The 503,151-nt window shown below is 56.8% G+C and overlaps 169 protein-coding genes and 2 non-coding genes across 171 annotated transcripts in view; 90 read left to right on the plus strand and 81 right to left on the minus strand.

The window, feature by feature from the left end:
- The first annotated feature begins 1,651 nt into the window (after nt 1-1,651).
- B0H64DRAFT_72830 (ras family-domain-containing protein) lies at nt 1,652-3,467 on the plus strand. The gene is made up of 8 exons (XM_062808672.1): nt 1,652-2,043; nt 2,226-2,257; nt 2,364-2,390; nt 2,477-2,556; nt 2,621-2,643; nt 2,705-2,733; nt 2,788-3,045; nt 3,104-3,467. Exons 1-8 carry the CDS (start codon nt 2,015-2,017, stop codon nt 3,262-3,264), a joined length of 639 nt encoding a protein of 212 aa, XP_062661850.1. The 5' UTR covers nt 1,652-2,014; the 3' UTR covers nt 3,265-3,467.
- A 3,368-nt stretch (nt 3,468-6,835) lies between these two features.
- Nucleotides 6,836-9,460, plus strand: B0H64DRAFT_316677 (uncharacterized protein; the record flags this gene model as incomplete). The annotated part of the gene is made up of 1 exon (XM_062800297.1): nt 6,836-9,460. One exon carries the CDS (start codon nt 6,836-6,838, stop codon nt 9,458-9,460), a length of 2,625 nt encoding a protein of 874 aa, XP_062661851.1.
- A 984-nt stretch (nt 9,461-10,444) lies between these two features.
- B0H64DRAFT_384793 (uncharacterized protein) lies at nt 10,445-12,349 on the plus strand. The gene is made up of 2 exons (XM_062803029.1): nt 10,445-11,607; nt 11,676-12,349. The coding sequence occupies exons 1-2, from the start codon at nt 10,670-10,672 to the stop codon at nt 11,893-11,895; spliced, it is 1,158 nt and encodes a 385-aa protein (XP_062661852.1). The 5' UTR covers nt 10,445-10,669; the 3' UTR covers nt 11,896-12,349.
- A 346-nt stretch (nt 12,350-12,695) lies between these two features.
- On the plus strand, nt 12,696-14,152 carry B0H64DRAFT_471650 (uncharacterized protein). Its single transcript, XM_062807891.1, has 2 exons — nt 12,696-13,760; nt 13,845-14,152. The coding sequence occupies exons 1-2, from the start codon at nt 12,922-12,924 to the stop codon at nt 14,050-14,052; spliced, it is 1,047 nt and encodes a 348-aa protein (XP_062661853.1). The 5' UTR covers nt 12,696-12,921; the 3' UTR covers nt 14,053-14,152.
- Nucleotides 14,153-14,915: 763 nt separating this feature from the next.
- B0H64DRAFT_316937 (ras-related protein) lies at nt 14,916-15,597 on the minus strand (the record flags this gene model as incomplete). The annotated part of the gene is made up of 4 exons (XM_062800313.1): nt 14,916-15,152; nt 15,210-15,390; nt 15,445-15,503; nt 15,565-15,597. Coding segments are annotated over 4 exons (510 nt in total), but the record flags the coding sequence as incomplete, so codon positions are not given.
- Nucleotides 15,598-18,217: 2,620 nt separating this feature from the next.
- Nucleotides 18,218-20,391, plus strand: B0H64DRAFT_384801 (centromere kinetochore component CENP-T-domain-containing protein). The gene is made up of 3 exons (XM_062803030.1): nt 18,218-19,132; nt 19,187-19,765; nt 19,830-20,391. The coding sequence occupies exons 1-3, from the start codon at nt 18,363-18,365 to the stop codon at nt 19,978-19,980; spliced, it is 1,500 nt and encodes a 499-aa protein (XP_062661855.1). The 5' UTR covers nt 18,218-18,362; the 3' UTR covers nt 19,981-20,391.
- Nucleotides 19,744-21,296, minus strand: B0H64DRAFT_384802 (SURF1 family-domain-containing protein). Its single transcript, XM_062803031.1, has 4 exons — nt 20,969-21,296; nt 20,369-20,884; nt 20,196-20,301; nt 19,744-20,106 (listed from the first exon to the last, which is right to left on the minus strand). The coding sequence occupies exons 1-4, from the start codon at nt 21,219-21,221 to the stop codon at nt 20,007-20,009; spliced, it is 975 nt and encodes a 324-aa protein (XP_062661856.1). The 5' UTR covers nt 21,222-21,296; the 3' UTR covers nt 19,744-20,006.
- Nucleotides 21,297-21,596: 300 nt separating this feature from the next.
- Nucleotides 21,597-23,449, plus strand: B0H64DRAFT_73039 (uncharacterized protein). The gene is made up of 5 exons (XM_062808673.1): nt 21,597-21,780; nt 21,838-21,890; nt 21,956-22,074; nt 22,128-23,310; nt 23,365-23,449. The coding sequence occupies exons 1-5, from the start codon at nt 21,699-21,701 to the stop codon at nt 23,398-23,400; spliced, it is 1,473 nt and encodes a 490-aa protein (XP_062661857.1). The 5' UTR covers nt 21,597-21,698; the 3' UTR covers nt 23,401-23,449.
- Nucleotides 23,450-23,645: 196 nt separating this feature from the next.
- On the minus strand, nt 23,646-24,302 carry B0H64DRAFT_370847 (uncharacterized protein; the record flags this gene model as incomplete). Its single annotated transcript, XM_062802112.1, has 3 exons — nt 23,646-23,678; nt 23,747-23,978; nt 24,085-24,302. 3 exons carry the CDS (start codon nt 24,300-24,302, stop codon nt 23,646-23,648), a joined length of 483 nt encoding a protein of 160 aa, XP_062661858.1.
- Nucleotides 24,303-24,905: 603 nt separating this feature from the next.
- B0H64DRAFT_384805 (Sas10/Utp3/C1D family-domain-containing protein) lies at nt 24,906-26,035 on the minus strand. The gene is made up of 3 exons (XM_062803032.1): nt 25,715-26,035; nt 25,493-25,659; nt 24,906-25,438 (listed from the first exon to the last, which is right to left on the minus strand). The coding sequence occupies exons 1-3, from the start codon at nt 25,890-25,892 to the stop codon at nt 25,256-25,258; spliced, it is 528 nt and encodes a 175-aa protein (XP_062661859.1). The 5' UTR covers nt 25,893-26,035; the 3' UTR covers nt 24,906-25,255.
- Nucleotides 26,036-26,515: 480 nt separating this feature from the next.
- Nucleotides 26,516-28,538, plus strand: B0H64DRAFT_73067 (uncharacterized protein). The gene has a single exon (XM_062808675.1). The coding sequence runs from the start codon at nt 26,667-26,669 to the stop codon at nt 28,107-28,109; it is 1,443 nt and encodes a 480-aa protein (XP_062661860.1). The 5' UTR covers nt 26,516-26,666; the 3' UTR covers nt 28,110-28,538.
- Nucleotides 28,539-28,618: 80 nt separating this feature from the next.
- B0H64DRAFT_384811 (PDCD5-related protein) lies at nt 28,619-29,346 on the plus strand. The gene is made up of 4 exons (XM_062803033.1): nt 28,619-28,702; nt 28,761-28,861; nt 28,945-28,955; nt 29,050-29,346. Exons 1-4 carry the CDS (start codon nt 28,679-28,681, stop codon nt 29,325-29,327), a joined length of 414 nt encoding a protein of 137 aa, XP_062661861.1. The 5' UTR covers nt 28,619-28,678; the 3' UTR covers nt 29,328-29,346.
- A 2-nt stretch (nt 29,347-29,348) lies between these two features.
- B0H64DRAFT_335730 (coenzyme Q biosynthesis protein Coq4-domain-containing protein) lies at nt 29,349-30,612 on the minus strand. Its single transcript, XM_062801130.1, has 2 exons — nt 30,309-30,612; nt 29,349-30,220 (listed from the first exon to the last, which is right to left on the minus strand). Exons 1-2 carry the CDS (start codon nt 30,535-30,537, stop codon nt 29,565-29,567), a joined length of 885 nt encoding a protein of 294 aa, XP_062661862.1. The 5' UTR covers nt 30,538-30,612; the 3' UTR covers nt 29,349-29,564.
- On the plus strand, nt 30,613-32,811 carry B0H64DRAFT_384813 (uncharacterized protein). Its single transcript, XM_062803034.1, has 3 exons — nt 30,613-31,096; nt 31,150-32,126; nt 32,326-32,811. Exons 1-3 carry the CDS (start codon nt 30,979-30,981, stop codon nt 32,332-32,334), a joined length of 1,104 nt encoding a protein of 367 aa, XP_062661863.1. The 5' UTR covers nt 30,613-30,978; the 3' UTR covers nt 32,335-32,811.
- On the minus strand, nt 32,353-33,170 carry B0H64DRAFT_73073 (uncharacterized protein). Its single transcript, XM_062808676.1, has one exon. The coding sequence runs from the start codon at nt 32,896-32,898 to the stop codon at nt 32,479-32,481; it is 420 nt and encodes a 139-aa protein (XP_062661864.1). The 5' UTR covers nt 32,899-33,170; the 3' UTR covers nt 32,353-32,478.
- B0H64DRAFT_73098 (uncharacterized protein) lies at nt 32,821-34,763 on the minus strand. The gene is made up of 3 exons (XM_062808677.1): nt 33,913-34,763; nt 33,245-33,858; nt 32,821-33,165 (listed from the first exon to the last, which is right to left on the minus strand). Exons 1-3 carry the CDS (start codon nt 34,365-34,367, stop codon nt 33,050-33,052), a joined length of 1,185 nt encoding a protein of 394 aa, XP_062661865.1. The 5' UTR covers nt 34,368-34,763; the 3' UTR covers nt 32,821-33,049.
- Nucleotides 34,764-35,480: 717 nt separating this feature from the next.
- On the minus strand, nt 35,481-38,281 carry B0H64DRAFT_471660 (WD40-repeat-containing domain protein). Its single transcript, XM_062807892.1, has 6 exons — nt 37,810-38,281; nt 37,596-37,736; nt 37,223-37,539; nt 37,063-37,167; nt 35,963-36,995; nt 35,481-35,903 (listed from the first exon to the last, which is right to left on the minus strand). Exons 1-6 carry the CDS (start codon nt 37,937-37,939, stop codon nt 35,752-35,754), a joined length of 1,878 nt encoding a protein of 625 aa, XP_062661866.1. The 5' UTR covers nt 37,940-38,281; the 3' UTR covers nt 35,481-35,751.
- Nucleotides 38,282-39,271: 990 nt separating this feature from the next.
- On the plus strand, nt 39,272-41,305 carry B0H64DRAFT_384826 (MmgE/PrpD family-domain-containing protein). Its single transcript, XM_062803035.1, has 3 exons — nt 39,272-39,690; nt 39,777-40,557; nt 40,617-41,305. The coding sequence occupies exons 1-3, from the start codon at nt 39,412-39,414 to the stop codon at nt 41,237-41,239; spliced, it is 1,683 nt and encodes a 560-aa protein (XP_062661867.1). The 5' UTR covers nt 39,272-39,411; the 3' UTR covers nt 41,240-41,305.
- Nucleotides 41,306-43,045: 1,740 nt separating this feature from the next.
- B0H64DRAFT_384829 (uncharacterized protein) lies at nt 43,046-43,716 on the plus strand. Its single transcript, XM_062803036.1, has 2 exons — nt 43,046-43,187; nt 43,251-43,716. The coding sequence occupies exons 1-2, from the start codon at nt 43,107-43,109 to the stop codon at nt 43,479-43,481; spliced, it is 312 nt and encodes a 103-aa protein (XP_062661868.1). The 5' UTR covers nt 43,046-43,106; the 3' UTR covers nt 43,482-43,716.
- A 140-nt stretch (nt 43,717-43,856) lies between these two features.
- B0H64DRAFT_429591 (uncharacterized protein) lies at nt 43,857-44,746 on the minus strand (the record flags this gene model as incomplete). The annotated part of the gene is made up of 2 exons (XM_062805903.1): nt 44,571-44,746; nt 43,857-44,398 (listed from the first exon to the last, which is right to left on the minus strand). Exons 1-2 carry the CDS (start codon nt 44,617-44,619, stop codon nt 43,857-43,859), a joined length of 591 nt encoding a protein of 196 aa, XP_062661869.1. The 5' UTR covers nt 44,620-44,746.
- Nucleotides 44,747-44,896: 150 nt separating this feature from the next.
- B0H64DRAFT_384830 (PRP38 family-domain-containing protein) lies at nt 44,897-46,365 on the plus strand. The gene has a single exon (XM_062803037.1). The coding sequence runs from the start codon at nt 44,998-45,000 to the stop codon at nt 45,874-45,876; it is 879 nt and encodes a 292-aa protein (XP_062661870.1). The 5' UTR covers nt 44,897-44,997; the 3' UTR covers nt 45,877-46,365.
- Nucleotide 46,366: 1 nt separating this feature from the next.
- B0H64DRAFT_335741 (amidase signature domain-containing protein) lies at nt 46,367-48,325 on the minus strand. The gene is made up of 3 exons (XM_062801131.1): nt 48,124-48,325; nt 47,507-48,037; nt 46,367-47,467 (listed from the first exon to the last, which is right to left on the minus strand). Exons 1-3 carry the CDS (start codon nt 48,218-48,220, stop codon nt 46,515-46,517), a joined length of 1,581 nt encoding a protein of 526 aa, XP_062661871.1. The 5' UTR covers nt 48,221-48,325; the 3' UTR covers nt 46,367-46,514.
- Nucleotides 48,326-48,903: 578 nt separating this feature from the next.
- B0H64DRAFT_73337 (uncharacterized protein) lies at nt 48,904-50,362 on the plus strand. Its single transcript, XM_062808678.1, has 2 exons — nt 48,904-49,209; nt 49,309-50,362. The coding sequence occupies exons 1-2, from the start codon at nt 49,077-49,079 to the stop codon at nt 50,022-50,024; spliced, it is 849 nt and encodes a 282-aa protein (XP_062661872.1). The 5' UTR covers nt 48,904-49,076; the 3' UTR covers nt 50,025-50,362.
- A 968-nt stretch (nt 50,363-51,330) lies between these two features.
- On the plus strand, nt 51,331-53,980 carry B0H64DRAFT_73345 (uncharacterized protein). The gene is made up of 2 exons (XM_062808679.1): nt 51,331-52,040; nt 52,147-53,980. The coding sequence occupies exons 1-2, from the start codon at nt 51,513-51,515 to the stop codon at nt 53,914-53,916; spliced, it is 2,298 nt and encodes a 765-aa protein (XP_062661873.1). The 5' UTR covers nt 51,331-51,512; the 3' UTR covers nt 53,917-53,980.
- Nucleotides 53,981-54,790: 810 nt separating this feature from the next.
- On the plus strand, nt 54,791-56,873 carry B0H64DRAFT_353901 (monocarboxylate permease-like protein). Its single transcript, XM_062801517.1, has 2 exons — nt 54,791-55,607; nt 55,676-56,873. The coding sequence occupies exons 1-2, from the start codon at nt 55,125-55,127 to the stop codon at nt 56,633-56,635; spliced, it is 1,443 nt and encodes a 480-aa protein (XP_062661874.1). The 5' UTR covers nt 54,791-55,124; the 3' UTR covers nt 56,636-56,873.
- A 215-nt stretch (nt 56,874-57,088) lies between these two features.
- On the plus strand, nt 57,089-59,079 carry B0H64DRAFT_384843 (cytochrome P450 monooxygenase). The gene is made up of 3 exons (XM_062803038.1): nt 57,089-57,827; nt 57,897-58,413; nt 58,543-59,079. Exons 1-3 carry the CDS (start codon nt 57,258-57,260, stop codon nt 58,959-58,961), a joined length of 1,506 nt encoding a protein of 501 aa, XP_062661875.1. The 5' UTR covers nt 57,089-57,257; the 3' UTR covers nt 58,962-59,079.
- A 214-nt stretch (nt 59,080-59,293) lies between these two features.
- On the minus strand, nt 59,294-61,461 carry B0H64DRAFT_384844 (putative cytochrome P450). The gene is made up of 4 exons (XM_062803039.1): nt 61,132-61,461; nt 60,450-61,070; nt 59,688-60,367; nt 59,294-59,609 (listed from the first exon to the last, which is right to left on the minus strand). Exons 1-4 carry the CDS (start codon nt 61,189-61,191, stop codon nt 59,435-59,437), a joined length of 1,536 nt encoding a protein of 511 aa, XP_062661876.1. The 5' UTR covers nt 61,192-61,461; the 3' UTR covers nt 59,294-59,434.
- Nucleotides 61,462-61,496: 35 nt separating this feature from the next.
- Nucleotides 61,497-62,866, plus strand: B0H64DRAFT_73367 (uncharacterized protein). Its single transcript, XM_062808680.1, has 2 exons — nt 61,497-62,084; nt 62,169-62,866. Exons 1-2 carry the CDS (start codon nt 61,730-61,732, stop codon nt 62,846-62,848), a joined length of 1,035 nt encoding a protein of 344 aa, XP_062661877.1. The 5' UTR covers nt 61,497-61,729; the 3' UTR covers nt 62,849-62,866.
- A 200-nt stretch (nt 62,867-63,066) lies between these two features.
- Nucleotides 63,067-75,490, minus strand: B0H64DRAFT_353906 (putative hybrid PKS/NRPS enzyme; the record flags this gene model as incomplete). The annotated part of the gene is made up of 3 exons (XM_062801518.1): nt 63,067-65,227; nt 65,304-67,732; nt 67,805-75,490. The coding sequence occupies 3 exons, from the start codon at nt 75,485-75,487 to the stop codon at nt 63,067-63,069; spliced, it is 12,273 nt and encodes a 4,090-aa protein (XP_062661878.1).
- Nucleotides 75,491-76,187: 697 nt separating this feature from the next.
- B0H64DRAFT_453620 (putative alcohol dehydrogenase) lies at nt 76,188-77,766 on the plus strand (the record flags this gene model as incomplete). Its single annotated transcript, XM_062807243.1, has 3 exons — nt 76,188-76,884; nt 76,963-77,492; nt 77,747-77,766. The coding sequence occupies exons 1-3, from the start codon at nt 76,325-76,327 to the stop codon at nt 77,764-77,766; spliced, it is 1,110 nt and encodes a 369-aa protein (XP_062661879.1). The 5' UTR covers nt 76,188-76,324.
- Nucleotides 77,767-78,039: 273 nt separating this feature from the next.
- Nucleotides 78,040-80,310, plus strand: B0H64DRAFT_73380 (putative cytochrome P450). The gene is made up of 6 exons (XM_062808682.1): nt 78,040-78,648; nt 78,737-79,044; nt 79,122-79,304; nt 79,379-79,447; nt 79,505-79,736; nt 79,860-80,310. The coding sequence occupies exons 1-6, from the start codon at nt 78,291-78,293 to the stop codon at nt 80,228-80,230; spliced, it is 1,521 nt and encodes a 506-aa protein (XP_062661880.1). The 5' UTR covers nt 78,040-78,290; the 3' UTR covers nt 80,231-80,310.
- A 56-nt stretch (nt 80,311-80,366) lies between these two features.
- B0H64DRAFT_471673 (kinase-like domain-containing protein) lies at nt 80,367-81,784 on the minus strand. The gene is made up of 2 exons (XM_062807893.1): nt 81,141-81,784; nt 80,367-81,073 (listed from the first exon to the last, which is right to left on the minus strand). Exons 1-2 carry the CDS (start codon nt 81,649-81,651, stop codon nt 80,391-80,393), a joined length of 1,194 nt encoding a protein of 397 aa, XP_062661881.1. The 5' UTR covers nt 81,652-81,784; the 3' UTR covers nt 80,367-80,390.
- A 311-nt stretch (nt 81,785-82,095) lies between these two features.
- Nucleotides 82,096-82,749, plus strand: B0H64DRAFT_438843 (uncharacterized protein; the record flags this gene model as incomplete). The annotated part of the gene is made up of 1 exon (XM_062806381.1): nt 82,096-82,749. One exon carries the CDS (start codon nt 82,096-82,098, stop codon nt 82,747-82,749), a length of 654 nt encoding a protein of 217 aa, XP_062661882.1.
- A 634-nt stretch (nt 82,750-83,383) lies between these two features.
- Nucleotides 83,384-85,658, plus strand: B0H64DRAFT_335750 (heterokaryon incompatibility protein-domain-containing protein). Its single transcript, XM_062801132.1, has 2 exons — nt 83,384-83,789; nt 83,844-85,658. Exons 1-2 carry the CDS (start codon nt 83,456-83,458, stop codon nt 85,547-85,549), a joined length of 2,040 nt encoding a protein of 679 aa, XP_062661883.1. The 5' UTR covers nt 83,384-83,455; the 3' UTR covers nt 85,550-85,658.
- Nucleotides 85,659-86,026: 368 nt separating this feature from the next.
- B0H64DRAFT_453629 (uncharacterized protein) lies at nt 86,027-90,270 on the minus strand (the record flags this gene model as incomplete). Its single annotated transcript, XM_062807244.1, has 2 exons — nt 86,596-90,270; nt 86,027-86,328 (listed from the first exon to the last, which is right to left on the minus strand). Exons 1-2 carry the CDS (start codon nt 90,143-90,145, stop codon nt 86,027-86,029), a joined length of 3,852 nt encoding a protein of 1,283 aa, XP_062661884.1. The 5' UTR covers nt 90,146-90,270.
- Nucleotides 90,271-90,669: 399 nt separating this feature from the next.
- On the minus strand, nt 90,670-92,012 carry B0H64DRAFT_370868 (Nse4 C-terminal-domain-containing protein; the record flags this gene model as incomplete). The annotated part of the gene is made up of 2 exons (XM_062802113.1): nt 90,670-90,860; nt 90,911-92,012. The coding sequence occupies 2 exons, from the start codon at nt 92,010-92,012 to the stop codon at nt 90,670-90,672; spliced, it is 1,293 nt and encodes a 430-aa protein (XP_062661885.1).
- Nucleotides 92,013-92,552: 540 nt separating this feature from the next.
- On the plus strand, nt 92,553-95,387 carry B0H64DRAFT_318071 (kinase-like domain-containing protein; the record flags this gene model as incomplete). Its single annotated transcript, XM_062800370.1, has 3 exons — nt 92,553-92,611; nt 92,675-92,761; nt 92,828-95,387. The coding sequence occupies 3 exons, from the start codon at nt 92,553-92,555 to the stop codon at nt 95,385-95,387; spliced, it is 2,706 nt and encodes a 901-aa protein (XP_062661886.1).
- Nucleotides 95,388-95,607: 220 nt separating this feature from the next.
- B0H64DRAFT_415115 (alcohol dehydrogenase-like protein) lies at nt 95,608-96,915 on the minus strand (the record flags this gene model as incomplete). The annotated part of the gene is made up of 1 exon (XM_062805078.1): nt 95,608-96,915. One exon carries the CDS (start codon nt 96,913-96,915, stop codon nt 95,608-95,610), a length of 1,308 nt encoding a protein of 435 aa, XP_062661887.1.
- Nucleotides 96,916-98,207: 1,292 nt separating this feature from the next.
- B0H64DRAFT_438848 (uncharacterized protein) lies at nt 98,208-98,867 on the minus strand (the record flags this gene model as incomplete). Its single annotated transcript, XM_062806382.1, has 1 exon — nt 98,208-98,867. The coding sequence occupies one exon, from the start codon at nt 98,865-98,867 to the stop codon at nt 98,208-98,210; it is 660 nt and encodes a 219-aa protein (XP_062661888.1).
- Nucleotides 98,868-100,412: 1,545 nt separating this feature from the next.
- Nucleotides 100,413-101,033, minus strand: B0H64DRAFT_438849 (ubiquitin-conjugating enzyme/RWD-like protein; the record flags this gene model as incomplete). Its single annotated transcript, XM_062806383.1, has 4 exons — nt 100,413-100,591; nt 100,646-100,777; nt 100,834-100,922; nt 100,981-101,033. 4 exons carry the CDS (start codon nt 101,031-101,033, stop codon nt 100,413-100,415), a joined length of 453 nt encoding a protein of 150 aa, XP_062661889.1.
- Nucleotides 101,034-133,750: 32,717 nt separating this feature from the next.
- Nucleotides 133,751-139,085, plus strand: B0H64DRAFT_73624 (uncharacterized protein). The gene is made up of 2 exons (XM_062808683.1): nt 133,751-134,214; nt 134,278-139,085. Exons 1-2 carry the CDS (start codon nt 134,051-134,053, stop codon nt 139,076-139,078), a joined length of 4,965 nt encoding a protein of 1,654 aa, XP_062661890.1. The 5' UTR covers nt 133,751-134,050; the 3' UTR covers nt 139,079-139,085.
- Nucleotides 139,086-139,231: 146 nt separating this feature from the next.
- Nucleotides 139,232-140,796, minus strand: B0H64DRAFT_384949 (Alpha/Beta hydrolase protein). Its single transcript, XM_062803041.1, has 5 exons — nt 140,695-140,796; nt 140,356-140,579; nt 140,109-140,277; nt 139,899-140,046; nt 139,232-139,799 (listed from the first exon to the last, which is right to left on the minus strand). The coding sequence occupies exons 2-5, from the start codon at nt 140,471-140,473 to the stop codon at nt 139,464-139,466; spliced, it is 771 nt and encodes a 256-aa protein (XP_062661891.1). The 5' UTR covers nt 140,474-140,579; nt 140,695-140,796; the 3' UTR covers nt 139,232-139,463.
- Nucleotides 140,797-140,999: 203 nt separating this feature from the next.
- Nucleotides 141,000-142,059, minus strand: B0H64DRAFT_73639 (NUDIX hydrolase domain-like protein). The gene has a single exon (XM_062808684.1). It carries the CDS (start codon nt 141,934-141,936, stop codon nt 141,307-141,309), a length of 630 nt encoding a protein of 209 aa, XP_062661892.1. The 5' UTR covers nt 141,937-142,059; the 3' UTR covers nt 141,000-141,306.
- A 581-nt stretch (nt 142,060-142,640) lies between these two features.
- On the minus strand, nt 142,641-144,332 carry B0H64DRAFT_73741 (uncharacterized protein). The gene is made up of 3 exons (XM_062808688.1): nt 143,742-144,332; nt 143,263-143,383; nt 142,641-143,183 (listed from the first exon to the last, which is right to left on the minus strand). The coding sequence occupies exons 1-3, from the start codon at nt 144,227-144,229 to the stop codon at nt 142,818-142,820; spliced, it is 975 nt and encodes a 324-aa protein (XP_062661893.1). The 5' UTR covers nt 144,230-144,332; the 3' UTR covers nt 142,641-142,817.
- Nucleotides 144,333-145,026: 694 nt separating this feature from the next.
- Nucleotides 145,027-147,082, minus strand: B0H64DRAFT_73644 (acyl-CoA dehydrogenase/oxidase). Its single transcript, XM_062808685.1, has one exon. The coding sequence runs from the start codon at nt 146,844-146,846 to the stop codon at nt 145,503-145,505; it is 1,344 nt and encodes a 447-aa protein (XP_062661894.1). The 5' UTR covers nt 146,847-147,082; the 3' UTR covers nt 145,027-145,502.
- A 1-nt stretch (nt 147,083) lies between these two features.
- On the plus strand, nt 147,084-149,319 carry B0H64DRAFT_73645 (carboxyl transferase domain-containing protein). The gene is made up of 3 exons (XM_062808686.1): nt 147,084-147,812; nt 147,871-148,906; nt 148,992-149,319. The coding sequence occupies exons 1-3, from the start codon at nt 147,223-147,225 to the stop codon at nt 149,112-149,114; spliced, it is 1,749 nt and encodes a 582-aa protein (XP_062661895.1). The 5' UTR covers nt 147,084-147,222; the 3' UTR covers nt 149,115-149,319.
- An 823-nt stretch (nt 149,320-150,142) lies between these two features.
- Nucleotides 150,143-152,070, plus strand: B0H64DRAFT_73757 (uncharacterized protein). The gene is made up of 7 exons (XM_062808689.1): nt 150,143-150,630; nt 150,689-150,736; nt 150,790-150,856; nt 150,925-151,153; nt 151,231-151,310; nt 151,408-151,524; nt 151,672-152,070. The coding sequence occupies exons 1-7, from the start codon at nt 150,228-150,230 to the stop codon at nt 151,850-151,852; spliced, it is 1,125 nt and encodes a 374-aa protein (XP_062661896.1). The 5' UTR covers nt 150,143-150,227; the 3' UTR covers nt 151,853-152,070.
- A 4,350-nt stretch (nt 152,071-156,420) lies between these two features.
- Nucleotides 156,421-158,432, plus strand: B0H64DRAFT_73807 (uncharacterized protein). Its single transcript, XM_062808690.1, has 3 exons — nt 156,421-156,615; nt 156,669-156,862; nt 156,916-158,432. The coding sequence occupies exons 1-3, from the start codon at nt 156,507-156,509 to the stop codon at nt 158,254-158,256; spliced, it is 1,644 nt and encodes a 547-aa protein (XP_062661897.1). The 5' UTR covers nt 156,421-156,506; the 3' UTR covers nt 158,257-158,432.
- A 443-nt stretch (nt 158,433-158,875) lies between these two features.
- On the minus strand, nt 158,876-164,818 carry B0H64DRAFT_353924 (uncharacterized protein). Its single transcript, XM_062801519.1, has 3 exons — nt 164,603-164,818; nt 159,611-164,391; nt 158,876-159,555 (listed from the first exon to the last, which is right to left on the minus strand). Exons 1-3 carry the CDS (start codon nt 164,636-164,638, stop codon nt 159,222-159,224), a joined length of 5,151 nt encoding a protein of 1,716 aa, XP_062661898.1. The 5' UTR covers nt 164,639-164,818; the 3' UTR covers nt 158,876-159,221.
- A 1,296-nt stretch (nt 164,819-166,114) lies between these two features.
- B0H64DRAFT_415122 (uncharacterized protein) lies at nt 166,115-168,140 on the minus strand (the record flags this gene model as incomplete). Its single annotated transcript, XM_062805079.1, has 3 exons — nt 166,115-167,103; nt 167,249-167,830; nt 168,137-168,140. 3 exons carry the CDS (start codon nt 168,138-168,140, stop codon nt 166,115-166,117), a joined length of 1,575 nt encoding a protein of 524 aa, XP_062661899.1.
- Nucleotides 168,141-170,030: 1,890 nt separating this feature from the next.
- Nucleotides 170,031-172,623, plus strand: B0H64DRAFT_73968 (uncharacterized protein). Its single transcript, XM_062808692.1, has 4 exons — nt 170,031-170,778; nt 170,840-171,136; nt 171,188-171,435; nt 171,488-172,623. The coding sequence occupies exons 1-4, from the start codon at nt 170,186-170,188 to the stop codon at nt 172,198-172,200; spliced, it is 1,851 nt and encodes a 616-aa protein (XP_062661900.1). The 5' UTR covers nt 170,031-170,185; the 3' UTR covers nt 172,201-172,623.
- A 1-nt stretch (nt 172,624) lies between these two features.
- B0H64DRAFT_453641 (uncharacterized protein) lies at nt 172,625-174,317 on the minus strand. Its single transcript, XM_062807245.1, has one exon. It carries the CDS (start codon nt 174,098-174,100, stop codon nt 172,784-172,786), a length of 1,317 nt encoding a protein of 438 aa, XP_062661901.1. The 5' UTR covers nt 174,101-174,317; the 3' UTR covers nt 172,625-172,783.
- Nucleotides 174,318-175,548: 1,231 nt separating this feature from the next.
- Nucleotides 175,549-177,389, minus strand: B0H64DRAFT_297697 (Alpha/Beta hydrolase protein; the record flags this gene model as incomplete). The annotated part of the gene is made up of 5 exons (XM_062800084.1): nt 175,549-176,601; nt 176,659-176,954; nt 177,017-177,112; nt 177,195-177,274; nt 177,358-177,389. Coding segments are annotated over 5 exons (1,557 nt in total), but the record flags the coding sequence as incomplete, so codon positions are not given.
- A 500-nt stretch (nt 177,390-177,889) lies between these two features.
- On the plus strand, nt 177,890-178,958 carry B0H64DRAFT_73994 (cytochrome c oxidase assembly protein PET191-domain-containing protein). Its single transcript, XM_062808693.1, has 2 exons — nt 177,890-178,093; nt 178,152-178,958. Exons 1-2 carry the CDS (start codon nt 178,069-178,071, stop codon nt 178,535-178,537), a joined length of 411 nt encoding a protein of 136 aa, XP_062661903.1. The 5' UTR covers nt 177,890-178,068; the 3' UTR covers nt 178,538-178,958.
- A 147-nt stretch (nt 178,959-179,105) lies between these two features.
- Nucleotides 179,106-180,840, minus strand: B0H64DRAFT_317276 (uncharacterized protein; the record flags this gene model as incomplete). Its single annotated transcript, XM_062800324.1, has 2 exons — nt 179,106-179,857; nt 179,910-180,840. The coding sequence occupies 2 exons, from the start codon at nt 180,838-180,840 to the stop codon at nt 179,106-179,108; spliced, it is 1,683 nt and encodes a 560-aa protein (XP_062661904.1).
- A 1,747-nt stretch (nt 180,841-182,587) lies between these two features.
- B0H64DRAFT_415127 (uncharacterized protein) lies at nt 182,588-183,228 on the plus strand (the record flags this gene model as incomplete). The annotated part of the gene is made up of 2 exons (XM_062805080.1): nt 182,588-182,698; nt 182,848-183,228. The coding sequence occupies 2 exons, from the start codon at nt 182,588-182,590 to the stop codon at nt 183,226-183,228; spliced, it is 492 nt and encodes a 163-aa protein (XP_062661905.1).
- A 477-nt stretch (nt 183,229-183,705) lies between these two features.
- On the plus strand, nt 183,706-186,233 carry B0H64DRAFT_385005 (Metallo-dependent phosphatase-like protein). Its single transcript, XM_062803042.1, has 2 exons — nt 183,706-185,241; nt 185,320-186,233. The coding sequence occupies exons 1-2, from the start codon at nt 184,088-184,090 to the stop codon at nt 185,738-185,740; spliced, it is 1,575 nt and encodes a 524-aa protein (XP_062661906.1). The 5' UTR covers nt 183,706-184,087; the 3' UTR covers nt 185,741-186,233.
- A 233-nt stretch (nt 186,234-186,466) lies between these two features.
- On the minus strand, nt 186,467-187,859 carry B0H64DRAFT_438867 (uncharacterized protein; the record flags this gene model as incomplete). Its single annotated transcript, XM_062806384.1, has 6 exons — nt 186,467-186,700; nt 186,762-187,145; nt 187,201-187,484; nt 187,565-187,576; nt 187,637-187,655; nt 187,821-187,859. 6 exons carry the CDS (start codon nt 187,857-187,859, stop codon nt 186,467-186,469), a joined length of 972 nt encoding a protein of 323 aa, XP_062661907.1.
- A 700-nt stretch (nt 187,860-188,559) lies between these two features.
- On the minus strand, nt 188,560-191,893 carry B0H64DRAFT_353941 (uncharacterized protein). Its single transcript, XM_062801520.1, has 2 exons — nt 191,362-191,893; nt 188,560-191,248 (listed from the first exon to the last, which is right to left on the minus strand). Exons 1-2 carry the CDS (start codon nt 191,570-191,572, stop codon nt 188,814-188,816), a joined length of 2,646 nt encoding a protein of 881 aa, XP_062661908.1. The 5' UTR covers nt 191,573-191,893; the 3' UTR covers nt 188,560-188,813.
- Nucleotides 191,894-192,486: 593 nt separating this feature from the next.
- On the minus strand, nt 192,487-193,924 carry B0H64DRAFT_385012 (Cu/Zn superoxide dismutase). The gene is made up of 5 exons (XM_062803043.1): nt 193,786-193,924; nt 193,358-193,537; nt 193,126-193,277; nt 192,974-193,070; nt 192,487-192,915 (listed from the first exon to the last, which is right to left on the minus strand). Exons 1-5 carry the CDS (start codon nt 193,796-193,798, stop codon nt 192,893-192,895), a joined length of 465 nt encoding a protein of 154 aa, XP_062661909.1. The 5' UTR covers nt 193,799-193,924; the 3' UTR covers nt 192,487-192,892.
- Nucleotides 193,925-195,413: 1,489 nt separating this feature from the next.
- On the plus strand, nt 195,414-201,066 carry B0H64DRAFT_353946 (CNH domain-containing protein). The gene is made up of 2 exons (XM_062801521.1): nt 195,414-199,333; nt 199,387-201,066. Exons 1-2 carry the CDS (start codon nt 195,614-195,616, stop codon nt 201,004-201,006), a joined length of 5,340 nt encoding a protein of 1,779 aa, XP_062661910.1. The 5' UTR covers nt 195,414-195,613; the 3' UTR covers nt 201,007-201,066.
- A 585-nt stretch (nt 201,067-201,651) lies between these two features.
- On the minus strand, nt 201,652-201,722 carry B0H64DRAFT_t42. The gene has a single exon. It is a non-coding gene; the product is annotated as a tRNA-Gly (tRNA).
- A 2,016-nt stretch (nt 201,723-203,738) lies between these two features.
- On the minus strand, nt 203,739-205,484 carry B0H64DRAFT_316501 (phosphatidylinositol N-acetylglucosaminyltransferase-domain-containing protein; the record flags this gene model as incomplete). Its single annotated transcript, XM_062800290.1, has 2 exons — nt 203,739-205,108; nt 205,178-205,484. 2 exons carry the CDS (start codon nt 205,482-205,484, stop codon nt 203,739-203,741), a joined length of 1,677 nt encoding a protein of 558 aa, XP_062661911.1.
- Nucleotides 205,485-206,723: 1,239 nt separating this feature from the next.
- On the plus strand, nt 206,724-207,384 carry B0H64DRAFT_370894 (uncharacterized protein; the record flags this gene model as incomplete). The annotated part of the gene is made up of 2 exons (XM_062802114.1): nt 206,724-207,202; nt 207,279-207,384. The coding sequence occupies 2 exons, from the start codon at nt 206,724-206,726 to the stop codon at nt 207,382-207,384; spliced, it is 585 nt and encodes a 194-aa protein (XP_062661912.1).
- A 232-nt stretch (nt 207,385-207,616) lies between these two features.
- B0H64DRAFT_74360 (uncharacterized protein) lies at nt 207,617-208,645 on the plus strand. Its single transcript, XM_062808696.1, has one exon. It carries the CDS (start codon nt 207,803-207,805, stop codon nt 208,451-208,453), a length of 651 nt encoding a protein of 216 aa, XP_062661913.1. The 5' UTR covers nt 207,617-207,802; the 3' UTR covers nt 208,454-208,645.
- Nucleotides 208,646-208,666: 21 nt separating this feature from the next.
- Nucleotides 208,667-211,277, plus strand: B0H64DRAFT_335798 (uncharacterized protein). The gene is made up of 2 exons (XM_062801133.1): nt 208,667-210,819; nt 210,918-211,277. Exons 1-2 carry the CDS (start codon nt 209,005-209,007, stop codon nt 211,236-211,238), a joined length of 2,136 nt encoding a protein of 711 aa, XP_062661914.1. The 5' UTR covers nt 208,667-209,004; the 3' UTR covers nt 211,239-211,277.
- Nucleotides 211,278-212,734: 1,457 nt separating this feature from the next.
- On the plus strand, nt 212,735-212,993 carry B0H64DRAFT_385024 (uncharacterized protein). Its single transcript, XM_062803044.1, has one exon. It carries the CDS (start codon nt 212,741-212,743, stop codon nt 212,963-212,965), a length of 225 nt encoding a protein of 74 aa, XP_062661915.1. The 5' UTR covers nt 212,735-212,740; the 3' UTR covers nt 212,966-212,993.
- Nucleotides 212,994-216,092: 3,099 nt separating this feature from the next.
- On the minus strand, nt 216,093-217,780 carry B0H64DRAFT_74420 (uncharacterized protein). Its single transcript, XM_062808697.1, has 2 exons — nt 217,335-217,780; nt 216,093-217,270 (listed from the first exon to the last, which is right to left on the minus strand). The coding sequence occupies exons 1-2, from the start codon at nt 217,560-217,562 to the stop codon at nt 216,356-216,358; spliced, it is 1,143 nt and encodes a 380-aa protein (XP_062661916.1). The 5' UTR covers nt 217,563-217,780; the 3' UTR covers nt 216,093-216,355.
- A 1-nt stretch (nt 217,781) lies between these two features.
- Nucleotides 217,782-218,770, plus strand: B0H64DRAFT_74460 (uncharacterized protein). Its single transcript, XM_062808699.1, has one exon. The coding sequence runs from the start codon at nt 218,000-218,002 to the stop codon at nt 218,675-218,677; it is 678 nt and encodes a 225-aa protein (XP_062661917.1). The 5' UTR covers nt 217,782-217,999; the 3' UTR covers nt 218,678-218,770.
- Nucleotides 218,771-220,986: 2,216 nt separating this feature from the next.
- On the plus strand, nt 220,987-222,911 carry B0H64DRAFT_74427 (T5orf172 domain-containing protein). The gene has a single exon (XM_062808698.1). The coding sequence runs from the start codon at nt 221,457-221,459 to the stop codon at nt 222,867-222,869; it is 1,413 nt and encodes a 470-aa protein (XP_062661918.1). The 5' UTR covers nt 220,987-221,456; the 3' UTR covers nt 222,870-222,911.
- An 810-nt stretch (nt 222,912-223,721) lies between these two features.
- B0H64DRAFT_370898 (uncharacterized protein) lies at nt 223,722-225,840 on the minus strand (the record flags this gene model as incomplete). Its single annotated transcript, XM_062802115.1, has 2 exons — nt 223,722-225,725; nt 225,790-225,840. 2 exons carry the CDS (start codon nt 225,838-225,840, stop codon nt 223,722-223,724), a joined length of 2,055 nt encoding a protein of 684 aa, XP_062661919.1.
- Nucleotides 225,841-227,563: 1,723 nt separating this feature from the next.
- B0H64DRAFT_370899 (uncharacterized protein) lies at nt 227,564-228,415 on the plus strand (the record flags this gene model as incomplete). Its single annotated transcript, XM_062802116.1, has 3 exons — nt 227,564-227,678; nt 227,950-227,976; nt 228,204-228,415. 3 exons carry the CDS (start codon nt 227,564-227,566, stop codon nt 228,413-228,415), a joined length of 354 nt encoding a protein of 117 aa, XP_062661920.1.
- Nucleotides 228,416-230,294: 1,879 nt separating this feature from the next.
- On the minus strand, nt 230,295-232,292 carry B0H64DRAFT_318663 (uncharacterized protein; the record flags this gene model as incomplete). Its single annotated transcript, XM_062800398.1, has 1 exon — nt 230,295-232,292. The coding sequence occupies one exon, from the start codon at nt 232,290-232,292 to the stop codon at nt 230,295-230,297; it is 1,998 nt and encodes a 665-aa protein (XP_062661921.1).
- Nucleotides 232,293-232,661: 369 nt separating this feature from the next.
- B0H64DRAFT_370901 (uncharacterized protein) lies at nt 232,662-234,380 on the minus strand (the record flags this gene model as incomplete). The annotated part of the gene is made up of 1 exon (XM_062802117.1): nt 232,662-234,380. The coding sequence occupies one exon, from the start codon at nt 234,378-234,380 to the stop codon at nt 232,662-232,664; it is 1,719 nt and encodes a 572-aa protein (XP_062661922.1).
- A 654-nt stretch (nt 234,381-235,034) lies between these two features.
- B0H64DRAFT_385048 (RmlC-like cupin domain-containing protein) lies at nt 235,035-236,476 on the plus strand. Its single transcript, XM_062803045.1, has one exon. The coding sequence runs from the start codon at nt 235,267-235,269 to the stop codon at nt 236,170-236,172; it is 906 nt and encodes a 301-aa protein (XP_062661923.1). The 5' UTR covers nt 235,035-235,266; the 3' UTR covers nt 236,173-236,476.
- Nucleotides 236,477-236,517: 41 nt separating this feature from the next.
- On the plus strand, nt 236,518-237,312 carry B0H64DRAFT_74559 (uncharacterized protein). The gene is made up of 3 exons (XM_062808700.1): nt 236,518-236,805; nt 236,888-237,229; nt 237,291-237,312. Exons 1-2 carry the CDS (start codon nt 236,561-236,563, stop codon nt 237,090-237,092), a joined length of 450 nt encoding a protein of 149 aa, XP_062661924.1. The 5' UTR covers nt 236,518-236,560; the 3' UTR covers nt 237,093-237,229; nt 237,291-237,312.
- Nucleotides 237,216-239,296, plus strand: B0H64DRAFT_453665 (glutamate decarboxylase; the record flags this gene model as incomplete). The annotated part of the gene is made up of 4 exons (XM_062807246.1): nt 237,216-237,233; nt 237,291-238,126; nt 238,183-238,223; nt 238,273-239,296. 4 exons carry the CDS (start codon nt 237,216-237,218, stop codon nt 239,019-239,021), a joined length of 1,644 nt encoding a protein of 547 aa, XP_062661925.1. The 3' UTR covers nt 239,022-239,296.
- Nucleotides 239,297-239,366: 70 nt separating this feature from the next.
- On the minus strand, nt 239,367-241,740 carry B0H64DRAFT_471706 (uncharacterized protein; the record flags this gene model as incomplete). The annotated part of the gene is made up of 7 exons (XM_062807894.1): nt 241,411-241,740; nt 241,117-241,352; nt 240,687-241,052; nt 240,373-240,630; nt 240,159-240,321; nt 239,774-240,108; nt 239,367-239,699 (listed from the first exon to the last, which is right to left on the minus strand). The coding sequence occupies exons 1-7, from the start codon at nt 241,451-241,453 to the stop codon at nt 239,367-239,369; spliced, it is 1,734 nt and encodes a 577-aa protein (XP_062661926.1). The 5' UTR covers nt 241,454-241,740.
- Nucleotides 241,741-243,200: 1,460 nt separating this feature from the next.
- Nucleotides 243,201-243,893, plus strand: B0H64DRAFT_370905 (uncharacterized protein; the record flags this gene model as incomplete). The annotated part of the gene is made up of 4 exons (XM_062802118.1): nt 243,201-243,264; nt 243,474-243,559; nt 243,625-243,711; nt 243,768-243,893. The coding sequence occupies 4 exons, from the start codon at nt 243,201-243,203 to the stop codon at nt 243,891-243,893; spliced, it is 363 nt and encodes a 120-aa protein (XP_062661927.1).
- A 772-nt stretch (nt 243,894-244,665) lies between these two features.
- On the plus strand, nt 244,666-247,321 carry B0H64DRAFT_353969 (uncharacterized protein; the record flags this gene model as incomplete). The annotated part of the gene is made up of 7 exons (XM_062801522.1): nt 244,666-245,249; nt 245,334-245,454; nt 245,524-246,463; nt 246,520-246,560; nt 246,613-246,849; nt 246,901-247,119; nt 247,169-247,321. The coding sequence occupies 7 exons, from the start codon at nt 244,666-244,668 to the stop codon at nt 247,319-247,321; spliced, it is 2,295 nt and encodes a 764-aa protein (XP_062661928.1).
- A 527-nt stretch (nt 247,322-247,848) lies between these two features.
- On the minus strand, nt 247,849-249,468 carry B0H64DRAFT_429637 (uncharacterized protein). The gene is made up of 2 exons (XM_062805904.1): nt 248,933-249,468; nt 247,849-248,810 (listed from the first exon to the last, which is right to left on the minus strand). Exons 1-2 carry the CDS (start codon nt 249,405-249,407, stop codon nt 247,978-247,980), a joined length of 1,308 nt encoding a protein of 435 aa, XP_062661929.1. The 5' UTR covers nt 249,408-249,468; the 3' UTR covers nt 247,849-247,977.
- A 565-nt stretch (nt 249,469-250,033) lies between these two features.
- Nucleotides 250,034-254,072, minus strand: B0H64DRAFT_74598 (uncharacterized protein). The gene is made up of 2 exons (XM_062808701.1): nt 253,546-254,072; nt 250,034-253,477 (listed from the first exon to the last, which is right to left on the minus strand). The coding sequence occupies exons 1-2, from the start codon at nt 253,758-253,760 to the stop codon at nt 250,177-250,179; spliced, it is 3,516 nt and encodes a 1,171-aa protein (XP_062661930.1). The 5' UTR covers nt 253,761-254,072; the 3' UTR covers nt 250,034-250,176.
- Nucleotides 254,073-255,293: 1,221 nt separating this feature from the next.
- B0H64DRAFT_74616 (uncharacterized protein) lies at nt 255,294-257,661 on the plus strand. The gene is made up of 5 exons (XM_062808702.1): nt 255,294-256,015; nt 256,080-256,501; nt 256,565-257,323; nt 257,392-257,450; nt 257,510-257,661. Exons 1-5 carry the CDS (start codon nt 255,565-255,567, stop codon nt 257,628-257,630), a joined length of 1,812 nt encoding a protein of 603 aa, XP_062661931.1. The 5' UTR covers nt 255,294-255,564; the 3' UTR covers nt 257,631-257,661.
- A 684-nt stretch (nt 257,662-258,345) lies between these two features.
- B0H64DRAFT_385060 (uncharacterized protein) lies at nt 258,346-260,506 on the minus strand. The gene has a single exon (XM_062803046.1). The coding sequence runs from the start codon at nt 260,430-260,432 to the stop codon at nt 258,483-258,485; it is 1,950 nt and encodes a 649-aa protein (XP_062661932.1). The 5' UTR covers nt 260,433-260,506; the 3' UTR covers nt 258,346-258,482.
- Nucleotides 260,494-261,480, plus strand: B0H64DRAFT_385061 (uncharacterized protein). The gene has a single exon (XM_062803047.1). It carries the CDS (start codon nt 260,781-260,783, stop codon nt 261,141-261,143), a length of 363 nt encoding a protein of 120 aa, XP_062661933.1. The 5' UTR covers nt 260,494-260,780; the 3' UTR covers nt 261,144-261,480.
- Nucleotides 261,481-261,854: 374 nt separating this feature from the next.
- B0H64DRAFT_385063 (subtilisin serine protease) lies at nt 261,855-263,989 on the minus strand. The gene is made up of 2 exons (XM_062803048.1): nt 263,381-263,989; nt 261,855-263,308 (listed from the first exon to the last, which is right to left on the minus strand). Exons 1-2 carry the CDS (start codon nt 263,750-263,752, stop codon nt 262,076-262,078), a joined length of 1,605 nt encoding a protein of 534 aa, XP_062661934.1. The 5' UTR covers nt 263,753-263,989; the 3' UTR covers nt 261,855-262,075.
- A 944-nt stretch (nt 263,990-264,933) lies between these two features.
- On the plus strand, nt 264,934-266,015 carry B0H64DRAFT_385065 (uncharacterized protein). The gene has a single exon (XM_062803049.1). It carries the CDS (start codon nt 265,660-265,662, stop codon nt 265,954-265,956), a length of 297 nt encoding a protein of 98 aa, XP_062661935.1. The 5' UTR covers nt 264,934-265,659; the 3' UTR covers nt 265,957-266,015.
- Nucleotides 266,016-266,204: 189 nt separating this feature from the next.
- Nucleotides 266,205-274,966, plus strand: B0H64DRAFT_335823 (uncharacterized protein). The gene is made up of 7 exons (XM_062801134.1): nt 266,205-269,212; nt 269,274-269,674; nt 269,735-270,215; nt 270,265-273,696; nt 273,761-273,921; nt 273,974-274,696; nt 274,755-274,966. Exons 1-7 carry the CDS (start codon nt 266,596-266,598, stop codon nt 274,785-274,787), a joined length of 7,848 nt encoding a protein of 2,615 aa, XP_062661936.1. The 5' UTR covers nt 266,205-266,595; the 3' UTR covers nt 274,788-274,966.
- Nucleotides 274,967-275,224: 258 nt separating this feature from the next.
- On the minus strand, nt 275,225-275,635 carry B0H64DRAFT_438888 (uncharacterized protein; the record flags this gene model as incomplete). The annotated part of the gene is made up of 2 exons (XM_062806385.1): nt 275,225-275,277; nt 275,446-275,635. The coding sequence occupies 2 exons, from the start codon at nt 275,633-275,635 to the stop codon at nt 275,225-275,227; spliced, it is 243 nt and encodes an 80-aa protein (XP_062661937.1).
- Nucleotides 275,636-276,009: 374 nt separating this feature from the next.
- On the plus strand, nt 276,010-277,989 carry B0H64DRAFT_74695 (oligosaccharyl transferase-like protein). Its single transcript, XM_062808703.1, has 4 exons — nt 276,010-276,362; nt 276,425-276,535; nt 276,592-277,304; nt 277,373-277,989. The coding sequence occupies exons 1-4, from the start codon at nt 276,221-276,223 to the stop codon at nt 277,802-277,804; spliced, it is 1,398 nt and encodes a 465-aa protein (XP_062661938.1). The 5' UTR covers nt 276,010-276,220; the 3' UTR covers nt 277,805-277,989.
- A 1,374-nt stretch (nt 277,990-279,363) lies between these two features.
- On the plus strand, nt 279,364-280,344 carry B0H64DRAFT_353984 (Isy1-like splicing factor; the record flags this gene model as incomplete). The annotated part of the gene is made up of 2 exons (XM_062801523.1): nt 279,364-279,527; nt 279,610-280,344. Exons 1-2 carry the CDS (start codon nt 279,525-279,527, stop codon nt 280,342-280,344), a joined length of 738 nt encoding a protein of 245 aa, XP_062661939.1. The 5' UTR covers nt 279,364-279,524.
- A 149-nt stretch (nt 280,345-280,493) lies between these two features.
- B0H64DRAFT_74749 (Metallo-dependent phosphatase-like protein) lies at nt 280,494-282,661 on the minus strand. Its single transcript, XM_062808704.1, has one exon. It carries the CDS (start codon nt 282,467-282,469, stop codon nt 280,643-280,645), a length of 1,827 nt encoding a protein of 608 aa, XP_062661940.1. The 5' UTR covers nt 282,470-282,661; the 3' UTR covers nt 280,494-280,642.
- Nucleotide 282,662: 1 nt separating this feature from the next.
- On the minus strand, nt 282,663-283,571 carry B0H64DRAFT_74750 (uncharacterized protein). The gene has a single exon (XM_062808705.1). The coding sequence runs from the start codon at nt 283,435-283,437 to the stop codon at nt 282,880-282,882; it is 558 nt and encodes a 185-aa protein (XP_062661941.1). The 5' UTR covers nt 283,438-283,571; the 3' UTR covers nt 282,663-282,879.
- Nucleotide 283,572: 1 nt separating this feature from the next.
- On the plus strand, nt 283,573-284,842 carry B0H64DRAFT_74751 (uncharacterized protein). Its single transcript, XM_062808706.1, has one exon. It carries the CDS (start codon nt 283,670-283,672, stop codon nt 284,573-284,575), a length of 906 nt encoding a protein of 301 aa, XP_062661942.1. The 5' UTR covers nt 283,573-283,669; the 3' UTR covers nt 284,576-284,842.
- A 901-nt stretch (nt 284,843-285,743) lies between these two features.
- Nucleotides 285,744-287,860, plus strand: B0H64DRAFT_471719 (uncharacterized protein). The gene is made up of 3 exons (XM_062807895.1): nt 285,744-286,296; nt 286,423-287,148; nt 287,267-287,860. Exons 1-3 carry the CDS (start codon nt 286,176-286,178, stop codon nt 287,374-287,376), a joined length of 957 nt encoding a protein of 318 aa, XP_062661943.1. The 5' UTR covers nt 285,744-286,175; the 3' UTR covers nt 287,377-287,860.
- Nucleotides 287,575-287,860, plus strand: B0H64DRAFT_385079 (uncharacterized protein). Its single transcript, XM_062803050.1, has one exon. It carries the CDS (start codon nt 287,625-287,627, stop codon nt 287,850-287,852), a length of 228 nt encoding a protein of 75 aa, XP_062661944.1. The 5' UTR covers nt 287,575-287,624; the 3' UTR covers nt 287,853-287,860.
- Nucleotides 287,861-287,871: 11 nt separating this feature from the next.
- Nucleotides 287,872-289,044, minus strand: B0H64DRAFT_385084 (uncharacterized protein). Its single transcript, XM_062803052.1, has 6 exons — nt 288,871-289,044; nt 288,730-288,760; nt 288,569-288,651; nt 288,394-288,509; nt 288,164-288,334; nt 287,872-288,107 (listed from the first exon to the last, which is right to left on the minus strand). The coding sequence occupies exons 1-6, from the start codon at nt 288,916-288,918 to the stop codon at nt 288,065-288,067; spliced, it is 492 nt and encodes a 163-aa protein (XP_062661945.1). The 5' UTR covers nt 288,919-289,044; the 3' UTR covers nt 287,872-288,064.
- A 1,145-nt stretch (nt 289,045-290,189) lies between these two features.
- Nucleotides 290,190-294,637, plus strand: B0H64DRAFT_74822 (CNH domain-containing protein). The gene is made up of 5 exons (XM_062808707.1): nt 290,190-290,290; nt 290,456-293,013; nt 293,066-293,402; nt 293,453-294,303; nt 294,357-294,637. The coding sequence occupies exons 2-5, from the start codon at nt 290,461-290,463 to the stop codon at nt 294,513-294,515; spliced, it is 3,900 nt and encodes a 1,299-aa protein (XP_062661946.1). The 5' UTR covers nt 290,190-290,290; nt 290,456-290,460; the 3' UTR covers nt 294,516-294,637.
- Nucleotides 294,638-295,135: 498 nt separating this feature from the next.
- B0H64DRAFT_74843 (uncharacterized protein) lies at nt 295,136-296,468 on the plus strand. The gene is made up of 2 exons (XM_062808708.1): nt 295,136-295,481; nt 295,552-296,468. The coding sequence occupies exons 1-2, from the start codon at nt 295,422-295,424 to the stop codon at nt 296,395-296,397; spliced, it is 906 nt and encodes a 301-aa protein (XP_062661947.1). The 5' UTR covers nt 295,136-295,421; the 3' UTR covers nt 296,398-296,468.
- Nucleotides 296,469-297,350: 882 nt separating this feature from the next.
- Nucleotides 297,351-300,177, minus strand: B0H64DRAFT_471723 (uncharacterized protein). Its single transcript, XM_062807896.1, has 2 exons — nt 299,225-300,177; nt 297,351-299,170 (listed from the first exon to the last, which is right to left on the minus strand). The coding sequence occupies exons 1-2, from the start codon at nt 299,950-299,952 to the stop codon at nt 297,469-297,471; spliced, it is 2,430 nt and encodes an 809-aa protein (XP_062661948.1). The 5' UTR covers nt 299,953-300,177; the 3' UTR covers nt 297,351-297,468.
- A 1,577-nt stretch (nt 300,178-301,754) lies between these two features.
- On the minus strand, nt 301,755-304,889 carry B0H64DRAFT_415153 (ribonucleases P/MRP protein subunit POP1-domain-containing protein; the record flags this gene model as incomplete). Its single annotated transcript, XM_062805081.1, has 2 exons — nt 301,755-304,591; nt 304,856-304,889. The coding sequence occupies 2 exons, from the start codon at nt 304,887-304,889 to the stop codon at nt 301,755-301,757; spliced, it is 2,871 nt and encodes a 956-aa protein (XP_062661949.1).
- A 528-nt stretch (nt 304,890-305,417) lies between these two features.
- Nucleotides 305,418-307,641, plus strand: B0H64DRAFT_74874 (N-terminal C2 in EEIG1 and EHBP1 proteins-domain-containing protein). Its single transcript, XM_062808709.1, has 3 exons — nt 305,418-305,858; nt 305,941-305,964; nt 306,021-307,641. The coding sequence occupies exons 1-3, from the start codon at nt 305,823-305,825 to the stop codon at nt 307,332-307,334; spliced, it is 1,374 nt and encodes a 457-aa protein (XP_062661950.1). The 5' UTR covers nt 305,418-305,822; the 3' UTR covers nt 307,335-307,641.
- Nucleotides 307,642-308,571: 930 nt separating this feature from the next.
- B0H64DRAFT_385138 (uncharacterized protein) lies at nt 308,572-309,546 on the plus strand. The gene has a single exon (XM_062803053.1). The coding sequence runs from the start codon at nt 308,798-308,800 to the stop codon at nt 309,518-309,520; it is 723 nt and encodes a 240-aa protein (XP_062661951.1). The 5' UTR covers nt 308,572-308,797; the 3' UTR covers nt 309,521-309,546.
- Nucleotides 309,547-310,194: 648 nt separating this feature from the next.
- On the plus strand, nt 310,195-311,185 carry B0H64DRAFT_429652 (uncharacterized protein; the record flags this gene model as incomplete). The annotated part of the gene is made up of 1 exon (XM_062805905.1): nt 310,195-311,185. Exon 1 carries the CDS (start codon nt 310,304-310,306, stop codon nt 311,183-311,185), a length of 882 nt encoding a protein of 293 aa, XP_062661952.1. The 5' UTR covers nt 310,195-310,303.
- Nucleotides 311,186-311,462: 277 nt separating this feature from the next.
- Nucleotides 311,463-313,516, minus strand: B0H64DRAFT_74956 (Hsp70 protein-domain-containing protein). Its single transcript, XM_062808710.1, has 2 exons — nt 313,267-313,516; nt 311,463-313,186 (listed from the first exon to the last, which is right to left on the minus strand). Exons 1-2 carry the CDS (start codon nt 313,400-313,402, stop codon nt 311,586-311,588), a joined length of 1,737 nt encoding a protein of 578 aa, XP_062661953.1. The 5' UTR covers nt 313,403-313,516; the 3' UTR covers nt 311,463-311,585.
- Nucleotides 313,517-313,613: 97 nt separating this feature from the next.
- Nucleotides 313,614-314,751, plus strand: B0H64DRAFT_471726 (uncharacterized protein; the record flags this gene model as incomplete). Its single annotated transcript, XM_062807897.1, has 2 exons — nt 313,614-314,070; nt 314,176-314,751. The coding sequence occupies exons 1-2, from the start codon at nt 313,873-313,875 to the stop codon at nt 314,749-314,751; spliced, it is 774 nt and encodes a 257-aa protein (XP_062661954.1). The 5' UTR covers nt 313,614-313,872.
- Nucleotides 314,752-315,424: 673 nt separating this feature from the next.
- B0H64DRAFT_74984 (uncharacterized protein) lies at nt 315,425-317,894 on the minus strand. Its single transcript, XM_062808711.1, has 2 exons — nt 315,786-317,894; nt 315,425-315,734 (listed from the first exon to the last, which is right to left on the minus strand). Exons 1-2 carry the CDS (start codon nt 317,660-317,662, stop codon nt 315,458-315,460), a joined length of 2,154 nt encoding a protein of 717 aa, XP_062661955.1. The 5' UTR covers nt 317,663-317,894; the 3' UTR covers nt 315,425-315,457.
- A 1,543-nt stretch (nt 317,895-319,437) lies between these two features.
- B0H64DRAFT_74994 (uncharacterized protein) lies at nt 319,438-320,675 on the plus strand. Its single transcript, XM_062808712.1, has one exon. The coding sequence runs from the start codon at nt 319,682-319,684 to the stop codon at nt 320,474-320,476; it is 795 nt and encodes a 264-aa protein (XP_062661956.1). The 5' UTR covers nt 319,438-319,681; the 3' UTR covers nt 320,477-320,675.
- A 198-nt stretch (nt 320,676-320,873) lies between these two features.
- On the plus strand, nt 320,874-322,134 carry B0H64DRAFT_471728 (uncharacterized protein; the record flags this gene model as incomplete). The annotated part of the gene is made up of 3 exons (XM_062807898.1): nt 320,874-321,575; nt 321,682-321,885; nt 322,075-322,134. The coding sequence occupies 3 exons, from the start codon at nt 320,874-320,876 to the stop codon at nt 322,132-322,134; spliced, it is 966 nt and encodes a 321-aa protein (XP_062661957.1).
- A 316-nt stretch (nt 322,135-322,450) lies between these two features.
- On the plus strand, nt 322,451-323,839 carry B0H64DRAFT_471729 (uncharacterized protein). Its single transcript, XM_062807899.1, has one exon. The coding sequence runs from the start codon at nt 322,621-322,623 to the stop codon at nt 323,716-323,718; it is 1,098 nt and encodes a 365-aa protein (XP_062661958.1). The 5' UTR covers nt 322,451-322,620; the 3' UTR covers nt 323,719-323,839.
- A 180-nt stretch (nt 323,840-324,019) lies between these two features.
- Nucleotides 324,020-325,190, plus strand: B0H64DRAFT_370929 (ankyrin repeat-containing domain protein; the record flags this gene model as incomplete). Its single annotated transcript, XM_062802119.1, has 3 exons — nt 324,020-324,354; nt 324,591-325,133; nt 325,181-325,190. 3 exons carry the CDS (start codon nt 324,020-324,022, stop codon nt 325,188-325,190), a joined length of 888 nt encoding a protein of 295 aa, XP_062661959.1.
- A 661-nt stretch (nt 325,191-325,851) lies between these two features.
- On the minus strand, nt 325,852-328,330 carry B0H64DRAFT_316985 (uncharacterized protein; the record flags this gene model as incomplete). The annotated part of the gene is made up of 3 exons (XM_062800315.1): nt 325,852-326,547; nt 326,615-327,505; nt 327,596-328,330. The coding sequence occupies 3 exons, from the start codon at nt 328,328-328,330 to the stop codon at nt 325,852-325,854; spliced, it is 2,322 nt and encodes a 773-aa protein (XP_062661960.1).
- Nucleotides 328,331-328,561: 231 nt separating this feature from the next.
- B0H64DRAFT_316362 (uncharacterized protein) lies at nt 328,562-330,155 on the plus strand (the record flags this gene model as incomplete). Its single annotated transcript, XM_062800284.1, has 3 exons — nt 328,562-329,122; nt 329,174-329,368; nt 329,430-330,155. 3 exons carry the CDS (start codon nt 328,562-328,564, stop codon nt 330,153-330,155), a joined length of 1,482 nt encoding a protein of 493 aa, XP_062661961.1.
- A 728-nt stretch (nt 330,156-330,883) lies between these two features.
- Nucleotides 330,884-333,617, minus strand: B0H64DRAFT_385156 (uncharacterized protein). Its single transcript, XM_062803054.1, has 6 exons — nt 333,097-333,617; nt 332,772-333,024; nt 332,125-332,701; nt 331,805-332,066; nt 331,430-331,737; nt 330,884-331,375 (listed from the first exon to the last, which is right to left on the minus strand). Exons 1-6 carry the CDS (start codon nt 333,184-333,186, stop codon nt 331,150-331,152), a joined length of 1,716 nt encoding a protein of 571 aa, XP_062661962.1. The 5' UTR covers nt 333,187-333,617; the 3' UTR covers nt 330,884-331,149.
- A 236-nt stretch (nt 333,618-333,853) lies between these two features.
- Nucleotides 333,854-335,031, plus strand: B0H64DRAFT_75046 (uncharacterized protein). Its single transcript, XM_062808713.1, has 3 exons — nt 333,854-334,415; nt 334,479-334,574; nt 334,640-335,031. The coding sequence occupies exons 1-3, from the start codon at nt 334,031-334,033 to the stop codon at nt 334,828-334,830; spliced, it is 672 nt and encodes a 223-aa protein (XP_062661963.1). The 5' UTR covers nt 333,854-334,030; the 3' UTR covers nt 334,831-335,031.
- B0H64DRAFT_75199 (fasciclin domain protein) lies at nt 334,904-336,830 on the plus strand. The gene has a single exon (XM_062808715.1). It carries the CDS (start codon nt 335,232-335,234, stop codon nt 336,735-336,737), a length of 1,506 nt encoding a protein of 501 aa, XP_062661964.1. The 5' UTR covers nt 334,904-335,231; the 3' UTR covers nt 336,738-336,830.
- A 92-nt stretch (nt 336,831-336,922) lies between these two features.
- B0H64DRAFT_471735 (uncharacterized protein) lies at nt 336,923-338,345 on the minus strand (the record flags this gene model as incomplete). The annotated part of the gene is made up of 2 exons (XM_062807900.1): nt 336,923-338,008; nt 338,091-338,345. The coding sequence occupies 2 exons, from the start codon at nt 338,343-338,345 to the stop codon at nt 336,923-336,925; spliced, it is 1,341 nt and encodes a 446-aa protein (XP_062661965.1).
- A 1,349-nt stretch (nt 338,346-339,694) lies between these two features.
- Nucleotides 339,695-341,165, minus strand: B0H64DRAFT_438914 (Pal1 cell morphology protein-domain-containing protein; the record flags this gene model as incomplete). The annotated part of the gene is made up of 3 exons (XM_062806386.1): nt 339,695-340,512; nt 340,566-341,031; nt 341,121-341,165. 3 exons carry the CDS (start codon nt 341,163-341,165, stop codon nt 339,695-339,697), a joined length of 1,329 nt encoding a protein of 442 aa, XP_062661966.1.
- A 1,968-nt stretch (nt 341,166-343,133) lies between these two features.
- B0H64DRAFT_385171 (uncharacterized protein) lies at nt 343,134-343,801 on the plus strand (the record flags this gene model as incomplete). The annotated part of the gene is made up of 1 exon (XM_062803055.1): nt 343,134-343,801. The coding sequence occupies exon 1, from the start codon at nt 343,525-343,527 to the stop codon at nt 343,798-343,800; it is 276 nt and encodes a 91-aa protein (XP_062661967.1). The 5' UTR covers nt 343,134-343,524.
- Nucleotides 343,802-346,598: 2,797 nt separating this feature from the next.
- On the plus strand, nt 346,599-348,237 carry B0H64DRAFT_75652 (kinase-like domain-containing protein). Its single transcript, XM_062808717.1, has 2 exons — nt 346,599-346,757; nt 346,937-348,237. The coding sequence occupies exons 1-2, from the start codon at nt 346,746-346,748 to the stop codon at nt 348,005-348,007; spliced, it is 1,083 nt and encodes a 360-aa protein (XP_062661968.1). The 5' UTR covers nt 346,599-346,745; the 3' UTR covers nt 348,008-348,237.
- Nucleotides 348,238-349,591: 1,354 nt separating this feature from the next.
- B0H64DRAFT_75645 (Endonuclease/exonuclease/phosphatase) lies at nt 349,592-351,947 on the plus strand. Its single transcript, XM_062808716.1, has 2 exons — nt 349,592-349,991; nt 350,168-351,947. The coding sequence occupies exons 1-2, from the start codon at nt 349,816-349,818 to the stop codon at nt 351,702-351,704; spliced, it is 1,713 nt and encodes a 570-aa protein (XP_062661969.1). The 5' UTR covers nt 349,592-349,815; the 3' UTR covers nt 351,705-351,947.
- A 768-nt stretch (nt 351,948-352,715) lies between these two features.
- Nucleotides 352,716-354,076, minus strand: B0H64DRAFT_317199 (kinase-like domain-containing protein; the record flags this gene model as incomplete). The annotated part of the gene is made up of 4 exons (XM_062800319.1): nt 352,716-353,043; nt 353,122-353,662; nt 353,718-353,813; nt 353,866-354,076. 4 exons carry the CDS (start codon nt 354,074-354,076, stop codon nt 352,716-352,718), a joined length of 1,176 nt encoding a protein of 391 aa, XP_062661970.1.
- A 1,960-nt stretch (nt 354,077-356,036) lies between these two features.
- Nucleotides 356,037-359,618, plus strand: B0H64DRAFT_438918 (rab-GTPase-TBC domain-containing protein; the record flags this gene model as incomplete). The annotated part of the gene is made up of 2 exons (XM_062806387.1): nt 356,037-356,459; nt 356,517-359,618. The coding sequence occupies 2 exons, from the start codon at nt 356,037-356,039 to the stop codon at nt 359,616-359,618; spliced, it is 3,525 nt and encodes a 1,174-aa protein (XP_062661971.1).
- An 889-nt stretch (nt 359,619-360,507) lies between these two features.
- B0H64DRAFT_471740 (uncharacterized protein) lies at nt 360,508-363,191 on the plus strand (the record flags this gene model as incomplete). The annotated part of the gene is made up of 8 exons (XM_062807901.1): nt 360,508-360,646; nt 360,743-360,877; nt 360,967-361,078; nt 361,131-361,244; nt 361,300-361,740; nt 361,796-361,899; nt 362,013-362,578; nt 362,649-363,191. 8 exons carry the CDS (start codon nt 360,508-360,510, stop codon nt 363,189-363,191), a joined length of 2,154 nt encoding a protein of 717 aa, XP_062661972.1.
- B0H64DRAFT_471741 (BTB/POZ protein) lies at nt 362,975-364,517 on the minus strand. The gene is made up of 3 exons (XM_062807902.1): nt 364,141-364,517; nt 363,925-364,051; nt 362,975-363,865 (listed from the first exon to the last, which is right to left on the minus strand). Exons 1-3 carry the CDS (start codon nt 364,446-364,448, stop codon nt 363,401-363,403), a joined length of 900 nt encoding a protein of 299 aa, XP_062661973.1. The 5' UTR covers nt 364,449-364,517; the 3' UTR covers nt 362,975-363,400.
- Nucleotides 364,518-365,919, minus strand: B0H64DRAFT_385193 (chaperonin 10-like protein). Its single transcript, XM_062803056.1, has one exon. The coding sequence runs from the start codon at nt 365,748-365,750 to the stop codon at nt 364,662-364,664; it is 1,089 nt and encodes a 362-aa protein (XP_062661974.1). The 5' UTR covers nt 365,751-365,919; the 3' UTR covers nt 364,518-364,661.
- Nucleotides 365,920-366,510: 591 nt separating this feature from the next.
- B0H64DRAFT_318714 (uncharacterized protein) lies at nt 366,511-367,431 on the plus strand (the record flags this gene model as incomplete). The annotated part of the gene is made up of 1 exon (XM_062800400.1): nt 366,511-367,431. One exon carries the CDS (start codon nt 366,511-366,513, stop codon nt 367,429-367,431), a length of 921 nt encoding a protein of 306 aa, XP_062661975.1.
- A 165-nt stretch (nt 367,432-367,596) lies between these two features.
- On the minus strand, nt 367,597-369,273 carry B0H64DRAFT_385194 (uncharacterized protein). The gene is made up of 2 exons (XM_062803057.1): nt 368,983-369,273; nt 367,597-368,896 (listed from the first exon to the last, which is right to left on the minus strand). Exons 1-2 carry the CDS (start codon nt 369,162-369,164, stop codon nt 367,774-367,776), a joined length of 1,305 nt encoding a protein of 434 aa, XP_062661976.1. The 5' UTR covers nt 369,165-369,273; the 3' UTR covers nt 367,597-367,773.
- A 295-nt stretch (nt 369,274-369,568) lies between these two features.
- B0H64DRAFT_354020 (uncharacterized protein) lies at nt 369,569-373,315 on the plus strand (the record flags this gene model as incomplete). The annotated part of the gene is made up of 3 exons (XM_062801524.1): nt 369,569-371,018; nt 371,097-372,899; nt 373,119-373,315. Coding segments are annotated over exons 1-3 (3,294 nt in total), but the record flags the coding sequence as incomplete, so codon positions are not given.
- Nucleotides 373,316-374,603: 1,288 nt separating this feature from the next.
- On the minus strand, nt 374,604-375,960 carry B0H64DRAFT_453742 (uncharacterized protein; the record flags this gene model as incomplete). The annotated part of the gene is made up of 3 exons (XM_062807247.1): nt 374,604-375,195; nt 375,279-375,425; nt 375,831-375,960. 3 exons carry the CDS (start codon nt 375,958-375,960, stop codon nt 374,681-374,683), a joined length of 792 nt encoding a protein of 263 aa, XP_062661978.1. The 3' UTR covers nt 374,604-374,680.
- Nucleotides 375,961-376,463: 503 nt separating this feature from the next.
- On the plus strand, nt 376,464-378,331 carry B0H64DRAFT_422345 (uncharacterized protein; the record flags this gene model as incomplete). Its single annotated transcript, XM_062805560.1, has 1 exon — nt 376,464-378,331. One exon carries the CDS (start codon nt 376,464-376,466, stop codon nt 378,039-378,041), a length of 1,578 nt encoding a protein of 525 aa, XP_062661979.1. The 3' UTR covers nt 378,042-378,331.
- A 765-nt stretch (nt 378,332-379,096) lies between these two features.
- B0H64DRAFT_75799 (uncharacterized protein) lies at nt 379,097-380,459 on the minus strand. Its single transcript, XM_062808718.1, has 2 exons — nt 379,789-380,459; nt 379,097-379,724 (listed from the first exon to the last, which is right to left on the minus strand). The coding sequence occupies exons 1-2, from the start codon at nt 380,241-380,243 to the stop codon at nt 379,109-379,111; spliced, it is 1,071 nt and encodes a 356-aa protein (XP_062661980.1). The 5' UTR covers nt 380,244-380,459; the 3' UTR covers nt 379,097-379,108.
- Nucleotides 380,460-380,629: 170 nt separating this feature from the next.
- B0H64DRAFT_75806 (uncharacterized protein) lies at nt 380,630-382,685 on the minus strand. Its single transcript, XM_062808719.1, has 5 exons — nt 381,920-382,685; nt 381,779-381,851; nt 381,260-381,722; nt 381,055-381,198; nt 380,630-380,998 (listed from the first exon to the last, which is right to left on the minus strand). The coding sequence occupies exons 1-5, from the start codon at nt 382,603-382,605 to the stop codon at nt 380,745-380,747; spliced, it is 1,620 nt and encodes a 539-aa protein (XP_062661981.1). The 5' UTR covers nt 382,606-382,685; the 3' UTR covers nt 380,630-380,744.
- On the plus strand, nt 382,645-383,146 carry B0H64DRAFT_385206 (uncharacterized protein). Its single transcript, XM_062803058.1, has one exon. It carries the CDS (start codon nt 382,729-382,731, stop codon nt 383,014-383,016), a length of 288 nt encoding a protein of 95 aa, XP_062661982.1. The 5' UTR covers nt 382,645-382,728; the 3' UTR covers nt 383,017-383,146.
- A 255-nt stretch (nt 383,147-383,401) lies between these two features.
- Nucleotides 383,402-385,879, minus strand: B0H64DRAFT_453752 (heterokaryon incompatibility protein-domain-containing protein; the record flags this gene model as incomplete). The annotated part of the gene is made up of 1 exon (XM_062807248.1): nt 383,402-385,879. The coding sequence occupies one exon, from the start codon at nt 385,877-385,879 to the stop codon at nt 383,450-383,452; it is 2,430 nt and encodes an 809-aa protein (XP_062661983.1). The 3' UTR covers nt 383,402-383,449.
- Nucleotides 385,880-386,259: 380 nt separating this feature from the next.
- Nucleotides 386,260-386,781, minus strand: B0H64DRAFT_385211 (uncharacterized protein). Its single transcript, XM_062803059.1, has one exon. The coding sequence runs from the start codon at nt 386,625-386,627 to the stop codon at nt 386,310-386,312; it is 318 nt and encodes a 105-aa protein (XP_062661984.1). The 5' UTR covers nt 386,628-386,781; the 3' UTR covers nt 386,260-386,309.
- A 97-nt stretch (nt 386,782-386,878) lies between these two features.
- B0H64DRAFT_471750 (uncharacterized protein) lies at nt 386,879-392,371 on the minus strand. The gene is made up of 3 exons (XM_062807903.1): nt 390,668-392,371; nt 390,408-390,612; nt 386,879-390,350 (listed from the first exon to the last, which is right to left on the minus strand). Exons 1-3 carry the CDS (start codon nt 391,894-391,896, stop codon nt 386,889-386,891), a joined length of 4,896 nt encoding a protein of 1,631 aa, XP_062661985.1. The 5' UTR covers nt 391,897-392,371; the 3' UTR covers nt 386,879-386,888.
- Nucleotides 392,372-393,402: 1,031 nt separating this feature from the next.
- Nucleotides 393,403-394,456, plus strand: B0H64DRAFT_75821 (uncharacterized protein). The gene is made up of 4 exons (XM_062808720.1): nt 393,403-393,636; nt 393,714-393,825; nt 393,969-394,066; nt 394,125-394,456. Exons 1-4 carry the CDS (start codon nt 393,594-393,596, stop codon nt 394,220-394,222), a joined length of 351 nt encoding a protein of 116 aa, XP_062661986.1. The 5' UTR covers nt 393,403-393,593; the 3' UTR covers nt 394,223-394,456.
- On the minus strand, nt 394,448-395,158 carry B0H64DRAFT_335875 (uncharacterized protein). Its single transcript, XM_062801135.1, has 2 exons — nt 395,013-395,158; nt 394,448-394,948 (listed from the first exon to the last, which is right to left on the minus strand). Exon 2 carries the CDS (start codon nt 394,875-394,877, stop codon nt 394,602-394,604), a length of 276 nt encoding a protein of 91 aa, XP_062661987.1. The 5' UTR covers nt 394,878-394,948; nt 395,013-395,158; the 3' UTR covers nt 394,448-394,601.
- Nucleotides 394,930-395,164, minus strand: B0H64DRAFT_438932 (uncharacterized protein; the record flags this gene model as incomplete). Its single annotated transcript, XM_062806388.1, has 2 exons — nt 394,930-394,948; nt 395,013-395,164. The coding sequence occupies 2 exons, from the start codon at nt 395,162-395,164 to the stop codon at nt 394,930-394,932; spliced, it is 171 nt and encodes a 56-aa protein (XP_062661988.1).
- A 1,126-nt stretch (nt 395,165-396,290) lies between these two features.
- On the minus strand, nt 396,291-398,297 carry B0H64DRAFT_415168 (uncharacterized protein; the record flags this gene model as incomplete). Its single annotated transcript, XM_062805082.1, has 3 exons — nt 396,291-396,584; nt 396,630-396,973; nt 397,019-398,297. 3 exons carry the CDS (start codon nt 398,295-398,297, stop codon nt 396,291-396,293), a joined length of 1,917 nt encoding a protein of 638 aa, XP_062661989.1.
- A 104-nt stretch (nt 398,298-398,401) lies between these two features.
- B0H64DRAFT_471754 (PQ loop repeat-domain-containing protein) lies at nt 398,402-400,278 on the minus strand. The gene is made up of 4 exons (XM_062807904.1): nt 399,967-400,278; nt 399,813-399,912; nt 399,108-399,732; nt 398,402-399,000 (listed from the first exon to the last, which is right to left on the minus strand). The coding sequence occupies exons 1-4, from the start codon at nt 400,075-400,077 to the stop codon at nt 398,739-398,741; spliced, it is 1,098 nt and encodes a 365-aa protein (XP_062661990.1). The 5' UTR covers nt 400,078-400,278; the 3' UTR covers nt 398,402-398,738.
- A 721-nt stretch (nt 400,279-400,999) lies between these two features.
- Nucleotides 401,000-402,184, plus strand: B0H64DRAFT_75890 (uncharacterized protein). Its single transcript, XM_062808721.1, has 2 exons — nt 401,000-401,530; nt 401,620-402,184. Exons 1-2 carry the CDS (start codon nt 401,117-401,119, stop codon nt 401,860-401,862), a joined length of 657 nt encoding a protein of 218 aa, XP_062661991.1. The 5' UTR covers nt 401,000-401,116; the 3' UTR covers nt 401,863-402,184.
- Nucleotides 402,185-402,577: 393 nt separating this feature from the next.
- Nucleotides 402,578-403,315, plus strand: B0H64DRAFT_471756 (uncharacterized protein; the record flags this gene model as incomplete). The annotated part of the gene is made up of 2 exons (XM_062807905.1): nt 402,578-402,997; nt 403,082-403,315. The coding sequence occupies exons 1-2, from the start codon at nt 402,728-402,730 to the stop codon at nt 403,313-403,315; spliced, it is 504 nt and encodes a 167-aa protein (XP_062661992.1). The 5' UTR covers nt 402,578-402,727.
- On the minus strand, nt 403,269-405,068 carry B0H64DRAFT_75939 (uncharacterized protein). Its single transcript, XM_062808723.1, has 3 exons — nt 404,080-405,068; nt 403,515-403,965; nt 403,269-403,450 (listed from the first exon to the last, which is right to left on the minus strand). The coding sequence occupies exons 1-2, from the start codon at nt 404,775-404,777 to the stop codon at nt 403,536-403,538; spliced, it is 1,128 nt and encodes a 375-aa protein (XP_062661993.1). The 5' UTR covers nt 404,778-405,068; the 3' UTR covers nt 403,269-403,450; nt 403,515-403,535.
- On the plus strand, nt 405,046-408,556 carry B0H64DRAFT_385230 (uncharacterized protein). Its single transcript, XM_062803060.1, has 3 exons — nt 405,046-407,705; nt 407,769-408,345; nt 408,412-408,556. The coding sequence occupies exons 1-2, from the start codon at nt 405,263-405,265 to the stop codon at nt 408,185-408,187; spliced, it is 2,862 nt and encodes a 953-aa protein (XP_062661994.1). The 5' UTR covers nt 405,046-405,262; the 3' UTR covers nt 408,188-408,345; nt 408,412-408,556.
- Nucleotides 408,557-408,621: 65 nt separating this feature from the next.
- Nucleotides 408,622-410,091, plus strand: B0H64DRAFT_75900 (phospholipase C/P1 nuclease domain-containing protein). The gene is made up of 3 exons (XM_062808722.1): nt 408,622-408,949; nt 409,025-409,696; nt 409,777-410,091. Exons 1-3 carry the CDS (start codon nt 408,889-408,891, stop codon nt 409,947-409,949), a joined length of 906 nt encoding a protein of 301 aa, XP_062661995.1. The 5' UTR covers nt 408,622-408,888; the 3' UTR covers nt 409,950-410,091.
- Nucleotides 410,092-412,162: 2,071 nt separating this feature from the next.
- On the plus strand, nt 412,163-413,213 carry B0H64DRAFT_75991 (uncharacterized protein). Its single transcript, XM_062808724.1, has one exon. The coding sequence runs from the start codon at nt 412,344-412,346 to the stop codon at nt 412,965-412,967; it is 624 nt and encodes a 207-aa protein (XP_062661996.1). The 5' UTR covers nt 412,163-412,343; the 3' UTR covers nt 412,968-413,213.
- B0H64DRAFT_75996 (uncharacterized protein) lies at nt 413,214-415,366 on the plus strand. Its single transcript, XM_062808725.1, has 4 exons — nt 413,214-413,955; nt 414,011-414,096; nt 414,150-414,782; nt 414,942-415,366. Exons 1-4 carry the CDS (start codon nt 413,459-413,461, stop codon nt 415,247-415,249), a joined length of 1,524 nt encoding a protein of 507 aa, XP_062661997.1. The 5' UTR covers nt 413,214-413,458; the 3' UTR covers nt 415,250-415,366.
- A 1,939-nt stretch (nt 415,367-417,305) lies between these two features.
- B0H64DRAFT_385242 (uncharacterized protein) lies at nt 417,306-419,045 on the plus strand. The gene is given in 3 exon segments (XM_062803061.1): nt 417,306-418,553; nt 418,572-418,928; nt 419,023-419,045. The coding sequence occupies 2 exon segments, from the start codon at nt 417,741-417,743 to the stop codon at nt 418,830-418,832; spliced, it is 1,074 nt and encodes a 357-aa protein (XP_062661998.1). The 5' UTR covers nt 417,306-417,740; the 3' UTR covers nt 418,833-418,928; nt 419,023-419,045.
- A 365-nt stretch (nt 419,046-419,410) lies between these two features.
- B0H64DRAFT_317954 (uncharacterized protein) lies at nt 419,411-422,514 on the minus strand (the record flags this gene model as incomplete). The annotated part of the gene is made up of 4 exons (XM_062800360.1): nt 419,411-419,544; nt 419,620-420,366; nt 421,050-422,165; nt 422,229-422,514. 4 exons carry the CDS (start codon nt 422,512-422,514, stop codon nt 419,411-419,413), a joined length of 2,283 nt encoding a protein of 760 aa, XP_062661999.1.
- A 12,728-nt stretch (nt 422,515-435,242) lies between these two features.
- Nucleotides 435,243-438,094, minus strand: B0H64DRAFT_76371 (uncharacterized protein). The gene is made up of 2 exons (XM_062808727.1): nt 435,682-438,094; nt 435,243-435,620 (listed from the first exon to the last, which is right to left on the minus strand). The coding sequence occupies exons 1-2, from the start codon at nt 437,978-437,980 to the stop codon at nt 435,367-435,369; spliced, it is 2,553 nt and encodes an 850-aa protein (XP_062662000.1). The 5' UTR covers nt 437,981-438,094; the 3' UTR covers nt 435,243-435,366.
- Nucleotides 438,095-441,139: 3,045 nt separating this feature from the next.
- Nucleotides 441,140-443,938, minus strand: B0H64DRAFT_438944 (uncharacterized protein; the record flags this gene model as incomplete). Its single annotated transcript, XM_062806389.1, has 4 exons — nt 441,140-441,717; nt 441,803-442,182; nt 442,446-442,743; nt 443,896-443,938. 4 exons carry the CDS (start codon nt 443,936-443,938, stop codon nt 441,140-441,142), a joined length of 1,299 nt encoding a protein of 432 aa, XP_062662001.1.
- A 1,185-nt stretch (nt 443,939-445,123) lies between these two features.
- Nucleotides 445,124-448,516, plus strand: B0H64DRAFT_335887 (uncharacterized protein; the record flags this gene model as incomplete). The annotated part of the gene is made up of 2 exons (XM_062801136.1): nt 445,124-445,227; nt 445,316-448,516. Coding segments are annotated over exons 1-2 (3,234 nt in total), but the record flags the coding sequence as incomplete, so codon positions are not given.
- Nucleotides 448,517-449,260: 744 nt separating this feature from the next.
- B0H64DRAFT_385281 (PCI domain-containing protein) lies at nt 449,261-451,154 on the minus strand. The gene is made up of 4 exons (XM_062803062.1): nt 450,916-451,154; nt 450,808-450,864; nt 450,038-450,751; nt 449,261-449,986 (listed from the first exon to the last, which is right to left on the minus strand). The coding sequence occupies exons 1-4, from the start codon at nt 450,997-450,999 to the stop codon at nt 449,369-449,371; spliced, it is 1,473 nt and encodes a 490-aa protein (XP_062662003.1). The 5' UTR covers nt 451,000-451,154; the 3' UTR covers nt 449,261-449,368.
- Nucleotides 451,155-452,482: 1,328 nt separating this feature from the next.
- B0H64DRAFT_76437 (S-adenosyl-L-methionine-dependent methyltransferase) lies at nt 452,483-454,533 on the plus strand. Its single transcript, XM_062808728.1, has 6 exons — nt 452,483-453,330; nt 453,394-453,524; nt 453,576-453,678; nt 453,731-453,736; nt 453,811-453,906; nt 453,999-454,533. Exons 1-6 carry the CDS (start codon nt 452,624-452,626, stop codon nt 454,465-454,467), a joined length of 1,512 nt encoding a protein of 503 aa, XP_062662004.1. The 5' UTR covers nt 452,483-452,623; the 3' UTR covers nt 454,468-454,533.
- A 1,697-nt stretch (nt 454,534-456,230) lies between these two features.
- On the plus strand, nt 456,231-457,957 carry B0H64DRAFT_316315 (O-methyltransferase-domain-containing protein; the record flags this gene model as incomplete). Its single annotated transcript, XM_062800281.1, has 4 exons — nt 456,231-456,653; nt 456,707-456,752; nt 456,815-457,498; nt 457,608-457,957. 4 exons carry the CDS (start codon nt 456,231-456,233, stop codon nt 457,955-457,957), a joined length of 1,503 nt encoding a protein of 500 aa, XP_062662005.1.
- A 2,781-nt stretch (nt 457,958-460,738) lies between these two features.
- Nucleotides 460,739-463,250, plus strand: B0H64DRAFT_422357 (major facilitator superfamily domain-containing protein). Its single transcript, XM_062805561.1, has 7 exons — nt 460,739-461,076; nt 461,165-461,288; nt 461,361-461,555; nt 461,615-461,962; nt 462,222-462,441; nt 462,500-462,817; nt 462,851-463,250. The coding sequence occupies exons 1-7, from the start codon at nt 460,959-460,961 to the stop codon at nt 463,028-463,030; spliced, it is 1,503 nt and encodes a 500-aa protein (XP_062662006.1). The 5' UTR covers nt 460,739-460,958; the 3' UTR covers nt 463,031-463,250.
- Nucleotides 463,251-463,714: 464 nt separating this feature from the next.
- B0H64DRAFT_370967 (uncharacterized protein) lies at nt 463,715-464,391 on the minus strand (the record flags this gene model as incomplete). The annotated part of the gene is made up of 2 exons (XM_062802120.1): nt 463,715-463,893; nt 463,965-464,391. The coding sequence occupies 2 exons, from the start codon at nt 464,389-464,391 to the stop codon at nt 463,715-463,717; spliced, it is 606 nt and encodes a 201-aa protein (XP_062662007.1).
- Nucleotides 464,392-465,147: 756 nt separating this feature from the next.
- On the plus strand, nt 465,148-466,169 carry B0H64DRAFT_76521 (uncharacterized protein). Its single transcript, XM_062808729.1, has 2 exons — nt 465,148-465,408; nt 465,501-466,169. Exons 1-2 carry the CDS (start codon nt 465,249-465,251, stop codon nt 466,082-466,084), a joined length of 744 nt encoding a protein of 247 aa, XP_062662008.1. The 5' UTR covers nt 465,148-465,248; the 3' UTR covers nt 466,085-466,169.
- A 1,189-nt stretch (nt 466,170-467,358) lies between these two features.
- Nucleotides 467,359-467,846, minus strand: B0H64DRAFT_76527 (uncharacterized protein). The gene has a single exon (XM_062808730.1). The coding sequence runs from the start codon at nt 467,741-467,743 to the stop codon at nt 467,456-467,458; it is 288 nt and encodes a 95-aa protein (XP_062662009.1). The 5' UTR covers nt 467,744-467,846; the 3' UTR covers nt 467,359-467,455.
- A 58-nt stretch (nt 467,847-467,904) lies between these two features.
- On the minus strand, nt 467,905-472,516 carry B0H64DRAFT_438953 (uncharacterized protein; the record flags this gene model as incomplete). The annotated part of the gene is made up of 3 exons (XM_062806390.1): nt 467,905-468,740; nt 468,859-471,828; nt 471,892-472,516. The coding sequence occupies 3 exons, from the start codon at nt 472,514-472,516 to the stop codon at nt 467,905-467,907; spliced, it is 4,431 nt and encodes a 1,476-aa protein (XP_062662010.1).
- A 2,922-nt stretch (nt 472,517-475,438) lies between these two features.
- On the plus strand, nt 475,439-477,405 carry B0H64DRAFT_76564 (aspartic peptidase domain-containing protein). Its single transcript, XM_062808731.1, has one exon. The coding sequence runs from the start codon at nt 475,533-475,535 to the stop codon at nt 477,126-477,128; it is 1,596 nt and encodes a 531-aa protein (XP_062662011.1). The 5' UTR covers nt 475,439-475,532; the 3' UTR covers nt 477,129-477,405.
- Nucleotides 477,406-477,530: 125 nt separating this feature from the next.
- B0H64DRAFT_429696 (uncharacterized protein) lies at nt 477,531-480,747 on the minus strand (the record flags this gene model as incomplete). The annotated part of the gene is made up of 3 exons (XM_062805907.1): nt 477,531-480,320; nt 480,379-480,531; nt 480,661-480,747. The coding sequence occupies 3 exons, from the start codon at nt 480,745-480,747 to the stop codon at nt 477,531-477,533; spliced, it is 3,030 nt and encodes a 1,009-aa protein (XP_062662012.1).
- Nucleotides 480,748-481,524: 777 nt separating this feature from the next.
- On the minus strand, nt 481,525-485,048 carry B0H64DRAFT_385304 (uncharacterized protein). The gene is made up of 5 exons (XM_062803063.1): nt 484,742-485,048; nt 484,021-484,632; nt 483,742-483,953; nt 483,633-483,693; nt 481,525-483,579 (listed from the first exon to the last, which is right to left on the minus strand). Exons 1-5 carry the CDS (start codon nt 484,881-484,883, stop codon nt 481,775-481,777), a joined length of 2,832 nt encoding a protein of 943 aa, XP_062662013.1. The 5' UTR covers nt 484,884-485,048; the 3' UTR covers nt 481,525-481,774.
- A 153-nt stretch (nt 485,049-485,201) lies between these two features.
- B0H64DRAFT_76598 (Molybdopterin biosynthesis MoaE) lies at nt 485,202-486,352 on the plus strand. The gene is made up of 2 exons (XM_062808732.1): nt 485,202-485,783; nt 485,897-486,352. Exons 1-2 carry the CDS (start codon nt 485,636-485,638, stop codon nt 486,241-486,243), a joined length of 495 nt encoding a protein of 164 aa, XP_062662014.1. The 5' UTR covers nt 485,202-485,635; the 3' UTR covers nt 486,244-486,352.
- A 660-nt stretch (nt 486,353-487,012) lies between these two features.
- B0H64DRAFT_76634 (OPT oligopeptide transporter protein-domain-containing protein) lies at nt 487,013-489,622 on the minus strand. Its single transcript, XM_062808733.1, has 3 exons — nt 489,079-489,622; nt 488,585-489,031; nt 487,013-488,533 (listed from the first exon to the last, which is right to left on the minus strand). Exons 1-3 carry the CDS (start codon nt 489,337-489,339, stop codon nt 487,130-487,132), a joined length of 2,112 nt encoding a protein of 703 aa, XP_062662015.1. The 5' UTR covers nt 489,340-489,622; the 3' UTR covers nt 487,013-487,129.
- Nucleotides 489,623-492,632: 3,010 nt separating this feature from the next.
- B0H64DRAFT_t41 lies at nt 492,633-492,723 on the minus strand. The gene has a single exon. It is a non-coding gene; the product is annotated as a tRNA-Pro (tRNA).
- On the minus strand, nt 492,634-495,163 carry B0H64DRAFT_385313 (HAD-like domain-containing protein). Its single transcript, XM_062803064.1, has 4 exons — nt 494,667-495,163; nt 494,343-494,579; nt 493,978-494,271; nt 492,634-493,909 (listed from the first exon to the last, which is right to left on the minus strand). The coding sequence occupies exons 1-4, from the start codon at nt 494,693-494,695 to the stop codon at nt 493,036-493,038; spliced, it is 1,434 nt and encodes a 477-aa protein (XP_062662016.1). The 5' UTR covers nt 494,696-495,163; the 3' UTR covers nt 492,634-493,035.
- A 1,326-nt stretch (nt 495,164-496,489) lies between these two features.
- B0H64DRAFT_317735 (uncharacterized protein) lies at nt 496,490-500,941 on the minus strand (the record flags this gene model as incomplete). Its single annotated transcript, XM_062800350.1, is given in 5 exon segments — nt 496,490-498,819; nt 499,128-499,180; nt 500,255-500,303; nt 500,317-500,436; nt 500,836-500,941. Coding segments are annotated over 5 exon segments (2,658 nt in total), but the record flags the coding sequence as incomplete, so codon positions are not given.
- A 1,436-nt stretch (nt 500,942-502,377) lies between these two features.
- B0H64DRAFT_438960 (uncharacterized protein) overlaps nt 502,378-503,151 on the plus strand; it is a gene marked incomplete at both ends in the record, with an annotated part of 1,605 nt that continues 831 nt past the window's right edge. Inside the window, 4 exons of the mRNA XM_062806391.1 lie at nt 502,378-502,552; nt 502,608-502,633; nt 502,692-502,728; nt 502,783-503,151. The exon at nt 502,783-503,151 is cut by the window's right edge and continues 82 nt beyond it. Coding sequence (XP_062662018.1) covers nt 502,378-502,552; nt 502,608-502,633; nt 502,692-502,728; nt 502,783-503,151 — 607 coding nt within the window. The remainder of the gene's footprint in view (nt 502,553-502,607; nt 502,634-502,691; nt 502,729-502,782) is intronic.

A 503,151-nucleotide genomic window follows, 5' to 3' on the forward strand; every position in this document is an offset into this window, starting at 1 on the left:
TTGTGTAACTGCCGGAAGTGTCGCGGGGGATGGTTCTGGTTGGTCGACGAGCTGATGAGGCCATGCACCAAGCCCAAGATACCACCCGAGCCATCCAAGATGCCGCGCTTTCAGCGCCTAAGGAGTGGGATGTGAGGCGACTGGACAGCTCATAGCTCTCGAGGGAGATGGGGGTGTCCGGACGGAAGTTGTGCTAGGTTGTGCTGTCCCTTCGGCAGAAAGTTGAGGAACATATAACTACAGGAAGCTGAGGCAAACCTGGCCATGTCGTGTTGCACCAGTGCCATTCTCGCCAGTGTCTGTTGGCGATCTAAAGAACGACAATGATGTCAGACGCAGGCTTAGAATGCACAGAAAGCAACTCATGTAGATCAGGGCGATTTCAAAGCTGGTGGCGGGGACCGGGGAAGGGACGGCGAGAAACTGGCGGGGCAGCCCTGAGGCGAGGTGTGCAACCCGAAAGCCTGGAAAGAGCGATTGGCTTCTTCCGTGTGTTGCGCGGGGGAGCGGCTTCCTGTTTGCAGCTGCCGCCGGTCCAACTGCAGGTTCGAGGCCCTGGCGTGTTCCTGCATTTAATGTATGTACCTACTTTGTACCGTCTCCTGTCCATAAAACGATGCGGTGTGGCTACCAGAGTTGGCCTGCATCCACAGCCGATGTCGTTGGTTGAGAACAGGGGGGACATGGCAGAAACTGCCCGGCTAGGTGGACCTGCCTTTCTGAACATGCGTTGTCGACCGCCCTGCGTCACGTCCTGGTCCGGAAGCAAAAGCTCGCTCTTGTAACAATGACAGGTCCCATTTTGGTCCGTCCATCAGCCTCGCTTGTGTCCCAATCCATCCAGTCACTCGGGTTACCGTGCTGCAAGCCTCTGCAAGTGTTGCGCGTCAGCCAGTCCCGGAAGGTGCGCGCGCACGGGGCAAGGAAGACGAAAAAGCACAAAAGAGAGCCCTCCCGGCTTGTCCTCCGAGACACTAACTGGACTGAAGCGGTATGCGTCAGTATATCACTACTGCATCGCTCGAGCGCCATCTACAGTCTCGAGACAGTGTAGAGTTGCTCGTTATTTTGTTGGCTAGAACCTTGTGCGATCTCGCCTCGGCGCCGATATTGATCCCAAACACGAGAAGGTCTGGAACCTCGCTGCCTTTCTATTCGCAGCTTCCAGACCCAAATCGGACCAATCCGGCGACAGACCGACCGGTTTCTCCATCCGCCCCGCGTCAGCCAGCGCCGTGGCTCCGGATTCGCTCGGGCCAGGCCAGGGAGATCTCGTTTCCACCTTGACCGCGCGAGCGAAGTTGAGTCGTCGGTTCGCTTTGCGGCTCCATTCGTTCCAGGTTGTCGGTGGTGTCAGGTTTTAACTAGTGTCGCCTTGCAATCGCCTATACTTTCGATCTCGCTTGAATCCGTCTCCAAACAGAACAGGTTCATCCCAAGTTCGTCCCAAGCCTGCAGGTGGTCCGAACTTGAACTCGGACATTCCCAACGAACGTACGCTCGGTCCCTGCGCACGCACGGTGCAGCCGGCAATCGGCGACGCTCAACCGCTCGCTTGTCGATTCTCACGGCCCGCTAAAACTGCCGCTCCGGCTGGCCTGCGAATCCCGTTCCTCCGCGCTTGTGCACCCCTGCCCCCCCGGCGTCGCTCGCAGCCCCCAATTTTTGTCGGTCGGCCCCAGCGCCGCCGCCGCCCTCTGCGGTCTTGGGGGTCCAGGGTCCCAAAAAATCTAGGCAAGGGGGAGAGAATCACATCTCGTCCTCCCCCTTCCTTCCAGTCCACCCGATTTCCCTCCCCACCCGATTCCCGAATGTCCTGTGTCGTCGCCGGTTGGTTTCTCTGCATGTAGAAGCCTCTGGCCTGGTGACCGCCGAATCCGCCCTTTCGGCCTCCCGTCAGGAGTTTGGCGCGAAGACCCGGTGAAGAAGGACGGGGAAAGAGGATCCAGGTGCGAAGCGTCACAAGCGCGTCGCCGGCCTGCCATCTTCCCAGGGTGGATCGATTTCGGGGACAATGCCGTCGAAATTCAGTTACCAACCTTGGTGAGCAGAACCCCCTTTTTCAATTCCAACTTTTCTGGCATTCCGTCTGATCTCGACGAACCAAACTTGGGGCCACCCCGATCCCATCCCCTCCCTTGTCTCCATTCTTTCCATTCATGACCTCGCGAATCTACTTTTGCATTTTGGGGCAAACAGCATCATGCTAACATATTGTGACTCAGTCGGGAATTCAATGTGGTCGTTCTGGGTGCAGGTGTGTGTCCACTCCGGCTCCCCCTGAACAGCAGGAGAAACCCTTCTTCTGCCAAGACCTTCCATCACATGCAACATCTGCTGACATTGGTTCCTGCTTGCGAAAGGTGGCGTGGGGAAGAGCTGCTTGACTGGTACGTGCTGCTGCAGTCCCCCCACACTTGGCGAACACCCTGAACACCCTGAACCCCTTTCGGTACTGACGGCGTTTTGTCAACAGCCCAGTTCGTGCACAACGAATGGATCGAGAGCTATGACCCGACCATTGAGGACTCGTACAGGACGCAGAGGGCCGTTGATGTAAGTTGCAGACGAATGCCTCATCATTCTCGGTGCCATGTAACTGACATGTTTTGCGACTTAGGGCCGTCAAGTAATGTTGGAGATGTCAGTTTTGAGCAAGCAACCCCGTCTATCGTGTGGAGCGTTGTAATTGACGTGAAATCAGTCTCGATACAGCGGGCACGGAGCAATTCGGTAAGTGCCATTCAGCGTGCAAGTTTCCATGTGCTTCACTGACACCGCCTTCAGTTGCTATGCGAGATCTCTACATGAAAACCGGTCAAGGCTTCCTCTTGGTATTCAGCATAGCCTCGAGGACCTCATTCGAGGAACTGGAGACGCTCCGGGACGACATAATCCGCATCAAGGATGACGAGGACATCCCGATAGTGATTGTCGGAAACAAAGCAGATCTGGAAGATCAACGAGCAGTGGATCGTGCCAAGGCCTTTTCCCTCTCCCAGCGGTGGAGCGCGCCCTACTACGAAGCCAGCGCCAGGACACGGAGTAGGTGCCCACCCAACAAACAGTGGAGCCGCAGACTGACTGACATGGCCACTTTTAGCCAACGTTGACGAGGCCTTCATTGACCTTTGTCGACAGATGCTGCGACGGGATGACAACCCAGACGACATGCGTGACGATTCCTATACTCTACGGGGAGACGACCCAGCAGCCAAGAGACGCCGCAGGAAGAGGCGGAAGGAGAAGTGTACCATCTTATGAGCTCGCATTTTGCGCTCCTCAGCGTCTCGCAGGTTCCTCCAGCTTGGTCGGCCGGGTAAACCGGACATGAGGCGAGCTATGAACGAGGATTGGTCTATGGACGCCCGTCATGATGGATATGAACTCGGACCTTGAGGAGTTTGTTGTATAGATTCTAGCGCTTTGCGCTTTCTTCACATGGATTCATTTTCCAACCTGGGCCGTGGCACTTCCTTGGCTGTTTTGAACGAGCTGACATGGCGATGCTGACCAACAGTCCGCAGTCGTAACTCTTTTCTACCCCCCACCAAGAGTGCGGCCCCCTTTACAAATATGGATTGATATGGATTGTATACTCAAATAAAGATCCTTCGACCGCCACCCGCGCCGCACCACTACCGGTACTAACTTAGGTGCATACTACTTATGTATTGGCCTTGCATTCTCCTTCGGAGCCAGCAATGGTGGTTACACAACACAACGCTAAGTGCGCGCTTACACAACGCGGGTCTTAAGCTCGAAATAGAGATTTCAAATGACTGTCATCGGACACTCGACTCGGCTAAGAGGCGCACACATATGCACATACCACATCCATGTAGTCTCCATCCTGCTCAGTGTCAAAAATGGATATTTAATAATAGCTTGAACGACGTGAATAATCCTGTTTCCCCCTTGAGAACTCGTCGTCAAGTTCAACGGGAACGGGCAGGAGATGAGTCGGCCGCCAACTGCCCGCAACTCCCAGGCGCGCCTTGAATTATCTTCAATATCAACACTCAGATCGCGATTGGTGATTCAGGGTTGTGAATGTTCTCTCGGGTTGAGACTCTCGGGTTGAGACTCCAGGGTTGAGAGACTCATTCGATGCAACCCAAGAGCCCCACCTACCCTAACGGGCGTTGCGGGTTCCTGCGAGTGACTGCGCTAGCGTTTTCGATTGAGCGCAGGCCCCCGCCTCTTATCGCCCCGCCATTGGCTTGCACCAAGACCCGGGATCGATGGGCAACTGCTTCCTGCTGTCTGACTTGGTGGTGACGTGACGCCGCGCACCCAAATTTGATGAAGTCATTTTTAGACTGCAGCGCCCTCTCTCTCTGTCGAGGACCGTTTCTTTTTTGTGTCATTGGTGCGCGGCTTGAGATGGGAATCTCGAACCAAAACATCGAGGGCGAATCACCCGAAAGGCGCACGGATGTTACTCCTCTTTCAATTTGGAGTCGGTTTCGGTTGACAGCATCCGTCCCCACAGAGCGCGCAAAAGACTTCAAACGTCACGGCTCAAGGCCGACCGAAACGGCCAAGCAATTCGCGCTGGAATCACTTTTCTCATCCTCTTTGCGGTTTCCCCTTCTGCGCCGCAGGAATGTCGCGCCATCGCAGTCAGCCTAGCCTTCCACGGCGCTTTTATTCTAGGCAAGTTCTGGTGTCACAATGAATTAATTCATCCACCAAAATCCACAACGTCGTTTCGTCACCAGTTTTCTAAAACCAACTTTGTGGCCGGATCCCAGCAAGTTCCGTTGCAACGCTGCCTAACCGCCTTTGGAACTGTACCTGATTGTGAGTCCACTCCCTCGCGAGCCTCCCGAATGCTGCGTCCATCCTTGTTGACCATCCTTCATTTCCATCTTGGCCCGGGGGGCTCGGGGCGGGATGTGGGTGGTCTTCCTCCGACGGCTGCAAGGGCCTGTATCACACATCAATGGTGCGGTCGGGGCTCTGCACCTTTTGTGTCTCCAGCACTGCCCTCTGTTGTATTCGTATTCTCGATCTTTTTCTGCGTCTGTCTGCGATCCTGTGATCCAGTTTTGGCGGTTTGTACGGGGAGACTTTGCCACCATCTCAACTTTCCGTTTCTCTCTCTCTTCGGGTTTATGCTCTCTTCTCAAACTTCATTTCCAAATGCGTGGCCTTGACGATACCACCGCATCACCTTCGCTTCTTTCCCCATCTTCCTGACTCCATTCCTCCCGCCAAGACCTCGCCGTTTACCTCTTTTTGGTGTGGCAGGCTTCCGGAACTTTTCATTTTGGCGCTATTGCGTTGCCCGCACGACGCCTCAAAAGCCATCGACTCGCAAACCGTTCATTAGAAGCCCACGACGCTTCCCGAGCCACCAACTCTCTGGACGCCGAGAGCCAAACACCTCGGACTCCTGCGGGCGCTGCTTGATTTTCTCTTGATCACCAAACTTCAGACGGTGTTGCGGTTGGTTTTGCTGGGAGGCTCTCCCCAAAATCCTTCTTGTCCCGCTATCCTGAAACGGGGACTTGTCCGGGCACACCCCGTTTTCTCGTACGTGCACAATCTCATCTTGGGACCCCCCTCCCCCTCCCCCTCCCCCTCCCCCTCCCCCCGGCAGCTCCCCTTTCCCGTTCCCAACTCTGGCCAGTCCCGGACTCCCGGTGTGCCGCCCCTGGATTGCATCCTGCGACCCGTCCTGCCGCCTCCTCTGCCTTTCGATTCACAGGGTCACTGTTGGTCGAACAAGAGCGTAATAGGGCAAGCTGAGCCAGCATCGTCTACTGTTTATGTAGAGAGATACATAGATGCTCGTGTTATCTCATGTGAGATTCAACGGCCGCTGGAGGCTAGTGTCCGCTGTCAGGGAATGGATGGCCAGTGGCAGTGTGCGGCGACAGGGATGTCCAACAGAGTCGTCGAAACGCCGAACGTAGGTGATGGTACCCTCCAAGCCGGACCCCTTCTGCGATCCGGCTGTTTAGGGGGGTTTCCACGCTTGCTGCGGCCACGGGTGAAGCCACCCTCCCGCTCGAGCCCGCATTGGTCGGGTCATCTTGATCGGGCAAATCTGGCAAAAGGCTTTTCTGGAACAATGTTGCACGGGCGACCCTGGCTGGCTGCGGCATCCGTCTCTCTTTTCTCCCGTTGTCACTGTTTCTTGCTGCTTGCTTGCTTGCAAGGCCCGTCCGTTGGCTGACCATCTCTCCTTCCGAGGACAGACAGACTGTCTCGCCATCCTGCCTTCGCGCGGTCGAAGGTCATTGGCCTGCTAACAAAGTCATTCTTTTCTCGTGTTTGCTCTGGTCCGACCCAGCTGGCGCTGTGTTACATGCCTGCTGGCTTCTTTCATTCTCCTTCTTCATTGGCATAGATTGCGTTCGTTCGTTCGTTGTTTGCCTACGGCTACGTACACCACCAACCGGGTTCCACGACCTCGGGTTTGAAGTTGGGCCCCGCCGTTTGCGCGACCCAGTTGGCGCCGTTTGAACGCTTGGAAAGAAGGTTGATATTACACCGCCGACTCTCCGAGCGGACCAGAACTCGTTACGAACTGCGGCCCACGCCCCGCGATTACGCTCTGGAGACGATTCGCACTGTCGCCACCCCCTCCCATGCCACTCGGACTACGGACAAGAGTTGGGAGGATTTCCGAGCATCTGACAAGAGAGAGGGACTAGAGGGACTAGAGGGGCTCCGCATGTGGCGCGGTGTAAGCAGTCCTAGCTAAATGAATCCTCAAGATGGGAGCGATATGGATCGACCAGGGTTGGGATCCATCAGGAGGGCAAGAGAACGCGCCGCCGCAGGCTTACCGAGGGAGGCCATTCTACCAGAAGAACCTCAAATGGCCCGGCCATCCGCTTCTCGTCAGCCGGCCGTAGGATCGGCGACCGGACGACCGCGAGACGTCCGTCCACAGGCACCCTTCCCGCTGCAGACGAGGGACGGCCAGATCGGCGTCCCCATCTCGAGACCGTCGCCAGCTCCGCAATGGCCGTTACCGGAATCCATCATACCACCTACCCAGGTCGACGGCGAGCCGTTTCGACCGCCACAGGGGAACTCACAGCCGCCTCAACGACCCCCGCGCCCGAGCAGGGTGCCTTCGATATTGGACGCCTCCAAGGTGCAGGACCACACCCCAGTTTTTCAGTATAGACCCCAATCCGGGAGGGAATCTACAGGCCAGGAGTTGCTGGCAGTCCCAGAGACCCCGTCGAGCGCCTCACGGCCCTCCACCCTATCGTCCGTTGGATCGATCCCCGACTTTCCGCTGCCCGCGCAAATACCACCGGGGCCACCGCGGAGGAGTGTTAATCTCGGACCGCCACCGTCCGCGAGGCGGGGCGCTTCCTCGTTTTACTCCAACGCCTCGTTCGTCTCCCCGATCCCCGAGGAGAGCCCGCGGACTCGGTCCCACGCCTCGTTCGCCTCGAGTGCTGCGATGCCGGATAATTGGGGCTCGCCTTCGCCAGGACCGAGCCCCGATTTTCCGGACCCGGTGTATGGGGAAGGGATTGCGGAGGAGGGATACGGAGACGATGATGCGGAGGAGAGCCGGCTGGTAAGGAGCGCCAGTATAGGGAAAAGAGCGAAACCCACGTTGGTGACCGCGGCCACTCCCCGGGGAGCGGATACGGCGGGCCGTGATCAGCGGCCTGGGCCGCAACCAGTTCAAGGGCCTTTCAGGGATGGGACAGGTTACTTGGAAAACTCGAGCTCGTCCGGCACGATCCCGGTAGTGGCGAGGCTCCCCATTGGCATGGCCGTGACGCCCGACACCATGCTGAACGCTTATTCCTCTGCGAGTGCCGACGACCCGTCAACGACTTCTCAGCGAACCACACCATCCCCCGACGAGGCCTCTACGGGGGCCCAGACCTACAGCCGGTTTTCGGCGATACGGCGGCCACCGCGTCTGGATATGGATGCGGTGCGCAAGGCCGAGGCGAGGGGGAGTTTGACAAGTCTCCCGGACCTCATCCGTCGTGCAACGAGATTGGCCGCAAGCCTAGAAAAGGGGAGGAGACCGGCCAGTCGGTCCGATGAACTGGACGACTTCCCTGACTACCCATACGACGGGGAGAAACACCGGTCTGGCCTCTCCGATATGCTGGCGGCGTTCCCCCCACCAGCACATTTAGCAGCAACCAATACCCGGCGCAGCTTCCGGGACAGCATCCGAGAACAGGTCCAATCATGGCCTCTCCCTCTTAATTTTAATCGTACCCTCAACACGTCACAACAGGCTGTCCCAACGAGCGACGCGCAATCGTCAACTGGGAAACGGAAACGTAGATGCTGCGGCCTCCCCTGCTGGGGGTTCATCTTGCTCGTGATTGGCCTCCTGCTCGTGGTCGCCGCTGCGGTGGTGATCCCCGTCGAGTTCTTGGTCATCCAAAAGCAGAACGGAAACAGCCAGGCACAGGAAGAACTCCGGCAATGTCAACAACAACTAGCATGTGCCAATGGAGGTACTAACGTGGTAAATGAAGGAGTCTGCTCCTGTAACTGCGCCGACGGCTTCTCCGGTTCCGACTGCACTATTGCCAACGACGTCAGCTGCGCGACCATCACCCTGACCGGCTCTGACGACAACATCTCGATCGGCGACGCCATCCCCCGGCTCATCAACGAAGCCCAAACCAACTTCTCCATCCCCCTTTCCGCCCCGGAAATCATCTCAAAACTCAACACCCAAACCCTCAGCTGCTCCGCCCAAAACGCCCTCGTCACCTTCAACGGCCGCGCGACCCGCGCCGAGCTCAGCGCCCTCAACGCCCAAGCCGCCAGCGACGCCAGCGACAATTCCGGCCCCGACGTCGTCAACGCCAACGCCGCAGCCGTCATCATCGACGGCGTGCTCTACACCACCATCACCATCGTGCTCGCCCCCCTCACCACCTTCACCCTCTCCGACCCACCATCCCCAACCGGCGGCGGCACCACCTTCACCACCAGCCTGAACTCCGACGGCGACTTCGCCACCACCTTCTCCCTCACCCGCCAACCACCACCGCCACCACCACCGTCACCCACCTCCTCCCCGTCCCGCACCAGCATGGTCACCACCACAATGACCATGTCCTCCGGCACGGCCCGCCCCTCCCCCACGGCACCCGCCTTCGCCGCCGACGAGGAGGCGCTCGACTTTGCGCGCGTCGCTGTGCTGCTTGTCCTGCAGGAGGACGGCCTCGGCGGGGCCGAGGCGGCGCAGGTCGCGCTGCAGCGCTTCCTGGGCGGCGGCGGCGGCGGCGGGGGGCGCGGCGGGGTGGAGGCTGCGCGGAATGTTACGGTGGGGGGCGGGAGGAGTGTGGATTTGGTGCGGTTTGTGGTGGATTTGGGTGAGGCGGGCGGGGGGAGGAGGGTTGGGAGGGGGGTTGGTGGTGGTGGTGAGGTGAAGAGGGACCTGGAGGTGCGTGGGTTGTTGGCGGCGAGGAGGAGGTGGGGGTGGGGGTTGGGGGGGTGATGGGGTGGTGGGTTAATGTTGAGTGAAGTGAGGTGAAGTGAGGGTTTGGTTATGGGATGGTTATGGGATGGCGTGCGTGGGACTACCTACCTATCTCCGAGCTTGAGTTGCCCATCGCGGCCGCGGAGCGCGTCTGTTGGGGTGGTTTATTTGCTCGCTCGCTCGCACAGGAGATGCGACTCTTTTCGTGTCATATACCTTTTTCTTTTGGACATGTTGTACATTAGGTTACCAGCCACCTACTACACAAGCGCAAGGCGCCGGGCGTTTAGTTTTTATTTTTTATTTTACGACAGGGAGCCTATCTCCCGCTGGCGCCGGAGGAATTCAATGAAGCTAGATTCGATGCTCAAATGGTTCGACCGTTCTATGTGTGTGAATAACTGCCTGCCGACCTACCAACCACCTCCCAAAAACAGGACCGCAGTTCTGATCCCAGCGGCTAGAGTTGGCGATCCTAGGGCTGCCTGGCTCCTTCACGCATGAATGGAATACGCGGAAGGTCGGTCCTCTTGCTGGCCGTCTGTTTGCCTCGGACCCAGGCTCCGTTTACAGTCCGAGACAAGGGCAGGCTGGGCCCCCGGCCAGAGTGACCCCTCTTTGTGGATGCGATGACGGCTCACAATGGGGATTGTTGACGCATGTGCCCATCAGGAATGATCATTCTTTTGAGGAAGTAAACAATCGGCATGGCGATCGCGCCAAGGAATGGTTGGACACGGCATTAAGTTGGGCTGTTGAATTGAAACATGTTGCGCGGTTCAGGTTTGGGAATGTGATGCTGTGAAAGCCAATCCTTGTCATTTTTGGCGCTGGCTCAGGGCTGCTTAACAGTGGCCAGGGCGCGAAGGGAGCCGGTGGGAATGGGCTGCCTGCCTCAGGCTACAATTACGTCGTGCTCGGCGCTTGCCAACTCCCCCTGTCCAGCTTGGCAACCCCTGTTGCTGACGCCACCCTCCGGCTCCGGGAGCTCCGGAACCTAACAAAGAGATACTACCACGCAAGCCCATCACGTTGCCGGCCACATTCCAAACCTCTCTCCGCGTTTCCAACTACCTACTTTACCAAGGCGAAGGCCGATTTATCACTTATTACTTTTTCGTTTGTTTTTCCCTATTATCACATCGACACGGCAGAAACACCAACTGTTTAGCGATTAACAAGGCACCCCATCCTTCGAGTCGAGATACCCCTCATATTAACGGCGCCATGTTGCTGAAGCCCCTCACACTGGTGGCGGGCCTTCTGGCCGTCCCAGCCGCGCGCGCATTCCTTATCCCTCCCGAAGTTAGCGATACCGACATCCAGGTCGCCAATACCATCGCGGGCATCAACTCCCACGTCACCGATGTTCAGATCGTCGATGTCAACTGCCCCGGCTGCCCGGTCCTGTTGACGAACAGACGGGGCAAGAGTGTCCAGTTCAAGACCAAGTTCCCAAGCCATCTCGAGCTGGCCTTCTCCGTCGACCACCTGGCCGACCACGACCGCCTGCTGCTGAACGGTGTCGAGCTCTATCCCTCAGGCGAGACGATGACCACGACCGTCAAAGCGCCACAAATCGTCGACCGAAAGCCCAAGGGGAAGCGGCATCACCCCGATGGCGAGAAGCACAAGGGCAAGGGCCGTTATAGGGTCTACCCTCAACCGCAGCAGTTGAGCTTTGCCGTGCAGGTTGCGACCACGCCGAAGGACGCCGAAGGGAAGGTTGTGGTGGATATCGAGTTCCAGGTCATGGCGGTTGGCCCCACCTTCATCGACGGAATTCCCAGCGTCAAGGTCAACATCATCCAGGACGGCGAAGGCCGCTTGATCATCTCTCAAATCCAAAAGGGCGAGCCCAGCAACGTATTCCTCAAGAAGCTTCCCGGCGGTGACACAAAAGAGTGCACTACCTCGGTATGCAGGTGGCTAGCCGCTGCCCTGGAAAAGATCAAGAGCTTCAAGGGCATTGGTCACTGCGCCAACAAGGGCGGCGAGAAGTCGCCCATCTCCGACGAGGCTTCTCACTCTCACCCCCACGCCCATCGCCCCGTGACCGGCCACGGCCACCAGGAGCACCGCTGGGGCAAGCTGTTTAAGCACATGGCCTCGCACATCCTGCTGCCCGTGCTCATCGGCATCGTCGCCGGCGTGACCGTCAGCCTGTAAGCCACCCCCTCACCTCTACCTCTGTTTGCTCTCCTGAATCCCATCGACTAACACACAACCCCAGCATCGGCATGGCCGTCGGCACCGTCCTTGTCTCCCTCTGGCGCCTCTTCTTCCGCCGCCGCAGCAGCAGCAGCACCAGCGGCCACCGCCGTCGCCACTCGCACCACAAGGCGCCGCGCAAGGAGGTCGTGGTTGTGGAGGAGGAGAAGGCCGGCCTGATGGAGAACCAGGACGCGCCCCCGTCGTATGAGGAGCAGGAGACCCCGAAGACGCAGGTCTAGAGAGGATAGGACAGGAGGCGGGAAAAGGGGCGTTGAGTATAGCGGTGTCGTTGCTGTATGAGTATAGGGGGAACAAGCAGTGCAGCGGTTGGTTTGGATGCGGAGTTTTCAGCAGGCGTTTTAGGGGTTTCAGCGGTTGGTTGGGAGGTTGGGAGATTGGGAGATTGGGTTGGGGATTTTGACGGGATTGGGGATACAGAACCTGGGTTGAGATCCCCGACACTCCTTTTCTGGGCATCTTGGGTTGGGGGTTGGATGTGGTCTGGTCTGGTCCGGGTCTGGTTTGGTCTGACGTTGGATTTCCTATTTTTCCTTTTTTATACCCACGATACAACCACATTCCTTGAGCATCGACACCCACAAAATATGGGCTTTTTCCTAGGCTGGGCTTGGTTTGATGATTGACATCCCCCCTTGAGGGCAAATAACAATACATGTTTCATTGTTACAATACCGTGCGTTGCCATGTGTGTTACCGACACATGCCGATAACTACAAGGGATAGAACCCGAGGTTTGCTGCTCAGATTGCAATGCCCAAAACAAGGAACGATTCAAGTTGCAAGGCGAGCTATTGACGTTGGGAAACCTCGGGAACGAACTGAGTGGATTCCGCGGCTGATCGTCCGCTTCCGTGGATCGGCCCTGCAGCGTGCCGCTGCGAACGAATGCGGGCAAACTTGATCTGACTGCAGGAGAGGATATGAGAATGGACCGAACAAACGGACTGTGTGGGGAAAGACGGAGCACCGGGTCTCCGCTGCTGGAGTCGTTTGTTCGGCTCGCTCCGCTGACGAGAACGAAGGCCGCCGGACGGGCCGCATGCTGCAGGCCCCACTAGAATTTCTCGCTCGCTTCCCCGCCAAGCGCTCCCCGCCTTCAAAACCGGCAGAAAAAAGTTGGGATTTTGTGAACCTCGAGAGTTGTCGCCCGGCTACCGCGAATCGCTCCTTCCAAACAGCCGATTTTCGATCCGTTATCTTTTCCAGTCATCCTTACCATCGAATTCCCCACTCAGATATCGACCATGGGCAAATCATCAAAAAAGAGGGAGCGCACCGACGAGGATGTCGCCGACAACCACGACGCCAAGCCCGCCGTCAAGAAGAGCAAGCTCGACAGCACCGGCAAAGCTGAGGTCACCAAGAAGAGCTCCAAGGTGAAGGAAGTCAAGCTTGAGCCTGTCGCGACCGAGGAGGCACCCAAGGTTAAGAAGGAGAAGAAGGATAAGAAGGACAAGAGAGACAAGAAGGACAAAAAGGAAAAGAAGGAGAAGAAAGAGAAGAAGTCCAAGAGCAAGGACGTAGCAGCCACTCCCGAGTCGGACGAGCCCGCGCCAGCAGCGGCGCCTTCAGACCCGGAACCGGCTGAGGCCGACGAGGCTGCTACCAACGGCACTAACGGGACCAACGGGACCAACGGGACCAACGGGACCGCCAGCGCCGACAAGAAGAGCAAAAAGAAGAGCAAAAAGGACAAGAAGAAGAAGAGCAGCAAAGACAACGACACTCCCACCACCGAAGCCACCGCCGAAGAGCCCGCCGAGGAAGCCAACGGCGACACCAACGACACCACCACCACGGGCGGCAAACCCAACCGCTTCATCTGCTTCGTCGGCAACCTGCCCTATTCGGCCACCGCCGAGGACGTGCGGGCGCACTTCGCGACGCTGCAGCCGACGTCGGTGCGGCTGCTGACGCAGCGCGACGACCCGTCCAAGTCGCGCGGCATCGCCTTTGTCGAGTTCGCCGGGTACGACCACATGAAGACGTGCCTCAAGAAGTTCCACCACACCGAGTTCGAGGAGCGCAGCGCGGCGGGGGCGAAGGCGAAGGGTCCGCCGAGGCGGATTAATGTCGAGTTGACGTACGTTACCCTCTCAGATTGATTCCCTTTTCCAAGCAGGTGTTGAGAATGTGGCGCTAATCGATGCTTTTTTTTTGTGGACAGCGCTGGCGGCGGTGGCAAGACGGCGGCGCGGCAGGACAAGATCAAGCAAAAGAATGCCAAGCTCAACGAGGAGCGGGCGAACCGGATGCAGAGGGAAGAGGAGGCCAAGCTGGAGAAGGCGGCGACGGGAGGCAAGACGCAGGAGCAGCGGGACGAGGACTCGATACACCCGAGCCGGCGGGCGCGGGTTCCGTACGGGAAAGGCTGAGACTGAGCAGGGAGGGCGGAACGGTGGAAGCGTACCTTACTTACCTCTATACGTAAAGATACCCACTTTCTACGGATGAATAGAGTTTTCTTGTTTCACCATCACATATCACCAAAAACGTTGGTGTACCATATGGTCCAGGAAAAGGAGACCGTCTGTCACATTCAACCGTGTGGTTGTGATCACGCCGCTGATACGACTCTTGCGTGTTCCTGCTACCAAAAAGTTCGCTCGCAGTTACAAACAAGGAAGAAAGCAGAAAATGAGAAAGCAGATGAAGGAGGGTCTCTCTGCCTAGGGACAACGCAAACCTGCAACCCTGCAGTGGTGGGATAGAGCGCTTTTGCGTGGGGACAATGATGGCAGGCCACGAACCGCGAGGAGATCGGCACCGTGGAACCCCGCCCGGAGTCCGCAAGGTGAACAAATGTGCAAAGACGGTGGAATTGCGAGTGATTAGGGCATTAAGATCCCGAACGCGTATTTCTCTCGCCAAAACAAAACGCCGCCCTCGGTTTCGCAACCTTCAGCACAAAATCCTCCACTAGATCGTCAACCATCGAAGGGACGCATAGTGTCAAGTGCCAATCCAAAATCGGGCGGGGCGCAGTCGGTAGAGAACCAGAGATCCCTCCATTGGGTATAGATGGTGTGGTGTATTATGGGGGTCGTCTCTCGTCGTAGGGGTGGGGGAGGTCCCCGGGCCACTGGAGCCGAGGCATTACAGGACCAGGCACTTGGAGGACTTCTTGGTGGGCTTGGCATCTGTTGACCGGTTGGGGTCAAGCACGGCCCTAGGGAGGAGACGTCAGTACGGATTACTCGCACAACTGGCACACCAGGCTACGGGGCCAAGCGGCAACTCACCGGATGGCGCTGTCAAAGACAGTCTTGAGGTTCATCTGCGTCAGGGCGGAGCATTCCACGTATTTGTAGGCCTTGATGTCAGTGGCGCGCTTTGCCCCCATCTGGAAGGTGATGGGAGCCATTCGGTTGGCCGCTAGCCTATCGATCGTCTCCCTGTCTTCGCGCTTGTCGAGCTTGGTGCCCACCAGGATGATCGGAACGTTAGGCGCGTGATGGCTGATCTCGGGATACCACTGTGTGTAGGCGGTCAGATCAAGTCACTCGCTCCGGTGCAACATATCTTCACGAACCTTGGCCTCGACGTTATCAAACGATGGCGGGCTGATCAGAGAGAAGCAGATCAGGAAGACATCGGTCTGGGGGTATGAGAGCGGCCGCAGTCTATCATAATCTTCTTGGCCAGCGGTATCCCACAGCCCCAAGCTGATCGGCTTGCCATCGACCTGTACGCTCGCCGAGTAGTTGTCGAACCTGGACCATGTGTGTTAGCGCTGCGTCGGATAATGGCTGGGAAGCTGCACATACACTGTCGGGATGTACTCTCCAGGGAAGGCGTTCGTTGTGTAGGAGATAAGCAGGCACGTCTGAAACGCAAAGTCAGCATGCGAGCGGCGTGTCAAAGGTTGGGAATGCACAAGATCGTACCTTTCCGACAGCACCGTCACCTGTGACGACACACTATGAAGACAAAAGTGCAATTAGTATCCGGTTTGGGTTGTCGCCTGACAGCGGGGATGGAAACCCGGTCGGGAAGTCATGTTTGCTGTGGCTAACGAACCTTGATCGATTGGGTTGTAGACATGGTGTATGAGGTTGTGCGTGAGTAAGAATAGGAACTATTTCGCAGTTCTCCAACGAGCAACCAAGCAATCGAATGGCGATGGGCTTGGTATTATCGGTCAACCACGGGAGGTTGGGAAGGGGGCAGGAGCTGGGTTGCAGGGTTGCGGGAAGCAAGAGGAGAAAGCGCGGAAGAATTGCGCTGCGAAGGTCGGCCCACCGCCTTGCTACTTCGGTCGACTGGAGATCGGGATGGGCTATGATTCGATGGTTGGGACGGAGGAGGAGGAAGCAGGATGCGAGCTGCAAGCAAAAGGTCAGAAAAAGTCTTTTTCTTGCCACGGACTGCAAAGTTTTGAGTGCTAAGAGCAGAGCAAGCGGGAGAAAGCAAATTCGGGTGCGGTGCAAGTGAAAGGTGGGAAACAGCGGTCCGGCGCAGGCTTGAGGACCAGGGCGGGCATCAGGCGAACGGACAGTCTCCAGATGGGGACGGTGAGTCGTCGGGGATAAAAAGAGCCAGCACTGTGTGGAAGGGGGGCCTGCTAGGCGGCTGCCCAGTCGCGGGCTGCTCCAGGGCACCCAGTGGCGTGCCGCCTGCAGACGATGGCGGCTCATCCAGGCGTGGGGCGGGGGTTGCAGTGGAGTGCTGTCCTTCTCGCACGGCGCACCATCGTCTTGGCAGCGCCATGTCCTGTTTTGTCGGGTGGTGGTTTTGCCATTGGGGTCACTGGAAGCAACCACGGGCGGGCGCATCGCAAGGGGTTGTAACACGTTCGGCGTCAACCACCGAAATCCAGTTGAAACGACTGGGAAACAGGTGGGCCACGGATACCGGCAAGAAGGCGAAGAACCGAAGCTCACGGGGTTGGAACCGGCACAAATGTGACAACCATCCAGCGATAGTGGCCAAGCAGAGCTCGCGATGCGATCTGCGTTGGGGAAGTACCAAAAAGTACCGAGCCCCACTGGCTTCATGTTCAAAAGCAGACACTTGATGGGAGATCGATGTCCTGGGTTTTGGAGAACTCACACTCACAAAATACTGGCACTGCCGCCGGGCTTTGTCCTCGCGCAGCGTTGGAGTATCGTATGACCCAGACAAAGTTCAAGATTAGTGAAGGCGGGCGAGTGACAAGGAACAGGGGATCCGTGCTTCGAAACGTCAGTGCTAACGGCGGGCTCAGCACGCTTCCGATGTCTTGCTTGAGAATCCAGGATAGAAGTGGTTAAAAGTCGAGGCTAAACGACCAGGGATATGTGAAGAACCTCAAGGGGACTGGGAAGAAAAAATGGGTAGGGATTAGGATGAAAACAACAGAAGTCGGCCGGTTGAGGGAACTGGCGATTCCCAAGTATCATCAGCCCAGATTTCAGGATGTGCTGTCTCGTGGTCTGCTTCAGCTAAGCCAGGCCCGCTGGTCGCGACCAAAGGAAATGCATCTTCGTATAAAATACATACCCGATCCTCTCACAACAGCTGCACTCGCTTCGCCGCCGGAATCGAGGGAGTGCGGCCCATGGCAGCCGTTCCGTGAGAGGGTCTCCATAGAACAACTGCGACCTCGAGGTACATCAGTCTGCATGGAGGTACATACCCATGTACTGCGCAGCATGTACGTACCGTAGGTTTTCGTCAAATTGGGCTCCTCAAAGTTGGCATGTCAGAATTGATCTGAACCACACATCGAGTTGGTCTGAACCACACATCCCTTGCTTCTACGAGTGTCTTGGACGATGGGGGATTCCAACAACCCGATGATTGGTATTGAGCTCAGAAAGACTCGGGATCCAAGCGCTGTTACATTTGCGGCACGTCTGTAACGAAGATGATCTGGCAATGCAGCCTATAAGGGGGCCGGTGAAGCTGTGGCGGGTATGACGGCCCAGGAGCTGGCCAAGGCGGAAACACCACTCTTCTGATTTGTCTCGTTAAGCAAGCCTGTGACTGACTGTGCTTGAGGGGTGTGATCCCACCATTGAATAGATGGGCGAATCAGCCCTTTCCCCAAGCCATGACCGGCGAGACGGGCTGTGGGGTAAAACGAGGTTATCCAGGGATATGACAAGACACACAAAAACACGCCCTTACACAGGAGGCTCCGCATGTTTCGATGTGAGGTATTGCTGAGAGCGGGGCGTGACCGGAGCGAACGGCGGCAGTGGGAACCATGCCTTGCAGCATGCAGCTAAATCCTCCAAGATAGGGAGATTTGAGACAAGAAGCACGTCGGGTGGGTATGGTAAATATCGAGATGCTTCTGGCGGTGGACGGGATGTACGAACGGAACGCAGTTCGAGCTAAAAATAAAATAAGCTTGAGCCGACATCTGAGGTCAGATGCCGAGGAGCAAGAAGGAGCTTGCAGCTGGAAGTCGGCGAGGCGCGAGAGCGCTGCAGCGGGCGGGTGCGGTGAGTGGACTGGTGGGGCACTCGCAGCTTATCGGTGTTATCGCGAAGCCCCACCCGATCCCAATCTGGAAGTACACAATGACATTCGACGGCAAGCAATGGCGGGCGCGTCATGGTTGACATGGAAGTGAAATCCATTGCCCCATCATCCATGGACAAATGAGGGAAGCGAACTCGGCCGCAAAATCATAGCAGCCTGCCGACACGAACATTGAAACGCCATACCCAAGATTAACGACAAGCAATTACCCACAATGGCCCGTGAAAGCCGGCCGCCCGACGCGACACCGACACGGCGGGCATCGAGCGCGGAGCCATTGCCCTCGATCGGCCGGCGCTCGATGCTCCGAACACCGGGGAGCCAGGCTCGCGGCCCGCCACGGCCCCAGGGCCTCTCAGCATCTGGGCGGAAGGTAGCGCCCCCGACACCGCACGCGCGCGCCGCCTTCCGGACCATCGACTCGCGGCGGGCCGCCATCTTCACGCCGCACCGCGCCCGGCGCAAGAGCGTGCGCGAGGTGCGCGACTCGCCCCGGGACTTCTTGCTGTCGCTCGGGCGGGTGCTGGCGCGGAGCACAGAGGTCATCACGACGTCCTCGTCGCCGTCCGACGAGGACAAGGGGCCCGGCTCGGACGGCGCGGGCAATGACACGACGCTGGGGTCGATCAGTGTAGACTACGACGACGATGACGAGGAGCTTCCGAAGCGGCCGCGGCTCTCGCTCCCTATTGGCGACGAGGACGACGACGACAGCGACGATATCCAGCCCCATCGGTCGGTGGTGTTTGATGATGATAACAACTTCACGCTCCAATCGATTGAGATGCCGCGGCGGGCCATTAGCGAGCAGCCTGGGGGACGGTTCTCGATGGGCAGTACACGGATGAGTGATTACTTCAACAACATGAATGATATGCTGCATAGCGAGGATATTGGAGTCGACTCGGGGTTCTTTCCGCCAACGGCCGTGTTGGATGAGGGTGGTATCACGATGGGGTTGGACGAGCTCCCATCCCCCGAACGGTACTTCTGGCCTGTTTCGTCGACAGCACGGTGCAAATGCTAACTTATCTGCAGACTGGATTCAGACGACCGGCGTGACTTTGGCCGCGAAAGTGATTTCGGCATTGAGATACCGGTTGGAGAGATCAACGAGAGCACCTTCATGATTGCGCCCCAGGTCGAAGAGTCACCTGACCGACCAGTAGCTGACGATGATCAACCGATGTACGACGACTATGCGCCTCTCGTTGACCAACGAAGTGACGATTTTGACGACGAAGACCTGTTGGGAGAAGTCCCGGCCTTGGAAGACGAGCCTACGGAAGGCCGGACCGCGGCGCTACAGGATGAGACAGGATTTGAAACTGCAACTATCACGAGGGCGGAGGCGCGTGGATCGATGAAGAGGACTATCAAAGTATCGAAATATGGCATCGAGTATCCTTCTCTGCCACCAACAGTTGTAAAACGGCTCGCCCAAAACTTCGCAAAGGCCGGCGGAATCAAGGGGAAGATCACGCCAGATGCCATGAAGTCCATCATGCAAGCTTCGGATTGGTTTTTCGAACAGATGGGCGAGGACCTACAAGCATACGCAAAACACGCCGGCCGCAAGACTATTGATGAGAGCGATGTCCTCACCCTGATGAAGAGGTATGGTACAATCTATCACTGGGTATCTCGAATAAGGTTATACATGATGGCTGACACCTTCCAGGCAGCGTCAGATCAATCCAAATACTACACCATTCGCACTTGCACAGCGTCACCTCCCTAGGGAGCTGCTGCAAGAGTTGCGTATGCCACCGCCCGTCATCCCTAAGAAGCGGCGTAAGGCTCAGGGCGGAACAGATGACGACGTCACCTGAAGCTCGGACGAGCTGTGGAATAGTCATTACCATTTCGTCTGATGGCGGACACGCCGCGTTATGTCGGTTGCCGGCTTCTTGACCACCATGTAAAACATGATTGAAGTGGCCACCGCGAGACCATACCTACATCAGTTAGTCGGTTGTCGTGAGGCAGAGGAGCGCGGAGCCGCGGCACCATGGGAATAGAGGTCCCGCGGGTGCGCAAGACTTACCACGTGAAGATATACTGTGCGTGGTTGTTGCGGAGGTTCACCTCGGCCGGCCTGCCGATGGGAACGCCCTGGGCATGGTAATCTAGGAACTGAAAGTAATCCGGTTCTAACCGCAACGTCAGTATCCGTATCAAACAGTAGCCATAGCAAATGAACAAGACCGGACAACCCACCCATTGTCTGCTCAACCCAAACAGCCTGACTCCCCGTCAACTCGGCCATCTGCTTCACATCCGGGAAATAAAACTCCCGCTTATCCGGCCGATTCGCCGGCGTAAACATATTCTTCTTCCACGGCTGCCTCAGCATCCCCTCCACCCTAACCTCCCCGCGCGGCAAGCCCGCCGGCCGTTTACTCTGTTCGGCATTGGCCTTGGAGATCCAGCCGCGGTTAACCAACACCTTCGCACCGTCATCGCCGTCGCGCTCCAGCGGCGTCACCACGATGTACCCCTGCTCGCCGTCGCGCATCCGCGGGCCCACCAGCATCTCCTGGTCGTGCCGGAACCGGCCCGTCACGTACACGCGCCGGAAGTCGAACTCGGCGATCGCGTCCGGGTCCACGCGCGGCGGCAGCGGGAGCGGCTCCCGCACGATCCGGTCCTCGCACTTGGCGATCAGGTCCGTCTTCCACCCGAGCCGTTTTACCTGCCACGTGCCGAGGAAGAAGGCTGTTATCGGGATGATGGCTGCGCGCGCGGGGGTGTCAGTGGTGGTGTGTTTGAGTGTGTGTTGTGCGTTTGGCGGGAGGGAAGAGGGGGGAAGGTGTTTACCGAGGATGATTAGGCCGGGGCCATGCTTGCGGCCGGATCGAACGATTTCGGGCGGGTTATCGAGGATCGAGGTGAAGCCTGGGTCGTCCGCTGCTTGCTTCGGGCGTCGCGGGGTACTGGAGATGGGTCGACGGGGATAAAGGCGGACTGCTGGGGAGCTTGGCTGTGGCCATCTGGGGATTGCTTTGCCAATTGGCCTCGGCTGCGTCTGCAGTGAATGCAGTATTCGGGTAGACGCCCTACCAGCCGCCATATTGTCAGGTATTCGAGGGCTGCAGTTGAAAGGTTTCGACTGATTTCGGCATACTTACCTAGGTCGGGAGACGGGGTTTGTGCCGCTTTGCCATGGAATTAGGAGCTTGGGCCGCCCGGAGGTCGGGTTAGAGCCTGTCCGTCTGCACCCCGCCCAGGCAGCTCAAAGGTCAGCAAGCCCACTAACATGGGTCCTGGCGCCCGCTAAGGTGTCTCTTCCAGCCTCCCCAGGCTGTCATCCAAAGCTCCCATTCATCAAGCCAACTCGCGTGAGCAACTTCAACAACATATCTTACCATTAACATCATTGTGACGCCTGGGCTTTCTCCACAAACCTAACCTCATAATACAAACCAATTCCCGGCCGTCTGTCATGGTTCAACCTCATTTTTGACTTCATTGATATTGAACAGAAACCAAACGGAAGCGACGGAGCGGATTAGCCGGATCTCGCCAGCCTCGTCTCCAATAGTTGATCATGGCGTTCTTTCAGGGCACTCTTCAAGAGGGCATCGCCGCTGCTCTTCAACAGTCAAAGTCCGTCATGTGCTTTGTGACTGGTGAGATAGAACACATTGCAACTTCAACAGAACACAAACTGACCAGCTACCAACCAGATGGCAAGGATGAGAGCCAGACATGGGAGCTTCAATACTTGCTCGATGAAGCAGTGAGTTCTCTTCAACAGCTTGTGTTTCAGCGGAATAGCTCCGATATTCTGACACCGGTTATTAGCTCCGTCCGATGCTTGAAAGCAACGCGGTCTCTCTTCGGCTGGAGGCAGGCTCACAAGAAGAGGGGTTTCTTAAGCAGCTCTACCCTGTGCCACAAAAGCCCACCGTCGTGATTATTAGGTACCAAGACCCCAGCCCGCGTAAGAAAGTGAGTAAAATCTAATCGAGCTCAGGGATGGCCAACTCAAAGAGTATATCGCTGCTGGTGCTTCTAGGGAAGACTTCCTTCGGAGGATGAAGGCGGCGCTTACGACAACGGAACTTACCCCTGACCAACCACTTCCTTCTCAAGCCGCACCTCCCCAACCGGCCGCAACCCCGGCCGCAACCCCGGCCGCAATTCCGGCACCGGCTTCTCTCCCGAACCAGCCCAGCCATGCCGACGAATCTTCGTCCAGTAGCTCAGGCCAGGCCACCCCGCCATCCACCACCAATTCTCGGGTGCAATCCATGTTGACTGCAAGGGCCGCAAGGGTTCTCGAGCAGAAGAAGAAGGACGAAGCAGAGGCGAAGCGGCAAGGCGCCGAGAAGGGCAAGGCAAAAGCCGAGGCTGGAGCAAGTGTGCCGAAGAAAACCGATGAACAGAGCAAGCACGCCGCAGCCCTCAAAAAGAAGCAGCGTGAGGCGCGCGAAGAGCGTGAGCGGATCCTCAAGGCCATCGAGGACGACAAGGTCGCGCGGAAAGTCCAAAAAGAAGAGGTAGCGGCCGCCCGGAGGTTGTCCATGGCTTCCGAGAAACCCGACCTGGCCTCGTTCGCGCCGATAACCCAGGTGCTCTCGTCCGCCGGTCGGCTAAGCGAGCACTGCGCTATCCAAGCTCGCCTGTTCGACGGCTCAACAATCCGCAACCGCTTCTCAAGCAGCGACACGTTGAGCCACGTGAGGAAGTGGGTTGACGAGAATCGCGGGGACAACAAGGAGGCCTACTGCTTCAAGGTGCTCCTGACCCCGTTACCGAGCAAGACCATCGACGTCACCGAGGAGGACAAGTCTCTTCAGGAGCTGGAGCTCACCCCTTCGTCCACGCTGATTCTCCTCCGCGTGCCCAAGTTCAGGGTGGCCTATTCGACTTCGCCGAGGCCGGCGGCCGGGGTACCTCAGGGGAACATCTTTCAGAGGCTTATTGCTTTCTTCTTGGCTATCATCACCGGCTTCTTCAGCACTGTTACCGCGTTCTTCTCGACCCTCCTGAGCACTGCTGGGCCGTCGGCAACCCCGGAGGCTAGTACTTCACGGGCTACTGGCTCTCAGAGCCAGGCCGCCGCCGATGCGGCCAGACGTCGTGCAGGGCGGATAGCGGGGGTGGACCATACAGACGGGCGGCGGAATGACCAGCAATTCTACAACGGAAATTCTGTGAGTGTCCCTCTCCCTACACCGACCTGTCCGCCAAGTGCTAACAACGCCTAGACCAATTTCGAGCCTAGGTCAGATGATGGGGAGTAAACTTTCAATTGGTTCTGGTCGTGGTGGGAGATATGTGTCGAGTCGTAGCGTAGACTACTAGCAGCGGATGAAGAGCGGAATACGTCTTTGCACGGCTCTACTGTACAATGATATCACGGGGTGGTTGATACCAAATCCGCCTTCTCCTTCCTCTCCAGCCTGCCGAACGCTGTCCACCCGGGCATAAATTACACACCCTCCGTCCATTATCCCCCTTCCCAGCACCTCCCCCAAACCAAACCAACTTAGTACTGGCTAGCCGCAGCCTGGCAAGCTTTCTACACCACCAACCACCGTCAGCACCATCCAAACACTCAAGACAGACACAAAAGGAGAGGGAACGTACCAGCTGCTCCAGATACCACCCGCAGATCTGCATGTTGCCGCTCTGCTCGTCCATGCACTTGGTGAACTGCTCCGTCGCCCCCGCGCAGTTGTTGCCCCACGAGCTGTTGTTGCTGGTCTGCGCGGCCTGCGCCTGGGTCGCCTGCGAGGGCTCCGCCGACGAGCCGCCGCCGAACAGCCCGCCCAGGCTGTTGCCGACCATGTTGCCGATTGTTGAGCCGATTGCGACGCCGCTGTGTGAGGTGTTAGTTTATGCTGTTTCTCTATCTCTGTGTGTGTGGCTGGCTGGCTAGCTAGCCACCTTGGGGGGAGGGGGAATTGGTGGGGGAGACGACGTACGCAGCGGTGCTGGCCATCTGGCCCATGAGGCCGGGGCCCTGGGAGCCGGCGGCGGCGGTCGGGGCCTGGGGGGCAGCGGAACCGGCGGCGCCGTGGGGCGCGGCGTAGGTGGTGGCCGGCCGGGTCTGCTGCTGCTGGGTCGGGGCGGGCGCCGAGCGGGCGGGCACCATGGGCCGGGAGGGGGCCGAGCGGCCGGAGGACCTGGATTGGCGGGGCATTGTGATTGTGATTGATTGTGTGGGTGTGGTGTGTGGTGAGGAGTGTTTGCGTGGAGCGGGAGATTGATCGGTCGAACAAATTGGCGGGAGGCGGGTTGCGGGAGTTGGAGTTGGAGATATTTTGCCGGAAGTCGGAAAGGCCGACGCGATTTGGCGATTGGCCACTTGCGTTGCTGGCCTCCGGCACGTCCGCCTGGAAACCAATCGAAGCCCGCTGTCGGACCCATATTTGTCCCGGTCGGGACTGTGGATTACCGAGTGAATGATTCCACAGGGTTGGGGTTGAGTGTAGCCCGGGACTTTGATGCGAGGACCGAGACTATCTCGTTGTTGTATTATCGTATTCATGAGAGCAAATGTGTGAGGAAATGATAATTTACCTAACTATATGCAAAGTCCAATGAGTCCAGAGTTGGGACCTTTCCGTTCCAGAATCTAGGATATGGTTACTCTGGAAATACAATGCTCTCGACCCTCGCTTCAGGTTGGCAATAACTTGTACATACGTTGATCAACGCTCATGTTGGTGAACTAAGTCGCAGTCAATGTCTAGCGACGAGAGGTTTCGCAGCTGGTTACATCCCTTGGACTAGAAGGGGGCTAGCCGGTGAGCTTTTGGTTTAACTAGAAATACCAGGCTGTATTAATCCTACAATACATTTCTATGATCCCCTCTCCTCTCTACTCTCCATTTGTACACGGTCCTTGCACGGGCCTTTAAATCCGTCATGTATTGATGTGGGCATAGAGTCTTGTATGTGGACTGCCTCCGCGATCCCCCCGTGAGGCCTTCCAGGTCACGCTAAAGACTGTTGTCGGGTTACGCTCGTTCAACATATCCGGCGATGGATGGGGACATATCCGGCGATGGATGGGGTATGGCGCCGCAGCGCCTTGTGGGCCGTCATGGCCACTAGGTTGTTGTTTAATGCGGTGGTGGCTTGATCGTGCGTTCATTTCTTCTTCTTGCCACCGTTGCGTTTCGGCCGCTTTGCGAGTTTCTCTCCGGATGCAGCGCTGTTCTCCGGGGCCTGCTCTTCCGCCGGCCGCTTTTTCTCCGAGGCTTTAGCTGCTGCCTTCTCCCGCTCCTTAGCGATCAGCTCGGTTAGCTTTGCCTTGATGTCTTTGTTGTCTCCCTGTTGTTGTGTGAGTGGATGTTCGGTTGATCAGCAGGGCAGCTGGTGACTTACAAGATCCGACCTGAGGAACCGCGCCGCCACCTCAGTGTTGACAGCATTTTCGCGTTCCGCGGGCGGATTTTCAAGCTTCTCAATCTTTTCCACGTATTGCCTCACACGGGCCAACTCCGTGAATACGGGATGGGCCTTGGTATCCACTCCGTTAAGGCGTAATGCAGCTGGAGCGGTTGTTAGTGATGGGGTATGAGAATGGAAGGAGAGAGTGAGTCTCACAGAAGAGGAGCGCCTCAATTGTGTACGACACCAGCACGTAAAGTTTGGCCTTGTCCAGAAGGGGGAGTTTGGAAGAGATGTCGCCAATGTCGCCTATCAGCGGCGCAAGAGTTTCCTGGGCCTTGCTGAGCTCCTCCTCGAGTTGGTCGAGTTGAGGTGTGATGTCGCTGACATCCATCGTGGGCGACCGATGAATGATTGGAAATATGTGTGGGATTGTTTTGCAAGGAAAAACAAGTGTTTGGGTTATCCCTTAGATATACTGGTACCGTGTGAGATTGGTGTTTGGTGTCTGTACTTGGTTGTGGTGATTGATAAATTGATGCAGCATTCCATTCTGCCATGTAAAACCCTTGTTCTCAGATCCAACCCTCCGGAACTGGCTAGCAGCGGTGGCACCGGTGGGTCCCGCTGCAGCGGCTTCTGGGTCTGACTCTCAACCCCGAGGGAAGCAGACCAATCAATCAGCGGCGATATTTTTTCCTCGCAGACACCGCGACGGGAGGAAAATTGATCTGGTGTTGTCACAGCTCTCGACAGCGACCCCTCGGCGGAAGAGACGGTGGAAACGACTCAACTACACCCGTCCAGCGAATCGAACCGAACCTGATGATCCGCAACAAAAGCCTGGGACCTACGCAGTACAATAACCGAATCACGACCGAGTGCCCGATCCGTTACCCTCGGGCAACTCTCCCCAATGCCGAATCGCATGTCCTAGACATCGAGAGCCACCTGCGACGGGCCTCTCACCAGCCTGCGACGCCCATCCTACCCGCCTTGCCATGTGCTCTCGGTTTCTTTTTTGAACACCGGCAATCTGTATCTTCTTCTGGGCAGCCGCCCGCCACCGCGGGCGTTCGCGCAAATACCTTACAGGCACATATCATGGTCACTCAATAACCACAGGGCGGGCCGGGGGGCCAGCCGCCGGTTGTCGGGCCGGGATTACATGACGTCGAGCAGCACCGTAGCGCAGGAAACCACGCACTACTCCCCGCCGATCAGAACTGTCCGCCTGCCTTTACATCTCGCTTGCCGCCGGGGTCCGTTGGGCATTCCAAACGTTAGCAAGCAAAGAAAGCCGAGCGCGCCACCGGTGGGCATGCCAGGGGACGACGAAAATGTCGCACCCGAGGCCAGCCGTTCCGCGCCGCCAGAGGAGGAGCAGGAGCAGCAAGGAGAGCTGGACCGGATCCAGTCAAAGGTTGCACTGTGGGACTCGGAGGAGCGACAAGCTCAGCCCGTCGAGACTGTAGCGAAGTTGCCATTTGAATATTCAGACCACATCCACGTCATGGGGTTAGATCTAGCTGGACGATACATCGCTCACACCTTGGCCGGCTGCCAGACCATCCCGCCTGTCCGCTACATGCTACACAGGGAGAAGCTTTACAAGAAATGGTACGACGCGAACAGGCAGCTGACATTGTACCGGGGCGACCTCCGCATCACCCAGCACCGGGTCATAGGAGAGTACGTATCGGACGAGCAAGCCGAGACTCAAAGTGGAATCTTTATCCACAACCTGATCGTGACTCTGCCGGCGGCCCAGGTCGTGCAAGCTTTCAGGCGCATCAAGCATCGGCTCGATCATCGATCAACAATCTGCCTGGTTAACGATGGGTTGGGCGTCGCAGAGGAACTCATCGAAGCCTATTATCCCAATGAATCCACGCGGCCCATTTTCCTGCTAGGACATTTCACGACGGCGCTCGACCATACGTCCAGCAGATTCTCCGTGGCCGAAGTCCGAGCCGGGAGGCTCTATTTGTCGCTCTTGTCGCCCCAGAAAGTGGAGGGCACTCAGCGGTTCCGGATCAAGCGCCATCCGCCCTTGGAGCGGACAGCGAGAGCAACACACCTGATCCGGCTCCTGACGGCCATGCCAGGGCTCAACGCCACGGGTCACCCGATGGCCGACTTTCTCCGGTACAAACTACCGACGGTCGCGTTCCGGAGCATCGTGGACCCGCTGGCTGCTCTGTTCAACTGCCGATACGACGCTCTCTCGCTTAACCCCTACGCCCGGTACCTGATGGACCGGCTGATCGGGGACCTGTCGCGCGTGCTGGTCCAGCTGCCCGAGTGTCGCCAGTCGCGGAGGTTCCGGCAGTTCGCCGCCACCAGCTCGCTGAGGGACGAGGTGTACCACAAGCTGAGGCTGCAGAGGGAGGCCGACAGCAGGATGCGGGCGCAGACCGCGGCGGGGTGGGACACGGACGTCGACTTCCTGTCTGGCTACTTCGTGAGGCGAGGCCGGGAGACGAAGGCTGACGTCGCGGCGCTCGAGTCGGTCCTGGCGGCGGCCAAGGCAAAGCAAGTCATGGTCTTGAAGGAACTGGCGGGCGACATACCGTTTGAGACGTCGGGGTCGGTAGAAAGGGCCGTGTGATATTGCATGGCCCACGGTTAGGCAGGACAGGCGGCGACTCTGCTCGTTCGGAAGAGAGAATTTGTGTACACCACATTTGTAAATACCTGGGATAGACACGGTGGTTGGCATGTAGGGACTGTACAACACTCAATCATGTATGATATGTACTTAGACCTTGGAATCATGAATCGTATGGCCTACTGCAGTAATGTCCAGGCAAGGTTCGGCGGAAGTGTAGCTACAACCCCTGACGGGCACTTTTCCCTGCCGTGCCATGTCTTTCTAGCTCAGCAACCACTCCTCCACCAAACCCTGTTTGTGTTGGCCACAGGTAAAGCTAGCGGCATAAATTGGGTTGAGCCATGTTCGTTTATAAGACTTGGAAAGAAATATCATACTAGTAAATCACAAAGTCCGTCTGAAATGACGTGCAAGTCAGGGAGGGAAGTGATCCAGTGACATGGAAGCTACCTGAAGGGAGCAACCGCTGTTGCCCCGCCTTAATCACCCCACCACCCCACGATGAACTGCAGGCTTCCCAAATCCCCACACCCCCAACACCTTGACAGCCCAGAAAGTTTACAAAAATGGAGGACGCGGATTTGGACCAGGCGCGTCACCTCCTACTTAGTACTCTTGGGTTTATCGCCGACTAATCCCCATCTACAGATCAGAAAGGCTCGTCTAGAGCAGCTCAAAGCTCAGGGCGGCGGCGGGGGAGCGAGGGCCTCTGGTGGCGGCAATAGCCAGGAGCAGCAAGCACAAAAGCAGTAAGCACTCTTCCATCCTACAGCTCCCCAACCATCCGGGCGTGATACAAGTCGGATGATATACTAACAGCCACTCCCCACAGACAACAAGAAGGTACGAGTCCCACCCCGTTGACACCATCATTCCCAACCAACCCACCAACGAACCCTCCAAACCGCCCACACTAACACCCACCCCACCCTCACAGCCGAGGCGCGCAAGTCGGCGCTGAACCAGATCCTCGAGCCCGAGGCGGCGGACCGGCTGGGGCGGATCCGGCTGGTCAAGGAGCAGCGGGCGACCGACGTGGAGAACCGGCTGATCATGCTGGCGCAGTCGGGCCAGCTGCGGCAGAAGGTGACCGAGACGCAGCTCAAGGAGCTGCTCAACGCCATGGTGGACAGCCAGGAGCAGGAGAAGATTGTGGTCAACCGCCGAAAGGGGTGGGATGATGATGAGGATGATGATGAGTTGTTTGGTTTGTAAGGGGTGGGGTGCGTTTTGGTTGGGGGGGGGGGGGGGGGGAGGGAGCTGGCTTGGTTTGTGGTCACGTATGGTTCTCGGGATTTAGCTCCCTTATTGTACTGGGTGGATGGACGGATTAATTTCTGAGCTTATGAGTGTTACTCCTACAACATAGTATCGTACAGCTCTTATAATCCTACAAATGATCAACACCAAAAATGTTTCGTACACCCCGTCCCCTCTATCCACTCGGTACCTCTACACCCCCCCATCCCTCGCGGCCTGCTCCTCCTTCCTCCTCCGCCTCTCCTCTCTCTCCCTCTTCCGTATATCCCTCAAATCCGGCGGCGGCTCCACCCCCAACTCCCTCCTCAACTCCCCGACATCCCTCTCCAGCTGCTCCTCCCAGTACACATTAATCACCTCCGCCGCCCGCAGCCCATTCCGCAGCGCCCACGGCAAATAAATATCCCCAAACCTTTTCCGCTCACTCCTTTTAAGCGTCGCGGCCGCGAACACGCTCAGCCCCGTCATCGGCAGCAGGGTATTCGCAAACTCGAACGCCTTCAGCGCGACCTCGCCCTCGCGCACGACGGGCAGGCCCGTCAGCGCGTGGTAGAAGTCGTGGCACTCGCGGTAGCGCTGCATCACGTAGGCGCACTCGGCGTCGTCGATGTACCGCACCGCCGACCGCGTGTCGGGCGACACGCCCTCGCGGTCCAGCCACGCTACGTATGTGCGTCCTACGCTGCCTGGTGGGAGGGAGCGGAGGTGGGGGAGGTTGAGGGAGGTGGATGTGATGCGCGGTCGGTCGCGCAGGATTCGCCGGCCCGTGGGTGAGGCGAGCATCGCGTCGCGCAGGCGGTAGATGAAGTAGGGGGTTGCGGTGGCTTCGGCGAAGGCGGCGATTAGGTCTGGAGGGTGGGGGTGGTGGTGGTGTTAGTGGGGGCGGTGGATTGAGGGCGGGTATTAGAGGGAAGTGTGGAAGAAGAGGGAGCTTGCCTCCTCGTCGCGGGTCGCGAAGGGACATGAGCCCGGAACCAATGGCCAACGCGGCCTTCTCGATCCTGGTGAGCGGAACATGGCCGGGGTAGTTGGGCGGCGGGCGGGTGAGGCTCGAGAGGGAGAAGTGACGGGAGCTGGGAGCTGCAGTGAGTGCTGCTGCGGCGGGTCGGAGGCCGTTGTTGTTGCGGGCTATGGCTGCCGCTGTGCGTCTGAGGGTCACCTCCATGTCGAATTGGGTCCGAGGCACCAGAATCGCATCCTGGTGTCTGGCTGGGAAAGAGAAGGTCGACGTGGACTGGATGGTTCGATGTGAGCTCGGAATCTCGGTGGAAGTCGGGAAAGATAAGATAAGAGTTTCCTGTGGTGACCCTAACCCTATTCTTCAAAGGTATGAGAAGGTGAATGACTCTTTCACACACCCATGTGAGAGTATGAAGGAGAAGGGCTCTGAAATAGAGAGAGTACAATCACGCAATTCTTGTACAAATCAAGGGCGTGATTCATTCGAGTGACCGACCCGAATTTCTACCACAAAAAAGGAAAATATTTAAGAATGAGAGTGGTTTGCAAATCGTTCATTTTCAACCTCGGTTCCCTCAGCCTACAAGAAGTACAACACGACACCAGCTTAACCCCTGTTTTTTCGGTGGTTTAAGTGAAAAGGAAGATGGAGGCATTTGAGGAGCTTATCCGCTGGGCGGAAGATCGAGGGGTCGAGCTTCATGGGGTCACCCCTCACACCTTGCCGGGACGAGGTGTAGGCATCGTAGCAACAAAACCACTGAAGGTGAGACAACAACCTCTACAACTGACACCATCACTCAACTAACTTCCTCCCAGGCCGGCGACCTGATCCTCCAAATACCAACATCTACCCTGCGAACCCTCGACACCGTCCGGCCCGAGATCAAGGAGAGCCTCCCCAAGGACACCAAGGTGCACGCCCTCCTAGCCGCCGAGCTGGCCCTCGACAAGCCCAACTCCGAGTACAGCCCCTGGAACGCCGTGATGCCCTCGCGCGACTCCATCATCTCCAGCCTGCCCCTAGCCTGGGACCCACGCCTGCACGCCTACCTGCCCAAACCCGCCCTAGCCCTTCTCCGCAAGCAACAAGCCAAATTCACCCGCGACTGGGCCGCCATCCAGCAAACCCCCTTCGCCTCACCAACAGCAGCCGACACCACCACCCCACCCATCACCCGCCAGGACTACCTCTACGCCTGGCTCCTCGTCAACACACGTACCTTCTACCACGAAGCATCCCCCGCCGCCCGCCGCGCCCCGCGCGAGGACCGCATGGTGCTGCAGCCCGTGGCCGACCTCTTCAACCACAGCGGCACAGGCTGCGCCGTAACCTCGACCGCGGCCCGCTTCACCATCACGGCCGACCGCGCCTACGGCATCGGCGACGAAGTCTCCATCTGCTACGGCCAGCACCACAACGACTTCCTACTAACCGAGTACGGCTTCGTGTTACCCGAGCACGGGCACGGGGCCGACGGAGCCGCCGACCAGAACCGGTGGGACGAGGCGTGCCTGGACGACGCGCTGCTGCCGGCGCTGGGGGCGGCGCACCGCGCGCTGCTGGAGGAGCGCGGGTTTCTGGGGAACTACGTGGTGGATGCGGGCACGGTGTGCTATCGCACGCAGGTGGCGCTGAGGGTGCTGTGCGTGTCGCCGGGGCAGTGGGAGAGGTTGGTGAGCGAGGGGGAGGACGGCGGGGAGGCGCTGCAGGAGGAGGTGGATCGGTTGTTGCTGGGGTTGTTGAGGAGGTATCGCGGGACGGTGGCGGGGAAGATTGAGGAGGTGGAGGGTCTGGATTTTGGTCAGCCTTGTCAGAGGGAGATATTGTGTACGCGGTGGCGGCAGATTGCGAGGTTGGTAGACCAGACAATTGAACGCCTTGAGGTATGAAGTTGTTGGGTTCGCCGGCAGCATAAGATATTATTGAAACGTGGACGCCCGGTCCTTGGAGTTGATCGTGTGATGGCAGGTAACTAGTTGGCGAACATACCAATACTGATCCAAACCCCATCACCATTCAAGAATCCCAAGCTCAAATCTTAAACCCAATCACCATCATAAGTCGCAGTATTTGGTATACGCGGGCTTGACAAATCTCCCAAACCCAAACTCCATCGCCTACCAGACATTCCACCATCAAACATCACAAAACCCAACATGGGGAGAAGCATAACCAGATCAAGCGGTCACCCAAGGCTTCGAACCACACTCGCATGCACCGTAACACCGACACCCCAACACAAAAGAGACCCATAACACTGGATGCCACACAGAGCGCATCACAACACCCCCGAACATGATGAGGCCACAGACGGTGGACTCCCAAACAGCAGAGCCAAAGCAGAACATTGCAAAAAGTAGTAATAAAAGTCAACGTGATGATTGATGATTGATCGAATGAACCTGGCCCCATATTGCATACCCCCCAACGCCCGAGAAACACCTTGAAAAATAGAAACGAAAAAAAAAAAAAAAAGACGGAAAGCCGGTTTTCCGTCCCCACCCAAATCATACAAACCGGCAGATGAGGCGTCATCCAAACCCAATCTCTAGACTGCCTCATGGTCTCAACCGGACCTTGCAAGACGGCGTGCCGTATATCGCATGGCCCGGGAGGTAAAGTAAGTCAGATAAAAACTAGGTAGGTCGGGCAGTTCTACGTAAGTCGAGTGGCAAGTGCCCCGGACTTAGCGCCGAGCGATCCAGGCGTTGCTCTACTCGCCTCGAGCTCGCTTGGCGCCGTGCGGGTTCTGCCACTCGGTAGACTGCTGGTTGGCGCCGCCAGCGCCGAAGAAGGCCGGGTTAAAGCCCTGCGGCATGCCTTGGAAGCCTGTTGTGGTGGTTCGGTCAGCTTGGGATATTTAGAATAATAAAGAGTCGGTGACCGGAGTCGGTCGGTCTAGACTTACCGGGCATGCCGGCGCCCATGCCGGCGCCCATCATCCCCATGCCACCCATCGGGCCACCCATGCCGCCCATGGGCATACCGCCGGGCATGGGCATGCCACCCATCATGTTCATGCCACCGCCGCGGCCGCCGCGCATACCACCGCCACGCATACCACCGCCGCCCATCATGCCACCGCGGTTGAAGCCGCCACCGAAACCGCCGCCGCCGCCCATGGGGTTGCTGAAGCCCATGTTATTGGCGTTGAAGGAATTCATGTTTCCGCCCGAAAAGTTGCGGTTGAAGCCGCCCGGGTTCATGCCGCCGCCGCCGCCGCCGCGAGGGCCGTTGAAACCACCGCGACCGCCGCGGAAACCGCCACTAAAGTTGCTGTTGCCGCCGTAATTACCGCCACGGTCGTTGTAACCAGACCCGGAGGCCGCGCGACCTTGGCCGTCCTTGGCGGCCCGGTTCGGAGCGTCCTTGGGCAGGGTGCGGAACGGGTTATGAGTGGGGGCCGAGTAGATTACTGTGTGCCTCTTTTGGCCGGGCTGGCTGTACTCGTTGGTCAGGGAGTCGACATGGTGCTTGGTAGCGGTGGCGGCCTGCTGAGAGGTGAACTCGACATAGGCTTGGCTGTCGCGATTTGTTAGTACGTCGGTCTGGGTCCCTACCGATGAAACAACTTACCCCTTGCTCTTGCCGTTAATCTTGTGTTCGCTGAAGGTGATGTCCTTGAGTTCGTTCTCACAGCCAACTTGGCGCACCCAGCCGCGAATGTCATCGTCAGTGTTCCACCAGTTGAGCTCCGAAACCATGAGCGCCGTAGTAGCGCCGGGGTCAACGGGTCGCTCATCAGAACCTTCCTTGCGCTTCACGCCCTGCTGGCGCTGGGGGGCGGGGCTGTGAGACTCGGTCCGTTCGGCGCCGGCGTCATCCATGTTATTGTCTCCGTGGTCTTCGTGGTAGTCATCATGATCGTGGTTGTCACCATTTGTGTTCTGGGCATTGCCCTCGTCCCCATAGCCGTGGTCATCGCCATGGTTCTGGCCATCGTTGTTGTGATTCTGGTTGCCATGGTCCTGGTCGCCATGATCATGGGCAGAATCGCCATAAACGTCGATCTCGAATTCCTCTTCAGCCATGACGATGGTTTTCGTTATTCGAAACGCCGTCGATCGAGAGCTTGTGGTTGTGACGGTTTGGAACCTGCTGTTGCGTGATAATTCAAGTCTGAATTGAGCGCCTGGCTATGGATTAGAGATACAGGAACGTCTGTGATGCATCATCCCATCAGCAGCTGAAGATATCTTCCCAAGCTTCATCGTTCGACCGAATCGGGACGATGTAAAATTCCGCTGACCAGGTGACCAGCCGAATAGATCAGATCGCGAGAAAACCCAAGGCAATGAAACGAAGTGAATTCTCAGATCAAACGAAAAGAAACAACAAACGGAGGTAGAGAGCTCGTCATACGTACATTCCAATCCACCGACACGACAATCACCAACGAGAGGGCTCCGTTGAAGAGAAGAAAGATTCCAAGACGCAGCTCTGTGCTGGCAGTCTCGTGACAGGAGTCGGGCGTTCTCGTCTCGTTTCTTATGGTCTGTCCCCCGTTCACTCTCTGAGGGGCTGTCCCTTGGACAAGTACAAGTATGTAGGCGCTAAGGCCTGTCTGCTCTGAACCAAACACGAATGCCCAGTTCTTCTTGACTTGCACCACACGCAAATCTCGCGGTTTGTAACGAGCTCCTTGAGCTACGTGTATCCTTCCTCCACTTTAAAGCGTAGTTGGTAGGCGAGGAAAGCTTTGAGGTTAGTGTACGGTGACGCTGGAATGGAAACGGCGGGTGCCACCAAGCGCAGATGGTTTAGTCGAGAGTCGCGATTGTTTCGTCGGGTCGCTCGAATTTGTGGCTACAAGAGTCACAGTGATGCTTTTGGGATTCGCGGGTGCCAATAAAGTTGTGTCAACAGTAGAGGAAAGGACTCGTAAAGCGACCCACCGATGGGTTTTGACGGTTTCGATGGTCGGGAAGGTTGGGAAAAGAACGGTTGCACAAGGCCAGTCAGTGGTCGAAGCTCTGAGGTTGCGTTTGCCTTTCAATGCCCGCGGCAAGGCTGAAGCAGTGGATCGAAGTGGAGCCGCGACTTGAGTTTATCTTATCTTTGTTTCGTGACCCGGCTGGAGTCCGACCAGCTGACACATCAGGGTTGGGGTTACAGTAATCATTCAACAAGCACACAGCAAGAGGGAGATTCCATGCCTTCCCTAGTTGTAATCAGCCTTTTTCAGGCATTATGAAAGAGAGCCCATCAGAGTTAATGTTGTGTGTATTTAGCAGCCAATAAACCAACCGTCCCGTTCCGTCCCAGTCCAATTCAAACTCCAAGCCAGAATACTCCTTCGAAAAGATTGACGCCATCGCAACATTGCTCCTTGCAACCCACAGCAATTCCCAATTCCCAATTCCCACTTCTCGCCATCCCAACCAACCAGATAGGAACAGGTCCACATCGGTTCAATCAACCCCCTCGAAGAACACCCTCGGGGTAGTCCTGCAGCTTCTCATTCACCGAACGGCCCATGACCGGATCTCCCTCATCAGTCTCGCCCTCGTTGAACGAGTGCAGCGACGCCGTGCCGACTTCGTAGTCCTGACCACACCACGACGATGCTGCTAAGGATTAGCATCTCTCTCCCTTTAAACATAAAGTAAAGTTAAGGACCACTTACCAACCAGCATGGGCGCGTTGGGGTGCCAGCTGACATCGCGGACCATGGTCCCCCAGCCCTGCCCATGGCGGTGATGCAGACGGTGGCGGCGGTTCGCTCTCGGCTGGGTCGGGGCGGCTCTCGTGGCGGCGTTGACGTCGATCTTGGCGGCGAGGGTGGCGTCGAGGTTCCAGACGTAGACGAAGCCGTCGTGGCTGCCCGAGTAGACGTAGTGCGAGTCGGTGCTGTTGGGCGGCGAGAAGTGGCAGCGGATCAGCGTGCGCTGCACCTGGTGCCCGCGGAAGGTGACGAGCGAGTTGTCGTGCGGGTGCTGGAACCACTGGTAGTCTTCGTACTTCTGCCAGCGGTAGTCGTAGTCGTACTCGCGGTCGTTGGTGATGGCGGTGGGGTCGAGCTCCTCGAACCGCGACGTCGACATGGCCATCCTCAGGTCCCACAGCTTCATGCTCTGGTCCTTGCCGTTGCTGAGGATGTACCGCCCGTCTCCCTTGCTGTCGATGTACGTCAGCCCCTCGGTGTGGCCGACGAATGCACCGGCCTCTCTGCCGTCGCCCATGCTGCGCGTGTCCCACACCTTGATGGTGCAGTCGTCCGAGCCGGAGTAGAGGATATGTGGCGATAGTTTGTCGGCGAAACACACGGCGTTGACATCGTCTTGGTGGCCCATGACGTGGTTGAGTGCCTTGCGCCGTTCGATGTCGTACACCACGATGGAGTTGGCCCCTGTCCCCGCAACGATACGGCGGCCGTCTCCCGAGAAGCGAACCGAGAAGATAGCAAAACCGCCGAAGATGTAATCGTCCCGTCCTGGGTGGCCGCCATCTGCCAGGTCGAGCGAGTAGGGATCACCTGTGTCGTTTGGATCCGTGGCTGCGATGCCGACGTGGGGTTGGAGAGACGAGAAGGCTAACCACTTGTTGTCCGGGCTCAGGTCCGCATCTGTCATGGTCCACTGTCCAAAGGGGTAGGTGACCGTCTTGTAGTGCTTCCAGTTATAGGGACTCGACGTGTCGTACAAGCGAATTTTGAAGTCCTAGCCAAGTGCGTTAGAGGGGCCGATGATTCCATCCATGCCGGTCCCAACCACCGCGTGTACTTACCTTGACACAAGAGTAAAAGAAGTTGCCATCGTCCGAGAACTGCCCACAACATACCGGGTCATCGTAGTGGACGACCATCTCAGGTTTTGTTGACGGTATCATCGACTGGACACATTTAGTTTCAATCCGCGGCATGGTCATCAGCATTGTGTGCCCTTACCTGAGCCATGAGGCCCTGGTTGACCTTCTGACCTGGCCAGCCACGTACACCCAGCTCCCGATCCAGCAGCCTGCGAGCCAGGGCCTTGCGGTTGGGCACCCTCCGATCGAAAGCCCCGAAGACGCCCGAGTCCATCAACTTCCTACCCTCCTCGCTGGGGACCTTAGGAAATTGCTTGTTTCTGGGGGTTCTCCGGGTACCCCAGGAGAGGCGCTGGCCTTCGCCATCATCAGCGCCGAGAATCGTCGGGTTGAGGTACTGGCCGCGGAGCAGAGCCAAGAATTCGCGCTGGGTGAGGGCAGGACGGAATTCCCGGCCTAAAGGTCGTTAGTACGCGGTTCTACCTGCGGATTTGGCTGCCGGGTATGCGTACCGCCACCTAACACGACGACTCGTCTTTGGGGTCCCGTAGCACCTTGTCCCTCCTCACCTTCGTTATCATGAGAACCCTCGCCTTGCTCGGCGGAATCGGCTAGGATTTCCTCGATAAGAACTTCGAATTCCAAGCCGGGGCCTTACATACCCATCGGATGTCAGCAACATGATATGGTGTATGGGATGAGTATTTGTTTTAGTTCCGAACCCACCTTCTCCGTCCTCATCTTCATCATCTTGTTGTTGTAGTGCGTCCAGCCACTCATCCGACGAATGTGTGTGAGAGGCTTCATCTTCGTACTCCTCCTCGTGCTCCGACGCACTATGGGTGCTGCTGCTCATGGTGAACTTGCCCCGCTACCTTACTGATGAAGTGGGTGATGAAGGATAAAGAGTCGTGGGAGGTCGTGAGGGACCTGGATGTTGACCGGGGATCTCGGTACACGGTATTCGTATTCCGTACTGTGTATGTGTAATGACGTTTCAATCGCGGGGGGTGTATACTGGTAAGTGAGTAGGATTTAAGGAGTAGAGATCTGGAAGAACTCGCACATTGACATTCAGCAGGTGGGAGATAAACCAAGACACTCCGCATCAGCACTTCATCTGTCGCCCAGCATATCCCCGCGGATGCTAATAGGACGGACGACATGAGCTAATCGGAAGCTCTGGGACCTTACACACGGTGCCGGTGCCGGCGGGGTCCAGCTGTTCGCATTTGGCGGAGTTTAGCCCGGATTTAATATGGTGACAAACAGCACTCAACCCTAACCCCAGCTACACTTTGCATGCCATGCCGGCCGGCCACCCTCCGGCCAAAAAAAGCCGTTGAACTCCAAGGAAAACAATAAACTAAGCAAAAAGAGTCAAGTGAAAGAAATCGGGGAAATCAAACCAAATAAAAGGCATCGAGTAAAATAGAAAGTAAATTGAGCCAATGCAGCTCTTTTAGGCTTTTGCATAGCTTTCGTTCCGTTCTTACAGTCGACGTTTGGTCGACGCCCATCAGCACTTACTGTGTACCTAGGTAGGTAGTAAGAGTCCGTCTTTTTGTCGCTCATGGGGTGTCGGTCTCGGTCTCGTCCCCTGGGTGCAGTCTATATTCGTACACTCAATGTAAACAACACTGACGTCGATTCGCAGCACAAGTGTTTTATTCCGTCGCCCCAAAGAAGTAATGGATTTGAGTTAACTCGTGCCGGCTGGAGAGACTTTTAGCCCTCAAAAGCTGCTCTCCGTTCTTTCTAACCTACCTAACATGGGCCAGTTGACAACCCGTTAAAAATCATAACTATTTACAGCGTCCATTTATTTACGAGATATTAACTAATGGCCAACCAGGAGGTTCTCGATAGGTGGCCTCGACAAATCATTCTGTTAGACACTCCCGACTTTAACACAGGCGCCTCAGGGAAACGGCAGTCTCCCAGGCGTTCCGCTGTGTCTCTAGGGCCTTCCATAATAGGTCCCCCGAGGAGGCAATGATGAAGCATCTCAAGTCTCGCAAGAGCTCTGCTCCTGAGCCCTGGAGCTCCCCTCATTGCTTGGCATATTCAAATGCTGTTTCTGGGGAATCGGCTGGGGTCAGGCGGCAAGAGTGGGGAGCTTCGGCATGCCGCGGCAAAGGCCCTCCGCCCGAGCGGCATAACCAACCTGAGGACAAAGTCGCCGACATCTGAAGAGAAACACTTTCTTTTCATCCCAATAATAAATACCCAAAGTCTCAACGACTGCCGTCTTTGGATCTCCAATTGGCACCGCACCAATTGATATTCAAAAAACGACGAAAGAGGAGCCACAGACATCGAGGCATCATGTCTGCTGTCAACCGCGGATTGCGCCAGGCGTCGAGATCACTGCACCTCCACCGCTCCTGCCCGCCCTCGGCTCTGCGGCCGTTGCGCGCCTTCAAGAACGCCGCTGCCCCCCTCTCAGTTGCTGCCACCCACACACGCAGCAGCTTCTCCACCATGACCTCTCTGCAATCTGCCAGCGCTACGGCGCCCTCACCCTCGGCTCACAAGGGCTACGACCAAGAGATCTTGGATATCGCGGGCTATGTGCACAACCAGAAAATCGACTCGGAGCTGGCCGTAAGTGGGGAATGCCTCATATTTTTCTCTGACAGCCTCTTGCTCTTTTCCCCGCAGCCCGCACGCTGACACGGCCTCCTCAACAGTTTGACACAGCGAGATGGGTGTTCCTCGACACGCTGGGCTGTGGTCTCGAGGCTCTGCGGTTCAAGGAATGCACTAAGCTTCTGGGACCCATCGTCCCGGGCACCACTGTCCCGTCGGGCACCAAGGTGCCTGGCACCGACTTCCAGCTCGACCCCGTAAACGGTGCCTTCAACATCGGCGCCATGATCCGGTGGCTCGACTACAACGACTGCTGGCTCGCCGCTGAGTGGGGCCACCCTAGTGACAACCTGGGCGCCATCCTCGCCGTTGCTGACTGGGCAACCCGGACAAACAAGGCCGGCCAGCATAAGGTTGCCGGCGGCAAGATCTTCACCGTTCGCGATGTGCTCGAGGCCATGATCAAGGCCCACGAGATCCAGGGTTGCCTCGCTCTGCTGAACTCGTACAACAAGGTCGGCCTCGACCACGTCGTCCTGGTCAAGGTTGCCAGCGCCGCCGTGGTCAGCAAGATGTTGGGCCTCAGCGAGAAGCAGACGGCCGACGCTATCACCCACGCCTGGGTTGACGGCCAGAGCTTGCGCACCTACCGTCACACCCCCAACACCATGTCCCGCAAGTCGTGGGCTGCCGGAGATGCCTGCCAACGTGCCGTCAACTTGGCCCTCAAGGTCCTCAAGGGCGAGTCTGGCATCCCCACTGTTCTTTCCGCTCCGACGTGGGGTTTCTACGACGTCCTGTTCAAGGGCAAGAAGTTCGAGTTCCAGCGTGGATATGGTAGCTACGTCATGGAGAACGTGCTCTTCAAGGTGTCATACCCTGGTTTGCCCCCCCTGACTTCCCTGAACCACTTCTATCAGTGCGCTGACCATTTTTTGCAGCTGAGTTCCACTCACAGACCGCCGTCGAGGCGTCCGAGAAGCTCTATGCCCAGCTGAAGGCCATGGGCAAGTCTGCCGCCGACATCAAGGCAGTGACCTGCCGGACTCACGAGGCCTGCGTTCGCATCATCGACAAGCAGTTCAAGCCCATGGACAACTTTGCCGACCGCGACCACTGCATCCAGTACATGTGCTCTGTCATGCTCGTCTTTGGCCGCCTCACCGCCGGTGACTACCCCGACGGCTCCGAGGCCGCCACCTCGGAGCTGGTCGAGTCCCTCCGTAAGAAGATCAAGTGCGTTGAGGACCCGCAATTCACGGCCGATTACCACGACCCCGCCCTCCGCACCATCAGCAACGGCCTGACCGTCGAGCTGAACGACGGCACTGTGCTGCCCGAGGTGGTGATCGAGGCCCCGCTCGGCCACCGCCTGCGTCGCGAGGAGGCCAAGCCCCATATCCTGGCCAAGTTCAAGCGCCATCTGGAGCCCCATCTTAGCGCTGAGAAGGTCAAGGAGATTGTCGAGCTCGGCCAGGACCCCAAGAAGCTTGAAGCCATGAGCGTGGATGAGTACGTTGATTTGTATGTCTGCAAGGACAGCAAGTTCCTCAAGGACCAATAGATGATGGTGGTGGTAGGTGGTGTCTGTATAATGCGTAAATGAAATAGAAAAAGCATTTAAAACACGTCTCGTGCTTGCGTCGGGGTACTGGAAGTACCCGCTCCGATCCGAGGTTCGTTCCGCTCCTTGGTTATTTTTACGAATCGCTCAGATCTGACTGCCGCATCTGGAAGCTTGGCTCGTGGGAGGACTGCTGACGTCTTTGCGTCCTCCCTTGCAGGATCTCTAACGCCACTACAGCCACGTTGGTGATATCTACCAATCGCCGCCGCCTCAACCGGTCGTCCTCAGCTCGCCTCTCCCATTGCTGAGCGGGGAATCACAAAACATTCACCTCCCCCGCTAGTTTGCGTGAGTCCTGGTGTCTCACAAGGCAGTTCAAGGCCCGGGCGAGACAACCGCCTCCATCATATACTGCAACAAGTGCACGTGAACACCTATGAGTGATACTGCCGTTTTCCCTGCGTTATCGAGAATGTGTTGGCTCATCGAGGCCTGCGGCGCCTTGCCCTGAAGCGGCAGGCAGTTAACAGACGCATACGGGGGAGGGTTGCTCGCATGACAGGAACCACCCGGTTCCAAGTCGGAAAAAAACACTGGACGACAACACTTCTCCATTAATTGCCTCCAATGCCACAACCATCGGCCACTCCATCGTCAGACCGGCGTCAATCCCGCCCCTACCTGAGAGGCAAAAGAATTGGCCGCTAGAAAACCAAGGTTGCCCCAGCCAGCTTGGGACTTATTGTCCTATTGCGTCCCCGCCTACAGCTTTGGACGGACGTTGAACCAAGCTGAACATCCAACGCCCCCCGCCCCCCTGGTAATCCCCATCCCACGGTCGCTCCGATCGATCGCCAAGCCCCCCTGTCAAACCTTCTTCCCCGGACGAGATCCTTGTCACGATGTTGTCACCACATCCTGTCCCCCGCAGACGCCGCTGGGAAGCGATTGGCCCCCGGCATTCCCGGGCGATGCATCGCTGGACGCATGCAGCTAGCTGGGCGGGGAAATACTGGCCCTTCCAACGTCTTGATCCTTGGCTTGCTTGTATGAAAAGTTGTGGGACGCCTTACGGACGTTGACACTGGGGAGGGGGACATGGCGTTCTGGGCCGGGGTCCTTGAAAGGATGTTCAACTTCCATGTTTGCTTGACCATGGAAACAATTTAGGGAACGTGGTCTTCTGACGCCATCGAGGGGAGATATAGATAAAGGGGAACCGTCACAAAGAGGATACTATCCTTGAATCAAGATTTCGTCCCTGTCTGGACTGCGTCCCGGAGATGCAAGGGTTCGTCGGAGGATGTCTGATGCTTTTTGTCCCTCTTCCGCTTCTGTCTGGTCTAGACTTGGTGGACCGAGACAACCAAGAAGCTCTTTGTACTTCCGCAGTACATTAGCTCGACAGGCATGGCGTGCATGTACCAGGTTCTTCCCTGCAGTCTTCCAGCCCATGCGTTCAGACGGAGGGGCGAAGTCATTCCCAGCTTTGAAGCCAGGTTCGAACTTGGAGTATGCAGGGCGGAGGTCTCCGTGGGAGGATGAGGTCAGTTCGACCCAATGGTTACCAGCCGCTTCACGTACCTTTACAGGGAAGTCCATTGTCTCTGACAACACCTGGGATATATGTAGCAGGCTCTTATACCCCCATCTTGCGTTGATGTTGCAACCATTCCGCCCTGTTTTCGATACGCTACACATTTGCTTATAGCTTCTCCTCTCCTTCCATACCTCCACGTCTGAGTGTACAAGGCCCGTCATCCGGATATCCCTGATCCTCGACACCAATTTGCAATATGAACGTCTGCTATTGCTCCAACTACTATGTATGTGAACTGACAACTGTGAATTGGCTCCGCTGACGATGTTTCTTTTGTGTTACCAGTCCTCCATCCGATGTACCAACACGGTGGGAAAGTTCGGCCAACGCTGCAAGCTCTGCACCGTGAGTACCTTACATGTCTCATCTTGTCAATGTCAATGAGTCGTCTAACAAGCCAACTCCTAGATCTTGAAAAGCGGAACCTCTCTCACTCCGGGCCGTCTTCCTGAAGATTGCCTCTGGCTGCTTTCGCAGCCCCGAAGCCAAGATGAGCCAGATTACCGCTCCGAGAGCAGCTCTGACACGTCTCGGCGGCCATCGTGGACATTCGCGGGGTTATCACTCTCATCCTCGTCGAAGAAGTCAACAGTGGAAACGGGGATATCGAGGAATGGGAGGAACACCATGAGAATGTGATTCTGTTCAAGGCTGGAAGCACACCTGAACGGAGAGGTGCATCTGCGGTATCCATCGGGAGGCCGCAGGAGGGCCGGCCGGCCGGGCATGACAACGGGAACAGGTACGGGCCCAGTATAAGGGCGTAACAGGGCGGACAAGCGTTAAATTTATTCTCATGCTATACCATACGTTTCATTCATATCATTGACCAGTGACAAACTCATACCCATGTTCCCAATCCTCATATAATCCCGCCAAACCCAAAAACGCCAAATATGGAACCTATAACCCAAAGCTGCCTCCCGGCCGTGTAAACCCGCCCAACCCAACCCGTATCCAACGTGCCGCACACATCCCACGCACAGACTGACGCTTGCCCCCCAACCCCCCCCTTCACCACAACCGCCGGCGGTAGTAGCCACGCTCCCCCTGCGCCGACTTCTGAATCTCCTCCTTAATCCTCCGCCGCCGCTCCGCCCTACTCATCGGCTTCTGCGGCTCTTCCGCACCCTCCTTCCCACCACCACCCTTCCCCTTCTTCTTCCCCCCCTTCACAGTCGTCTTCGTCGGCTTGCCCCCCTCACCCCCACCACCACCACCACCCTTGCCCACCGCATCCCCCGGCAGCGTCGGCCTCACCTCAACAATCACCGGCTTCTGCCCCACCACATCTCGGTCTCGGTTTTGGTCTCGATCTCGGTCTTGGTCTCGGTCTTGGCCTTGGTCTTGGTCTTGGCCTTGCACACGATTGCCGTCGTCGTCAAGCGCTACGACGGTGCCGTCGGCGAGCTCGGTGGTGGACTGTTTGAAGCGGTCGGGCAGGAAGATCTTGGGGGAGGGCCGCGGGGGCTGCTTGATGGCCTCGCGGAGGTCGCGCAGGGTGCGCTGCTGCAGGACATAGCCGCTTAGAAACAGAGCTGCGGTGCAGAGGAACACTGTGTGTCGTGGGGGTTGGTTGGTTAGTTGGTTGGTTTATGGAGTTTGGTGGTGGTGACGGTGAGGGGGGGTAGGGGGGTGGTTGGGTTGGGTTGCTGGTGGGTGGGAGGGGTTGAGGGTGCGTGTCCATGTGCTGGGGGGGAAATGGGGAGCGGCGGACTGCATGCGTACCGATACCAGAAGAGACTGCAACGGACACCTGCCCTGAGGTGACGAGCATTCTTGTAGGTGATTTTTTTGTGGAGGACGCTGTCGTTAGAATTGAATTGAATCGAAGAGATGGTCGTAAAGATATATAATGGCAAAAAGAGGAATTGATAGGCAAACGTGAGAGTTGCAAATGTAGCTGACAGTGACATCAGCGTCGTTGGAGGAGCCCCCCTTCGTGATCCAAACAAAAGCCTGCGTTGGACGGGCAACTATCGCTTATCGGCACCGCCCCACCATGCCAAGGAATCCGGGGAAGCAGCTCAACACCCAAAAACTGCGTGGGGCGATGATCCCAAAATCACCAATTCCCAAGACTCTCAATTGAGCTCGCCGACTAGCAAGACCGCTTTCGACACCCAGGTCGCCCCCCCACAACTTTTCCCCAGCCATGAGCAAACCCACCTTCCACCGAGCCGATGAGCGGCGCTTCCTCGACGAACGCGGCAGCTCAGGCTCGCTCGCACCCAACGGACTCAACCCGGCGACCATTATGGAGAAGGCGGTGCGCGAGCGGATCGTGGACAGCTATTTCTACAAGGAGCAGTGCTTTGGTGTCAACGAGGCGGACGTGGTGGACCGGGTAGTCGAGCACGTGGACCACATCGGCGGCGTGGCGGGCACGGTGCAGAAGCCGACGCCCTTCCTGTGTCTGGCCTTTAAGCTGCTGCAGCTGGCCCCCGGCGACGACGTGCTCGACGAGTACCTCGCCTTTGGCGGCGAAAAGTTCAAGTACCTGCGCGCCCTCGCCGCCTTCTACATCCGCCTCACCCGAACCGATAAAGACGTCTACGCCCGCCTCGAGCCGTTTCTCGAGGACCGCCGCAAGCTACGCCGCAAGGGCCGCGACGGCACTACCCTGACCTACATGGATGTTTTTGTCGACGACTTGCTCACGAAGGACCGTGTATGCGCCACGAGTTTGTGGAAGATGCGGAAGCGGGATATCCTGGAGGACTTGGAGCTGCTCGAGCCGCGCGTCAGCCCCCTGGGTGCGCTCGAGGATTTGCTGGAGGAGGACGACGAAGCGATGGAGAATGGGGATGATGCGAACGGCGATGGGCATGAGCATGATTCTGGCTCCGTCAGGTCGAGGTCGCGCTCACGGTCAGGGTCACGGCCACGGTCACGGTCACAAACGAGATCCAGATCGGACTCACGGCGGAGGTCAAGATCAAGGTCCGGCTCAGCTAGGAGGCGCTCAAACCATGACAGGATGGATATTGACATCCCGGACGGTCAACGATCTGAAGGCGAAGCGAGCCCTTGAAACCTCGGCCGGCACGGTTCGATATCAATCAACGGATCTATCCCGATGACGAGCAAATCGCCGCCCCAAGGTTGGAGTACGGCATCCGCCCTTAGCGGACACGGTACAGGCGAATGGAGACCGCGTTCTGCAACACGCCTGGGGCGAAGGATCCGCCTCTGGTCGAATTGCCCGGTCGGCCCACGGCCTTTATAGTGCAGGGCTGAATTGGGTGCGAGAGACTCGCAAGGGACCGATTCAGCCGCGTTTCCTTGCATGGAGAAGGCGCCTAACCAACACCGGCGCTGCAAACAGGCCAAGAAAATTGCCTGGGCAACAAGACGAGGGTTGAGACACCAAAGGATGGATCTCACCATCACTCCGACCGGGTTGTGACGTAAAGACCAATTAGTATGCTTTGTGCAGGTGGTTGGGGGGCACATCAAACGCAGTTGGCAGAAAGAAGTATTTGACTGCAGAGGTGTAATATAATACATTATATACAATCAATCCCAAGGGAAGACCTTGCATGGCCTTTCTCTCATCATCGCCGCCAATGATCCCCGTATGTGATGGTCATACACATATCATGCTACGATCCATCTTAGCAAGCATGGCTGGGCACACTGGGTTACCCGATGTTGACGGTGCTGCCGTGATCACCTTGGGGTCACACTCTGCAGGGTGTTCATTACGGCATCCGCGACCGCAAGCAGCCGGGCGTCATCCCAGTACTGCCCGATGAGCTGCAGGCCCGCCGCGCCGGACTTTCCTGCAACATCCCCTGCTGCCTCCGACGCAACCGGCATCGGTATGCTGATAGCCGGCAGCCCTGCCAAGCTCGCGGGCACTGTAAACACGTCGTTCATGTAAGCATCCAGCGGCGTCTGCTTCATGACATCCGCTAGTTTCGGGGCGAGCGTCGGGGCTGTCGGGCAGAGCAGGAAGTCCACCTCTTCAGGGCCCCATTTGTCCTCCATCTCGATGCTCTCGTCTAGGTCGGTAAGGTCGAACGTCTCTCTCTCATGGAGCGGGTTGTCGAGGGCAAAAACGCGGTTGAAGTCCTTGCGCACCAGCCGGCGCACCCGCTGCGCCTTGATGAAGTAGTTGTCCATGGCCTCGGAGCTCAGTGTGTACGAGCCGAGCAGGATGCGCCGCTTCACCTCGTCGCCGAACCCCTTACCGCGGCTCGCAGCATAGAGCACCCCGCCAGCGGCATCGCTCGCGGCGTCGGAGTCCCTCGTTCCGTACCGCACGCCGTCGTACTTGGCCAAGTTGGACGACGCCTCGGCGGGGGCGATGACGTAGTACGCCGCCAGCGCGTGTCTGGTCGAGGGCAGCGACACGGGCACCACGCGCGCACCGAACTCGTGCTGGAGTGTGTTTGCCGCCTTGGCCCACGCATTCCGTATCCCGGGGTCCAGCTCCTCGATGTTGTACTCCAACGGAATCCCGAACCGGACTCCCCTCAACACCTCCCTCCCCTCCCTCTCCCCCCCATCAATAACTCCACCATACCCCTCCCTCCCAGCCACACACCTCCCCCTCGCCCCCTCTGACAAACTGGTCGGATCCCTCGGGTCCCCCTCCCCCCACAACCCCTTTTTTGTTGCTGTCTCACCAGCACCACCACCCGCTATCCCATCACCACCCCCACCAACGACCAACCCCCTAATCATCCCCACCCCCCTGGCCAACAACCCCACGGTATCCAGCGAGTTCGCATACGGCACGACCCCAAAGCGCGAGAGCATGCCATACGACGGCTTGAACCCAACCACGCCACAGTACGCCGCCGGCAGCCGCACCGACCCGCCCGTGTCGGTCCCCAGCGCGAGGTCCGCCTCGCCCGCGGCGACGGCGACGGCGCTGCCGCCGGAGGAGCCGCCGGAGGATATTGGTTCATTCTGAGATTGGGAGACGGCGCCCGCGGCGGAGTGGACGCTGTGGCTGCCCATGCCGAACTCGTCGAGGTTGGTCTTGCCGACGAGGCGGGCGCCGCGCGCGCGGAGTTGGGTCACGATGGTGGCTTCGAAGGGGGAGCGGTGGGTTGTGAGGAAGGCGGAGGCGCATGTTGTCGGGTGGGAGGTGGTTGCGATGTTGTCTTTTACGGCGAGGGTGAAGCGGGTGGGGGTTGGGGATGGGGGTGGTGGTGGTGGTTGGGTGGGTTCTGGTTCGGGTGCTGGAGGGAGGAGGGTTAGTTGGTTGTGAGTGAGGTGGGATGGTGAGGTGGGATGGGTGGGCTTGGAGGGGTTGAGGGAGTGGTACCTTTGGAGATGAAATGATTTAGCAGACGTCGCTGCTGGCCTGTGGAGGAGCACCCATAGCGCAGGCGGAGGCCGCGAGGCCTACCCTGAGCCAACATGCGTTCTCTCTGGCCCTATTACCGAGAAGGGTCAACCAGGGTTATATCGTGGTGCGTCCAGCATACTTTTGAGCCCGGATGTATTCAACGCGATCGTGAACAGAGACCGACATAGAAGCCAAGAAGTGAAAGATGGGGTCCGTGCTTTTGCATGTGTGTACACAACGTATTCTATCTGTATCCGTCACGGTACGTACGGTGTATTCGCGGGGATGCCGTTTCACAGGTGACATGCCGGAGCCGTTGCCAAGCCAGGCGGCTGAGCGAGCAACCGTTTGCGAAAAGATGATGTCATGCCCTGCGGGACTTTGTGCATGAGTCTCGGCCCCTGGCAAAGTTCCAGATCCCGAAATTCCAAATCCTAGCGGTTCGTTTTTACACTGGCTCGGTGGCTTTGCTGAATACGCATCGGACAGCCAAAGTTCCGTGTACGCAGTACGCAGGGCGTTTTGCCGAGGCGTTACGCCATGGTTCCCCTCCGCGCGATTGTGCCGAGGCCAACAGGCAGCCGAGCAGTCTTCAATTGCAATCACAGTTTTGTAAGCCAATGTTGATTTGTCGTGTGTCGCAGGCATCGTGAGGATCCTCCACAACTATAAAGATAGCCCAGGTCCATCGAACCAAGTGACAGGCACACAGTAGCTAATTGTTATTTACGACATCTTCACCCCACCAGCCTTCAGTTCGCTTAACCCAAAGTTCAATCCTTATCGCATCACATAAAACCAGAACTCTCGCCACATCATCATCATCATCAACACCACCGCGCAAGAGTCGCTTCACCAAGAGAAACATCATCGCGGGCATCCTCCTTTTCACCGGTTCAGCCGCTGCATTCGGCTCATCCACACAAACCATGTCGTCCAAACTCATTCCACCCAACCCCGACGAGGTGATGGTGATCCGCGACCTCAGCCCCAACGTCGTGACCTTCTCGGTACCCTTCCTCCGCTTCGGGCGCATCCCCATCGGCGGGCGCGGCACCCTCAGTAAGTCATAGCAACACACACACACACACACACACACACCCCTCCATCACGGCCCACATATCACATAACCACGTTTATTAACACCCCCACCCCCGATAGTCCGCCTCACCTCCGGCTCTCTCGCCGTCTTCTCCCCCGTAGCGCACACCGCCGCCACCGCCGCCAAGGTGGCCTCCCTCGGCGGCGACGTGCGCTACATCGTGGCCACCGACATCGAGCACCACATCTTCCTGTCCGAGTGGGCGGCCGCCTACCCGCACGCCAAGCTGATCGGCCCGGAGGGCCTGCCCGAGAAGCGGCTCGCCGCCGCGGCGCAGGGCGATGATCCGCGGATTGGGACGGAGGGGTTTGGGGTGGTGGTGAATAAGGGGAATGGGCGGGATGCGGGGGCGGTGGGGGAGGATTTCGGGCGGGATTTCGAGATGGAGTATTTTGCGGGGCATCCGAATCGGGAGGTGGTGTTCTTGTGGAAGCCGGAGGGGGTGGTGGTGCAGGCGGATTTGGTGTTCAACCTGCCGGCGACGGAGCAGTACTCGCGCGTGCCCGAGGCGGAGAGGCCGCGGTTGGGCGTGTTGGGGAAGGTGTTTAGCAGCTTTCAGACGACGGCGGGGGATGCGCTGGGGATGAAGAGGTTCCTGTGGTACGTGGCGAGCAGGAATGATCGGGCCGGGTTTGATGAGAGCGTGGCGAGGATGGCGCGGTGGGAGTTTGATACCATTGTGCCCTGTCATGGGGAGACGATTGTGGGGGACGGGAAGGCGGTGTTTGAGAAGGTGTTTGCGTGGCATTTGGAGGGCAAGGGGAAGGGGAAGTGAGAGGCGTGGATTGATGTGTAATTCTAGGTTGTATTATGGGTTTGTAAACATGTGTGTGTGGATAGCGTTGGGGGTAGATCGGTCGACAAGGAGTTATGTGATATCCCTACCCTTTTCCAGACTGCTACAAACCATCTCTGTCGGATAGTTTCCATTGCTAACTCTCGCGAGATGGGTGTGACAAGGTTGTCCCCCTCGTCATGCTGGCTTCGATTCCGCCTCGAAGTTCGCTATGGAAGGGTAGGTGTCTGACAACATAAAAACCGCCGACCCGGGCCCGGAGCCTGTGCGGCAGAAGAAGCATCATTGAAATATTTTGTACGCAACTTGAATGGTTAGGAGTCGGTTCCGAGGTGTGAGAGGGATGCTTGGATGTTATATACTCTACGTCTACCTCATTATGGGTTATTTGTTTAATATCACACGCATATTATCGCCTTCCTACCTAGTTAAATGTTAATACTTATTGTTTGACTACCTATGGGCAGGTTGCCGGGCGTTAGTAGTAGTTGCATTTTCCTTTTACCCTCGACCACCGCACCCTGCTAGCTTTTGTGCCCCGATTCCCATGTTTTGATAGCGGTGAATCACTAACTTCCAAAGATGATGATCCGATCTGTCTCCGATTGATCGATCCATTTGTTGGAGAATTGAGCGGATTTCGTCGGCGCCGACCAAAGATTTGAACTGGATGAAGTGGTGAGGGATTCCTTCAATGTATTCGTACAGAAGTAAGTTTTACCTCACGCTGATATTAGCAAGGTTCTTTCTTACGTGCTAGTCGCGCCGAGTATCATCATTCTCATCCTAGTCGTCTGTCTACCTTCAGGCTCGTTAATCCCGAACCTTGGAATGCAGATCCCGCGCTGGCATCAGGCGTGGGATCGGGGCACAGGGGGCACAGAGGAGGGCCAGGATTATATAACTGAATGTAGAAAAAGAAAAAGAACAGGAACATATTATCGCGTTGTGAGCGATTTAGTCAAATAAGTAAAGAAATCGGCGAGAATGACTCGAATAAAAGATATCGAGTAAAATAAAAGATGGATTGGGGTAGTACAGCTTCTTTGGGGAACAGCTTTCGTTTCGTTCCTGTAGTCGACGTTTGGTCGCCGCCTACAGATTACTTCTTATACTTGGCATTTATGTAGGTGAGATGGATGGGTGGGGTCACGTGGTACCCCGGTCCCAAAAGGCTGTCTCCCTTCATTCAGCCCGTTCAATACTCTCATTTAGACCAATTAACTGTGAGATCCATTAAATGGCTGTCTGTTGTGTAACTGTTGGTTCCAAAAAATCCATTCTGATGTGATTTGGGTTCTGGAATTCTAGAACGGCCGGGGATTTGGCCGATGCTCTGTAATCCCCCACCCAGCGCCTCCTCGTACAAGTTCGGCTAGTCATATACTTCGTACTTCGTATCAGACCTGACTTTAACGGCTCAACCCGTTGAAGGCGCAACTATTCCACTTTCGACATTCCGCCAGAATGGAGTTCGGCATGACAAGCGACGCGTCAAGACAGGCCGCCGCCGACGGGGTTGGGGTGGCAAAGAAACGGCGGCGACCGGCGTTGGCCTGCGAACAATGCAGACGACGCAAGATTAAATGCGACAGGACGACACCTTGCGGGCCGTGCCGGCGGTCCAGTCTCGAGTCGTGCACTTATCGACCCGAATGTTTCAAGGGGCCTGGGGTCGTGACTGCCACGAGCTCCACCGCGACCCAGGATTCTGCAGCGTTGCTGTTAGCGCTTGCCTCCCCAGTGTCGGATTGGCAGCGGCAACTCCCCGCTGAGGTGCCACCACCGGCGATCGAGAGACCGCGCTCGTCAGCAGCGTCCGACGTGAGCGAGTCGGTCGACCTCCAACCGCATACGCATTCAAATCGACGGATGACGCTGGATGAGGCGACGGGCACGGTTGAGCCACAGCGTCGGACTCTGGCCCCAATCCGCGGGTGTTTTGTCAAGTCCCGCTTCTACGGACCGAGTCATTTCATCAACTCGTCGGGAGAGGTATTGTACCCCCCGGGCCATCCATACCCCGTTTATAGGTACAACACGACGTTACAGCTCGGTGCTTTGGCTAACCAATCTGCCATCCCGCCTCGTCCCCTTCTAGTTCCAATACATCCTCGATGTACAGAGAGCAGCCGAGACGGACAAAAACTCGGAGATTCAGTCGCTGCTGAAAGAGTGCAAACGCCTCTGCAGGGTTTGCAAGTCCCTCCCTTATTTGCGCGGACCTGCCAATCCGTCAACGGCAACCTCCTTGGCCGATGATCTGCCTCCGCAACGAACGTGTGATGAGTTGGTCCGGCTGCACCTCAGAACCTTTGAGTCCGTCCACCGAATCCTCCACGTGCCCACCTTCCGCGTTCAGTATGCGTCGTTCTGGGCCAATCCGCGGGCGGCCAGTCCGGGCTTCACTGCCCAGCTTCTCCTCATCGCGGCGCTGGGGAGCTGCTTTTATCACGAGCTCGAGACCTCGCGATGGTCCTTGCGCGCCTCTGCATTGCGATGGATATCAAACGCTCAGGCCTGGCTAAGCTCCCCCAGCGAGAAATCGCGCCTGAACATCATGGGACTACAAACCCATTGCCTCCTCCTGTTGGCCAAGCAGGCGTATCCAGGGGGGCCCGAATTGGTGTGGATTTCGGCAGGGTCGCTGTTGCGTGCTGCCATGCAGCTCGGTCTTCATCACGATCCGGCCAAGCTGCCAGATTTGAGTGGCTTCGAGGCCGAGATGCGGAGACGGCTCTGGGCGACCATCCTGGACCTGCAAATCCAGGCGAGCATCGAGTCCGGCGGATCGCCTTTGATTTCGCAACGGGATTACGACTGCGAGCCGCCATCCAACATTGACGACTCCCAACTCGTGGACGGTCCCGATGGCGGGCGATTACCGCCACCATCCAAGCCGATTACCATCTTCACCGACACCTCAATGCAATGTGCGCTGATGCGGACACTTCCGATCCGCCTCGAGGTGGCCAAGTACCTCAACGACTTTTCCTCGGAGCAGTCATACGATGAGACGCTGCGTCAGGGACAGCGGATGAGGACCGTCCTAGAAGAGAACATGCGTCTCTTCAAGTCGTTTGGTGGCCAGCACCAACAGCCGACGCCCTTCCAGATCAAGTTATTCGAGCTGCTGACCTACCGCTTTCTCCTCGCCCTGCATTTTCCGTATGCCATCCGAGCCAGGAAGAATCCAAAGTACTACTTCTCGCACAAGGTCTGCTTGGATCTTTCCCTATCCCTTCTGCACTACAACACTACCGGCGCCACAGTAGACCCGCTAGCGGCCAACTCGTTGGCCGTCGAGGACGACTACACCCGGCTCCGCGTTCTCGGGGGCGGCCTCTTCCGAGACTGCCCGCTGCGCGCCATCATCTTCGTCTGCATCGAGCTTCTGATGCAGCTGGAGGACGACCAGGGCCACCACTTTGCGCCCTCGACGTACACCTCACTGGGCCGCCAGGAACTGTACAAGGTTGTGACCGAGTACGTCAAGCTGCTCGCGAAACGCATAGAGGCGGGCGAGACGACGGTGCGCGGCCACGTGTTTTTCAGTTCTGTGCTCGCGCACTTCGACGCATTGCAGGCGGGCCGACCATCGAAGCACGACATCCTCGCGGCCATGCGGAAGAGTCTCGAGTTTTGCCAGAGCATGCTCAAGGCCATGTCGCAGGAGTATTATCCCTCGGCGGCCGGCAGCGGCGGCAACAATCTGTTGTTGGACAGCGTGATGCAACAAGCGTCGGAGAGCTCTACTACGGCCAGCACCGAGTCCGGGCTGCTCGATAACACGGCCTGGTTTGACTTTGTAAGCTTCATATCCACCCACCCTTGCCATTTCGGATGTGGTCTTACCGGTTGGCTGTGTTAGGAATCCGGACTCCAGTTCGACTTCGATGAGAGCACGCTTCCATTATAGTGTGGCCTATATAGGTAGAGGCAGGTGTGATCTTCCACGAAGATTATGCGCGGCGCCCGGAGTGGTCATACGCACGGATTTCACGGAAAGACGAAGAGTCCGGGAAGGGCTAGGATTAGTGTCGTGGTTGCGGTCCAAGTCCGCTGAGCGACACCGCCGATCTGCGCTACCGGTGACCTTTGAATATGACAAGAGGAAAGGAGACCGAAGGTGTGTACGTCATGAGATAAATTGACTACGTATGGGGCCCATGGAATCATACAATGTCCCCTGTGCTATTAGGTAGCACATGACGACACACTCGCAGGCATTCGTCGTAGTGTAGAGTGTGAATATCCGGGACGCGTTCCATCCTCACTGCGGCCGGTGACGCGGCAAGCCAACGGCATACATCATTGCAACGTCCACGGTCCAAGTTGAGCGCGACTCGATAGCTCTATCACAGATGAATGTGAAAAGGAGCCCACGAAGCTGAACGTTGGCCAACCTAGTGGCACCCCCACGCACATTCGTCCCGTACGAGCAACCATAGCCCTCACAAGCCACAAAAGAAACAGCCTATTTCGGCATCGAGATCGATCTAACACAATACATGAACCGCATTCACAATTCTGCCAAGTCGCATGCGTAACGCCTCCCGGGAGCCGGCGCCGGGGCCCGGAATGGGTGTTGACTTGGGGGAGAGATTTGATAGGATGTTGTTGGTGGCGTCCGGTCTTTTCGTGAATAGACCGAGATACACCGAGATCGCCCGTTGTTAAGTTACTGGTGGCGGACTCGGCCGCGTCACAGGCCGATGAAAAAAGAGATTTGTCCCTCCTCCAGGGGAATTTCCTATTGGGCGACGAGGGTTTCACCCATCCCGGGCCGTTACGATGCTTGAATATTCTCGAAGCGACATGTGAAGAGGCCCGGCCATGGCTGTTGAAAAGACCGGAAATCACCGAGCTTAAGCCCGTTCGCCACAAAGTATCATGGCTGGACATGCTAATAAAACCAAAAAACATTCCACCTGCCGGACTATGATAAAATGTCCGTTACTCCTGATCTGATAACAAAAACCGCACATTCTGCTTCCCAGAACCGAACCCAACCGGCCACCGCATCGTTGCCGAGTCCTACCTGCAGCTACCTACGCTTACCCCTTTTCTGTTCCCACCATGGCAACAACCACAGATACCAGCCACCACCAAGAGCTGGCCGGCCCAGACGCCGCAGCTCCGGGATACTACCAAGCCCAGCCAAGCACCGAAAAGGCCGCGACCGGTCCGGGCCGGGGTGGCTCGCAGCCACGGCCATCATCAGGTGAGGCCGCGGGTGGCCCGGCCAGCACCACCGACCACGACGCCGAGCACGACGCCGAGAAGGCCGGTAACGATATTACGGACCCGGACAAGCCGCCCGAGCAGGAATTCCCCGAGGGCGGCGCCCGCGCCTGGGCCACCGCCTCGGGCACCGCCCTGATCATGTTCTGCACCCTCGGTTATGTCAACTCGTGGGGCGTGTACCAGGCGTACTACGAGACGCATCAGCTGAGCCATCGCACGGCGGACGAGATCGCGTGGATCGGCTCGCTGCAGGGGTTTTTTATCTTTGGCGTTGGGCTGGTGGGAGGGCCGATGTTTGATCGGTGGGGTGAGAAGGTTCGTGGCTCTGATCCCCTTTGGTTGTGGTTTACTTGGACAGTGTAGCAGCTAACGATGGTCTTTAGGTCATCTGGCCGGCGGCGGCCCTTTACGTCTTGTCCCTGATGATGACGAGCCTCTGCACCGAGTACTGGCACTTCATGCTGGCACAGGGTGTACTCGGCGGCGTGTCGCTCGGCCTGACCATGTGTCCGTCCATGGCCGCTACGCCCCAGTACTTCAACAAGAAGCGCGGCGGTGCCATGGGGATGGTCATCGCGGGATCCTCCATCGGCGGCGTCGTCTGGCCCATCGCCCTCTCCAAAATGCTCAACAACGAGAGCCTCGGGTTCGGATGGTCCATCCGCATCGTCGGCTTCATCATCCTCGGCCTGCTGGCTTACTCGGTCGTGGGCATCAAGGCCCGGCTCCCACCGCGCAAGTCGGGGTTCCTCCTGCCCGGCGCCTTCAAGGAGCCCGTCTACTGCCTCTGCATCGCCTCCATCTTCTTCCTCTTCATGGGCATGTTCACGCCCTTCTTCTTCCTCCCCTCCTACGCCATCACCAAGGGCATGGACGAGGTGTTGGCGGGGTACCTCCTGGCCATCCTAAACGGCGCCTCCTTCCCGGGCCGCGTCCTCCCCGGCGTCTTGTCCGACAGGTTCGGCCGCTTCAACATGCTGCTCGGCTCCGCCATCGCCTCGGCCATCATCACGCTCTGCTGGACAAGATGCGAGACCAACGCCGGCATCATCGTGTTTGCCGCCTTCTTCGGCTTCTGCTCGGGCGCCATCGTCTCCGGCGCCAGCGTCTCGCTCGCCTCGTGCCCCAAGGACCCCAAGAACATCGGCACGTACATGGGCATGGGCTTGTTTGTGTCGTCGTTTGCGGCGCTGATCAGCCCGCCGATCAATGGCTCCCTTTTGACGCACAACGGCGGGTTTCTTGGGGTGTCCATTCTCAGCGGCGTCCTGCTCTTTGTGGGAGGGGTTCTGGTGGTGGTTGCAAAGGCTCTGAGTCCCGGTGGAGTGTTTGGGAAGATTTAATGGACTACCTACCTTAGGTAGGTAGTTACTGTGGCGCAGACAGGTATCAAAGTAAAAGTCACCATGGTGAGGGTATTCCAGACGGCATGGCGAGGCGCTTCGGATTGTATGTACAATAAAAAAAGGCAACCAATCTCCGCTTTGGGACTGAGCAGGCTTTGTAAAACAGGTTGTAGCATGGGGAATACGAGCTCTAATCTAATACCTTCTTAGTATCTCAAGACAACTCATATCATTCTAGATTCGGCTAGCACTTAAGCTCAATGGACTGCGCAAGCAGAGGGTAACCACCCGATCTGGGAGGTTGTATTTGGCTGGAAGCGGAAAAGCTACCGGGTAACCTTGACGTATTGAATCGGAGGGTTGCTTTCCCGGCCGTAGCCCGGTGCTCTGGGTCCGGCATAAGCCCGCCCAGCCCGGTCTTAACATTTTACCCATGTCAGTCAGTTATGACAGCGTTCTTCTTATACTGGAAGTAGTTACTTCTGACCTTGGCCCCCCGTCCCATCCCCTGGCTTCTGATTACAAGGCTTTTCGATTCGTAGGGCTTCTTTACCCTACTTTACCCACCTCAGGCATAGAACCCGCCACGCTCCAGTCCATACCCGGGCCCTTGACAACCATGCTCTCCAGAATCCTCATTGGGGTGGTCGTCGCCGTGGTTGTCTACCACTCCGTGAAGCGAATCTACAACACGATCCGGTACTCTCTCGCCCGCAAGAGACATGGCTGCCCCAAGATCCCCCACTACAAGCACCTCGAGCCCATCTTCGGTCTCGACTTTGTCCGTTCCATGATCAAGGCGCTCAAGGAGGACCGGTTCCTGCAGTTCCAGAAAGACCTGTTCGCCTCGCAGGGGTGCAAGGCCTTCACGGCCACCTTCATGGGCCAGCGCATGGTCTACACGAGCGAGAGCGAGAACATGAAGGCCATGTCGGTCGCGCCGCGGTGGCAACAATTCGGGGTCCAGCCCATCCGCCTCGGCAACAAGGCGGCCACCCCCTTTACTCAGCACGGCGTCACTACGACGGATGGCCAGTTGTGGCAATACAGCAGGAACTTGATCAAGCCATACTTTGACCGTTCCGGGTATTCGGATCTCGCACGGTTGGAGGCGCATGTTGATGGTTTGATCGATCTCTTTCCCAAGGACGGATCCTCGTTCGACATCCAGCCCATGGTTAAACGATGGGTATGTTTATTTACCTTCGATACCTAGCTACCTGTAGGCAACTACGCCTTCCTGTCTGATACTTCACAGTTCCTGGACACATCCACCGAGTTCCTCTTTGGCAAGTCCGTCCGCTCCCTCGGCGAACCCGACGAGGCAGAGATGGCGTGGGCCATGATGATAGTGCAGCAGGGCATACGTCTACGTCTGCAGCTGGGAAAGCTCGTCGCGTTCCACCACGATCGGAAATGGTTGGACCAGATCGCCGTCGTCCACCGCTTCATCGACGCGCATATCGACCGGACCTTGGCCGAGATCAAGAAGTGCGAGGAATCCGGCATCCCCTCCGACCGGACCGACCTGCTCTGGACCATGGCCAACCAGCTGCGGGACAAGCTGGCCCTACGCTCCCAGATCATCGGCGTCTGGGTCCCGTCCAATGATACGACCTCTATTCTCATCAGCAATGCATTCTATGTGTTGGCTCGCCACCCTCATGTTGTCACGAAGCTGCGCGAGGAGATGCTGGAACATGCACCGCCGGGAAAACCCATTACCTGGGAGTTGTTGAGGTCACTCTGTTATTTGCGTTATGTGATAAACGAGAGTGAGTACCTACCTACCCACCTACGTTGCCTTCATGTTACCAACCTCTCCATTCATCTCACGACTTCGAAAACCACCTACCCATCCTGTACCTCCCTAACTACCTTACCTAACCACCCCTCTCCTGCAGCCCACCGTCTCTACCCAAACGGCATCCAGATGGTGCGCGTCGCCCTCGAGGACACCACGCTGCCCGTGGGCGGCGGCCCGGCCGGCGACCGGCCCATCTTCGTCCAGAAGGGCGACATCGTCCACGCCAACCGCTACCTGATGCACCGCGACCCGGACATCTGGGGCGCCGACGCCGAGGTCTTCCGGCCCGAGCGCTGGGCGGTGGAGCGGCCGCTGTGGCGGTTCGTGCCCTTCGGCGGCGGCCCGCGCATCTGCCCGGCCCACGTGCTCGTCGACACGGAGGCGAGCTACGTGCTGCTGCGCGTCTTGCAGCAGTTCCGGGAGGTTATCCCGCGCGATGACAGGCCGTATACGCCGGTTATGCGGATCGGGCCGTCGAGCAAGTATGGTGTTAATATCAGTCTCGTGCCGGCGTAGGTGGTCAAAGCTGGTGTGGTGGAGGAGACATGAGTCGATGTGTTAAGTTTTAAGGGGGTTACGATCGACTATTAGGTACCTTATACTAGGACGAGTTTGAGCATTCCGCAATCCAACGAGCAGTTCAACCTGTGACGGACCGCATTTGATCTTTTTACTCAAACCACTCAGCTGGGGAGCAGGTTACTATGGTCGGTTAATATCTAAGCGGTCCTTGCAGACCGTGACATCTAGACATGCTTGACACTTGCCAGACAGAGACACGGGTCATGTCCACACAACGTAAAGAAGTATATGCGTATCTTCTACGCGGACTGCACTAATACCGAAGTGTGGATTCTTTTATGCTACAAATGCTCTGAAGTAGTTCCGTTTCTACCTCTAAACAGCGGACGTGATAGTGCAGCACGGTGGCATCAACGGTAAAACTCCTAAACGGAGGCTCGTTTCAAGAGTAGCAGTAATGCACCGGCCTAACCCTTTACACCAGCCAACTCGAGCTCTACATTTAGCGGCGGCTTCATCCAAACATTGTAGACAGCCAGTTGCCCTCCCCAAGTGTTCTTTGCGTCACTCTCCTGGCACAGCTTCATTTTAAAGCTCAGCAGCAGCCTGACCATAACCAAACGGAGAGTGTAGTGGGCGACCCTGTGATAAGCTTCGTCAGCGTTGCGTTCACGCACTTTCTAGAACTACAGAGTAGGACCTGGGCAGTCGGAGACTCACTCTTGCCCAAAGCAATTCTGCGGTCCAACCGAGAAAGGCTTAAAGACGGCCTTCCGATCGTTGGCGAACTCGGGACCGGCTTCCGGCAGCCACCTCTCCGGGACGAAGTGGTCGGGACGGAAGAAGTTGCGCTTCTGGCGGTAGGCCGAGAGCTGCGACACAACCACGATCGTCCCCCCCGGAAGATGGTCTCCGCACACGGCGGCGCCGCCCTCCGGAACGACGCGCTCGTTGCCCTGCGCCACGGGCGGGTACATGCGCAGGGCCTCGTCGATGCAGGCGCCGAGGTAGGGGAGCCGGAGGACCCTGTCCATGGTGATGTCGTCTTGGCCGCCGCCGCCGCCGTCAAACGCCTCGCGGACTTCCCGAGTGACTCGCTGCATGGCCCTGGGGTGCTTGAGTAATAGGTACGTTAGGCAGGGCAGCAGGCTGCCCATGGTCTCGCCGCCGCCGACCATCAGGAAGGGGGAGAAGTCCCGGAGCTCCTTGGCCGAGACCTGCTGTTTGCTGCTCTCGAGGGCGAGGTGGACGAGATCGTGGCGGCCGCTACCGCCGCCGTCCTTCCTTTGTAGCCGGCGGTCGAAGCGGTCCAGGCACGGGTTCATGAAGGCGTCGCGGGACCCGTTGCCCATGGTCTTGAGTAGTAAACCGATCAGGAGGCGCAAGACCCAATAGTGAGACTGGTAGGTGAGCGATGGGAATACCATCCATTAGCAACGGCCTGGGATCCCGGGGCATAAACGCATGACAAAGAATTCTTACGAGAGCTGCAAGGGTGGTGGTCGCTTTGGCAAAGCCAACCATGGAATCTACCCACGGACGAGTAGCCGGGTCGCCCAGCAGATTCATGGACTCGCCCAGAAAGATGTCGGAAAAGGAGTCGTACATGGTAAAGGCGTAGATTCGGCACATGTCGACCGTCTGCCCCTGTTTTGCGCTCTCGCTGAGCACGGCCACCATCTCGTCCACGTGGCTGTTGATCAGCGGACTCTGTTGCCTCACCGAAGACCTCGAGAAGGCTGGGGCCAGAGATCTCCTGATGCGTGTGTGTATCATGTCGGCCTTCTCCTTGGAGAGATCGGGATTCGTCGCATCGCCACCGACGAGGTCGTTGAGACGTTCGTCCTTCTTCATGCCATACGGCGCTGCTTTGGTGGCGCCGCAGATATCATTCCAGGCCCGCTCGTCGGTGAAGCTGAGCTCGTTGGGGGCAATGCGGACCACATGGCCGTATTGGCGATGAAGGTCCTTGATCTGATGCACATAGCGACCCCGGATGGTGCTGACGGTGAGGAACGCTCGACTTGCGCCCCAGTGCCAGGGTCCGGGGTACTTTCGGAGGGGGTGGAAAAGAAGGTTGTAGATGATTCCTATCGCTTGGTACTGTGCTCATTCTCGGTCAGCATTTTGATTCAGTGTTCAGTCCATTTGTGTCCTCACGCACAACGACTAAGACGAGAGCCACGAGGCAACAAAGGCCAGCGAGTTTGGTAGAGTCAGTCATGGTGGTTGTTTTGCAGTTCCCGTCCAGCTTGTGTCTTGACTGGTGACGTTGTGTTCACTATAGAAAGGGACATGGTCATAAGGTAGTACCACCCCGGTGAGCATGTAATGCTGTGGGAATAGCCAGGGCAGGACGGGAAGGGTCTCGGTGTCTTCCAGCCTCTGTTCCCGCAATAATGATGGACGCTGGTGAGCTCGTCGATGTAACCCACCTACTTCGGCCGCTGGTAACACGGGCCTCGATATTCCCGTCTTGGTGGACAGCTGCCGCTGACATGCAGTGACGGACGACAATGGCCGCTTCTCCGATAGCCCGGGTTGTCCGGTTCGGTCCATGATTACCCGGACCCAGACAGACCGGCCACCGCACCTTCTTTTCCGCCCCCATCTTGCTCCGGCCGGTCTTTTCCGCCCGTAGTCGGCCATAAGAACCGGCCTACGGCACTCATTCCAAAGCTTAGGCCAAGCCCCGGTTACTACCCGTCCTACCTACTCGGATCACCATGCGGTACTTCGTACCACCATTGAGTGAATGAACAATGGTAGCCATCCATCAAGTCCGTGAACACAATGCCGCTCTCGGAGCCGAAACCCCAGGCCTTGTAGCTTTGTTTACCGGTGCGACCAGGGGCATTGGTGCAGCTACACTGCATCAACTGGTCCGCGGTCTCAACACACCAACCATCTACGCAGTAGGCAGAAGTGCAACACAGTTCGCCGACCAGCGAGCTGAGCTCCAGTCGCTGAATCCAAGGGCGCAGATCAAGTTCATCGCGGCCAACATTGCTTTGTTGCGGGAGGTTGATCGAGTCTGCCAGCTCGTCGCAGAAGCCGAGGAGAGATTGGACCTCCTATTCATGAGCCCGGGATTCATACCGGTGAACGGGCCTGATTGTGCGTTGCGTTACTCCCCCCCCTGACTGCACATGTGCCTTAGCAAGTTACCACTGATGGGACGTCGCTAACAATCGCCCCAAGACACTGATGAGGGCATCGACAAGTGCATGTCCCTGTCTTATTACGGCCGAATCCGCTTCGTCTCCAAGCTCGTTCCTCTTCTCACCAGGTCCAGGAACCCTCGGGTCCTGAGTGTACTCGCCGGAGGGGCCGAACGGCACCTGGAGGTCAACGACATGGAACTCGGCAAAAGCTACAGTATGCTAAATGCAATCGACCATATGACATCGTTGCAAACCCTGGCTTTTATTCATATGGCTCCGCGGTACCCAAGGATCTGTTTTGTACATGCTCACCCAGGGTTTGTTGCAACCGATATCCTGTCAGACGCATTCGCCACACGTTGGAGCGGAGTGTTCGGTCTCATCGCCCGCTTTTTTGGATGGCTGTTCATCGTTCCGTTTGTCAAGACTTTCCTGGCCATGAGTGTGGAAGAGTCTGGCGAGCGACAGGCGTTCCATGCCACCAGTCGACGATATGTCTCGGCAGTAGCGCGCAACACGGGGGGGTTGGAACAGCGGCATCCAGAGTTGGAGTCGGCTAACGGGGTGTACTTGCTCGGTCCGAAGGGGGAGCTAAAGGCAAACTGGAGATTGTTACAGCGGTGGATCGGACAAGGGTATGCGGACAAGGTGTGGGATCACACCATGGCTGTTTTTGAAAATGTTGAGCTGAGAAATAGAGAGCCCAAGTCATTCTAATATACATCATATGGGAAAGCATTGAGAGTGCCCACCTGACTCCCTAAATCTTGTAATTGATAACTAATGCCTAGTGAATGGGTCATGATACGAAACTAAGTGAACCCCTTTCCCCAGTCCCCAACTACCAGATGGTATCCCCAGGCAAGCTGAAGACACCCAGACAGGACAAAAGTACCTACAGTGAAAAGGGGAAAGAAAACGAAGGAGAAACATCATCACTCATCAGCACTCGCACCCATATACGGAAACACCATCGTCTCCCCCTTGGACACCAACGCCTCCAAATAACTCACAATCAACTCCTCAATCCCCAACCCCCTCGCCCGCTCAATCCAGACCCCCATCTCCACCTCCTCAAACCCCATCCCGTACAACTCCTCCATATGCTCCCTAAACCTCCCCACCGGCACCCTCCTCCCACTCGAATGGTGCCTAAACCTCACCCCCCCTCCAACTCCAACCCCAACCGGGCCAACCCCCCCATCACCCCTCGAAGAAGAAAAAGAAAGGGCCTCCCGCACCACATCCCCCGCCACCTCCCCCACCCCCTTAAAATCCAAAAACCCCTCCACACCGTCCCCCAACCTCGGCACCGCGCCCATCAACCTCGAAAACCTTAACAACGAATTCAGCGCGTCATACGCCGGCGCCTGCGCGCCCACCAGCGCGCATGGTCTATGGATGCACACTTCCTGCCCGGCCTGGCACGCCACGCCCCGCTCCAGCACCACCTCGCTCGCCCACTTGGTCGTGGTGAAGCCCTCGGAGCCGTCGCGCATTGCTACCGGGGGGTGGGATGCGGCGGAGATGGGGGGTGGTGCTGCTTCTGCTGCTGCTGCTGCTGCAGCAGTGATGGTGGTGCTGCTGGTGGTGGTAGTGGTGGTGGTGGTGGTGGTGCTGCTGCTGCTGCTGGAGAGGAGGAGGGCGACGCGGTTGGAGGAGATGAAGTGGAAGGGGATGCGGCGCGGCAGGGCGAGGTTGGCGAGGCGGACGGTGGCGTGCACGTTGGGGGTGAGGAGGGAAAAGTAGGTGTTGAGGCAGTGGCCGGTGGAGCCGGCGTGGATGATGAGGTCGGTTTGGTTTTGGAGGTGGGCGGTTTCGGGCTGGGTTAGGCCGAGGTGGGGGCTGGTGAGGGAGCCTGTGTAGATGGTGATTTTGGAGGATGAGGGGAGGAGGTGGCGGGCGTCGGGGGCGACGGCGATGCAGTGGATTTGGGAGACGGTTGGGTCTTGGAGGAGGTGGTCGAGGATGGCGAGGCCGAGGAAGCTGGTGGAGCCGGTGAGGAGGATGTGTCTGTCCTGAGTTTTGGGTATGCGTTGTTCTACGGGGGTGACGGCGGGCTTGTCGATCAGTTGGAGTAGAGACTGTATCTCGCTGTCCCAGTCGATCTCCGTTCGGCTCGTATGTGAGCCCAGGTTCGACGCCAATGTCTCCGCCATGGTGCCGAGAGTGCTGGCGCCGTACAGATCCCTAAGCGGGACGGAGACCCCCTGGGCTTCTTCGATAGCCGACCTGAGTCTGACCAGTAGGTGAGAGTTTCCACCCGCCATGAAGAAGTCGGATTCGGGAGTCAAGGACGAGGTCAGATTATGTCCCAGAACCTCCTCCCATATAAGCCTCAGTTGGCCCTCGAGAAGAGAGAGAGGTTGTGTTGGTCGAGAAGACGTGCCGGACCCGGAGTCAAGGTCCAAGAGGCTTGCACGTATTGGCGAGGATGCTAGAGCCTTGCGGTCGACTTTCCCGTTTGAACTCGTGGGTAGACGGTCCAGGACGGCTATGCGAGTGGGGACCATATATCTGGGCATATCCATGTTTCTGAGGACGCCCTCGAGTTGCACCGAAGTCGTCTCGGTGGAATCGTGCGCAGTCACGATGTAGGCAACAAGGAATCCCGGATCTCCTTGCACAGTGACACAGGCGTCAGCTACCAACCCTCTAGAAGCCCGGACGAGCGTGCTAGCCACGTCATCCAAGTCGATGCGGAGACCGCGGAGCTTGATGGTGCTGTCCCCGTCGAGACGACCCATGAAGATGAGGGATCCGTCCTGGAGCAGGCGGCCTTGGTCACCGGTCTTGTACACCCTGGTTGGGCCATAGTGCTGTTCGTGTCCGAGGAATGAGTTTTGCAGGAACTTTGCCGTGTTCAGTTCTTCGGAGTTGTGGTAGCCAAGTGCGACACCCACTCCCCCGACCCAAATCTCACCGGGAAAGCCTATGGGGACTGGCTCTCCATGGGGATCGACGATGAAGATGGACGTGTTGGGGATGGGCTTGCCGACGGAAAAGAAGTCGTCAGGGGGCGCCTCGTTGGGAGAAGAACCCAACGCAATCGTCTCAAACGTTGTTGCGCAAGATAGTTCAGTCGGGCCATAACAGCTAGTTTTGTGCCACAAAGAATCAGCAGCCATTGCCAGGAGAGGATAGGTAAGTTTGGAACAACAAAACGACTCACTCGGTCACGACCAGTCCCCCCCGCCCAAGCAGCCGAAACTCCCTCTTCAACTGCTCCGACACCACCTCCCCGCCCAGACACGCATGCACCCAGGCGGCAGAGTCCCTCAAATACTCATTCCCATACCTCAACCACAACAAACACTCCGACGGCGTGGCAATCGTAAACGACACCCCCTCCTCCCTTATCAGCCTGGCGATCGCCACCGGATCGCCCCTCGACGCCTGCGGGACCATGACCACGGTCCCCCCCGTCGCCAGCCCGTTGAAGATCTGCGCGACCGACATGTCGAACCCCGCCGAGCTCTGCTGGAGGGCCACCTCCTTCCGCAGCGCCAGCCGCCGGCTCTTGGAGGCGAGGTAGTTGAGGATGCCGGCCTGGTGCAGCACGATCCCTTTTGGTGTGCCGGTCGAGCCGCTCGAGTAGAGCAGGAAGGCGGGCGACTCCGCGGTGGATGCGTTGGCGATGGTGGTGGTGATGTGGCTCCCGCCTTGTGGTGGTGGCGGCGGGTGCGTGCTGCTGGTGTTGAGCAGGGTGTATTGCTCCGCGGTGCGGCCTTGCAGCTGGCGAGCAAGGTCTGCTGTTTCGTTATGACATATTATGAGGGGCGCCTTCGCGTCCTGGAGCATGGCTGCATGTCTGGACGCCGGGAGACTCAGATCCAGGGGCGTGTAAACACAGCCGATGCGGAGTATGGCCAGCATAGAGGCGATCGTGTTGGCTGAAGGCTCCGACAGCACGGCGATGGCTGTTCCTGGCGCGGGACCGAGATCTAGCAATGCCGCCGCTATCTGATTGCTTCGGAGACTGAGTTCGGCATACATCACCCGCTCTTTGGAGTCTACTACTGCAACCGCACTGGGATCGTCGGCAGCAGTGTCGTCGAACTTCTCGACCAAGGTAGACGGCCAGCCAAAGTCGACAATGGGGCCACGACCGATGTCTATAGACTGCTGACTATTACCGCTGCCGGAGGGAAAGAGGTTGATCTCGCTGACGGGGAGGGTCGGGTTGGCAGAGACCTGTTCCAGCAGGCCGATGTACATATCCAGAACCAGACCACAGGCCTGGGAGTCGTACAGGCTCTCTCGGGCAGTCAACTCGATCAAGCAGGTCCCTGACCCGGTCTGCGCCATGTTGAACGCCAAGTCATATGGGTTGCGAGCGTCGTGGTGCGTCTTGGACGACAGTCTGCAGTCGCCGACGGGCAACTCGACGAGACCGACACTCCTGTAGTTGACGGCAACCTGGAAAAGAGGGCTGTGGGTCGGCGACCTCGGGGCGCCCACGGCGTCCAGGACGACATCGAATGGAACGCTCGCGTTTTCGTTGGCAGCGAGGACCTTGGCGGAGACTGCCTTGGCCAGATCCGCAAAGATCTCAGGCTGTCCGCCAGCTTGGTTGAGGCGGAGGCGCAGGGGGAGAAGGTTCAGGAAGAACCCGACCGTGTTGGCCAGGCCCTCGTCGGCTCTGTTGGCGTCGGCAACGCCGATGCAGACGTCGTCGATCTCGAGAAGTCTGCAGAGCAGCGCGTGGGCGGCGGCGAGATAAAAGTGGAATGGGGTGATGCGCAGAGACTGGCATGCTCTTTTGATGTTGGCCACCAGTTCCGGCGAGGTCTCATGGCTGGAAGTGTTTCCGTTCCAGTCATCAAATGCCTTCCGTGACTTGACGCGGGCGAAGGGGAGCAAGGGAAGTAGGGCTGGGAGCTCAGAATGCTCCTTTTTCCAGAAGTTGACCTGCTCCTCGAGCCTGCCGGCGGAGATGCCCTCGGCTTCCTTGCAGGCGAACTCGGACGGCTGAAGTCCGACGGGACTGAGAGGTGCCATTCTGTATGCGAGGTCAAGGTCTCGAAGGAACAGGTAGTAGCCGGTGCCATCCATGAGAATGTGATGATAACCGAAGACGAGCGTGTGGCTATCTGGGGAGTGCGAGACCAGAGTCGCCCCAATCGCCTCGCCATTCTCGAGATCCCACTGCCGAGTCCTGTAGTCTTCAAATGCGCGCTCGGCGGCAGTGGCGTCATCAGAATTTGAAACTATTTCCATCGAACCCCTGGCTTGTGCCAGAACACCCTGCCGCGGCTCACCGGTGTCCGGGTCGAAGAAGAAACAGGTTCGGAGAGACTCATGGCGGGCCAATACCTGCTGGAAGGCGTCTCTGAGTCTGAGCGGACGCAGACGGCCCTGCACGTTGAAGGAGTGGACAATGTTAAACGTGGTGGGATCCTTAAGGTACGTCCGCAAGAACCAGAGTCTTGCTTGAGCCCGCGACATCTTTTCACACTTGGTGAAATCAGCTGGGCTTGGTACTTCCTGGTCTCCGCCGAAACGAGATGAATGACCAACGGTTGTCATCACTTTCGAGTCACCGGCGCCGGATGAAGTTGAAGAAACTCCATTGCCCGGGGACGTGGGTGTCCATGCTGTCTCGGATGATGACAACGACATATCGGGCTCCGATGAGATCGAAGTGCTGCTGTTAACCAAATCCCCGCTGACGGAGCTTGAACTTGTTGCCGAATCAGTGGACTTCTCCTGCGAAGTGTCGGTGGCCGCCTTGGTCTCGGAAGAAGCGTCCGGCTTATTCGTATCGGCCGAGCGGGCGGCGATGAAGTTGGACGCGACCATGGTGCACAGCTGAGCAATAGTGTCGCCGCCCAGGAGCTTGAGTACGGGAACTTCGACCGCAATCTCCTCGAGAAACCAGGCCCTGATCTTGACCGCCAGCAGAGAATCGCAGCCCAGGTCGACGAGGGCCATGTCCCCCTTTGCTGTGCCAGGGGCCAACTGCAGGATGCTCTCGAGCCTGGCCATAAACGTGGCCTTGAGCAGCTCCTGGATTTCCTCAAACGACTCGCTAGCTTCCATCAGCTTCCGGACGTTCACGTCCTGGGATCCCTTATTGTCTTGCGTCTCGGCCTTGCTCTCCTGGAGTACCATGTGGGAGAAGCGAGGGTTAGCAATCCAGGGGGCTGTCCTCTTCGCGCCGGCCCCGTTTCCCGAGGGCTCCATGCCGCAAATGATCTCGGCCCGCTCCGAAGCAGGGTTGCTCGCGAGCATGGCTTCGGCAAACATGTTGTGGACGTCGGGCTCCGACAGTGGCAGATAGAACCTCTTGCGCAGGTAGTCCTCGGTCTGCCGACCAGCTCGAGCAACGTATCCGACGTCCACGACCAGGCCGACGTGGATCACGCTAGCGGGGAGTCCCCTCGTTCTGCGCTGCCCCGCGAGGCCGGTCATGAACATATTTGCCGCGTGGTAGTTGGACTGGCCCGCATTCCCTGAGATGCTGCCGAGAGAGGAGAACAGGACGAAGAAGTCAAGTTTATCCTTTCCGCCCGCATCCGAGAAAACCTTGTCCAAGTTCTTGGTGCCCGTGACCTTTGCCCCGAACGGAACCTTCATCTCTTCGGCGCTCATATCCACAAAGAGCTTGTCGGAGAGCAGCAATGCGGCATTGCAAACTCCGCCGATAGGGGGCATCGTCTGGCGAACCTCGTCAACAACAGCACGCAGGGCTGGGAGGTCTGAGACGTCCAGGCGGATGACACGAATTGTAGCACCATACTGCGCCATCTCCTGGAGCCAGTCCTCGCTGATGCTGGGGTTTCGGCTCGCGAGCACCATGTAACGGGCTCCGTTGACGACCAGGTACCGGCAGATGGATAGGCCAAGCTCGCTGGTCATGCCGACCATGAAGTATGTTTTGTTTGGGTGTACGAGCTGCGTCACATCCAACGGCTTCATCTCCACAGGCAACTCGTGGGCCTGGGTCCAGTCCACCACGCCGGGGTAGGTAGTGAGAGATGCCGACGAAGGCGCCGAGAGCTGTTCAACGGACGTAACGAAGTGGTCCTGAACTGATACGTTAGGGTCGGTATGATGTGCTGCGAGACCTTCAAAGGCTTTTCGTAGCTGCTCTCTCGGGCTGACCCCTCGATACACAGCGTATCTGTGTACCTTCCAAGTGCTAGGCAGTCGCGAAAGCATGTTATTTGCATCGCCCGAGAGATCGATAAGCCGCCCGGAAATGGCCGGAAGAGTACGCTTGATCGAGTCCTCGGTCATGCTTGGGCGAAGACGAATCCAGCTGTCCGGTACGTCGTTCCGACTCGAGGAAGATGCGAAACTAAGGTTGTAGGAGGAGGCGCCCAGCTTTGATCTCGACTGACGAGTGAGAACCTGTGCTAGCCCTGGGTCGGCACCGTAAACGACGACGGAAGGAGAAGAAGAAATGCCTTCCTCTTTAAGGCCTGCCAGGACTGCATGGGCAATGACTTGTCTCGCAACTGCTACCACAAGAGCGTCGTCCGAAGGGTTCAGATGGTCAGCGTCGGTGGGCGGTGGCAAGTAAAAGATGTTGTCCGACGGGACATGGTGCAGGGACGAGACGTGACTGTCCGAAATTGCCATGACTTTTTGATCGGTGCCGGACAAGACACCGAAGCAAAGAACCTCTTTGTGCGACGCATCTTGGTGCAGCGCTGCTGAGTACTGGACCCTGATGCTGACTCGGAGTCCCGCACCGATATCATCATCATGCACCCGCGCCTGCTTCTGCTTCTCATATAGCCGCAGAGATGTATCGCGGACCTGTATCTCCACGGAAGACGTGTCGGTATTCAGGCTGTGTGTGATCCTGCGCCGCGAAGCGTTGATCCTGTCGTTCGCCGGTGCATCCAGAACAACGCGAGGAACCTGAATCGTCTCCCCGTCAAAGTAGAGCTCTGGCTCGACCGTCCACAGCATTCTCTCCCGCTTCGAGGCCATCTCAGAGTTCGTCGACAGCAAGAGTCTCAGGAAGGTCTCTGCCAGCACTCCAGCCTTCAGCTGGCGCTGATCCTCGACATCCAGGAACTGGAGGTTCAAGTGAGGGAGCTCTTCCGACAGAGCCCGTCCGAGGCCGACGGTCATGCTCGACAGGGGTTCGCCGCCGAATCGGCCGCCTTGGGTGACCCAGAGAATGTTGGCGGCAGTGCCAAAGACGGTTTGCAAAGCGTGCATCCGGCTGGGGGACACATCGTCGGCGAAGATGGGCCTGTCCAGCTCGGCAAGGCATATGACAGACGTTCCCGGTGGGACATGGCGACCCTCAATGCGGTCGATGCTGTCCAGAATAACCACACTCTTGCGAGGAAAGGGCAAGAGCCGCTGTGTCTGCGCAATCAGCTTCGAGGTTACGAGTGTCTTGCCGCCTAGTATCAGCAGCTTCCCTGCACTGACTGCACCGAGTGCACTCTCTACCGCATCGTCCCATGTAAGCGGATCCCGAAGCAGTCGGAAGTCGTCGTCGAGAGCCTGCGTCACAATGACGGAGAAGGAATGGATGGTGGCATCGCCGTTGTCAAGGGCACTGATATCAACGCCGGAGAAGCCGGTGTCGTGGAATAGCTGGTCCCACTGCACCAGAGTAGCCCCCGGCCCGGTGTCACGGCCCTCGTCCACCCCGAGCCACCAGCCCGGCAGACCGCCCATGAAGAGCAGGATGCGGAGCAGCTGCTGGCCGGTGACCTCGCCCAGCACCAGGTAGCCGCCCGGCTTGAGCATAGACCGTGCATGCTCGAGTGTCTTCTTGAGACTCCTGGTTGCGTGCAGCACGTTGGAGGCCACCATCAGATCGTAGGCCTGCTCCGTGTACCCCTGTTCGGCCGGGCTCTTCTCCACATCCAAGATCTTGAAGGTGATTTTGTCACGGTGGTCCGAGAACTTGTCGGCCGCCGTTTCAAAGAAGCCCGCCGAGATGTCAGTGTAGGTGTACGACGAATAGGTCTGCCCGATAACGTCGAGCAGCTTCCGCGTGGTGCCGCCCGTCCCGGCTCCGATCTCGAGGATGCTCATCCGCGGATGCTTGTGGGCGATGCGCGAGACTACGGCCGAGATGTACTCGTTCAAAAAGGGGAAGCCGCAGCCCTCCATGTACAGCCGGTTGAGCATGTCGTCTTCGATCATGACCTGCAGCATCTCGGTCTTGCCGCGCATCACGTCGACCAGGTTCTCCCCGACGGCTCGGCCCAGACAGATATCTATCTGATCAGACGGAAAGCCTCGGACCAGTGAGGCAATGTCTTCTTTGGTATCCGTAAGCCATTCCGGCCTGGTGCTGGGATGTGTCCCGTCGCGGGTGTTGGCGATGTGCATCTCCATGACCTTGTGCAGCTGTCGGTGGTGCCACTTCATGTCACTCACCTCTGCGGGCTTGATCTCAGCGAGGACACGTTGGAAGTAGTGAAGTGCCATCCGCTCCATGGCTTCGATCAGCGGCGCGTCGCCACCACCGGCGTCTTGCGATAGACGTAGCAGTTCCTCGTCCGTGGACCCGCCCAATATGTCGGATTTCCAGACCGTCTTGGTGAATAGGAGCCGGTCGTTGGACGGTCTCGTCTCGGCGAACGAGTTCAAGACGATCCCTTCCACCTGGATCCCGCAACGACCCCCGAGCTCGAGAGGGGTGAAGAAATGGATATCCCCCTGAAGAGTCTTAGCCGTGCCTTGGGTGACAAAGGCCTCCAGATCCGTCTTTGCTCCCTCCGAACACCGATAGTCCACATTGGGATCAAAGCAGACACGCTTGATCCCCACGGGGAGGTATGGCGCCCAGAGCTGATTACTCGTTGGCGACCCATAGGCAATGAACAGCGACTGGAAACCGGTATCCAGGAATCCCGGATGCGGCGCGTTCCCAAAGTCGAGATCGACTTCCTTCGGCCAGAGCGCACGAACCCTTGAGTGGCCCAGGGTCCTCTCTGCACTGTGTAGGCCGCGGAAGTGGTCTTGGTAGTTCAGACCAAGAGCCGTGACCGAGTCGTAATAAGCGTCAATATCAACCGGCCGCAGCTTCTTTCGACGACTCTGCTCCGCCATAGGCGGCAACTCATCGCCAGATGACGGGCCGAGGTGAATCAGAACCTCACCCCAGCAGGTGCGCACCAGGTCCCCGGCAACCTCGTCGGTGCAGATCTGGCAGCTGATGTCGGTATGGATCACATCCACCTCCTTCTCCGGCGCCTGGCGGGGCCCGGGGGTCTTGGACATGGAAAACACCACCTCGACGCCGGACTGGTTATCCTCGACGACGAGCGCGCGGTCCAGCGCCAAGTTGCGGATCTCGATCAGGCGGACACTCTTGCCGGCAACAAAGGCCATGGTGGCCTCCAAGGCCATAGACAGGTACCCAGCAGCCGGGAAGACGGCCTGGCCTTGGAACTGGTGGCCCTTAAGCCAGGGGTGCTCGCCGAGGCGAAACACGTTCCGCCAGCGCATCTCGACGTCCGAGTCGTCGGGCATCCGACGGCCCAACAACCTGTAGGGCTTTGCAGGGCCCAACCTGTACCGCCGAGAGATGCGAGACTCGCGCCAGTGGGGTTTCTCGTGGTCCCAAGGGTACGACGGAAGACCCTTGATCGGCGCCGGAGCCCGGGTTGAGGTCCCCGCCTCCTGGAACGCCGCTCTGTACCGCTCAAAGTCGACGTGTGCTGGACCAAGGGTCTGCCAGACGAAACCGATGCCTTCCGAGAAGGCCTCTCGGTCGTCTTGGTTGCGGTTCATCAAGCCGGTGTACGGCAGCACAGTTCCGAGGGACGTGTGGAAGGTCTGGCTGGCGGGTCCCTGGAGCGCCGGGTGGCATCCGACCTCCAGCACCGCGTCGAAGGGTCCGCCACACCAGAGCGAGGTCTGCAGGGCTTGCGAGAACAGCACGGGTTGGACCATGTTCTGCACCCAGTACTCTCCCCGGAGCGACTGCAGGTCGCCGTCGAGGAGGTCGATGTCTCCGCGGACGCTCGAGATCCAGATGCAGCCCTCACGGGGAGGTCTGACGGTGATGTCGCATCTCTTCAGGGCCTCCAGGTAAGGGGCGGCACAGGGAACCATGTGGTGCGAGTGGTACGCGGTATCGACGCGCAGTGGCCGAGCAAAAATCTTGTGTTTCTCGAAATGCTGCCTAGCTTCCTCGATGGCGTCCGCGTCTCCCGACATGGTGACGCTAGAGGGCGAGTTGCTGGCCGCGGCGGCGATGCGGCCGGCACGAGGCTCTTCGGCGCAGAACTCGATGGCGGCATCGTACGGAATGGCAACAGCTATCATAGCCCCTTTTTGCCCATCAGTGCCGTGAGCGAGCCGAGCATACAGGCCGCGGTAGTATGCGATGCGGATTGCGTCGGAGGCCGAGATGATGCCAGCGGCGTACGTGGCGGCAATCTCGCCCGATGAGTGTCCCACGACGGCGTCCAGCCTGACGCCAGAGGCATACAAGAGGTCGACGAGACCGATCTGGACGGCGGTACACAGGGGCTGGGAGAGAGCTGCCTCGGAGAGACGGGACTCGCCGGCGGCAGCGATAAGCTCAGCCTTGAGGGACCAAGACGGGGGGTCGGGGACGGAGGCGAGTGCTCGTTCGCAGTTCTCGATGGCCTCCCGGAAGACGCGGCAGGACTGCACAAGAGCGGCACCCATCGAGGGCCACTGGGCGCCCTGGCCGGTGAAGATGCCGAGGCTGCCGGGGATCTCGGGAGGCTGCGAGACCAGACGTGGGTTGAGACCGGCGGGCTTGCGTCCGTCGGCGACCTCGTCAAGGTGGCGCTGCATTGACTCGACGAGGCCCTCTCGGCTTGTGCCGGAAAAGAATGTCTTGACTGGAAACACGGTCCGCCGAGTCTGCAGGAGCCAGCTCAGCTCGGATAGGTTCAACGTAGGGTTGTCTTTGATGCTTTGCAAGAGTTCCTTGATGGCCGAGGCGAGAGACTTTTCTGTCTGGGCTGAGAGAGGAAAAGGTCCGACGAAACAACTGTCGTCTAAAGCCATGGAGAGACTCGTCGGCTCAGGCTTAGGCTCAGGCTCGGGCTCGTAGCTCTCCAGAATCGCATGGGCATTTGTGCCTCCAAAGCCAAAGCTATTGACGCTTGCTCGTAGCGGACCACCTCCGACTGTCGCAGGCCAGGGAACAGCCGTCGTGGGTATTTCAAGGTGGCCGTAGAAGGGAGCTATGGCCGGATTCAGGTCGTTGAAGTGCATATTAGGTGAGATGGTCCGGTTCTGGATCGACAGCGAGGCCTTTAGAATGCCCGCGATACCGGCACAACCCTCGAGATGGCCAATGATGGTCTTGATGGAGCCGACGAAAAGTTTACCACCGCCGTCCTTACTTCCTCTGATTTCACCGGGAAGGGGGAAGAAGGCATCATGCACCGCCTGGGCCTCGACGGGATCACCAGCGAGCGTGCCGGTGCCGTGACATTCAAAGAACTGCGGCCGATCGGCGACAGGGTCGAGCCCCGAGTCAAGATATGCCTTGCGGATCATGGCTGTCTGGGCCGTCGGGCTCGGCATGGTGATACCCTTGGTACGGCCGTCTGAGTTGACAACCGTGTTTTTGATGAGGCACTCGATGTGATCACCGTCACGGAGAGCCTTTGACAGCGGCTTGATGACGAGCGACGCGACACCCTCGCCGCGGGCGTAACCGTTTGCCGCGCTATCCCACATGCGGGAGCGAGAGTCCTGGGACAGCATGTGCAGGCTGCTTTCGGCCAGGAACATGACGGGATCGAGGATGAGGTTGCATCCCGCCACAACGGCCGCCTCGCACTCTCCGTTCCGCAGGCTCTGCACGGCCAGGTGAAGACAGACAAGTGAAGATGAGCACGCCGTGTCGACTGTGATAGATGGCCCCTTGAGGTCGAAGAAGTATGAGATTCGGTTCGCTAGGATGCTTTTGGTCGTGCCGGTGGCGTTGTACCGCGGCATCGTCTCGGTGTCCCGGACCTGCATGTCGTAGTAGTCGGCCGTCATGGAACCGACAAAAACAGCGGTTGGGGAGCCATTTACGCGGTGTAATGGGTGGCCGGCTGCCTCGAAGGACTCATAGACGGTTTCTAGGAGGATTCTTTGCTGCGGGTCCATCCCGGCCGCCTCTAGAGGGCTGATGTTGAAGAAGGCGGCGTCGAATACGTTGGCGTCCTCCTGAAGAATGTATGCTTTGCTTACAACATCGGTCCTACCAGCCTGTTCACCATTCTCGCTATGAAACGCCGACAGGTTAGGTCTGAGGGAAGTCGACTGGAAGTCCCCGAGCACGTCCTTGGGTTCCCTGAGCAGCTTCCAGAGCTTGCTTGGCGAGGAGGCGCCGCCGGGAAAGCGGCAGGCGGAGCCAACAATGGCAATGGGTTCAAGCGGCGTCTGAGCCATGTTGAGAGATGTTAGGAGATGTTGAATCAAAATGTTGCTGACAGTGAGTTTTCAAAGATGGCTTGCCACCTGAGAGGACTCAGAGGAGCTTGGATGGGGGTTCGATAAAACCCAGGCCTTGAACAGTCAGGCCGTATAAAAGGACATGGATCAGATGAAGAAGACCTTCACGCGGGAAAACTGAAATAAACCTATTTCTTGTAGCGCCATTGGAGGTTAGGTAACTTAAGTACTATCAATGAGGGTACAAAGAAGCCTAGGTGAGCATATTACATGGACATGGTTGCGTGCTTGGAAAGACGGCACCCTTTTTTGGCAGCCATTCCATATCCATCATCGCCCGGTACCAGACAGGACTAACTGCCCGTGTAGACTTGGCCATGCCGGACTCGATTTGCCATCGGCCGTGGATTTCAGGGCCGAGCAGTGCAAAGCCCGAGACCGATATCTGCCGATAATTAAAAACACCGTTCGGGGACGACAGGTACATGTAGACGGGCGGCGTAGTGGATGGGTAAGCACAGCGCCTAAACAGACCGAGGGCGGCACTACACACAGCACACAGTCGCCAACGGCAGGCTGAGCCTCACTCACGCCTCGATGCTACCCCCTCGGTCTTTTCCCACGACAGCTGAATATGCATGCCAAGTGGCATACCAAGAAGACTACTTACCTTACCTACCTAACTTGACCGATGTTTCATTCTTATACCACGTCGTTCTGAAGTAAGAGCGCAACGAGGCTGGTCCCTTTGATGCCCCTGGCCGCCGTGTTTCTCACATATTTCTAACCACCTGCCCACAGCTGCTTTACGCTCAGCACAGCTTACTTGCCAAGATGGCCTGCATCCCAGAACGACAAAGAGCTCTCAAGATCGTTGAGGCGGGGAAAGTCGAGGTGGTTGAAGGCGCCCAGGTTCCGCATGCTGAGGGCGATGAAGTCCTCATCAGAGTAGTGTCAGTTGCGGTCAACCCTGCCGACGCGAAATCCCTGGATTTGTCGCCGACGCGGGGTGCCACCGTGGGTGTCGACTTTGCCGGCGAGGTTGTCAAGGTTGGTCCAGCGGTGAGGAAGCAGATCTCGGTCGGAGATCGTGTCTGCGGTCCTGTCTTTGGCAACAATCCTCTTCGGCCCGAGAATGGTGCCTTCGCAGAATACGTCGCCGCGCCGGGGGACCTGCTGTTCAAAATCCCCGAGGCCATGGACTTCGACCAGGCTTGCACGCTGGGAGTCAGTCTCGCAACAGTCGGTCTGGCGTTGTACCAATCCCTAGGAATTCCCATGCCGACATCATTTTCGACTGTGCAACGCCAGCAGCAGCAGCAGCAGCAGCGGTATGTCTTGATCTACGGAGGTGGGACAGCTACCGGCACGATGGCAATTCAAATGGCAGCTCGGTTCGTTCAAACTCACTCCTACCTTGTCACTATTCCCTGCCCCTGAGACATAACCGCTAACTCTCGCCTCATGGTTAGCTCCGGCCTGGTACCAATCACAACGTGTTCTCCCGAGCGCTTCGACTGGGTCAAGTCACTGGGTGCTGCCGCTGCATTCGACTACCGCTCCCCGAGTGTAGGAAGCGACATTCGGGCCTTCACGCGCAACACGCTCAACATGGCCCTCGATTGCATCACCACCACGACAACCATGTCGACATGTTACGAAGCCATCAGCAGCAACGGGGGCAAGTACCTCAGTCTAGATCCGTTCCCAATCCGCACTCATACCCGCCGGAGCGTGAGGCCGTCGTGGGTTTTTGGCCTGACTATATTTGGAAAACCCGTCATGTGGAAACGCCCCATGAACGTCGAGGCCAAGCCGAGTGACAAAACGTTCACCGAGAAGTGGTTCTTGGTGGCACAGAGCATGCTTGACAAGGGTGATATTAGGACGCACAAGTATGAGACCCGTGTAGGCGGGTTGGCTGGACTCGTGGGTGGACTGGATGACGTGCGAAAGGGGCAGGTAGCCGGGAAGAAGCTGGTGTACCGGGTTCAGGAATGTCGTACGGATGCTTGAATAATAGTCGATAGTGAAACACCAGGCCAAGATAGGCGTCCTGCTAAATTTGACGCAGGAGAAGTGGCTCTACGGGCCAATATGGAAAATGTTGGCCATCTCAATCTCGGAACTCTCGTGTTTTGGAGAACTTAGCGCTCTAGCTGTCTAGCATGCCACGTTGCCACTACCTACCTATGCGGCTTTACCCCCAGCTGAACGCTGTCTAGAATAGTGGGAACACAAAAGGAGGTGCCTCAGTACCGCTCGCAGATGTATGAGTACCTCTGGGCTTACACACTATAGCCGGACTCTAGACCGGTCCATGGATAAAGACCGATGACTGCTCCGGGTTCTGAGTCTGGTCCATATCTATGGACATCCTCGCCTCTTCAGAGAGGGATGACCAATCGAGGTGTACCAAATAAGCTGGGAACGGCTCAGTGCGGATTCGCCGATGCATTCACCGTCCCTCGGCTGCAGCATAAGCACAGGGTAGTAGTGAGTAGTCCTTGTTGCATCCCGAGCCGTGTCCTTTCGTGCGACTCGTGCCGCTAAGTCCGCCGCCCCGGGTCCGTCTCGGTTGGCTCAAGCAATTGTCCGCCGCCACGGGCTCGGGTCAAGCAATGGCATGCCGAATATGCGAGCCCGGTTTACACCCCGGCCGATGCCCGCATCAACCAACGTCCATCTATAGTCATGTGCACTTACTCTGTCTGAGCGCGAGCTTGGGTTGTCCATCACATTCGTGCCCCCGAGCTGTTACCATTTTCACACCTGCCTTACCATTCTGTAAGAGTAGAAAATGACGAGCAAGCTAGAAAACGCCTTTTCATCCATGGTGGTGGAGCTGCCGTCAACCGGCATTCCATCCCAGTATACCAGTGTGGCTTTGGGTGCCCTCGTTCTCTCCGCCATAACCTGGTTTATAAAGGCTTCGTGGAGTGAAGACAGCTACCATTTCCGTAACGGTGCGGGACAGCACATCAAGGTGTTCCCCAAGGACACGCGCACCCTCCGCTACAGTAATGGCAAAGAGGTATCGGAACAGGGAAAACAGCTGGCGAAGGACGAGCCGTACTTGATGCCCAACAGGCGGTATCGAGACCTTGTCCTTGTCACACCGGAGCAGTTGAAGGAGTTCATGGCCGGGGATGGCAAAGGTATGCTCGAACCCACCACTCCCCCTCCCCCCTCCCCGGTGCCCCCAAATAAGCTCTGCATCCGAGTCTGACGGATTATCAAATATAGACCATACAAAGCCTCGTGGCGGAGGCATGGGAGATTATGCCTGGCGCCTTCTAGGGCAGTGCGTCGGCCAGCAAAGCGGCACTGAAAAGTGGAAGACGATGCGCTCGCACTTCGATCCCGAGTTCTCTCACCAGGCCACTCTCCGAGTTGAGCCCGTCTTTAAAGAGTCAATCGACAATTGGCTCGGGCATCTTTCTGCGTCAACTTCATCAGCCTCCTTCTTTGTTCAGGACGCCGTAACCACATGCCGTTCTCTCGCACTTCGGCTCTTGGCGGTAATGTCATACGGCGAGGTTATGGACGAGGAGGTGAGCGTTGATCTGAGCGGAAGTGCCAACGGTTGAGCATGTGAAACGGTCGCTAACAGGTTCATGCATCACCACAGACATTCGCTAAACTCGACGACATGACCAGTCTGCACAGACAGATCATGGGTGCCCTTGTGTTCAACACGAAGCTCATGTCAAAAGCCTACAACCTGCTCCCCACCGTGCAGAGACGACAGTTACAAACCTTCAACCGCGGATGGAAGCAGTTCAACTTGGAAGCAGTGCAGCGGGCCAGGAAGGTACACGATGAGGATCAACTGCGTCACCTTTTCTTGGACATACGCTCCTGGTACTAACTCGCATCGTGACACAGCTCTGTCTAGACTGCCCAGTCGAACGAATATACGCAGGCGTCGAGCAAGGTGACATGACCCTCGTCGAGGTAAGTATCCGATATCCGCGCACCCAAGGTGTCAAATAACAACTAACCGCCGCGCAGTATCTCCAATCCCTCGACGAGATGCTCTACACCAACATCGACATCACCGGCCTAGTTCTCGCCTGTCTCCTGACCAACATCGCTTCCCACCCAGAATTCCAAGCCCGACTACGGTCCGAGATCCTAGAAGAGAAGCAAAAGCCGGGCTACACGCCGTCCGCCTACAGCGCCAAGCAGGAGACGCTGTTGAACTATGTCACCTTGGAGTCCATCAGACTCAATCCCGCCTTGCGTAAGTCCGATCCACGTCCTACTCTCACCCCAAACACCAACAACCCAAGCACACAAAGCAAGCCCCGGGGACACTACCTACCTAACCTAAACCAAACGCTGAGCACCCCCCCCCCACCTCCAGACTTCTCTCCCGTCGCATGCACAGCCGAAGACAAGACCATCGGCGGCTACCGCATCCCCGCGCTGACGACCTGTACCACCGACGTGTGGCGGATCAACACGGACCGGGGCGCGTGGGGCGCGGACGCCGAGACGTTCCGGCCCGAGCGCTTCGCCGGCGTGAACCCGTCCAGCTACCGGTATTCCTTCATCAAGTGGGGCGTCGGGTCCTCCAAGTGCATGGGCAAGAACATGGCCGACCTGCTGCTCAAGATGACGGTCGTCGCCGTGCTGGAGCGGTTCGAGCTGCGCCCCGCCGAGACGGAGGTGGAGAGTGATCGGGATACGATTACGAATAAGCTGCGGTCGGGGATTGAGTTTCGGAGGGTTTGAGTTGGGGCTTGTGTTGACTAATTTACAAGTGGGCGGATTCTTGGGTGAGGTCATGGCAGCATGATTAGCATCGGGTAAATCGGGCTGCTTGGTAGTCAGATGATGAGAGGCTCCAAGATCAATCCAGGGACTGTCTCGGTCTTGCAACTATTGGCATGGTTTAGTTCTCAGCCTCCCTTGTCAGCTGTTCTACAACTCTATCGTAGAAGCCCAACTTCCCGGTGCTAGTGTATGCCCCGTACGCATAAGCCAGAGTCTGGCTCCTGTCGCTACCGAGACATGTCGAGAGCATCTTGTCTTCGCGTTCCACTAACTTCACCATCTCAATGTATTCTCGCCGCTCACGCCATGTCTGCCTCACTTCTTCGTCGAAGGGTTGCCCTTGTCGGTCATATTTCTGAGGGAGATCGAACGAGGCAGGCACGGTCTGGAGGAACTCAGGGAACGCAATCAGCTCCCATGGTACCGTGCACGCCCCTTCCCAGTCGATAATGCCCGTGACGTTGAAATTGTCCTCGTCAACCATGATGTTGCTGTGGAGGAAGTCGTCATGGCATAGGGGGAACGGCCCGTTGTTGGTTGCGGAAATCCGGCTCGCCATCTCTTTGACTTGTGATGGGAACTGATCAATGATGGCAATCATCCGCTCCGCCGGGATCGGCCCTCTTTGCATCATGCTCCTGATCGTCTCCTTGTCCCACTTGAACTTAACGTTGTCGGCCCAGGCTTCGAAGAACTCGGCGGCTGTGTTAAACGGACCGCCGATCCCCGGTAAAGAGCCGCATTCGTATTCCCCATCTCGATTCCGAACGATGGTTCCAATCTTTGGGAGCCGCAACGAGGCTATCTGAACCTAGTGAATGTGAGCCCTAAGAGATAAAATCAAACGAGAGTGGGCCTGAGGACGAACATGACATGTCGCCACCGCCTGGTAGAAAGCTCGACGGTACTGCGCCGGTACTAATCACGCCGCGGTGTACATGATAACCACCAAGGGCGTCCATAGCGACGACACCAGGGAGGACCTCAATCAGCATATACGCAACTCCCGCCGGGTTATCCTCGTTGGTGGCATATGCAAAGACTCTCGGAATCGGCACGTTAGAGTGCTCCTTGACAAACTGCATTGTCGCAACCTCGGCCCCAAGTTCGTTGTTGCCTGCTTGGAGAGGTGCTACGCTCTTGATGCGAATCCTGGCTGCCCAACGACTGCCATCAGAGAACTCGAGCAGGCGAACAAGGTTATTGAGCCCGCCCGTGACCTTGTCCAGGGCAAAACATTCCAGATGACGGTTCGTATTCGAGGCGATGAGGCAGAGCTGATCCCATTGAGTTCGTCGGAAATAGCTGGTGGCCCGGCTATGACCATTTTGAAGGAAATCATGTATAGTAACCCAAGAGGAGGTCGAGTCGGGAGGCATCGCCCTTCAAATTGGACGACGGCCAAATTAACACGGCTTCGCTACGTTGCTAGGTAGGTACCTAAGTAGGGTAGTCGAGGCTTTGCTGTATAAATGGTTACGTCCGGACAGCACAAGCACAACCGAACCAGCCAACAATGGCTCATCGACGTTGATGAACGACTGTTTCTTTCTCATATCCCACCTGCAAGCACCGTGTGAGCTGCTTCCTGCGCACATGGATATCTGCGAGATGTCACCTCAGCTCCCCCGCTCCCCCGCTCGCACAAGCACCGCCCCCCTGCGATTCAGCCTCAAGGTCGCGCTGTCTGCCTTGCCCCGACACACACATACATATAAACCCACGAGTTATCCCAGGGAAACTCGGGTGGGGAGGCGCCAGAGCCACGAGCCGAGCCCACCATCCACAACCGAACCCAGACGCAAGCGCGCCCGTATATCAGGATGGCCTACTCCGATCGACACCGAGCACTGGACCCGTATGATGTCTTCGAGTACGCGCGCCAGCCCCAATTCTGGCTCCTCGGCGCCGCTCTCATCGCCAACTTCATCGCCACTACAATCTTTATATCCCACACTGCCAAGGCCAAGGCCGACGAGGAATCGCAAGGCACTCTCCCCAGCCACAACCCGAAGACCACCACCACCCCACAACCTGCGCAACCCGCCCACCAACCCGACAACGACGACGACGACGACACCACCAAAGAAGAAGCCCCCCACCCCAACCCCGACCCACCACAGCCAGCGGCCGAACAAACCCCCACCCGCCCCGCCCTCCCACGCCGCTGCACGCGCTGGCTCGCGCCGCACCTAACAACGAAATGGCACACGGCGCTCGCCGTCGCCGTCTACCTGGCCATCCTGGGCGCGCAGCTGCAGGAGGGGGTCTGGGTGGGAGTGACGTTTGGGAGGGTCTTGGGCGTGATGTCTCAGCAGTGGTCGATGTGGTTCCGCGCGGGCAGTTGGCTGGGGACGGGCGTGTATGGGTTGTTGATTCTGGTGTTGGCGCTGCTGGGGGCGGGGGGCGCGTATCTTGGGGCGCTGGCGGTTGCGCTGCAGTTTAATTGTGTTGTGGAGCTGTGTTTTTGTGCTTAGTTGTTAATGGGGTGGGTTGGGGGGGGGGGTTGGTGATTCGGTTATTATTAGAGTGATGAACTTGGTTTGTTTTCTGATTGATATGTGGAAGGTGCGACTGGAAGGTGAAATCCAGCACTGGTAGATAAAATTTCAGTAAGGCGAGCGACTCGAAATGAGTTGCACCCGATCTTCCAGTTTTGCGCATCCTACATTCTCATTATCTGATTTTCTAACAATCGTTCGGCCCTCTTTTAAGTTTCTCATCTGAGTTAAATTCTATTCTAATTTCGAAACAACATGCGAGAAAAAAAGGACCGCTTGCTTCACAATGGCATCGGCGGCGATGACGATGATGACGAGGAATCATGGACTGAATCGACTAGCGCGGAAGCGAACTACGACATTCGGTACCACGGTCTCGCATCGTGCAGACATGCCTCTCCTTCCTGCACTGAATGTGCAACCTCCCACACTAACTAGTGTTCACAACCTATCACCCGCCGAACGGGAGTGGGCACGACGGAGGATGGAGTACGGCGAGGAAAGCCCCGCTTTAGACCAGCTCATGTTTATGGTGGCACGTCTTGGCAAATTGCAAGGCGCAGGAGGTACATTAAGTACCTACCGACATGTACCTTACTTACCCTCAGCACAATCCAACAGCTAAGAGGCACACAACTCTCGCAGCCCAAATCGGACCAAGGCTCAACACTCAGGCCACAAAATGCCATGTCAGATTTGCAATGACTTCAAAGGAAGCCGAGAAAAGCTGGAGCCGGGGAAAGGCATCGACCTCGGAACCAGAAATCACGTAAAGATTGGGCTTCATTGGGACGAGATCACAGCCTCAGCCGAGTCATGCTTCATCTGCGAGGTCCTGACCCGCGGTATCCGGGGCACTTTGCAGCAGCACGGCATCAAGGAATCCGACATTACGAGCTTCAGCATTTACTTCTACTACGAGGATGCCGTGGGATACACGTCCGAGACGAACAAGGAATTCCACTTCCAGCTCGCCAACGGGAGCGAATTCGACATTGAGCTCTTTGCAGTAGATGGTTAGGATAACAATGCCAGTCCCACTACCTAACACGGCGCTAACCCGTCCGTAGAGCCCGACGCTCCGATTCCTTTAGACTGGGAGACCTTTCCAGTATCTGACCGGACATCACCTAGAACCGATTCTGATGCCGCTATGGCCAAGATCCAGGGCTGGATCGAAGAATGCCTCGGCCCAACTGACGAGTTTTGCACTGCACCCACCGAAGCGGAGCTCCCAACCCGAGTGATAGACGTTGGCATTGGCGATTCGCTCATAAGGCTTGTTGAACCGTGCGGGAGGGTCGCCCGCTACATCTGTCTCAGCCACTGCTGGGGAAAGCAACAAATCATCACGACCACGAAGTCGACCATGAGGGATAGAATGGCGGGGATAAAGATGGAACATCTATCCAAGACGTTCCAAGATGCTGTCATCCTCACACGACGCCTCGGAGTCCAATACATCTGGATCGACTCGCTGTGTATCGTCCAGGACGACTTGAGAGACTGGGAAGCGGAGTCTACGAAAATGTGCGACATCTACAGCAAGGCGTATCTCACTATTTCTGCTACGCACTCGAGAGATGGCCGGGGCGGGCTATTTCGCGAGACCCCTGATTTTGAGGTCTCCGGAGTTGCCCCCGGCGCCGGCGGCGGCGAGTACCGTTTTTTCTTTCGTGAGAGGATCGACCACCATCTCGAGCAGAGCCCGGACAATGGACTTTTGGGAGAAATCGGCCATGCAACCATGGTTCATTACCCTATCTTCACTAGAGCTTGGGTGTATCAAGAGCGCATGTTGTCGACGCGGGTGCTTCACTTTGGCCAATACGAGGTCTTCTTTGAGTGTCGGTCCGCCGCCGCTTGTGAATGCGATGGCATTGGATATGTCGGCTCTTCCGCGGCTACTGGCACGCTCCTCCCCAAGGTAATCCATTCTGATGCCCTCGACAGCCAGATGGAAGGCGTAGAGTGGGTTGAATATGCCCAATACTACATCGCCAGGTTGTGGCGGACTATGGTGAGCTCGTTCACGAGCCTAGCTATCACCAAGCACGGGGACCGATTACCCGCCATGGGAGGCCTGGCCAAGCACATGGCCATGAGGACAAAGTCCGTCTATCTTGCAGGGCTCTGGGAAGATACGCTGATGGACGATTTGCTCTGGTGCTGCGACGGGGGTGGCATCTCCAAGCCACCGAGGCCAGCCCCTCGGGCGGCTCCGACCTGGTCCTGGGCGAGTATCGATTGTGACATCTCGTACACGGACGGGATCCTCTTCTGGGAGGCAGCACTTCAAGACGAGGAGAGAGAACCTCATCAGCACTTTGCCAGGATTGAGGACTGTACGGTCATCCCGAGTGGAGTGGACGAGTTTGGTACCCTATTGCAGGGGAGACTCCAGATTTCTGGGCTCATCGCTACAGGCGTCCTTGAGCGGGCGACCGAGATACGGGAGGGGAAAGGAAGTGCTGTTTATCACGTCTTGTTTCCGGGTGGTATAAAAACGCCGGTGAGCGCAGATTACGCACTAGAGGAGCCGGGTAATGACCAGGTGCTCCCAGGGGCCGAGGTGAAATGCCTAAAAATGAGCTGGATGCAGTGCGGCGCGATCAAGGTCTTTATGTCGCTGGTCTTGAGGCCGGTTGCTGGTGCTCCTGGCATGTATGAGCGGATCGGGTGCATCCAAATCAAGGCACGGGTTAGTGCCTCTCTGATAGATCCTGTCGAGCCGGTGTATCGCTCGGCCATCAAACAGACAGTCGTTATTATTTAAGAATTTTAGGCTGCTGTCAACAGACTCCGTCCTCGCTGCGGCTCCTGGCTAATACAGCGCCGGTGTAACGGTTTTGGAGACGCTGGCTGGGGTCGGTCATTACGGGGAGCGTCTATGGGTCTGCGACGATGGAGGATCTGGGTGGGGAGTGCGATGAAGGTCTGTTTAGGATGTCGACGGGTGAGTTGAACGACTTTCTGGAGGACATACTTAAAAAGCGGATGCGAGCGGGGGATGTAGAGTAAGAAGAATATGTTTCCAACGGTTACCATACTGAGAACAATCTAATAAACCAAGCATGATGTCCAGTTCCCAAACCCACAAAAGAAGCCTTCCCATAGCTAAGCACGATTCCCCATTTCAGCACCCTCCCTCAGCCAACCACCCCCTATCCCTTCCCCATCACACCGTGACGCCTCCCTTCAACTAACCACCCACCCCCTCCCCCCTCCCACTCAACAACCCCCTAACCACCCCTCACACCCCCTCCCCCGCAACACCACCACCACCACCCCCATCCAACTCCAAACCCATCCCCCTCCTCCACCCAAACAACCCGTGCACCCCCTCGGCGAACCACACCCACACGGGGTCCGTCGCCAGCCGGTAGTCGACGCTGACGGGCGACCAGGCCGGGTAGGGCGGCGGCCGCCCGCTCGTCAGGTCCCGCACGTAGGCGAACCGCCAGTCGTTGGACCCCACCCAGATCCGCCGCTCCACGGTTACGGCCACGTAGGTCAGCCAGAGGTAGGCGGTGGCGAGCAGGATGGTGGTGCTGACTATGGTGGAGGGGGGTGGGAAAGGGGGCAGGTGGAGGTGGGGGATGGGTTGGGGTTTGGCTTGGGCTTTGGTGGGGGGTGTGGGTGTGGGTGTGGGTGTGGCTTTGGGGAGGGGAGGGGTGGATGATTGGGGTTGGGGAGGTTGGAATTCGGTTGGGATGTCGACTTGGGGTTCGGTTAAGGGGTCACTGTCGGTTGGGGATGGGGGTTGTGGTTCGGGTTTGGGCTCAGGTTTGGTCTGCGTCTGAGCTACAGTCGGAGATGAACCCCGGTGGCGGATGCGAGTGTAGATGTGTTCAGCGAGGCGGAAGACGTAGATGGGCGGCGCAAGGAGGGACCGTAGCAAAAAGGAGGCCATTCTGCCGAGTTCGGACGGCTGGTAGAAGACCAGAAAGAGAACCCAGATGATGGAGGTTAGGAAGCGGCAGAGTGAAGTCCAGAGGGGACCCGAGGAGATGAGGACGCCGTGGCCGTGGTGGCCGTGACAGGAGGGAGCGGATGGCGAGGATGCGTTCGTCTTCCCGCCCGCACAGCAGCCCCCGGTGACGACCGAGTAGTACCCTCGCGGGAAGAAGTAGCGGAAAAGGGCGCAGAAGCAGGTGGCTTCGCCATGTCGGCCTGTGCCTCTTGATGCTTGGAGTTGAAGGAGGGCTCTAATCACGGATTCCCGGGCGCTTTGACGTTCAGCCGCGGCCGCTCCGTCAAGGTATCCTTGTGATTGCGCTTGGTCGGCGTGCAGCTTGTCAAGACGTGCTTTGCTAAAGTCGTAATCCCGCCGCAGTCTTGTTTCATGCCTCTTGAGTGCGGCTCTGAGGGTCAGGTCCATCGGTTTAACATTCGGGGCGCTTGCTCTGAACCCCCTGAGCTGTACCCTGTCAAACGCGGCAACCCGTTTCATCAAGTCGTTGGCTCGCCTCTTGACCTTGGGAATCTCGGTACCCAACGCCACCAGCCGGCTATCTTGCTCCATCATAGCGTTCTGTATCTCACGCCTGCGCTTGGCCAGGTCCGAGTCGGCCATCATCTCCTGAACTTGGGATACCAACCTCTCCAGGGCCGCTGCACCCTCCTCCCGGGTGGAGGTGGGCAAGCTCCATATGTCGCCGTTCGCTTGGAGGAAATTACTGGTAAGAAGCAAGAGCTCCTCCCATTGGCGAGAGCTGGGAGGTCGAAGAGATTGTTTTGTCCGATATGCCTCATGCTCCGTCGTGAGTCGCGCAAGTGTATCCTGGCCGCCCTCGAGATGCTCAATTTTCGACTGGATCCCCCATAACAGGTCTCGCTCCGCTCTACGCGGTTGCGTGGTGTATTGTTTTAGTTTCAGCAGGCCCTCGAAGAGCGTGTCGAAATGACCGAGCATCCCATAGAAAGCCGTCAAGTCCTTCTCAATGCCGTAGGCTTGGAACGACCTGAGGGTCGTCTCCAACTCAATGATGAGATCTTCGGCCGGAGTGTTGGGGTCCACTTCACCGAGCCTCTGCCACAGCTGATGAAGCATCTCGGTTCGCGAGCCCACGAGCGCGTCGAGCCCCATGCCTGCCTCTTTCGTCTCTGGGGGTGACCTTAGTTGTCGGATGATCTCCCTGCCAGCCCTCAGACACTGTATCTCCTCGATGCTGGCACCAAAGGACAAGTCTTTGGACGGAATTGTGCCATCAAGAGAGGCTGTTGGGGCCATTTCCCAGTCTTTGCCCTCTTGGGAGGTCATCTTGGCTGTTTTAACTTGGGCATAGTGCCGCTGGAGTTGTTGTTCAATCTCCTGAAACGTATGTTGATTTGACTGGAGCATTTGTCGAAGTGAATCGAGTTCGCCATGCATCAATGCTTGGTTTTGCTCGAAGGTTTGATGCTGTGAAATCCAAGAATCGGCCGAGACGGTGAGTTTCTGAAGTTCGTTCATGATCTGTTGTTGGGCGTCATTGAAGTCGATTCCCACGGACTTTGCCATGCCTGCAGATACTCGGTCCACGACGCCCCTGATCGCTTCCCTAATCTCTTCCATGATCGCCTGGCTAGACTGGATGGTCTGGATCTGAGTTGCCTTGATCTCATGGATAGCTTCCTTGGGTAGGAGATGTGCCCGGGGGCTGCTGGGTGGTGAACCCGCGTTAGGGCCACCTTGGAGCCCGCCAATACCACCGGTGACCGTGGTCTGTAGGCCTTCTATGGAATCCTTGATCTCTTCCACCCTGCGCTCGTATTCCTTCTTTTCCCGAACAGCCTCCACAGCCTGATCGGCGATCTTCTGCTTGAGTTCGTCAACTGTCCGCTGCAACGTTTCACATTTGTTCCGGTACAGAGCGGCCTCCTGCTTCATCCTGGTGTCTCCGAGATCCTTCTCCCGCTTCTGAGATTCGTTCTGGCTGATTAGGCGTGCTATGATTTCGGCGTCATCTTTCTCCGTCTGGACCACGCGAGCTCGTTCGGCCTCTAGCACGCTTTTAAGTTCTTGGTTCCGCAAACCGCTTTGACTCAAGCGCGCCGCAACTTCGGCGTGATGTTTCTCCCGCTTGGCCGCCCGAGCTCGTTCGGATTCCAGCTGCTTCTTGAGCTCCTGGTTCTGCAGATCGAGTTGCGATACCCTGAGATCGGTTACGTCCGAAACCATTTTATGCAGCTCGTCGCATTCGTCCTCGGCCACTTTGAGGCGGTCGTCGGTCGTCTCCGTGATCCTGCGAGCTTCCTCAAGCGCGTTGAGGATGGCCTCAAACCTAGGCTCATCATCGCCCCTGTCACTCGCCGATAAACGGATGATCGGTAAGCTGACGCGCTCTCCCCAATCGACCATCTTCTTTTCCAAGCGTTGAAGACGTTCCTTTTGCATGGCCATAATTTTGTCTTGATCTGCCTCGAGTGCCGACCGATCTCTAAGCAGTATCCGGTTTGTAGTTTCCAAGCTCGCGATCTCCTCTAGCCGTTGCCTTTTTTCTGCCTCGAGGAATTCCACAACTTTGCCGAGCGTCTCCTTCTCCTCCTCAGCCTTCCGCACCGCCGTTTCAAGGTTTCCACGTCCCTCTTCTTCAAGGAACTTTTTCGACATGTCTGCGAGAACGAGAAAAGCAGCACTCCTCCCTCTCATGGCGACGTCGTAGCACGCTAATAGCTGTTCCCATGGCGCGTGGGTTTTCGCATCCGAGTTCGCCATGTGAGTTCGAAGCACATCCTCGGCATCTATTCTTTGGAACATCCCGTTCCGGGGCGGTTCCGTAACACCAGTCAGGAGGATCTTGACCAATGTCGCAGTCTCCGACGTCCATAAGCCATACTCCGGGCCATTCTCGCCATCACGCGATCTCAGGATCTTGGGGTTGGTCATATATATGTCCTTCAACACGTCGGGTCTTCGACGGGGGCGAGAAAAGTTAGTTCGGTTCGAACGAAAAGTACCGGCGCTGGTGGTGCTGGCAACGGTCCCGATCGAGGAGCGGCGACCAGAGAAGAAATTCGAGGGTGGCAGTCCAACTGATGATATTGGCGACCCGGATCTCTGCAAAGCAGCAACGTCGTCGTGTCCCCCAGGGGACGATGCTGGTGAGGATCCGGCTGCGATCCATGGCGCGCCGGGTTTTCGGGAAGGAGAGGCGGCGCCCCAACCCTGAAGCCCGGGGGATATGGACCCTGGTGACACCGTATCGACAGAGTCTCGACGTTCTTCACCAGTAGCTTCTAGATGTTCTCCATCAGAAGCCGTTGGATTTTGTTCAAGAGAAGTTTCGGGATTGAAGGCCGGGAACGGCTCCGAGAAAGGCTCGGTCTCTACTGGATCGCCTTTCCAGCGGCGAACCCAGTCCCGTCGATCGACGTCTTCTTCCGCCATTGATTCTGATCCCAGAAGCGCACAAAAGTTCGTTATTCGCGTGCTACAAAACTAGGGAGAGTGGGAACCAGGACCGGAGTGTGGGTAATTCGGAGAGTCGACTTGGAAGCTGAAAACGCCGGATCAACGGAGGCAGTTTCTAGCCGTGATACAAGTATTAAAGGAGGCGAGGCTGAAAGCACGCGGAATGACTATTTGCCCAGAAACATCGAGAATATCATGTCTGTCAATTCTGTCAATAGCTAGACAAAGAAAAGCGTCCGCCTTCAGCTACCGTTTCCGGCTTGGGTGTGGCGCAGATTTCGGGGACAAAGGACTTTTAATCCGTGGTATCAACACAACATTGCGCCCCAATAACTTTTGGGGGAGTAAAACAGATTGCTGGAGATAGGAGGAAACTTATCCTTCTGTGTAAAAGATAAGAAGGCCGTTGCTCTGCAGCTGGTTGGCGTACAGGACAAATACTCTGGCTTGATTGACCGCGGGTAGTCCGCGGGCGGTGCGGCGAAACGGACGAGGAGTGGTCAGCTATACCAACCCCTTGCACCGGGCCCTTGTTGGGCTTCCTCTTGTCGGGTCGGAATCATGGGTTCTTTTATGTCGAACGCTTCAATGATGTCTCTCCAGGTGTCCATGTCAATGGACATGATGGCTTGGTGTCTCATGGCGGCTTTGGCACGAGACGGTTCTGCTGATGAATTCTTTCGAACGGGTTCTATGACTTGCATTAGCCTTGCGCAGTTAAAGTCCAACAGCACCACGTACCTATAGCTGGGAGGCCATCGTCGTCAAAATCGAGCTTAACACTCCCTTCTCGGATCAAGAAGCTGACGTAAAACATGTTCTCAACCGTCTGCCCGAACGAATGCGGGTTGACAACAAATCGTAAAAGGTCGATGCCTCCGGTAGATCGTAGCGCGTAGCGGTCCATCAACGCTCTCTGCACACTGGGCGTGGGTTCCTCGTGGAGATTGTCAAACGCATCCTCCACCGCGTCCTGCGATTCCTGCTGCGCCGTCTCCAGCTGCACATGGATTTTCTTGCAGATGGAGGGAAGGTCGTTCTTGTCCGACTTTTTCAAGTCCTCCGCCCTGAGTTCCTCCGGTCTGACCTCCAGGAGGCTATTAACCTTGAACGGTGCCGACCTCTTGGTGATCTTGCGCGCCTTCTTCTCAATCGACAGCGGGCCCAGGAGAAAACCGGGGAGGGCTGGCCGGCGGACGGCAGGTAGGCACGCAAACCGACCAAGGTGAGCCCAGTTCATCATATCGCCGTCATCGCCCACCTCGCCTTCGTCGTCGCTGCCTATGGCGCCGCGATTTGGTTGCCTCCTCCTCCTTTGGGTGCTCGAGAGCTCCACCGCTTCGTCATCCTCGATCCCACGGCCTTGCAGCATATAAGTGATGCATTTAGAAACGAACTCGTCAATATCGATCCCGTTTCCGACGTTCCCGGATGTCAGCCGCTGCACCCGACGAGCTGAGAGATCGGCTGCAATCACAAGCCCCCGTGAATCGATGGCAGCCTCGGCGGTTTGCTTGACATTCTTGATGATCCGATCCGACTGGTTGAGGTAGTCGAGGAGGGCCTTGGGGTCTGATTGCATGAACTCGTCTGGATTCTCGCGCATTTGCTTTTGCAGTTCCCGCATGCTCCGCTGAATCTCCCGGCGCTGCTGCATCGACTGCGCGGGATCGTACTCGTCGATGTCGCTCTCATCATCTACCTCAGAGGACGGATCTTGCGTCCTACGCCGGCTATTCGACGGCTCAGTTCCGAAATCTGAGGTCCTTTTCCTCGCCGAAGAGCCGCTGAGGCCGGGAGTATCACCGGACACCCGAACCGCGAGGCTTCGACGGTTCTCCATTTCTGCTGTGAGGGGCGACAGCGGATTCCGCGCCGCGTTGACTGAACGGTGCGTAGGTGCGTTTTTGGTCATGGGTTGCGTTCGTTGCTGGTGGCGGACAGGCGGGGAATAAAGGGAATTCAACGCCCCCTCTCACTTGTATTTTTTTTTTTTTAGGTTTGTGCTGCCTTCTTTGAACGATATGGTTCACCTGGTGTCGCGTCACAGAATTTGGAGACGCGTTCTTGCAATTAAGCACCCGACCCCATGCCCCGCAGTCCCGTGGGTCCCGGGTCCAGGCAGCCAAGAGGGCCTCGGTGCTTGAGCGACAGGGGTGCGAAGACAACCAGGCGCTGTAAAAAGAATACAAATTACGGTGGTATATTACACAGTACAGCTGACAGTCCTTGGTACCGTACCAAATACGTCCCTCACCTTCCCCAAGCTCTCAACCCCAGTCAACCCCAGAACTCACTCATCAACTTAAACCTTCTTTTTTCCCACTCCGTATCGTCTGAGCGCGATACGCGCCACAGGAACCGCCAGAGAATGCTCTCCGGCATGGAGCCATTTTCTTTCGCTAGCTCCGACTCGTTGGATTATCCCGTGAGCATCCGCATGTGGGTTCCTTGCCTGGTCCCTTCCTGACGGTAACCCGGAACAGAGCGCTAAACAATCCCCAGCATCAATCTCGAGGGAGCCGAGACGCCGCTCCAATTCTCTAGTCTCCTTGAACACCCAGAACTCCGACATATCGGATCAAACCAAAGGTATCTCCTTATTCTTCTTCCCATCTAATGATCCCCAAACTTACCTCCATGCGACGCACCCGTTAGCCCCCACTCAGACCTCTACGTTACGGTCCAGGTGTGGGCCGGTTCCAAACCCCTGACTGTCCCCGTTCAGACATCGTACAAGTCTTTCCGGACTGAGAGGCGATGGAACGAGTGGCTCACACTCCCCGTTTCGTACTCGACCCTGCCCCAGAACTCACGCCTCGCCGTAACCATCTGGGATTTATCTCCCACAGGAGGTCAGGGTGCGCAGGGACACGCCATCCCGTTTGGCGGGACGACCCTCCCGCTGTTCGATAAGGACAACCAGCTTCACAAGGGTCGCCAAAAGTGTCTCGTCTACAGGCACAGACAAGCCGACGGCAACGATGACTCCAAAACACCTGCCGTTCTTCCTAAGAAGAAGGCCAGGAAAGGCGTGTCTGATGACAAAGAGGTCGACGAGTTGAATCGAATGGAAAAGTTGTTTAAGAAGCATGAGATGGGAGAGATTCCCCGCGTCGACTGGCTGGACCAACTCGTCTTCAGAGGCTTTGAGAAGCGCGGCCTGCAAGCGGCGAGATCATCCGCAGGGGCAAATCAACAACCAAAGACGGCACAAATAGAGGCCTTGGAGGGAGACGCCGATTCCCAACCTGAACCGTCCAGCTTTGTTCTGAGTGTCGAACTTCCAAGGTTCGATTTCCCCGTCGTCTTTGCCGACCACGAGTACCCGGCCCCACCTGTCTCGTCCTATCTGCATCCTTCATCCTCCCAGTCGAACATCGTCCTCAAACCGCCACCCGAGGTACAACTAGGCCCGGGCATCGACGCCGTCGACGATGACGAGGGCTATGGCGGCCGCTTGATCCGGGTGTATGATCCGGAGGTCGCAGCCAAAGATAACCCGGCAGAAAGCAAGCACAGGAGGCTTGTTCGAGGCCAGCACCGCAACGGCATTCTGGACAAGGATCTAAAGCCAAACGCCAAGGTCCGGGACGAGCTGAACTTGATAATGGCATATTCACCGACTCACACGCTGTCGCCCGAGGAGAAGGATCTCATCTGGAAGTTCCGCCACCACCTGACCCGCAATAAGAAAGCGATCACCAAGTTCGCCAAGTCGGTCAACTGGCACGACCAGTCGGAGTCGAGACAGGCCGCTCAGATTCTAGGAAAGTGGACGGATATTGATGTCGATGACGCCCTCGAGCTACTTGGACCCACCTTTGACAATTCGGCCGTGAGAGCCTTTGCCGTTGACCGCCTGCGCAAGGCCGATGACCAAGAGCTTCAGTTGTATCTATTACAGCTAGTACAAGCACTAAAGTATGAGCACATCTCTCCACAGCCCGGTCACGAAGTAGCCCAGGACTCGTCGTTGGCCCTCTTCCTCATCTCGAGGGCCACCAACAGCTTTACCCTTGGCAACTACTTTTGGTGGTATGTCATGGTCGAGTGCGACGACAAATCGCAGGACCAAGGGGCGGACAACCAAGCCATCTACGGCAAGGTTGCCTACGACTTCATGGCCGAGCTTGTCAAACAACCAGACGGGGAGGAAACGCGGGCGACACTGAAGAGGCAAGCGGAGTGGATTGCCATCCTCTCCAAGATATCCGGTGAAATAAAGGAGTCTAATGAATCCATCGCCAAGAGGACGGAGCGGGTGAAGCACTTCCTAGCCGACCCCAAGAACGAGCTTGTCCATATCGCCCCGCCGCTCCCGCTGCCTCTCGACCCATCGGTGGAAATCATCGGCGTCGTCCCGGAGGACACTGTGGTCTTCAAGTCTTCTCTGCACCCGATCAAAGTTTCTTTCAAGACCACCTCTGGTCGCAAGTACCCCATTCTCTTCAAAACGGGTGACGACCTCCGCCAGGATCAGCTGGTAATTCAGATCATTACCCTGATGGATGATCTCCTCCAAAAGGAAAACCTCGACCTCAAGCTGTCGCCGTACAAGATTCTTGCCACCAGCACAAGCGCAGGCTTGTCACAGTTTGTCCACTCAATGTCATTCCAGGGAATCACCTCCAAGTACCGCAACAATCCCGCGCTCGCCTTTCTCAAGCAAAACAACCCCGACAGCCACGGCCCCATGGGCCTGCGGAAGGAAACCCTGGACACGTTTGTCAAATCCTGCGCGGGATACTGCGTCATCACCTACATCCTCGGCGTCGGTGACAGACATCTTGACAACCTTCTCCTGGCTCCTGACGGCCATTTCTTCCACGCCGACTTTGGCTACATCCTGGGCCGCGACCCGAAACCGTTCGCACCGGCCATGAAGCTGTCCAAGGAGATGGTGGACTGCATGGGCGGCTCCAACTCGGAGCATTACCGCCAGTTCAGACAGTACTGCTTCCTGGCGTACAGCGCCCTGCGCAAGAACTGCAACCTGTTGCTTAATTTGTTCACTCTGATGGCGAATGCCAACATCCCGGACATCAAGTTCGAGCCGGACAAGGCGGCCCTCAAGGTTAAGGAGCGCTTCCACTTGGAGATGGATGAGGAGGATGCCATTCGGCACCTAGAGAGGATTATGGATGACAACCTCAACGCGCTGGTGCCGGTCGTTATTGACAAGCTGCACGAGCTGGTACAGGCATTCCGGGCTTGACCTGTTTGCGGCCGTTCTATGTTGGGTCGACTAAAGGGGCTTTTTAGGATAAGGAGTTTAGTTAGGGCGCTTTGCATCCTTTGCTTTCATGGTGGGATTTGGCCAGCTTATTTCATGGGTTCGGAGGTAGAATATCTATGCATTTGCGACTGTGCTCAAATTTGACATGCGCAAGTCTATCTACTCTGTTACACGCAACGAAGCCGGAGCACGGCGACGTTTAGGTCTCCCCGAATACAAAGAGGCCCTTCCCACCCCGGAAACCCTCCAATGTGCCTTGAATGGCGTCTTTGAGTACCTTCTCTTCAGTATCCCAGTTCCACTCCACCTCCTTGAACGGTGCCTCTTTGAATTTGCCGTCCCGCATCAGGTCCAGAATCTCGTTCACGGTATTCCGCTTCTCGGCCGGGTTCTCCTTGGCCCACTCGCTCAGCCAGAAACCTTCAAACCGCAGCCGCTTGAAGATCTGCGGCCCCGTCGGGAATGGGAAGCTCTGCCTCGACATGCCGCCGTATGTGACCATGCAGCCCTTGGGGCTCAGCGCCTTGACCATGGCCGACGCCGACTTGCCGCCGACGCAGTTCAGCCCCAGCATCAACGGCTCTTTGTCGCCCCGCGTCCACTCCTCCTTCAGTCGCGCCGTGAACGACCGATCGAGGAACTCGCTCTCCGTGACCACCACCGTCGCGCCCAGCTCCTTCAGCTCGCTCTTCAACGCCTCCGTCTCCTCGGGGGTCGCCCGCTCCCGGACCACGTTGATGCTCCTCAGCCCCCACAACTTCCCCAGCTGAATCACCGACCGCCCAACCCCGCTATTCGCGCCATTCTGCAAGAACCACGCACCCCCCGTCGCCCCCTCCCCCCTCGCAAAGCTCTTCACACTCAAATCCACCAAATCCACATAATCCTTCAGCATCCTGTACCCACTACACGGATTCACACTCACCGTCGCCACCTGCTTCGCCGTCAGCCCTTCCACGCCCCTCTCCCCCCCAACCCGAAACAGCACCCTCTCCGCCTCCTCCACCACCACATGCGTGCGGAACGTCCCAAACCCCCCCACCGCGGGGATGACCCAATCCCCCCTCCCCAACCCAGTCACCCCACCCCCAACCGCAACAACCTCAAAACACCCCTCATTCCCGGGCACCGCCGCCGGCTCCGCCGTGCCCAGCAGGGACGAAAAAGCCGGGCGGGAGCCGTAGGTGCCCTGGATGGTGTTGACGTCGGCCGGGTTGACGGGCGCGGCCAGGGCGCGCAGCAGCGCGGCGCCGTCGCGCAGCTGCGGGGAGATGGAGGAGGTGTGCAGGTGGAGCACGTCGGCGGGCTCGCCGAAGGACGAGAAGACGAGGGTTTTGGCTTGCGTGTAGCCGTAGGGCCCGGATTTGTGCCGGCGTGTGGAGGGGGTGGCGGGGGTTGTGAGGGGGGGTTTTGTGGTGCGCAGGGAGAGGAGGCCGGTGCGGGCGGTGGGGGTGAGGAGGGTGCTTCGGCCGAGGCGGAGGGCGTGTGGTTTGAGGGCGGATGCCATCTTGGGCTTTTTTTTGTTTTGCTTTGTTTTTGAAGGTCGAAGGTTGGATATGGCGTGGTCGGCTTGTTATGAAACTGGTGGATGGATGGCGTTGAGTTCGAAGCTGGAGCTGCGGGTAAGGAAAAGAGTGGTCCTTTTGCTGTTGAACTCTAATTAAGGGCGTTCAAAGGTGTTGTTGACTTTTAATTGCCCGTTGATTGTACCAAAACAACTCGGCTCAAGGCAAAGAATGATAATTCAACGCCAGTTCCTTATCCGCGGTCGATTTGACAGCTCGCTCCGGTCGGCCGATAGCGAAGCGATGAATGACGTCGGACCTCATGGATGCCCCACCCAAGCTTCGACCAATTGGAGATAGGCATTGGGAGCTCCCTTCCCGCGCGAGAAGATGCTTCAACTGAATCATATTCGTGTCTGTATCCTTTGCAGTCCTGAGTCAAGGCTAATGTTTCCATCGTATTGATAGCCAACTTCGGTGCCCATTCGGTTTGTCATCAGCAGCCAGGTTGGATCATTGTTGCTGCATTATAGGTTACACCGGGAGGCCAAAGCGTGGTGCGCTCTCCAAAAACCCTCCGACACTCGTCATTCACCGGAATCCAATGTCTTGCAAACTCTGCACTGGTAGGTGAGCGAAAAGGTTATTAATTTGAAGTATTCTCCTCCCCTTTTTTTCTAGCCACAAATGTGGCTGGACGACAAGTGCCAAAGAAAAAAAGCCGTGAGCTCAAGGTATGTAGTTGGTCGTAAATGCTGCGTAACAAGACGTCAACAACAGCCTCCCCTTTTTAGTTCCCTTCATCCCATCAGAACTAGCCTCCCCTCTTGACGCAAGATTAGTGTATGTAAGAAAGCCAAAGTAACCACCGTCGATCCATTTCTGGGGAAGTGCACCGTATCGCATGAAGGGGGGTGACGATCGCTGTGGCCATAAAGTACCACAGGCGTCGTCGAACAACACAAAAAGACAAATAAGCGTAGATCAGGCGTCTGGACACGCGGTAAACGGCCAAAGGACATGAAACATCTCGAGTACCACAACAGCTGCAGAACATATGGGGTAATAAGCAGCGATGGAAAATATCGTCATAGAACAAACGTCCCTCGTGAAAGTAGGTGAAAACGGAAAGAAAACGAGGTGGGTATCTTGCGTCAGCAACTCAATAACACTCCTTGAACTGCCACCTGTATTGGAGGCAGCCTCTCTTTGCACCACCCTGATGCGGTCTGGCTCAGCATCGCGCATTCGTCTGCCGAGCCACACGATCAGGTGATGCTGTGCCCCGCCTTCTTTATTTTATATTCTTGAAGAAGTCGCCCCCGAAGGTATTGTCGGCTTGGATGCCCAGCTTCGTGTTCAGCTCGTTCAGCTCGGGGATCATGGGCGGCGGTGGGCCCGTCGGTTTCTTTTCGTCCGTGACGGGCGGCGAAAGAGGCGTTACGGCGCTGCTGGGAGCGGGTTCAGTGTTCCGTAACCGGCCGAACCAGCCGCTAGATCGCTTTGCTTTCCGCGAGTCCGCCACGCTGGAGCCGCTGCGGCTCTGGGGCCGTCCGTCCTGGCCATTTTCGTTCACGTTGCTGTAGGCCGTATTCAAGAGATTCCGGCTGAAAAGACGGCGGATACTCCCGGGACGGTTCGACAAGGTGGGGGAAGCAGGGCCATCTTCGGCGCGTCGTTTGATGCCCGCGGTTATGATGCTCGATGGCTGGGAATTGGGTGATACGGTGTTCGACTTCCCATTGGCGGCGTCCTTCGCTCCCTGCGTCGCCTGCGCACCGTTTGGCGTGTCTGGTGGTGTCGGAGCGGCTTCCTCCTGTATCGGCGATGGGAGTGGCGGGGGGATGTTGGTACCGTCCGTCAGAGAGCCGAACTTGAGATCCAGAGCGGGAAGCTCAAATCGCTTCGCTGAAGTAGTGCCCGTGGGCGCGGCGGTGTCGGTTTGCGACGGCATCGTTGTGCTGAGAGAAGACTCGAGCTTGAACTCTTGAACGAAGGGAGGGTGACGAGATAGGCGTATGTAATTGGCGTCGAGAATAGGCCGAGAACGAGTGACGGTAGGAAGACGGAAAGAGGGAACCGGTGACTGGCTGACTACCGAGCGAGTTGAAATCGAGGATCGTCCGAGCGTTTGGGGAACCAAGCAGCCAAGCTGACACCAGTGAACCAGGATAGGGACTCTCTGATGGCTTGACGGCCACACGATGGAAGCGGGATGGAAGAGAGAGAGAAGACCAGGGCAAAAGGGCTGGTCCGGAGCTGCGCGAAATCACCGACGTCGTTCAGCGCCGAGTGGCTGGTGCCGAGGGCGTTTGTGTGGAAACGAAACGGCGATCACCTGAGTGAACCTTGTCAAGAACGTTGCAGTCGGAAGAGCTGACGACGTCGTTTGGTTCCTTCCCTGGTGAAGTAGGCAAAGAGACCTGCCAATGCGTTCCGGTAGGCACGTTGATTAACTACCTAGGTAGGTATAGCGACCGTCTCACAATGGCATTGCGATGGCGTTGGAAAAGAGAGACTGACCCAAATCTCCGGCGCTGGAATCCTTGGAGTCCAGTCGGTCCAAGAAGGCGCAGGGCGGCGGGTCCTTTTGAGCAGGAAAGGGAAGGCGGGTCGGCTGCAATCCGAAAAGGGTAAGACCCTTGCTTTTCTATTCCTGTATCCCCCACCAACAGTGGAACTTGGTGTGGGATGGGCCTCCCAACTGCATCGAACCCAAACCGTTTTCTTCTTCGCGACGACTGCTTTGCTTTTCCCTTCTCGTCCTCATTGCCACTGCTACCTTTCGCTTATCACCCGAGCCCGAAACCGGTTTAGCTGTCGACATTCCAGGTCTGACTCTCGCTCCTTCGTTCAATGTGGGACGACTGTGCATGCCTGCCCCAGCCAGCCGTGCCAGCATCCCCCAAGGCACCAGGTATGTATCTTGATGCATGCAACTACCGGATTTCTGCAGGCAAGCTGTTAGCCTGCAACACACAAGGCTCAAAAAGCTTGGCTCGAGACCGGGATCTGACATCGGAAACAGATTGGTGCTGGAGAACCTCGATATTGTACCCGAAGCGATAAAACGTGGGCTTCAAGCTTCACTCGATGAATGTATCGATTCTGTCCCAGGTTTGTTCCTTTGGCTCCTAGCTGGATGCAACGACTTGCTTCGTCGACAATGGGTTTTCCAGAGCTGACTATCTGGAGACAATACGGAGAGTGGAGCTGCCAGCCGGTGAGCATCACTGGGTATTCTGTACTTGCTCTGCTCCTTGCGCTCGTGCCGGGCTCTCGGGCCCAAGCTCACTACGACATGCAGTATCGTAGATCCTTCATCCTGCTACGGAAGTAGCGTGTTCCAAAGTTGCCCCCATCTCTAAACCCCATCCATCAACTCCACCCAAATATGTTGAACCCCGTCCTCCCCTCAACTCCTCAAACGACGAATGGTATGCCGAGCACCCTTCCTGAGGCGTTGGCTCTTCTATCTCACAGTTATCTAGCGAGGAACCTATTTCGGGACCGCGTATTGCTGTGTCCAGGCCTTCGCGGTGGCGATGGCGGCTGCTTCATCCTCCTTCCAACTCTTGGCGACATCGGCAGCCAGTGGGTCATCAGGGTTCGGAGCGCCGAGCAGGGCTTGAATGGACAGCAGAATGGTCCGGATCTGTAACGCAGGGGACCAGTTGTCTGACATCCCGTAAGCTTTTTGCCATTACGCGCATGCTGAATCCCATCACCCACTCTTCAGGACGTCCAGGCAGATTCGGCCGAGTTTATCAACGTTGGGATGGAAGATCTTGGTCAAGAAGCGGATCTTGGGAGGCGCCATCGGGTAGTCATCGGGGAGGAATAACTCGAGTTTGAAGACACCGCCTAGAACTCCATGTAAGTCAACCAATCGCCAAATGAGCTAGGGGCAGGACGCGCACCTTCGTACGGAGATGACGAGGGGCCGTGGATCTCAACGTCAAAGTACCGGAGATTGTCTTCGTGGGGAATGGCGCTGATGCCGGGGACACTGTTGTTGATCGGGTCAGATGGTTGGTCCCTGGAGGAGGTGTTTGGGGTTCCCGTACGGTTCAGCCATGAGCCTCTCGGTCTCCTTGATGATTCTCTTCGGTAGAGCCATGGTCAAGGATGCAGTTTGCCGAAGAACAACGAGGTGAAGTTGTGGGTAGTCCTGATATCGTCGGCCAGGCAGCAGGCCACGAGCAAGCAGTAAGGCCTAAGGAGGGAGGGGTTAACTTTGCAATGCCGTAATCCCAAGTTGCATGCGCTGCAAGATTTAGCGGGAGATCGTGCGCAAAAGCAACTTGATAGCGGGTTCGAGGCCTCGGTGTAGGGCGCAGAGCCAACTCAGCATGTGGCGGGTTGTTGATCGCAGATGGTTGGAGTGAAGAGAGTGTTGAGCAAACGCTAAGAACCGCAAACCGAAGCCAGGCACGCCAGGAGGTGGGAGAGGTGGGATGAGACGCCGCCTGACGAAGGCAATCGATAAGCGCACGGGCCATGTACAACTCTTGGTGCCCTTGTACCGCTGTGTCCGGCAAACGCCAGTTCGTCTTGGCGTGCGCGCGCGCGTGGCACACCGCCGCTAATTTTTGCGGGCGCGCACCCAGGCGGTAAGAATCTGTAGACGGCGCTATCAAACGCCTACAACGGCCGCAATTGAAGCAATTTACATTGCTGTAGCGATTGATCTTAATCGTTTTGTTGTTATATCTGTTTTTTTGGATGGAAATTAGCGGGCCTACGCGCGCGCCTCTAAAATCTATCCTTAAACGGTCCGGCTAGCCCCCTAGAGCTATCCTATAACTTTATCGCCTACTTTATTGTACTATTCGGTTCGAGATACCCGCTATAAGGTATTTAAAATGTATCTGGATTGATATAGTTGGCGATACTGTAGATCTAATATCTTTTGGCGTTGAGGTAGGTAGCGAGTTAACCGCTGTCCCGGTATATAAGATAACTCGAATTATATTGAAGAAGACTGCCAATACCCCCCCTTTAATTATATCCGAATCTATCGATTTAACCGATTTACAACCTACAAACGTATAGCCGAAACGGATACGGGTATTGATAGAGAAAGTATTACCTATAAAGCTAGCTGTAAAGAGGCCCTCCGCTGTAAGGAAGGCTATACCTATAAAGAAGGCTATAAAGAGACCCCCCCCTATAAAGAAGGCTATACCTATGAAGAAAGCCCTTTAAATTATTGTTTGAAAGTTGACTGAGATACTATCCGAAATACCAGAGTTGGAATATAATATTAAAGAGCTGTATTTACCAGTATAGGTATAATAAAGTTAACCCTAGATTATTATCTAGGGTTTAACTATAATCCTAGAGTTATAGTCTAGGCTTAGAAATATATTTAATAATCCTTTTAATAATAATAATAATAATAATAAAGTTATCTTTACTAGTATATAGTTAAAACCGGTTAACCTACTTTAGCTAACAGTTAGAGCGATATCTAAATAGCCGTTAAACTAAACGAATAAACCCCCTCCCTCTCCGCCTCTCCTAATATCGATTTTCGTTAAGATTTAACATAATATTAAATAGTTCTATAACTAATATCTTTTAACCTTTAAAACCCTTCTACTAATACCTTTACAATATTTATATCGATAAGTAATTAAGGTTGAAGTAATAGACTTCGAGTTTACCAAGCTATTTAACGGATTTAATCTCGAATATACTATTTAGTCTAGTTATATTAATTTAATAGAAGATATATAGCTCCTAGTATAAAAGGCTGGATTGGAAGGCTTAGTTACCTATACTATTTACAAAGTTCGCTTTAGTAAAATAGCTAGTCTGTATAAGTATAGGGATATCGCGATATTTAATATAGCGCTTTGGTTACCTTTATCTATTAGCTGTATTGATTTTAACTTGCTTATAAGCTAGATAATAGAGGCTAGAGATATTAAGTTTAAGCTAACTTTAGAGTTTGAATTCGAGTTTAAGGTACTATCCAACGATAACGATCTAGTTGTTACCTCTATACCTATACCGATCCGGGGCTTCTCAACGTTAGTTCAACCTATCTTTTAAACCCCTAGGTTCCGATCCGGATATACGGGTATACAGCTATCTAGAACTGTATCTATAGCGCTAACACCTAATCGAAATACCCTAAAGGTACCTTCGGTACGTAAATCTACCAGTAATATAATATTAGCTAAGTTATTTATATATTACTAAAGCGATATTACCTAGAGCTATATTAATAGGGTTCTATACCTACCTATTATATTTGATATACTTTATTACCGATAGAAATATAATCTCGGTCCGAAGTGTAAGAACTTTCGAAACGGTATAGTAGCTACTTGGTACTGGTGTAATTAAAGTAATAATAAGTATATCCTATTTACGAATTAAGACCTCGTTATATAGGTAGCAGCGATCTAGAATAGGAAGACTATAAAGGATAACCTGCCTATCTTCCTCTATAAGAAATAGTATAATAAGGCGGATAAACAACAATAATAATAAGCCGTTAAACAAAGTAGTAGCTAGCCGTTACCTATCTCTAGGAGGATCCTATATAGTATATACTATTAGTTAATACTAATATTCTACGTTAATATTAATAATAATAGTAATAATTCTAGTCTAGGTACCCTCTTTACTAGGCTGGTTTGGGGTACCTATAACCTAACTTACCTACTTCTGCTAACAGCTATTATTACCGAACTATTGCTACTATAGTAGTAATCTAATACCTTAATTTCTTCTTACCTAGGCTGCCGGGGTATAACGTTTAATATCCCTATTCGATCTTTATTGCTACTAGCCTCCCCTATAAGCAAAACAACGGCCAAACTAATTAACGAATTTACTTACTAATTTATATATTAACATTTAATAGGCGCCTATAACGAATAAATATATATAGTATTGAATACTGTTAAATATTATTTGATTAACAAAGGCTATAGTTTGGTAGCGTTAAAGGCGCTACTAGAGGTGTTCTTTAATAACTATAGTCTACCGGGCTTCTTAGTAGTACTATTAAGAGGGTTAGTTAAAACCTTTTTAAAGGAAGAAGTTAAACTAGCTTCTCTTAACGAGGATGAGTATTAATAAGATTAACTAGTTTAGCCCTCCTTAACTTTATTATCTCTAAGTTATCTATTTAATATAGATATACTGCTTAATATATATTACTTCCTCTATTAAATCCTATATAGCTAACCGTTCGGCTATCTAAATACCCCTCTACCCGATCTAACTAATATACTCCTAAACGATTTCTTCTTTCCTAATAACGATAATAGTATTAACGAAGATAGTGTTAACGATGAATGCTTCGAAGATAATATCTTAATGGTATCCGAAGCTTCTAAGTTATAGATTAGCGGTTTAGAAGGAGGGTAATAAGTTTAATAAGAGGGTCTGTAATTTAATATATAGTTAGAAGGGTAATAAGTTTAATAAGAGGGTCTATAATTTAATATATAGTTAAAAGGACGGATTTCTTAATTTAAAATACTTAAACTACTATATCTATTTCGAGGAACTCCTGTAGCTGTTCAGTATATAGTTTAGTGTAATTAACAAGACTATTTCTACTCTAATTACTCTCTCTAAATACTAGTAAAGCCATTCGGTAGTAACCGTATAGCCTACTCTCCCTACTTCCAACGGTATTAACTATTTAATAGAGGAACTCTTTAAACTATACCTCTATTGAACTGTTGTTACTGTAGGACTGATATTTACGTTGGATATATACCTTAATATTGTAGAAAAACGCCTTAATAGGATTAAAGTTGGGCAAATATAGCGGTAGATACCAGATTAATATACTATACTCCTTCGCCAATTTATAGATATATACGTTGTAATACTACGATATATTATTTATTACTAGAATACTATTTATACTGGAGAAGGTATTCATCTTCGGTAATATACCCTAACGAAGCTATTCGATAAAGCTATCCTAATCAGTATACCCCTTAAATATTAAGATATCGAGTATCCTATCTATAAAGATCGCCGGGAGGATATAGAAATACTTACTACAATCTATTAATATATTTATATATAGTATAACCCCCTTTTACACCTATCCGGTATAATATATCCTATTATACCTATCCGTTCCAGATTTATTGCAAAATATAAATATCTTAGTAGTAAACTATACAACCCTATATATCTAGTTGAAGCGGAGAGGTTCACTATATTAAGATAGGTAGTATATAAGCTTCTTATTAGTTTAGTCTATTTGTTTTAATCTCTTTCAGATCGTTATATCGCTAATAAATATATAGTATTCTTTAATTAAGAAGATTTACATTTCGTCGATATATAAATCGGACTTTACTTTAAGGTATTCTATTAACTTCTATAAACGTAGATATATTAGTTTTAAGGGGGCACTTACTAGGGCGGGTTTAGAGGTATACCTCCAATACCTATAGTACTAGTATAACTATATTAAAGCGACTATTCGTTAGGGGAAACGGATCTCTAGATATATTATATTATTATTTTAACCGCTAATAATAATATAGTATTGAACTGGGGCAACGAGCTCCCTCTGACCAGAGGGACATGGGGTCTGGAATTTTCGTTTTTCCGTTTCTTCGTCGCGTTCGTCCGCCTAGGGCATCCTTGTATTTAGTCAGAGGCTCAAGCCCTCTCAGAGTTTACGGGATATACAATTCTATTTCTTTTTCCGCACTTATTGAAGTAACCTCTTTTTACGGTAGTTGTAACCGCGGCCTTCTAACCAGAAGGCCATATACGCAGGTACATTAATTCTATAGTTGTAGGATCCGTAGTATTAAAGATTGTTCTCTAAGCTAATTCCTCCCTTATACAACATTGATATTACAACGCGCGTGTAGCACGTGACCCACTGTCACGAATATGCCAACAGGCGGAACCGCGGGGCGCGGGACGCCCCGGGCCAGTCATGGAATAAGCCAATCGGAAGGCAGGAACAGGATCGATGGTGATCAGTGAGCTCAGTTGCCAAGCCAGGACTGAGCACACTGAGCACCAGGCAAGGTCACCAATCAGGACGATTGTAACTCAGAAGTGATCAGTGAGCTCAGTTGTCGAACCCGGACTGAGCACACTGAGCACCCAGAATTAGATAGGTATATAGTCACTCGTTCTGGAGAGCTCTGGGAGTTCTCCAGTTAGCAATCACAACTACAGTTCGCTACAAGCTCGAGAGCCTACTGTTGAGACAAATCTTTGTTGTGCACCCTTTGGCTGCACCGAACCTAAGCACCCTTGAGAGAATACCTTCGACCGATACTGAACCCTAACAGGACGGGTCCAGAGACAGGTTCGTCACACGTTGCTAACTCCCTTTGATCTGTTACAGTTCAGGCTCGAAGGTAAAACGACATGGCAACTCAACCGACGCCGGGCCAGATCACGGCCGCGCTTCAGAGAGTCACCGAACGACTCGATGAAACTGAAGAAGAGCTTGCGAAGACCAAGGCCAGCAACGCGGCATTGGCAGCCCGACTTGCGGCGACCGAGGTCCACACCAAGGACCCGGCCAAGACGAAGGTCAAATTGGAGCAACCCGAGAAATACGGGGGCGACCAGGAAGCCTTGCCAGGTTGGATCACGGAGATGCGGAACTATCTCGACCACAACTCGCACCAGTTCGCCACTGAGGAATCCAAGACCAGATACGCCGCCACCCGACTCAAGGACAAGGCCCTCAAGTGGTTCACGGGAACACTGAGTGATTTCCTCGGCGGAGCAATCCACAAACCCTTCACCAAAAAGGTCTTCGAGAACTACTCCGAGTTCGAGAGTGAGATTCAGAAGGTGTTCGGCGACAAGGACGAGAAGTTGCACGCCCAGGAACGGCTAGGACGGCTGAAGCAGACTAGGTCAGCCACCGCCTACGCCACGATTTTCCGACAAGACTCCATGAAGGCAGAGATAGACGACGAGGGGCTGATGCACCTGTTCTACGGAGGGCTGAAGGAGGAAGTCAAGGACGAGCTCTACAAGGAGAGCCGACCCGACACACTCGACGAGTACATCGCCATGGCTGTCAAGATTGACGACCGACAGTTCGCCCGCAAACAACAGAAGAAGGGCAGCGAGACTCAGCGATCCGCAGGCTACCACAAGCCCAACGACAAAAAGAAACGCCAGCACCAGAGCACGTCATACGGTACGCACTCGGGACCCATGGACGTCAGCGCTGCCCAAGCACAATGGGCAGGAAAGAGAGATGGTGCCAAGGACAAATCAGGCATCACTTGCTACAATTGCGGCAAGAAGGGTCACTTCAAACGTGACTGCCGCAGCAAGAAAGAGTGGAGACCGGTTCCAGGGAAGGAAGCCGCCACCATCGACCAAGACACGGTCGGAAGAAGAACCCGATTTCTGGAGGTCGCAGCCGCCAGCTACACGCAGGACGACCTCGAAATCGACATTGACCGAGTCATCGAGCAGGACGATGAACTCACCGACTCGGATCAAGGAGACCTGATGAGCAGCGTCCATCAGGAGGGAAACAACACCGCCCACCATGCTTTCATCGAAACGGATGACGAGGGAGAACTGGCTCCCCCGCGGCACATCCGACAAGTCGCTGAGGACTGGGGCATCACCCTGGTTCAGCAAGAGGACGGGCAATGGCGAACCCACGAGGGTGAAGGAGGAGTCAGCCCGAACCTCATTTTCCTGCAACAGAGGGTCCTAAGCCAACGGCAAAGGATCGAGGAGTTGTCGAGAGAGAAAGAAGAACTCGAGCAGCTTCTCCAAGAAAGAAACGACCAGTACGGACAACTTTGCGCGGAACTCGACTTCGCCAGAGGACGAGTCCAAGAGATCACCGAGGCCAACAACAGGGCCGGGGATCACGTCGAAAAGACACTAAGGGAAGCACAGGCCTTGCAGGACGACATCCGCCAGGCACTTCCGCATCACACACCGTGGGATGGACCCACCGAGGAGGCGGAAGAATGCGAGAACGGAGTGCGATACCCCGAGCAACTTTTCGACTACGCACAGAAACAGAATGCGGCGAAAGGAAAAAAACAGCAGAGCTGGGAAGAATACTGGACTCGACATCAGCACATCGTGCGCGCCGGACGACAAACCTCCGACCTTGAATGGTGGGGTTTTCGGGGCGAGAACAACACGGAGGGATTCCAGTTGTTATCAGAAGACCACGAGCGGGTGGACCCACGAAAAGAGAACCACATCTACCTGCCCTGGTTTCAGTGTATCGCGCACGAATGTCGGTACCATTTCCAGGACAAATTTCGCAACAGTTTCTGGCCCACGAGGGAAGAAAAAGGAATGCAACCCCTACCCATCAGATGGGTATACGACAGCGGCGACGCTCCCGCAGGCATGTTGTGGGACACCCAACGCACTCACGAGGGCAGGCTGAGGGTTAAACCCAAGGCAGCCTGGCCCCAACGCTGTATGGCGGGCGTAGGAGTCAACGAATGCCGAAGCGCAGACTGCCTACCACACGCCGACGAGAAAATCTGGGGATACATGGAACAGCAATCCCAGAGGAAGCCACACCAGAGGACGAGAGCGTCCCGAAGGAACGAGAGGCGCCCAGTTGAGGCATGGGCGGCCCAATGGCTCCAAGAACACCAGACGATTGACGCCGCAAGCCAAGGTGCGGACAGGGACGCCTTGAAACACCACGAGAGCTTGGGAAACGGCTCAGGGCCCTCCGAGGGGCCCGGAAATCTTTAACTCCACAACAACGAAGACAGGCTGCGCAGTACAGGAAGAACTGGCGCAAGCAGAAGCCTTACAACGACCTCCCAGCAGACGAACACGAAGTAGCTGCTGTACGAAGCACCAAGCCAGACAACAGGCTCTGGATCACAGCGCGATGGGGGAAGATCGAAGCCCTCGCGTTAGTGGATGGAGGAGCGCAGATGGATCTCATCTCGCCCACATTTGTGAATCAACTCAGAATCCCATGGAGGATCAAGAAGCGACCACACGTCGTCAAAGGACCATTCGACACACAATGGGTACGACGAGAAACAGAACCACTCGACATTGAGGTGGAAGGAAAAACCACCCAAGTGGTGTTCGACATCGTGAACATGGGGCCGAAGAAAGACATGATTCTCGGACGCCCATGGCATAAGGATTACGACCCAGACATCAGTTGGAAGGGAGATGGCCATCTGCGACCGCGGGAACAGCGGGAGCATCCGACCAACTTGATGGGAGAACGCGCAGAACAGGAGCCACGGGAGAGCAGCGGGTCAGAACGAACCCCCTCTACGGGCCCACCGCAGGAAGCAGCCAGTGCAGAACCACGCACTCTGGAATCCGGAAGAAGCGGCACACGACGAAAGAAGCAGACACGGGAGGAACGAACCATCGCCGTCGTCTCAGTCGGCGAGCACGGAATGCTCAAACACGAACAATGGGTCAATCAGCTCGAAGCGGCAAACATCGAGCTAGCAGCAGAAGAAGTCAGGGAACTCGAAGCAGCAAGCATCGAGCCTGGAAACAGCAAGTTCGCGTACTACGAAGGTACGGCGAAGAACGCGAAAACGGGACAGATTCCAGACGATTACAAGGGACACCCGGCGTTCACGGCAAAACATCTTGCAGGGCTACCAGACCACGGACCTTGGGATCACGAGATCAAACTCAAGGAGGGAGCCCAGTTGAAGTTTTTCAAGGTGTACCACACCAACGAGAAGCAAGATGCAGAGTTGAGGAGCTATCTCGAAAAGAACCTTGAGATAGGACACATCAGACCATCGACATCTCCAGCGGGTTACCCAGTCCTCTTCGTTCCAAAGAAGGATGGGAAGCTCAGGATGTGTGTGGACTACCGACAGTTGAACAACGAGACGTTGAAGAACCGCTACCCACTGCCACTGATCTCGAGGCTCCGAGATCAACTGTCAGGGGCACAATACTTCACGCGCCTCGATCTTCCGACAGCGTACGCCCACATCCGCATCAAGGAGGGAGACGAATGGAAGACGGCTTTTCGGACACCCTACGGACACTACGAGTACCTCGTCATGCCGTTTGGGTTGACCAACGCACCAGCGACGTTTCAAGCCGCTATCGATCACGCAATTCGACATTGCCTCGATAAATTTGCAGTCTGTTACTTGGATGACATTCTCATCTACTCCAAGACACTCGAAGAACACAAGAAGCATGTGCAGCAGGTGCTGGACGCACTGCATGAGCACAAGTTGTCAGTCAACAAAGACAAGAGCGAGTTTCATGTCAAGAAGACAGTGTTTCTGGGTTACGAAATCTCACCGGGATGGGTCAAGATCGAACCCGAGAAACTGGAAGCTGTCAAGACGTGGCCGACACCAACGAACGCCACAGAGGTCAGAGGGTTCATCGGATTCGCCAACTTTGTCAGGATGTTCATCAAGAACTTTGGCGACATCGCGAGACCCCTACACGAACTTACCAAGAAGGATGCCACATTCCAGTGGAAGCAGGAGCACGAGCAAGCTTTCCAACGGATCCGCAACGCGATTATCGCCGATCCAGTGCTCATGCTGCCTGACCCAAACACACCTTTCGAAGTCGAAGCTGACGCCTCGGACTTCGCGATCGGAGGACAACTTGGTCAGAGGGACAAGGACGGCAAGCTTCACCCAGTTGCGTTCTTCTCCAAGAAACTCGAGGGACCAAGGCTCAACTACCCGATCCACGACAAGGAGCTTCTCGCAATCATCGAAGCCTTCCAGGAATGGAGACCATACCTCAGCGGCACGACACACGAAGTTCAGGTGTACACGGACCACAAGAACTTACGCTACTTCACCACCACGAAGGTGCTGAACGGACGACAAACTCGATGGGCAGAATTCCTGTCCGAATTCAACTTCACGATCCACTACAAGAAAGGGTCAGAGAACGCACGAGCGGACGCCTTGAGTAGGAGAGCGGATCATCATGACAACACATCTGAAGCCTCACCACCATTGCTACATCAACAGACAGACGGATCGCTACGGCACGCTTCCCAACCGACTGAAGACTACGAGATCGCAGCACTTCAGCAACAGTCGGAAGATCCCGAAGCTAGGCCTCTGCAACCGTTTGTAGAATGCTGTGCGGCCTTCAGGGAACAACGACTGGAACGAGACTTCCAAGGAATCATCGCGGACGACGAACGCGATGCATGGCAAGAAGAGCCGGAATCCAAGATCGCAGGGTTGCGACTTGAAGGAACGAGGCTCTGGTACCACGACAAGGCCTATGTCAGGCTGGGTGACCAAAAGGAGCTCATTCGAAAGATCCACGAGTCAAGACTCGGAGGACACATGGGAATCGGCAAGACAATTGCGAAAGTCAAGCAGAACTACGACTTCCCAGGAATCAAGCAGACGGCAGAAGGGGTCCTAGCAGAATGCGACCTCTGTAAACGAAGCAAACCAGGACGACACAAGCCGTACGGGCTATTGCAGCCACTGCCAGTCGCAGAACGACCATGGAGTTCGGTGACGATGGACTTCATCACCAAACTGCCAGTCTCCAAGGACTCAGTAACGGGAGTGGAATACGACAGCATCCTCACAATGGTGGACAGACTCACCAAGTGGAGTTACTTCCTCCCTTACAAGGAGACATGGTCAGCAGAACAACTCGCAGACGTGATCTACCGCAACATCACCTCGGTCCACGGATGGCCAGAAGAATGGATCACGGACAGAGACACGAAGTTCGCATCAAAGTTTTGGCAAGCTCTGATGACGAAGCTGGGTACGAAGAGTAAACTTTCGACTGCTTATCACCCACAAACGGACGGACAGACGGAACGACTCAACCAGATCGTCGAGCAATACCTACGGTTGTACGTCAACTTCCAGCAGGATGATTGGGTCGAGCTGTTGCCAACGGCACAACTCGCCTACAACACCACCGTCACGGAGACCACCAAGGTCACGCCATTCTTCGCGAATTACGGCTACGAAGCAGATTTGCGACAAGGGCCCGAGGTTTCGGTGCCCAGAGCGGCAGTCAAAGCCGACAAAATGAGCTCGCTGCACGCGATGCTCAAGGAGGAACTCGAGTTCGTACGAACCAGGATGAAGAAGTTCTACGACAGGAACAGGCTCGAGGGACCTCGCCTAGAAGAGGGGGGCAAAGTTTACCTCATTTCTCGAAATCTTCGCACGAAACGACCAAGTAGGAAGCTCGACTTCCGCAAAGTCGGACCGTTCAAAATCGACAAGAAGATTTCGGAGAACAACTACGCACTGGCGTTACCCTCGACAATGCGACTACGGACCAACGTTTTCCACATCTCGCTTCTGGAGCCAGCACCCAAGGACGCACGACTCGACAAGGACGCCGAGGCAGAAGACGAAGAGGAGGAGTGGGACGTTGAGGAAGTCCTAGATTCACGCATCACGAAAGGACAGTTGGAGTATTTGGTCAAGTGGCTGGACTTTGGCCCAGAAGACAATTCATGGCAACCAGCTACCAACCTCAACTGCCCCGAGAAACTTCAGGAGTTCCACCAGAGGAATCCGGACCGACCAAAGGAAGCCCCACAGACAAGTCGACCCCGGCGAGGAAGGGGTCGTCCGAAGAAAAACTAAGCACTGTCAGCAAGGAAGCAAGGAGGGGAGTAAAGAAGACGAACTTTTGAACCCAAGGAAAGTCAAAAGAAGGAACGCCGGCGACACCCGAGGAAGACGGTTGCCCGGTAGCAACCTCCCGGCGCTCCTGCTCCACAAGCACTTCCCCCTCCTGGTCAAACATCGCCAGGGCCCTGCGTTTCAAGGCCAGACGCTGGGTCCGCAGGCGATCCGCTTTCGCCAGGGCCGTCGCAAGGTCGCGATTCGCATTCAGGAGCTCGCGCTGTGCCTCCCGAATGGCATCAGTCGCAGCACGCTCCTGCTCGTCCAGATCGCGCTCCTCGTCAACAATGCGACGAACGGCAGAATCACTATACCCAAAAGCGTCGCATGAATGGTTACCCGCGTCGAGACAGTTGCCGCAAACGTCGGAATTGTCGGAAACCTTGCAATCTGAAAGTTTCTTTTCCCTGCAGCGAGTACACCTCACCATTTCGGTGCCAACAAGATTGGATAAAGTTGCACGAGTACGACGGCGCTCGGTGCTGGATTTTTGCTTTCGCTTGCGTTTCCTCACACCGTTAGCCATGATGAAGGATGAATGGGAAAGGATGGTGGGGACCACTCACCAAACAGATTGGGGACTGTTGGCGCTATTTCAAGAAGTTGGCTAAAGGAAGTGGCCGACGGGACGTCGACCCTGGAGGGGGGGCATCGTGTCACGAATATGCCAACAGGCGGAACCGCGGGGCGCGGGACGCCCCGGGCCAGTCATGGAATAAGCCAATCGGAAGGCAGGAACAGGATCGATGGTGATCAGTGAGCTCAGTTGCCAAGCCAGGACTGAGCACACTGAGCACCAGGCAAGGTCACCAATCAGGACGATTGTAACTCAGAAGTGATCAGTGAGCTCAGTTGTCGAACCCGGACTGAGCACACTGAGCACCCAGAATTAGATAGGTATATAGTCACTCGTTCTGGAGAGCTCTGGGAGTTCTCCAGTTAGCAATCACAACTACAGTTCGCTACAAGCTCGAGAGCCTACTGTTGAGACAAATCTTTGTTGTGCACCCTTTGGCTGCACCGAACCTAAGCACCCTTGAGAGAATACCTTCGACCGATACTGAACCCTAACAGGACGGGTCCAGAGACAGGTTCGTCACACCCACTGCAAGTGTTTGGTGGTGTATATGGTTTTGAGGTGTATCGCCACTTCAAATAGGGGCTTAATCGGGGAGGAGCTTTTCTCTAGGTCCAAACTGGGCTATAGAACCTTCTGACCAGAAGGATAATTCGTCGAGAGGACGGATTTAGTTACGAGAGAATTTACGAGGTAGAGGCCGTAAGACTCGAAAAATGACGATGAAACCCCTGACGAAGGATCAAGGGTTACCAATCCGGCCGAACCAAGCTTGAAAGAGAAAGGCTCCGCCAACTTATTAATAAAAACGATAATTGGATCCCCAAGAGACTCTTCTAACCAGTAGGCGATCGATATATAAAAAGCGATTGGCCTGCTATAGAGAAGTAGGATAATAGGATCTGGAACAATAATCTTTAGATAACTGATATAATACTTAACTTCTCGTTTACCTCCTCAAGGTAGGCTTAACCTTAGTCTAGCCGACTTTTCTCTACCTAGTATAGCTTATTTTAAACGGATTAGTAACAATAACAATTATACTACTCGGCTTAGCTAAACAAACTTACTAGGGTATCTGTAACCTCCTTTAGAATATGTATTAGGAAGGATGCTATTAGCTTAAGAAGATAGATAATTACTGGAGCAATATAGTTAGAGGGCAAAGATCTAAAAAGGATAGAGGGTTGTAGGCTCGGTATATAGGAAGGAATTAAAATCTATATTAGAATTTGATAGTATATATCTCGATCGAAATTGGATAAACGGATATTTACTACCTTCGTACAACGTAAATACCTCTACTAAACAGCCCTCCCTCTGAATAGGCAGCGATCTCAATAGACAGTACTCCAATTTTAATACCGACCTCTGTATAAACTGCCGTGTTAGTCGACCTAGATACTCTAGCCTCTAAGCCTTCGGTGACTAATACTCCTTAAGCCCGTTTAATCGATAAGATGGCGGACCGACTCGCTAAAACGCTCTGGAACCTGTTCCCTAGCTGGTCAGACAACGGCCTACCCGGACCTTTCAAGGGGTATGAACCTATACTCTACTTAGAATGATTCGGAAAAGCCTTCTATAAGTATAGCAGGGTAGAAGAATACGATAAGATCCTATACTTCCTGCGATAGTATAACGACAACCTCCGAGAGATTATTAACGATTAGGACGAAGATAAGAAAGATACCTGGGCTTACTTCGAGGTAACGGTTAAAGAAAGATAGTAGTGGAATAACTTCTACAAGAATAATTCAACTAAGGAGTTTAACCGAGCTATTGAGGGTACCTACAGCCCAGATGTTTAGAGTGTCTATAACCACTTAGAAAAGATCGAGGTCCTCCTAACCAAAGTGCTAAAGAAGAAGAAGGCTTATATAAAGATTAACGCCGTTAATAAGATCTGGGACAAACTGCCGGGTGTATTCCAAGCTGGGTATAGACTATATTAGAACTTCGAGGATAATGTTAACTCCCTCGAATGGTCCGAGTTCCGCAACTTCCTTCAGAAATACTTATATAATAGTGTAAATACAGGCACCGTATTCTACAAACTTGAGCCTAAGTCAGCCAAAGTAAAGCAGGGCAGCATCGTTAACCAATCCACTATAGTTGTAAAAAGTTCACCTACTACAATACTTATACCTACTCCCGATATCTAGATAGGCTCGGATTCTAAATAGGATATTAATGACTTAACGGCTAGTCTAGAGGAATTGAGGATTAACAAGTCCCGTCTCGAGAAAGGTTATATTAGAGCGATCGAGAAGCTTAGAACCATTGGAACCAGGATCTCTAACACTAAAGTGGAAGAACTTAGAACCTATATATAAGGTGCCTATAGAGGTCGAGGCGGCTACAATAGTGGCTACTCTAGAGGTTTAGGGAGAAACGAGGGGGGACTTAAACCCAACTCTAGATCTCAGAACCCTTCAGGCTATTACTATTACGGCCTCACCACCCACTTTATCATTGGATATCCAACCCTTTCTAAGAATATCTATAAAGGATTAGTGGAAAAAGAGGGTTTCAATTGGTTTCTCGGGAGCGGTGGTTACACTAATATATAATAATATTGGGTAGGAGTGGACCGAAACGATATAGATAAAGCAGCTAACTGTGGAGATCAGATATATATTGTTCGAGCTTATACTTCCAGACACTCTGATCTAACCAGCTAGGGACTATTGTCACGGATATGGTCACATGCAGCCGGCCAGCGGGGCGCGCTGGCAGCGTCCCGGGCCAATCAAGACGGGACGCCTAGCTACCAATGAGAAGGAGATCTGTGGTGGTTACAATGATCTATGGACAGACCACGGCAGTGGTAACAGATCAAGGGGCTCGGCCTCCTGGATCTGTTGACGACCCACCACGGATCACGCAGATCCAGGTACAGAGGTACCTAGGAATTAGATAGTATATAGTCACTCGTTCTGGAGAGCTCTGGGAGTTCTCCAGTTAGCAATCACAACTACAGTTCGCTACAAGCTCGAGAGCCTACTGTTGAGACAAGTCTTTGTTGTGCACCCTTTGGCTGCACCGAACCTAAGCACCCTTGAGAGAATACCTTCGACCGATACTGAACCCTAACAGGACGGGTCCAGAGACAGGTTCGTCACAACTATACTAAGACTAGTATACGGCCTATAGATCGAAGTAGGGGCGGGAGTATAAACCTGATATTAGTCTGATTACCAACATTAAGTTTATCCGAGAGGCTAACAAAGTAGCTTAACCTTAAGAATCCGTCTATACTTCCGTTAACCGTATCGCCGAAAGCAGCAACCCTATAGCCGGATCTCTTTTCGCCTATACTATAGCCAGATCGTTAAACTTCTTTATAGACCGAGAATAAGGAGGCTATACTATAGTATAGCAGTATATCCAGAAGAACCTAGAAGAGCTATACAACAATACCCAATAATAAGCCTAGGCGGAAGAGGCTAGAGTAGTAGAAGAAGCGGAAGTAGAAGAAGCAATTACAATAGCGTAAGGAGTACCTCCGCCGAAACACTTTTTTTAAGAAGTTGAGAGCGAGGGACCCCTTTACAGTACCCAAGACAGCGATAAGGTCCGGGAAGCCCAGAAGATAATTCTTAAGCGTCCATTTAGGCCTTCTTTAGCTAACTAAAGGGTACAACCATCTTCGGCTACAGGAAAGAAGCCAGTTAAGAAAGAAGTGATATCCGATGAAGCCCGAGAGCCAGATACGGTAGGGTATCTCAAGGAGCTGGTCTACAAATCTTTATAAGTTAAATCCTTATTAACTATAGATAACCTCCTAAAGATCTCCCCGGTATACTATAAAGCTTTGCTAGCCTACGTTTATATAGCCGGCTCGTCCTATAAGGTTATTGACTATAAGAGTTCCAGCATCCCGGGGCAAGATACAGCCCGTATAGTATCTAAGGAAAGCAAGGGACTCCTATAGTCTGTAAGGACGAATGTTAATAATTTAGAAAACCATTGGGGTACTAACTAGAAGGGGGAAACTGTCCTAGCGATCTTTGGTATTATAACCGATAGCCTATAGTCGGTAGCTCGGGGAGGGTTCTAGGAAAAGCTCCTTTAAGGTAGCTATAACAAGCCTTTAACTACGCAAGCAGAGGAATTGTTGAAGATACCCTATAGTCAGCTCACATTCAGTTAAAAGATAGAGCTTGGAGTAATTACCCAGATATATACCTTACCGAACCTCTACTACCAGTTTAAGGATATCCGTGGTAATAAGGAGCTTATACTTCTCGATTTAGGGTTGGAATATAATATAATTACCCTAGACCTTGTAAAGAAGTACGGCCTTCCTATCCAGACTACAGAAGTTGTTTCGAAAGGATTATACTAGTCTAAACTATTTATAGGAGAAGCCTTTATAAAAATCATCCTAGCTAGAAACGCTATTATAGAACACTTCTTTATATTAGACAGCGATATAGGGGGCTACGATATCCTACTAGGGATGCTATTCCTTTATAATATATCCCTAACTGTGACGAACCTGTCTCTGGACCCGTCCTGTTAGGGTTCAGTATCGGTCGAAGGTATTCTCTCAAGGGTGCTTAGGTTCGGTGCAGCCAAAGGGTGCACAACAAAGATTTGTCTCAACAGTAGGCTCTCGAGCTTGTAGCGAACTGTAGTTGTGATTGCTAACTGGAGAACTCCCAGAGCTCTCCAGAACGAGTGACTATATACTATCTAAGTCTTGAGGTATCTCCGTACCTTGCTCTGTATGCTCCGTGCCAGAGCACCCAGAGCGTCGTGCTCTCCCTGCTCTGTGCCAGAGCACCCAGAGCGTAGCGTGCTCTGTCGTGCCAAGAGCAGAGCACCCAGCTGGCCGCCGGTGATTGGCTCGGGGCGGCCCGCGCCCCGTGGTGGCATGTCTCCAGCACGCCCCTCGTTGGCTGTTCGTGACACGATGCCCCTCCCTGTTGGTCTTCGTCCCGAAGACCACGCGCTTCTTTCCGTCCCCGAAATAGATCCAACAATTTCCTACTCTGTCCGTGGTGAGTCTTCTCCTTCACCTTCTTTTCGTCATGTCGCGCGTTCGCAAGCGCAACAGTACTGACCGCCGTCATGATCAGGTCGCCTGTGCCGACGCATTTGGCTCCGTCATGTCTACTTGCTCGTACTGCCGTAAAAAGAAATTAACCTGCACCGCGGCGGACAACGCTTCCAAGTGTCGCCCGTGTCTTGCTGCGAACCGCACTCGTTGTGACGTTCACGGGGCAGATCGTGAGTCCCCCCTTGCCTCGTCAAGTGTCTTCTAACATGGTAGTGCGTGTCTTCATCGAACGGAAACGTCAACTGGACAGTGAGCGCCAAGCGACCCTGAGCAAGCTCCTCCGCTTGGAGCGACAGTCCCGCGCCCTTGAGGAAGAGGCCTTGGAGGCGTTCCGTCGCGAGTCGGAGCTTCTGGACGAGGAGGAGGAGAAAGAGCGACGGGACGCTGAGTCATCCCGGGCGGTGGCCTCCTCGGTTCCCGTCCTGTCCCCTGACGGCACTTCCCTGGTGCCCTCCTGGCCGCAAGGGTCCGCCCTTCCTGTCGACTCTTTTCCTAGCGCCTCATCCGACGATTTCCTCGCCGGGTTTGACTTGTCCGTGGGGTTTCCTTTGGTCGATCCGGGTTCCTCTGGTGGAACTCCTGAAGTTTCTCGGGGCAGTTGAGATTCGTAGCTGGTTGCCATGAATTGTCTTCTGGGCCAAAATCCAGCCATTTAACCAAATACTCCAACTGTCCTTTCGTGATGCGTGAGTCTAGGACTTCCTCAACGTCCCATTCTTTTTCTTCGTCCTCCGCCTCGGCGTCCTTGTCGAGTCGCGCGTTCTCCGGCGCTGGTTCTAGAAGTGAGATGTGGAAAACGTTGGTCCGTAGTCGCATTGTCGAGGGCAACGCGAGAGCGTAATTGTTCTCCGAAATCTTTTTGTCGATCTTGAACGGTCCGACTTTGCGAAAGTCGAGCTTCCTGCTTGGTCGCTTCGTGCGAAGATTTCGAGAAATGAGGTAGACTTTGCCCCCCTCTTCTAGGCGAGGTCCCTCGAGCCTGTTTCTGTCGTAGAACTTCTTCATCCGTGTTCGTACGAATTCGAGTTCTTCCTTGAGCATCGCGTGCAGCGAGCTCATTTTGTCGGCTTTGACTGCCGCTCTGGGCACCGAAACCTCGGGCCCTTGTCGCAAATCTGCTTCGTAGCCGAAATTCGCGAAGAATGGCGTAACCTTGGTGGTCTCCGTGACGGTGGTGTTGTAGGCGAGTTGCGCTGTCGGCAGCAGCTCGACCCAGTCATCCTGCTGGAAATTGACGTACAACCGTAGGTATTGTTCGACGACCTGGTTGAGTCGTTCCGTCTGTCCATCCGTCTGTGGGTGGTAAGCGGTTGAAAGCTTACTCTTCGTACCCAATCTTGTCATCAGAGCTTGCCAAAACTTTGATGCGAACTTGGTGTCTCTGTCCGTGATCCATTCCTCTGGCCATCCGTGGACCGAGGTTATGTTGCGATAGATCACGTCTGCGAGTTGTTCTGCTGACCATGTTTCCTTGTAAGGGAGGAAGTAACTCCACTTGGTGAGTCTGTCCACCATCGTGAGGATGCTGTCGTATTCCACTCCCGTTACTGAGTCCTTGGATATCGGCAGCTTGGTGATGAAGTCCATCGTCACCGAGCTCCATGGTCGTTCTGCAACTGGCAATGGCTGTAGTAGCCCGTACGGCTTGTGTCGTCCTGGTTTGCTTCGCTTGCAGAGGTCGCATTCCGCCCGGACCCCTTCTGCCGTCTGCTTGATTCCTGGGAAGTCGTAGTTCTGCTTGACTTTCGCAATTGTCTTGCCAATTCCCATGTGTCCTCCGAGTCTTGACTCGTGGATCTTTCGAATGAGCTCCTTTTGGTCACCAGGCCTGACGTAGGCCTTGTCGTGGTACCAGAGTCTCGTCCCTTCAAGTCGCAATCCTGCAATCTTGGATTCTGGCTCTTCTTGCCATGCATCGCGCTGATCGTCCGCGATGATCCCTTGGAAGTCTCGTTCCAATCTTTGTTCTCTGAAGGCCGCACAGCATTCTACAAACGGTTGCAGAGGCCTGGCTTCGGGATCTTCCGACTGTTGCTGAAGTGCTGCGATCTCGTAGTCTTCAGTCGGTTGGGAAGCGTGCCGTAGCGATCCGTCTGTCTGTTGATGTAGCAATGGTGGTGAGGCTTCAGACGTGTTGTCGTGATGATCCGCTCTCCTACTCAAGGCATCTGCTCGTGCGTTCTCTGAGCCTTTCTTGTAGTGGATCGTGAAGTTGAATTCGGACAGAAATTCTGCCCACCGAGTCTGTCGTCCGTTCAGCACCTTGGTGGTGGTGAAGTATCGTAAGTTCTTGTGGTCCGTGTACACCTGGACTTCGTGTGTCGTGCCGCTGAGGTATGGTCTCCATTCCTGAAATGCTTCAATGATTGCGAGAAGCTCCTTGTCGTGGATCGGGTAGTTGAGCCTTGGTCCTTCGAGTTTCTTGGAGAAGAACGCAACTGGATGAAGCTTGCCGTCCTTGTCCCTCTGACCAAGTTGTCCTCCGATCGCGAAGTCCGAAGCATCAGCCTCGACTTCGAAAGGTGTGCTTGGATCAGGCAGCATGAGCACCGGGTCGGCGATGATCGCATCGCGGATCCGGTGGAAAGCCTGCTCGTGCTCCCGCTTCCACTGGAATGTGGCATCCTTTTTGGTAAGTTCGTGCAGAGGTCTCGCGAAGTCGCCGAAATTCTTGATGAACATTCTGACGAAGTTGGCGAATCCGATAAATCCTCTGACCTCCGTGGCGTTCGTCGGTGTCGGCCACGTCTTAACAGCTTCCAGTTTCTCGGGTTCGATCTTGACCCATCCCGGGGAGATTTCGTAACCCAGAAACACTGTCTTCTTGACATGAAACTCGCTCTTGTCCTTGTTGATTGACAATTTGTGCTTGTGCAGTGCGTCCAGCACCTGCCGCACGTGTTTCTTGTGTTCTTCGAGTGTCTTGGAGTAGATGAGAATGTCATCCAAGTAACAGACTGCAAATCTATCGAGGCAATGTCGGATTGCGTGATCGATAGCGGCTTGAAACGTTGCTGGTGCGTTGGTCAACCCAAATGGCATAACGAGGTACTCGTAGTGTCCGTAGGGTGTCCGAAAAGCCGTCTTCCATTCGTCTCCTTCCTTGATGCGGATGTGGGCGTACGCTGTTGGAAGGTCGAGACGCGTGAAGTATTGTGCCCCTGACAGCTGGTCTCGAAGCCTTGAGATCAGTGGCAGTGGGTAGCGGTTCTTCACCGTTTCGCCGTTCAACTGTCGGTAGTCCACACACATCCTGAGTTTCCCATCCTTCTTTGGAACGAAGAGGACTGGGTAGCCCGCTGGAGATGTCGATGGTCTGATGTGTCCTATCTCGAGGTTCTTTTCGAGATAGCTCCTCAACTCTGCATCTTGCTTCTCGTTGGTGTGGTACACCTTGAAAATTTTCAACTGGGCTCCTTCCTTGAGTCTGATCTCGTGATCCCAAGGTCCGTGGTCTGGTAGCCCTGCAAGATGTTTTGCCGTGAACGCCGGGTGCCCCTTGTAGTCGTCTGGGATCTGTCCCGTTTTCGCGTTCTTCGCCGTACCTTCGTAGTATGCGAACTTGCTGTTCCCGGGCTCGATGCTTGCTGCTTCGAGTCCCCTGACTTCTTCAGCTGCCAGCTCGATGCTTGCCGCTTCGAGCTGATTGACCCATTGTTCGTGTTTGAGCATTCCGTGCTCGTCGACTGAGACGACGGCAATGGTTCGTTCCTCCCGTGTCTGCTTCTTTCGTCGTGTGCCGCTTCTTCCGGATTTCAGAGTGCGTTCTTCTGCACTGGCTGCTTCCTGCGGTGGGCCCGTAGAGGGGGTTCGTTCTGACCCGCTGCTCTCCCGTGGCTCCTGTTCTGCGCGTTCTCCCATCGAGTTGGTCGGATGCTCTCGCTGTTCCCGCGGTCGCAGATGGCCATCTCCCTTCCAACTGATGTCTGGGTCGTAATCCTCATGCCATGGGCGTCCGAGAATCATATCTTTCTCTGGTCCCATGTTCACGATGTCGAATACCACTTGGGTGGTTTTTCCTTCCACCTCGATGTCGAGTGGTTCTGTTTCTCGTCGTACCCATTGCGTGTCGAATGGTCCTTTGACGACGTGTGGTTGCTTCTTGATCCTCCATGGGATTCTGAGTTGATTCACAAATGTGGGCGCAATGAGATCCATCTGCGCTCCTCCATCCACTAACGCGAGGGCTTCGATCTTCCCCCATCGCGCTGTGATCCAGAGCCTGTTGTCTGGCTTGGTGCTTCGTACAGCAGCTACTTCGTGTTCGTCTGCTGGGAGGTCGTTGTAAGGCTTCTGCTTGCGCCAGTTCTTCCTGTACTGCGCAGCCTGTCTCCGTTGTTGTGGAGTTAGAGATTTCCGGGCCCCTCGGAGGGCCCTGAGCCGTTTCCCAAGCTCGCGTGGTGTTTCAAGGCGTCCCTGTCCGCACCTTGGCTTGCGGCGTCAATCGTCTGGTGTTCTTGGAGCCATTGGGCCGCCCATGCCTCAACTGGGCGCCTCTCGTTCCTTCGGGACGCTCTCGTCCTCTGGTGTGGCTTCCTCTGGGATTGCTGTTCCATGTATCCCCAGATTTTCTCGTCGGCGTGTGGTAGGCAGTCTGCGCTTCGGCATTCGTTGACTCCTACGCCCGCCATACAGCGTCGGGGCCAGGCTGCCTTGGGTTTAACCCTCAGCCTGCCCTCGTGAGTGCGTTGGGTGTCCCACAACATGCCTGCGGGAGCGTCGCCGCTGTCGTATACCCATCTGATGGGCAGGGGTTGCATTCCCTTTTCTTCTCTTGTGGGCCAGAAACTGTTGCGAAATTTGTCCTGGAAGTGGTACCGACATTCGTGCGTGATGCACTGGAACCAGGGCAGGTAGATGTGACTTTCTTTTCGTGGGTCCACCCGCTCGTGGTCTTCTGATAACAACTGGAATCCCTCCGTGTTGTTCTCGCCCCGAAAACCCCACCATTCAAGGTCGGAGGTTTGTCGTCCGGCGCGCACGATGTGCTGATGTCGCGTCCAGTATTCTTCCCAGCTCTGCTGTTTTCTTCCTTTCGCCGCATTCTGTTCCTGTGCGTAGTCGAAAAGTTGCTCGGGGTATCGTACTCCGTTTTCGTATCCTTCCGCCTCTTCGGTGGGTCCATCCCACGGTGTGTGGTGCGGAAGTGCCTGGCGGATGTCGTCCTGCAAGGCCTGTGCCTCTCTTAATGTCTTTTCGACGTGATCCCCGGCCCTGTTGTTGGCCTCGGTGATCTCTTGGACTCGTTCCCTGGCGAAATCGAGTTCCGCGCAAAGTCGTCCGTACTGGTCGTTCCTTCTCTGGAGAAGTTGCTCGAGTTCTTCTTTCTCTCTCGACAACTCCTCGATCCTTTGCCGTTGGCTTAGGACCCTCTGCTGTAGGAAGGTGAGGTTCGGGCTGACTCCTCCTTCACCCTCGTGGGTTCGCCATTGCCCGTCCTCTTGCTGAACCAGGGTGATGCCCCAGTCCTCAGCGACTTGTCGGATGTACCGCGGGGGAGCCAGTTCTCCCTCGTCATCCGTTTCGATGAAAGCGTGATGGGCGGTGTCATTTCCCTCCTGGTGGTTGCTGCTCATCAAGTCTTCTTGATCCGAGTCGGTGAGTTCATCGTCCTGCTCGATGACTCGGTCAATGTCGATTTCGAGGTCGTCCTGCGTGTAGCTGGCGGCTGCGACCTCCAGAAATCGGGTTCTTCTTCCGACCGTGTCTTGGTCGATGGTGGCGGCTTCCTTCCCTGGAACCGGTCTCCACTCTTTCTTGCTGCGGCAGTCACGTTTGAAGTGACCCTTCTTCCCGCAGTTGTAACAGGTGATGCCTGATTTGTCCTTGGCACCATCTCTCTTTCCTGCCCATTGTGCCTGGGCAGCGCTGACGTCCATGGGTCCCGAGTGAGTGCCGTACGCCGTGCTCTGGTGCTGGCGTTTCTTTTTGTCGTTGGGTTTGTGGTAGCCTGCGGATCGCTGAGTCTCGCTGCCCTTCTTCTGTTGTTTGCGGGCGAACTGTCGGTCGTCAATCTTGACAGCCATGGCGATGTACTCGTCGAGCGTGTCAGGTCGGCTCTCCTTGTAGAGCTCGTCCTTGACCTCCTCCTTCAGTCCTCCGTAGAACAGGTGCATCAGCCCCTCGTCGTCTATCTCTGCCTTCATGGAGTCTTGTCGGAAAATCGTGGCGTAGGCGGTGGCTGACCTAGTCTGCTTCAGCCGTCCTAGCCGTTCCTGGGCGTGCAACTTCTCGTCCTTGTCGCCGAACACCTTCTGAATCTCACTCTCGAACTCGGAGTAGTTCTCGAAGACCTTTTTGGTGAAGGGTTTGTGGATTGCTCCGCCGAGGAAATCACTCAGTGTTCCCGTGAACCACTTGAGTGCCTTGTCCTTGAGTCGGGTGGCGGCGTATCTGGTCTTGGATTCCTCGGTGGCGAATTGGTGCGAGTTGTGGTCGAGGTAGTTCCGCATCGCCGTGATCCAACCTGGCAAGGCTTCCTGATCGCCCCCGTACTTCTCGGGTTGCTCCAATTTGACCTTCGTCTTGGCCGGGTCCTTGGTGTGGACCTCGGTCGCCGCAAGTCGGGCTGCCAATGCCGCGTTGCTGGCCTTGGTCTTCGCAAGCTCTTCTTCAGTTTCATCGAGTCGTTCGGTGACTCTCTGAAGCGCGGCCGTGATCTGGCCCGGCGTCGGTTGAGTTGCCATGTCGTTTTACCTTCGAGCCTGAACTGTAACAGATCAAAGGGAGTTAGCAACGTGTGACGAACCTGTCTCTGGACCCGTCCTGTTAGGGTTCAGTATCGGTCGAAGGTATTCTCTCAAGGGTGCTTAGGTTCGGTGCAGCCAAAGGGTGCACAACAAAGATTTGTCTCAACAGTAGGCTCTCGAGCTTGTAGCGAACTGTAGTTGTGATTGCTAACTGGAGAACTCCCAGAGCTCTCCAGAACGAGTGACTATATACTATCTAAGTCTTGAGGTATCTCCGTACCTTGCTCTGTATGCTCCGTGCCAGAGCACCCAGAGCGTCGTGCTCTCCCTGCTCTGTGCCAGAGCACCCAGAGCGTAGCGTGCTCTGTCGTGCCAAGAGCAGAGCACCCAGCTGGCCGCCGGTGATTGGCTCGGGGCGGCCCGCGCCCCGTGGTGGCATGTCTCCAGCACGCCCCTCGTTGGCTGTTCGTGACACTAACCTTTAACTATAGTAATAGCTATCTGGTTACTGCAAACTGCGTTATTGGGAACAAACTTATTAAAGCCTATATAGTTTCGGATAAGATCTCGGGCCTACACCGCTCGAAGTAACTCCTAAACGAACTTTTTTAGGGGTTGGTTCAAACTACCGAAAGGACCCCTAATTGGGTGGAGCTTTAAGAGGGTAAAGAACCCTTAGGCTTTATAGGAGATATAGAAGGCAAGGCAGTTTTCGACCTGGTCTTGAAAAATTATTGTTTACTCCTTCTTCATATACTAGCATATATTTCTTCTTCTTTATATTCCCCTTCTAGATAGGAGACTCTAAAGGACCCGGTACTATCAGAGATAGTTCAGAAGGTTAAGACTTTTCTTAACCGCGTTAGGTACTATACACTTGCTAAGGTAATTCGGAAAGGACCTACCAGCCTCCGGATATTTACTATATATAAGATAGTAGCTATAAAAGTCAAACTAGTAGACTATACGATTTTAGACGGATTAACGCCCGATAGTAATTCGAACTAGAGGGAAAAACGTTTAGTAGCGGTATAGAAAAAGATATAGTTTGGATTAGAGTAGGATAGCCTGATTATACTATAGTTCTTAGACCTCGAACCAGGGATAAGGCTTACCCTATCGAGACTAACAGATATAATAGCCAAAGTAGAAAGTAGTCTTACTAACTAGGAGGCCCGAATATTTATTCAGATCTTAAAGAACCGAGAGGCTATACTAACCTAGAACTTTAGCGAATATAGCTGTATTTTCTATAATATAGTTCCGCCCTAAGTTATTAAGACTGTTCCCTACAGTACCTAGCAGACTTATAGTATTCTAATCCCAAAGCCTTTAATATAGAAAGTAATCGACCTACTATAGTAAAGAATCCAGCGTAGTATTATAGAAGAAGGTTATAGGAGCTACCGCAACAACTAGTTCCTAGTACTTAAGAAAGATAGAGGACTTCACCTAATCAACGATATACAGAAAGCGAACGTAGTTACGATATAGGATACCTTTATATCGCTAACCGCTAAGGAATTTAGCAAGGACTTTAGAGATTGCTAAGTTATCTCCCTCTTAGATCTTTTCTCGGGATACGATTAAATTACCCTCGATAAGAAGAGCCGAGATCTTACAACCTTCCAGACCCTAATCGGCCTATTCAGGATATATACGCTACTAATAGGAGGGACCAACTTAGTAGCTCAATTTCAGAGGGCGATAACCCGGATCTTCCAGAACCTGGTACTAGATGTATATCGCGTTTACCTGGACGATATCTGTATTAAGGGACTACGATCCGACCTTAGTAACTAGAGGGTCGGAGAAGGTTTAAGGTAGTATATCGTTGAGCATCTCTAGAATATCGATATAGTACTCCTCAATATAGAACTGGCAGGTACAACTATCGCTGCGGTTAAGTCCCAATAGTATTAGTTGAAGGCGGTACTCCTTAGTTATCTATATACCCTAGAAGGGCGGCTTCCCAACGATGTAAAGATTGTTAAAGTTATAGAGTAGTGGATATATTCTGACTTGAAGGATGTAAGGGCCTTCATCGGCCTTGTAGGTTATTACCGCATCTGGATAAAAGGATTTGCTATAATCGCCTATCCTCTCTACAATCTAATAAAGAAAGATGCCCTCTAGATATAGGGACTGGATGAACTAGCTGCGATAGAAAAGCTCCAGACAATGATCGTTATAGCACCTATCCTTACACCCTTTATATTCGACGATCCTCGTTACAGGCTCATTTTCTTAATAACTAACGCTAGTATTTTCGGCTGGGGTAGTGTAATTGAGCAAATCGGCCCGGACTCTAAAAGGCACCTGTGCCGATTCGAGAGTGGGATATAGAGTAATGCTGAGAAGCGTTACGATACTATAAAAAGGGAGCTGAGAGGCCTACTTTTCTTATTTAAACGCTTCCGGTATTACCTTTTTGGCATTTACTTTGTAATCGAAACCGATACGTTGGTTCTAGTACATCAGTTGAACGGTATAGCGAGCGATATCCTAGGAGCCTTGATAATATATTGGATTACCTGGATCCAACTATTCGATTTCGAGATTAAGTATATCCTAGGAAGTAAGAACGCTATAGCCGACGTACTCTTGAGGAAACTACTAGGGCCTACTAACTAGAGGGAGAAAGAGATCGAAGGGGATATTAACAATTAGATTAACGTTTAAATCTTTGTTAACCAGATAGAGTTATCCCTAAACTATACTCTAGCGGACAGCTACTCAGACCATTCCTATATAATTACCAAATATATAACGATGCTTTAAGAACCTGATCTCAAGCTATACTAGAAGTGTAGAGCTCTTAAACGGGAGGCCCTCAAGTATATAGTTAAGGATGGGCATTTATTCCTATAGCCTTAAACAGATACCCAGAATCCTAGGTATATAGTGGATACCCTGGATGAGTAGCGACGGGTCTTTAAGGTTTGCTATGATGAAGTCGGCTATAAGGGAAGAGAATCGATCTACCGAAGAATCACTGAGTACTACTACTAGAAGGGAATGTATACCTATATTGATAAGTAGATTAGAGTGTATCCCTAATGCTAGAAGTACAACCTACACTATTTTAAGGAGCTCTACAGCTACTCTCACCCTTCTGCTATCCTATTCGCAAAGTAGTACCTGGATATACAATATATGCCCTCTGCCTAGAGGGGGAAGAAGTATATCTTACTTAAAGCTTGTAACGATCTGATAGGATACCCGGAAGCCGAGATCCTACCTAATGCCAAAGCTGTGAGTATAGAATCTTTTCTTAGACGGTAAATCTTCCTCTAGTATGGATTGCCGATTATAGTGGTTGTTGATAGAGGTTCTAAGTTTAAGAAGGAAGTTGTGGAAATCCTTAAGAAACTCAGAGTTGATTGTATACCTATCTCTCTATATAACTCGAGAGTAAATGGGGTTAATGAAGTCGGCTATATCCCAATCGCTATAGCCCTCGCTAAGATGACTAATGGGATAGGGAAAAACTGGTAAGAAATACTCCCCTATATCTTATTTGTAGAGAGAACTACTGTCCGAGGACTAATTAGGCAGACCTCTTTTTCATTACTTTATAACTATAATCCTATTAGTCCGATCGAGAACGATATCCAGATATAGCGGATTATTAATTGGAACTCCGTCCCCTCCTGGACAGAGGGTAAGAACTTACTTAAAGCTCGAATAAAGTTCCTAGAACTCCGGTATAAACTACTTGTAAGAGCAGAACAAGACCGAGATATTGTAGCGGAGAGGGTTGTAGCTGTAAGAGCTAAAGCGGCTATCTAGAAGAACGAAGCTAATAGCTGTAAATTCCGATCAGAAAGAGCTACAATAGCTGTTAAAGACCTGGTTCTAGTATATAACAACGTTAGAAAAATTGATATAAGCTCGTTCCGCAAACTGTAATTTAGATAGTATAGGCTATACTATATTAGGAAGAATAGCGAGAGAGGGACTTATCTTCTAGAGACCCTAGATAGTATACCTATCTATATACTATATACACCTAACAGAGTTAAGAAGTTCTTTTAGCTTAATAGAGTTTAGTTGGAAGCTAATGGCTGTAATAAGCTCCGGAAGGCAGAAGCTCCTTCTAACTAGAGGGAAGGACTTGAGGAAGAAGTTATTACTGAAGAAACCGTAGGATATACTGATATAGGTGCTTCTCAAGGACGATTTACAAGGTCCAGAGTATAGGAAGTAGAGGCCGAAAAGAAGGTATAGAAAGTGGAATTCGTAATTAAGCTACCTAGAGGAGCCCGCCCGGGTTTTAGGAGGCTCGATTAGTGAAAGCCCTATCCCGTCTACCCTCCTTTCCCCCCCCCCCCTCTCAAAGAAACCATGTAGTGATTTTCCCTACTACCTCGACCGTCGACTAGGCTGAAATACAATACCCGAGCTTAAAAGCCCCTCTGGTTAGCGACGATTTGATCCCAATCAACAATTATCTCCCTACCTTTATCGAGATAGGCCAGCTTAACGGGACGCGGCAGCTGGTTCTCATTATAAATAACCTAAGTAAAGGCTATAGGATTCCCATTAGGGTTATTAGAAGCCGCTATCTCTTCGAAAACGTAGTACTACTTATGCCAGACGTAGTTACCGCATCGACCGTTAAGCACAGGTCCGAGCGAAACACAACTATAAAAAGGTATTATACTGTATATAGTATGTCCGCCCGGGGTAGTCGTTACTATCTGTTAATATCGTTTATAGTAATATTTGTAAGGAAAAAGGTTCCTACAAGGAAGTTAGTTTACCGATAACCAGAAGGAGGAACGAGTTAGAAAAAGCATACCTGTTATCGAAGGCTTGAACAAGTAAAGCGGTAGCCCGGTTAGGGCGGTTACAAAGCTCGTAGAGGCAACAACCGAAAGGACCTCCGTTCTACAACTTAATGAAAACAGGTTGTAGCCTTCTCATTAGGACTCCCCTCCGTACCCGGAGCTTGTCGAAGTAGGTCTTTATAAGGCCAGCCTCCTTAAACAGTATTATAAGTTTATTAGGGTTGTTAGGGAGCTCCTACCACCAATAAGGAACCTCGGAGAGGTTATCGCTACGGATTTGAAAGAAGTGGATAAGCGGAATGACGATTTCCAGCCCAGACCGTATTTCCTCTATATTATAAATCCTATTAAGGAGAGGAGGGTCATCGGAACACGCTTATATAACCTAAACGAACTGAGGACCGTAAGCTGTAACCTTGTTAGAAAGAGTGGTTAAATCGATAGGGCGATTAGTAAGAGGCGGTTCCAGCGGGTATAACGTAAGGTTAATTTCAACTTATTCCTAAGTTACTAAGCAGGAGGTCTAGTTTATAGGCTAGTCGGCTATAGTATTACAAATTCCTAGATAGAAGCCTAGTTAAATTCGAAAGGGAAGTAAAAGATAAGAAGTTATATCTACTGCTAATTAGAAGGTAAGTGAGGTTAGGAAGTAAAAAGGAACGAAGAAGGGAGGGGATAAGTAGAGAATTTATACTCGAAGATACCTAGAACCAGAAGCGTTTCTATCTCAATACTACCAATAAAAATTTTCGCCCTTAATAACACACCTTCTACAGAACTTCAACCTAGGAAAAACAAGCAAGAACGCCAGCCGATCTAGGAGATTGGAACGCTAACGCATTAAGTAAAGCTAGGTAAAGGACCCTAAGAGAGATCAGATTCCTATATAAGATCGGATAGCCCTAGAGCCCTACCTTCGAAGAGAGCGAAATTAAGCTATACTAACGGGATAGAGTACTAGGAAGGAGGTCTATAAATAAAGCCTTTAGCAACCACCCTCCCCTCCTCTTTCTATTCTCCTCTCTAGAACTACTAGCCCTTCTACTATAGGTTCTCAACCTCTCCAACCCTCTCCCTGTTCTACCAACCAGACTCCCTAGGCCTCCCTACAATAGTCGCTTACAATGGTATTATAAGGCGAAGGGCAACCCCTTTCTAGTTAACAGCCACTAGTACCTCCCCCCAACTTACTAAACGTTATAAACCTATAAATTGTATACCGGACCCGTATCGAGCCTTGTAGAGACCTCTATATACCGACTTTTACACCGATACCTACCTCCGGCAACCCGGAGCCTTAAGAATCGCAGGACTCTGAGGACTACCGCCGATAGGTACTTACCTTCTAGCAACTAGAGGAGGGTATCGACTTAGTACCCCGAAAGGTAAACGATAAGAGAATCCTACTAATGCTAAACAAGCGTATAGGATATATACCGATAATCGAGGCTAGTAGGCCTAACTGGCTCGGAACGCTGCCGGGATTGGTATATAATAAAGAGGTAATAAGGTAGTTGTTTCCTAACTATAAGGGCCCTCTACCTAGAGGGGCTCTCTACTTTAATCTACCCTAGTATAATATTATACTATCTCTCTACAATATTAAGGGGCGGATTATTAGGAAATAGTAGTTAGACCAGACTAGTATTATAGCCCTCCTATATCTTTCCCTAGCTTACTATTAGTATTATATCTTCCTCTTTCCCGAGCCTATTACTAACAACCTCCAACTAGCAGAGGTTCTGTAGCTTAAGGAAGAACTTTTAGAAGAAGCTAGAACAAAGCAGTTCTAGGTAATCCCCTACTACCTTAACGGAAATATAGAAGAAGCTTACTAGTTAGTTACAATCTATAACTAGGTATAAGGATCCTATTGCTATATAGACTCGGAGGATAGCAGCCCCTACGGTAATATCGTTAGTATTGAAGGGGCGATTTTTACAGCTATTAAATACTTAGGAGAGATCGCTTAGCCGGATATCCGAGTAATCGACTACCCAATACAATCGCAAGACTAGGAGTATAGGATCTAGGCGGTTAAGCTCACCCGATTTTTCTTCTAAGATATCAGAACCCATTAGGGTTATACTATAAATACAGATTAGTATACAACCTAGCCTTACTATAAACTAACTAGAGGGAAGGCCTGAGCTAAAATACTAAGTAAGTAGCTCAAGGTTATTAGAGTAGCCCTAAGCAATACTACTACCTACTTACTCTACATTAAGGTAGTATAGAATAACTATAAAAATAGTAACCCCTACAATACCAGGGTCTGGATACCTCCTAGTTAGGTCACTCTACAGTAGGGAAACAACTTACCTCTAGATACTAAGGGATAGTTTATATCCCTAACTTAAAGATAATAGGAAGAGAATAAAGGTAGCCTAGATAATAACGAAGTAGCTATTATACAACCAACCCCTATACTCCCGGATACGCTAGTTAGACCGCCTAGGTAGGTAACTCTAAAGGTTGGAGCTAAAGCGATATTAGCTGCCCTAGGGTAGAATTCGGCTAGGTTACCGAAATTCCTAAAGAAGAACCAGTTCGATAACCCGCCTAAGCTAATTACTAAAGTACTAAATAAGCTCGGCAATAAAGGTATACTACTGGGTAGCTCTAACTAGGAGGACTCGGCTCTTACATCTCTTGGTAGTACCCCGGTTCTCAGCAGAGCTCCGAGTAAGGAGCGTAAGCCAGTTGTTAACCCGGCCGAAGCGCTTTGAGCGGCGAGCCTTAAAGCGGGGCCTAATATTCCAGTCCACCTTTAGTAGATCCGATACAAAGCTATAACCTAGAATAGAGAACTCCGGAAGGCGGTCTATATACAGTACCACAAAGCCGAGATAGCGAGGTAGGCTACAGCCTAGCAGGTACTCCTACCAGTACCGCCGGCGCCGCAGCCGCCCGCACCCCAACCACCTCGGACTCCCGGCCCTATTGTTCGACAATCTTCTCGAATCAACACTCGATCAGCAGCGGCGCCCTCTAGTCAGCAGAGGAATAACGAGACCGTAAGAATACGTAATCTAATACATACGGTTAGCCCGGAGGATCCAGAACTGGGTTTCGAGCGGCCCTCTATCTACGATCATCGCGGCTTACCCACCTATTATTTGGAACCCGAGTACCCGGTATAGTAGCAGGGTTGGGCTCTTATATAAAGGGGAGTAGCAGATGTATCTATACAGCGTAACCATCGCCTATAGGACCCGGTATTACATACGGAGCGTATATAGCGCGACGGTTAGGAGGATTAGATTCGAACTTGCAGGCAGGAGCTATTATAAGTTCGAAAGGGAAGTATAAACTAGGGCAACGAGCTCCCTCTAACCAGAGGGATATAGGGTCTGGAATTTTCGTTTTTCCGTTTCTTCGTTGCGTTCGTCCACCTAGGGCGTCCTTATATTTAGTCAGAGGCTCAAGCCCTCTCAGAGTTTACGGGGCATACAATTCTATTTCTTTTTCCGCACTTATTAAAGTAACCTCTTTTTACGGTAGTTGTGACCGCGGCCTTCTAACCAGAAGGCTACACACGCAGGTGCATTGATTCCACAGTTGTAGGATCCGTAGTATTGAAGATTGTTCTCTAAGCCAATTCCTCCCTTATACAACATTAACATTACAACGCGCGCGTGGCACGTGACCCACTGCAAGTGTTTGGTGGTATGTGTGGTTTTGAGGTGTATCGCCACTTTAGTATATATCTAACTACGTTAGCGATATTAAAAGTTGATTTATCGGTATTAAGTATTAGATAGATAATTGTATATTGGTTACGGGTAAGATACCGGACCATTTTATAGGTATATATACGGTATAAGCGGTTAATTCTAGTTAAAAAATAGATATAACAATAAAACGATTAAGATCAATCGCTACAGCAATGCGAATTGCTTTAATTGCAGCCGTTGTAGGCGTTTGATAGCGCCGTCTATGGATTCTTACCGCCTGGGTGCGCGCCCGCAAAAATTAGCGGCGGTGTGCCACGCGCGCGCGCACGCCAAGACGAACTGGCGTTTGCCGGACACAGCGCTTCAAAACGTGGGGCCATGTTTCCTGACGTTCAACCGTGGAACCGATCTCTTCCCCTTACCCACTGCATCCCCGTCTTGAGATTGGCTCTTTTCCATCACTCAACTTTGATGACAACTCATGCATGGAATTAAGCCGACACTTGCCTGATAATCTTCGAATTTTGTCAACGCGATAAAAGTGTAGCCGGAGACTCGGCACGCCCAGTAGATGGCGGGCTTTGAGCCAATTCTACAGTTTTAATCTCTTCATTGAAGACTTCTAGGTTCCTTCCATTTGACCTGTCACGAACTCGCAACTTCCATGGTCTCAGGTCACTCACAATGCTCTACACCTCGCTTTGCGCCTCAACATGCCACTATCCTTTGTCCGCCTTTCCGATGCGCCCAAGAAGGCGAAAGTGATAAAATCCGCCTTTGAAAGCGAGAGCTTCGATAACGATTTCAGAATCCAGGTCGATGGTTTGGTTGGATCCGCAACCATCTCACCTTCGGGTCGAGATGTTGCTTTAGCATCGTGAGAAACAGCGGCCTTCTCTCCTTGTAGTAGGCGACGAGCCCGAATCTGACACGCTCCCAGTCCTGAAGGTTTGGCCATCATAGACCTGGACTCACCATGGAGTCCCCCGCGAAGGCTGAGCAGCCACGGCCTTCCGTGGCTCGTGGTTGATGTACAATGGTCACCATTTGCGGCACGCGACTACTGGGTCGCCTCCACGGCAAACCATCGCTGTCTGATATGGAACCTCAACAAGCGAGACGACTCGTCGTCGGGGGCTATTGAACACTCCCTCCAAGCCCACAGCAGAGCCATCACCGACGCCAATTTCTCCGCTCACCACCCGGATTCTCTTGCGACTTGTGCAGTCGATGGATATGTCTACTGTTGGGACCTCCGGAGACCCAGACAGCCAGTTCTGGCCTTTTGTGATTGGTTTGCCGGTGCCACCCAGGTCAAATACAGTCGCCAGGACCCTAATGTTTTGGCCTCTGCCCATGACCGCTGGCTTCACATCTGGGACTCCAGGAAGTCGGCCGAGCCACTCAAAACCATCGACGCTCACACATCCAAAATATACGGCATTGATTGGAACCGCACCGTATCCACCGCCCTCGTTACGTGTTCCCTAGACAAGAGCATCAAGTTTTGGGACTACGGCAAGGATGACGAAAAGCCCCAGAGGGTAATTCGCACCGATTTCCCGGTATGGCGAGCCCGGCATACCCCTTTCGGTCATGGTTTACTTGCGATGCCCCAAACGGAGCCAGGCAACCTCTTCCTCTACGACCAATACCTCGACCCCGAAACACCCGTAGATGGCACGGTAGAGCCCGCGGCCGTCTTTGAGGGTCACGGCAGCCACAAGGCTAAAGAATTCCTCTGGAGAAGCCGCGGTGGCGTGACCAACGAGGGCGTAGATAACCGCGAATTCCAGCTTGTTTCTTGGGGCGAGGATAACGAGCTGCACCTTCACAGGGTTGAGCACGAGCTCCTAGAGTCTGTGGGCCACGTACGAGGAACGCCATTGATGAAAAACCTCGGCCTCACTCGAAGGGGTGCTCCATACAAAACCTTCCGGACCGTCGATGATGCGGTCCATCGCGACCGCAGGAGCCCGACCATGAGTGACCGCCCAGGGAGTGGTGGCCTTCGACACAGTGCTCTCAGCAGCGGCTTAAATGCTAGCATCCGCCGTACCGGACCCTCATGGCGGGCCACGTCCATGAAGGCGAAAACGAACACAGGCAAGCACGTGGATAAAACCCAGCTCCAGATTGGTTGGATGAAGGGCATCACCATGTCAAAGAGGAAGTCAGCTTCTGATGGCCCCAGCCGGGCTGGTCCCGAGGATTCGGGCCTGTTCGGCCACGGTTACGATGGCGGCTGGGGCGAGCCCGAAACCATCCAGGACGAGTTCCTCCGTATCAGCAACCAGCTGCCTAACGTGAAGTGGGAAAACATCGACATGGATTCCCTCGCATTGAACGCTTCACTAAAGGGGCCGTGGGGCGTCAACCGCGAAACAATCTTCATCCAGGTCAAGGTGGATATTCCCTCCAGCTATCCCAAGAGCAAGGCCCCCAGATTTCTCGTCGAGAAGTCTTCGTTTATGCCAGAAGAGACTCATCGAAAGCTCGAGCATGAACTTCACGAGCTCGCGGCCCGCTTCCTTCAGCGAAAGCAGAACTGCCTTTACACGGCCTTCACCTACCTGCTCGGGGAGGCCGACCTGGAGTCCAGCACGGCCTTCTTCCACAACGTCCGGGATCTTGAAGATGACGATGCACTAGCAGATGAGAGCTCGAGTGAGGAGGATGAGAACGATATCCCCACCGGCGGCTCAGCATCCATGTCGCAGGAGCTTAGCGCCAGTACAGAACTGGACCCCTCGGCAACCCTCGTCTCAGCCCAGCGACAGGCGGTCACTCCGTTGCCCATGTATTGCGGAGCCAGGTTTTCCAACGACGGCAGGCTGGTGTGTTTCTTCCCAACGAAGGAGGAAAAGGCCAAGGCCCTGTTCGCTCCCGCCCATCCGGACCCGTCTAAGGAGCGGCCGAAAGGGGAGCCCACGTTTGCTGGATTCGGTCGTCTTTCCCATGACTCGCCGCCACCAAAGCAGGGTTTCCACGATGAGACGTCCGCAACGGACGATCAATCGGGAGAGTCTGATGATACGGACTCAACAACCTCTACTGATTCTGAGCCCACAACAGTGCACAAAATCAGTTTGTGGTACCAGCCAACGCGCCGTTTCCGAAAGACTTGGAGCGCCAACGAGTCCATACGGTCAAGCGGCGGTGGGACTGGTGCCGGGACGGGCACCGGCACGGGAACAAGTCGGAAACGGCCCGGCAAGCCTAAAAATATCATCTCTATCCATAATTTACAAAGCGACCTGCCGTCAAAAAAGCAACTCGCTCAGGAATACGCCATCTTTGGCGACGGGGCTGACGTATGCACTCACAACGCCGCGGTTGCCGACAAATACGGATACCAAGATCTAGTTCATGTCTGGAAGTACGCCGCCCTTCTGCTCCGGAGAGACATCCCGCTAGAGATACACGACCTCCAACACAGCGGACAGCCGGTGCTCGTGATTGCCAAGGACGCCGTTTCCCGCGCGGATGAGGAGGAAGGCGAAGGAGAGGCCACGAACACAGGAGCTAACCTGGCTGGTCGTGTCAGATGGGGGTATCATCCGTTAGCTCGAGATCTGATCAACGACCTCTTCGACCACTTTGAGAAAATCGCCGACATCCAGATGTTGGCCATGTTGGCGTGTATCTTTGGCGATTACTCGATCGAAGAGGAAGCAGCCATCGCAGCGTCGCATCTCCCTCAGCCAAAAACGCCGCTGCCTATGAAGGCGCCGTCGTTCTCGCTCGAGTATTTCCCTACCGACCCCGCGCTCTGGAACTTGAACAAGAGCCAGGCGAGTTCGGCCATAACGACCCCCAGAACAGCCCACACCCCGGCCATGTACTCGGACCCCCCGAGTTCTGATGAAATCCCGGGCTCTCTTGAACCGCAATCGCACTCATATTCATGCGGAGAGACGCCTCCCAATCATGCTCGAGACCATCTACGGGGGGTTAACCAAACTCAAAGTCTTTCGACATCCCCCAACAATAGGTTATTCCACCGGTCCAACTCGACCGTTGCTGCCGCAATTGCTGCCAGTCTTCCGCGAGCGCTTGCTGGCATGGTATCGGGTTCTCCGCCGGATCCCATTCGCAAGCGGCCAAGCCCTGCCGAGACAATGCTGGGCAACCTCACCCCTAACGCCCTTGCATGGGCTGGCTCGACTGTGTCCGGCACTGGGCTAGATACCCCTGGAACATCACGAACATCGTTCTCAGAAGATGAATATTGGAAAGATGACATCTTCTCCATGGTTCCCATCGCAGTGTCCTGCATCCCGAAAAACCAAGGTCTCTTCGACGATGACGGCTGGATGTCAACGCCTCTGATAGACGACACCCACTTTCAACTCTACTCTAGCTACCGCTACGCCTACGCCGAGATGCTCCAGATGTGGGGCCAACCCCTCTCACGCCTCGAGATCATGAAATTTGATATCCTCAGAGACGACACCCTCTCTTCCAGCACGGCCGCCGCCAGTCACTACACCGAGGACTCCGCGCCCAACAACACCCCGCTCTACGCCACTGGCGCCACGTCCCCGACGTCCCCTTTCGCCGACCGTCGCGGCTTCTTCCAAGAACTCCTCACGTCGGGCCGCGGCGTCGACGTAACGGGCTTCTGCCGCGTGCACCCAGGCGTCCCGCTCGAACCGGCAGAATACCTCCGCCCGACACAGCCCGCCACCGCCGCCAGCAGCTCCGGCGCACACAGCTCCGCGGGCCACGGCCCCCACGGCCACGCTCCCGTCATGAACGGCGCAGTCGGCGTCTGCCACCGCTGCACCGCGGAGCGCGAGCACGCCGACCTGGTGCCCCAGACCGAACTCGTGTGCGTCTACTGCTGGGAGCCCGCCGTCGGGCTCTACGCGCCGTGCATCGCGTGCGGGTGCGTCGCGCACGAGACCTGCCTCGCCGAGTGGCACGCCCACGGCGCCAGCGAGTGCCCCGCCGGCCACGACTGCCACTGCGCCGACCTGGCCAGCAGCGAGACCCCCGGCAGCTGGGCCGGCCTGCGCGCCGCGGCGCTGCTGCTTACCGCGGGCGATGGCCGTGGCGGCGAGCGGGAGAGGGGCGGCAGTGGCACCGGTGGTGGTGGTGGCGGCGGGGATAGCAGCAGCGCTAATACCCGCTCGGGCGGCGGCGGCGGCGGCGGCGGCGCGGCGTCCAGGTCGGCGCGGTCGAGGCGCAAGTCGGCCCCCGCGGATGCCGCCAAGTTCCACATCCTGCGCAGGATGAACGACTCCCCCGCCACCACCATCGGGTCGGGCGCCGGGACCGGAACCCCAACCGGGACCGGCGCCGGGAGCGGGACAGACACTGCCAGCGTCCGGTCCGGGGCGGGCGGCGGAAGCACCGGCACCGGCACCGGCACCGGCGGCGGTAGGATGGGCGGCAGCGGCCCCACCGCGCGCAGGCGGGGCCACGACGATAGCGCCATCGACCGGACGGACCGTGAGAGCGTGGCCTCGCCCGGTCCGCAGCATCAGCAACATCATCAGCAACAGCAGCAGCAGCAGCAGCAACAGCAGGGGATCCCCTCAGTCACGGTCACGGGCGTCGCGGGCGGGCTGCTGGCGGGCGTGAAACCGCCGCCGCGCGGCGAGGAGCCCATCTCGGCGGCGCAGCTAAGCTTGGGCAAGAGGTTGAAGAAGCAGCTGGAGGATGCGGGGCGGCCGGGGGTGCCGAGGCGGAATTCGGGGGGGTTGGCGATGTGGAAGACGTCGAATGGTGTGTGATGTAATGGTGTGGGAGCGGAGGGGTCAGGGGTAGGGGGTGTATTGTATATTGTCTTAATAGGGTTGGGAGGGTGTTCAGAATAATGCGTGCTCTTTGGGGCGTGCGGATGTATATTATGACTAGTTGCCTCCGTTCCAAATGTTTCGATGTGGCAAACAAGATATATGTGTTGTATTTAGTAGAGAAGTTCCGATCTGGCATTCTTCAATCCACTATGTATGTATGTACTTTCGTTTCGTCAAATTCCGGCCACGCACGCTACACTGACTTACACCCTCCGTACCTACAATCTCGCCAAACCGGGGAAAGATCCGTCCCTTATCGCATCTTAGCCTCCTATTCTCTTCGCCCCAAACCAAAAGATTATTTCCATCTCAAACAAACTCACGACCAATTCTTCGCAAAGAAGTCCAGCACCGTCTTATAGCCCCTCGCGTACTCCTCCTTGACCCTGTCGTCGGACAGGTCGGCGCGCGCGGCCATCCAGCCGTGCACCTGGTCCTTGAAGGTCTCGACGTGCTTGGCGGCGCCCTGCAGCTTCGCCCCGAACTGCTGCACCTTGTCCTCGGGCTCCTCCCCCGACGCCAGCATGATCAGCGGCACCTTGATGTTCTCGGCCTCCTGGGGGTCCACCATCGCCGGGTGGCACTCGGCGCCCACGGAGAAGGGGTTGGAGGCGCTCGAGGTGACGAGGCTGACGATCTTGCCGCCCCAGCAGAACTAGTGGGTGGGGGGGGGGAGGGGGTTAGTAGTTGTTTAATATGAGGAGTGTTGTTACGGGGTGGGTGGGGGGTTGGTATGGATGGATGGGTGGCTTACACCGAGGACGCCCCATGACTTGATCTCGGGGTGCTTGGCCTTGAGGGAATCGACGTAACCGGGCAGGCTCTGGGCCACGCCTGCGGGAGGGTTCTTGCCGAAGAAGGCGCCTAGATCCTTTTGTTTCTGGGGGGTGTTGGGCGGGTACCTAGGGTTTGGGTTTATGAGTGTTCCGGTTGAAGCATCGAGGTGTACTTGGGGGGGACATACCACTCAATGGGGCACGGCTCCCCTTTGAACCAGTCCGGGATGAAGACTTGGTACTTCTGGGCATCGCTCGTCGCGAGGATATCGGCACCCTGGACGGTCTGGTCGAAGTAGCCAAAGATGTCGTAGATAACGATAATGCCCTTGGTGGCATCGGCAGGGCCGGTTGTGTCTGAAACGGTGATTGAGAGGTGTCAGTTGGTCGCGCTGGGGTGTTGTGATATTCGTTTGGGTCGAAAGTCTCCCGTACATGTATTCAAGCCATCGTACTCCTTGTACGAGCCTTTAGCTTCGTATCCCGTCGTCACCACGGGCGGAATGTTGCAGCAGGCCTCGTTGTGGCCGTGGCTCGCGGGCATGGTCGACATCTTGGCGGTTGATGATGGGGTAGGTCTAGCTGAGGAATCAATGTGGTATGAGTATGGTCGGGAGGAGCTGATGTTTGGGTTCGTGGATGAGACGGAGTGGTGTGCGCTGGACAGAGAGCGAAGGTAAGTACGGGACCCGGGCCGCGATAACACGATGCTGGCTGGTGCGGGGTAGACAGCCCTACCAGCAACAAGACGCAACTGATTCAATGCGGGCATACCTGCTGGATCTTGAGATTGATTCAATACGATATTGGGTTTGAAACTAGGTACAAGTTGGAACGAGGCTAGAGCTATCTAATTATATGACATAATATATTTCTAAGATCAAGGCGCGTCTTTCACTGCCTTCACTTCCGAGCTGTGCTGGAAAAGCATTGCGGGGTAGCTTCGATCAATGTCTCTGATGTCACTGCCCCGAGTTGCCGAAACTCATGCCCCAATCAGGAACCCCTCTTGGCCCCTCCATGCCCTCTTTCGAAGCGCCAAGCACAGGGCTGTTGTCTTCGTCCGATCGCCCGCAGCAGTTTCACAGCGGGTGATTTCACAGCTCGCCTGTTGTGCACTTTCGGAAAACATTTGGATTCATTCATCGTCAGGAGTACAAAACAGGAAGGAAGGGAGAGAGAAAAGAAAAGACAAAAAAAACCAAAAAAAGAAGAAGAGCGAGCTACTTTTCCGAACCCCGAGACCGAACCCAATAACAGCATTACCACCGTAACTTTCCTCCTTCCCCGACCAAAAGAGAACAACGCAGCGAAAAACAAGCGATGAGTTACACTTTCAACAAAAATATTGACGAGTGGACCGAGTAACCTGTCCCTCCTCCGAGATTACTCCCCGATCGCGTAACCCGACTTTTTCATATCCGCGACCGTCTTCGTCACCGCCCGTACCTCGGCCTCGAAGCGCAGCGTGGTCGGCACTTCGGAGAGCGGGATCCATTTGGCGTCCAACTTCTCCCACTCTTCCTGCGTCCCAGAGTCCCGCGCAGCGGTGCACTCGGCCGTCGCAGCAAAGAAGTAGACGATCTTCAGCGCTTCGGTTTCCGATTGCGGGTCCGGGTATAAACATGCCCCGATGGACTCGTTGCTCGGGTGGCCTTCGGTGATGTTGGGCGGCTTCTGGGACGTGTCGGCATTCGCCTTCTTGGGAGGAGTCGCGCGAGTTGCGACGTCGAGCTGGAGCGGCGTAACTTTGAGGCCGGTCTCCTCGTACGTCTCGCGCAGCGCCGCCGAAAGCATGCTCTCGTTGAGGTTCCTTCTGCCCTTCGGAAGCTGGTAGAGTTTCAAGCGGTTATTCCAGATCACGAGAACCATGGCGCGCTTCGGATCTATCGTCACGGTGCCGCACGACATGCCCAGGGCGCTCGCGGGCCGGAAGCTCATGCTCTTATCGACCTCTTCTAGCCAGTGCCTGAGCTCCGCCTCGTCCGCGCCGGGTTGGGGTTGAGGTCGAGTCATTGCGTGGGAGTGGAGGTGGGCGGACTGGTGTGAAGCGGAACTGTCTGTTCGTCAACCACGCGCGGTGATTCAGTGAAGCGTGGCAGAACAACTGAGGGACCGCGGCTCCACGTCGACCCAAGACAGGGACTTGGGGGGTGTGCTTTTATACGCGGAGCCTTCCTCGAGCCGCCTCATGCACTTTATCAAGGACGCTGGCCAATCAGGGTGGCATCGACACGAGCTGCGTTCCTTCCATGTGGCCAGATGAAGCGCTGGGCGACAAGTTGCAACAGACGAGCGACCGGTGAGGATGCAAGGCCGGGAAGCCATGTTGGAGCGCCCACCGCATGCAGGTCGACAAAATCCCCGGCGAATCACGGACTCTCACAGGGCCCAGGCATCGGGCGTATCGACGCTAAACCCCCAGGTTCCGGGGCTCCAACCGCCCTGTGGACCCGGGCAGTTCGGAATGTAACCCGATGCTGGATTCAGGGCGCAGGGCAACTGGACTGCAGCATCGGGCACATCGGGGGGGGCCTAGTATAAGTTTCCAGCAGCCTCCCGACATCCACAGTACTTGGTACATCCACCACTACATGTAGTTACGCTACATACATCCATACATCAAAATCGTTGCCGTGGTGGTAGCCAAGCTGAGCCAGCCGAGCCGGTTCAGGAGCGCCGGAGAGCAGACCGTCCGATTACCCCGGATAGAGTGAGGCACCAATCATGCACCTCCATCACATCGACCATGCGAATCTAGCAGGGGAACTGCCGAGTCAGAAAGGCCATGACACATTGACACCCTAGCCGACCGGTGAGCCGTCCCCTGGCACCCACACCGGTATTCGGTTTGTCGGCCGATTCAAGACACAAGAGGCTGCCACCCTATAGTCGACCTATACCCAGTCACGGGCATCGCCAGTGTGGTTCGTCACACCCGGATATGGATTCAATCGCATGCTATGGGCGTTCGATGGAGGGAATCCCCTCCCACACGGACAAACTGGCCCAATCGTTTCGGGAGCTTTTCCTGTTCTTATATATGTTGCATTCTCGAGGCCCCTTGCTGCATGCATCGCTGTCCCACACACCACGGTAACTTTATACAGACCTCGGCGGGGTTCTTGGGGGTGCCGGGGGGCGCGAAGAGTTGGTGTTTGGTGAGCGGCAGATGGCAGACCGGCATCAGCTTCCTTCGTCTCGAGGCGCCCTGGGAGGAATCCTGGCCAGCCAACCCGAAACATTTCTGGCACCACATTGCACTGATCGAGACATGCAGGGTCAGTGATACGGTGTTGCACCCAACCAACCCTTCTGGGAACCAAAATGGCAAAATCTCACTGCGTAACCTCCGACTCGATCGTCCAACGCTTTCTTTTTGTCCAGCCCCAAACCGTCCGAGTTTCTCTCCCTGCTGTTCAGTTGCAGGCTCGGAGTCATATTGGCTCGATATATAGCAATACTGGGTCAGGTTAGCCAGCTCTCGGATCTACGAGTGATTGACAACGGGTTTTTGTCCGTCTCCCCGACTTCAAACACCGGCGCCGAGTTGCTTGTTCTCGAAGAGAATCGTTCCAAAGAGGGATTGGTTTCGAGGGACAGGAACTTAGATAAGGTGCTATCTCCTTCGCACCGGGGTCCCGCCACTGGCAGATGGACCCATATCTCGCGCTTTCTTTCCCAAAGCGTCGCCGCCCCCGTGGGTCTCATAACCCGGTTGCCGCACCCGATGCTGGGATGGGGTTGTGAAGGGGGTTGCGAAGGGGTGTGAAATGATTACTGCCTTTCTCCTCTCCAAATCTATGAACAGAGATTCACACCTTCGTTTTGTTTGCGCATCGTCGTAGATCCTATCCTGTCTTGCCCGTGGAGTTTCGGCCTCCTCTCCTCCTCTCCGTCCAACTCCCGGACCAATCGACAATCGACTTCCCGAGCAGCAGCATAAGGAGGGGAGACCCGATCGTGATCGAGCTCGGAGCCGGCATTTTCCCCTGCCAGCAAGAGGCTCATGCATTACAGACAGGCGGTGGGCAGGCAAGCAGACACGCAGACAGAACACGCAGAAACAATCCCAGCCCCGAATCCTTTCCCGTTCCCCAACCGGTTCCCCAAACCGGCAACCCGCAGAGCATATTTTGCCCTTGTGCATGCCGGTCCGGCGATCAAACCCTCGCTCCCCCGGGCGTCCACAGCACCACGAGTACATACAAATGTACATCCCTACCTGGGACCACTCACGCGCCCACTCCCCCGCTACTACCCACCCATTCCACCCCGTCGTCGAACGAACGAAACCCTCTTCCCACATTCCCTCGAGCAGCGGACCGCGGCCCGCCACAGACAGACAGATCACGGCTCGCTTGAAAACGTGCGCGCGTGCCGTCCGAGCTCGACCCCCCGTTCCCCATGCCCCCCCATGGCCCCCATCCCGCTCCGCCCCCCCCCTCCTCTCGCCGCGTACAGAGCCGTCTATCTACAGAGTATGGTATCTGCCGAGTCCTGGGTCCTGGGTTTGCCACCGCTCGGTTACGGTCACGGCGCGCAATGGCAAGGTAGGTAGGTAGGTAGTCAAGGCACGGGATGGGGAAAAGGGAGGTATGGGATAGGAACGGGATTGACAATCATTCTTTGCATGCGGTGCGGTGCGGCATGGATGGGAGAGTTGGCTTGGGGGGGCAAGCGAGGGGATAGAGCACAGCAACCAAACCTCGAGCGGGAAGCGGAAAAGAAAAGAAGAAAAAAAAAAACAAGTTTGCTATAGTGGGCGGGCTGGCGGATGGATAGCCGAGCGGGAAAGGTGAGGAAGGGGGCAATAGGGGAAAAAAGAAAAATTGCAATTGTGCGTGTTGTTTTTTGTTCCCCCTTCTCGTTCTTGCTGCTCCCGCCTCCCCCCCCCCCCTTCCTCCTCCTTCTTTCTTGCCCGGGAACGTCACAGCGGGAGATGGCGGTGCGCGACGATGCTTGGAGGAAATTCCCACACCGACGTTGCACTGGTTATATAGCTGTGTATATGCGGCCGCGGGCGGTCGTGGGGGTCACGGTTGTACAATAACCTACTTAAGTAGACGGCGCATATACACACTACCCTACGCGACGTCCCGCTGGTCGGCCGGCGGAACGAGGGTGGGATCTTGGTGGCTTGCTTGCATGCAATGCAGTGTTTGGAGAAGGAGGGGGGGGGATCAAGATACGGCTGCGGGTTCGGGATGGGATGGCAGAGATAACGCTGCCGATGACAGAGCGGGCATGGAATGTAACGGCGGGGAAGCCAGGGCAGCGAGCCGGTTCTTCTCTCATCCACCCGCAGATGGGGGAAACGGGAGACGGGACGGGGAAAGGGCTCCACGGCGGCTTTAACCGCGGTTGTGCAGTCGGCCAATATTGATGGCTGTATATAGGCTGACTCTCATCTATGTACGTATGTCCACGTGCACCACCTCTCTTTCGTCGTGCCGTATCATCAGCAAGGAAAAGGGGGCAAGCTGCCCCTCAAACAAGGCAATCCGATTCGCCTCGCGGCTATCCAACACAGTCCCCGGCGGACGACCGGCTAGCCCCCGGATCATTAACCTCACGATAATCTAGCCCGACAAATGGGCGTACTCCTTGTTGAAGGCGCGCCCAATGACCATGCGCCGGACCTCGGACGTGCCGGCGCCAATCTCGTACAGCTTCGCATCGCGCATGATCCTCGACGCCGGCATCTCCTCGACGTAGCCCATGCCGCCCAAGACCTGGATCGCATCGAGGGCGCACTCGGTGGCGCGCTCGGCGGCGTACAGGATGGCGCCGGCGCAGTCCTGCGTGCGGATCAGGCCCTGCTCGTCGACCGCGCGGGCCGTGGCGTAGGTGTAGGCGCGCGACGCTTGCAGCTTGGTGTACATGTCAGCCAGCTTGCCCTGTACGAGCTGGAACTGCGCGACCGGCGTGCCGAACTGCTTCCGCGTGTGCGCGTAGGGCAGCGCCACGTCGAGCGCCGCCTGCATCAGGCCCAGCGGCCCCGCTGAGAGCACGAGGCGCTCGAGGTCGAGCCCCTCCATCAGCACGCGCACGCCGCCGTTGACAGCGCCGAGGACGTTCTCGGCGGGTACGAACAGGTTCTCGAAGACGAGCTCGCCCGTGTTGCTGCCGCGCATGCCCATCTTGTCGAGCTTGCGCAGGCACGTGAACCCGGGGGAAGTGGTGTCGACGATAAAGGCCGTGATGCCCTTGGAACCCCCGTCGGGGACGGTCTTGGCGTAAACGACAACCACGTCGGCGTCGGGCCCGTTGGTGATCCACATCTTGGAGCCGTTGAGCACGTAGCCGCCGTCGACCTCCTTGGCGCGCGTGCGCATGCTAACCACGTCGCTGCCCGAGCCCGACTCGGACATGGCCAGCGCGCCAACCTTCTCGCCCGAGATGAGGCCTGGGAGGTACTTTTGTTTCTGCTCCGGCGAGCCATTGAGCTGCAGCTGGTTGACGCACAGTTGTGAGTGCGCAGCGTAGCTAAGGGCGATGGACCCGCTCGCGCGCGACAATTCCTCCATGACTACGCAATGCGCCTGGTAGCCCATGGCCAGCCCGCCCACGTCCTCGTCGGCGGTGATGCCGAGGAAGCCCGCCTCCCCTAACTTGCCCCACATGTCGGCGGGGAAGCTATTGTTCTTGTCGGTGGCCGAGGCGACTTCTTCAGTAAGCTCGCGCCGTGTGAATTCTTGAACACGCTCGCGCAGCTCGGCGAGGTCGCCGGGCGATGGTGGCTCGAAATCCTTGGGGTGTTTCGACGAGGCATTGCGTCGTTGCTGCTGACAGGTGAGTGTTGGTGTTACCGCTGTAGTAGTTCTTGATGTTATTGATGAGCCGAGACCGAATTGGCGGCGGGGGACGGCTGCGTTTATCCTCGTTGCGCGTGAGAGCGCCCGTGATATCGTTGAGCTTGACATGCTGAGTGACTGATTGAGTGACCGAGGGGGTTACGGAGGAAAGAGGAGAGGAATTGGGTTTCCCTTTCTGTGGCTTGTAGGTATTGACCGGTAACGAGGTTGGAATGGGGAAGGTTCGTGCCTTAAGCCGATGCTTCCCCTTTCCGGGCCCTGAAAGGCATGTGCCAGTGCCTGATGACATCGGCTGACAGGGCCTCGGCTTGCAGCGGTTTCCCTCGGGCCGTCCCCCATGATTACCGCAGGTTCCTGGGGCTCGGAACGTCAGTGAGCTCGTCTGTTTCCTTGGGACTCTTGCGCGCGATTGCACTTTCACAACATCATTCTGTTGCCTTGCGTGTTGTCGTGGTTGCTGTCGCGGCTCAATCGAACTTCTAATATGTCTCTGTCAGCACCATCAAGGGAAATGCTGCTTCTATCTCGGCAATTGGGTCGCCAATGCCTCCGCGCGCACGCACTGCGGCCCCGCAACCGCAACCCGGTTCTCTCTGGCTCTGGGCCTTCGACGAGACGAACGGTTGCAACTTTCAACACGCCGCACCACGCCGGTGCCATATCCGTAATCAAGAGCAACGTCGATACGAGCTCCGATGAATACAAGGAAAACGAGAAGCTTATGGGCGAGGCCATGGCCCGGCTGGATGCGCTCACCAAGAAGGTGCAGCAGGGTGGCTCGGCAAAGGCGAGGGAGAAGCACCTGGCGCGCAAGAAGATGCTGCCCAGGGATCGAGTCACGGCGCTCATTGATCCCGGGACTACATTTCTAGAGTTGTCGCCCCTGGCCGGCCACGAGCTGTACCCCGAGGCTGAGGTTCCGGCAGGCGGTGTCGTCGCCGGTGTTGGTGTCGTCGAGGGCGTCACCTGCATGATTGTCGCCAACGATAGCACGGTCAAGGGCGGGACCTACTACCCGATCACGGTGAAGAAGCATCTCAGGGCGCAGGCCGTTGCGCAGGAAAACAAGCTCCCGTACGTTGTTGTCCCAAAAGGAGGGTCCCGGCCATTGCTGACCTGACTCGCTGTGCAGCTGCATCTACCTCGTCGACTCGGGCGGTGCAAACCTCCCGCACCAGGCGGACGTCTTCCCTGACCGCGAACACTTCGGGCGCATCTTCTTCAACCAGGCGCGCATGTCGGCCGCGGGGATACCCCAGATCGCGGTTGTCATGGGCCCCTGCACAGCCGGCGGCGCCTACGTCCCAGCCATGAGTGACGAGAGCATCATCGTGCAAGAGCAGGGCCACATCTTCCTCGCGGGGCCGCCACTCGTCAAGGCGGCCACGGGCGAGGTCGTCAGCCCGGAGGACCTCGGAGGTGGCAAGATGCACTCGTCGGTCTCGGGCGTGACAGACTACCTGGCCGTGGACGATGCGCACGCCATTGTGCTCGCGCGGCGCTCCATCAGTAACCTCAATTGGCCGACCAAAGCCACCTCGACGACACCGAGCTTCTCGGAGCCTCTCTACGACCCCTCAGAACTCCTCGGCATCGCCTCCACCAACCTGCGCAAGCCGCTCCCAATCCACGAGGTCATCGCCCGCATCGTCGACGGCTCCGCCTTCGCCGAGTTCAAGCGCGACTACGGCACGACGCTCGTGACGGGCTTCGCCAACATCTACGGCCACCGCGTAGGCATCGTAGCCAACAACGGCATCCTCTTCAGCAGCTCGTCGCTCAAGGGCGCGCACTTCATCGAGCTGTGCGCGCAGCGCGGCATCCCGCTCGTCTTCCTGCAGAACATCAGCGGCTTCATGGTCGGCAAGGACGCCGAGCGCGAGGGGATCGCCAAGAACGGCGCCAAGCTGGTCACGGCCGTCGCGTGCGCCGACGTGCCCAAGTTCACCGTCGTCGTCGGCGGCAGCTACGGCGCCGGCAACTACGGCATGTGCGGCCGCGCCTACTCCCCGCGCTTCCTGTGGATGTGGCCCAACGCGAAGATCGGCGTCATGGGCGGCGAGCAGCTCGCCAGCGTTATGGAGACGGTCGGGCAGAAGGCCGATACCGGGTTGAAGGAGCGCATTGACAGGGAGAGTGATTGCGTGTTCTCGTCGGCGCGGTTGTGGGTGAGTTGGCCTTTTTCCTCTCCCCCCCTTCCTTCCCCCCTTCCTCCCCGGTTTTCTTCGCAAATGGGCTAACGTGTTTGGCTAGGACGACGGCGTTATTCCTCCGGCGCATACACGGCAATATCTGGGTCTGGGTTTGAACGCGGCGATGGGCGGTCGGAATGTTGTTGCCCCGGGGCAGACCAAGTTTGGTGTCTTCAGGATGTAAACTCTGGCGAGCGTGTCCACGTACCACCTAAATGTCCACAATCGTCAAAGCAACGAATCCATTGAAACTCCAACGTGCCAGCTGTAAGGTACATCACTGGTCGAGCTGGCTTCGTGTCTCCGGGTCGGTCAAGAATAATCGTGGTCGGACATACCGATCGGCCAACAGCTGTCTCACGGCATGTCGGGGCTCCCGCCCGTGTTCCGGGAGGGGCCGAAGAGACCGAACAGACGGCGCGCAGAGTGGGGGCGAAGGCTTTTGACATGCAGGTCGAGAGGTAAGTGTGGTTGCATCGGGATGCAGGTCGAGAGTCCAGGCTCCGCATCCTCTGCACCGCCAGTTTGGCTGGTGTGTGGCCTCACCTCAGAGGACTCGCGATTTCGTCCGCTCTTCTCAATTGGCTTGTCTCAAGATATTCTTCCTTTTTTTTTTTTTTTTTTTTTTTTTGCTGGTCAGATGATGGGATTCATCCACATCGGCATTCGGCAACATGGGGTTTCTCAGTCGAACAAGTCATTTCCGATCCCGGTGTCCAACGCACTCTCATCGCGTTTCAAAGCCCCTGTGGCGGTCGGGGTCAGCTCCCTCAGCTGACGAAAAGATGTAAAGTTTGAGGGTCCTCGTGACCTCCATGGCGGGGGCTCAAGGGGGGGTTGGAGGGTTTATGGACGAGAAGGGCAAGCCGAAATCATCGTGTCTTCGGCCCACTAAACCAGCGCTGCGTTTTTCCATCCCACCGCATCGAAATCCAGAGTCTGGGCTTCAAGAACATGCAGATCTGGCCTACGCCCATCCCTACAAGCCCCACATGTTGCTGGGTCTAGATTTTGGAAACGACCAGCAGTGCCAGCATTATCGTGAAGGAAGGTGAGGTGAAGTGTGCGTATAACTACCCCTCCCTCGAGTTGGTGGTCTTTCCAGAGCCATTGATCATTTATCAGACGACAAAGCCAATCCAATTCAAAAACCGAACCTCTCCTCAACCAAAATCGCCACTCGCAGTTTTGCCGTTCATCACCTCATCACCTCATCACTTCAACCCATATTGGTTATCTCGCACGTCGCATTGGAAAACAAACAATTAATCGCAAACCCAGTCAGCGATTAGTTAATATGTCTTTCCCGGTTAGGCGGGCGCTGCACAGCGTTGCGGGGCGCACCCCTGCTTCCCGGATTCTCGGAAACCTCCCCGCGCCTGCATCCACACTCCCGAACCGGCTCCGGATCCAACGGGCGATCCCCGCAACAGCAGCCGGGTTCCACACTGTCCCGGCTGCCCGTCAGGCCGAGAAGAAGAACAACAATGCACAAGCCACCGGAGCAGGTTCCTTTGCTCGTACCGACGACTCCATCACAGTCGAGTACCCCCCCGACGAGCAACTCCCTACTGAAGAGACTGTTGCTGGTACCGACAGAGCAGGCGCCCATGTCTTCCCTACGCTGGCAAATTTCTCGCTGCAGGGGAAGGTTGGTGTCGTCACCGGAGGTGCGAGAGGGTTGGGCTTGGTGATGGGGCGTAAGTGATCACACTGAGACTCGGCGACCCTGAGAATATAGTGTTAACAGACTTGCAGAGGGCATGGTCACGAGCGGTTCGGATCTAGCCATCGTTGATCTCAACAGTACGTCTCAGCGATTCTAGCCACCATCTAACTCAATCACTAACACATCACAGAGGAGGAAGCCACGCGCCAAGCGCAGAGCATCGTCGAGACCTTCCGGGCCGACCACCCCGACAAGAAGTGCGTCCCTTCCGTGCTCTTTTTTCTCAGAAGCACCCCTCAGGAAACCCCAACTAACCCGCGTCCAGGCCCCCCAAGGTGACAGCCCACTACGCCGATGTCTCAGACCCCACCAGTGTCGAGGCCTGCATCGCCGAGATCGTCTCTGAGCACGGCAGGATCGACAATCTTGTGACTTCGGCCGGCTTCACGGAGAACTTCGAGGCTGTCGCCTACCCGATTGAGCGCATGCGCAAGCTGTGGGGCGTCAACGTCGACGGTACCTACCTGTTTGCTACCTCCGTCGCGAGGCATCTGGTACGTCTCCCGTCCTATTTGGGCCTTCTCGAGAGGGACGCGGAAGAAATGTGCAGTTGCTAATCATAAAACACCAGATGGCTCGCAACGCCAAGGGCAGCATGGTCTTCATCGGCAGCATGAGCGGTGCCATCGTGAACGTCCCCCAGCCGCAAGCGTACGTCACATCTCACTTTCACCCTCCCCCCCGCAACCACAACCCTGATGACCACCCGCATCACCAAAATAAAACTAACACCCCGCGATAACCACAGCCCCTACAACGCCGCCAAGGCCGCCGTCCGCCACCTCTGCGCCTCGCTCAGCGTCGAGTGGGCCGGAGCCGGCATCCGCGTGAACTGCATCTCGCCGGGCTACATGCTCACAGCCCTGTAAGTTGCGCACCCACCCCACCCCACCCCAGCCAACCTAACCGTGCATGTACCTACATACATGCATGTGCATGAGCGGCGAGAAAGAGGCTGGCTGGCTGGCTAGCTAGTGTAGAAAATGGTGACTAACTCCAAGACACCACACAGGACGCAAAAGATCCTGGACGACAAGCCGGATCTGCACCGGCAGTGGACCTCGCTCATCCCGCAGGGCCGCATGGGCGCGCCCGAGGACCTGATGGGCCCCGTCACCTTCTTGCTTTCGGACGCGTCCAACTATGTCACGGGCGCGGACCTGCGCGTGGATGGCGGTTATACCGTCACGTAAAAAAACGGAGGACGGTTTCCCGTTGGTGGGGATGGGAGAAGGAGGAGAAGGGACCGGGCACGGCGAAGAACCGCCCCGGGTTGTGATACATAGCTGACATTTGTGTAATAATGATACTACCAAGATGTAATTCAAAAATGGCTGAGGCTTGGGGAAATACCTAACGGAGTGGCTTTTGCTAGTCTTCTCTAACTAATCATGCAATCAAGCCCATCCGGTCATTTTTAATTCGAAGTGATCGAAAAAGCCACACCCACCCAATCCCAATTCCAGAGCCGTCATAAAGCCACCCTCACCCAAGCTTTTGCTTCGTGTAACAGCGGAAATAGAGGTTAAACTCAATTCGAGAAAGGGTACCGCTTCCGCATCCCCGGCGACGGGAGGGAGAGAGGGGGTGGCACCTCATCTCCGGCCTGCGCATTCCGCCTTAGCACCACCATCATTTAGTTGCCTTGGTTAGGTACTGACGACTTGTCGGTGTGTCACCTATCACATCCCACATTTCACATCTCACATCTCAAACACCACACACCTCAGCCCTCCCTCCCTCCTTTCCCGATCGGTAGCATTCCAGCCCAGCTCCCCGACCCGCCCTCACACTACACATCACATACCACACCCGCGCATGCAATGCACCACAGCACAGCACAGCACAGCACAGCACAACGCAGCACAGCTTCTCAGCTCAGCTGCCGGCACGCAGGAGTGCAGAGCACATCGGATACAGATCCAGCCCGGCGATTCGCCCGTTTACCCCTTCCACGATCCCAGGCCCGCTCCGCTCCCCGTCCTTTTTTTTTGGTACTCGTCGGGCCTCCAAAAACGGCGATCCGACCAGCCGCCAAGGGGGCTAGTCGGGGACGTTAATTCGAAACACGACCAGCAATTCGGAACACAGCGAGAATTCAACCATCTCTATATAATTCCAACCCTTTTTGCTTAAAACAATGTGAGAATTGAGAATTGAACATCGAAAGGATTAGTTTAATCTTTTTTCTTTTCTAAAAAGATGATAGTTGCGACTTTTAAGTCGGTTTAGTTCAGAATTCGAGCAATGTGCAGAAGTTCCACGTGACCTGGGTGCTGCCAAGGTAACAGTACTTCGGTTTTGGTAGGATTCGCTCGCAAATCAAAGTTCCTGCAGCCTGTTTCGAATTGCTGGTCGTGTTCTGAATTAACGTCCCCGACTAGCCCCCTTGGCGGCTGGTCGGATCGCCGTTTTTGGAGGCCCGACGAGTAGGGTCTGAGATTTCCTGGGCCCGGTATTTCCCACTGGCTTGGTTGGGTCCACGGTGAGCGGCCGACCTACCTCTTCTTGTGAGACACGCATTCGCCGGCGGTCGCACCTCAGCTGCCCAGGCTGGGAAGTCACGAACTACTTGTTCTAGTGACGGGCGGTGAAAAGGTGTCCCCCCCGGGAGGCATGGCCCCTCACCTCCGTCGCCGGTCTTCCACCGCTATTCTGCTGGGGATTTTGAGGGTTTGGATTGCTTTTGAGTGGTGGGAGCTGTCCGGGTATCGTGTCCATGGTTAAGTACATAAGTCGCACGAAGACGGATGTCCGTCATGTCCCGCCCAGGTACGGTAGTACCCTGGATCAAGTGCGCGATGCAACAACATGCCTCGTGGGTCGGCGTGGTATGGATCCAGTTACGCAGGCGTCCATCCCGCGCTGTCGGGGCGCTCGCAGGGGACGGAATTACACGCACCGCCGTGGCCTCGGGACGCGACGCGGGGTGGTTCCTGTGGGCTTCCATCGATGTTCTTTTCCGATCAGATGATGCAGGGGTGGGGGCCTCCGGTGAAACGTCGATATAAACCGCGGCCGCTTTCATCGACCTGGTCCAGTACGTATGTGAACATGTACATACACACAACGGTATAGGGAGTTGCTGTGACGGCCAAACTCTGCGCCGCTTCTCCGGCCAAAGTAATGATGGCAAGTGTCCGAACCAATGGCCCGTCGAAGCACCAGGGACAGAGAGGCGCCTGTCACAGGACTCTTTGTGCTCATTCCGCTGGCCAACAAATTAGGCGGCCACTGGCCCGGGTCCCTAATCAGCATTGGATATGTTCCGCCACCGTCCCGCCGAGCCCGCTCAGGGTCCCCGCACGGGATGCGGTGAGTGGAATTGGCCCCGCCCCATGTTGATTTCGAGGCTGAGGGGACACCCGCGGGGAACTGTCGTCATTGGTGTATCTTCCTGGGGGGTGTGGTCTGGGGAAAGTCCCATCCCATTGTGCGGGGCCCCGGATCGGACCCTGAATTCGCGACTGGTGGGCGACCGGAACATTGGTAATCTGAACGAATCTGGGTAATGTGCCGATGGACGAACTCGTCACCGAGTGAATCCTGCGGTCTTGTGCGGTTGGTGTCACCGGGCAGAGCTCTCTCTCAGGGACCAATATCCTGGCGAGGTCGGAACCGGTCGCTGACCGGTCTAAAATCCTCCCTTCACCGCTAAGAAGGCCCGTTCCGATCCGTCTGTCGGCTATGCTGGGCAGGGCTGTCGTCGTCCAGTGACAAGCAACATTTTTTTTGCGCGCATTATGATTTGCGTGGGCAGTGGGCAACACGTACTAACTGGTCCTGAAACCGGCCTTATAGCCGCATCTTATGTGCAAGAAGAGCTTAAGCGTGGGGGTCGAGTGTGCTTGTTACACTCGGCGAGCCTCCTCGGTGGTGGGAAAATGGAGGAAGGGGTCTTTCGGGAGACTTGGCAATGGCAATGCGAGACGTGGCGACTTTCTTACCCGCGGTTGTGAAAGCAGCTAGTTAAACTCGGAATGAGGCAGATGGTGCGCAGATTTCAAACGAGCTGAGTCGGCCAGTCGCACAGGCGGTCGAGGCCGAAAGAAAACGGACGGGGCGGGATGTCGGGGCTTGGCTCTGGTGTCACCCTAAATCCACGTGCCTCCCATCCCTTGTCAGGTGATGGCCGCTCATTGTATCGACTTGCGGAGATAGAGCAGGTCCCGTGGTGGTCTCACTGAGGGGGAAGGGAGCTGTGGGAGCGTGAAGAGGCGAGAGAGATCACGTTCCTTCCCTTTTTAGATCCCACAAAACCGTGCCTGCCCGGTCAGTGAATGGCAGGTGGTTCCTTCCTTGTCGGTCCCTGGCATTGGTTTCTTCTTGTCGTGCCTTCCGCCTCGTCCGAGTTCCTGGGGCTGCACAAACTTCGATACCCCAGTTATAAGCACCTTCCTGATTCCGCAACGGCCGGTGGGAAAGGCTCCCCGAGAACGACCTGGAGAAGGCGCGGTATCGGGAGGCGGAGTCGGGAGAATGGAAGAGCTGTCCACGGGTTGATGGGCATTTTATCAAGAACCAGGACCACACGCGTGACAAGCATCTGAGACACCCCACAGACACCACCACCGCCCAGGATCCCCCCAACAACGCTAATTTCGAAGACCTTTTGCAACCCCCTCCCCCCCCGGCCCCTGTATCCGTCGTCGGTCAGCAGGGGAAGAGGAAGGTACGTTGCCTTCTGGGTTTTGACAAATTGTTCCCGGACTAAACCTGCCCTGGATCACATCTCTTCGCGCCTTCCTGGTGACCTACGGCCAGATCGCACGGCCAGCCACTCTTTTTTATTTTTTTTTTACTTTTGTCCCGCGGCTCTTTTACCCAAGGGAGGGGCTGGATCATTCGTTTTAAGGACGTGTTCAGGGGGGTTGTGTTTCTTTTTGCCAGGTGCCCTTGTGCCTTCTCAACGCCAACAACAAAACTCATGAAGTCGGCTTAGTCCCGGCTCTCCTCGGTACCAGGTTTCCTCTCAAAATCCGAATCCGCCGGAAAACCCATTCGACGGCGGTGGGCAACCGTCAACGCTCTTTTCGTCATATCAGACCCGGCATCGTGGGTCGGATCTGGGGCCGACTGCTTAGGGTTAGAAGGACAGCGGTGAGAGACGGTTCTCCACTTGCCCCAGCCGCACACCTGGGTTCTGACGGATACAACTGTGTAAGTGTCTGACGGCTTTTACCTTCCTTTGCCCGGCCTTCTTATTAGCCACACGGAACAGGGGATGCTCGTCGAAGGCGGTTGGTGTGCGTCGCTGTCACAACGCAGAGAAGAAGCAAATCACAAGTGGTGTGGCGGGTAGGAGCTTCATGGGCTTGCAACCTTCTGCCTAAGCCCTTCATCTTGGATGCTGGCGTCTTCTCTTCCCAAGCGCACCCTCTTGCTCCATGCCACAACCAAAGTCCGTCAGCCGTCAAACTGAATGCCCCAGCCCCTTTGCCGAGAGGGCGACTTCAGTGACGTGGTCTGCTCTACCGGGCTTTCCCTCACCCACCACCCCACCCCCTCCCGCGGAACTGAAGGCCCCATGCCCTACCTCACACACAGCGAATCTATCCCGTTCCATTGGTGGAGCATCCCGCGAACCAGTGCTGTTCTTGCTTGAAAAGTCTCTAATAACCAGCAAGGTTCAGTGCTACACCAAGCTACATTCGCCCTTTACGCCCTCTTGAGGGGTTTCCAGTAGGCCAAGGCCTTGTCTTGTGTCCGCTTTGCGGCCAGGTCGGGAGACGGATCTGACCGAGCTATCAAGATACCTGCGCAAGCCATGGTCCCTCGACATCTACGAAGTGCCAAACCTCTGCTAGTCCGCCACAACCCGTCGGCTCGGCGCTGACCACCGTAAAGATGGACGCGATGATGCCCATGGGGTTCTTTGAGAACACCCGGGAAATATACGCGGAAGTAGCAAGCTATCCCGTGGTACCCCCTGAGAAGATCAAGCAGTACTGGAACGGTATTTGGAAGAGCTCGCTGGACAGAAAGTTCCCCGGACTAACCCGCGCTCAGCCTATACGACCACATTCCGAAGGCTCTTCGATCCGAGCGCATTTCGTCTGGAAAACTTTTGGTGGCACGTCTGGGGGAGTGACAGGCTACGAAACCTTAGCGGTCAAGAACTTGCCAGACTCTTTGAAGAGATTTCGAGCGGTCCAACGTTCGTGCCCCTCCCCTCGCCCGCGGACCAGTTCAGACGCTCCAAGGTAAGCGGTCTCCGCTGTGTTAAAGGGCAGGCGGATGCTGATTTGACCTTTAGAAGCCTGGTTCAAATCAACGTATCGCCAACGGCCACGGCCCGGCCCGGCCACACGAGACTACGGAACAAGGATCTGCTGTCTCCAGCGTGAAAAGGGGGTTGACCCCTTCGTCGTCGAGGCCACCGCCACCCCACCCTATCCTGAAAAAGTCAAGAGGTCCTTCTTCATCAGGTCCTCGGCCCACTGCGCGCTTTGCATCGCCGCCGGCTTCTAGCGAAGAAGCCATCCATGACAGTGAGAATACACCAACCAACACCGCGGCGGTGGCTGCCGCAGAGATGCCTCCTCCACCACTACCCTTAACGGTGAAGAAAAGGCAGGGCACCGCCCCTGCAAGCCAGTCGACTGTACCTAAGGCCCCGGGGCCAACACGAGCGAAACAGACAGCTGAATCCCCAATATCAGCCGTACCCGCGGTGGAAATGCCCCCTCCCCCATTAGTGCCACCAGCCACGGGGGCCAAAGCTACGACCAACACCGGTAGAAAGGTGGTGGCGGCCACTGCGGCATCTAGGAGGAAGCCTGTGATGGTCCGCAGGCCAAGCTCACAATCCTCAACGGGATCTGATTCTGGTCAGCGTGTAGTGGGGTTTGTTGCGGCTTCAAAACGTGCTGGGTCGAGACGGACAACACCGACCGCTTCACAGCTACTCGGACAGGGCTCATCGTCTTCCCAAACGAGTGACCACGGCCTAACCGCTAAAGCTGCTGGGAAACGTAGAGCAAAACCGGCGGCTGCCAAGCGATCTACTTCTCAGGGTGCTCCCGGCCAGACCGGCGGCCAGCCTGACGCAACCGTGGCGGAGCAGCAGCCGCGACCCGGTAGCCCACAACGAAGATCAACGTGGGACGTCAAGGACAGTGTGGTATACCATGAGGCCGCCGAAGGGCAACAGGAGACTGCTCAACATCCTCCGGCGCCCTCTTCGAAAGTCGTTCCTCCCCCGGTTGCGGGATTCGTGGTGGACCAGTCATTCGGGCATGGAGCCCCCCCGATGGTGCGTTCGCGTTCTAACAATTCAGATCGCCCACACCGAGTCCGCGAGCCCGGCGTAGCGCTCCTCCCATCACAAGCCACAAGCAGTGTTGCTACGGTCAGTACCATGGCTCGCGGCCAGTTCGACTCGGAAATGGTGACATCGGAGCCCGTAGTCCCTGAGGCGAGAGACATTCCGGACCGGGTCATGTTTGGCTCGCAGCCGTCATCTTCCCTTCTCGATCAGCAACTCAAGCCAACACCCCCCAACCCTACGCCACCGATCCCTTTCGGACGGTCAAAGAGTGAACTCACTCTGCTCTTGGCGCGTGACCGCAAGCCAAAAAAGGGCGAGGATACTTGAAGCGATATCCCGCTTTTCAGGAGTGGTTTGGCGTTATGGTTCATATGTTTGGGGCACGATATCGGGAAATACGGGGACTTGCGTCACTAAGCAACATCTGAGGCGACGAGCGCTCCGGGTGCTGAACGCAGCCTCTATTGTTCGTTTCACTTGCATAGCATTGGGGATCATGGGATCATAGGAGCATACGAGTGGCTCGGGTTTATTTTGCTGCATGCATATGCAATATTTAATGGCACCCTCTAGTTATTAGATGGGTAAAACTATTTTAGCGGAAATGTTCAACTCCTATGCTGGCCCGAGCACGAGAACCGGCATCACTCAACCGTAAACCTCTTCCTCCATGCCCTGATGCTTAAAACATGCCCTGTCACCTCCCTCCAAACAACCACGTGCGTCTTTCTCGGAGCCACCGCTTGCAGGAGAGGAGGTGATGGGACGTTGTTACGAGCGAGATTGCGTCATACGCGGCGTATAGCTCACCACTGCTCATGCTTATCGAGATGTCCCTCCGAAAGGCAGCACACCGGGGTTATACCTACATGTGCATGTCGGGATACCCCCTCTTTCTAACCGTCTTCGGGTTGTGTAAGTGTAGCACAAAGACACCGATCTCATTATCAGTCAAGTCCGAATGCTTGAGAATTTGCATTAAGATGAGCTACATTCATCCATGTTATTGACACCAAGTCCCACCAGCTTAGCCCGCAGTCATCCACTCTAAGTATACAAGACGACGCTCTCCGCCAGCAACAAATGAAATCCAAGTGTGCCCTCCAGCATTGGGTATATACGCGCGCTCTAAAAAGTTGACAAATAAATAAAACGATTGCTCCATTTCGTGCCCCCAAACCAACCAACCACCCACCCTTATGTTGTATTCCATTCCCCCATACTCCCTCCCCTCCCATCCTCATCCATCCCCCATCCATTACTGAGCTACCCCATACCAAGTAGCCACGCACTCATTCATTCAGCCCCAACATCTTCCTCAGCACCCCAAACCTCTTCCGCCTCGTAGTCGACGACGCGCCCGCCAGACTCCCCGCCACAGACCCATCCACGCTGCCCACATCCCCACCACCACCACCACCTACGCCACCGCCAGAGGGCAGGCCACTCACAGCCGACATCCGCCGGTGCAGGAACCCACCCCCGCCACCACCACCACCGCCACCGCCGCCGCTACTGCTCCTGCGCCCGAGCGTGCGCGTGCCCAGGTTCCCCGACGCCGTCGTCGAGCGCCGCATGAGCGCCGCCGCCGGATCGAACCCGCCGTCACCATCCTCCTCGGCCACGCTCATGAGCATGCTTGTATCAGTCCCGTGGCCGCCGGTCGCGGTGGGGGTTGTACTGGTAGGAGGAGGGGGCACTGGGGCCGAGGGGAAAGGGAAAGCGGTGGGGGGTAGCGCCACCACCACCACCACCACCACCCGCGCTCATCACGACCGCTGGGGCGGATGCCGATGGTGAGGCGGCAGGCCTGTGGTTGTTGCTGTTGCGCTTTTGGAGCCGTGGACTGCGCGGGGACGGCGACGGCATCTCAGGCATCTCATCGTCGTCATCCTCGCCTTCGCCTTCCTTTTCGGTCTCGCCGCGAGTGCGGAGGCGCGCGAGCTGGCCGGCGGAGCGCTCGAGGCGGGTGTCGCGGCGCGCGGCGCTCTCGGTGACTTCGGCGCGGCCGATCTTGCCGGGGGCGCTGCCGCCGCCGATGGTGTTGCTGCTGCGGTCTTTTTTGCGGTGGCGCAGGACGGAGAGGATGCTGTGGCGCTTTGAGGCGCGGCGTTCGTTGGTGGTGGTGGGGAAGTTGTCGGTGGTGGTGGCGGAGAGGGAGGGTGCGGTTTGCGAGGGGGCGAGTTGGCCTCTCCCTGAGCGGCTGCGGCGGATGGTTGTGTTGAGGGGGGAGGGGTTGGGTTGGGGTTGTGGTTGTGGTGTCGGTTCGTTGTGGCGGCGGTCTTGGGAGGTTTCGCTCTCTTCGAGCTCCTCGGGGAGGGCCGTGCTCGCGATCGAGCTCTTCTTCGTCAGGTGGTGGCCCGGCTCGCCGGTAGCTGCGGACGGGGCCGAGGCGGATTTCCGGATCGGCATGATGGGTTCGTCATCGCTCGAGTCTTCGAACCGGCTCTGGAAGCCCGACTCGACGCCTTTGCCCGCTTCTTCGTCGCTCGAGTCAGCGAGCCGGCTTGAGAACCGAGAGCCAGACGCCTTGTTTGATGACGCCTTTGAGCCGCTCTTCTTCCCCCCGCCATACGAGAGGCTGAAGCTCGGCATTCGGATCCCAGTGGGGGTCTTTTTGCCGCCGGACGAGTCGCGCAGTGTGGTGCGCATCTGGGAATGCAAGGGCGAGACTGAACTGGCTGGAGAAAGTGTTCTCAGGGAGAACCTCTTAGAGGAATGATTCTCTTCTGGCCTGGTTGGGGGGGAGGCCGCTCTCATAGAGTGGCGGAAACCGGAGCCTTGGCCTTTAGTAGACCGGGCCCGCTTGAAGCTGCTCTCGCTGCCCGTTGAACCGCGCCTCCTTAGGGGAGGTTGAGCACGCTCCTCCACCTGCGTTGCCGACCTTCGGTGCCCAGTCTTGGTAGGAGTAACGGCTACTGGAGATGGCTCCGGGCGCTTGGAAGTTAATTGGTTTCCCCCTGTCCGGGGAACATGGGCGTTGCTCGGGCCTGAACCGTTTGCCCGCATCGACTTCCTTAATCGAGACCCCGCGATGGGCGCGGCTGGAACTTGCTGCGGTTCGCTACGCATGGTCTTGCGCATGGGCGGGATTTCCAACTCCTCTTCGCCAGTCCAACGCTCTCCGGGCTTGATCATATAGCTGCGTTCCGGATGCGTTGCTTTCTCCTGTCCCTGATCTGTCGCCGTCTGCTGCGCCATCTGAACTGCCAGCGCTTTCCGTTCCGAGTTCCTCCGCTCGATGGTCTTCTTCTTCTTGGGTTTCGCCTCGGGCTGTGCCTCGTCCTTATCGCCTTCGGTGCCCGCCTCCTCCCTGGTCTCTTTCTCGAGTTGAGCTCGCTTCTCCGCTGTGAGGCTCCTCCAATAAGCCTTTGCTTGCTCCCAATCGTCCCGCGTGACCTCCACTGGTTGTGGTTCGACGGCGGTTGTGGCGGAAGATATCTCTGTTTGGAGTGCCGGCGTTTCTTCACTGGTTGTCTGGATCGGAACTTCTCTAGAAGGCGGTTCGGCTTGGGTAACTGGACGGGGACTTTGTTGTACCGGGCTTTCCACAACGGCGTTGAGTGACTGGAAACCATCACCTTCGAACTCGGAAAGGTCTTCGTAGGCATCGCTGTAGACATCGCTATCGGAGTTGCTCGAGCTTTCTGCGGCAGTGGGTTCGATGGTCTGAGCAGCTGGCTGGTGAGCAAGGTCATCGCCCGGAGTGACTTCAGTATCCTCAACTGGTTTAACAGCTGTCTCCACCTGTTTCAGTCTTTTGGCCTCCGACGCAGTAGACCGATCCGACTCGTCGTCTGGAAATGCACCAGGGACATCCGTAAAGTACTGCCCAGACGCCATGTTCCCCGCAAAAGGAGGCGTCGGCTGTGAGACGGATATCGCTGGAATCTGCGGCTCCGAAGGTGTGTCTTGTTCAACAGGGACTTGGGAAGGGACAGGCTCGGTGGGCGGATTTGTAACCGAGCCATTGGCGGGCTCCCTGGGCTGCAACGTTTGCGGCTCTGCGACTGGCTCTGGGCGTGGCTCCGTAACTGCTACCGGCGATGGAGGCTGGGGCGGCTCGTACTCGGAACTGAGCATAGAGCTGCTATCGGAACCGTCACTGAAGTAGCCGGAGCCATCCACGGTGGTGACAATTGGAGGCAATGGCTCCCTCTGTTTTGGGGCGTCTTCCGAACCCGTAGTCATTTCCTTCAAATTGTCATTCTCGTTCGACAGTACTGCGCCAACGGCATGGTCGTTACTTGAGCCCAATGGAGGGCTAGGCAGCAATGAAGATGGCGAGGCATGCTTCGTCTCTCCCCTGGGTCGAACAAGCGGTCGCTCCAGTTCGGTTGGACTGTCCTCCCGCGGCTTCCTATCCCTCACGCTGCCAAAACTGGGCAGGGCCGGCCGCGGTTTCATCACCGCATCTTCGTCGAACGACGATGGTTCCCGACTGCGACCGAGACTGGGGAGCCAACTGTGACGGTTCGGGTGCAGCGGGCTGGTCGCCAAAGGGGAGGCATTCCGCTTAATAGGGGCCGACTCTTCCGCCTCCCCGTCACCGTTGTCCTCGAAACTGACGCGTACAGACTTCTTGCGTGCTACGGGGGGCTCCTGGTTGGCGCTCCCAGATGCTTCCGATGTGTCGCCGGAGGGTGATGCGCTGCAGGGCGGACTGGTGAGTTTCATAGCTGACTTCCGCGGCGAGCTGGATCGAGGCGGCGGAGAGTGTTTAACGGTCAAACTATCTTGAACAGGACCGAAATGGGCTTGTCGAGCAGGGCTGCTGGAATGGGTTCGTTCCCGCGATATATGCGCAGCTCTCCCATGCTCTGCGGCGGCGGGGTTCGGTTTCCAGTTTTCTGATATATCGACCGGTCCCATTTCAGGTTTCTGATCGACGGGAGCCGCCGTATGGTTCCCCGAGGAAGGGTTTGGCTGGAGGGTCGTGTTTTGTGGTGGCGTTGCGGGTGTGCGGGTCTCTGAGGGTACACTGGTTTGCAATTTCCGTGGCGCCACCACCGCGTTCGGAGTACCCGAGACGGCCGCTTGTGTCTTCTTCTCATCCTGAACATCCTCCGGCTCTGGTCCTTCCCGAATCATAGAAGGCTGTCTTCTCACGACGAACTGCGCCGCGTCTGTTGCGGTAGAAGCCGGGGTGCGGACCGTCAAGTGATTGGTCCGGGGGAGATTCACGGTTGTTTGAGGGCGCTGTTGCCCGACTTCTCTTACTTCTTTTCCCGGCGAGGCCATGATCGCCTTAACCCTAGGCTCTTCAGCATCCACTCGAACCTCATGAGATTGGGCTGGCGCCATTGGGGGGGCTGGCTGAACAGGCTGATGTGGTCGATTCTGGGCTGGCGGGCTCGATGGTTGAGCCTTGGCTAACGGTCCAGTATTTGAAGCTTCAATTCCGGTCCGCCCCATTGTACCCGCAGCCAGATGCGACCCGGCTCTTTGCGGAGTTTTCTTCTTCCTCTTGGGCCCTGGTGGTGGTGGTTGCGAAGCGTCGAGGACTGCTTGTTGAACATTCTGGATCGATTGTAAATCCGCTTGTCGTACCATCCTTCTCGAATTCGGGTCGTACACCAGGGATTGGTCGGATGGGTTGGAAGTGGATTGTCTTCTCGCGAGTGGTACTGCCGCTTGTCCCCTCGGGTACTGCTTCGCACGTGTTGTGGCATTGTGGTCCGTGGTCGGTAGCTGCGTCGGGCTTGCTTTGGTTGATATTTGGGATGCGGAGGAGGGATCCACGGGTGGAAAGGAACTTGCGGCGGAGCTGCACCTCGCCCGCGTCGGGTAGGAGAAGTTAATGGACGAAGCCTGGCTGCCTGGCCTTGCTCCGTCCGGTAGGTCCTCCTCCCGTGCTGATAGCTGCAGTGGACTTGACGGGGGGCTAGCCATTGCCGGGTCTGTCCGACGAACGCTTCCTAGGTCCCCCAATTTCGCGGCGCCAAACCAAGTTGGCGTCTCACCTGAAGCGAGTTTCTGGGACGCGAGGCGCAGGGGACTGCTTCCCAGACTCAGGCTGTTGGCTTTCCGATGCCGAATGTCTTGCTGGGGCCCTCGGCCGGGCTGTCGCGAGTTGCCATCTAGATTCTGGGGCAACGCAGGGACGGGCGGCATATCGTCGTTGGCAAATTGGTTCTTCTGTTGGCCGGACGCGCTACTCGCAGGTCGATTTGGGCTCGGGGTTCGAAAGGTCCGCTCGGTCATCGACCCATTACTGCCACGCCTTTGCAGTCCCGACTGATCGCGGGCCTGCTCCGATGCCGTACCTGTCGAGGCGACGGACGCGCTCCGGCGCACCGTCCGTTTTGTCTGCACGTCGGCTACTCGGGTCGGTGTTGTTGGTCGTGCGCGGAGGGCGGCGGCGGCGGCGGCAGCCGGCAAAGAGGTATTGGGCTCATGGCGTTTGAAGACTGCTGCGGCAGCGGTTGCTGCATTGGGATTCGCGGTCGCTGCTGTCAGGGGCTGTTCAAAACGTGGCATGACAGGTTAGCATCCTCTTCCAAGTTGCGCGACAGCAAGGTGACGGGCAATGATGGATAGGTAGCCCAGATAACAAAAGCTCAACAGAATCAAGACTCGAACTCCACGCTGGACCAAGCTCATGGGCTCAATCCCCTCCACGGTACGAGAAAGCGACCTCAAAGGAACGCGCAAAAGTGCAATGACGACATACCGGATTCGGCGGGCGGTGCCTTCGGGAGCCAAACATCCTTGCAGATATTATCGGCCGGCCCGGGCGTAAAGTGGCGACCTCGTTGGCGCCCTCATGGGAATGGGAATGAAAATTAGGGTGCCTCCTTTTTAAGGGGAATGGAAAAACAGTCAGCCGAACGCGAGATGTCTTTTTGTGAGATGGAAAATTCTCCGAAGACAGACAAAGTGTTGGGCGAAAGGATCGGGGGACGCTTGACACGGCACAGCCAAGCTCCCCCGGCTCTTTTGTCCATAAACCGGGTCGTGCACGGCAGTCGTCCGGGTGGGGCTTTCATCAGGGGAACTTGGTGGAGTCGCTCAAATCGGGCTGTTCCAGTTTTACAGGAATCCCTGCATGCATGTATGTACCGTACCGTCTTGCAGGGGCATGCTTCAACCGCTTTCTTCGGCCCCCTCGCTGATGGAAGATGCAAGGTCACTCGCTGTATTCGTATTTCAGCAGACCTCCATCTTGCTTCAGGTGATGCATGAAGCAGGAATTCGCTTGGCCCCCAGTCTCCATCTCCCTCGCTGCCGCGTGTTCATCTCAAGGGGCCAACCGCGTTCTCTTCCAACTTCGAACTCGCGTACTTGTAATTGTAAACGTGTTTTTCGCGACTTTTCTTGATGACGACCGAGGTACCCATGTATTACTTCCTTCAGGGTCTGTGAATGACATCCATGTTAAGGAGGTGTTACCACGGCATGTCTTCTGTCCTAACTGGAAACCAAAACTCGAGACCGTTTGTGCTCCGATGTTAAGGTAACTTCATCAACGCCGCATGGTGTCAGCGGGATACGGATTGGACGGCAGCTGAAGATGACGCAACGGCCTCACGCTAACCACCGGGTCTCTCCGTCTGGCTGCGTGCCTGGGTCCAGAACGGAACCTCCACTTCCACAGAGTCTACGCTAACTAACCACGGACTGTAATATTACACACAACTGCAATTGTCTGCGGGTCGGACACAGGACGCTAGAATTGTTCATGATATTCTCTACAGCAGCGTGGCTCAACATACACCAGCCAGGGCAGTAAAAAGAACCGACCGGGGGACTTTATCAAGGTCCTCTAGTCTTAGCTGACTAACGACACTATTTCGCTTTTTGGAGGGGAGTTGTGTGTGCGGTGGCGGCCTCAAAAACGGTACGCTGGATTTTTTGACAACCTGAGGTCGAAAAACAACCATTATCTAGGGTCGGTCCCATCATGGCGCAACGTCGTTTAGAGACCAGCCCAAGCTAAGCTCCCGGGCTCCATTCCTTCAGCATGCCATCCCAGTGCCTGACGGGCTGTTGACAACTATCCTTGAGCTGGTATTACAGCAGATGATATTGCCAGAAGGTCTGCCAGAACGTGGGCCAGAGGCCCTCTCTGCGAATGCTCCTCCTGCCCGTAACCCTGGGTGCCCACACCCGAGCTAACACACGGTCAACGAGATGCGGGGCCCATACACCAGGGCAGAAACGGATGCCCGGGAGCAGACCTCGGCTACGTCCCCCCTCCGTCATGGACCGCGAAACTGTCACCAAAATGACCTGGAACATCGGCATGCCGTCCAACGCTTCCTGGGCCATGCTCAATGGCCACCTCTTCTTCGGCGTCGTATTCTTCGTCCTCGTAATACTCGTCGTCGTAGTACTCCTCCCCTTGATCGCCGTGGTCGTAATGATGATCACCTGCAGCGCGGTTGTCCGCGTGGTGATGCACATCTTGCACAGCGTTGCCGTTCTTAGCCGGAAGCTTGCTGTTCTTCTTCCCCTTGTGCTTCCCCTTCTTCATCCGCTCCCACTGAGCTCTCCGCTGTTCTTCCAACTGCCGCTGTTTCCGTTCCTTGATCTCGTACGACCGAACCAAAGCCTCGGGCGGGTGACCAAAAATCCACTCATATTCGCAGAAATGGCAGACCCACATCTCTTCGGGTTTCGGAGGGTGACGCTTGTTGTAGAGTTGTGTCTCCCGACGGCGCGCCTTGGCCGCCGCCAGGTACTCCTTCGTAGCGCTTCGGCGGGACGTCTTCTGAGGCGGTGCTGTATGATGAGTACCTCTTGACGACGCCTCTTTGGTGCCCGCGTCCGCGACATGCGGCATTCCCGACACGGCATGCCCGCCCTGCGCCGGTTGGGGGCCACGAGGCCAATTCTCTTTCCCTTGGTTCACCGCAGCGTGCTGGGGCATGGCCATCCGACGGTCAGAACCTGGCCAAGCCAATGACCCAGGGACCTGTGAGTCGCATGTGAATGTGAACTGAGTCGACGCCGGGCTGCGCTTAGCGGACGAGGGCTGATGCAGAAGGCTGATATTCTCCTGACCATGGTGCGGTGGAAGCTTTTCCGCCTTGGCGATGGCATTCGATATGATGCCAGTGCTCTCGCCTTTGGTAACTGTCAGCCATGTACCTTCGTGCTCAGGGTCAAGCCCACATACTGCTTCCGCCGACCCAGTGACCTGAACGTGGCTTGGTGGTCCTCCCGGCCCAGCTATTAGTCGAATCATAGAGGGGTCGTAATGGGTTTTTACCGCTTCGAGGACGACCATATCGTCCCCTACCCGGGCCGGGGACATTGTGAATGTTTGACTCGAAACCGGAGCCATAATGGGTAGTTGACGGGGTCAACGCCTCGCCCTCGCCGTCTGCGAATTGGGCACTAGATGTAAGCGAGCCCGTTCCGGTGGAAGAATCACTAATCGCATGTGCCCCACCCGGTGCAGAATCCCCCGCCGTCGGGATCTTCCTTTTCTTATTGTTAGTGTTCTCGAAAAGATCGTAGCCGTCCGCCGAAGACGCCGCCGAGGGGAGCGCAAGCGAGTCTCCATAACGGCCATTCTCTAGCTTTGGACGTGTGGCGAGGTTGGCATGCTGTAGAGCTGCTCGGCTCACTGCACCTTGGGTAGGTGTGCCATCCTCCGTTTTTCGGTCGCCCTCCACCTCATTTCCTTGCGGCTTGCGTTGCTCATGACGAGACGCCACCTCGCGGGAGGGTGCCGAGCCAGATTCAGAAGGTTCCTCTAAGAGCGAGTATGGATACGAAAACAATGATGTTGAGCTCCGCGGCGCGGGAGGGTACTGGATCGAGTCGGCTGCCTCGGGAGTTAGCCGCTCTTTAAGCCGCCGCTTCGGTAAGGGTCGTATAGGTCGGTCGGGGAAAAGCGAGGATATCGGTTTGGAAGCCATCTTGAAAGCCTGATCGTGTACTATTTGGGGTGCTGGATGACAATGTATTAGTTTACAAGTGACGCCCCAAACGACAGAAGCCGAAGAGAGTAAGATGTTGAACAACGGCAGAGATCTAGTCGCAGCCAAGGGGGCAGGCAAGTCCCACATAAGCAGCGTCCGACAGAAGTGCCCTGACGGGCGGGCAGGTATCTTCGCCCATTGCTCCGGATGGGAAGAGGGGCTTTATGTTGTGGGGGTAACAAGAGGGCAGGCACACCGAGTCGATGGTTGCGAGAGGGGAGGACTGGTTGTTGGTGGATGGGCGGAGGGGAAGGTGCAAGTATATGTTTACATACCCATCGAGACTGCATAGTACCCAAAATCATCAAGGCAGCAAACGGTTTGGCGACTCGGGATTGCAGCGGGGCCCCTCCTCCCACAAACTATTCCGGGGTCGCTCCTGCGCTGGGCCGGGTGTAAACGTGCAACCTTCCGCGCTTCAGCCAGCAAATACCCGATCGGTTGCCAAACGGGCTTAATCGGGCAAGTTGAAGTGGTCGAATCACTCCCCAAGCCTGGAGTCGATGCCTTGTTCCCTTTCTGGCTTCCGATAACGCCGTTAGCCTTCCCTTTCGAACCGGAGAGTATGAAAACGAGGTCTGCAAGAGACGCGGTCAGGCCGAGTAAAATGTGAGATCATCGCATCCGGAAAATACACTCCCGGCCTGCCGGTGCGGTGAGGTGGCCGGATCGGCCACCAAGCTGGGTGTCCGCGGGCTGGGATGCAGTGGAGGGCCCGGTTCGGGTCAGTCAGCGGAGAAGCACCCACCTTTTCGCTCGAAATGAGGTTTCGCAAAAACCCTAGGTTGAATTGTACGACAAGAGGACTTCAAAGCAGATCGGGCGCCCTGCGATCAACTCAAGGCAAGTCGGATGCTCAGAGTCGAATGAAGGGCTGTGACTGTGACAACAGTTTCTGTGGTGGAGGAACAGTGTGTTCAGCGCTGCCCGCTGCCAGTGGACGCACCGAAAGACCGGTTACATAATCCGCCCATCATGGCCCTGACCAACCCCTCGTTCAGCGCGGGCCGCGCTCTTGGTCCGAGGTTTTTCCGGATGCCCCTGAGGGGTTGGGGACCTCCGGGTTGGAAGGGAGCCCTTCACTGTGCAAAGCCCTCTGCGCGCCGAGTGTTCGCTCAGCTCCGTGAACTCTTCCAAATTCTCTCCAACTCCGAGAACACAACCCTATTCAGGGCCGAAGAACCCGGAATTTGGGGCTCCGTAGCCTTTTCGAAGCAATCATGCCTATTGTTCGCCTCGTTCTTTCGAACCTACTTTTTCAAAGGCCATTTATCTAGCCCCGGTCGAGCGTGATGTCATGCTCACATTGTTTGAATGGCACAGAATGCGGTCTTTGTTAATTACAGGAATTCACACTGTGCTGGAAAGCCGGCTCAGCATGGAGCTCGCGGGCCCACAAGCCCCGCACGAGCCGCCCCCCGGCGCAGTCTGCCAAAAATTGCTGCGAGCTAACTGAGCACTCGGGAAAAGAGCGTGTGGGACTGGATCCAGGCAAAGCGCTCCCGCTCGTCGCCCTCTGTTCTGCCCGTCCACTCCTCCTCCACCATCCCACCACTTCCCACGAGTTCCCGACCATTCGTGACGAATATTATTTCTACACCGGCTTCAGTCATGAACACGAGTTTTATTTTGCGAAGATACGCTGTGGATTTTATCCAAGAGTCCAAGCTTTAACGCCACGGCGCTCGTTCGGGGCAGCCTGCTCAACGCCCTCCTTCCTCCCGTCACCCCTTTGGTGCAGCGTCAGAACCGGTCTCCTCCCGTCGCGAGCATTTAAACACCCAGTCATCTTACCATTTCCACTACGATTGACTCTCTAGCAACACTCTCGTACACCACCGACCTCATTGGCGCCACTACCGCGTCGTGCCCTGTCAACCGCTCTCACTGTCACGTTTCCGAGCCAACTCGTCTCGGACCTCCACCACCCAACTCTCGCCGGCGCACAAATCCGAACGTCGAGACACCCGCCTCCATCGAGCAAATACACCGAGAAAAGACATTGTTCAGCCATTGGTGCGAAGCGCCTTCCTTGCGCGCCATCTCACCCAACACGCGGGTCAGCTCAGTCGTTGTCCCGAGGCCAGACTCAGGGTCCCAAACCCGACAAACCACAACAAGATTAGATCACTTTTCCAGACGAAGTTCGGAATTCGCGATATCAATAACCCCGCCTACCATACCCACCTAGAAATACGATCCCGATCGCTCGCCATTCGAGGCCCCGCCGTTACACAAGCCGATCGCGCAGGTTCGCCGCGTCCTCCGATCGCTTCTTTTCATACCGAGCCGATTCGCCGTCATTGTGGAATCTAGGATAAACAATGGCAGCAACGGACCCTCGACGGTCTTCAAGGGCGCGCACAACCCAGTCGCAGTCCCAGATCTCGTCCACAGCCTCGAGCCTCTCGGGGCGTCCTGAGCGCAGTTCCAGGTATTTCAACAAGGGCGGCTCGCCGCAGAAATCCACCTCAACGGGATCGCTGTCATCCGAACCGCCCGAAGACACAATCACAGCCGAGGACCCATTCGGGTCCCGACGCCGCACTCGAGGACAAGTTGAGGAGAGAGAGAGAGCCGGAGTCAAAACCGAGACTGCCGACATGGCGGACGGCGACGGTGATCTCCAGGAAGAGGACGAGGCCGTGCGCTGCGTCTGCGGGAACGAGGAATACCAAGGCCCGCCGCCGTTGGACGAAGACTCCAAGCATGGCTTCAAACATGCCTTCGGCCTCGATCCATTCTTCTCGGCCGACGTTACAGACGACACCGCGGGGTTGTTTGTGCAGTGCGATGTTTGCAAAGTTTGGCAACACGGCGGCTGTGTCGGGATCATGACAGAAGAATCGAGTCCCGACGAATATTTTTGCGAAAAGTGTCGCGATGATTTACACAAACTTTGGACGGCAAGCAATGGGTAAGTTCCACCCAGGACCGTGCAGACCGAGTTAACATGCTAACAACATGACCCTCAGCAGCGTTTATTCCCATTATCTTCCCCTTAAGCGAAATGGCAGAGCCACGTCTCGAGCGGCGTCTCTGAATAGCAAAGACACGGCTCGCTCGCCCACCAAAGAGAAAGAGACTCGGAACGGACGTGGGTCGTCCGCAAACCACGCCTCAAAAAGGCGATCTACGCTAAATAGCAGAGAAGCTGGATATGACGAAGCGGAGGCTCTGAGGAGGGCAATTGAGGCTAGCAAAGAGGAAACGCATCCCGATCCGGCCGAGGGTGGGAACAGACGACCGAAACGTGGACGCAGCGACAGCCAAGAGTATGCCCAACATCCACCTTAACCTGTCATATATCGCTGACATGATTGTAGGAAATCGGAGAACACAAAACGGCAGAAAACAAGCTCGCGATCCGCGTCACCGTTGTCCGACAACGCCGAAGACTCGGACGAGCCCGGCGCCGCCGGCCGGAATGGGGTACCAAAATCGAAAGCGAGAGGTGCGGCAGCGGTGCGAAGCCTTCGAGTTGAGAAGATATCGGAAAAGGAGGAGAAAGAGCGGCAGCGGGTCGAAACCGCGAACAAGCGGAAGGGCAGAGCCGACCGTCGACGAGCTGATGGTATGCCACCTCCCAAGCTCGCCTAAAGTTACCGACACTCACACGGATACAGACTCGGATCCTTCCGAGGAAATGCCTCTAGCGACTCGGGCAGCAACGCAGAAGGCAACACAGGCCTCGGGGGCCTCGAACGGGGCGGTTCTCTCGGTCCCAGAAATCGCCCGGCCACCGACGGCCGTCGACCCACCAACAACTTCGAACCCGGCACCAGATACGCCACCCACAATTACGGTCCATGCCAAGGCTGACAAGAAGAGATCACACAAGAAAAAGGGCCGCAACCAGTACACTCGCGACCGCGACGTTCACGACGACGAGTCACCCGCACGGTCGCAATCACGCGACATCCAAAAGGACGACCACGGAGCGCCTGGGGGCGGAAAAACAGGCGGAGAGAACGGCGGCAAGGCAACGACCAAGTCCAAGGGCGGGATGAACAGCAAAATAACCATGCACGACATGAAGAGGAGAGCAACGGCGCTGTTGAATTTCATCTCCCAGACGCAAATAGAGCTGGCGGGCGAGTCACCCACAGGGTCACCACCCGGGGCTGGAAGCGACACCAACGGCAGCTCGGCGGCGGCTCCGGAGAAAGCAGACAACGGAACCAACGGGACCCACGGAACCAACCAAACCCCGATGCTGGTGCTCGGGGAACCCGGAAACGCTGGTCCGGGGAAGGAGTTCAAGGAGCTTGGCTGCGTGGAGATGATGGACACCCTGACTCGGCGGCTTGTCAAGTGGCAACAACAGTACGCTGTGTAAGGCAACGCCGAGGGTGTTTGTCGTGGTGGTGTATAAAGGGGGTATTGGCGTCCTTTCGTTGCATTTGACGGCGTTTATGGTTTTTTTTGTCTTTTTTTATAGCATAGGACAGGCGTCTAGGTTGGGAAGGGTTTCTTCTCATACGCAACTTGCTTCGGCTCGTTCTTACAGCGGGCAGCATCTCGATTTAGGTAGCTCAGCTCAGCTATGGCTTCGTCAATAGGGATAGGAATTGGGTGGGGCTAATGTACGGGACGGTGGTTCTCACGGCTCGGTGGTCGGCTAATACCCCTTGTGGGAGGCGCTCAGGTCGGGATACAAGGACCGACGGCTCTCTGTTGATTTGTTTTGTTCGACAACTGTATTTATAGTTAGGTACTTGATACTGTCCAATGATATTGGGTATTGGATGACGGCTTGCCGCATATCTTTTGTATGGCGTTGCTAAAGTTGCTTTGGAGTCTATTGTGTTTATCACTTCAACCCAAATCTACCCTTGTTTACTTACTTAGCCTTTCCACTTCGTACGCCACACCACACTATTTTACAACCCATAATATACATGCCCTTCCCCCCTCCCATTTCACGCCGACCCCTCTCCTCCACCACCACCGCCCGCTATCCCCGCCCGCTTCGCCTCGTTCCTCGCCTTCCTCGCCTCCTTCTCCTTCTTCCTCGCCTGGTTCATACTCAGCGCAGTCTCCTTGGCCTCCTCCATAGCAGTCGCCAACGTCTCAGGGGTAACATCGTCCAACAGCACCTTTCCAAACCCACCACCCCTCCACTCCTGCACCGCCCACTCCGCCGCCGTGTCATAGTTGGCCCCCCCTCCCTTGGCCAACTTCCCCACGCGCCTCGCGACCGCCTCCAAAAACTCAGTCACATCGTTCGTCGGCCCCGCCATCCCCAACCTCTCCACATACCCTCCCCAACCACCACCACCACTATCCCCCTCCCCCAAACCCAAATTCAACCTGTACAACAAATAATCCGCCAGCGTCTCCCGCGGCAGGATCCCGTCCCGCACGCACCCCACCAGCGCCAGCTTGAGCATCTTCTCCGGGTCCGACACATACGGGATAAACACCCCCGGGGTATCCACCACAAACACCCCCTCCCCGACCCCGGCCAGCGAGGCATCCTGCCCCTCGGCGGGCACGATCCGCACCGGCGAGCTCAGCTTGCGCGTCACGCCCGGGTTGGACCCCGTGCGCGCCACCTTGGCCCCGCTGGCGCGCACCGCCGAGGAGGGGTTGTTGGCGCTGGATTTGATGCTGCGCCGGCGGAGGGCGTTGAGGAGGGTGGATTTGCCTGCGTTGGGCATGCCGACGACGAGGGCGCGCAGGCCGGTGAGGGAGTCGCGGTCGCGGGCGACGCGCGTGATGGCGGCGAGGAGGGCGGCGGTGGGGGTTTTGGTGGTGGGGGATTTGCGGAAGGGGGGGGAGGAGGAGGAGGAGGGGGTGGGGCCGGTGCTGGTGAAGAGGACTTCGGTGGCGTGGTTGTGCTGCAGGTGGAAGGTGCGCAGGTTGTGGGCGGCGGTCTCCGAGAGGGAGGGGGTGGATGGGTCCGGGCGGCTGTCGGGGCCCAGGTCGCGGTGGGTGTAGACGATGATGCGGGCGCGCTCGGCGGGGGAGGAGCCCGCGAGGGATTGTTCGAGGAGGGGGTTCCAGGAGGTGATGGGCACGCGGAAGTCGCGGCATTCGATGATTAGGCCGACGGTGGAGAGGGTCTGGCGCATGCGGGCGAGGCCGGCGTGGTGGTGGCCGAGGAAGAAGGAGCGCGGGATGTTGGACGACACTTCGTAGGTCTGGCGCGGCTGAAAGGCGGCGCGGCCTGCTGTGAAGGTGACGGCGTTCTTTGCGGCCGCCTTGGCGGTTGTGGATATTGGTGTTGAGGCCATGGTGTGGTGTGAGTGAGGTGTAAGTGAGGTGAGGTGAGAGTTGAGAGTTGAGAATGAGTGAAACGGGTAGTTGGTGGCTGTTGTGGACTAGTTTGGTGTGATCCTTTATGACTTCATATTTTCCTGTCTGCAAAATGAGACCTCATGTCATACGCCGGCGCCCTTGAGATCGACCCTAGCACTGTTTTGTAAGTTCCGTTATGATGCTCCGTTCCGTGTAAATCGGATGCGTTGCCAAGGTCGAACAATTTCTCGAGTTGAGATGTAAGCAACTATCGGGGTTTAACTTCCGATACTAGCATCCCCCCTTGACCCCAGCCCGGGTACCGCACCCGGTAACGTCGGTGGCGCCAGGGCAAACGTGAGAGTCCAGAAGAAAAAATCATTGAAAGATCATATGCTGTTTTATAGTATCTTGTAACTGGCCAGCATATACTTGGGTCGTTGGGGATCACACCATGCAAAGTGGTGGCGGAAAACTAAGAGCCATACCACACACGCACTGCGAAGAGAGGCAAAGGCAAAGTGTTTAATCTCGAAAAGACTAACATGATGTAACGATAACGAGCCTCTCCAGATTCTGTTTATGCCCAATCTAGCGGTTCCTCACCCGGCACACACCACCCATGCGACCCAATGCATGCAACCAGCGAAAGTACAAACTACTCCTACACCAATCGTATACAGCCAGCCAGCTCTAACACGCGCCATCTATCTCCCGCCCGACATCTCACTCCCTCCTCGAAGGTGGGCGTTTCCGCCCCTCGACCGGAACCTTCTTCTTCTTGGGCCCAGCCCCAGCCCCAGCCCCGTCTCAGACTTACCACTCTTCGAGCCTCCACTCTCACTCACCCGGCTAGTCACACTCCCAGCGGGTTTGCCTGTCACCACCCAGATGATTAGTACCATCCCAAAGATTAGTACCACCCCAACACCCATAACGATAATAAAGCCAAAAGCCAAAAGCCAAAAAGCCAAAAAGCCAAAAAGCCAAAAACCAAAGCCAGCCGCAATCACGTACGAGCTGCCAGGCCACCACCATCCCCCTTCCCAACCCCAGTGACCTCCTCCACCTCACTCTTCTTCTTCTTCTCACAAGGACGAGGCGAACGCGGGCGGGGCGCGGGCGCCACCACCTCGGCGTCCGCATCCCCAAGCTTTGGAACCCGCGGAACTTGTGTGCGACCGACCGGTGCCGGCGCCGGGATGGGTGATTCCGGGGTGGGCGGCGCGGCGGCCACATTGTCCACCTCCCCGCGCTTTCCCGTGATACTGCTCCCGCGGGGGCGGGAAATGCCCGGCGGGCCGCCGGTCGGCGAGGGGATGTGCGTTTCGCTGGGCGCAACAGCGTGAGGCTGCGGCTGAGGCTGCGGTTGAGACTGGGTGTGGATGCGCAGTGGCCGCCTCCGGGACGGCTCCGTCTCCTCCTCTTGTGCGAGACCGCCCACCTCGCTGCTCTCATCCTCCTCCTCCTCGTCGCCATGGTTGCTGCCCCCGCCGACTGCCGTGCTGACGTCGCTGTCGACCACGTCGCTGGCGCGGGCCAGGTGCTGCGCTGCCGTCTTCTTCGCGGCGGCGGCGGCGAGAGGCACGCCGAGCAGGCTGGAGCTCTCGCGCTTGATGCGGTAGCGGGCGTACTCCTCGCGGGAGTGCTCCGGGCCGGTGAAGCTCTCGAGGGCGTCGAAGACGTGGGGGAAGACGAGGTCGTGGACGTCGCGGGCCCAGAGGAAGTCGAGGTGCTCGTAGTGGGGGATCTCGTTGGCGAGGGTCTGGGCGGGCAGCTCGCGCAGCATGGCGCGTATGTCGACGAGCGAGTCGCTGCCGCCGTAGACCAGCACGATGGGCGTCTTGATGTTGCGCGTCGGGTACTTGGCCACCTTGGTGTACCGGCTCGCGCTCGGCGCGAGCCCCAGCGGCGGGTGCACGTCGTCGTCGTACATCTGGAACGACTTGGTGCGGATGATCTGGAACCAGTGCACCACCGACTTGGTGCTGGTGAACGAGTACAGGTGCGGGTACGCCGCGAGCTTCTGCGACGTGCTGATATTTTGGGTGCGCCACGCGAAGAGGAACGACAGGCCCAGGTCGATGACCTTGGTGAATAGCGGCGGGTACAGGATGGACTCCCACATAGTTGCCGAGCTGAGGATAGAGCGGCGGCCGAAGAGGAGGTAGAGGACCTGCGGAGAGGCTTTGACGAGGGCGTCGACGATGCCGTTGGAGAGACCCGCCGGCGACATGGCGGGTGCGAGGGCGATAAAGACGTTAACTTGGTCGTTGAGCTTCGGGTGGACCGCCAGGCTGGCGAAGGCCTGTGCGGTGCCCTGAGAGAAACCGATGTAGGACAGCGACTGCTGACCGGTGGTCTCGAGAATGTAGCCGATGCTGTCTGGGATGTCGTGGAACGCGAACTCGTCAATGGAGAAGTTCCAGAACTTGAGCGAAGTGGGCGACGAGTGGATCGACTTCTTGGAGTACTTGTTGCCGCGGTTATTCCCAAACTGCCATTGTCAGCGTTGTGTCCCCCGTCGTTCTCAACCCCTGATATGTGAACTTACCCAGACATCGAACCCCTTCTCAACTAGGGTAAACGGCAGGGCCCGCTGCTCATCGGTCAGGCACACCCACACCTCGCTGTTCATCAGCAGGCCGTGGTGCAGGTAGACCACCCGCTTCTTAATGCTATTCGGGCCGCGGTTGACTCGGACATCCTCCTCCCCCTTTCTCCACGCTAGCCGATGCAACCCGAGCAGGTACCCATCTTTCGTCTGCACGACGTGTTCCTCGGCGGTGTACCCGAACGCGGCGCAGAGGTCGACGAAGTCGGAGGCGTTTCGGATCGAGGTCGAGATGGCTAGTTCAGTCAGTCAGTCAGCCAGCATTCCACGCTTATCGCAACCCAGGCGCAACACAGACATTTCCTCCTCCGCTCGGCCCTCTTCTGCGCCGGACTGGCTAGCCTATTGAACAAGCGCCGGGATACGCCGTAGCACAGCTCGAGGAGCGATGATGCTATGATGGGGTGTTAGATGAACGAGTCCAATTCGTGGAACGGCGGAGCGGTGGGACAATTGCGCGGGGGGCGGATGCTCACGTAGGGCGAGGGTGAAGATGCGGACGAAGGCTTCGAGGCCAACGAGGAGGAACGATCCGACGAGGGCGACGTACTCGGTGCTGTTTACGGTCAAGACTCGATCAGCACCGCGCCGGACCACGAACATGCAGGTATCTGGCGGATGCGCTCTGCAGTGTCTCACATGTTAAGACGCCCCAGAAAGGGGACAGGCATCTTGGGATTCTTGGCAGGAAGCTCCCGAGGGATGCTGCCCCGTCATAAGCCCTCTGTTTTGTGTGTTTATGGTAAAATTGGGTAAGGTGAATTAGAAACCGAGATCTAGGCTCGAAAGCTACAAAATTCGCAAAATGTTCATGTTTGTGCATGGGAGATAATTGGGATGGCACAGGTCTCGGTCTGGAACGCACCCCATGTCAACGCGCGATGTTCGGTTGTGGGGGGAATTGCCTCCCAGGGTGAAACTGACCCTTGTGACATCATCCGTCACATGCGAATTCTGTTGGTCTTGCTGTGCCCGCCTCATGACCCCCTGTTGCGACGGGCGTGCTTACCCTTTTCCGGAAACAGAAAATCCCATGGCGAGCAGGTCGCGCCTCCCGCGCCGATTGGCGGTTTCCCTCTCAGACTTTCCTCTGTTCGTTCATTTGTGGCTTGTTGCGATCCAATGCTTGGGAAAGGAGTTGGCGCGACGGGGCCTTGAAAATATGTAATTACCGTCAGGTAACATTACCATTTCCGCGATCGAATCGGGATCCTCCCGAAGCTCAAGCCACTTTGCGCCCCAGGCTTGCAGGCAATTTGGTTCGTTCCAGACCTTCGGCTCAAGGTCGTTTGAAAGTCGGAATCGTCGATTACGTCGCCGACCGCAGCGCAACAGTCCACCACAGCCAAAATGCCGAGCTCATGTAAAGATATACGTGCGCGGTTGTCCGCCATCCCCTCTACCAGCATTGCGCATGCTAACATGAATTCAAGGAGCCGCGCTGGCGGAATGCCTGCAAGAATCCGAATGCGTGATGGTGCAGCGGCACTCGGCCGCTGAGTGCATGCGCGAGCCCCTCCTCAGCACCCTCCCTCTCAAGTGCCAGCAGCTCAAGAAGGGCTTCGGCGAGTGCCGCCGCGGCATGGTCGACATGCGCAAGCGCTTCCGCGGGAACCAGCCCGTCGCCTTCCGAAAGCTCGAGCAGACCGATAAGACGGGCGAGGGATACCAGCTGTACGCCGGCAAGTCGGCATTTGCGGGCACCCGCGGCGAGACGGATGGCAACGAGAAAGAGCCGCAGGACTGGAGGGAGGCCGAGAACGAGAAATACAGAGCTGCCGCTGCGGCCGCCGCGGCGGACAAGTCATCAAAGTCATGACGAGCGAGAATTCGCGCCATCTAATGCACTGTACGATAATGTGCCACCTTTCGAAGGGCGTCATTGGAGGTGGGGGCATAGGAGGCATTTGGGGTTTTAGGAAGGCAGCTTTGAGTCCATGCCCTACTTGAAGAGTTATACTGTGGTGAGAGTCCACCGGTGATCACACCAGGGTATACACCTACATACCTCCATACCAAATCGTCGAGCCCCGGTCCTTTCCGGTTCCTTCTCCGAGCCCGGTAGGAGGCAGGCGGAAACCAAGAGCAACCATCTATGAAGTATGGGCTTCCCCAACACCGAGAATCGGGAGCAACAACGATGAGCCGACAATCTTGTTTCTGGCTAAAATAACATTACCGAACTAAGATGAACCGATGCCGCCTCGCAACTTAACCAAACTAATACGCCATCCATCTGCGCCTGAAATCCCAAAACAATCTCCCACCAAAATTTGCTGTCACTCAACAGCTCCTAAAATAACGTGACAACTCGCATCCCCTGATCCCCTAAGACCCGATTCAACAAGAGATAGGAAACGACTGCAGGCCGAGAAAGCCGCCGGGGCTCAAGAGATATACACCGGAATCCGACTGCCCAGCAGCTCGCTCTTCGGTATCTGGACGTCCTTCCTGTGGAAATCGTGGAGCAGCAGCCAGCACATCATCCGCAGCACAAGCGTACACCAGATGGCCGAGACGCTCGCAGCAGGGGGCTCCCGGGGGCTCCCCGAGCCCGCCCGCGGTGCCGTTCGCCGCTGTTCACACCATGTCACGGCGCGCTCCCTAACCTGGCCGAAGACCTTGTAGAAGTAGAGGTCCATGAATACCTCCTCGCGCAGCTCTGGGCTGGCGGCCGTGAGTTCGCTGAAATGCTCCGCTCGCCGCCTCCCGCCCCTTCGGCCATCCCCGTTGGACATCCGCCTTTCTTCGTTGACCATCTTGAGAACTGCTTGGAAGTGCTCCCCGACCACTATCCGGACAAGATCCGAGTCGCTCCCCCTGAGGAAGTTATCGCATCTGTCCAGAATATCGTGCACGGTGTTGAGTAGCGGTATGGAGTAGGCGGGCGTCCTGGACTTTGCATCCCGGTACAGCGCTTCAAGTAGGAGAGAGGTGTCCTCTCCGAGCTTCTTGACGTGCGGTACTCGGGGGAGGTCCAGGTCCGAAGCCGTAATATTCTTCCAGTACTCCTTCACCAGCTGGGGTAGTTCAAAGGAGTTCGTACTCCACTGGTATGGCGTAGGGTTTGGCAACATACGGAAGGCACTGTTCCGTATGTGCAGCGTCTTGCCCAACATTCCCATGAGCTCAAACGGGACTATACAGAGTTAGCAACGACATCTTACTACGGAGTTGGTAGATATACATACCTGGGAAGAGATGGCTATGTTTTGTCTCATGGGAGCAAAAGTAGTTGGCTGTATTCGTATTACAGCCAACCATCACCATTGTCTCGGCGATCCTGTCTCTGCTACTAAGCTGGAGAAAGTTGAGGTCCCTGAGGTCCCTGATGGGAGAATCGATCCGGCGCTGATGCTTGTTGGTCTCCTGGAACAAGGTTGGGACAAAACCGCAGCACAGTTCCCTGACTTCGCCAACCGGGATCACCCTATTCCCCAGGAACTCGACTCTACCGTAGACCTGGAACGTGAACATGAGGCCGAGTTCCGGAATGTGGGTGCCTCTGAGCATACATCCGTTGCCCTCAGCCCGGTACCGCTTTTCCGACTGATTAAATTCCTTCCAGTGCATACCCATCATGGCCGCGATCTCGAGGAGGTGGGAAAAGGTCGTCGTTGCACAGGGCTTCTTGACGCTGGGTGGCATAGCGTCCCAGCTCTGCGTTTGGGTCTGGATCGCGACGGCGAGAGTGTGGTTGTAGAATTCGGTACTGGGGGTCGCCATCCGCGGACCGGTGCGAGAGTGCTTCAACTGCCACTCCTGGCTCTCTGTTTCCATCGACTGGAGCTGCGAGAGTAAAGTAACCCAGGATGCCTTCTCGTTGTCGGCTGCGTGCACCCGGTCCGCCCGCATTGATTCCATCTTCTCTTCATCCCTCGGAAGCAGTACCCTAGTCGCTTCCAGGCTTCTCTGCGTGCCGCACACGAAATTGATGGGTTTGTTCTTGATTGGGCCCTCTTTGTTGCTGGGAGGGCAGACGAAGATGACAGGAACTTCGAACTGCGTCTCGAAGCGAAACTCAGTGGGTCGCCAAATCCGCCTTGTCAAAGCCGACCAAGCCCCCATGACCTCTGGCCCGCAGTTTGGAGCCGTCCGGACTTTTTGCTGGGGAACAGACATCTGCGGGGAGCGGCGTGTGTCCGACGATCTTCGCCCGCGATGAGCCAAGGCGCTGAGAAAACGACTTTCTCGATTCCGTTCAATTCCAGTTTCAACGCCCGCATAGAACTCGGGATGGCGGAGCTCGCTCCGATTAATGATAGGATAATGAGAAAGAACGGAAGCGTTATCGGCTAGGCTGTAACTGGTCATGATGGTCTGCGTGACGGAACGATTACTAGTATCGCTGGAGTGAATCGAAAACTCGTCCAAGGGACGCTGCTGGGTACGTCGATAAACACCGGTTTCGGCCAACGTCTCTTCGAATTGGCGCTTGATCACAGGTATGCGGCTGGCGTCTTGCGTGGGACTCGACACCTTAACCGCCACAGTTGAAGGTCTTCGAGCAGAGGTTGTATCTGAGTGTGTACGGTCATGCCCAGGCATTTTCGGGGAAGGCGCGTCGTTAAGACAGGCCTCGAACATCCGTTCCATGCGTTCCAGACGCTTCTGGATGTCGAGGTTGCCCTCAATAGCCGTGTTGATTCGAGACTCAAGGGTTAAACGAGATTGCACAGCTATGATATCAGACTCGCTGCAAGGATAATTAGAAAGCTTCCATCCGATTATATGCGAATAATAGTGACTCACCACTGAAAGATATTCAGGATAAGAGTAATAGAACCCTTATGAACTTGCATTTTCATGATGGGCTTCGCGATATCGTCCTGCGCCCGAGCCCACTTGACTTTATCCCACCTCTTCATCAACGCCGGGTCTGACAACCCAAACGGCTTGAGCATATTGACGAGATTGTCGAACAACCCGACCAGCTCGGACACGGTAACAGCTGCGTCCTGGACCGTCACCAAAGCTCGGGTATCTTTGGGGATCGAATCAAGATGTTCGAAATAGGCATGTAGCCTTGCAACCGTTGAACGCACGTCGTTGACTTCGGCCAGTGCCCAAACGACCGACTTCGGGGCGTCCCGGATGGTGGATTTGAGCGTGTCAAGGAACTTGATCACCGTCGCCGCTGCCCCGAGGAGTCCGACGGTACCGGCGATAATGCTGAGGGGGTCCATGATAAGGCAAGATACCTCGTGTCAAAAAGATACCGGGGAGCACGAGGGGTTGAGCATGAATCTGGCATGAAAGGGGATACACTTCGGAACTTAGTCTTCATAACGGCTGGCTGTTGCCGGTAGTTAAATGTCTGTCTACCCAACCATATCTACATGGTCCCCTCCACTGTCAGCCCCCGGGCAGACGCCCGTCAAGCGAATGGCTCCTGGAGACAAGGCTGGCGGTTAACGTGTCTCTCGGTTGTTATTGGCTGTTAGTCGTGGTTAGGCGCTCTCAACCGCGGTCGGGTCGTGGCCCCGGACGCGGGTGTCAGGGCGCCCTCGGCGGATGCTTAGCGCGCGGCACAACGTGGAGGAGGCGGAGATCGACACAGGGATTCTCCCATCGCGGTTTCACATTCGACCAAGCGGGGGGCCTGCTTCGAGATGGATGTCTAAACGCTCAACGCTCCCTAGACGTCTGTTGTCTGCTGCGTGAAGAGAGAGGGTGCTCGCAGATAGAGCGCTTAACTGTAGCCGGGTGGCCCCCGGCCCCCGGCCCCCCTGTCAAACCGTTGCAGCAGGTCTCCCAAGAAAAGCCCGAACCTGCAGCGTATTATGTACTGTCGCATACGCGCTCATCACCACCTAGGAGGCAGCCGGGCGAACTCCGGTTTTCCAAAGAGACTCTAAATTCGATCAGCATGGATCCCTTCAGCATTCCCATCACACCCGTCACTCGGCCCCACGTCGAGGTCGACCCGTCCCTGCTCATCATCACAAACGGGGACATTATCGATACCCCGGTCCCAGAGGTCCGCGCGCTAACAGAAGCGCGCTTCAATAACTTCAACCGAGACGGCATTACCCATGTTGTGATCGAGCAAGTCAACCATGACATATCTTTAAGGAATACGAAATCCGAGGCTAACCAGGCACTTCCAGGATCACGTATTCCCGACAGACGCAAATCTTCCATTCTATCGGCTACCAGTACGACTGGAACCTTCCGGTCCCTTTTTGGAATTTCCTCGGGCGAATTGTCGCCAAGGGAGTCTTTGACGACCAGACCGAGCTCGAGTATCTCAACACTTGTGCGGTGGGCCGACGAGAGTTCATCGCTTACACGACGGCCGCGTGGGCGGCCGCTGTAGATGCACGGAAAGCGGCAGGCGAGGCCGAGCAGCCGCCGTTCACCGTCATCGAGGTGAAGTTCAAGAGGCCGGAGGCGGGACAGCCAATCGAAATGACTTGGGCCCCTGCGAGAGCGCTAATTACGACCAGGGTCGCGAGGATGAGGCGATGTAGGTTGAGGATTTGCCCGGGTTCTGGAAGACGCAACTGACTTGGAACCAACACAGGGAATGATCATTCTGATAGGCCAGAAGACTGGTTCGTCGCCAAGGAAGCAGGCGTCGAGGAAGTCGGCGTCAAGGAAGAAGTAAGCGTGAGTGGTAGAAAACCACAGGGCCAATGATGGCCATTTTTAGTGCGTGTCACGAATTTGTAGAAAACCACGGACTGGGCAAAAGGGCGATGGGCGTAAGAGGGTCATTTCTGTACACTCTTTTTTTACTTGAGGTGATGTTTTCCATGGGGAGTTGAAGAATATTAGAATCAGAGCTGAGAAAAGTTTAAACGATCTTCACGACATCGTTTAGAAGATCAGCGACAGCAAGGCGCATTCAAGGTGGTTTTCCTTTCTTTTTCGCGTCAAACCTCACGACAACAAAGCGAAACGTCGATCGCGCCAAGAATTTATCTTGACTGGGCGGTCGGTAAATGGCCCGAGCGATGCCATGTCCACTCGGTCCCTGCAGCAGCTGAACGAAAGTTGCCGACGACCCGAACGGAAGTCGACTAAAACGGACTAGGAATTTTCTCGTTACCCCAGGTAGGCAAAAACCACCGACTCACTCACCCAATGTATTTGCAGTCTGGAGTTCGATTGTCTCAAAGCTCGAGCGCTTGCTGCGCTTTGGGCCTCAAGATTTTCCTTTGCCATGGAAACCTGACGCCCCTACCCGAGAATTTCGACAATCATAAATGCGTGACTGCGTCCTTGATGAAGCCAACGACCGAGACGTGACGAGGACACGTAAAAGGGACTTGTTACACAACACCTCGGCTCGAGCCCCGTTGCCACCCACCACAGGTACCGTATTTAGCTGTAACTACGTAACCTGGTTTTGCACCAAATCTCGATGGGCCGGCAATCAATTGCGCGGTTCCTTCCTGGTTATCGCCGGGACCAGAATCGATCACCGCTATTCTTGGTCGTAGGAGGGCTTGCATTGCTGGCACTATGCCTCTTCACAACCCACCTGCCGGCCCTACCACACCTCACCGGCTTTCGCCCGTTTGGCGGCAATGCGGGCGAATACGGGATGACGTCGCCGGGACCCCACCATGATGGTTCATCGGAAGTCGGCTTGCTCCTCGAGGAGTCGATTGAGCTTGCGAAAGAAAAACTCGAGACTCTCACCATGGAATACGGAACCAACAAACACCCGCCGTTCAAAGACGACCCGCCACTTCTCGTCAAAGACCTTCCCCAAGAGCACATCCCATCTTATAGGCCCCCATCATCAGTCAGGGCGCTGGGGGAAGGTGAGGATAGGGTCAATGGAAAGAGACTGGTCGTCGTCGGTGACGTGCACGGCCAGCTCGGCGCCCTCAAGGCCCTTCTGAAGAAGATAGGCTTCGACCACAAGCATGGCGACCACCTCGTCCTCGCCGGCGACATGGTCACCAAGGGGCCCGACAGCAAAGGCGTCCTCAAGCTAGCTATGGCCCTCGGAGCGAGCGCGGTGAGGGGCAACCAGGATGATAGGGTGCTGGCCGCCGCCAGGGAGCTCCACCGCTGGTCGGCCAACGACAATCCAGGGTCGGACGATGTTGATGTTAGTGAAGTCGAGGACGCAGATGGCGAAGTCGGAACAGACGTCCGGGTGATGAGGAACCACGCCCACCGCGTCGCCCGGTCCCTCACCCGCGCTCAGCTCGCCTGGCTCGGGTCGCTCCCCATTATCCTCCGGATCGGGCACCTCCCCGACGCGGCCTCTCCCCCTTGGAACGCCAGCACCCTGGCCGTCGTCCACGGCGGCCTAGTCCCCGGCGTACATCTGGAGGAGCAGGACCCGTGGGCCGTGATGAACATGCGGAGTTTCAAGTACCCTCGCAAGGGCAAGGGGAAAAACAAGGGAAAACACCACAGCCAAAGCCAACAAGTCCCCGCCGACGACAACGAAGAACAACCAGACCACCTAACCACAGCAATGGACGACCCCACCCTCCCCCCAGACACCGTCGCAGTGCCCGTCGACACCCACGACGGCGAGCCCTGGAGCCACGCCTGGTAAGCCCCCTCCCCCCCCCCCTTCTAGCCACCAACCCCAACCAACCCAACCCACCGCTAACACCCACCCCCACCCAGGAACCGCTACCAAAACCACCTCCACCCCTCCTCCCCACACACCACCCTCGTCATATACGGGCACGACGCCAAAGCCGGTCTCCAAACCGACCCCGAAGCCGACATATCCCCTTACTCCCCCTCCCCACCCAAACACAAGAACAAAAATAAGTCCGAAACTCAAACGAACAAAAAACACAAAAAGCAAAAGAAAAAGAACAAGGGCCACCGCTACGCCTACGGCCTCGACTCCGGCTGCGGCCACGGCCGACAGCTGACGGCGCTGGTGATCGAGGCGGTGGCCGGGTCGGGGGTAAGAGCGGGGCAGGGCGCGGTGAGGCACCGGATCGAGCAGGTGGATTGTGCGGATCCGGGGGCGGTGGTTGGTGCTGGGGGGGTTGAGGGAGAGGGACAGATGGAGCAATGGGAAGGGGACCTATAGGGAGGGGGATGGGGAGGGATGCAGTCAGCGGGTTATTGCGGGGTGAGGGTTGGTTTCCGTCTGGTCTGAACTGATCTGGGCTGGTTCGGTCTGAACTGGTCTGGGCTGGTCTGAACTGGCGTGTGCGCCTGGTCTAACCTCGTTCCTGTTTGATCTGGTCTGGTACGGTGGACGGTACCTGTCTGCGGCCCGCTGACTGAGTGGACTCGGAATTGAGTGCGGCAGGGTGGTGGTTACACAGCATGCCGTCGGCCGGACTGTTGCTTGGGTGGCATCGGGCTGCCGGGCTGCCTTCGTTCTGGGGTGAGAAGCCGGTGTGTTGCATATGAGCGTTCAAGCGGTTGCGTTGCATACATTTCACCAGAGCAAGCGTTCTGCGCGTAGAACGGCGTTTTGGATCGAGTTTGGCGAGTTGCCTCGTGGCATGGATATGACACAAATCTGCATGTATCAAAACATTGGCAGGAAATAATGATAATATCTTACAACCCCGCTTACGAGTCTCAAAAGGCCAGTGTAGACCATTGGTGTTGATTGGCAAACTTGATTTATTTGCATCCTGTAACTATAGCAGTGCTGGCTTGCTCGCATGCTCAATAACCAGTCCAAGCGACGCGTCATTCTTGCTAAACGATAACCCATTTTGTGTGTGCGCGGCAAACAGTCCGGCTCAGTCTAGAGTTGTCATAACGTCCATTACCATCTCCTCCCTCTTCCATTAGCCGTTTACTGGAGCTTAGCCTTGATGATGCCCTTGAGGGTGACGGCGTCGGCCGCGAACTTGCTGATGCCCTCACGGAGCTTCTCGACGGCCATCTGGTCCTCGTTGAAGTCGAAGCGGAAGTTGGCCTCCTCGTTGATGTAAGTCTTCTTCTCGATATCGAGCGAGCTGGCGCCGGACGCGTCGAGCTTCTTGGGGACGGCGGCGGTGGAGTTCATGAGCTCCTCGAGCAGGTTGGGCTGTTGCCGAGATTAGCATTGTCAAGCTCTGATACTGGTAAGCCTTAAGAGCAAAACTTACGGAGATGGTCAGGTAGTCGCAGCCAGCGAGCTCAGTGATCTCGCCGGTGTTACGGAAGGAGGCGCCCATGACGATGGTCTTGTAGCCGTACTTCTTGTAGTAGTTGAAGATGCTCTTGACGCTGGCGACACCCGGGTCCTCCTCCTTGGCGTACTCCTTCTTGTTGGCAGCCTTGAACCAGTCGAGAATACGGCCGACGAAGGGGGAGATGAGGAAGGCACCGGCCTCAGCGGCGGCGATGGCCTGGGGAAGGGAGAACATGAGGGTCAGGTTGCAGTTGATGCCGTGGTCCCGCTGCAGGATCTCGGCGGCCTTGATACCCTCCCATGTCGAGGCGATCTTGATCAGGACACGGTCCTTGCTGATGCCCTCCTTCTCGTAGAGCTGTCTAGGGGGTCAGCCGATGTTTTTTGTCGGCGATTGGATGTAGGAATCAGACCTTGATGATGTGGAGCGCCTTGTCGACGGACGCCTTTGTGCTGAAAGAGAAAGCGGCATCGACCTCGGTGGAGACCTTGCCGGGGATGATCTCGAGGATCTTCTTGCCGAACTGGACGAGGAGGTTGTCAAGAGCAGAGTCGACCTGCTCGGTGACGGAGCCACCCTCGGACTTGGCCTGGGCAACCGCAGCGTCGAGGAGCGCGGCGTACTCTGCCTTCTTCGTCGCGGCGAGGATGAGGGAGGGGTTGGTGGTGGCGTCCTGCGGCTTGTACTTGCCGATGGCTGTGAGATTGTGAGTATATTTTCGTCGATGAAAGACTCGCAGAGGAACACGGTGGCGCTAAGCGTTGGGGGTCACTAACAGACGAAGTCACCTAAACACGTCAAGTTAGCGAGGGGTTTTCAACAACGGCTGATCCAAGAAGTGGACTTACCAGAGTCACTGACAACAACCTATGATCAAGCAACGCAGTCAGCAAAGATGTTCTCATAACCGCGAACAAAACGACCGATGATTCATGGCGCAAACCACGAGGGTAGCCTCGCCGATCGTTGCTCGGGAATCAAGAGCTTTCTCCCCAACGAGGGGTTTGGTGGGGTAACTGTAACTGAACTTACCGTGCCAGTGGCCTTGAGCTGCTCGAGAGAGTTGGCCATGATGGGCAAAGTGAATTAACTGAAAGGCAACGGGGTATAAAGGTTTGAAGCTTTTGGGATAGGTATCAAAACGCAACGCCCAAAGGGAAATTTTCAAGGTTGCAAGTTTGTTGTTGTAGGTTGCTAGAGGAGTGGGATGTTGGGGACTGGTCGGATAATATCTCTTCTCGCCTTCCTGAGACGTGGGGCAGGCTCGTCATAGGTTCCTCCCCCCATTTGTTCCCTCGAGTTTGCCCCTCCATTCCTCGCCGCCCGTTCCCCGCCGCCGGCAGCGGGCCCAACATTTTTTAAACCCTGATGAAACGGTTGGTCCAGGATGGCATGTCACTGGGTCGTCCAATTGTTGCCCGACTGGTGACTGAGGCAACAAAGGCAAGTCCTGAACTGTTCGTGCATCCCTAAGGTACACAGACGTTCGCAAGTGCCCCCCACCGTGACACCGTCCAAGTCAAAGCCGACACCCCCCGCACTGTCCGATCCACCTCCGACAACTCCGCCGATCCCGGGTCTCAAAACCTCTCTCCCAGCTCCAGCTCTTACTCAGCCGAGCGCGCCAACCAGCCTGCTACGGCGAAGCGTGCCGCATGCCACGGCATGATTGGGCAATGGGCCCGGGTCCACCACCCCCAAATAGCCGGGAGAGAGCGTGCCCACCAGGGACTCCGCGCCGCGGAGAACGGACCTGAGGCCTTTGTCAGGCATTACGTACCAGAAGGTGGTGCTTGATAAAGCTGATGAAGAGAGATAGATCATGGGACCCAGACCGCAGACCGGTGATTTTTATTCTGCCAGTGGTACTCAAAGCGTCCCTAATCATGGGATGTGTAAATAACTACGTTAGTGTGCAGCCCAGCCAACCCACGCGCCTTTTTCCGATTCCGGTTTTCGATCCTCCCACGCTCTTTTCGCGATGCGAGATATGCTCCTCAGCCACAGACAGCCTACCCCTATGACTTAGTCCTCAGTGATATCGCCGTACTCCCAGATACCGCGGCGCCCCTCCTTAGCCTCGGCCTCGGCCTCGCGCAGGCTCTTGAGGACCGGCTCAAAGACCTTGCTGCGCTCCCACGCCTTCAGCTTCCGCGCGGCCAGGGCGTGGCCGTCCAGGACGATCTGGCGGTTGATCGACTCGGTGCTAGAGCCCTCGGGCTTGCGGTCGAACAGGGTCACGTAGGTCAGGCCCTCCTTGTTGTCGACGTAGTCGAAGCAGGCCACCAGCCGCTTGCCCTCGGTGAGCTCGTAGAGGTAGTTGATGGCGTCGCTGAGGTAGTCGGGGGACGCCGGGAGCTGCGCGAACGACAGCTGGGTGTCCATGGCCTGGGGCTTCAGCTTCTGGACCGTGAACTGGGCCTGGTTGAGCGGCCGGAGCTTCGACCACGGCTGCTTCTCCGAGTTGCCGTAGTCGATGTACACGACCTCGGCTACCTTGGCGGCGCGGTCGTTGGCGCGGATGCGGGCTCTGTACCACTCGCCGTCCTCCGTAAACTGCGCAGCTACGTAATCCCCGGCCTTCGGCGCGTCCTTGATGACGGCGCTGTTCGTGGGGTTGATGTGGAACTGCCTGAACTGGTCCATTAAGGACTCGAGCGCGTCTGTGCCCTTGCCGATCTCCTGGACTTTGATCCTGCCGTTCGCATCGATGTTGGTGACGATGACATCCCGGTAATCCTCCGGCTTCTTCTCGATCGTGACCGAGGCATCTGCCGCGGGTTCGCCAGCGGCGGCCTCTGCCTCCTGTTCGGCGTCCTGGGACGGGTCCCAATCCTGCCACAACCCCTTTCTCGCCTCCTTTGCACGGTCTTGCGCGGCAAAAAGCTCAAGAGCGTTACCGGACTTCTCAGCCGAGTACTTGTGAACAGAGGCCAGACCCTCTTCGACGAGAATCTTGGCAAAGCTCTCCCGGTTCACAAAGAGGTCGCCGATGAAACCGCCGACCTTGTCGATATCGTGCACATCGATCTCGCAGTCCCTCTGGTTGCAGCGCTTGTTGGCTAGGTCTAGGGCCTCCTGACCAAAAGGTTCACCCTTATCCTGGGGAGTCCGGCCGGAGCGAGGAGCACGAATACCGGCGAGGACTAATGTGAGCTTGGCACCCTCGCGCGGTACCAGGATGGTGAAGCGAGACCCGGACTTGCAGAAATCAACGATACCCGGGACCTTCCGTTGCCTGGAAAGCGTAGACAGCTGCATCTTCGCCTTCTGGACGCTCTCCGACATGTCGACGTATTGCTTGACCTTAGGCGCCTTGCCAGACCACATCCCCTTCTTCTCTTCCTTGGCGGTCTCCTGAGCTGCCAGCAACTCGTCGTAGTTGGATGCCCTATCGGTGTCGTCCTTCCGGTGCCTGATAACCGAGCAGTAGCCTTCCTGGACGAGTTGCAACCCGATGTTCTTGCCATTTTGGGTAATCGTAGCGACCTCACGGGCCTCGAAATCGTCGCTGGCGGGCTTGGTGCCATCGACTGAGATGCGGACGTGCTTGCCGATCAGCTTCTTCCGCAGGAACTCCTTCGCTTCGTCCCTAAAGGGCGCCTCGGACGATTCTCCGGCACGGGGGCCACGGACACTGCTCAAGTTGAGCCTCTTCTCGACGCCGGCCTTGTTCCGGATGATGATTGTATCGGCGCCAATGATTTTGGTGACGGTCGCATCGTGCTCCTTGCTGTCGGTAGACTTGGCGACGAAGCCCTTGTGCAGACGACGGCGGGCAGCTTGAGCATCCTTCTCGGCGGCACGGAGGGCAGCCATGTCACCGCCGAGCATGGTGGAGTGGAAGTCGTTGCACCTAGCAAGACCCTCCTTCAGAAGGAACTCGGCAATATTCCCGCGAGGGTGAATAACGGCACCGACGAGCTGACCTTGGGGACTGGCGCCCACGATCTTGATCTGGACCGGGCGCTGGAGAAGGCGCTGCTCGACAAAGCTGCGGGCCTCGTTACCAAACTCCTCTGCGGGTTGTGTCTGCCCGTTCGACTGGTTGACACGCTCGGTCGAGGGAGTGCGGATACCAGCCATGAGCGTCATGACCTGCCAGTGCTTCTTCTCCTCAAGGAGTAAACGGATGAGCAGCCGGTCGCCGCTGATAACGCGCTCGACAATGCCATCTACTGTCTTGCCCTTCCACTGCTTCATAAAGTCCGGGCCACCTAGGTCATTCTGAACCTCGATGAAGCCGCCGGAACCAGCATGCAGTCCCTTGGATTCGTCCTTTGCTGCTGTTTCGAGGTTCCGAAGGTTATCGATCTTGGCGAGGATGTCGTCGGACTCCTCTTTCCGGCCAGCATCTTCTCTAACCTTGAGCCAACCAGCGGTGACTGCTGCCTCCGGAAGCTCGGTCCCATCCTGGAGAAGAGCGGTTCCATATTCCCGACCGGAGTTAGGAATGGTGTCTGGAGAGTGCGTAAGCATTAAATGTCTAGATGAAACAGCAAACATTCGATGAGCTTGCGCCGTACAACACGATGTCGCGAGAGCAAACAACTTTTATAAGAGCATCACTTACACGAAACGCTGAACTTGACTTGTTTTCCGACGGTCAGTGCCCTCAAGAACTCGCGCGACTGGAAAGCGTACGGCTCATCGCCGTCCTTGCTCAGACGAGGGGCGGAAACATAGGCAAGCGAGAGTGTTCGCTCAGCCGCCGGGTTGTTAGGACTCGTAAGAACAAGGGTGTCTCCGCTGAGCACCGACTTGACGTTGGCAAGGAATGACATGGTGACAATAGGCGGTGATTTAGAATGAGGAAGAAAGATGTGGCGTCCTGGGACCGCCTCTATAACAGCCGGTTAGCTCAGCTCCATGCCGTTGTTGCCTTGGTTCCGCACGTAGCGGAGACGTGGCTTGTACGGTGGAAGAGGGCCTGAATATCCCAAACCAAAAAGGGCAGAGCCAGAAGCGTAGAGAGTGGTATCTCGTACACACACCATCACATGCCACGATCGGCAAGGTTTCTTAGGACGTTAGGCTGATTTAAGGTTCCGTGAAGCTCCTCAAGAACCAAGCCCGCAGTAGAAAGACCAAGGAGAACATCATACGTACCTGATAAATGTAGGAGATGGTGACAAAAGGGAGGATGTAGGGAGATGGTGAAGCTACTAAAAAGAACCAGGAGCCCAGATCGATCTCGTACAGGAGGACATCAGGCGAGCAATTGGCCTTTTTGACAGCTTTCAAGATGAATTTGGATTGGTTCGCAAGGGACTGTGGGGAAGAGCTCACCCCGGAGGAAACAGTGGACGTCCAGGGGCCACGAGGGGCGGCTTCCCCCACCAGGCATCGGCAGGCCAGAACCTCCATGCACTGTGAGTCTTGCCCCACATGAGGTCCGTCCTGCGTTCACCATGAATTTCCCAACACTTCCATCTCAAGGCGTCAACATAGGACCATGGGCAAGGCGGCACGTGTTGCGGTCATGAAATCTGTTAAAATCAACACTTATAGCCTCCTAAACTTGGATTCCAATAAGATCCCTGATACAGTCTGATACAGAAAGAGGTTACGGCCGGGACTCGGCAAGGGTCGGCAAGCCCCGCATTCCATCTGGAAACTCGCAGAACGATGCCCAAACACCGTGTGAGGCGAGCTCAAACCACCCTTCGTTTCGTGAAAGGCATGTCCATATTGTGCAGGAAGTGAATAACACTATTTGACATTTCAAGTCTCAGATTTCTGACTACTTGCGTACACCCGATGCTGAGCTGTCCGCCATCTGCCACGAGATGCATTTACTTTGTCGCACTGTGGGCTCGCTTGTCCAACACAGCTACCCCGCATATTCCGTCATCAACTCTCCAATTTAGTCCCGGAATCATACAGCACCACGGCGTCAAATCGAAATATTTTAAAGCTTCCATTTAGGAAGTGTGTTACTCTCTTTTTTGCTATGTAGTTTCGTTCGGGATAGTTTGGAAAAGGTCACAAGCGGCACGAGCCTCTGACGGGTTCTAGCATGCTGTATCCTTTTTTAGCAAACTCAGGCCCTCTTCCTACGAATTGCTCCTTAAACTCCCCGACGAAAGCTGATATAGAGTCGTTTACTGCGAGATGCCGATGACACCTGAAAGACTTGGTTAGCTTTTGGTCCCTTACACAAGCGAAGATCAGGAGTATCTTACCGCAGGCAGGGCGCGGGCCGGCGTTGCCGGTCTTGAGAGACTCCTCGTTACCACCCTTGCCAAGGTCATCAGTGCCGGCGTGGACAACGACAGTGCGCTAGTTATTCATTGTCAGTACTTATTCCCCGCATACTACTCTGGTTGGGACATACGCCAATGACGCTCTCGGGGCCAATGATCTTGATGTGCTTGTCGCTCACGGAGCCCTTGGAGTTGCCCTGACCGTCCGTCTCGATGTTGCCGAGGTCACCAACGTGACGGTTATCGTCGACCGGGGCGCCGTGGGTCTTGCCGTGAGGGTTGACTACGGGGAGGCTCTGCGTTAGATTGTTCCAGGTCCAAGGGAAGTATTGAATAGTTGAGGGACTGCTAGGGGGTACGTACAGTGGGGGCCAGCGGAGGTGCAGCCGTTGGTGTTGTCACCAAAGGTGTGAATGTGCATGCCACGCTTGGCATTGGCGTCATGGCCGGTGATGTCCCAAGTGACGGTAGTAGGGGCGGATTCAGACTCCTGCTCGAAGACGACCGAGCCGGAGACCTTCGAGTCACCACGGACGACAGCGACTAAACGAACGCGTGTTAGCATTGGCCCGACCCAGTATCCCGGTGCTCAATTGTCACTGCATTATCCAATGCAGGGTACCAATGCCTCTGCGGCCTCGTTGGTGTGTCCATGTGATGATAAAGTGCCCATCAAGGTTGCAAGTTGAAGCTGATTGAACCCTGGACCCCTCCCATCCCCATCCCAGCTGCGTTCTCCCGAGTTGTGGGGTGTGCCTGGACGGCAGGGTAATTTGAGAAGCTTAACTTACCAGCCTTGACCATTTTGGCGGTAGTTTGTGAGTTGAAGTTGAGTTTGAACGGGTATAACTTGGTTGACGTAGTACGAAGAATCGTTGAGAAGACGAGCGAGGTATTTGACTGAGCGGAGCGGAAATGTTTGGGAAGAGCTGCTGATAAAGCTCCTCGTCCCCTGCCGGCTCGGGCTCCGAGGGCCGCTCGCTGTTAACTCGAGGTGGGGCAGGAACTCCGGACTGTGAGCGAAAGATTCGAACCGCCGAGCTCAACCCCGCACTGGATATGCCGTCATCACCATCCCATGCCGTCATGATGAAGGGCGTGCCATCAGGAACAGAAAGAGAAAAAGCGAAAACCGTCATGTTTCGCCGGCATGCACAACTTCCATACTGTGTACCTTTGGTAGGTGGGTCTACTGTGTAAGCTATCAACACCGTCCGAACGGTTTCGTGTTTGCTTCTTGTCCTGGGATGTCTCTCTTGCTGACCGGACCCACTCCTCGAATACGGCATATCGATCCTTTGTAGGACGCCGCCGGTGTAGAACTCCTGCGTATGTCGGTAGGCGTATTCGGTAGGCGAAGGGCGATGAAATTCGACAAGGATTTCTGTTTCGAAAGCTGGCTCGGTATACCGTGGAGATAAGGACTGCCCCTTGGTCTGTCGTGGATACCGTTTTCCAGCTTCACTCAAAGACTCGTTGTGACTTCTCGTCATCGCCGCACAATCATCAGAGTTAAACTCCTTTGATAAACAACGATGCATTACATTAACCTTACTATTAAGTCGGTTGTGAGCAATGACCTCCTAGGCGGCGTTGACAATTGCGGAGGTTTGTTATACAGCTGATGCAGTATTGGACGCAGAGGCCAACTGCAGGTTGCCATGGTCCGAGGACTTCGGGTCGCCAACAACCATCTTCAAGGACCAGTGGTTCGTCAAGAAAGGCCCAACAATGAGATGACTTTAGCCTGACGGCTTCGGAAGGAAAAAAAAGAAATCTACCCAAACCTGGGAAATTTCTTTACAAGTATATTTGTTTCGTGTCATTTGGAAGCGAGTCCCACCTCCTTCAAACATTTGACGAGGTGCAGACACCCTGCTGCTGTGCTGCCGTGCTTTCTTTGTCGGTCGCCCTGTCCAGTTGGCGCCTTGGCTGTTTCTCCCTCAGTGCTGCTGTTTGGTCAGGGTGGTCCTAGCGCGCGGGGCCCCAGTTCGCCTTGCCCCAGCCAAGGTGTGGCTTGGCCGCCACTTGAGGTTGGGCTTTCCCACCTGCTCGGCCGCTATCAAGGTTTAGAAATTGCGCCAAAACCAACAGGAACCCCGACGATTACCACGACGACGCCATTTGCCTCAAATTATAGCGTCGCGCCTTTGGCGTGAACAGCCCGGGTGCGTGATAAGATAAAATACACACCGACTAATTTTGCCGGAAAAGTCCGTCAAAGAGACATCCTCATTCAGGCCTTCACAGGGTCTGAAACAAGGCGTTGCTCGGGTCCATTCGTGCTCCACTCGACCCTGCAACGGCGAACACACCCATCCATCCTCGCTTCCACCTCAACGGCGAAAACCGGCCCCATGTTATTGAAGGGTCTTGGGAGCAAGCGCACAACGTGTTCATTGTTTTCATTGTCTCGGTGAAGGGTTGCGCATGAGGCGGGCGATTAATCTTTGAGCCGTCTTGGTTCCACGCGACCCCCCCCTCCCCGGCGCAGCGACTTCAAGCTACCCACGATCGATCGACAACTACACCCCGCGCGCCCTGTCGCTACCCTCGAGAAGCGCCTCTTCTCCCCCTGCAGAGCACGGTTCTCTGCAACCCCCACCTAGCCAGCGCGATATGTCATTTCGCAGCGATGAGTCGCGTCGATACGGCCATGTGCCGCCAGCGCAATATCCCGTCGCCCCTCCCCCGCAGGAGCCCGCCGGATATCCCGCGCGACGCCCGAGTTTCAACAGCGGCGACGACGCTAACTTCTTCGACCAGCCTGCTGCCCGACCCCACCAGATTTATACGGCGGGAGGTACAGGAAGGGGTGACGAGGAGCTGTTCATAACCAGCCCTACCGCCGAGAGCCACTCAGCTGCGAACCGAGCAAGCTACATCCCTCAGAATGCTGCAGCAGCGAGCTATCAACGTCAATACCAGGTTCAGGTCCCGCCGCCGCCCCCTTCGCATTCGACATACAACCCCCAGGCCTTTGCTCGTTCACAGTCGGCCTCGCTCCCATACCACCCCGCCCAGAATGTAAGGCACACGCCGTCGACGAGCCCGACATATGCCACCCCTCCAACAAACTACACGCCGCAGGCGTACAACCCGGCCGCATATGCCAGCACCAACGCGGCACTCCCCCAAAGGCATTCCACTGTTGCTGGGTACAACAATTACGGCTACGGCAACTACAACACACCCCCCGTTCCTCATGTATCCACAGCCTACGTCCCTCCTCCGTCCTCAACCTATGGCGGGTCGCAACCTTCCTCGGCGACAACGCCTTCGGCTCCGCAACGCTACGAGCCAGCATTGCATAGCCCACAATATGCGCCGGCTGCAGCGCCGCTTGCCGTCGCGGCAGGGTACGAACCGTCGTATTCCACAGGCTATACTGCTCAACAGTACTCGGGATCGTCATATGCCGGCAATGGTGTCACGGCCGCGCCGAGCTCGCAAGTGCCCTATCCTGCGCACTCACATATTCCTGTCGGCCCCAACTACTCGCCTGACCCGAATTCCTTCTCCAACCGGGTGTCTCGATCTAGTTCGCAGCCGTCACCGGTACCATCATCCCCTCCAAGCCGTCCTCAGGTTTCTCCTGAGAACGCCAGGCATCACCCGACGAATGCGCCGCTTCCCAATCGCCCGATGGATGACTTGCCGGAAGAGCCAGACTGGAGGGTCAATGGTGGCGGCGAAGCTGATTTCCAAGTCACGCAGGACAGCTTGATGCAGGATATCGTGTCGGATTTGGGAGTGTCCCCACAGAGCCAACGCCCCCAGCCCACCAACGGCACCGTGTCGGATGATGTTCTGGACAAGGCCCAGCGGTACAACTCTACCTCATCGAGAACTACCTCCGACACCGGCGTGAACCGGTACCCTTCGAATGCCTCTTCTGCCATGAATAACACCGCGGCTTCGACTAACACCGCCTACACTTGGGATTCTGAGGAAAGCGACCCGGAGGGTGCGGCCGGTCTGCTAGCGATGCAAGATGATATGGACGACCGAAGATTTGGCGGAATAACTTTCCCGGCGTACATGGAACCTCTCGCCGCGCCGCCGCAGCAATCTCAGCAACCAGCCCAGCAGCCACAGCAACCACAGCAGCTACCACCGCCACCACCGCCCCAACAGCCACCCCAGCAACAACTCCAGCAACAAGCCCAGGCCCCATTGCCACTTCCGCCGCCGCCGGAGGAGCAGCCGAGCACGGACAGTGATTACGGCGGAACAATGGACCTTGGTATGTACGGAGGCGGATATGCTGGAAACCTGCATTACGGTAACGAGCTCGGCTCTCCGCCCACAACCGCCCAGAGTCAGGACGGCCCTCGTCCGCTGCCAACGCCTCAAGGACAAGGCGCCGAGTATCCCCCATTTTCGGATGTGTCGGTCGATTATGGTGGCACCGGTGGTCTCCTCCCGCCCCAAACCCATCGTCTTAGCTTTGATGACGGCGATGAGCGAGTGTCGCTCCATTCGCGGCAGAGCGGGAGTGATTCTCCTTCCAAAGAGGATTACCCCTATGACCAAATGTTCTGGCACCCTGGCCTTTCAAACCGCCCGTTGCCTGCCCTCCCTCCTCAGACCCCAGACGGCAACTCGCATCTGTCGCCCCAGCCCTCGGTCAGGTCTAACTATCAGCACAATCACTCCCTAAGCGCAGACTCGAGACTCCCATACCCTCCCGATACTCCGGAGACCCGCCATGAGCTGAGCGTCAGCCAGCAACAACAAGTGGAGAGGTCAATATCGCTATCAAGTCATAGCAATACCCCCCCAATACAAGCACCGGCCCGGTCCAGGACCGACGCTGCCGAGGAGCGCAGGCGAGCGAAACACATGTCCCAGCCGCAAGCGCAAGCTTACCAGCAGGGGGCGATGACGCCATACGAGGGCTACGAAGCAGGGACACCGTCGTCGATGGCCGCTTATGATACGATCACATTGCCCACCGGCAGGAGGAAGAAGTTTGTGCCTTCGAAGCTCACAGCTGCCGACATCAAGCGCTGTGCGGAGCCATGGGCTCTAAGTGGCATTACCTCTTGGGTTCGTGAGATGGCGGAGGGCGAGCCAGACCTGAAGAGGAAGACGATAGAGGAAGGCGTTCTCAAACTCTTCTGCGCCAAAGTGCCGACGATGAACGTCGCCGACGCCGAGCTGCTGAGTGCCACGGTGGTTGATTCCATGTTCTCAGCCGGCATCTTAATCCCCGAGGAAGAATGGGTTAAGTTCGGGACAGGGCAGCTTTCTGGTGTGTTGTGGCAGCTTACCGGCTCTGGGTGCTTTGCGCCCAAGTTGCACGAGGACGAGGGGATGGCGCCCCGGCTGCATGACGATGGCATCCCGGTGAGATGCTACTCGCACCACTGTGGCAGGACGCTCAAGAAGGTGAACCTGGACAACATGATGTCCGAGGAGGACGTCGTGGTTCTGGACTGGGCTACCTTCCACGGTGTGACCAAGGATGACATCGTATCCAAGCACAAGAAGGAGGTCGAACGGCAGAACGTGCTACACGAGATCGTCACAGGCGAGGAGGACTACATGGGCCAACTTGATGTGCTCCGGCTGTTGTACCGCGACTGGCTCCGAGCCTGGCAGCCTCCCATCATCGCAGCGAATCGGATGGACAAATTCCTCGACGCGGTATTCGGCAGGGTGGATGCTGTCCAGCAAATCAACAAAGAGCACCTGCTCGCTCAGCTGAAATACCGCCAACAAGAGCAAGGCCCTTGGATCGTTGGGTTCAGCGACCTGTTCAGAGAGTGGATTCGGAAAGCGAGGCCGATCTATGTCGAGTACTGCTCATCGTTCCCGTATGCCTCGTATCTTGTTAGGAAAGAGGCTTCGAGGAACCTACTCTTCCGCCAGTTCCTCGATGTTGTCCGCGATCACAAACGGTCCAAACGTCTGGAGTGGACCACTTTCGTGAAGGCGCCCATCACCAGGCTCCAGAGATACGGCCTCCTCCTCGAGACGGTAAAGAAGAACATGCTAGGGGAGAGCGAGGAGAAAACCAACCTCGAGAGGGCTCTGGATGAAATCAAAAAGGTCACGCATGAATGCGACGAGAAGGTGGCCGAGATGACGAGGAAGGTTGAGTTGCTCGAGCTGCAATCTATGCTGGTCTTGCGGCCCGGCTTCCAGTCCGTCCTGAACCTCGACCACCTCGGCCGAGAGCTGCTCAAGCAGGGCGACCTCCAGCGACAGGGCTCGAAAGGTGTCCGCTGGGTCGACACCCATGCCTTGCTTTTTGACCACTACTTCATTTTATCCAAGGCCGTCCCCTCGAAGGACGGGAGGAGCGATAAGAAATACGATGTTTCTAAGGAGGTACGTCGCCATCACACCAATTGGTTATTCAATGATACTGACTTTGGATCTAGCCGATTCCCATGCCACTGCTCTTTCTCGAGAGTTTGAATGACGATCCCGTCGCGAAACAGAAGAGCTTGACAGCTCCCCTGACGAGAACCACGGCGGCAACTGGCTCGGGGACGCAACTCAACAAAGTGGCCTCCAATGGGACTGAGCGGCCCGGACTTGAGCACACGGCAACCGGCTCTTCTATAGCGTCACTCAACACAGTATCCCGGCTGACGTCTGCGGGTGCGGACGACGGAAAGATTATCTATCCGTTCAGGATCAAGCATCTCGGTCATGAGATCTACACGCTCTATGCATCGTCAGCCCAAGAACGCGCCACTTGGTGTTCGGCCATCATCGAAGCTAAGACCAGGCACGCCAGAGCGCTCCATGCCCAAAATGCCGAGCCGTTCCGCTTGCGCGTCATTTCAGATTGTGCCTTCGCATACGATTCGGCGTCACTGCTAGGAAGGCAGCCCAGTGTGTCTATCAGGGGCACGCCCTTGGACAGAGCGATCCGAGAGATGGAAGGGGTGTACGGCCCAGGGAGGGGCCCGCCGCCGGTCTCGCGTGCGACGGTGAACTGCGCCTGCGCTTTCACGTCGTTCGGAAAGTCGCTTATGGCCATCGGAACTGACTATGGCGTCTACATATCCGAAGTATCGAACGCTCGGGGGTGGGTCAGGTCTGTCCAGATCAGCAAGGTTACGCAGATTGCTGTCCTGGAGGAGTTTTCGGTCTGCCTCCTCATCGCAGACCGATCGCTCATCTCGTACCCCCTCGACGTGATTGCGCCGGTGTCCAACTTCGCTGCGCCATCCCACGACAATCCGCGCCGGGCGCCACAGCGCCTCGCCAAGGACGTTGCATTTTTCGCTACGGCCCGTATGAAGGACCGGATGCTCTTGTTCTACAAGCGGAAGGAGGGCATGCACAATACCTTCAAGGTGCTCGAGCCGGTGTTCCAGAAGGCGACAGAGAAGCGGTCCCGCCTGTTTAGCAGCCGCCGGGCCGGCGCTGGGGCGACCGAATCCTTCCGGGACTACGACGCCTTCTACATCCCGACCGAGTGCTTCTCGCTGAACCTCTTCCAGAACTACATCGCCGTGGCGACGTCCAAGGGGTTCGAACTGCTCACGCTGGACAAGAAGGTCACGCAGTCGATCCCGCGCGACCTCAGCCAGCCGGCCATCGCCAACATCGCGTCGCGCATCAAGGAGCCGCACCCGCTCGGCATGTTCAAGCTCAACGACCAGGAGTTCCTGCTCACCTACGGCGACTGCGCCGTCTACGTCGACAAGCACGGCGAGATCAGCCGCACCCTCATCATGGAGTACTCGGGCAAGCAGCGCAAGGCGAAAGCCGCCACCATGTTCGGCCAGTACCTGCTCCTCTTCAACGACGACTACGTCGAGGTCCGCAACGCCGAGAACGGCCGCCTCCGCCAGATCATCGCCGGCCGCGACGTCCGCTGCCTCGACTACGGCTTCCGCGGGCCGACTGGTTCGGGTGCCCAGGCCGGCCTGCAGCCGCCCGAGCAGGATTCGAAGGGGACCGTCAAGATTTGCATGAGTCATCCTGAGGTGCCGGGCGGGCAGATTGTGCTGGAGATGTTGCTGAATGATGGGCATGCGGAGTAAGTTGGGGGCATGAAAGTGATGATAGGGGGTGATGGTAAAATATGGGGGGGGGGGGCTGGGATGGGTGATGATGTTTATGTTGTTGTTATTGATGATGACGATGATAAGGATGGGTCGGTCGGCAGAGCGGTCTATTCAGGTTTGGTGATGGTGGTACTGGTGGTACTCTTCGTTGATTTCCGGGATTCGGAGAGCTGGATTGGACGGAAGGAGATTTTTGCTTGGAAATTCAGTTGAAGCAAATGGTGGCTGGTCAGCGTGGACGGCAGCGTGGACGGAGCGGCTTTGAGTTTTGGCCTGTCGTATTTCTTTCATATCTTTGGCCCTGATTATGCCATGGGCTATCTTGTCTGTTCAGTTGGGTGCTCGAGAGCAGGGCGCTGGGCTTTCTGATATGGTGATTCCACGTTTTCTTCATCAACCTATCTAGTCTGTTGATGATGTTTGTTACTTGGGCGTGGCGTTTTGGTATGCGAGTGGCCGAATGGCCAACATGATATTTGACTTGGGGTAGACCATGACCTCTCATTCATCACGGACCATCAACTTTGCTACTCATTGAACCTCGTGACTCCCGTCCTTCTTCTTTTGATGAGGCCAAAAATGCTGCGGTCCTTCGCAGGAAGGATAAAAGGAAAAGATAATTGCGTCAGCCGCGAATCGAACGCGGGGCCCATCGATGGCAACGATGGATTTTACCACTAAACCACTGACGCTGTTTGGTGATGAGTTGCGTCCCGGAGAGGACTTATCCAAGCGAGTTCCGTTTCAGCGCAACTTTCCTAATCGGGAAGTCCGACATCACCAAGTCTCCCCTACTGTATCCTCAGACAAGGTGCAACTTATTCTGGTTTTTGGTGTTGAACTCGATACAAACATTGTCCTGTACGCGCGCTAGTTGTGCTGAAAAGGCGCCGAAACTCGCGGTGGCTGTCGAGGAGAGTAGTGAATGACTAGCAAGGAAGGACGAGACTGAGGACGCCTCCCAAGACAAGTCTGCGAGTTCTTTCTATTTCAAAGGAAAGACCCTATGCGCGCTTCATAGTCCAATATCCGAATATGTTTGCTGCAAGGCACCGGTCGCTGACTGCGAGATATAAGTCTTCGTAGTGTGAGGAAATGTCCGGTCGTGATGTCAGCGAACGGAATCGATGTAAATATAGCAGCTGCAGCTAGGGAGTGTGTGGTAACGGTGCTCAAGAGGGGGGATGGTTGGGCACTACCCAACTCTCCTTTCGGGGCATACTCAGTTCTCTAGTAAATAGACGTCGCCGTAGTGTCGCTGCCCGAACAGAATGTGCAGCCCGTGTCGTCTGATCTGGGCGGCAGATGATGCTTTCGTTGACGATATCGTTAATGTGCGGACACGGCGATTAGGACAGTGAAAGCGGAGGAAAATTGGGAAATTCCTATGTGGTCAGTAAATGGAGGCAGCAGAGCCCGGCTTTTCACCTGAAGATGATCTCAGCAACCTGTTGGGTCTCGAACAACGGAATGTTCTAAGGTACTGGGCATACCGTAACGATCACGTCCGAAGACGTCAGTTATCAGGTGTCAGACGTGGCGAGGTCCGAGCCCCTGGGTATAAAAGGGACCCGTCAACCAGTGACGCACCTGGCGTCATTTTCTACTTTCTACGGCATTCGCATGGCGGGAGGAGAGCATTCCCTCAGCGACAGCGATGCGCGTTCTCGTCATCAACTTGAGGAGACATCTCCAATGGAACTTCTCCTCAAATAGGTCAATCTTGTTTGCGTTTCTTACTGACGAAGGCAGGCGGGGAGCTTGATGGACCGTTCCTGCCTTCCTTTCGCGGTGCGAGAGGCCGCGGTGACGAGCGGGTTGCCGTCATTTCCTTCTCCCCCCGATCCGCCTCTCTCTCCCAAGCGAGAGAGGAGAGAAACAAAACAACTGACCGATACCAGCAACAAGCTACCGACGAGGTACGCTCTAACATATCACAGTGAAGGCATCCGGGGGCTCATGCGGGATACCGGGGGCTTATCATGACCATCGAGACTACATGGAAGGTCCGATGGCATGAAAAAAATGCACTAAAGGGTGACGCAACCAGTGGGGACCGTGATGACCACACAGCGTGGTGCAAGCCCAGCGGCAGTCGCTCCCATGGCATCAAGTGCTCTAGGAGCGCGCGCCCTGTGATAAACTGATACCCACGCGTGCTGAGTTCCCTTTCGACGCTGGCAAACTGTGGGGACTGGGGGATCGCGAGCCTCAAGTGAGGCCGGCTCGACTTGGTCTCGAGCAGCGGCCATAGCCGTGGTTGATGCGTGCCGAAAGACATTTTACCGAATACAAACGAGGCCAAAGTTGGCTCCGTCACTCCCCATTTGCGAAGCGCCCGCAGAAGATAAACACACGGAACAAATGGGGTGGAGGAATGCAAGTAGGTTCTTTTGGTTGAAACCCGTTTTTTCTTCTTTCCTTATTTCTCCTTCCTTTTCGCTTTGCTGTTTGCTAGATAGCAAGGTAAGCTTAATAGCGTTTAATCGACCGTGACGTTTCCCATACACATTTATAGGACGAAGGGGACATACCTAGTTGTATTAACCATCACTGTACTAGGTGAGAAGGAAGCCTTGGTCGTAAAACACCTGGGCGCCATAGGTAACAGAGTTGATAGCGCTGAGGAACAGGTTCCCAAGTAGTCACCAAGGAACAAAGTTTCGAGCAAGATCATCAAATTAGAAAAAATAAATAAACTACCACCCCTAATCATCATCCCAATGCCTCCGACTGATAATAATCGGCCTCGCCGGATCCCACGGCCCATAAATCTCATTCTTATACTTCTGCAGCCCAATCAGCCACCAACTACACCCGCCCATCGCCAGCGCCGCAATCAGACACCCCACCACCATGCCCAGCAAACCCTTCTTCCACGGCCAGCCGCGCTCGTCACCAAGAATCATACCCACGCCGGCGCCGGCGCCCAGCACGAGCAGGACGGTCAGCACGACGTGGTAGCGCCAGGAGCGGCGGCGCGCGTACTGGCGGAAGACGGGGAAGAGGCCGAAGACCTCGATGCTGAACAGCGTCAGGCTGAACACCTGGCCCGTGCTCGGCAGCCGGCTGGCCAGCACCGTCGACGCCATCAGCGCCGCGTTGGTCGACAGCGACGCCACGGGCATCTGCTTGCTGCTGCTGTGCGTGCCTGTTGTTGTGGTGGTGGAGGTGGTGGAGGTGGTGGAGGTGGTGGTGGGCGCGCTGCCGGCTCGCCCGCCGCCCGAGTAGTCGAAGAAGAAGACGTTGAGGGCGAGCAGCCAGAAGGACATGGCCCAGATGCTGTCGGAGGAGGTTGAGCGCGTGAGGGACTTGAGGATTGGGGAGAGGCCGAGCAGCGTGAAGTAGATGAGGATGGCGGATTTGATCGTGCTGAGCCGGACGTAGGCGCGCCCATTGCGGGCGATCGGGGATGGGGTTGGTTCGCCGCCGTGGTCCGCCCCGTCCGGGCCGAGGCGCGTGGTTGTGGTGGTCGTGGTGGGGCTGTTCGCGGCGCTCGCTTGCGACGCGATGGAGTTGATGGAGCTGGCGGAGCGGGAGTGGGCGTGGGCTGGAACGAGGAGGCCGCTGTTGTGGGTGTTGCTGCCTAGTGGGTGCGAGGATCGCTGCGTGTGGGAGTGGTCTTGGAGGAGGTTCGAGGTCGAGCTCGCGGCAGAGGGGAAGTTTGATACGCTCGAAATGCTAACGGTACTGGCGTTGAGCACTGGTTGTTCGAGTCCCGATGAGTCCTGCCGCCGAGGCGGGCGAAATTCCTTGGACGCTCGCCTGTCTCGTATCATCCGCGCCCTGGCGTCCTCGTCCTCATCCCCAGACCCGCCCGGCGACTCTTTTGTAACCCACCAATCCCACAACAGCCAGCCGAGGAATGTCGCAAAGCTGCTCCATCCGACCACGGATACGGGGCTAACCCGTTCTTGGAAGATACCAACGAAGCATACGACGAAGATAATGACGGAGCAGACGTGCTGGACGATGACGGTTGAGTCGGCGACTAGGGGCCAAAAGTCGTAGGGCCGAACACGAGGGTTGCGCTGGAGGTTCTCGAGGAAGGTCGCTTGGTCGGTGTAGTTGTCGGGGTCTATTTAATAATGACAATGATAGTATGAGCAATCGCATCCTCGCAAGGGGAAATGGGGACAATGCATACATGACTGCTTCACCCAGAGCAGCTTTTGGAAGCGCTTGCGCCTCCTGCTCCGACTCCGAGCGGTGTCCTTATGCCTAGTGCGCCCGGGCCGTGAATCTGTACCAGATCCATTTCCTCCACTATCGAACCCTCCGAGGCGGCGTGGAGGGGAGAAAGAGGCGTAGGCGTCTTCGGGGGACAGATGCGACGGGTCGGAGCGGTGCAGTTTGGGGCCGGCAGGCACGGTAGAAGATCGGACCAGCGGCGGAAATGGCGCCTCGAAATCTGCGGGGATGGCCGATTGATGGAGACCCGAAGGAGGGGCCATGGATCACAACGGATGGTCCATCTGCATACCGGAGTACCAGGTATGGGAAATGTTTGAATGGCGCACGGATAGAGCCGTCTACCTTCGAGAGACGGACGACAATTTGTGATGAGTGTGGCTCGCAGCTGGCCCCTGACGTGCATTCCTGGCAAGAACAAGCTTTGACGAAAGCTCGAGCCATCTCTTAGCGCTGTGGAGTCCCGTGGGATTCTGCTCCGCCACATGCCAGGGGCCAGGGAGCTCTGTCTCAAATCGCGACCCAATGCGGAACCAGCCGACGGGAGCTTCACATCGGAGGTATTGGGAGGCCGCACCGGAGACAGCTCCGAGGTGAGCAAGTGCGCCCAGGTTTTAGCTCGGTGCCTCTCCGGTCAGATCACCAACAATCGTAACGACGATCGAATTAATCCCTCAGCGAAAAGAAAACCATGTTGCGTGGACAAATGCCCAGCCGTGCCCGGCGTGACGCATCTTCTGTGGAGAGCACCGGCGAGATATCCCCATTCGTCACACTACACCTTTTTTCTTGGGAGAGAGGCAGGGTAACGCTGGGGATTGGCATCCCACGTACCCAAGTCGAGCCATCCGTGACAAAAAGATGCCCGGTGTCGTGTAGTGTGTACGCGTTGCTTCAACTCGTATCCAACAACTGGCATTTGGTGCCGGAGCCCACCGTTCGAGGAAGGTGAAGCAACCTAGGGAGTGGGGAAGCTGCGCCCCGTGTTCTAGACCAGCCGACGCACTCTGGGTTTATCGCGCGACTGAACCCAGAGCCGGCGGGTTTACTGTGTAGCGTACCAAGCAACCAGGCACGACTTGCCGTTTACGCTTAATCGGGCTGGCCGGTCTTTTAAGTCAGGCACGAGACAAGGTGCCTACTCAGGCTACATATAAAAATAAAATCCCTATCCACCAACGCCTCGTTCCCTCGTTTCCACCATTACGTGTGCTACCAACCCTTTGACGTGCAGCTCTTAGATACGCCCAATCAGCAGCATTTAACGAACCTCCTGGCCTGGTCTGGGGGCTGTTGCGGTGCAGTTATCCGTTTGGCGTTTGACTCTCCTGCGACAGCGTTGTCAAAACATCTCCGCGGCACACCCCGCCGTGTCCATTGCCCAACTTCACTTCCGTTTGCGGTTCCCTCCCTTTCGTCTTTGCCCCCCGCATATTCTACCACCTAATTCCCCATCCCCACTACCACTACCGGCCCTGCATAGGCGAGCAACTACTACTACGATGAAGCCGATGACGATTTGCCTCGCGCTCAGCGCAGCACAGTTAGCCGTGTGCGCCCCGATTCCCAGGCATTGGATAGAAAAAAGAGACGAGGTCTTGGTCTCGGGCAGGGAGCATAATGGTGCGACACCGTCCAAGGCCTGGCTGATCGATGACAACCAAAACGGCAATCAGGGCAAAGACACAGCGACAGATGGACAGAACCCTTTAATACTACCTCGGCCAAAGATCCCTCAGCTTAGCCTTGTCTATCCGCTTTCGAGACACAGAATACCCAACGGAGAGAAACAAAGAGATGCCGAGAACGATCTGATCCGTTTGCCCTACCAAGTGGATGCTGCTGGCCCGCCCCAGCCTGGCATGCCGTGCCACCAAGGCCGGCCTTCCCACGATCGTAACAACATGATCATCGTCTACTTGGCTGCGGCATTCATGGTCGTGGTTGTCGTTGTAGAAGCGTGGGGGGGTGCTTTTAACGGGTGAGTTTCCGCCCATCGACTCGGTCCCGGCCGCCAAACCATTGCCACTAACCAACAACTGACTCGAAATCTATAGGCAAGGCGCTATTCGACTCGATGAAACTACCGGCCGGGCGCCAGCCTCGGTCCGAGCGGACGCAGACGACCGAGATAATTCACTGGATGAGAAGCACTCTGTGTGAAATGGCAAATAGTGCGGGCATCGAACCAACATCACACAAGCCTTGACGGATCAACTCCGTCTTGTCCCACCCGGCGAGCCCAGATGAGGCGACCATCTCTCCACTTGGAATTCATTGGGGTTGGATTCCTGGTCAGAGAGCTTCCTTGGTTATGACTGGGGGTGGGTGGAAATCTGCATGCAGCAATACGTGGCATTCCTTAGGGCTTCGTCCGAAATGAGAGCTCAAGAGATGATCAGTCGCTTGAGTGGATGGTGACAGTGGCGAGTGCAGCCTCACTCGCTACTCTATCACGGCTATCAGCGCATCAGTAGTTGGACACGACTCAACTTTCTATGAACTAATAAATTAGTCAACTTGGGAGAATACAGAGGCTCGCTTCCCGCTACCTGTGGAGCTTCTGATGCCAAGATAGTGGATGATGAGACGAACGGGTTCCCACGGGGCTCTCGAATACGAGCCCGATGACGGAAGCTCCCGTACACTTGGGATAGGCCGGCGACCTGATGATGTGATCCATCGGATTTCCTTTTATTCCCTTCTTCTGATAGTCTTGCAGACTTCTCTAGAAAAACTGACAAACCGGGGCATGACCAACACGGGCGGCCACTTCAAGACGAGGCGACGGCCTTGTCCGACCATCCCTGGCACGGAATGTTTGCAAGATAGACATCATAGTGGTGACACAGTCCAACCCAAGCTCGGGGATGTCCAACCCGTTCGCCACCGCAGCAGTGAAGAAGGCCGTGGCTCCTGTAAACAATGTAGAAGAAGGCTGACTGAACACTCTCATCGGCTCCGCCTTCCCGGACACGGGACCGGGAATTTATGGGGACACGGCGGGGCGGTAAGTGCGCCAAGCAGAGTCCATCCCATATCGGGATGCCAAGTGGGGAGCTCAGCCCGGCGGTCTCGGCTTTCGCGATGCTGGCGGCGGGAGGAAGCGTGGGAACGGGAAGAGAGAGTGTGGCTGATGAGCGGGACACAGCGGGACACAGCAGGAAGGCACTGGTTGGGGTTGGTTCCCCGGACCAAGCCGATGGGCCAGCCTCGCGGCGTCGACCGTTAAACCCGTTCTTGCAAGAGCAAGCAGGAGCACGAGACAGTTGTCGGCAGGCGCCGCCAGCCTTCTCCCCCAAGCATGCAACCTCATCTCGGCCTCTGATAGGCAGCAGCCGGAAATGTCAGATTGCTTGGGTTCCACCTTCCACTTCGCGTTTCATGGCACCGCATGGGAACAGCGCCTCATGCAGCTCCAGCTTCTCAGCCCCAATCACGCACAAGGGCGAGTAGGCGAGCTTTCTACACCGTACATACTGCCAGTGTGTGGTAGTTGTTCATTTCCAAGGCATGCTCAACAAGCTTTAAAGACGTCGAGTTCCCTGCTTGAGAGAGAGCCTTCATCTCACAGAACCTGCTGTCCCCCGCTTTTGAGTGTGTGCCGCAAGCGCCCCTCTTACTAAATAGGTATCTTGCAGAATCTCGGTGTGCTCCCGAGTTTGCGTGAAGCTTCACCCCGCAATTGGCCGAGACAAAACAAAACACCAGACATCGCGATCAGCATCGCTCCCGCTACCAATTACAATTACAATTACAAAAACCAACACAAATTACTCCGACATGTCGCTACAGGTCGACGACGGAGGCCGGCGCGGTCGTTCACGTTCGCCCGGACGGCGCGGGGAAGATGAGGACCGCGACAGGAGCCGGGTCCGCGCCTCGCCCAATGTTGTCGACGTGCCGTATCCGAGCTCATCCGTCGGCCTGCCGGACCCCGCATCCACTGCATACGAGTATGAGCGCTTGTCAAAATGGCCGACGGCTGCCGAACCCGATGCGGGGTACAGCGCACCACGCGGGCAGCCCGTCGATGACCGCGAGGACCCCTACGCCCAGGCGCGGCGCGAGGTCGAATACCGCTACGATTCTGACCGACGACGTGACCGAGACAGCGGTTCAGACCGCGAGAGGAACCGGAAGCGTAGCGACTCGAATCGCGACTCGGCCCTCCAGCGGCCCGAGCTCTACCTCCCCGCCAGGTACGCCGCCAACATCAAGACGGTCGAGCCGCCTTCGCCGCGCCAATCACGCGGCTCCTTCAGCGGCAGGGAGCGAGAATCGAGCAAGGAGCGCAAGGAACGCCGCAAGCAGGAGAAGAAGGCGCACCTGGAGGAGGACCTGGCCTACGGCAAGCTCCCCGGTCCCTCCAGGTACGACGCCCCATCCTCTCCCCGACCGGACAGCCACGCACCACCATCTCCCCGGCCGGACAGCTACGCCCCGTCATCTCCCCGTCCAGAAAGCTACGTGTATTCCCAGCCGGAACCGTGGAAGTATGACAAGCCAACCGAGGAGCCGCGGTATAGCGCTACGCACCTGGACGTTATCGGCCCCGGTGGGCGTCCCGGCCGTTCTCCGAGCCCAGGCCCATCGCTCAAGCCGGCCATAAAGCGCGGCCAGTCGCCCCAACCCCCGACGGCGCGCATGTCGAGCCTGTCAGTCAATACCCCTCACCACTCCGCCTCCCTCTCCGTCTCGGCCGCGCCGGCATCCCCGCTCCTGGAAGCCTACCACGGGACGTGGCAATCCATGTCCCCCATGCCCTCTCCGATGCTCATGGCCGGCGGCAACCCCCAAATCCTGGACGCGCTCTCCCCCATCGGATCGGAAGACGAACGCGCGGCCGAGAGGCGGCGTGCCCGCCGCGCCCGGTTCGCGGACCCGGCGGACGACGCGGCGCGGCTCGCCAAGGCGCTCAAGGGCGAGCGGCGGGCGCCGGAGACGGAGCCCCTCATCGAGATCCTGCCCGGGCTCACGCACGAGCAGATGATGGACCTGCGGGCCGAGTACAAGCGGCTGGTCAAGACGGGCTCGGAGCGCAAGGGCGTCAACATCGCCAAGCACATCCGGGCGCGGCTCAAGGACGAGGACTCCAACCTGATGAAGGCGTGCTACGCGACGGCGCTGGGCCGGTGGGAGTCGGAGGCGTACTGGGCCAACTTCTGGTACCACGGCGACAAGACGCGGCGCGAGCTGCTGATCGAGTCGCTGACGGGGCGCACCAACGACGAGATCCGGCGCATCAAGGAGGGGTTCAACGACAAGAAGTACGGCAACAGCCTGACCAAGTGCATGCGCACGGAGCTGAAGGAGGACAAGTTCAAGAAGGCGGTGCTGATGGTGCTGGACGAGCAGCGCATGGAGGAGGAGGACGTCTACGGGAACCCGCTGCGGATCGACTACGACCTGGTCGACGACGACGTGCGCCAGCTGCACCACGCCGTCCGCAGCGAGAAGGGCGGCGAGACCCTCATGATCACCGTCGCCACCCAGCGCAGCGACGCCCACCTGCGGGAGGTGCTACGGGAGTACAAGAACAAGTACCACGGCGCCAACTTTGCCAAGGACGCGCTGAAGAAGAGCGGAAACCTAGTGGTAAGTAATCCTCTATCCCCCTCTCCCCTCCTTCTGTCTTTTCTTAACTTCCCCCCCATACCCAATACAATCACATACTCACACACACTCCCAACCAGGGCGAGGTCCTCGCGCACATCCTCAACGGCGTCATCAACAAGCCGGTGCGCGACGCGATGCTGCTGCACCACGCGCTGACGGCGTCGCGGCGCGACGAGCTGCGCCGCGAGCTGCTCATCTCCCGCCTCGTGCGCTACCACTGGGACGCCGCCCACATGGCCGCCGTCAAGCGCGCCTTCCGCGACCAGTACGGCCGCGACCTCCAGGACGCGGTGAGGGATGCGACAAAGGGGGAGTGGGGGGAGTTTTGTGTCCAGCTTTGTGTGGCGCGCATGCCGGATGATGTGCGGAGGGTGGAGAGGGTGGATATTCATCGGTAGTTTTCTTCTTCTTCTTAAGGGGGGGGTTATCTGGCTGGGGTTAAGGGGGGGGGGGGGGGTTCTTTTTTGGGGTGGACGTTCTAGTTTGAGTTGTTGTGGTGAGGTTTGGGTTGTGGTGGCGAGGTTTGGGTTGTTGGGTACTTGGTGGGTTAGTGGAAAGATTGGTTCACTTCTCTCGGGTGGTGGTTGATAGGGGTCAAGATTTGGGAGGGGGTGGGAGGATGAACTCGTTCTTCTCGGTGATGGGACATGTCGGATATGATATATGTGTATGGTTGATATCCAGTTGATGACGGAAACGATACGATGTCAATGGCAGGTTTTGGATTTCTTCTGTTGCGGTTCGGTTCGACTTGGCTGTTTGTTGTCTCGTCCTCCTCTAGTGTTACTTGGGACGGACGCAGACCAGACTATAGTCCGTTTGGCTAGGCTATCTGGGGAGCACAACCATGACATCACGGACGGAGCGGGTTCGCGGCAATTGCTCTTTGCTGTCCGTTATCAACCGTCCCTTTCAGAGGCACTCTTCCGTCTATGGACATACATAGTAGGTATTTTGGGCGTATTGCCAACCCGCCGTGTCACAGAAGTGCCTTGCCTCCCCGCTTAGTGAGCAGGGCCTCCTGCGTAAACGCATCCACGATACCACCGCCGATAGTTACACACAAGAAACGCGTATGCATCGAAATGAAACGATGCGCTGCCACGGCGGAACGCGATCCGCCCGCTCGCCCTCGCCCTATCAAACGCCCATCTGCTCCCGCCCGGCTTGCTATCCGAAATACGCACCCGGCCGGCAAAGGCAAGGCCGCCCCCTGCAGGATGCTATGTATGGAGGGAGGTAAAAATCGCCGGTTACACACACATGCACACGCCCAAAACAGAAAAAAGTATCCGAAATCTCGGACCCAAATTGGGCACATTGTTTCTTCGGACCGGCCCTTTTGTTCTGAATTCCCATCCGTGTCGGCACACACATGCAAGACGGGAGATGGATCATCGCTGGGTGGAGGAATTCGGCATGGTTGAAGCTTGTCCAGTACATACATGCACTGCACCGTAACAATTGTTTGGCACGGGGGCGGGCCGGCATTCATCCCATCCCCATTCCATCCCGTCCCCGATTCCCCGATTGAACTGGCGATGGAGACGCGGGACGGGGATCAACAAAGCATTGTCTTGTCTCCCAACACCGGATGCTGTTTGTTGTTCACTACCTTAGGTAACTTCCTGTCTCGGGCTTCGGGGCCCGGTCGGGCCTCTGTTCCCCCTCCCCCGCCCCCGCTCCACCCCGCCCGTCCGATCTGCGGGGCGCGCGCCGGCCGAGATATTCGGCCGATGGACTCTGCCTCCCTCCCCCAGGCGAGAACAGATCGGGTGGGTTTTGGTTTGGTGATGGGGGAATTGGGGGCCGATGGGTGCTGTGCGACCCTTTCCGAGTTGGGATATTGTTGCTTGTAGAAAGGCATGCTGACAAATTTTGGTTTTGGGGGGGAGGTTGAATGGGGAAGCTGCGAGGTCAAGTCGGCTGCATCTTGCATTACATTGCAGCAGCTGCTGCCGTCCAGTTGTCCGTTCAGGGCGAGTTCAGGTATGTACCGAGCACCCTCTGGCCAAAAAGACCGATACACCAAAAACCGACTCAAGATGGGCCCGCCCCCAAGTCCCGTTCACGAACGCATCACTCCCTAACAAGCTGTGTACACACCATTAGACTAGATAAATGAGTGATATTGGGGTAGTAGAAATAGCAACAGTCAAAGATTGTATTGCACTTTATTCTATCAAATTCGGGTCTGATTTGGCCGAGAAATACTGCATCAAGATGGCTCTGTGTGGTTTTGGTGTACCTGTTTTGCCCATAGGGTGCCTGCCTACCTACCTAGGTAGGTAGTTATATGTAGTGGGGGTGGTTAACTCAGGAACTCCCTACTGTGTAGGGTAGAGGAGTTACATAACTACAGATGAACGAGCTGAAGCGGTCAGGTTAACATTTGGTTGCCGTTTTTTTGCCCTTTTTGGGGGGAATGCCCTACTCTTCGGTCGCTGAACCGGGCCTTCGGGCTTCAGCTCGCTTGCGGGCCGTGGGTTTCGTAGCGCTGATTCCCTGCAGTCCCGCGATATTCCCGTCGGCGCAGGGCAGGCACGACAACAGGGCGCTGGGATCGGGGTGGGGAGCTCCGCAACCACACCACCACCCGTGGATTCCCCCCTGGCTCGCCTGGCCATGTCACTCCATGTACCGACCCACGACCTGGTTCGCTTCAACGCCGTCATCCCGCCGTTTTCCCAATCGGGCAGTAACTGGCCATCCCGCGCGCTCGTTCGTTATCCAGGGGGTTGTGGCAGAGGTGGTGCTTTGCTGAGATGTGAGATGCTCCTTCCCCAATGCGCTTTCTCAGCTCATCTCATCACAGTGGTGGCTGAGTGAGACCGACCATGAAAATACGCCCATGACGGGACGGGAAGTGTTTTCGTGTAACGACTTTGGCTTTACAAACTCGTGAACTGGGACGAGAGTCGCCAATCCGCTCGCGTTCTCGCTTTCGCTTAACTCAATTAATTCTGGTTTTGTGTGAACGATTCAACAGACGGGAACGGAGCAGTGGAGCCCGCGTCGTTTTCCTGAAGGAGCTCGCCGCGGCCGAGCCCACACCGGCTTGGCGGGAGCTTGGCAGCAACTCGGCGCGGCGGACACGTTTTCTTGGCTCTCCGCGGACCGATCTCCGCCCCGTGGACCATGGGAGAGCGGGGCTCCACCGGGCTCTTGCGATCTTGATTTGTGTGTTTTTTTGTTTTTTTACTTTTCTGTCTTTTCTTTTGTCTTGGTTCGGTTCCAGCCAAGAGTCTCAACGGCGTCGAGGTGGGTTTGACAAGACCAAGCAACCCTGTCGGTCAAGACAAAGGTTTTCTCTTTTTTTTTGCGCCGTGGAGATTGATGTCCGCAAGGAGGATACTGGACGAGTAATCTGATTCGGCGTTAGGCAGCGTTTACTTTGTAAAGATTGGATTGTTCATCAGACTTCGGCGATACCCCGGGTCATGTTTGTGCCCCTGTTTCTGATTTCTTCAAAAAGAATGGGACTCTTTCGGCGATGATTCATCATGATACGGAGTTAAATCGCCGGAGTTAGCCAAGGCTCCGTTGGCCAGATCCTAAACTGACGTTGCACAGGAAGGTTATTTTGTACTCCGGCTTCTCCTTCGGGCAGCATCTGAACGGCGGCGGCAGGACCATGTCAGGGTTGCTTGGACCCCAAGCTTGACGGCAGCTTGGGATTTGTCCAGCGGCGTGTTGGCGTGCCTGGCCAAGGGGCTCGGCCTGCGTATCTCTCATTGGCAGTCCAATCTGATACGCCCATTGGCCTCACGAGACGGGCGGCGACCGTTTTGGTGGGATGCGGCGCTGTGACGCCAAGGGTAGGATCGCTGGGCACTCATCAGAGTGATTCATTACACAGTATGCACCGTCAGCGCCCAGCAGAGATGGAATTTGGGGAGCGTAACTATCCGTTTGGGGAGAGGCGCAATGTGCTTGGATTCTGTCCGTTCTGGCACGCTGCTTGCTGGGCTCCTGCGTGAGACGAGCCAGCGGTTAGTGAGCGTTGTGGCATCATTATTGTTTGTGTGGTCAAGACTCAAGCTTCTTGGCGGGTTTGATGTGGGGTTGGGTAACGGATGCAATCATGAACCCGACCCGGGCATACGCGGAGCCGGAGCGTTCTCGACCCCGATCGCAAACGAGAACCTCCTTCCTTCCTTCGCATCGATTTCAGGAAACGGAATCCGACCCCCTAGGCGGCCCAAGATCGTGCCGCGGGGGGTCAATTGGTGGCAGATCGGATTGAATATGCCCTCGAATAACACCTGCAGGCCATGTCTTAGCTAGAATAAGGTCGGTGGTCAACTCTATTGCTGTGCCTTTGAGATTGCGCGGATCGAACCCGTAAACGTCAACAATAGCCAAGACTCAGGTATGTCAACCGTCTGCAGCAAAGGACGGGACGGGAAGATGAACCCCGCGTTTTCTGTCCCGCGTATTGATCGGATCCGAAATTACAGGTTGTGGCTTTGCCAGAGCATGACGACAGCTTTTGGTTGATGATTGGCTTCCCAAAAGGGAAAGTGCAGGCTTGCCATCCTCACAAACCGATGCGAACTCGAATGCGCGTCGAGCTCAAACTTTCATCTCACTCTGGATGATGTGAGGCCGCCCGGCCAGAATGTCTTGCAATCATCTTCCCAATCCCCATCCAGTCGGGCAAAAAAAAGGAAAATTCAGTGGAACTGATTATTCAATCATGACTTTGGATTATCGATCACACATGATTACAAACCTTCTTTTAGTTTTTTCCCCTTTCGAACTAGGTAAGAACAAGCGCTCCAGGGGCCACCCGTGTGCGGATCAGGAACAACGGCCGTGCCGTTCACAGGAATTCACAGCGCGGAAACCAGCCAACCAACCATCGGGGTCCCGCAACCTAACCCAGCCCCGTGGGTTCGGGCACTTTTCGGCAGGTTGCAGCACGATGGGTCGAGTCCCCCATGCCCCCCCAGGAGGAGCTCACCGTCGGTTTGCGGTGGGGCTGTGACTTTTGTGTATCATAATGAAAAGGGACCATAATCGTCTCAAAGTCGGTTGGGTTACGTATCATGTTGGGCTGAGTTTCAAAAGGGGGGAGGTCAGGGTGGTGAGTGGTGAGGGGGTGGCATCTTATATTTGACGCGTTGGCACACAAGGGGGCTGAGCCATGGGAAACGCCGAAAGCGAGAGATGCGATCTTGGCCTTCTTTATCATTTGACATTAACCGTTGAGGTAACAACAGCAGCTGCTTGGCGGCGCATGTTGGATGATATGTCCACCGTTTCTCGTGCTTGCTTGGTCTCTCACATCGAGGCGCAAGTGCTCGCCAACCGATCCAAATCATTCCCGTATTTGTACAGCCCGTCCCACAGGGCGCAAACCAGCCGCTGCCAATGCCCATGGTTGAACCCCTTCTCCTCTGCCGTACGCCTGTGCCATAACGCCCCGCCGGAACCCTCAAAGAAGCCCGTTTCAAGTAGCCCATTCAGCCCGTTAAACTCCCACCCCGTAAACAGAAGCCCAAAACCCTAGTTAGATGTTCGAATTCGGAAAAAGTGGCCGTAGCTTGTCTTCTTCGTACCCGGAGAAGATCATGGGATCGCCCATCCCCATCATGACCTCGGGATTCCGACATGAAGACGAGAAACCGGCGGGCTTGGTCGCATAGTTGGAGCCAAGAACCCCAGAAGACATCATCTCGGTGCTCATAAAACCCTGGCTTGCCATCCATAACTGCTGGGTCGTGAAATCCATCGAAGCCGGCCGGTTCATCCATTGGAAGTTGTTGGGGTGTGCGGGAAGGGTGGGCGAGTGTTGGCTAGGCGGAAACCCGTCGGACGGCCCTGCTGGTGGTGGGGATATGTCAAAGTCGGGATAGCCGAGGCTGGCAGGGGACATGCTGACCGCGCTGGCGGCGCCAAACGCGGCCTTTCGGTAGTCGGGTTCTTGGTCGAGGTCCGAGTGCTCGACGTCTGACGCGGCAGACGAGCTGGCTCGGTCGGTCCGGTTGTAGATTCCATTCGATTCCGCCTCTTGCCTACTGCTACCGCTGCTGCCCTGCGATGTAGTACCTGCTGTTGTCGATGTCGCCGCGTGGTCCTGCAATTGCCGAGCCAACTCGGCCATCCCTGCCTCGTCCTCGGGGAATATCGAATGGATCGGGAGGTCCAGGTCGCTGTTCGGCCGCAAGCAGCCGAGCTTGGCGGCGACGTTGTGAATCACGGGTTGGCCGCGGTCGTTTAGTTCCGGCTCCCCGAGCTCCCATGGTTCTCCGTTCCGTACCATCGAGTAGAGCTTCTGGACTGTGGCGATCAGGACGAACTGTGTGTTTTCCAACACCTCGGCGTACCCGGGCGGTAGCTGTTTGTACTCGGTCTTCTTTCGAGTCCCGGCCGTGCATATCAACCCATCGTCCTTACACCTCTTGCACGGAAACTCTCCGTCACACTATGTCACATGTTAGTAAGCAAACATCGCTTGATAATGGGTGTTAAGAAAGATAATTGTCTACCTTCGTCTTCTTCATGCGACACCTTTCGCAAGCCTTCCATACCCTTTTATGCCTTCCATCGCCGTGCTGTGAGTGACTTTCGCGCGCCGGCGAGGGAGGATGGCTGTGGGTGCTGGTCCGCTTCAGGGTCCGATGTGCTGTCTTGAGAGACTTGGATGCTGCATGAGGCCGCTTTAGCCCCTGAGGCCTAGCGTGTTCCTCGTTGGGTGGTGTAGGTAAGCTGTCCATTGCGGAAGAGGACAGGGAAGGAGGAGGTAGATGAAGTCTTGAGTCTCAATCCCTCTTCACAGTGCTTGTGTAGGAAGGGGGGAAGGGGGGGAGGGGTGAACAGGTGGAAGCTCCAGGTGTAAGTGAGAACAAGCTCGCGCATGGAGGGGCCCAGGGCACATATGTATAAGTAAGACAGACGGGACAGGGTTCAGGAATATTCAAGGGCACTCCGTTTTCATGAACAAGAATGAGAGCATAATCAACCGGAGGGGTGTGTCTGGGCGATTAATAATACTGGGGCGGCCAAGAGAAGCGTCGACGAGACGACCAGGGGCAACGTTATGGGTTTGAGAAGGAGTGGGTGCAGCAAAGGGACGATTAGGCGAGGGCACAAGTATGCAGTGTGTCTTGTGCCTGCTGGCCCTGGCCCTCCTCGGCAGTGCTAATGCATTGTCATGGATGGAATTAATGGCTCGGGGTTGGGGCATCTGCGCCGTGCGTTGTGTTGGGTGGTATCAACGGTCGGCCTGTTGGTTATGTCCGAGAGCGCGCCCTGGATTCGAGCGGGAGGTTTCGATGCCGCCACGAAGTACAAAGGCAGTGGAGTTAAGTCCCGGCTTGTACAAACTCCCGGCTTGGGATTTTTCTCGAAGTCCATTGTTGCGGAGCCCATCCTGGTAACTGACATCCTGATGATCAAGTTTATGACTTGCTCGAGTCGCCATTTGACCCTCGAACACCCACTTGGGCAAACTGCTGGGGGCCGATCCTTGCTCGGCGCTGGACATCTGGATCCGCTCTTTTCGCTCCGATCTCCATGCCACGACGCCACGAAACTGGGAATTGATGAAACGAAGCAGGAAACGGGGCCGAAGCGAGAAGAAAGAAAGACGTTGGAAGTTACCTGCATATTCTTCGGAACTCACAACGATGGCCGGAACTGTAATTGCGAGACAACTCGACGACGGGACCTTGAGAACAACGCGGCGGGATCGGCCCGGCGCACTCAATCGTCCGAGCCGCGCAATTGTCGCCGGTTGAGAGCAGGCGACAGGTCTGCCCAGGGAGGACAGGGATCGGAGAAACGGTACGGCGGGGTACTTGACAGTACATCGGGCTTCCAAAAAAGCTAAATGCCGACCGACGGCCTGAGTAAGCTTGTTCACTCCGGCGTTGCTTTTGTCCAGACACCCAGAGACCCCCAGCTCGCCGAAGAATTCCCATTCTGATTCCGCTGCCCGCTCAACGCAAGAGCGAATTAAGGCGTGCTGGAGTCATCGTTGAGTTACCCAATTGGGAGGGATTCCGATCCGACACGATGACCATGCAGCGCGCCCTTGTTAATGACGATGCGTGGTGGTATGATTCCCCCCCCCCCCCCGCGCTTTACCTCACGGTCAAGCAGTCAAGCTCGTGGGAATTCCATGTTGATGGTGGCAGGTTCCGCGGAAGAGATGAAATCGGGATTTCGTCGGGTTCTGTGGCTGGCCTTTGCCGAACCCCGATTACTTCAAAAACAAAGATGGAACTGGCAGGGTTGATTTGGAAAAAAAAAAGAGTTGCAAGTCACGACGGGAGATCGAAGACCTGCCCCACACACTCAATGCAAATGGGTCCGTGCGTCCACGTTGCAAGTCTCGTGTGAGCGCGAGCCAGATGCGGGCACGCCATTTATTCACGGGCAAGAACCACCAAAAAAGAACATCACCAAAGGAAGGCGTGGCCCGGGGACGGGTCGCGTATCCAGAAGAGGAATCTCTGACACAAAGTGGCATTAGTGGCCAGTTTTTTGCATTTCCGCCCGAACCCCAGCATCCTGCAGCGCGTCAATTGCTGCAAATTAAGGTCCGACCCTCCGAGTCGCATCGCCGAGCCCTACTTTATTTGCATCATCCCTTTCCCGCAGCACCAATTCATCGAGGCACGAGACACCGACGGAGATGTTTCGGATTTGAATAACTATTGCTCTTGTAGAGGTGTGCCTTGTTCTCACTCCCGTCAGCAGGTATCCAGACCATCAGGCGACTGGGCTGCCACACAGGATCGTGCCCATGTCAATAAGTCCCTCACCGCCGACCGCGACCTTCGAACCGAGCCATGTCGGTGGTATCAAGAACAGCTGGCCATTGACGATGTCATGCTACTGTGTAAAGTAGGATGAGCTAACTTGCCACATTACGGACATGGACCATTGCAGTGCTCTTCCTTGCACACGCCCATCCTTCAACAGCGTCCCGAGGCTGCTCAGAAAGCCGAATGACTCAGCAGCAGCTCGGGTTGTGCTTGTTCAACATGGACGTGGAAAGCGTACCAGAGTGAATACAGAGGCCTCGGTCAGCATCACCGGTTCGCCGAGGGCTCGCTTCGGTCGTTTCCCCTGTTCGGCTTCCCAGCCTCAGCATCCACATTCCTTACTGTGGGAACTCCCATCGTCGAGCTGCAGGGTCTTGGCATTGCCCTCCCGCTTCTAGAAGATCCCTCGGGACACCAACCCGTTCTCAAACGGGGCAAGGCCGAGTGGGGGTCGACTTTGTCAACCGGGATCGCCTCACATGGCGAGCATGACCAGGCAATGGCGGAGGTGAGAACGGGTGCCATTCCGACCCGACTTTGGAACCTCCCGATATTTCCCGCTGGCTGTGTCGCGCGATTTTTCACCAGTGTCGAACCAACTGTGTGAGGCGACTAAAACGGCCATGATGCTGTCATGGACGACCTGGGTCGTACTCCCAACCCGGAATGCGATGCCGAGGAGGTGTTCGCACCGTCATGGTCGATATATAACTCAACATCGCCGGCCTGCTGCCGGCCTGCAAACATACCCTAAAAGGGACGTCATGTGCCCCAAGTGCGGTTGGAAATTACCGACGAGGATATTGCTTGTACGTAAGAAACAATGGAGAAGGGGAAAATTTCAACCCTTTTTTGACCTGACGTCAAGACGGATGCCGAACAGCGAGCCTCATCCTGAGGGTGGGTCTCCGGGCTTCAACTCAAACGTCGGGGTCTATGATGGCCATCCATGTCGGTAAGTAGAGGTGGAGTTGGGCTCTCGTCCCGCGAGCCACGCTTGGGAGCGAGCAGCGAGTGTACGTGCAAGGAGGTAAGTCATCCACTCTTCTCGGACATTATAATATGTGTGGAGATCAAGGAGACCCGTGAAAGCGCCGGAGACAGGTGAAAGACTGAGTGAGAAGATGTCACATCTCCCTCGGTACTGTCTCGGTATGGAACTCACAGACAGCGGCCCCTGCCCGCGACTCTAGATATCGCTACCTAGGCAGCAATTCAACCGGGAGACATGCAGCCATTTGCTGCGCGCACCAAACGCAACCACTGAAGCGTCAGGTCGCTTTAGCAGCGCCACACTACGCAACGCCAAAACGGCCGATCTCGAACCGCGCCTCTCTCAGTCAACGATTAACAATCTAACCCAAAACTCGATTATCGTGACAACGGCAGCTATGGTCCTAACGCTACAAGACCCTGGTTTGTCCCTTCTGCCTCGCCCTCGTCGCCCTCAACCCGACACTCCATAACTCCTCTGGGAAACTGTCTGTCGGCGACGATTATGCCCACTGGCCCTAAAGCGTGCGCAGAATTGCGTGCCTGATGTTCCCTCATCCGCCTGCCTCCAAACTCAGGTAAGGCTGCCCAGCTGGGGGACAAGGCACACCACCCGCCGAAGCCCCCGCCAAGACCAGTTGGTTCGGGCTGCATACAAACTCAGAAGTCTGAGCGCGTACAACTCGTACGGGGATGGATTACCTTCTATAACTACCTCGTCGCGCTGTCCGCTCATCCCATTGTCATTGTCGACCTCTTACAACCGTAAAGCTCTCAGCTACACCACCCTTTCGCTCACCATCATCACGCATATATATATAACTATAGGTTTATTTACCCAAAATTATGGCATCACACAATAGTCCGGACCCTTTAGGTCCTCCCAGGACAGAATATCTTGTTGCTGTGCTTTCTGGCTTGTGGGATCTTGCCCGCCATGGTATCCAGCGACAAGGTTTATGGTCTGGTAGTGCTTCAACCCTCGACCCTGACGATTTAAACTCAACATCTTTCAACAACGAAGCTCCAACAGCTGTAGACAGCACACCTGTATTCCCCTCCCCAACCCAAACCAATACCCCATTGACCGCAGAACCCCCCGAATACACCAACACCAGCTTCACCATCGACAATCTCCTCCGCCACGCCGCCAACCTACCCCTAACAACACCCACCACCCAGGGCTTCATCTACATCCTCACCGCCACCCACAACAACACCCCCCTAGTCAAGATCGGCTACACCTCCAAAGCCGTCGACACCCGCCTCACCGCCATGCAACGGTCGTGCCCAAGCCTACAGATCGAAGCAGCAGCCCTACCCTCCCCCCTTTTCACCTCCACCACCACCTCCTCCCCTCCCCCCTCCCACAACGACAACAACAACCAACCCAGCAACCGCCTCAACAACAACAACAACAACCACGCCCTCCCCTCCCACCACGCCCACCACGTCGAAAAGCTCGCCCACGCCGAGCTCCGCCCAGCCCGCTACGCCTTCCGCTGCCCCGACTGTAGCCGCCGCCACCGGGAGTTCTTTGCCGTAGATTCCGAGACGGCCTATCGTATCGTAGCGCGCTGGGTGCGGTTTTGTAGGGGGGGTGTTGTGCCTTGGGAGAGTATTAGCCCTCCCATCGCGGGAGTGGGACCAGTGGGTAGTGGTGCTGTGCTGACGGCGCCGTGGCGGGCGAGGTTGGATGGGTATGCTGGTTTGTTTCTGGAGGAGGCTGCGGTGGCGGTGGGGAGGGAGGGGTCCATTGAGAAGGGGATGGCGTTGTGGGATGGGTTTGTGGATGCTGGGGTTGGGGCGTGGGTTTGGCATGACGCGCGCCGGGGTTGGGGCGTATTGTCGCGGTCTTGGCTGTGGGCGGTGGTTGTGGCTCTGGCGATGGGTGGTGCTGTTTGGTGTCGGTCGGTTGGTTTCGCTGCGCTGGCGTGGGCGATGCTGGGCTTGCTCGTCGTGCTGCTTGCGCTGACGGTGTTGGCTTTGCCGACGGGGCCTACGTATGGGCGGCCGGCGCTGTGCGAGGGGCTGCTGTGGCTGACTACGGTGGTTTTGTTGATGGGCCTCGTGGGCGTCTGTCTGTATCTGGGCTTGGAGTGGTGGGCGTGGGTGCTGACGTGGATGCTAGTGGATGTTTTTATGTGCATGGTTTTGGTGCTTATGGAATTCCGGTGTGTGGCGGCTGAGTATCTGGGCCTCGAGCCCCTCCCGAGTGGTGTCCTTGCTGGTCTGCTGATGATTGTGGTGATGAGCTGACGACATGGTAGTGATGGGAATCGGCGAAGCTATCTCGGTTTGGAGGCGAGTTCGGGTGGAGGTGCCTACCTCTATCGAGCGTCTCACTCTTCAAACCGGGCTACTTCTCGATGACAGTTGGCCAGTTGGCGTACCAGTACAGCTTTTGTTTGCTCTGCGTAAAAGACCTCATGACTTTCACGACCTCGTGTCGAAGGACGAACGACCTGACAGCAACGTTCGGATAACCCTGCAGCGGGAGAAAGATCCATTACCAATAGAAGAAATAGATTCCCGATTACTCCTTTTGATATAAGGAATGCATGTTGACTTGTTTCTTGACCAAGTCAGAGGGCTCAACTTTGGACGGCTTCTAGGGGCACATTCCGATCCCCCCTTCCACGAAGCATATCACATCACAAAACACCAAAGACACACAAGCTGAAACGATCAAAGCAGTCTAGCCATTGGGATCCGGCTCGGGGTATTAACAATTATGTACAGTCTGCCAGCCAGCTGTATCCAGTCCAATAATGTACAAACCACACAGGTTTCTTCCCGTTCCTCCTCTTTCTTCCTTGCATGTCTATACCCGACTGCCTGCCTACAACACCTCCTGTTTTTCTCTCAAGAACCAAAAAAACACGCGCTGATGTAAGGAAAAAACACAGGTGCTTGTGTGCATGGATCGATGACTGTATAAGGAAACAAAAAACACAAGAGCCGCCCCAAGGCTGAGTGACCGCTGAGGGTGAAAATGCCGATGAGAGTTTGATACAATGGTATGTCGTATTGCTTTCGTAAGGAGCGTGAGAATTAGATTGTTATTTGCCCGGTTTATGCCAGGGGCTGGTGTGGTAGCCAAGAAGACCCTTAAAGGGCAATGGCAGCGGCAAAGGCAACAGCGGCGGCGAGGCCGAAGCTGGCGCTGACGCGGCCACCGGCGCCGATGACGACGGTGTTGGTGCCGGTGGGGACGAGCGAGCCGGTGCCGGTGGGCACGGTGATGGCGGTGCCGTTGGCGGTGATGACGGCACCGGGGCCGTCGGGGCCGCCGGCGGGAGGGGTGGTGATGGCCGGGATGGCGGTGATGGGGATCATGTCGACGCCGCCGGTGGAGCCGGTAGTGAAGTCGACCTGCGGCACGGTCATGCTGGTGCTGACGATGACGGTGGTGCTGGAGCTCGGGATGACCTCGCCGGCATCGTCGGTGCAGGGCACGACGGTGGTCACGTCAACGATGACGGTGGTGTAGACGGGCGCGACGGTGGGCTGGGCGGTCACGGTGATGTAGGTGGTGACGGTGGCGTCGGTGGCGATGGCAGGGTTCTCGTTGACCCACTTGCCGCAGATGCCCTGGAAGTAGGCGACGGCCTCGGCGATGATGGAGTCGGTCTCACCGTGGGCGTACAGGCAGTCGTAGATGTTCTTGACGAAAGTGGCATCCGGGCAGTAGCAGGCGGTGTCGGTGTTGTCGGAGCAGCCCGTGTTGAACAGGAAGGTGTTCAGGCAGGACGGGACGACGTTGGGGCACGGGAGGGTCTCAACGGGCAAGACCGAGCTGACAGCGCTGGTGGTGCCGTCGACAACAGGAGCGGACGTGGTCGCAACGTCGGGAGGAGAAGTGGGCTCGGCACCGGGTCCCTCGCTAGGCCCATCGCTAGGTCCCTGGCTAGGCCCATCGCTAGGTCCGTCGCTAGGTCCGTCGCTAGGTCCATCGCTGGGTCCCTCGCTCGGCTGGGCGCTGGAGGCAGGGCCCTCGATGGTGGTCAGAGTCTCGGTGACAGGGCAGATGGTGGTCGAGACAGCGACAGTGACGACGGTGGTGACAACCGAGTTGGCCGGGCAGTCGGGGACGGTAGGCTCGCACGAGGTGATGGTCTGAATGCTGGTGGTGAAGACGGTCGACGTGCTGTCGTAGCTGGTCGTGATGGTCTTGGTCACCGGGGGAGGAACGATGACATCGCTGGTCTGCTGGCCAGGCGCAACTGTGCTAGTGGCGCTGACCTCGGGGACGGGGCTGGTCTCCGCAGGAGGAGTGTTGGACTCAGCAGGAGGGGTGTTGGACTCGGCAGGCGGGGTGTCGGTCTCAGCAGGAGGAGTGTTGGTCTCCGCAGGAGGAGTGTTGGACTCGGCAGGGGGGGTGTCGGTCTCGGCAGGAGGAGTGTTGGTCTCCGCGGGAGGAGTGTTGGTCTCGGCGGGGGGAGTGTTGGACTCCGCGGGAGGGGTGTTAGACTCGGCAGGGGGGGTGCCAGCAGGCGGGGTGGTTGACGGCTGCTCGACCTCGGAGGTAGTGGTGGCCTCGGCAGGCGGAGTGGCAGTTTCGGCGGTCTTGGTCGTCTTGGTCTTGGGAGGCTTGGTGCTGGAAGCAGAGTCGCAGTCGAAGGAGATGGTGGGCACCCTGATGCTGCAGCTGGGCTTCGGCAGCTTGGGCTGCGGGGGGTAGACGATGGTGACGTTCTTGGCACCGCCGCACTGGCGGTTGACGACGGTGGTACCAGAAGACTTGCAGGGGCTGCGGTGCTTGCAGCTCGATCCATCGGGCATGTCATAGTGGAACTCGAGATCGCAGTCGAACTCGGGCTTGACGTGGATGGAACCTAGCGAGAACCTGTCCACGGCGGCACCACAACCGAAGGACGGCGACTTCTGCTTGTCCGAAGAGCAAGTACCACTAATGGCCTTCCCGAAGGTGCGGGGAGCAAACCGGCTCCTCTTCTCGCCGTCATCCTCGCACTTCCAGCCGCGGAAGTTGAAGTCCTTGTAGTCGAAGAAGTCACCAAAATCCAGGTCGTCCCAGCTGAAGCCAGGCTTCTGCTTATCGGTACACTTGTTGTCGGTGTTGCCCGGGAATGAAAAGGGAGGGGCCCCGTGGAACTGCGGAACGGGGTGTAAGTCATGTTGATCGGGACATGGAGCTGAAGATACGGATGGAACTTACAGTCGCCGACACGCCAGCGGCGAGGGCCAAAACAGGAACGAAAGTCTTCATAGTGAATCTGTTGCCGTTGTTCTGAATGGATGCTAACAGGAAACGATAGACTGGGTGGGTGTCGGAGCTGTATTGGCGGAACTGGCGCCTTCAAATAAAAATGGTTCGGTTGGGAGATGGTCTTGCCAGCGAGAGTATGAACAATGAACTTGAAGTGTCAAGAAAGAGAAAAGGCAAAGAAGCGAATGGCTTTGCCTCTGTTGGTCACACTGAGACTGGAAGAAAGGAGGACACCGGACTTGGTGATGGGATCGGAAACAAGAGTGAGAAGAGGGTTGGCAGTCGCTGCTATATACACGGAGGCAACAGCAACGAGAGCTGGAAGTCACTCAACCCCTTGCAGGCCACTCCACAGGGTGAGAGCGGAACAAAGAACAGGGCCACAACCGGAGACCAGGGGTGTCCATGGTGTCCGTGGTGGCCAGGGAGGGTCCACGGAGTGTTCAGGGAGCCCAGGATGTGTCGATGTTGACTAAGTTGACTTTGGCTTCCCCAGGCACAGCTCTTTGTCTCTCTCTCGCTCGAAGGGGGCCAGGGACCAATGAGAGAAGTCGGTAATCGACGGCCCTACCCGGAACGGCAAAGCTCGACATTGCAGGGTAGCATGTCTCGCAGCATCAGGAAGGGGACGCTGGGGGAGTGGTTGTCGAGATCCCTTTCTGCGGATGGGCGCGGTTGCACAACTCCCTCGCGGCAATACCACCTGGACGGGGAGAGATTCATCAAGGTCCCACCGCGCCGTCGACGTTGTATCCAAGGGTGCTGAGCTGCTGGGGTGGCGCGCGGCTCTGGCCAGCGGCAGCAACCTGGGCTCGCATGGTTGGCCGACAGGGGTCGGTGAACAAGGGGGTGCCAAACAGGGGTGTGCTCGAGATCTGGCCCAGGGGGCGGTTCGAGCCCGACCCAACACACACGGCCAATCGGTTACATAGTACACATCCCAACGCCAAAACCGACGGGAGATGGCTCTTCAGGTTACCCTTTTCAGGGAGGCCGCGTTGACTGGTGAAAGGGTCAATTAAGCTTGAAATCAGGTCCTACGTAATCCGGCCCTTGATTGGGACACGCACCTGTCAAATGCGCCATGTCGAATAACGTTAATCTCCACATAACCGTAAAGAATAGTCCGGAGGAACCGGACTGTGAGCAAGAACAGCACATCATCCAGAGCCTGCACGATCCAGACTCTCGACCCCTGAGGCGATCGAATGGTATCGCCTTGAAACAGGTGATGGCTTGCTCAGCCACGCCGACGACGCTACTGCAGGTACAAGCACTACAGGAGCGTTCGCCTGAGCTTTGTCCTCCGAGCGCAACTGTTGCCGAGAATGTGACCCGGAACGCTTGTTCCTGGGTTTCGCGTGGTTGCCGATGGGCACTCAGGTCGTGCCAAGAAACCAACTGCTTGCACTTTGCTTGCACTGTTGAGGTTGGCATCCTTGCACTATTGCTTGCGATTGCTCGAGGGTTCCCCACAAGCTAGCGATGGAAGCGGTTCCCAAAAGGAACCGTAACCACGGGCCGAGCTTCTGGATCCAGGAAACTGCCCTGGTCGGTGGATCCAAGCCATGTTGAATTCTTGCTGCTTTCGACTGCTTTCCTGCTTTCCTGCTGTGCTATTTTGCTGTTTGCTGGCTGTTTGGGGCTTAGTTAATTCAGTGCTGCTGGGTTTGAACAGCGGCAATATGCGTGTGACTGTTTTGTTTGCCTGCTTTTCCGAAAGATGCCAGCTGAAAAACCCTCCGGTTTCTCGGTGCTTCTGACGAGTCGTCTGTTGTTTCCGGGTTCCAGGTTGTGGCCATCGGCAGCCCACTCGATCGAGTGCCGTGTTTCAAAAAGTAAGTCTTTGTTAGCCTGGGCGCCAGAGGGTTTCATGTTTCAGGTACGTGGGCGCCGAAAGCGCGAGACTCTTGGCGCTGTGTTCCAGATGGGCCCCACATCGGGCCATTCTCTCGCCATGGGTCGTGACTGCCCTCGTCCGGCAGTTGACTGGCCTGACTTGCAGGTTTGCAAGTGGATTCCGTTGCTTTTTTACAACTTGAATTCGGAGTCAATCAACTCATCTGGACAGAGCACCACCGATCTGACCAACCAATACAACGATAACAGCAAACTTGGATGCCAATGAGCAGGCCTGTGCGTTTTCTCAAGCAACTGCAACCTCAGCCTTGGCTCAAAGATTCTTAACCCTGCGATTCTAATACCAGCGCAACAAGATGAACCTCATCATTCAAAATTGTCGACAAATCTGTCTACGCGCGGTCGACTGACAGATGACAGCGCTTAACCTCTGGCAGACTTTGTGCGTGTCTCAGGTGCTTGCTCTGAGAGACAAAAAAGGGCCCACATGGTGCCAATTTTAGCTCCAATCCCGGGTTCCATCCTGCTCGCCGGAGAATTCGGACGGGATGAATCTGCCGCCCACGAAGCGGGTGAATCGCTGCCTATCAGATCGGAAACCCGCATCGATCAGCGGAGCATCTTTTCAGCCTTCTTTGACGACAACCGCCGTCTCTGGCGCCTAGTTTCCACATTCTCAACATCAGCCGCGATCGTCAACAAACGCACTTGGTAGCGCCGGACAAAGCAGCTGTCATCAACAGCAGGTCTCAAATCTCAGCGCTTTCGCAAAACTACAAGTACAAAATAGTTATCAATAACGGTACTCGGCACAGATTGGCCGTTAATTCCCCGATGGACCCATTTTCGCCCCATTCGCGACTTTGTGCAAGCACATAGCGTCCCGATAGTTTGCACACCAGGGCACGCCGGGGGCACCCGGGCACCGGAAAGCTACCTCACAGACCACCTCGCTTGGCAGCAATGCAACACCCAGAGCAGCCAAACTCAGGGGCAGCACGTTTCCTTGTTCGACGAGTGATGCAACCCCAACGGCGAACAACTTCCTCACACTTGGTTTCGGTCTGTCGTTAGTCGGATTCATCGAGCTCGTGTCGTGATGATGCGACAAAATTGGCCCACATTGCCGGAGCTCCGGACCCCACAGCCACAGCTTCTCCTTTCTCCCATACGCCATCTTTGTGGCTATGTTAGCCTTTGAGAGAGGTTATCTCCGAGTCCCGGCAATGCGGTCTTGTTGGGGAACCGACGAGCCCACTGGCCGAGAGACCAGGGCACAGGGGAACATGGTCACTTGGTCGTCCTCGGGAAGATCTTCCCTCTTTTTTGGGACTCATTGTCAGAGCCGTCTGTTCCGCGGTGGCACCAAATCTCCTTTACCACCGGGAACAAACCAAAACAAGAACCCGAATCCGACCCGAACACTCTGGGCATCACACCGGCAGTTGGGACCATCGCAGGCCACAGCGCGAGGAATGGCCAACACGCTAGGTAGGCTGGCTTCGTTCAGTCCGAGCGCTATGTCCCAACACAAACTCGCAACAAGTCCTTGCTTCGGGTGATTCGGGGAGAATAGTCCGAGAGCTCCCGAACGTGGACGCCTTCGGGTTCTATGTACCATGAGCAGGGCCAGGGAAAGCATTCCCTGAGCGGCACGGCGCGGCAAAGATGATTGAAGTGAACGCCACAAACACCACGTCAGCAGCCATTTACAAAGTACCGGTGTATATGAAATGAGAGATCAGGGTAGGCAATCCATCTGCAACAGCAGCGGCATGTAAAAAGAAATCGACTGCCCGGGCCCGGTCCTTCAGGCACAACGGCCTCGGAAACATCAGATCTGCAGATCTTGCCCAACTTTATTCACTATCCCGCCGACCTCCCACAGGCAACATCTAGGCCGCCCTCGTTTGTGAGTTTATTTCGGGCCAACACCGCGGTCTTGTGCAACATAATCTGATATCGTACCATGGATCGTGGGCGGCCACGGAACATCTAACCATAGCAACCACTAACAACACACCACCTTTTTCAATATTCCCCTTACGAGGCACAGCAGCCACTCCAACCACCAAGAAAAGTTCCACATTTTTAAGTGCTGACGGCCGGCCGTTTAGGGCCGCTAGTGGGGCCGATCGGCGCGCCGCCGGGTCGGCCTTCGGTAAGGGCCATGATCCCCGGATCCGGGAACGAAACGAGGCCCCACAACCGGCCCCGGCCTTGACATGGCACCCGAAACGGTGTGCTAGCGCCACTGGGCCTGGCAGTCAGAAACGTACGGGGTTCTTTAGTACTGGGTCGCGTTGGCGGCCTTGTTGTTTGTTTCGTTTCGGACTTTTCTTCTACTTTCGTAAAGAAAGCACCAAGGCAACCAGTCGGATCACCGCAGCCTTGAAGTGGACTTGATCATCTTGATGCTGTATTCGGAGGAGGGCCTTAGCAACGGCGGATAACTGGTGCCAGGGCAAGGCAGGCAGGAAAGTTGGTCGGCCTGGTGTCACTGGGCCCCAAGCGTCTAGAAAGGCTCACCACGGATACCTCGATCAACAAAGTTCATTCACCCAGGTAACTATGTACCAACCCTCCCTCACCACTCACCCACCGCCCTGCAACCGCCTAATCCTCTCCTCCGCCGCCCTCGCCCTCCGCTCCCGTTCCAACCTCATCCTCTGTTCCCCCGTCAACCCCCTCGCCTCCTCCGCCCTCCTCTCCTCCGCCGTCTTGGGCGGTCCCGCCCCCAACACAAGCCCCCCCTTCTTCCCGCCCCTCCTCCCACCCCCACCACCAGAACCATTACCAGAACCATTACCATCCACCCTCGGCCCCTCCACCTTCAACCTCTCCTCCTCCGCCGCGCGCCTCACCTCCTCCTCTTTCTCCGCCGCCTTGCGCTCCCTCTCCGCCCTCTTCTCCGCCTCCTCCCGCGCCAGCGGCGCCGGCACGCGCGCGGCGTCCCAGTCCCAGGCATCCTCGCCGAGCTCGGCGCGGGCGACGCGGAAGGCGTCGCGGGTGGCGCGGTCGCCGGCGAGGTCGAAGGGCGTCTTGCCCTCGCTGCTGGTTCTGGAGGGGTCGGCGTTGGCGCGGGTCAGGAGGCCGGCGACGAGCGGGCCCGAGTTTTGGGCGGCGGCGAGGTGGAGGGCGGTCGGGGCGTGGTGGTTCTGTTGGGTGTCGGCGGGTTGGAAGGTGAAGGTGGGAGGGAGGTTGTTGGTGGTGAGGTAGGAGAGGAGGGCGGGGAGTTTGGAGCGGCGGATGAGGGCTTGGATTTGGGTCGTGTGGAAGATGGCGGTTTCTTCTTCTTCGGTGAGTTTTGGGGGGGTTGGTTTGGAGTCGGTCTTGGGTTTGGAGGGTTTGCCCGCTTCGGTTGGCGCGGAAACCTCTTCGGGCTGGATCTCTTTGACCTTGAGGCGGGTGAGTTCGATGAAGGCGCGCATGAGTTCGTTTTGTGTCGCTCTTCGCGTGGAAAAGGGGAAGCCCCTGATACGGGGGTCGTTGGAGCGCATGACCTGGTCGTCGTAAGGCCCGAACAAAGTCCGCCGGTTTGTCGCCCCGGTCGCTCGGATAAAGAGCAGGTCGGAGGTGTCGATTAACGCTTTCCAGTCACTGATGAGCTCTCGGATGTCGTCAACGAGGGCTTGTTCGTTGTATCGGCGTATCGAGGCACCGGCTGAGTGAGCGGCCCCCTTAGCGTTGTCGTTGGCTGACTGTGAACCACCCTGTTTGCGTCGAGTCGTGTACCGATGGAAGGTCTTGTGCGCCAAAACGACAGCCTCCCTGTTGAGTGGCCCAGCCGAGCCGTGCTTGGTCTTCCTCGGAGCCAGGCACACTACCATGGCGGCGAAGTGACCGCCTCCCATCATGCAGAGGAATATGTGCCTGCCATTGTAGGCTGGGGGGATGGTATTCCCATCCTTGGCGGCTTTGGGCATGGATATCGGAGGTAATTGTCGTTGTTTGATGGCTTCGACAATCGCATCTTCCTTGTCCAACTCCTTTGCAGTGAACAAGCTCCTGTATATCCCGAAATAAGTGCGGTCTGGGAGCTGTGGTGACTCGAACCACAGCAATGGCGGTTTACCCGACCCCCTCTTCTTCTTCGGTTCCGCCTCGGTGTCCCCATCGTCCGCGTTGCGCTTATCCGCCAGCGATGCTTGTTTCTTGAGCAGGGCCGAGAGAGTCGACTCCTTGCGCGACGGCTCGTCCTCCTCATCCTCGTTATCCGACGTGTCCGATCCCGAGATGCTCATATCGTTCTCCTCGACAAGCTTTTCGAACTCGGCTTCGGAAACAGGTTTGAGGCCGTTCAACTTTTGTTTGAGGTTGTAGTAATGGAGGTCGGTTTTGAGATGTTCCTTCTGCTCCTCGACGGTGGCGAAAGACATGCCGCATAGGGAGCAGGCCTGTGATCCGAGGATATTTTCGGCGCTGGCGGGACTTGGGGTCAGGTCCCCTGAGGAAGCCGAAGTAGTGGGCGCATCTCCGGCAAGAGCAGGCAACCCCGCGTCTGGTTTGAGAGCGAGCGAATTGAGGATTTCTGGTGGCAGGTCGAAGAGATAGAGGGGCCGCCTTAGCAGCCCATCCTGTGCCTTGTCCATGGGAGCTCGCGATCGAGTGTGTGTCGAGGGTGAGAAGTGGTTCCGTCGGTGAATGAAGGCGAAAGAGACCTCGACTCTTGGCTTGGAGGCGCGCTTGGTTGATGGCGGGGCATTTTTATCGGTGCTGGGGGAGCTGACCGATAAGAGTCACGCCGCAGAACGTCACCAACCACCCTAACCCTCGATAGGTCAAGATGGTCTGGGGAAGCAAAACGGTGAACATCACAATGAATCACAAAAGCTCAACTTGCTTGGGTATAATATAGACGGTTATACTTTAAATTAAATTACTAAAAAAATGAGTCTTCAAGGTTTGGCATGTTTATTACAGGCCTTACCTATTTTTCCTTTCTCGCTATCTTATGTGACTTACATGACCGAGACACTCTGTGGCGAAAGACCCATCATACTCGGTGAACCCACCATACCGGGCGACATGCTGGCCTCACGAGATAACCCATTTCCAAAATCGTTCCAGTAGGCGTCCGAATTCAATGACTCAGTCGCGGGATAATTATCCTCGCGAACGAACCTAGGTGGTGAGGGGATACGGTTTGGTTCGGGGGAGACGATCTCCGGTGTTGAGCAACTGCTGAGGGCATCAATAATAGACTTACGCTGTTCCGGAAGCCTGTACTCTTGCTCTGCTCCCGACTCGGATACCGGGGAGGCGGTGTCGCTGTCGTCCAGTGCAGGAACCTCATCCTCGGCAACCGAACTGACCGAGGCAATGCTGGCTCGCTCGCCTGCTTCGTCTGCGTCGAATTCTGAAACGGAGAAACGGCTGGTCGTGTTGGGCTCCGAATACTCCTGCGCCGCGTCTCTTACGTTGGCCCCGTCAAGGGTGACGTTGGCAAACGCCTCATGGCTGGAGATGACATCGGTCTCGAGACGTTCTGCGGGATCTCTGTAAGGTGAGTTTTGGACTGGCTCAGCTGAGAAACTGTTAGTCCGATCATCGACCCATTCATCGTCGGCCTGAGGAGACCGTTCAGCTTCGTTCCCTAGGGATTCTTGGGTTGGCTCAACCGAGGCAGCATCAGTTGGGTCGTCCACCCACGCCTCATGATCCCAATAACCAAACTTGGTTCCAGGCACGTTGCCATTGCTTCTCCTAGAAGCTTCCCCAGATCCGTCGTTGAAGGATTCAGACTGGATGTTGTGCTGCTGCTGGTTAAATTGCTCAGTCAACTGACGGCTCAGCGGCCGAGCGAGCGCTACAGAAGCGTGGTGGGATTCTTCGCCCACCATCTCCTGGTCAACGGGCAATGGGCCCCAAGGTTCGGTAAGGTCCAACGGAACTTCGAACAGTGTTGGGCTCGCTGAGATCGAACGCTGTGCTTGTTCTGACCGGGGTGGCAGGGACTCCAGGGGGGTCATCCCGCACAACCTCGCGAGCGTGTTGAGGTGGACTTGTGGTGTTTCCCGATCAATGGTTTCACGCCACGAAGGCGGGTTTGCGGCGGATTTCAGGGAGTCGCTTGCTTCCGTGATGGTGTTGAGTGCATGGTCATGCACATAGGAAAACGGGTAGGCAGTCATGGGCGATGGCACTCGCGGTTGGATACTGATCTCGCTGCCCTGTACGCAAGGCTGCGTGCCGGACCAACTCCTAGCCAGTTCCAACGTCACTGTTCGCGCCCGTTCAAGTCTCTGCAACCACTCGACCTTCGTTTCGAACGGGCTATTATTAGGCCACGCCTTATCAAGGGCGATCAGCTCGCACCGGACTCTTGTGGACCGGGCAAGGGCAGGCACGGTTCCGTTGAATACCACATCGGCGGGGATTGCCCCAGGAGAGACGCTGTAGGTAAAGCCGGAGAGAGCCTTGTAGGCCCAGTAGTTGAGAATGGCCTCTGCACCGTTTGTGTCGTACCCCTTGTAGTGCTCGCGGCATTCTGGACAAAACCAATACTTCAGCTTCGCCAGCTCAACCGGACGGCAGGACCGGAAGGTCAACTGGAAGTTGGTACACCAATTACCGTCTTCTAGCCGCGCATTCCTGACCTTTTGACGAGCGCACGCGACGAGCTCCCCCACCCTGGTGTGGGCGCATACCGTATAGACGTTTTTGGGTATGTAGCACATGATGAATGGAATGTGTGGAAGCTGGCGTGTGGGGCAGATTCTTTTGGTGTTTTGGCTGACCTTCTAACAAGGGAAGGAGGCCGGTATATATATGTGGGGTATATATATAGAGAGATAGGAAAACAACTAGGAATTCTCAGCCAAGCAGAAGATCGAGGCATGCTGCCGATCAACGGCAAAATAAATAGGACTCGTTATATAAGGGACATGCACGGACAATAGAACGTAGTGACAATGGCGTTGTGGTGTGTCGTTCGGACAAGGCTGTTCAAGGATTTGGTAGTACAAGCCCAAGCCTCCGTTCGGCAAACAAAGAACTAGGCGCAGAACAAGGGAACCACCAACAACCAGAGCGTAGCTGTGTTTTTGGCTGTTCGCCGCCAATGGAATGCCAACCAGGATGGGCGACTTGAACATTGAGTCAGGCTAAATACTGGATCGAGGAAGAAGGCCAGCTTTAGATCGAGGATTATGCCGATGAACACCAACGTCGAGCTGGTTATGGTGATGAAAAGAACAAGAGTTGAAGTTGTGGGGAAAATTCTGCTGATTCATCTCGAAAAGCCAACCAAAGCGTGAGGTAATCATCCGTCAGCGCCTGGGCAAGCAAAGTCTCCACTTTTACCATCAGTCACTGATGAGGGCATCCAAGAGTCTCGGCCTTCGCCATGATATATGTGGATAATCTGTTTGCAATGCTCAGCAAATCACCATGTTACCAACTAACACCTCCCATCATCCGCAGTATAAAAGGCAGGCCATCTTCGGATCTTCTCCAAAAACCGAATTTCTAGAACACTAAAAACCTTCCACACCTCAATCACTACACCATCACATTCTATAAAACAACTCTCATAAGCTCAACATCACCAAAGAGCCATCTCCTATGAACACCGTCAAGACCGCCATGACCAACACACTCCGCCACGCCAAAATCACCCCCCACCTCTCGGCTGCCCGCGGGCACGCCAACCACGGCTGGCTGGACACCTACCACTCCTTCAGCTTCGCCAATTGGTACAACCCCAACTTCGCGCAGTTCGGGGCCCTGCGGGTGCTGAACGAGGACCGGGTCAAGGCCAACTCGGGCTTCCCGACCCACCCGCACCGCGACTTTGAGATCTTCAGCTACATCCTCTCGGGGGAGCTGACACACACGGACTCGACGCACCAAAAGAAGGGCACCACCACCACCACCACCACCACCACAGCCGAAGAATCCGAGTCAGAGCTATTCTGCCGGGTACGGCGCGGCGACATCCAATTCACCACCGCCGGGACAGGCGTCACGCACGCCGAGTACAACTACGGGCGGGAGCCCGTGCACTTCCTGCAGATCTGGGCGACGCCCTGGAAGCGCGGGCTGGCGCCGCGGTACGCGTCGGGCCGGTACGGCGACGACGACAAGCGCAAGGGCTTCGTCAGCCTGCTGAGCCCGCTCCGGGGCGGGCCCGACGCGACGCCCGCGCAGGAGAAGGCCGCCGAGCCGACGATCCCAGGGACTATCGCCATCCATGCCGATTTTGTCATGGCGGCGGGCATTATTGCGCCGGGGGGCAGGTTCGAGTGGGTTGTTGGTGCTAATGCGACGGGCGCGACGAAGAGGAAGGTCTATGTGCACTTGCCCATGACGAAGGGTGGGAAGGCGAAGATTAGGCTGGATGGCAGGGAGGAGGGGGTGCTTGTGGAGGGAGACGGCGCGTTTGTTGACGGCGTCAATGCGGGAGACAAGCTGGTTGTGGAGAGCGTGGGTGATGCCGAGGCCGAAGTGGTTGTTTTGGATACTGCGTGATGTTATTCGCGAGTCAACAATCCGTAAAATACCCGATTTATCTTAAGACGAGAAACAAGGAATTAATGAGTTTGATGAACTCGCCGTTCAATCATGATGCAGCCGCAGCCGACAAAAACCTTCCTCGCCTCGACCCGCATGGGCCGATGGAAATGAAGGAAATGATGAACTCCTGCGAAGAGGAAGGGTTCCAAAAATTCCCTGTCAGGTCGAAACCCAACAGGAGCGGTCAGGTATGTAGTTTTCAACTAGCAAAAACGTGATCTCGGACGAATCCTCACTGATACACGTAAAACCCCTGCACTTGGATGGGAAAGGAAAAGAGAAGAGGAGGAAGATTTGGGAGGGCCGCAGAGAATTTATAGCCAAGCGGAAGGGGTCTGTGCACATGTGCAAAAGGCAGAGCCCCACTTTGCCAGCGGCTGTGTTTCAAACCCTAACCCTTGTGTCGAGCCAACTGTGGCAGGTGGGTAGGCATCGTGGAAGGAGCTCAGAGCATGACCTGCACCAACTTACTAGGCTCGTGAATTCCCATCCTTCCATTTCGAATCATATATGCGCGGAAGGGAATACCAAACCCAAGTTTTATTGTCAACATTTCGAATTATCATCGCTCGCTACCTCCTCGGAGAAGTCAGTAAACCAGGACGACTAGAGCCGTAACATACCTCGCTCCAACTAAATAGATCTAATGAGTTGATGGTTGATGACCAAGTGCCAACCGATCAGTTTGTGTCGCTCTCACCTTCCCACTGCAATGCCTCCCTTCTAGGCACACATCACTTCCGGATGTTGCTGTAAGTACCTGGAGATCTCGCCCATCCCGCTCAGTGACTGCCCGTTTGTTCCCTGGTGGTGATGTCATCATTATGGCGTGTGGTGAACCCGCATTCGGTCTCCGACCCCGACTCCTCCCATGAGATTCCGGGTTAGCCTTTCATTGACTACAGTTTCCCTTATATCTCGTTGAGCTCGACATCACGAGATCTCAATCAACCACTAGTCCTTCCGCCGTCACCAACTACCTCATTGAGTTGCCCACCATGTCGCTCTCACGGCATGTAAGCCGCCATCCAAGAAAAAGCATACCCACGGTTTCAGACCCCTAACAAACACAGGTCGACCCCGAAGACATCATCCGCCACCTGCAAGACCTGCGCATACCCTCCGAGAGCGCGGGATCCACCACCGGCCAGACGGCGCACCTAACGCCCTTCTCGACGCCCTACACCAGCCAGCGGGACATCCCCAAGTACCAGATCCCACCAGACGGCGCGCCGGGGGACACGGTGTACGAGATGCTCAAGGACGAGCTGGACCTGGACGGGCGGCCGAACCTGAACCTGGCCAGCTTCGTCGACACGTACCTCGAGGACAACGCGCAGCGGCTCATGGTCGAGAACATGGGCAAGAACCTGGCCGACAACGACGAGTACCCGGCCATGCTGGCCATCTCCAACCGCTGCGTCTCCATCCTCGCCCACCTGTGGGCCGTCCAGAAGGGCGAGAAGGCCGTCGGCTCCCCGACCGTGGGGTCGTCCGAGGCGATTCATCTCGGTGGCTTGGCAATGAAGCGTCGCTGGCAGGAGCGCCGTAGGGAGAAGGGTTTGGATACGTCGAAGCCGAATATTATTATGGGTGCTAACGCGCAGGTGGCGCTGCTAAAGTTTGCGCGGTACTTTGAGGTCGAGGCGAGGGTGCTGCCCGTGTCGGAAAAGAGCAAGTTCTGCTTGGATCCGGATTTGGTGAGGGAGAATGTGGATGAGAACACGATCGGGGTGTTTGTCATCCTGGGGAGCACCTATACGGGACATTTCGAGCCCGTGGAGACGATAAGCAAGATACTGGACGAGTATCAGGAGAAGACGGGGGTGGATATCCCGATCCATGTCGACGCTGCCAGTGGTGGGTTTGTGGTGCCTTTTACGCACGCCGGAACGGGAGGGTGGAAGTGGTGGGTAGTCTATCCCTAAAGCTGCCTGCATCTGTACGCTGATACATTGACCGTAGGAACTTTGAGCTGCCTCGCGTTGTCTCGATCAACGCTTCAGGTAACTCCTCACCCCCCCCTTCAACCCGCACCCTCACTAACAAACCCAGGCCACAAATACGGCCTCGTAACCGCCGGCGTCGGCTGGATCATCTGGCGCGACCAATCTTACCTCTCCAAAGACCTCATCTTCGAGCTGCACTACCTCGGCGGCACCGAAGAGTCCTACACGCTCAACTTCTCCCGGCCCGGCGCGCAGGTCATCGTGCAGTACTACAACCTCATCCACCTCGGCTTCTCGGGCTACCGCGAGGTCATGGAGAACTGCCTGGCCAACGCGCGCATCCTCTCGCAGAGCCTCGAAGCCACAGGCTGGTACACCTGTGTTAGTGAAATCCACCAGCGCCGTGTCCCCCCCACCAGCAACCCAACCAACCCGGACGCGGACGCGGACGCGGACGCGGACGAAACATCAGCGGCGTACGCGGCCGGCCTGCCCGTCGTGTCCTTCCGCCAGACGGACGAGTTCCGGCGCGAGTACCCGCACATCAAGCAGGAGACCGTCTCGCTGCTGCTGCGCGCGCGGCAGTGGATCATCCCCAACTACGCGCTGCCCCCCGGCGAGGACGCGACCGAGATCCTGCGCGTCGTCGTCCGCGTCAATATGAGCTTTGATTTGCTGGACCGGCTGGTGACGGATATCGTGCAGGTGACGGAGAGGTTGATGGAGAAGGATGAGGTGGATTTGTCCGTGTTGCATGAGCGGCAGGCGGGGCCGGTGTTGAAGGGGGAGGGGGGGAAGGAGGGGGGTGGAGGGGAGGCGGGGAAGGGGAAGGGGATTCATCGGTCGGTGTGCTAGGGGGGTGATGGAGGGGAGGGTGTTGGGTTTGGGGCCGTGAATCTGTATGGGTTGGTGGTGGAAATGGTTTGGGTTTGGGGATATGGGTTCGTAGGTATGATACGGGGTGGACGAGTTTCTAAAAGTTATTTGGCAATCTTCATGGGTTTGTTTGCGTTGCCCAACTACCACTCCGACTCTCTAAATCTTCGTGTATTGATATTCATTCGAAAAAGCAACGATCTAAATCGCGACAACGGCAGCAACACAACGTTGAAGAAATGCGCTGCAACGCCCAACCAACCCCCCCCCCCCTACACCCCCAACATCCTCTATCCCCCCTCCCCCAATCCCCCCACAACCAAATCACAACTTCGCCCCCTTCCCCCGCCTCGCCTCCCTCTCCTTGTCCCTCAACAACCGGCGCAGGATCTTGCCGCTCGGGCTCTTGGGGATGGCGTCGATGAACTCGATGCCGCCCTTGAGCCACTTGTAGTGCGCCTTGTGGTCCTGCACGTGCTTGCTGATCTCGGCCGCCATCTCGGCGCCGCTGCGCGACGCCATCGCCGCGGGCGTCACCACGAACGCCTTGGGCGCCTCGCCGTCCCGCGCGTCGGGCACCGAGATCACGGCGCAGTCGTCCACTGCCGGGTGCGTGAGGAGGTGCGCTTCGAGTTCGGCGGGGGCGACTTGGTGGCCCTGTGTGATTGTGTTAGTTTGTCGGGGTGGTTTGTTGGGGTGGGATGGGGGGTGTGGTATGGTATGATGCGCACCTTGACCTTGATCAGCTCCTTGAGGCGGTCTACGATGGTGATGTGCTCGTATCCGCTGTCGGCCTTGGTCACGATGACCTCGTCGCCCGTCTTCAGCCACCGCCCATCTTCGTCCCAGATGAAGGCCTCAGCTGTGGCCTTCTCGTTGTTCAGGTAGCCCAGCGTGACGGACGGCGACTGCACGACCAGCTCGCCGGGCTTGCCGTAGTCGTTGATCTCCTTGCCGTTGGGGTCGACGATCTTGGCTCGTGTCCCGGGCATCAGGGAGCCGGAGGTCCCGGCGCAGATGTCGTGCTCGCTCGTCGAGCACACCACGGTTGAGGACTCGGTCAAGCCTTCTCACAGTTAGGCCGCGTCCGTGGGATGGGTTAAACTGGTGACGTACCGTAGCCCTGACCGATGCGCCAATTGGGATAGAGACGGAGGAGTTCATCAGACGTCTCCTTCCCCAGTGGCGCCGCCCCTGTGAAGATCAACCTGATGCTGCTGAGGTCGTACTTTTTGAGAATGTCTCTGCTGCTCAACATGCGAACGACGATGGGGGGAACCTGAACAGTTTAGTTGACGGCAATCTACTCAGAAGTGCATGGTAGACTTACGATAAGAATATGGTTGATCTTGAACCGCTCAATGGCCTGGAGATAATCGGTAAGGTCAAACTTGGGCAACACGATGACTTCGTCACCACGCCATGTCGCCGAGTGAGCAACCACCACAAGGCCGTAGATATGGCTGAAGGGGAGCAGGCCGAGTTCCACCTGGGTCTCGATACCCAGCTGCCTTCTCGCTACATCTTCGAAGATGCAGTATTGCATCGTGTTGGCGATGACATTTTGGTGCGAGATCATGACAGCTTTCTTTTGTTTGTCAGCCAACGGCCGTACTGGGTATGAATGACGAACGGCAAACTCACAGGCAAACCGGAGGTGCCGCTAGAGTAGCAGAGGAATGCCGTCTGGCGCGCGCCCTGACCTTTAACCCATCTCAGAGGCTCCAACTCTGGAACGGAGCGGCCCATCTCCACGAAGTCGTCGACCGTTTTGAACGGGGGTTTCTGAGAGTGGTGGGGGAGGTCCATGATGAAGATCTTGTCCTCTGGTATCCCCACTGCTTTGGCAGCCTTGAGCGCTGTCTCTAACACGGGCACGCATGTGAAGAGCGCCTTGGCTCCCGAAGACCTGAGCTGGTGTTCCAGCTCCTCTGCCGAGTATGCGACATTGGCGGGCGTGGCGATACCGGACAAGCGGTGCACAGCATTCAGCACTGAAAGGTAGTCGATCTATGGAATGGGTGAGATTGATATCACTGGCTAGCTCAGATGTCGCAGGGGGGCCGTTACTTACGGTATTGAAAGAGAATACGGCAACCACCTTGTCCCAGGGAGAGTCGGCATTCGGCTCCCAGCCCATGATCTTGGACAATGCTTTCGCAATGAGATCGGCGCGCTGGTGCGACTCGGTAACAGTGTATGTTCTCCCAGTGAGGCCGCAGGTGAAGGGGTTTCGGCTTTTGGAGATGGGACACCGGCCATAGATTTCGCTTTTCATGAATTCCCCGATGGTGACCGAGTCGGGAGGGTCTACCCTGTATTAATATATACGAAGTTCCTTTATTGCAGTAAATTCAAGTCGACGTACCAAACGGGAGCTTTGGGACCCATGGTGGAGGATAGAATACCATGTTTCCGCTGTTCTCGATGTGTTCAATTTCCCTCCTTTCTTTCGGTGGTGATCCCCCGTTCTCTCACGCGACCGGATACTGCGGTTTTTGGAGTCTGGGAGGAGGATAGGGATAGAGAAGAGGACCGAATTAGCCGGGCTGTGAGAGACCGACTGCGGGTAGTAATTCGGTAACCTCACTTTATCGACGGTGATGCTGAAGAAAGCGACAGAAGGCGAGGGTGAGCGAAAGGTTGAGGACGAGGCTATGAAAGTCGTTGCCCTCTTTGGCATTTGGTCATGCTGGCTCCAATCCAGCCAGCCCCCAATTCCAATCCAACCCCAATGACTGCCCCTGCTTGCAAATCATTGACCGAGTGCTACAAGCAATCCTCGCACATGTGTAACTCTCAAACTGGAAACTACACAAATCCGAACAATGAGCTTACAAATACAAATATTGGAGCTCTAGGAACAAAGCTGTTTTTTGGCCTGATTCCATCCTTGAGATTTTTGTAGAATCCAAAGCTAGTTTAAAGTGGTGAATCGCTGTTATTGTGCGAGCAAACTTCGTCGTCTTAATTAAATTGTCCCGTCTCTCGACCACAGCCGACTGTGAAGCCGCTCCCTGTTTGCCTTGGCACCTTGGGTCTCATCTTCCCCACTTCTCCATGTGCCCACATGTCTCTTCCACCATGCTGCCAAGGCTGTACCGCTGTACCCCGCAAATCCCAATCCCTCGGCACACATGAAACCTTTGGTCCGCTTCCGTCAATTGAGACAACAGTGGAGTACCCAAGCACAGCGGCCTTCCACCTCGGCTCCTTGCTGTTGGTGCGAGGTACCGAGTGTATTTCGGCAATGCGCGAGTCAGAGCGAATGTGCCACTAGAGTTCCGTTGGTCCCAGAAAGAGAGAGAGAGAGAGAGAGATAGGGAGAATTGGTGGAGCGACTAAACATGGTTGCTCGGCTGCTGAACAGCCCCTGAAACCTGTAAACATGACCAAGACATCAATGTGACTCCTGTTGCTACCCCTATTATCGCTGCCAAGCAACTCACCATAGTACATAGCAACGCCTCCTTGTCACACAAGAGCACACACAGAGTCTCCTACAAGTAGCAACGATGAACTATCGCCTCTTGATCAGCGATGTCCAACTGGGGAAAACTAGCAGTCCAACTCATATCACATGGTGAGAGGTAGGTTAGTTTGGTATCGCTTCTATGACTCCTCTGTAAACCAAGGCAATCAGGTCTGGTTTGGTAATAGAGGTGCCGTTCTCTGTTCTCTCTCGTCTTGTGTGAAGATAAAAGCTACCACAGAAGCTGTCAAGCATTCTCGGTGAACTTGGATAATTCAAAATTGTCCATCTTTAATATGCAGGTCACAATAAGCAGAACTTTCTTTCCGCTAAGTATTTAGCGTCGTCTGATATCGTTGTCATGACCAACCACACGTTGTTATGAACACACCATACCTGTATTGCCTCAGTCCGCTACATGGCAGTACTGTAGTACCTAACGATCCCCTTGGTGGGCCGTGCAGTCTTCAATGACCGTTATCACCATCATACCTTCCCTTCCTTGACACCCATAATCACCACCCACAATAAAAAGGGTCAACCCACAACCACAACCACAATTACAACTTTCCGGCTGCTGCTCAAAAAGAAAAGAAGGATTAGCAGCGCTCAACATAGTCCTCACCAGATCTATATCGAACAGAGGCGTCGGCGACGATCGGCCGTCCAAAAAAAAACCAAGGTTCATGGAAAGATCGCCCCGTAAAAGGGCGCAAGGTCGGTGTTCACACTACCAACAATTAGGAAGAGGTAAGTTTCTCACTCTACTCTACTTTGTTCAATTAACGATCAATGCCGTTAACTATTGTATAGGGAGCCGGCGAGGAGGACCTGCCTCGCAGTGTTGAGTCCGGCAGCCAAGATACTATTGGCAGTATGGGAATTTCGGGTATCGATGTCAGTTCTGCTATACTATTGCTGCCCGGGGAATATGCAATACTAACACTCGAATACTTTAGTTGAACGCGGCCCCTCAGACTCCCCGTACTCGGCGTACCGGCAATACCGGTACCTCTGCTACCCCCCCCCCTCGGGTAGACCCATGGTAAGTTACTCGTTGTGGGTAATTTGTCGGGTGCTTCTCTTGCTAATGTTTCCACCTTGTTATAGCGCTCGCCGATTCCTCTGCTGTCGGACAGCGAAAGCAGTGCCGAGTGCCCTGCCCCTCCGGGCAGCCGAATGAGCCGTAGCTCTCGCGTAAGTTCTCACCAGACAGTATTTCTTTCTATGGCTAATGATCTGTTTTTTTACAGCACTCCCCGATCGCCATCCCCTCCGACAGGGAGGGTACCTCGGATGTGTTGGGTTGCAAATTATTCCTCGTCTTGAGTTTGCTAATACTCCCGTACTACCTCTTTCCCTCCACTTTCTTCCACTGACAATCCCACCATTTTACTCTCCGCCCCATTCGATATCGCCAGCCCTCCTGCAGAAATTGAGGCACGTTATCGCCAGGCTGAAGAGGCTAGGATCCCAAGAGATATAAATTCTTCCACCGCAGCGAGACTCTCGATCCCCAGCTCTCTTTCTCTTCCACCTTTCTCCTGTTCACACACCGACACCCTCCGCCGCCTTACCGTAATTGTTCCTTTCCCTGCCCTGCTGTACAATACTGCAAACTCAGTCCTATAACACTCCCTTTTGTGCCACTCTTCTCACAAAGAGAGAGCCTGGCCCAGCCCTAAGTTCAGATAGCACATGAACAGGCAAGAGCGGGACTGGATTTGGAAGGGCCCAGGATTTGACCTTCCAAACAAGGGAGCGAGTTATTCCTACCTCCACCCCCATCCTCTTTCCTCCTTCCCAATTTCCTGCTCTAAACCCTCCGCCACCCCTTCCCATTCTCTTCCTCAGACCATCCCCTCTTGCCAGTCCAATCCGTCGGCGGCAATAATTGTCTGCCCATTTCCTCTGATTATCTTATTCTCCCCACAAATCGTCCCACTGACATCATTTCACTTCCTCGACCCAAAGAACGAAATCACCTGTCCCTGCTTGTCGCTATCTCTTTTTCCCTACCCACTATCGCTTAGTACTTCATTTTGCTCACCATACTTTCATCTCTCCAAGCTCACTTATAGATTCGTCTTGCTAATAACTGAGCAGCCAACACCATAGAAATCTGGTTCATCGTCAACAAAACTCGCAAACATGGACTCGGTCACCGAGACGGGCACCGCACGGCAGTCGTCTATCACCAACGGCCCCAACGACTCTGCTGGGCCTCCCATCATGGCCGCTCCAAGGACTTCGCCCCGGCCGGCTTCCCTGTGTGCCGAAACAGCAATGAAGCGGAACATAGAGGACCTGGGTGCAAACGAAGATGATGAGCCCACCAAGCGTGCTCGCCTGAGCGCTGCGCCCAAAGTCGATGAAGCAGGGTCACCACAGTCCTCACAGTCGGATACCTTGCAATCCGCACTCGACACTCCCTATGTGGAGGACAACCACAACCAACCCATGCAGACGATCATGGCATCGATGGCCGGACCTATTAAGAAGCGAGTGCGTGCTCGGAAGGTCAAGATCGCCAATGCGACCGCCGACGGTCCTCCTCCGTCGGGTAAGCCCCTGGTTTGGGCCGACGCCCGTGGCAGCCTTTGCGAGGCGCTGCCCTACTTCAAAGCATTCAAGTCCAGCCTTCATTCGGCAAATCTGGTTTGTCAGGGATTCCTCATCGACCAGGAGGCTGACGAATTGGATGTGTTTGGCACACAGGTCATCATCTCCTCAGTGTAAGTCAAGATTTTCTCCCGGGGGCAACAGGCTCGCCTCGTCTTCCTTGGAATGTTTCAGTCTTTGCTCACCAAGAATCACAGGGGCGGTGGCCGAGTCAAGAATCCTAAGACCGGTACCATGATTCGCGCGAAGGATGGCGACGACGCAGCCCCCAACACCAAGGCGATCCCGAATGCGCATGGCAACAAGTCCTTGGTTGCAGTTATTGCTGGTAGGCCTCATAAGTCACGACCTTATTAGATTACAATGTTAACAACACTCGCAGGCGAGGGCCACCCTTTCTATCCATGCTGCTCTCCTCACCCCTATGCTGTCCTGGGGTACTTCCATATCACCGATGTTTGGAAGGAGAAGCAGATCACTGAGGGGAGCGACAAGCCTGTCACTGTCTGGCGTATGCGCTTTGAGAAAGCCGATCTGGCTGAGCGTTCCTGGTGGGCTCCCAAAAGCGAGAAGGCCGTGCAAACCGATGCCCTTGTCGACACAAGCCTAAAGGCACCGGTTATCACCTGCGCCAAATGTGACACTCCGAGCAAGGAGATGTTCACTGCTGGCTGGTTCTGCCTTAACTACGGGTGTGAGCACTACTTTGTGTTCCCGACTGGTGCCGGAGTCGACATCAAGGGCCTAGCCTACACCCAAACGTTCCTCGATGAGCGTACTCCTTTTGTCGGCGAGATCCCCTCGGTTGTTCCTCCCATCACTGACTCAACCGGCCTTCATGGCACGGAGAAATCCCTTCGCCGCGGCTTTGTGTGCCCAGACTGCGGCTGCTGCAACCGCCGGGTCTACTGGAACCGTTGGGTATGCGCAAACAAGGAGTGTGAATACACTCGCGACGCCCCCATGCTCCCGTACCCGGGCGATCTTCTCCAGCTGGAGAATGCCAGGTTTGACGAGAAAATGCGGAGGATACGGAACTCATACGGAGTGAACGACAACAAGGAAAACAAGCCTGGTTTCGTGGATGATCCTATCGCCACCATATACAATCGTGATTGTCTCCCACTTTCCCAGACTCTTACTCTGGGCGGCTATGATGTTCGCCAGTACTATCTGCCGAACAGCGATGGCAAAATCCTTGGATCGTTCAGCATCTTTTCGGCCAAGCCAGAAATCCTCACCAAGCCCAATGGCCCGGATGACCTCTTCCAGACTCTGGAACTCACTGATATCGGTCTTCGCCGAAACGCAGCTGCTGTGGTTGGCCGTAAGTGGCTTCGGAGAATTAAGAGATGGTCACTAATAACATGACAACGTGTGCAGACAAGCTTGAGGGATACACCCGCCACTTCCAGCAGAACTTTGTAAGCGCCCTTTCACACCAGAATATTCACTCCCGCGTACTGACAATAACAGGGTGCCAAGTACAAGTTTGGCGTGACCGTCCAGTCAAAGGGCTTGGATGAGGCACCCGACGTCATCCTCCGTGCTCTCCAACGCCTGATCTGGGCAAAGCAGGTCTCTGTCGACAAGTCCAATGCCTTCATATGTGCTTTGGATCAGAATACCATTGGCAAGCACGCCATTGTACCTACCGATGGGGACTTCAATGAGCTGCTCGCACTCGGATACATGGAGGATGACAAGATTAACGTGCGTGTTTCCCTGTCTGCTCTGTATTCATGCTAACATGCCCAACTACAGTACCACGATGATGGTGAACACGAGCTTGGACCTGTCGTGGCGGCTCTCTCGCTGGGCTCGCCCTCCACGATGCGCTTTCGACCCAAGGGTAAGACTGGGTTTCTCGTCCCCGCTCGCCGGGATCGGGGGAAGGACTCTTACCAAGCGGTCCTTGAGGTGCCCATGAAGCACGGTGACATGATGGTCATGGTTGGCACAGAGATCCAAAAGGTCTACGAGGTTAGTGATCGGCACTGGATCCCCGAGGATACATTTCTGACAAGATTAGCACACCGTCATCCCCCATGGCACACGCCGCTTCTCACTCACGGCTCGCTACATGGACCCGGAGCGCATGACCACCCAGCAAGACCGTGACGATGTTGCTGTGAAGGGCGCCATGCCCAAGCATGCCGAAGCCTTCGCCTATGACGGCTTTTAAGGTCGCCCCCACTCCATATGAGTGGTTCTGGAAACTACATTACGCCAGCCACATTTCATTCAGCAGTACTTTCACTTGAATATATCCTCAACACGACGAGGACTACACCAATCTTTTGGAGCTCGAGCTCCCGATTTCTTTTCTTCCCCATGTAAAGGTGGAATCTGGTTCAAGAGACGCCGAATCTGGACAGGGTTTACAAAGCCACGCGGATACATTTCCATGGGTTGCCAAAACTGGCTGGTCGAGGATTTTCTTTAGGGTGCCCAACTCGGGGGCTGCACTCCCTTTCTTCGGCTTCACTTTCATTATTTCCTACACTTTATCATACATATACCCATGCCCCTGTTTATTCAAGGTATAGCTTACAAATATCAGCCTTACTTACATACATCTGCGCGTGCCTCAAGTGACCGTAAACTAAGTGGCTGTTTGAGCTTGGTTTGAGTGAATGATGGGCTGAGGAGGATCTAAGGGAGGGAGATCTAATGGCGGAAGGGAATGGCCCAACAAGACACTGATCTGCTCGGGAATACACCTGGATCTTTTTACGCGATATGCAGACATGCTAGGCGCGCACACAAGTCGCAGTTACATGGTTATATTACAGTCACCCACATCTACTTCAACACCCACAAGTAGGTAGGTAGGTCGACTCAGCCGCTCTTGGAAGACGCCGTCCCCGTCCCGGAAACAAGCAGCACGGCACTCCCCAGCTGGCGCCTCAGGTCCTCCTTCTCCACGTCATGCGTGTCCTCGACCTCCCCCCATTTCGTCGTCTGCCACTCCACCTCCAGACTGACCGCCCTCGCGGCCTCCTCCACGCCGAACCGCTCGCGGCCCTCGGCGGCGGCCGCCTTCACCGCCGCCGCCGCGCTCGCCTGCGCCTGCCCCCCCTCCTCGCTCCACTCCACCACCAGCCGCGCCGCCGCCACCAGGCTCTTGCCCGCCAGCGTCGCCCGCTCCAGGCCCGCCAGCTCGAAGGGCGACAGCGACATGATCCACCCCTGCACCACCTCGCGCGTGCCGGGCGCTTGGGACCGCGGGAGGAGGGACGCGCCGTCGAGGACGGGGACGATTTGCTGCCCCGGCCAGACGTGGGTCGTCAGGAAGGAGACGGTGGATTGGTAGGCTTGGTCCTGTTTTTCGCGGAGGGTGGGGCCGTCGGGTTCGCCGGCCGGGTTGGTGGGCGGGGGGGCGAGGCAGAGCAGGGAGTCGGTGTCGAGGTAGCGGAGGAGGGAGGTTGTTATTTCGGTGCGGAGGGTTGTGTCTGTGGGGGGGAGGTCGGAGGCGGCGATGTCGAGGGCGCGGCAGGTTAGGGATGTGAGGGGGATGAGGTGCTGTTTGGTGGCCTGTTGTGCGGAGGTGAGGTTGTCCCATTCCAGGGCGATCGCGTGGGCGAGGTGGGGTTTGGTGGGGGGGAGGCGGATGATGGTCTTGGTGGTTGGGTGGCGGAGCGGGCGGGCGTCGAGGTGGATTTCGAGGGAGCCTTTTGGAGGGGGGTGGTTAGTTGGATGTTTAAGGGGGTAGAGTAGTGGGAAAGGGCGGGGAGGAAGCGGGAGGGAGATGGAGGGAGAAGGGAGGGGAGGCAACGGAGAAGGGGGGATGTACCGTCAACCTCCTTCACATGCACATCCTTCCAGAACCGTCGCTTCAGCACACCAGCAGGCTTAGTTGCCCCAACCCCATGGTCCTGCTGGTGCTGTTGTTGCTGCTGGTGCTCCTTGCGCATGGCCTTGATGTCGCCCGCCTGCCGTAGCATCTCGGCCTGGCGCTTCCGCCTCGCCAGCCGCTCGTTCCGCACCTCGTCCGCAAATTCCGCGCTTGGTTGAGGTGGCTCTGGCGGCGGGCCCGTCCCGTATACCGGAACCACCTTGGCTGGTTGAGCCGGGTTGGCGTGTATTGAACGGGCGGCGGCGGCGGTGGTGAATCGTGTGCTGCTGCCCCGAGCTGCTAATGCGACGGGGCGCAGCGGGAGGAGGCATAATCGTGTTGCGGGCGCCATGTTGAACCCTTGGGACGGTAGTGGGGATACCGGGGGTAAGGAGTTGGGTATCGGGTATGCACACCGTGGAATTGGGTACATGCGCTGAAAGGATCGCTGGGTATTAATCACGGTCGCGGTACTTCTGACAAGAGAAACATTTTCTAACTCTGCAAAAAGACTCGGCTCGGCTCTTGCCGTGAGCAGGGGTTCTGTTTGGAGAATGGCGCTAGCAAGGGGGAGCTTGGCTGGAAATTCACCGATTGGAGGGCAGTGAAAGATGACATCACTTGAGTGTGCTCGAACTGGAGATCTGGACCCCTGGAAGTCACTTCGCTGTGTTTGACGTTTGGTATTATTGTATTGCTTGATGAGAGATTGTTACCAGACACAGTGCCAATGCCTTAGTCTCTTCGCTTTGATATCCCACTCTACAAAACATCTATCTTCTCCACGAACTATGCCATTGCCAGTGATACTCGGTCTTGCTGTCACCAACATCAAGATCCCAACCCAATTCCTCTCCTTGAACAACAGAACCCTGCTACAAGAGCAGAAAACAATCTTCAAAAGTCCCATCCACTAAATAAAGGATAGCAAAGGCATGCTCGCGAAACTACTCCTTAACAGAATCTCCAGATATGTATCATTCTATCCCCCAAACCACCAAATACAATACAAATGCTATGAATATCCCATTCGCCTCGCCAAAACATACACCAACTCCCCCTAAAACCCGCGGTTACTGGGCCAGGCATGCCCAACAAATCCGTCTAAATCATAGCCCAAGAATAAACACCCACATCACACCCACACCCAAGATATCTGTCACGGTAAACCCCACTACCACCTAACAACTCAGCTAGCTAAACTAATAAGGCGGCCTCGTAACCCCCCCGAACCCCTCCTGCCCCCCCTCCTCCCCGACATGCGCATCAATCCCCTTCAGCAACGCATTCAGATCCATAACCGGCAGCTTCTCGTCATCCTGCACCGACGACGCCCACGAGCTCGACAGCGCGCGGTGCTCGCCGCCTCCACCTCCACCTCCAATGCCACCCCCAAGACCACTACCAAGTCCACCACCCCTGCTCTTGACGCTGCGCTTCGACGTCGACGGCCGCGGCACCGTGGCCTGGGCGCCGCGGTCCTGCGCCTGCGCCTGCGCACTGTTTGAGTGTGACGGCGCGCGCGCGGCGCCGCCGGGGATCAGGCTCATGGGGATGGGCGGGACGGGCGGGACGGCGTCATCGCCGCCGTCGGTGCTGCCGACGTCGTTGCCGTCGTCGTCTGGGGTGGGGTGGGAGTTGAGCGGGCCGCCAGCCGAGAGCGAGCCCTTGCGGTCGCGCGAGACGGGCCGCTGCTGCTGGGTGTGGTCGGGGGACTGGTGCTGGTCGGCGATGGCGCCGGGGAGGGTGGCCGGGTTGAAGGACAGCTCGCTCGGGGTCATGTCGTAGCTGACGAGGCTGTCGCTGCTGGAGTCGTCGTGTTGGAAGGTGGGGCCGTGCATGGTCGGCGGCGGCTGGAGGTGGCCTGATAGGACGAGCTTGAGCTGCTCGACTGAGGTGACTTGTTCCTTGGCGTCGTCGTTGCTGGCGGGCGTTGGCGAGTGTCCGCTGCGGAGGCTTGATTTGCGCATTGCGTCGCCCATTGGCGAAGTTGACGGGCGGAGGTTCGTTCCGCTGCCGTGCGGTGACGACCTGTCCGGCCTGAGGCTGTGTCCGTTCGCTGCCAATCCGCCGTTCGCGTTCAGGCGGTTGGTCCCGGTCGTTCCCGACCGAGACCCATTGAGGGATGCGGATTTGCTGGCCGTTTGCACGGCTGCAAGGACGGCCTCGCGGCTCCATTCGCTAAGCATCTGCTCACGGATATGATCAGGCACCTCATGCTCCGTTTCGATGCTCGGGATGGCGCTCGTCGTCGTGCCCAGGATCGGGTGCGAGAAGCTGCGGCCGGGACTAGCTGCCGGGCTTTGCGGCGGCGAGATGGTCTGCTGTTGATACGCCGTGCACACACACTCCACAAGCCCCAGTCGCTCATCGAAGGGGAGAAGGGCCTCCGACTCGATTTCGTCGGAGGGCAGTCTCGGCTGACGCTGGACCGTCCCAGGCGTCCCCACCAAGTCAAGAAGGGGAACCGGTAGGCTGACGCCCTCGACCCAGAAGTTCTTGCTGCGGCGCCGGACGATCTCATTGTGAACTGCCCGCCCTATAACAGTCCCATCAAAATCGAACTTCTCCGTGAGCATCCAAAAGTATCCGTGCACCAAACTGCCCAACTGGACTTTGTGGACCGGGGTCTCGGCATCCTGGATGTCCTCCTGCAGCCTGAAGATCATAGGCAAGCCGTACCGAACGGCGTTCACGCCAAGTTTATCCACGAGCTTCGCTAGCAAAACGTGGAGAAGCAAGATATCGGTCTCATAGTCGATATACTGGATGGCGTTGTCGTAGATAGCCAGGTGGAGGAGCTGCAAAAAGTGTGACCGGGGAGTCTTGACGGGCTTCTCGCGGGCCGAGGCACTAGATACGGCCCGCTTCGCAAGCGCGGCGCCCTGCAGCTCCCGGGTCTTGAGCATGGGCCGAGCCGTCTCGTCTCTGGCTTTCGAATCGGCGCTCGTTGTCTCGCGGTCCAACCATGTCATCACGGCGTCTGCATAGGCCTTCCGGACGAGACCGTCTTGGTCCTTCAGCAGCCACTGGGTACCATCCCAGATCTGGATTGGGACGTGGCTTCTTGACAGGCCGAGGTTCCCGCTCATCTTGGTACGCGGGTTGGCCACAAGGAGAACCGACTTGATGGCTCTCAGCGCGGCAATTTTGGCCACGGTAAGGGCGAATAAAGAATCGGCGTGATGCTCGTCGCCAAGAGCATTCACAGATGATTTAGGGGTGTCGGTCTTCTCTCCGTGGGGCGAACCAGAGGTACTGTTCGACCGCGAGGGCCTCAGCTTTTGCAGGATGGTAGAAATCATGTCGGAAATCTGGTCGGCATAGTAGACGTGCGTGGCCAGGTCGCCGATGCATTCCTGCAGCCGATACAAAACATTTTTGCGTTCAGCCACAGCCTGCTCCGCCTTGTCGGTGTACTGAAGGCCGGATTGCGCGCGGGGATCGGGTTCCCCAGGGAGATGCGGCTCACTCCTCATGCTGTTCGGGTCCCCCGGCATTTGCACCAGCTTCCGAATGTGGGCAATGAGCTGGACCAGGACATCCATCACGCTGAGACCGATCAGGTTGATATCGGATCGCAGGAGCGCACCAATCATGGCTGCTAGAACGACGTGTTGCTGCAGCGAATCGTCCGTCAGGGGTTGCTCGGCGAGCGAATCCATCGCTGTGACGAGGATGGTGAAGCGGTCGGCGACGGGAGCCCATCGGGCGGCCAGGAGGAACATCTTGACAGCCCAGCCGCTGTCCCTTCCGTCCGAATCTGTTTTGACGACCTCCTCCTGCTGGCTCACGCGCTCCTGGATAAATTTGAGGAGCGCAACGGTGGCAGCATGGACCTGCGACCGGTTTGTAGCAACAAAGAGTTGTCTCAGGCATTCCATCGCCAACACCCCGGTGTCCTCCTCCGCCAGCTTGTCCATGTCCACGGCAGTGTCGGCGAGCGCGATGGGGTTCGTGTTGGACTCGCTCTCGGCCGTCTGCACCGTCGCAACGCTAGTCCGTCTCCGCAATAGCGTACCGCCGAGTTTCTCTCCCATCTCGGCCCGCTGGTGCAAGACGTCCAGGAAATCTTCGTTATCTGTCCATAGGTTTTCCAATATCATGGGAACAGCCAAATCGTACTGCTGAGTCGTGACGGAGGAGAGGGTCTCGGACGAGGCAACGCTCTTGATGGCCTTCAGACCCGTGTTTCTCCAGCGAAGGGCAATGGGCTTGCTAGGCTCAAGTTTCCCGGCGAAGGCGCGCGTCGAGGCGAGAGAAGCGTACTGCTGGACAACGTACAGGTACTGGCGCAAGTAGGCCTGGTCGGCCAGGAGGGAGGTCGGGTCATGGTGGGTACAGAAGGCTTCAAAGGTCGGAATGGACGACTCCACCATGGTGATGTCGCGGGACTTGAGAATCTGTTCGAGTATCTGGAGAACACATGATGCGAAGAGCGGGAGGTCCTTGGGCGTCTTTTCGATCAGGGCCGTGAGTATCTGCAGTGTGACCTGCACGTTCCTAACGAGTCGCAAAGTTAGCCGGGGTTTGTTCTACGGTGGCCATCTCAGATCCCAGGAGTTGCATACCCTATCCGCTGGCGCCAGACATCGCTAGCCGTCTTCTTCTCGAGGAAGCTGCCAACTTTCTGAATCTTGGACCGTCGGGACTGGGCGTAGAACAGTAGGTAGCTGAGTTCGCTGGAGTTTGGCTTGACATCGACGGCACCCTTGGCAGTCCGCGGATAGCATTTCAGGACAAGGACCTGGTGCTTGGGACGACACTTTTGCTGAATGGCGTTCATGGTGGTCGAGGTAGATGTGCTCAATTACGTAGGTAGGTAGGTAAGGTAGCGTCGTCGGGTCGTGTGCCGAGGCTTCGTCTAGGGGATGCACGTTTCGGGAACCACGGGATTACAAGGCTGCAAATGTGACAGTTCGTAGTTATCCCCTGGATTCTGCGTCCCAACGCGAAGGGTTCGGTGTCATGGGTGCCCCTTTGTGAAGAAGGTGGTTCGGTGCCAACAAAAAATGTCCTGGGAGAAATTGCGGCGTGAGACCTGGCATTGGCCTTTGGCCTAGGCTGACAGGGGGAGGGGGGATGTGCGTAATTAATGGCTTGTGGCAGGCTTGGCATGTGGCTTCAGGAGAGAGACCCGCCGAGTGCGATAAATACCAGGAACATCTGATACCGTGCAATACTTACGCTTTGGTATGGACATTTACCAGGCGAGAACCTTGAATCCTCATACTTCCATGTACATACACCACACAAAAATAAACGAAAAAGAGGGGGGAAAAAGAAAGAAGAGAAGCCGGTGATTATTGTATAACCAAGACGGTATCACCAAATTCTACACTTGCAATCTCCGGGTAGGATCTCCATGCATGTTGTCTGGTCTGCTGCTACGAAGGGGTGTATTTCGGTAGTATACGTAAGTCGAGGCCAGGACTGCTGACTCCGCCTGGTGACCATTGTGACGATGATGTGTCAATTTCGAAAAAATGGGTAAACGCCAATAAACTGTAACTAACGAATGTGGGGGGCCGAAACCGTCGCTGAGTTGCGCAGTTGCACATGCGGCGGCGTGTGAGACTCTGCGACCAACTGCTTGCGGCGTCAACTTCAGCTTGATAATGCGGTTTGTGAGAGCAGAGGCCAACTGCGCGGCCCTGTTTCGTTTGTCATTCCAGCCCGATGGTTTATTCATGCAAGCAGCTTCAACACCAGGAGGTCTGAGCGCTCCCCCGGGTCTCCCGGTTCCCCGCTTGTCCCCGAGTTCAGATGCACGGCACCGCGGGTCCGGAGATGCCTCGAAATCCACCGGTACGACTCCACATAGAGTTGAATCGCCCAATCAAACCATCCTGCGTGCTTTTCCGACCCAACTCGCCGGTTGGACAGATGCGATGACGACGACAAGGCAGAACAGAGACGACACACGGTCAAAATGAGCGGAGCTCGCCGGGCGGCTTCCCTAATTGCCGTAATTCGTAAAGACGGGCAGGGCTGTGGAAGACGCACACGCCTCCTCGGACACGCAACATCTTCATTCAATCCCCGCATCGACGACAATGAAAAGATGTCAAACTCGGTCCGCCAAGACGCCTACCGTATCCGTCGGAAAGGGACGACCAAGGCGAGTTGGCCGCGCCCTATGAGATCGCTGGTAGCAACTGAATGCGGCAAGTCAAGTGGATGGCTCTGTTCCTGGCGGGGCCGGCGTCGAGATCCACCGGATGACAGACGCGTTGCTGAGAGTCCCTGGGCTGAGGGATGTGGGTCCGCAGCTTGCTTAAACTGTCCAACGGGATGCGTTTGCGATCAATACGGTCGATCCTCGCGTCGTGGGCATGCCATAGCGTTGCAATCCCAGCCATGGAGCCTTCTCGATGTGCGTAACCACCTACCAGGTATCATGGAAATATATAACGAGACTGGCGTCGTCTGGGGGAGGAAGGAAAAGAGGAGACAATCAGTAGATCCTTCAAGCATCGTGCCTTCCTCACCCCGCCTCTTCACAGTTTGATTACCAGGTTCCAGGTCGTACTTGGCCACTTAAACTCCTCTTCTCTCTTTTCCCTTCCTTCCCTTTCTCCTTCCTCACCATGTTTCCAACGTGTGGTCGTCTCGTCTCTGCTCTCCAGCTTGCCTCCTCGGTTCTCGCTGTGACCGCTGGACTAACCCCCTCTCTCGAATCGAGACACGAAGACGGCACTCCTTCCTGCAAAGCTGTCCCCGGAACACCGTCCTGGCCGCCGACCCGAGACTGGGACCGCCTCAATGAGTCCCTTGCCGGAAGACTGCTGCAACCAACTCCTCCAGGAGCTGTCTGCCATCCCGGACAAGGATCCTACAACGTCACAGAGTGCGAAGCCGTCCGCAAAGGATGGTCAACCTACGAGTTCCACCAAGCCGACCCCATCTCAGTCGACTGGAATAATTGGACCAACGACACATGCCTTCCATTCGAGGGTAGTCCATGCAGCGGTCAAGGATATCCTGTCTTCGTTGTAAATGCTACAGAGCCACGCCACGTTCAGCTCGGCGTCCAGTTTGGTGAGACAACACGGGCTTACAACCCCTATTCCGCTGCCGGCACTAATCTTGGTTATTTACATAGCTAAACAACACAACGTCAGGCTCGTCATCAAGAGCTCTGGTCATGACTACATCGGCCGCTCAGTGGCTCCCAACTCGCTCTCCATCTGGACGCATCATATGAAAGACATCAAGACCCATGATTCATTCCGCCCAAAGGGTTGTAAAACCACCATCAAGAGCACCGCCGTCACCGTCGGTGCCGGTACTCAGATGTGGGATCTGTACAGCGCCCTCGACCTCCTGAACCAAACGGCCGTGGGAGGTGGCGGGAAAACAGTTTCGGTGGGCGGCTATGTCACGGGTGCTGGCCACGGTCTGCTAGCACCGAGTAATGGCCTCGCCGCAGACCAGGTTCTCGAAATGGAAGTAGTGATGCCGAATGGCAAGTTCGTAACCGCAAACGAGTGCCAGAACCAAGACCTCTTCTGGGCCATGCGCGGTGTAAGTGACGTCCATCCCACTCTCTCGGAACCCACCCATAGCTGACCCTTTAACCTTGACAAGGGCGGCGGCTCGACCTTCGGCGTCATGACCTCCGTTACAATGAAAACTTTCCCAACCCCCAAGCTCGAGTCCGCAACCGCTATCATCGCCACCCCGCAGATCAACGACACTCGCCCCATCTTCGATATGGTTGCCTACGTCCTCAGCCAGCTCCCGTCGCTAGGCGACCAAGGGCTGTCGGGCTACTCCTACATATTCCGCCAGTTTGCCAACCCTTTCGACGGCGGCAACACCACCATAGGCGGCCTCGTCTTCAGCGGCGTGCTACAGGACTCCTCACCCGAGGAGCTGCGCGAGCTATGGGACCCCATATTTGCGCACGTCAAAGCCACCTGGCCAGACTTGTTCATGACTAGCTATTACCAGCCCAAATCGTTCCCGTCCTTCCTCGGTTGGTACTCGGAAAACTACGATACTACCCCGGCCGGCGAAAACAGCGTTCTCGGCTCGAGGCTGCTTGACCGGGAAGCACTGACCAAGGACCTGACCGGTCTCTCGGAGGCATTCGAGCGCTTCACCGACGGCGAGGTTTCGACGGCTTATTTGATCTCTGGGAAGGGCGTGCACAATGCGAAGCCGAGGGGCTGCAGCGGAAACGCGGTGCTGCCGGCATGGCGGAAGGCCTACATCCACGCGACCTTTGGCGTCTCGTTCGATCCACTTGACCCTGCCGCCGCTACGGCCGCGGAGGCGCGGATTCAGAAGCGTGTGGCGGCGCTGAGGGAGCTGGCGCCCAACATGGGCGCGTACGTGAACGAGGTATGTCTGCAGTGCCCTACCCCCCCTTGCTCAGACCAAACCATACTAACACACCCACCCACCCATAGGCGGATTACCGCGAACCGAACTGGCAAAAGGAATTCTGGGGTTCGAACTACCAGCGACTGTACGCATCCCCTGTTCCCAATCGCCGTGACCTTTGCTAACTAACCTGCCCCGAAACAGCGCCTCGATCAAGCGGGCCGTCGACCCCGATGACGTATTCTGGTGCACTCCCTGCGTCGGCAACGAGCGCTGGGAGCAGGTGGACGACCGTCTGTGCCGCGTGGAGGACGGGGACCTGTAGATGTAGGGTGCTGTCGTTCCTAGTTCCGAGTAGAGCCGCCGTAGACCGTTTCTCTTTGCGTCTAATGTTTAGTTATTCTTATCATTTTTCTTCCCCCCCACGCTTCGAGAGAGAGCCACCGAGGATTATATTTGGTTGTAGATAGATAGAAAAGCGCTGCAACACTGCTACCACTATCTAAACTGGCGAGGGAGAGTGAGCACGCAAGTAGTCCGTTTTTAAACGCACACATCGACTCACTCACTCGCATAGACATAAACGATACAGGAGTTGGGATAAACCAAGCATCCGGTTACCATTAACTACTTCGCCATATCCCAGGCTCTAGTCATATCTAACGTAACCCAATGTCTCCTCACTCCAGCAAAATGCATTCAAACCCCCGGTAGCAGCTCCCACCCTCAATCCAGTATCACGCCAGCACTCCAATACTATGCCAGCCTTCGGAATCACCACCATCCCAGCTCGGAGCCCATCCCACACCAACACCTTCTCTCACGCTCACTCTCACTCCCAACTCCTCACATCACCCACCAACCATCACACAAAAGCAGCCCTTTCATCTCCCCGCTCCCCACCCCCCAAAACCTCCGCAATTCCCCTCCTCCGACCAGCACCCCCCACAGCCTGATGCCCTCCAGACCCAGACCCTGACGCCGACCCAGCCCCTAACCCCGACCCAGAAACACCACCACCACCACCACCATCACCACCACCCCTCACACCAATCCCACCCGTGAAGCCCAGCCCGCCAAACTGCCTCTGCACAGCCTCGCTCAACCCGGGACTCGACAGCACCGACGCAGTGGGACTCGCCAGAAACTTGTTGCCCAACGCGTCCTGACCATAACCCTAAATATGGCCCTGGCCCTGACCCTGAGACCCGAGACTCCCCCGCACAATCCGCAGCGGCTCCGGCCGCATCTTGCTCCTAGGCGGTATCGGCGGCGGCGGCGGGGCGCGGGTGGGGCTCTCGTTCTCGATTCGGAATCGATTGGTGTTGGTGGTGTTGTTGTTGTTGTTGCCCGGTTCCGAGCCGTGGCCGTGGCTGTGGTAGATGCTGAATGTAGGCGGGGTGAGATGCTTGCTGACTGAGATGGCGTGGCGCAGTGGGGAGCGGTTGGTGATGATATTGGGTTGGACGGGGACTTGGCCGAGGGGCGTTGCTGTTGAGGTTGGGGCTGTTGTGAGTGTTGTGAATGGGGATGGTGATGATGATGATGTGATTTCCCGGGCGGGTTTCTGGGTCGGGGTGGAATCGGAGACGGCGTCTGTGTCGTCGTCGTCATCGATTTGGGCCTGTTCACGGACGTGGCCGCGGAGAGATGGGAAGCGGTTGGCGGTGATGGCGTGGAACTTCTGGGACATGGTTGGTAGGGCGTATTCTGCATGAGATGATGGCCTAGTTGGGGATGGGGTGGGCTCGAGTTTGTCCACGTTGGCTGACAGCCAGGTCTTCCAGTCGACTGAGCTAGCTGCTGAAGTCTCGCGATGCGCCCCAGGGCAATACATGGCTGGTGTATTTGCGGCGCTGTTCCCACTTCCTCCCTTTGAGCCGCGGTCACCCTCATCCGAGGAGTAGACACTCTCGGAGTAAGCAAGGTCCTTGGCCGAATCGGAGTCGGTCTCGGGGACGTTGCCACCGTCACTCCCGTGGTGAACCTGGGTCCCTGTGTCCGAGTCCTGATCAAAGACCGAACACTGCTGGGCCCAGGCATTTTGCTCCTCCTGCATCGACCTTCTAAGCGCGCGGCGGTAAGGGCTTCCCTTCCTGAAGAGATGTGATGCCGGACTACCAGCAACACTCGAGTGCCAGTCTGGACGAGCGTTCCCCTGAGTAAATATGTCATTGCTGTCCACTTCCGGCTCTCCTTGTAGCCCCTTGTGGATACTTGCGACCTCGGTGGCGGCGGATGCCGGTCTCTCGACTTCTTGATCCCATGAGCCGGACTTGCGAGACAAGCTCGCTCTCTTTGAACATCGTGTTGGCGTATGTATGTCGCGGGACGCTGCCGGGTACTTGCGGTCTGGGATGACAGGCTTAATCGTGTCTGGTGTCTCATTCGAATGTTCCTCGGCATCCTCGCCAGCCGAAGCCGGACGTTCTAACCCGGCATTTTGTGCGGTCTGACTGTCTGTGGTCTTCATGCGCTTTACGAGGGCCGAATAAATCCGTTGGCTATCCACCATCGGACCGGCAGCAACGGGACTTTCGGCAGCGTGGGCAGGGGGTTGGAACATCCCCGAACCGAGTACGCGTCTCCGGATGGAGGGTGATGGGGCATGTGCGCCATTCTCCCTAATAACGGAGAGGCGCTGCTTCTCCCATTCCCTCCATTGTTGCTGCTCCTGGCTCGTGAGTGTGCTCGGCCCGGAGTGCGCCCAGCTCGTCAGTGACGAGCCCTCTGATACCTTGCGATCCCGCTCGCTCTTCAGGCTCTCCATGCTTGCTTTGCTGGAATGAGCAAGCCCCGATGGCACCACTCGGAGGGTGGACACCCTTGCTGGAGTACTATGGATGAGTCCGTCATCTTCATCCATAGTTGATTTGGCGTCGGTATCCGAAGTACGTATGGGTGTTACATGAGTTCGTTGGGCCTCGATGTGTTGGCAGGGAATTAGGCCTGCCCCGTCTTCAGATTTGGCACCAGAAAACAAGCCCTTTAGCTTGATCCTGAGTGACCGAGAAACTCTCCGGGCCTTCAGCCTTAGTGTATTTGACTGTTCCGTGTAGCTATGAGGGTTAGAACTTGTTTCTCCTTGATCTTCCGTGAAGCTGCTGCCGCGGAGAGTCTTGTGCATTTTTGAGCCGGATTGGTGGCTTAAGGAACCAAAGAATATGGAGGACCTGTGCCTGAGACGTGGCGTGCTTTGCTCGGTAATCGACGATGCATTTTCCGGGACGCCAGATAAGCTAGAGGGGGTTGGGTCCAACGAAGTCCTATCCCGGCTTGAGCTAAATCTAGATTGAGACCGCCGGCTGCTCAGGAAGCTCATTGACTTGGGAGTTCTCAGAGCCGGGGTCCCATCGTGCGAGGGCTTGACGTCGCTGGGGTCTGAGCGGAAGAATCTGCGGGATGCCGATGCAGGAGGTGCTTTGGACCTGAGAGACTTGCTGCCCGGAGAATCGGTGAACATGGACCTGGACCTATGAAGACGGCGGTACGAGGACGGGGCAGAAGCTATGTCGTCTTGGGGGGTATAGTACTCTTCGGCGGAGGCGAGGGCATTCAGGTAACCTGCGGCGATATGAGGCAGGGGAACCGGGGGTGGTGCTCTGCTGGGGGGACTGGGCGCCTTTGCGTTTCGATCCTCGTTGGTGTCTTGACTGTTTATTTCACGGCCCTCGCCTGTGTCTCCCGAGCCGCGATTCATGTCCTTGGAGTTGCGGGAGGCATGTGCTCCTCGACTAGCCGCCTGGGTCGAGCATGGCCCCATAAAACGAACGCTCTGACGACGACGGAGGTCTTGTGCATCATCCCGACTACGGCCCTCTTGGCTAGCAGCGGTTGACCCGGACAGCGGGCGTTGGGGAGACGGTTGGGGGGGTCATGGGGAACAGTGGTATTTCGGCCATGGTCCGATTTTGGGCTCTCGTACAGGCCTCCTAGGCCGCAATATGAGCATCCCGGTGTGCCTGCACGGGGTCGAGGTGCTCGAGAATGACCCCTTGTGTCGCCGACGAGGTAGACTTGTGGCGTTTGAGGTCCGGCTTAGGCTTGAGGCTGCGCCGACGCAGCATCGAAACGGTCGAACGAGGTGTGTCTGCGTGACGGTGCAGTTGCACCGAGACAGCAGTTCGGTAACAGTCGTCAAGGGAAAGGGACTAATCAACAGTAAAGCTGTGTAGCTAACCCTATGCCGAGGGAAATGAGATGCCCGGGTTGGAGTGGCACAGAATTCGCGACGGGCGACGACGATGCGAGTCACTGGGCACTGACCAAGGATGAGAGAGCGAAGCAAGGGGAAGGAGTAACTAGGAGGGGGGGAGGGGGGGGGGGGGTTGACGAGCACCAGGAAGCCATCATGGATAACCTGAGCCGTGATCGAGAGACATGGTACATACCTTGGGAAGGCGCACCTAGATAGAACATCTCATGGGGGAGCATTGGGGTGGAAGGCGCGAGAACTCGAACCACACCAGATATTGTTAGTATCGTACGATGGGAGGGGGGGTGCCGCTGGGGGCGACTTCACGGCCAAACACACCACGGATCCAGTGAATTGATGAGAGTTATGTGATTCATAATGCGAATACGGCTACCCTCGAATGTGCATCCCAATCCCATGTTATCCGTACAGTACAAGAAACTCCTCCGGGTGCATGTATGCTCCTCCCAAAATACCAAAAAACCAAACTGGAAAAGCAAGAACCGGCCCATACCAAACATGAAACTGAGGCTGCACGCTCATAACGCTCAGAACGCTGACGCCACGGCTCCAACTTAAGCAGTGATCTCCTCGAGGAACTCCTTCAGCTCCTCGTCGACAAGCTCGTGGATCTTCTTGGATAACTCCTCAGCCTTGTCGGCAACCGACGAGACGCCCTTGACAACCTTGCCAGAGACAACCTCGAAGTCGTGCTCAATGAGCTTCTCGAGCTGCGAGACCGAAGTGCCAAGGTCGATCTTGTCGGTCGTGGTCTTGCGGTCCGCCTTGTAGCCGCCGGCGTTGATGATGTCCGAGTAGTTGTTGCAGCCACCGCCGTTCCAGGCGAGCAGGTTGGGAGTGTCCTTGGGCATGTCGGACAGAGCATCCTGGGTGGCGATCTTGAGAAGGTTGTTCTTCATCTTCTCGGGAGTAATGGTAGCAAGCGCGTAGTCCGAGTCACCGGCGGGCTGGAGCGACAGGTAGTAGGCCAGCAGACCGGCGATGTGGGGCGAGGCCATCGAGGTACCCGAGATGGTGTTGGTGGCATGCTTGCTGCCGATCCAGGTGGACAGGATGCTCAGGCCCGGGGCGAAGATGTCAGTGCACTTGCCGTAGTTGGAGAAGTAGGCACGGGAGTCGTCAATAGCGGAAGCACCAACGGTGACGGCCTTGGCGGCAGCAGCGGGGGAGTAGTTGCAGGCATCGGCGTTGTCGTTGCCGGCAGCAACCGCGAAGTGGATACCGACCGAGACGGCGGCGTTCACCGTGTCATCGAGGGTCTTGGTCTTGCCGCCACCGAGGGACATGTTGGCGACGGACCCCTTGAAGCCCTTGCGCTTGCCGTCCTTGGCCTCCTTGGTCCGTTGGATATGTTCCTTGGCAGCCCACTCGACGCCGGCAACGACGTCGGACATGCTGCCGGAGCCGTTGGAGCGCAACACCTTGACGGCGTAGACACTCGCCTTCTTGGCAACACCGTACTTCTTGCCGGCGATGGTGCCGGAGCAGTGGGTGCCGTGGCCGTTGCCGTCAATGTCGGCATCACCAGAGGGGATCGTCTTGCCCCAGTTCGCGCGACCCTCGAAGTCGACGTGCTCAATGTTGGTGCCCGTGTCGATGACGTAGGCATCAACGCCCTCACCACCCTCAGCAGCGTAGAGGTACTTGTTGAAGGTCGAGAAGCCCAGGGTATCCCGGTGCGAGATACGGGCCAGACCCCACGGAGCGGCCTTCTCAAGCTCGCCGTCGCACGTGTCCTGCGTTACGCTCATGGTACGGACGATGCTGTCACGCTCGATGTACTCGACCTGTTGCGCATAGGATTAGCGTTTGAGCCACAAAGAAGCAGATATGCGCAGGGGGAACATGGTGCAACTTACGTCGGGGTGCCTCCTGACCTGCTCGATGACTTCCTCATCGAAATGGCCCGAATAGCCGAGGAAGCCCTTGCCGATCTTGTACGTGTGCTTCAGCCCACGGAAGACATCGTCGGCCAGGGGCATCTGGCCGCGCTTCTTCAGATCAGCCCGCTCCGTCTCGCGGAAGGTATGCACCTCCTGGAGCCAGCTCTGGTGGGCCGAGGCTGAGCTCTCGTCCACATGCTTCTTGAACTTGATGATGTACGAGTTCGGGACGACCTCGGCGTTTGATGAGGAAAGAATGGGGGCGGCTTCGCCGTGGATGGTATCGAAGCTGACGGTGGGTGCCGCCGCAGCGCAGGCGGCGACGGAGAGAGCGACGAGACCTCTCATTGTGAAATTGAATAAAGAAGGACGAAGTCGAGAAACCGGCGACTTTCAACAAAAAATGAGAATGGAAATAAGCGACGAGATGACCTTCTTGATATTCGAGGAGAGGCAGATGGAGATGGGAGAGGATAGAGGATGGGGAGGAGGATGAGGATGGCGAAAGAGCAAGGCACGGGACCCGGGGGATGCGGGTGTCTTATGCCCCGGGGGAATGCATGCGTCACACGGATAGGCGTGAAGGCGGAGCAAGTGCCTGGGGCCTGGGGGGCTGGAGACCCGCTTTCACCCAAGCGCGGTGCGGAGGGGCCAATGGAACACCCGGAACCTTGGGGGCCCACCTAGCCGAGACGATAAACGATAAGGTCGCCGCTTCGGCATACTGGCATCATCAGAGGGAACCATTGCGTCTGTTTACGACTTGCAACGGGTCAATCCGGAAAAGAGACGGAAAAAAGAGGAAAGGCTTGCCTCTTTCCTTAGTGAACAAGGACGTACCCTTCATCCACCACACCGGCACTCGTTCGATGACATGCTACCAACAGTATTATCGTGCACCCCCTTGAGACTCCGACTCGCGCGAGGCACGGAATCCAACGGCACAGGCACGACAGGCAAAGCAGGCTTCCCGCTCCGGGATCTGCGGCTTGCTGACCGCCACGCATGGTTGGCTCCTGGTTGCTGGGGGCCCCGGACTGATCCTGATTCGCGGAACCTTGGAAGCTCGATTGGAGATGCACCCTCTTGGACAACGAGGCAGCAAATGGCCACGCCTTGTTGAGCTCCGGACATCCATTGTTTGTCCCATTCGTGATGTACCGAGTGCACCCATGGTGCCTCGGCCTTCTCTGCAGGATGTTGAACCATTGAACCACTAGGAATATTCAGGACTTCGAAAAGTGCCAGATGCGAGGAATTCGGAAGGTGCCTCGAACGGAATGACAACAAAGGGCTGCATCGCATCGCAGGAGGCGCTCACGCTGGCTCGAGTCGGTCTGCTCCAAGGGCGCATGCATCCATGGAAGCATGGGCAACCTGCACTTCCACGCTCTGCTCACCGGCATTCAGACTTGCATTCGAAAGTGCAACTCTTCTGGGATGGTGGTGAAACGTCTCTCGCCAGACCTGTCTGTCAAGTGTCGCGGACGGCCCTTGCCGCCTGTCACGAGTGAGTCGAGCAAGGGCGGATCTCCACCCTCCGGGAAGATGGTCACGAGCCCACCGTCTGACACCATTGGCTTCGGGTCTGACTCGCAGGCGAGCCTTCTTGTTGAGGACCGAGGCGTGTTGCATTCCCGGTGTTGTTTGTTTGACCGCGTTTCCCTCGAGTGAACTCCAGTCCGTGCATGACGCTCCCTCTCGGGAGACTGTCCCGGCGCCGCTGCCTCTCGATGACCGATGTCGGCTGTCGGCCATTACATCATAGTACCCCATGCCGACCAACGACCAACATCGGATGGGCAGTTTTGGAGTTTCGTCGTCGCGCTTGCGATTCGGAATAACGAGGAACTCGAGACATGACCCTGTCTCTTTTTTTCGTTCAACAATATGAGCGCTTTTGATGCGTCTCTGCTTGATTGCTAATATTCTGATAGGAGACAGTCGTGTCAGCCGGGAGCTTTCCCTTGACCGCAAGCTGGGTGGGTCAGTTATGCAAGCAACGGCCCGCCATCCTTGTGGTGTCTCGCCTTATCTATCAGTGCCTGGGCCCCGCTGCCTGCTGCTGATTGCGGATAGGCTCTCGACACTCGTTCGGACAGGTTAACTTCCATTCCATTGCATCCATGCCCGTTGACGTTGGCACGTGGTTGGTTGTTCAGATTTGTACAGAATAAGCAGACGAGTGACTGTGTAGATATGAAAGTACTTTCCGTCCACTTTGCATAGATGGACTGTCTGCTCTCTTGTCTTTCATGTCAAAGTTGCCCCGGTTTTGCAGCCCACCTTTCATCCTCTTTTTTTTTAGCCTCTCGATTTTCTTTTTTCCCTGTCTTTCATCTCTGGGCTGCCTGATGGGATACTTGTCAGGCCATCTCTCTAGCATGAGAGTGACTCCCCCAGCCACAACGCCTCGTCGGATTCGCCAGCCATCCAACACGAGTATGGTGGAGCTGGTAGTGACCTGCTACCTGGATGAAACGACTGCGTTCTCCGTGCTTTGCCAACAAGAAAACCAATTCCCGAGAGCCTATGACCGGAGAAGGAGATGATGAGTAGGTATTTTAGATAAACCGAAGAAATAATTTGATCTTCCATCATCTGAATAAAGCCACTCGGAAGAACGCGAGTTGGTAAAAGCGATCCAGGATGGTATGCTTTGTGGCTGGTTCCTGGGCAGCTGGGCCACTGAGGCTTCAGTGGAACCCCCGCCCCAGATCTCCTCTGCCCCTCGCAGGCCGCCGCGTTACATTCTGAGCGGTTCACTCAGCTGAGTGGTAACGATCCCTGCAACCTCGAAGCAGGGAGCTCAGAAGCTGTTGATTGTGACGGTTGGAGTAGGTTTGCAACAACAGAAACGCACAAAACGGCGACTTCCTAATTTATGCGCTCTTGCACGAAACGCGCATCGCTAACTTACCGTGATTTTATTTCGACATAGATTCCGCTTTCTACCTAGGTAATCGAGCGAACGAGAGATCGAGCTGGCAGGTGCCTTGGGAACCTACCTATGCTGGCGTAAGCACATTCTCCAATCCGCGTCAGGCCGCGTTCCCGTCCTGTCCATGACGGGGTCTCGAACTTGCGCACCTGGACCCTCGATGGGCTCTGGGTATCCGACAAACCCTCCTCGCAGTCTCGATCTCGGGACATCGACAAATTGGCACAACTGAGCAACCGAAACCGTCAAAATGCTCCCCATACGATCCCGCCGCTATCGAGCGTCGACCTCTGCCTCGACAGTCCAAACCTCCAAAGCCACCGAAGTGCTCCAGGCACTTCTTGAACGCTTGTCTGGGATAGCAACTTCCTCACCGGAAGGATTGTACCCAAAGACTCAGGAATTGGCAGACCAAATCCGGCAGATTCACCAGCACCTCGCCGCCGCGCCCCCACCCTCCCCACCACAAGACGACTTCCGCCATCTTCGCGGTTTCCAAACGCTGCTCGACGTCCTAAGGTCGTTTTCCGGCTACTATAATCCAAGCAAGCGAAGCGAGACTGAGCGGAGGGCAATATTCGACTTGTTACATGTGGTGCTGGCAACACTATCTACCGCCTTCCGCGGCCACCCCGGCAACAGGCGATACTTTCGGGACAGGGTGGAAGGTGGTGGGTGGGAGGCCTTGGAGCAGATTATAGCCAGCATCGGTGTGGGAGGCGGGGATTCGGATACTTGGGCTAACTGCCAGCTGTTCGGGAAGCTGCTCTCCTTCGCCCTCGACGACCAGCGTCTGGATGAGCTCTGCCGCTCGGTGGCATCTTGGACGGACTTCAACAGCCCGTCCGCAACACAAGATGGAAGTCCTCAAGGGACGACAGAACTACCAGAAGGTGCTTCACCAATCGAACCCCATGTGGCGCAGAACTTGGAGACCATCGAGAAGAGGTTGGGCGAGATCATTGGGCCGCACACCGTTATTCAGAATGCCGAAATCATTCGGAGTGTTTTCGCCTTTTGGGAATCCATACCAAGAGGCGAAGATGCCGCGGCGAGCCCTGCGTCGATGATAGTGCTCACAGCGCTTTCGGCCCTGGCATCCGTTTCCCTCTTCAACCTCGGTGCTTTGCACGGGACCGGCATGCTGTCCAGACTACTACGCCTGCTTTTTGCTCAGGATAGCGTTCTCACCGAGCCCGAGAGGACGAAAGCACTACCCCTGTGCAGGTCCCTGATGCACTTAGGCATCGATCAGCTTGCCGATGCGCAGTTCTTGCTGAACCACCGGGACCCAGCCACTTCTGAATTCTGTCTAGATATGACAGAAAAGTACGCTGGTCCTCCATTTATCCAGTTCGACCTCTCCTTGCATGGTCACTCATCCGTCGAGCTCCCAAACCTTGGGAGGTCGTTCCCTCCTCAGACAGCTCCCGGATACACCTTCACTGGCTGGATCCGGATTGACAAGTTCGACCCAAAGTCTCACACAACGCTCTTCGGCGTGTTCGACTCTACTCAGACTTGCTTCCTTCTCGCCTATCTTGAAAAAGACACCAAAAACTTCATTCTCCAAACGTCAGTCACATCCTCGCGCCCCAGTGTGAGGTTCAAGTCGGTTACGTTTCAGGAGCACCAGTGGTACCATATCGCCCTCGTTCATCGTAGGCCCAAGACCATGGTCGCGAGCAAGGCAAGCCTTTACGTCAACGGAGAGTTTGCTGAGCAGATCCGCGCCGCATACCCGAGCCCGCCCCCACCCTCCAACGCAAGTACCGAAAGCTTCGTTTCTTTTTCCTCAAGCAGCAGCAAGGTAAACCCTGTCCAGGGGTTTCTAGGCACACCGCGCGGCCTTGCCGCCCATCTCGGCCCTGGACTTGTGCAGTCTAGATGGTCGCTGGCCTCGGCGCACTTGTTCGAGGACGTTCTAAGTGACGACCTGCTCGCTGTCTATTACCGCCTGGGGGTGAGGTACCAGGGCAACTTCCAAGACTGTCTTGGTGCCTTTCAGACTTATGAGGCTTCCGCCGCCCTTGGACTCCGTAACGAGGTGTTCCATCCGGGCAAGGATGACAATTCGGACATCCTGAAAGCCATCAGGGATAAAGCGAGCACCATCGTACCAGAGCACAGAGTGTTGCTGAGCCATTTCCCACGAGCCGTCTTCCCCGCGGATGGGAAATTCATGGACTCTCTGCTCTTTCGCTCACTGTCAAGGAACTCGGCCAACAGCTTGTTCCATGCTACCGTGAAGAGCGGGGCGGCCGTTGCCATCAACGGAGCTGTTCCTTGTGTCAATGATGCTCTGATTAAGCTGAACGGTACCTCGCTTCTCACGGGCGACCCGGTCGTCGCCACTCCGTACTACTTTGACGATAATCTCTGGCGACTGGGAGGATTTACCCCTGTAGCCCTCAAGCTCGTCGAGCGGTCGTCTTCCTCCGATGAATTGCTACGATCCGTTGAGCTCATGTTTCACTGCATTTCCAACAGCTGGAGGAATAGCGAGGCTATGGAGAGAGACAAGGGTTATGCCATTCTCAGCATGTTGCTTCGTGCCAAACTCGGATATGGCGTACCGGGCTCTGATACCCAGTCACAGACCTGGCGGCTCCCATTGACTAACGAGGCAAGGGACCGTCTCAGCTTCCAGCTTCTCAGTCTGGTGCTCCATTTTGTCGGGTATAAACATGGCGACCCGATCGAGTCATTCATCATCAACCCGCTCGCCTACCGCGTCCTGCTCATCGACCCGGACACCTGGAGGAGATCTTCGCCCCTGGCTCAGGAACTGTATTACAAACAGTTCGTCACCTTTGCAGTCAAGAGCAAACACCACCAGTTCAACAGCCGCCGACTACTCCGAATGCGTAAGTTCCGCTCTGCATGGCGCTTTCAATGAAGTATGGTAAGCTCATTCGTTGTGTACAGGGATCATCAAGAGGCTTCTCGACGCGCTGAAAGCCGAACCCATCTCGGAACACGTCATGCCCCATTTCATGGCTTCATTCGAGAGCCTTGTGAAATGCAATTACAATGCCGAAGTCCACCGCTCCATTGCCCTTTTTATCACCTATGCTTTCCACACCCCCCCTGGCTCCTTGCCTCGCACTCCTAAGCCAGCGTCTGCAAGCAGTCGCTCTGCTACCCCTGGTCTCGGCGTCTTGCGCCGACCTACCGCCGAAATCATCCCTCTATCCTCCACGACGGGCTCAAGGATGCTTGGTAAGAAAGAGCTCGGCATCGGCATCTTGGAAATGTACACCCGGCTCCTGTGTGAAAAGACCAACTTGGCCGACATTCAAAAGTTTGCCAAGACTGTCACTAATAAGGTGATATATAAAACCGGTCCGAAAAACAAGACACGGGAATACGTGCTGACGTCCGGACAGTGGCTGCTCTATCTCCTCGCAGAAAACGATCCGGAGATTGTTGTCCTAGGGTGCAAAATCCTTGCTCGCCTACTCGTCACGCAACCCTCCGGCTACACGGCCAAGTTTGCCAGCAAAACCGGCGGGTTCTGGATCATGGCTTACCGTTTGAAACAATGGTGGGATATCTCGACGCTCTGGCCGATTCTTTTCAGCATCCTTTTCGGATACGATGTGGCGAAGATCGACTTTGACAAGTCGTTCGATTTCTTTAGTCTGTTGGAGATCTTCGGCAACAGCCAGGTCGTGTTTCCAGATTTATTACCCGTCATAACCTCCATGCTACAGCATGGCCTCCGCGACGTCCTAAGATACCAGGACGACCCGGATTCGCCCGCCCCGGACCTCAGTGCAGCGAAAAGCTCCCGGGACAATCTCGATACTCTTCGGACAAGACCCAGGGCGCGGTCCATGGAACTAGGCCAGGCGCTCGAACCGAGAAGTAAGATAGCCCCTTTCTTCCAATTACCGGTTGCTAACAATAAACTCAGAAACACAGTTGACCGACAAGGAGAGGGTGGCGGCGAACGCTGCAGTCCTTCAAACCGTTGTTCGGTTCTTGGCGGACATGCACGCCCGTTCGGTCAACTTTAGGGAATTCGCTTTATCCTCGGACTACGTCCGGCACCTCTTTGCAGCCCTGTATCCGATCATCGTCAGTTCCGATCCGGTCACCGCTGAAACAGAGCTCAACTCCAAAGACGCGCTTAACTTCGAGGGCGGTGATGTTATCATCAGGCCGGTCCCTGGCTCTTCATCCACTGCGATTCCAATCGTCAGGACGGCCGGATCCGCACCGGCTGATGCCCAGCCACCGTCCCCAAGCCCCGGTCGAGGCACCCCTTTGCGACGGCCGTCGTCCTTCATTCTAGTGACCTCACAGTCCCCGCCCTCCGTACCTGCTCCTGCTCGTCTGAATCACGTCGTGTCTCCGAAGAAGCGACCTGTCACTAGGAACACCAGCAATGCCGTACTAGAAGGCGTCTTGGAGCTCATCGTCAGCGTGTTCACGGACCAAGTTATGGTCAAGAAAGAATTTCCAGGATTCGGCCTTCTTGTTAAGGTCCCGCCAGGGTTCCAGGAGCACCGGGCATACTTCGAGACCTACATCCTGCGGAACGTCATCACTCAGTTGAAAAACACCATCCAGCTGGACCAGAAAACTCTCACGGAACCCAAAATCCTACAGAACCTGGCGCGTTTGAATCTCCACACGGCTGAGGCTGTGTTTGAAGGGTCCTTCATGAACGGAGCTGAAACCATGATCGAGTTCACGGGGACCGTGCTCGAGTACTTGCAGCGGCCCGATGTCTCATCGCTGAAGAGCGTCCGCTTGTGCAGCACTGCAGTGGCGACCATTCGGTCGTCTTTCCTAAAGTTCACACTGCTCAGGTTGTCAGATATGGACGACCCGGAAACTAAGGATTCCGAGGCGCTCTCGACCATGGATCAACTCCTTTATTGGCAAACGGTACTACTTGGCTGTCTATCGATGGATGACGACTACATGAAGCTCGTGTGGTATCAACTCTACAACAAACTGGTCGACCCACGGCACCACATCCGTCGCATTGCCGCAACTCTGTGGCGGATCATGCTTGTCCAGAAGCCCCAGGAATCGACGGCAATTTTCCAGCAGACCATGACGCCGGATCAACGGCCGTTGGCCAGGGGTTTTGAGAGACTCACCGAGCTGGACGACGTGTCCTTCCTCGAGTGGGTCGATCAATATCGTCCATCGCTCGATGTCCTCTTCTTTGGCGGCATGTCAAAGTCCTGGGAGGACTTCGTTGCGTCGGAGAACCAACGGACGGCAGACACGGCCAGGGTCAGGGTGAAGAGCCGGAAGGACAAGCTGAGGCATTGGCACACCGAGTCCCTGGAGCGAGATAACATCTTGCTCCGCCACGAGATGGCAAACAGCGCGTGGATGAAGAGCATTTACTTTACCGAGCATTTCAAGCACCAGAGGCTCCTGCAGGACTTGCAGGATGACAATGCTTTCCTAGCATCAACCTTTGCGAAGATGGAGCGCGACCTGTGCCGTCCAGGGGCTGTGTTCAGCGAACCCCAAACCATCAAATGGAAGTTGGACAGAACGGAAGGGAGGAACCGAATGCGCCTCCGTCTTCTCCCCCAGTATCCCGACCCACAGCAGCAGGACTTTCAGCCGAAGAAAAACAACGGCCCTGCAGGAAGCTCGAAACCCAATATGCCCACCAGCAGCGCTGCGACGCGACCAACCACACCGCTCCCACCCGCTCCCGCGGAGACTGGAGCTGATGGCAAGATGGATGAGCCCGATATTTCTGCCGATCCCGAGCCTATGTCCGAAGCTGCGGACCAACAGGGCGTGACGCCGGAGGATGACTTTGAACTAGTAGATGACCCGAACGAGCCTGAGGGTGACGACACTTTTGAAGATAAGAACAGGAAAGTGATGCGGCGGCTCCAGCAGGGCGATGCTGTCCAGAACGTCTTCAACATCTCGCGGATCATTGGTCTCGATGCCTCTGAGGGCATTCTGATCATCGGAAAGGAGGCGCTTTACATTATGGACAACCTCTTCCAAAGCGCAGATGGAGAGATCGTCAATGTCTGGCAAGCCCCACCGGACGAGCGGGATCCGTTCTCCATCATTATCACCGGAGGTAACCCCAGCGAGAGGCGTCAGAATCAGGGTCGCATAGACCAGGAGTCGCGCAGCTGGAAGTGGCAGGACGTTCTCAGCATATCAAAGCGTCGGTTCCTGTTCCGCGATGTGGCCATCGAGATATTCTTCACCGATGGACGCAGTTACCTGCTCACTGCCATCAACCCAACTATGCGGGATGAGATTTACTCTAGGCTGACGGGCATGACACCGCACACCAACAACCCCAGTTTGCTACCCAACCCTGAAGACCTCTGGCGGCTTGAGAGCCTTCGATTCACTGAGGATGCCCCGCAGACGCTTGGAGCCAAGTTTGGCAGCATTTTCAACTCGTCGGCTTGGAATCCGATGATGAGGCGGTGGCAGAGGGGTGAGATGTCCAATTTCCACTACCTCATGCTGGTAAACACCATGGCTGGCAGGACATTCAACGATCTGACCCAATATCCTGTCTTTCCTTGGGTGCTCGCGGACTACACCAGCGAAGAACTCGATCTCGACAATCCGGCTTCGTTCAGGGATCTGTCGAAGCCGATGGGTGCGCAGTCGCCAAACCGGGCGGGTGACTTTGGGATGCGATACAGGAGTCTTGCTGAGATCGGTGAGACGCCCTTCCACTACGGGACTCACTACTCGTCCGCGATGATCGTCTCGTCGTACCTCATCCGCCTTCCGCCGTTTGTGCAGTCGTTCATCCTGCTACAAGGAGGCACCTTCGATCACCCTGACCGGCTCTTCTTTTCCATCGAAAACGCCTGGACTTCTTCCTCAAAAGACAATGGTTCGGACGTCCGCGAGCTGATCCCCGAGTTCTTTTACCTCCCGGACTTCTTGACCAATATCAACGGCTACAACTTTGGCGTCAGGCAAGGAGGTGGCGGCCGGGTCGACAATGTTGTTCTGCCGCCGTGGGCGAAGGGCGACCCCAAGATCTTCATCGCGAAGAATCGGGAGGCTCTCGAGAGTCCCTACGTCAGCCAGCGGCTGCATCAGTGGATCGATCTCGTCTTCGGGTACAAACAGCGTGGGGAGGTTGCTGTCGAGAGCCTGAACGTTTTCCATCCTCTGTCGTACAAGGGCGCCAGAGACCTCGATAACATCACGGACCCCCAGGAGCGGCTCATCACGACGGGCATCATCCACAACTTTGGGCAGACGCCGCACCAGATCTTCACGAAACCCCACCCGGCGAGAGAGTTCGACCGGTGTCCGATCAAGCGACTGGACACTTCTATTGCGGCGCTGACGAGGGTGTCTTATCCGCTGCTCGGTACGTCTTATGTTTATGGCTGTGCTATGTTGGTGGTGACGTCGTGGATACTAACTATTTGCAGAGAGCCGCGAGCGAGTTGCCTCGCTTATCTACGTGCCTAAGCTCGATCGCCTTCTCTGCGCATCGCCGTTCCGTCTCAATCTCCCGCCACACTACGACAAGTTTTTGGAATGGGGTTACACGGACAACAGTGTGCGGTTCTTCCTTAGCGATAATAGAAAGGTGAGATGGGTTTCCTTACGTTTCGTGCAACCCAGGTAGCTAACAGCTATAGCCCGCTGGTCTCTTTGAGAACCTCCACATTGGCCAAATCTCCACCCTCATATTCGCCGACTCCAAGACGCTCATCACAGCCGGCGAAGATTGCGTCGTATCCGTCTACATGGTCCAGTCCTCCCCGAGCAAACCCACGGTAGAACTGCAGCTGCGGTCCTCCCTCTTCGGGCACAAGACGCCCGTGACGCACATGGCGGTGTCCAAGGCGTTCAGCACGATCCTGACCGTCTCCCAGGACGGCGTGGCCTTCCTCTGGGACCTCAACCGGCTCGAGTTCATCCGGCGGCTGCCGCTCGCGCGGCCTGTCGAGTGCGCCCGCATCAACGACGTCACGGGCGACGTCATGCTGGGCTCGGGCCAGCACCTGTTCCTCTACACCCTCAACGGCGAGCTCGTCCTCGACCAGAACGTCTGCGCCGGCACCCACGAGCCCGCCGTCGAGGACTTTGTCCACGCCTGCGCCTTCTACCAGGGCTCGGCGCAGGGGGCCGGGAATGAGTGGGTTGAGAACCAGCTCGTCTTTACGGGGCATAAGCGCGGGGTCGTGAATGTCTGGCGGAAGACGGTCGGGGCGAGGACGGGTCGGTGGATGCTCGAGTTTGTGAGGCGGCTCGATCATGTCAACCTGAAGAGTGAGACGGGCGCGAATGTTGAGGCGGCGATTACGTGCGTGGCGCCGCTCGCGGGGCTGGTGTACACCGGCGATGATGACGGGCGAGTGGTAAGTTTTTCTCTTCCATCTTGGATGGTGTATTGAGGAGAGGCTAACTTGGAGACAGTGGGAATGGAACCTGGTTCAGCGTGAACGGTAGAGGTAGAGAGAGTAGAGGGGCGAATGGGGAGAGGGAAAAAGAAGCAAATAAAAAGGGGCAAAAGTTGCATATAGAGCCATGGCAGACACTTTTACATGATCAGGAGTCTGGGTTGTTGGTCGGGTGGGTAGCATGGCTTCGGTTGTTTTCTGGTCGGACAGTGCGCGCTCCGTTACAGCATTTAGGGGCAAGAATTGGATGCATTCGTCTTGCTTTGCACTGGCCGTCGTCCATTTTGGCAGCTCCCGAGTCCGTCCCGAGTTGACCGTCTCTCCTAACCCTTTCTCTAATGCCGTCCCACTCCGTAGTGCCTTATGTACGGTTGATGCAACCCTCTCGGAGCTCGACCGTGTACACTCCATGCAGCTTGCTTGCCGGTCGCGACACGGCTCCAACCTCGCGAACTCCCGTCCACCCTCAGATATAAATCGGGCTTTTCATTCCGTCTCGTCGCCATACCCCGTCAACGTCTTCCTCGGTCCAACAGGAACTATCCCCAACCGTTAGCACTCCATCCCTAAACAAAACAAACACCCCTAAACAAAGCCAGCCCAGCCCAGCCCAGACCAAACCGCAAACCGCAACCCGCAGCCCAAGAACCCCCCCACCCCTTCAAATCAAAACCAACAATACAGAGAAAAGAAAAAGAGATACGTACCCGGATAAGTAAGCGGAATAGGCGGCGCATCCGGGTCGCCGATGCGATGCCGGATCGGCGGCACCGTCGCCAGCGTCAGCGGGCCCATCGCCCCGATGATGACGGCCCAGAAGAGCCCCGGCCGCTCGCGCGCCGCCCACCGGCAGTACCGGAGGGGGCCGCCCCAGAAGCGGGGGGTCGCGCCGTTCATTTTTGGGAGGTATCGAGGGGTGGCGTGGGTTGACTGGTTGGGGGGGTTAGCGAGTGGGTGGGTGAAAGTGGGTGGGATAAATTGGTGAGGATGTTGGGGTGTGGTGTGGTTGAGGGGTAGGTGGGTATCGGGGGTTGTGGTGACTCGGGTTTGGGCGTGGTCGTACCTTGTGCTGTCAATTGGGCGGCAGCGAACACACTAGCGGTGCGGCAAGTCGTCGTCGTCGTCTCTCGTTGCGGGAGCTGGTTGCGGGACGGGGAATTCGAGGTTCACGATTGCGGCGAAACTGCGGTTAATTTGGTGCTCTCTCGCGCCCACTGGTCCTCACTCAAAGACAGGGATCGGTTGAAGGCTGAGTGGGTCGTTTAGCTGAGACCCCTGTCTTCCCCCGTACACGCTTGGCAAGGCTACGTATGCCGAATCAATGCAATCCAATCCGTTGCTGGAGAGCTTCCATTTGTCGTGGGATGAGGCAAGCTTCCAGTTTCCGTGGCATAAACTCGACGACCCCGAGTTTGCGCCCCTCAATTCCAATTCCCCGCCCACGACTAGTGGCTGTCTAAGAGCGGGATCATTCTGCCCACCATGCGGTCGTTCCTTTCGCTTTTCGTCTTTCTGTTTGCGGCCGCAGTGTCGGCCATCAGCACCTCGGGCAACAGGTTGCTGGTGATCCTGGACGATGTTGCCGACAAGGAGAACTACTCCCAATTCCTCGGGGATCTAGAGAGTATGGGACTTCTCTCAAGATTCAAATGGTATTGAGGAAAAACAATGGCTGACAACAGGCAGGCAGAGGATTCCAGATCTCCTTCGAGAACCCCAAGAGCGAGTCCCTGGCTCTGTTCCACCTCGGCGAACGGAGTTATGACCATGTCATCCTCTTCCCGACTCGGTCAAAGGGTAACAGTCATGGCCTCTCAGATGTACAATGGCCACCCGTAGCTGACAATCCCAAGGTCTCGGCCCCAACCTGACACCCAACATCCTCGTCGACTTCATGAACGCCGACGGCAACGTCCTCGTGACCCTCAGCTCCGGCGTCTCCGCCCCCAGCTCGCTCGTCTCCCTGCTCTCCGAGCTCGATATCCAGCTCCCCACCGACCGCACCGGCTTGGTCGTCGACCACTTCAACTACGACACCACGAGCGCAGCCGACAAGCACGACGTGCTCGTCCTCCCGCGACCTAGCCCCATCCGCCCAGACGTGAAGGACTACTTCGGCGAAGGTATCGGCAAAGACGCGGTTCTCGCCTTCCCCCGGGGCGTCGGCGCCGCCCTCGGCGCTAGCGAGCTCCTCACCCCGATAATCCGCGCCCCGCGCACCGCCTACAGCTACAACCCCAAGGAGCAGACCGAGGTGGTGGACGACCTCTTCGCGGCCGGCGAGCAGCTGTCGCTCGTCTCCGCCTTCCAGGCGCGCAACTCGGCTCGCTTCACGCTTGTCGGCTCGGCCGAGATGCTGCAGGACAAGTGGTTCGACGCCGAGGTCAGCCAGGCGGATGGCAAGAAGGCCACCAAGACCTTCAACCGCGAGTTTGCAAAGCGCGTCAGCGGGTGGACGTTCAATGAGATTGGCGTGGTGCGAGTCAACTGGATCGAGCACCACCTTGACGAGGCGGGGGCGACGAACGAGTCCAACCCCGGCATCTACCGCATCAAGAACGATGTCGTAAGTTTACATCCCCCACTCCCTAACCCATTCTTCACCCCAGAAACCTAACCACCCCCTCCCCATAGAAATACACCATCTCCCTCTCCGAATACAGCTGGACGACCTGGACCCCCTTCACCGTGCCCACCGACGACGCACTCCAGCTCGAGTTCTCGATGCTCTCCCCCTTCCACCGTCTCGCCCTACAGGCAGACGCCGCCCACGGCTCGGACTCGGCAGCCGCGTACAGCGCGACCTTCAAGCTGCCGGACCAGCACGGCATCTTCAACTTCAAGATCAACCACAAGCGGCCGCTGCTGTCCAACGTCGAGGAGAAGAACACGGTGTCGGTGCGCCACATGGCCCACGACGAGTGGCCGCGCAGCTTCGTCATCACGGGCGCCTGGCCCTGGATCGCTGGTGTCGGCGTCACCGTTGCCGGCTGGGTCGGCTTCTGCGCCCTGTGGATGTACAGCGCGCCCGTGGATGGCAAGGGGGGTGTGAAGAAGACGCAGTGAGGGGGCTTGGGAATGTGAGGTGTGGAGTGGAGAGTGTATGTTGGGCGGGTATAGATGGAGGTATCTGCTTGTGCTTTTTCTGTTGTTGTTTTGTCCTGTATACAAGATACACCGTACCGGATGCAAGGCGTAAAATCTAGGTTCTCCCAAAAGCTATGAATACACGGATGGCCACGAACTTGTTCTGTAGCTCGAGCACGATTGAAGGCATGAATGCTTGACGGGTTACCCGTCTCGACGGCTGAGTGATGTGTTATTTCCAACCTCCGGTCTGTCTATAACTAACTCTATATAACCACGACCGCTCGTTAACGAAAAGGGAATGAAACAAAAATAAGAAATGATTGAACGGAGAAGTGAGGGAAGGGGGTAAATAATGCAACAAAACACAACAGCGACAAGGCCCTCAGATTAGCTCTCCTAAGTTCTCAACGACAACCGACAGGCAAGCCCACTTTTGTAGGCCAGATCCCGTCTGCTGCCTGCAAATTTGGCTTTTTGGACCTTCCGTCATCACCGGGCGTGCTGTTGTGTCTCGACGCAATAAAAAATAGAAAGAACACCGAAAAGAAAAACAACCTAACCCACCCTAGCCTCTCACCCACCACCCCCCAAACACACACACACAACCCCCCAACATCTCCCACCCGCCCAACACTCCCCGCCCCCACCCCAAGCAGTAAGCCTATACCACCCCTGCTCGCCGCTCCGATTGAAAACTACTTTTTTTGATGGGCCATCATCAGTGCAGCGCTGTCACGCCGCGGCAACGCCGTCCCTAGCCTTTTCCCCTGCCGCCATCGCCGGGGAGCCGGCGGGAGAACCCACGCCGGTCCGTCCGGGAGGAATGGAAGGGGACATAGGTAGAGAATAGGGGCCGCTGGCGCCGGCGCACCTCTGCGGTGTGCTTTTGTCGTCATGGCGGGAGGGAGGGGGGTGTGGGGGGAACCGCTTGGTTTGGGGGAGGGAGTGTTGGATGGGTGGAGGAATGGAGGGAGCGGTGGTGGAGGGAGAGTGGTGAGAGAGAGGGGGGTGGGGGGTTGTTCGGGGTTGGTTCTGTGGTTGTTTGCGTGGGGTATAATATAGAGTTGCTGCTCAGATATCCATTCTTTGGTGTTCTCAGCCTCGCCCGCGTTCTGTGAACTGGATGAGTCGAGTTTGGAGGTTTTCCTCACTGCAGGCTTGTGAAATTGGGGAGTGGTTGAGGGTGGTTATGGCGGGATATCGCTTGATATCGGGCATTACACTGGCGGTAACCTGTCGGTTGGTGTAGTCCCTGCCGGCCTAGCGGAGTGGTAAAAGAGAGTGGGAAAAAGGAAACCAAAGTCGTGATATTGCATGTTAATCTCACAGATATCTTTCCGCAAATACAATGTGTGTCGACAAAAACGATGTTGTTGACAAAGCAGAGTCGACTGCCGCCTATTTTGCTGGTGACGTTACTTGAAGTGGGAAGTGATGGTGAGGAGAAGAAGAAACGCGCCGAGGCGCGCTGATGAAATACCCTGTGGGGCTGCTCTTGCCAACGCGCCTTGGGACCTGAGCTCGCGCCACAGCGCCACAACCCGCTCGTTACAAGGCTGCGAATTTCCAGATCAGGCCGAACTTCAACATTCGACTTGTCAAAACTCCGCGCAACAACCCAACCTCAACCCGCTCGCGCGCCCTCTCTCTCCCCTTACCAACCAATCCTCAACCGAACTCAACCAAACCACCCAAAATGGTACGCCCCCGCCCGCGTTCCCCCCCCCCCCCCCCCCCCAATCCAATCCACCCCATCCACCCCAACTAACCCCCCCCTCCAGGCGCGCAACTCCGAAAAAGCGCAATCCATGCTCTTCCGCTTCCGCGAAGCGCAAGCCGCCGACCTCGGCATCATCGACGCGGGGCGTTCCCGGCGCCCGCGCGCCATCACGGAACAAGACAGCATCCCGGCGTGCGAGAAGTGGCGCGGGCAGGTGCTGAAGGAGATCTCGCGCAAGGTGTCGCGGATCCAGGACCCGGCGCTGTCCGACTACCAGATCCGGGACGTCAACGACGAGATCAATAAATTGATGCGGGAGAAGCACATGTGGGAGGTGCAGATACGGAATCTGGGCGGGCCGAATTATATGCGGGCCGGGGGGAAGGTGTATGATGAGGCGGGGAGGGAGATTCAGGGTGGGGGGAAGGGGTATCGGTATTTTGGACGGGCGAGGGAGCTGCCGGGGGTGAAGGAGTTGTTTGAGGCGGCGGCGAAGGCCAGGCAGGAGGATGAGAAGCCGCTGGAGGAGAGGGTGGATTTGAGGAGGCAGGTGAATGCGGCGTATTATGGGTATGCGCCGGGTGAGGAGGATGAGGAGTTGCTGGAGTATGAGCGGGTGAGGGAGAAGATGGCGGTGGAGGGGCTTGCGAAGGCGGGGCCGGCGGAGACGCCGCCTGGGTGGGAGCCGCTGCCGGGGGATATAGGGGATGGGACGGTGTGGGAGTTGCCTACGTTGGATGAGGTGCAGCAGGAGTTGGTCGAGCGGCGGCGGAGAAAGCTACTCGACCAGTTATAGTGGGAGGTTCTGCTTTTGTTCGTAGCATTTTCATGGTCGGTTGGCGTTGAGGGCGTAATAGGGGATAATAACGGCTGGGTCTGGCTGGTTGCTTCACTGGGGGGGTTCCTGTTTGTCACCCTGTTCATGCCTTCTTCGTGATAACTGTAAAAACCGTCTTATCCATTAACACGCTAGCTCTCCGATTTGCCAATGTCCAAAATACAAGCCTGCTCCAAATGTGTCACAGAGATCAACGCTAAAATACACCAAGAAAATGCTCCGCAGGACGCTCAAGCAACAGACACAACGACCATATCTAACAATGCTTCGGCCAGTTCTTCTCAATCCAGCCAGCCATCATGTCGGTAAATGTCCCCTCCATGTAGAGCTGCACGTCTGCCTCGCTGTACTTGCCGCCGTTGAGGCTTAAAGCCATCAGAACCCACGGTGTGATGAAATCCAAGAATACGAGGTCAACGGTCTCGGGTTCGCCCTCGGCAGGGAAAGCAATCTCGGCCTGGACGCAGTTGGGCACAACGTAGAAGTTGACAGGCTTATGAACGGTGTCGTCGCCATCGTCGCTAATGGCGTCCCTGGTGGTGTATCCCTCGGTCAGACGAGGTCTCCTCTCGGAGCTTTCGCCGAGCGGCTTTTGCTGGGAAGCATCCACATTGACATCGGATGCGGGTTCCTCGTGAACGATGGACTCGTGGATCACAAGTTGTTCCGGGGTCGCCATGAACCGGTTGTCCATTGCGGCCGACTCCATAATCCTGCCGGCGTTGTTCAGCAGCGTGATGACCTCCCGGGCCATGTGGTAAGGGACGTCCGGAATATACGTCATGACGCTGAGAAACGGCGAGATGATGAAAGTGGTATCGCGTGTGAAAGCCCCCTTGAAGATGTCGAACCGGATAGCACCCGTGTTAAGGATGGCCAGGCGCGGCACGTTTGCCCGGTCAGGATTGACCGTCACATCCGGGAGGACCTCCTTCTCGAGCCAGCTGAAGATGCTGTCGTCTCCCGGGTAAGGCGCCCGAGACAGCCACAGGGCCTTCGGGGCGCAGCCGAAGGCGTAATCGAGGTCGAGCTCACCCCGGGCCTTGGTGATCATGGCCGACACGTTGCGGCCGTGCTCGGTGGGGAAGGTGGTGGCATCGAGGCCCGTGTGGTACTGCAGACCAAGGAGGTTGTTGTCGATGTATCTGCGATGGAAGGAGAAGCCGGTCTCTTCAGAGAGCGCTGATCGCTTCAGGTCGCCGTCGACCGACATCCACCCGATCGTCTCGAAGTATCTCCCGCTCGCCATGGCGAATGAGCGCTCGTCGTAGGCGGCGGCATCGCGGACATGGACATGGCCACCGAAGAAGAGAATCGGGGTAAGCGGGTTTTGCTTGCGGATCGCCCTGAAAATGGTTTTGAACTCGGGCATCTGCACTCCGACGTGGCCGATCACTACGAAGACATCGGTCTCTTCTTGGATGGCGTCCTGGAACCACTTTTCCCTGACGGTTTCCCGAACTGGCTGGACAACTGTGTTGTTGGCATTGCCGGTGAAATCGAAAAGGAAGCCAAAAGCGACGACGTCCAGTTTCTGGTTCTTGGTCTGGAACTTGCGGTATCGCTGTGCCATTGGCATCCTCTCGCCGGACTTTGGGTCTATGTAATCGAGATTGGAGGCGATATAGTTCTGCTTGAAATTGGGCACGGTGTGGGTGTGCTCGCCGTCGGCAGTCGACGCGATGTACAGCTCATGGTTGCCGGTGCAGATTATGTCGACATCTTGCTCCCGATAAATGTCGTAGTAGTATTTGCCCTTGGGGTCGGACGCATCGTACAACCCGTTGCCCTCGACGCGGTCGCCGGTGTCGACCAACAGCAGATCCACTCCATCATCGTCCGCTCTCTTTCGCATGTGCTGGGCGAACGAGACATAATCCCCCCAGTCGGCGGAATATTGCGGTTCCTGCAGATGACCACCGTGCCAGCCGTGCGTGTCTGTGGTATGCAAGAAGTTGAGTTTGGCCCAGGTCAGATCGCGCATCGGCGCAGGAACCGGCTCTGCTGCACCTGGCTGCGATGCCGCTGCCGTCCGAACGAGCGCGGCGAGAACGCTACCGATGGTAACCGTCTTCAACCCCATCTCGTCTGGTCCTCGACGCTAATGTATATGAATTGTATATCAAAACCGCTAAATCATTCACCGCAGTCGGTTGAAAGAATAATAAGAAGGATTACACAGTATGCTGTCTGACAGTTGGTACCGTCGCTCGAGGGATGACTCGCCGCTTCAAGAGGGAGGCGGGTTCACCAAGGTCCTCAAGGTTCACAAGGGGCAGGGGTCCAAGACCCTGGCGGTTGGATCACAAGGTACAGATCCCGTTAAACTGTTAGTGCCTCTCAATGAAACACAGATATGCGATTATCCAGTATGTGTACGCACCAAGCACATACAGACGTATTCCGTCGACGAACTCGCAATCATTCCTCGCCCGGCCAAAAATCCAGTGGTCTCTTTGCTTCTCCCACCCAAGCTCCGACCAGCGAGAATCATTACCATGTTGGCGGTGGCCCATGTGGCTCTTGGCCAGCTCCAACAAAGCAACAACTGGGACCTCGATAACCTCCAGACCGCTGATTTCGATGCTCCGATTCAAGTAATCCACCTCTGCGCCCCCCGAAATGACCATAACGAGGGCGACGAGGCCGGTGAGCCGCCAACGAACCACTGTACCATGTGTCTCCAACATGAACGTTGCGTGCCAGGATGAAATCAAGATGTGTTACTCCGCGTACACGGGTCATCAGGTAGATGTAGAACGGCTCCCCCTCCCCCTCCCCTTCCCCTACCTTACCCTCGAAGGACATCTTCGGTGCAAGGGACCCGTAAACCTCATTCACTTGAGAAGTAACTTCGGTCTTGAGTGCTAGAGACTCGAGGAGGAACTGGACGACGTATTCCAGTTCAGGGCCGGCATAACTAGACGGAGTAGCTGCATACGCCTTGGACGTCAACAGATGCGACATCGTCGCCGGCAAGCTCTCTTGCTTTGGCGCCGCATGCAGCGCGGGTTGCTGATGTTTTCTTGAAGAAGGCCTCGATATCTGCATGGACAGAGTACTCTGGGTATGTAGTCGTCATGGCTCTATTGGCTGATTATGTTAGAACCTGAGGGAGCCATGGGATGCGGGGGGTTTTGGGAAGGAGCCCCATGTAAATAGGTGGTACCTAAGTACCTAATTTGATGTTGGGCGAACTGCCCAAGCAGAATTCGTGGTATTCCCGCAACATCATGTCAGATCAACTCATTGCCCCGGCATTTATCCCACCCCTTTTTCAGCGATGCTCTTGGATAATGAAGCAATCGAAGAGTTGTCGGATGTGGACCTCGCCGAACAAATTGCCCATCTCCGCGAGACGCGGGGGGTTAACTCGCGCGTGATCGAGATATCTGACTCGTATTTCTCCAAGGCCTACTACGACTCGGAAGATGTCGAAGACACTAGATGCGCAATGCTGCAGGCTAAAGCCCTCGGCGTTTCCGTCCCGGCCGTCAAGAGGGTCGTTCACCAAGGAAAGGGTTTTGAGTTTATCCAGACGCGCATCCATGGTCATGAACTCATGGCCATCTGGCCTAGCATCGGGCTGCTTTCGACGGTGCGGCTTGCCTTTCAGCTCCGAGGTATGGTACGCCGAATGCAGACCACAACCAGGCCAACAGCCGGCTCGCTGGGGACGGGACTTTGCCGCTCGTTTTGGATCGACAACGACGTGTACGGGATCCCGCCGTACGCCTCACCAACTACCATTTCCTCCATCGTCAACTTCTGGCACAACCTCATCTCTTTCCGCCGAGAAGTGAGCAAGTCACCGGAACAGCATAAGGAGTCATGCCTTCAGCCGACGGACCATGAGAAGGAATTTGTCTTCACCCATCACGACCTTGCTCCCCGCAACATCATGCTTGAGAACGGAACCGGCAAACTTTGGCTGGTGGACTGGGACCTGGCGGGATTCTATCCATCATACTTTGAACATGCGGCGATGCACAACTTCATTCCCCCGCCCGAATGGTCCTGGTTCACACGTTGGAGATGGAGATTCTTTGTCTGGGTCGCGACCGGCCTGTACCGGGGCCGGGCGGCAATGCTGGCTGAAGTACAACGCAAGACAATCCGATTCCCCGTATCACGCCGATTCAACATCAGAGCGGGTGCCACGGTGTCTGTCAAATCCGCAGATGATTGAGGGGAAGCGGCGCATCGGTGAGGTCTCGGGCTCCGCCAAACCCAGGCCCCTCTCTCCGAGTTACTGTTTCCCCAGCCCTCGGCGGCAAGATGTGGCGGTTCGAACGACTGAGTAACTAATTAGATACAAGGGGTACTGGCGGTGCTGACCTAGCCAACCGACGAGTTGCCGGAATAACTACCACCTGTATACTATCCATTCATTACATTAAAGAACTTAATAACCTTTCACAGATATAGAGGGCATCAGCAAAGAACCCAAGTTACCGTCGATTGTGGTTACCGGAAACCCACAACGTAACCTCTGGATCCGTGTAGTAATCAATGTCTTGCCAAGCGGGACAGCCGAGCTGACCTAGCATAATGCGACGAAAGCGGGAGAGAAGGATGGATAGCAACGACTTTTCTGAGTCCGGCCACGGGGGAACTTCAGCGGCCATGTGCGTAAAGTAACAAGAAGATTCTCGGGGCAGGGGGGGTAGCTATACCCAGTCGTAAAGCCACCAACCCGGTAACCAATAACCCCGCTGTTGATATGGATATCGTTCTCCCTGCGGTGGGTGCGGTGGGTGCGGTGGAGCAAGCACTGTCTTGCCCGTTCCCGCGGCATCCCCATCCCGTCCCGACCCGGGAACTGAGAGCTGGGACCTTGGCCGGAACTTGGCCAAGGTGGTGGATATGGTCTGGGGAGTCTGGATCCAAAGCTTCCCGGATTCGAGAGCCCCGTTGGTTCCGCTTGCCAACCCTACCTGCCAACTCAAGAGTCGAGATCGGGGTTGAGGGAATTGTTTCAACCGAGGCCCAGCATCAACGTGCGGGCATGCCACGCTGTGCCAGCCTGGTGCGGGTATGTCATGCAGGTCCTGCCGGAGATCCATCTCACTGCAGGCTCAGCCACCGGCTCCGTGGAGAGCAGAGGTTCCCGCCAGGCCGACCGCCAGGCCGACGAGCTGAAGTGACGTGGAGGGACGGGATCCGGGAGGTGGTGCCAAGGCCCAACCACACAAGAACCCCGCATGCCTGTACCCCCCAGTACCCCCAAGTATCCCCCCTCTATTACGACACGCTGGAGACAAGTCGCTGGACCCTGGCACACACCACACTGGCTGGGTAGCCAGTCAATGTCCCGTACCTATCGTGTGTGCCCTGCAGCAGCCGGAAATGCTTCTGGCGTGCCCGGCATGCCTTCGAGAACGCGGGATTCCTGCGGCTGGTCGCACCTCCCCCTAAATACGCCGATCTCCCCTGCAGTTCTCACGTGTTGCTTCTTTTCTTAGTATTTGACCACGAGAGCAAGTGACAACTGTGCCTAGGTGGTTGCCAACTTCCATTCTCAGGCACTGGGTACAAGTTGAGCTACCTACCTTAGCTTCCACGAACTCGTCTGATATCCAGCTATCCAAGGTTGTCTGTCAGACCTGGACCGCAGCAGTGGCTTGCTTCGTCCGACCTCCCGTCATTGTCATTGTCATTGTCTCGGCCCGCATCCGCACTTTGGTCATTACGCATTTCTGGTGCTTGCTACTATTTGACTTGAACCCTTCTCTTGATTTTCCCATCAACTCCGGCCAACCATACTTTGTTCCATCACCCGAGATCATATGGCCACCTCCATGCTTGACGACGTCCCGCGCTTTGCACGCGCGGGCATCGAGTCCTTCAGCCCGGAGGACTTTGAGACCGCCTCGATCCGCTCGATCCGCTCGGCAGCCCCTTCATACAGTGAGTCCGCTGTAGCGTGAAGCTCTCACCAAGCTATACTCAAGCTTCACTCAATTGCCACCTCCCTTGCTTGACCCCCAAACCAACCCTCAAACCAGCCTACTAACACTCCTCACCCCCCTTTAGCCTCCGACGCCCCCTCCTACCACTCTATCAACCCGCACCCGGAGCCCCTCCCAGCCTACTCGCCACCCGCCCGCTCCACCGCAACAGCCTCAACATCAGCAGCAACACCAGCAGCAGCCGCACCCCCCCGAAACACCAGCGTCTCCTCGCTCCTCGACCTCGGACCCACCCCATCCACCACCACCACCTCCTCTTCCTCTTCCTCCACCACCACCTCAACTTCCACCACCACCCCACGCCGGTACGGACTCCCCCCCATCCCGACCGGACCCCCACGCTCCCAATCCGACATCCCCTCCCTCGCACGCTTCCGCACCCCGGCCTGGTCTCCCGCCAGCGGCGGCGCCCACGCCAACCCGACCGCCCGCATCTACCAGAACGTGGCGCTGCGGCGGGCTAGTGCCAGCGCCAGCAGTGGTAGCAGCAGCGGCGGCAGTAGTGGGAGTGGGAGTGGGAGTGGGAGTGGTGGTGGGAGTGGGAGTAGTTCGGTAGGGGGTGGTGCGGCGGCGGGGGCGAATTTGGATGGGTTGATGCGGCGGGTGATGCTGGAGCGGATCGAGGAGGAGGAGGAGCGGCGGAATAGGGTGCGGCCGCTGGAGGATCCGTATCTGGTGGGCGAGGAGGCGGCGGCGAGGGCGAGGGAGGAGAGGATGGCGAGGGAGAATCTGCGGGGTGGCGGGGATGAGGTGCTGCTGAGGGAGGATCGGAGGTGGGATTGGTTTTTGGGTGAGTCTTTCTTCTTTTTTTACCCTTTCTTTCTTTCTTTCCCCGTCTCTCTCTCTCTCGCGGTTCGGGCTGTTTTGTGGTTGTGGGAATCAGTGGCTGATGGACCCCTATATCATAGCGCAAATGAAGGACCGGGAAGAGCGCGAGCACAGCTGGAAGCGCTTCCGCCGCGATCTGGACAGGCGCTCCAACACCCGGCTTCCGTTCCGTATCGGCACGCGCTTCTAGGGTTGGCGGCGGGACACGTCTGGTGTAGCATCATCATCCCCATCATCCCCATCATCTCTTTTTGCGTCGGGATTATCGTTTGGGTTTTCTGGTTTGACGTTGAGGGTTGCAAATTGCTGCAGTCCGCGTTGTCTTTTCTTCAGTTCTTTCTCTCCTTTCAGACCTTCTTGCCCCCAGAGGCTGCATTGTTTTGCATTGGGCGGGCGGGTATCTGCTTTTTTATCGTGCCGGGTGTTGGGCCGGTTAGCATGCTGGCCTTGCCAGATTGTTATTTTGCGCTCGGTTTTCATGGCTTGTTGGCATGGGCATGTTCGGAGCCGGATTTGGCAGAGAATGATAGCTACCACATATTGCACCGTGCATGGTTCAAATTGTTCCCCTGTGTCAGTGGGAATGACGGATATCCCGAACACTTACAAAGGTCCATCCACGGGTCAGATCAACAGGGCTGGCAGTTGACAACTTGCCAGGCGTAGTGCAATCGGAACGATCTTGTAGATCCTGGATGTATGTGAAATTTCAAATTCTTTGCCGTGCCTGTCTCGTTCATGACCCTACTATGAATCAAGTATACATCCGTCAACGCCGGGCCAAATGCTACTACTAATGACACCCCGTCAGTCGACGCGCAACTTGTATACAACTTTTGTACACAACTCCTTGTGAACCAAAACTACACCCGCTCTGTTTAGCCCTTGCTCTTGGTGTTGAGGATGAGAGCAACGATGAGGCTGCAAATACGTTAGCAACGTGGTCCTGCTAGCTTGCCCCGAGTTCTGAATCTTACCCGTAGAGCCCCAACACTTCGCCGAAAATGAGAATTAGGACCATGCCGACGAAGACTCTGGACTGCAGCATGTACGACCTGACGCCCTTGTCGCCGACGACGCCGATGCAGTAGCCGGCGGCGAGGGCGGTGAGGCCGACTGACAGCCCGCATGCGAGATGCATGAATCCACTGTATTGCTCGTTAGCAACTTGTCACGTCTGCCATGAGCGGATACGCGAAAAACCCACTTAAACAAGCTATAGTTGGACCCGAAGCTCGGCGGTTGCAAGTCTTGGGCGATGAGGACGGAGATTACGAGCGAGTACACGGCGAGAATACCGGACATGACGACGGGGATGAGGCACTGCGAAGACCCAGTCAGCGAGGGCGCCCTTTTGAAACGCAGTGGAAGAGCTTTCCCACCTTCATGATCAGGTCCGGACGGAACGTTCCCACGCCTGCAATGCCAATGCCGGATTTGGCGGTGCCATAAGCCGCGCCCATGCCTGCAAGATGGTCTCTGGTCAGCTATCTGTTGGTATTGACGGAGGGGCTGCGGTTCGGAGCGGAGGGGTCGTTCGTACAGCCAAAGATCATGGCTGCGGCGATACCGCCCTGCATGAGAAGTCGAGTTAGCCAATCTGGTACTAATGATGCTTCCTCTGTCTGCCGCGACGAGCGTAGAAGGGGGATCCTCTCGCGGCCGGCGCCAACCACCCGCTTACCATGCCAATGAAGGGCGCGAACTTGGGGCTCAGCTCTGACTCGGCCATTGTGTACGATGTTCGGGGGTTGGCGGAATTGGATAGGTAGATAACAGCGCAATCGTGACGATGCGCAGATAATACGAGCCGATTTGGCGCTGAGAAACCAACGGTTGACGGCGGTTTAGGTTGCTGCGCGACAGTTCAATCCGGGCCGCACGTCCCAGCTTGGAGGTTGCGTATCCGCCAAGGCCGTCAACCAACAACTGCGCCAAGAAAGTCACGTGAGTCAGCGGCTGCCTTTTGGTTTGGGCCCCTGCAACCCTGCGACAGCACCAAAGCGCTGTGCCACAGAGCTTGATTCGGCACCTGCATCAAAGTTTCCATACAAGGTCGTTTCCAAGGAATACTTGTACAAAGCTGTCCGCGCTGCAGTGCCGAAGAAATCTTGGTATCCCGCCGGTGTCCTAATTTGGAGATACTCTCCTCTGTGCAATTTCATTGTTGACATACTATCATGCATTGACGAAAGAACGGTGAGCTTCCATTGATGATAGTTCATCTTACAAGACGCCTCAAAGGTGTCTTGTGTTACTTTACGACCCCCAACTTACGTAGCGTACAATACTTTAAATATGGTCGTGGGGCAACTTCAACTCTCCCGCACCTTCGGGACTTTCAATTTCAAGATCGACGAAAGTCATTCTGCCCCTGACGACTCTCCCATCCGATCCCAGTTCGCATCTGAGGTCTCCAACCGTTCCCTGGCAGACGATAATCAGGGGGAAGCACTGGGAAGCGAAGCTGCGCCACGCCCGACGAGCCGTTGCGGAGCTGCCTTTAGTGGATCGCAAACACCCTTTTGGGCATTGCAACCTGCGTTTGGTCGCCAGTGTGGCAGATTAAGCACTTGTCGAAATCTGCCGCGACTTGACTGTCCGATAACGTCGATTGGTTGCCAATATTCACAACCGCACACCGTTCCTCAATCATCTTCATCCCCGAACAGCGAACATATTCCCAGCATCTGAAGTACCACATCCCCATTGTCAACCAAGACCCCGCTCCAGGCAGGTAGTCGGAGCTCCTCTCTCAAAAGCGTAACTGGCCGCGTCGCGGTTGTCGGGTCGGCCTTCGGCGGCTTGTTCCACGAGGAGCCCAGGAGCCAAAAAATTGTTGTTAGGGGGGTTAGGCCAATAACGTCACCCGCTGCCCGTGGCACAACCGGAAACATCCTCGAGCAACCTCCTTCCGCTCCGCTCCATCCATCACCCCAACCGTCGACAACGACAGGGGACAACGGACCGCCCGTTGCGGCCTCCGACACGCTCCATTTTTTCCCCTCGACTTTTAACTTATTGTTGGACGTATATCTGGAGGACGATCACGGCCCATTTGCAGTTGGGCGGTCGTTGGTGAGCCATCGGCTTCGAGATAACGAGTAAGTTAGGTTCATCCCTACTCTACTCTCGAATTCAATTCCACAACCCCCCCCCCCTGACGCCCTCCCCTGAACATCTGACCGTCGACGTCTCCTGCTTTGCCGGTGCAGGCTCAGCACCAAACGCAAACCCGTCTCGTTGCTGACACACAACCGTCGTCACAGCAGCCATGGCCGACTATCAGCGCGACCGGATGCCGCCGCCCAGGCAGCCGCAACAGCAGCAGCAACAGCAGCAACGGCCGCAACAGTACGATAACGACTACCAGCGGGATGCTGCCTTTTCCAGCATCTTCGGCGCCGCTCCGCCCCCCGGCCGCTCGCAGACCATGACCTCGTCAGTGCCGCCGCCTCAGTTCAGTCAAGATGGGCGCACCAATACGATGTCCTCGACGACCTCGGGCATGTCCGAAATGCACAGATCGCCACCCCCGCGACCGCCGCCAGGCGGTGACTACCGCAACCAATACCCCCCTCCCCGACCGCGCCCAAACGACGGCGGTCAAGGATACGGTTATCATCAGGGCCAGCAGCGCGCAGCATCGGGTGGCCAGCAGGTCCCATCGCCTCAGTACATGCAGCAGCAGCAACAGCGGCGGCCATATCCTGGTAGTCCGCCGTCTCAACAGCCGGGACAGCCTGGGCCACCTCGGTTCGACCCTCGACGAGGACCACCGCCGGCTCAAGGCTACTATGACAACAATACGCAACGCACCCCCACACAGCGTTTTTATCAGGATGGAAGACCTCCGCCCGCCATGAACGCTGACCCATACCGGTCCCAATCTTTAGCCAGCTACCCGAGACCGCAAATGTACCAGCAGTCTCCGCCTCAGCCGTATCCGCCGCAGCAACAGCAGCAACAGCAGCAACAGCAACAGCCCCCAGCTAACGCTATGCGGAATGCCCAATATGCTCAACACTCTGCTCGGACAACAGCCCATGGCCGGATTGTCCCAGAGAGGCATATGGAAGATCGGTCGATGACCATGACTGGGTATCCGTCGCACGACCGAGACGCGCACCAGACCATGAGCGGCCGCGTCATTCCTAATAGGCGTCCAGCGGGCGCCTCCCCTCCGCATCCCGAGTATGGGAGCAACAATCCATCCCCAAACCCTGGGTATGCGGCTGGGTACGGACCGCCCGGGTCCCAGACAAGGACGACGAGCATGGTTTCGTCGACTGGTAACGACAGCAACAGGACCATGTCGATGGCCTCCACAATAGCGCCCTCTTCGATAGCGCCCAGCGACAGGACCGACGCGCAGACCCTTGTGCAACGCACGTCAATGAGCAACTCGATCAACGGCGAACGCCCTCCTACCGCCAAAATCAGGCCGCCCATGGTCTATCCCGCTCTTCTCTTCCGTGTCGCCGAATGCTTCCGCCAGAAGATCGTCACCGGTGATCGCACAAAGAACGAGCTTACATACAAGAATGCTTTCAGCGGCGCCGAAGCCGTTGACGTTCTCTCGTACATCATCAGGACAACAGACAGAAACTTGGCTTTGCTCCTTGGTCGTGCACTTGATGCGCAGAAGTTCTTCCACGATGTCACCTACGAACACCGATTGCGCGACTCGACCTATGAAATGTACCAGTTCCGGGAGACTATGACGGAGGAGGTTGAGGAGAAGGACGCGGTCAACGGTGTCTTTGTTTTGCTCTCCGAGTGTTATTCTCCGACTTGCACACGGGACCAACTCTGCTACTCCATCGCCTGCCCACGACGACTGGAACAGGTGTCAAGGTTGAATCTCAAGATGGGCCCTGGTCTTAAGGCCGAAGGGGGCACGCCTGTAAACGACGACGATGTGGATCAGACCGACGAGCAGAAACTCTGGATCAACAGCGTGCCCAAGGAAATCGCCGACAGCATCAGCGACCGGGAGAAGAAGAGACAGGAGATTATCTCGGAGATCTGCTACACAGAGAGAGACTTCGTCAAGGATCTCGAGTACCTCCGGGATTTCTGGATCTACCCGCTGAGGGGAAAGATCAACGGCCATTCGCCCATCCCGGCGCCGAGGAGGGACAAGGTCGTTCGCAACATCTTTACCAACATCATCGACGCCCCAAGTATTCACGGCGTGAGCTCCAAGTTCGCGAGGTCCTTGACCGAGAGGCAGCAGAAGAGCCCTGTCGTGAAGAACGTGGGCGACGTCTTCCTGGAGTTTGTGCCGCAGTTCGAGCCCTTCATTCTGTATGGTTCGAAGCAGCTCGAGGGTAAATTCGAGTTTGAGAACGAGCGGTCATTGAACAAGGAGTTTGCGAGATTTGTCGATGAAGTCGAGCGGCGCAGAGAGTCCAGAAAGCTAGAGCTCAACGGTTACTTGACCAAGCCGACGACGAGATTGGCTCGTTACCCACTGCTCCTCGATAACGTGCTCAAGTACACGGAGGACGACAACCCGGATAAGGAAGACCTTCCCAAGGTTTTGACCATGATCCGAGATCTGCTAGGCCGGGTCAACGAGGAGTCCGGCAAGGCTGAGAATCGCTTCAATCTGCGGCGTCTTCACGAGCAGCTCAGGTTCCGCCCGAACGAGAAGGTGGACTTGAAGCTTACGGACGAGGGCCGCGAGCTGGTGTTCAAGGGCCAGTTCAAGAAGACACCCACTGAGAACCCGGACCTCACCGCGTTCCTGTTTGATCATGCCGTGCTTCTTGTGCGCATCAAGCAAGTGGGGAAGACGGAGGAAGTGAAGGCTTATCGCAGGGTGAGTGCGCTAGAATCTTGGACGTGTACGACGCGATGCTAACGTTTTGTAGCCCATCCCCTTGGAACTGCTATCCATCAAGGAGATGGAAGAAGTGATACCCCAATCCGGTGTGAAGCGCTCATCGTCCAGCATCCTCCCTGCCTTGCGCAATACCGGGGGTGAGACGAAGAAGGGCGAAGGCTGGCCCATCACATTCCGGCATCTCGGGAAGAATGGCTACGAGTTGACTCTGTATGCGTCGAACCAGCTAGGCCGGCAGAAATTGCTCGAGGCCATCGATGGTGTCCAGCAGCGCCTCAGGGCCCGTGCCGACTTCCTTAACACGACGGTCATCACTTCCGGCTTCTTCTCCGGCACGAACAAGGTCAACTGCGTGGCGCCGTTTGGTAAGTTCATTGAACTAGTGGCTCACGGTGCATTGCTAACCCGAATCCAGACGGCGGTCGAAAACTCATCTACGGAACCGACAACGGCATCTACATGTCGGATCGCAGGTCCAAAGACAACTCGCCGCCTAAACGTGTCATTGACGTGCCAAGCGTGACACAGGTCGACGTTCTCGAGGAGTACTCGTTACTACTTGTGCTCTCGAACCGCTCGCTCCTGTCGTATCAGCTCGGTGCCCTGGACCCCAACGAGCCCATCTCGTCCAAGCGTTCCAAGAAGATTCAGAGCCACTGCAACTTCTTCAAGACAGGTATCTGCCTCGGTCGCCACCTGGTGTGCTGCGTCAAGAGCTCGGCGCTTTCGACAACCATCAAGGTCTACGAGCCCAACGATGCCATGTCCCGCACGAAGAAGCAGAAGGGCCTCAGCAAGATGTTCAACGCCGGCCAAGACGAGCTCAAGCCTTTCAAGGAGTTCTACATCCCGACCGAGTCCACGTCGGTCCACTTCCTCAAGTCCAAGCTCTGCGTCGCCTGCGCCCGCGGGTTCGAGGTGGTCTCCCTCGAGACGCTCGAGACGCAGTCCCTACTCGACCAGGCCGACACCTCGCTCGACTTTGTCTCCCGCAAGGAGGGCGTCAAGCCCATCCACATCGAGCGTCTCAACGGCGAGTTCCTGCTCAACTACTCCGACTTCTCGTTCTTTGTCAACCGTAACGGTTGGCGCGCGGAGCCCGACTGGCGGCTCGACTGGGAGGGCACGCCGCAAGCCTTTGCCCTGTCCTACCCCTGGATCCTGGCGTTTGAGCCCAACTTTATTGAGCTCCGACATATCGAGAACCTGGCGGTCCATATTGTGCCGCACCGGAATATTCGGATGCTGCATAGCAGCACGCACGAGGTGAGTTTTGTTACTGTTTGGTTGCTACTAGTATTGGTTCTAACGGAAAATAGATTCTCTTTGCGTATGAGGATGAGCGCGGCGAGGACGTCGTCGTGGCCATTGATTTCTGGAAGAGCCAGCGCAAATCGGAGATGCCTCTCGGTGCTCCCAGCCTGGCCTCGCCGCCGAGCACCTCGCAGGGTTCGTCGCGCCTGGGCTCGGGGATTTGAAAGCTGCCGTTGGAAATTACTTGAGGGCGACTGACTGATCGGCGCGGCGGTGCCCGGAGTGCTGGGCACACGGGAGAAAGGCAAGGGCGTACCGGACCCCCATCTGTCACCGAGGAGAACGGGACATGGCCCCGACGCGAGTCGAAGCGAACGACAAAGGGCGGCCGCTCTGGGGGAGAGGAGTGTGGAGTGTTGGACCTAATCTGGGTTGTCATGTTTAGGTTTGTCTCGGGCTTTACATCACATGCAAGCAGGCAAGCTGGCCAGAGGGAGAGGGGGCGTCTTTAATCTTTGCAATCTATCTGCCCTTTATTCGATTTTTCTGCGCTGGCCCTGTCATTTTCGGGTTTCCGGTCCCATCTTCCGTTCTCTGGTGCTTTTTATTTTCTCGAGGGACGGGGAGAGAGAGGGTTGATGTGTATTCTAGGTCTTTGGAACCGGCTCACCTGGTGGACCAGGCGAGTGTAACGGGCAGCCGGTGATGGTGTTAGGAACAGCAGGTAGCTTGAGTTAGGTATTGATACCGTGTTGTGTGGGAATGACTCAACTTGGCGTTGGGAGTGTCGTTCGAGTCCTGCCATGAAACGGCCCTGCCCAGGCCCAAGACTCCAGGGTGCCAAGTCGCCAAACGCCCCTGGACCAACAGCGGCCGGATAACGGCAACTCGGGTGACCGATCGCCTGTGCTGCGGCACTTGGCGGCTTGGCTGGCGGGGCCGGCGGCCACCCGACTTGAGTCTGCGCCACTTGCGTGTCCCAGCGATGGTGGAATTCCTTCCGCTTTCAACAATTTACGACAACCTTTTCTTTCCTTGTTCCATTGCATTTCACCGATAGGTTGAAGTAACGGCCAGTTTCCATTCAACAACCACACAAAATTCTTGACGACTGTACAACGCAACGAACCATGTCGGAAGCTCGCCAGCGGGTCATGGAGACCAACCGGTCTCTCCGTCTGATCAAGACGGCAAGTTCATCCCGTTTCCTCGACCCAGTATCAGTATCTCCCGACGCTCTTCCGCTAACACCCCCTCCAGGAACTCGAAAACCTCCTCGAAAAAGGCGTAATCGACGACACCGCCTTCGACTCCATCCACGCGCTCCTCCCCGCCGAAGCCTCCCTCGCCGCCCGAAGCAACAACCCAACCCCAGCGCCCTCCTCCACGGGCGGCCTACCCACCCCCGCCCAATCCATCTCTCCCGCACCACCAGCCCGCAATAACAACCCCAACAACAACACCAACCCCCATCCCGCCCCGCCGTCCTACGCCCAATCCACCGCCTCCCCGCCCTCCCTCCCAGCACGCAACAACCCGCCCGCCCCTCCCGCCGCGCCAGAAAAGCCCGTCCTCACCCACGCGCGCGCCCTCTACCGCTACGCGGCCAGCGACGCCCGCGACTGCTCCTTCGAGCGCGACGACCGCATCGCCGTGCACGAGTACATGAACGCCGACTGGTGGATGGGCCGCAACCTGCGCACGGGCCAGGAGGGGATTTTCCCCAGGAGTTATGTCGTTGCGGTAGCCGGGGGGGATGGGGGTGAGAAGGGGGGTGTGTCGCCGGTGCCGGTGCAGCAGCAGCAGCAGCAGCCGCAGGGGTATCAGCAGCCGCAGTATGCGGGCGCGGGTGGTGGTGGGGGTGGTGGTGGGGGTGGGTATCCCATGGCGCCGGTGCCCGTGCAGGGATATCCGGCCGCGCCGCCGCCGGGTCAGCCGGTGGTGCCGTATGGACAGCAGCAGCAGCAGCAGCAGCAGGGGCAGGAGGGAGAGGGGGTTGGTAAGATGGGGGAGCATGGGAAGAAGTTTGGGAAGAAGTTGGGGAATGCGGCGATTTTTGGGGCGGGCGCGACGATTGGGAGTAATATTGTTAATTCAATCTTTTAAGTCGGGGGGTGGGTTGGTTGGGTTTTAAGGAGGGATGGGTGGGAGGGGGAATATGGGACGGTCTATCATTTTCGAGATGGGAGGATTGGGGGGTCTTTACTTGGGACGGCGAGTGCGTTGCCAGGGGCGGATTGCTCGTTACTATTCTTTCATCTCCCAGAAGGCAGACTGTTTTTCTATGCCTCCAGCGAACCACACGAGCTTCACTACGGGTTCCTCCGTTTCTCTCGGCACATAGGTTAATAGAATGGCGTTCTGGCTTTCACTCATAACTTGATCCTTCGCCCATAACTTGATCCACCCTCCCCGTTCCCCTAGTTTTTCGGGACACTCTCGCCCCCAACCTTGTGATAAGAGATACCCGAACGCTGCCACCACCATTCCAGGGGTATCGTCGCATCGGGCCCGGCACGACGGTCGAGAACATCACCTGCAGCGGTGGGACCGGCGTGCAAGGGGCCCCGGGTGTGCATCAACAGCCACCGGCTTGGCAGCCGTCCATCCAACGTCGGCTTGTGCTCACTGTTACTAAGAGGATACAATACGGAGCACGTAATGGCGGAGTGGGAACGAGGGTATGACTGATAACTAGGATTGATCTAGTGTAGTTGGCCTATGACGGTGGCCTGCCCCGTCTGTCTGCTTGTCTGCCTCGCAAAATGGTACAGCCATAACTAGGAGAAACGTGATGCTGCTGAAATCCATAGTTACCCATGATAAACTCGTCTCTGTTTTCTGTCCCAGCCAACATAGGGAAAGAGTGGTGTCCGGCCGCCCAACTGGCCATGGCCAAGATCGTGGAGATCATGACCGCGAGAACTGTTGCGAACACAACAAACAAAATAACCCCTTCAAACTCCGTGCTGCCCCGAGCACCCACACCGCCCCCTGCCGCCCCAGCCCTGGTATTGACACCCCTCGTCCCATGCGATGAATATGCCGACATATGAAGCCCCCGAGAGATAGGAAAGCGTGATGAGAAGCGGCCATAGCATCCAACAAAACGGCCCAACGAAGTAGGAGAAAAGAGGGCAAAAAACAGAAAAAGAGTCGTTTCCCACACAACCCACATCACACGACAACCGACCGTGCATCACCCCCCAACAGCCGCGCATCATGATGCACCCCCCATCCCTCCCCACCCAAACAACCACCATCACCCAACAGCATCCCATCCCCACCATCATCCTCCTCCCCGCCCACCCAAACCGGCACCCCCCCCTCGGCATACCTTACCCCATCCCTCCTCTCCAACTCCGCCCTCAAAACCTCCACCTCCATCCGCCACCGCCTCCCCAACCTCCCCTTGCGCGCAGCACACACCCGCAGTAAGGCATCCTCATCATTCGCCGACTGCACAACAAGGGCGACGAGGTCAGACGCGCGGCGCGCGGCCAGCAAGTCGACCTCGCGCTCGTGCCGCGCGACCAGCTCCTCCATGCGCCGGGCCTGCTTCTCGCGCAGGCCGTGGATCTGGGAACGGTGCCGGCGGGTCAGGCTGTCGCGGAGGGTGTATTGCTGGCGGAGTTGTTCTAGGTCGCGGGGGGTTACAAGGCGGTGGGGCATTGTTGTTGTCGTTGTGGTTGTTGGGGGAGGGTTTTGGGGTTGGGGTTGGGGGTCGGCTGGTTGTTCTTGTTGTTCCTGGGGTGGTGGTTGTGATTCGGATTGTGGTTGTGATTGTGGTTCTGGTTGTGATTCTGATGGTGGTGGTGGTGGTTGCTCGTCAGGGGGCGCGACGAGGCCGGCCTTACCGTTGCAGTAGTCCTCCATGTGCCGCAGCTTGATCTGCACCCGTTTCTCCTTCTCCTCCAAGCCGGCCTGCAGCTCGATCTCGGCCAGGACCTGGCGGTCCTCGAGGTGCTGCTCCGTCTTGGCGTGGCGCTCGCGCATCTTGAGCATGAGGTCCGCAAACTTGTCGCCCAGGGCGATCTTCATGCTCGACTGCCGGTTCTGCAGCGCGTCCTTCACCTTCTGCTCGTACTCGTTGAAGCGGGCCATCTCGGCCTCCTGCCGTTCCCTGAGCGCCTTGAACTCGCCACTCTCCTGTGTCCTCTTCTCCGCGTCCTGCTTGGCCTTCTCCTCCGCCTCGGCGGCCTTTTCCCGCGCGAGCTTCTCAGCCTCGAGCTCCGCTAGGCGGGCCTCCTCTTCGACGCGGCGGCGCTCCAACTCCTCATCGCCGTTGCAAAAGTTGGGACACCCAACAGTCCGGTCCCAGACGGCGCCGCAGATGTAACAAAACTGGGCCTTGCACCGACAAGTGATGTGGGTGCAGCCCTGGGCCAGCTCGACCAGCGACCGGCACTTGTAGCAGCGGCGCCAGCCCGACGTCTCGCCCATCTTGAGCACGGCCTCGCTGTCGCGGTCCTCGGGGCAGTCCTGCCCCAGCTGGTGGGCGTTGCGCTTGCACAGGAGGCAGACCTGGGTCCGGCAGGCCTGGCAGAGCGCCTCGAAAGGGTGTTTGGGGTCGACCTCGGCGGCGGGCGGGATGAACTCGCCGCAGGCGGCGTTGGGGCAGAAGGTGCGCGCCTCCCAGGGGGTGTTGTACTGCACTACCGCCTTGAGAAACAGGCGCTGCTTTTCTTGTGTGAGGACCATCTTGATGATGGCGCTCGGTATGGGCTGGGTGCAACACCTCGGCGGCATTTTGGACTCGTCCGAGATCGACTGATCTATGATGACGGTCAGACAGTCGCGGCAATAATAGTGGCCGCAAGGGAGCGCGTGCAAGATGTTGCTGTCGGTCGTGAAGTCTTCGCGGCAGCACACACAAGGCCTGGTAGCGTCAGAAATGTTTCTTCTTGTAAGCGCTGGTCCCCTAGGCACTTACATGGGCAAGCTCGGGCTCGGCCTCCTCCTTTTCAGCCTAGCCGCAATACTGCGGGTGAACCCCCTAACCCCCTTCTTTGTCCCCGACCTCACTGGTTTCCCTCCTGTCCGTTCCGACTTCTCACCACGTGTTGGCCTGGGGAGCTTGGATTGAATCAACGCAGGATCGACCTGGCTGATGTACTTTTCGTACTGAGAAAAGCTGAGCGTGCTAGACCTCCTCCTCCTCGTCGTCGAAGCCTCCGCTGGTGGAGCGGGTGTCGCTGTCGTCTGATCTGTTGTCCGCGACGTCATGACTGTGTTTGTAGTCCCGTCCGAGCCTGCCGATCCAGCCCGGCTATGTTGTTGTGGGGGCGTCTCGAGAAACCGACCTGCGGCGATCCTGTGGTCTTGTGTGCTAGGCCGTCGTGAAGTCGGCAGCTCAATCCGAAGGGCCGCTGCCCTTAACACCAACTCCTGCTCGATATCCGACTCGGTGGCGCCATCGGATCGGCCCAAAACCTCGCGGACGTACTCGGCATCTTTCAGTTCGGGCAGTCCGGCTCGGCCGTCGAGGGGGCTCGTCAGCAGCATCGAGCGTCGAGCCATGGATGTCACGCCAACCAGTGCAAGGCGATCGACGGTCGAAGCAACTCCTCCCGGGCCGTCCAGCGTGAATCTGTCGGAGACATGACCTGGGATGAGATTTGATGGCGCCGGGGCACAAACGCGGACACTGTCGTGAGGCATACGACCGGAGGGGCCGACGAGGACGGCAGTTTATCGTTATCGCTCGGTCGGGTTCGCCTGTCCTGAAGTGGGCAGGGGAGGGGGGGTTTTGTCTGACCAGGCCCAGTGAGGGCTGTCTTGGCCGATCTCGCCAAGGCGGCAGCTGCCCTGCTGCGCTCCACAAGTGACGCGACCAGGACCTAAGAGTGAGCTGTTGCTATCCTCCGTAGGAGACGGGACCTCCGAGACGGGAGAGGGAGGAAGGTCAGAGTTGGTTGAGACCAAACGCCGGAATTTTGGGTCTCAGAAGAAAGATGATGTCCGCTCACACAGGCACAATGCAGGACCGGTGCTGTGTAACGTAGCGAGGGAGAGCCTCCAATCGAACGAATATTGACCGGTCGAGATGGTGGGCGGGTCGTCGGGTGGCTGCGGTTGCGATAGGCTCAGGCCGGAGGTGCTCGCCTTGATATGACTGGACTGAGTTGGGCGTTCCATACAATGCTACTCGTGAGAGCTGGGGTAATTCCACACGTTCGTAACGAGCAGTTGTAGCAGCCGTATGAGAAAGAGTCTTCGTCCAGGTGAGTGAAGCAGCCGGACCTTGGAAGAAAAAGTGTACGAAACGGAAAGGCATCGCGATGATGCGGACCGCCGACTTGTAAAAGCACACCAACCGGGAGCTGTTTGCTGCACCAGCGCCACTTCCTCGGCCTGCAGCCCTGCCGTTGCGCCCCCAACCTGCCGCTTCTCAGAAACCCCCGAGCCCAAGAGATGTACATACAAGGGCAGAGCAACCGAGACCCGGACCAGTTAGATCCCGATCCCCACTGGGATCTCGAGCAAGGGGTGGGAGTCAAAAGTACCAAGTATTCATCCACCGTGCGTGCGTGCTCTGGGGTTTGGAGACCGAGAACGGCACAGTCAGTTATCTCGCCCGGGATCTGGAGCGATCGGGAGCGATCATGATGCCGACGTCTAATCTCTGTGCGGTGACCTGGGTGGATGCATCCAAGCTTCGGAAGCGATCGACAGTGGCTGCAGAAAACAGAGGCGCATGATTGGCTTGCGGACATCCTTGTCCCACAGGTGACGGAGGTGCAGGAGACCCAGTGGGTTGGAGCTTTGCCATGTCAATGTGACAAGTTAGGTTGGGGTTGGGTTGGTGAACAAGGCAGAATTTGTCACTTTTTTGATTGCCCGAGACGGGATTACGATCTCCAAACTACAGATCGGACCGTACGTTGGGATGTACCAGATGTTGTATCAGCTTGGATCTGTCTCAAACCGAAAGCCCTTTTACACCATCAGCCAAACGTCGCCAGGGAATTTAGACAAGTCCACTCGCTCACCGTCAGGTTACGCAGTCGTCATTTTTTATGATAGCCCTTGCTTCTCATCACAAACAGACGGCTTCCTTCCTGTCAGTTTGATAGGGATCAGCCCTGCATCTGACTCGCAGCATCCGAGCCCTACACACAACCGCTCTCTCGGGGAATATCGCCGAGAAAGATAATCGAGTGATGACCTGACGAGCAAGGCGTTTTGACGTTGTCTGTGGACCGCAGGCATTCCATTTCCGGCACCAACTTTCTGGAGCCGAACGAAATCGGGAATGGTGACAAACTGCTGCTTCATTGACTGTTTGCGTTGGATGTTGCCGGTGGGTGGCCTGCAGCCCCAACCCAACGGGTTTTTTCGTCATCGAGTTACTTTGTACTTCGTAGTGAACGCCAACCGAGCGCCTCGCTCAGTTAGTTCAAAGCTTGAGTTGTTTGTCACCGGGGAAGAAGCAACAAGCGACAGATGTCGTCGGACCCCCGTCAAACAAGTTCCCACCTCGCCAACCAGCCCACATTCTCGCCCGCGTTCCTGACGATGCAGAGCTTCCCTTCCTTGGTTCCCGCTTCCGCCACCGACTCGAGCGCCTTCGCTGCCGAGATGGAGCCGATTGCCGTACCCCTGCCCTCGCTCAGACTGAACGCGCCCGTCGTCACAAACCCAAGCAAATCCTCCGTGTCCGGGCACAGGGGATGGTGCCCGCCAACGTCGAGCTCATTGGCAGCCGGTCTTGGGTAGGGGAGTTCTGTCGCGACGAGTGATTGCGCTAAGAGTTTTTTGCGTGACTCCATATCGATGCCGGGGGGCATCTGTGGGGGGCCCACCAACCGGGATCTACGATCGGAGCCCCTGTTCTTTGGGTTCGGCAGCCCCCGAAGCCACTGATCCCTCAGGTCTCGAGGGAGGGATCCTGGTGAGTTAGTCGAGGTCGGGTCGGACGCGAGAACTTCGACCTCGTCAGATGGGTCGGCAATCCTTGCTGGCTTCCGGGAGGGCAGCCGGTAGATCCTGGCGCAGTTGTTTGCGACGCCTCTTGCGACGAAGGTTAAATGAATTGTGACGATGGTGTTCGCAGGAGGCTTGGCTGGATTGGGTAATCCGAGGAGCGAGATGAAAGCCGGCTTTGGCAGGCGTCGAATCAGCCCCAAGGCTGTTGCTGAAGGGTCGGGGACCTCTACGGGCTCGGCCTCTCCCGACCGTTCCGGGGGATCAATGTCCATCTCGGTCGCATCCGGGATCGACAAGTTCGTCGCTTGGGAGAAGGCAAACAAATGTTCGAAATCGCAAGCCAAACCGTCTCCGGTCTCGCCTTTCCGGCTAGCACCGAGGTCGAGCGACTTCCACTCGACCCTCTTGCCTTTCGGGCGGCGATCCCAATCCCGCTTTCGCTTGACTCGCTGCTCCAGTTCCCAATTACGCCCGGCGTCGGTTGCTGGGAAGTCGCCAGGGAACCACGGAGCACCGTGCTCAAACGCGATTTGTCTTTGCTCATTTAAACCGCCAAGTCGGGGGTTGCCGCCCGTCGAGAGAGGGCAGTGCATAAGAGAACCCCAAAGGGCCATGATACACTTCCATGGGGCCAACAACGTCCATGTGCCTTGAGCCTGTCCATCCGTAGATGGTCTCGAGGCGAGCAGCATGATGGGAATTGGAGGGTCGGCCGCAGTCACCTGGAGGGTCTCCCCAGGCGGGTTCGCCCCTCTCCGGCGGTTGATGGTCTTCTGAGAGGGTAGTTGTGAGGCCTGGAATCGACGATCCCGGCTGAAGATATCGAATGGTTTCAACCCCTCTTCGACAGGCCATTTGGTGAGCGTTTCAACAAGAGGCCCATCCGCACGGCCATCTGGGATGTTCACTCTTTTTGGCGGATACGTCAGCCGAGGGTCTTGCACCGAGAAGGCCAGAAGTGCATCCCTAGGGAGCGATGCGGGATTTGCAACTCCGGCAAGTGACTGGAAAACCTGACCATGGGGCTCCTGGTTGTTTGACTTGCCACGGTATGGTTGAAGGACGCCGAGCAGTGCCTCGGTAGAGGCAGGGCCAGTGAGCTCGATACTACCGATCTCGAAGCGCAGATCTTCGATATGAAGCCGAGGGTTTTGCATCTTCGCAAGCTTGAGGAGTTCCTGGAACAGCTCAAGGAAGCATGACGGGTGAGTGCGAATGAATAGCTGTCTCTGCGGTTTCTTTGGGCGGTTCGAGTCCGTAACATCGTCGCCCTGGGCGGGTGCTTGGGGATTCCAGACGATGGTCGCAGGCCCGATATCTCGCCTCGAGTCTTTGGTCGGTTTGCTGAGGATGCCAGTCCATTTCCGCACGCCGGCCCTCCACTTTTGTCCTCGGGCGCCCCAGGCGCTTTCTTGCGTCAACCCCAGGCCCTTCAAGACGCGTTCGGCACCATCAGCCGTCCCGTATAGACCAATGGTGCTCATGTAGCTCATATCCCACACCACAACCCCCTTTTGGCCTGAGGCACGATGGGTCGGGCGATAGCATTTCTCGGTCGGGGTGAGCGGGACAGCGAAGCGCCACAATGGTTTGCTTGGTTCCGTCATAGTTGCCCGTTTCGCATGCCAGAGATGTGTCGGCAACCACGTCTTGTTCATTTGCCTTTTCCTGAACTTGGACTCGGCCTTGGGCGGCTCGTTGAGCATGTCGCGTCGAATTTTCGGCCTCGCTAGCCTGGTGTGCACGGTTGGCTTCTCCCCTCCTGCAGCCGAGTTTCCTTCGGCGGTGGCTTTTTCCAGTAGCTTCTTCCTTTTCCTCGCAGCTAGGATGCCGAGCTTTTTGGCGGTCTCGGCGCGGATGCGGGCTCGGGTTGTACGAGGGCGGCGCTTTCTGGCCTCGACGGTCGGCGTGTTGTCCTCCCTCATCTCCCTCTTCGCCTGCTCGCGCAATCTCTTGGGAACCCTTTTGGCATTGTGGCTTGCGGTCCTCCGCCGCATGGCGCGGGGCACTTGCTGGAATACGCGGGTTGCATTGATGGCCTTGCATTTGCGCATGCTATTCTCGAGGGCCTTGATCTCGAACTGGCGGGCATTGAGGAATTTCTGCAGGTCGAGCTTGCCGTCTTCGAGGGCAGCATCGGACGGCTGGGTGCGAATGTTGCGGGCATCCTGGAATTTTACGCGTTTCGTAGAGCGCGACGTCGTTGTCGTCGTCGTCGTTGGTCGTCCATCTTGGGGTCGAGTTTTGGGGTCTTTGGTCACCGGGGCATCTTTCCGTTTCCTCGGCTCCGTCCTCTTTCCGAGGGGCAGAGATCGTTTACCGTCCATACGGCCAACATGGGGCTCGGGGTTGGGCGAAATGGCTGTCGGTTCTGGACTTGGAGGTTGCTGAGAATGAGAAAGCAATAACAGATCGGCGCTGGACCGATGCCAATTAATTTTTGGAGCTCTTATCGGATTCCTCGCAGCGGCTTATCAGACGCGGTGGTGGGGTTCGGGGTTCTTGAATCTCAAGGGGGCCTTCCGGAGTGTGCTGCAAGGTTCCCATGAGGAGGAAGGTGTTGCCCCGTGTGCCTGCCCGGGGATTCGTAGCTTGGGGGAGTACCCATATCCCCTCGCCGTCAAAACAACATTACTCTGCAGGTTCAATGAACCACAGGACCTCAACATTCTTCTCCCAAAATCCACCCTGGATTGAATAAGCTTCAGCCCACTTGCCTTGCCGCTCGCAGATCTCGGCGGAGGCTCTCTGTGAACCTGGAAATGCCCGAGCCCCGCAATTCGATGGCCCCCTCCCATCCGTATGGGGGTGCCTCGGGGCGAGTCCCTGGATCTTGGTGGGTCCACCTAACCGCTATTTTCAGGAGACATCTGGCATCCAATCCCCTGAATTGAACTTGCAGTCACCGCGCGGAGAAGACAAGCTTTCGTCCCGGATCGCGCTCGCTTGGTTTACCCTCGGTGGTAGTGTCCCGCTCTCCGGCATCAACGCTACCGACGATTCAGTGCATCACTGCACCCTCAAGCGCGTCAGTAATCCTTGGCGTGCCGACGTCAGCTCGCGTGGTTCGTTCCCTCCCTCCACATTCTTGACGAACTGACGAACTGGAAAAAGGGAAGTGGCAGGCCCATCCGAATTCGGTCCCAATTGCCGGTTAGTCGGCGAGGGAGGAATGAGCCTGTCCCCGAATCGACTGCCACATGCCACACACATGCCACATGCATTGATAGTAACATTTTGAAGCGGCATTAAAACATGGATTCCCTCAGTAAGCTTTGCCGAACTATCCCCTTCTTTATCTCTTAGGTCCTCAACCCCCCTCGCCGCGCCCCCCATCCCGAAGCTCCGTTGTTACACAACTCTCAGGCTGTCTGCACTCTGCGCCGCCCGTTTGTCTCAGCTGTGCCTTCTTCGGACGAGCTCGATTCATTCGGTCCTCTTACCACCAAACCCCCGGTTCCTCTTTTTTTGCATTACCGAAACCCGGCTTTCTTTTGCATTGGACGGTTTTACGTCACTCTGGGGTCTGGCCGTTCTGTGTAAATGCAACCGCGTCACCTTCATCGCAGCACGAGCCCCCTTGTGAGGGACCCTGCGCTAATATGCAGTTCTTCCCCATAGTGAGCAAGGGTCGAAAGGTACGGAATACAGTCGGACTGTTCCCAATCCGGGTAACCCTTGAGAGAGGCTTGAAAACTAACAGGCGTATCCGTCCTACAGCCCAAGTTTGATGTTCATATTAAGGCGGGTGCAAGAAAGAGCCCTCGAGTGAGAGGAACATGTCTTGCTAACTCAAACAGATATCTGATCTCAACAATGTGCCACTTGTCTCGGGAGTGTCCATGATCAAATGGCATCTCCCGCACAGCATTCATGGAGAGCACCGCGGACGGACACAGAAATGCCCAATTTCAAACCACAGGGTCGACTACAACTACTCCAAGATCGTCCCAGTCCGCATTGGTATCGACCGTAACAACAGCCTGGGCGAATGCGCCATCGAATTTGAGGTAGTCCAGGAGTTCAGTGCCGGTGGGCTGGCCAGCGTAGCCGGGCGGGATGAGAAGATCACCCTCGGTACCGTCCGCCTCAATCTCAGCGAGTATGTGGAGGAAAGCGAGGCGATATTGCGCGATGGAACTACCGCCAATGCTATCAAGGAGATACTGGCGTCGCCCGTGCAGAAATCCAGCCACCACCGCAAACGCAGCTCGCTGAGCACCAGCGTCTCCCCAGTGACAGAATCGAGTCCCCGGGGTTCCCAAGAAGAGGAACGGCCGACAACAGACGTCCAGGACGGCGTGGTGCGGCGCTACCTCATGCAGGACAGCAAGATCAACTCGACACTCAAGATCAGCATTTTGATGGTGCAGGTCGACGGCGAACGCAATTATGTTGCCCCACCTCCCAAATCTGCCCCCGTCTTCGGCGGCATCGCCGGTTTCGTCGCGGGAGACACATTCGAACCCGTCGACGTCGGCGCAACCACCCCGGGCCTCGCGCCCTCCTCGTTCACCGGGAAATCACGCGACATGTTCGAGGTTCAAGACATGTACCGCCGCGCCCTAGCCGCCAGCTGGGCCAGCCAACCCGGCGAGCTGCCGGCCGACCAATGCATCGAAAACATCTTCGGCGGCGGCGAGGGCTTCGAGACATCCCCAAAACACCATCACACACGCGGGCACTCACGACACCACCACCACCACCACCACGCGACGACTGCCAGCCGCGGCCAAAGCAGGGTTGGGTCGGGCAGAGACGACAGCCCGCCCAGCAGCAGACGAAACTTCAGGCGCGAAGACAGCGGCTCCGACGACGACAACAACAACGGCGGCGACATGATGGGCACGCTGCGGCCGCGCGACGTGGCCCGCCTGCGCCGCCACCTGCGCGACCAGAGCGCCGCGAGCGACCGGAGCAACGCCACCGTCCTGGCCGGCGACCGCGACCCTCGACCGCGAGTCCAGCCGCGGCATCGGCATCGCCATCAACGGCGCCCTGCGCGAGCCGTTCCCCTCCTTCCACCACCACAACCACCACCACCACCGCCGCGAGGACAGCAAGATCACCCACGACGGCGGAGGCCTGCGCAGCCGCAGCTCGAGTCTGGTTAGTCTGGCGACTGCGACGACGCTGGGGAGTGATCCGAGGGACAGGGGGAGGGAGGGCGGCGGGTTTAAGCGTGCCAGGGAGGTGGAGGAGGGTGAGGTAAGGGATGATTTGGTTGCTTGGACTGTGCCGGGGGCGAGATATTAGCGGCTTAATGTGGTGGGGTTTGGGTTTGGGTTTGGGTTGGTTCGGCCGGCGAGGCGTTTCTGGTGGTGAAGCCAGCGAGGCGTTCATAGACGATGAGTTTGTGAGTAATCTTGGGCTTGTGTCATTCTTATTGTAACTATTTATTTATTTGTTTATTTTGGTGGCCGGATAACTATGGACGATAGAGGATTCTTGTGAGAGACACCATCATCGCCTTGTGTGTTTGGTTCCTCTTGTGAGCTAGTTCCCCCTTAACGCCTCCTACGATGCGGTCCGACTTTTCCAACCATTCGCAATCTAACCCCGTCAAGGAACCCCCAGATCTTTTGTTCCCTGCCTATTTGCTAGACAACACTCCTGAGCGAGTTTTGCTGACTTTGCCGCTTTATAGAACAGCCACACCTTGTCGCCACCCTCATGTTCTCACCGTCTTGACCCCCTTATACATAAACCAGACTCAAGCAACCTCGAAGCAGCGCTTTATTCAGCAGCCGATTCACTAACCAGTCAAACCTCTCTCTCATATTCCCAATCGAGTGAGCAAGTCTAACCCCAACCCATCCCCACACTCCTCTCACACCAGAGACCACACAACCCCCCCAAACAGCACCCAACCAAACCCACCACCATGACCAACCACCCTACGCGCAACTACCCCACCCCCGACGGCGATGACGAAAACATGGACATGAGCGACGCCGACCACCCGACCGAAGTCGACCTGCCCCGCCGCCCCTTGCAAAAGGAGACCACCGCAACCAACCACTCAGTGACGGATGTGGTGGTGGGCCAGAAGACGAGGGTGATTGCTCCTGGCAAGAAGAAGAGGATGACGCTGGTGCCTGCGGCTTGGAAGTTGCAGAGGGATATTGATCGGGAGATGGCGGTCGCTGCTGCTTCTGCTGCTGCTGCTGCTGCTGGCAAGGAGATGGGGGTGGCTACTGCTGGCAAGAAGAGGGGGAGGATGGATGACCTGGTGGACGCGTTGGAGCAGTGCGGGCTTAGCGAGCCGGGGCAGGCGGCTAAGAGGTTTTGTGGGGGGTTCGGTGGAGAGGTTGTTGGTGACGGTGGAGTGGGTGGTGAGCAGGGCGCCGACGGGGAGAAGAAGTTGGGGTTGGCGCTGGGCTGGGTGGAGGGGAAGGATCGAGACAGCCTTTCCGACAAGGCGGACAGCGACTACGAGCATGAAGAATACGACGGGAGCAACTCGTGCAGCTGGGAGAGCTGCAGCGAGAGCAGCGATGGGAGCGGCGGCGAGGTGGAAGAAGAAGAGTTGGCTGATCTGGGAGTCGAGAAGAAGCTCGTCGGTCCTCCCGAGGACATGGACAGCGACTACAGCGACGAGAACGACGACGAATATGAGGAGAGTGACTGGAGCAGCGACGTGGGTAGCGACGCGAGCATGGGGAGTATCAATTGGGACAGCGACGCGAACAGCACGGAGAGCAGCGACTGGGGTAGCGATATGGACGATGACGAGGTGGGAGAAGAGTTGGTTTGGCTGGGGGAGAACGAGTGGATAAACTACCGCGAAGAGGCGGCCACCTTCCCCCAAGTCGAGGAGGCCATCAAAGGCAAGGTCCAGGGTAAGCAACCCCCATTCGTCCGCTGCTCCCTCTGCCTAGATACTCAATTGTCTATTCTTGGCCTACCCATCTACAACCCAATCTATCGCGAGGACATTCGGCGGCTCGAGCCTGGCGTTGTTCTGATATGTGGCCATATGTTCTGCAGGGCCTGCTGGAAAAGGTACTGTGAGGAGTGTCACTTTCCTGTGGACGGAGAGGAAGAGGAGGATACTGACTCCATTGCATGGCTGGACTGCCCCATTTGCCATATCGAACTGTCCTATATTGGCTGTAGGTGCGAAATCACGGCGGTACATTTGCCTCTTAACGAACAGGACCCGGCAGCCTCCTTCAAATACCAGAGGAAACACCGCGACGGCAAGTGGAAGAAGGACTTTCCACACCTCGCCCCGAACCCGCGAAAGTGGCCGCGCAGGTGTTCTGACTGTACTGTGTCTCGCTCCTCGGATTCTTGATGATAGGCCATCATTGTGCAGTAAGCTAGGCATACATCATTAGAGTTGTTGACCAAACCTATCTTGGATTCCCCTTTACCGTGAGTGAACCGGCCCGTTACTCTAGAAAGACCCTTTCTCCACTTACTCTCCTCTCCATTATTATAACTTCCTTTATCCTGCTACACGATGTGGTGCGTTAATGGCTCCATGCCGAGGCTGACTGCAGCCAAGCACGAGCTCATGTTCTTTGTTGACTTTCCCTTTCGATGAACAAAAAGAACAATAACCTTTTTACAGGAACGAGCATGCTCTCCTGGTTGTACTACATACATATTGTCACGCACAGTCAACTGTTGCTTCTATAGTATGCTGTTACGTCTACACATCTCATATATATAATAATACTCACACATACAAAATGCCTTTTTTTGATTCCCTTCTACTAACTAGCTACCACCAAGCCAGCTAGACACCAACGCCCACCCCTTTTTTCTCGAACACACCTTCCGCTCAACCGTGATCGAACCCAAGGCCACCTCCTCACCACTCACCTATTACCACCCCCACACCAAGCCGACTGAACTTAATCCCACCGATCCCAACCACCAAGGGAAACAAACAAAGCCACCGACCCTACACCACCCCTTCCCAGCTCACCCACCCCCTCCCATCCCGTTCACCAGCTCTGTCTCGGCTCGCCCAGCACCACCCAGCGCCACCCAGCTCAGCCAGTAACCAGCTCCGCCCAGCCCAACCGACTCCGTCCGCCCCGTCCAAGCCCCCGCAACCCACACGCGCAGGATGGACAGCACCACCGCCACCAGTGACAACGACCAAAACCTGTATTCGCCCCGGCGGTGGCTGTCCTTCAAAAACCGCTTTCCGCCGCGGCGGTCGCGGCTGTCCTTCCTCATTCCCCACAGGGTGGGCCCGCTCGATGTGGCGGGTGGTGATGGCGATGACGACCTGAAGGGGGTAGGCAAGGAGGAGGCCAAGGGTAGGGTTTCGGTTGGTGGTGGGGTTCCGGTGGATGGTGAGGTTCCGGTGGGTAGTGAGGAAGGGTACGAGACACCGCTCTTCCACCAGCTGAGGGATGGCATGTATGAACACCTCTCCGGCCAAAAGCCGCCCTTCGCGCGGTGCCCCATCTGCACCCACACCCAGCTCTCTCTCCGCTCGGTGCCCATCTACACACCCCGCAACGCCGAAGACCGCAAGGACCTGCCGGACCTCGCGCCCGGCGCCATGCTCAAATGCGGGCACATGGTCTGCCGGCCCTGCTGGGAGGACGTTGTGAAGAACCACATCCGGGGACTGCTTTGGGCAAATGAGTCCTACCCGCCGATAAGGTGCCCGCTATGCCGCCTCAAGCTGTATCATCCCGGGTGCGGGTGCCACATCCCCGCGTATCGAATGCCGCGGAGCCTACAGGACCCGGAGGCGAGTTATCAGTATGTATCGCGGTGGCCCTCAAGAGAAAACTACGACTATGAAATGGACCGGTGGATGGTACATGTGCCGACGACGCTGAACGATACAAATCCGCAGACGAGGCATGAGCGTGAGATCTCGCGATACTGTCGCCAGTGCTCGAAATATCCGACATACGGTTACCGTAGAGGTGGTGAGGTGCCCCTTTATACCTTTCAAGTGGGAGACCTGAACCCAGACAAAGATGAGTGAAGAGGGGGTAGGGAGATGCGTAAGGGCGGAATAACCTTGTTTCGCCCCTCCCCTGACCGGCTTCTTCCTCTTAAAATACACAAATAAACTTAGATCTTTTTTTATTTTATTTCAAACTGATTCGGAATGTAGCTCACCGTGAAGGAAGAATTTAGGCGGGGAGTATGGGAGGAAATGTGACCATGATGTCTACGTAAAAAGACGGGGGGCGTAGGAAGGCCAAGGATGACTGCGGGAATCAGCCGTGTATGTAGAGTATCTATCAGAGAAGGCGAATTAACCAGCCGTAATAATGCCCGTCATGGCCCACGCGCCCCCGGCCAAGCGGGACCGCAGTGCGCACTCATCGTAGTCTATGTGACGACATGCTGCCGTTGTGACCTTGCCTAAGGAATGCCGCCTAGGCGCTCGTCAGTGTCCCGCGGACGCCGCCCTTGCCGCCAACCTCCCGCGCCGTTACGATAACCGACAGATCCGAGTTCACAGTGATCGAGACCTCCACCTTGCCACCCTTCTTGACACCCTTGACGCCCGCCTCGGCGAGGGTGGACCCAATCTTCCAGACCTTCTCCCGCTTCTCCTCCTCCTCCTCGTCCTCCGAGAAGTCGCTGTCTTCCTCGTCGCTGTCATCGGCATCCTCGACCTTGGCCGCCTTGGAATCGCCGTTCTCCTTGGTCTTGGGCTCGGGCTGGGTCACCTTGATATGCGTGTTGCCCTCGACAACCTTGACCAGGACGTCGCCGCCGTTGGGGGCGGAAACGTGCACCGTGCGCCGCGCCGGGACGGCGGTCTCGGGGGGCACGATGGGGACGAACACTTCCTCGCCAGCCTCGTTCACCGAGATGACACCGATGGCGTTGGCGACGTGCGGTACCGTGGTGACGGCAGCGTGGGTCGACTGCTCGATGTCTTCGGCCTCGTAGTCCTGGATCAGGCTGGCTTGGAGGGCGGCACCACGGGCCTCGGCCTCGGAGGGGTTGAGAGCCGTCACCTCGGTCGAGGGAGCCAATATCCTCGTGCTCTGGGGGAAGATGTTGCTGAGGTTGGAAGCGATGCGCGGGGTGTGCGAGGTGCCGCCGGACAGGATCACCTCGTCTACATCCAGCACGTCGAGGCCGGCCTTCTTGACCGCCGACTCCACCAGCCGGTTGATGCCCTCAAACACGGCCCTCGCGATGGTCTCGTAGCGCAGGCGGTTGATGGTGCTCGCGAAGTCGACGCCATCCGACAGACTCTCGACGCTGAAGCTGGCGTTGGTGCCCAGGCTGAGCGCCCTCTTGGTGGATTCGGACTCGAGCCTCAGCTTGGCCAGACTCCTGGCATTCTCGCGCGGGTCTTTGGCGCCCGAGTTCTTCTTCAGGAACTCCTTGGCGAAGTGGTCCATGAGAACCTTGTCGAGGGCAACACCGGCAAACTCGTAGTCGTGGACAGTGGCGAGGACGGTGTACATGCCGCCGCGGCTTGCGACGATGGCGACGTCCGACCGCGTGCCGCCCAGGTCCGCAACCACAATAACCTTGTCCTGGACCTTGGCCTCCGGGCGCGCATCGTAGGCAAGAGCCGCAGCGATGGGTTCGCTGATGAGCTGGAGGACCTCGAGGTCGGCGGCGGCGGCAGCAGCGACCAGGGCAGCCTTTTGCTTGTCGTTGAAGTTGGTAGGGACAGTGATGACGGCCGACGTGACCTTTTTCCCGAGGTACTCGGAGGCAGAGCCCACTAGGCGGCGGAGGTAGCGGGTGGCAACCTCGGAGATGGACAGGGTCGAAGCAGCCTCCTCCTCGCCGGCCTTGTCCTTGACTGTGAACGAGACAGTCTCGCCGGATTCTTGGGGGTGGGCAGAGGCGTGGTTGTGGGTCGGGTCGATCGACTTGAACTCTTTCCCGAGGAAGTCACGGAAGTAGGCGACTGTGTTCTCGGAGTTCCTGACGAGGAAGTTCTTGGCCTGCTGGCCATAGTACTCTTCGCCGTCGACGTACGAGAGGATGGTGGGAATCTGGCGGTCTAAGAGAGCAGCGAATTAGTAATGATAGATGATAACCAAGCGTGATCACCAGACTGGCGCCTGATCAATATCTCCTCACCTCCATCCTCGTTTGCAATAACCTCCGCCTTGTCGTCGACCAAGTAGGCGATGGAGCTGTTGGAGTTGCCAAAGGTGATGCCGATGACGGTGCGCTCGCTGGGCTCCGGGCCAGCCTTAGCCCCAGTGTCACTCATTATTTCTGGCGGTAGGTAGGTATGTTTAGGGAGTCGGAGTTGGTGAGTGAAGGTGGTGAATGAGGGAGGGCTGTAACTTCGTCTCTCCCCAAAACTTCATGGTGGGGGTTCCAAAAAATTCCTGGTTGATCTAAAATTTAAATCCCTGCAATTGGGCGGAGCTGCCCCGCCAAAGTTCTGGTGTGAGGCCAAACCGAAAACCCGGACGGTATTTGAGCGTGAAATGATTCAAAATTACACCCTCCACATGCTTTTTCGCGGCTTTGTTCTTTCAAACAGTCGTAACCGACTGTTATTACCGTTGAGCTTCGCACATCCCTGCAGCCCCACCAAGGCTGCCAAACTGCCATCTGCAGAGCAAACAAGGCTGGAAATCTAGAACAATCAGATCCATCTACACCAAAACATCATCGCCTGACGAAGTACCGTACCTCCCACGACATACCACCCAAACAAAGCCACCACCCACCATGGCGACCGGCCACCCCGTAGTCCTCCCGGGGGAGACAATTGACCCCTCGCTGATCCCATCGCACCCCAAGAACCCTCTCCGCCTAGGGCCCGGCCTCCGACACATCCCCCCGACCGACATCGTTCCAACGGTAGCCGGCCAGCTCATAACCAACCCCATCAAAAACTCCATGTGGATAGAATACAACTCCAACCGCGTAAGCCCCCCCTTACCACCCCCCTCCATCACCCACTCCCCCTTCACCACCCCCCCAATCCAACCAACCCCCCCCCCAACCAAAAACTAACCCCAAAGAAAACAGTACATCCCCTCCCCCAACGACCTCATCCTCGCCCAAATCCTCCGCTCCACAACCGATTTCTACCTCTGCACCCTCTCCCCGCACACCGCCCCCGCCACCCTCCCCCACCTCGCCTTCGAAGGCGCCACCAAAAAGACCCGCCCCATCCTGCAACCCGGCCAGCTCGTCTACGCGCGCGTGGCCCTCGCCAACAAGCACATGGACGCGGAGCTCGAGTGCGTGAGCAGCACGACCGGCAAGGCCGACGGCCTCGGCCCGCTGGGCACGCCCACGGCCACGTCTACCGCGGGCGGCGGGTGCGCGTTTGATATCAGTTTGGGATTTGCACGGCGGTTGCTGATGGCGCGGAGTCGGGAGGAAGGCGGGGTCGGGGTGTTGGAGATGTTGGCGGGGGAGGAGGGCGGGGGGTTGGCGTTTGAGACGGCGGTGGGGCGGAACGGGCGGGTGTGGGTGGGCAGTGACAGCGCGCGGACGGTGGTGCTTGTTGGGAGGGCGCTGCAGGAGACGGATCGTGGGGGGTTGGGGTTGGAGGGGCAGAGGCGGTTGGTGAAGAAGTTGGTGAGGGAGATGAGGTGAGGTTCTGCTGCTGGTTGGGGGGGTTGAGGTTACGATTGGTCACGTTCTGTGCGGCTGGCCTGAGGGCAGTTCGTGGTTTAGGTGGTGTGGGAGGAGCCAGCCGTATCCGACTGATAACCTCTCACCCAAGTCGCGTGGATGGTATCTGAACAAAACAAGATTCACTAGGAGAGAATTCACGGCCACCTACTGCAAAAACAGGCGAGCGAGGGTCAAAGCTCAATGAGGGGTGACGCAAGCTTATATTGCTGAGGATCGTTCCCCAAAGATCTGCAAGCGCAGATGAGAGCAGATTCGGCTCGAAAACTATCCCAAAGGGCAGAAGAAATAACCATAGATATACACCCATACACAAAACTCCCGCCCATGAATGTGTCCTCCGAATAACGCCCTGCCGTTATTTTATCATCGGCGACCAAAACCTCCCGCAGCCACCAGGCGTGCTGTACAATCCCGCCCGAGACTCAGTCCTGAGCCTGTTTTAGAACCGCCTTCTTGCACTCTGGCGTCCCGTATGCCCCGGCAAGCAGTATCCATGGGTACCCGCCCGAGCCCCGCTCTATCTTGCCCCGTCTTGGGGTTGAGGTGTGCGGGCAATGCGCCGATTCCAACGCCGAGACCTTTCGAAATGAATGAATGAATGGCGAGCTGCAGCAAAGCCGCCTTCGCCTTGTGCCAACACACGGCCGTTGTTGACCATCCAAGGCTAATCCATCCCGATATCGCCCAGGTCATCTTCGTCGGTCATATTCTGCGGATCGATCGAGTGCTTTTTCAACATGTGCCTCTTCCAGTTATCCTTCCTGGGGAAGGATTTCGTGCCCTGCCTCGAGTAATCGCATCCGGGCTGGGTGCAATAGAACTTGCGGGTTTTGGTGTGCTTGTCGTTGATGTGCCGTTTCAGATGCGTTATCGTGCCGAAGCTTCGCCCACACCCTTCGTGCTCGCATGTGCACGGCCGTTCATGATAGCGTCGGTGGTGACTGCAATGGTTGTTAGTTTCGGTCTGCGGAAAAGTCAAGGGTTTCACATACTTGAATTGATGGAGTGAGTTTTTGACAACGCCACAAGCGCAGACGTAAGGGGGGCCGGCGGGAGACCTACCCGGGGACCGCCCCGGGGACCTGCCTGGTGAGCGGCCTGGAGACGTCCCCGCAGAATTACCCGGAGATGGTATGGGCGACAGACCCGGAGACGGGCCCGGCGACGGTGAGAGACCTGGCGTCGGCGACAGGCCGGCCGAAAGCCCAGGTGACGGCATCAGGTGGCCATTGATAGAAGTCTCAATCTCGGCCGGCGGGGAGGGAGAGGCTGTGTAAGGCGTTAACCTCGTGTCTGGCGTGTTCTCGGTCGACGGCCCGGTGGAGGGCGGTGGCGTCGAGTAATCGGAAGTCGTCAAGGTGTTAGTGTTGTAGTAACCCATTGACTCCTCCTGAATCTCGAACCCATTTTCCGAGATGGCGGGTGGGGGCGACTGGTACGGCGATTGATAAGCAACCTGGTACTGCGCTTGGTACTGGGCTTTGAGGTCGTTGTCGAACATCTGGCCGGCCATCTCCTCCACTGGCATTGAGATGTAGGGGACGGGTTCGGGTGCTGGCGGCGGCGGCGAGTTCTGAATCATGCGCATCTCGTGCTCTAGCATCCATGCACTTTCGGTAGGGTTGGTTGGCTTCATCATCTCCATCGGATTACCGCTGGGGCCGGCAAAGGAATATTGGAGTGGGGGACTGGGAAGGTCGGCCACGATGGCCGGAGGGGGTAAGCTGTCGGTGCGCTGTAGCGGTCCGGGAAACCTCTTGCCCTGGAGGAAAGTGTTTTGCCTGCTGAAGGTACCAGGCGAGACTGTCGAATCGCTCTCGGGCGAGATAGGAGCCTGGTTATTTGGAAAGACGGAACCAGCCGGAGCAGAAGTTGGCACAGGCGCAGGCGGGGCAACGCTGGTAGGGGCTGCGGCCGGCGTTGATTGCGGGTAGGTGTCGGACAGTTCAATGCCCAAGTTCGGGTCGTGGTAGTAGTCCCAAGCTAAGCCCGGGGTCTCAATATCGATCTCAAACCCGGATATTGTTTGCTCGGGCTCGGGCTGCGGGAGAAGGTCGCTGGTGATGACGGATGGCGAACGTGCTCCGTCGGTGCCAGCTTGAGTAGACCGCTTGCTGTCCCGGCGCTGGTGGGAAGAGCGGCGGCGGCCGTGGATTAGTCCACGGAGAGACTCTCTGAAGTGAGGAAAGTGACTGTGGTCGGAGGAACCAGAAGGGCGGTCGAAGGACTCGGGCTCTTCTGTGATGCCAGCAGTGGTGATGCTAGTGAGCTCGCGGCTTGGTGGACCATACGAGTCACTAACACTGAACTCGCGAGTGCTCTCACGGTCGGCGGTGGCCTTGGATCCTTTAGACGAGGGCTCGGCGGGCGATTGAGTGGGAGCGGCAGCCGTCAGAGGTGAGACAGGCTGGCCGTCGGCGTGGGTAGACGGGTCAGTGGGCGAGGTGGGCGACGAGACGGGTGAGGGCAGGCCGTGCTCGACGTTGACGCCTTGGGGGAGGGTCGGCTGAGGTTTGTGATCTGGGTCCGTGGGTTGCGGGGCGTCATGGGCGGTGGCTGTCTCGGGGCCGGATCCCGAGTACCTTTTGTAGGAGTTGTCATCTACATCTTGGGGATTGAAGATGGGGCCTCCGGGACCCTGCCCCATCTCGGCCAAGCCGGGATCGGCATGGCGGGCAAGTCGTCGGCGTCTTGCGCGGATGACGAAGGGGAAGACACAAAATGCGATGAGGAGGGCGCCGACGACCGATCCGACCACAGCCCCAGCGATGGCGCCCGGGGATAGCGGGCTCGATCTTGGGACAATCATGGACCGAGCGAGCGGCCTCGCAGCCAGAGCTGCTGCGGCGCGCTGCTGCAGCTTGTGCATGAATCGAGAGCTCGCAGAGCGCTCTTTGCAGAATTGAGGAAATCAAGTTTCTGGAGGGTTGAGAAAACGAGAACTATCAATCGCGGTTCGGGGGTGCTTGGACAGGGGGAGGGGCCCCAGCCACACTGTGATGGGTCGGCTCGAGGTCGGGTGTGCGGGCGCGGGACGAGGCTGTGCCAGCACCCTGCTGCTGTAATTCGCTCCACGGAGGCCCCGAAGACCAGCACAACTCCGGCCTGTGTGAGCTGGTGCTTTCTCAATCGCTCCCGGGACGGTGTCGGACAACAAAAGATGAGAGTTGGAGATGAAATGGCGGCGATGAGCGAGGGCACTGCTGCCTCTAGCCGATGCTAGAAGGTGGATTGAATGACGGCTGATGGGTCCATGGCGATTTGGAGGTGGTGATGGAGTGCTGGAAGTGGTGGAAGGTGAGATGATGGGACGAAGAGTGAGATGGAAGTAAGATGGACCCGCGGGAAGGAGGCCTGAGTGGACGAGTGGATTCGGCCGACTTTCGAGTCCGGTTCCCTCGTTCCCTGCAGGGAGGTGCAGCCTGGGAAACCCGCGGCCTGTGGCCCTCGACACCTCAGGCAATATCCTGGGTTCCCTCGCACCCTGGACGGCCGTAATTTACAGCCGTCAAACCATCAGCCTCACTGGCAGGAGGCGGAAACTAGGCCGCTTCTGGGGTGGGTGTGATGGGATGGCTCGTGGGGAGTTGTGGCAGGCCAGGTGTGTGGCACGCGGCGTTGCGCTGGCGAGCGACAGGGGTAGGTTGTGACAGCACTGAATTGGTTGCCTCCAAAAGAGTTGGAAGTTGCTGCCAACCCCGCTATCCTGACCGTGCCAGGTTATGCAGTTGGTGATTTGAATGATGCAGTTCTCAAACCGAACGGGCCCTCAAGAGCACCCGTGCCGAATCGATCTTCATCAGAGTAAGCGCTGGTTGTCCCATTTGGCAAGGACGTGCGGCTAGGCATAACTACAAAGCAATTGAAGCCATCAACACATGAACAAAAGACCGCATCGAACTTGGATGAAAAAGGAGACGAACTCGCTAACCACAAATAACAAACTTGGATCCCAGAGAGCAGCGATCTTCCCTGCGCCAAGCATTTCGGGGCCGCCTGCCCGGGTCTCCCCACCCAACGCCACAACACAACCGTGCAACGGCCAAGAACGGCCCAATTGCCTTGGCGTCTGCTCTTTTTGTCGGCGCGTGCGTGGAGCATTGGAGAGCAACTCCCTGCCACACCACGGCCACCAACACGACCCCCAACACGACCACCAACACGGAGACAACAGACACCAGGGCTACAACCGCCCCTTCCCCCTGCCCTCAGCTAGAATTACCGACAATTTCCTAACTTCTGTTCCCGCAGGGTTACCAACCAAGGCCCAACCAAGCACCTCCTGTGTTGATCAAAGGGAAGCCCTAAAAACAGGTGAGACAGCCGGCAGGCAGATCATCGCGGGCGAGCAATTGGCCAAGTCATTATTATGGTTAAGTCGAGCCATTCGTCGACGATAAAGGTAGGTGGCATAAATTTGTGTTTTGTGCAGGTGAGGTTGGTTTGTGAGGTACCTCGGTAGTAATGGAGTTCATACAAATAAAAGGTGCGGTTGAACGAGGTCAAACCCGGGGCCGGACCGTTGCGGAAAGCGGGCCCACCCGGACATAGGTACATTCCATCTCTCGCTCATGTCTCTCAATGAGCCCTACGCGTGACTCTGGGTGCTTTTCCTACTGTGTAAACGGGACCCGCGTCAACGGCATATTGCCCCTCTATTGCTGCCTAGATCCAACGACGAGCACAAATCAAAAATTCCAAGGTGGCCCACGCCGGTCCCGGACTCAAACCCCTTATCCGGGCGTTGAGTCCCCCTGGTTTTGATATTTATTTCGAGCCTGCGGCGACCTTGACTCTTCTTTCTCATCGGCTTCACTTAACAGTTCCAGTTTTGGCCAGACTAAGACTTTTTGTTCAGTCACACCCCCACTCTTCGACAAAAGGCACAATGCCTGATATCCACGAGGTCAGTTACTCGCGCGAAGCAACCATTGCCGCTGTTCGCGAATACTACCGCTTCCTCACTCGGATGTACCTCAAAGAGTGCGACGTCGCCGAACCGCCCGAAGAGGGCTGGCCCGAAATCGACACAGAGGCCCTCAGTGGATTGGGGAAAACGGACGAAGTCATCTCGCTGCTCCGCCATCTTCCATACATTCATTGGTCCGTTGACGACGAAACTGAGGGTGCTGCCATGTGCCGGTTCGCCGACTGGCGGAGCATGGCCCACTCAATCGCTCTCGGTAAACTATCCGTCGACGACGTGAGAGCGACAACCAACAGTTCGCTTCCCGACTCCATATCACCCCATGTAGTCAGCATCACCAGTGGCGGGCTCCGCAACCAGGAATTTCTGCTCGACACTAGGCTCGGCATAGTGTACTGGTACGAGTGCCACAGCGACATCAGGCAAAATCCCTCCAGAGAACCCATCCTAGGCGACGCATATGACGACGCCCCGGAGGACGAGATGGATTGGCGTGTGGATTCGGTTGCCTGGGCCATCGCCGATTTTTTTGAACTTCTCAAAGACCAGTTCCGGCAGCTGAACTCTGTTCCCATTAGCCCGCGCAAGGTGTACTATGCCAGTACCATGGAAGGGATGCCTATGATCCAGGCCATTTATCAAGCACACGGGTGGCCGAACCTCCATCGCTATCGCAAACAGGATTGCCTCAAGGAGGTCCAGGACCTTCTCCAGGAGCGTTATCCTTCTTACGCCGACCGCCGTCATGACGAGTAATACGGGGCTATTTTCGAGGCTTTTCGGCTCCGTTTCACGGTTGGTTTGCAAAGTTTGCTTGCCTGGTCCGTATCATGAACTATCTTGGTAGTCCCAGGGGCTGGAGATATTTCTTCTTGTGGCCAGGCCCCGGCCTTGGCTTCTCGAGGCTCTTGCATTTGCCAAGGTGTTTGTGAACTCGTCCATACTGTGTACAGAGACAGGGGCAAAATTTGTGTTATGTCTCCCAGATGGGCTCAACCTTCCACAAGCAAGATGTCTGTCATTACCGCGTCGTTTCGTTCACTCACTTAACTCAACCGCTCAATTCATTGTTGACTCGGCGTCCCCACAGACCTCACTTGTCTAGCTTCGTTACTTCTGCTGCCAGGATACTAGCACCAACATTATTATCAACATGACGAGAAAGGCAGTCCTCGCAGCGGCGCTCGCCAGCTTTGCGGCCACCGCCCCCGGCCTGAAGGGACCGATCGACTATACCGATCTGCATCCGATAGTTGCTCCCACGGTATCCCCAACCGTTACCAAAACAGATCCGTGGCGATGCGCAACCGAGGACCCGATGACTTATCTCTCTATGCCAGTGCCGACCGGCGAGCTGCAGGATGCGCACGTCTCCTTTGGCTCCAGTCTGATCGAGACGTGCCTGACATCGGGGACGTACGACTACCCTTGCGCCTTCCCCGATAAGTCGCGATGGTGCGGCTTCACCACGGCCATGCCGACTTCGCTCCTCCTGGCGTACACGGCGTACGCCCGGGACGCGTCCTCGTGGTGGGTGGCCAACAGTGCCAGCATTATCCGCATCGCCGAGGAGTGCCCCATTATGTGGTACCAGGCCTCTAACTTCGGGGTCTTGGGTGGCGCCCTCTATCTGAACCACACGCTCATCAACGCCCAATGCTATGCCGAAGCCAACACGACCCTCGCGGAGTCAGCACCGGGACCAACCGCCACGCCGGGACAGGGCGCGACAGAGACCGATCCAACCAGCACCTCAGGCGCCCAGCCAGCCCAAACCAGCAGCTTCCCCAACTCCGGCCGTATGCTTCTAGCTGTGCCCAACACTATGCTCCCCGTACTCGCCATGCTCCTCGCAGTTGCCACCTCCGGAATATGTCAGCCCTCCCAGTCCCTTTTCTCGACCCCAAAAGCCCCCCCCCTCCCTTTAGCCTCCCACTAACCATATCATATCATGACCATAGAACGCTGCAACGCCGGCACCCAACACCGACGGTGAGCCCGAGAGCTGCATGGGCCTCTGCAACTTCGCCTGCGGCCTCGGGCACTTCCCGGCAACCCGCCGCTTACCAACGGGCGTGACGGCTGCCCGCTGGTTGTCGGCGGCGGGGCGGTTGTGGGTTTATGCAGTTTTGCGTGCAATCATGGGTATTGTCCTGAGGAGGTTTGTGAGTGTTGTTAAGAGAGGGATTGGGTTATGGTGGGATGGGGGTAATAATAGTTGGTGTAGGGGTTTCGGGGTGGTTGGTCTGCGAGTGGGACGGGATGTGAGGTTGTTGATGAGGGATTGAGTCGGGGGTCTGTTGTTTGCTTTCGTTGAGGCTAACTGGAAAGTTTTGACACGCCCGGTTTCAAAGATCTATGTCAAGGTTCTCAGGTTCTTCGCCCAAATGGCATCCGCTCCAATTCACTACTAGCGGTAGAATGTGAGCGATGCTGCGTTTTATACAGCCCCTGCGTCGGTAGCTACCGAGTCCGAGTCGCCATCACGAATCATTCTATGCTAAGTTGATTACTGGTTTCCTGGCCTGTTTTGTATTGGCCCTTGGTACTATGTGACTGTTGTGGGGTTGTAGCCGCTGACAGCCATGGCGGCGGGTGGTCGCCATTTGGTCGGCGGCTACCCAAACCGCCCTCTGCGTCTGGCTCAGAAGCCACCCAGGATGCCGGGAGACTCGGCGGCTACTTCAGGTACCAGGTACTCGGGTATCGTGGTGCCTGATCAAGTCGCCCTTTTATAAGGGGTCTCACCCAGCAAGAAACATCCTCAATCTTCAATTTTCGAAACTTCAACCCACACCCGTTACTGAATTCCGTCTGCAACATCGCATCCGTCATTAGTTTTGAATTCGACCGCGCTTGTCATCGACTGAACTTTCTTCTCTCCCATCACATTTGCCATCATGGCCGCTCCACCTGGCCTTCTGGACATTTACGAAGATGCCGGCAGCGCGGTGGTGGTGGCTATGGGCGAAACCGACTTTGTCAGCTTTCAGCAGACATCCATGATCGGCACTCGCAACCTCAATGGCTGCTCCGTCGCCATGATTGTCTCACAACACGGTGCGATTTGCACCCATATTCCACCCCAGCCATGGGTCACCGATGACCCCTACGCCGGCGACGCCAACGCTGAGAGAATGATGGACGGTGTCCAAACGTACTACAACCACTACCAAGCCTTCTTCCCCGTCGCCAGCACGCATGTAGTTTGTGCATTGTACAACGGCTCGGTGGGCTTGGAGGACCAGATGAGGATCATGATTCGCCGCTTTAACGAGATGGGACTAGCGACAGAGGTCCACCACTACGACGTGCCCGTGGATCTGACAGCCACTGGCCAAGGGACGGTCGTGGTCGTCTCAGACCGCGGCCCCTCGCCCCAAGTCTATGTGCAAGACCGACTGGTCGCCGAGTTCTCCGGCGATGCCCACAGTGGACAAGGGTTGATGCCGGGACAGAGCGTCGCCCAAGGGACGGCGACGATGCAGGACCTGAGCAGTGCGCAGGGCACTTCGGCGTACGGAATGACCCAGAACAATGCTACCGACGGGATAGTCCAGGATAATTCTCCCTACGCGACGGGTCAGGGATTTGCGACACCGTCGGCCTCAAGCTGGGCGCCGAGTATGTATGGGACCGTCCAGGGATCCACGACAACGCTGGGGTCAAATTTGACGGCCCAGGGATCTACAACGACGACGGGGACAGCCCAGGAATCCACGACGACGCTGGACTCGAGCTGGGTGCAGAGCATGCACGGGGCGGCCCAGGGGCCCGCGACGACGCCGACAGATAGCTGGGTAAGGGTGGATGTTGAGGTGAAAAAGCACACCTTCAGGAGCGACGAGTTTATTTTCTACATCCAGAATCGCGCAGTGCCGACGGGGCAGGGAAGCTGGAGTGAAGTTAGCTTGCAGGGAGGGGGGACGGTATGGACGTACCGGGGACGCCGCACAGGGACAACCTATTACACGTATCAGAACATTCGAAACCTGTAAGGTGAATACATACCTATGCTGTGGGTGCCTGGTTAGGTAAGGTACCTAGGTCTACCTAGGTAGGTAGTTATAGAGCAGTTGATAGGCATGAGAAGGCTGCACTTGGCGGATGGGGTTTTCCCGCGCATTGGACAGGGGTCTGTGTGCCCCGGGCAAGACCTGAAATTTCGGCATTTAAAGCCAATCCCGCCCCATGCTGCAGAGAAGCGGTTGGAGCGCGTCCCCAACAAACCCCACGTTCTTTCCCGCGATCCAACCAGACAGTCCATAACCTGGATCCATCGTCGGCGCCAGCCTCGTCATGGCCTTCCCGCTTGCGGCTCCTCGTCTCAAAACACCGGACCATGTAATAGAAAAGCTGAAGGTGGCGATTGCCGCCGACGACATGGTTACTTTCGAGGAGCTCCTTGCCGCGCCGCAGACCCACGCCAAAGAGCTGTCTTGCATCATGAAGGAAGCCTTGGCGCGAGACCATGCCGGCGCCGCATCCAAGCTAATACACCACGGCAGGAACGTGGGTTATCTTGACGGTCAGGCCGCCATCGCCGCCCGCGCTAAAAACTGTCTCACCGCGTTCCTGGACTCGGGCTGGAACCTCAACAAGGCGCTCAGCCACGCCACGCCCTCGGTGCTTAGGTACGTGCTAGGCTGGTACTTCGCTGGACCGCTTTGAACCTTTCGGATCATTCCCCTAGGGCATGTTGTCGAATTTCTTTCTCTGATGTGTTCCCAGATGTACCTTGCTGTCCTCGTGAACTGGAAAACTAGAAGACGAATCTACCTGCCTGACCTTGCTAGCTATCTTACCTTGAGACGGGCGGAGAAACGGTTCAACATGCCCTGCTTATATGAAAGAAACTAACCTCCTCCAGCCATGCCGTTGCCGACAGAGAAATGGTCTTCTGGCTCCTCGAACGTGGCGCCGACCTCAACAAGCCCGCCCACATCGACATCACGCCCCTGTCGTTCGCCGTGGAAAAGGCCGCGCCAGACCTCCTCCAAGAGCTGCTGGACCACAGCGGCGACGTAAAAAAAGGCGAAGTGCTGCAGCACGCGCTGGACCGACAGACCGCCGATGTCGTCACCGTCCTCGGCATGCTGCTGGACAGGGGCGCGCCGCTGGACGGCGTCATGTACGAAGACCACGCCGGGTCTTTCCAGCTGAACTTTTTCTTCGAGCGGCACACGCCGCTGTGCAAAGCGGCGGCGATGGGGAATGTCGAGGCGGTGCGGCTGTTGCTGGAGCGGGGTGCGGATCCCGGCGTTCAGAATTCCAAGGGGAAGACGCCGCTCCAGTGTGCCGAGCGGGCGGGACACAAGGAGGTTGTCGAGGTGTTGGCGAAGTGGCCTCGCACGGGTGATGTCGGGAAACACCACCTACCAAAGACGCCGCTGCTGATCGAGCGTCATGAAGTGTGGGTCAAGACTAAAAACCTAGAGCGCAACGGCACTACCGTAATAGTCGGCGATAGCCACTTCGCTGGGTTCGCCCTAGATGACCCGCGTGGTCGCCGGCCCCCCGCAACAAATGGTGCTAGTGGGGATTCTAAACAGACGAGAGAATCATCTGGGGATATATACCGCCCTGTAACAGGGGTCCAAGATGCAGGAATGGTGGGCGATCACGGAGTTGCTAGGAGGGTGGCAGATGGTCCTGGCGGTGGGCCGCCCGCAACAAGTGATGACGGCGTGGCGTCTGAGCATGCAAAGAACGCATTGCCCACGGAAGACCCGGTGAAGAGGAGCCCGGGGTGTTTCCATTGGATGGCCCGATGGAAACGGAAGAGACGGAGTGGCAAGTCGATGGGTACGATGGCATGATGGCGTGACACAGACGGTTAGAGAATCGGCTGCTTGGTTTATGATGGGAAGCTGGGCGACGGAGGGGATTGCGTAAAATACCTTACTTTCGTGGCAATGATTGAATTGAGCGTACCTCGCTTGGCGGGTGCGACCCATGTGTGCAAAACGCGGAAGAGGCCAACAGACAACGGATAATGAACGCTCCATTTCAGACAAGACCATGATATCCGACCCCGAGTTCGGCAGCGCCGCAACCCCCTCACTAGCAAGGTGCCCCCACAGCCCGGCGCGGGAGCAGCGCCGCGTTCAGACCTCCCGAACCCATGTAGTTCATGTTCGCTGGCTATCGCGGTCGTTGTCCCACAGACTCCGCTCTAGAAGATCCTCAAGATTGCAGAGACGAACGCCCTGAAATGAACTCCACCCAGACGGCTTCGCTGACTGAACCCCCAGAGCCGGTCGTGGTCCCGCAGAGAAAGGACGTACGCGATCCATGCCTACCGTTACGCGATTCAAGTCGTCGAACGGGTTTTCTGCCGTAATGCCTGATTCTGGCACTAGGTCTATTTGTTCACCCTCGGGCATCCTCCCTGGCCACCACCTATGAACCGAAAGCGCCGGACTAAATTCGACCACATACTGGTCGCCTTGGGCGTCAACGATTCGGGCGGGAAGGTAGAGTTCCGAGTTGTCGGTAACATGGTAATGGTATCGGAAATCCGGGTACATGACGGGCGCTTCAATAAAGTCGCCGATATGGAAGCAACGATAAGGTCGAACGTCATACTTTTGGATGTTTTTCCGCCATGGTCGCCACAGCCGCCGCGTGCCCTTTCCGAGTCGCGTCAACTGGTCATCGGGGAAGAAAGAGCTGCCGATATCTTTCTCGTCCCCTTCACTATCGTCCTGAGCTTCTGTAATATCGGCCGGGACTTGCTTCGGTGCACTGTCCCAATCGATATACTCGAACTCATCGCCGTCCACTACCGTGACTCTCGAGTCGTACCAAAGTCCGTCGTACTCGATCTGGCCAAATCACAAATTGAATCTCAATAAATGGACTGCACGGTGGTCTGGCAGAAATAATACGTACCTGAACCTTCTCGCCAACTTTCGGTGGGCGGATGAATGTCTTCGACGGCCCCAAAAGCGTACACTCAAATTCCGGTATGGCAGAACTTGAGGGGTTGTCGTCGTCGCGTAGCATCTTGTCAAAGGAATTCTTGAGCGGCCTCGTGGAAAACACAATAGCAGTCGAACCCACACCCGCCGTAATAATGTATCGCCCCCCGTAACATGCCTTGAACTCGGTGATGTGAAGGTCACCGCTCCAGGCATGATCACCTGATTCCAGCTCTTGCCGGATAGACAATGCAGCGCCGAGAGATATACCCCCGACCGGACGAACGCGCTTCGAGAGACTTTTACGCTCGATTTGACCGGTCTGAAGGTAGCGTACGTAAACGTGAACGTCTTGGGCAGTATCGTTGAAGCAAGTGAAGAGGGAGTCGCTGCTTGATTCCATAACCTCTCGTTCGGTAACGATTCCAAGCTCACCAGGTGTTGGAACAGCCACGATTTGAGCAGAGGTCCAGCCGACGTGATCAGATGGGGACTCAATTGCAGCCGGCAAGGAAAGATCCCCGGATGCCCTTTCACATTCGACAAATGTACCGTAGCCTGCGTTTTCGAGGACCAACCTTCTCAGGGTGTCAGACAAGGAGGAGTCGTGAAGGAGATTGAAATAGTCGTGAGGCTTGACGTAACCCTTGTGTAGTGGATCGAGAGCAGACCGAAGAGCCGGGAGCCAGAGAGGCCGGATTGTGGAAAGACGACGTGTGCCGCTTTGATCGATGCAATAGCGGGATCCATGTTCGTGAACGAGGTCGGTGTTTCCAGTTTCGAAAATTCCAGTCGGTATCTTCTTGAGCACAAAAGACGTTTCTACCTCATGGACGAAGCGTGCCCAAGAAACGTATAACGTCTGTGAGAGAGCGATATGTCGGTATGATGCGCCGATATTGAAATTCAAAAAAAGAAAGCTGGGGGGGGGTATAAGTTTGAGCGTCCTTACCTCGTAGCGAAGAGTCGAGGCGTTGAGTTCGTCTTTTTGGAATCGATCCTTCCAAAATGATGCTGCTTCTGGGTTCTGCGCTTGATAGATTTGAACAGCCGACGTGTCCGGAAACAGAGTAGCCTCCCGGAGTTGCCGCCGAAGGTATTCACATTCCATCGTGAGGCTTCCCACCATCCGGTCGATGTTAGCAAAATCCGTGCTGAGGTCCAGATCGGGCAGGTTTTCATCGACAGTTGACTTTTGTACGACAGCGGATTCAACAGTTTCCTTCCCACTCGTCTGTCCCTGTTTCACCCTGATGTCCTGGAGAATGACAGCAAACACTCCGCTGTATATCTGTTGTAGTAGTTCGGCATTGCGTTGAATTTCTGCGAGAAGGTCGGAAATCTTGCCGAGGGACCATAGTCGCTTGACAAATTTCTTGCCACGCGACTCTGTCTTAGTCGCAATTGTCGCTCCAGCAAGGTCGATGTCCAAGGACTTCGCGCATTCTTTACACGAACGTTCGATGCTTTGCAGGACATCCAGGATGTTCGTGAACTGTGACACATGGGTCTTGAAGATGTCCTCGTTCAGGGGGCTCTGAAACACCTCCAACAAAAGTTTAAGGTTGGTGGTCAGCACTTGAAGCTCTTCGGCAGCGTGGTTGAGCGAGTCTAGTCGGTTCTTGATTTCCAATCCCAAATTAATGAGGATGGTCACCGTGGAAACGATATCCACCACCGCTGACATGGTGATTTGTGTGCCAAGGCGGCTTATTGTGCAGCTAGTGGGTTGGTGCCGCGCCGGGAAGCCCCTTGATCTGGGACGGGGTTGACTGACTGACTGAGTCAGGTCATGAAGCAAACGAAAGATTCTGACCCACTCTTCTCTTTCGGCCCGGTTGATTATTCCGGTTGAGAGCGGGGGGCAACCTTGGAACGCACCCCCACTTGCCCATCCCGAGCGAAAAAAAGGCTCGAGATGTCATCCGGCAGTGGCGACGAATTGGCACGCCCACTCTCCCTCGACCCCGACCCCATGGAAAGCTGGCTGAAACTATCTGGAGCGGTAGGCTTGGACGACCTCGAGCTTGCCGACTTCCCGGTTACCGGGCGCGGTGTCAGAGCACTGCGGGGTTTCAAGGAAGGAGAGAAGATCCTCACCATTCCAAGTGGCATTCTCTGGACGGTCGAACATGCATACGCTGATCCCCTTCTTGGACCAGCTCTGCGCTCTGCGCGGCCACGCTTGTCTGTCGAAGACACCTTGGCTACGTACGTTCTCTTTGTCAGATCTCGCGAGTCGGGATACGATGGCCTGCGAAACCATGTGGCGTCGTTACCTACGAGCTACTCCTCAAGCATCTTCTTTGCGGAGGACGAGTTGGAGGTTTGCGCCGGAACTTCGCTGTACACCATCACGAAGCAGCTGGATCGATCGATCAAAGAGGATTACAGGGCATTAGTCGTGCGAGTGCTTGCACGGCATCGAGATCTTTTTCCACTCGACAAATTCACCATCGAAGATGTAGGTGTTATACACGTGTGATAGATGTTGCAACCCAACCGCTAAACGCTTCTTCCTTTCTTTTAGTACAAGTGGGCTCTCTGCACCGTGTGGAGTCGTGCGATGGATTTTGTTCTGCCCGATGGAAATCCGATTCGACTCTTGGCGCCCTTCGCGGATATGTTGAACCACTCGTCCGAGGTCAAGCCGTGTCATGTCTACGATCCCTCGTCTGGGAATCTCTCTGTCATTGCGGGGAAAGATTACGAAGCCGGAGATCAGGTATGTACCTTCTTCTCTGATGGTAGTTACCAAGTTGTTTACGTTAGGACGATTCTCCCAGACTTTTATCTATTATGGACCCGTTCCGAATAGTCGCCTTTTACGTCTCTATGGCTTCGTCGTGCCTGGTAATCCTAACGACAGCTATGATCTCGTTCTTGCAACGCACCCTTCTGCGCCATTTTTCGAGCAAAAGCATAAGCTCTGGGTATCGGCTGGACTCGATTCGACCTGTACCATCCCCCTCACTCTCACCGATCCGCTACCTAAAAGTGTCCTTCGATATCTCCGTATTCAGCGATTGGACGAATCAGATCTCGCTGCCATAGCGCTTCGGCAAATCGATGCTACGGATGGGAAAATCAGCGATTCGAACGAGGTGGAAATCCTGCGGTTTTTGGTAGAATCGTTCCGTCATCTTCTAGACAGTTTCGGAACGCAGCTGGAAAAGCTAGAAGAACAACTCGCGGAGGGTGTCTATTCTCCGGGAGGGAACGCATGGGCTGCGGCGCACGTTAGCTTGGGCGAACAGCGGGTGTTGAGATTGGCGAGAAAGAGAGCGGAGGATTTGCTATCGGCGGCGGAGAGCGGAAGTGGCAACGTGAGGGGTTCGCCGTCAGCACTGGCGCGATGCGCGAATTGCGAAAAGGCTCCTGCGCAGTTGATGTTGTGCGGGAGGTGCAAAGCCGTTGCATATTGCGGGCGGACGTGCCAGGTCGCTCATTTCAAAGAGCACAAGGCAATCTGTCGAGCTACCGCTTCTCAGAGTGGTTCGAAGACGAAATAAGACAAGACAACAGGGATTTTGTCGACGGCGGGCAAGGAGGCCTCGTCGCTTGCGGAATAAGTGCCAGAGTAGCAGGACTCGGTGGCAGCCAGGCAGGACTGGTCAACCGCCATACCCTCGGGTAGGCTTCCTGTCCAGGAATCGAGGGGCTGTTCAGGATAGCCACGAAGGTCCTGAACTTGGGTTCGAAGCTTCGTTATTCGCCGAAAGGAGCCGTAACTTTGCGTCCTTCTGATCTGTCATATGTCGCGTGGTGGGCGGTACACTTGGAAAGCTGACAGCCGTTGAGAGCAAGAGGGTATACTCGATGAATGATTTCCCGTCTGTGAAAGAAGTCTATTTCGATAATTAACCATTATTACCAGGTACCTAGTTTGCTCATTTCAAGCTTATGAGTGCCTTGCTAATACCGACAGCATTCAAGGTATCATAGCATCTATACAGGAACAGGGTGTAAGTACGTTGTTTGATAATACGGCTATAACTAGCCAGCCGGCTAGGCCGCCTTAGGTGGTGGATATTGAGTTACCCTAGGGGGAGAGGGAGTGATGTTGCGGAATAATCAACAGCTCTATGTTTTACCCTAAAGTTGCCCTCAGCAATTTCCATGTTCGTGCGTCACACTGAGCCGCTCCTGAGCTAGGGTGAGCTATGGGTGGGCCTCGGCTCTCTAGCTCTACCAGAGAGCCTTCCTTTAGGTATAGTTACGAATGGTAACAAACTAAGTGGCAACTATCGCGCGTCTGTGGCAATGGTTACAAATCCATGGTTCTGGAAATTGCCAGAACCTTTCATTTGCCAGACATTGAGAAACATGTTCCCCAAGGGCGGCAGCGTCAAAACTACATGCATATCTCTCGCATAAGTTACACAGAGAGGATATTTAAGCTCGAGTTTGCTAGCTATGAGGAACAGGTTAATATATGATTGCCCTATGCAACCGCCTCCCTTCACATACGTTACCTTACTCATGCAGCTACAACCACAAGTGCCTTTAGTCCACATCCTCCGCCACTACATCCCTCTTGGCCTGCCACTCGACGTACCGCTCCATTCCCGTGTGAGGAGAAGCAAGAAGAGCCCGGAACTCTTTCCTCTTCTCGAGCGTTACCGGTCCAGTGCTCAGACGCATCGGCCAGGGCTTGACAATCGTGTTGTGCTCCTTCATTTCCAGGCTTGTTTCTGCAGCCAGCTGGCCAAGATCAAACTCGTCAAGGTACCTATTTCGGGTCGGTCAATTGTTCTCAGAAGCATCCACACAAAGGTACACGAACAGGTTAAAGAAGCGTTCAAAGTCCCACACCAGGTCCCGACCTGCCATTAAGGTGAAGATATACATCCCCACCTCAGCGGGTGACATGGCCAAAGGCGGAGGCAGGTACATCTTGAGACGGTCCATGTCTTGTTCAGCCAGGGCCTTGTTTTCCTCAGCGCCTGACAGAACATATGCCTCCTTCGCTGCATTCATGAAAGCCATGATCAATGTTGCGTGGGGATTCTCGGTGGGAGATTGGAGGAGGGGACCGAGAGACGCCGCTGTGTCTTGGAGGCCGAGGTAATAGCGGTCAGCAATATTCGAAGACTAGTTGAGAAAATACCCATGTCAGTGGACTCTTCCCAGAAAGTAGAGAATTGGGGATAGACCATACATCAATCCGGGCGAATTTCATGCCGCCAACATAAGGGGCAATTTCTCTAGCATCGGCCTTGGTCAGAAGGATAGAAACAGGCGTATTGTGCAGCTTCCCGTAGAAACGGATGAAGAGATCGGTAAGGTGGTAGTAGAGCATGCCGTAAATGTCATTGACTGCCAGCCCGGTGTAGCCAGCTTGTATCTGCTTGTGGCACCATCCAGCCATTGGGTCCGCGTTGTCCATCATGGGCCACTCTTCAGGCGTCTGGAAGAACGTCCTGCGAATTTGTCAGAAATGTTGCCCATATAAGGGACAAAGAAAGGAAGGGGACATACGGATTCGGAATCTGGAATTCGGGCCTCGCGGCTCCAAGCGGAAGTAGAAGGCCATCCTCACGAAACTGCATAATGCTAACGCGATGAGCGGGTTCCTGTTTCAGGAGGTGGCGATGGACGTAGTCGATGCGCTCAGGAGCGCTTACGACAGTACTCCGGGCTTTCTGAGCAGTTTCTTTTGTTGTGCCAGCAGGGACGTCAAAAAAAGACAGCAAGTTATGCCAATCGCCCTTGGTTAGGACAAGGCGGATGCTGGAAACCCCAAACTTCCAGGTCTTTCCAAGGACGGCGTTGGCAGACCTATCCACAATCTTGGCGCAGACGTCTTGAATAAGAGGCTTGATCTTGTTTTGCATCGCGTCGAAGCATGCTTTCGTTAGAAATGCCGAGTAAAAAACATGAATGGCATGCTCGGCAGCAAGAGTTGCATCGTCGAGAGTGAAAAAAAAGAGTAACATAATGACATTGCGGGCTGTGACGGTAAAGTCATGGTCGTTGATGTGAAGATTAACAATGCCCATATACTCCGCTGTGATGCTTGCCAGGGATGTGATGACACTGCGGAGGTCTCCAGATGCTTCCGTCTGTCAGTACCTAGGCGGTGAGGAAAGGGGGGGGGGGGGGGGGAGGGCGAACTTGGCCCTTACCTGCGAACAAGAGGTTCAAAGGGCCTAAGAAAGTTTCGCCCTCATGATTGGCGAGCCCGACAATGTCAATCGCAGGAAGGTTCCCCCAGAGATATTTGGGAGTTCCAAACTTGGAGTCGACGCCAGGTCCGACAAACGAAGGCTGGCGCCCCTGTACGACCCACACGGGTTTCCAAGAGTCCTTCATCAGCGCAGACTTGCAATTGAGTCTGTGCGCCGGCCAGTGGGCCTTTTGGCATGTTGAAGAGCAATACTGAGCTAGGTCAGGACTCAGGACTCAGGAGGCTTGGTGCGTTATGGTAAGCTCGAATCATCGGGGACATACCAAGACCAAACGACAGTTTTTGCAGACCAGCGAGCCGCGGGCCTCGCAGTTACGACGCCGGCTGCTGTCGAGATTTGCACAATATGTCATTGTGGGGGGATGATGGTCGAGGGAGGCGATAAAAAGCCTGTGGGAAGAAAGATGCCTGCTCTGGTCCGGTTCACTACTTGTCAAGTTGTCCTCGTGATCGCGAACAGACGAAACCAGCACCTTTCCGTCTCCAATCTCGCAGGCCTCCTCACTGGACCATAGGGGTGTATGTCCAACTGCCTGCTATCTCCCGTCTCAAGTCGTATAACGTTGCAGAGTCAGACCTTGAATGTTGTTGGGGTGACAAGAGATAAAGATAAATCAAATAGCTTGTCGATTTGCTAGCAGGAGGGAATTAGCTAGACCGATTTCTTTTCGCGAGACTTTGCGAGCCCAAGACGTTGTGGAATGCAAACCCCGCGTTTTTGAGGTGTTGGTCACGGTAGGCCTCTGTACATCCGCGGACCTGTAAGATTGCGTCAACATGATCTGCCACTAGGTACCAGAGGCAACTCATCTGTCCCGTTCGGGGCGGGAACGACCTCATCATTTCACGGTTTTACTTAGTTCCTCACTGGCCTTCCGCTCAGCTTTTTACTCTTACGTTCCCTGACACCACTTCTCACTCATACACCGGTGTGATTCTAATACCCTTGTGACTCCTTTAATGCAGAGATCATGTGTAAGAGGCAACAGCCTTGGCAGGGATGATTAACTGGCTGAGGTGGCGCCATCCGCGGCGCAGAAGATACACAAGCAGCAAAGCGGACCCCAACAGCAATCCAACGTGTGAGCGGTAGAGGCAATAAAATGCCACTGCATTTCCGGCGCGTCGGGTTGCCTTGTCGGTGACTTGGTTTCTTATTGTCCAAAACGCACGACACCGAGCCGGCCGACGATCAGGATGGTTCAGTTCACGAGCTCTTTCCTAGCTGTGGTGTTATTGAGTCTTTCGACTTTCTCCGCCGCAGCACGGCACTCAACCGAAAAGACATACAAACCCTCGTCCTGGGGCATCTTTAGGGACTGTCAGGAATACACTGGCAATGACCTCGACCCAGCCCCGACCATCACCGACGAGGATGGCTTCCTCCGATACCTCGTCAAGAGGGACATTCCGCAGTCCAACTGCAATTACCCGACAGCGGAGTACGAGATCCGAAACGGTCGAATGATCTTTTTAGGGTACAGATATCCTAGCAGGGGCGCCAGATGCAAGTTTCGGACGCTGCCGAAGTACCGGTACTGCCTCTGGTCCAGCTGGGTTGATGACGATATGGTCACAACCGGTGAGCACAAACGCTAGGATGAATGTGTACATCACACGGATGTTAGCTAATGGCTCCCTCAAGGCGGCCGTCGCTGTTCTCCTCATGTCACGGTGCCGAATCCCTATTCCGTCTCGATCTGCAACTGCTGGGTTGAAATCGACCACCGCGGAGCTGGAAGTAGGTGTCTTACATCCAAGATCCATAGACGGGAAACTTTTGTTCACTAATACTCTCTTGCTCAGCCCGCACATGCGATGCCATCGCGGAAGAGGTCGGAGCGACCGCAGAGCAAATCAAGGAATGGAACCCGTGGGTTGGGGAAGATTGCGACAGTGGACTGTATGCCAACATGGGCAGTTGGGACCCAAGGGCTGTTTGTGCAGGTGTCAAGGGATTTAAACCGGCTCGACCGGTTGTAGGAGACGATCTCTGAATAGGTGAAGGCAATGACGTACTCTCGCTGAACGATTGCTACACCGGGGCCCCGGTCCCGTATTGGTCGTACCAGCAGCTTCCCAAAGCCGTGCTGGAGAAGTCTGGAATCGCGGGGTCGACGACCAATCAGTTGTCTCGTCGGGCCATGATGACGCCGACGGCGGGTCGGATCAAGTCCGCGCGTCACTGATCAATGCCTGCTTTCTGCTCCCAGAGTTCCCGAGATACGATTCGAGTGGTGCCGCCGCCATAAAGGCTCCCCAGCTGTCTATTTTATAGTAGTGCCTCCTAGTATGGTCTCGGAACCGTGCCCAAATAAGAGAGACGCATTGTTGACTTTGTTACACCATTCAGATCTGCCACGCGTGTAAGTGCATACGGGACTGCCGAGGAGCAACGATGAAGCAATTCGTACTCCTCTTCGCGGCTACTGCCGCCGCCCTGGTCACACCCAGCGTGGTCAGGAAGCAACAGACACCTCTAGCCACAAATCAGGACAAGACTGCAGAGCAAAATGCGGTTCAGGCCTGGTGGGATGCGCTCCCCAACGCGGGAAACCTCATGTCCCCGATCGAGGACCGCATCACAAAGAGCATCCAGCACAGCAGCCTTGATAGCTTCCTCTCCCTGATCGACTCTGAAGAGCAGGAGGAAGACCACCCCCACCCCCGCCCCTGGCCCCCTCATGGCGGCCACGGCCGTCACGGCCACCGCGGCGATCCCGACAAGACCATCTACGAGCTGATCAAGGAGAACAAGCACACAACCAAGTTCGCCGAGCTGGTCGACAAGTACGACGAGATCAAGCAGCTGCTCGAGGACACCAAGCACAACCACACCCTCTTCGTCCCGACCGACCGCGCCTTCGAACACGTCCCCCACCACGGCCACGGCCACTGCGGCGGGGACGATGATGACGACAAAAACAACAACAACGACGGCGACCACAAGAAACCCTGCAAGGAATTCATCCTCGCGCTCCTCAAATACCACATCACGCCAGGACTCTACCCCCTCCACCGCATCCACACAAGCCACACCCTCCCCACTGAACTGCACCCCCCGGCCCTCGACACCTCCACCAGCAGCAGCAGCAACAACCACCCCCAACGAATCCGCACCTCCACCACCCCCCTAATCCCCCTCACCCACCTCAACTTCCACGCCCGCCTCATCACCGGCGACTTCGCCGCCAAAAACGGCCTCATCCACGCCCTCGACGCCATCCTCCTCCCACCCCCCAGCCAAACAACCATCATCCGCCTGCTGCCCGCACCATTCAGCACGCTGGCGCTGGCGCTGCAGACGACGGGGCTGGATAAGGAATTGAGCACGGGCGGGGAGGGGGCGCTGCCGCGGAGTGGCGGGGGCACGTTCTTCGCGCCGACGAATCGTGCTTGGGAGAGGTTGGGGCCGAGGGTGAATGCTTTTCTGTTTTCGGAGAGGGGGAGGCCGTTTTTGAGGGCGTTGGTGAGGTATCATGTGGTGGTTAATGAGACGGTTTATTCGGATGGGTATTATCGTGGTGGGGGTGGCGGTGACGGGAAGGGGGAGGGGGAGGGGGAGGGTGAAGGTGAAGGTGAGGGGGTGGGAGGGGGGTATTGGCATGTGGATTTGCCGAGTTTGTTGCATGGGAAGCCGGTTAGTGTGGATATCAAGACGTGGAAGGGGTTTGTGTCGATTGTGGTGAACGGGTTTGTGCAGGTGGTGGTGAGGGATGGGGTCGCGGATGATGGTGTGCTGCAGGTTGTCGGACGGGTGCTGATCCCGCCGCATAGGCATCATGATGGGCATGGTGGTGAGGAGGCGGAGAATATGAGCGTCGAGGAGCTGAAGGATCGGCTGGAGCCGTACTTGGAGGAGGCGGAGGAGTCTGGTGGACGGGAGAACATGGGCGATTTGTAGGTTGCTGGTGGGCAGTTGTTCGGGGTAGGTAACCCATATGTGTTGACCTCGGAGGACTTGGATATCTCCTATCTGCACACTCGTTTAGCAAGTCATGTAAAATACTGGCCTTGAATACACGGAGGACATCATCTTACCAAACCGACCATGGAAACTCACCTTCACCACTTTAAACTGAAACCCCATCACGAGAAAGGTGCATCCACAACCTTGCCCTCCCCATCAATATCCACCGCCCCCCACCTCTGCTCCCTGTTCCTCCTCTCCCACCAATCCCATTCACCGCCGGCATCCCTTTGATACACCCCAAGCTCATCCAGCAACACCTCCACCAACCACACATATGACGCCTCTAGCCCTGCCGCTCCGGGATTTGCCGCCAGAGCGACTCTGTCGGCCCTCGTTCTCGGAACGCGGGTGCACAGGAGATGTAGATCCAGCATCTGGGAAAACACCAGCCCAAACGAGGGCTTGCTCTTCCTGGTTGTGGCAAAGGCAGAGCCATGGCCCCGTTGTGGCGCGGTGGGAGGGTTGAAGATGGAGCGGAGGGTCGAGTCGAGCTGTTTGGGTGGGCGGTCGCTGTCTGGTGGCGGCGCGGTGGTGGCGTTGTTGTTGTTGGGGTGGTGTGGGGAGGTGGTGGAGTTGAGGAGCATGATTAGCGGCCCGCCGTGCGAAGGGGAGCGGGTGAGGGCGTGGAGGTGGGTGGCTAGGAGCTGTGTTGTGTTGTGAGCGGTTTCTTTGTCGCGGCCGGTGAAGAGCGTGTTGAGGAGGGTTGAGGTGTGGGTTATGAGGATCATGTCGGGGAGGGTTGAAAGGGTGGTCTGCTCTGCGGTGGTCGTTTTATCGGGCGGACTGGTTGGTGGTGGTGGTGATTCCGGGGACGAGAGCCCACCCTCATCCTCGCTGTCCAGAACTTCCGTCCTCTGCGGCTCTTGATGGTTGACGGATTCCGGCAAGACATCGCCCGGTTTGTTGACCACCTCGGTCTGTTGAACAGGTTCCTGCGGCCTGTTGTCCGCTTTAGCAACCGCCTCCTCCAACTCCCTCAACACCTCCCACAACCCCTCGATATCAAACACCCGCGCAATCGAGATCCTCCCCAGACACCCCTTCACCCCATCCTGCAGCCGCTGCATCCCCTCTCGCGCTAACCTCCCAACAAGCGCCGCCCTCAACTTGGGCAACAACCCCGCCACCGGCAGCGTCGTCACAACCATCACCCGCGCAGCCGGCACGGCCACCAACAAGCCCGCCACCGTCTGCAGACCGATCTAACCCCACACCATGATCAGTAACCCAACCAACCCCTAAAACAGAAGAAAAGAAGAAATAAAAAATAAAAATAAAACGTACCGCCAACCCAACACCCTCCTCCTCAGCGCTCACCCCCACCACCGACCCCCTCTCTAGCCCGCCCAGCAGGACATGCTCGTCGAGCTCGTGGCAGCCGGTCTGTAGGCGGCCTCTGGCGGCGAGGCTTTCCTTTCGTGCGATCGCCTCGTCGAGGAGGAGGGAGGCGGGCTGTGGCAGCGGTATGGGGAGTGGTGGTGTTTTTGTTTCTGGTGGTGGTGGTGCTGTGTCGGTGGGGCCGGGTTTGGGGTCGTTCATGGTGGTTAGTGGTGGTGGTGGTGGTGGTGATAATGGGAAGTGGAGGTTGTTGCATGGGTTGGGGTTGGGGTTGGTCGAACGATCAATGGTGGGCAACTCCCTCCGTTCATCCAACGAAGAATTAGTTATCGCTGTCCACCGCTGGCTAATTCGGCTTGTTTTAACGGTTCGGCCATTGTTGTGTTTGCGGCGAGATCGACTTTCGCTGACTTATTTTTACGAATCGGTTGGGTCGATACCTGAGGCAATCCGTCACTGCGTTGTTGAAGTTGCGGTTAGATTCCTGGAGATGGCCTTCACATGCATATCTGGCAGCTTTTCTCTCCACCCACAAACATCAAAGTGAGAACCCTGCCACGGGGTATTTGGAAACCTCATCATCATGTTCTTTTGTTGTTTCTTCTAGCCCATGAAACACAACGTCAGCGGAGCATCGTCATGCACAAAACCCACCTCCTCACCCCAATCCCTTTCCCAGGATCGACACATTCACTCGTCGTTTCATGCCCCTGAGCAAACCCAGGATGGCGGTGGGCCCAACCCGAGCGATCAGCACCCGCCCTCTCCCGCCCGAGCCCCTGAACTACCTACACAAGTGTAGTTATGTAAAATCACCAAACAGAAGGGAAGAGTAGAAATCATGATGTCAATCATTACAACAATACTCGATTCAACCTGCCAATGAAAGCGACGCCGCCGGCTTGCTCACAACGGGGTCAAAACAACCCCCAGGACACAGAACAGGCTGCGCAAGCAAGACAAACTCGCCATGCCCCCCCAAGACCCTCCTCCCCCCCCAAAACAACCCCATGTCGTGAAAACCGCGAGGAAAAAGAAAAGGGGCTATGCTATGTACATGGAACCGGTCCCAGGACAAACCAAGCCCCCCTAACCGCTGTGGCCTGCATCGCGCCCTCCCCCCCAATTGCCAGCCAGCCAGAGCCGACCCGTAATATTATATGGCCAGACACTCACTCCCCTACCATTCTTTGCTCTCCGATTTCGCGCGTCCCCCCATTGACCGAGCAAACCGAAGAAGGGAACGAAAGCCAACCGTGTAAACCATGCTCTTCAAAGACGCAGAGCGTCCCGATATCGCATGGGTCCGTAGAAAAACCTGTATCGTGAGGTGTGAGAGATCACAGGCCGAAGACCTCCCGTGCCGGGTAGTCCGCGCCTGCCGAGGGTAGTTTTTTTGTTTTTGCGTAGAGAGAACCAAAAGACACACAACCAGGGGACAGTTCGGTGTCGAAGAAGCGAGACGGTGGGGGCTGTCGCTATGCCCGGGGCGGTATCAGATTGTAACCCCAGCCAGTCACCAGCTTTGCTCGAATTGCCCTGCGGCTCTTCTAAACCGCGGTTCCAGGGGTGGGGATGGGCTCCGCTTCACCTGCGGCAGGAGCCGGGCGCTGGCGTCTTCCCTTCAGACTCTTCATGCGACCCAGGATCCCGCTCGCCTTAGGCTGGGCGTCATCACCCCCCGTAGCGTCCGTCGTCGACCTGCGCTCAAGGCTGGGCCCGCTGCCGGGGCTCGCAGGCGAAGGCCGGCTTCCATTGCTATCAATCTTCTGCACGGTAAACTCGTCCTCGCCCTTGCCGGACCCGTACTCGTTGAAGAAGGGGTTGCGCTCCGACAGCGAAGCAGAGGCCGGTCCGCCCTGCGAGGGCGACCGCCGGGAACCGTAGCCAAACTCGGGATTGCCACCTCGGCCAGAGGGCTGGTACTCACGACCGCCACGGTTCATGTTACGAATTCGGTGAGCGAGCGATTTCTTGCGCTGGAGACCGTCGCTTCCGAACTCGGCTTTCTGCTCCTCCTCGCGCTTCTGAATGGCAGTCCGTGCGGCCGGTGTCCCCTCCAAGAAGGTCGACGTGCCGAGGCCAAGCGATTCGTCGCCGTGCAGGATGCTGCCGCGGCTGAGGGGATCGAAGACTGGCGTGTCCTTGTGCGAGGCCTTATCCTTGCTGCCCCGAGACCACTCCATGAATGCCTCGTCGTCTTGTTGCCCCATGAACATGGCGTGGTCCGGCCGGGCGTTCAAAGGTCCAGAACCACCAATCGTGTTGTTCAGCGAATCCTTCGGGAAGGCTTGCATCGGTGCACGCCGACTGCCCTGCCTGTTTCGGTGCGGGTGGAGGGCGTCGAAGGGTCCGTCGTGATGGAAAACTGGAATGGAGGTTAGCAAATTGACTTAGACTAAACGGGCCAGCACCGCCTACCTCCGGACCCAGTTACATCCAGCTGGTCGATAATATCGACCCTGCGGCTGGGCTTAGCATTCTTCTTCTCCCTGTTGTCACGATGACGGCGCTCGCGCTCTCGCTCGCGTCGCCTCTGGTCGCGCTGCTTTCGCTCCTCCTCGGTCATGATCTTATCATTGTCGAGGATTGACGAATCCGAGTTCCGACGAGGCCGCCTCTCCTGGCGGCGTTGCGGGGAGCGCGAGGGATCCGGCTGGCCGCCACGGCCACCGTTTTCTTGCATTCTCCGGGCGCGAAGCGCCTCTTCCTGTGATCGGGTCGGGCGATGGTTCGGTGGCGGGCCCCTCCGGCTGCCTGGCGGCGGCGGCGCACCACTGCGGTAAGGGGGCGGTGGGCCGCGACGGTCGGGCGGCGGCGACGGCTTTGCGGCATCCGGCCGCGGCGGCGCAGGCTTGTCGGATGTATCCACGAGCGTCAACGAACCCTGCGCGAACCATGGTCAGACTACGTTTCGAGTGCGGCCGTTTGCAAGCCACCGGCGGGCGGCCGGGCCCAATAACTGCAACGACGTACAAAAATCTCTTCGGCCGTGAGGGACGGCCTCTTTTCCAGCGACATGCTTTCCGACTCAGATCGGATGTTGGAGAGGCTGGACCTGCTTGTGATGGCGGGGTCGAGAAATGGGTTGCGAGAGAGCGGGCGCGGGGGCGGGTCGTCGAACGGAGAAGCCGGGCCTTGCGAGGTCGTGGGCGAGACGGCGCGATTGCGAAATGGGTTGTTTGAAGGAAGGTTCAATGACAACCCGGCGGATCGCTGGTCTAAATGGGCGAAACCCCAAACAAGTCAGCGATCAAGTCAACAGGGGACGGGACAGAACAGGTTCGGCCGTCGGCACCATGCATGCGAATGACGATGGTGACAGGAACATGAAACGGTAATCTCCTTAACATGACACAACAGGCTCAATCGCAGAGCGAACCGATGGACATGCCCAGGCGCCAACGCGGCCCCTTGGGCTTGTAAAAACTGGGAAGCGGGATGCGACCGACCAGGCACTGCTGCGTGGATCTCCCCCTTCGATGCTTGCGTTGGCCGCCACTGAGGGAGCGCAACAGGGTTCGATGTCTGCATCCGGAGTCGCCAAGGGGGTAAATGAACGAATGAACGTATGCGCTGTGCTCACCTTGCTGCGAACCTGCCATGATGGGCGAACGATGGCGAATCCGATGATGGATGTTTGTCGATTCCGGTGTTGGGTTGGCGCGAGCCGCCGTTTGCGTGTCAACTCGAGTTGACGCTGCCCTGTGCGACCGTGTCAAAATGTCTTGGATTGAATTCCCTGGACCGGGGCCGGCGGCATACCAGTGGGGATAAGGAGTGTTTCTTCAGACAGCGGGTCGTTCCCGTCGTGGGTCCGTCTCAAAACGCGACTTTCCTTCCTTCGCAGCCAGCGGAGAAAATGGGGGGGTCGCGAGGGGATGCGACTAGCGAAGTGCCGTCAATATGTAGTCGAGGCACGGTAGCGATCAAATTCTCGGTGTAGCTACGCGGGGTCGAGATCGGACGAACGGCCGCGCGTCTCAACCGAGCTTGGGTTTGGGTTTCGGTAACTAAGAGCGAGGTCGCCTTGGTTTTTGGCCTGTGCTGCTGGCAGACGAACTGTCAGCGTTGAGACCTCAACCTCGATCCCGAAGCGCTGTCCGTCAAATGGGCTGTGGGGTAGTGTTTTGCGATAGGTCAAGCGGGATTGAAAACGATCTCGCTCAGGCCCGTCTGTGGGTGTTGTTTCGGGGGAGAACTACCTAGTTGAGCGACTCCCAACACGTTGGGATTTTAGGGGGTTTGGGGGACGGATGGCTCCTCTGGAGAGGGAGCGTGGGATCGGCGTCAAGTGTTGCGGTTTCCACCGAGGCGACAGCGCTAAATGGGTTGGCGAGGGGGGAGCACGGGAGTTCGTTTGCGCGTGTGCAACAAGCTGGAATCCAATACCCTGCGGCTGGCAACTTTCACCCGCTGGAGACAGGAGGACCCTGTGCTCTCGGGGTTGTGCTTGTGGATCGGTGGAGTTTCAGAAGGTTGCCGCTGAGAGGTGCAGCGGTGTGCATACGTGACGGGGAGTGCCCAGCTTTGGTGAGGGGCGTAGCCGATGGCAAGATGTTTTTCAGAAAAACAAATCTCGTCGTCGGGGCGAGGCGTGTTTTCAGCTACCTGATGGGGAGAGAGGTGAAGAGAGAGCACCCGACTTGGTGGTCACCAGGGCATGGAAGTTAATAAGATGGACATCTCGGCAACCCAGGGGCCAGCAAACATCCCCATGCTCTTTCTGTGTTCAGCGGACCAGATTCTTGCGCTATTCCCGTTTTGGACCACCTCCACGCTGGGCGGTGGTCGCCAAGCCTGGCGAGCCTGGGCGCTCTTTTGATTGCCCCTGGCGGGATATCCTGCAGGGACCAACATTGTGAACTGCCGCCCAGCCTCAACAACCTTTGCCATGCTTGCTCCGAGCTGCCTTCGAAGTAATTACACACCCAGGCCGAGGACAGTGGCCTCACGAAATGGGTTACAGGTTGCGTTCAAGAGGGGCCATGGTTCGAAGCCTGTGCTTTCCGTCGTGGAGAGGTGAATGGAAGTTCAACCATGGAGAGATTGATCGCTGAGGCGCAGACGGCACACTCTCGAGTTCCTTGCGAGCTTGCCTCCTTACTCTGGGTCGATGAAGATCCCACCCTGGTGGACGCTACCTTTGGTCGCATCGCGCAACCACACGCAGGTCCTCGGCATCAAGACCACCGGCGATTTACGCCCGGCCCATATCCCGAATCCCCACCCCGGAGCTGGGGGAAAGCCTCCGGAAGCGCGCCACAACTCGACAGCCAAGACCCAGGTGAGATGTGAGATTGTAGTGGGAGTTTACACCTGGCTATGGAGACAGCGAACCTACCTAGGTGGTTAAGTATTTCTAGGGTGGATCCATACAATGCCCGACCTTACTATCCATGTTGTTTTTTTGCCTCTGGCTCCTACGCTGTTGACGGAACCTCGGATCCTGATGGGAAGGGATTCAGGGTCTGTTGCTCCACCTTGTCCGATAGCCACCAACCGCGACTGCTTGCCCCGCAAACGGGAAGCGAGTGCACCCCCAGGCCTGGTCTGTCATGCCTTCCATGAGGCTGCAGAAAGCCACCTGTATGTGCTCGACATCTTCCTTCCGTTCTCGCTGCTGTGCGCCGTTGCTGGGTTTTATTACTTCTAGTGGTGAGGGAAGGATACGGAAAGTCGAGAGATCCTGGACCATGGTGGAACCAGGCACACCAGGGGACTTGCGGAAAGGGGTCCATTGGTCAGGTACGTTCTGCCCCGCCTTCCGATTGCGTGTTGGTGGGGTAGTGAACCCCTGGAAGCCGAGATGGGATTTGTGTTTTGCCTCGTTAGGTACCTACCTAGGTAGGGAGGTCAATTATCGAGAGGGCAAGGACAACTACCGGCAACTCAAACTAAATCCCACCTCGTACCGATGCTTAGTTGACCAAAAAGGAGTGTTATCAACTTGTTTCTTTTTTACTTCTTCGGCAGTTTCCGAGTATAGCCCCGAGAGTGGTTGACGGTTTGATCAATACGCAGGGAGTTTCGCAGCGACGGAAAGCGATTGACCTAACCCTAGACCGCCAGACAGGAAAGGAAGAGACGGCGGCCACGCAACTTGCGGGACGAGTCCTGTGAGTTTGGGGCGGCCTGTGCAATTGACAACCTGGGGGTAAGCAGAGGAACCGAGGGGCTATGGACCAAGATATGCCCAGCCATGTTCTGTTACTGCGCGTCAGCATGTCCTACCAAGCGGGTTACACGATCATGGACAACGGCAACATGACAGCGGCGGTTGGATCGAAGATCGGACATTCCTTGGCCGATGACCCGGAAGAACGTACGCCAAGCGAAGAGGGTTGACATTTCGGTCAGTCGGACTACGGTTACCGATCCAGTATATGACCTCAATGAATATTTGGCCACAGTTACATATCCGAGGTCGATCCCCACCCCAGAAGCCCGGTCGGCGGCCACACCGATGGGCGCAAGACGCGCCCGACTAACTGGCCGGATCAAAGCCCGAGACGGTGGTCCGCGGCCTACCTCGGTAGCCCAATGATGTGATGGACTCAGCGGGGGCGACGCCTGTGGCACACGAGCTCGTCTTGGTCCGGATCCCTCGGACCTCGACGCAATGTATGCGTATGCTACCAAGTATGGCAACATGACAAGTAAAAGCAAGGGGTTTAGTCCAGCGTCACGGGCATCGAAGAGGCCAGATGTATTCCGGTCACCATCTTCGTGCTGCCCGTCGACCTAACAATGGGAACCCATGAGAATTGGGTGTTGTTGACCGAGGAACAAATCAGGTGGCCGATTGGATTCGGTCATTGCGTGCGGTGGTTTCGTGTGCGAGGCAAAGGTCGCCTTGGGTTAATCATACCCGGGAGGTCTTGGCTCGTGGAAACAAAATCGGAAGGTGATCGAGGTCAAAGGGCGCGAAGCTGAGATCGGTAAATATATGGGTTTCTGCAGGTCAAGCTGCGGTGAACGTCAGGAGACCGCAAGATGCCGAGTCAGCTGGATGGATGGATGCAGTCGGGTGTGGGCCGCGGCCTATTGGTGGTTTCGAACGGAGGCGTTGCGCCCTTTTGAAGCGGTGGCGCGGTAACAACGACGGATCAAGGATCTAGAATTCCGGTTTTGGCGCCTACCTCACGCCCTTTCATGCCACCTTGGCCCCCTTTTGGCCCCTTTTTGCCCGTCTTGATTCAGTGTGTCCTCGCATGATGATTTTTCCTTCCGGATTATGCGACTGGCAGAATGACGCCCGTGCGGCGTACGTTCCCGACCGAGGTATTGAGTCCAGCCACCGTATTACACAGTGCGTACTCTTGGCGGCCCGTCTCGACTCCTCACCACCTAGCCCGACCGGGCCGTGACGCTGCATGAATAGTTAAGCGCCGCCCTGCTGGACCGGCAGCTTCTCACGCCCAAAGTGGTTGACAGACCGACAGGTCCAGCCTGTCGGGTCGATTGCTAAGATTGTTTCCCGCCCGGGCGACCAACTAAACTCCCTGAATCCCGTTGACGGTGTGTGAAGTTGGTGCGAGTATTTTTATTAGCGCCCTCCTTTTGCTTCTCTCGCAGTGGGAAAGACTGGCTCATCAAAACAGGGCGGTTTTGGCCTCTACTTGCCGACAGGAGTCAACGGGAGGTTGCTTCCTGTGAGCGACCGACTGAGTGAGCGGGCGATGCCCGCTTCCGGTTGCGTGTCTGCCAAGAGCGACACGCCTTTGTGAACAAGCGGCGCCCAAGCAACCTGCCTCGTGACAACCCTCAGAGACCGCCAGAATGTGTGCGTCTGCAGATTCCGATCTTGTTCTAGTGGCGTGTACACACCGTAACTAATTGTTTGCAAGGCCGGCCACATTGCAAAACCGGCCTGCAGGTAGATGGTGCGCTGGCACGGCTAGGTTGTTCGGATGGAGAGGCTGAAGTGGAAGCAGCTCCAGTGGCCAACACCACCTTGGTTGGGCACCCAGGGTTTGATTGACGCCTGTCTGCCATTTCGCACTGTACATGCGGCGCTCGGTTGGCACAAGCGCACTGTGGAGTAAGGCTAGGCGCCTGCCAGCCCCTGCACGGGCACTCCCTCACAGCCCTCAAAGTCAGTTTCTATGCGGGCTCCCCTCGATCACCAATTTCCCTTCTCCCTTCTCCCATTCTCCGTCCTCACTGATTATTTGGGCAGCCTTCCGCGTTCTGCCTCGCATCACACCGGCACAGCTGCATTTTCCAGGTAAGAACATGATTAACCCATCTTTTTAAATCACTCAAACCTCTTTTGGAACTATCGTCGAGGTTTGCATCCCCCATTAAAGGGCGCAAGCCCGAGGACCGAGCGGAGCCCTTGGCAGAGGCGACGAGCCTGAAGTCATCGCTACTCGCCTCTCGCCGCCGTCAGCTGAGGCAGGCCACACACTTGACGGTCGTTTTGCATTTAACCAAACCGGGTTGAATTATCCCCCGCTTGCTGGTTTCACTTCGTCCAGCGACCTCAATAAAGCTGACTCGTTCTCTCTCTTGCAGCTTCGCACCATTCTTACGCAAATTAGCGACCCAACCCAGCCAACGATTAAAGGAAGTCGCCCAGAGGCAGAGCAGAACAAGATGACGACGATGGTACGAACCCCGAATAACGAGTGATTTGGCTGGCCTTTGCACTACGTTGGTTTCAGCTGCCGCTCGCTCCTCTTGGCCCCCACCCCGCGATGGGGGCCTCGAAAGGCGGTGTGGCAGCCGACCTCGTGAATTTTTGTGACGGCCATCTGGTTTGGGATCGCTTTGCTAACAGAAGACAGGATCTCCGCGTCGGGAACAAGTACCGGATCGGTCGTAAGATCGGTTCGGGCTCCTTCGGAGACATTTACCTGGGCACTAACATCATCTCGGGGGAGGAGATCGCCATCAAGCTCGAGAGTGTGAAGGCAAAGCACCCGCAGCTTGAATATGAGGCTCGTGTCTACAAGTCGCTCGCCGGCGGTGTTGGCATCCCGTTCGTCCGCTGGTTCGGCACCGAGTGTGACTACAATGCCATGGTTCTGGACCTTCTTGGACCCAGCTTGGAGGACCTGTTCAACTTCTGCAACCGCAAGTTCTCATTGAAGACGGTCCTGCTGCTCGCCGACCAGTTGATTTCTCGCATCGAGTACATCCACGCCAAGTCGTTCATCCACCGCGATATCAAGCCTGACAACTTCCTCATGGGCATCGGCAAGCGGGGTAACCAAGTGAACGTTATCGACTTTGGTCTGGCCAAGAAGTACCGCGACCCGAAGACGCACTTCCACATCCCGTACAGAGAGAACAAGAACCTGACGGGTACGGCCCGCTATGCCTCGATCAATACCCATCTCGGTGTCGAGCAGTCTCGCCGTGACGACATGGAGTCGCTCGGTTACGTGATGCTCTATTTCTGCCGCGGCTCGCTCCCGTGGCAGGGCCTTAAGGCTGCCACCAAGAAGCAGAAGTACGACCGCATCATGGAGAAGAAGATGACGACCCCCACCGACGTCCTTTGCCGTGGGTTCCCCAACGAGTTCGCCATTTACCTCAACTACACCCGGTCCCTCCGCTTTGACGACAAGCCCGACTACAGCTACCTCCGCAAGATCTTCCGCGACCTGTTCGTTCGTGAAGGCTTCCAGTACGATTACGTTTTCGACTGGACCGTCTACAAGTACCAGAAGAACGCCCAGGCCATCCAGCAGGCCGCCGGCAACACTGCCAACCAGGCTGCGCAGGGCGACCCCAAGGACGCCCAGGCCGCCGCCCGCAAGGATGCTCAGGCGCTGCCTCGCGGCACTCGGAAGCAGATCACCGGCGAGGCCCCGGATACCAACCGTGCCGTCGGCGGAAGCGACAGGATGTGAGTGACTTACCAAGCCTAGCCCAAAGCATTCCTAGTAAGGAATCATATTTCCTTCGTGTTTGGTGTGCGCTCATCAACGCTGGCCGGAGGGACAATGCTGACATGACATGCTGACGATCAGTTTGCGATAATAGGCTGCGCTCAGCTGCGAAAGCTCAGGGCGCTGGCTCGGGATATGCGTCCAACAAGTACCGGCCCATGGACTGAAGCACTGAACAAAAATCGGATTGTCGCCTCTTACCCCCGGGCTCTATGAATTTGTTTCTCGTCGACTGGCTGGGCGGGCCCTTTCGCGGGCCTCGTCATGAGCATCTGGGTCCTTCGCGGAAGCAGCTGTGCTCTGCCGGACCAGATCAGCATCGATAACGGATACACGCCCTCAGCACCAGCATATCGGGACTGCTTTTTCTCCCCCATTTTTCCTTCGACATCTCATCAGTTCATGACCTCTATTTTCTCGGATGACCTTTTGGTCCGGCGCCCCGTCGGGTGGTAATTGGCTTCACGGCCAGCCGCTTGACTCGCTGTCCGGACCGGGATCTACCGAACGGCACGCCCGGCACTCTGATATTCTTGGGGTGTCGCTTGGGGGGGGGAGGGCAGCCGTTGTTTGTGGCAGCGTTTTAAGCGCCGCAAGATTGAGAGCAATGGTCAGCGATGAGACGGGACTTTGATTCGACGGCGACCGTTCAAAGCGGCCGCTTCTCGGGTCCCTTGTCGTAGGAACTCGGCCAATCGCATAATTTCACAGCACACACCGCTCATACCCTCCTGCGTTTGTTTTCTTTTTGGTCTTGCATTTTTCCTTGCACTCTGCATTTATCGCATCGGGACACGCTTGTGGGGAGGTAACAGGGGACGAAGCAATATTCCTGGTTTGGGCATGGCGGAGACAATGATCGGTTCGACTCTCAGACATGGTCGCGAAAATAGACCTCGGCCTTAACGCTGAGGTTTCGAAACGTTGGCTGGAGAATCGGCTGACGAAAGCACACTGGGAGCTTTGGTCATGGGTGATGCTGCACGTGCATGGGTTGAGACGGCGGGTTGATGGAGTTGGCTCATCGGCAAGGACGTTCGGGAGCGGAGCAGGTTTACCCGTTGGGAATCTCGACCTCCTCTCCCGGCCACTTGGTGGCCTCTTTAAAACCCCATTTACCGGCGATCGACGACAACAACCCTCGCTCCTCTCAAGGCGACCATGGTATCACGCGGGGAGGCCGACTGCTGACGGCAGTTGTGTCTGGTTCCGGGTACCAGGCATCAGCCCGCACTGTTGACCATTTTGAGGTGCCACCAGTAACGCATGCCATTCGTTTCATTAATTTCAGTCTCGTTTTGCTATTATGCCTCACATCCACCGTGACCTGATCGTGGAGACCCCCGTCATGAGTGATCGCTTCTGCACAGTGACCGGATAGCGCCGTGCTCAGCCTCCCATAATCGGTGGAAAAGTCGGTGTCGAGAGGCTGTACAGCTCAAGGCGCATCTCGACCCCTCTTGGACGGGGCCAGGTGATTCGGCCACCAGCGCGAAACAAACCCGTATAAAGAATGGTAGGACCCATTTCGTTACTCAATTAACAAGGAAAGAAGAGTTCCTGAGCATTCTCCGTCACTGTTGGTTCCCGTCTGCCCATATCTGCCTTGGCGCCTCCCATCCCCTCCCCCGCACTACCTTGAGCATCCCTGCCGGTACATTGCGGAAAACGCTCGGGACAAACCTGGATGTACATGACCAACACCGTTTTCGGAGGCCCAACCACGTCACGTTGCACCGTTTAATGTCCACACCAGAGAGGTTCTTGGGATGAAGTCGCGCAATACCTCCACAGATGCTGCAGCCATGGCGCCGTCAACGCTCAATTTGTTCATTCTCACCTTTAACTGCGCCAAAACCTTCATCAACCCGCCGGTCTTCGCAGCACATCTCCATGGCGCTCTCGCGGAACAAAACACGGCGGACCTACCAGACTTGGTTGTGTTGTAAGTTTGGTGAATATCCCTGCAGGAGGAGGTGGTCTCGTGCCCATCACGAGATGCGGCAGGCAAGGAAGCACGATTGAGGAGAGGACAGCGCGCTATTCCAGATCGTAGCTCCGGGGTGTTCAATCCTGTTGTAACCTGTATTTCACATGCTTACCTCGTTTCCTCCACGATAGCTCGCTCCAGGAGGTAGCCCCGCTCTCCTACGCCTTCATTGGCTCTTACTTCCTAAACCCCTACTACGCACGCTTCGGGGAGGCACTCAACCTCGCGTCGGCGAAGGTGCTCGCGACAGCCGACGGCGACGATGAACACGCCTCCCTCTCAGCGGCCGCTCCCGGCCGGAGGAGACCGCCATATACCCTCGTGCGCGCGAAGAACGTCGGGATGACGGCTATCCTTATGTACGCGCGAGACCCGACCTCGATACGGAAGATCGAGGAGGCAGAGTGCGGCTTCGGCGCGGCGGACATGGGGAACAAGGGTGCCGTCGGGTTGAGGGTGACCTGGAGCGGCCAGGCAGACGAGGCGGCGTCGGACAAGACGACGGAACTCACCTTCGTGGCCACCCACCTCGCGGCCATGGAATGGAATCTCAAGAAGCGCAACGCCAACTGGCGCAGCATCGTCGCCGGCTTGACCTTCGCCAACCCGCGGGCCATCGTTCCGGGCGTCTTCCCCGTCGACCAATCCGCCCCAACCCTGGACCGTGCCGGCAACGCACCCCTCCTCCCGACCGGCGACAGCCCCGACCCGAGCGAAGAAGAGCCCGACCAGACCCCTTCTTCCGAAGAAGAAGAAGAAGACGACACCCACCCGCTCCTCGCCCACCCGCAACTCCCCACCACCGACGCCGCGACCCTCGCCGCCCTGCAATCCATCTCCGTCTACAAGCCCACCTCCCACCTCTTCGTCGCGGGCGACCTCAACTACCGCATCGCCTCGACCACCCCACCCCCCTCCTCCACCTTCCCCTCCTTCGACCCGTCCTCCGACCACCACCACACCACTTTCTTCCCGCGCGACCAGCTCACACACGAACGCCTCGCCAACCGCACCCTGCACGGCCTGAGCGAGGCCCCGGTATCCTTCGGGCCCACCTACAAATTCGACCTGCTCGACGGCCCCGCCGGCGCCGCCAACGAGGCCGCCGTGCGCGCGGGGAACGCCGTGAACGGCGTCCCCGAGGTGCCGTGGCGGTTCGCGCCGCATCGCTGGCCCGGGTGGTGTGATCGCGTGCTGTATTTGGATGTGCCGGCGTGGGTTTCGGGTGCGAATTCTGATGAGGGTGAGGGTGAGGGGGTGGGGAGGGGGAAGGGGAAGGGCAAAGTGGGCGTGGAGGTGGGCGCGTATGATGCGCTGCCGCTGATGCAGAGCAGCGATCACCGCGCTGTGTACTTCCGTGCGCGGGTGCCCGTGCTGGGGGAGGCGGAGATGCGGCCGCCGACGGCGGGGGCTGAAGCTGAAGCTGAAATCGAGGCGTCGTCGGGGGAGGATGGGGATGGGGATGGGGGTGGGGGGCTGGTGGATCCGAGGGTCAGGATGCCTGTGCCTGTGGATGTGCACGCGTGGGAACGGCGGGCGGCGGCGCGGCGCAGGGAGGTGGTTGTGGGTTGGACGGCGTTTGTGTGGAGCACGCGTGAGGGCGCGGTGTTGTTGGCGACGTTGTTGGTGTTGGGGGTCGGGAGTTGGTGGTTGTTGAGGGTTTGGTGAGCGCGGGACGGGCGTACGTTCTGGGTTGGTTGATAAATGGGGAGTTGGGCTGGGGTATATATATACGTTTCGGGAGAGGGCTGCAAGGTCCTAGGGATAATGGCGTGGATTGTACGGCTTCTGTTTGTTTCGTGATCGGGTATCGTTTATAGACGCTGGAAGTGTTAATACGAGCACGTTGTGGGGTGTTGTGATTCTAGGGCGGGACTGCGTGCCTTGCGTGATCCACTGAGAGGAGGAATGGTATGGAATAAATCTACCACAAATTATAAAGGGAGAGAAACCCAAAAAAAAAAAAAGAGAGATAATGGGGAAGAGAGAAATGGGATTAAAGCAGTACGGGGTCGAGCAAGAGGTGAGAGTGAGGAAGAGGTGACAATCAAAAATAGAAAAGCGAAAGACATCATCACATATTGGTTGGTATTAAGCATAGCAGCTGGAGATGGCAACTCGGTTGTTTCGCTATTAGGTTCTTAGGTACCGTAATGTGTAGTCCCGGTTATTCGGTAGCTCCTATCCGCCATCTCCAAACACTCATAACAATACTCATAACAATACGGCAACACCCGCATCACCCCGTATCCCCCCAATACGGGCGCCCAAAGTCGCGACCACAATACGCATGCTCCATCCATCCCATCAGACCCCGAAAACGCCTGCTTAACCGCGCCAAAGTACACCAAAACCCGCCCGCTCTGTATCTGTTGCTTGCCACGAGAATAAAAGTCAAACAGACGAAAGCGAAACTCTTCTCTCTCTCTCTTTCTCTCTCTCCCCCCTCAGGACCGTCTTCATAATCAGCAGCCAGCGGCAACAACAAACGCTGGCTCGGTTGAAACTGTAACCCCCTTCACCGCAGATGCTCCCCATCAAACCGGGTATTCGCAACTAAAAACCAAAAGAACCAACGGAACCAAACCCCAAACCACCGCGAATTAGCATCTTGCCTTCACCACCACCACCAACCCCACGAGCACCCCCCACCACCCCAGCACACTCCCCGCGCGCCCTTCAAAAATCCTTAAAGTACGCATCATACTTCCCCACCATCTCCTCGGTGTACTCGTCCCGGTTGGCGTCCTCCTCGGGGTAGATGTCGAAGCACTGGGCATCGCCGGGGTACCTAACCGGGGGGATGATGGGGCCGCGGTGGCGCTTGTGGTAGACGGCGTCCCAGTCGACGCCGGCGAAGAAGGGGTGGGCCTTCACCTTGGCGGCGCCGCCCGAGATGTTACCGAGGCGGCGGGACCGGTCGACGGTGCAGAACTGCCGGATGATGTCCTTGGCGGGGTCGCTGATGGCGGGTTCTTGGGGGAACACGATGGGCTTCTCGACGATTCTGTGCGCGGGGGGGGATGGTTAGGTTTGGGAGGGAGGTTTGAGGTTTGGCGGGGCGGGGTGGGAAGGGGGACCGTACTGTTTGTAGATCTCAATAGGGTTCTGGTGCCAAAACGGCGGGTAGCCCGTGAGGAACTCGTAGATGAGGATCCCCAGCGCCCACCAGTCGACCGCGGTGGTATGACCCTTGTTATGGATCACCTCCGGCGCGAGGTACTCGGGTGTGCCGCAAAGGGTGTAGGTTTCGACTGGGTGGCCGGATTCGTTATTTCCTAACCGCTTGGCGAAACCAAAGTCGACGAGCTTGATGTGGCCCTCGCCGTCTAGTAGGAGGTTTTCAGGCTTCATGTCCCGATAGGCTATCCCCCCTTGATGCTCGTGCAAGTGCTCGAGGATTAGGACGATCTCGGCGGCGTAGAAGCGGGCCATGTTTTCGTCGAAACGGCGGAACTTGCGCAGGTAGGTGAAGAGTTCGCCACCAGGCACGTAGTCAAGGAGGATGTAGAGGAAATCGTGATCCGAGAAGGAGGCCACATAGTTCGTTATAAAGGGGTGCCCTCTTACGTCGGCCAGGATCTGACGCTCGTGGCGCACGTGGTCAATCTGCTTCAGTTTGATTACTATAGCTGGTTAGCATTCCCTCCCTTGCCGTCCAAACTTCTCGAGTAAACCTACCTTCGGTCTTTCGGAGTATCTTGAGGGCATACACCTTGCTGCGATCGGTTTCGGTGCCGTGGGATGGCCGCACGAGGCATACGCGGGCAAAGGTCCCTGTATACGGGTGTAAGTGGCTGGGTATTGGGTAGAAGGGGGTAGGTAGTACCTGTTCCCAATGTCCTCACGCGAACGAGGTCGCTCACAGACAGCTTCCTGGATGTCACATCGAAGGGCTCATCATTAAAATCCCTTTGTTGTGATTGTTGCGATTGCTGCTGCTGCTGCTGTTGCCCGTTGCCGGCAGCCCTCATAGCGGCCGCCTGCAATGGATGAAGCCCCGGCGGAAGCGCCTGGGAGTGCGCGACCGTAGCCGCCATGGTGTCGGTGGGTGTCGAGACGTTGTGGTGTCGTTGCTGTAAGCGAGGTTCGCACGGGAGGATCCTCGTTATACGCTGGTTATATGCAGTACCTGGAAGCTGGTCCGTCCGAGGATCTCGATGCGCTGTGGTAGTGCTCCCACGTGGTGTCTAGTTTGCTGGCAGGTGATTGATTGCGGGGCAACCAAGATGGAAGGGTGTTGCCCTGTTCATGTGCTTGGGGGGCTTGCCGTGTCCCGCTCGTGATGGGATGGGAGAGTGGGTAAGTGACGGAGGTAGTAGGTATAAAGAGGATGGGGGGAGCTAGAAGGAGGGGTCGCAGCTGAACATGAGATCGAAATCGAAATCCAACCTCCCGGGGTTGCATGGACCGAGGCCGAGTGGAGCGGGTAAGTTGCCGAAGAAGGGACAAGCCAAGGAACAAGCCAAGGTGACGGCAGGTAATGAACAATAGGCAGTGGACGAATGGACCGAGGACTGCCTTCTTCCTTCGAACTCAGCTTGCGGCTCGGGGCTCGCGGGGTTTAACAACCTGGAACGTGGGGTAGGGTAGGGGACAGGGGACAGGTTTGAGGAAGGCGATCAGCGGCGCTGGGGCACTCGCCAGTCGCTGGGACCTTGGCAAAGGAAGCGGCGGATGACGTTGGCGTTGCAGGACAAGCGGACCCTGAAATATCGCCAAATCCCGGAACCAACCTCCCAACTGGGGAAAACAAACCTGGAAAGACCGAAGCCGTGAGGCCGTCAACAAACAGGCAAATTCGCCAAGAGGGATTGTTGGAAATGTGTATACTGGTGACTGCTACATTGGTAGGGACCTAAACTGCTAAAGCAGGTAGTACGGCTTGCTTGGGTCAAACGCACCGAAGCAAACTTCAATTTCAGACACAAGCCCAACAATTAACATGGGAGGAGGAAAATGCGAGATGCCGCCCAACCGGGTGATTGTGTCATGGCGGCGATGTCATTGAAGCAATCTGCCCGAAACGGCGCGGGCCGGTTTCCATGGTGTGGAACTCGGACCCCTGGGTCAGGGCCGGAGATGAGCAAACTAGCAGACAGAGAGAACTGGCAGATGACAGCAAGTTACCAAGTCAAGGATAGAGAGATAAAAGGCAACGTTCTGTCCCCCCGTTGAAGGGGTATGGAAAGGTACCTTGATATCCCAATGTGGTTGGGACGAAACCGGCGCCTGCCGCTAGGTGTTGCTGCTTCAGGACAACGGAGCCTGGAATGTTTCGTGCTCCTCCTGATTCAATACTTTGAATTGGGTCTCGTGGTGCTCAATTGCCATCGCAATAATTCAAGCCGTGCGGCTACTCTGCAGCTGAGGATGAATGACGGCTACACTACTTTCGTATTCTGGGTCCGGTTCGCGGCTGCACGGCATCGAGCGCAAGATGACGGATGCAAGTCACTCATCTGGAAGTTGAAGAACGGGGCAGCAGGGCTAGGTGTGTTTGAATCGGGCAGTGGGCTGCAGGCGACGAACGAACTGCGAGAAGCGGGGCAACCGCTGCCGGGGATGTGCCAGCCCAGCCCTGGCGAGAGGGGCTCCACATCCGGCGGTGGCCGGGTGGGTGCTGCTGCCTCGTGAGCACGACTCGCCCAGGCATTCCAGGTCCTGTTCCTAACCTAACTTGGGTCGGCATTTGGTTGCCCATCCTGTCAGCCGCACACACGAGACGGGCATCAACTTCGAAACACCCAACAACAACAACCCCTCACCCCTCAAAACGCTACGCCGCTAGATACCACATTGAATCACCAATCCATCATCCCGCCGATCACCGAACCACCTAACCGCTGCTCCCGAGCAATGTCATCCTAACTACCGAACTCGCATTTCCTCAAAATATCACCCACCCGACTACACTAGTTCCTCGCCGAGCCTCGACTTGCAACACCCCCCGGGGGCTGCAATCCGAGATAGGAGCTTCCGCGATCTACCAGACACAGGATGTTGAACTTCTCGAGCTTCGTACAGAAGGCGCAGCAGTTGTTAGACCCGGTGCAGGGCTTGAACCTCTCCGAATCCGACCGAAATCCATCCAAAGCATCCCTGTTCCAAAGCCAGTTTCGGCTCCCGTCATCTCAGCACCCTCTGTATGAGATCACGGCCGAGCTCACCATCCCACCCGCGAATGCGACACAAGGCGACCGAGACCGAGACCGGGGCCACCAATATGCCGGCAAGCTCCATCTCTCCGAGGCCTTCCTCTCCTTCTCCACCACACCGTCTAGCTTCCTACAGTCAGCGACCACAACGACCTCTTCCATATTCACAGGGCAAACACACGGCGGGGGACCTGGCGGAAATGGCTTCACATTCCCCCTCTGTTCTATCCGAAGGGTTGAGCGGTTACACAGTCAAAACTTCCAGGTACGAGGGTCTGCTCCCGATGGTCGGTGTAGACTGGGCTGACGGAATGTGATTTAGTTTGCCCTCTCAATATCAACATGGAATGGTATAAGCCAGGATGCCGCCAAGGAGAAAGACAAGAAGGAGCTGAGGGAACAGCGCGTGACGCTGCAACTTGCCGGCACTCGACAAGCCTGCGAACGATTCTGCGATGGACTCAAGAAAGGTTTACGATCAAATGTCGGTATGGTCGCCAAGCTGAAGAAGGTCACGGCCGAGTGCTACTCCGAATACCTCCTCCGACCCGAAGACAAGAAGAACGCGCCACCGCCCGATGCTGGCCTGGGCATGCTCTTTAAATACCCCGGCGATCCCAAGAAGCTGCGCGATAGGGCGAAGATGAGGTTATGGGCCGAGTACCTGAGGGACAACGGTCGGAACACGACCTTGATCCGCCAGCCTACGTTTCACAAACTCATCCGAGTCGGCTTGCCCAACAGGCTGAGGGGCGAGATGTGGGAGCTGACGTCGGGTTCCATCTACCTGAGGCTCGAAAGCCCGACCCTCTACGCCGACACCCTATCTAAGTTTTCCGGCCAGGAGTCGCTGGCGATCGACGAGATTGAAAAAGATCTAAACCGCAGCTTGCCCGAGTATCCGGGCTTCCAGAGTGAAGAGGGCATCGGCCGCCTCCGCCGGGTCCTCACTGCCTACAGCTGGGTGAACGCCGATGTCGGTTACTGCCAGGCTATGAACATCGTCGTGGCCGCACTCCTCATCTACATGTCAGAGGCCCAGGCCTTTTTCCTCCTTTCGGCCTTGTGTGACCGGTTAGTACCAGGGTACTACTCGACAACTATGTACGGCACACTGCTCGACCAAAAAGTGTTTGAATCCCTGGTAGAGAAGACGATGCCGATTCTGTGGGAGCATCTCGTTAAGAGCGATGTCCAGCTGTCCGTCGTTTCACTCCCTTGGTTCTTATCACTCTACATCAACTCGATGCCCCTGGTGTTCGCATTCAGAGTCCTGGATGTCTTCTTCGTCGAAGGCCCTAAAGTATTATTCCAAGTCGGTTTGGCCATCCTCAGAATAAACGGGGAGGAGTTGCTAGACGCAGCGGACGACGGCGCCTTCATCTCGGTTCTCAAATCCTATTTTGCCCGCCTAGACGAGTCGGCGCACCCGAAGTCGGAGAACCCGAAGCTGAGGGCCGTTACCAAATTCCAGGAGCTCATGGTCGTCGCGTTTAAAGAGTTTGCTGGCATTACCCACAGCAGCATCACAGAACTTCGCCTGAAGAACAAGGATGCCGTCCTGAGCAATATCGAGAACTTCGCCAAGCGCACAGCCATTAGGAATCTTGGGCCGGATAGTAAACTGCTCAGCAACGATGAACTCGGCGCACTGTATGATCGGTTCTACACAGTTTTGTACGAGAGGCAACAGCGCGACCACATCATTAAGCAGGAGCAGGCAAGGCGATCCAAAAACAGCCGGTCACGGATTGCCGAAGCGGCTAGCGAGGCCGACCAGAGCGTCGAGAAGGGGCGGGTTGGTTTGGGCCCGAGCACCAGCCTGATGGACTATGATGCATTCCGCGAATTCCTCGCGGGCATGTCCAAATGGGCCATTTCAGATGCGCCCTCGACACCCCAACGGGACGCATTCGCGGAAAAGGATAAGGGCTTCTATGGTAGCTTTAGACGGGCCGATACGCTGCTGTCACCGTGGGGAGCTGGCCCAGAGCCGGCGGAACATGAGTTCCTCCAAAGGTTGTTCCAGAAGTGGGATACCGACTCGTCCTCGGCCCTCACTCTACAGAAGGTTGTGTCCGGCCTCGCACGCATCAAGGGGAAACGTGACATTATGGGAGCCATCAATTACTTCTTCGAACTCCACGATGATAACGGCGATGGCAAGGTGGACCGGGAAGGCATATTGCGCATGTCGGAAGCTTTGCTGTTCCTTTCCCGTCGTGGGCTGGAGGGCACGTTGAGCCCGTCGAATTCGAGCCTAACGCTAGCCGGAGAGAGCACGAATGGTGCCCAGAGCGACGTTCAACCGGTGAGCGAGCGATTTCTCGGCAGCGTCAGCGCGTTCATAAGGAGATGCTTTGAGTACGCCGACCCGGATCACCCAAAGAACCAAGATAGTTCGCTGCGGGAAGTCCAGGAAAAGCTTGAATCGACACAGATTAACGAGCCGGCGGGCGAAGAGCTAGCAAACCCCGACGCATTCGCCATCGGTGATGACGACGAGGACGAGGACGAGGATGATGAAGACGATCTCTTAGCGATGGACTCACCAACCGGCAGCCCCAAAGCAGCAGCTAAGAAGTTTGGGAACTCACCACCTACGCTCCAGCTCAACTCGACGGAACTAACCCCCGGCGACGTCGACACCCGCCGCCGCGTCTCAAAAGCCCAATCCGAAAAGGCCAACATCGCACTCGACCCATCCAACCCCCTACACATCACCCTCCCCACCTTCCGCATGGTAGTCCTCGCCGACGAACTCCTCGAACAATTCTTCGAAACCTCCTTCCCCGCCTCCTTCCACATCATCGAAGGGCTAACAACCACGCCCACCAGCGCCTCGTCCCTGACCACCTTCTCCAGCCTGGGCATGGGCGCCGGCCGCGCCGTCAACGCGGCGCTCGGCACCGGACAGGGCGGCGCGCCGGGGCCGGGGCCGGGGCCTGCGGGCGGCGCCGGCCGCGGCCTGCGCGGCGTGCTCGACAACATTGTCACCGACGGCATGCGCGTCGCCGCCGAGGTCCGCCGCCGCATGGAGGAGGCCCAGAAGGAGCTCGAGAAGAATGCCCTGCCGGACCAGCAGCTGCAGGGGCAGCAGCAACAGCGGGGCGGGAATGATGAGGAGGAGGACGATGAGGATGAGGATGGCGGGTTTGATCGGGCGTCGACTAGGAGTGGGAAGGGCGCCTCTGCGTACCAGGGCGATGCGGAGCGCCGCAGTGTGCGGAGCTCGGATAGGGATCTGTTGATGGGGGCTGATGCGGAGGCTAGTGATGGGGCGTTGGTGGCGGTTGGGGAGGGGGATGGTGGTGTAGAGGGGGGCGGTGAGTCTGCGGCGGCCGGGAATGGGGCGGGCTCCTCGTCGAGTGTGGGTGCGGGAGGGGGGACGGGCAAGGTTGTGGGGGTCGAATTTGATGGGTAGAAGGATGCTGTATGCCGTTGAGCCCGGCACGGTGGTGGTTGTGGTCGGGGATGGGGTGATGGGGCGAATGCTACTCTGCTGCTGCTCTTTTGGTTTATTTCGGCTGGACATTTATCGGCGGTGTTTGCTGAAATGTTCGACACAATCCTGGCGTCAGGAGGAATGGGCTTGGAGTCAGGGAGCGGACGCGGAGCTGCTTGTAAGTGGCTACCAGAGCTAGGTATTGATGGAGGATGGCGCCTGCTAGTTTGCTGGCGGTCTAGACTCGGGTACACTCATACATCGTATCGTGGTCATGGGTGCTGTTCACGTCGGTCTCGCCGCTTCCAGGATGTCAGGGGTTCTCCCCCGTCGGGGGAAAGCCTCCGCGGAATCTCGCCGGCCGTTGCGTTTGGCATTTTCAACGAGCTTCTCATCTAGTTTGCGTTGGAGTTTTGATCCCTCCTGGCATCTGCCAAGGGCTAACGGGTGCCCTCCCTTTCGCATGCTGCGAGGCTAGGGCTTGTCTAGACTCTCGTGTGAGACCATCAACTAGGAATGCTTGTCAAATATCGACCGCATTGTGTCTTGACTGTTCTTTTCCTCTGTCGTTACCGTTATGTGCATTCCACGCCCCGCACTGGGGGTGTCTTAGATCGCGCCAACACCATGGACCTAGTATCGTGAGCCGACGCGACGGCGCCCTGATCGTGGGATCACTTGGTGGTTGCGTTATCCCCTTTCGCTCTTCAAACATGCGACTCGCCCGCCATGGAAACGATACTTAGAACAGCACCGCATCCGGCCGCCTTTGCTTGAAGCGTCCTACAGTCCGCTCCTTCATCGTAGATAGCTTTCTGCCCTCACTTCTTGACGGTGTTTTGACGGTGCCGTCGTCCCTTACGTCAACATGCGACCTCGGGTCGGACAGGCCCTCGCGGCCGCCGCCGGTCTGCTGAGCGTCGGCGTCCATGCCCAGGGTTATCTAGGCTCGGTCGCGGCCGAGATCGCCGCCTGTGGATCGGATAACTTTGTTAATCTTGGTTGTTGTATGTCGATTTCTGTGTTTTTCAGCACCTTTACAGCTCTTGATAGCTCCTTTTCTCAACACCAACTCGTAAATAAGGGCTAACGTTGTTGAACAGTCCCCAACTTCCTCATCAGTGCCGGGCTTTTCTTCAGCTTCACCCCTGAGGGCCCCAATCCCACGGATCCGTCCCGCAGCTTTCCCAACTGGGACCCCGGCTCCAGCATCAACAACACTGTGACGCCGCTCCGACGTTTGCCGCCAACGAGTTGGTGCCCATCATCAACTCCAACCCGGCCCTCGCCGACTACTATCAGCACCTGGGCTGCTACAACTCCCCAGCCGGGTTTCCCACTCAGGATGTCCGAGCATCGGCGCTGGTGGTCGACATTGATGTTTGCTTCAACATGTGCGCCGGTCTGGGGTATCCCCTGGTCCACGGGTCCCCTGAAGCGTGAGTTACGCCAGGACAAGTGTGACTATTATGTGCTGACGCGCTCCTACAGTGGCCAGGTTCGCTGCCGTTGCGGGTCGGCGTTCGGTCTCGGAGCATTCCGCGTCCATGCTGAGCTGCTGTCCACGCCAGGCGTGTGCAACACGACGTGTGATGCTGCCCCTGGGTGAGTATCATCCCTCCCATGCCACTTCTCTACATCATGGCTGACGGGCTTCCAGTGTTTTTGGTGACTGCGACACCTCATCTCAACGCTGCTGCGGCCAGAACAACATATACCCCGTGTACATCAACACGCAGCTGCAGGGCTGCTACACGCCCCTGATCCCCGGTTTCAAGCGCCTGTTCACCGACCTCCTCTTTGAATGTGACGACATCCTGGACACGCTGACCGGGCCGCCGACAGTGCTGGACCAGCCAGACTACGACCCGGGTCTCATCATCGAGGCCGAGGTGGCTCTCATCCGGCGGCCAACGGTGCCCGTGCTGGGGAGCAACACCGACTATCTCTATGGCTGCCTCGGGCTGGGCCCGCTCGGCCTCGACAGTATCTTTGGTCTCCTGCTGTCTATTACGCCATCTATCAGCCCCACGACACTCGACGCCTGTGCCGCCGAGTGTGATTCTCAGGGATATAGTGCTTTTGGCATGGTTAACGGCGTGTGAGTTGACGGATACGCCCTTGAAAGCTGTGGCATTGTGCTGACCTCACGCTAGGGACTGCCACTGCGCACCTGGCGTGCTTCTCGGTCTTACTCTTGACATGGGGGTTTGCCGAGTCCCTTGCGCAGATGCCGACAATACCTCGTGTTGTCCTACGTGTAAGTCTTTCGGGTGCTCAACTTCATGACCTAGGGCTCAGGCCGGTTGTTTGCTTCCTCTTGTTTCGGCTCTTCTGTGCTTTATGGTGTTTTTCACCGCTAATTCTATGTAGCGACATCAACCAAGACGACTACAACAACAACCACTACGACCTCGACGTCTACAGCAATCATCACGACTAGCACCACGACCACTGGGACTGAGTCCACGACCGCTACGGAAATCACAAGCACTACTACCACCGATATCTCAACCACCAGCACAACCACCACTGGGATTGAGACTACCAGCACCACCACGACTGATATCTCAACGAGAAGCACCACCACCACAGCCTTCATAACATACGTAGACCGCTCCACCACATACATCGCCACGGACACCGAGACGGCCCTCACAACAACGACAGATATTTCAACTACAAGTACCCCGACCACTGGAATCGAGACTACCAGCACTACCACGACTGATATCTCGACTACAAGCACAACCACCACCGGAATCGAAACCACCAGCACCACGACAACCGACGTCTCCACGGCACGCACCACCACCAGCACCACACGCACCCACACCAACGTACGCGTCACCCGCACGACGACCACCACCACCACTACGACCACGACCAGCTCGACCACCACCGACGACGAGACCAGCACCCGCTTCTTCACCGCCGACGTCACCACCACGCGCACGCGTACTCGGACTGAGTATACGACGGCCACGACGGGCTGGCCGGGGCATCCAGGACATCCGGGGCATCCGGGGCATCCGGGGCATCCGGGGTGGCCTGGGTGGCATGGGTCGGGGTGGCCGGGGCCGGGGTGGCCGTATCCGCACCCGCATCCTGAACCGGAACCTCATCCCCATCCTCATCCGGAACCAGAACCGCACCCGCATCCGCATCCACACCCCAACCCGGGCGAGGATGGGGGTAGGGGGTAATGAGCCGTGGACGGGTGGGGGTTGGGGACCTGGTGGTGGTGGTGGTGGTGGTGGTGGTGGGTATGGGGGTGATGGGCCGGGGGGTGGGTATGGTTATGGCGGTTATGGGTATGGAGATGGGTCGGGGGGTGATTATGGTGATGATTATGGTGATGATTATGGTGATGATTATGGTGATGATTATGGTGATGATTATGGTGATGATTATGGTGATGGGTATGGCCATGGTCATGTTAGTGGTGATGCGCCGGGCGGGCCGGAAGGGGGTCGGGGTATAGATGGTAGTGAAGAGGGGGTGGAGGGGATGGCGGTACGTGCGGCGAGGCCGACGAGGTTTGGGGCTTGAGTTCCCCCGTGTGCGAGAGAGAGACTGGGTAGGTTATTAGTAACCCGTCGAGTTGGGCGGATGGAGGGTGGAAGGTTCGCTATAGGGTAATAATGCAAGGATTAGTTCGAGGGTTGTGTTGTTTTACCATGTGTGCGTGCGTTTTATAGTTACCACCGGAGGTAAGTTGGGGCCAGTGACGGGCCGTGGCGTGGCTCCCCCCATTAGTTTCAGAAGATACGCTTTTTGCGCATATATATAACCATATCATACGTCAAAGCTCCCAGCCCCTTAACCACATCTCGTACATCCTCCTCGTCTAGCCATTCGGAATGCTTGCAAAGTGTTTCCACGACGACATCCCTTAGGCCTCTGTCATCCTCAATAGTGGATGTATACACCTCCTCCATTGCCGGAAGGAAATCATCGATGTCTGGGGAGCGAGCAGTAGCAGCCTTGAATTGTCGAAGTGCAACAGCCTTCAGTCCGTGGATCAGGTACTTCTCTGCCAAGGAGTAAACCTTTGCATGAGTAAGAAGGGCGCCCCCTCCTGGTTCGCTGTCGTTGGTTCTGTGTCGGTCCGTTTCTAAGCCATGTAATTGTATGTCATAGTCGAAGTGGTACAGGTAATGCACCATGATATCGACAAGCCGAGGGTCATCATCTGGGAGGTCAATCTTTCCTTCCTGTGCCTCCTGCTTTAAGGTTAGTTCCACGCCTTTGCTAGTTTGCTAGTGCATGGACTTTCACTGACCTTGAAGGTTCCGCGGCAAGCTGCAGAGAAGAAGTCGGACTGGGTGCACACGACGGCCTTATGCGCGTGGTATTCCTTTCCTCGGCAGGATATCACGAGGTCTGAGTACTCCCCGCTGGTGTAGAGCCTATTTGGAGGCGATTGTCAGCACCTAATAGGTCAATAATTCCCAAGAGGGAAACGGCGAGAGCGAAATGATGACTGCGACATAATTACCCTTTTAGAGAATCTATGAGGATTTTAGAGGTATCAATCGTATGATTCGTATCATCTCGAGCCGTACCGCAGGCTGTGGCTGTCTGAGTCACGGGGCGCGATGACCAAGATCTAAACCCTGGCGCCATTGCAAAGCCTGATGCTGATGTCTGTGGGCTAGCGCGTACAGGAGGGGTCGGTGTTGTGACTGTGGTCGAGCCGAAGATGGAGGTAGAGCCATGAGTCATGTGCCGAGCCGAGTTCTCGCGATGCTGGCGAAGCGCTTCTGCGCTCACAAAATAACGTTCGCACTCATAACAATACTCCATCTTGGCCAGTATTTGGAATACTTTCAAGTCTGCATCGGGCCTCCCTCCGTTGCCATGCCCATTCTGTGTTGGACTAATTAAATCGTGACAATCGTCCCGCTCCTGCATTCAAAACTTCAAGCACTGCGGCCCGACCCCGCCCAATCGTTGAGTTGTCACGTGGCTTCCATGACGACGTGTATGGAGGCCAAGCAGGGTTTCGGCTTATACAAGTCACAACTTGACCACTATCTTGCCACCAGACACCTTACCCGCCCGCAACTTGTCCAGTCCCGTCAAGATTCCATTCCACCCCCCCTCCTCCAAAAGAACTGGCGGCGCCCTGAGTTTCTTGCTGCCCACGAGCTGCGGCAAAGTGGCATAAAAGCGGGCGAGCGCCTTGCGGTCGTCGGGGAGCGCTGGCCACTTCGGTCCAACGGGCGGCAGCCATTGGAATGCATGGCCGAAGAGCGTGTAGGCCAAGATGAGCTCGTGCTCGACCCCGGGATACTTGGGCTTGGGTGGCTGCAGCAGCGTGATGAGTTTGCCCTTGCTGTTCTTGAGCACTTCGTCGCTGATCCCGAAGGACTTGCCCTTGGAGAAGCAGTCAACGGCAATGGAGATGTCGGGGTACTGCTTGGTGATTGCGGTGGCAACGTCTGGGTCGTGGTAGTCAAAGACAGCGTCGGCGCCATAGCTCTTCACGAGGTCGGTGGAGTGTGGCGAGGCGGTCGTGACAACAGTGTAGCCGGCGAGCTTGGCGGTTTGAATGGTAAAGAGGCCGGCAGCTGTGGAACCGGCGTAGATGAAAATGGCAGGCGCTGTTTGCTGCCGCCGAATGTCCTGTTCCTCGCCAGGATAAGGGAGGCCGAGGCGGCAATTTAGAGCAAGCATGGCCGTCGCGGCAGAGACGCCGAACGTTGCAGCAGCTGCGTCGTCCACGTCGTCCGGGACCTTCCATGCGAGATCACTATCAATTTTGAGGTACTCGGCGAAGGCACCCCGGCCGGGAACGAGACCACCGTGAACAACGCCTGCAACGCGGTCCCCAACTGACCAAGCTTTAACGGCGTTACCACCGACTTTGGCGACTTCGCCAGCATAGTCGCAGCCGATGGTGGATCCGGGAGGTGAGATAACATCAATGTGCATATGGTCGGTCGGATTAAGTGCGACGGCGCGGACCTTGACAAGGATCTCGTTGGGGGAGATGGTCGGCTCGGGGACGTCTGTGAACTCTGCAGCTGGGCCCCCGATGGTCTTGCCCAAGGCCAGAGTAGCAACCCTTGAGAGGAGGTGAGGTTTTGACACAAGGGCCTTCATGGCGAGAATAATCAGAAAGATGACTGGGTGGTACGGGGCAGTGATGTCTGGGACGAAAGAGAAAGAATGTCGAAGTCGTGGCTGTTATTTCAATTTGTATTCCAGGTTATCTAGCCCAAGTTGCCCAACCCTTCAGAAGTTCAGAGCTTGCCAAAAACCCACGTCTATGCTAGCACTGGCTTGGTTAGACAGGCCTCCATGGCAAACCCTCCGAAAGTGGCAACTGAGTGACCTCACTGACCTCACTCGGGGGTCAACGATCACTAATCAAACTACCCAAGGTTCCACCCGCAGATCGAACCGGGGGAAATAAACAGCCGATTCCCCATGACAGTTTATATAATCCGGCCGTTCTACAAAAACCCATGCGGAGCTAGATTCTCGTGTGGGTTGGATATATCTCCGGACGGTAGGCGCACCGGGAGGCCCCAACCCCTGACGGACGAGAGACGGGGGAGAGGGGGGAGGAGGGGGAGGGGCATGATTTGACAGATGGGGCTTCGACCGCCCAAGGAAGTCCACTTTTTAGAAACTTTAGCCTTTAGGTACTGCCCTGACAGCCGAGGCATGTAATAAGGAAATGATGCAACCGAGACCTGGTGGCGGGCACCTCGGCGCTGGGATTGTGATAAAGGGGCCATCATGCGGCATGCCCCAAGGCGCCCAACTGTATTCATCCTCTAAACTCCCTAAGAACCAACCCTCTGGCATTCCATCACCCCTTAATACGCCACGCTTCCCAACACACCCCGTCAACATCATGGGCTTCTCCCCAGATCATGACATGCCAGACCTTTCTGGCAAGATCATAATCGTGACGGGCGGGAGCAGCGGATTGGGGAAAGAGAGCGTGCTCCAACTCGCCAAACACAACCCAGCCGCCATCTACCTCACGGCCAGAACAGCCGCCCGCGCCAACGCCGCCATCGAGGAGATCCACCAAGCCGTGCCCGCATCCAAGGGCAAGATCAGGTTTCTCGAGCTCGACTTGGGCTCGTTTGCGTCGGTGAAGAAGGCCGCAGACGAGTTTTCGGGTCTTTCCGATCGTCTGGACCTGCTCATGAACAACGCCGGACTGATGGCATCCCCCGCCGGCCTGACAACCGACGGCTACGAAGTCCAGTTCGGCTCCAACTATATGGGGCCCGCGCTATTCACCAAGCTCTTGCTCCCCATCCTGCTCCAGACGGCCGAGACGCACCAGGCCGATGTTCGTGTCGTCAACCTCAGCTCCGAGTTGTTCAGACAAGCGCCGTCGGATGGGGTCCAGCTTCCCCGTTGCAAGACCCCCATGAACGAGATTTCTAGCTTGGCGCGCTACGGTCAGTCCAAGCTGGCCGACTACTACCACACCCGCGCTTTGGCCAAACTCTACCCGGCCGTCAAATTTGTCGCTATTCACCCCGGCGTGGTGAACACTGGTCTGCTCGATGACCTGGCAAAGCGGCGACCTTGGCTGGGAGGGTTCATCAAAGCTCTTGGGTCTATCCTTTTGACCGACGTCCGCCAAGGAGCACGTTGCCAGCTATGGGCCAGCACGGCAGATTCACAGACTGTCAGGAGCGGCGGGTTCTACAACCCCAAGTTGAAGGAGTATGAGGATAAGGTGCTGGAGAACGAAAAGGCTGTTCAGGAACTCTGGCACTGGACGGAGCAAGAATTCAAGAGCCAGGGGGCTTGAATAGGGAGACACTGCCCTACTGCTTTGGATAGCTTGTCGGGGACGATATCTACCTTGATCTGTACCTATTAATGATTAATCTGTCATCCCCAAATTTGCCAGCTGCCGTTCCGTCCAACCCGAACCCAAAACAACCTTTAGGTTCGATTAGTTTTACCCTTTTGGTTGGTAGACTAAAGAGTAGATTGATTATATATCTAACTACCTATAGTACTGTGTAATCCCGGACCCCTAACTAGTGCGCCACGACGGGGTGAAGCGAGTTCGGGCGCGGGCGGGTTTAGGGAGGGGGATGAGTTTGTTGTAGGGTAGGTGAAGGAGAGGAGGTGAAGAAGGCTAGGATCAAGGCTTTTGTGCCCGAGTGGTTGAGGAGGGGGTTGGTTTGGGGGAAGGGGCATTAGGGGGTGTTGAAGAGAGGGCTGCCTCCTCTTTTCTCCGCCTTATCTCAGCAATAATCCCACTCCAGTCCGGATACCTGAAATCCATCTTCACACCCGTCTTCCTCTGTATACGATTCGCCATAACCGCCCCAATCGCCCCTGGGTTACTCCTGGTACTCACTTGCTCCCAATACTCGACATCCGGATCCCAATCATCCTCGTCTTCGTGCCACCCCCACTCGTACCATTCGCTCACCATCTCATCCCGGAAGATGCACTGTGCCAGATCGACGATACGCGGTGTCTGCGACTGCCTGTCCACGACCACATTGCGTGGCGCACAGTCTTCCATGATGACGCCGCGCTTGTTGATCTCATACGCTGCATCAGCGGCCACCTGGATGATGTGGTGCCATGGCTTTAGGTTTCGTGGTAGGGGGCCGAGCGTCAGGTCTTCTAGACAATATCCGTCGACCCGTTCCAGAAGGATACCTCTCACTTCAAAGTAGGGCGCTGTTTCCTGTGGTATGATGGTCGCGAGCTCAGCGGCCGACAGACTTACATGGGCGTGGATGCGCGGGACCAAGGTGCCTTGGAGATCGGCGAGTCGGTGGTAGGCCTTGGTCTCGCATTCAAAGTGCTCGATACAGTCCTGCCAGAGCGCGGCCTCGTACTTGGCAAGACCTTCGGTGCGATCGGGCTCGTCAAGGAACTCCCGAGCCCTGACCGCGAGCATCTCGGTCTCGTTTCTTTCCTTTAGATGGCGGAGGAAGCCGGGCATCATTCCCCGCCTGACAAAGGCCTCGAACGCTGCTTCATTTTCCTGTGGGTTCGGCGCGGGGCTGTCCTTGCGAACTTCACGCAGGCAGGAGCCAAATCGACGGTCGTAGAGCTTGAGCACGTGGTGTACAGGCGGGCCCTGACGCGTCTGCAAGGTGACATCCAGTACAACGGACATGGTCATCGAGATCACTCTGCTGATGGTGGCGGTAACGCGGGACGGCAGGTCGGGGGAGTAGCTTTTGCACACTTGGAGATCTAGTGGCCTCCCTTCTTGGTAGGGCGTAGGACTGAACGTGGCGGCCCTAAAGTGGGAGAATGTCCCAGTTGGGTTAGCGAGAAGGGTCCGCGCCGAGGGGGCCCATTTGGCGTTTGCTTACACAGTACGTACATTGTGATTTTGGTGACGGAATCACGAGGAGAAAGTGATTTTTCTTTGCGAGGGATACCCGTGATAAGACAGTGGTAAGATGCAATCGGCAGAGAGGGGAACGACCCGGAAGTTGCCGAGTGGAAAGGCGTTGAAAATGCCAGCTGTAAGCTAATGAAAAGAGGAAGGGACGGGAAGGTCATGTCACGGCGCTAAGATATGGGTCTCGGCTTTATCTAGGCAGGTATTCGGAGTTATGCTTGTATCATTAAACTCTTTTTTTTAGATTACATCTTCAAGTTTACTTTGTACAGAACACTCACATCACCAACTTTCGCCGAGCGGCCCGAACCTCCAGGGCCAGCCAATCAACCATCCACGAGGGGCGGCCAGTTAGCATGCCAGCTGCGGCGCTGCCCATTTGGGAAGATCACGAAGAGTGTGCCACCTCATTCGGCTAGCTCACTCGTTGGGTGATTACCTTATGCAAGCCATGTACACAGTACAACGTGAACGGCAGAATATTTACGATAGTCAACCAATAATTCGTTGTGCTAGGTTAGGTACCGACTCAGCTCTCAAATACCCCCTGTTCCCCACCCCAACAAATTTACGCAGCTGATACCATCCTCTGTTGACTGTTCACCTCTCCACCGTCCACCACGTCCACCCGGCAGGGAAATGATTTGGTAGTGATTGAATGTAGGAGAAGGCGACCCAGCGAGTTACAGGCCTGAGAGACTGGAGTTGAGACAAATCAAACATGGCCAAGCGCTACCTCTTTTGCGTCGTCTGGGCCGCGGCCTTGGTCGGCGTCACGGTCGGGGCCGACGACCTGTCCGACTTTTCCAACAACTTGGCTACCGATATAGGGCCGCTTCTAGCCCTGTTCGGAGAATCCATGACCAGGCAGTACCTCAGCGAGAGCACATCCTTCCTCGACTACTTCATCTTTGCCATGGCGCCGATCGGGATCCTGACCGCCATCGTTTCTACCATTCGAGTCTGCGGCCATTCTTCCCTCCGCGCTTTTATTGGTCGGTCGCAAGAGGGCGACGGTGTCGTCGAGGCAGAGCTGTGTACATCCACAAGCCGCGACGTTTGCGAGCTGTTCAACAGAGGTGGCATTACCCGCGTTCTCGGACGCCCGAAGATTATCGAGCTGGTTTACGACGCAGGCTACAACACCCCGCCACCCGGTTATGTGGACGATAAAGCGGGCTTGTTCCTGTTTCAACATTATCTGCAGAAATACGCGAATTCAAATGGAGAAACCCTTGGGAGTGACTGGAGAAGAGTTAAAAGGCGGGCGAACAGCAGCGACCAGGGAACTACCCACAGTTCGTTCGCCACCCATCCGAACATTTCGCTCAACGTCGGCATCGTGAAGCGTCCGGATTGGGTTTTCAATACCGTGGCTGCTATAGGATTCGTGCTTCAAGCCGGCGTTATCACTCTGGCCGGCGCCGGTGTCTGGATCCTGCGCTGGGATCTCAACGAAGGAGACGGCCCGGCCGCGACAATAAACTACGCCCCGAGCATGTACATTATTGGCACTGCTCTCATGTGCGGCGGCATGTGGAGCTGTGCAGCGCTTATCGGGCAAACCACGCGTGAAGTTCGGTTTGAGAGAGTCTCTAGAGACCAAGCCGCACACTCTCAGTCGCGCCTTATTTGGCTCCAGCCAGGTCCGCAACTCATTGGCGACCAGAGCTTTGACCCTTTCGCCCATATCGAGGACACGACCAAGCCTCTCAGAATGTGGACGTCTTCCAAGAAGGAGGACTGGGACAAGGTGTCCCACTTCGAGTTGTACACTTTTGTTGCCGTCCTCGCTGTCGTGATCGGCTATATCATACAGTTTATAGGTCTGCGAGGGATGAAGGCATGGATTTCCCTCACACAACTTGGCATCACCATTGTCATGAGCCTGCTGCGCGGATCGCTCCGCATGCAGCGTCTCGACCGCAAGGGCAACAAGCTCTTAGACATGCCCGACACGGTCGCCGGTCACGAACTCGACTGGCTTGCCTTTGAGTTACGAGAACACCACGAAGGTTCGTTTTGGCACGTTGGCAGCCACAAGGGCGAAGACGTCAGCACGGTCGATTCTCGCGATCCCGAGGTAAAGGAAGTCTATGATCCCGCCTCGACACACCCGCCAGGGGCAAGCCAAGCCGGTCAGCGTCAAGCCAAGCTCGAAGACTTGATCCGAACCCGAGTGCGGCTTGCACACTTGACGGGGCATGTCTCGCTTGGGAAGCTTGAGGACCGAGAGTACCAGCTATGGGAGCATGGCACCATCAAAGTCCGCGCCAAAGCCTTCAAACTCGCCGAGGCCTTTCGCCGCATTGCAGAGACCCTCCTTCCTAAAAGCATGCCCTACGACACTATCACGCTCCAGGTCAAAGTAGTAGATTCACCTACCGCTGACGACGAGGCCGGTGACCGCGAACAGTTGGTTCCCGTCATTCTCAAGCCACCCCAGGGCAAAAAGATGCAAACCCGTTGGGCGATCGATTCTGCGAGAGTCGAGGCCATCTTGGGGCTCTGGATGTGGTCTCTGACCTCCAATGAACGTCTCGACAACCCCAATGCGACGGCAAAGGAAAAAGGACATGAGACGGTCAGGGTCGTTTCGGTCGGCCCTGACGATCACAACTGGCGTCGCGATCTTGACAGACAGGGTGACATGAACTTTTGGCTTGGTTCCGGCACACCCACATTTACCGACGCGACCATCGATGCAGTTGAAGGGTGCTATAATCATAACCTTGTCGATTTGTTCTTCCTTGACTCCGGGGACCGCTGGATATTGCGGCAACATAAGCAAGAACGCAGGCCACTCCAATCTTTCCAGAGGCTTTGTGGGTGGGACCTGGTACGCGAGTCGCAGTCTCGCCAGTTCGGCCAGCAAGTCGGGCTTCGAGTCCAGACCTGCCCGATCGACGGTTCGCTGTTAGACATCTGCGCCCAGGAGCTCTTCGTCGCACTGGTCGTGGCGCTGGTGGTTCAGAACCTCGTGCCCCTCGGCAGCACGACATTTGTGGAGGACGACGGCAACGTACGGTTCGACAACCCGGCCGTCAGCGCGCTCGCCACGGCTTTCGCGGAGAGCGGCCTGGGAACGCGTTCCGACGCCTTGTTGTGCATCATCCCGGCACTGCGCAACAGGCTGCAAATGCCTTCGGAGAAGGAGATGCTCACAACGTCGATTCGACAAGCCGAAGCCTACAGGCGGCAATCAGAGTGGGAGCGAGCCGAAACCTTGCTGCAATGGGCATGCCAGCGGCATCCGCTATCAACTCCGGCTCAAGATGGCGACGGCAGCGACGACGACGACGACCTCCCCGCTAAAGCCTTCCGCGCTATTGGAGAGCTCTACCGCTGGGCTCTCGCGCAGGCTTCGGATGGCGTGACGCAGAAGTTCGGCAGAGACGGCATCAGTTGGATGCGCGACCAATTCTCCAGCACGGGCGAAGAAGGCAATCAGGGCACGGAGATTTTGGATTGCTACCAAACCATCGAGAAAAAGATTGACCAGCTACGGCCGAGCAACGTCCCGCCCCGACCCGAGATCTTCAAACAGCTTGCACGAGCAACTCACGACCGGGACCGAACCGAGGCATTGTATCTCCTCTGTCTCGTCAAGACGGGCGACTTCAAGTCCCCCGTCCTACAGCCTGCGCTTCCGCAGGCTGTCCGGAACGGCTGGCACGAAGTCGCAAGCGCGATGCTGGAGATGAAAGCAGACCCAAACAAAATGGACGACGACGGAAGAACCGCCCTCACCTACTGCGCCGAACTCGGCTTCGACATTGAGCGCTATCTGGACCACGGTGCCTTCGCGGACCTCCCAGACGGACAGGAGCACACTCCACTACTATACGCTGCCAAACACGGCCACCGGGCCATTGTCGATCGGCTCCTCGAGGAGGGTGCGAGGGTAGACTTCAAGGATGCTCAGGAGCAAACTCCACTCCTATGCGCTGCCAAATACGGCCACCGGGCCATTGTCGATCGGCTCCTCGAGGAGGGTGCTAGGGTAGACCTCAAGGATGCTCAAAACCGGACCCCGCTGTCGTGGGCTGCCGGTGGTGGCCACGCCTCCGTCGTCGAGGCCCTGCTCGAGCAGGGTGCCGATATAGAAACGAGAGATGTGGAAACGAGGAATAAGAAATCTTCGGGCCAAACTCCGCTTGTTTGGGCTACCGAGGGCGGCCACTCGTCCGTTGTCGACCTCCTACTCGAGAGGGGTGCGAACATAGATGCCAAGGATAAGGAAGGCTTCCCTGCACTGTTGGTGGCCGCCAGGGATGGCCACAAGTCTGTCGTCGATGTTCTACTCAAGAGAGGTGCTGATATTGAAACGGAACACGAAAAGTATCGCGCCACAACTGCGCTAGCATGGGCTGCCTGGCGTGGCCACGGTTCTGTCGTCAACCTCCTACTCGAGCGGGGTGCCAATGTGGAACCGAAGGACGAGATTATGGGCGAAACTCCGCTCTCAGCGGCTGTCCAGAGCGGCCACACGGCTATTGTCGATGCCCTGCTCCAGTGGGGTGCCGATATAGAAGCGAGGGATAAGATTACGGGCCAAACTCTGCTCTCAAAGGCTGCTGAGGGCGGACACACGTCTGTTGTCGAACTACTGCTTGAAAAGGGTATGGATGTCGAAATGAAGGATAAAAATGGCCAAACCCCGCTCTCACTGGCTGCTACGAATAACTTCACGTCTGTTATCGAACTGCTGCTCGAAAAAGGCGCAGATATTGAAACGAGGAATGAGACTGGCCGAACCCCGCTCTCACTAGCTGCTACGAATAGCCGCATGTCTATTATCAGACTGCTGCTCGAAAAAGGTGCGGATATCGAAACGAGGGATGATGTGGAGGGCCGAACTCCGCTCTTCTGGGTTGTCGAGTCTGGCCGGGAGTCTGTTATCAAACTGCTGCTCGAAAAAGATGCGGATATCGAAACGATGGATAATGTGGAGGGCCGAACTCCGCTCTCCTGGGCTATCGAGTATGGCCAGGAGGATGTTATCAAACTGCTGCTCGAAAATGGTGCCGATATCGGCGAAAATCAGCTAACATGGACTGAGGAAGGTGACTGGGATCCAGATTACCAAACTTCTTTTTAAGGAGGCCGCGGACCGCTGGCGAGAGACCGTTACCAAAACATAGGACCGCTTTAGGGCGTAGAAAAGTACTGGCATACTGTTGAGTTGCTGCTGGAGAGCGGTTGTGATGCCAATGCAAGGGATCATAATAATAACAGAACGGCCCTCTTGTTGGTGGCCAAGAAGGGCCGCACCGATCTCGTAGGCAGAGGAGCTACAGCGGCTCGGCCGGGATGGAGTCGGTGCCCGAGGAGCTCGAGACGGACGACGCTCACGACGTGGGACACTAGGGCGTGGGGTTGGTGGGACTGCGGCGAGGGCGGTTGTGATTTCTAATGGCACGTGGGCTATGATGGGAGGTGGGGGTTGGAGGAGAGCGCGGTGGTGGTGGGGCGTGATTTGATTGGGAGGTTTGTAGTTACCGATATTTTGCGTGCAACGGGGGTATCCGACAGTGGCGAAAGCGTTGAAGGGGGGTGTGGAGGTGCATGATGGGGTTGCGGGTGATAGGGGGGTGTTTGGGTTTGGGGAGTGGGACGGTGATGCGGCAGAAGGTGGCGGAAGTCGGGAAGTGATAATGTTTTTATCTACCTAGGTTTACTCTACAAGTCGTAGGCCACTGCCGCCGATTGACACCCTTTTTTGGTTCTGGTTGTCCGAGTCGGGTCCCCTGCGCCGCTTCCTCTTCTGGTCGCGACGAGACAAGGCTGATAGTTGCTTGTGCTTGGGTGGCGGGCGGAGAGCAGGCCGGTCAAAGTTGATGGCCATGACACGCCGTACTTCCTCGTTCCAGAGAAATTTAGGGTGGTGAGAGACGCCTTCATTCCACACCGTCTCTATCCAGCGGTTTCTCTCGGCAGTCAGATTCGGCACCACCTGATAGGTAGCCGCCTCTCCGCCCCAAGACATCATCATCCTGTATCCCAAGTACGTCCCACCGGGTATGACAAAGCCACTGCCCCAGGACAGGTCTGTGATGCCTAGGTGCACTTGCATTACCTCGCCCTGGAGCCTCTCGAGGCGTGCGTAGACGAGACTCTCGTGTTTCAGGCGGTCGTAGTAGGCCGGGATCGTCCCTTTGGCGACGAAGGTGTAACCGTACGGCGCCAGTTCTATTTGCAAAGGACGCCGGTAGACCCAATCTTGGCCGCGTAACCGATGGGATTTACCGCGGTGCAGTGTTGATACACGTCACGGCCCTGGCGAAACTGTTCGTTAACCAACCCGGTGAACTCGTCGGCAGTGATGGCGTGGCGGCTGCCGCCCTCGGCGGTCCGATGCGAGGATACATTGGGCCAGTTGGCGTCGAGATCCCGCCTTTCTTGAGGCCCAGCAGGCAGGCCTGTGTGCAATAGTCTCGAATGGGGGGACCGGTGGTGGCGTCGGCGTTGGGTGATACTTTTTGGTCGCCGTCTTTAGAAATACCGCCCGATGGCCCTCCTTTCCGCTCGTTTGAGTCCGTCGCCGGTGGTGTGCTTGGGTTTTCTGGAGACAGGTCACCATCTCCGTCGTTTTTGTCAATGTCACCTTCGCATCGCTGAACCGCCTCGCCTCGGTGTTGCTACACGCCGCTCGCGATTCAAGCGGATGCTCTCGGACGGCGAGTTCTGTTTCGGACGACTCCCTGTCCAAGGAATCTACCGTCGACAACGACGAAGCCGCGATTCCGAAGTGTCAGTGTTCTCTGCTCTTCGATCGCAAAGATTCGGCTCATCCAAGTACTCTACCTATGTCGTCTTCCCGGTACGTTTCTCGGCCTCGTGTAGCTGATTCTGAAGTTGTTCTTCCTTGAGCCTTGACTGTTCCGCATCGAGCCGAGCCCGCTCTTGAACTTCCCTCAGCTCACGCTGGAGCTGTTCAATTATTTGTTCGGACATGGCAGCAGAGTTTGACCCAATTCAAGCCGACTGTTGAAATGGGTCCTCTCAAGGTCGAAGTAGATGGTGGGTGGTGAAATATGGGATGGGATTTCGTTGTGCTTGGCTTATTAATTTTCTACTCGATTTAGGTTTTGTTAGGCGATAATAGTTTTGGTTTTTCTTTTTCTTTTCTTTGCACCTCAGCCTCGTCACGGGGCTTTTTGAGTGCCTCCTCATACTTGTTCCGTACCTACCTAATCAATCCGCGTTCGTCTGAAATAACCTACCTGTACCTAGGTATCTAGTGTATAGCCTAGCAGTTCTTTTTACGGTTCGAGCACTTCCTGTTCGGTGGACAGCCAGCGCCATTTCTTTGGCCCGACCTTTTGTTGTCCACGGGTAGTAGAATATCCAGTGGAGTATATCTAGCAAGTATCGGTCAAAGCCCTCCCTCTGTTCACAACCACAAGCCACAAATGATCGCCAACCTCCAACACCAGCCCGCAAGTCTTTGTGTCAAAATGCCAAAGCGACACGGCGATGACGACCTTTATAGAGAAATGCTCCGCGGCGTCAAGCAAATGAGAATTTGCGCCGTGGTTAGTTCGTGGGTTTCGTTCCCTGTCGAGATCCGCCGCATGATCCTCGAGGAAGTCTGTCAGGCAAAGCATCGTGGCTGGACTTCTTGCGCAGCTGTCTGCAAAGAATGGCAGTTCTTGATCGAGACAAGGAACTTCAGCCAACTGAAACTACAGACGGGCTGTCTCGACGAATTCAGCCGCATCATGTTGGACAGACGACGAAGGAAGTTTGTTCGATACATCAGCCTGAACATGGAGCTTCCACGCTATGGCTGCGACTCTTGCAACAAGGTGGAGGGGGCGTCAAGCAGAGTTTCGAACTGCCATCTCATCGGGAAAGCCACGTACAAGCTATTTTCAATCCTTGGCACCTGGCGCCCGACAGATGGTGGTCTGACATTGGACCTGAGCGCCTATTCACCAAGCGACTCGGAACACTTCTTCAGAAACTATCCTTGTGGGCCAGATTATGGGGACCCAATCCGGCATCAGCAATCTGCTCCCACGGAATTATGGAGTGACCGAAAACACGGCTGGGTCAGCGGCAGGCGGGTTCGGGCTCCTACCGCGGCAGCTACAATGCGGATTTTCTCCCCGATCCTACCTGCAATTCCAAAGGTGACCCCCATGGTTCCGGTAGTTACCGGGCTTGTGATACGTCGACAGTTCCGACGCCAGATCAGCCCCGGGGGTCTACGAGCCCTATGGGACAAACTCCCTCGACTGCAAAGTCTAGTCTACGAGCCGTGGAGTTTTTGGCGCAACTGGGAGCGCTTGCAGCAGCGGGGGACTCGCCTGGATAGGCGTGTCTATGCAACTTTTTTATTGTCCTATACATTGCAGGACTTCCCAAGCCACGTCAGAACTTTATCCATCTTTGAAGATTTTAACCAACAGTTTCAGTCGACACTCGAAGCCAATTCGGCATATCGAACCTTTCTGACCACGGACCCAGCCGCATACCGACAGCTGGTCCAAGTTCTCGCTTCCAAGAGCTGCAACCTTGAACGGCTTTATATTTCCTTCATGGTTGAGGCTCAAGACTTTTTCGACGCCTGTCAGCAATCCTATACCTGGCCTTGCCTCCAATCGTTAACCCTCACCTCATCCCTTCTGACACCCGACACTCCCAAAGAGGAGATCTTTACATTATTACACAACGCCAGCTTAGCTGCGCTGAAGATGCCTCAGCTGGAGACTATGGCGCTGTGGTTGGGAAGAAGGGGGGGAGCAAGCGCCGTCATCTACCACAGGGAGAAGGGAAGCAGGCGAGCAACCCTCACCTGGCGCGGCACATGGGGGCTCAAGCTCGATCGTCATGTGATTGAGGCCTGGAAAAAGGTGGCCTCTGACACCTGCCACCTCGTGGTCGAGATGGAGAGGGTGCAGCCCGCATTGATCAACTCCCACGGCGATGCTATCTGGCATCTGCGCCTGCCAAAGGGGGTCATCCATCCAGTATCGCTCTGGCAGATTTGCCAGGAGGGTACCATGCAGAGATTCATGGCAATTGTCTAATCAACCCGTGGGTCTGCCTTATTGCCCAAGGCGGGACTACGAAGTAGTCGTGTACGACGTACCTTGGTACTTTTTGAGCGACAATAAAGCAGATGTCCCATATGTCTAGCCCTCCTAAATGCCCTTTTTAGTTTTATGATATTTCCGTTCTTGGAATGCGAATGGCCTGTCCCTCAATTCGTTAAGATAGATTTTCAAGAGTGCTTCTCGCTCTTCCTCCCAGCCACGCAACCTACACGCTCCTCCCCTCATGATACGCAACCAAAGCAGCAACATTCACCGCCTTCGCCCTCACCTCATACACTTCCCTCTCCCCCCACTCAGCGCAACCCATTGCCTCTCCGCCTCCCAAACCCCACCCCCTCCCGCAGCTCCTCACAAAACACCCCCAGCCCCGTAACAATCCCCGGCCAAAGCGGATGAAGGGCGGACCCCATACATATGCGCCAGGCCTGTTGGAGAACCAACAACACGCGCTAATTGTGCCAGTGCTCTTCCAACCGTCCTCAGCTTTCGGAAGGTCCCAACACAAGCCCAGGCTCGAGTTGACCAGGCTGTCACATAAAACGAGGACCCCCCATCCGTTATCCCCTCTGAGTCTTCTCTCTTGCATCTCCGCTTCTCATTGACCGCACAGACCAAATCTACCAAGCACCACCCGATTCGTTCTTGAGAATCATCAAGAACACCATGGCGGCTCTAGTGGCAACCCTTCCCACGTTTCCAGCCTTTGACCGGGCTTTGAACGTCCACGACTTCCAGCAAAGCCGGGCGTTGTACGTGCCCCCTCCTCCACCCTTCCCCGTTTCCCTCATCAAGAACTGCGAGCCGACTCGTATTACGGGCTGGTCGTTCGAGTCTTGCGATGGAACCCCCCCGTACTTGCATAGCCATGAGACTCATTCGAAGATGACGACCGGGAACCGCAGGGTCTTCAATGCGGGTAAGCCTCTGCCCAAGCTGGAGAATGTAGAAGATTTGAAGGCTGCCCTTGTCGAGGCTGGTGTCATGTACACTAGTCGCAACTCCCTCCCCTTTTCATAGCTCATATTCGCCTCCCTTCCCCTTCATTCGAGCCACTTATCCAGTCCCTCAAATCGGGTGGTTGGGTTCAGCAGCAGCCCATCAATGATCATCATCCTATACCTCCCGCTCTCATCATCCTTGATCGGAACCGGCACAGGCTCGTTGGCAAGCCGGCTGGTGAACGCCCAAGACCTGAGCAAGCCCAGGACCCGTGCCGCCCTGATAGCCTTGGCCGTATCCTTATCCAGTCCGCCAACCTCGTCGCTCAAGGTCTTCCAGAACGTACCCACCAGGTCGTCGTAGTCCTCGTACCTGATCCACCCATTCTTCAGGTGCAACTTGCTCATCAAGTCTTGCAGGGAATGGAGGTTTGTGCCGAAGGGGCCGATCTCTGCCTCGGCCCAGTCGATGACGCCGACCAAACGGCACGTCTCGTCCTCCACCATGATGTTGCAGTCGCCAAAGTCCTTGTGGAGGAGAACCGTGGGGAGGGAGCAGATGCTCGGTAGCGCTGCGAGCGTGGCGCGGATGATCGGGTGGAACCGGTCAGGGAGGGCGACGAGCAAGATCTGGAGCTCCTTTTCGAAGGTCTCGGCCATATGATCGAGGTAATCTTGCTCGACTGCCTGTGGTGCTTTCCATGCGATGGCAAAGAATCTAGATCGACTGAGGTTAGCGTAGTTCGTTGTTGTATTGCTTAGACCAGAAGCCAACGACGGACCTTGCCACGTCCTGGATCAGGTTCTTGCGGCGGGCCATATTCTCCGGCGAGTTCTCAGGGAAGCCATGCGCGAGTATGAAGTCAAGACGGCTCATTCCCCGTATGCGAGTCATGACGTAGACAAGCAGAGGCTCTTGACCGGCTGCCTCGGAGTCTTCGCCGAGCTGCCGCCTGAAGGATACCTCGGGCGCCAAGGTGCCGAAGATGCGTCGGGCGAGAGCGGCGGTCTCGCCCTTGAGCTCGAGGGACTTGAGACGGAACTGGACGACGTAGCCGAGACCTTGGCCGGCGTAGACGGTATACGAGCAGGCCCCCTGCACCGCAACGGGGACGGCTTGGTCGCCGCCGACGAGGTCCTTGGCCAACCCGTCACATGTGCCGCGGGTCACTGCCGTCTTGGAGAAAAAAGCGGCGATCTCATCGTCGACGGTGTACTGCTGGTTTTCCGAATCCATGGTTTTTGGGTTTGCTCTTTCCGGTTGTCTGAGTCTCTTGCTGGTCGTCCTCTTCCCGGTTGTCTCTTGCTGGTCGTCTGCCGTTTTGTAGAGGGAGGGAGGAGGGCTGGCTTTCTGTGGAAGGGAAACAATTTGGTGTGCTTTGCTCGCGCTCACCTCCCCGCACCAACAACCAACAACAGCGGTCAGGGAACACCAACACACACGGGTCGCCCGTGCAGAGCAGTGCAATGTTTTGGACCAACAGGGGAAGGTTCACGGGTACCCGTGGATATAAGACTTTCCACACTTTACTCCTTCCAGCCCCAAATTCATTTGAAGAGTTGGAAGAAAATTCCCATTTGCACACGATAGCGTATGCAATAAAAAGCATATCGCAAATTAACGAGCATTCTTAATTGATTTAATTTCAAATATCTACGTTTCAAGATCTTAGACCCCCAGGTACCGTGGACCCGTCTGAATAAGCCGTATTATTATGTACCTGATTGCAACCGCACGTCAATAAAACCCTAGAATCTCCCCAATCACATTGCGGTAGATGCCCTGAGGATCGAACCGCTCCCGAACAGCCTTGAAGCGACGGAGGTGCTGCATGATGCATCTAGTCAGTAAACTTACTCCCGTCAACCTGACCGGAACACTCACGTTGGGATCCAGGTTCTTGACCGATCGAGTGAACACTTCGCGAGTATTCTTAGTCCAATGCGGGCGGCACGGGAACTCGTCGATGAGCGTGTTGGCCACTTTGTGGTCTTTGGGGATGGTCAGTTCGATAATTGTCCATCAGATCTGGGTCACGGCCACTTACAGAACGGCTCGTTGAACCGCTTGTGGTCCCCAATGGTGGGCCGGAACGAGGGAAAATCAAACATGATGGCGCCCTTAGTCCAGTCGGCGCCGTCGGTCGTGTTGTACGTGACCTGGCCGAGGAAATCATAGTAGGCCTTGCCAACTGCCGCGTTATCAGCATCTCACTCTGGGTCTTCACTTGCAAGTGAACGACGACAACTCACACTTGATGTTAATCCCACTCCGGTACGTCGACGTCATGATGATCCCCTTCTTGAGCTCATCGTCAAACAGCTCCCGAACCCTCTTCAGCATCTTGTTCGCCAGCGGCATAGGGAACGCCAACTCCATCGTGTAGCCGGCCAGGCCGTAATCCCACTCGGCCTTCTGGTCTGGGTACAGGCCGCCGATGAGAACGTCGTAGTTCCAACCGTAGACGGGCCACTCCTCGATTTCTTCGTTGGTCGTCTTCTCACGGAAGTTGGGCTTGGACCACAGGCCAAAGAAGATCTCCTCGGCCAGCATGTTGGACGTGGCGAGGTACTTGCCGCTGTCGAGCATGGTGCGGGCTGCGATGGCCTCCAGTTCGGTGACGGAGAAGGTGTTCTGGAATCCTTCCTGGGGGGTCGAGTTGGCAGGCACCGGGTTGTAGTACCGGTGGTGGAACTTGCGCTTGTATGGCCACCACTACCCTGCCGTTAGTATGACGGTGCTGTGTGTTGCTCGGAGGATAGATCACGTACCCAGAGGTTGGCCGTCGCATACGGCGCGATCATGCCATAGATATCCCCGTCGAGGACGTCCTTCTCGTCAAGCCTAAACTTGTTAGTCATGTCCCCCTTTTCCCTCTCCAAACCAAACAAGTCAAGCAAATAACCACTCACGTCGCCTGCTTGGCATAGACCTTCGTATCGGGATACACCTGCAACTGGACCCGCGCAATGATGCCCAGCAACCCCAACGACGTCGACGCGGCCAACCACTCATCGTCCCCCTCATCCCTCACCACCCTCCTAACCTCCCCCATCCCATCAATAATATCCATCGCCAATACCCCGGCCGCCACCATACTATCCTCCCGAATCGACGACCGATGCGCCCCCATCGCCACGCTCCCGCCAAAGCTAATATTCCAATTCGTCAACGTATACCCCACCGACGCGCCGCGCTCATGCAAGTAATCCGCCAGCTGAAAAAACGTCGTGCCCGCCTCCACCCACACCGTCCCCTGATCCGCCCCCTCGGCCAGCTCAAAGTCGGAGATCGCCGCCACCTGCTCCGTGCGCACAATCACCGTCCACGCGTCGCTGCACTGCGTGTCGTACCACATGTGGCCCTTGCCGGCCGCGCGCACTCGGCCGACGGCTGAGGAGTTGGAAGAGGATGAGGAGGAGGCGGCGGCGACTTCTTTGACGACGGCCGCCATGTCGGCGACGCTGGTGGCGTCGTGCACCCGGGATACGTTGTAGCAGGACGGGAAGCCGGGGCCGTCGAAGGTGTTGTATTCGAAGGCGGCGGCCGCCTGGGTGGTGGCTAGGGCGGCTGCCACGAGCCGCTGGAGGGAACGCATTGTGCGTGGTGGGTTGGTTCACTTGTCTGGTGGTGGATTGGGAGGGGGTTATAGTTGGGTCTTGGGGGAGGTAATCCTCAGGGGGTTAGGGGGCGTAGAGACAACCGCACGCGGAACCTCGACATGGTCGCGCCTTGCCGGGCCCGGGGCATCTTGGGATTTTACGGCCTCATGGCAGCCGCGGCTTCAGCCCTGGCTGGCACATGTGATTCTGGGCGTAGCCATTGGAGGTTGCATCGTGGCCCAGAGGAGCTGAGGGTAAGTTGGCACGCACTGGCACGGTTGGTAACCGAATGGTGTGTGAGATCACCCGTCCATAGGGATCGGCCGCACTTGCTATGCGAGGGACCAAGAAGGCAACTGAGTAGCTTTCTTACTTGCTGCATGCAACGACGTTGGGAGAATCCGTGATGCCAAGTCGGCAGTCCTGCTCAAGGGGGAAATTGTCCGGCTGCGCGATGTCACTCCCCGCGAATCCACCGTTGCTTCCCAGCCAGCGGTAGAGAAGCGCGGGGAAATACAAACGAATGAGACCGAGCTCGGTCTTTTGGGTGACACCAATCATGAGGAGGGGTGAAGGAGCGATCAACAGGGGGAGCCTCGTGGAGGGTTGACCCCTGAATTGAGAGACTCTCAGCTACATACCTACATTGCCGGTATTGAACAATAAAGGGATGAATTTGGAAAATGGCTTTGAAGTTTTGGTATAATATCTTAGGGATTCTTTAAACTGTATTTGTATACTCAAGTATGTAAATGGCTGATCGTCCAAGATAGAGCCTGTTAACGATAGACACTTAAATCATTCTTGAGCTAGTCCCTGGAGCACCCTATACAACTCAATTCAACATATCCTAACCTCCGTCTTGTCCAGACTAAGCGGGTCTTTAGCGAGCTCATTATCCCGTATGGCCTCGTAGATGTCATCTTTCTCAAAGGGGCGGGGATAGCCGACGATAGAGAACATGCCATGCCCCTTCAAACCGTCCATAATAGACTTCTTTAGCACCACGCCGTCGATGAACCCAACCCTTCGGTACTGCTTGCTTCCATCCACAGGCTCCAGTATGAGGCCAAACCGCTGCTCGACAAAGCCCTCTTCCAGGACATGTGGTAGCCGACATAGAAAGATGACAACCAGCTTCGCGATATCAGTCACAGCACCCCGATCGTCAAACCCGCCCTCCACCCACACACTCCCACCCCCCAACTTCATCTGAACCACCAAATCCGCCACCTCCGAACGGCCCGGGGCATGGCCAAACAACGAGCGCAAACCCGGCGGCTGGACCTGCCTAGGCCGAACGGACACAACCCTCAGCAGCGGTGCCCTCAACGTGAGAGTCCCCCCTTTCAACCGACCATACGGATCACTATCCCTCTTCACCGTAAAATGCCCACGATACTCTGCCAGCGCCTCACAATCCGACATCCTCGCCTTCCACCGCGCCCGCCGCGCATACCACCCATACAACACAAACTGCACGGGCCCAACCACCGCCGCCCACGACCACGACGGCGCCACATACTCAGTCGTCGCCGCCAACACCAGCCCCTCCCTCGCCCGACACCACAACAACCCCTCCCACAACCCCGTCCGCCATATCCCCGCCAGATAATCCTCCCCCTCCCCAGCATCAGCATCAGCAGCAGCACTCCCCGTCTCCCAGCCCACCACGCGCGCCAACCCCGCCAGCGCCGGCAACCGATCCCCATCCCTCGCAATCCCGCGCGCACTATAGTCCTCCAACATCCCGTACCACCCCGCCCAATTCACCAGCAGCTCCCCGCCCTCCTCCCACATCCCTGCACCAGCGCGCCCAAACACCGACGGCGCGATATTCCCCGACCCGCAAACCAGCCTCAGCTGGCCCCCCGCTCCCCCGCCGTCGGCGCCGGCCGGCTGGCGGATGGCGGTGCCGTCCTCGCTGGCGCGCAGGTGCTCGCACGTCCAGAAGGCTTGGTGGGTGCCGTATTGCAGGGCGCGCGGGGGGAGGATGTGCTCTTGCAGGCACCAGGCGCGGGTGGTGATGGGTTCGTGGGCGAGGGGGTTATGTTGGTTGGGGTTGGTGGGGAGGAGTTGGAGGGTGAGGTTCAGGGGTGAGGGTGAGGGGGGGTTGGGTGAGGGGGTTGTTGGGGGGGTTGTTGAGAGGGTTGGTGAGGGGGTTGGTGAGGGGGTTGGTAGTGGTGGCGGTGGTGGGAGGGGGATGGTGTCCGGGATGTGTCGCCGCTGGAGGAAGCCCTTGCTGTCTGAGTCGCTGTTGGCTGCGTTGAGGACCAGGTGCGCGTTGCGGTAGACTTGTGCCATCTGCGCGGCTTCTTTGGCCCAGTCCTCTGCGTCGTCCTGGATGATGCAGAGGCTGTCGATCCATAGATATCGTAGGCCGAGTTCTTTGGTTAAGGTGACCGCGTCCTGGAAGGTCTGGGGGAGGTCGCTGATGTCGATGCCACCCAGCCGGAGAGGGAGCGTCTGGTGTGTTGTTGTAAAGGGGGTCCCGCCCTGGCCCCAGCAGTGGCTGAGTGCGACATAGCGACCATTGTCGGCAGACTTGAGCGCCGCAGACTCCCGTAGATAGATCTTCGTGGATCCAGACACAGCTTCCAGCAGGCGTGTGGGCATCCATCCCTTAGCTCCGGTACGGGGGCTGCAATCTCCCCCATGGCTGTTCACGCACATCTCCAGCCAACCTCTCGCGACACCTAGGCTGTCCTGCGATAGGGGGTCGTCATTAACGAGCAGATCCGTGTGTAGCGCAATATCTGTTGGGACCGCATCCATAGTACCTGGAGCGAGGGAACCACCACCAGCCCTTGCGATACGCAGCTCGGCCACGATGCGGTCAACGACATCGAACGAAGCCACCTCCGCCGGACCACATTTAACCCGCAGGAAGAGACTGGACCTATTCTCCCGGCCATCCTCCACCATCCTCGGCCTCCGCAGAACCTCGAGCGTGATCCCATCCGCATCCCGGTATGCCGGAATCTTGTTCACAGGGTCATCCAGGCCTGGCGGCGGGTTCTCAGTGTCGAACATGGCGTTCTGTATCGCTCGCCTAACCACCACCTCGCGGCTGGCCTGCCAACCCTTCATGACAATGGCACAGAGCGCGCACGAGGACGACGAGACATCGACGTCGGCAAGCGTACGGTGCCATGGGGACTCGAGATGATGGGAGCCACTATGTTTCCAATGCTCCCGAGATACGACACGCTCGACTGCGGCTTGTATATCGAGGCCCGCGCAGAGACGGCAGAGAGCAGCGCCCTCCATTTTTCGTGGTCCCGGTTAACTGGCTGGACCTAGGACCGTTGTGTGGATTCGGGTTGGAACCTAAGGTACCTAGGTAGTTTTCTGTGTTTGGGGCGAGACAAATCAAAATGGGGTACCAACACTAGGCTATCCATGCTGATGAGTAAGTCAAGTGCAAGATATCCAATGTGAGTGCCCCGTAAGCTGCAGATAGCTGCAGCCTGTAAACTCATCGCCGCCACTATATGCTGTATTCACTGGGCAAGGGTTAGGGTCCGTTTACCCCTGAATATGCTCTCGTATGAAGAGCGAACCCAGAGCATGCACACCACATCAGAATGGACATCAACAAACACATTACCCATAGGTATTCAACACCTCAGAAACAAAACACCGGTAACACACGAATAACAACACCGCTTGTTGAATGCGTTGCCGACTCCTACCGACGCTATGAACCTCCACCTCTGATACGCACCCAGGAACCGGACCAAACCAACCCGAGCCGAACGCCATCCTTCATGATCATGCTCGTGATAGCTATAGCATCGATAACGGAAACTCCGAGCAGCACGCTTCTTGAACCCCTCTTCCCCCTCCATCCCCGCCCATGGACTTCATGACAGCCAAGCAAAGATATACATATGAAAAGAACGACCGGACGGTGTGGTGTCGTGACGATGAACCCGCTTCGCAACCAACCCAAACCCAACCCGAACGAGACCCGAACGAACACGCCCAGCAAAAAGACGAAAACCCGGGTATCCATCCCATGCCCTGCCTGTCACCCGCGCTCCACTCCTAAACGATGATGATGGTTCAAACAACAAAACACAAGAAAATGCTAATCGCTCCCGCTCCGCCCATCTCTTTCTTGTCCTCCTCCCATCTTGTCCTCCCCTTCTCAATCCGCCCCCTTCAACCTCCCCCCCTTCAACCTCCCCCCCTTTAACCTCCCCCACCTTCAACCTCCCCCCTTTCAATATCCTCCCCCAAAATCTCTCCTCCCCCCCGGTATCCCCCCTACCCATTACTGCACCCGCCTCGCCTCAAACAGCCCCAAACTCAGCGCCGTATCATTCTCCCCCACATTCGGCGTCGGCTCATTCAGCATCTCCCACCGTCTATACTGAAACAAGCTAATCCTCTCCCCCGCCTGCCCGCGATCCACGCCCCACAGCGCCGCCGGCGTGCCCAACAGCCCGCCAAACAACATATTCCCCACGCCCGCACCACCCCCACCCGCCGCCGCCCTCCCGGCGCCCACCCCACCGGAACCAAACCCCTTCTCCCGATGCGACAGCACCAGCGCACCCCCACCACCACCACCACCACCACCCTCCCCACCTTCAGAGGAAGAGGAGGCAGCCGCGGGGGGGAGACCAAAGAGGTAGCGCAAGCGGGGATCGCCGGCGGCGCAGTCGCGCACGGCGCGCACGCACATGGCGCGGGCGTCCTCGGCCAGGTTGTCGACGAGCAGGCAGGAGAGGTCGAAGACGCGGCGGCTGAGCGACTGCGCCGTGCCGACGGCGACGCTAGCGGCACCCAAACCCGAGCCCGCGCCTGCGCCTGGGGCGGCACCAGCGGCGGTAGTAGTAGCGGTGGCAGCAGCTACCCCAGTGGGGGTTGGGCCCGGGGGCGCGGCGGCGTCGAGCTCCTGCATGAGGCCGGCGCAGGCGACGAGGATCTTGGCGCGCACGTCGTTGGTCGGGCGCGACATGTCGAAGGCGTGCGCGTGGAGCGTGACAAAGTTGAGCATCAGCGGCAGCCAGTGGGTGAGGAGGGCTGTTTTGGGGTCCGTGGTTGTTGTTGTTGTTGTCGTCGTCGTCGTTGTTGTTGTTTCTGTTGGCTCGGATATGTCCATCATGTCCGGGTCGTGGTCGTTGTTGTCGGCCGGCGGCGCGGCGAGGAGCTCCCAGAGGTCGACGAGCTTGTCGACGACGGCCGGTGAGAGCTGGGGCTGGCGCGGGCCGGCAGGGCTGCCGCGCATGATGGCGTCGATGACGGAGAGCAGGTTCTCGGCCATCTGGAGGTTGTGGGCAAGGACACTATCGCTTACCGGGGGACTACGGAGGGATGGTAGAAGCTCAAGGAAGCGGTTTTGGGCGCGGACCTTGAGATGCTGGGTGATCTCTGGGCTGAGACAGCTTAGCATCCCAACCCACGAAATGTTGCCTGCGCCGATGGCTTTATCCATGGCGTTCGCGAAGAGGTCAACGTGTGATTGCTGCCGGTCGGTGGATTCCTGGCTGGCTTGCTCGTTTGAGCTCAAGCTCAGTGCGAGCTTGACCTGGCAGAAGGGCAGGGTGAACTCGTTGGTCAGCTCCAGGACCTGGTCGAAGGAGATACGCGTCTGCGCATTAGCGGTAGGGATCAACAGCTTGGTTGTCACGCAGTCAATCCAGCCGCTAACGTGCGGGTTCGGGCTCCTAACACCCAGTACCCTTGCGACCCCGGCGGCGTCCCTTAGGGCGAGGCGCTTGAGCAGGTCGAGAACGCTGAGCTGGACCGAGTCACACTCCAAAGGGAGGGCCTCAAGGTCGTTCTGCATTTTCGCATAGGAATACTCGGCCGAAGCAAGGAAGATGAGTCCGAGAACCTCCTTGGGATATTCTCGGACTGCTTGGTCTTGGAGGATGGAGAAGCGGTATACTTCATCTGCCGTGAGCAGGTCGTTTTTCCGGATCGGCGCGGTAAGCAACTGCAGCACTTCCTGCATGTACCTCGTTCGGTATGTAATCTGCACCACCTGGGGCATGGCGGTCGCGGTGGTGGGTGTTCGCGCGGTGCCCGCGCCTTGCCCGGCCGAAAAGTCCGAGGCAGTTGCCAAAATCGCGCCCATGTCGAGACACCCCACTGACACAAGCAGCGGGAATATCCTCAGGATAGACGGGCGGCTGCCGAGCGCGCGGAGACTCAAGAGCCATTTGACCATGAGACCGTCAAAGTGCTGGGTGTTGAAGAGGCGCAGACGGCCGAGCAGGCTGCTGTAGGGCCGTTGCTTGTCTGTCTCCTTGGCCCAGCTGACCTGCAGGCGCTGCACAATAGTTTGGAATAGCCGTTCCATGGTGTTTCGGTCGACGCTCGAACCGCCGGCCAGAAGCTTCTCGATCTCCTCGTGCAGCTCGCCGGCATCGTCTTGTAATCGAGCAACCATGTTATCGGACACCGGGGAACAGGCATCCACGGGGTTCTGGCGGTCGTTCAGCGCCAGGTCCTTTTTCAACTGCGAGGCAAGCTCCTCCATCCCCGGTATCCTCGGGGCGAGGGTAACGAGCGAGGCCAGGAGCGGACGCAGAGCGATGCCTTGCTCCTGGACGGCGGCTTTGAGGCGCTGGTGGAGGTTGCGAAATAAGGTCAAGGTAACGCCAGAGGCAGAGAAGATAAAAAAGTGACGAGTGACGGTGTCGGCGATGGCGGCCAGGATCTCCACGCTCGAATGCCGCGTGAGCGTTTTCAAGATATCCCCAAACATGGAGAAGTCTTCAGCTGCCTCTAGCACGGATCGAACAGCGTAAAAGAGGGTCGGCGAGATTTCGGGCGCCTGGCTGCCTTCTCTCTCCCTCTCCTCAGCGTGAGCCGTGAAGTTGGCCCGGAGCCACCAACCAAGTTCGGCCTTGAGCGCTCGGTCTGCGGACGCGATCCTCTTAGTAAACTTGATGAGTGACATCGGCTTCAGACCCGCTAGATCTGTCGGCATCCCCAGTGCATGCTTCAGGTGCTTGAGCGCCAACTCGGCATCAGCTGCTGCCTCTGCTACGCTGAAGGAGGCGCGCCGGAGAATCTCGCCTCTGAGATCCCGCTGAGACGGCGCGAGAGCGTGTGTCGGGACCTCGACGAGCAGGCGGGTGGGTGCCGGCCCGTCCCTTGAGACGAGCTCGGGGTTCCGTGTCCCTCCACGCGCCATGAGCCATTGGATATAGCGAGGGACCGAGAAAATATCTGATCGGACAAGCTCGCAGACGACGTGGTAAAAGACCGATTTGTGCTCCTTCTCTTCACAAACATCGGCGTCGAGAAAGTCCAGCACAGTCCCAGTCGAGTCCAAGCCTAGCGTGCTCCAATGCTGCAGTATCCGGCTTGTGACGTAGACCTTCGCTAGACCGGGGCGGTACAGCGACGTGCACCATTCGAGCAGAGCCCTCCCTAAAGCGTCCTTGTCCTTGGAGATCCCCCAACACTGGGCCGGAAGCTCGTTCGGCATGGGCGCCTGGAGGGTCCCATCAAGCATGCGCACCAAGATGTGCCGGGCAGCTGGTTGCGACCTGTTGGCGGCCGCCGCGAGCTGCTCGTTCCGGAGATTTATCGCCCCAAAGGAGTTCTGTCTGGCTTCATCCCCGGCGGGAAGGCACGCTTTTAGAGCATCTCTGTACTTTGACCAAGCGGATGGAGATACAAAGTTCTCAGGGCTGCTCAATATCAATGTGTTTATGCACTGCGTCAGGCTTTCGAGCAGCGGGTGCAAAATATCCTTGTCGGGGTGGTTATATATCTTATGACAGTATAAGCATTCAGACTCTTTCAAAAATTGACGTCCGGATTTACATACTAGGTGATGATGGCTGATAAGAGCGGTAACCAGCCTGCGGCCATACCTCCTCATTTTGAGCAAGTCCTTCCAGTATAGCTGGGTGATGAGCATCCACATGGGAAGTTTAGCGTCGGAGCTGTTTTCGAGATTGGAGACGAGCCATTCCGAGTAATGCTCGCGGTCGAGTAAATGTTCGGCATACAAATGTGCCGCCAGTCGCGTTCTGGTCTTGGGTTAGCCTGATAACCGAAGGGGTAGCAAGGTTCGCAGTAACTCACGTGTAGTGGACTTTAAACTTCCAGTCATCGTCGTCGAATGAGAAATAGACATGCTCGATGAACTGCTCAACCGAAACAGTCCAGTCCTTGATCCATCTCGTCTCCCCGCCCATTACCAAGGTGCTGACGCCCTTCCGCTTCGTTGCCCGAATCTCATTTGCGCCGACGCACTTTATCAGCCAGACCGCACGGTCGGTCGGGACGCGTTTGTCCAGGCACTGCTCGAGGAGAACCTTGCCGCGGATGCCGTGGGGTATCGTTCGGCTGAGCCGTCGGAGCGAGATGGCGGGGTTCGCGAGATCCCTCAACCAAATCTCCCGCTTGGTATCGGTGAGGGTAACTCGGGGTGGGGGTTTGAAGGTCGACGGCGCCGCAATCTGCCCGTTATGCCTCCTCTGTCCCAGCACGGCGGTGAAGACGGATGAGAGCGCAGTGAGGCCAGTCTTGTGCTTCAGTGCCGGGAACAGTATGTTTTTAGCCGACTGTGTCTCTGCCGTGGAAAACAGTCCCTTATCGTAGTATCCGTTTCGAATCACATTGTCGGAAAACTGGTCTTCGGGATGGTTCCCCGTCCAGGGGTAGAAGTCTGCGTATCCGGTCTTTGGCGCCGAACCGCCCGTTCTTGCCTGGGTATCACTGTGTGTCGCATATCGCGGAGCGGCAGCCGGCGGCTCTACCGCGTACGGCTTCGGGCGGTTATCTTTCTTGGGGGGGTTGGCGGTTGTCGGCGGGGGCATCTCGCGGCGGGGCGCATTGGCGACGAAGGGTGGGGGGCGCTGGGGCATGGGTAGCGGGACGTCCACTTCGACGCTCAGGGGATGAATCGAGAGATGGGGGCTCATATCACTGAGCTCGGAGGAGTCGGTGGGAGGCATAATGCGTGATGGCGTGAAGGCCTTGGTCGACTCGGCGGCACTCGGCGACTCGGTGAGGGCGGCATGTGGGAAAGGGTCGGCGGAGTCGTGCGAGAGTTCGAGCTTGAGGCGCGAGCCGCCGCGGCGCTGGGGGCCGTGGCGAGCTGACGCGCCATCGGTAGGGTCGGCCGGGGGGAAGTCGTAGAGGGAGGTATCCTTGCGTACGGGTGACGGCGGCGGCGGATACTGCTGCTGTTGCTGCTGCTGCGAGAGGGCGCGCTGGTGGGCGGCGGCCGGGCGTTGCGACAGACTCGGCCCGCTCAGCTTGTGCTGGGGCGGTCGCTGCTGGACGCCTATCGGAGGCCGGGAGGTCATCGCAGGAGGGGGAGCGACTGCGCCATGCCGCAAGATGTCGTTGGATAAAGGAGAACCTCTCGTCGGGTTGGGGGGGTGCCAGTTGTCGGATGGCAACGGCGGTGGGATGAAATGGATGAGGTCGGAGTACCCGCTCGAACCCGACCCCTGCAGCGCGAAGTGCTGTGGGAACTCGGGTCACTTGGGGTTTCGTCGTATGGAACCTATTAGGCCGGTTTTCGGGCGGAAGTCACGGCTGAGAGCGCTTTTCGATCCTCGCTTCGATAATGGCGGGAATAAAAATTTAACATTGGTAATTGAAGTGCGAGGAATACCTATGTGCAACGGACTTCGAGACCGAGCAACGTGGGACTGCTTCGGTAGGTGAGTTGAAGCAGGGGAGGTCACAGTTCAACTCTCGGTGCAGGTGGTCCACGGGTGGTAGTCGACCCCAGCGACGGAGAGAGGCTTGGGTGGTCGGGCTGCGTGCGTGCGGGACCGACCACAGGCTCTTCGGGAAGATGGCGTGCACGCTGGCCCCAATTTGAGCAACAGGGATGTGACCCTAACGGTGCTGCCACAACTCTGCACACAGTGCTTCCCGCGGTGGGGGTTCGGGCATCTCGATGTCGAATAGCAGCGGTAGCACAACGGCATATCCATTATTCTATCCCGTAACTCAGATATAGTGGCCCCCTCACACACCCACTGCAGTGTTCTGCACCTCATCTTGAAACGCAGAATATTGCATTCATATGTTGCAGATGTGAGTGTGAGTGGTATCTCGAAAGGGTGCACAGTGTGGAGATACATGTCGCCAGCGATCTATCAAACTTGGCAACGCCCCTCTGTGGCCTGGCACCCTGGCCGGACCCTTTGCACGACTCGGAGGCTGTGGTTCGCTGCTGATGCGAGTTTGGTCATCACGATCGTTCAGCTGCCATTCAATCACAGTCATCATGCCCGTTTTCCCGGTCAGCGGATACGGGGGGAATGCCGCGGGATCCCATATCAATCGGGATCAGATCGGTATCCAGCCGGAAAAGTTGCGGGAATGGTTGGGCATCTTTGTACAACCATCCTCGCTGCACTGGTTTCCGGATTTGCGATGTGCGATGTCACAGGCCACGGAGATTGCCGTCCGGGCCGCTGCATCTTGTTCGAAGCTCTGCCACTGACTTGTTTCTGCGAATTTCAAGGCGGGCACCAACCACTTGATTCGGCCGAGGGGATACGGCGAATATTGTCGCACCCTCAGCCAGGCGCGTCGTTATCTTGCGTTTGTGCACTCGCGGATGTGTCAATGTCGATGGTTAGGGGCTCGAGATCGAGGTAGGACCCTTGAGATTCCCTTTTTGGGAATGTGCCGAGTAAGGTTTTCCGAGTTCGATCGAACATGGGGCGTTGGTCGGTGGCATTGGAAGGAATAGGCCGGGTGGTCCTTCCGGCCACTCCGCTGAGGTTCGGACAGAGGAAGAGGGAGCAGGCGGATAGGTTCTCCAAGTAGCCAAAGGCCCGTGCGTTAGGTAAGGGAGGGAGTGTCTTGCGCCTGGAAGCTCTTCCGAGTCCCCGGATTCTTTTTTTATGGGGCATTCATCTGGGGTCTGCGGCGCTGCATCGAACGAGAATCACCACCGAAAACACGTCGCTGTTTCGCACGTTGTACGAATAGCTATCAACGATCAAACACCACGACCGCGAATTCGACCCTGTTCGCCATGGAGTCAAACAAAGAGAAGGACATGAGGCAGCCGGACTTGAGTGAGTGTCGATGAACTCCCATTGCGATTGGCAATCCCAACGAAGAACATGCGCACTAACGACACCCGCGTCTGCAGTTATTCCGTATCAAGAGCCGGCTGCAAAGGGCGACAACGTCGAGTTTCAATCGACTATCTCCTCGACTCTCCCCATGGCCGCAATCTTCATGCGCAACAAATACGTCGGGTGGTAAGTTCAACCCGATCCCGCAGCCTCTTGCCTGCCGCGCGCGTCCATCTTTTCCCGCGAAGCATCGAACGATGATACATCTTCGCGCAACATGCACCACGCATCGTCACAGGTCACGGCAAGCTAACGTACAGGTGATACAGGGCGTCCGTTGTCTTTAGCATCCAGAGCTGGCTAGGCGAGAGCGAAGAGACCAAGAAGAGCAGCAGCACGCCGGGCTACTTCAATGTTGGCATGTCAGGTAGGGCAATCCTTTCCTCCGAACCCTGCGCTCTCATAAGCTAATCCTGTCCGATCAGTGGTGTCTCTTCTTGTTACCTACCTCCCTCTTTTCCTCCCGCCTCCCGCCGCGAGAGCGGGAAGCCCGACAGGCGCCCCGGCGCCCCTGCCCGCCTAATTCGGAACGACGACGTAATGGTAATACGAGAAGCTAAGGGAAAGAACGGCCATTGGTGTAAGCTAAGGCTGTGTTTTTTTGAGACGAATAGGGTGCTGGGCTTGCCTCCAGAGCAGCTAAGATACGGCTGGTCGGTGGCGGTGCGAATTGTACAAATATACCCAATATACGCTTAATATGAAGCCTTCAACGTCTGGCTTCTCCGTTTCTGCGCGTCATTACGAAAGGTTCACGGCAGCTGCCACCTTGTTCTACCCGAGCGTCGATCGTGTCCAAAACCAGCCACCCCAGCGAGTCCGCTTGATAACAATGCCATTGACAGACGTTTCCAGAACGCCGCCGAACAACGAAACACAAATTGCCCACAACATCTCGGGACTCAGGGAAGGCAGCCTACACACGTTTGGTTCGACAGGGTGTCCGGATTAAAGGGCCAAAGCACCAACGAAAGAAGTATGTTTACACATGTCGTAGTAGGGTATATAATAAACGAAAAGAATCCAACACCACAGGCCCGAAGCCAGCCTTGCTCCGCTCTATCCGCCGATCCGCGAGCTCCACCGGCCCTATCGAGGCATCGGCCTTGCGAGAAAAAGAGAGAGCGCACGCTTGCGTTGCTTGCCCTTTCCCAGCCAGATATCACGTCGCAAACCATCCCATCATCACCACCGCCTCGGGTACACGTCAACACAGACGGCGGGACGGACTTAGCTCGTCCTCAGAGGCCTGCACCAAACCCAAAGAATTAGCCACAATCTCCCACAACAACGAGCGAAGAAAGTACACGTACCCGCACCCCTGCGGCGTCACGACGCCAAAGAAGCAGTCGTCGCCCGTCTTGGGGACGACCTGGTCGGGGCGGATGGGCGTGCGGACGACGCCGGCGCTGGCGAGCGAGACGCACAGCGAGAGCGCGGCGGCGGCGAGGGCGGCGGGCTTCATCTTTGCTAAGTACTGATTACGGTAGGTAGGTGGGTGTGCGGCGTGGTTATTGTGGGGGGGTGGTTGTGGTGTGTTGTGGTGGGTGTGGTTTGGGTGGGAGTTGATTGTCCGCCGGGGAGGGAATCAAACTACTCGAATGAAAGTAAGAGGGGAAAGGTGAAGGGATTCAGACCAGCTGGTTTGTATTAGGGGAAGGGAAGAGAGAGAGGTTTTGGTGGAAATTGTCGATCAATTCACACGCAAAAAGGACGGATTACACATGGGAAGAAGGAGAAGAAAGGAAAGCCAATCGATGGCGGAAGACTGGACGACCAGAAGCGCCGGGTTCGCGACCGGGCGCCAAAACTCTTGTCGTATTGGAATCTGAAACTCGCCGCTGCAACGCTCTGGTGGTCGGGGCGGGCGGGGCCGCAATTGCAGCCGCTTGTGGCTCTGGGTCTGGCAAGTTTCAGGCTTGAAACTGGAAGGAAAGAAAGTTAAATGGCGTGCATTGCTGAGCTGCAGAGGAAGCTGTCGGATGTCCCGGAAATCAGAGAAAGACTCGAGAAACCCCGTCTCAACTCACAAAGGCGAATGGAGAAGAAATATCGAGCTGTTTAAGAGGATTACGAATACACAGCACGCCTTCTCACAACGCAAAGCGCCAAATGGGACGATGCGGCTCGCTTGGCGGCCCTGAGAACCCACTTCAAACGACCAGCGCCTTGGCAGGGATTGACTGGTCTTGGGCTCAGCCAGGGTCACCACGGACACAGAGCTTGATGGGATCGTGTGAAAATGTCTTCCCAAATCTATAACTTCCAGGTCGTCCCTGAAAAAAAGCCCAAGCATCGATCGGCACACGGGACCGGACTCAAGCGGTCACTCCCGGAACCGGTCTCCACACTCCGGTCCGAGCCCCGGTCCCGGTCCCGGAGCGTCTCCACCCCGGACAACATGCAAGCTCCAGATCAACTGTGATCTGTACATAACCTTCCAAAGAGGCAGACATATTTCTCATTGCTCGGGAGCACGCGCCGGTCGCTGACCTCATGTCCCCGTCCCGACCCAGCAATCCAGCCGGCGCGACAAGCTCAATGTTATAATCCCAATCCGTCCCTCAACGGCCGTCGTCCCGGCCAAGGCATCACTCGTCGTCCACGCCCTCCAGCGGCCAGCTCTCCCAGTCCTCGAACCAATTACTGCCCGGTGCCTTCTCGGGCCAGAGCTGCCGGAAGACAGCCAGCACGTCGCGCTCCAAACCTTCCCCTTCCCCTTCCCCTTCCCCTTCCCAGAGGGCAAGCCCCGCCGGCTCAGGGTCCGGGTCGATGCGTGCAGCGTGCAGCACGTCGCGGCGATCGTCCCTAGGGTCGCGAGTGACGCGCCAGGGGCGCGCCATGACCCGTATGTACGGCCCTAGCGTGCGGGATACGTATTGTCCCTCGAAGGCACGGAGTGAAACCGGCCAGTCCCCGGTGCCGATGACACGCAGGGCGAGGCTCTCGAGGGGCACCGCGGCCGTGTTGGCGGCGCCTACGGGGTTTTTCTTGCCCTGGGAGACGGCTTTGAAGATGGCCAGGGCCAGCTTCTCGTCGGCCGCGCTGTCGACGAGGGCGTTGAAAACGGGGCGGTTCGGGGAGTAGTGGATCGGGCTGAGGGGGGATGCGTAGTCTAGGTGGAGAACTTCTCGCACCCGGAGCGGGTGTGCGTGCTGGGGCACAAAGTACCGTGTCTCCGGGGTAGGGGAGCTGGCGTCCAGCGAGAGGTCCAGGTGCCGAAGGCGCGGTAACCTGCCAACGGTCCTGTATAAGTCAACCTCGTCGGCGCCGCCTCGGGAGCGGGGTAGGGTCGCCGCGAGGTGCTCGATTTCGGGACAGCGTTCGACAATCGAGCGGAGCTGGCGGTGGTACGACGCTCCCGCTGTGGTAGGGAGGCGTAGCCTTCTCAGGCCGGGGTTGAAGGCGGTGGCGTGCACTGTTTGGGCGCAATCACCCAGCAACGCGAGAGAGCGAAGATTCGGCAGGGCGCAGAGAAACTTGTGCAGGGGTTCGGTGCCCGCCTGGCCCTCGCCCGGGTCGTAATAGAGAGTCAACGATGTGAGATTCGGAAAGCTGCAGCACTCCGCCAGAAAAGTAAGGCCGGCTAGATCGAGTCTTTGGCGAAGATTCAAAGTTTGAAGAACAGAAAAGTCGGTGCTTGTCTCCCAGCGCTGGAGGACCTCTTTCGGTACTTCTCTGAACTCATAATACAATCGCGTGCCGTCAAGGTCCAATTTTTGCAAAGAACCAGAAGTAATGGCGGCTTTCGAGAAACGCTTCCAAGCCGGCCGTGGTAAATCGACTCCATGGCTGTTGCCCCAGTCGTGGAACAAACGCACGTCTTTCAAGTTCGGTGCGAAGCCCTCCACCAGCTCCATGGCGATTTCAGCATCGTAGCTTGGCCTGCTTTCTCGGTCGTAGCCGTCCGTGTCACAATAGCGGGCCCAGATACGGTGGAGCAGAGGTGACGAGGCGAGGGATAACTCCTGGGGATCGGATCTCCCGTCCTCAAGATTGGGGAGGCCAAAGTCGATGATGTGCAGCCGCAGCCGTATGGGAGACGACGCGGCAAACTGGTTGTGTAGCGTCTCGAGGAGACAAGGCGGCATCAAGTGGGACAAGGCGAATATAAAGTCTGTCAGGGCAGGCAGCAATCTGACCAAACGGCATACCGACCCCCAACACGCGTCGAGTTGATGGATGTCTTCGCCAGCTGTGTGGTCGAAGGAAAGGGAGTCCATAAAAGACACAATTGGACTCTCGCCGTCATTGTCATTATAGTCGTAGGGCGACCAGAAAAGCTTCTGAAAGGGCATCCGTTTCCGCTCGAGGGAATCATCGCACAGGCAAGGCTCCTCACATCGTCCATACACGGCGAAGCGTCTGACATGGCAGAATGCCGAATCCCGGCGGAGCAAATCCTCACATTTCTGCGCGTCAAGGGCCAGCTGCTGGGGGTGGCAGCCTTCGATCGCGATGGCCTGATAGAGGAAGGCGCAGGCGACAGAGTAACAGTGTTTGTTCGTGAGCGCGAGGGACAACACGCTGGGGGGGTGCGAGTCTCCGATATAGTCGCAAATGACGGACAGTATCTCGACCGGGAGGCAGTCGAACATTGTTGGGCGGGCAGTGTGGAATAAAAATAAAATAAAAAAGAAGTAAAGCTGATGAGAAGTGGCTGCATGCGATGCGTGAGGGGACGGAGAACGAGAGGTGGATACTGGCTGCTGCAAATGACTTCGGCTCTCATCTAAATAGCTCATGCACGCGAGGTATGTACAGTACAGCCGGGCTAAGGTAGGTAATCAACATCAGATAATATGCAAAACGCCCACGAAACGACAATCTGGAGCCTTGACGCCCCATAAATGCAGCCAAGATGCAGACCAAGCTGCAAACATGCAAACATGCAAATGCCCACATCCCCAGGAACCGTGACCATCTCCTCTCATCTCATCCCACCCGTCTATGCTCTGTAAACTAAAGTCCCCGTCCACGCAACCCGTCAACAAACCGCATAGTCCGACATTACAAACCTGAGCCGATACTCCAACGCTCTATGCCGTTCCACCAGGCTTGACCTGCCTCTCCGGCGAGTATAAGCGGAACTGCACGAAGATGATGGAGTCCTCGACCATGGTGCCCAGAGAGCCCAGCAGCCAGGGCAGGGCCCTGATAAAGTAGTCGCGCTCCTGGGAGAACGCCATGACGCTCGCGCCGTACGTGAAGTTGCCCGTCAGCGACAGCAAAAAGAAGAGAAGCGCGAGCCCCTCGCACGACTTTTCGCGGTAGTTCTTGATGATCTGCGGCACGCGCGCGCTGTAGTCCGAGACCCCGTTAGCACATGTCATCACAAAACCAACCCCCACAATGGGGGGGGGAGAGAGAAAACCACAAGAAACCCATTAAGAAAGGGAAAAACATACCACAAATAACACACCGCGCTCGCATACCCCAACACCATCCCCACCACCGCCGTCGGCTCCTCCGCCACCACATCCCCGACATCCCCGCCCCCCGGGGTGGCCCACGCGCCCATCTTGTAGCTCACGAACCACCCCGCCACGCCCACGGCCCACACGGCCACCAGGCTCACCGTGTTGTGCAGCCACGGCCGGCTGTCGGGCGTGTCGTCCTCGCCCGTGATGATGCGCGCGAGGGGGTCGCCGCCGATGCCGACGCTGCTGCTCGTGCGCCGCGGTAGTGAGTGCCGCCGGTGCGAGCCGGGTAGGCCGCCGCTGTTGTTGGGGTTGGTGTTGTTATCGGGGGTGTTTGTGGTGGGGAGGAGGGGGTCGGATTCGGTTGGGGGTGGGGCTGCGGCGGAGGAGGAGGCGCACGCGTCGCGGTCATCGTCGTCGCCGGTGGAGGGCCGCCGGTGGGTGTGGTGGTGGTGGCGGTGGTGGTGGTGCTCGCGTCGGGCGGCGGCGGCGCGGCGGCGGCGGGCGTTGATGGTGTTGTAGTAGGTGCATTGGCTTATCAGGATCAGGTCGGCGACGCAGAAGTAGCTGGCCAGGGCGATGGTGGAGGGCGCGAGGCTTGTGAAGAGGGCGCCTGCGAGGGGTTCAGTATGGGTGACTGGCTCGCGCGCTGGAGAATCGCGATTTGTCCTTGGCGACTCGTTAACTACTCACCGGAAAGGTTGGCCATATCACCCAGCAGCCAGATTATCAGGAACTTCATTGATAAGGCATCTGCGCTCTTGGCTTTGTAGTTGGTGATCAGTTGTGGGAGCTACAGCGCCGTCAGTGATTGGCACCTCTATTGAGTGTCTTCCGATCGGCGTACCAAGAGACATATCCAGGCCGTCAAGCTCACGCTGCCAAAGATGCCCGAGAGCGCCTCACCGACTCTGGGCGCGTGAGGCGCATCAGAGACGGCGGCGACAAAGCGCTGCATATCGGGTCAGGGCTGCCACTGAGAAAAGGCGAAGAAGGAACAAGGCTCGAGCGTGTTGGGTTCGATCGTATGGCCATCAATTTTGTCGCGCTTGGGGATTTTGAGGGTTGTTGGACGGTGGTGGTTTTGGTGTTGAACTTTGCACGTGGACCCGGTCACACACTGTGAAGTCACCAGCAGCGCTCCCGTGTGCCGAAAGACCCTTATCGCAGGCGCGGATCGGCAGAGGAAGGCAAGCCAAGCAAGACATGCCATCCCGGAAAGGGAAGCTGAGTGTGCCCCGCGGCTGGCTCAGCCTGGCTGACCGACTCGCATACGGTGCTCTGGTTGGGCCACTGCAGTTGATGCACATCGATTGATCCCTGCAGGAGACCTGCAGCGCAGAGGCTGGGAGAGCTGGAACGGCACCGGGTGGGACCCTGATAAGGCACCCCGCACACCGCAGCCGGGGTTGAGATTGTGGGGAAGCACGGACCAGTTATACTCGGCCGATTACGGATCGCCATTCTTGGCAGCCTCGACTTGACATCGACACCTTCTCCAACCGAAAGGCAACTCCCAGTAACTACAGGTAACTCTGGTCTCAGTTAAGCCCGTCTCAGCACAGATGGCCCTACCAAAAGAATTGGCGCACTGCTTTTCGCATTCTTGTAGTACTTCTCGGCGGGAAAGGGCCCATGAACACTAACAGCTTACAGGGCATGTGAACGACTTCTTTTAGTAGCGTCATTTATAATCTGTATTCGTACGGTCTCAAGCTCAGTTGTCAAAACTATCAAAGGTATTGTGGAAGGAAAAGTCTGAACTACAGATCTGTATGGCTGGTTATGTATATAAACCGGCAAGCTGTCCGCTGTTTCCTTCTCGATTCTCTTCCGCATCGTCGAGTCTCTCGTCTCCAACTTCAGTATGGTCTCAGTTCAGCTGTCAACCGTCTCAGCGGTAGGACGATCTGCGAGCGAAATATTAAAGTTATAGCGTAAGGATAACTATTGTGGAGGGAGAAGTCGGAGCTTGAGCCGAGTAGGTAAATACCCATATGAGACGCCGACTTGCCCGCTATCCGCTCTCCATTCTCTCCCCATCTTCAGCTTCCCATCTTCAATTCCTCCCTCCACCTACCCAGCTTCTTTCGACCATGCAGCTTTCCACTGCTCTCCTGTCAGCCATGGCGCTCTTTGCGCAGGCAGCCTCTGCTTTCTACCTATCGTCACCCTCCAACCATGCCGATCCGAAGGCATACGCCGGACTGAGGGACTGGACTGGTAACTCAGTTGGGTTTTACAAGGACGCCCACAAGACCGCAAACATCAGTCTTGATTCCAAAGGGGATATTGCCCAAAGCGGGTTCAAGTTCCAACACGGCGACTTCCAACACGAGAAGTTAAGGTTCGAACGCGGAAACAAATCGCGCACGTATTTGTTGGTGTCAACGGAGGGCAACCCTCCCCGCGTAAGCGGCCCCCCTCCCCCAAACCAACCCACCACCCCTACATCTCTACATAGCGCCACCTGGTATTGTGCTAATATGTTTGGGGCTAGCCAAACGACCTGACGGGCCCGTTTGCTATCGAGGATGGCAAGTTCGTGTATAAAGGGGGAGGAGATTGGAGCTGGAACTTGGCTGGTCTTTTATTTTCTGACCCCCTGAATGACCAGCCGAGCATTTACCTTCAATTCGGCCTCCACCCGGTAGAGGAAGCTCGTTTAAGGCTATTCGGACCGAGAAGGAAATTCAGACTGGGCAGAGGCCGTCAAAATATCACGCTCATCGCTCACAAGTGATGCTTGGGGGACAGCCCGAGGTGAAAATGTGTATAGAAGACTGTCGGAGTCCTTCACCCGCCGTCTTGGAGTTGGCTGGGTCGGGTTTGGCGGCGAAGAAACGGACGAGCTGGCCTTCCTTAGTCTTCCGGGTTTTGGGGCCTCCGCTTGGTAGAATAAAAGGCCGAGACACAGAAAGAGTTGAGTCAGTTCTTTTGGTTGCGTCAGTAGTAGTGTACACATGGTCTCAGTTCAGCTGTCAACTACTAGCGGAGCTGTCAACTGTCTCAGTGGTGTGACGATCCGTAAGCTAAATATTAAACGAAGGTACTAGGCATGTAACACCGCCCAGTGTTGTACTGATAATTACTTTGTGGGTGAGCAAAACGAGGTGACGGGGCCGTTTGCCATCGAAGACGACAAGCTCTTGTATAAAGGGGAAAGAAGGTGGAAGTGGAGCTTGGTTGACGAGTCTGGTTCCTATGCCATTTATCTTCAGAACGACGAGAAGGGCGGTAACCCCTACCCAGCTACCGCCACGTACTTTTATGGTGTCACGCTAAACGCTCACGAGTGAGTATTGGGAGACAGTCCGAGGTGTGTCGATCATTGGCTCACGCGGTGAGCTGGTTCTTTCAGTAGCGGTATTAGTATGGTCTCAGTTCAGTTGTCAACGGTGACTTGTTGTCTCAATGGTGGGACGATCTATGAGCCGAATAAACCTTGATGAAGGTTCTCATAATGGAAAGAGGTCCGAACCTTAGCTCGTTGGCTATCTATATAAGCCGGTCACTCGCGGGCCGTCGTTCGCTTCTCAATTCTCTCCCACATCTTCAGCTCTTTCATCTCCAACTTTCTCCCTCGACCTACGCAGTCTCTTTCGACCATGCAGCTTTCCTCCGCTCTCCTGTCGGCCACGGCGCTCCTTGCCCAGGTGGCCTCTGGTTTCTACCTATCGTCACCTGATGATCCCACCCCCCAACCAGGATACGCCGAAGTGATAGGGGATGACGTCGGCTTTCGCAAGGGGAATGGCACTCTTGCGTCCATTCAACTGGATGAAGAAGGGGATATTGAAAAAAGCGGATTTATGTTCCAAGCCTGGGTTGGCGCGAGTTCCTATGCGCTTGTGCCAACAGCGAGCAAAACCGTCGGCGTAAGCGGCCCCCCCCCCCCTCAATCCCTAACTACCTACCTACATATCATCCCCCTACTGTTTTACTAATAATGTGCTTGCTAGCCAAACGACCTGACGAAGCCATTTGTCATCGAGAATGGCGAGTTTGTGTATAAAGGAGAAGGAGAATACCAATGGTTCTTGGCTTTTGATGGCGATATCGCCAAAATTCATCTTAATATCCCCCGAGACGCCGTGCCGCCGCCCTTTTTCCCGGGTGCCAATATCCATTTCAATATCACGCTCCTGGCTCACGAGCGCAAGCAGGGGGGAAAGGTGAATGAGACGGGTGTGTGAAGCAGCGCATAGGCCCGGCCACGCGCCATCTTTCCTGCACGGTTGCCCGCCGGCCCCGTATTAGGCGACATGGAGAACATGTGTTCTCCTTTCTTTTTCTCATGAGACCTCAGTACTTCAACTCGATGCTGTATTCTGTTTGAGTTGCTCTCGTTGATCAGCACTGGGTCTCCCTGTCTTAGATAGTACGCCGTCTCACACTTTCGGGAGACTCCAAATATCAGGTTCCCCCCGGGCCAAGATGCTCCCCCGTATCTAGCGCCTTGAACGAGACATACACCTGCAGCGCCCCCTCCACGCTCTGCACGAGCCCAAACACCACCGTCAGCACGAGCACGAGGACAGCAACCCAGAAGGTGTACCACTGCACCCCATTGCGCGAGTCGTACCACCACTGCCGGATCGTCTTGGGCTGCGCCTCGTCAAACACCTGCTTCACCATCACCAGCCGGTCTCTCCAGAAGAAGAAGTTGTCGATCCGCCGGTCGTCCGTCTTGAGGCGCCCGCACTGGTTGACGCCCCGGTCGAGGTCGCCGTGGTTGGGCAGCCCCGCCAGCCACTGCTTGGTCTCCGCGTCAGCCGTGGGACAGAGCAGCGCCAGCGTCCGGAGCGTCTCCTCGGCGAGCCCGCTCGGCAGCAGGCTGTCGGCGCTGGTCACAAGCAAGTCAGTCAGCCAGTCAGTCAGGAGGCATGCTGGGTCGTTAACCCAGGCACAAACAACACCCGCCAAAACAGGTCAGGTCAGGCCATATCAAACCACCAACCTCTGCCGCTGCGTCTCCAGAAACGAAGCGTGATGAAACAGATGCACCTTGCGATCATCATCCGTCAGACGCAGGTGATCCGCCAAGTTATCCGTCCACACCACCTCCAACCCAGCAATCCGGTCCAAACTACTCGCCTTAAACACCCTCTCCAGCTTCACCCCCTCATTCACCAGCCTCCGCTCCGGCTCAAAATAATCCCTTAAAAACTCCCCCAGCGACCCCTTCGTCCAGCACACCCTGTTCCGCCCCGAAAACCCGTAGGCGTACCGCCCAAAGTTGGCCATCAGCAGCAGGCTCGCCGTCAAGTCGACCGAGTTGTCCAACAACTCCTCGTCATTGGCATGGCACCGGGCGCGCAGCAGTTCCGCCCGCAGCGCGTCCTTGACGTCCTCGCGCGCCATGCCGCGGCGCAGCTTGGCCGCGCATGAGACGATGTCGGCGTGGGTGCGGGCCGCGACGTGCCGGCCGCCGTCGTGTAGGGCATTGGTGCATTCTTGGTGGTAGTAGGTCCAGTAGGTGTCGTCGGGGTTGGTGGGGTTGCGGTCCGCGCTGTGTAGACGTTGGCCGGCGGTGGGTGTGGTGGGTGTGTCGTTGCCCCAGAGTCCGGTGGAGATGGCGGATCGGGTTGCTGGGGAGTCGGGGGCGTCGAGGAGGCTTTGGTTGAGGATGGTGTTTGGTGGGTTGTCTGAACCCATTTTCTTGAGAGAGTTGAACTTTGAAGTGCTTGTGGTATGTCCACTACATGTATTTGGCTTACACCAGAGAACCTAAAAAGGGGCTCGAGGGAAAACACCAAAGAGTGAGTTACGGAGACTCGAGTGAGTTCTCTTCAAACCATAAGGGGCTATATTAAATTAGCTGTACGGAACACGCTACTCTCGAAACTGGGGAAGGCCTCATTGATGAGATGATGTGGTGGGTTGAGGTGACGCCGACTTTTGCCCAGTGAGGCTGGAGATTTTGATGCCGCAGCGACTGCATGAAGATGCAGGGAGTCGGCCTATCAGAGCGCCTCGACGCCGCGTCAGCAGTCTGCATCGTGAGTTGCATCGCCCCGCGCAGCCTTGCGGGCTGAAGCCACGAGAGTCCAAGGAGGTCAAAACTGGGTGATTTAACTGTCATCCCACCAAACCGGCGTGGGGAGTTCAGGTTGTCTTGAACCTCGTTTCCGTCCCCCTGGATGACGTTGTATAACGAGACTGGCAAAGGGAAAGAAGAAAAAAAGAAAATGGCGACGATGTTCCGAACCTCGGAACGTCTCTCCAATTTATTCACGGTACAAAAGACGGAACGGGAGAGCGACACATGGCCGTACCCCGAGCTCTCGATCGGGCGGTTCATCACCAAGTACGGCAAGGTTTCGTGCTGGGAGGCCAAGGGCCCGGCGAGGGCGGCCTTTGACGATATCGCGCCCAGGATCAAAGAGTACCTGGAGAGATCGGCCGAGCCCATCTCCAGCTGGGTGACATGGTCAATCTACATGTTCGGCAAGACGCATAGCAGCGCTAGTCCCACCATAATGTTCTGCTGCGAGGTCGCCGCCCATCGCAAGGAGGTGCGGAACACCATCCGGGAGAGCGGCCTCCTGAACGGCTACCGCGGGATCAAGACGGGCCACATGCCCAAGACTCCCGACTTCGACCATCTCATCCCGCTGGCGCCAGGGAGCCGCCATGAGGCGATGAGAAAGGCGGAAGTCTTCAGGCCGCTAGAGAGCAGAAGCAACCATGGTAGCGAATTGGAGATATTGGAGACAAGCAACCATTACAATGAACCGGAAGCGAGAGACGATGATAATGAACCGGAAGCGAGCGACGATGATAACGAATTGGAGGTATCTGTCCACCACTCGGTATTTCCTACCATTCTCAGCGGAAACATTGGACCAGAGAGCGATTTCCTCGGGTCACCGGGGAGCAGAAGCAACCATGATAATGGTTCCAGTTTATTTGTCGGCGATTCGAAATCTCCTGCCACTATCGGCGGCGTCATTAAATCAGGGGGCAAATTCTACTATACCACGGCCGCACATGTCTTCCAAAGCCACGAGCGTAGAGCGGAGGTCACCGCGGAAGGCGAGAGTGATGAGGACAGCGGAATCGATATCGACGGCTTTGATGACGGCGACTTCGAGAGCGACTCCGAGAGCGACGAAGAGGCGGATAGCGACTCTGGCGCTACACCACAAGAGGTTCTCTCGTGGGTAAAAGAAGCAGAACCGCTTACAGAGCCGGAAGACTCTTCTAGCAGCGTTGTCGACTCTTCTAGCAGCGTTGTCGTCGAACCGGACCATGAGATTTTAGGAGCCCCCTTCTTCAATTCCCTCGAATCTGGGTCGTACCCTGGTCTCGACTACGCCCTCATCCACGCTCCCCATCTTCCTTACGAGTGGAGAAACCAGGTCCGCAACCCGAACTTATCCCCTGGGAGCAGAATGGTTACAATCACAGCCCTGGCGAGCCCAAAGCTCAAGGAGACACGAGAAATTCTGAGCGCCACCTCCAGGGGAGTTCTTACTGGAATCCTATCAGGCGCCCCCGTATACTGCCGTTCCTCGAACAACGCCCAGTTTACAATGAGCCTCAGCGCCGTCTTCGACTCGCCACTCCAAGTCGGGGACTGCGGTTCGTGGGTCGTCGATGCCCGGACGGGCGACTTGTACGGTCACATTGTCGCCGGCTCCCCGGGCACCGGCCGCGCGATTGTGGTCCCTTTCGATTCTATTTTCGAAGACATCAAAGGACGAATCGGGGAGCGGCCACGGCTCCCCGGGGAAGCGGTCGACCTGGCAGACGGAAGCTGGGCCAAGGACCTAGGCGAACGCTTTGGGCGGCTCATCGCCGCAAACCGGAAAGAGTTGTTTCGCAAAGGAGCAGCCCCCCCGGGAAACCTCCATGACCCCAAGGCCAGCAAGCCTCCCCCATACACAGCCGACACCGCCCACCCGATCATGCGGGCCCTCCCCGTCCTCCCGGCGCCGCCGCAGCCGGGCGACATCGCGGCGCGGGACTTCCGCAACCTGCTTCTCAAGCTCAGCGCGATGCCCATGAAGTACGAAGACTCCGGGCGCCTGGACGAGGCGCTGGCCGTGCTACCACTAGACAGGTTGTACTCGGAAGCCGAGGAGGAGGCGCAGATCATGCAAACCGAGGCGGAATCATTGGGCGACGGTAGCCGCCCTCAATGGGCGTACCGTGACTGCGTAGTCCGGGCGCTACTGCGTTGGTTCAAGCGCGACTTCTTCACCTGGGTCAACAACCCGCCTTGCCGCGTCTGTGGGTCGGCCACGGTCTACGCCGGCATGGCGTCGCGGACCGACGAGGAGAAGTCGTGGGGCGCGACGGGGGTGGAGCGTTTCCGGTGCGTGAAGCCTGACTGCGGGTCCGACGAGCGGTTTCCGCGGTACTCGGATCCCTGGAAGCTTCTGGAGACGAGGCGGGGCCGGGTTGGGGAGTGGACGAACTGCTTCTCCATGCTCTGCCGGGCTGTCGGGGCAAGGGTGCGCTGGGTTTGGAATGCGGAGGACCGTGTGTGGACCGAGATCTACTCGGAGCATCAGCGCCGGTGGGTGCATGTCGATGCGTGCGAGGAGGCGTGGGATGTACCGTTGCTTTACACTCAAGGTGAGCCTCCATATCCAGATCCGCCGCTGGGCGTGCCTGTGACGAGCGCTAATACGTTGTCAGGGTGGGGCAAGAAGATGAGTTACTGCATCGCCTTCTCGCTAGACGGCGCTACCGATGTTAGACGGAGGTATATCCGCAGAGCCGAGCACGCCAAAAGCGCCGTCAGATGCCCCGAGGCGGTCCTTCACCACGTCATCGCGGAAGTGAGGAATTTGCGACGGGAGCAGCTGTCTGGGGAGGAAAAGTCGCGGTTGGCGGAGGAGGACTGTCGGGAGGAACGGGAGCTGTCTTGGTACATTGCCGAGGATGTCGCCAACTACCTCAGCCTGTCAGCTTTCGTGACGGCCGAGGAGGCCCTCGAGGAGGCCCGCGGTGAGGGCCGCGGGACGAGGAAAGCGAGGTCGAATACAGGCAAGAGAACGAATCGGGAATGGTTGGCTGGGCTGCCAAGGAGTTTGCATCCGGGGCCGTCCCGGTAGTTAGTATGGAACCTCCCTCGACGTGAGAACTAGGGACCTGAGGTATGGGGTGTTTTTGAAGTTGGGGATTGCCGTCGAAGACATTGAGACTTTGATGTGTTTCATTTGAACCCCAAATCATGGAGGTGTGGGCTGGAGAAAGTGATGGGTTACCTAAGGCGAGTGACGAGTGACGACTTCTTAAACAAGCGACTGAATGTCCCTAACGGCTGCTCCCGGGGCAGGTGCGGTCCGCAATCAAAATCGGGCTGTCTTCAGAAGTTGGCCGGATGGGACATTTCTCCAGAGAGAAGCCGGCAGACTCAACCCTCCTTTCTCGTTGCATCGCTAAATTTGTCGCGCTAAGCGCCAGAGAGCGCAACCCGTTCACCGCGCGTGGTCACGTGTTGCCAATGGGCCAGTCAGGAACAGGGATCCAAACACATGTGGATTCTGTGAACGTGAACTCCCGAACGCGACAGGGGCTTGATGTCTCTCCGTCCGGCTGAGCATCCTTGCCCTGGCAGCCTGCCATGCGCCTGCACAGCTGACCACGATCAGTTGGAACCGCCGCATGTTGTGTTGATGTTGTGCCTGTGAACGTTTCCATTATCTCTTCCTGTGTTTTTGCTGCTGTACATATATCTCTTTTTATTTACGTGATAATCACCGTGTTCAATTGGGACACACGTAGTTTTCCAATTCCCGTCGCGTCGCCCAAGATGAAGCTCTCAACATTCGCCGTTACGGCGGCAGCCGTGCCGGGTGCGCTGGCTTGGGGCGGTATGGAAGCACCTCTCTTCCTTCCAGTCTAGAGAACAAAATGGCAAGAATCTAACCATGCAAGCACGACCACAGGCTTCGGGCACATCACCGTCGGCTACCTAGCCAGCAACTTCGTGTCGCCGGCGACGACGACCTACCTCCAAGCACTCCTGCGCAACGACACGGGCGACTACCTCGCCGGGGTCTCGACCTGGGCCGACTCGATCCGGTACACCAAATGGGGCCGCTTCACCTCCGACTTCCACTTCATCGACGCCAAGGACGACCCCCCACAATACTGCGGCGTCGACTTCGAGCGCGACTGCAAGAAGGACCGCGGCTGCGTCGTCAGCGCCCTGCACAACTACACCACGCGCATGCTGGACGTCGCCGGCGAGCTGCCGCCCTGGGAGCGCGCCATCGCGGCCAAGTTCGTCGTCCACTTCGTCGGCGACATCCACCAGCCGCTGCACACGGAGAACGTGGCGCGCGGCGGCAACGGCATCCCCGTGCTGTTCGACGGCCGCCGCTTCAACCTGCACCACGTGTGGGACACGAGCATCGCCGAGAAGCTGGTCGGTGGTGTCCGCCGCCGCGGCCCTTACCCGGAGGCCAAGCGCTGGGCGGACGAGCTCACCCGCGAGATCAACGACGGCAAGTACGCGACCGACCGGATTGATTGGTTGAGGTCCGCCAACTTGTCTGATCCTGTCGCTACTGCGATGGCTTGGGCGTCTGAGGCGAATGCCCATGTCTGCACCGTTGGTGAGTGTCTCTCGACCTCGACGGGGGATCCGTCTTCTTTGCGGTGGTCTGTTATAAGCAACAAACTAACACCAGCGCAGTGTTGCCCGAGGGCCCGAATGCCATCCGCGGCCAGGAGCTGGGAGCAGAATACTACGAGGCCGCGGCGCCGGTGATCGAGGTGCAGGTAGCGAGGGCGGGATACCGCTTGGCTGCATGGCTGGACTTGATCGTCTCGAGCCTGAAGACCGAGTCACTGTCAGAAGATCTCTAACCAACACCGCTATTATTGTTTTGCCCAGGCGGCGTTGGCGATCTTAGAATGGCACGATGGGAGCCGATCCCCTCCCCGCGGGACGGTACCTAGTTGCAGTGGAGAGCGAGCCGCCCATCTTGGCTCTTGAGGCGGTTCACGTCATCAAATAATACCCTTCCAGAAGTGATCATCGTGATAGACCGCATCTGAAATCCGTCCCGGCGACGGGAAACGGTGCCCCGTCCCAGCAGCGGGGAGAAACCCCCCTCTGTGTGATCTTCCCGCCGACACCAGCGATCGTGATGGGACGCCAAGCTCCGATGGCGGCATCAGCTCGCGCCGAGCATTTTGAGGTGCCTCTCGTTTCGTTCCGTCGATCTCTAGTCACGAGCTGCGGTATCGTGGGGGGTCAAGGGGGGGGGGAGACAAAGTCAAGCGTGTGTTGTTCCATGTCAGGCACCAACTTACACAGTACTGCGTAGACGGGTTGTTGGGTTGTTGCCTTCCACACCCGACGGCCGCCGTTCGAGAGAATGCCGACAGAGCCGACCAAGGTGACGCTGTGCTCCCTCAACGATTCATCTGTGTGTGGTAGAAATGAAGGGCTGGTTTCGACAAAGCTAGTTGCAACTGTTGCACTGTTTCACAAAACCCGAGTAGTTCTCGCTCTCGAGTGAGTGAGGGGAGATGGGAGGGGGATGGGGGGCGAGACGTTCTGTGGTTGTGTCTCAAGATGCGCAGGGGTCCGCTTCACGATTTTGCCGCCCGCGCTTGCGCTCTCGCCATGGTCACGGGGGTTTGCTGTTTGCTGTGTAATCAGAATTTCCGTATCCCGAGTGGTGCTGTTGTGAATCGTGTGCACGGTCTGACTGTGGAATGTAACTATCTGCTGTTCCCACACGCTATTGTTGTTTATTCCTGCGTGTTACCGCTGTGTTACTGGTGGCCCAGCTGAAAAGGGGCCCCCTGAGAGGTTCGTCCCAACTCCCAACAAGAGTGCGACCAGTTCAACTTGACATTTAACTTCACTGTTTTATCTTCTTCGAGTGTTTTCTCGCCTCAAGCTGTCGCCAACGCCAAACAATAATTGAACCAAACAATATGGTCCATACCAAGCCGCAGCGCTGCGTGGAGCTTGATTCGGGAACAAGGACCCCGGACCCAGATGGCCGGTCAACCCCAGGCCTGCGAGACCGAAACATCGTGAAGGGCAACGGCGGTCTCTGGTCGGCCGCCACCTAGACTGTCAGCCCGTAATCTCATCTCCATGCTTGTCCGCGGCATCATACTGCCGACCTTGCCTAAGAATCATGTCAACCTCAACGAAACGAGGAGGCTCGGCAAGCCCTATGAAGAGATGGCCGTTTCAATGAGGTTGCGGTAGGATGAAGTTCGGACTGGATTTTGGGTACTCGGGTTTGTCGGCGATATTTTTCAACCCCCGCTAAACCTAGCGAGCCTGGCTCGTGGGAACCCCAGACGCTGTACCCTGCCTGACAAGAGGCAGGGGATCACAACGTGCCCCTGAGGAAGCGAGGGAAGCAACGTCGAAAACTGCAAACTACACGAGGTTGCGGCTCGACAGGGGCACAAACTTAAACATTTGGGTCCGAGGGTTTCAAAGTTAATTTTGCGAACGCTACTTACGAAAGTCCCACGCCTCGTGAAGGTATTTTCATTGTGGATTCCTCGAGAACAGACGGTTTAACGGCCACGAGGCTTGGCCGCCCGGCCCGCAATCATGTCCCTGGCCTCGTGTTAAAGCTGACGTCGACGTTTGGTTGTTTCCTGAACACGGGTGGAACTTGAAGGCGTCGCAACTCGGGGTCGTTGCTCGGTCAGGCGATCCATCTACCGGCTTCAGCGTATACTGTTACTTTACAAACATACATACCGAGGAGAACCGGTCAGAGACTCGTAGTTACGAAAAGACGATGATGGACGTAACCGCGAACTGCCGCTATTCCCGGTCGCCAAGCAGAGAGGACGTCCTGATACAACAGACAGCAGCCGATGCCAATGCGCGGACGGTGACAGTGAAGATCCTAACCTGTTGTGTGTAATTTTGGAGGTTTGCCGACACCCGCCGACAAGGTACCGACGTGCGGTTGACTGGAGGGGGTTGCTGGCCAGCCAAGTGCCACCGTCGGGTCGAGAAGCGCCTGAAAGGGGAAAGTGGGGAATGACCCCACGACAGGAGCGGAGTCAATGCTCGCTCGCTTGCGCTTCATCTCATCGATCCCGAGACACAAGCTGCCCGATCGCCTTCAGTATGGCATCCCTGATTGGCCAGAACTTGGGACGAGCAGGGCTTCACCCATCCAGCCATGGGCACCTGGCACACAACGCGCCTCAACTTCAGCCCAGCATCCCAGCCCTGGGGCAGCCGTTGCAGCCGTTGCGCGCGCCTTGATGGAGTTGCCGCTGAGAACTTTGCACGATAACGATACAGCTCTTTTGCCTCTTCTCCAGGTCCTGAATCAGGCATCGAATGTGTGTGCCGGGGCATGGAAGTGTGGAAGTAGGGTGAACCACTCGGGCCTTCCATCGCCACTCAAGAAACTTCCAGGTTTGAACCCGGAGGATGGAAGGTACGGGAGTCGTTTAGCAGGCCGCTCTTTCCTCGGATGTTCTACAGTGCCTAGTGCCTGGTGCCTGGTTTTAGCTGCAAGGCACGCTTTCCTTTTTCGTCTCGTCTCTGCCCCGTGCTCTCACCCCGTGTTGAGGTCATCCAGGAGCGTCCCAGGGTCCCTGCCATCCCAACTTCAAAAAAAGTTTGATGTGGGATTTCGGATTTCAAATTTTGACTTCTGCAAGGGACAGGCTTCTGAGGTTGCATCTCCAATCCCCCTCTCTCCCGTTCTCCTGTCAGACGACTTCAACATTCCCACCTCCCACTCCCCCGTTCTGCATCACCGGCCCCCTGCTCCGCGTTTGAGACCCGTGGGGCCGCACACCCATTTCTCTTTCTCCGGGCCTCCTGCCGCACTGCCCGGGATCTGTCGACGTTCCTGGTCGCAGAAAGCTTGGCGGTAACCCTTGTTGGGGCATGCTGGGGCATGCTGGGGGTGCACTCCGGAAGAGCTCGAAACCGCTTGGCTTGCCGGGGGCATGAGAAACACTGGCTTGGCATTCTCGTCGGATCGCCGTCGCAGCACCTTCCCTGTTCCCGTCCTGGCGGCTCGTCTCTTATAACAACTCCCGCGGTCTCGAGAACTGTCCTGGCCTTTTTCTTTTCGACCATGTCCCATTCTCACTCAGTGCGGTGGTAGTTGTTTGTCTCGTCCCTCTTCTTTTCTTTCCATCCTTCCATTCGTTCCTTTCTTCGGACGCGGGTTGTACCTGTTGTACCTTGTACATATCCCACTTCGTCGGCACCAGTTGTCGCACAGCACTCCTTTTTAAAACTCACTTTTTGCTTCTTGACGGTCTGGAACCATCTTATCCTCCTCGATTCAACTTTCGGCTCCCGCGGAGCTCAGTTCTTTCTCGACGACCCATCGAAACGTTTCAAAAAATCGCCCATCATGTTGATGAAAACAGCTGTGACGGCCCTTTTGGGTGTGACCATGGTTGCTGAGGCGGCATCCATCCACCAGTTCAGATCTCCCATTGCCCTGGAACGGCGACAGAACAGGGGCGGTAACCGGTTCGGCGGCGGCTTTGGTGGTGGCTTTGGTGGTGGCTTTGGTGGTGGCGGCAACAACGGCGGCAACCAAGGTGGTAACCAGGGCGGTAACCAAGGCGGCAACCAGGGCGGCAACCAAGGTGGCAACAACGGCGGCAACAACGGCGGCGACAACGGTCAGAACAACGGCGACAACAACGGCGGCGACAACGGTCAGAACAACGGCGACAACAACGGCGGCGACAACGGCCAAAACAACGGCGGCAACAACGGCGGCAACAACGGCGGCAACAACGGAGGCAACACTTGCCTGGCAGCAGACGCCGTTCAGACCGGCTCGGCAGCAACCGGCCAGGAGGGAGGTGACGTCGCCGACGGCCAGGTCGAATCCGCCACGTATGTTTACCCTCGTGCAGTAGCTTGATGCTGTCGATACTAACCCCTCTATTAGTGACGAGGCCAACTTCATCAACTTTTGTTCCGGCGAGACCTTGACGAACGGCTTGCAAAACCGCGATGGTTCCTGCAACGGTATCCGTATGTGTATATACTCCTAGAGAGTGACTGTTCACCAGCTAACCCTTGAGCAGCGATGGGCAAGATCCCTTCCGTCGATAGAATGGTCTCGGCGGTCATCGTCAACCCCCAGAACGGCGACGACGTCGAGGAGCTAACTACCTTCGAAATCGAGGTCAACCTTGCCAACATGCAGTTGGGTGCTTTCACCAACGCCGCGAGCACCTACTATTCGGCCCCTCAGGACCTGAACGGACAGGGCCAGATTATCGGCCACACCCACGTCACAGTCCAGGACACCGGAAACACCATGAACCCTACCCAGCCTCTAGACGCCAAGCAGTTTGCCTTCTTCAAGGGTATCAACGACGCCGGAGACGGCCAGGGCCGCCTCACTGCCGAGGTGACCGGTGGTCTTCCGACCGGTTGCTACCGTGTCTGCACCATGTCTAGCGCCTCCAACCACCAGCCCGTGCTGATGCCTGTTGCTCAGCGTGGCTCGCAAGAGGATTGCCGTTACTTCAGCGTCGGTGGTGCCTGCGGCAACGGCGGCGGCGGCAACAACGGTGGCAACAACGGTGGCAACAACGGTGGCAACAACGGCGGCAACAACGGCGGCAACGGCGGTAACAACGGCCAGAACAATGGCGGCAATGACGGTCAGAACAATGGCGGCAATGACGGTCAGAACAATGGCCAGAACAACGGTGGCAACAACGGCGGTAACAACGGCGGTCAGGGCCAAGGCGGCAACGCCGGTCAAGGTCAGGGCAACAACGCCGGTCAAGGCCAGGGCGGCAACCAAGGCGGCAACAACGGCGGCAACCAGGGCGGCAACCAGGGTGGCAACCAAGGTGGCAACCAAGGTGGCAACAACGGCGGCAACAACGGCGGTCAGGGCCAGGGTGGTAACAACGGCGGCAACAACGGCGGTCAGGGTGCCCAGAACGCTGCTGCTATCGGCGGCGCGGCTCCTGCGGTTGAGGACACTGGCGATGCTCAACGCCCGTTCAGTGTCAATGGCAACACCTTCGCCAACAGGGACGCCGCCGTTCAGCGCGCCTGTGCCATCCAGAACAACGCCTGCGCCGACGCCGTCAACGGTGGCCAAGCTCAGGGCCAAACCATCGCCGCCTGCAACGAGCAAGAAGCCGCATGCCGGGCGGCTGCTTAAACCAAATCAGTCCGCTTCGCCCAGTGCCACCCCGGACCCCACGGCGCTGCTCCAAGCTTGGAGCCGAGCCAAGTTCCCTCTGGTCTACAATCACGAGGGGTGTGTACAATATTCTTTTCAATTTCTACGACGGACAGAAAGGCGGCCCTGGAGTCCTTAATTTGCGGCTACATGTGGTTTGTCTGGTTTGGTGGGTTGGCGGGCGTCGCGTCTTTCACATATTCCCTTTAGAAAATGGAAGACGCTGTCGATGGTTGTTTCTTGGAGGTCTTCTTATTTCCTTTTATTTCTTTTTCTCTTTTCCTGTCGATATGCCGGCGATGTTATGACATTATTTACGGAGCTCATGCATCGCATTGTGCTATCGCGAGTGTAATGCGTGAATATGGGGGAGGAGGAGTGTGTAGGTAGCGGGTTAGAGGGGACAGACAATTACCACTCCGGTCTGTGACCGGGAAGGGGACTGAAAACCAGCCACAATGACCCAGCTTGAATCAGTGCCGACCGATGTTGTGCCACCGAGGCGAGCGAGTCGCCGGGACGATTCGGCGCGTCCTCGGGTTGCGAAGGTTGTACGCTCCCAACCTGACTCGGATCGTGCTTGGCCCGGAACCCCCCTCTGTGTCTCGTATCCCGGCAACGGACAGGCAATAGAACGGGTGTTTCGGCATTTGTCACCTACGAGCGACCTCGGTGCGGTGAGACTCGGGAGGGGCTTGGCCCGAGTTGGGGGCGAACTTAGGGGGTGGGTGAGAGGAGGGTAAAATTTTGTGAAACGTGCGGAAGGGGCCGGGTGGGGAGGGATTGGCGGGTGGTGTTGTGAAACGGTGAGGACCGAGCGCGCGGCTGCTGCTGCTTCTGCTGCTGGGGAGGTGCTGCTACGGAGGTGCTGGGGATGAGCTGGGGATGAGCTGGGTGCTACGGTGCTGGGGATGTGCGACTGCTGGGGGCGGGTGCTGGGGGCCGACATAACATACACTCGGTGCTGGGAAGGAGTTGGCCAGGGAGTCGTGTTGTGTCATGACACAGGGACAGGGTGGTGAAGCGTGACTTGCATTGGGGGTTGTTTTGTGCTACCTTGCTTGTCTGCTGACTTGCTGCGTTATGTGTTGCTGCTCTTCTGTGTTGCCTGGGATGGGGAGGGGATAGAAGGGGGTACAGGGTTTGGGATGGAGAAGGGTACGGGGGAGGGAAGGGTGATGGACTTGGCTAGCCGACTTACACAGTACTGACTACACTCGGCTGGAGAAATAGGGGCGGTTGTGGGGACTGGTCTGTAGGTAGGGAGTATGTCTGACACCTGTGCTAGGGCTGCTTGTCGGGCTTGGGCCTCTAGACGGTTAGCAGGTTGTGTCTTAAGACTAACTTGTGCAGTATAGACTTCATCCGTGAGTTATCATGGGGTGGGCATGGGGTTGGAGGTTGGGGGGAAGGCAAGGCCACCGCGCTGCCGAAGTTCCTTAACAACTTAAAGCGAGTTACTGGGCTAGGATGGCCAAGTGGCAACATCAACTAGTATACGAAGACGACCTCACACGTAGTAGTCTAGCTATTAACCCGCCGTCCATGACACTATAAACGAACCATCGTAGGGAAACCCTCTCTCCAACTCGAGCATCAGTCACCCTCAACATTCCGCAGTCTCCTCCCAAGCCAGTTGAATATACACGAGATGGAACTCGAAGATTATTACGTGCGTGTTGTTTGTATGGTTTAGGCACTGGAATAAGAGTGAGTAATATCTCTATACATTAACATACTCAGGATACCGTCGAGTAACGGGGCTGCCGTGGATGGTTTGGCAGTCAAAAAGGGCGACAGTCGTAACCTATTCCGCCACCTTCTCGTCCAACGAAGCAAATTCAAGGGGTTTCGTAACCGGCTATCTCTTTTGGGGGGGTTGTCCGATGAGATTTTGCTATTTCGTGAGATGTCTTTTGTTTACTTGCCTCCGGTGAATGCTGTGCTGGGTCTCACCAAGTGGCGGAGATATATCGATGCAGTGTACGAGTGTATCAGCCACCCCCCCTGATATCGAAACTCTATCGTCAAGTGCATGTTATCGCCACGGGCTAAGCTTTAACTAAAACCGACTCTAAGCACTAATTACAAGAGACTGATTGTAGCTCTCAGGCTAGTGAGTAAAACTGAAGATGGACACGTCGATACACGGGTACCCCCAAGCCACATCACCACCGCGCCTTCTCACACACCGGACCTCCGAGAGAGAGCACCACAAGGCCACTTCCACTTTCCATGCTACCCGCTTAAGGTAACCCCTACCTCGCAACCCAACCTCAACCCAACCGGAGCCCAACTCCCAACTCCCAACTCCAACTCTCACCTCACAACACCACAACCCAACCTCCTTCTCAGAGTCAACTCCCTTCCAGCTCACAGTCATCTCAGCCAACATCACCAGCACCTCCAGCAAACCACATCCAGCACACCACCCCCCAAACCACGCCCACCAACAAACCCAGCAAGCACCATGACCAACAACACGACACCCACCCCCAACAATCCACCCCCCAACCCCACCCGCCAAAAGAACGCCACAACCAACCTCCACCGCCTCTACAGCGACCTCACCCTCCTACACACTATCGCCGCGCCCACCATCGTCCTGCACCCGGCCGACCGCAACCTGACCAACCCCCTACGCGCCCCACTGGTCGGGATTACCGCGGCCCAGCGGCACGAGGAAGAGCTGGTGGCGGCGGCGGGGGGCAGGTTGGTGATGCAGGTGGAGAGTGTGGTGGTGGATGCGGGGGGTGTGTTTGGGTGCGTGATGGGGTTTTTGAAAGGGGGGGGTGAGGTGTCTTTGTCTTCCCCTTCGGGATCGGGGTTGGGTGAGGGATCGGGGTCGGGTGCGGGTGCGGGTGAGGTTGGGGCTGGGATGAGTCGGTATGGTGATGGTTCGGGTTCGGGTTCTGGTCCTGGGGGTGGTGTTGCTGCTTCGTTTGCTATTGCGGCCGCGGCTGCCACGGCTACTATGGCTAGCATGGCTGCTGCGGCTGCCGCCGAGGCTGCCGAGGTTGCTTCTGGCGCTGCGAAGGCTGCTGCTGATTCTGCTGCTGCGACTGCGGCGACGGCTTTTGCTACTACTGCTGCTGGTTCGGCGGCTGCTGCGGCTACTACTGGCACGGCTGTTTCTACTAGTGTTTCTGCTGATACGGCTGCTTCTGCGGCTGCTCTTGCTGCTACTTCTGCTAAGGCTGCAGCTGCTACTGCAGCTGCTGTTGAGGCTGTTGTTGCTGGTACTGCTTCTAAGGAGGGGGAGAGGGAGAAGGAGGGGGGGAGGGAGAAGGAGGGGGGGAGGGAGAAGGAGGGGAACGAGGGGAAGAAGGAGGGAGATAAGGAGGAGGGAGAGAAGAAAGAGGGGACTGACAAGGAGGAGGAGGAGAAGGGTGGTGAGAAGGGCAAAGGGAGCGGGGAGGAAGATGGAAATGGGAAACAGAAGGGCGGGATCGAGATGCCGTTTTGTGGGCTGTGGAGGTTTGATGAGACGGGGAAGGCCGTCGAGCACTGGGAGAATGCTGCTGACCCGGCGGCGCTGGGGCGGTGGTTGAGGGGTGAGTAGATTGGCGAATGAGTAGCAGAGGACTCAGAAGTTCTCGGAACGTGCGTCCGTCAGAATCAGCTATATGGGTGAATTGGGATGAGTTGAGAATCAACGCTATAAGATTGGGACGAGTCGAGGAGAATTAGCTTCATGGGCTGGGATGAGTCGGGTTTGGCCATGATAAGAGGGTGGACATTCTACACCATACCTGCTAGCCCTCACTCATTGACAAAAACACTAACACTGCACGAAGTACACAGGCAAGTGACGCCGTGTCGATGTGCCCGCACGCCGCCTTTTGTTACCCAGTAATATTGACAAACCCCCTGATGACTAGAATATACACATTTGTTGCCTATGATCCCCGGCAGTGATGCCTTCGCTTGCAAGCAAGCTTTTCTATACAGATACCAAATGGAAGTAGCCCCAACCCTCGTTGACGTAGCACCCAGACCGGCCATCAAAAATGGGAAGCCGGCCCCTAGCAAAACGACCGCCCACCACGACGATAGCCGCCCTCGTCACCATGAAACCGTTCCCCGCCTTCGTTCTCGTCCTCATCCTCATCCTCGTCATCATCATCCTTCCAGCCCCATTCAGTCCTCCTCTCCGCGGATCCTCTCGTTGAACTTGCGCTTCCCCACGCGGGTCTCGTAGTGCGGCGCCGCCGTCTTAACGTCCTGCAACTGGCCCTCGATGGCGCTGCGCGTTTTGTTACGATAGCAATCCACTGCGGCCGTGTCAGTCAGTCATGTTACGTCACGACAAAGGGAACGGGTATGGGGATAAAAAAAAAAAAACTCACGGGCTCGCTGCAAAAACACGGTCCGGCCCGAGAACACGCGGCTCTGCAGCCACGCCATGCGATATCCCAGGTCGTTGAGCCGGACCTCCTTGCCACGGAACGACCTACGCATGCGGGGGATGGCCAGCTCGACCTCCTGGCCCTCCTCCATGGGCACCTTGACCAGCGTCCTGGGGTGCTTGGCCGCCTGCGCCGCGCTCGCGCCACGTCCGGCCCGGCGGCCCTCCGTCTCGGTGGCGCCGTCGTCTTCGGCCTCGCTCCCGTCGTCGGCAAAGAACCGGCTGCCCGTCGCGCTGGGCGGGGGGCTCTGCATCTCGCGCGGGAAGAAGGAGCGCGGGTAGACGCTGTTGTTCCTGCGGAAGCTGTCCGGGATCTCGCGCGTGTTGACGTTGTCCAGCGTGACGCGCACGCGCAGGCGGTTTTGGCGGTCGCTGTCCTCGACGAGGATGAACTTGCGCTTCTTGGTCTCGGGGATGTCCGGGAAGAGGTCATCGGGCCCATCTGCCGGGCCGCGCGCGGAGCTCGACCGGCGGGCGGCAGTCAGCGGTCCGGGGCCGCCACCGTGGGCGGGGGAGCCGCTCAGCGTGTCGTGGATGGAAGGCATCGAGGACGAGCCGTGAGGGGCGCCGCCGTAGGAACCGTAGCCGGTGAAGGCTTGGGTAGGGCGCTCCTCCACGCCGGGCTGGCCGGGCGGGGGCTGATGGTGGTGGTGGTGGTGCGACTGGTCATCCGCATAATCTCCTTCACCTAAGAGAGAGAGCGTGTCAGCCGATCGGCGTTTTACTCAAAAGGGTTGATGACCATGTCAGGCCTCGTCCACAGCGCGCGTCGGTCATGTCAAGTGTGATACTTCAAGAGCAAAAACAGCGCAGCAAGAGCAGCAACTCGCAAATCTCAAGACGATGCGCGGCAAAGAATGCAAGTCGCCAGCATCTCGAGGTGCCATCATCTATCTTTTATCAGGCTCCCTGTCAAGGACACTTTGGCAGAATGTGGTGTTGAGGATGAAGGTGCTGGTTGATGATATGTGATGAGCGATGATGCTGTTGAATGCGGCGGTGCAAAGCAAGAAAATGCAATGCAACCCAGGTTCTGCCAGCCAACCCAGCCAGACGACTGAAGGACGACCGAAAACCAGCAAAACAGACTAACAGCAAACGCGACTAAATGTAATGTACAGTTCTTTCTTTTTGTACCAGGTTCCTGTTGACGCCCCGGGTAAACAGTGCTCGAAGATCGAATGCTGGTTCGAGAGCCGGTATATAACAGCTGTAAAGGGGGCGGCGGCGAGCGAGTATATCCCAGAAAAATCCAAACACAACCAAAACAAAATGAAAACGCAGGCGCATGTAAAACAGCTTTGGCTCGAAGAGGTATCACACTTAATCACAACAACGCGCGCGCGCTTTAGGCCATCTGGTGAAACATACCGACTTCGTCTCCTCCCTGAGCGCTTCCGTCCTGTTGGCCGCTGTGATGGTGGTGCATCTGCGACGCCATGTTGTTGAGTACCGGCTTGCCCATCGCCGGGTTGCTCCCCGGACCCATGGCCGTTGGCGTGGTCATGCCTGACGAGCCAGGGCCGCCGGGGCCAGCGGGCATGTGGGTAGCGTGAGGGGTGGTCGACCCCGTCTTGTTGTTGCGGTAGTTCATCTTGGCCATGCGGCGGACGCGACGACTCCTCAGGCGCGGGTCCTGGTTGCTGTTCCGCCAGCTGTCCACGGCGCGCTGGATCAGACCGCGCTTGCCCCGAAGCGGCGGGTTCAGCTGAGCCAGGGCCCAGCCCACCGAGTTGCACTCGGTCTCGTATTGCAGCCGGTTTCCACGGTACTGGTCCTTAGGGCAGCACGCGCGCGGGTAGACGCAGTTCTCCGTCTTGAACTCGGCCGACAGCTCGTCTTGGTTCACCGACTCGACATCGCAGCGGATGGTGTACTCCATCTTGACTCTGTCGCGCGAGTACTCGAAGGCAATCCATTGGACCCCGTTCGTGTCCTGCCTTACTACCAGCGGCGTGGTCGCCGGGATCGGCCCCGGGGCAGCATTCGGGTTTACACCAGCGGCGGTCGTTGGGGTGGTGAGCGGCGCACCGTTTTGGGGGCTTGTTGATGACGCGCTGCTCATCGCGACGGGGGCAGAAGTTGCTGATATCCGGTGGTTGAGGCCATGGGTGTCAATCTTGTCGGGACGCGGGCTCATCCCCGGTTGCGCGTGCTGTGCCGGGTGCTGGGCGATGGGGTGCTGAGGGGGTGTGTGCGACATCATCATCCCCGGCTGCGACCCCATCGGCTGATGTGGCTGTTGGGCATGTTGCGCGTACGGCGATTGCGCAGCCTGGGCCGGCATGGACGAGTACTGCTGCTGGGGAGCGCCATAGTACATCGACTGCTGGTGTAATTGCGAGGGAGGCTGCGCGTACATGCTCCTCTGCTGGTCGTGGCCCGAGGGCGACGCTACGGAAGCCGGCGAGTTTGATTGGGGAGTGTGGTACGAGATTGGCGGATAGGGCGGTCTCTGCATGGTCGCAGCCATGATGTCTCCGGTATCTGCGGCACGCGTGTTAGCTCGGTCGGTCTTTATCTGAATCGGACAGGAGTAACGCGACTTACCTGCGGCCGTGTATCCGCTCGTTGCACCCGGCGTGCTGTAAGGGCTCGGGTGCGCGTAGTAGTTTGAAAGACCGTGGTCTTGTGAATTGCTCCCCTGGGGTTGTTGCGGGTATGTGTACGCGCCCGAATGCTGAGGCGGCTGTTGTTGTTGCTGCTGCTGCTGCGCCGAGGTCTGGCTGTGATGCTGCTGGTGAACCACGCTCGAGGGTCGCGAGTGTTGCAGATGAGGGGGGACAGGACCCTGCTGTTGGTGGTGGGTGTGATGCTGCATAGAGGAGACAACCATTAGTTCTCACGATTACAGGGTTCTTTTCGAAACAAAAACCATGTGTGTTCTGGAGCACCGGGGACGCGTCTGGGAATGTTGTGGTTTTTTTCTTCGCTCCGGAACGCGTGCAAGGACTGGGGGGCCGGGAGCGAATGTCGGTCCCCTGAAAAATGACGGGGATCCACGGGTGAGGCGGGCTCGCCTCGGGGTGTGATTTTGTATGACAAGGCTCGTTTCCACGCGGTATCCAAGCCGAGGGCGAGGGCAGGGAAGGCCAATGCTACCCTCCCCGGTGGAGCAAGGAAGAGCTCGGAATTCTGTCCCGAGGTTTCGAGATTCCCACTTGGGCGCTTGTCCTGGTGGGAAATCGCGTCCGCTGCCGGCAGCAACTCTACCCCCGGACGGCGCAAGGAGTGTTGAAAGCAGGGCCACTAACCGAGTATGCAGTCCCGCGGCGGAGGAAGCGGGAGTGACAGGATCAATCCTGACCGAGTGTGGTTGAAGGGCAAGGAAAGGCGGCTGTGGGGAGCGCGGAGATATGGGGGGCGCGGCTGGGGGGTTCGCAGGAGAAAGGGAAAAAAAAAAAGGAGATAAACGTGCGGGACTGACGAATGCTTGCAGAGCCGGGCAGGGGGAGAGCGAAGCGATAATGCCTGGCTGGTCGAGTCTGATATACCCAACCAGGGGGTAATGGGAGGCGCCTCTGTGGTGGGTTCAACAAACCGCCTCTCGTGTTGCCCAGGATGGCCAGGTGTGAACACCGAGCAGCGAGATGAAGAAAATTGCCCAGGTGTGGAGAGATGGGCAAGGAAAGCCGGGACCGGGGTTGGACAGCCGCCATGGGGGGATAAGCAAGGGGGGGCGACTGCATTTTAATGAAGTGGCCAATGGCAGCTGGCTGCAAGCCAGGTAGCACGACTTTTGCCCAACAGGGAATGGCGGTCCGAGGCTAGCCATTGAGAGGCAAGCGTCTCGAGGAGGTGTGGTCTGTCATCTGCCACTCATCTCCTGTCCTTTCCCGTTTTCTCTCGCATGGACAAGGGAGCGGTGAGGGAGCGGGTCCCACGCAGCCATCCTTGCCCTTGCCCCCCATCCTTGCACTTTGGCTGCCCATCCCGACGGCTGGTTCCCAATTTTCCCCCATCTTCCTGGCCAGAGGCTGGACCACTGGAAGATGCTGGTCAAACGGGCGGCGTTGGGGGCTGTTTGTCTTGTATCCCAGGGTCTTCTTCATGAACATGCTTCTCTGCTCGCCTCGGGCCAGACCCACTTGGGACGGCATTTGCAGTGACTTTGCTGCGGGAAGATGAGACGGCGGTCATGCTTTGAGCAGAACTTCCCCTCTGACACGTCCGGGAGAGCTGCCGAGAACGGATTGATGATGGTTGGCCAACTTGGCGCGAAGATACCCCACTGAAATCGCCCCCCGGCCCACGTAACTGACTCTCTCTTGCACCAAAACTCTCCGTATGTCAACCATTGTCCGCTTGACATTCGCTGGATGCGCAAGAATGTCGCACCAGTGTCGTCAGCGCGTCGACAACTGACTCGCTGCAGAGACAATTGAATGGGCAGAAGGATGGTAGAGCCAGCCGATCGTTGATAAATCGTTGCTTCCCGATTCTCCTATCGGCTTCAAGGATTTGATTTGTGTGCAATTGGGGGGATGAGGCGGGGAGCGCGTGGGGTGGAGACAGCCAACCAGGTTTCCCCAACTGCTTCGCCGTTACGAGAACGAGACCTGCTGGCTCGTCCGCCGTTTGAGCGGCCATGCCTGTCCAAGGTCCGCAGCGAGGGGCCCTTGCGCTGTGATGGCGCAATCGGACGGCCCGAGGAAGTAAACCCCGAGCCTCGCACTGCGGATGGTGATGTGTTCTGCAGCTGTCTGCAGCCAACTTTGGCTGGCCAGTTGTCCCTTCAACACTTGTCGATATGTGGGATGGATGCGACGCAGAAGCAGCACGAGCATGGGGTCGCCCACCGCGCGCTGAACTGACAGGGCGGGAGCGTGCTGCGCACCCTGGCACCGCCCCCTGCCGCATGTTCCCGGAGCCCTGGCTGCTGGTGAAACAGCTCGCCCCCCTGTAATCCCAGAAGCATCCCTCCCCGGCCGGCCAAGGATGCGGCAGCGGGCATGCAGTTTTCTGGAACAATTGCGAAGCCCTGGCAGGGTTCTCGAGCAAGGGAAATCGCGAACGCGGGAGCATGGGGGGGGGGGGGGGGGGGGGGTTCTTGGGTCAACCTCGCGTCGCAACGGCGACATTGCTTGTGAGATAGACTTATCTCAAGCAAAGCCAGAACGCGGATGTACGAAGGTAGAATTGACAAAACCAGGCGGGACTGCCGCATTGACGGATGACGAGAAGTGAAGACGGTATTGTCGGCGATGGGTGGAGTGTCGCAAGGAATTGGAAAAAGGAGCGTCACTCACCGAGTCATGACCGGGCTCTTCCTTAAACTGGCGAGGCGCCTGCCGGTGTTGGGCCATTGTCATCAATCCCATAATATTTCAGAATAACGGCCGCGAATGCGCTGGTGCTGCCGATATCTATATCCGTTGGCCCAAGTCAGTCCCGAGAAGATACGAATAGGCGATGTCGAGTAACAAAGACAAGGGACGATGCTGGATTGCTTGGGGTTTGTTGTGTGCAAAGGGACGGACTCGTGGAACTCGGGAGCTGCGCTTCGTGGATCGCCCTCATGGACACAAGTCGAGAGGTGGCCAGCAAACCAGGTTTCTTTTCCCACCGGGATCCCCGTGCGTCCCGCCACGACAGGCGACTGGAGCGCAGGACGCGACAAGGTCGGCCGATGCCATGCGACGCGCGCCCGCGCAGGTATCGGGAAGAGGCCGCACTCAATCGGAACAACTTACAAATGATGTAGTGTCTTGAGACTCGGGAGGGAGGCGAACTGGTGTTCTTTGTTCGGTCGACGAGTCGAGCTGGTTGGTGGTTGTTTTGGACGGTGATGTGGTGCTCTTTCCAAATCGATTCCGCTGGGTCGGACGAACGCGGTGCTGGGTTGTTTGCCGGACAAGGTCGACGCGTGCGCAAGGGTTGGTCTGGGGAAGACACGGGAAAATCGTCAGGCTTGCTTGCTTGGAAGGGGAGAAGAAAAAAAAAACTGTCGCCGATTCGCAGTAATAAACTTCTGACGAAAGGAAGAATCGGTCGGCAAGGTACCGCATCAGCAAGGTCGTGTCGAAATTTGCAGCCATCCCATGCGATACCAAAACGGGGACTAGGGTGGAACACTGCCGAGATTGAAACGGGCTCGTGCTGGGTGTGACACTAAACCCTGGTCTGACTTCCGAGGCGTGCTTCGCAAAAGCGTTGCTGATTTGCTCGGCGCGATGCGCTGTGATAGGGGAGAGGACTGATGGGAGCGTGGAAGGCGAACGCACTTACTTCTTGCAGTCCGAAAATAGATGCGCTTTAAAAACCCGCCTAATGTCGCGTGGCGCAGAGTTAGACAGAGTCTTTGGAGGACGGAATTGGGGGGTGCGGACAGATGAAGATGGCGAATTCATCGGATGGGGAGGCCAGGAGGCAGGGGATGGAAACGCAGCTCTGGGCCAGGGCCACGTTGTCTGTACATAAAAATGGACGCGCGGGCGCTCCGAGACGGAGACAACGTCGAAGAAACGGGCGTTCGTACCTTCCAATACCAGTGTTTTCCTTCGAGCATGGACCACTCGGAAGTGCTCGGTACTTCAACAGCAATCCTCGAGCCTCGCTACCTATCCTCCACAATCAGCCGTTTGTTCATGCAGGACGTATGTAGGGAGAAGAAGCGCAGTCTTGGTCTTGTGGTCGAGGAAATACATGCAGTATGCACGTATATGCGGTTCGGGTCCGGTGCGGGAAAAAGCGGTGGGAGAGTTCCATGCCAAACGGGCGGTCGGTGCAGGCAGGAACACAAACATGTTGCAGGAACGCGTTGTTGTCAATGCGCCCGGGCAGTTGATTGTTGATTCGCACTCGACCTCACCGGATGACCAACGACGCGATGTCCAGGGAAATCAACAAGTGCATGGAACTTGCCTCTGAATTCGGGTTCTGCGCTCGCAGGTACCTCCCTACCTAGGTATGTCGACTTCGACAACTGGTCCAGGGGTCTCGAGCTTAAACCTTCATGAATCCGAGGCCATCAAGAACTCACGCGACCCAGCATGAACACCGAGTGTAGTTTTTAAGTTGATAGTTTTTTGTGATTAAAACACGCCTTCTGCCAGAACACATCCACGTTTGGTTCAGTCTTCCGCTTGCCGCGTGTTGAAGAATGATCGATGAGCCTATGAGTTTTGCTGGTTCTCAACAAGCCCACATCATCGTTGACCGGTTCGGATGGATGGGGCGGGCTGGGGAGCCGGCGGTAACCCAAGCAGGGGTGGTGACCAGGGTCTGCCGGGGAAGACCACAATGAAAGTTACACGGCAGCCGAAAATCAGCACATGGAAGGTCTCAGGTTGAGAGAGCACAGTTTTCAGGGTACGAAGAGCTCTACGGAGGAAGACGGCGACAGGAAGTCCCTTCAGCGAAGAATATTCGTCATATCCTTTTCCGGTGTGCGAAAGCATATTGCAGGGTTTCGATGTACATAGTATAAATGAGAACCGTGAATTCAAACGAGGGCAAGGGTTCCGGTAACTTTTTATGTAGTGTACACCCAGGGAACACAGTAACAGGTCCCCAGGTACGGTACTGTGTAGGAAAAAAGGCCAGGGGTTCCGAGTTCGCGCAACGGAAACAAGCGAGGGACAACGACATCTGAAAGCACGTTCAAATCTACCATGCATTCAAACAAACTCCTTCTTTCTTTTCTGCGTCATAAGATGTGATTATCAATCAGTTGAGCTGGAATGAAACAACTCGTACAAGCAGGTTCGGTCGAGAAGATGAACGAGCAGGTTGATCGGCGAGCTTCCCCGCGATGCGATTGGCAGTGATCAAGGAGTGTTGGAGAAATGGCTGTGGAGTTGAGAAATGTTTGCTTCTTCCAAAGTTTGTCGGCAAGAAACGAGCTCCAGAGGCAAGCCAAAAATGCCAAATGGAACTTTCCCAAGTTCAAAGATGGCCGTCTCTCGTTTTCCCTTTCCTTCACGCGTTGTGGCTCTCCAGGGATCTTCGTGGGGTGGCTAAAGACATGCTGCTACACGCGGGCACGTGAATGACAGGGCAAGAAGACAAGACGCGCTCAAAAACGAGACAGGTCAGCCGGGAAGCGACGGAAAATGATAGCAACTAACTATGGACACACCTGCACCTATCCATAAGTTACTACTTCAGATGGAACACACCGGCGTCGAAATTCTCGCGCCCGCGCTCAGCGACGGGATTTCCCACGAAAGAACACATACTATGCAGCGGCTGGGACCCCACCATCAAACTCGTTAATTAAGCCAAGCGTCAATATTACACTGAGACTCTTGCAGCATCTCTTGTCCTTTCAAGCCCGGGATGCTCGAATGGTAACTCTCTGCTATCAGTTGTCAGAATCAAAACTTCGTGGTTGTGATTATTGGGGGGTGTGCGTGGGGATCGGGCCAGGCGCCCCGCAGGACGTATGCCGGTGTGTGGGGGGCCACCTATTGAACACGCACGCCGGGCCGTCGGAGGCTTGTTGGTGGCTGCTTCGCGCTTGCAGGGCAGGGGGTTTTTGAACGGCACCGACAGTGCGGTCAGCCAGGAACTCATTCAGGGGAGGAAGCGAGCCAAGCCCAGTTCGGCGGCCATGTGACCAGGATAAACAGCGCCATTTCTCGTTGATTCCCGCTCGCTTCTGGGGTCAGCGTTTCCGCCAGGCGGGAAGCGCATGGCGAGGTGACCGGATTTCTTCCCCGAAAAGGCTCAGGTCACGGCTATCTTCAAAATACACCTAGCATAACAACTTCAGGCGGCGTGCTGCATGCATAAACGACTTGCCGTCTCGTAGTAGTCGCAAGACGACTGTGCTCACCGCATCCAAAATACATGTACTCTGTAGTTAATATCCTGCATGATGCACTGCCAACCTCAAGTCGGAAAACGGAAGTCACCTCCGATGCAGCAGCAGTTCGTCACAATTTCACTCGAGTTTCAGCAACTGTCCGAGAACAAACGCCATCAGTGCAAGTCCGGGCAGGCGGTCTGCAGGATACACTTGCCCAGTTCGGCGAAGCAGCTGTCAGTCACGCTGCTCGGGCAGCCAATGAAGTTGGCTGAGGAAAGAATCATCGATGCATTTCAAGCACGAAACAGCTTCTGACACACAAAATCTCAACCAATCCCCAACAACCGCTTTCGCTGACTGATGAGACGAGTCCAGTGACAACAACCAACTCATGCTGGGACTTCGAGACTGTGCACCGAAGGATTGACAACCGATCTCGGACCAATCACAGAAACGTCGAGGTCGCATTCTCCTCACCGCACAAAATCCATTAGCGACGGACGACTCGGATGTCTTCCGCGTTACTTCACCGCAAAACTGTTGAATCCCCTCTCCGGTCTCCTCCGTTGGCCGATTAGTTTCTCGTCCCTCTTGTCAAGCTCGTTGCAAACGAAGAGAAAAAAAAGATGAAGAAAATTCAAGGCTTCTGAAGTTGAGAACTACCAGGATCAAGCACATGACTTGGACGATCGTCGAACGCGCTTCCTGGGTTAACAGCCTTTCAAGTCAAACGGTTGCAATGCAACAACCTCCGCGCGGCAGTTCTTGTCCCGCTCCGCGACAAAGCCCCGGCTGTGACAACTGGCTGGCTGGCTGACAACGGGAGCCTGCAGACATCCGTCCCAAGCAAGTGTTTGGTAACGGTCCACAAGCTTTGGGGGTTTCCAAGTCACCCCTGTCGGCATCAATTTGTCTTGGCCCAGGTCTCGAGAGCTTTCCAGGCATCCTGGACGGGGGAAAGCTGGCATTGCCAGTCAACGAGACGAACTAGCAGCGGCGATCCAGGGGCTGCTCGAGAGATCTCGAATCTTTTCCCCGCAAACCCCTCTCCAACGCGCCAACCCAACTGGTAAGTGAGGCTCATCAGTTTCACCTCGGGAATCTGGTATCACGCTCGGGAAGCCAGGGTGGCTGGCTCGCCCCGCGTGGATGGTGATGCCGCACCTCCCCAATCCTGGCACATGCACACAGAGATTCTGAGAGGCCGCTGCTCCCCGAAAGGCCTCGGCGCTAACTAGTTAGTTATGCGACGACTCCGGAATTCCCGCCGAATCCATTGCTCCTCAACAACATTAGGCACGGACTTGAGAGAAAGAAGGGAACAAAAGCGGTCACGGAAAACCACACGGCGCAAGCTCCCAGAGTCCAATGAGATGGTACCCTGTCACCCCCACCGACTGCTCTCCATCAATCGGAAGTTGAGCAGTTCACGCGCAGCATGCAACAGGGGTGATGCGAAGTCCCCCGACATCCCTGCACTTGTCACACCGGGGCCAATGTCAACCCGCCATCTTTGGGACGTGGGATGTTTCCTTGCCCCTTCCAATTACCCTGGCACATGTCCCGAGATGCGTTTTCCGAGCACGGAGCGCGCGGCTGTTGGAACCGAATTGAAGACGCAAACGTCAGCTCGGCTTCCGGAACTTTCTCCCGCCCCAACCTCCGGTGTCTGAAGTGACAGCACGCGCCCGGTCTCCGTTCGGGCCCCGACAAGGCAACTCTGGCCCTGACCGACCTTGCGCACCCGTCACTCATCGCCCGAACGTTGATCCCACTCGCCATGTACATAGTTACGTACACTACAGAACACAGTACTGCGTACACAGGAACTGCTTAGTACGCGTATTGAAAGGCACTCATACACCCCTGGTATGAAAAACGCGCCATCGCAAAGACTGCCCTTCATCCACCATTTGTCGTCCCATTACTCACCCCAAAATGGTACGGCCGTTGTCGATTGTCTTGAAAAATGAAGATTCCAGACCAGGATAGAGGCCCTGGTCAGCTGGAGGACCCGTTCCGTCGGAGGAAATTCCGGGAAACACTCCACTCCCAGAAAGTCGTGTGCGTTTTCTCTCCGGCTCGGTAATCAATGAGGGGAATGACCTTCTCCGTCCTCCAAATGGAACTCGTTCATTTGACCGCTGTGGATCCCCGATCATCACCGAACATCAGTCAGTGCGCATGGCAGGCTCGGGCAAATCAGCTCTGGCTCCTTCTCGCTCCTGCCGAACTGATGGCTGTGAACTGCGGAAGTTCCGGATAAATCACTAATTATAGGGAGCTCAGGATAGAGGTACATCGGGTCCTGCCAGAACGCACCACTCATTTCGCGGCCCAGAGCCGGTCACCTCATCGTTTCCTGTGGCCGAAACGGAGGTCGGTCGAAGGCTGCGTTTACACTCGCTCTACAGTATCAAGGGAGTCTCAATTCGTGGAGGTGTGGGCTCTTCGCGGAGGGTCGAGGCTTAATCGATATCCGTCTCGCGTGTGCCGAAGACCACCAAGCCCCCCCATGGGTTGGGTTCCCTCGGCCGTCCCAGCCTTACGGGAAGACCAGGGCGTTCGAGAAGCCTAATCGCTGCCAGCTGCTTGTCCAGGGTGGCAGTCAAGGGAAGTGGTGTTGCACAAAAGAAGCTTCCCCTGCCCGTTGCATCGTGCCTGCCAGCCACCCTTGCCGAGATTGGGGGGGAAGCTCAGGGGTTTTGGACACCAAGCTAGGGGTGTCGAATGCGACCAACCTGCAAACGCGACATCAAGATACCGTGACCGCCAAGATATCGCGTGGGCAATGTCGAGACGACAACACGCGAAATGCGCCAGCCATTGTTTGAGAAGAACCTCACTGTCGCTTCAGACGAGGTTGGTGCCGATCCTTTGCGGGGAGAAAAGGCCGGTCCTGCGAAGGAGCTCGTCGTCGAAACCAACACTGAAAACTACTGCGGATGGAATGAAGCTCACTCGGGGCAAAATCGAGGTAACCAAGTCTGTCCTTTCGTGAATGGTCGGAGCGCGGGGAACCCCGTCAACGCGGCCTCCTAAGAACGAGCGCTCGCCTTCGAGACACTCCCTCAAGGCTGTCACGATGACGGGTCAACCTCTCGCTGGGGGAACGAGGACGAGTGGTGGCAGTTCTGGGTCGCCCGAGGTTCCAATTCTGTCTTTGTCAACTTCGCGATCTCTGACGAGCCTTGGCCGAGTTAGTGAACGAGGAATGTCGGACGGGACAATCTCGGGAGCAAGCAGCTCGATCACTCGCATTATCGCTCAGCCCCAAAAATGTCAACCGGTGCAGAACACCACTTTCAGCCGTTGATACAAACATGGAGGCAACGATCGCTCAAGCTCGCACACAGAATATGGCGTTGAGAAGGTCGCCTCGCCCAACCAACCGAGACACTCACGGCTCATGGAACAGAACAAGAACGCCATGCTTGCTCAACCTCCTTGTGAAACATGTCGATCGCGCCTGATGGATCCGTGGTGGCGGTCCAGCCCAGAACCCACAAACTCAATGTCTCAGATGGTTTTTAATCTCCCCTTTTCAGCTCGCGTCCCCCAGCCCCCTCTTTCTTCCGTCATTCGGTATCACCGACTTATTGGCAGGCCCGGATCGGCCGATGGCTTAGATTTGTGGAGAATCATCACGGAGTCTCGCCGACTCGACCGTTCAAAATGCGAGGATCGTGGGGTCATTAGTCATGGCCATGACGATAGTGAGTCTTCTCTCTCATCTCGCTCGGTCCGAGTCAAGTTGGCTTGCTTCCGTTGGACCTCATGCTGCTTTCGGCTAGTTAGCTATGGACCGATGATCACTGGGGTTTACGGACGAGAGCGAAAGAGGAGAAAAAAAGACGATGCGTGGCGGACAGCAAGTGGCGTCTGTATCACCGCTCGCTGAACAAGCTGAACGGATACCGTAAAGGGGAATCCCGCGACTTCTTCACGGTCAAAGCCTACTGCCAGCAGTATCTGGTTTGGTCCCATAAGCAGCTAATTTTGATGCGGGGGGCAGTCGGGTTGAGTTCCTCCTTTGCTTACACCAGCCGAGAAGCCATCGTCGACTTTGATTGTGACTTCTCCTGTCGAGTGCAGAAGAGAAGAATACGGCCTCGCAGTGTCTCCCCATCCAAGACCTGAAGGGACGATACGAGTCAGCGCCTTGTTCTCTCCCGTCTAGGCTGGGATGGGACAAGGCATGCGGTGGCGCGTTGCACGATCGGGATACGGGATGCCGTGCCTGTCCTTCTTTTTCCTGTCCTTGTACTGTGGTCCCTCCCCTTCCTGTGTACTCACCCTCTTTCTCGTAGTCCAGCGAGTCCAGCCAAGTGCCCAGAGCGCTGAATGGAGGAGAGACGATAACGAAACTCTCCGCCTGGCCCAACCTGCACCCACTTTGCATGGTCATGTGGTGGGCTGATGTTCCTCTTCGATCGACACGGGCAGATTCCACAGTGAGAACTGCGCCGCGCTCCAGACCGTCAACTGTCAAAAAAACGGTTATTTGAGCAAGTTGGTTTGATGGCATGTCAGCGCCGCACGGTCGTCGTCGCGCGCGTTGGTCGTCTCATTTCTCGAAGGGCTGTGCCGCCGCCTCACCTAGAAGGACCCGACAACTGTGGACTGATGACAGGCCCAGAACGGAAAGAATCGGCCATGGCCGCCTCAGATACGGACTCAACGGCTCCGGCGTCGGTCTTTTCGCCCGAAGGGAGAGAACGTCGAATCGGTTGCCTCCTCCCCCCTTCACTTCCCTGTTTTTACATTCAGATGGCGTTGCGGACATGTGGTGGTTGGGCAGTCGTCAAGCAAACGGTGCATGTGTCTCATGCAGCAGTCAGGGGTGGGTGAGATGGGGGTTGCTTGCCGGTCCCCGCCGCATGGAGACCGGGGGGAGGGGGGCGGGCTGCTCAATGCTTGGTTCCCGACCCCCCCTCCCTCTCCTCTCCTCCCAACATGCCTGTTTTTCTGTTTGCTCACCTCGGTGAGCAAGGCGCGGGGAAACAGGGTCCAGGCCAAGTCGGCACTGCTGCTTGTCTTGCCCTTGTCCCTGCGCGGCCGCCGGGTGTATTGCCGGGGCTCGCTTGAACGTCGTCCCGTGTGATCGTGATATCAGCCCGTCCGCGTCCTGTGTCATGTATATCGGGCTTGCGTGGAATTGGGCCGAGGTGGCATATTTTGTGAGACTCATTTATGCCAATCTGTCCAAAACCCGCCGAGTCGAGTGCCCAAGCCTTCTTCGAATACCCTCCGTCCGCTTGGGCCTGGTGCGAGTGTTTTGAGATCAGGCTCTGGGCTCGCAGCCCGAGGCTTTTCGGTGTTCAATAACCATAACTAATTATTCCATGAAACATTCGTGCGGGAAGACATCCCCTTCTCGTAGCATGTCCGAGAAGGCAAGGCATGTTGGTGTTGGGGCGTGTCTCGGCTCGGTGCGAGCCGCAGGGCGACACCGGAAGGGATGAGGCCGGGTTTGAGACAACAAGGCCGCGGACATGGAAGGATGTTCCTTTGATGGTTATGGTGATGGGGGGCTAACTAGTCAACAAACCCCCGAATACTCAGCCCCTTGCCTGTTATAGTATCCGAGAGGAAGGAAGTGTACGAATATGATAGACTGAGTGCAGGGACTATGTCCCTGTTTCTGCAAGTTCTTGATCCCAGGCTGACTTGTGAATGACAATGGCTCTCGGCTTCATGTAAAACATATTGAATGGTAGTTTTATTATAGCCTAACGCTTATTTGTTTGTCTGGTTGCTTGTTTGTTTGTTGATATGAGACTTTTGAGGAAGTCAAGTTCTAAGGGGAAACCGGGAATGATAGTGAAGTGAAAATTGAGGAGAAAAAAGAGAAAGTGGGGGAAAAGAGAGTGGTAAAGTTGAAACGAAAGGAAGGGATAAAACAAAATACACACTGGTGTGGAAAGTAAGAACATTATCAAAGAGAATTGAAGTGTAGATATATTTCTGTCTTATCTTTGTGTTCTCACCCCAACCAGACGCTAGCAACGAGGAACATCAGAGCCTACCGAGAGAATGGCGACGAGGCAAACATAGCTCAAATTCCAGTTCCCTTCAGTGCTACGCCTGGTTTAAGGAAGGCTCGGGTTTTGAAACCAAGAACCAAGGCCCCCTCCCTACAGTGCAGGAGGTGAGCTAGATACAAGCTACCCGAGCCAGGGATTGAGACACAAGGAAGGAAAGTGGTGTTTCGGTATCCGAGCACTTGGATATGGATCTGACGGAACTCTAACAAGCCAAGTCAATGCAGCAGCGAGGGGCTCCTGAGAGACCAAGTGCTGGAGTTGATTGAGAATGGATATGTACTGGCTCCCCATCCCCCATCCCCCACATACGAGCACTCACGAGCAGACGGAGAAACACCCACCCATGAACTGGCGATGTTGGGCTGGCCCTTCTACGCCACCGGCATCAAGTTAAGTTGAGCCCCTAACCCCGCTCAGCAACAACAACACGCAGTTTCAAGACCAACATCACGGGACGGCCGCCAACAAGCTCCATCGTCTCAACGCGGCAGCTAACAAACAAATAAACAGATGTTGCCAAAGTCTGGCGACCACCAGGTATGTTGAAGTTAGAAGATGGGAACGAACTAGCGAACTTTTCCTCTGTGCCCTATCGTCTCCCGCCATCAACCAACACAACACAACCAGCACAAGAACGCCCATGGATTAATCTTCCCAACTCCTCCCAAAACCCCAACCAAGAATGCCGTCTCCAACATGGCCGCTAAAACATCAGAACATATCCGTCATACATACATACAACCAACCTCGCTTTTGGTGATCCCTGCTCGACGTCGACGCCCAACAAATACCAGCCAATATAAACAAACAGCAGCCCATCATCACATCACATCATAGCTCGTACCCCGCTCTTCACAGCCAAAAAGGAACCACCCTTTCGAGAAGACCCTTAATCCCGGTGCGACCTATGATGCCGTCTCGCGTCATCGACCTCGTCACCCCCTTCGATGCGATGACGGCGGTGCTTGGTATCCTTCTCCCTCTCCTTGTCCTTCCCACCACGCCTCTCGTCATCCCTCTCCCGCTCGTGCTGACGATGCCGCTTCTTCCTCTCCTCGTCCTCGGTCTCACGCCCGCGGTCACGGTCCTCGTCATACTCGGCCTCGCCACGCGTTTCACGCTCCAGCTCCTTCTTCCGGCGCTCTGTGCCAGGTCGCATTAGCATCTGGATAACCTGTGGGGAAATCAAGCCGGGAAACTTTACCTCTCAGGGTGGCGGTCGCTGCCGCGTAAGCCTGGATCTCCTCCTTGCTGAGGACCCGCAGGACGATGACAAAGTCGTCGCGGACCTCGAACCGCTCCTTGCCGATCTTGAGCGCCTCCGGGTTGACCATCTTGCGGCTGATCTTTGTCCAGCGCGCGCCGGTCGGCACGTTGTTCTTGGACTTGTCGTCCTTGTGGGGGGCGACGCCCTCGCGGACGGGGTTCGGTTCTTCGGGGAACTGCACCTTTGGTTGTTTGAGGATGCCTTTGATGGGCTTCTTGTCTAGGATGGCGTCCTTGGGCGGCGGCACCAACCGGACTTGTCTTTCGTCTCGCGACGGAGGGGTGGCGTCGCCGCCATCCTCCTTGGGCGCTGGGGCCGAGGCGTCGGGGTCGGCCTCGCGCTTCTCGACCGGGGACGGCTTACGGTCTGGAGACGGGTCCCTGGCTGGGGACGCATCCTTTTCGTCGGCTTTCTTGGCGTCGTTGAGCTTAGCTAGCCGCGCCTTCATCTCGGCGAGAGCGGCGGTGTCATTGGGGTTGAACGACGAGGCCCTTAGACGGCGGCGAGGCCTTGTCTTTCCTTGATCGTCTACGGATGAGGAGCGGTCTCGAGATGGCAGAGCTGCCGCATCGTCATCCTTCTTGGATTCCCGGGCCTCGGGTTCGGGCACTGCTAGGTTCCTTGGTTTCTCACGGTCCCTTGGGTGCTCGACGATCTCGAAATCCTCGTCACCAAGAAGATCCTCGTTTCGGCTTGGTCGGCCTCGAGAATCTGCCTCGTCGTGCCTCCTGCGATCGACGTCCTCGTCTGCATGCCTCCTTGACGGGGATGGGTCCTCATCCTTGTCGGTCCTGCGTTTCATGGCAGACTTGAGGCCGACGGTAGCGGCGGCAAGACCAAGACCAGCTGCGGCCTTGTCGCGAACCTTGTCTCTCTTGCTCTCGGGTTCGTCGTCGTCTGATCTTCGGTCTTTCCTGTCGCGCCCGCCTTCCTCGTCAACCACGTAGTCGTGCTCACGGCGCCTCCTATGATCCCGGTCGTCGTACTCGTGCTTGATGATTTCCAAGTCATCGTCCGGCCGCCTCCTCGACTCGTGGGCCTCGTAGCGTTTGTGAGGCTCTCGGCGCTCACGGCGTTCGTCAGGATACGCCTTTTCGGGAGGCCGGCGATGGTCGTCGACGTCGTTCGGATCGACGAGAATCCCAAAGCCACGAGCGGTGACGCGGTCATCCTGGAAGTAATTCTGGTCGCGGGGGTCGTCGTAGTAGTAATCATCGGGGTGACCAAGTCGGTTAGGGTCGTCTTGGATCATCGACAGCGGGCGTGGACCACCGCGGTGTTCTTCCCTAGGGCTTCCCGAGTTCTCGAGTAGGTTCAACGGACGCCGCACTTCAGGAATTGGGGGGGGTCCTGCTGACGGCGGAAGAGGCATATGCGACCCGGCGCCATTATAAATACCACCGGCTGGCTGGGTCCAGCCTATCTTCTCCAAACCCCGAGTTGCCGGCGGTGGACCTCGCACTCGCCTCTCGGTCTGATCGAAGGGGCGGGCGAGATCTGCGCTAATGCTGACGGTCGGGCGATAGTACCGATCGAGGCTCTCGCGGCGGGTCCTCTGGCGCTGGTCGTGATCAAGATCGTATCTCGCGAGGTCGCTTGGCCTCGTGTACTCGTATCCTTCGTCGTCAAACTCGTTGTAAGTGTTGGTGCGATGGTTAGGTCCGGCGTAGAGCGACCCCGGACGTGTAGGATGTTGCGGGTCGGCGCCGCGGTTTCCCAGCCTATCCTGGTGAGTCCTTTCCTTTAATCGCCGGTATTCGTCGTCGTCGATACTGGCGCTCGAGGGAACGTAACCGACGGCTCGGCTCCGGGGTATGGAGGAAGCCGGCTGGGCGTAGTACTGGCCCTCGTCGCTCGATCGATAGGGATCGCGGGGTGGGCTTCCCGATCTTGGGGCTGGCGAGTGGTGCTTCGTAGTAACTATGATGGGCCGTTTGACATTCTGGTCGACGACGCGGTGGACTCGGGTGCCGTCGTTGACACTGGTGCTCCTCGAGAGCGGCTCCTTCCTCACGGCGTATGTGTTGGCGCTAACGGGGACGGCGCTCGTGCGATACTCGTCGGCGGGGCGGGATAAACCCTCGTGGTGGGATGCTGACATGGCATGGAGGTCTCCGCTGTAGAGAGAGCCATAGCCACCGCCGGTGACGGGCATCGAGGAGCGGGCGGGGTTGTAGAGAGGAGGCGAGCGCCTCGTCGCGGGGTCCATGTATCGGTAGCGGGCAGGGTCGGCCATCTCTGCGGCGGGATCGCACCGACCCGAAAAGGTGACTGGGGGTTGCGAGTGTGACAATGCCTGCTGGTTGCGATAGGGAAAACCGAGGGGATATCCTGGTGACGTCCTGGTGATATCGACTCAACACTGCGCCGATTCAATGGTGAGAGGGAGCTGGGGAGAAAGAGCGGTGACTGTCCACGTGGAGCGGTGTTTTTTTGGGAGGGAAAAGTGGCAGTTAAGTGGTGTGTGTGTGTGGGCGTCTTCCTGCCTGTCGGGGGCGCAGCGTACTTGGTCAGAGGGGGAGGGGTCTCTCTCTGTTCGGGGTGTGCCCAGGTGGGGTTCGATATGACGCTCGGCGGGGCAGACCGGGGTGTAAGCTCTGCCGCTGCACTCTCCAATCCGGATGATTACTTTTTTTGTATGTACTGTGTGCGCTGCGTAGGTACCTACATATGGAAGCAAGGCTTGGGTAGCTTTTCGGCACGCGGTGACGCAGTGTATCGAGGCGGTTTTGGTAGCGATTGGACTGATGAGACTGAATAAGGTGAGAGTGATGTCGGACCAAGTACATCGTTGTGTGCCGCGGGGTCGTCGAGCCGGCCCTTGAAAGTGTGTTCGAGGAGGGGCAGAAAAAATGTACCTGAGCCTTTTCCGGGGTCTCTCCCTTCCAAGGAATCGACGGAATTCGAATGGTGGGGACGGCGTGTTCTGCCCAATGTTTGCCTTCCATCGGACGAACCCAAGCTCATTCGTGCCTGCCATCCCTTGCCAGCTTCCCTCCGAATCCGTGTCTGCCTGACGAAGCAACCCACCATTCCCGTTTCTCGATTCCTCCACATTGAAGGCAAGGCTACGAAACGGTTCATCAAGCGACGAATACCAATATTCCATGCACTTTCCGAAAGGCTGTGTTCCTCAAGGCACACCTCCTTGGCAATTCTCTTATTATCTCGGGGATCTCGCCAGGTTCGGCATGCAGGGAAGGCAAGGATGCGGGCTGCCGTCGGGGATGCTGCGTCGGGCTTCTTTGATTCCGGCCTTGCTTCTCCGACTTTTCCCACGCACCGCACCCCGACATAGCGCCGACCTCGACCGAATGTGTTGATCGTCAGACGTGGAGTTGGGTTAAGTCGGCAAGGCCATTTGAACACGAGGACGGCTTTGCGCCCAGCGGCAGTGGCCATCGCGCCCGCCAAGGTGAAGGATGACGTCTGCTTGGGCCATTGCGGGCCTACCAAAACGGTGCCTAATTGGGAATCGCTCGGTGGCTGCATGTTACAAGTAACCATGAGACATTGTTAGCCTTTGCCATGGAACATGTTCCTCAGCAAACAGGCCAATCCCGAACATTCCAGCTGCAGACATCACCAACACAGGCTTTTTAAGAGGCAAGAAGTGCGTAGGGGTCCATAAGGGTCCAAGTGATCGCCCAACACGAGCTTTTCCTCGCTCACCACTAATCGCGAGTGACTTCACTTTTCCAGTTTTGAGATGACTTTTGAGCAAGGCATGGCATCCGACATCCGGGATTTCCAAGCAAGCGGCGCGGCAGTGGCAAGCGGGCCTCTTGTCACACGGCAGTTTCCTAGCACAATCGCACAATCCGCCAACTCCGGCTGCTTTCTTGGCCTCCTCCTCCCCTGGTGTAATCACAGTCCCTATCCACGGGACCGCGCCTGGTTAACTGACGGTGGCCACAGTCTGGTGATCTCCCTCGTCCCGTTCGTTGTTTTGGACATTTCCGGATTGGGTGTCACATCGATCCAATATCGATAGACATCCCGGCAACGGGTTGAGGTAGGGTGGCAGACCACTCCTTTTTTAAAGATTGGGCACCGACGGCCAGATACCCAACCCACTCGACACTTCTACCGTCGCCCTCTGAGTGGTCTGTTGCTCTGGCCTTCAGCTCCCCCGTCGCATATCCCATTTCTGAGATGGAGGTGAGCCCAGACGTCCGATTGGCCTCGGCCTTCGGTAGCCCGCCCGCGACTCGTAACTTCACACCCTCCCACACGTGGGAAGTTCAGAGTGTGCAGTAGCCTCTTTCCCGGACGCGCTTCCGTCACGTTTCCCCGATATGAAGGTCGAGCTCGGTGTGGAGGTCCGCCGGACGGCTGGGGTGATTTCTCCATGGTCCGTCGGACAAGCAGCGGATGGTAGGCAGGTCTCCCCGCCCGAGAGACCAAGAGGCGGGCCGATGGCGGCTTGCTCGGCTATTCACCACACAACGCGCTGGGATGCCTTGCTGTCGTAGAACGATACACGGCGCCTTCTGGGCAAGCAACTCTCACGTTCCACCGTCGGTGTGGTTGCTTCTGCCCACCCCCCGGAACACTCGCAGGCGATGTCGTGACCCCCCGGTTTGTCCACCAGCCATGCTGCGTCACCCAGAAGCCCGGATTAACTCGGCGAGATCCGGCAAGGCCCAACTTCCAAAGATTGGCTTGGTCAGGGTGCGGTTGACATGTTTAAGCCATGGGTGAATTCCGCGTTTGCCGGCCCACTTGATGGAATAATAAAACTAGGGGTTGCTGGTGTCGACCGACTCGAGCCCATGTTTGAGAGGTTGTCCGACAACAGAAAACACCAAATTAAGGAAGATATGTTTAACCCGAAGGCGAAAGGATTGAATACTAGCTATATCAAGTCCCCAATACTCAGGCAACAAGTGCGAAAGTCGTGTCAATCACAGAGAACGGTGGTTCCGAGTAAAGCGGGGGGCCATAAAGAGCGTGGTTCGTAAATGGGGTGTGTTGGTTTATACAGAACAAGGTTCTTCCAGGTCCCAACGTGTTTGAGTGAGGTCTGGATGGCGACAGCTCGATGTGATACGGAAGAAACTAAGTAAAAATGAAGGGATTATATATCTAGACAGGTGGAACTCGAGTCGTTGTGCACGTGGAAAGAAAGGTTGAGCAGACAGAAGGGCAACGAGGCGTTGCAGTCACAGTTTCATGTCACTCGTGGAACAAGTAAGGCCAACAATAAAAGTCCATCCATTACAGTCATCATATACACGTGAAACTAGCGACATGAAGTCCTCATCTCCTTCCCGACGACCTTATTTCCAACGAGGTGTCCACCCAATCTTTGTCCAGTCTTCCAAATACACGCCATTTCCAAATGTACCAAATGCGAGTCTAATACATGCAGTGTGGTGGCTGGGGAGCCCGCTTAGAGGCGCGAGCCGTGGACGACCTTCATGTCGACGGCCATCTCGCGGCCGTTGTCAGTGACGACCAGGACACGGACGCTGCCGCGGCCGGACTCAAAGGCCTTCTGGAGGCGGCCCCAGAGGCTGCTCTGGTCAATGACGGGCAGGTTCTGCTTGACATCGCCAGTCTCGGTCATGGCGACGATGGCGCCATCCTGCATGTCGAGGACGCGGTACTGCTTGAAGACCGGGCCGACCATGGTCTGGACGACGACGCTGGGGGCCGGGTTAGAGACGAACGACGACTCCTCATGGAGCTGCTTGGTGAAGAGGTCGACACCAAGGTAGCGGTGCTGGCCAGTGGCAGCCGAGGTCGAGATGCGGATGACCTGGCAGGGGCGGCTCTGGAGGATGAGGATGTCGCCGAGGCGGATGTGGTGGCAGGGGATGGTCACCGTGTTGGGGTTCTGGGAGACCTCCGACGATGCGCCACGGGGGCGGCGGGCCTGAACATCGGCCTCAACGCGGTCATGGCCTTCAGGGTGGGCAATGCGGTCAGCTAACTTGTGCAATCCGTGACGGAAGGAGTGGTAGTGGCCTGATGTTGGCGTGAGCACACTCGCGTGTGTGACTAGTCATGGGGCTTCCCATGACTGGACAAAGGGGAGGGGGTGTATGCTTACCGTCCTCGTCGTAGTAACCCATCTTGGATTGAGTGTCGTGACGGGGAGTGTCTACGGTCTCTTCGACGATGTTTACCTGGCTCTTGTAGGTAGAGCGAGGAGCAGGTGCGTCAACGGTGGTACCGGTGACGTAGACGGACTCTTTGTAGGCGGGGCTGGTGACAGGGACGTCAACTGTGTAGTCGTCGACGTGGCTGTGGGCCTTGTGGCTGTGTCCGAAGCGGGAGCTGTCGACGGTAGAGCCGACTACGCTAGGTTCCTTGTGGTAGTTGGCTTGGATGCGGGAACGATACTCGCTCTCGGCAACGTCGATGACAGAGTGAGGGCGGTGCTGCTTGTTATCGAACTCGATGCGAGACTCGGAGTAGGACTTCTGAGGTCTGATGTTGGAGTGGATGGTTAGTGAAAGGAAAGGAAAGAGGTCGAGTGTTTATCTGGGAATCTCGTGTTTTTCTGTCATCCGGTTCCTGGGTCAACCCAGCCCCCCCTGGCTGCCAGACCGCCTTGGCAGGCGCTCAGCAGGGGATGGGTGGCCCCAGTCGGTCAAAAAGAAAGGCGGGGAAACTAAGACCAAAGTGGACCAAAACAAAACAAAAACAAAACAAGGGCAGGGAAAGCCCAACAGAACAGAAATGCAACTCACTTGTGGTGGTGGTGGTGCTCCTCGCGGTAAACAAACTCCTTGTGGGTACCGGGACGGCGGTGTGGCTCCTCGTGAGTGATGCGGACCTCTTCTTCTTTAAAGCGATCCTCTCCGGCGGGAGGAAGATGTGCTTGGGGTGGGAGTGAAGAGTGTTGACCTTCCCGTCCGGCGAGCTGGGGGAGTTTGATCTCAACCTCTTCGTGAACGTGGGTTTGGGTGGCGGTCTCGGACTCCCTGTACGATGACGGGAAGACGCTGAAAGGGACCGGGACACGGGCTTCAAAGTCCAGATTGGCGACTTGATGCGCAGAGAGGCAGTCTTCTCCTCAACCTTCCGATTATCGAAAGGTGGACAAGAAGAATGACTCTTGCTTCTTTTCCTGGAAAGAAGTCGAGTGAAAGGAGAGAAGGCGGTCTGTGGATGGACCCGTCTTCTTTTTCAATCGAATTCCGACAAGGGAAAGAAGATGGAGTTTTGGGATTTGTGGTTGGTTGTGAGTGGACGGGGTGTGTGCAGGTGTAGAAGGAGGAGAAGAAGATCGGGGCCAGGCTGGTCGAGAGAGGCCGCTTCAAATACGCATTCCCGCGGCGCTTTTCCCAACCCGTCGCCGGTTGGCGGGGAGAGTGAGAGTTCCAAGCAGCGTGACTGGAGTCCAATGGGATCGTGAGAATTACTGTGTGGCCGCACTGGCTGGGGTCAATTGGCAGCCGCCAACCAAGGCACAAAATCCCCAGTGTGGCAGGAGCTTCAGATGGTCTGTTTACATGATGTGGGGCGATGTCTTGTTTATCGAGGCCTTAATTGGCCTAGCGGATGTTTTCGGAGCCCCACAAGGCCGACCCTTGCTCCCTCGCTCCCTCCTGCGGGGGTGTTTCCCCAACCTCCCTGCCAGCCTGCTCGTTTTTCCAGGTTATCGCGTCTCGCCGATTCGAGCTAGCAGCTTTCCCGTCGCGAGCTGAAAAGCTCATCCACAATTGCGCATTTGCGCTGCTGGCCGGCCCCATCGGCGGGTGGGCTGGTGGTCAATCCGTGTCTCCAACCTCCTCTAGCTTCGCTCCTTGGGAGGGATAGCCACGATCGGCTGATGGGGAGCATGAATGTCGGTTGCGCCAATTGACGGGCCAGATCTCCATGCGAGCACCCGGAACTTGGAAGCTCTGTTTTGGCGACAGATCTGAGAAGCTCCTGGCAATTTTAATCAAACGCGGAGGCTGAACGCACAGCTGGCCAAGACCACTTGGAGGTCTCGATCTTGGATTTCCTGCAGCGCGGGCATGCAAACAGCGTATGATGGGGGGCTGGGGGGGTCGGTCAGATCCCTGCTGCAGCAAGAGAATCTGCGGGCTGGGGAGCCAGCATGGTCGATCACCGCGCTTGCGCCCTCAATTGGCCATCACCTCAACGGAGGAGAGGCTGGGAGAAGGCGGGAAGACCTTTGCGTGGCCTCACAGTTCGTGGGCGCTTGCGATTGGGTTGTCGGCGCAACCTCCATGTGGCCAAGAGTGGTTGAACTGAGGCCGCAGAAGTAACCCCAGCCGCCCGTCTGAGCGCTTGCCAAATAACTCTCAGCTCCGGGTCAATAACAAAGGGCGCTAACCACCAAGTAAAGCGGTCGAAGGGACATCAGAAACATATCAGAAACCCTTACGTTACACCGTCACGGTCTCGGCCTCGTTCCGGCATCTGACTGACATCAAACAGCCTGATTTCCCACTCGACAGGTGCCGAGGTGCTTTTCGGTTCCCCACCCTAGCGAAGCACATCATTCCGCGTTGCCATGGGCAACTGCTCAGCCGGAAGAGACCGGGCGATTCGCCGAGCCGATCGCTGTTCGGCGCCGGTTGTTCGCATGTGACTTGTCGCCACGCGCTGCCGAGTGCCGTGTCGTTTGTTGATATGTGAGAGCAAACGGGTCCGACCTTGGGACATTGCCAGGATTTTCCCCCGAGTTGACGTGGTTGCAGAACCGGTCTGGCAGAACTCGACATTGCCGGTCTGCCCACGGCTTGGAGCGGTCTTGATCCCGTGTCTCTCGTAATTGCCCCGAGAATTATTGCGATGTCCTGCTACACAGTAAATAGTGAAGGTCCAGAGTGCGGAGCATGACTGACTAGCCAAGCCAGGCGGTGTGGATGTGAGATGAGAAAGGCAACTTGGCGCGTTGAGGAGGTTTGGGACTTCAGCGGATGTCATGGAATTGTCACGCCTCCCATCCTCAGAATTACAAGCGGAGCGCCATCACTCCATCACTACCTACACAGTAGAACGCAACGGCATTTTCCATTCTTCCAACGCAATTCCTGATTGAAAGGAACCATCCATTGCAGACGCCATGGAGACCATGCAAGCGATGTATTCTCTCGCGATTGGGTTCGGATTTGGCGGTTTGATGTTCGCCATCACATATCACATATTTGGTGCCATTCAGAAAATAGTGCAGCAGAGGCGGAATTCCTCAACAACGTGACCAACCAAACCGGCTCAGGTTCTCGCTGTGGTGCCCACCACACTCTCACTGCACTGCACTGCATGTCAAAGCGAGAGCCCAACCTGTTTGGGTCCCGGAAGCTCCGGCGGGGCGAGAACTGCAACGGAACCCCACCTACCCTTTTTGGGTCGCCGACACACCACCAGGCTGCCCCGCCATGACATGAAGCTTGACTACACAGTACCTAGAGCTGTCTCAGACTTGCTGTCTACCTTGAACAATTCGTGACAGACTGCTGACAGCCTACGGATACGCCCAATATGAAACAGAGGTTCTCGTCCTTGGACGTCAAGGTAACTTCCCCGCAACCCAAATACGTGTGTGGTTAGTTACCTCGTTGAGCCTCGACTAACCCCAAGTCTCTTCTTGCCCTATACCTAGGTCGTCGCACACGAGCTTGCCGAAGCACTTGTCTCTTTACGCCTAGCGAATATCTACGATCTCAACTCCAAAATCCTCCTTCTCAAATTTGCCAAACCGGACAACAGGCAGCAAGTCCTCATCGAGTCCGGCTTCCGCTGCCACTTGACCGATTTTGCCCGCGCTGCCGCTCCCGCTCCCAGCGCCTTCGTCGCACGCCTGCGCAAGTTCCTCAAGACACGCCGCGTGACGGGGGTTTCCCAAATCGGAACAGACCGCATCATCGAGTTCCGGTTCAGCGATGGAGCATATCGGTTATACCTCGAATTTTTCGCCGGCGGCAATGTTATCTTGACGGATGCCGAGTTGAAGATCCTCGCGCTATTGCGGATTGTCCCCGAGGGGAAGGGACAGGAACCCCAGCGAGTGGGCTCGACATATTCGTTGGAGAACCGGCAAAACTTGGGCGGCGTCCCTCCCTTGACGAAAGAGCGTCTTCGGGATGCCCTCACGGCGGTAACAGCGCAAGCTGTGACCGAGAAGGCCAAGAAAAAGGGGTCGGATGGCCTGAGACGGGGCATCGTCACGACCATAACCGAGCTTCCTCCGGTCCTTATTGACCATGTCTTTCGCCTCACGGGCTTCAACCCCGCCACCAAGCCAGCCGAGATCCTGAACGACCAGTCGTTATTTGACGCGCTGTTTGGTTCACTGGAGAAGGCCCGGTCAATTTTAGACGAGGTTACGAGCTCGCCTACTGCGAAGGGATACATCATTGCGAAGCCCAACCCACACGCGGCCGAACTGGCTAAAGAGGGCGGGGAGGAAGAGGATGCACAGAAAGGCAAGGCGCGGAACCTGCTGTACGAGGATTTCCAGCCATTCTTGCCTAAGCAGTTCGAGGACATGCCGGATTGCCAGGTATTGTCTTTTGACGGCTACAACAAGACGGTCGATGATTTCTTTTCTTCGCTCGAGGGTCAAAGGCTCGAGTCTCGCTTGCAGGAGCGCGAGATCACCGCTAAGCGGAAGCTTGAGGCCGCTCGTCGCGACCAGGCCCAGCGGATTGAAGGACTTCAAGACGTGCAATTGCTGAACCTCCGCAAAGCCGCAGCCGTCGAGGCCAATATTGAACGGGTCCAAGAAGCAATGGACGCCATCAACGGGCTGCTTCAGCAGGGGATGGACTGGGTAAATGTTAACAAGCTGGTGGAGCGGGAGCAGAAACAGCACAATCCGGTCGCCGAGATGATTAAACTCCCGATGAAGCTCCACGAAAGCGTGATTACGCTACTCCTCGGTGAGGAGGAAGAGGAAGGCGAGGCTGAGGGTGGTGAGATGGACTTTGACTACGACACGGATGAAGAAACGGCCGATGATGCCGCAGAAGAGAAATCCAAAGGGCCGGATAAGCGGCTCTCTATCGACATCAACCTAAAACTCACTCCGTGGAATAACGCCCGGGAGTACTACGACCAGAAGCGCACAGCAGCCGATAAGCAACAAAAGACTGTTCAACGGTCCGAGATCGCCCTCAAGAACGCAGAGCAGAAGATTGCCGAGGATCTCAAGAAAGGACTAAAGCAAGAGAAACCCATACTTCAGCCCATCAGGAAGCAAATGTGGTTCGAGAAGTTTACTTGGTTTATCTCGTCAGACGGTTACCTTGTGCTCGGCGGTCGGGACGCGCAGCAGAACGAGATCCTCTACAAGCGCTATCTTAGGAAAGGCGACGTCTATATCCATGCGGACATGCACGGCGCGTCAAGCGTCGTCATCAAGAACAACCCCAAGACGCCCGATGCCCCTATCCCACCGTCAACACTTGCCCAGGCTGGGAATCTGTCTGTGTGCTGCTCCAGCGCGTGGGACTCGAAGGCGGCAATGGGCGCCTGGTGGGTGAACGCCGACCAAGTCTCCAAGTCGGCGCCGTCTGGCGAGTACCTCCCTGTCGGTTCTTTCATGGTCCGCGGGAAGCGTAACCTGTTGCCCCCATCGCTCTTGATGCTTGGCTTTGGGTTAATGTTTAAGATCTCTGAAGAGAGCAAGGCTAGGCACGGCAAACATAGATTGTATGACGTGGACACGAGCACCACTGGCGCGGCTTCTGTGAGTGCCGCCACCGAGGCGGATGCTGTCTCTGATGGAGAAGATATCATGGGAAGTAGCGACGAGGAGGGAGATGAGGATGGGGACAAGAAAGAAAACCCTCTGCAGTCAGGGGCAGCGGGCGAAGAAGAGGGTGAAGAAGAACCGGAACTCGCGCCACAGCAGGATTCCGAGCCACCAACCGCCGACTTAGTGCAGCTCCATGTTAACCAAGACGCTCCGGTCGCAGCTGAGCCCGGGGAAGAAGAAGCAGGAGGGAGCCAACCCAACCCCGATGAAGACGAGAACGAAGAGGACGGCGAGGCCGAAGCCGAGGCCGAAGTAGAAGACTCCCACGCCTCAACCCGCCCCGAAACACCGTCCACCTCCTCCCAACAACCCCAACAAAAAGCCCGCCCCCCCAAGCGCGGCCAGCGCGGCAAAGCCAAAAAGATCGCCACCAAATACAAGCACCAAGACGACGAAGACCGCGCCGCAATGGAAAAGCTCCTCGGCGTAGCCGCAGCACGGGAAAAAGCCGAGAGCGAAGCGGCCGCGAAAGCCCAGCGCGAAGCCGACGCCGCCGCAGCATCCGAGCGGCGCCGCCAGGCCCAAGAGCGCGCGCGCAAGCAGATCGCCGAGCACGAGGAGGTCCGCCGGGCGATGCTCGAGGAGGGCGGCGACGCCTCCCTACAACTACCCGACGAGCCCGCCACCGCCGCCGACGCGGCCACCGAGCTCGCGCCCCTCGACGCCCTCGTCGGCACCCCGCTGCCCGGCGACGAGATCCTCGAGCTGGTCCCCGTGTGTGCGCCGTGGAACGCGCTCGCCCGCCTCAAGTACAAGGCCAAGCTGCAGCCGGGGCATGTCAAGAAGGGAAAGGCGGTGAAAGAGATTGTGGAGCGGTGGCGTTTGGCTGCCGGGAAGAAGGGGGCGGTGGATGAGAAAGCCGCGGCCGATGATAAGATGTGGCCGCGCGAGGTCGCGCTGATTAAAGGGATGAAGGTCGAGGAGGCGTATAATGTGGTGCCGGTTGGCAAGGTGACGGTGATGATGTCGGGGGGTGCGATGGGGGGTGCAGCTGCGGGGGGGAAGGGAGGTGGGAAGGGGGGTGGTGGTGGCGGTGGTGGGCAGAAGGGGGGGAAGGGGAGGGGTGGGAAGAAGAAATAGTTAGTGTGTTTGTTGATGGTTAGGTATCGTTGCTGTGTGTACTATGTACTGTACGCATCTAGGACGTTCGTATGTAGCGAGCATAAGTTGGTTCGAGGCCATTTTTGGCTACATAGCATACCTACCGAGTAGACTCAAGCCAACCGTGTCCGATCCCTGCTGGTGTAGAGGCATGAAAAAAAAAAAAAGTTGTGAGGTTAGTCGGATACATCAGGGAAGAGACGGAGTGATGCAGTCACGCCTTGAGATAACGGTGCGTAATCGAGGATATTTATTACCTGATTCCATTTCGTTTTTGCTGTTGAGTCTGCTGCACCGCTACACGAAACATCTCCCTCATCCACCACACTGGATCATGCAATCCGACATGCCAACTCGTATGGCTCACGCCATGGCGCAGTTAAACCGGAGACACGGCTTCCCTTGCGATAGGTTCAGTTTTCACTCACCTTGATTTAAGCTTGACACAGTTAGGCCGTGTCTCACCTTATGCAGCTCCGAACGAAAAAGACATTCGGCTCGCGGCCCGATCATCAAGCTCGCTCGAACATGCAGATCGCTCACGATTAAAGAGGCCAATAGGCAATAAGAATTATAGGGCCTGCAATGCAAGCCTTCGGAAGGGTGTCACATCGGCAACATGGCGCACGGGTTACTGGTGCTCACTATCATCAAGATCGCTGGCACGGGTAGCATCCGATGGGACGCATTTGAACAGCCAATCCCAAATCATGTATATTCGTACAGTCGTCTATGTGACCATATACTTCGATTAGAAGTGGCGGACGCCTGCCTGGCGAGCTCGGGCTGCTTATTTTAACGCGCCCGCTTGGATTCCTTGCCCTTCTTGGTCTTGACGCCCGGCTGGATCCTCGCCATCATCTCCTCTTTGGTGATGAGGTGGTCGATCCTCTCGAGCAGGCCGAGCAGGCTCTTCATGTTGAAGCTCCACTCGTTGAGGATGTCGTCGGCGTCCCGCGGCTTGGCGAAGCTGACGATGCGGGCCGGGCGATCGATCTTGGCGTAGACCGTCTTGGCCGTCACCAGCTCGCTAATGTACTTCTCCGTTTCGTCCTCCGTCAGGTCGAGCAGCTGGGTGAGACGGCCCATCTGGATGCGTGTGTAGTACTTGGCGATGACGCGCACGTTGTGCTCGATGACGCGCTTGCGCAGGTCCTGCCACCGCTCGTGGGCCTTCGGGTCGTCCGAGTCGTCGGCGTCCTCGTCGAAGACGTCGGTGTCGGTCAAATGCGGGCCGAACACGCGGGCGACCTCGGGCCAGCGCATGAGCTCGTGGACGGTGAACAGTTTCAAGAGCTCCGCATCCTCGGGCACTGTGGAATTCCGCGTGTCCTTGTGGATTCTGTGGAGCAGATCGTGTTGCTCATTGTCGTGGGGTGCTAGGATGATGAAGTAGATGATTCTCTGCAGCACCTATTGTAGAGTTAGTAACGAGCTGGTGAGTCGAGGGATTGGTGTGCTTACGAAGCGAAGCTTGACGGGGTCTTCCTCAACCGACTCGGTGTCCAATACTTGTCTGTAATGCTTGCACACGTCGAGGTACTTGGCCTCGTGCTGGGAGAGCTGGATCTGTTGCCTGTAGTAGCGCAGCTTGAGGTCTGTGACATCATCCTCCTTCTCAGACTCCTCCTCCGTCTTGCCCTTCTTCTCACGCTCCTTCTTCTCCTTCTCGAGCTGCTCTGGTGTCTTCTTGGGTTTCCGGGCTAGGTATCGGGTGCTGATCTTGCGGCTGAGGATGCCGGCCTGTGTCCAATCCCCATTCTCGATGCAGAGTGCCACCTGCGCCAAAATAAACTCGGTCTTTTCGCGGCGGTCCATGGAGCCAAATGTCTCGACTTGGAGTTCACAGAGGGTCTCGGCCGCCCCCTTGAGGTCGCCCTTCTTCTTCTTGATGTCGGAAAGGATCTTGGTAACACGAGCCCGCTCGACTTCGACGAAGATCTTGCCCTCGGTGACTGTGCGGAGAGTCTCGATCACGGACAGCTTGGTTTCCATGCTCGGTGTCTGGTCCAGGAAGCCCACGACTGTCTGGACCATCTTGGTGATGGCCTGTTTAAGCTGGCTGTGCTTCTTGGAGAGCACCAAGGTCTGGTCGCTGAGGAGACTCCAATCGCCGGCATTTTTGCAGATGGTGACGATGGCGACGAGGATTCGTGATGTAGATGCGAGGTCGGAGGCCTGTTGGGCGGCGTTGGTTAGCGGGGAGCGGGGGACGCGGGACAGGTGGGTGTTACCTGGCGCGTCTGCTTCTCGAGGACCGAAAGCTTTTCGATGGCGGCATGGATGTCTGTCTATCTAGAGGTTAGAACAAGACCCTCCACAAATTACAATAGCTCGCATACCTTTGCAAGCTTCTCGGCCTCGGGAATCTGGGTGTCTGCCTCCTTGGAGTAGTCCCGCTCGGGCTTGAACGCCGCATCCGCCATTGCCAAGGTTGTTTTTCTTTTATTTAGTGGGCGGTGTGTTTATTGCCTTTCGGATTAGAGCTGGCGGGGCGGGTTCGCGGTGAAGCACGAGCTTGAAAGTCGAGATCGTTTGGTCGTCGTTGGTTGCGGTTGGTGGTGCCTCCCGCCCGCAACGCAACCACAGCCAAGGCCAAGCCCACGTCAGTTTGGCCCTGCCTGCTGCGCGCAAGGCTGGTTCTGAGGCTGAAGCTTCAGCATCGACCCCACCTTTTTGTTCAAATTAGCCACATTATGGCTGGTGAAGAACCCCACTTTAAGCGAGTTATTTGCTGCCGTGCTTCAGAGGAAGGCTGATTCCATTTCAAGGCCAGCTCAGCACTGTCACACGAACTCCGTCTTAGGTACTATGTAACGAGAACACAATGCAAATCGGAACGGGCCAGCGAGACACAAAATAATACCTTGAAGCCGCATCTCATTTTTACATCCCAACCTCAGTGCTCTCCCTGACTGCAGGGTGCTGTTGCTGCGGAAGAGGTTCGTCATTTTCGCCATTTGGAAGCGTTCCAAGAATCGGACAGGCGAGTCAAAGGTTAGGATCACGCCAGGGACTCGGAATCAATTCCCACTGGATATAATCGGATACTTCGGCCCCGTTTTCAAGCTCCCTTTGTGCCAGGACATGGCTCGAACGACACAGTATTCGTCCTCGTGGTCATGCGACGGGTCTTTCCGCAATCTAACAGAGCAATCGAAGCTGCTCCTCCAAGTTTGACGCCCAGTTATCACCACCTATTAGCCAGCTTCAAGTAAAAAGCAAGATGACATCGTTCCTGGCAGTGGAGGGTACTATCGGGAAGTGGGTGTGTTGGGGCGGGTGGGCATTGGAAGCCGACTGTGGAGGTTGCCTCAGCCCGGAAGGGAGAACTGCACCCCTGGAGAAGCTGCGAACAGGCACAACCTAACATCCCCCACTCTTGGGTCGAGACCGCTGGCTCTGTGGGCGGACTTCCGCCGTTTGGTGAGCTCACCGACCGGTCTCCAGCCGTTCTTCTACAAGCAGCCAAGACCGCATCATTCCAGATCCACTTGTCTACTTGAACGTCCCATTGTGCTCCAATTGCGTACCATTGATCGTTAGCGATTAACTCCGGGAACGGGCCGGATGTTTTGTGTTTATTGGACTCGAAACGGCGAGCATTCTGTTTCGAGGATTCCCCGGTTCTCGGTTAACTTATGCACCTTCTTCTCTTTACAACACATGCCGTCACGAACCGGCTCGGACAGGATCGTGACAATTGAAACCGGGCGTGACAATCTCGACGCGAGACTTCACCCGTCTCAGACTGCCTTTGCAATTTAGCTACCCATCCGTACTTTTCACTCTGGCATTACACTCATACAAAATAACGAATTAGTTACCTAACCGACGGCCAAGCGCCTGCTGCCAGCCTTCGGCTTAAAACCCTGGAGCAATTTGGAATTTGCGGCTGGACAGCCTGGAAGTAAGACTGCGGTATCTCATCGGTGTAACCATCGGAGCACCCGGGCCTTGAAGGACATACGGCGCTGTCCCGTCAGCCTGTTCCTGGCAGCTCCCCCAGACGAGTCGTCGGAAGTGAGACTCGGGCCAGCACATCACATCATGGACCGATTACAGGACGAACCGCCGGCCTTGTCGGTGACAGTACCCGACACCGAAGCCAGGTCGAAGAAACGGAGTCGCGCAGAGACGGACGCCTCGCCCAAGGATGCAACTGCACCTGCACAGACCACCTTTTCGGGCCCGAAGACGGCAGAGCCACGGCCCATCGCCGGTCAAGTACCACAACCGGGCGCGAGGTACATGAGCAGCCCCTCCTCCCGTGGCCCTTCCCTCGAACCCGCGCTGCCGGTGACAAGGCGCCCCTCCGCCGCCGCGGCCAACGACAGCGCCTCCACCTTCTCTCTCCCGGAAAGCACCTCCTCCGAGTCCTTCCCGCCCTCGACCTCTGCAGGGGGTAGCTTCTCCACGGGGCCGCGCGGGAGTCTGTCGCCCCCGTACATGTTCGCCGGCCCATCCCGGCCTGCCGATTACGCGGCCGGGCCGGGGGAGGAAGGCGAGGGCGAGGGCGAGGGCGACGACGGGACGGACGCCGCCCTGGAGGAGCAGGCGGCGGCGGAGCAGGCGGAGGGCGGCGAGATCGTGGTCGACAGCGACGAGCTGGGCACCGACGACGGCTACGGGACCGACAGCAACACGACAGCGTCGACTTCGCTGGCCGATAGCGTGCGCGACTACATCTTTGAGAACGGGCGGCGCTACCACCGGTTCCGGGAGGGCCGGTACAACTTCCCGAATGATGATGTCGAGTAGGTTAACTCCATGGATCCTGGTTGCGCGCGTGTCGCCCTGGTCGCTGACTCGGTGGGCAGGCAACAACGCGAGGATATGAAGCACGCCATGGTCAAAATGCTCTGTGGGCAGCTCTACTTTGCGCCGATTGGGGACCACCCTCATGAGGTTCTAGACGTCGGGACGGGAACGGGCATTTGGGCGATCGAGAGTATGCGAACCAACACCGCTCCTCATCATGGCACAACTAACCTCTGCGTAGTGGGAGACTTGTTCCCGGCGGCAAATATCCTAGGGGTGGATCTAAGTCCCATCCAACCCGAATGGGTACCACCGAACGTACGCTTCATGGTGGACGATGTAGAGTACGTGGCCGCTCGATCACCTTAGGCTAGAGTAATACTGACCCCGTGATAGGAGCCCGTACGTTGCCGTGATGCTGCCACTACCACCCTGCTCACTCAGGCCCGCGTCTATGTACTGACTCACCCCTTTAGCTGGCTTCACCCGCGCAACTTCTTCGACTACATTCACTCACGGCACACGGTCATGGCAATCAAGGACTGGCCGAAGCTGATGCGCCGATCACTAGAGTACATACATACCCCTCCCACCACCACCCCCAGACCACCCACCTACCTATCTATGTACAGATGTCAACTAACCCCACCCCCCCGCGGAACAGACACCTCCGACCCGGCGGCTGGTTCGAGATGCAAGAGGTGTACCACTTCCCGCTCTCGGCCTCCAAGACGCGGCCCGTCCCGACCGACCACCCGGTCGCCCACTACTGGTCGCTCATCGACGAAGGGCTCGGCAAGCTCGGCATCAACTTCCACTCGGCCGCCGACGGCCGGCTGGCGGCCATGATGCGCGACGTCGGCTTCGTCAACGTCACCGAGCGCGTCCTGCAGATCCCCGTCGGTACCTGGGCGAAGAACAAGGTGCTCAAGACGGTGGGGCTGTACTGGCGGACTATTCTGATCGATGGGATTCAGGCGATTGCGCTGGGCCCGCTTACGAGGGGTTGTGGCTGGTCGAGGGAGCAGGTCGAGTTGTTCTTGGTGGAGGTCAGGAAGGGGTATCATGATAATAGTCTGTTGGCGTATATGCCGTTGCATATTGTTTATGGGCAGAAGCCGGAGGGGTATTAGGGGGGTTTGCTACGGAGTGTGTGGTGTTTTGGGACTGGGGAAAGGGAAGGGATGTTTTCTAGTATCCTTATGGCGGTATGATACCATGTTGTCCGGGATATATGGATTGGAGGTTGGAATTGGAAAGGGTGTCATGGTGTTTTTAACATGGCTGTTGTTGGATTGGTGTTTGATATCTGTATATCTGTATTTCTTACCTCTAAAAGAAGGAAGCTCGGTCTTCTCGGTGTCGCGAGCACTCTCTCATCACCAGTTGCCCTGGGGCACCTTTGGTTCCCGTTGGTAATCCCGTAACTACTTCGTAATCTGTAATCTGTTTTTCCACACTCGGGCTGTATAATTCCACAGCCCCGCGCCTGCCCAGACCTGCACAATTTCCCACCTGCTCCCCCACTGGGCTCGAGCGAGGGCACCCTTGCTTGTGAGCTTGTCTCGGCTGGCTCCCGAACCAGTGGCCACCCCACCGCCCCAATTGCTCCTCCCGAAACATGCCCTGATTGGGCCCGGGAATTCTCAATCTAACCCTGACAATGGAAACCCACGGGGCCTGGCTTTCTTGCCTCTTTCCCCTCATGCCCGTTATGATGGCGTGCCAGCTTGCCTTTCTGAACCTGGACCAAATCATCTGCAGACCCACGAACCCGAATGTCGGTTACCAGATGCAGGATGCGACGGAACGACGTGACATTTGCGCATTTGCGTGTCTGCACAAGCCGCTAACGACACGCTATCCCCGGTGGATTTCACTCTCGCTCACTGCATGAGGCTACCCCTAACAAGCTCTAACCGACATGGGAATATCCGAGCACGGATCGCTGCGACCAGCATGAGTTGCCCAGCATTGGTATCGCTGCCAACCCAAAGATGAGAGACGAGGTAACGGGGTCGGTTCGGCCTTGGGCTCATCCCCGTTTGAGGATTTTCAAACGGCTCGCTCGGCGCTTCGCTTCTCAGTGTGATCCCGGGATGGGTCCCCGGCTTGTCAGGAGTTGGCACTTTACGCTTCCCATCCTTTCATCCCTATTCTAGAATCGGGGAATTGCTTCGCCTGTTAACTACCGGCCCCATCGCTTCCTTTCAACGAAGGAACGAACAAACAAACCGAACCCGCGGATTTGTTTCGTTTCGACGTCACTACATACCGAGGTAGGCAACTGACCCTTGCCCTATCCTTCCCGTACTCCCGTGCTCCCGTCTTCCCCACGTTGATCCTGGTTGACCGCGGTCGCCCTGTCTCTTGAACTGAGCGGGATACCCGGTTGCGCGGCTTGACGGACTGGTGGTTGTCGGTCTCTGCTCCAATTCGCTAACACAAACAGAAAGACTGTCGTGCAACCAGCAACTCCGGCCAATTCGTGAGCCAATTCGTTACCCGACCCCTGAGCTCGGTAAGCTGACCCAAATGCCGTCTCCCACACACCTGGGATCGGAGTAGGGGCTAATGGCATGCTGGACAGGGCAAACACTCCGTGTGGTAAACTCGGACATACCAGCCGTTGATAAACCAGGTGACTACAGATTGCTTGCTCTTTTTACACCATTTAATACACTCTGTGTGAATCCCAACTCATGCTTATGTCCAGCCGTTGGGAGTAACATATACCAAACCAGCGTCACCTTATGTTCTGTTGCTTCTTCCATCCCGTCTACATAGGCCACGTGCTGACGACCCGAGGACTTGTTCTAGCGGAGCTCTGTCCCCCCCCCCAAAACCACCATAGCCAATCACTAAGGGCTAAGGGTCACACGGTCATACTTTAAAAATGTCCAGATTCAGGTTCAGCTCTCTCTTCCAGTCAAGCTCCGCGTCGACCGCGGATGCCGAGACCAAGAAGCAGAACCGCCGCTCCTTTTCCGCCCTGACCACTCTCCGGCAGAAGGATGCCGAAACCAACGGAGCTCCGGCCCCGGCGCCCCAGGTCGCTAAAGCCGAGACGGCATCTGAGCAATCCCCGTCTCGGATGGTGGCTTTAGCTCAGCAAATTACGAAGGCGACCGAGAAGCTGGAGACGTACATGAAGGCCAATAACTTGCCCATGCCCAGCTTCGACGCCGATGCCCCCGCCGACTTCCCCGGCCTCCCAGCGGATGTCCAGCAGAACAGGCAGGACATCATTGTCGCGGCCAAGGAACTGAGCATGCTGGCCCACGGCCCCCGTGAGACCGTGAGATGGGGCATCTGGGAGGTGAATGCTGTACAGCCCCGTTTTCGGAGACTCAGTTCTAACAACCCTACCAGTTTACGGATGTCTTGGCTTTGACTGTCATCAACCACTACGGGCTCGGTAAGTCCCCGGCGCGGGTCTCGTCATGAGTTTGCGCGGCACTGAACTAATCGCACACGCAGCAAAACTTGTCCCTGTCGACTCGACCATCACGCTCGACGAGTTGCAGGGCAAGACGACTCTGGATCGCATCAACCTCGCCCGCGTGCTCCGCTTGGCCATGACCAACGGTATCTTCCGAGAACCCAGCCCGGGCGTGATCGCTCACACGGCCGCGTCTCGCGTCCTTGCCGAGGACGAGGACATGCAGGCGTGGGTCGGCTTCAATGGCGAGGACATCTTCCGGGCCTCCGGCCACGTCCTGCAGTCGCTCAGGGCCGACCCGGAAGCGACATCGCTCACCCGGGCCGGCTTCCAGTATGCCTTTGACACGGTAGACAAGGAGCCCATGTTCGTCACCTTCGGCAAGGATCCGGTCCGCGCCCGCCGCATGGGCCGCGCCATGGCGAGCTTGACCGGCGGCGAGGGTTACGAGCCCTCGTACTTTGTCGACGTCGAGAAGGGCGGCTACGACTTCAGCGACCTCGACGCGGCCGGCGGCACCTTTGTCGACATTGGCGGCTCGCACGGCTTCATGTGCGTCGCCCTGGCCGAAAAGTACAAGAACATGAAATTTGTCGTGCAGGACCTCCAGAAGACGGTCGACAGCGCGCCGAGCCCTCTCAGCGACGACCCCCAGGTCGCCGAGCGCATCAGCCTAGTACCGCACGACTTTTTCACCGAGCAAGTCACCAAGGACGCAGACGGTAGGCCCATCCTCTCCTCTCCTGACCATCCCTTTCCTCCTCCTTTCCTCCTCCTTTCCCCCCGTAACGTACCGTGCCGGCCCGACGCTAACCACACGCCACACGCCAGTCTACTTCTTCCGCTGGGTCATGCACAACTACTCGACCCCCTACGCGGTGCGCATCCTCAAGAACCTCGTCCCCGCCCTCAAGCCCGGCGCCCGCGTCGTCATCAACGACTACTGCCTGCGCGACGCCGGCCAGGAGAACCCCTGGGACGAGCGCGTCGTCCGCCGCATGGACGTCGTCATGCTCGCCGTGCTGAACGCCCAGGAGCGCACCGAGGAGGAGTTCCGCGCGCTTTTTGCGGCGGCGGGGGACGGGTTTGTTTTTAAGGTGCGTTTTTCTTTTTTCGGTTTTTGTTTCGTTTGTGGTGTGGTGTTGTGGGTGACTTGGGAAGGGAAGGGGTTTGCTGACTGACTGGTGTGCTAGGGCGTCCAAAGGGCCAAGGGCTGCCGTATGAGTGTGGTCGAGGCTGTTTGGCAGCCTGACCAGGTTGGGGCGGAGGAGAAGGCTGGGGAAACTACCGCTGCACCCGCGGCTGTGGCCGAGTCCGAGGCGGAGAAGACGAAGTAAGGGTCCCCTCGGGCTTGCTTGCGACGTATTGGGGTCATCTTTGTTTACTTCGGGATAAGATTTGTTTAGAGCTAGAGAGGTGAGCCGGCGGGGTTGATGTGGACTGACGAGCTTGTGGATATGTTTTTCTTTATCTTTCCTGTCTTTTGGTTCGATACCCCTGTTTTGTACCAGCGACCAGAGCTCGTTCTTTGGCTATGTAAACAAACACAGCGGCATCATTGTATGTATATACCATAGTCATAGCAGCGGCTTAATCCTAGTATTTACCACTTCCGCATCTCAGCGTTCATCACCGGCCTCAGCGGCCCTCGGAAGCGGCCTCTGACAATCTCCTAGCGGGCACCGGTGCGGATTAGGTGGGTGATTTCTGCGCGTTGGTCGTGGCGGGGTGAGTTACTCTTAGTGTTGGTTCTGTGGGTGGTGGTGGTGAAGTGAAGTGTTTGAGGATGGGGGTGGAGGTTGGAGGTTTGCGGGTCTAGGGGGATGCTGGGCGAGTTTGGGGATGGGGTGGTCGTGAGGTGGTTGTGTCGCTGGAGGAGGTGGGGGGAGAGTCTTTGCCAGTCGTTCATTGTAAAATTGACGAGAGAGTGAGGCACGGTCTTACACAGACAAATTGGGTTGGTGGTTTGTCCGACACAAAGCAGTCTGGCAAAGTCATCAAGTCATTTGCCGCCTAGGTGACGAGAAAGAGTTTGGTGTGAAGTATGTGAAGAATATCCAGGCTCCATTTTTAAACGAGATAATGTAACCGAGATCGTGTGAGTGTAATATGGGTTACCTAGGTGGCTTCAAGGTTGTGTCTAGAACCCCCCCCCCCCCCCCCCCCCCGGAGTGATATGCAGGATGAGTTCACGGACTGAGCTATCCATAGCCGGCTTACCTTGCCGCGTCAAGATAACCGGCGGCTTGTTGCATTAATGGCAACGGCAACCGACCTCATCCATGGTAAACCACGCGGTTCAGTTGTACTCCTGGGACGGCGAACTGGATGAGAAGGAGGTTCGGGTCCAGCTCCAATGTCCAACAGAAACGGAAATGAGTTTGGTAAAATGAGACGAAGCGACTGTCATCGGACGCTCTTACGGACTTTATACATTCCAGAACGGCGTTTTCTCCCTCCAGCCATCAGACTGCGCCCACTAAGATGGCACCAACCTAGTCTCACCCAACGTAGGACACCGGGCGGATTCCGTGCTTCCGGGTGACACGAAGCCAGGTTGGACGGTTTTAGATATGTGCAAGTCTCCCAAGTATTCGAAGCGGGTTCTAGCAGAAACCATCAGGGTCCAAAGACTGCCCCGGCACCCCAAGCCACATCGTCAGGTCTCATGGCACGACGTCAGATCCTGCTGCCGGTGCAGATCTCTCCCGCCAGGACGAAGACTCTAAGGGGAAAGCGTTGGCTACGTGCAGGACGGAAGGCTTCCCCGGGGAGCAAATAGTTTCACACGGCACCCGTGTTACCTGGAGATACCGGACGGTAGCATGGTGTACCCGAGGCCGATTTGGGTGTCCCTATATCTCGTCATGACTGTGTCTAAGACTGATGCACTCTACCGCGATGGGTGCCACCTTTCCCCTGCTCGCATCGAACTGGCAGAGAATTGGTCTGAGCTGTGCAGATGCTTCTGGTTTGCAAACGGTGGGCTGATGAATAGCCCAAGTAGTTCATCATATGCTCCTGTGAGTTGACCCGGTATCCACGAACGCCGTGCATCCGAGGCAACCGTCCTCCGTCTCTCAGGGCACAATCATCGCTCCGTTCCATGACTCCGCGCTCCAAGTCACACATGCACAACACCTAGCAACACTCATCGCGTCACCTGTTATACTCTGCCTGGGAACCTGCAGGTCCAGCTCGTCACCAGAGACAAGCAGAAAGATGTTTGGCCAATATCCGCCCAGTATTGTCAGGGGTTGGCTCGGGAGCGAGATGCGGCGCTGGTAAAGCTCTGCGACCCCTAACGGACGGCTCGAAACGGGATCACGGTCGGGCGAGAGACGTGTGTGAGACTGGCGGCTGCGTCCCTTGCGGGCTTAGTCGGTACAGAACCAGATCCGTTTTGAATCCCGCGGTTCTGGGGCACACTGTGGCCTGGATGCTACCTAGTCGTATGTATATCTTTTGGGACACCCTCGTTGTCGATGACGCATTGGAAGAGGAGACTCGCTAGCATTGCCGTCGTAAAGTTCACGCCCTCCCACCCAACAACACTGTCACCTCCCGGCGTCACTTCACTCTCGTCACCTCACTCTCGCCCATCCTATTACTGCCCATTGGAAGTTAAGTACGACAATCTAACCGAGACTATCAACCCCTCTTCTGTCACCCCGTCCTTCCCCTGAACGGTAGCTCAACCACTACTGAACAAACAAGGCCGCCCACCCGCCCTCTTATTCGATAGCCGCCTCACCAACATTAAATGAGAAATAGCAAGGACAACAACCCTCCGTCAACAACCAGCCCAACATGGCGCTCCCCTACCCCAACTCCTCCCTCTCCGAAATAACAGAAGTGCCGTCCCGGGATAGATCCTCCATCAGGACCAGCGAGACGACTCCAACCAAGACGCCCGCTCCGCCCAACAAGAGGACAGCGCGGCAGACCGTCCTGACAATAATGTACGTACAAGCACGAGCACGAGCACCCCCATCGCCCCCCACGCAAGAAAAGAAAAGAAAAAGAAGAAGAAAAAAGGGGTCATGACCATGACCATGACCATGATCGACCGCCGCAGTCTCAGTTTCAAAGCACAGGAGCCCCCAAAACCACAAGCCCCCTGATAGACACAGTACCTACTAACCGCCTGATACACACCACAACAGAATCTGCGCCGGCCTCATGTTCTCCTGCCTCGACGCGTCCATCGTCTCGACGGCGCTGGTGTCGGTCTCGGTCGAGCTGCAGAACTACCACGACACCCCCTGGGTCGTGCTGGCGTACCTGCTGACGTATATGAGTGGGTGGTGTCTCCGTTGTTTTCTTTTCTTTCCTTTCTTTCCTTTATCTTTTTCATCACTAGCACTGGCACTTGCTGACCCCGACAGGTTTCGCCGTCGGCTTCTCCAAGCTGAGCGACGTCTACGGCCGCAAGAACATCCTGGCCGTCGCGTGGCTGCTGTTCACGCTGGGGTCTGTGTGGTGCGGGATTGCACGGCGCATGGGGGAACTGTATGTTGATCTTCGGTGCCGCGCCCCCTTTTCCTCGCGGACTGCTGGCTGACCCGGGTGACGTGTGTGCAGCATCGCCGGCCGTGCCGTCCAGGGCGTGGGCGGGTCGGGGCTGTACAGCCTGGCCCAGGTGTGCTTGCTGGAGCAGGGACCCAGCCGGCCCGAGGTGGTGGGTGCGCTGGTCGGCATCACGCTGTCTGTTTCTTTCATCCTGGGGCCGCTGCTGGGCGGTGTCCTGGCCGAGTGGAACTGGCGCGGCATCTTCTGGTTCAAGTTGGTACCTTTTTTTTTGTTGCAGGTCGACTTGAGTACTGACGGGTATACAGCATCCCCTTTGGTGCACTGGCTGTGCTGGGGATCTACGCGCTCTGGCCTGAGGAGCGACGCAACCGATACGATGCCACGACGGCCCTCGCCAAGATGGACTTTCTGGGTAATTTCCTGCTGGCCGCGGCATCGATTCTTTTGGTGTTTGGTATGCAGGAGGCGGGCTCTCTGGTGTGGAGCTGGTCCAGCCCGGTGATTGTCTGCTCTCTGGTTATTGCTGGCGTGTGTTGGGTGCTGTTGGTCGCATGGGAGTATTACCTCTTCCACTGGCCCAGCTCGAGCCAGAAGATTGAACCCATTTTCCCGGTGCATCTCGCGAGGGACCGAGTATACCTGAGCTGTCTATTGTACGTAATCTTTATTTTGTCAACCCCTTTTCCCACCCCCTCCCATTTCTTTCCCCATTTTCACCCCCGTTTCTTTCCCTTTCTCTCTCCCTGACCCTCCCCCCCCCCCCCCCACGCCCCCCTTTTGGCTTCTTTCCCCCCGTCCTCTTCTCATCCCCTTTCTCACCCCCGTGTTTCCACCCCCTTTCTCACCCCCTCCGCCCACACCCCTACCCCCTTAACCCCCCCCCCACCAACCAAAATAATAACAACAAAACAGAACCACCCTCCTCCAAGGCCTCCCCTACCTAACCCTCACCACCAAACTCCCCGAATACCTCCAACTCCTGCACGCCGACACCGCCCTCACCGCCGGCACCCACCTCGCGCCCATGCTCGGCAGCTGCGCAGCCGGCTCCTTCCTCGGCGGCGCCCTCTCCAAACACCGCAACCGCACGGCCCCCACCGCCGTGGCCGGCGGCGTGCTGCAGGCTCTGGGGGTCGGGCTGCTCGCCGGGCTATCACTCACTTTCCTCTTCACTTAGCGGGGGGGGACAGAACGGGATGGCGCTAGCCCCGCTGCTAGGGTGCACGGCGGTGTACGGGCTCGGGGTGGGGCTGGGGTTCGCGGCGTGCACGATGGTGGCGGCGACGCAGGCGCGCGGGGGCGGGCTGGCGGCGGCGCAGGGGGCGGTCGCGCAGGCGCGGGTGTTTGGCGGGGCGCTAGGGATGGCGGCGGGGACGATACTGCTGGATGGGCGGTTGAGGGCGGCGGAGGTCGGGCCGGCCGGATTGGCGGGGGGGCCGGAGCTGGAGCGGGTGGAGAGGAGTTTGATGGCGGTGCTGGCGCTGCCAGAGGGCGCGAGGCGCGAGGTGGTGAGGGTGTATTTGGAGGCGTTTGGGGATCAGATGTTGTTGTTGGCGGTTGTGGCTGGGGTCGGGTTGCTGGTGAGCTTGGGCATGTATAAGTCGAAGCCGGGCCGGGTTGTGGAGGCTATGGAGCACCATAAAGAGCTCGCGGGGAGGCAGGGAGGGAGGGGGGATGTGGAGTTGTCGAGTGTTAGTAGTGTGCGGTCTCTGGTTAGGTAGATGTGTGTCGGGTCATGTTTTGGGGGGGGCTTTTGATTTGGGATGTTTACATTGATCCTAGTTAGTTGTGTCGGCCACATTCTTTTATTCTGGCGTTTGGGTCAGGGCTGAGGAGGAGCCATTGTCATTTTTATTCCATCGTGTGTATGAACCTATTTTGATGTGGCTTGTCTGGGTCGTTGTTAGCTCCATAGTGGGCCACTTTCAAGACCAACGACTTACCTCGTCAGTCCTGCTATGGTTTTCCCACGACGCCTTTTTGGTCATGACACAGCCCGAAGTCACACATGACACAACCGGAATTACCGTTGCGGCCGTTGAACGGAAGAGCATGGTCATCGGAAAAGATCGGAAAAGATGTACAACAAATACGAGGCAATGGAACACGGCTCTCTCTGTGTCTGTAGTGCAGGCGAGGGTGCTCCATGTGTTTGTGAGATTTAAGAAGTGGAATATTCATATATATCGTGCTAGCTAGTTGGTACCCGGCCCTGACTTAGCCAGAGCAAGTACGGTACAGGAAGGTTGGGTAGTTCGCAGTTTAAGGATGTGTTACATGGCCTCAGAGGGCTGCGCGAGCGAAGCCTGGTGTTGAGCATGAGAACCGTGGCCGGATGTGATGGCAGGTTGCGGTCCGCGGAGATGAGAGTAGCATCGAATGCGAGTATCGGCGCCAGTGAGTGCTCATTGATTAAGCTGAGCCTCGTGGCTGGCTAGGTCTGGGAAATAAACCAAGTGATAGCGGCGTGAGAGTTCTTGGAGATCGGGCGGCTGGTCTATGTAGTTTGATTCGCCGTCGATCTGGACGCACCAGAAGACCTTGAGCCAGCCATTGGCGGTCCTGTATGTCAGGGGCCAGACCTCTGAGTGGAGTCAGTTTGGCTTGGAGACAGGGAGGGCTACGGACGGCCACAGCAACGGGGGGGGGACGTACCGCAGCGTTGTCGGTCTTGGGTCTGCGGCTCGGGGTTTGATCGTGGGGTCGCGATGCCATCCTGGGACGCCGTAGTCGGCTCGGGGGACCGGTGGGTATCCGTGGCACCGGTCTGGGGACCACATGCTGTTGGTTCCTGATAGATGTCTGGCGCATGGTCTGGAGTAGCCTGGTAGAGCTGGTCGGAAGCCGGCTGAGCCTCGACGGGCCCTCCATCGACTGGCGGCCCTTGGGCGTGGGGGAAAGCTTGGTGCTGCTCGGAAGACGGGGGTAATGGCGGGGGAATTTGGAACCCCCCGGGGCAGATCCGGTACCAATAAGGGCGCTGGCCCTCGTAGTATTGCTGGTCATCGACGGTGGCCGGGATGTTGTCGTCGGGTTCTATCGGCTCTTCAGCGGGTTGTGCGTTCTGGTGGGATGATGCCATAGTTGTGAGGGAGGAGTTGGCCGAAGGGAAGCATGCTGACTCGGGGGGGATAACTGGTTAGGAAGTGAAGAATCAAGCGAGAAAAAAAAGGAGTGGAATTCCCAGGTCCCAAAGAGACGGGCGATCAGGGTGCATTTTGGGCCATCTCTGCTTGGACGAAGCCTCCACCCCAGCTCTCTCGCTTGGCTCCGGTGACGGCCTTGGTTGGGCGCCACGGAGCTCGCGTGACGCGGATGTTTCCGAAAGGCTGGATTAAGGAGTTGACTTGATGCTTTGTCGATGGCGGGTGTGACGGGTGTGACGGGGTTCCGGGTTGATAATGAGGGAGTGTACGAGTCGGGAACTCGTTGGGGGTCGGATGTTTGCAGTTTGCTTGCTTCTTTCCCGTCTTTTTCATCTTGGCTTCTTCCTCCTCTTCACCAAATTCCTTCTTGGGTTGGCCGGTTATCAATGTCAGACTCGGACCAAAAAAATAGTCGGGAGGGGCTCGCCAATCCCGCGGGTCCAATGCATCAAGGGAGAATCAAACTCGGATGCCGACTGATGACAAGGGCCGTGAATTTGATGTTTCTTCGGGAATCCATGGATCTTGTGGGGCCATAGGCAACCCTGCTCGGGAGCTGGGCAGGGGTCCAGTGGCCCACTCCCCCGCTGTTTCAACAGCGGCAGTGAGGGGCCGGTGGCACGATAACAGGGGTTTTGACTTTCCCCCGGGGCCTGGGTGCCTGGGATGAAACCTGAAAGATCATCGGGGCGCCGGCAGTCGGTCGGTTTTCTTCCACTCCCGTCCCTCCCGCCACTCCACCTGCGGCACCGAGGTACCTTTCCATCGTCACCCCTCCCGCCCGGTGATCATCATGTCAACAACAACAACACCCCCTTCCTCCCGCGCTGTGACAGGCCCGCCCATTCCCACCCTCAGCTACGGGTCAGGCGGGTCCTTTACCATTTCATGCTCCGCCCGGATCGCCGCCACACCAAGAGCTTGTTTAGACGTGATTGTCAAGTCATCAGAATGTCGGTCCATTCACACCAACCCACCTCCAAATAATGAGATAAAAAACCAAAGACGCCTTACATAGGTAGTAGTCATCTAACACACACCCCAGACCCCAAATGGAACCGCTTCTGCCGCAAATGCACCATCGACTCCCAGCCCAACCCCCAACCCCAACAACCCCAACAACAACCACAGCAAGATGAAGAAGACAACCTCCAACTCCAACTCGGCACCCAATTCACCTTCGACGTGCACCTAGACCCTTCCGAGCCCGACACCACCAAGCCAGGCCAGGCCGTCGCTCTCGAGGTCAGCGCGCTGGAGCCCATCAACGACGAGGAGGACCCGCAAGAGCCAGGCCACCGCCGCAAGGGATGGCGCATCGCCTGGCGGCAGCGCCCCAGCCTGATGATGCCCGCCTGGATGCTCCGGTCGGAGCGCGTGCAGGAGTTTGTCGAGGTTGCGGTTGACGGTGGTGATGGCGATGGCGATGGGTCTGGGACTGGGACCGAGACCGAGTACCGCTGCTGGGAGACCTTCTACGGCGTGCTGGCGCCCGTGGTCCGGATGGCTGCCGGGAAACAGGTGGAGAGGGGGTTTGATGCGTGGTTGGAGGGGTTGAAGGGGTTGGCGGAGGGCGGAGGGCAGACTACTGCTGCTTCTGCTGCTGCCACCACGGCTGCTCAAGGGTAACGGGTAGGGGCTGTGTGAGACAGGCGTGTGTTTATGGTTATACGCTATGTAAACTCAAAACGGTGTTTTGCTCTCCTGTTCGTTTAACGCCAACAGGCCCCCCCCCCTCCCCCGCTTCACCAGCTGGTCAACCACGTCTGAACAGACGGAGTGAGAAGACCTTTTTATACTATTTTTTGCTGTCATCCTCCCCGGCCCAGGTCAGCAGCAACGGCCCCCGGCGAAGCTCAAACTCCGCGATCTGCCCCTTAAGAGAGCTGTTTTCAGGGTCCTCATCCTGATAATAGAGTATGTCTTCGTGGTTTTTGAATTCCAGTATTATCATAACGGTATATGCGTCTGCCGTTTTATTCACCATCCCGTTACTCACGTGGGTCAAGGGACCGGCGGTGATGACGGAAGCGAAGGTGCTGTGCATGGTCAGCCAAACGAGCGCTATGCTGCCGCCGAGAGAACAGTTTGGGGGCAAAGAGCTAGGAGACGTACAGCGTGGCGTAGCGTTTCTCATTCTGGAGAGAAGGACCCTGTTAGCTGTTCTGAATTGACCATCATGTGCGGTTGGAACAGGACGAGGGCACGTCGAGAGGAAGGTAGGTCAAACACACATACCTTGCGGAACTTGGGCACAAACTCGTGGTACTTATTGATGAGATCCTGCTGCATCGACGGTTCCCGGACCTTGTACAGCAAGACCCGGTAGTAGGGAGCCATCTTGGTTTACTTTTTCAGGGAGAAGAAAAGTTTACTACTGACGGGACGAGAATAAGTTGGACGAGTAGGTTGAACAGAGAGGCAAACAGCATTTGCACATTCCACATGGGAAGCACGTTACTTTATACCCAAGCCAGCTATACTCAAGCAAGACCAACCCTCTCCCCGTTAGACAACACAGCACTTTCCTCACCACACCTACTGAGATACTGGATAGACCTTCCCACCAGCGCACACCCGTCTAACTCAACACACAAAACAGACGCTAGGCACCACGTATCCGGCTATCCCGAGCGTCCCCTCCTCCTTCCAGCATCACTATCCGCGGATCTGCCCACCCAAGCACACCCACGGCAGGCAGTGTGCAAGCAGACTCTCATACTCGTTAAATTAACCCACCGCGCTACTCGCCCAGACACAGGCTCGCGAGTAAAGATATACACATGTATACACATCCGTATGTGAAACCACAACCGATTTCGGCATGTCCGCCGCGGCGGATAACTAGCATCACAGGCACAATCCTCCCCCCAAAAAGACACATTGCAGCGCAAACCATTGACCACTATCCCGCGTCGACCGGCATAGATGACAGCCGAGCCGATCTTGCAATCGGGGATCGCCGACTCCCGCGGCGCCTAACCATCTCCCAACCCCCCCCTACCACATACCAGAGAGCAAAAAATGGCACATAATGCAAATTAATAAATAGCAAAAGGGTATCCGCGATCCGTATATCCACAGACGAGAGAGCAAATGCAACCCCCAGCGCAATGCAGTGATAAGCACCGCTCGAGAGAGACACAGATAGAGAGGTAAAAAGAGAGAGAATATGACCGCCAAAACACCACCATGCAATGCAATGCAGCCCCCCGCCCCGGATGCCCTCCCACCGTCATCACTCATAATAACCGCCATCCATCCGCCTTCTTCTTTAAGAACCACCATGCCACGCCATGACCCCAGCTCATGTCTTTATATATAAAACCTCCACCACCCCTTTCAACACCCCCCAACCCATTTAACCTCCTCGCCGAGAGCTAACCACTCCCCACCCACTCCCTACCCCGCCCCGCCTCCCTCCCTCAGAAAGCGAGAGAGAGAAATCTCTAACCACCCCCACCACCACAACCAGCAACCCTCCCCATCACAACCCTCATCCTCTCCAGCAACTCCGGCATCCGATACGGTTTCACCAGCACATCATCACACCCGGCCTCCTTGGCCTCGAGGATCTGCTCCATGCGCGCGTTGGCGCTGACAGCAATAATAGGAATACGCCCGCCGACGATGCGGCCCGTGCGCTCCAGCTCCCGTATGTGCCGCGTGCACGTCAGCCCGTCCTGCACGGGCATCTCGATGTCCATCAGGATCATGGATAGCGGGAAGGTCTGCTGCTGGGATATGCTGGAGCCGCTGGTGGGTGGGCCGCTGCCGATGCCGGGGGTGGATGGGTCGGCGGAGAAGGGGAAGGCGCCGCCCGGGGTGGAGGGAGCGAAGCGGTCGGTCCGGCGGAGCTTGTCGAGGGCTTCGATGCCGTGGTTGGCGACGTCGACGGTGAAGCCCATGGTGAGCAGGCCGCGGCGGGTTATTTGTTGGTTGATGAGGTTGTCTTCGACGACGAGGACGCCTTTGATCTGCGGGGTGCGCGGCGCCAGGCCCGAGCTGATGCTGATCTCGCTGCTGGGGGTGGCTGCCGCGGTCGCGGTGGGGCTGGGGCCCGAGTTGCCCTCGTGGTTTGCTGTGGCGGTGGTGGCCTCGCTGGTGAGCGTGCTGCTGCTAATAGCACGCTTGTTGCTGCCCCTCCTGCTTAGGCTGGCGTCCATGCGTAGAGCTGATAGGGACTCTGCGATCGTTCCGCCGGCCGCCACCTCGCGCAGGGCCTCTTCGGTTGGCCGGTAGGCCTCGATGTAGAACGCGAACGTACTGCCGACGCCGGGCTCGCCTGTCGAGAATGTCAGTTGTGCGTTTCTACGCGAGAACATAACTATTTCGAGGCCATGATCATCGAGCTAGAGAAAAGGGGCGTGGGGGTTGGAATAGCACAAAATGTTGATACTCACTCGAAACACCGATGGAACCATACTGCAGCTCAGCGAGGCGGCGGCTAATAAAGAGACCGAGCCCGGATCCGCCGTACTTGACGTGGGTACGGCTGGACGCCTGGACGAAGCGCTGGAATAAGCTCTTCTTTTCCTCCTCGGTTAGACCCTCGCCCGTGTCCTCAACCTCGAACATCAGGAACACGGGGTTGGAGCGGTTAAGGGGGGCGGGCTGGTCGTAGATCTCCTCGAGCGACTCGTCTGAGCGCGGGATAAACGAGACCTTGCTGCTGGCCTCGGTCGGCTCGGTAAGGCTCGCGCTGACGGCGACGGTGACGTTCCTGGTCGGTCCCGTCTTGGTAAACTTCAGCGCGTTGGTGAGAAGGTTGATCAATACCTGCTTGAGTCGTGAAGGGTCAAAGACGAGATATTTGATGTCGACATCGTGGTAGCAGGGGTCGACAACCATGCTCAGGTTAATATCAACCCGCCGTGCCTCAACTTCAAACATCTTGAGGGCTTCTTTGACCATCTTGATAGGGTCAACCATGACCCTCGTGATGGAGATCAGGCTCGAGTCCAGCTTCGACATGGTCAGGATGTCGTCGACGATGCGCTTTTGATGCTGTGCGCAGGTGACGATGGTCTCGGCGTTGTCAATGCAATTCTCGGCAAGTTCACGGGCTTCGGTCACCCACTCCTCACTCGCATTGATTACTAGCGGTACTCCGCCCGTGCTGGAATCCGCCGTGCCTCCGCTGGCCGAATCGGGAATGCTCCCGTAGGCGGTGTCTCCGAGAAGCTCCTGAACGCGGAAGAGCGTGGCCGTGATGGCATCCGCGCAGTGGATGATTGCGCTCAGCGGGTTCCGCATCTCGTGCGAGGTCATGTCGATGAAGTTCTCCTGCTGGCGCTTCGATTCGATGGCCTCCTCCTTTCGCTCCTTTTCCCAATCGAGCTGCCATTTCTGTAACGACACGTCGCTCAGGCAGCCCGTGAAACTCTGGATCTTTCCTTCCGACGTCCTGACGGGCAGCAATGTCGCTTGGACCCACCGCGGCACGACAACCTTATGGCCCGAACCGTCCTCGGCGGTCCAAGTGGTGTTGAGTCTGACCTCGACGTTCTGCACCTTGTCTTCGTCCACCATCTTCTCGAGCTTTTCGGCCATGAGAGAAAAGTCTTCCTTATGGACACAGCTCTGCCAGGGCCTGACGTCGATGACGGCTGGGTCGACTTTGCGCAAGCCACACATTTCGAAGAAGACGGTGTTGGCCCCGAGCAGGCGTCCGTCCAGGTCCATATCGTATAGGCCGACGGTGGCGAACTCGGCCATGCGCTTGAGGTTTTCCGCTTGTTGCGCACGACGCAGGGCCTCGCCGGCCACCCTCTTCTGCGGCGTCACATCGGTCAGGCATGTTAGGACGCGCATGAGACTGCCGTCCGCGGCATATTCCGCTCTCGCACTTGCCAGCACGTAGCGCTCCTTCACATCCACCAGTGAAGCAAGGTCAATCTCCTCCTCCTCGAAGCTCGGCGAGGTGCGGGTCGGGGGCGGTGAGAGGTCCGCGTCGGGCTCATCGCCCTGTCGCCTCACGCGGAACTCAAACTCGACGTTGCGGACCGTCTTGAGCTTCTCGTATTCGGCGATGATAATATGGTGGTCTTGCTCCTTGACGCAGTCGAGGAAGCCCTGGTTGGCGACTGGTCCGGTGCCTGGATAGCCCGTGATCTTATACCAGGCATCGTTGGCATACGTGATGTTGCCCTCCGGGTCGCCGAAGCTCATGCCGACGGGGACGAATTCGGCGACGGCTTCAAACATCTGCAGCGACTCAGTGGCTTCCTTGGTCTGCCACTCCAGCTTCTCTTTGAGCATGGCTTGGTCGAATGCGGCCTGCTCGGCGGCGTTCCGGCCCCTCCGAGTCTCTTCCTCGAGCAAGACGATGGAGGCGAGAGACGTGGCCAATTTCTGGCTCAGGAGAGAAATAAATTGCCGATAATCGTTGTCGTACGGGCGTCTAGGGTTGAGGCCCAGGAGGAGAAGCCCCATCACGCCATCATCCTTGGTCGGTCGGATGGGACAAATCACGGCAGCTCGGCAAGCGTCCCCTTCAAAGCCTCGCCACTGTAGCTCCTCGAGCAGTGATTGGGGCAGTGTCCCGTCGATTGTCTGGAGCAAGGTCGGATGCAGGGCCTCCATGGCCTCGCCGAAGGAGGAGGCGAGGGGAAAGCTACTGTCTCGTAGTTTGATTGTCTCGGGGGCGATTGGGTGGCTGTCAGGAACCCCCAGTGTTCCGGCAAGCCGGCATATCCTGGCGAGGCCGCCCGCGCCCGCGCCCGCGCCCAGCGCATCAGCGGCCGCCTCAAGGTCTTTCTCCACCGTGTACAAGATTGCCAGGGGGATATCGTAACGGGGTTCGATGGCAGCCAGCTCCTTGATGGCCTTCTCCCAGTAGCTGTCGACGTCTCTCGCGGTGACCAGAACTTCGCCGAGCTCAGTGAGCATCTTCATGCGCCGCTCCCAGAGCCGCACGCTGGTTGTCTCGGCGACAGGGTGCATGAAGCCCAGGCATTGATTGTTTTCAATGATGGGTATCATGGACCACTTCAGGTAGGTCTCTTCAACCCACGGTAAGCCGCCCTCGACCTCGGACTCTCTCTCGACGAAGAATCTCCACTCGCCCTCGACGGCACCCTTTTGCTCCGGAGAGATGCCACGCATCGTGTCCTTCAAACGCTGGCCCGCTTCAGCCCAGGCTTCCTGAACGGGCATACCTAACATGGAGGGGTGCTTTGATCCGCAAAGCTTGCTGAAGGCCTCGTTGTATACGACGGTGTATGAGGGGCCCCAATAGATGGCGATGGGTCGGCTGTCGACGAGGATTTGGTTGACGGTTTCGTCAAGTTTCCTATGCCAACCCCGCATGGGCCCGAGGGGCGTTTCCGCCCAGTCGATGCTATTTATGTCGTCGAGGAATGGGCGTTGCTCTGTTTTGCGGGTTAGTGTATGCTGCAAGTGAACATGTTGCCCTTACGGCGTGGTCAACCTACCTGGGGTGGTGTCGGGCAATATCCACGCAGGGTCGGTGATTGTCCGCGCGAGGGACTGCACTGCCTCGGCACGAGATGGTGGCCTCTCCCTTGGGTTAATGACTGTGAGGGCGGTGGTGGATTTGGGGCGGGGCTCGATCTCGGGCAAGGAGAGAGAAGAGGCCGAGTTCGGGCCGCCGATGGCGGCCATCTCGATCTCGACAGGCATGATGCGTCTTGGTGGTGAGACGCCGCTGGGCTGAGAATCGGTGAAATCGAGCCGGACCTTGCGCGGCGATTGCGTCAGGGGGAGCTGCTCGTTGGCGCCCACCACCACCATCTGCTCATGAACTACGGACCGGGTCCAGTAGACGTTGGAATATGAAAAGGACGCGCTCGCGGCCGGACCGCCATTTAAGGGGGGGTCGGAACCCGGCAGAGTTGAAGCACCCGTGATCCATCCCCATAACGGTCCGCAATCTTCGCCCTTAGCGGTGATCAGGTCGAGGAGGGTTGGATAGGCAGCGAATGCCGGGTTTGTGTAGACGACGGTGGGCGGGTGCGGGGTTAGGGCGACGATAACAGAGGGTCGCGGGTCGGCCTCGAGCAGGTCGATGATGCTAGTGTCGAGAATGGAGGGATGCATGGTGAAACTCGGTGAGGGTGAGGGTGAGGGCGAGGGCAGCCTTTCACGAGGAGCGGGTTGGGGCTCGAATCGGCAGCCGCAGGGTCGTGGCAGCGCGCAACAGCATGTTATCGCGGCTGGGCGCTTCGATAGGTATTTGGTCCCGAGGCGGCAAGACGGGAAGACGGCAAGACGACGGCGGGGGAGGGGAGGGCAAGTTCGTCCCTGTCTCGCGGGCGGATCAGCCCGTGATCTGGCTAACTCGGTGGTGTCCCGCTCGTGATAAAAATCACAGAATGCAGAAAGCGTGGATACAACTTAGTGTGGGTTGACTCTGTCACGGCGCCGAGTGGTCGTTGGGAGTTTCGGTTGGGTGGGAGGACCGGCCGACCACTCTGCAGTCAGTCCAAGCTGTTCCGGGCTTCTGTGCGCGTTAATCTTGGCCAGGTTGGGAATTGGGTCAAAAAAGAACGGGAACTTCAGATCACCCCTCTTGCCCTTTCAGCGAGTCCAATCCTGCAGCCAACCCCATTCATTGGCAAGAATGTGGGGCTGCGGGGGTTCAACGACTCAAAATTTCGGATCAGGGGCACGAGGCAGAGCGCATGCTTGCTGCCGTGGTCCAATATTGGTACCGAACTGCCATGTACGAGTCTATCGTGTACTGTGCATCATGTTGTCATCCCTGTGTTCGACATTCAGTTCTCGTTCTGGGATTCCTTTGATCACATAGAGTGACAGAATAGTGCCCCACACACAGCGGATGAAGTTATTCAGGGTTCTGGGAGAAAAGGAACCCGGAGCGGGGCAGGGTTGGTCATGGAAGTGCGCTGCACTGCACCACAGACCGAAGTTCCCTGTTCCTTGGATCCGCAGACCCGGAATTCGTTCAACAGCCACAGAACGGTTTCCACGTCCGCCGTCCGCTTTCAGCATATTCATCATTGGGGTTCGCGATCGCGATCTTCCAGAATCCGCAATTCTGTCCGTGGCATGTGCCCGAAATGGAAAGGCTCTCCGAGTTTCCAATATTGCTCTGGATGTGGACGAATCGCTGGATGATCGGCCGGTGAGGTCTGCCACATGAACTTCCAGGTTGTTGCCAGCGGGTAACTCGGTGGTCGGTGAGATGGAATCTGAGGACAGACGATAACTACCTAGTTAGTTAGTTACATATTTTTGCGCAAGGCGGGTTCGAGCTCAAGCAGTCATCCCAGCCTCGAGGGAGCAACTCGCCGTGTGGGTGGGGCGAGCAGCGAGGTCCCGCGGCATCAGTCGGAAATAGGGATCGAGGTGCGGGGACGGGCCATCCCTATCCAGACCCCGGCGGCAAGAGCCGCTGTGGCGTGTTACGGCAGGGCGCGCTTCCTGGATTTCCAGTTGACACAACACACCGGCAGACAGCACAACAGCACACAGCACACAGCACATGCATGCGCGCCGCTTTTCTTTGCAATGAATGAGCTGATGCCAACACCAATTATTGGGGGAAGCGGGGTCTAGCCAAGCTACTCGGCACTTGGCAATTTTGGATGGAATTATTTCCCACCGGTAGGACACAACCGGGTCGCGAAGAGAAGACCGAGAAAGGTCAGAGCTTTGAGGGAGGTTTTGACAGTGCTTCGATGCACCGTCTGGTGTTTGGGTGTGCCTCCTCATCCCTGCCCTGCCATCCCATCCCCATCCCTCCCATTCCATCCCATCCGAGTTAGCCGAGTGACGTCAAGGGGACAGCTTCGAGATCCGACTGGCTCAAGATCTGATAATATTTCCTATTTGGTGCAAACGGCCCCGAATAATAAAACAAGGCGGCTCTGGGTACGGTACCAGGAGATTGAGATGGCAGATTAATATTGAACAGCATCCAGGTCGATAACTAATTAGTTATTCGGTTTCCCTTTCAATGGGAATGATGGAATGCTGAAATGCTGAAATTTTAAAATGCCCTCAGCCTTCCCCCCCGCTCGCAGCCACGTCAAATCGAACACCTGACCGTTGGGGATCCTTCAAACTTCTCGGTCCCTTTCCCGGCCCTTGCGACCCACACTTCCCTTGGTTCACTCGTCGGTTCGTCTCCGTGGAACTGCTCGGCCCGCCCAGACAAACCCCAAGCCACCGAGGAGCCGCGCATTCTTGGCATCATGCCTCGATTTGCGGTTCGAGACAGGGCCAAGCAGGGCCAAGCACACCTCTCAAGCCCAAGCCAGCGGAGCACGGACGCCACGAGCCTGGCGTGCCATCCATGTGCGCGCGCCGATGGGACAAACGAGAATGCCATGGCGCCCTTTAGGAATGGCTTGGAGGGGCTTGGGGGGGCTTGGGGGTCCTCTAACTAGGCGGTAACTCGCCCAAAAAAACGATGGTGGATGCCCAGAACTCACTCCCAAGACTTCGCCCAGGAATCGCCCAGAACCAGGCTCGACCAGCAAATAAACACGAAGCTCACATCTGCGACGTCCCCTCGGTCCCCTCAGCAGCGCTGATCTGTCTCGGCGCCAAGCCAATCTGGAGTTCGGTTTGCCTTTCTGTTCGTTCCAAGCCGATGCCGAGAAGCCACGCCCAGACTTCCAAGGTTGGCCCAAGACTCGGACAAACCGCCAAGCAAGAGAAAGAAAGGGAGGTTAAAATGGCGACCGGCTCCGGTCTGATGAGATGGTGGAATGACCCTCTCTCACGATGCCCGTCGCCCATTTTGCCATCTCGAAACCGAACCTCCCTCGGCTTCCCATTGATGTCGACCACCCTGATCTGGACCCCGGTGTTGACTCTGCTGGTTGATCGACCTGACCACGACGACGACCGCCAACCATCCGTAACACAGGCAACTGGTTTAACCGACTGGGGTTGAAACGCCATCCTTGACTTGGGCTCATTGCGGACTGCAATCACCTGCGACATGCTTTGATATCTTTCGCTGGCTCCCCAGCTGCTCGGATCAGAGCCACGAAGGCGCGGCAGCACCGGTGGAAGAGGAAGAGAAGGCAAGGAAGGACTGGGCAAACGACGACGACAAGAGCGGGCTCTCGCCATATTCCAAATGAAGTTGCTGTCTACCGTGCTACTAGCCCTCGTATCCGGGGCATCCTCAAAACATGTCGTCCAGTTCAACGTCACCAAAGCCCCCACGGGCATCCACATCGGTTCCGCGCCTACGCTGGCCCGTCGTGAGACATTCTCGGAGCGGCTCATCAACAACATAGCAGGCGGGGGCTACTATGTGAAAGTCAAAGTCGGAACCCCGGGGCAGGACCTGACGATGCTGCTGGATACGGGGAGTAGTGACGCCTGGGTACTGGGCCACGACGCGGATCTCTGTGCGGACCCTAACTTGCAGACCCTCTACGGCATGTCGTGCACCGACACCTACAACCCCGACTTGAGCTCGTCCGAAAAGATGGTCAAGCGGGGCGGGTTCAAGATCACCTACCTCGACGGCGGCACCGCCTCGGGCGACTACATCACCGACGACTTCTCCATCGGCGGCGCCACCATCAAGTCGCTGCAGATGGCCTACGTGAACAAGGCCGTCCGGGGCACCGGCATCCTCGGCCTCGGCTTCAGCATCAGCGAGCGGGCCAGCATCAAATACCCCAACATCATGGACGAGATGTCCAACCAGGGCCTGATCCAGTCCAAAGCCTACTCCCTCTACCTCAACGACCGCCGCACCGACGCCGGCTCCCTCCTCTTCGGCGGCATCGACACGGACAAGTTCATCGGCCCGCTCGAGATCCTCCCTCTCTACAAACCCCCGGACGGCAACTACTCCTCCTTCGAAGTCAACTTCACCTCCGTCGCCCTCACCCACACCAACGGCAGCCACCACACCATCCCGACCTCCACCCTCGACCACCCGGCCCCGGCCGTCCTCGACTCCGGCACCACCCTCACCTACCTCCCCGACGACATGGCGCAGCCCATCCACGCCGCCCTCCACACCGTCCACGACCCCGACCTCCAAATGACGCTCATCGACTGCGACCACCTCACCGCCAACCCGACCTTCCACCTAACCTTCACCTTCACCCCCACCAGCACCATCACCATCCCCCTCCACGAACTCATCCTCGACATCCTCCCCGGCCACTACGCCCCCCCACCCAAATCAGGATTCCCCCCACCGCCCGCGCGCGCCTGCGTCTTCGGCATCCAGTCGACCGCCCAGTTCGCGGCGCGCAGCGCCCAAAACCAGGCCCACTTCGCCCTGCTGGGCGACACCTTCCTGCGCTCGGCCTATGTGGTGTACGATCTGGCGCACTACCAGATCGGGCTGGCGCAGGCGAATCTGAATAGTACCACGTCGACGGTGGTGGAGCTGTCGACTGCGGCGCCGGGGGCTGGAGGGAGCGGGGATGGGGATGGGGGAGATGGGGATGGTGGGGGAGGGAGTACGGGGCTGCCGCGGCTGACGGGGGTGGCGGCGCAGCAGACGACTTTTACGCCGACTTCGACGCCGGGTGGGATTGGAGGTGGTGGTGGGGTTGGTGGTGGCGCCGCGGGGACGGGTCCTGAGCAGAATGCTGCTGCTGCTGGCGCGGTGGTGGTGGGGAGGATACCGGTCGGGCAGATGGCGGGGGTGGCCGCGGTGACGGGGATATTTGCGCTTTTGGGGGGCGCGCTCATCGTGTTTTGATCATCCATCCAATATTGGCAGACAAGCACGTATGTACATACTACCTACCTACCTTATACTGCACGCATGACATGTGTGGAAGAACGCATGTGGTTGCTTAATCTTGGTACATAATTCAAGTAACGATTGACGAGTCATCCAGCTTTTTTTGTTCACTTGGCCGCGGGACGGGGAGAAGATTGAAGCAGGTTACGCTGGTTTAGGCTACCTAAAGTCATGGTTCTGACACCACTGTGATACCGAGGGAACCAAGACCAAAACCCTCTAACTCTTCCACCTGGTATTACGCAGGCCTTGTTCCACGGTGACTGCTCCAATGTTCCATATTTGCCTAGCCCTGCCAATTCCCCCAGAGTTCGTCACCTCCCCAGGTAGTCAGCAGCGCCTCGACTGTGTGCACCGTCAAAATTTGAACCCGGCGCGAGCCCAGAAGGTGTTGCCGCAGGCCAAGTTCGATTCATCCTCCTGATGATCATCGAGTTGGTTGTCGGTGGCGGCGGCCTGAGCCGGAGCCGGCCGGGCACTCTCCGTGTTATCCGTAGACGCCCCAGAAGATCCCATGCCTGCGGCGGGTTGCATGTCCGACATGTTGGCATGCACGGGGTTCTGCTTGGCCGAGGACTCCTTCTGGACGTTGAAGGAGCCCATGTCTGGGTGCCCATCCGTGATCTCGGGAGAGACGTCGAGGATGCTGGACGAGGTAGCCACTTTGCTTCTATCTTTGCCAGTACCACCTTGGCTAAGGCGCCAGGAGGTAGCCGCAGAAGACACAGAGGGAGTTTTCGCTTCCTCGTTACCTTTGGCAGTAGCCTGAGGTAAGCGCCAGGAGATAGCGTCGAGCCATTTCGAGCTGGTACCGTGATTCTTGTTGACACCGAAGCTTGCATGGCTATGGGACGAGGTCGTCTCACTAGCCGAGGGCATGGTCTTCGAGCCAAAAGCCATCCCATCTTTATCTTCTTCTATGGTCTCTGCGACCTTCTTAAAGACTCGAGCCAAATACTCAGTCTCATTCCATCCCGAGGCGCCCATCTCGCCGGCCACCGCCGTCAACGACTCAGCCAGACGTCCCAGTGCTTGTTGGAGTGACGATTCAGCAGCAGGCTCCGGCCGGATCGGTGTAGCAGGCTCAGGCACGCTCTTTTCTTCCAAGTCAAGGAGATTTTCAGACTCCTGGAACGCAATCGGGGCTTCCTTCTTCTCCTGGCCACCGTTGGAGGCAATAGGGGGGTTAAGGATCTTGTCCCAGGCGCTAGCGTTGTCATCAACGTCAAGGAAGGAGGAGGCGGGTACGCTGGTGACCGTCTCCCAAGCGGTGGCATTGTTGCCGGGCTCTTTCTGAATGGGCAAACTGCTGCTGACGAAAGACGAACCAACCTCCTTGTCGGTGCCGTTGAGCTGAGAGTTCAACGCGGGGACTTCGGGGGCGACAGGGGAAAGCTTGAGTGAATCAAGTCCATTATCAGCCGTGGACTCCATCTCAGGTTTGTCTGTCCAGTCCGGAGTCCCAACCGGGCCCCAAGTCCGACCGACCCGGTCGTCGACCGCAGTCTGAGTGTCGGGGTACTCAAGATTGTCCTCGGCAGCCTGCTTCATGTCGCTCTGGGCGATGCTACCCTCTGCCTCTGTGGACGGTGTCACTGCAGTCGTCTCTTGGTGCTGCGTTTGCCCAGCCATATCGGGCGACCATGGCGCAGCTTGGGCATCCAGTCGGGAACCCGGGGAATTTTGGTCGGTGAGGCCAGTTTCATCCGCCGCAGGAGTTTGTCCGCCCAAGCCGATGGCAGCAATCCAATCCAACCCAGCACGTCTGACAGCTTGATCCTCCAACAGCAAAGCCTTCTGTGCGTCCTGGATTTTGGTGATGAACCGAGTAACATCCCGGCACACAAATGCCTCGATGTCCTCGCGAGAACCATTTACGAACCGCGAGGCGATGGAAGCCGAGAGCCAGCGCGCTGCCCTCAGGAACCGCACATTTTTGAACTGGTGTTGATTCTCGCTAGGAAGTACAGCAGCCTGATCAAAAAGTGAATGGGCCTCGCCAAAGGCGTACTGGAGTTTCCGGTAATGCTCGTCATTCACGCCATCCATCTTGTCAGGCCAGTAACGGCATTTGAATCCGTCGGGCAACGGGAGACCGAAAGCTTTGACAACCATCTGCGCGACTATTGCGGAAGACGCGCGGAACTCAAGGGCGTCGAAGGCACGCTTGGCTTCGTCCTCTGTTGGCGTCAGGGATTTCTGAAAACCGACGTAAAGCTCACGCGTGCAACCCCCGACCTGGCGGTCCCAGTCGCCCACATTAGTTTCCAGTTCGGTTTTGATGAGGTGGTTCAGGTGGAATAGTTGAGACTCCCTAGTACCGCCAAATGCTTCTCCAAGGAACTCGAACCGCCGGGGGTGGTCGACGTCGGGACGGGTTGAGCTCCAACGCTCGGCCCAGTGTTCGAAGCGAAGCCCTCGCCTTGGACCATATTCCGCCCATGTGTCTGAGAAAACAGAGGGATCTCGGGCGGAGAGAGGGCTGAGGATAAAGGCATGGTCTTGTGCAAAGACCGAGAACCGATGCTCCAACGACTCATGGATTTGGCGCTGAAAGTGACGGAGACAGTCAGTTTGCAGCGCCGTGGGCCGAAGGGGCATCGGGTCGTCAAACGGGATGCCTTTCCGCTGAGAGTCGGTCATTAAAGGCGAGTTTCGCTCGGTAAAAGAGCGGATGAAGCGGCGAGCAAAAGCGCCCCCGGACGACTTTGCAATGATGCGCATCATCTGGTCGGAACCGGGACACATAGGCGGGTTCATCGATCTGCATGACCAGCCCCCCGTGAATGGAGAAGGAGTCAGGAGCATGATTGGAAGCCGCACGTTACCGACGGCTTCGTTGACAATGCGGTAGAGGCGGTCCGCCGTTAGGTAGGTCTGCTTGTTGTCGAGGTTGACACATATATCTTGCTCCGGCGTGACCGGGGCAAAGACCATGACGGCCAGTACGGTTCTCCGGGAAACGGCAGCATGGGCGCTCTCGGCCAGGCGCCGTAGGAAAGTATCCACGAACCCGTCGCTATCGTTTGGCATCGCCATGATGTCGTCCTCGTGCCTACCAATAATATCGACTATCTTGTCGTCGGCCATATCGACGCCGTCAATCTCATCTAGGAACTTTGAAATATTGAGAGAGCTGGCCCAGGTCTGAAGCAGAGTACGATTAGCACAAAGTCAATAGCTGGGAACCCATAACACAACGCACCTGTGCCGCCTTCTCGCCGAGGTTGTGGAGCAGCAACTTCCAGTGCAGGAAGTCGGCAACCATCCAACCGTATTTGTTCTGGTCGGCATTCTCGGTCGAAACCCCGCAGACACCGAGGATCTCAGCATCCCCAGGCAGATCCGGAGGGCCGTGCTAGGCGACAAAGTTAGCTGGGACTGGCCAAGTCTCACGGGGTTCCAGAGTTCGGGGGTGGAGGGGTTGCTCGGGAGCAATTGCAACCGGAAGAGGTCTTGGAGATGTTGTAGCCGGACTGCCACATACCAAGATGAGATACGCCTCAGACATGGCGCCCTCAAGCATTTTGAACTCATCGGGGCCGCCTTCCCAAGATGCCTTGGGCCCCGACATGGTGGCTGGAATCGGTGTCAGCGGTGGCGCAGTGGCGCGGTGGCTCATGTATGGGAGCGGATTGAATACAACTCATATGGAAATACACACCTAAGGGGGAAATACCTGCGGGAGTTGCTCGGAGTGACCCTAGCCGACAAGTTGACGGATGGCTGATCGTGAGATCGGTTGACCACGAGTCGCGGTTGAAGAAGAGGAGTTGAAGAAGAGTACCCGGGTGATCAAGAGTTCCGGAAGGAAAGCACGCGGAACACAGAAAAACAACAGGAAGGAGCCATATGGAAGGAGCCATGAAAAGCAGGGGGGAACGGATACATACCTATCTCAAATAAAATGAATATTCAAGTTTCTTGGAGCATTAGCAAAATGTAGGCTCGAACGCAGTCCGCCAAAACAAGGGGATATTAACTTCTGTGCTAGGTTTGCAGCTGGTGTTGAAGTAGGGGCAGCAGGTTGTGCTCACTCTTTTCCCCGTTGTTTGGTTATAAAAGGGGCAAGCCAGGAATGCAAGAGTTCACAGCTCAAATCGTGGCATGAGGGGACCTTCAGGTTATCAGTAAACAAATTATTTCGTTTGATTACCCCTGAGAGAACTCTGTGATGATATATTATGCAAACCAATACTTCCATCAGAAGACCACTCCTTAGACAATAATCGGAACAAAGGGGCGGCCTCTGCTTAATAGAGCAGCTCGATAAGACGCAACCGAGCCAAGACCACAAATCAGCTCAGTAACCAAGACATAAACATAGACAGGCCGAGGAACATATCAAATCCTAATGGCCAACAGCTAGCAATAATATATTCTCGTGATCAAATTAAGCCATCCTCCGGCTATGGGGTATATGCCTCCCAACCTGATGCCCGCCATCCCCCTGCAACGCCATCAAAGCAATCATCTGTCCCGCTGCCCCCAGCAGCAACATCTACTCATACACACACAGTCGGGTACCCACCCCCCACCATCGAACGACACAAAAACCCCCAATCGCACAGACCATACCAGCCTCTACGCCTCTACATTCCCTACATCCTCTCAAACCGCTCCCTCGCCCGCTCCTTCGTCTTCTGCACAAACGCGCCAAAGTCGCCCCTCGTATTGCGCGCCCCCTCCTCGCTCGCGTCACCCAGCTTCCCACCCTCAGCACCGAGCCCGACACCAGGGGCATACACCTCGGTGGCGACGGCCTCCGTCCTGCCGGCGCCCTCGGCCCCCAAACCGGCGCCCGCCGTCCAGCCCATCTTGGCGAGCATGCCGGCGCCCTTGGATTTCTTTGCCGCGGGCTGCTCGGCCCCGCCGCCGCCACCGTCACGGTCGTCGGTTTTCTCGGCGGGTTCTTTGCGCTTTTCGGGGACTGAAGTACTAGCTGCTGTGGCAGAGGAGGAGGGTGGCGCGGCGGTGGGTTGTTTTGGCTGGCCGAATGCTCGTCTGCGCTCGAGCGCGCGGTCGCGGTATTGTGGTTGTAGGAAGCGCACGCGCTGAACCTCCCAGAGCCGCTTGAAGTCCACCTCTGGCTCGACGACCCGCATCTTCTTGCCCATCTTCTTGAAGTCGTTGGCGGCGCGGGCGCGGTTCTGGGGGTTCGCTAGCATGCGCTTGTGCAGTTCGCTCTGCTGCTCGTGCAGCCAGACGAGCCTCGCGCTCTTGAAGATGCGCTTGCAGAGGACGCAGCGCAGCTGATCCCAGTCCGCGTAGGACTTGTAGACGGGTAGGCGTTCTGACTTGAGCCGCGGGATGCGGCGGACGATGGGGCGGGGTTCCTTGCCCAATGCGCTAAGGGCAGCGGCGGCTTTCTCCTTGATTTGGTCGTCCCGGTAGAAACCATGGGAGCGTCCCTCGTGCTCGATGAGCAGGTCACCCCGGGCTTGGGGACAGCCGCGCTGGTTTATGTGTGCTTGGGTTGGAGCCTCCCAGCCGCAGACAAGGCAGGCCATGGTGTCCCAGTCGGCATAGGAGAGGTACCGGTCGCCCGTTTGCGGGGCGACTGGGCCGTCTGGCTGAGCGTCCTCAGCCTCGCGGAGAGCGCCACGAACCACGGACGACTTGACCTCTTCGGGCTCTTGGGTGGAGGGCGCAACCGCATCGGCCGCCGGTTTGGCGCCGTGCAGCTGCGCCGACGCCTTCGCCCACAGCTGCACCTGTGGCATCATGGCCACCTTGGCGACGATGGCGGGCTCCTTAGTATTTTTGGCCTTTTTTGCCGCCTTCGCCGCGGACTTGGCGGCCTCGTCGCCGTTGCCGCCGGGCTGGTCAGGGCTGGGCGCGCCGGGAAGGGGATCGGCCGAGACGATACGGGCGCTGGGATAGGCGCGGTCATCCCAGTACTTGACACGCACGGCGGAGTTGTAAATAGGGGTGAATGAGAACTCTTGGTTCTCAGTCGCCGAGGTGTCGAAGGCGGGAATGAACACGCCGGTATGGATGAAAGCGACCACGACGGGTGCAGACGCAATAGTAAATCTGGTAGACGCTCGGAATTTTGCGACGGCCGCTATGGCGTCCTCGACGGTGGCGAACTCGGCAAAGCCGTACCTCCAAGATTCGTTAGTCTTGCGGTCGCGCATCAGGAACACACGGCGGAGCGAGCCAGGTTTTGCTCCGAGGCCAACTGTGCTGTTTGTTGGTGCTGTCGATTTTAGTTTGTTGATGGTGGGAGCTTCTTTTGCGGGCTTCGGAGTGTCGACAAACAGCTTCATGACGCCTTTGGCTAGGACTTCCTCGGTGACGGATCCCTCGAGATCCCGGATGACGACATATTGGGACGGGGTTTGCTGAAGACACTCATCCGTCTCGCCGGTTAGAAAGGGGCCTGAAGCGCCAAAATCGTCTTCTACTCAGGTTAGCTCAAGATACCATTGGAGTTCGGATATCCGCAGCACTTACCAGGTCGCTCGGTTTTACATTTGAAACAAACAGCTCGGTGAGGGTAGTTGATTACACCGCACTTGGGCGGTTAGCAAACGCCAAGTATGTTTTTGGCCGAGATAAATACCTTGATACAATCCCAGCCGTCGTCGTCCCTACGTGACTCGCGAGGTGGGTCTACCTCGTCGCGGTCCTCTGGGGGCGCAACCGTTACTGTAATCGGTTCGGAATCGAGGCCGCGGGAATGCTCAAGGCGAAAAGAAATGTCGGGGTAGTATCGGTCAAGAAAGTTCTCAGCGTCCGATCGACGATGGAATTCGACAAACGCAAAATAACGGCCTAGAGGGGTTGGGGGAGTAAGTAAGCGAGAGGCTACCATGGAGGGGAGAAGACAGAGATAACTAACCATCGTAGTTGTGGCGAACCCGAGCGACTCTCACCTTGTCGCTCGAGAAGTGACGGTCTCTAGTAATGTAGTCGAGACCGTAGAGGATGTCACGCTCGGTGGCATCCTCGGGAAGACCGTTTAAAAGGACTGCCCGGCCGGAGTCGCCCGATTGTCGGTGATCCAGGCGACGTCTATCATGATGGTGACCAGACCCACGATTATCAGGGACGGCGCCCCGATATCCGCTAGAACCCCGAAGAAGATGGTGATCCATAGGGCCGGCTTGAGCGGCGTGTTGCCCCAGATGGGGTCCGGCTGGAAGTCTCCCATCTCGATTCGAATAATCCGCATTGTCAGGGCCACCGCGGAAAGGACGATGGCGGTGCGTCTCAGCCAGGGGCGCATATCCTGCAGATCGAACATCAGGATGATCAGGACGTAGGCCATGGCCGTGGAGATCATCCAGACCAGAAGGTTGAGCAGATGCATCGTTGTAATGGCTGGGGTCGTCGCTGGTCTTGGAGTAGTAGCGGTCTCTCGGTATGCGGTGGCGGTCCCGGGCGGGTCCAGGGTAGTCGCCAACGGCCTCGCCGTCGTCGTAGTTCAAGTCTCTCGGAGGGTCTGGGGAATCTTTGCAGCGGGAGACGAGACGCCCAAGTTAGCCATTTCCAGCTCGACCAACAACCGAAAAGCACTCAAACAATGCCATGGTCAAGGTTTATCGTGTAGGCTATAGTACCCTTCCTCGACCGGCGGTAGCCGCCATCTCTGTCGTCGGAGCGGCGCGCATGGGGGCTTCGACTGCGACGGTCGCGATCGCGGTCTCGATCGCGGGAGTTGCCGCCATCGCGCGACGAGGGGCGATGCCCGCCTTGGTACATGGAGAGAGGATCGCAACTAAAAAAAAGGGGAATCGAGGGAAGAATGAGCAACGCCAGAGAGTGCGCCAGAAGATGCGATTGGTTTTCCAGCTAGACGTGGCTCGTAGCTGTAGGGTTGGAGGGAGAAAACCACTTGCGACTGAAGCGATCTTGAAGCCAAGAGCGGGATGGGAATGCAATGGAACGGGAGAGGAAGCTCACCTTTGCCAAGGCGTAAATTCACACCCAGCATTCCAATTGCCGAAGATCTGCCGCTAATCGGTTACAGTACGAGGAGACTCGGATAACGGTGTTGGTGATGGTGGGTCGCCCTTGTCAACTTGAATGAATCGAGGATGAACTTTGGAATTCAGTAATGATCGTGGTGGTTATTTTCTGAGTTTGTACTTTTTAAAAGGCAAGAGCAGAGAAGGGCTATCAAGAAACAGTTCACATCCTACTACTTTAGCCAATCGCTTAGTCGTCGTGCTCGTATGCAATTACTCACTCAGTTTCACTCAAATCTCGCATTCACATCTTGCTCACAATCCCAAACACTACAACCCCAGGGCTTGAACTTGTTTCTGTGAATTCGACATCATACTTCCAGGCCTCTCACATCCAAGCTATTCCCCCTGGTCTCAACTCGACTTCGGCCGAGCTAGACAAAGAAAGCTGTGGACTATAAGGAGGTCCTCGAGTTCAACACTTACCCCACCTGCCCGCCGGGACCTTCACCACAACAACACCAACTCAACCTCCCCATCACCATCATGGCCACCCCAACCTCCGAACCCCAAGATGACTCCTCGCTCTCCCAAGAAGGCTGCTACGTCGCCCTGACCAACTCCCCCCTCACCATCCAATCCGTAACCGACCGCGTGCGCTCCCCCCAAGCAGGCGCCATCGTCATCTTTGCCGGTCCGCAACCCCCTCCTCTCTCAACCCCCAACCCTCAACCCCCCCCCCCCCCCCTCTCCTTCAACCCAAACCCAAACCCAACCTCCAAACACTAACCCCCCTCCCCCCCTTAGGAACAACCCGCGACACCTTCGAGCACAAACCCGTCGCCCAACTCTCCTACACAGCCTACACGCCCCTCGCGCTACAAACCATGCTCACCATCGCCACCACCCTGCACTCGGAACACAGCCTCCACGGAATCGCCATGGTGCACCGGCTCGGCGCGGTGCCCGTCGGGGAGGAGAGCATCGTGATCGCGGTGTCGGCGGCGCACCGGCAGGCGGCGTGGCGTGCGGGGGAGGCGGCGCTGGAGGCGTGCAAGGCGCGGGTGGAGGTGTGGAAGCGGGAGGAGTTTGGGGATGGGGAGGGGGTGTGGCGGGCGAATCGGGATGGGGTGAGGGGGGAGCGGGTTGGGTGATGGGGTTGTCATGTCATGTAGTAGTCGGGTGGGGTTGAGGTTAGGATGGGTGATAGGTGTATATGATGTTTGTTTTGGGTCTCGGCTGGTTGGGATAGTTCAGGGTGGTGGGGAGGGCCTAGGTTTGTATGACGTCTCTGTCGTTGTGATCATCAAAGAGACAACGATACACACACACCGCAGCTCATGACACCCCAAACGCTGTGAAAGGCAACACCTAACCTTGTCCGACTGAATGGTTTTTTGGTTCGTGTATGTGTCGGCAACCCGGGACAGGCATAGGTTTGCGACGAGTGGTGACACAGATGGAGGCTCTGTGCATGCAAGAGAACTGGCACGAGAACACTCCTTCATTGCTGTTAAAGTAACTAGAAGACCACCACCTTACTCCCCGCCTAATCTCAGCCCACAAGGTATCTGGAGGACACCCAGAACGAGATCGGAGTGAAAACGTCCCGTCACTCATCCATACCACCCGATACAACACCCGCATGACAACCTCCTCTTTCGTTGACAAACACCCCCTCACCGCCTGCTTCAAATCGAGATACGGTTGAAACTGAGTCTTGGGGGTCTCAACAGAGAGATACCCGGCGCACCGGTAGATGATGATACGGAACTCCCAACACCGCTGCTGATACAACTCGCTCATTCGCCAGACAGGGACACTTCCTCGCTAGACAAACGCAATCGGTCGGTCGCCCATCTTCGAGAGCCAAATAAAATAGGGATGTTAACACCGTTCCAAAAAAAAGTACATCCAAAAATACCCATGCCATGATGTGACATCCAGCCACACAAATTCAAATCCCACTCCCAAACTCCCAGACTCCGCCCGCGCACACAAATCCCATAACCACCATTCCAACACTAGCCGCTCCTCTTATCAAGGCCACGTGCTCGGCCCAAACGTCTCCCCGGGTGGCAAGGGGATCTGCACCGCCTGGTTGAGCATATCCATGGTCCTCAGGGCAGCCGTGTTCCCGAACCAGCTCGGCGCTTGGGTTTCGCTGAGGTACAGGGCAAAGAAGATGACGAGGGTCGAGACGATGAGGCCGCAGTCGAGGGCCGACGAGGTGACGTAGTTGTACTGCAGCCACCAGCCGGTGCGGCGGCGGCGGATGAAGTAGTTGAAGGCGGTGCCGACGATGCCCCAGCAGTAGTAGATGAAGACGGTCGCGGGCGGCAGCATGCCCGAGCCGCCAAAGATGAGCGGCATGTTGACGTAGCGCCAGATGCCGCGCTGGTAACGCCGGGCGAGGAACCAGGTGATGACGGGCGCGATGGCGCCGGCGAGCCAGAACCACTGGAGCGAGCTGTAGAGGGCGTCGCCTGAGAACATGCGGGCGGGCCCGATGGCGCCCCAGATGATGGAGGCCGTGTAGAAAACGCGGGCGCTCGGGCAGTTCCATTGGTGAACCTGGGTCTCGGAGCAGACGTCGGGGATCGTTTCGAGCGCCCAGTTCATGACGGCGATCTGCACGATGGCCGACCAGATGGACGCGATCAGTTGGGACCAGAACATGACGCGCGGCGGGACCTTCATGTAGTGGCCTAGCTTGAGATCCTGGACGAAGTAAAGCGCCTGCGACATGCAGAGGTACCCATAGTTTTTGAACATCATCATGGCGAGGGGGCGGCCGGGGAGCATGTAGCCGACGATAAACTCGGTCAGGACGTTCAGGCCAAGCTGGATGTTGGTGATGGCCTGCACGATGCCGATCGGGATCGTCCATATTAGTGGAATTAGCATGCAGACGATATAAGCCCACCAGGGGAAGTTGGTATCCCAAGCGCAGACGACGGCGAAGGAGAGGCCGACCATGACGATGAACAGTACAGTGTACCACCAGTCCTCGGCGTCGCGGTACTTCTTCATCAACCGCATGTGAACATCGTCCTCCTGCGACCGGGCCAGCTTCCACTGCGTCCAAATCTCGCGGCCATGGTAAAGCGCGACATGAGTAATGACGGCGGTGATCGCGGCAAAGGAGAGGCCGTAGGCGAGAGCGAATTGCGTGGGGAGGTACAGGGGGGAATACGCGTTGTACTTGGCCTCGTCGAACTGCAGATTGTCGCCCAGAATGGCCGACACGTTGTACAGACGTCCGGTGTTGTCGTAGGCGTGCGAATTTTGAACAGGTAGGTAAGCTGAGTACCACATACCCGAGTAGTGGATTGCAAGCGAGATAACGACAAAGAAGGCCGTGATGCCTCCCACCACATTAGCAATGGCGTGGAAGGGCGGGATAAGCGGGGACATGAGATAGCCGGAGATGATACTCCAGTCCTGAATAAATCAGCAACGTCACTACAGTAGAACAATACAGCCCATGCTTACCAGGGTGAGGGGGAACAGGCCGAAGCCACTGTAGCCGCCAAAGAGCTGGTTGACGACGACGTTTTCGGGCCAAATCCAGGTGAGCCAGCAAAACCATGACAAGCCCATGAACAGATAGCCCGGGAACCAATACCACAGGAACGAGCCGGAGAAAACAAGCATGAACCACTTATAGCGGCTCATGCTCCAACCGTTTGCCCGCGCCGGGTCCGTTGGAGAGTGGTCGTGGAGGGTGTAGAAGAGCGCACAGTTGACGAGGTCAGTCGGCCAAATCATGGCGGCGGGCCAAACGAGAAACCTCCTTGCAAGGCCAGCCAGCCCATAGCCTGTGCACAGTGTCGTGATGCCGAACATCATCTGCCATAACCAGCCAAAGTTTTGGTTGTACCACATCCGCTGTGCAATGATGACATCGGTGGCATACAGCGCACCGCCGCCATAGGCGGCCTGGGAAGAGTCAGCAACTACTAGAGACATTGACCGGCCGGACCTACGTTTGACATGACCACAATAATAACGTGCTCTTTGTAGTTGAACGGCCCTGGCTTGAAGTTGAATTTGAGACCCCAGACATTGAACACTCGGTCGGGAAAGACCAAGTCCCAAGCCAGTCCAATGGGATAGGCGATTAGTTGGACGACGAAGGTCGTGAGTGAGATACTCGGGTTCCTGAGCGACAACACCATGTTGACGGCGGACCCAAGAGTGCAGAGAAGCATGCCGATTGTCCATGCCCGTATCGTGTTTACCGGCATGTCAACGTCGAAATTCCGGACCGTGGCTCGCACCTTGATGGGAAGCGGATGTTAGAACACGCATGTCTTCTCTTCCTTCCGACCCCATCCCCTCTTGAGAGGCCGGGCAAGCAAGCAGGCAAAGCATCAAAATCTCACTTCTGGATATGGCGAGTTATCCTCGGCTAGGATCTGCTCGATCTCGGCTCCCTTCTCGACATTGGCCGTGTTTAGCGCGATATCGACCTCCTCCAGCTCGTCCAAGGGCAGGTTCGGGTCGAATCGATGCATCTTCTCGAACTGCTTCAGCGATGCGAAGCCAGTGGAGTCGCCCTCCATCGATCCCTCCATGTCTGGTACCACATTTTCGTCTTCCCGCCGTCGCCGCCGGAGGGACTTAAGAAACCTCAACGCCATTTTCCCGGATTTGTTCTCCCAGCCGCGCAAGGCTGGGCCCGCTCGTGCTTTTCGGCGCGGCGAGGCCGGGTAGAAGGGTTCGGTCGAGCGGCAATCGCAGTCGTGTCGGCCGTCACGGTTGTCGCAATCGTCGCAATCGTCGCGCAATCGTCTGATCTTGGGGTGTTCGGATGAAAAGGACGGAACCGGGAGGGTATCAGGCGACGGGCACAGCGCAGCTAAGACAGGGGCGGTTAATGTCTATTGAGCGTGGACATGGCTGTCTTGCGCGCTCGGCGCAGATCGCTGAGCGGGGCTTTGGGGTTGACGGACTGGAATGCGAAAGACTCCGAAAGGGGAGAGACGCAAGAGAGGCGCGAGGGGAATTTGGTGGATTTCTACGTCGGCTCCCGACTTTGGGACTGGACAATGGCGCTGGCCAGTGCTGGCTGGGTCGGGTCGGTCTCTCTCCCAGTGGGCGCGAGGGGGGGTCGCCTTGGTGGACGGGTGGGAGAGGGCTTGGGAGGGACCCTGTTTCTGGAAGAGCACGCAAACCAGCCAGCCAGCCAGTATCGCGGAAAGATGCAGCACCCCCAGCAACGTTAATTGCTGACCTGCCTAAATTGGTTTGATGGCTGGGCGATGGGTCGAATTCCCGATGGAGAGACAGGGAACCGCAGGGATTGAAGCGGGGGCTGGCACGCCCAGAGGTCTGGGGCGCAGGTTGACCGTTTGCATGCCCGCCTTTTGAACATCGCGATCCGTCCCGCGATGATGCGATAACACTCACGCGTGCTGTCCTGGTGCGCGGAAGTGATCGTCGGCTTCTTTCGCAGGACAGCTGGGAACTCGGAGCCCATCCTCGAGACGATCCGATCAAGGGGGGCTCCTCCCCTGAAGCGATCTCCTTTCCCGGATCCGAGGCAGAACGGCTGAGAGTCCGCAAAACGGCGCTACAAAAACGCCTCCACATGCTATCCCGGCGCTCGCCACCAGGGCTGATGTGGAATCGGCTGCATGCCAATGTCTCGGCCAATGGCATGGGCGCCCTACCTTTCCTTGCAGCTGGTTATCTGAAAGCCTCTGATGCCTCTTATCTTCTGTCCCCATAGGCCCCGTTGCTGTTGAAGATAGGATCGCCGAACGGTCTCTCGGCTGATAGGCGCATTGGCTCGAGGCCGGCGCGACTACTGGAATTTTGGGCGTCACCACATAGTTCTTTTTGTCGTGAAAAGAAACAAAACATGGTCATGAGGGCTCAGGAACTCGTTTGCGGGGGAACAAGAGCCGGGCCCCTGGCCGAATTGACGGTTCATTGCGCCGTTTTGGGTCAACCAAGGTCTGGGTTTCCGGAGCAGGGAGTGCCGAGTCGAAATCCGCTTGGGTCGGCGACTTCCGTTACGGAACGGAGCTGCTCACCACATCTCAACAGCGAAGGGAGCACAATTGAGTTCCCGAAGCCTAGAGTCCATTCGAGAGAGACAATAAAAATGCAATTTTGACGAGCCAAAGACTGAGAGAAATTCGAAGCAGAATATCTCACGCCAATTTGAGAAGCCGCAGCGGGCATGAGAGGAAGCCGCGATTTCCGCATCGGGGCATTGGCCACCCCTCCCTCTTCCCGTTTGACCTCTGTGCCTTCCTGTGTTTCCCGGCGAGCATCGGAGCCTGGTTTGCTTCAATTCGACACCGAGACTCTCAAGCCGGCGCGATGCAGCCCAGACTATTGAATGCGACGCAGCCGACTTGCTCGACGAATCGAACATCATGGAATTTACCGAAGTGCTCGCGGACAATGGACCAAGAACTGTCTTCCACCACACCATTCCACGCCCAGCTCCCGTTTTCCTTGCTCCCTTCAGGAGCCGAGACCTGGGCATGGCCTAGCGTGGCATGGCATAGCATGGCACGAAGGAGACGGAGTCCCCGAGCCCGTACCATCTCCCCATTCTCAGCAACTCGCAACCACCCCCAAGCCTCTCGTGAGCTGAAGGAAAGCCGGAGGCCTTGAATGCCAGCCAGGTGTGTCCGAGGCCTTCTCCACCGCGAGCAACTCATTCGACCCCAGCTTCATATCCGATGGACACATGCGTTTAATATCACGCCGTCCCGGCCCCTCGGACCACCGAACAACAGCGTTGAGATGGCGGTCGTCCGCACATTAAATAGTATTGGGGCAGATAGCGTCCCAGCTTCCCGGCCGCGGACTCGCCAAGCAGCGCGGACGGCACACGCTGCCCCACGAAAATAGCATCGCATAAATTGAGCCACCTCCCGGCTATTTGTCGCAGATTATCCCGCTACCACAGCAGACACCATTACCGGAGACGCAAAGAGCTTGGTATTAACTTAGTTTAACTTTGATTTAACTTTGGTTCATGGCCTGCCGCAAAACCCGGGTCCAGACTTGCTTGTTATGACTTCCGTCGGGCGGCACATTTCGGGAGGGCAGGCGGCCGCAGCGGCCCAGGACGGTCTGGGTGTGCCCAGATACCATTTTTGACCGAGACTTTCCGTCCCTCTCCGTCCCGGGAACTGTGTCGTCGCGAGCGGCTGAGGGTGTCTGCAGAGTCACCAACCTCGGCACTCTGGAGTGGATGGCAATATAGATTCACCAACCAGAATCAGTCACGCTGCTCGCTTAGATACTCGAAGGAGCTTCATTGCTCACGACATCTGACCAGGAGATGTTGAGAGTTCTAGAATCTCGCAGATGGAAAATGTGGTGGACGAGAAGAGGAGTTCCGAAGCATATGCAAAGCAAACTAAGGATTCTCTCGTTGAATGCATTATTAAGCCCTTCGCCAAAATAAAAGTCGAATTGGAGGTTGTGTATGTTTCTCAACAAACAACCGTTGTCCGTTGTCCAAGAGCCGAGACAGAGTCTCAACCGGCAGGGCAAAAAAAGACAAATGACAGGGCTTGGCCGGGGATTGAACCCGGGACCTCTCGCAAGCAGAGCTATAGGGTTTTCCCTAAGCGAGAATCATACCACTAGACCACCAAGCCAATCAGATGATTAGTTGAAGGTTCAAATTCTTAACTCATATTGCTTTCAGAATAGCTGTCCTGTAAGTCAAAAGAATCATCCCTCGGAATCTTCATCCCCTCATCCTCCTACACATCTATGACTGTCATAGTACCCCCCATTATTAAACAAGAAGTGTAGCGAGTACACTTTGACTTTCGAACCACCAATACCTCAACCCTAAAAGTCTTGCTCTACAAAGTCCCTCTTGTCTTTATTCCTCCTTTCTACAACTATGTACGAAGTATACTCCTATGATACTAACCCCGTATAATACCACTCCCACCCCAACCTCAATCCAGTTCCTTCCCCTTCCCTTCTTGATCCCACCCTTCCCTCTTCAGCGCCCACTTCACCGCTCCCATCACATCACCCACCACCTCCTTCGGCTTAAACACCCCCTCCAACTTCCCACCCCTCTCCTCACTCCACACCCCCGTCTTCACCAACACCGACACCCACTCCGTCCCCTCCTCACTAACATACCCATTCGCCCCCGCGATATCACTCTCCGGGTTATCCCCCACCATATACACCCTCTCCAACGCCCCCACCCCACTGTCACCACTGTCACCACCACCACTCTCACCACCCCCACTAACCCCAGCAGCACCCCCCATCGCCCTAACCACCTCCCGCCGATGCCCCGCCAGCACCCGCTCCGCAAACCGATACGTCTCCCGGTACGGCTTCCCAATACACCCCCTCTTCAGCCCCTCCCCGCCCGTCACCCGCTTCCACAACCCCGCCACAGCAGCCTGGAACGCGCCCTGCCCCAGCCGCGGCAGGTGGTAGCCCGCGCTCCACAACAAATCAGCGTTGCTGAAGTACAAGGCCGGCTGCCCGTCGCGCTGCCAGCCGCGGTCGGGGAGGTGCGGGGTGTTGTTGAGCGGGGAGTAGGTGCCGAGGTAGCCCGCGTGCGAGAGGAGCAGGTCGGTGATGATCTGGATGTCGAGGGCCCAGTCGCGCGGGTCGTTGAGGACGAAGATGGCGTGGATTTGGAGGTGGGACGGGAGGTGGGTTGGGTTGGGAGGGCCGGGGTGGGAGTAGAGGGGTTTGGGCAGCGGTTGGGAGGGGGTGGTGAAGGAGGCGGCGGGCTGGAAGGGGAAGATGGTCGGGTCGGCGGCGTAGATGTCGGCGGGGGTGATGACGTTCTTGAAGCCGTACCTGGGGGGAGGGGTGGTTAGGGTGGGGGGTTTGGTTGGGAGGGGATGGGGGGAAGGGTGCTTGCTTACTCCTTGAAGATGGAGCGGCACTTCTCGTAGTCGGACCCAGTCACCAGGACGGTCTTGTCACGGAGGCTGTTCGGTCCTTCGAGCAGCTCCTGGAAGGGCGTGTGGGATTGGACAAAGTTGTCTGTCGATAGTTGCACGCCGAGTCTCGCCTCAAGGTCTTTGACACGCTCCGTCTCGTGCTTGCCGCCGCCGTTGGTGAGCAGGATGAAGGGGATGTTGTAGTCGTTCAGGAACTTGAGGACCCTAGTAGCGCCGGGGATCGGCTTGGCGACGTGAAGCAGAACGCCGTCGATACTGCCCGAGTGTTAGGCAACTCATTCATTCACCTCCCAGAGTACACAGTGTCGATAAACGAGAGGACCTACTCAAAAGCAAACGCAAAAGAGGGCGGCTTGCGCCCCGAACCCCCTACCTTGACATCATGCTTGAAGCCTCTTGTCCATGCGGTCTCTCGCCGCCTCCGCCCAAGTTCAGCAGTAGGCCGAGCCCGCCTCGCACCGGCAACAAAGGTGGATGAGAATCTCAGTCCGTTTGTCATACAGGGGGAGAGCCCGGTCCCGAACCGCGCCGGCAGTGAAGCTGCCAATCCCCGGAGGGGAGTCCTGAGAGATAGTTAGGAATTGTAATTGATGAAACCGATGGGATGAGTGTAATGATAAGAAACAGTAAAAGACCTAAGAAGGACATACCTCGAGATGGGGACCGCAACACTCGCCATTTCTCACACCAAACCCCTCACGTTGTGCTAGGTAATTTCAGAGCAAAGTCCCTGTTTATTCAAAGGACATGCTTGATGCTAGCGTAATGATTGTGTCTCTGAAATTATGAGACTGCGGGCTTCTTGAGTAAAAAGAAAAAAGTAAATAACCTGAACTGAAGCTGCAGTTGTCGTTGTTGCCCACCCATTGCCTGTCGATCGTACAGTGGAGTGAATACAGGGGCCCAATCTGGCCGGGCACTCGTGCCGGGGTTACCTGCCGACCCCACCTTGTTTCCAGCGAGGGTCACCAGACAAACACGGAACAGGGGATGGCGGTGCAAGGGAATCATGTGCATCGTCATCGATGCATGGGTTTGGCCGCGGAATCATACCATATTCAGGAGAGGAAGACTTAAAAACGTGACCAGCATTAGGAATGCTGGGTCTGTTAGTTAGAGTTAGTTTCTCACTCTCACTTCAAATGAACCCAGAAGCCAACATGATGCCGCACTTCCTCAACCAGACCCCCAACACCCACTGGCACGCACCAAGCCCCGACATTCTCAAGATAAACTGCGCATGCCAAATCGTTCCATTCATTCCATCAAGTTCCCTACAAATACAACAAGGCATCCCCGATTCCTTCCACCCTGGTTTCCCGGCTGTATTCCCGATAACGTCCCACGACTCGGCGTTGCTCACCACAAACCACACCTGCACCCCCGGACCTCCACATTACGATTACCCTCACTCTATCCCACCTCCCACCCCTCGCAACGCCTCACCGCGGAAACCAACAGAAACCAGCCAGCCATCCAGGAGAGTGCCGAACGAAGCAGGAACCGGGATCCGCCCGATCGTGGTGTTCCGAACAAGTCAAAGTAGGACATGCCAAGCCGTGCCGATATCGTCGTCGTCTATCCGTTCCGATTCATGAAACAAGGCGTTCTTTATCCATCATGGCCACTCCAACGGGTCCCCCAATATTCAATATCGAACTTTTGTCCTTCCCCCCAAGCCCACCGCCTTTCAAGCTCCGATCGAGTCTCACATGAAGCATACCCCCGAGGAAGGGGGGAACTTGATGCCAGCAACAGACCTCGACACGTAAGAGAATCAAGAAAGGGAGGGGGAGGGGGGGTTGATAAAGAGAGGTGAGAAAAGAAACAATGAATGCATCCCCCAAGCCAACCCCCTTTCCTCTCATGAGAGAAACGCCGCGCCGAAAAAACAGCAACCAAATCGAAACATGAGATTGAAACACACCAAATGCCGTGAAGGATCTCCAAGTCGTAATGGCAGAAATGTCGTCCGTCATCTGTCATCTGCATTATCTACCGGGAGCTGGATTCAGCGTTGGTGCAGCCCGGAAAGAAAACACACGAAACCCGAGGGGTCCCCACGCGGTCGGGCAACGTCGTCTCGACGAAAGATGTTTCCCTGAAGGCCTCGTGGGGGTCCATGGTCAACCGGGCTACCTATGATGGGCCTGGATTCAAGGTGGCCGACCTCGCCCGGTGAGGAGAAGAAGAGAGGCAAAATGCCGAAAAAAAACGTTTATGCACATGCCGAACCAAAGGAAGCCGCCTGCCGATATGATGTTATGCAACCCGAAACGCATCAAGGCGCGATCCGCCGAGAGAGGAAAAAGTCTAAGCCCGACAAGACGTAAGTCGTGATTTACTGAACCGTTTGTCATTTTATCATGGTGTCGTACTGGTTGGTGTCCCGGTCGATGAGCTATCGTACCCGGTCCTTGTTGCTGGAGAGTCCGCACACGCACACGCCCGCCAGTAGTAGTCAAGTGGCTGCTCAGGCACGGCTTACGTGGCTCACCGATGTCCGGCTTCGCTCGTCCTCCTCTATCACATCGCTTAGCCTGGTGGGGTGGTGGTGTCGGGGAAGTTGCTCCCAGCCAGGCGCGGCAAAGCCCTGGCCGGCGTACTCGGCCGTGCCTGGTTGCGCGCCCGGTTGCGCGCCTGCTTGTGCGCCCGCCCAGTGTGAGCTGGATGGTGGGTAGCTGGTGGGCGCCTGCGATACGGGGGTCTCATAATCCTCGGCGCCGGCATCAGATCTTCTTGCGCGGCTCGGTGACGTGGAGGGGCTGTGGAACGGGATTTTGTTGCCTTGTTCGTCCCTCAGGTAATTCCCTCTCCCGTCAATCATATATTCACCTTCGCTATACCCTGCATCGGAGTCCCCGCCGTATTCGCCCTCATCATTGCCACCGGTCTCGGGCTGCTGGTAGTATCTGCCACTCTGCTCACCGGCCGAAGCTGGCGACTGTGGTACGGGATTGGCGGGGGCAGGTGCAGATGGTGCCTGAGGGGCAGAGGTATAGACTGGGTATTGATTTCCTTGGGCGGCGACGTAGTCGGAGGTGTCAGCAGCTTGGCTGGTCGATCGGGTGTGCCGACTTGCGGTGCGACTTGGTATGGTCTGGGTCATCGGTACGACCTGCACTCCGCCGACGATCGTCGGCTGCCCCTGCTGAAGCGAAACGGTACGGTCGCGTTCTTCTTGTTCGCGGCGACCGAGCTCCTCCCAAGCGCGGCGAGCTTCCTCCTTGGAAATGAGCAATTCCCGTCGCATCTCGCCCACCAGCTTCTGGAGCTTCATATTCTCGGCGTCGTTCTGGGCAGCGACCCGGACGGCGTCGGCTCTGGCTTGCCGCTCGTGCTCCATCTGTGTCTCGAGGACTGCGTTTACCTCTTGGTTCCGCTCCAACTCTGAGCGGGTCTCGAAGAACCACCTCTGGAATTTGCGCTCGGAACTAGCGCGGAGGCGCTGCAGCTCGACCACGGCATGGAAGAGATTGGCACCAGCAGCCGAGAGATCGGCAACTTGTCGAGAGAGTTGCGTGCTTATCGGGTTACGTTCGGCCTCGTCCGTGTTTTCTTGGAGTCTCCGCAGCCAGAAGCTCGTCATGCCCTCCCAGTGCGCCGAGAGAGCTTCCCAGCGCTCGAAGGCATGGGGGAACGAATTCTTAATACGGGCAGAGCCCATGCCTTGGGTTGACGGCTCGCCCGTCTGCGCAGGCGCCGATGTGTTCATGCCAGACTGAGGCGCGGGGGTGAAGCTTTGTTGTGGTTGTGCTGTGGCCGGAACTCTGGTTGGGCGCAAAGGTGGTACGGTGGCCGATTGATGCTGCATGGCAGACGCAGACATGCCAGATGGGATTCGGGAGCCCGATTGGGCCTCCTGGGCACGCTGTTGCCGGCGTTGGGTGGCCGGATCGGTGGGTATATCGCCGCCTGGGGCAGCGCCAGCGACGGGCGGCCTCTGTTCAGCCGCCCGGCGTTGTGTCTCTTCAAGTAAGCGAGCCTCTTCTTCAGCACGGGCTCGCTCCATCTGCTCCCTCTCTGCTCGCTGTCTGGCCTCGCGCTCTGCCCGCTCGCGCATGATCATGCGAGGGCCACGAATCACTTGTTGCGGGGATCCAGTCTGAGCCGGAGGTGCAGTTGGCCGGGAGGATGTGACATGGCCATTGGTCGTGGGCGGGCCGCCGCCGCTACCGGCGAGAAGATCCGCCATCGAAGCGTTCTCCTCAACAGGATCGGAGGAGAAAGGGTGCGGTTTTCGGAGTGCTTCCTCGAGGGCCCAGAGGATGGCACTCTTGGTATGCTTGGAGAGCCGGACAGCCGGGTGAGGCTGGGGTCTTGTCGAAGAGGGGTATTGCTGGCTATTTTGGTTGAACGACGACGGGAGAACGGTCGACGCTTCTTCGGGATCGTCGCTCAGCTCCTGGGAGAGCTGCCGCCGAAAGGAATGGAAGATTTGCTCGGCCGGTCCAGATTGCGCAGGGTCGCCAGCTGTCGAGAAGAGTGGCCGAGGGCTAATGCCAACAGTGGCCGCTTCGAGGTGGGCCCGGCGTGGTGTAGTATCGGGGTGGCGGGGGCTGGGACTGGGACTGGGACTGGGACTGGCAGAGAAGCGGGGGGTTCGGCGGAGAGTCCGCTGGGAAGACGAAGTGGGCGGTCTGTCTTCCGGTCGGGGGCTTGCGGTGTCTTGTCGGCGAGGAAGCGTCCGTCGCTGGCGCTGTTGGACGGGTGTTATCGGGTGGTCGTGGAACTCGCTGGAGATACGAGGGGACGACGCTTCTTGACTGCCAGCAGCAAGGCCTCCCAAAGCACCAGCGGAGACTGGTGTGGAAGACAAGGCGAACAGTCACCACGCGCAGTGGTGACGTGAGTTTTGCTGCTACAGCCCGTTGCTGTGTGCGGTGGCAGGGTCAGAAAGATGCTGGCGGTGTAGGTGGACGGGGCCGACGTGGAGGGGTGCAGGAAGCTTGGGTGTGCGGAGCAGCCGAGGGACAACTCACTCACCCTAGAAAAAGCTGGGGTTGGTATTTCAAAGAGGGAGGCTCCGTATCTCCTCAGAGCAAGGCAAGGAAGATTAATCGGAAAGAATGGAAGAATGGAGGGGAAGAGCCTGCTCTCGAGCACTGCACAGGGGCCTCCAAAGGCTTGGAAAGGCAAGCTTGGAAGTGGCCGTGGTTGGGCGCTGTGCGAAAATGCGGGAGGCGGGACACGAAAAGTGCGTGGCTGGCAAAGAGGCCAAAAATCGCTTCGACGGATAACGTTACGGCGTGCAGGTGGTCCGCAGCGCCAAAAAATCGAAAATAGAATAAGGAGTGACTGGTCGCGCGTCTTCAGGGCATCTAGCGCCTGTGTTTTATTTCAGTTTCGTCGGGTCCTGCGACAAAAAGAGTGAAGCTGTCGGGCGGTTGTTATATCAGCATTTCGCCCCATATCCGCGTTGTTTGGTTTCGCGATGCTGGCTGCCCGACCAGCTTTCGCGGCCAAAACACTCCAACTTCCGATCCATTCGGTTGCACTCACCGCTACCTCAACACCGCGGCGGGAGCTGTTATGCTATGCAAAATGAAGGACTGTGGAAGCAGAGTTCCTGGCTGCTAGCGCAGGGCATACTCGAGTTCCAATGGCTCAAAACGAGGGTGCAATCGGCCGAAGCTCGACAAGTTGTTGTAGCTGTTGATTGTTGGGCGACTGGCGAATTTCAAAGATCGGTCAAGAGCTGAGAGTTGCCGATGGGGTAGCAAAGTTGCAGCCGACCAGGGGATGGCGCTCAGGTTAGCGGGTGCACGGGCCTGAATGTGCTCTGATGCTGGCTGGGGGGTTCTTTCCTCTGCTGAGCTGTTTCTACAATTGCTGCCAAACAGTTAAACGCCAGAAATCTCAGACGCGATGATGGCTCAACTATGAAAATTGTTTGGAGGAACGATTCTACGAAGGTTCAAGACACACAAATTGCTCACAGTATCCGTACAAGTGGCTGCTGCATATCCCGCTCAAACAAGGGTAAGCCGGGCCCGTCTGCAAACCAAGGCCGCACTGATGCACCTCAGCTCTCCTCGGACACGGCAAGATGTCTCGTCGGTTTTCGGAGCACAGCATGCTGACGGGCCCTGGACCAGGCTGATGATGTTGCCATTCGGAGGACAAGTTGCAATTCCCTATGCCCATCCAGCCTTGACACCTCCCAGATCAGCGGATGCTTATTCGGACACTCTCGCCAAGCTCCAGCCAAGCTCTTTCAGTCCACCAACCAACCAACCCTGCCGATTTCCGACACAAGGCCAAGTTTCTTCGCCAGAACCTCTTCTCTTCAAACCGAACTGACCTCAGAGAAAGTCACCAGATTGCCCCCATCGTCATCCGGGCGGGCTGAACTTGATCCTTCGGGAAAAAGCGAGGGGGTTGGGCCACTGACGAGGGGAGCTTGGTGGAGGGGAAGCTCTGAGTTGGCAGTACATGAAGTGACGAAACAATGGGCCTTGTCCTGCCAATCGCAGCTCAGCCTCAGGGACCCAGCCTTCCCGATAGGGCGGTTCGGGCAGGGGCTTCACACCCTCTTTCTCGCTGCCCCAGTCGGCGTCGTTTCTCGAGTCTCAAGTCCGTCCCCTTCCCTCGCCTTGGGCCGGAACGGCATTGACGGATAACGTCCTCTTTTAACTCTCCAGCCCAATGACTGCCAGACCTCGAATCGTGGAACGTCGGCCCCAATGGCATGTCAGGTTGCATTCCCGGAGTGACCATGCGATGACGCACCATACAATGCACGATTCGATGCAGCCTTGCGTAACTGACTCGAGCAAAAACAGCCGATTGCTCAGGTTGTTTCCGGCCCACGACAACTCTTGGCCCGGGAAACACGGGCGGGCGGCTCGGCCCAAGTCGCCGGGGGCAGCCGAGTGTGGGTCCGGCCAATCACCGATCCGGGGAAGGCGCTGGCGAAAAGACGGAGCTCCAGTCGGTGAGCCGGGCTCCAGGGTTCGGTATTGTGCGGGCCTCTGGAATCGATGCACACCGGCTAGGCTCCGAAAACTTCAAGCACGATTTTTCTAGAAAATAGACGAGTGCATTGGATCCTCGCTGTGGGAAAGGGGCAAAGCATGCAACCCAAGCAATCGACGAGACGGAAGCGTTCGGTTGTTTTTTTCAAGTAAGGTACCCTTATTGCCCTCGCCCGGAATTCTACCTAGCTTGACTACACGGTCTGGGCAGTCAATGCCGGTTGTCCTTTGAGGTATCCGTAATAAGGCTCTTTCCCGACTCGCACAACATGGAAAATCATGGGGATGGAAGGACTAACCGAGGGAAGGGGACTCGGCTCAGCCATCATTCTCGAAAGTGGCAGTGCCTCAGGCATCTCTTGACTTCGGGGGTTGTGCCTTGGTTAACTTCGATACCTCTTGCCTCTTGCAAAACGGGGACGACTCACCCTCATTCTGGAAGGCAGGGAGTTGCTTCACTAGACCCTATTTGTCCGTCATTTCCCGCTGATCTCACGGGCCGAAGCCACGTTCGCGACAACGGCTTCGAAAAAGGATAGGTTGCTTCGTACCTCCGTTCCTCTCCAAGAGCCATCCACTGTTACAAGGATTCGTTTCCTTCCCCTTTCAAGAAGCCAATTCCCCGGCCCGACAACTCGGTCCCTCCGACGCCAGTGAAGAACGAGGCCCCTACCAGGGGGAGCGATCACCTAACGGGTTCGGTTCCAAATTTCTCCCAAGCGGAATAGTCCCGTTGCTCGGGCAAGGGCCAAAGCGCGTTTGGCTTGGACTGTGTCCGGAAGAAGGCGAAGCAATGAAACCAAAAGAGCCCTCTCTGCGCCCATGCTTACCACGCCCTTTTGAGACACGAGTTCACCGGTATCTTTAGTTCGACTCTCATCGTTTTCCTGGCCATTTATAGACAACCCGACGCAGGGTCTTTTGCAAAAAGTCGAAAGGAGCAATCAATTTACGGTTGGCTTCCTTGAATGCAGCTTGAGGATTGGACGGTCAACCAAGCAGGACTCTGCGCTCCCAAGTTTCGCCCGTTGAGGTTGCGGCGCGGACCCCGGTCACCACGGTGACTGACCGGGGAGCGACTCCTTTCCCCGTCCACCTTCACCGGTTACATCTGCCGAGCATCCTTGCTAGCCATGTCTGGGTTTATTATAAGAGAATCCGGGGCCAGGCCTCAGGGATCAACACTAGCGCTCAAGTGATACAACTCAACAACCCCTTACCTGACTTCGACGTCGAGGGGTGATTTCTCTTATCCCCAAGAACCAGTGTCCGACCTGAAAACTGCGGTGGCAATATCCATCGTCTTCGCCTTTCATGGAGACGACTTGCTGCTCAATATTTACTCAGAGAGTGCCTGTGACAAATCGCACCGAGGGGAAACAGCATGCCTGGATTTCCTGATGCGAAACATGCATTCGCAGTGAGCCTGCCAGGACCGACGCTCTACAGCGGTTTTCAGGTGTTCGGCATTTTCCTGCTTGCCTTTTCCCCTGCTCTCGCTCTGACGGCCTGTGGCCTCAGAGTGTACAGCAGGCGTTTATCACACGGACTCGGACTGGGTGAGCAAGACAAGTTTTGGCAGAGCTACGACAGGTTCACTAATAAGACATGCAGATGACTGGTTGATCTTTCTAGCGGCTGTATGTCCAACCTCCACACCCTTCAGACCCGACCCTGTAGCTAAATGTTTACATCTAGGTGCTGGGGGTTCCGCAAGCTGTTTTCGCGACGTTGTGTACGACGACCCGAGCCCTCGAGGACCTAAGACGGTGCTAACATAGTCCTCCAGTCATACGAGCCGGAGGTTGGGGCATCCATGACGCCGACCTCCCGCCAGACATTCCGTGGAACCAAGGGGCATTCTGGGCTTACATCAACCGCGTCTTCTACACGCCCCTGCTTGTTCTGGTGAAGATCTCGGCCTTGCTGTTTCTGCTCAGGCTCGGTGGCACCAAGAGATCTGTTCGTCTAGCATGCAATGCCCTAATCTGCTTCTTGCTGGCCCAACTTCTCGCCTTCCTCCCCGCCACAATCTTCATGTGTGAGCCGATCAATTATGCCTGGCTTGGTACGAGGCACGGTAGCTGCTTCCGGGGAGATTACTTCACCGTGGCTCTTGCATCCACCAATATACTCACCGACATCATGACGCTACTGA

The sequence above is a fragment of the Chaetomium fimeti genome (genome assembly GCF_033439085.1).
Source record: "Chaetomium fimeti strain CBS 168.71 chromosome Unknown B0H64scaffold_2, whole genome shotgun sequence".
In the NCBI taxonomy this organism is placed as follows: Eukaryota; Fungi; Ascomycota; class Sordariomycetes; order Sordariales; family Chaetomiaceae; genus Chaetomium; species Chaetomium fimeti.

Bases quoted from the DNA above. Each gene is read 5' to 3' on its own strand.
- B0H64DRAFT_385138 (XM_062803053.1), top strand. From the start codon at position 308,798: ATGGACAGCGACTACAGCGACGAGAACGACGACGAATATGAGGAGAGT.
- B0H64DRAFT_72830 (XM_062808672.1), top strand. From the start codon at position 2,015: ATGCCGTCGAAATTCAGTTACCAACCTTG. The intron at 2,044-2,225 runs GTGAGCAGAACC...ATTGTGACTCAG, and splicing joins AAATTCAGTTACCAACCTTG to TCGGGAATTCAATGTGGTCG. The intron at 2,258-2,363 runs GTGTGTGTCCAC...TGCTTGCGAAAG, and splicing joins TGTGGTCGTTCTGGGTGCAG to GTGGCGTGGGGAAGAGCTGC.
- B0H64DRAFT_384844 (XM_062803039.1), bottom strand. From the start codon at position 61,191: ATGACTGACTCTACCAAACTCGCTGGCCTTTGTTGCCTCGTGGCTCTC. The intron at 60,368-60,449 runs GTAAGAATTCTT...CTCACCTACCAG, and splicing joins CCACCACCCTTGCAGCTCTC to TCTCACTATTGGGTCTTGCG. The intron at 59,610-59,687 runs GTGAGTCTCCGA...AGCTTATCACAG, and splicing joins CAGAATTGCTTTGGGCAAGA to GGTCGCCCACTACACTCTCC.
- B0H64DRAFT_384805 (XM_062803032.1), bottom strand. From the start codon at position 25,892: ATGGATGTCAGCGACATCACACCTCAACTCGACCAACTCGAGGAGGAG. The intron at 25,660-25,714 runs GTGAGACTCACT...CAACCGCTCCAG, and splicing joins AATTGAGGCGCTCCTCTTCT to CTGCATTACGCCTTAACGGA. The intron at 25,439-25,492 runs GTAAGTCACCAG...ACACAACAACAG, and splicing joins GGTTCCTCAGGTCGGATCTT to GGAGACAACAAAGACATCAA.
- B0H64DRAFT_73994 (XM_062808693.1), top strand. From the start codon at position 178,069: ATGCCGAGCTCATGTAAAGATATAC. The intron at 178,094-178,151 runs GTGCGCGGTTGT...CATGAATTCAAG, and splicing joins GAGCTCATGTAAAGATATAC to GAGCCGCGCTGGCGGAATGC.
- B0H64DRAFT_74843 (XM_062808708.1), top strand. From the start codon at position 295,422: ATGTCGGAAGCTCGCCAGCGGGTCATGGAGACCAACCGGTCTCTCCGT. The intron at 295,482-295,551 runs GCAAGTTCATCC...CACCCCCTCCAG, and splicing joins CTCTCCGTCTGATCAAGACG to GAACTCGAAAACCTCCTCGA.
- B0H64DRAFT_73380 (XM_062808682.1), top strand. From the start codon at position 78,291: ATGACGAGCAAGCTAGAAAACGCCTTTTCATCCATGGTGGTGGAGCTG. The intron at 78,649-78,736 runs GTATGCTCGAAC...TATCAAATATAG, and splicing joins CATGGCCGGGGATGGCAAAG to ACCATACAAAGCCTCGTGGC. The intron at 79,737-79,859 runs GTAAGTCCGATC...CCCCACCTCCAG, and splicing joins CAGACTCAATCCCGCCTTGC to ACTTCTCTCCCGTCGCATGC.
- B0H64DRAFT_76527 (XM_062808730.1), bottom strand. From the start codon at position 467,743: ATGGTGGTTCTTAAAGAAGAAGGCGGATGGATGGCGGTTATTATGAGT.
- B0H64DRAFT_76521 (XM_062808729.1), top strand. From the start codon at position 465,249: ATGTCAACAACAACAACACCCCCTTCCTCCCGCGCTGTGACAGGCCCG. The intron at 465,409-465,500 runs GTCGGTCCATTC...CACACACCCCAG, and splicing joins GATTGTCAAGTCATCAGAAT to ACCCCAAATGGAACCGCTTC.
- B0H64DRAFT_73624 (XM_062808683.1), top strand. From the start codon at position 134,051: ATGCCACTATCCTTTGTCCGCCTTTCCGATGCGCCCAAGAAGGCGAAA. The intron at 134,215-134,277 runs GTGAGAAACAGC...ACACGCTCCCAG, and splicing joins CGAGATGTTGCTTTAGCATC to TCCTGAAGGTTTGGCCATCA.
- B0H64DRAFT_76371 (XM_062808727.1), bottom strand. From the start codon at position 437,980: ATGGCCGACCCTGCCCGCTACCGATACATGGACCCCGCGACGAGGCGC. The intron at 435,621-435,681 runs GTAAAGTTTCCC...GACCTGGCACAG, and splicing joins AGCGACCGCCACCCTGAGAG to AGCGCCGGAAGAAGGAGCTG.
- B0H64DRAFT_73757 (XM_062808689.1), top strand. From the start codon at position 150,228: ATGTCTTTCCCGGTTAGGCGGGCGCTGCACAGCGTTGCGGGGCGCACC. The intron at 150,631-150,688 runs GTAAGTGATCAC...ACAGACTTGCAG, and splicing joins GTTGGGCTTGGTGATGGGGC to AGGGCATGGTCACGAGCGGT. The intron at 151,311-151,407 runs GTACGTCACATC...CGATAACCACAG, and splicing joins AACGTCCCCCAGCCGCAAGC to CCCCTACAACGCCGCCAAGG.
- B0H64DRAFT_384843 (XM_062803038.1), top strand. From the start codon at position 57,258: ATGCTCTCCAGAATCCTCATTGGGGTGGTCGTCGCCGTGGTTGTCTAC. The intron at 57,828-57,896 runs GTATGTTTATTT...GATACTTCACAG, and splicing joins AGCCCATGGTTAAACGATGG to TTCCTGGACACATCCACCGA. The intron at 58,414-58,542 runs GTGAGTACCTAC...CCTCTCCTGCAG, and splicing joins GCGTTATGTGATAAACGAGA to CCCACCGTCTCTACCCAAAC.
- B0H64DRAFT_73639 (XM_062808684.1), bottom strand. From the start codon at position 141,936: ATGACTCGACCTCAACCCCAACCCGGCGCGGACGAGGCGGAGCTCAGG.
- B0H64DRAFT_385084 (XM_062803052.1), bottom strand. From the start codon at position 288,918: ATGGCCGAGTCAGAGCTGAGCCCCAAGTTCGCGCCCTTCATTGGCATG. The intron at 288,761-288,870 runs GTAAGCGGGTGG...CTTCTCATGCAG, and splicing joins TCGCGCCCTTCATTGGCATG to GGCGGTATCGCCGCAGCCAT. The intron at 288,335-288,393 runs GTGGGTTTTTCG...CGAGCAATACAG, and splicing joins TCCAACTATAGCTTGTTTAA to TGGATTCATGCATCTCGCAT.
- B0H64DRAFT_384801 (XM_062803030.1), top strand. From the start codon at position 18,363: ATGGCCCGTGAAAGCCGGCCGCCCGACGCGACACCGACACGGCGGGCA. The intron at 19,133-19,186 runs GTACTTCTGGCC...ACTTATCTGCAG, and splicing joins GAGCTCCCATCCCCCGAACG to ACTGGATTCAGACGACCGGC. The intron at 19,766-19,829 runs GTATGGTACAAT...GACACCTTCCAG, and splicing joins GTCCTCACCCTGATGAAGAG to GCAGCGTCAGATCAATCCAA.
- B0H64DRAFT_335750 (XM_062801132.1), top strand. From the start codon at position 83,456: ATGCCATGTCAGATTTGCAATGACTTCAAAGGAAGCCGAGAAAAGCTG. The intron at 83,790-83,843 runs GTTAGGATAACA...ACCCGTCCGTAG, and splicing joins TGAGCTCTTTGCAGTAGATG to AGCCCGACGCTCCGATTCCT.
- B0H64DRAFT_385024 (XM_062803044.1), top strand. From the start codon at position 212,741: ATGGGGAAGCTGCGAGGTCAAGTCGGCTGCATCTTGCATTACATTGCA.
- B0H64DRAFT_74751 (XM_062808706.1), top strand. From the start codon at position 283,670: ATGCTCTTGGATAATGAAGCAATCGAAGAGTTGTCGGATGTGGACCTC.
- B0H64DRAFT_73345 (XM_062808679.1), top strand. From the start codon at position 51,513: ATGGAGTTCGGCATGACAAGCGACGCGTCAAGACAGGCCGCCGCCGAC. The intron at 52,041-52,146 runs GTATTGTACCCC...GTCCCCTTCTAG, and splicing joins TCATCAACTCGTCGGGAGAG to TTCCAATACATCCTCGATGT.
- B0H64DRAFT_74616 (XM_062808702.1), top strand. From the start codon at position 255,565: ATGTTTCCAACGTGTGGTCGTCTCGTCTCTGCTCTCCAGCTTGCCTCC. The intron at 256,016-256,079 runs GTGAGACAACAC...TTATTTACATAG, and splicing joins TCAGCTCGGCGTCCAGTTTG to CTAAACAACACAACGTCAGG. The intron at 257,451-257,509 runs GTACGCATCCCC...GCCCCGAAACAG, and splicing joins GGTTCGAACTACCAGCGACT to CGCCTCGATCAAGCGGGCCG.
- B0H64DRAFT_76437 (XM_062808728.1), top strand. From the start codon at position 452,624: ATGGACCGATTACAGGACGAACCGCCGGCCTTGTCGGTGACAGTACCC. The intron at 453,331-453,393 runs GTAGGTTAACTC...CTCGGTGGGCAG, and splicing joins TTCCCGAATGATGATGTCGA to GCAACAACGCGAGGATATGA. The intron at 453,525-453,575 runs GTATGCGAACCA...ACCTCTGCGTAG, and splicing joins GGGCATTTGGGCGATCGAGA to TGGGAGACTTGTTCCCGGCG.
- B0H64DRAFT_384829 (XM_062803036.1), top strand. From the start codon at position 43,107: ATGTTTCTTTTGTGTTACCAGTCCTCCATCCGATGTACCAACACGGTG. The intron at 43,188-43,250 runs GTGAGTACCTTA...GCCAACTCCTAG, and splicing joins AACGCTGCAAGCTCTGCACC to ATCTTGAAAAGCGGAACCTC.
- B0H64DRAFT_74994 (XM_062808712.1), top strand. From the start codon at position 319,682: ATGCCTGATATCCACGAGGTCAGTTACTCGCGCGAAGCAACCATTGCC.
- B0H64DRAFT_73367 (XM_062808680.1), top strand. From the start codon at position 61,730: ATGGTAGCCATCCATCAAGTCCGTGAACACAATGCCGCTCTCGGAGCC. The intron at 62,085-62,168 runs GTGCGTTGCGTT...AATCGCCCCAAG, and splicing joins ACCGGTGAACGGGCCTGATT to ACACTGATGAGGGCATCGAC.
- B0H64DRAFT_471719 (XM_062807895.1), top strand. From the start codon at position 286,176: ATGGCCACCTCCATGCTTGACGACGTCCCGCGCTTTGCACGCGCGGGC. The intron at 286,297-286,422 runs GTGAGTCCGCTG...ACCCCCCTTTAG, and splicing joins CTCGGCAGCCCCTTCATACA to CCTCCGACGCCCCCTCCTAC. The intron at 287,149-287,266 runs GTGAGTCTTTCT...CCTATATCATAG, and splicing joins GAGGTGGGATTGGTTTTTGG to CGCAAATGAAGGACCGGGAA.
- B0H64DRAFT_75046 (XM_062808713.1), top strand. From the start codon at position 334,031: ATGGTTCAGTTCACGAGCTCTTTCCTAGCTGTGGTGTTATTGAGTCTT. The intron at 334,416-334,478 runs GTGAGCACAAAC...GGCTCCCTCAAG, and splicing joins TGACGATATGGTCACAACCG to GCGGCCGTCGCTGTTCTCCT. The intron at 334,575-334,639 runs GTAGGTGTCTTA...TCTCTTGCTCAG, and splicing joins CGACCACCGCGGAGCTGGAA to CCCGCACATGCGATGCCATC.
- B0H64DRAFT_74360 (XM_062808696.1), top strand. From the start codon at position 207,803: ATGATGAGACGAACGGGTTCCCACGGGGCTCTCGAATACGAGCCCGAT.
- B0H64DRAFT_384793 (XM_062803029.1), top strand. From the start codon at position 10,670: ATGTTGCTGAAGCCCCTCACACTGGTGGCGGGCCTTCTGGCCGTCCCA. The intron at 11,608-11,675 runs GTAAGCCACCCC...ACACAACCCCAG, and splicing joins GCCGGCGTGACCGTCAGCCT to CATCGGCATGGCCGTCGGCA.
- B0H64DRAFT_429637 (XM_062805904.1), bottom strand. From the start codon at position 249,407: ATGTACCCAATTCCACGGTGTGCATACCCGATACCCAACTCCTTACCC. The intron at 248,811-248,932 runs GTACATCCCCCC...CCCCTCCAAAAG, and splicing joins GCATGTGAAGGAGGTTGACG to GCTCCCTCGAAATCCACCTC.
- B0H64DRAFT_471750 (XM_062807903.1), bottom strand. From the start codon at position 391,896: ATGACCTCCCGGCCTCCGATAGGCGTCCAGCAGCGACCGCCCCAGCAC. The intron at 390,613-390,667 runs GTGAGTTACTGC...ACCCAAGACCAG, and splicing joins AAGTTTAAAGTCCACTACAC to AACGCGACTGGCGGCACATT. The intron at 390,351-390,407 runs GTATGTAAATCC...TACTGTCATAAG, and splicing joins TTATCAGCCATCATCACCTA to ATATATAACCACCCCGACAA.
- B0H64DRAFT_74750 (XM_062808705.1), bottom strand. From the start codon at position 283,437: ATGCAGATATCGAGGCCTTCTTCAAGAAAACATCAGCAACCCGCGCTG.
- B0H64DRAFT_335875 (XM_062801135.1), bottom strand. From the start codon at position 394,877: ATGGTTTGCGACGTGATATCTGGCTGGGAAAGGGCAAGCAACGCAAGC.
- B0H64DRAFT_73067 (XM_062808675.1), top strand. From the start codon at position 26,667: ATGACGTCGAGCAGCACCGTAGCGCAGGAAACCACGCACTACTCCCCG.
- B0H64DRAFT_75991 (XM_062808724.1), top strand. From the start codon at position 412,344: ATGGAGTTGCCGCTGAGAACTTTGCACGATAACGATACAGCTCTTTTG.
- B0H64DRAFT_335823 (XM_062801134.1), top strand. From the start codon at position 266,596: ATGCTCCCCATACGATCCCGCCGCTATCGAGCGTCGACCTCTGCCTCG. The intron at 270,216-270,264 runs GTAAGATAGCCC...CAATAAACTCAG, and splicing joins CCAGGCGCTCGAACCGAGAA to AAACACAGTTGACCGACAAG. The intron at 273,922-273,973 runs GTGAGATGGGTT...TAACAGCTATAG, and splicing joins TCCTTAGCGATAATAGAAAG to CCCGCTGGTCTCTTTGAGAA.
- B0H64DRAFT_385211 (XM_062803059.1), bottom strand. From the start codon at position 386,627: ATGGATACCCGGGTTTTCGTCTTTTTGCTGGGCGTGTTCGTTCGGGTC.
- B0H64DRAFT_74598 (XM_062808701.1), bottom strand. From the start codon at position 253,760: ATGAACGCCATTCAGCAAAAGTGTCGTCCCAAGCACCAGGTCCTTGTC. The intron at 253,478-253,545 runs GTATGCAACTCC...GCGACTCGTTAG, and splicing joins GTCTGGCGCCAGCGGATAGG to GAACGTGCAGGTCACACTGC.
- B0H64DRAFT_385230 (XM_062803060.1), top strand. From the start codon at position 405,263: ATGACGTTGTATAACGAGACTGGCAAAGGGAAAGAAGAAAAAAAGAAA. The intron at 407,706-407,768 runs GTGAGCCTCCAT...ATACGTTGTCAG, and splicing joins ACCGTTGCTTTACACTCAAG to GGTGGGGCAAGAAGATGAGT.
- B0H64DRAFT_73644 (XM_062808685.1), bottom strand. From the start codon at position 146,846: ATGTCAAGCTCAACGATATCACGGGCGCTCTCACGCGCAACGAGGATA.
- B0H64DRAFT_76564 (XM_062808731.1), top strand. From the start codon at position 475,533: ATGAAGTTGCTGTCTACCGTGCTACTAGCCCTCGTATCCGGGGCATCC.
- B0H64DRAFT_74427 (XM_062808698.1), top strand. From the start codon at position 221,457: ATGGCATCACACAATAGTCCGGACCCTTTAGGTCCTCCCAGGACAGAA.
- B0H64DRAFT_385313 (XM_062803064.1), bottom strand. From the start codon at position 494,695: ATGGCGAGTGTTGCGGTCCCCATCTCGAG. The intron at 494,580-494,666 runs GTATGTCCTTCT...ACTATCTCTCAG, and splicing joins GTTGCGGTCCCCATCTCGAG to GACTCCCCTCCGGGGATTGG. The intron at 493,910-493,977 runs GTAAGCAAGCAC...CCCTCCCCCCAG, and splicing joins TGCCGCTCCATCTTCAAGGA to GTACGGCTTCAAGAACGTCA.
- B0H64DRAFT_74695 (XM_062808703.1), top strand. From the start codon at position 276,221: ATGCGGTCGTTCCTTTCGCTTTTCGTCTTTCTGTTTGCGGCCGCAGTG. The intron at 276,363-276,424 runs GTATGGGACTTC...GACAACAGGCAG, and splicing joins ATTCCTCGGGGATCTAGAGA to GCAGAGGATTCCAGATCTCC. The intron at 276,536-276,591 runs GTAACAGTCATG...GACAATCCCAAG, and splicing joins CTTCCCGACTCGGTCAAAGG to GTCTCGGCCCCAACCTGACA.
- B0H64DRAFT_471650 (XM_062807891.1), top strand. From the start codon at position 12,922: ATGGGCAAATCATCAAAAAAGAGGGAGCGCACCGACGAGGATGTCGCC. The intron at 13,761-13,844 runs GTACGTTACCCT...TTTTGTGGACAG, and splicing joins CGGATTAATGTCGAGTTGAC to CGCTGGCGGCGGTGGCAAGA.
- B0H64DRAFT_76598 (XM_062808732.1), top strand. From the start codon at position 485,636: ATGGCCACCCCAACCTCCGAACCCCAAGATGACTCCTCGCTCTCCCAA. The intron at 485,784-485,896 runs GTCCGCAACCCC...TCCCCCCCTTAG, and splicing joins CGCCATCGTCATCTTTGCCG to GAACAACCCGCGACACCTTC.
- B0H64DRAFT_74956 (XM_062808710.1), bottom strand. From the start codon at position 313,402: ATGAGTGACACTGGGGCTAAGGCTGGCCCGGAGCCCAGCGAGCGCACC. The intron at 313,187-313,266 runs GTGAGGAGATAT...CTGCTCTCTTAG, and splicing joins TATTGCAAACGAGGATGGAG to ACCGCCAGATTCCCACCATC.
- B0H64DRAFT_385012 (XM_062803043.1), bottom strand. The intron at 193,071-193,125 runs GTATGTCCCAAC...ATGAATAACTAG, and splicing joins GCCCCGAGAGCGTCATTGGC to CGCACTGTCGTTGTCCACGC. The intron at 192,916-192,973 runs GTAAGATACTCC...CAAGTCTTTCAG, and splicing joins CGGCCCGCGCCCTGCCTGCG to GTGTCATCGGCATCTCGCAG.
- B0H64DRAFT_471673 (XM_062807893.1), bottom strand. From the start codon at position 81,651: ATGCCTCCCGACTCGACCTCCTCTTGGGTTACTATACATGATTTCCTT. The intron at 81,074-81,140 runs GTTCGTCCTCAG...AGGTTCAGATAG, and splicing joins AGGCGGTGGCGACATGTCAT to CCTCGTTGCGGCTCCCAAAG.
- B0H64DRAFT_385079 (XM_062803050.1), top strand. From the start codon at position 287,625: ATGCTGGCCTTGCCAGATTGTTATTTTGCGCTCGGTTTTCATGGCTTG.
- B0H64DRAFT_74749 (XM_062808704.1), bottom strand. From the start codon at position 282,469: ATGGGGTTGAAGACGGTTACCATCGGTAGCGTTCTCGCCGCGCTCGTT.
- B0H64DRAFT_74420 (XM_062808697.1), bottom strand. From the start codon at position 217,562: ATGGACAGCTTACCTACACCACCCAACGAGGAACACGCTAGGCCTCAG. The intron at 217,271-217,334 runs GTAGACAATTAT...CATGTGACATAG, and splicing joins GTCGCATGAAGAAGACGAAG to TGTGACGGAGAGTTTCCGTG.
- B0H64DRAFT_384813 (XM_062803034.1), top strand. From the start codon at position 30,979: ATGGAGGCATTTGAGGAGCTTATCCGCTGGGCGGAAGATCGAGGGGTC. The intron at 31,097-31,149 runs AGGTGAGACAAC...TAACTTCCTCCC, and splicing joins CGTAGCAACAAAACCACTGA to AGGCCGGCGACCTGATCCTC.
- B0H64DRAFT_76634 (XM_062808733.1), bottom strand. From the start codon at position 489,339: ATGCCGGTAAACACGATACGGGCATGGACAATCGGCATGCTTCTCTGC. The intron at 489,032-489,078 runs GTAGGTCCGGCC...GACTCTTCCCAG, and splicing joins TTATTGTGGTCATGTCAAAC to GCCGCCTATGGCGGCGGTGC. The intron at 488,534-488,584 runs GTAAGCATGGGC...TGATTTATTCAG, and splicing joins GCCTGTTCCCCCTCACCCTG to GACTGGAGTATCATCTCCGG.
- B0H64DRAFT_353941 (XM_062801520.1), bottom strand. From the start codon at position 191,572: ATGTCATTCCTTGCCAACGTCAAGTCGGTGCTCAGCGGAGACACCCTT. The intron at 191,249-191,361 runs GTAAGTGATGCT...CGCACTCTCCAG, and splicing joins AGTCAAGTTCAGCGTTTCGT to ACACCATTCCTAACTCCGGT.
- B0H64DRAFT_73645 (XM_062808686.1), top strand. From the start codon at position 147,223: ATGTCTCTGTCAGCACCATCAAGGGAAATGCTGCTTCTATCTCGGCAA. The intron at 147,813-147,870 runs GTACGTTGTTGT...CTCGCTGTGCAG, and splicing joins GCGCAGGAAAACAAGCTCCC to CTGCATCTACCTCGTCGACT. The intron at 148,907-148,991 runs GTGAGTTGGCCT...GTGTTTGGCTAG, and splicing joins TCTCGTCGGCGCGGTTGTGG to GACGACGGCGTTATTCCTCC.
- B0H64DRAFT_74822 (XM_062808707.1), top strand. From the start codon at position 290,461: ATGGCCGACTATCAGCGCGACCGGATGCCGCCGCCCAGGCAGCCGCAA. The intron at 293,014-293,065 runs GTGAGTGCGCTA...AACGTTTTGTAG, and splicing joins AAGTGAAGGCTTATCGCAGG to CCCATCCCCTTGGAACTGCT. The intron at 293,403-293,452 runs GTAAGTTCATTG...ACCCGAATCCAG, and splicing joins CAACTGCGTGGCGCCGTTTG to ACGGCGGTCGAAAACTCATC.
- B0H64DRAFT_335741 (XM_062801131.1), bottom strand. From the start codon at position 48,220: ATGTTGGCTCAGGGTAGGCCTCGCGGCCTCCGCCTGCGCTATGGGTGC. The intron at 48,038-48,123 runs GTACCACTCCCT...TCCTCCCTCCAG, and splicing joins AAATCATTTCATCTCCAAAG to CACCCGAACCAGAACCCACC. The intron at 47,468-47,506 runs GTGGTGATGGGA...CTGGTGAGACAG, and splicing joins GGGGTTGGTCGTTGGTGGGG to CAACAAAAAAGGGGTTGTGG.
- B0H64DRAFT_385048 (XM_062803045.1), top strand. From the start codon at position 235,267: ATGAACACCGTCAAGACCGCCATGACCAACACACTCCGCCACGCCAAA.
- B0H64DRAFT_385156 (XM_062803054.1), bottom strand. From the start codon at position 333,186: ATGACATATTGTGCAAATCTCGACAGCAGCCGGCGTCGTAACTGCGAG. The intron at 332,702-332,771 runs GTAAGGGCCAAG...GACAGACGGAAG, and splicing joins TTTGAACCTCTTGTTCGCAG to CATCTGGAGACCTCCGCAGT. The intron at 332,067-332,124 runs GTATGTCCCCTT...ACAAATTCGCAG, and splicing joins GAATTCCAGATTCCGAATCC to GACGTTCTTCCAGACGCCTG.
- B0H64DRAFT_74984 (XM_062808711.1), bottom strand. From the start codon at position 317,662: ATGCACAAGCTGCAGCAGCGCGCCGCAGCAGCTCTGGCTGCGAGGCCG. The intron at 315,735-315,785 runs GTATGTGAAACC...CAACCATTGCAG, and splicing joins AACTCACTCCATCAATTCAA to TCACCACCGACGCTATCATG.
- B0H64DRAFT_422357 (XM_062805561.1), top strand. From the start codon at position 460,959: ATGTTCTCCTGCCTCGACGCGTCCATCGTCTCGACGGCGCTGGTGTCG. The intron at 461,556-461,614 runs GTTCAAGTTGGT...ACGGGTATACAG, and splicing joins AACTGGCGCGGCATCTTCTG to CATCCCCTTTGGTGCACTGG. The intron at 462,442-462,499 runs GTCGGGCTGCTC...GGGGGGGGACAG, and splicing joins GCGTGCTGCAGGCTCTGGGG to AACGGGATGGCGCTAGCCCC.
- B0H64DRAFT_73337 (XM_062808678.1), top strand. From the start codon at position 49,077: ATGTCGTCCAAACTCATTCCACCCAACCCCGACGAGGTGATGGTGATC. The intron at 49,210-49,308 runs GTAAGTCATAGC...CACCCCCGATAG, and splicing joins CGGCGGGCGCGGCACCCTCA to TCCGCCTCACCTCCGGCTCT.
- B0H64DRAFT_471660 (XM_062807892.1), bottom strand. From the start codon at position 37,939: ATGAGCAGCAGCACCCATAGTGCGTCGGAGCACGAGGAGGAGTACGAA. The intron at 37,540-37,595 runs GTACGCATACCC...AACGACCTTTAG, and splicing joins AGTCGTCGTGTTAGGTGGCG to GCCGGGAATTCCGTCCTGCC. The intron at 37,168-37,222 runs GTAAGGGCACAC...AAATGTGTCCAG, and splicing joins ACCAGGGCCTCATGGCTCAG to TCGATGATACCGTCAACAAA.
- B0H64DRAFT_73098 (XM_062808677.1), bottom strand. From the start codon at position 34,367: ATGGCTGAAGAGGAATTCGAGATCGACGTTTATGGCGATTCTGCCCAT. The intron at 33,859-33,912 runs GTAAGTTGTTTC...AAATCGCGACAG, and splicing joins ATTAACGGCAAGAGCAAGGG to CCAAGCCTATGTCGAGTTCA. The intron at 33,166-33,244 runs GTAAGTCTAGAC...CCACCACAACAG, and splicing joins CATGGGCGCCGGCATGCCCG to GCTTCCAAGGCATGCCGCAG.
- B0H64DRAFT_73073 (XM_062808676.1), bottom strand. From the start codon at position 32,898: ATGAGGCAGTCTAGAGATTGGGTTTGGATGACGCCTCATCTGCCGGTT.
- B0H64DRAFT_385065 (XM_062803049.1), top strand. From the start codon at position 265,660: ATGTCAAAGTTGCCCCGGTTTTGCAGCCCACCTTTCATCCTCTTTTTT.
- B0H64DRAFT_385061 (XM_062803047.1), top strand. From the start codon at position 260,781: ATGAAGACGGCGGTACGAGGACGGGGCAGAAGCTATGTCGTCTTGGGG.
- B0H64DRAFT_75645 (XM_062808716.1), top strand. From the start codon at position 349,816: ATGAAGTCGCGCAATACCTCCACAGATGCTGCAGCCATGGCGCCGTCA. The intron at 349,992-350,167 runs GTAAGTTTGGTG...CCTCCACGATAG, and splicing joins CTACCAGACTTGGTTGTGTT to CTCGCTCCAGGAGGTAGCCC.
- B0H64DRAFT_75199 (XM_062808715.1), top strand. From the start codon at position 335,232: ATGAAGCAATTCGTACTCCTCTTCGCGGCTACTGCCGCCGCCCTGGTC.
- B0H64DRAFT_384802 (XM_062803031.1), bottom strand. From the start codon at position 21,221: ATGGCGGCTGGTAGGGCGTCTACCCGAATACTGCATTCACTGCAGACG. The intron at 20,885-20,968 runs GTAAACACCTTC...CCGCGCGCGCAG, and splicing joins CCCCGGCCTAATCATCCTCG to CCATCATCCCGATAACAGCC. The intron at 20,302-20,368 runs GTGGGTTGTCCG...CGTTGCGGTTAG, and splicing joins TTGGGTTGAGCAGACAATGG to AACCGGATTACTTTCAGTTC.
- B0H64DRAFT_385206 (XM_062803058.1), top strand. From the start codon at position 382,729: ATGGTCGCGCCTTGCCGGGCCCGGGGCATCTTGGGATTTTACGGCCTC.
- B0H64DRAFT_385193 (XM_062803056.1), bottom strand. From the start codon at position 365,750: ATGAAGGCCCTTGTGTCAAAACCTCACCTCCTCTCAAGGGTTGCTACT.
- B0H64DRAFT_385242 (XM_062803061.1), top strand. From the start codon at position 417,741: ATGACCAACAACACGACACCCACCCCCAACAATCCACCCCCCAACCCC.
- B0H64DRAFT_353901 (XM_062801517.1), top strand. From the start codon at position 55,125: ATGGCAACAACCACAGATACCAGCCACCACCAAGAGCTGGCCGGCCCA. The intron at 55,608-55,675 runs GTTCGTGGCTCT...GATGGTCTTTAG, and splicing joins TTGATCGGTGGGGTGAGAAG to GTCATCTGGCCGGCGGCGGC.
- B0H64DRAFT_384826 (XM_062803035.1), top strand. From the start codon at position 39,412: ATGTCTGCTGTCAACCGCGGATTGCGCCAGGCGTCGAGATCACTGCAC. The intron at 39,691-39,776 runs GTAAGTGGGGAA...CCTCCTCAACAG, and splicing joins AAATCGACTCGGAGCTGGCC to TTTGACACAGCGAGATGGGT. The intron at 40,558-40,616 runs GTTTGCCCCCCC...CATTTTTTGCAG, and splicing joins CTTCAAGGTGTCATACCCTG to CTGAGTTCCACTCACAGACC.
- B0H64DRAFT_385060 (XM_062803046.1), bottom strand. From the start codon at position 260,432: ATGCACAAGACTCTCCGCGGCAGCAGCTTCACGGAAGATCAAGGAGAA.
- B0H64DRAFT_74874 (XM_062808709.1), top strand. From the start codon at position 305,823: ATGCAGTTCTTCCCCATAGTGAGCAAGGGTCGAAAG. The intron at 305,859-305,940 runs GTACGGAATACA...TCCGTCCTACAG, and splicing joins TAGTGAGCAAGGGTCGAAAG to CCCAAGTTTGATGTTCATAT. The intron at 305,965-306,020 runs GCGGGTGCAAGA...TAACTCAAACAG, and splicing joins AGTTTGATGTTCATATTAAG to ATATCTGATCTCAACAATGT.
- B0H64DRAFT_385194 (XM_062803057.1), bottom strand. From the start codon at position 369,164: ATGACCTTCCCGTCCCTTCCTCTTTTCATTAGCTTACAGCTGGCATTT. The intron at 368,897-368,982 runs GTACGTACTGTG...CTCCCACTTTAG, and splicing joins TCCGTCACCAAAATCACAAT to GGCCGCCACGTTCAGTCCTA.
- B0H64DRAFT_75890 (XM_062808721.1), top strand. From the start codon at position 401,117: ATGAGACGCCGACTTGCCCGCTATCCGCTCTCCATTCTCTCCCCATCT. The intron at 401,531-401,619 runs GTAAGCGGCCCC...GTTTGGGGCTAG, and splicing joins CGGAGGGCAACCCTCCCCGC to CCAAACGACCTGACGGGCCC.
- B0H64DRAFT_75821 (XM_062808720.1), top strand. From the start codon at position 393,594: ATGGAGTCAAACAAAGAGAAGGACATGAGGCAGCCGGACTTGA. The intron at 393,637-393,713 runs GTGAGTGTCGAT...CCGCGTCTGCAG, and splicing joins CATGAGGCAGCCGGACTTGA to TTATTCCGTATCAAGAGCCG. The intron at 394,067-394,124 runs GTAGGGCAATCC...CTGTCCGATCAG, and splicing joins CTTCAATGTTGGCATGTCAG to TGGTGTCTCTTCTTGTTACC.
- B0H64DRAFT_73807 (XM_062808690.1), top strand. From the start codon at position 156,507: ATGGACGCGATGATGCCCATGGGGTTCTTTGAGAACACCCGGGAAATA. The intron at 156,616-156,668 runs GTATTTGGAAGA...ACCCGCGCTCAG, and splicing joins GATCAAGCAGTACTGGAACG to CCTATACGACCACATTCCGA. The intron at 156,863-156,915 runs GTAAGCGGTCTC...TTTGACCTTTAG, and splicing joins ACCAGTTCAGACGCTCCAAG to AAGCCTGGTTCAAATCAACG.
- B0H64DRAFT_385281 (XM_062803062.1), bottom strand. From the start codon at position 450,999: ATGGCGGATGCGGCGTTCAAGCCCGAGCGGGACTACTCCAAGGAGGCA. The intron at 450,752-450,807 runs GTAACACCCACC...GCCGCCCAACAG, and splicing joins TCGAGAAGCAGACGCGCCAG to GCCTCCGACCTCGCATCTAC. The intron at 449,987-450,037 runs GTAAGCACACCA...ACTCTACAATAG, and splicing joins ACCCCGTCAAGCTTCGCTTC to GTGCTGCAGAGAATCATCTA.
- B0H64DRAFT_471741 (XM_062807902.1), bottom strand. From the start codon at position 364,448: ATGGAGTATTGTTATGAGTGCGAACGTTATTTTGTGAGCGCAGAAGCG. The intron at 364,052-364,140 runs GTAATTATGTCG...GCCTCCAAATAG, and splicing joins CTCATAGATTCTCTAAAAGG to GCTCTACACCAGCGGGGAGT. The intron at 363,866-363,924 runs GTCAGTGAAAGT...ACCTTAAAGCAG, and splicing joins CTTGCCGCGGAACCTTCAAG to GAGGCACAGGAAGGAAAGAT.
- B0H64DRAFT_75799 (XM_062808718.1), bottom strand. From the start codon at position 380,243: ATGGATTCGGAAAACCAGCAGTACACCGTCGACGATGAGATCGCCGCT. The intron at 379,725-379,788 runs GTCCGTCGTTGG...CAGTCGATCTAG, and splicing joins CTGATCCAGGACGTGGCAAG to ATTCTTTGCCATCGCATGGA.
- B0H64DRAFT_75939 (XM_062808723.1), bottom strand. From the start codon at position 404,777: ATGGGTTCAGACAACCCACCAAACACCATCCTCAACCAAAGCCTCCTC. The intron at 403,966-404,079 runs GTTGGTGGTTTG...GCTTGTGACCAG, and splicing joins CTGGAGACGCAGCGGCAGAG to CGCCGACAGCCTGCTGCCGA.
- B0H64DRAFT_335798 (XM_062801133.1), top strand. From the start codon at position 209,005: ATGTCGCTACAGGTCGACGACGGAGGCCGGCGCGGTCGTTCACGTTCG. The intron at 210,820-210,917 runs GTAAGTAATCCT...ACTCCCAACCAG, and splicing joins AGAAGAGCGGAAACCTAGTG to GGCGAGGTCCTCGCGCACAT.
- B0H64DRAFT_384830 (XM_062803037.1), top strand. From the start codon at position 44,998: ATGAGCAAACCCACCTTCCACCGAGCCGATGAGCGGCGCTTCCTCGAC.
- B0H64DRAFT_385304 (XM_062803063.1), bottom strand. From the start codon at position 484,883: ATGTACCAAGGCGGGCATCGCCCCTCGTCGCGCGATGGCGGCAACTCC. The intron at 484,633-484,741 runs GTACTATAGCCT...CCCGCTGCAAAG, and splicing joins CTACCGCCGGTCGAGGAAGG to ATTCCCCAGACCCTCCGAGA. The intron at 483,954-484,020 runs GTTAGTTATCTC...CAACCCCTCTAG, and splicing joins GGTTCGCCACAACTACGATG to GCCGTTATTTTGCGTTTGTC.
- B0H64DRAFT_75996 (XM_062808725.1), top strand. From the start codon at position 413,459: ATGTTGATGAAAACAGCTGTGACGGCCCTTTTGGGTGTGACCATGGTT. The intron at 414,097-414,149 runs GTATGTGTATAT...ACCCTTGAGCAG, and splicing joins TGGTTCCTGCAACGGTATCC to CGATGGGCAAGATCCCTTCC. The intron at 414,783-414,941 runs GTGGCAACAACG...GTGGCAACCAAG, and splicing joins GAACAATGGCCAGAACAACG to GTGGCAACAACGGCGGCAAC.
- B0H64DRAFT_353924 (XM_062801519.1), bottom strand. From the start codon at position 164,638: ATGTTTGGCTCCCGAAGGCACCGCCCGCCGAATCCG. The intron at 164,392-164,602 runs GTATGTCGTCAT...CGTTTTGAACAG, and splicing joins GGCACCGCCCGCCGAATCCG to CCCCTGACAGCAGCGACCGC. The intron at 159,556-159,610 runs GTACAACCCCCA...CATGCTCATGAG, and splicing joins AGTGCCCCCTCCTCCTACCA to CGTGGCCGAGGAGGATGGTG.
- B0H64DRAFT_471729 (XM_062807899.1), top strand. From the start codon at position 322,621: ATGGCCGCTCCACCTGGCCTTCTGGACATTTACGAAGATGCCGGCAGC.
- B0H64DRAFT_353946 (XM_062801521.1), top strand. From the start codon at position 195,614: ATGTCATTTCGCAGCGATGAGTCGCGTCGATACGGCCATGTGCCGCCA. The intron at 199,334-199,386 runs GTACGTCGCCAT...CTTTGGATCTAG, and splicing joins AATACGATGTTTCTAAGGAG to CCGATTCCCATGCCACTGCT.
- B0H64DRAFT_384811 (XM_062803033.1), top strand. From the start codon at position 28,679: ATGGAGGACGCGGATTTGGACCAG. The intron at 28,703-28,760 runs GCGCGTCACCTC...CCCCATCTACAG, and splicing joins AGGACGCGGATTTGGACCAG to ATCAGAAAGGCTCGTCTAGA.
- B0H64DRAFT_74559 (XM_062808700.1), top strand. From the start codon at position 236,561: ATGTGCAAAAGGCAGAGCCCCACTTTGCCAGCGGCTGTGTTTCAAACC. The intron at 236,806-236,887 runs GTCAGTAAACCA...TTGATGACCAAG, and splicing joins CTCGCTACCTCCTCGGAGAA to TGCCAACCGATCAGTTTGTG.
- B0H64DRAFT_74460 (XM_062808699.1), top strand. From the start codon at position 218,000: ATGGATGGAATTAATGGCTCGGGGTTGGGGCATCTGCGCCGTGCGTTG.
- B0H64DRAFT_385063 (XM_062803048.1), bottom strand. From the start codon at position 263,752: ATGAGAGGTCTCGTCGCTCTCTCCGTCGCCGCCTGCGCTGCGGCGGCA. The intron at 263,309-263,380 runs GTAAGTTGCACC...TATGCGCAACAG, and splicing joins AGGTCAGGAGGCACCCCGAC to GTCGAGTACATCGAGCGTGA.
- B0H64DRAFT_73968 (XM_062808692.1), top strand. From the start codon at position 170,186: ATGGCAGCAACGGACCCTCGACGGTCTTCAAGGGCGCGCACAACCCAG. The intron at 171,137-171,187 runs GTATGCCCAACA...ACATGATTGTAG, and splicing joins GGACGCAGCGACAGCCAAGA to GAAATCGGAGAACACAAAAC. The intron at 171,436-171,487 runs GTATGCCACCTC...ACACGGATACAG, and splicing joins CGACCGTCGACGAGCTGATG to ACTCGGATCCTTCCGAGGAA.
- B0H64DRAFT_335730 (XM_062801130.1), bottom strand. From the start codon at position 30,537: ATGGAGGTGACCCTCAGACGCACAGCGGCAGCCATAGCCCGCAACAAC. The intron at 30,221-30,308 runs GCAAGCTCCCTC...CCCACCCTCCAG, and splicing joins TCGCGACCCGCGACGAGGAG to ACCTAATCGCCGCCTTCGCC.
- B0H64DRAFT_471723 (XM_062807896.1), bottom strand. From the start codon at position 299,952: ATGCCTCACGACAGTGTCCGCGTTTGTGCCCCGGCGCCATCAAATCTC. The intron at 299,171-299,224 runs GTAAGTGCCTAG...TGACGCTACCAG, and splicing joins CCGAGCCCGAGCTTGCCCAT to GCCTTGTGTGTGCTGCCGCG.
- B0H64DRAFT_73741 (XM_062808688.1), bottom strand. From the start codon at position 144,229: ATGTGGGAAGAGGGTTTCGTTCGTTCGACGACGGGGTGGAATGGGTGG. The intron at 143,384-143,741 runs GTGTGAATCTCT...AACCTGACCCAG, and splicing joins GATGCGCAAACAAAACGAAG to TATTGCTATATATCGAGCCA. The intron at 143,184-143,262 runs GTGAGATTTTGC...TGTCTCGATCAG, and splicing joins ATCGAGTCGGAGGTTACGCA to TGCAATGTGGTGCCAGAAAT.
- B0H64DRAFT_453641 (XM_062807245.1), bottom strand. From the start codon at position 174,100: ATGGCCTCAACACCAATATCCACAACCGCCAAGGCGGCCGCAAAGAAC.
- B0H64DRAFT_75900 (XM_062808722.1), top strand. From the start codon at position 408,889: ATGAAGCTCTCAACATTCGCCGTTACGGCGGCAGCCGTGCCGGGTGCG. The intron at 408,950-409,024 runs GTATGGAAGCAC...GCACGACCACAG, and splicing joins GGGTGCGCTGGCTTGGGGCG to GCTTCGGGCACATCACCGTC. The intron at 409,697-409,776 runs GTGAGTGTCTCT...ACACCAGCGCAG, and splicing joins TGCCCATGTCTGCACCGTTG to TGTTGCCCGAGGGCCCGAAT.
- B0H64DRAFT_75806 (XM_062808719.1), bottom strand. From the start codon at position 382,605: ATGCGTTCCCTCCAGCGGCTCGTGGCAGCCGCCCTAGCCACCACCCAG. The intron at 381,852-381,919 runs GTGAGTGGTTAT...TAACAAGTTTAG, and splicing joins GTCTATGCCAAGCAGGCGAC to GCTTGACGAGAAGGACGTCC. The intron at 381,723-381,778 runs GTACGTGATCTA...ACGGCAGGGTAG, and splicing joins ATGCGACGGCCAACCTCTGG to TGGTGGCCATACAAGCGCAA.
- B0H64DRAFT_385005 (XM_062803042.1), top strand. From the start codon at position 184,088: ATGGGCCGGCAATCAATTGCGCGGTTCCTTCCTGGTTATCGCCGGGAC. The intron at 185,242-185,319 runs GTAAGCCCCCTC...ACCCCCACCCAG, and splicing joins GAGCCCTGGAGCCACGCCTG to GAACCGCTACCAAAACCACC.
- B0H64DRAFT_73039 (XM_062808673.1), top strand. From the start codon at position 21,699: ATGGCGTTCTTTCAGGGCACTCTTCAAGAGGGCATCGCCGCTGCTCTT. The intron at 22,075-22,127 runs GTACCAAGACCC...AATCGAGCTCAG, and splicing joins CCCACCGTCGTGATTATTAG to GGATGGCCAACTCAAAGAGT. The intron at 23,311-23,364 runs GTGAGTGTCCCT...AACAACGCCTAG, and splicing joins AATTCTACAACGGAAATTCT to ACCAATTTCGAGCCTAGGTC.
- B0H64DRAFT_471754 (XM_062807904.1), bottom strand. From the start codon at position 400,077: ATGCAGCGCTTTGTCGCCGCCGTCTCTGATGCGCCTCACGCGCCCAGA. The intron at 399,913-399,966 runs GTACGCCGATCG...ACGGCGCTGTAG, and splicing joins CGGCCTGGATATGTCTCTTG to CTCCCACAACTGATCACCAA. The intron at 399,733-399,812 runs GTGAGTAGTTAA...AACCCCTCGCAG, and splicing joins TGATATGGCCAACCTTTCCG to GCGCCCTCTTCACAAGCCTC.
- B0H64DRAFT_384949 (XM_062803041.1), bottom strand. From the start codon at position 140,473: ATGTCGACCATGCCCGCGAGCCACGGCCACAACGAGGCCTGCTGCAAC. The intron at 140,047-140,108 runs GTATGTCCCCCC...CCCAAACCCTAG, and splicing joins GAGCCGTGCCCCATTGAGTG to GTACCCGCCCAACACCCCCC. The intron at 139,800-139,898 runs GTAAGCCACCCA...CCCACCCACTAG, and splicing joins AGTCATGGGGCGTCCTCGGT to TTCTGCTGGGGCGGCAAGAT.